Source organism: Odocoileus virginianus, chromosome 26, assembly GCF_023699985.2.
Source record: "Odocoileus virginianus isolate 20LAN1187 ecotype Illinois chromosome 26, Ovbor_1.2, whole genome shotgun sequence".
In the NCBI taxonomy this organism is placed as follows: domain Eukaryota; kingdom Metazoa; phylum Chordata; class Mammalia; order Artiodactyla; family Cervidae; genus Odocoileus; species Odocoileus virginianus.
In genome coordinates, this window is record NC_069699.1 from 26,549,937 (window position 1) to 27,126,652 (window position 576,716).

Consider the following 576,716-nt stretch of genomic DNA (forward strand, 5'->3'; position numbering starts at 1 on the left):
TGTGGTGAGGGGGTACAGTGAAATGGGTCATGGTCACCCCCAAATGATCCATTCCAGTTGCCTTTCATTCATCTCTTCATCTCTCTGCTTAAACCTGATTTCAATTTCAATCTGGTGACCAGGATTTGGTTTCTGTGGACTTTTCTGGACTCAGAGCAGGGATTTGACTGACTTAACCCCAGCTCCGATCCATTAGTGATAATGGCCCATGGCAATATCCTAGCTTTGTCTGGTGTCTTTGAACATTTAATCTGTGCAGTGTGATTTGGGGGGAGGCAGGAGGTTTCATCCAATGAAGCCTGTTTAGCACCAGCAAGTCTGTTCATGATCTGAGGTGCAGCTGAAAAAATAAATATAATTAAAAAGATAAGTCAGGCCAGCATTCCCGGAGACTGTTTTACATGGGTACATAATGAATGCTAAGCTTAGTGCAGCCGTGCCAAAAAGCAAAATAAATTCTTGGAGTTGGTCTGTTTCCTGCCTGCAATACATTTGCTTGTTCCAAACAAATATATTTGTCAATACAACACAATTAGGAAGGCTGAGCCAATCAGACCATCAAATATCCAGAGAAGCAGATCGTGGCTTCCATACGCTGTGCTGGATGGAGCCAAGGTCTGAAGGTATCATGACCAAATCAATTATGGCCCGGGCACGCCTTGCATTCTTTGCCAGGACAAGCTTTCTCATCTCTCCTGGTTATTGAAAGAATTCAACCTCTTTTTTCTTCCTTCTCAATGTTACTCATACTGCTGGAGTCACCCTCCCCCATTTCCCCTGCCTGCCCCAATCTTTTAGGTTAATTTGCTTCCTTTTTTTTTTTTTTTGCCAATAGCTAGAAACAACTGCTGACATACACCGTTTTTAGAAGGGCCTGCCAAAATGGGACTAATAATGAGTTTTGGTAATAATAGCTAACATTCATGGCATAGATGCCAAACTCTTGGCATTCATGGTTTCTCCTGATCCCCACAACAATCCTGGGATAGGTATTACTAGTTCCACTTTATAGATTAGGAAACTGAAGCTCAGGGGGGCCAAGTAGCTTGCCCGAGACCACACAGCTAGTGAGTGGCTAAGCTGAGAAATTCAGCCTCTAGTCTTGCTGATGCTAGGGCTTGTATCAGGACTTTTGATGTTAAGAGACATACAACCCAACTCAACCTGGCTTCAAACAGTAAGGGGATTGAATGACCTTGTGGATCGATAGCCCAGATGTGGGTTTCAGGCAAGGCTTAAACCAGCCGTTTTGCCCAAGGACTTGGGTTTTTCTCTGCCTGCCTTCATTCTTACCCTCAGTGCTACTGGGTTTACAGTTTGCTGCTCTGAACTCTTCCCTCCTGGTAGGAAGTAGCCGCAGCAGCTGCATCCTTTCAGTCCTCAGCTAGGGAAAGAAAGAACTTCCCCTCCGGGGAGCGCCCATGGAAGAGAATAGAAATTCCACTCTCAAGCTCTTGTTATCCTGTTTGCTTGGCTTGAGCTAGGTGCCCATCCCTGAACCGTCTTGCCTGGCTGAGGGATGAGACTGTCTGATTGCTGTAGGCTCAAGGGGGTGTGGTGTCAATCTCATGGAGGCCTTGCGACTGAACAGGGCACGGGGCAGCCTCCTGCTTGCTGTCATCAGAATAGGGGGAATAGTCTAAGTAAGTTAACCAACCCACTTGGCACAGGCACTGACCAGTCCAGAGTGACCACAAAGACCTATAAACCATTTGCTACTGAAAGCAAGCTACTGGTGTACCATCATTGGCATAATTTGGGAACCTGCTGGAAATACAGAATCTTGGGACCTTTCTCTGATGTATTGAATCAGTAGTACATCATTTGAACAACATTTTTGCGTTTTAACAACATCTTTAAACCTTTAACAAGATTTGGCAAGTTGGGGAGCCCTGATTTAGCAGAGTGGTATAGCAGATGGGCTAGGGTTTCTGAATCAAACATGTGGAGTCTCAATCCATGCTCCATCACTTAGCTGTCACTTAACTGGGTGAATTCAGGCATGGGGTAATGCTACCAGCCTCATAAAATTGTTGAGGGGAATAAATGGAATACCTTTTGTAGCTTTCCTGTCATGCAGTAGGTGCTAAATAAGCATTTCTCCCTTTTCCCCACCCATAATGTTTTTAAATGAGAAAATGGACTCAGGTACCCATTTGCCCAAGACACAGAACTGGACATCTGGTGCCCTGAGCACTAGAATGGGGCTTTGAAACCATCCTCAATACACCAGAAATTCTAAGCCCTGGCTGCCCATTGGAATCACCCAGGGTGTTTAAAACATCTCAGTGCCCAAGCATTACCTCAAATCAACTCAGTCAGAATCTCTTTGGGGGAGACCCAGGCATCAGTATTTTTAAATTTCCTGGCCTGTTCCTATGGGCAGCCAAGGTGGAGAGCCAGTGCTTCTCACTTTCTTGACTCCTAAATGAATTCTGCTGTAAGAAGGCTCTGCTTTGGAGTGGCTGGCTGCAAACCCACTGCTGGTGAGGGTCCTCCCGTCAAACACTGAGCAATGAGCTCTGGGAGGGCGTGCGGGGGGTGGGGGGGGGGTGGGGGTTGTGCTCCTGGTTCCAGCTCGCATGCCCCAGACATTCAGCAAAGGTTCAGCTTTTAAGTCAGGGAGCCAGCAGGTTCAGACCCTTGGCCTTGACTCCAAGAATGAAAAATGACAAGCATCGTAACAGCGAACCTCATAGTTAAAGAGTGTGCTGGCTCTGTGACCTTCGACAGGTCCCTAACCTCTCTGGGCCTCGGTCTCCACATCTGTAAAAGAGACTGCTACTAGTGCCTGCCTTACTAGGGGGATTCAGTACCCGGCACCACGGGAGTATGTTTTCACCTTGACCTTTGGGGCTGTTCGACCAGGGCAGTGTACAAACAGCCCGCCATACACGGCGGCTGTTGAGCCGAGGGCCCAGACGTGCTGTGGGATCCAGACGGAGCGGCTTCGGAGCCTACTTCTTTGGCCAGACTTCTTGGCCTGCTTCCTCGGCTGGATGGTGCAGGCTGCCAGTTGCAGGGTAGAGTCCTGGAGGATACTCGGTGACCTTTGCTCCTAAGGCTCACCAGCCTGTTCCTGCCTGGCCTGTGGGGCTGGATGGGGAAGAATTTGGTGGGAACCTTGGGAGAGGGATGGGGACCTACTGCAGGCAAGTTCTTCTTCCACTTCTTGCAGCCGGCCGAACCCTGCTGGACTGGCCGTCTCAAGGCCCTGTTCCCTCGGGCCCTAGCCTCTCCCTTTGGCATGGCCCTGGACTCAGCTGGGCTTTAGGGACACCTAGAGCGCTGACAGGCCAGACTTCTGCCGCAGGACCTGAGTTTCTTGGGAAAGACCTCAGCTGGGGGCATCGCCCTCCCTGCTCCTGTCTCTCGCAGTCTGGACTCTCTTATACTCACTGTTTCTTTGATGATCCTGTGCCCTGCTCTCAGTTCCCCACTCTTGGTCTTTACCTGTCCCTGTCTCTCTTTTTTTACTGTCTTTCTTCTCTCTTCTCTCTGATGTCTGACTGTGCCTTTCCGTCTCTTCCCATTCTTATCTTTGTTTCTCTCTGTCTGGCCCTCTGTCTCAGGTCTGCCTGTCTGTCTCTGTCCATTTCTCTTTCCATCTTGCCTCACACCCACCGCATGCATTTTCTGTCACCTCAGAAACCCCGAAGCCCTCTGGTGCATTAATGCTGAGCCCCCCGCCGCCCCTTTTGATACAAGACCTGGGTGACTGTGGAAGGCAAAAGTTTCCATCCACAGCCCCCCCTCCCCCCACACCACCCTGCCCTCTGGAGGCAGAGTTTTGAGAGGTGTGAATGAGCTAGAACCCATGGAGTGCCTGGGGCTCATGAGTGTGTGATAAACCTTAGCTCTGAGAGCTCCTTGAGCACAAGATTGTGTCTGGACTACCTTTGAATCACCAGCATTAGCCCAGAGTCTGCTGCACAGTTGATGTTTAGGAAACAGTTATTTGCACAAATAGAGCATGAAAGAAACACAAGTACTTTCTATCAGGTAAAATATACTCATGAATTTTTGTGGCTGCTGGTACCTCTTTATAGATTTAGATGCTGAAATCTGTAGTTAATTCTTTAAACCTCATTTGCTTCTTTAATTCTCACCCTTCCCCCCACCCTCCTGAAACTTCATGTTCCAGAATATCCCAGAATGTGCCAAGCTGTTTTTGTACTTTCGGTTCTCCCTGCTGACTCCTATTTATTCTTCACATTTCCTCTTGGATGTCCCACTCTTCAGGAAGATTCCCCGACTGCCCAGCTGGGTTAGGGCTGCTGCTTGTATTTTCCTACAGTAATCTGTGTGCAGAGCCTCTTGATCCTCTTCCCTTGAGGTTCCTCTTTTCCCGTGGGACTGGCAGCTGCCTGAAGGAAGGGAGCAGGCTTTCCTCATTCAGCCCCCACTTCGCCCTGGAAGGGGCAGCTACCGCCTGCATCCTGAGTGCCTGGCTGCATAGCTGTGGCCCTGCGCCCTCTCTCTGGATTTTAACTGTCACAAGACTGTCCTGTCCAGGATAAAAAAGTCCACTCAAAGCACAGGCAGTGAACACAGGCCACTCTGGAAAGTCACTCTCAAGAGCGCATAGCTGGCTGCTGCTGGCACAACAAGTTACCTAGTCTTTAGCTTCCACTTTTGACAAGTTGGTTCTCAGCCAGGCTGAGCCCCAGGCAGAAAAATAACTACCTGTTCAGACTGGTGCTTCACCCTCATTCTCCCCCTCCCCCATCCCTGCCACATTTTTTTCAATAGGAGGATGGGAAATGCATGAATTATGAGCCCGGTGTGTGCTCACATGCACGTATTGGGTCACCAGGTCCTGCCCTTGAAATGTGCAATTCTGGGTACAAATGAAACTCTCAGTTGTGCCCCTAGCTCTGTGCTCTGAGGGTGTTCATCACAGCGCATCTGCCTGGAGTGGCTGCACGTTCCTGGCGGGGGTGGCGGGGGAGGGGGGTGGGTGGGTGGAAGGCTTGGAGGAAATCCTCTGGCTGCAGCCCCACCTTGCAGTTGGTGGGAGGACATCTGCCCATTGCCCCTCCAGCCCCCAGTGGCCCTGGAGGAGGGGCTGAGATAAAGCCACCAGCGTGGGCAGGAGATTAAGGGCTGCTGTGTTTATCCTGGTCTCAGGGTCTCCTGTTGCAGGGGCATTAATTAGCAAGCTGGGTGCTCAGGGAGCGTGTGCAGGGGCCACCCGGCCCATCAGGTCCCTTCCTGGGAGCCCTGGGGGCAGCTGTGACAAGAAGCAGAAGACAAAAGGGATCCTGGATTGTGGCCTGGAAACTGAGCTTTTTACAGAGGCTTAGGCGTCAATGTTTTAACATTTAGGAGGATTAAATGCTTCCGTGATGACATAACAGTGGCCAGAAGTCACCGTGCACTTGCTGCGTTCCCGCCCCTCCACTTGTGACTTTTCACCGGCTGTCCTAATTACTCCTCCCTGTAGAAAGTGCTTCAGGTGCTATTCTGATTCCCAGGTTTCCACACAAGGGGGCAAGCCTCACAGGGGGTCAGAAATGTGCCAAGTTCTCACAGTAGGAAGCCTTGGAGGTGGCCTTTGAACTTGTGTAGTCTGATCTGAGTGCCTACACTTTTACCCGCTGTTCCTTCCAACTAGTGTCAGTGACGGGACACCACTGTTGAGAGACAACCTCCCAGCTCTGTGACTTCCCAGCTGGATATCCTTGGGTGGCTCCTGTCACCCTTTACAGCCTCACTTGTCCTCACGTGTGACATTGGGGTAGTGACACCTACCTTGCAGGTTACTGTTGGGATTAGAGGATATTACATGCAGAAGGTGCCTACCCTGAGCTGAGCTGGATGCCCCCCCAAAAGATGTTTTGAAGTGCTTATCCAGTGCCCCAGGATGTAACTGTATTTGGACACAGGGTCATTGCAGATGTAACTGGTTGAACTCCTATGGAGGAGGTGGATGCATAATGCAATGTAACTCATGCCCTTATCCTGGGGGAGGATTGGGTCTCAGAGACAGACACACACAGTTTGAAGACACAGAAATGACCATGTAGAGACAGGGGCAGAGTTAGCTGCCACAAGCCAAGGAATGCCAAGAACTGCAGAGAAACACGAAGCGGCAAGAAACAGGAAAACGCTCTCCTCTAGTTGGTAATGGACAGGGAAGCCTGGCGTGCCGCAGTCCGTGGGGTCCCAAAGCTTCGGACACGACTGAGGGACTGAACTGAACTGAGGGACTTCTGAGAGAGCCTGGCTCAGCTGACACCTTGATTTTGAACTTCTAGCTTCCAGAATTGGGACAAAATATATTGCCATTATTTGAAGTCACCTGGTTTTGGTGGTGGTGACAGAAGTTAACACAGCGGTTCTTCATAGCAGATACCAGCAGGGCCCGTCTGTCTTCCCCAGGCCACCTCGGCGGTCGCCCACAGCTTGATCACACAGCGAGGCTTTCACCTCTAGCACCAGTGGTTCTCTGCCTGCAGGCTTTTCTGATTGCAGAAGCCAGCCAAGCCAGGCACAGAGCCATCTGCAAGTGCCCAAGAATTAATGCTGCTGTGAGCAGCCTGCAATTAGCAGGGAGTCAGTGGATATAGATGCTCTGACGTCTCGGCCCTGGGGGAGACAATTCTGAGGCCTGTGCTCCACAGTCCCATGGAGGCGGCCAATGGGATGGTGGCCCCTCTGCCCACAGTGGTGACCTGTTAATGTGCCTTTTACTTAACCTCCCATCTTTCCTCCCTTCCTTCCTTTCCTACAGGTGTTTCCTGGGATCAGCCCCTAAACTGGCTCCTTGTGTCCAATGCCTCATCTCAGGTCTGCTTTGGGGAGCTGCAAAAGATAGTATGGAATGGCAGCTGCTTCCTCCTCCTGATCATGGATGGAAGGTCAGATGTTGGCACCTTTGAGCTAAATGGACCAGTAGCTCGTCTTCAACTACTTTAGGAAGCTTTGAAGACCTAGATGGCCCTCAAAGACAGGTCCGCTATCTCAGGAAGAATACACACACAGGTACCGCATCTTCTTTATCCATTTGTCTGTCAATGGACATTTAGGCTGTCTCCATGTCTTGGCTGTTGTGACTAGTGCTGCTACAAACATAGAGGTGCAAATATCTGTTTTTGAGTTACAGTTTTATGTGGCTATATACCCAGGAGTAGAATTGCTGGTCATATGGCCACTCTATTTTAGTGTTTTGAGGAATCTCCATACTGTTTTCCACTGTGGCTGCACCAGTTTGCATTCCCACCAACAGCAACACTTGTGGTTTTCACTTTCTCTTGGAACCATCAGACCTATGACATCCCTCGTGGGCCACGATGGGTGGTGATTGCCTATGTTATTTTGATACAAAAGCCCAGATGGAGATTACACTTCCTCTTTCTACCCCACTTTGTACTGTGCCACTGCTAAAAGAAAAGGATACCTTGGTCCTGGGTTTAGTGCATCGAATTCGGAAAAGAGGAGGGTTGGAAGTTGGGAGGGAGTCATTCTTAGAGAATCTTCACTTTTCCTACATTTGATTAAATAGAAATGATATCAAATAAGCTTTCACCTGCTGTCAAATATGTATTTCCCCTACTTGATACAGCAAAGATAAGCCACTATCGGTATGCTGGGTGTCACAATAGAGTGGGCTCAGAAGTCATTGTTTTTGAACTCTCTCTGAAGCTGACAGTACTGCAGACACATTGAAAATGCTGTCAGTTTCTGGATACACCCGCAATTTAATAACAACATGAAGAAGGAAAACAAAAAGAAATCATAGCTAACATGTTGAGAGTTTACTATCTGCCAGGCACTATACTCAAGCCCTTTTTCATTTATTATCAAGTTGGGACTGTTAGGATTAGATTCAGTTTTCAGATGCGGCAACAGAGTGGGTGCAATTTGCTTGGGGCCACACGGTTGGGAAATGGCAGAGCCCTGAGTGCGGCTCCAGAGCCTGGCTCTGAGCCGTCACGTTGGAACACCTCCCAAGAAATACCACCTTAAATCCCCCCATCGATTTTAAGTCACCTCTTGATTTCCAAAATGTTACAAAATGAAGAAGCATGTGTCTTAGAGGTGAGGAAATATGGGAGCTCTCAGCACGTGGAGGAGCCCTGGGAAGGTTTCTATAACTCACCACCAACTCTCCCTCCTCCCTCCTGGGAAGAAGGCAGGGCTGACACGTCTCAGGGGCTGATGGCTCCACAGAGGCAAATCCATCTCCATCTCCCTGTGAGGCTGACTCATGATGAATGCCAGTGTTAGGGGTTTGGACGGGACTGGACCCTGCTGTTCAATGCGGAACTTTTCCTTGGGAGATACAGTCCCAGGCTCTGTGCTGCATCTAAAACCCCAGAAAGCCTCATCGAGGGGCTGAATCACACTACCCTTCTCTTTTAATTATTCATGGCCTGACACGCTGACTGGGAATACATCACTCAGAGTACATGGCTGGTAAGATTAAATATTAGAGGAAACTCTTAATTAATTTTTAATGCGTTCTTTAGAACAATTCTTCATACCTAACCACACACTGAAACTGAGTACTTAAAAAGGAAATTAACGTTCAAGATCTCAAGGGCTTGTAGGTCCAGACAAGCCCCTATTTTACTTACCTCTGAGCTACACACTGGGATGTGCCAGAGATGACATCCATGGCACAGAAGTAGAGTGACAGTATGTCCTGGTTTTATTGGGACAGTCCCAGGTTATGCCTGTTGTCCCAGTGTACTAACCCCTTAGCTCCCCAAAGTTTGGGTGTTTGGATGTTAAATTACATGATCACCCTACTTCAAGGCCACTACTCTCCCTTCCCCTGCCAATGACAGGCATCACTAGTTGATCACGGCATCCAGTCCTTGATGATCCTCCAAGGCATTCTCAATACAGTCTTCCAGGCAGCCTCTCTAGTGATTAAAGTTGACATCAAGATGGATCCTATTTTTCCTTGCTGAGAAAGCAGTTTACATTAAGTGCTTATATTTTTATTTCATCTTTATCTTTAGGCCAGTTTTCTATACAGGTCTTTAATGTTGTGACTTACTGTTTTTCAGTCAGAGCACTATTATTATTTCATGTGGGGCAGTTAGCTATAGGTGACTATCTCAGACATTTTTTGATATTTAATATATTTAATATTCTTGGGCTCATGGGCATTAAATGCCAATAGCACACTCTCTTCCACCCCACAAACCTGGTCATTGTGGCAATAAAAATATGCCCCCTGCCAGTTTCCAGAACACCCCCATGGACACACTACTGTCCTGAATTGGAAATAAATATAAGTATTGAGAACTGTGCTAGTCCAAACATGTTGCTTTGGCTGCCTATTGCTGTGTAATAACACCCTTTTCTCACTCGTTCCAAGGATTGTTGTTGTTCAGTCGCTAGGTTGTGTCTGACTCTTTGCGACCCCATGGCCTGCATCATGCTAGGCTTTCCTGTCCTTCACTATCTCTCAGAGTTTGCTCAAATTCATGTCCATTGAGTCAGTGATGCCATCCAGCCATCTCATCCTCTGTTGCCTCCTTCTCCTCCTGCCCTCAATCTTTCCCTACATCTGGGTCTTTTCCAGTGAGTCCGCTTTTTGCATCAGGTGGCCAAAATATTGGAGCTTCAGCTGCAGCATCAGTCCTTCCACTGAATATTCAGGGTTGATTTCATTTAGGATTGACTTATTTGTTCTCCTTGCAGTCCAGGGGACTGTCAAGAGTCTTCTCCCGCATCACAATTCAGAAGCATCAGTTCTTTGGCACTCAGCCTTCTTTATAGTCCAGCTCTCACATCTGTACACAACTACTGGAAAGCCATAGCTTTGACTATATGGACCTTTGTTGGCTCTGATTTTTAATATGCTGTCTAGATCAGTCATAGCTTTTCTTCCAAGGAGCAAGCGTCTTTTAATTTCATGGCTGCAGTCACAATCTGCAGTGATTTTGGAGCCCAAGAAAGTAAAATCTGTCACTCTTTCCACTTTTTCCCCATCTATTTGCCATGAAGTGATGAGACACAATCTTTGGTTTTTTAATGTTGAGTTTTAAGCCAACTTTTTCACTCTCCTCTTCTACCTTCATCAAGAGGCTCTTTAGTTCCTTTTCCTTTCTGCCATTAGAGTGGTATCATCTGCATATCTGAGGTTGTTGATGCTTCCCCCGAGAATCTTGACTCCAGCTTGTGATTCATCCAGCCCAGCATTTCACATGATGTACTCTGCATATAAGTTAAATATGCAAGGTGACAATATACAGCCTTGACTTAATTAATACAGCCTTAATTCCAAGGATTAAGTGATTTAAAAACAACAGTAGTTTTTAAAAACTTAAGGAAATTTTAATACAATTTTAAAGGTTACTTTCCACTTACAGTTATTACAAAATATTTGCTATGTTTCTCATGTTGTATAGTCGATCCTTGAGCATATCTTATACCCAATCATTTGTACCTCCCACTCTCCCATCCCTATATCATCCTCCCCAGCTAATAACCACTAAATTGTTCTCTACGTCTATGAGTTTGATTCTTTTTGTTATATTCACCATTTTGCAATATTTTGTAGATTCCACATATAGGTGATATTTTACAGTATTTATCTTTCTCTGTCTGACTTATTTCACTTAGCGTAATGCGCTCTTAGTCCATCAGGTTGCTGCAAGTGGCAAAATATGGGTTTTTCTGGGTGGCTGGGTAGGATTTCATTGTATACTTGTGTACCACAGCTTCTTCATCCGTTCCATTCTTTATCCATCTATCTGTTGGTGAACACCAGTTGTTTCCACATCTTGTCTGTTGTGAATAATGCTGCTATGAGCGTTCGGTCCATGTACCTTTTCAAATTTGTGTTTTTGTTTTTTTCATATATATACCCAAGGGTTGTGTGGTAGTTCTACTTTTAGTTTTTTGAGAAACCTCCATAATGTTTTCTACAGTGACTGCACCAATTTATATTCCCACTAACAGTATGGGAAAGTTCCCTTCTTTCCACATCCTCACCAATGTTTATTATTTGTGTTCTTTTTCAGGATGGCCATTCTGAGTGTTATAAGGTGATATCTCATTGAGGTTTTGATTTGCATTTTCCTAATGATTAGTGACGTTGAGGATCTTATCACGTGTCTGTCGGCCATTGGCATTTCTTCTTTGAAAAATATCTATTTAGTTCTTCTGCCCATTTTTTAATCAGGTAGCTGTTGTTGTTGTTTTTTGATGTTGAGTTATGCGACCTGTTTATATATGTTGGATATTAACCCCTTATTGGTCATATCATCTGCAAATATTTTCTCCCATTCAGTAAGTGACTTTTCATTTTGTCCATGGTTTCCTTTGCTGTGCAAAAAAGCTTTTAAGTTTAATTAGGTTAATTTTTAAAAAAACTTTTGTTTCCTTTACATTATGAAGTGGATTAAAAAAATATTGCTTCAATTTATGTCAAATTATGCCTATGTTTTCCTCTAGGAGTTTTATAGTATCCAATCTTACATTTAGATCTTTATTCCATTGTGAATTTATTTTTGTATATCATGTTAGAGAATTTTCTAATTGCATTCTTTTACATATGGCTGTCCTGTTTTCCCAGCACCACTTAATGCAGACTATCTTTTCGCCATTACATATTCTTGCCTCCTTTGTCATAGATTGATTGTAAGTCCATGGACTGTAAGTCCATGGGTTTATTTCTGAAATTTCTATCCTGTTTCAATGATCTTTGTGTCTGTTTTTTTGTGCCAAAACTGTGCTGTTTTAATTGTAGCTTAGTAACAGTAGTTTTTTAAAAAAAATTTTGGTCATAGTTTTGCGATTTTGGTAAGGCTTGATGGGGTGGCTCGACTGAGCAACAGGCTGTTCCAAGAAAGTTCCCTCACAGAGCGGACAGACTGATTTTGGCTGTCAGCTGCAAGGCCAACTGGGGCTCCAGCTAATTTTAGTTCTCCTTCCTGTGGGCCTCTCCACGGCTGCTTGGGCTTCCTCAGAGCATGGAGCCTGAGCTTCAAAGGGGAGGAAATAGAAGCTGCTGGTTCCCTTAAAAGTTAGACCTGGAACTGGCCTATGGTCACTTCTTCCATATTATATTGGTTAAAGCAGGCACCAGCCCAGCCCAGACTCAGGGGATGAAGAAACTGACCCTACTTCTTGAGGGGGCAGTGACAAAGGATGTTAATTCATTCCATGTTCCTTCACGTTATCTTGATCAGATTATCATGATAGTCTTATAAATTAGGTTGGGCAGATCCCATGAATTTCTTCACTTTGCTTGTACTGAAACTAAGGTTCAGAGGCTTGGTGTGGCTTGCCTGTGGCAGGTAGGTAGTTCACAAGCTGTGGAACAAAGGGAGGGTCATGGCAAGTTCTGAAGCGTTCCTGTGATTTCCCTGGAACCAGTATTGTGAGAAGCAAACCAGATGGAGTCAGAGGGTGTCACTTGGGTGAGGACCATTTCTCGGAAGCTCCACCCTGACATGGCTTTTGCTGTGTTAGACACGTCACTGGTGCCTGGGTTTCGGCACAGCCCCAGAGCCTCTGTCACCTACTCACTTGTGATGTGTTTATTGAGCATCACCAGGGGCCAGATGCTGGGCTAGACCTGGGGGATGGTGAGGTGTGTCCACAGTCTGCAGGGGAAGCAACAAGATTTAATTGCACACTCTGAGGGACAGTTACAGCCATGAGGAATGCTCTGAGGGGAAGGTGCAGACGCTGTGGGCATACACAGGAAGGATGCTGACACATCAGGACATCAGAGGAGTGTCCCCGAGGAAGTGACACCTCAGCTAAGATCTGAAGGATGGGAAACAAAGAGACAGAGAGAGAGGGGGCTGGGGAAGAATGTTCAAGACAGTGCTACTCCATGTGTCATAGTTCAGGGCCTGCAAAAGAAGTAAAGAAAGGCCGGAGGCAAAACCACAGCAGGTGGAGTGAGAGAAGGCCGTGGAGGAAGGAAGTGACCAAGGAGGGCAGGACATTGTGGGCCAATGAAAGATGCTCTTCTCCTTGTTATTCTTGTGTGCTCTTCTGAGAACAATGGGACCACATCTTGTTTGGAGAGATTGTTCCCACTGTGATTCAGAGAAGGAATCGGGGGACGGAAGTGTGTGTGGAGAGAGCAGGGCCTCAGCCCCTGCTGAGAAGGTGGCCGGAGAGCGTGTCATACATGCCGATGGAGCTAGCCCTTCCCGCTCTTCTCCATGAGGACCACCCCCGCCTCCACCTCTGCCGCATGGGTAGGGGTGTGTTGATAAAGATGGTGGTGCTGCTCATAGTCAGGGCTCCTCATCCACAGGATCCTAGAGCCAGGACCAGATGCCCGGGGTGCAGAACTGAGGGAGCCATTCATTCCTGTCTGGCATTCACCCCTCAGAGTGAATGCCTCCCTTGCTCCCTCTCGTCCCAGCCCTGCCAAGAGGGTTTATCTCCAGCCTCACATTGTAGGGCAGGAAGCCGGGAAGGAGAAGGAGGGGGCAGCATACCCCTTCCTTGAAAGAGCGTGACTTGTGACTGGTCCTGTCACTCCCCACACATCCTGCAGGTCAGGATGGAGTCACCGCCACCGCCGCTGCCCAAGAAGCTATGCGTGTCCCCTTGATCCTGGGCAGCCCGGTGCCCGGCTGACATTCTGGAGTTCTGTGACCATAGCAGGGTAATCAGACAGCCCTGCAGCAAAGTCAGATTGGAGAGGCTTTATGGTGTGGGGGTTTAGGAAGTGAGATGAGCTTCCAGGCTGGATTCGCTGGCTATTTCTGCCGGCTCCTGGCTGAGTGGCCTTGGGCAAGTTATTTAAGTTCTAAGCCTCCTCTCTTCATGTGTGAGATGAGGATTGGGGTCGAATTTATTGCCCAGAGTGCTAGAGAACGTGGATTCTGATTCCAGAAGCCCAGGCTGAGAGAGAGAGCGAGAGAGAGCCAGCAGATCATTGCATATCAGCTCCCTGATTTTACAGATGAGGACCCTGGGTTGTGGGGGGCGGGGTGCAGCGGGCTGGCCAAGGTAACCTAAGTGAGCGGAGGTTGGGGGCTGGAACCCCAGATCCAGGGTAGCCCCGCTCTCCTGACCTCCCAGTGTCTTGGCCACTCCTTTGTGGAGTGGCTCCCATAATGAGGGACAGGGTGCTCTAGTGGCACTCCTGGGGGACGTGAGTGGGCTTCCGTCCTCTTTAGAGCTGGGAGGGGACAGGCTGGGCGGAGTCTCAGAAGGAGCCCCGCCTCCTCCGGCCCGCCCCCATCTCCTCTCCCCTTTCTTCCTCGTGTGTCCTTCTCTCTTCCTTCCTTGGCTGCATCTCCCCTTCTTCTCTTCTCTCTTGCTCCAGAGCACCTTCCTCTCCTGACTTCATTCTCTCCTTCCTGCTGCACTCCCCCCACCCCAAGTGTCCCTTTGTCCCTCCCTGACACGGGTGACATCTGAAGAAGGGCTCACGATGGAAAACCCCCGATTTGGTGCTTTGGGCACAAAGGGCGCCCTGACTCACCTGCCCGGACTTCCTCCCTGCGGTGTGTTGGAGGCTCGGCTGGTAGGTGAGGCCCGCTGCCTCCCTGGCCCCCACAGCTTGGAGGACAGGTCCCACCTGTCACAGCTCACCCCAGGGTCCTGATGGGCCCCTTCTCTGGGCAACACTCCCCTCTTTTTCCTCCTTTCCATTCCCTCCCATTCACTCTCGTCTCTTCATCCTGCATCTTACTCCCAGCACCTCTCTGCTGGGAATTCCATGCAGGGCAACTCAGGGTGTTGGAAAGGTGGGGAGGATCTCTGTTATGTTTGCTGAGTGAATAAATACTGCAGATTCTCCTTGGCTTTTGCTTTGCAGGCAGCCCCTGGAGACGGTCCATCACAGAGCAGAGCCACCATCTCTTTCTGAGATGTTAGCCCTCCTTCCTCATGGTTCCTCCCTCCTTCCCTCCCTGCCTCCCTCGCTCACTCCTTCCTTTCTTCTTTCTTTCCTTTCCCTCACTTCTGCTCCCACCCGCATTCTCCTCTTCAGGCCTGTGACCTCGGATGCACTATGTAACCTTTGTCATGTGCCAAGTTTCTGGACTCAGGGGCAGGGGCAGGGGTTAGATGGGTGACAGGCGCACAGTAGGTCCGGGGTGAAATGGACAGAGCTAGAGCTTGGGGATCAGCCATGTAGGCATGAATCTGAAGCCACAGATTCACCTCCTCACATTCGTATTTATGCACCATTTCAAAGCAGCCCTGTCTGTTCTTTTCCCCACTCTTTTCCCCTCAGACAATGAGTTATTTGCTTAAACGGCCTTGGCTGAGGGCTCACGTGACAGCATTCCATTAAAAATCTCTCTGCCTTGCTGGAGTGCAGTGAGAGACATTTGTGGTAGATCTGAGGCGCAGGGGCTGGGGGGAGCCCCGATTGTGAAAAGAAAAAGAAACAAAGTCCTTTTCTTCCCCGCTGAATGAGAAAATACTTGCAAGACTCGGTGTCAAATCGTTTCCTCACTTTCTCCCTCAGTGTTTTGCCAGAGACCCTGGCCGTGAACCGCTCTCTCTTTCCCGCTCTTTCTCGGGGTCACTATGGAGGCAGAGACGTTTCCTATTGGACTTGGGTTTAAAGGATGGATGAGTCCAGAGGAAGCCCAGAGATCTGCAGAGGATGTGTGCTTTTCTGTCATAGAGCGTCTGCTTTGGGTGAAGAGGGTCTTCATTCAGTCAAGGGTCGTCACTCTTGGAGACACAGAGGCAGGGAAGGAAATTCCCTCTGGGCCGGTCCCTGGGGGAAAGTGAGAGGAGTTGTTTCCTGGTGATTTGGCCGGTTCCATCCTGACCCAGCCTGCCCTCCAGGTAGGCAAGACAGGCTGTGTTTCTGCTTCCAAACAACCAGGAGATGGGAGACTTGTGACTGGAAGCCAGCTTGAGCTGGGCTGTGTGGCCTTGGCCAAGTTGCTTTCCCTCTCTGATTTCCATACCTGTAAGAAAAAGATAAGAAAAAGCTTCCCAAACTTGGCAATGAGGCTTTAGAAGGACGGTTAGGCCTGTGCATGCCACACCAGACCACCGGCTGACAGCCCCGTCCAGAGATTATCTAACTCTCTAGGGCTCCCGCCAAATCTGACTGCCGCCTGTTTTTGTAAATAAAGTTCCAGTGGAACACAGCCACACCCATCCATTTATGGATCATGGCTCCTGCTTTCACTTGAGAGCAAGGCAGCGTCCAGTAGTTGCGACAGAGACCAGATGGCCCACAAAGCTGAAAAGTATTTACTGTCTGCCCCTTTATTGAGAAGGTTTGCTGACCCCTGCTCTAGGGGGATGTGGTGTTGTTTGATTTACTGTTTACTACTGATTCAGGTCCAGGCTCTGGAAAGTGTGATGCTAATTTGTGGAAGATTGATAACTTGTAAATGATTTTGATCCAGGGGTCATGAAAATGATTTCTGTCCAGTATAAAAGATACCCCCACAGAAAACGATTTTATTGACCTGCAGGACATCCATCATCTCCGTGTCTAGCTTGGCATTTTTTCCCCAGCATTCTCTCTGTTCTTCCCTAACTTTGGTCCCTCCCGTAAGCCTTTGAACCGACTTTCCCATCTGGCTGGTTCTCCTGTTAATAGGTTAGAGAAATCCTTGTCCCATGCCCATTTTCTGCTTGTGTGAGACTCAGGACCTTAACTTTTGGAAATTATTCTCTGACACGTGTGGTGAGGGCGTTGGACCAGATCACTGGTTGCCAAACTGTGCTCTGGGGGACCACAGAGTGTCTTCAGCAGCCCCTGAGGGTAGATGCTTAACAAGATAAGTAAGGGTCAGGCACCAGCGTCCCCTGCCTCTTCCCCAACCAGAGAAGCTCCACTTGTCAGCCTGCCTTGTATTTTGAGGCTTCCAGCATAAAATTCCTGGAGGAGAAGGAAAAAGCATGTTGCCACACACACACACACAAAGTAAGTAAAGAAAAAGTGTTGCAGCACTGGACAAGGTGATGGGAAGCTTCGAGTTCCTGAGGACCGTCTGTGGAGCAGACTCAGTTCTGCCAGGCCCGGGGAACTGCTGGGGCCTGCGCATTCCTCTCGGCCTGTAACCGGCTCCTGGTCCATCTGTGGCCTGCGGCTGGAATGTGGGGTATTTATGCTCCTTCAGAGCAAGGCCTCCAGAGACCCGGCGTGAATACCAGCAATTTCCCCAGGTCTTAATGGGAGGGAGGGGGCCCAGGGGAAGTGTGCCTTTTCTTCCTAATTGTGTTTCTTAACCTTTAGCAGAATTGCACAAGGCGTGCTCTGTGGTGCCTGATTAGCGACAGTTTCTCGTGAGAACATTCTAGAAAGCAGGGGATATTTGTGCTGGCCAGAGACCTGCAGGGTTCACCAAGTGCCATATAGGTTGGTGGAAGGAGGTGTCTGGAACCCTGTGGGTCTTCTGGGGGTGCAGTGGGGATGGGAGGAGAGGAAACTGATCAGAGTTGTGTTCTGTGTTTCCTCTTTTATTTTGGAGCTTAGTTATTCATTGCATCTTGATGGGAGGGGAGTCTCTCAGGGCTCAGCCACCGCCTTTCTGGAAGCAATCCCACCTTCTCCCTGGCTGGCTGGGGCTTCCTGGGAGTGGGGCCTGTTGGGAAAGCTTTGAACAGCTGTCAGAGTCTGAGCTATACATATTGGGCTTAACTTGGGTTAGATGAGCTTGTTGTAAGAGCCTTTCTGTTCTTGCCAGGTTGATCTTTTTTCTCTTATGTAATCGAGGTGAAATGCACATAATAAAAATTGGGATGACATGGTGGCTCAGACCGTACAGAATCTGCCTGCAATGCAGGAGACGTGGATTTGATCTCTGTGTCAAGAAGAGCCCTTGGAGAAAAGAATGGCAACCCACTCCAGTATTCTTGCCTGGCAAATTCCATGGACGGAGGAGTCTGGCAGGCTATACAGTTGCAAAGAATTGGACACGACTGAGCAACTAACACTTTCATATAATAGAAAATTAACTGTTTTAAATTATACAATTCATTGGCATTGAGTGCATTTATGATATTGTAAAACCACCTTTATCTAGTTCCAGAACATTCTTATCACTCTAAAAGTAAACATCCATTAAGTAATCATGTTCTATTCTCCTACCTCTCCAACCTGACCACAGCCCCTGCTAACCACTAATCTGCTTCCTAACCCTATGGTTTTACCTGGATATTTCATACAAGTGGAATCATACCATATAAGACCTTTTGCTTCTGGCTTCTTCCAGTCAGCACAGTGTTTTGGAGGCTCTTCTATGTCGTAACTTCATGTGTCAGCGCTTCATTCCTTTTTGTGCCTGAATGGTGTTGTGGTTTATGACTAGACCTCAGTGTATCTGTTCATCCAAGGATGGGCATTTCGATTGATTCTGCCCTTTCCTACCCACTGGCTTCTCTGACCCACTGGCCCACCATGCTGCCACGCAACCTTCTCAGTCCTCGGCAGCCTCAGCGCTCACAGTGACAGCCCCCACCACAAAGTCTGCCTCAGGTATGTCTGGGTGTCCCTGGGGGGTTTCACGTGACTGAAGTTCTGTCCGGGTGCCTGGTTGCAGCCTCTGCACCAAGACCTCCTGTGGGCGGACAGCTCAGCCACACCCGGGTGGCGGCCCTGGAGCCCCTGTCCGCTGAGCTTGTCCTGTGATGTGCTGGTTGCACGATCTGTGTCAGGGCAGGACCTGGGGACCCCTGGTTTCGTGATGGAATGGGGACCTTGCCATCTTCCGAGAGCATTCTGTTACTCCTTCTCAGCCTGCGGGTGTTTATTTCTGGCCTGGTCACTTTTCCCAAAAAAGGAATCATCTGGTCTCAGAGGGATCTAAGAAGGGTGCCCCCTCACCCTGGGTAATCCGGGACTGACGGTCCATCATCCTGGGAAGCCCACTCAGTCCCAGGCAGACCGGGACCATGGGTCCTGTAGGTTTCAGCCTGACTGGGGAGCTGCTCATCGTTCAATGTGCTGCCTTTCAGCGTATCCTCCTGTTTTGAATCTGACCTTCCATAGCACTCCAAGTCCCTGTCCAGAGCCTATTTGTCCACAGCTGGCTAGAGAGTAAGCTTCTTTTCTTCCACTGGGTTGGTTAGTTATCTTGCTGTCTGAGGCTGGGAAGAAACCCGAAGATTTAAACTATCTTTTTAATGATTTTTTTTTTTAAACCAATTCTCTTGCTTTCAGCCTTACCGGCCTCCTGCCTTCAGAGCTAGCTGGTGCCTCTGGTTCTTGATGTTTTCTGGGGTGCTGCAGACACAGATCACCTGGCTTCCTATCCTTTACCCTTGGGCTTGGGTGGAGCTTTTTCGGCTCTGATACATCACTTAGCTCTCATCTACCTGCTTTTCAGCCTCCCTACATCCCTCGCCTTCCAATGTACTATTATTTTTTTAAACATCTTTTGCTTGTTCTTCTCACATTTCCTTATGACTTAAACAATTCCTTTACTCTCATGTTAGTGAGTCTCAGGGAAGAGCAGAGAGAAACACATGTTTTGTTGGACATTTTTAGCTAGGAGTCTCATTTTCTCCATGTGTGAGGCCAGGTTGAGTCCCCATCGTGGCTCAGCTTCTTAGCTAAGTGGTCTTGGACAAGTGCTAATACGTTGATCTCTCTGAGCCCTGTTTCCTTCAATGCCTGAGTTCCCTTTAAAGTAGGAAGAGTGGAGTGGGGCAATACCAAACCAAAGAACACGTGGGAAGCCCCAAGTGTGGGCCAGGCATGGGTGGCTTCACGTCTCCTCAACCCCTGTGTCCTCCCCACCCTCTTGTATTAATAGGAACTCAGAGACTATTCTTATCTAAAGAGGACACACCCCTCCAAACCTCCACCCTTCATATGCATTTTCTCTAGGATTCAGAGTAAAACCTTCCTCCCCCATCTACCAAGAGGGTTGCCAGCCCATCTTTTCCTTCTCCCTCCTGGTTTGGGCTCAGCTTGGACACCTGTCCTTAGTTTTCCAGCCACACCTTTGCTCTGCGTACATACTCGTGTTTGACCTCCACTGTTGTTGTTCAGTTGCTTAGTTATGTCTGTCTGTTTGCAGCCACATGGACTGCAGCTTGCCAGGCTTCCCTGTCCTTCACTGTCTCCCAGAGTTTGCTTACTTTGGCTCAGCATCTTCATTCCTTCTGGAGCTGCTTCTCGGCTCTCCTCCAGTAGCATATCGGACACCTACAGACCTGGGGAGTTCATCTTTCAGTGTCGTGTCTTTGACCTCTATGGTCAAGCTCAAAGTTATCTTCTCCCAAGAAACCTTCCCTAAACGTGATGGCCTGCACAGAAACCCCTCCGTGACACTTACATTTTGGGGCAGGCGGTGGAGCACAGAGGCTAAGTTGCAGGTTCTCAAGGAGTTGCCAACCTGGGTTCGAGTCTCAGCTCCATCACTAGCTAGCTGTGCTGCCTTGGGCAAGCGACCTCACTGCTCTGAGACTCAAGTTTCCTTATGAGTAAAATGGGGCTGAATAATAGCACCTAGCAGTCACAGGTGAGACCCATCATTCCAGAGATGAAAGGATATGATGGAAATAAAGAAAATATAGTGGCCAGTATACATGTGTAAAAGTTTATTATTCTTTTTACTTCTGCCCTATTTTGATGCTTGGTTTGATTTAGCTGCCAGGCTGTCTCTAGCAGTAGGGACTTGTCTTCTTCCTCTTTCTCTACTTTGCAGCCTGGCCTCAGCGGCCCAGGAGGCTATAAGAACACTGGAGCAGGAATCCCAAGTCCTGTTTGCCCAGCATCGTTGGAGGGGTAACCTTGGGCAGATCACATCACTTCTCTGAGTCATTACGTTTGGAGGCAGCTGGGAGACCAAGTCCTGCCGAGGCATGCAGAAAAGAAAGTGGGAAAGAGACTGGAGCTGGTGACATACGTTTCTTCCCTCCTCTGGCAAGTTCATCCCCCACTGGCTCAGCCAGAGTCTTGTTAACACAGAGCTGGATGGAACCCTCTGTGCCCCTGACTCTCTGACTCTCAGTCTCCTCTTCACACGAGAACAAACTGGGGAGATTCCAAAAGTATGAATGCCAAGGACTTGACCTTGGATGTGGGGAACTGGAATTTCGGAGGATGGGGTCTGATTAGAAAGGATTTTAAAAGCTCCTAGATGATGTGGATGCTTTTGGAGCAGGGCCACATCTGAGTGGTGAGTCTCTGCACAATCCTCTTGTTCTTCTGGGAAGCACAGATCAGGCCCCTCTGTGCCAGGCAGAGGGAACGATCTCTATTCACAAAGCTCCATTGAGCTTCAGTTCTAATGCCATAGAACCCCTCTTTTCTGAGCCCCATTCCATTGTTGGGCAGCAGCTCTGATGATCAGTGAGTTCTTTTCATCGAGCTGAAGACGGCATCTCTGCAAACCCCACCTCTCCATCCCTGCTGAGGACTGGCTCAGCCTGACCCAGGGAAGACACCGTGCATCTGAGCTGCCCCTCATCTAAGTGGCCCTGGCAGGGGGCCGCCGTGTGGATTTTACAGGGCCTTGGATCCAGAAGAGGGACTGTCCTCCTAACCCGGCCCTAGTCTAATGGTTTCCAAATGTACCTTTGCCAGAATTTTCTGGGCAACACATTCCAAATATAACCCACTGAGTCAGAGTCTCCAAGGGAGGGGCTCAGAATGCTATCTGTCTAATACTTGTCCCAGATGAGGGTCATGATCAAGTAGTATGGAAAACACCTAGTAGGTTGATTAGATTAGCTAGTTCTGGCTACAGATGGTTTCAGGGAAAAGACTCCCAGGTAGCAAAGAGACTGGGGCTTAGCAAGGGTAGTGAGGTGGGAGTGGGGTGAGGATGGGGGTGGGCTGGAGATGCCGAGCAGGTGAGGGGAGAGGGAGTCTAGGCCCTGGTGGGCCCCTCCCTGGGCCTGGGCCTGGCCAGCTGGTCAGCCTGACACCGTGTGGGTCTGTGGCTGTTGAATCAGGAATGCTTGCTGCTTCTTGGCCCAAAGGGGTTCTTTCCTTTCAGTCTCAGTTCTGGGGAAGGTGGAGGAGATAGTCAAGACCATTTATGTTTCAGTCACGCCTACAGAGTTCTGTTCTCTAGGAAAAGATTCACAATTTCAGGAGTCAGTTCTATGTTGTTGTTGTTGTTTTTTTTCCCCCTCCTGGAACAAGAGAATTAATCCTTAATTAAATAATGCAGTCCTCTATATTAGCTTGTGAGAGCTGCCGTAGCCAAATGCCACAGACTGGGTGACTTAAACATTGGCTGGAGGCTGGAAGTCCAAGATCTAGGTATTGGCAGTGGGATTTCTCCTGAAGCCTCTCTCTTTGCCTTGCGCACAGCCGTCTTCTCGTGGTGTCCTCACACAGCCTTACCTCTGGGTATGTGCATCCCTGGTGTCTCTCTGCGTGTTCCAATTTCCTCTTCTTATAAGGACGCCAGTCACATTAGACTAGGGCTCATCCTAAGGGTCTAATTTTAAGTTAATTACTGATTTAAAGGCCCTAACTCCGAGTAGAGTCATATTCTGAGGTTAGGGCTTCAACATTTGAATTTGAGGGAGACAGAATTCAGCCCATAACATTCTCCTAGGTCTGGGTAAGTGGGTGACTGCTGACAGTATTAAAGGGAGGCCTGGGTGGAGCATTTTTTAAACAGGAAGAGGAAATGTACAAAGAAACAAGGGCTAGAAATCATGACCACACTGGCTATGTCACTTTGATTACCTAACCCTTCTGCCATCCTGTTTTCAATTTCCACGTCCTCTTTCTCATTTTCTGTTCATTTCTGAGTGCATCCTATTCTTGTCTGAAGGATATATTATTTTTTCTTTCTTAGGGTGTTTTCAAGAATCATCTGTTCCTGGCATCTTCTGAGTCTGTATTTTTCCCTTGGTGTCTGTTTTGGTTTGTCTCTGTCAAGGTAGAAGTACTCTTGAAATGTCTAGGGTGTATAGTTGTCTGATTGGAAAACCTGTTGATGGGCATTTTTTTTAAGGACCCTAAATATAAAAATCTCTCAGTGTTGGTTTTTGGCTCAGTCTGGATCCCTGGATAAGAACCCTATGATGATGGGTGTGTATATGCATGGGTGTCTTGGAGGTGGTGGTGGGATGATGGTGAGATAGATGGTAGGTCTTCTGGGACTGAGTTGGAGGAAAGGTTGTGAGCCTCACTCTTCAGTGGATGGACATTCATTTACTCCCTGTTTTCAGCACAGCTCCTCATTCCTACCACTGGTGGGGTCCAGTGGCCCTAAGCTAGAGTTCCTGGCATAGCCTATCCTGAGAGTCAACTTCTCCACCTCCACTGCAGAGCCGGCACCTGCCTGGCACCAGGGCCTGGGGAGGGGAGCTCTAACCTTGAATCGACTTTCAGCCCATTCTCCTGTTTCAGTGTCTCCCCTGTGTCTATCTCTAGGTGCCTCTTGAACCTTGCTTCTTATTCCAGGCACTTAGCAAAGAGGCGGAAGCTGAGATCTCTTGTCACTTCTCTGTGCAAAGTCAAATGGGCCTTAGGAAGCATCTCTACAAACAAAGCTAGTGGAGATAATGAAATTCCAGGTGAGCTATTTCAAATCCTAAAGGATGATGCTGTGAAAGTGATGCACTCAATATGCTAGCAAATTTGGAAACCTCAGCAGTGGCCACAGGACTGGAAAAGGTCAGTTTTCATTCCAATCCCAAAGAAAGGCAATGCCAAAGAATGCTCAAACTACCGCACAATTGCACTCATCCCATATGCTAAAAAAGTAACTCTCAAAATTTTCCAAGCCAGGCTTCAACAGTACGTGAACTGTGAACTTCCAGATGTTCAAGCTGGAATTTTAGAAAAGGCAGAGGAACCAGAGATCAAATTGCCAACATCCACTGGAGCATGGAAAAAGCAAGAGAGTTCCAGAAAAATATCTACTTCTGCTTTATTGACTATGCCAAAGCCTTTGACTGTGTGGATCACCACAAACTGAAAAATTCTTCAAGAGATGGGAATACCAGGCCACCTGACCTGCCTCCTGAGAAATCTGTATGCAGGTCAAGAAGCAATAGTTAGATCTGGACATGGAATAACAGACTGGTTCCAAATTGGGAAAGGAGTACATCAAGGCTGTATATTGTCACCCTGCTTATTTAACTTATATGCAGAGTACATCATATGAAATGCCAGGCTGGATGAAGCACAAGCTGAAATCAAGATTGCCAGGAGAAATATCAATAACCTCAGATATGCAGATGACACCACCCTTATGGCAGAAAGTGAAGGAGAACTAAAGAGCCTCTTGATGAAAGTGAAAGAGGAGAGTGAAGAAGTTGGCTTAAAGCTCAACATTCAGAAAACTAAGATCATGGCATCCAGTCACATCACTTCATGGCAAATAGATGGGGAAACAGTGAGAGACTTTATTTTTGGGGGCTCCAAAATCACTGCAGATGGTGACTGCAGCCATGAAATTAAAAGATGCTTGCTCCTTGGAAGAAAAGTTATGACCAGCCTAGACAGCATATTAAAAAGCAGAGACATTACTTTGCCAACAAAGGTCCATCTAGTCAAAGCTATGGTTTCTCCAGTAGTCGTGTATGGATGTGAGAGTTGGACTATGAAGAAAGCTGAGCGGTGAAGAATTGATGCTTTTGAACTGTGGTGTTGGAGAAGACTCCTGAGAGTCCCTTGGACTGCAAGGAGATCCACCCAGTCCATCCTAAAGGAAATCAGTCCTGAGTGTTCATTGGAAGGACTGATGCTGAAACTCCCATACTTTGGTTACCTGATGCGAAGAGTTGACTCATTGGAAAAGATCCTGATGCTGGGAAAGATTGAAGGAGGGAGGAGAAGGGGGAGACAGAGGATGAGATGGTTGGACGGCATCACTGACTCAGTGGAGATGAGTTTGAGTAAACTCCGGAAGTTGGTGATGGACAGGGAGGCCTGGCATGCTGCAGTCCATCGCAAAGAGTCGGACATGACTGAGCAACTGAACTGAATCAATATACCAATGTATCTTACTCGAAGATATGTTTCTTCTTAACAAGAACCTTCTGACTAACCTTGTTATCTTAAAACTTGTATACTGTGGGAGTGGGTCTGGTAAGACCTGTCTACTGTTAGTTCTAACATTGTTACCTTAAGATGTATGTTGTGGGAGTGGGTCTGATATAAGTATACAAGGCCTTGCTAAAACTAGCGAGGGGGCACTCTCTGTCCCCCTTCTGATGTCTGTGTCATAAGCTTTCTCTGTCCCCTTTTCACTTTAATAAAACTCTGCTACACAAAAGCTCTTGAGTGATCAAGCCTGGTCCCTGGTCCCTGGTCCCGAAGCTAAATCTTCTTCAGAGATCATGAATCTGACATAGTTCACTGTAAGCTATTACTCTGTCCTAACTAACTCTGGTGAGTTTTGGGCAGAGATCATGTGCTTGATTAGCTGGAATTAGATCTTTCTGCTAAGCCTTCATCTCCTCATCTCAAAAATGGGCTAATAGTAGCTTGTGCCTCAAAGTTGGAGGCAATTAAGACAGATAGTGGTTGTGGAATGCTTAGTATTGGGTCCAGCAAAAAAAAAAAAAAAAGAATCCAATAAGTACTAGCAAAACAGCTAAGTAAACTTACTGATCTTATCCAAGGGGCCTTGGAAATCCTCAGAAACAATGAGGTAGTTAGAGTGACCCAGTGACCCGTCTGACTTAATATTGTGTTCTCTGGCCTCTGGTGCTTGCCTTTTTCCTCCCATTATTGGAAAAAGAAGCAAAACTTGGCAAGTACCCACAAAGAAACATAGACCAGAGTGATGCTCCTCAAACTTGACCAGGTGTACCAATTCCCTGGGCTCTTATTAGAACACCAGTTCTGACTCTTGCTCTGGGGTGGCCAGAGACTATGCCCTGCTGTGGTTCCTGCTGGTCCAAGGACCACACTTTGAGTAGCAAGACAATACATGGTAGAGATGTACCCCATCAGCCAGTGAGGTGCAGGGAAAGAGAAGATGTCCCCCTGCGGCATCTTTGGGTGGTGGCCTTTCAATGGGACTCTTCCTCAGGATCAAGACCCAGAGGGAATCATGTGGGTTCCTCTAAGTGGCCACAAGATGTCATAATGTCATTACAGGAATTCTCCTGGAAAGGTTCAAGTCTGGGTGTCATATTACATACTTTAAGGCAGCAAAGTGGCAGTTATCTCATCAGGGCTGCTTCAGGGACCCATCCCAGTGAAAACTGTCCCCTGGGGTTTGGGAGAGATGTCAAACTGACAGCAGAATCTTCTTCTTACCCACCTTATTCCACTCACCTTGTTCTTAGTCCCCCAGGACCTAGCGATGGACTCTGTCATGAGGGGAGACTGGCCTTCTTTAAAACAGAATGCAGCATCTCCACAGGGTAGTTCCCAGAGCATGGTTTGGAGACAGTTTTGCACGAGCAAAAATTGTCCTGCACAAATCAGTTAGGGAGAGGTTTCCTGCTCTATCCCCATCCGAGTTTTCGAGAGGCAAGTCAAACGCTTTGATCAGACCTTCAGGGAACCAGCCTGATAACAACAGTTTCTCCTCTGCTTCTCAAACCTCACCAGACAGGCCCATCTTCCCCCTTCCATGAATGCTAGTCAAACCTAGAAAGCCGCCAAGGGAATGCTGCTTGAAAACTAGGGTTGCACATTTCCTATTGGAAATGGAGAATGCCAAAGTGCATTTTGGTCATCAGGCAGGGTAAAGAGAGATGCATTTGGGGTTGCCCAGCTGGAATTGTCAACTCCCTCAGAGATGGTTTCAGAAAAACCCTCAAATTAAATCAGCTCTACCGTGGTGATGGCCTTTTATACTTTCTTCTTCACAATAGAGTCATCTGTGTTTATTTCATCTCCCCAAGCGTTAGGTGGAACCACGTGAAACTGCTGTTTCTGGAGGCCGGGATGTCAAATATCAACAGTTTCACGTGGTTTCACCTGGACTAGCGGCCAAACTGGTCCCACCCTGGCCTTTGTGAAACATTCTGTTGGGATATAGCCCCATGCTCTGCATTCATTCACGTGCTGTCTGTGATGGTTCTCAGGCTGCAGTGGTAGGGTTGTGGAATTGTCACACAGGCCATCTGGTCTGTAAAGGCAAAGTTTTTACTATTTAGCCTTTTGCAGAAAAATTGCTGACCTTAGGGCGTGTGTGCTCAGTCACTTCAGTCGTGTCTGACACTTTGTGACCCTGAGACTGTAGCCCGCTGGGCTTCTCTGTCCATAGGATTCTCCAGGCAAGCATACTGGAGTGGGTTGCCATGCCCTCCTCCAGGGGATCTTCCCAATCCAGAGATCAAACTCATGTCTCTTATGTCTCCTGCATTGGCAGGCGGGTTCTTTACTACTAGCACCACCTGGGAAGCCCTCAGTATATCAGTGGTAACTCTTATAAAAGAGAACTCTTGACTCATTTTTGTAGTCTCTTAGCTCCCCACCCCCAGCACCACAATCTGTAAACAGTGGGTGATTAATAAATATTGGATATGGAAAATCGCCATAAGCCTTCTTCCTGGAGAAGGCCTACACCTGGTCTTTCATCTGCTTTTCCAGACCTTTGGCTTCTGTGCTATGAGTCACCCTCAGACGTTTGGCAGGCAAGCTCTTGCTGCCGCCAGCAAAGGCAGCTTCCTCTTTTTGAGGGAAAAAAAAAAATCTTCCAAAAGCCTCTGAGGGCTTTTGGACATCAATCAACTAGCCCCGAGAGTCGGGGGGATGAGGATATACAAATGAAGCAAACATATGGATTATATTTCCATCAAAATACACATAGGCTCTGAAATTAAGTGGGAAAGGGCTTTGCGGGGTTATTCCATTGCTTGGCCGTCTCTGAAACTGTTTAAGGAAACTTTGATATGTTTGATAAACCTCGAACGCAGCGTGGAATTAACCTTTCTCTCCCCAGACTGTGTAGAGGGGGCTGGTTGAGGTCCACTGAATTGAACTACTCATTTGAAAGACCGCTTGAGTCCAGCACTGCAAATGATAGATAGCTGCATATGCCCGTTTGGGGTATTTTTTTCAGTCCCCCTTGGAGGGGGAGAATGCAGGCAAAAGTTTAATTTGCTAGGGTGGTATTTTCATTTCCCGTTTAATGTATGCCTGGTGTGGTAGGGGAAAAAAAACCAACCTAACTGAAAAAAATGATTACACACCAACCACGTTCACTGTCAAGAAAATAAGAAGGGACAGATAAGTACAAAGAAGAAAGCAAGAACTGGTATGGTGTCATTTTACTGTCAAGAGATGGCCACATGGTCCTATGCTCAGATATTTGAGCAGAAGTCAAAGTTGGAAGGGATGTTTTGGAAGAAGAATGATGTTTCTTAACAATGCAAGATATATTGGGAGGTTTAAAAGACAGGAGCTTTCTGGGGCAGGGAGTGGAGAGCTGGGAGGGTGGGATCCATATATGGATCCTGTTTTTAGTCTTTCGAATTGGCTTCTGCCCTTTAAGGGCTCTGGCCCTTCGCCCCAAACTTCTGTGCTGTGCAACTATGGGGTGATCCTGGAATTTGACTCTGAGCACCAGGAAAACATGAACTGCTTTAACTTTCTTGTAGGGCTATTAGACTTTCAAAATACTAGGTTTTTGGCAGCATACATGAAGGAGCAGGGTTGGTTCCTGAATAGGATCATTTGTTGTCTTGACCTGCGGAAGTCTCACTTGCTCCAGTAAACACAGGAAGTGGGAGGTGGCAGAGACTGACTTGACCCTGAGTTGTGTTCATTCCTCGCTGTGTCTGTGTTATTCTTTAGTGCACCTCGTAGCCCCTGCTGAATACTTACCCACACTTGGTTTGGAGCTTCCTTTCCTTTGCTGCTTTCCTATGTGGAGGCAAGCAACCTGGATAATTCTTTTCTCTGCTTCCCTTGCAGCTAGAGCAGTCAGCTACAGTTCTAGCCTCTGAGAATATGCTGGGCAGGACTGGCTGGTAAATCTTTCTCTTTCTTGTGCAGAAATGAGTACTGCTATCCATTTTTCCTGTGGACAGTTTACTTTTGACTTGAGCATGGATGAGATGACTGGAGCTGAAGCAGCCATCATTTGTCCATGAGAGAAAGGCCAAGAGAATAGGTGTGGTTGGCCCTGAACTCATTAAAACCTGGGTCAGCAACTACCAACCTCTAGGCCTTCTGGTACGTGAGAAAATCACCCCCTCTCTGTTTAAGTCAGTGTAGAGCTGGTTTTCTGTTATTTGTAGCCAATGGCATTTTAGCAGATGCACCATATAACTTGCTCAATTTGGCACTGAGACCTATTCACATCATAGTGACAGTATATAAGCACATGTAAGTGCTTATGTATATAAGTATACATATAAGTATATGTTGCTCAGCCACCCAGTCATGTCTGACTCTTTGTAACCCCATGGACTGCAGTATGCCAGGCCTCCCTGTCCCTCCTCATCTCCTGAAGTTTGCCCAAGTTCATGTCCATTGCATTGGTGATGCCATCCAGCCATCTCATCCTTCGACAATCTCTCCTGCCCTCGGTCTTTCCCAGCATCAGGGACTTTTCCAAAGAGTCGGCTGTTCACATCAGGTGGCCAAAATACTGGAGCTTCAGCTTCAACATCAGTCCTTCCAACGAGTATTCATGGTTGATTTCTCTTAAGATTGACTGATTTGATCTCCTTGCTGTCCAAGGGATGCTCAGGAGTCTTCTCCTGTACCACATATCAAATGTTTTAATGCTTTGGCACTCTGCCTTCTTTACGGTTCAGCTCTCACAACTGTACATGACCACTGGGAAGACCACAGCCTGGACTATATGGACCTTTGTTGGCAGAAGTAATGTCTCTACTTTTCAACACACTGTCTAGGTTTGTCATAGCTTCCTGCCAAGAAGCAATCGTCTTCTGATTTCAAGGCTGCAGTCACCATCCGCAGTCATTTTAGAGCCCAAGAAGAGAAAATCTGTCACTACCTCCACCTTTTCCCCTTCTGTTTGCCATGCAGTAATGGGGCCGGATGCCATGATCTTAATTCTTTTATTATTTAGTTTTAAGACCGGTTCTTTCACATTCCTCTTTTACCTTCATCAAGAGGCTCTTATGTTCCTCTTCACTTTCTGCCTTTAAGTGGTATCATCTGCATATCTGAGGTTGTTGATATTTCTCCTGCCTATCTTAATTCCAGCTTGTAACTCATCCAGGCCAGCATTTCTCATGATGTGCTCGGCGCATAGGTTAAATAAACAGGGTGACAGCAGACAGCCCTGTCATACTCCTTTCTCAATCCTGAACCAATCAGTTGCTCCATACAGGGTTCTAACTGTTGCTTCTTGACCTGCATACAGGTTTCTCAGGAGACAGGTGGGATGGTCTATATTCTCATCTCTTTAAGAGCTTTCCACAGTTTGTTATGATCCACAAGCATAGTTCTGGCAAATGCCAACTTTACAGGATGCTTTGAATTTGTTGGCTGTGTCTGAGTCTCAGCAGGAAATTGATATACTCAAGCAGGGTAATTGAGAGGAGTTTATTAAAAGGATGATTTACAAAGGTGTCCAGAGGGTTTGGGGCTTCTCCGGTGGCTCAGCAGTAAAGAATCCACCTGCAGTGCAGTAGTTGCAGGTTTGATCCCTGGGTCAGGAAGATCCCCTGGAGGAGGAAATGGCAACCCACTGCAGTATTCTTTCCTGGAGACTCCTATAGACAGAGGAGCCTGGCAGGCTACAGTCCATAGGCTTGCCAAGAGTTGGACATGGCTGAAGTGGCTGAGCATGCCAGAGGACTTAGGGAAGGCATAAGAGATTGGCCATGCCCCAGGACTACTAGCCTGGAGTTCTTACACCCTTAGGCTAAAAGGGGAAGGGGCTAAGTGATGACCTGAAGCTGGGAGAGGGGGGCCAGATGACAGGAGCTTCCTGACAGGGGTGTGACCTGGGGCAGAGCGATGCTGCTAACCTGGGGAGACCCAGAATGGGTCTGTCTCTCTCTCCACCCTTCAGAATCCTACCAGTGTTAACAGGAGGCTAGAGGGCAAAGGAGACTGTGGATACACTCTGTAGGGGGCCGCCTCTCAGGGCATGGAGCCAGGTGGACTAGAATGGCTGGTGGATCTGGAGGTCTCCAGCCCACTGGTCCAGAGTTAAGGGTCCTAGGCATTCCAGAGAGCTGTGTTTCCCCCATGGAGAGCTACAGCTCAGGGATCCAAAAGCTCCCATTAAAAGCTTGAGGGCTCTTTGATCTGTGCCTTTTCTCCAAGAAGTGGTCTCTGGGATTCTAGCCGGTGGCCCGCAGCTGTGATTCTGGCTGTGACTAGCCCCTCAGGCTTGGGGGGCCCTTTGTCGCAGCTGCGCATCTCTGGAGACCCCTGGGCTGGCTCAGGGCATTGGCAGTCGCACGAGGTGCTCTGGAATCAGACTGGTTTTTAAAATTTAAACTCTATTTAAATGTCCCCGGGCTCAGAGCAACCTAGTTAAAAGCAAACCCTTAGACAACCAGAAAGGAAGGCATCTGGGCCCCCATCAAGTGTCCCTCCCCCCCCTCCACAGGATCTGATTTCATCCACACGACACAATATACCCAGACCTGACCCAGGTGGGAGTGGAGGCACAAGAGGGCAAGAGACTTGTCCCAAGGCTCAGGCTGACAAGCAGCAGAGTGACTGGGGCCTCCCTGGCTGGCCCTGCCCCTCCCACCCTGCTGTTCTCTTTCTCACAGGAATGCAGGGTCCAGGGCACCCACCTACTGGGCAGCCACTGCTCTGAATTTTCACCTCACCAGGTACTTGTAGCCTCCCTTTCCCAAGGAGGTGTAGGGATGTTGAAGGACTTGCTCAAGGCCATGGAACTAAGTGGCATCTCCAGAAGGGAGATCCAGCTCTCCTGATGCAAATCCTGTCTTCTTAACCAGTTAGGCCTAGATCCAGTTGCTTCAGGGCACCGCAGATCCACAGCCTCCCAATGAGGGTGCAGCCTCTGGGCTTTCTCTGGCTTGAACTACAGTTTACTTGGCACCCAGAGAATTAGGCAAAGTCATAGAAATCACAGTAGAGAATAGTCATGAAGAGCACTCTGAGTCAGGCAGAAGAAGGTGAATTCTTAAATCCTTTGGACCTCAGTTTTCTCACCTGTAAAATGGTCCTATAACTTTCATAGGTTGGATCCCCCCCGCCCCCACCCCAGAAGCTGCCCTTAGGGCAAGGATTCTAGCACAATCTGTTTCTTGGGAAGGCGACCTAAGGAAACACTAGGAAGGATCTGGGGAGTGGGTGAGACAGGAAAGAAAGGCAGCCCACACCAGGTATGATATCAAGCAAATGACCATCCTGGGTGACCAGAGTTTCATCCTATCAGGATTAAGCCCAGTGGGAGCCAATGAAGACCACACAGAGCTCTCTCATTCAAAGAGTTGAGGAGCTGGGGTATTGATCTGCCAACTCCTTCCTTATTGGCCGAGGTTGCTCTGGGGGTGGGATTATTTATTCTCCGGCACGTCCAGCCTACTGATGAGTGGGCAGAGGCAGCTGGAGTAGGAGGAAGCCTTCAGCAAAGTGACGCAGGGGTTGCAGATGATACCAACCAGAGCATCCTGTACCTCAGGGTGGAGATGGGTGTGCTGGTCTCCGATGCTGATGGCCTCGAATGGTGAGGAGACCATTTAAAAAAAAAAAGCCTGTCACTTAGTAAGTACTCATTTAATGGTGGCCATCATTATTCCTATCATCTTTATTGCCATGACCATTTTTGTGACTGCTACCTACCGAGAGCAGATGGAGTAGCCCTGGAGAGCTTATTTGTCTCCCTCTGAGGATTTTTGTCATCAAAGTGTTCTGCTTCAGCCAAGCATTTTATTTCCCCCAGGGACCATCCGCTGGGAGAAAGCTCTGAGCTCCTGGCCCCGGGCTTGAGAATTCGAGCCAGGTGTGTTTCCCAAGCACAGGAAAGAATTTGCCTTGTGGGAGGAAATTGGACCTGGCTAGGTTCACGGAGTTGGGCTCTGTTTTCTCCAACTCTTCAGAGAAAAGAAAAAAGTACCAGCCCTCTGCCTTCTGGAGCCAGGAGAGCCCGTTTCCCCTCCAGCTGGCAGCCGGTGCCATGCGTGCAGCCAGGACTGTGTGCAGCTGTCTCCTCCATGGGCCCCCTTCCCTCTCGTTGTTCCCCTGAAGGCTCAGGGACAGAGAAGGGCCCTCTTTGAAGCTGTAAGAGGGTGGAGTTGCTTCCTCCAATTGCCCTCCTTCCTTCCTTTGTATTTTCTGTTGCTTCCTCTTCCGCCTCCACCCCCCTCCCACCACCCTGTCCCCAACCCCCATCCAACATCTTTGTCACCCTTTCTGCCCTGGGCTCCTCGGGGAGGATTATTCCCACATATGCCCCTTAGAAGCCCTGGCTGGATTTGGAGTGTGTTGAGAGAGGCTTTTCCCTCCTTCTCCCTTCTGGGTCTGTTCCCTCCTGTGTTGCTTTGATCTCCAACTGATGCCGACAAGTGGACCAGCCCACCCACTGATCCCATTCAGTATGGTTGAAAAGCAGTGTTTTCGTGTTCTTGCGGCCGGGCTGCCTCCTTGCTGCCTGCAGCAGGAAGGGATGCCGGCTGGCATGAGAGCCTCCTGAGTCCTGCAAATTGAATGAGCTGGCAGTGCCGGCTGACTTGCTGTTAGGGAGCTGATGGTTGATGTGTGGCTTTGCTGCCTACTGAGGGTTGGAGGCACGGCAGGGTGTCGGATGGGGCAGCCGCAGGTGATGTAGGACAGGTCCTCAAGAAAATGCAGCAGTCTCTCTCATGAGGGATCTCTAAGGGCCACTGTCTAGAAGCAAAGTACCTTCTACTCTGGAGGAAACACAAACGAGAAAACAGACCAGCCGGACACTTGGGGTCAAGTTTTAAACCTGTTACTACCTGGCAGTGGGGTCTGGGATGAAACACCCAGTCCTGGCCAGCATTTTCTGACAAAATTGAAACCCTTCTTTGTTTGGGATCTCATGGGATCAGCCCTTACTGCCTGAAAAGTACCCCCCAAACACAGTGGCTCATAACACTCAGTGGTTTGGTTCAGCTAGGCAATTTTTCAGTTTTGCCTGGACGCACTCATGTACCTGTTATTTATGAGCTGTTGGGCCATCTGGGGGCTGTCTTTTCTAGGCTGGCCCAGCTGAGACAGTTGGTTTTCTCTCCACTGGTCTGCCATCCTCTGATGGCTGGCTCTGGTGATGCCTGGAGTTGAAGAGAGAAAGGCAAAGTGCACATGGCCTCCTGATGCCTTGGCTTACTCCAGTAACATTGTCACTCTTGCTCTATTCATTTGGTCAGAGCCAGTCACAGGCTACCCAGATTCAAGGGGTGGAGAAACAAACTGCACCTCTCCGTGGGTAAGCTTGTGGAGTCATGTTGTAAAGAGGTGTGACTACAGGGAGGGAAATCGCCTGCCTCATTCCTGCCAACAATCTGCAGGACCCATGAAATGATAAATTCACAGTTGCTTTGGAGACCAGAAAGTCCATCACAATGCAAAGAAAGAGGCACAGGGATGAAAATCAGTTTAATCCTACCCCGCAGCGGGATGTGTTATTGATATTTGTCTGCAGCATCCAGTCATTTTCTAGGCTCATGTGATGATGTTCAGCTTTCCTCATAGCTCAGTTGGTAAAGAATCTGCCTGCAATGCAGAAGACCCTGGTTCAATTCCTGGGTTGGGAAGATCTGCTGGAGAAGGGATAAGCTACCCACTCCAGTATTCTTGGGTTTTCCTGGTGGCTCAGCTGGTTAAGAATCCGCCTGCAAAGCAGGAGACCTGGGTTCAATCTCTGGGTTGGGAAGACCCCTTGGAGAAAGGAAGGGCTACCCACTGCAGTAATCTGGCCTGGAGAATTCCTTGAGCTATAGTCCATGGGGTCACAGAGAGTCAGACACAACTGAGTAACTTTCACTTTCATGATGGTGTTCTGGTTGAGCAGGAACCAGAATTTGAATGACCGGGTGAACAGACTTAGATGAGAACTCTTTTCCTGGGTGTCTGCTCACAGTCTCTGAGAGATATAGGCTTCCTGTCTCATCCATCTTTGAGTTTGAATATCCGGTACAGATGGCACTGGAAGATTTAGATAGCTCGGATGATTGTACAGTTTCAAGGACCTTTATCATAGGGAATGGAGTCTAGTATGGGACCCCAAATGTCTCACAGAGCATAGCATCAAATGGAGGAGGTGATACAGTTCCTTTATAATGAATTCCAGCACCTACCCTAACTCGTGGTAGCATGTGTGTTTTCTGGAATAAAGTAGCCTTAGATATCACCAGAAGAGGAGCTATTGCCAAACTCTAAGGATTTGGAGACAGACCACCTTGCTCTGAGACCCTTCCATGTGACTGTAGCACCAAAGGCATTCCATTCATCTTGCTCACACTGTGGTGGGAATTGCTGGCCACCAGGAGCTGGTGTCAGTGGAGATTTGGGGCTGTGAGGATGGTGGATTTTCAGCCTCACCAGCACCAGCAGTGAGAAACCCAGTTTCACTGCAAAAGGCACAAAATTCCAAGGCTGCAAAATCCAGAATTGCCAGCACCATGGTCCCTGAGTCTCTCTCTGGGACACATACAAGCAGTCTGGGAGCCCGAACTGGCCTCCAGAATGTCAGCCACTTGTCATCCCCACCAGCAGTCTACTAGACTGCCTATTTCTCTTCTGCTTTTACAGCCCCGAACATGCTCAATTAAGACAAACAAAAAAATACCCTGCCTGGTTTTAAGTGGATCCTCTTAATGCATACATGCTTAGAGGCTGAAATGTCCAGAAGCCATTCAGACTGGGGAGCAGTTTGGAAAATGAATGATGGCAGCCCTGTTGTGGGACACTGCCAACCCACTGCCATCCTGCCCAGGAGGGTCCTCCAGTCTGACATGCATTCCTGCTCAGCGGGCAAGTCCTTCTGCCTTCCTGTCCAATTACCCGGCCCTGACTACGAGGTCCTGTTCCCTCAGCAAGGCCCGGCCAACCCCTGATCGGCTGATTATTCCGTGCAGAGCCTTCACCAGCAGGAGAGTGCCTTGGCAGCCCCATGTCTGCCTGTGGCCAGCCCAGATGGGTGGCACCTCCCCGCCCTCACCGGCTGCTGGGGTTTGCTTTGGTTTTGTTTCTGTTGGCACTGTTTCAGTGGAGCCTACAGATGTGGTCAGACCGGAGAGGAGTGGGGGCGTGGGGGCTGCCAGCAAAGGGGGAGAATAAAAGAGCCAATCATTTCTGATATAATCCGATCTGACTAGAAGGTTCAGAAGGGGGGCCAGTGAGACAAGCCAGACTCAGGCTGGGCCCCTTCTGGCCTGTCTTCAGGGTCTATGTCTCCATCCCACCCAGAGAGCGGGATGCCCCAGGGCTCTGGGAGCCCTGGAGGGTCTCCACTAAGGAGCCCCACGGAGCCCTGCATTGCTCATCACAGCGGCCGCAATTCCCAGGCCAGGGCAGGAGGGCCTGGCTCATTTGCCTGCCCTTCTCTGGGGCACTTGGGCCTGACTCAGCCCTAATGAGGGGAGACAGATAAGAGAGGGAGGGAGCCAGCTTGACGAGAGCTGACTTCCCTTTGCCCGCCCAGACTTTTCACCTGTCAGGTAAAAAGGATCCCAATTAAGCACCTCAGCAAAGCAGATCCTGCAGCCTCACATCCCGTCCTGTCTGTCTCCTGCCTGCCAGGGTGGTGGAGGCAGCAGCAGGAGCCCAGGGGAGTGGCAGGGGTGTGTATGGGGGGAGTCAGTCCCCAGGAGAGGCCGCCCCTCTCTGGGGTGTCCTGGCCTGTGGTCAGACCACTCAGAAAGCACAGAGCCTTGGGACCCTTCTAGAACACGCAGGCGGCTCCTGATCTCTGGCTCCAGCAGGCTTTGGAGGAGAGACTGTGAAGGAGTCCAGAGGTCCCCTCCCTCCCTCATCTGCCGGCCTCCCTGTTCCTGCTCCTGCTGGCGGGTGCCCACTCCTTCTGGGCTCCCCCTGGCTTTTTCCGCAGGGAGGCACGCAGGCCCTGCCCCCGGCTGCATCTGCCAAATGCAAATAGTTGCTAAAGTTATGTAGCGTGTCCTCATGTCTCCTTTCTGTCACTGGTGTTCCCTAGGCAACCACTGCTGGCATGCAGTCAGCTTCTAGGGGCTCTGCGCTCAGGAACATGAAATGGCTCGTGCTTGCTCATGCTCACTTCTCATTTGGGGGTGTCTCCGAGCAGGGTCCTCCTGCTCGGCATTAAGTGTCCCCATCTCTTATTTGAAAAGGGGGCACTGAGAGAAATCTGGTCTATCGGCCCCCAGAAGTCAACTTAGTGGAAACTCCAGGTCCTTGGCTGAATCGCCCTGGGTGGGCATGAGAAGGGCTACGGAGAGTGACCACTTCATCTCTCCAGTGTCCTCCCACCAAAAGCTCCCTGTAAGCGTGGCTGTGACAACAGAGAAAGAGAGGATGCCCTCTTTTCTTTCTAAAGACTCTTTTCTTTGTTTTAAAGCTTTATATGTAGATAAGCATAGAACTCCTGGCAAAACCTTAGGAAGCATAGATATGTATTAAATAAGAGGGAAAATTCTACCCCAATGATCCATCGTCTCATCCTGCAGAGATAGTGACTGTTAGCATTTTGGATAGACATAGAACTGTGCAAAAGTTTTAAAACAAAAGCAAGATACAACAATTGTATCTTAAAATTGTGTGAAAAAGCCACTGTGGTACCAACCTTTTTCCTTGTCAGTCACATGTGCCCACCTTGTATCAGAGACCTGCTGCTGTGTAACAACTTACCCCCAAGCTCAGTGGTTTAACACAGTGGTGCTCAAACTTTTTTGATCTCAGGGCATTTTTAAATATTTGAAATCACTAAAGACCTCACAGAGCTTTTGTTTATGTCATCTCTATCGATCAGTGTTTCTTATATTGGAAATTAAAACCAAGAACATTTTGAAATCAAGGGTACATACATAAGCATACATCGTGGGGCTCAGACGCTCAGTCATGTCCAATCCAACTTTTTGCAACCCCGTGAACTGTAGCCCACCAGGCTCCTCTGTCCATGGAATTTTCTAGGCAAGAATACTGGAGTGGGTTGCCATTTCCACCTCCAGGGGATCTTCCCAACCCAGGGATCCAACCCATGTCTCTTATGTCTCCTGGACTGGCAGGCAGATTCTTTACCACTAACACCACCTAGGAAGCCCTCAAGCATACATCCTACTTGCTATCAAAGTGATGATGTCATCACATGTCATGGATCCTCTGGAAAAGTCCTCTGTACACTCATGAGAGGATGACAGTGAAAGGGCAAAGAAGGTCTTCCTGGTATCACAGAAAGAGTTCTGACCTTGTAGACTCTCTCATAGGATCTCAGAGCCACCCTTGAGGTACCCCTGCCCTGGACCTCACTGTAAGGAATGCTGGATTTAAAGAATCAGTACTTACTGCTGCTTATAAGTCTGCAGGTCAACTGGATGGTACTTCAGGGCTTAACTGGGCTCGCCTGATGTGTCTGCCGTCAGCTGGGGCTGGTGGGGCTGGCGGGTGGCCCTCTTGGTCTTGGTCAGACTCTCTTGTGTTTGAGGGTCATCTGCTTTGAGGCTGGTCTAGGATGGCTTTAGCTGAGACAACTGGGCTGTCTGTCATGCAGTCACTCATGCTCCAACAGGCTAGCCTGGGCATATGCACATGGAGGGGGCAGGATCCTGAGAGCCAGAGATGCAGAGAGAGCGTCAAGTGGGAAGATGTGGCTACCAACCCCAGGGAAGGATTCCCCCTGTATGGAGAATAGCAAAAATCATAACAACATCAAGTGCCAGAAGTTAGAGCCCACAGATGTGATCCACTGTGTGCTTCAGAGGTTAGGAATTACTGAGGAGGACTTAGCACACAAGGTGCTGTTTGGAGGAGTGCTTTACTCACAGATGGGCAAAGAAACGCAGCAAGCTTAGCATCTCCCATGTCTCGTGGTCATGAGTCCCTCCTGCTAGCCACGGCAGGGAGATGGGCTGGGCTGCCCTTCGCTAGTGCTATAGGCAAAGACCCCTGATCCCCTCCCACCAGATATACTGGTTGGCTGGCCAGGTACCAAATGCAGCACATGGTTTGGTAGTTCCCATTATGGCTGCTTGCCCAACAGAAAGGGAGGGGTAGAGAGGGAGAGAGGGAAGGAGGGAGGGAGAGAGGAGAGCTCAAGTTCTCATAAGACCTAAGCTCAGATCAGAACAGATGCATTGTCACTTTGTATTCTGTCAACCAAAGTGAGTTGCATGGTGGCCAGGAGGGTGCAGAAGAGACCCCTTCCCTTGATGAGAGTTGATGCAAAGTCACGTTGCCAAGGGCACGCATAGAGGAGCACAACTGTGGCTATTTTTGCAATCTCTCTACACATACTTCCTTTCTGTTTAATGGCTGCATCATTTTCTATTGAGCAGACAATGCTTATAATTTACTCTAGCCCCAACTGCTGGACGTTGTGGTTCATTTTCATTTTCTCCTAATATAAATGAGGCCGGAACAAGCATCCCTCTGTATTTGTCTGACTCTTTCCTTAGGACAAATTCCTAGAAAGGAAATTGCTGCAATAAAAGTTCTGAGCATTGTTAAGTTTCTCATGCCTACCGCCAAATTTCTCTCTAGAGAGTTCCCACTGGTTTATACTCCCACCAGCAAGGAAGATGGCGTCTGCCCATTGAGAGACTATTTCTGCTGGGGTGTCTGTGTGGGGGAGATGACTTGTTAAGCATGGTTCTCTGTACTTCATGTAGACAAGGTCTGAGGTCGTCAGCAATTGTCTTGGCTGAGTAGAGAGCTCTCAGCCTTTCTCCACGGAAGTGACCACGTCTTGAAGATGATGCCGTGAGGGGCATGATACTCTGTTCAGTGACTGCCGATTCTGATTTTACCTAAGGGCGCTGCTTTCCTTTCTAGCTTCTCACTGGCCTTGATTACTTACTTATTAGAAAATCAAGATGCGCCTCTTCCCAAGAGAAAAAGAACGCATTCTTTTAGGCTGTCAAGAGCAGTGTCATGGGCTGTCTCTCAGGAATGGAGTCCTGAGCTCTTGGGCAAAACAAGCCAATCCTGGTTGCCAGCGGCTGAGGCTCAGAATACGGATCAGGTGACTTTGGGCAAAACCTGAAGTCTCTCCCGCGAGCCTCACCTTCTTTCTGCATTGTGCTCCCCCATGTCCTCCTTGTGTTCCCAGGTCAGTCATCAAGTTGCTGAGTCCACAGGCCCTGTATCAGTTTCTGTTTTGTTTCTTAGTAATTCCACGGGTGCCTCCTTGACCCTCTGTTTCTACCAAGCTGTGCTTCCTACAGTTTCCAGAAGAATCTGTGATGAATGACCCCACGTTCTGAGTTTCTGCTTCTATTGTTCCCTCTGTCAGAATTTCTGTTCCCATCTCTGTCCACCCCATTTTTCATCTGGCCAATTCATAAGTATTCTTCTAAATTCAGCCTAAGAGAATTTGAATGGTCCACCTTTGCACCTGGGTTGGTGTTCCAGGCCCTGAACTGATGCCTCTAGTGAAGTAGCTCAGGCTGAGCTGGGGGAGCCCTGACTCGCACTGTTTCCTAGCTGTGTGACATTTGGCAAGTTAACTGACCTCTCTGAGCTTCAGTTTTTCTCTTCTCTAAAAGGAGGTTGCTGTTTGGCTTGTATATCATTCTTGGTTGCTTTGAGGATCAAATGAATTCATAGAAGTCATCACCATTTAAATCGCTACAAATGCAATGTACTATTGTTATTTTTTAAAAAAAGAAGTCCTACTTTGGGTTTCTCTAAAAAAGCAGAGGGTTTCCCAGGTGGCACTAGTGGTAAAGAACCCACCTGCCAATGCAGGAGACCTAAGACACCTAGATTCAATCCCTGGGTTGGGAAGATGCCCTGGAGGAGAGCATGGCAACCCACTTCAGTATCCTTGCCTGGGAAACCTCGTGGACAGAGGAGCCTGGTGGTCTATATAGTCCGTAGGGTCACAAAGAGTTGGACAGGACTAAATTAACTGAGATAAGAGCTTGTGTGCAGATAGTGTATTTTGATGATGTGGTTCTTGGGAAAGGGTGTGGGTGGGGGGCTGGAGACTTCAGCAGGGAAGGTTGGTAGGCCAGAATGCCTGGAGGAGGCCCCTGCTGTGGGCACATGATCTACGGGGAGCAGCTGAGAGTGCCTCAGCGTGGTCCGCTCATGACACAGCAGAGGGGAGTATCTGTTCCCACGTTGGCTGAGTTTGCTCCTGGGGGCGGCACTTAAATGTGCCTGGGGCCCCATGGCAGAGCTGCCGTGGAGGCCTGCAGTAAACAGCAGTTCCCAGTGCATGAAGTGAGGCACCCTTGCTTCAGGTGTTCAAGGTCCATGTGTCTGGACAGGACAGAAAGGTGGATGGTAAGAATCTGAGACATCAAGTAAAAGATGTCTCACCCAGCCCCAAAGGCTGTCTCTGTCATCTGTGAATCCTCGCTTGTGAGCCTGGTGCCTGGCACACAGCAGACAGTAACCAATGAGAAATGAGGAAAATGTTCTCATTGAACTTGTTCACGGCCATCAGCTTCTGGTCACAGTGGCCGAAGGCTCTTATGCATGGTGCTTTTATACCTCTCTGAAGCCTGGAGGGAGAAGATTCTCTGCTCACTGAGTGAGGCTGGTGGAGCTAATGTCAATAAGGTGTTAGGTTAGATGAGCCTTTTCCAAATTCATCCTCCAGGGACCTTGTGGGGAAAATTGCAGGGACGGATGGGGTGGCTTGTGCATATCAGGAAATAGTCCTGCTACCTAATTCCTGAGAATCATTTGAAACAGCAGCCATCAGCATTTGCAAAGCACAGACATTCACCAAAGTGAATTCCCCCAAATTGGAGCTCCTCCTCTCCTTTTCATCCAGGGCAGTTCCACTTTCACCTCTTTGCTATTTTGAGTTTGTCTCAGTTGGGATTTGGGTGCAAGCAACAGAAACCAACTTCTCTTAACTAAAGAGCAAAGGAATTTATTGGAAGCATATGCAAACCCCAGATCTGTGGGCAAAGACATTTGGGAGATAGAATTGAGCAAAGTAGAATAGGGCTGTGTATTGCAGAACTTTTCAAAATCTTCAGGGTGCCAATGCAAGTCTCAGAGGGGATATACAGTTTGTAAAGCTTTCTGAACGTATTTCTTGGATTCCAAAATGTGCTGATTGTAAGATGGATCAGCAGTTTAATAACAGATTTCTAGGACTCAAAACCAAAAAGGCAAACTATCACATCGGGCATACTAATGGATTTGAAGAAGCAACCTGCTTTCAGAACCCTGTTTTTTTGTTTGAAGGCAACACAGAAGTTCTCACTGTACCAGGTACCACTTTAAGAGATTTTATGTAAGCTAATCCTACCTTTTGAGGTTGGTATAGGGCTCAGAAGGGCTTGAGAATGTGCTGCTCTTAGTGCCAGGGGTGGGATTGGCTGAGGGCCCCCGCCACTGGACACTGAATCCATTTCTGTATTGGGCAGAGACCTTACTTTGTATGAGCTGTTGCCTCCAGTGACCCAGCGCATCAGGGGTATAGAGGCAGGCCCTTTCCTGGGTGATGCATGATTTCTCACAGTTGATGGGGACTTAGGAACTCCTCAAAACTTTGCCAAAACTTTCTTAGAATGGCCCTTCAATCTGACGTCTTTTCTTTCTTTCCTCTCTCTCTCTCTTTTTTTTTTTTTTTGCAGGAATTCAGTCTGCCTGGAGGTTCACAGCATTTCTAGCCTCCTGCAGCCTCTTCCCACACTCTCTCACAGCTGTTTCCTTCATACACATCTCATCTTGGCATCTGCTTCTTGCAGAACCTCACTGAACACAGTTGGATCATTTGCTTCATTCTCAATATGTGGATGGCAAAGCTGAGGCTCAGAGTGGTTAAGTTACTTGACTGAGGTCACACAGCTAGAAGGAGGAAGAACTGGTAATCAAACCCAGTTTGTCAAATTTCAGAGTACATGCTCGTAACCACTTCATCACACAGCTTCTCATTTCATTCTTTTAAAAATCTTTATGCATTTATTTCGCTGTGCCGGGTCTTAGTTGTGGTATGTGGGATCTTTAGTTCTAGTGTGTGAACTCTTAGGTGAGGCATGTAGAATCTAGTTCCCTGACCAGGGATTGAACCTCGGTCCCCTGCACTGGGAGTGCAGAGTCAGCTACCGGACCACCAGGGAAGTCCCTCTCATTTCACTATAATATGCGAAAAATAAGAAAGCGCATCAGAAGTATCTAGAAAGTGAGATATTGGATCACAAGATTTTTTTTTTTTTTTTTATACAGCATCTTGTAGTATGAGGATTCAAGGAGCTGTGCCCTGGGAAAGGCTGGCACGCTGCTTTGCAATGCACATCTGTTGGTAGGGACCAGTTCTCATCAACAGACGGGAAGAGCGCAGTGAGGAGGAGCCTTCCACACCTGTCCTGTGTGCCCGTTGACTGTGACCTCGGAGAAGTGTATGAAAGACCCTTTCACGCACTTGATCTTCACACGGGCCCTTAGCTTACTTTTGCCGTCTACATGTCTTTTAGATTCTAGAGACCCTGCCACTGTGCTGTGGTAGGAAGGCTGCTGCCCCGGGGGCCAGACGGCCTGAGTTTCCAGCCATCACCAAGCAGTGCCAGGGCCCTGGCAAATCAATGAGTTTCTCACCCCTTGCTTCCTTCATTTCTACAAAAGTGATGGTATGAGATGCAGGCTTTTCAAACAGAATCCTTTCAGGCCCCAGAGGCCCTTTGGAGAAAATACAGAAGCCACCGTGAGCAAGTGCAGGAGGGAGGTGCCCTTGCCCAGACTCCTCCATTTCAACAGGGAGTCTCCACTTTTATCCACTTTAAATATTGGGATGCGGTGAGGATCTGTAGGCATTATTGGTTGTAAGTATCAGAAAGCTGAGTCTCCTAGCCAAAGAGAAAGAAAAATGTATTAAAAGGATCTTAGAGCCAGGGATAGTTATTCAAAGACTCAGTAAGAGGCTGGAGGACCAGGCTTGGGATTGGGGGATGATAACGGAGAGAGTTTGAGAAGGTTGGTTTGGTGGGCTCTCCACCACCATGAAGACTGCCTTCCCATCAATATGCCTGCCCTAGGTTTCTTGTTCAAGACTGACTCTGGAAAGAAGATGTCCAGTTGAGTAGGCCTGCTCTCAGACAGAAAGGAAAGACATTGCTTCTCAGAATTCCAACCTGGGCAGCGGTTACTTAAGAGTCTTTCCAGCCAAGATGTCACAGATAGGCACAAGATATTTCTCAAGAGGTAAAGCAAGTTCTTTAAGGAGCAGGACCGAATGCCAAATACCCACTGTGTGCGTGAGGTTTTGCTTGCAGAAGAGTTCCACCGTTAATCCAGGTGAAAGGCACTGGCTAAGAGCCCTTCCCGCGTGACACTCAGAGCCGTTCGTCCCATCCAGCCATCTGGGTTCCAGCTGGGAGAGGAGGGAGCAGAAACGCTCTTGTTTTTGGCCACAGAACTGCCTGCCACACGTGCCCCTGAAAGCCTTACCACTCCTGCCAGCTGGTGGGGAGAGGGCAGGAGAGCAACTGTCTGGGCTCGGGTTTCCCTGAGAACGAAGAGCTGGAGGCTGAAGGCTTGCATGCAGGTAGTTTAATTTGGGGATTGACCCCCCCAGACTCAGGGACAGGGGATGAGGGAATGTAGGGGCACATTACTGAGGCAGTCATCATTGCGGACCATTGACTGGCAAGGACCCTCTGAAGAGTCATGTAGAACACCACCCAGGATCGTTGAGCTGCAGTACAGAAGAGGGAAGTGCTCCCAGCCTGACTTTGGTGCCTTTCATTCAAGGGTCAAGTTTGCCCCTGGTGCGTGGGCAGGCTGTGCTTCCCAGTCTGGTGAACAGCCGAATGGCTGAGTGGGTCCCCACACAACGTGGCAGCTGGGAATCCCCAGGGGTGGAAGGTGGAGAAGAGGGGTTGCTGCTGAGGTCAGATGCGGTCAGGTCCACCTGGGCCCAGATGATTGCTGTAGCATCAGCTGGAGGCACAGGTGGCTGGGAAGGACGCGGGGCAAATGCGGGTCGGGGCACAGGAGGCGTCTCATACCAAACCCCTTGGCATTTGCCCAAACCACATCTCCCTGAGGCCAATGTGCACAGAAAGTACCTGATGTCAGGGTAGCCTGGGGCTCACCCAGCGGGGTCTGAATGCTGGCAGGTGGGGACTCTGGTCCAGGAGGAAGGTGCCACCTTTGACTGGCTGCATAGCAGAGTGCATCTTGCTGTTCAGTGGCAGATGTGTCCCTGGGGACCTCACACTGCTTTCCCAGTACCTTTACATTCTTCAAAAGGCAGCACGTTTGCAGAACGTACTCAGAGGGTGACATCTGCATCCTGCTCCCCGTACAAGCAAGCTCTGCCCCAAGGGGGGAAGGTCGGCAGGCTCTGCCCCAGAGGGGAAGGTCGGCAGGCTCTGCCCCAGGGGGGAATGTCAGTGCTCTCCAGCAGGGGCCTGCTGTCCTCAGGGACAGTGATGGGGGTAAGCGCCGGCCGGGCCAGGTCACCAAACGCTCGAGCAGGCAGGCTTCCTGGCTTTGGCTCCAGCTGCTGAGAGCAGGGGAGGAGGTTGGGCTTGGCACCTGGTTTGGACCCCCGCCATACTGTCCAAAGCTCGCGGGAGAGAAGGGTCCCTGGAGCTTTGTTGCTTGAACTCAATGGTGTTTAGAGACTCCAAATGGCTTCACTGGAGGCCTGAGTTATTTTTATAGGTTTTTATTTTTAAAGTCCACTGGCCTCTGGCTCTCCTCCGAGTGGAGACAAGAAAGAGGTCAGCCTCTCTTCTGGCACAACCGCTCCAGCTGAAGTCTGGCATTTTTACCCTGGATGGGAGAGATCGCTATCAGTACAATTCTGTTTTCAGTGATATTCATTAATAATCATTCCACTTACCAATATTTATCAGGTCCCAGGCACTGTGCTAAGAGCTTAATGTCCCTTCTGTCCATGTCACCCCATTTAACTCCCTGCATCCTTCAGATCTTCATTGTCCCTTCCACGGGGACATCTGCTTCGACTGCCTTGTGCTCCCCACCCCTCCATCATAGGCTCTCATCACACCACACACCTTCCCTTTGAGGGATTATCTCCATTGACATTTTGCTTTTACTTGTGTTGTGCGTGTATGCTTGCTAAGTCGTTTTAGCCATGTCTGACTCTGTGTAACCCCATGGACTGTAGCCTGCCAGGCTCCTCTGTCCATGGGATTCTCCAGGCAAGAATACTGGAGTGGGTTGCCATGCCCTTCTCCAGGGGATCTTCCTGACCCAGGGATCAAACCTACATCTCCTGCAGCTCCTACGTTGCAGGTAGCTTCCTTACCACTGAACCACCAGGGAAGACTTATTTGTGTCACTTTTCTGTAAATGTCTGTTTCCTATGCTGGAAAGAGACCTCGATGCAACCCGCTCACTTCCACCCCCCACTCTGAGCACAGTGCTCAGTCCATAGTGGACACTCAGTGAATGAAGAATGGTTGAATAGCCTTACCAGAGCCCTGCAACGTGGATTTTACACTCAGGCTCAGAGAGGTTCAATGCTGTCTCAGGGTCACACAGCTAGTGAAGGTAGAGGCAGGATTCAAATGCGGGGCCGTCTGACTTCAGACCAGACCTTCAGCATCATGCCCTGCTGCTTCCAGCGTCCAGGTGCAATTTCTCTCTTCCCCTGCCGTATCCCGCCTGTGAAGGGCAGAGGGGTCCTGTCCCTCTCTCCGGCCCTCTTGTTTTACCTTCTGGCCCCTCTCCCCTAGGGGCCTGGCAGTCAGCCCTGTGCCCGCTCCAGCTGTGAGTCCTGCCCTCTGCAAACGCCTTCCATAACGCTCGGCGGGCTCTTGGCTGCCAGCGTGGGTGCCCATCTGCTGAGATGGCGTGGTGCCCGCTCACAAGATGGCATGCTATTTTTACCCCACTTAGGTGCCAAGCCAGCCAGATGTTTTTCAGCAGTGCAGGGAAGCTGAGCATTGCTGGGGTATGGAAGGTGGCTTCCAGATGTCAGCTCCTTGGGGGGCTCTGGGGCCTGGCAGAGGAAAGGCTGTGCCTTGGGAGTGGGCACTCCCAGGAAGTTTCCCGTTCCTGGTACCTGTCTGCAGCCCTGGTAGCATGTGACACCCTGGCTGCTGGCTACGGGCACGTGCCGGGGCTCAGATAGGCCTGCCCCAGGGAGGAAGTGCCCTGGGTCAGCATTCCGGGGCCTTATCTCAGGCTGGGGTCCAGGTTAGTGATGGCTGGAGCGCTTCCCTTCCACAGCTGAACTGGCTGCCTGGAAAATTCCAGGTTTGGCTGGCTGCTTTGAGGGACTGGCCAGATCAGGCCAAGTCCAGGCAGTTGTGAGCATCAGCTTTCCCTCAGCACAGATGGATCCAGTGGTCTGACGATGTTAAGCCCTGCTCTCTCCTTCCTGTAAGGGCTTGGCCCTCAGTTGCGGTGTAGCCCCCACATAGCAGCCAATCAGAGACAGGGTGCATGGGGCTGACCCCACTAACTTGGCTCCCCGTTCTCTGAGCATCTCCACTTCTCATCTGTGACACCTTGAGCAGGTCCCAACCTCCTTGAGCCTCAGTGACCTCACCCAGGGAACCTCCCAGACCCCTCCCCAGCTCTGGGCACCAGTGGTGCCAACTGACTGTAGTAAATCATGGTTTTCATTAAGCTTTCCCACCTCTTCCCAGGACCAGCCATTCTCAGAGCTGCAGCCAAAGAACAAACTGTAATTCCTCAGCGAGGCACACAAATCTCCCACTCAGATGCGAAGCCCATTTTCTCGCCCTTGGGGAATATTTCCGAACCTTCAAACCACCTATGAGAAATTGCCCCCCAGTCCATGTTTCTGGACAAAAGACCTCATGCTCCACAAAGGGCTGGGGTTCACCTGCAAGGAGATGGGATGTTTGCAACTGTGGCAACCCAGCTGAGAAAACCAGACCTCAGGAGGGGTCCTCGTACCTGATTGACTCGCCCGGCAGCCCAGAGAGATGTCTGCCTGTTGGCCCCAGGTGGGGGCTGCTCACACTTGAATGTGCATTTCAGGCACTGCAGATCTTCTTAAAAGGCAGATTCTGATGGTGAGTCTGGAGTGGGCCCCCAGAGTCTGTGCAGTAGGCAGAGGAATGGCCCCCGAAGACGTCCACGTCCAAATCCCTGGAATCAGTGGATATGCAAGTGACATGGCAGAGGTGAATTAGGGTTGTGGATGGAATTAAGGCTGCTCATCAGCTGACCTAGAGATAGGAGAATACTCTAGATGGCAGTCCCCAACCTTTTTGGCCCCAGGGACTGGTTTCATGGAAGACAATTTTTCCATGGAGCAGAGCAGAGGAGGGGATGATTTCAGGATGATTCAAGGGCATTCAATTTATTTTGCACTTTATTTCTATTATTATTACATCAACTCCACCTCAGATCTTCAGGCTTTAGATTCTGGAGATCGGGGACCTCTGTTCTAGAATATGTGGGTGGGCCCAATGATATCACATTCATGTGTGCATGTTCAGTCGCTTCAGTCGTGTCCAACTCTTTAAGACCCCATGCACTATAGCCCTCCAGGCTCCTCTGTCCATGGAATTCTCCAGGCAAGAATACTGGAGTGAGTTGCCATTCCCTTCTCCAGAGGATCTTCCCAACCTCGGGATTGAATCCTTGTCTCCGGTATTGCAGGCGGATTCTTTATCAGCTGAGCCGCCAGAGAAGCAATGTTATCACAAGGGCCTTTAAATGTGAAGGGGCGGGGCAGAAGCAGAGGTGGAGTGGGGAAACATCAGAAGGAACCCATGTGCTGTTTCCGGCCTTGAGAACATTAGGCGGGGAGCCATGGCCCAAGGACTGTGGGCGGCCCTGGAAGGTGCAGAGTATAAGCCTGGTGGCTCCAGAAGCAATACCGCCTCACCAGCAGCCTGGTTTTCACCCACGAGATCTGCTTCAGACTCCTGACCTCCAGAACAGTAAGGCAATACCTTTGTCTTGCTTTGGGCTACTTAGTTCATGGTAATTTGTTACAGTAGCAAGAGGACTTGGATGTGGGAGAGAGCCATTCACTGGCTTCCATGGAAGCTTCTCATAACCTTGTTTGGTCTCCTTCCCCTGTTCCTCCCTAGGCAGAGATTATTTGAGGTCCCTTGGGTGTCTCTTGACCTCTTGATATGTTCCAAGTCAGGGGGTTTCCTGGTTTGTGGACTACAGATACCCCCAAGAGAGAGCTGGGGGCATTACTGTAAGGCCCCCATACCCTTGTGGGTGCTGTCTGGCACCCACATACGTGAGGCCACATGCAAATTACATTTCTCAGATGTTATGCAGCTGCCATGAATAGGACAGTATTGGAGGGAGGTGACTTGGAAAAGAGGCTTGGTCCTCTGGCTCAAATCTGAACTCTCTCGGAAGCCACGTGTCCCTGTGTGACCGGGCCCCTCCCTCCTCCTCCAATCCTGCCTTGCTCGTTTCTCCGCAAGTAAGTAAGCTCCAGTCTTTGCTGCCTCAGTATCTCCCTGCTCGTGTCAAAAGTTACCTTCTTGGGGGGCCCACTCCTCATGCCCTGAGCATGCCCACCTGTTACCCTTCCTTATGGCTCCAGTGTGTTTTTCTTTTAGTGTTGATAACAGTTCGTAGCTACATATGTATTGGAAGCATTGGTTTGTTTATCGCCTATCTTTCTGTCCGCATTGAGTTCAGCAAGGGCAGGGCCAGGGGAGTTTGGTTCACCTGTATCCCATGCTCTCACACATTGTGTGCTTAATACATGTTTGATTAATAGATGAATGGATGTACCTCTAGCACCCCATGAAAATTCCACAGTGTGTCCACTTTCCTCAATGCTCCGAGGCTCCAACTCAGGGTTACCCCCGTCTCTTGGAACACTGGTCCCTGAGCCCCACCTGTGAAATTGGAGCCCCGTGACCTACAACCCTGGTCCCCGTTTTCCTTCATGTCTTCTTTCCCCTTTTCCATTTCTCCTCCCCATCCCCACGTTCATCTCTGCCACAGGGAGAATGAGCTTTGCCACTCTCCTCTGTGTGATTGGTTGTCTCCTAACAGAAAATAATAAAAAAGCTGCAGGCTTGGTGCCTGGCATCCTTTCTTCCATTTTAATCTCAAGTCAGTAGGGCTTTTGTATGGCATGAAGCTGAATACTAGTATTTACTTTTGTTTTATCCCAGAGCTCGCCTGGCTTGTGTGAGTCCTGGCAGTTGCTGGAAATATTCTGCTTCTGGTCTTGCATCTCATCCTGGTGGGGGAGGCCTGGGCTGAGAACACAGGAGCTGACTTCCATTGTAACAGGCAGGAACCGCAAGGAACAGCCCCACGTGGACAGAGTGATATGAGTGGGAGACGTGCCTCAAGCTACCAGGGAGCAGAGGTCCCTGGAGAAGTTTGGGGCAGAGATGACCCTGTCCTTCGGGGCTGATGTGAGCACAGTGGGGTCTGGAGGTGGGAGATGGGCAAGAGCCAGCCACCGGGACCCGGGGTGACTGGGGACTTGGGGTTACTCTTTATAATCTGTCATCCACATTTCACACCATGAGTGGGAATAACTGAACATCTCAAATCCTTATAGATGAAGAAACTGAAACTCAGGGAAGTTAAGTAACTCATTCGAGGTCACACATTCAGACCCCGGACCCAAGTCTGACTGACTGTGGATCTTTCGTATTCTTATTGCCTGTGCTTCCGCCTGTGCACTTGAAGATGTCCTACTGTGCTCTCCAGGTGTTTGTTCATGTCAGTTCCTCAAGGGGGATGCTTCATTCTGGCCTGGGGATCCTGGAGGAGGCATACTACATGGATGTGTGTGCAGAGGGCCGAATAGTGCACATTTGAGCACTGCCTTCTCAGCGTCCATCCCTCCTGCTTCCAGTAATAATGCCTGGTTTGGGGAGGAATGAGGGGCAGGAATGGTCTTCCCTGGTGGCTCAGAAGGTGAAGAGCCTGCCTGCAATGCAGAAGACCTAGGTTCCATCCCCGGGTCAGGAAGATCCCCTGAAGAAGGGAATGACTATCCACTCCAGTATTCTTGCCTGAAGAATTTCATGGACAGAGGAACCTGGTGGGTAGTCCATTGGGTCACAAAGAGTCGGACACGACCGAGTGACTAACACACTTTCCGGGGGCAGGGATAAGCCACTTATTACTAATTCTCAGTCCTTACTTTTTATAGATCCTAAACATAGCTCCAGGCATGGAATATTGGGCCCAAGCCTAAGCTGGTCCATGCATCCCGTGCTTCTGATCACAGGTCAAGATGGTCACATGTCCTAAGCAGATTTCATCACAAAAGAACTGAAAATTTTTGAGAGGGTATCAGAAAAGTTTTGGGCTCTATCTTGCTGGATTTGGACCTTGTGGAGTTGAGGTTGGTTCCATGGTAACCATATTGTCACCACGAGGGGAGAGTCTGGAGTGTAAGGCTAAACTGGAAGATGGCTGGAAATTGAGTCTCCAAATCATGGTTTGATCATTGATCCAGCCGTCCCTGAAGCTAATCCTACCTATATGAACCAGTAAATTCCCTTTTTGTTTGTTTAAGCCTGAGTCATTTTTTCCTGTCACTTGTAATGGTGACAGCCCTAGCTGATATAAGTAAGGTGGGGGGGGGGTGTGTGTGGCCACACAGTGCCAGCTGGGAAAAGAAGTGCAAAGAGAAACATGTCGTGAGCCTGAAAGTGTGGGAATGAGAACGTCTCTGTATATCAGTAAGTTCATGATATGTATCCAACTGGAAAAAGACTATACTGTGTTAGAGCTCCCCTACCCTGCCGCACAGGAGGCTGAAGAAGTTGAAACTTCTTGCTCAGAACAGTAGCGTTCTGGAGTATTAATAGGTGTTTCCCTAGGGAAGGGATTGTGTGGTCCAACAAATTTGAGAAACATGGGAGCAAACAGAGAGATAAAGGATTCACTACCAGACCTCTTGAAGCCTTTAAAATGCTAACATGCATTGTCAGCTCCAAGGAGAAGAGAGAGAGAGTGTGTGTGTGTGTTTCCAGAACTTATTTCTCTTGAAGCATCTCATGGGACTAATGTTGCGAAGAATGTTTTGGAAAACATTGGCTTAGAGAACAATTACTGCGCAGGCTTCAGGGAGGTCACTTTCCAGAATGAAAAAGTTCTGCAAAGGCATGAGTGCTTTTCTGGATGTGTTTAGGGCTGGGGCTATACACGGGAAAGGGAGGTAGTTCTTGATTCAAGGGCCCCAGAAATATTTCGTAGTTTTACAACCAGCAACAGGAGTGAAATTCTTATGAGTAAGGGCAAAGTGTGAGCTTGGAGGAAATCTTCAAGAAATTCCTCTTGAACTGGAAATGCAGAATTGCTTGGAGGCCATCTCTAGTTTACATTCATTCATTTATTCATTCAGCACTTATTTATTGAATACCTACCATGTGCCAGGTACTGTTCAAGGTGCTCGGGATCCATCTGTCAGACAGAAATTCCTGCCTCTGTGGAGCTTAAATTCTAGCAGATGGAGGCAGATGATCAAGTAAATATATTCATGGGTTGTATGTTATGGGATTAAGGAGGAACAGCAAGGAGCTAGTGCAGCTGGATGGGGTGAGCCAGGGAGAGAGGGTTGATGCTGGGGGAAGCGACTGTGGGGCCAGGTCATGTAGAGCCCTGGAGGACTTTAGCTTTCACCTTGACTGGAATGAGCAACCACTGGCAGGTGTGAGCAGAGGTGGCACGTGATCTGCCTTTCATTTGTAAAGGATGGCTCTGGTTGCTTCGTTGCAACTTGAATGTGAGGGCCCAGGGTGAAAGCTGGGTGACCAGGGGTGAGGCTTTGCATTTTGCCCGGGAGAGATGCTGGGTGGAATAGTCTAGCGCTGTAAACAGGTGGAGGTGGGGTGCAGTCACTGGTTACTGGATGCGTTTTGAAGATGAAGCCAGCAGACCGTCCTGAAAGATAGGAGGTGGGGAAAGAGAAAGAGAGTTGAATCAAGGCTAACTTTTCGTCCATGGAAATGGAAGGATGAAGTTGTCATTAATGGAGATGGCTAGGTTTGCACTGTGTCTAGAAAAAAATGAAGCCAGTGTTTAAAAATTGGGAGATTAAAAAAAAAAATCCATATCTCCAATCTCTCTTGAAAAATGAAAAGAGTGAGGCCCACCTTCTACCTGGTTTCCCCTGGGTTGGCATTTGCTGGCTGATCCTCACTTAGGAGGATCTAGTTTTGTCATTTAGATCACCCATCTGGCCCCTTTGGGGTTTTAGTGGGAGAATCTAGGGATGGGTAATCAGTGACACAGTGGCTCTTAAACTTGGGTGCATGTAAGAACCACCCACAGGCCTTGTTAAGATAGTTCTCTGGACTCACCTACAGAACTTGATATAGGAGATCTGGCGTGGGGCCTGAGAACCTGCAATTCTTCTAACATCCCAGGTGATGCCGATGCCCCTGATCTGTGGACTACTCTTTGAGAGGCATTGAAGGAGCATGTTTTCCCCATAGCATCCCTTCTCATATGCTGTGAATGAGGTTCTCAGATGTTCTGGGAATGGCCTGTGAGATGTGTTTTGACGGGGTTGGGAGGGTGGTGGCAGCTCTGTTGGGGACAGTCTAATTAGCCAGGAGGTCTTTTGAGGTTTAGGGCCATTTCAGGGTTTGTCAGGGGTGCCGAAGGTACATTTGACTTGCTTCTTTGTGTTTTGCAAAAGCTGGCTCTTCTGGGTGAGGTCAACAGCAGTTGGGACAGAATGTCCAAGACCCAGAGGAAGACCAGTGGGGCCCCAGCAGAAGATGGTGTTTTCTGGAGAATCTAAGAGAAAGATGAGTTCCCTGAAGCCTGCCCAAACTGCTTGCACAAGCCTTCTCCTTATTTATTTCAATTAATCTCCAAGTTCACCATGCATCCCCAGTGCCCACTCTTCTGCAGGAACAAGAGACATCACATTTCCATCTGCTCCTCCAGCTTCGAGAGCTCAAGGGAGAGGCCAGGGGCCACTTCGGCAGTGGCCTCCCAGTTTCCCCCCAAGCATGTGAGGCTGGAGAAGATTCTGGAGTCCCTTGAAGCTGTTCCAGATAAAGGATGGGAATCTGGCCTGCATTTGAGGGGCAGGGGTGTGAGAGCAGGACAAGCAACTTTTTCTTTTTCTCCTGACAAAGAAAATCTCTCTGTACATCTGGTTTGCGTTTTTCTCTAGGCTTCTGCCAGAAGCAATTGTGCAAACAGAACACAGCCTGAGACCGAAAGAGTCTGTCCATTTCCCTGGAATTCTCCATCTGTCTGGTTGGGCCTCATATTAAGATTTGAGGAATTCCTTAATATGAAGTCATCAAGCTTTAAAAATACTGCAGGCAGTCATTGGTTTATCAGTGGTTTCTCACCTTCAAATGTTGACCTCAGACCCTCTGTTGCCCTAGAATGGCCTCTTCACCCATGCCTGTCATGATCCAATGTGGATCACAGTCTTTTTTTGTTGTTGTTGTTGGGCTATACTATGTCTTGGTCAGAGTGAGCAGAAGGAGTAGTTGCTACCATCTTGGTTTCTTTTTTAAAATACTTCAAAAAAAAGTTTTTTAATTTATTTCCACATCTAGTCTTAGTTTTGGGCTTCCCTGGTGGCTCAAGATGGTAAAGAACCCGCCTGCAATGCAGGAGACCGGGACTCAATCCCTGGGTTGGGAAGATCCCCTGGAGGAGGGCATGGCAACTTACTCCTGTGTTCTTGCCTGGAGAATCCCCATGGACAGAGGAGTCTGACGGGCTGTATTCCATGGGATCATAAAGACTGGACATGGCTGAGCAACTTAGCACACATACACAGTCTGAGTTGCAGCATGTTAGCTCAGTAGTTGCACTGTAGGCTTAGTTGCCCCCTTGTGTCTGGGATCTCAGTTCCCTGACTAGCGACCTAACCCATGTCCCCTGCATTGCAAGGTAGATTCTTAACCACTGGACCACCAGGCAAGTCCCCAGTTGCCACCATCTTGAAATTATGAAAGTAATGTGTGAAAGTATGGAAGTAGAGTAATGACTAGTGGTGAATATGAAGCTGTGCTTCTCTAATATCTGTAAAGGACCCATCATTTTCTGTTGATTGTCAATCACTGATCAATACATGGCCCTCCTCTGTGTACATGATTTGTGTGCACTTTCTACCATGTAAGTTGGGTCATACTTGAACCCATCCAAAGCCTGTTCAATGAGTTGAGTCTACTTATCACTTACTTGCTTTGTCGCAGCCATGACAATCTGCAGTAGCAGTTTCTAAACACTTACATTCTTTAGGTTGATATGGACATAAAACAATCTGTTCATGGCCCAGCACTGGTCTCTATTAAGGACAAGAGAGGGTATTAGGAGAGAGAATAACAGGGGCCTTATCCAGACTGCACTAGCAGTGGAAGTGAGACCTGAAAGATGAGTAGAGAAAGCTGACGGGGGAAGTGGAGGGACCAGTGTTTCTGGAAAGGAACAGCATGTGTCAAAGCCCAGAGGAGGGAAAAAGTTATAGTTTGTCATGGAAAGGAAAGATTCGTGTGTGTGTGTGTGTGTGTGTGTGTGTGTGTGTGTGGTGTTGAGAACCAGGTGTTGTTCAGAAATAGAATGCAGAGTGACAGAAGGAGCAACGCTGGGGGAATGCTCTTTTCCCATGTTCATTTTAAGAGGGTCCTTCTGGTTGTAACTAGAGCATTCTTCACAGGTCAGGGTTTCAGGGTGAAAGCTGGCATGAGTGGAAGAGGGAAGAGGCTTTAGGAGCTACTAAGATTTGGCTGTGCATTCCTTTGCTGGGGTACTGTATCACAGACTGGATGACATAAGACAATAGAAATTTACCTTATTGTTCTGGAGGCTAGAAATCCAAACTCAAGGTGTCCACAAGGTTGGTTCTTTCTGAGAGCTATGAGGGAGTCTTTCCCATGCCTCTCGCCTATCTCCTGGTGATCTGCCTGCTGGCGATCTTTATTTATTTATTTTTTTTGCTTGGTCTTCATTGCTGCTCATGGGCTTTCTCTAGTTCCGGTGAGCAGGAGCTACTCTTCATTGCTGTGTGTGGGCTTCTCATTCCAGGGACTTCTGACACAGAACACAGGCTCCAGGGCACGCGGGCTTCAGTAGTTGCGGCACATACACTCCAGTAGTTGCGGCTCCTAGGCTCTAGAGCACAGGCTCAGTATTTGTGGCCCATGGGCTTAGTTGCTCCATGGCATATGGGATCTTCCCAGACCACGGATCGAGCCCATGTCTCCTGCATTGGCAGGCAGATTCATAACCACGGAGCCACCAGAACAGCCCTGGCTGGTGATTGTTGATGGTCCTTGGCTTTTGCTGCATCACTCTGATCTCTGTCTTCATCTTCACACAGTGTTCTTCCTTTGAGTGTCTGTCTCTGTGTCCAGATACCCCCTTTTCAGGACACTTTATAAATGGTGTGGGTCTTACTGGATTTGGACCCCACCTAGTAACCACATCCTAACTTTATCATCTACAAAGACCCTGTTTGCAAAGGTCTAAGTCACGACAATGTGGTTTTAGACTTCAACATTTTTGCTGAGATAGTTTAACCAAGAACAGGATAAGAGAGTGGCTGTTTATACCAGGGAGTTAGTAGTATCGAGGGGGCAAGTACAGTGGATTTAGGAGATATTTAAACTCATCAGGTCTGAGCGATTGATGGGATGTATGTAGTGAGGGAGAGGAAAAGGCTTAGAGCTGTGCTTCTCGACTTCTCATGGGAGATCGCATGGAGCTCTTAGACGTAGATTCTGATTCAGGAAGTCCAGGCAGGGATGGAGATTCTGCTCATCTTATGAGTTCCAAGGTGATGCCAGTGCAGCTGGTCTATGCATATGCCCTGAGGGGTGAGTACTTACAGCTTCATTCTCTAGCACCACAGTTACTAGCCCCCCGTGACCATTGAGGGCTTCAGTGAGCACTGAGATGTGCTGAAAGTATAAAGACTTGGTATGAAAAAAAGGTGGCAAACATCAGTTAGTTTATTTTTATTATTGTTGAACTAATATTTTGAATTATGTAGGGGTCAAATAAGATATATGATTAAAATGATTGCAATTTGTTCCTTACCCGTTTCTGTGTGGCTGCTAAAAATTTTAAGTTTAAAAAAGTTAGAGATGTGGCTCACATCACTGACATCCCTTGGAGATACTGCAGGTTTGATCCCAGTCCACTGCAATACACCAAAGATTGCAACATGGAAAGTCTCATGAATGTTTTGGTTTTCTGGTGCATATAATAGTTATGTTTACACTATACTGTAGTCTATTAAGTGTACAAAAGCATTATGTCTAAAAAGGTAATGTACATGCCTTAGTGTAAAAATATTTCATTGCTAAAAAATGCTAAACACCCTCTGACAATGCAGGGTTGCTCAAACTTTCAGTTTGTTAAAAACAAAACAGCAAAACGCCCCAAACCTATCTGTGAAGCGCAATAGAGGAAGGCACAATAAAACAGGGTGTGCCTGTGTGTTCCATGGTATGTGTCTGTTGGCCAGCACTGGCTTAGAGGGCTGGTCCTTGAAGTCTTATTTCCTCCTTCCCAAAGCTTCCTGACCGTTCCAACTGAGGGAGGTGTTTTCCTACAGGCACTTTTCTCTAGAAGCTATTTACACGTCACTTAGCATCTATCGCTTAGCCCTGTAGTCATTTGGGTCTGTGTAAGTTCTTCACTTGGGTTCTCAAGCTCCTCAAGGGTTAGGGTCAGCTCTGAGTCTCCTACATGACTGGTCCCACTCTTACTAAGATGATGCCTGTTGACCGTGCACATCTGGTGAGGCAGGCATCTCTAGGGGCTACACGGGAGCTCTCCAGGGATCTGATTGAAGGCTGCAGGCAGAGGCCGGGGTGGAGCTGGGCTCCTGGACCCCAGTTTACAGGGTTTGGCAGAACCTCTAAGAGCCACTCACAGGCTGAGAGAACAGCATTCCCGGGACAGACAAAGACCAGGAATCGTGGCCTCCGAGGGAGGGATTTCCAGGTGCCTCCATCCTTTTGACTTACCCTTAAGGCAAGCGCTGAGCCACCTTCTCCGAGGGGGTGGGGGCGTTGCATGAAAAGGCCAGGGCCCCATGGACAGGGTCCTCTCTACCCTTCTTCTCCCATCTTTGAGGCCAGAGAGCGTTGGGAGCAGAGATCAGCCCTCGGGAAGAGGCCCAGCTATCTCTCTCTCTCTCTGTCCTCAATCCTAACTTTTCCCTGCCTCCCACCTGGCAGCTTGACAGGCTGTGTGGTCCAGGTCAGCCTTAGCCCGCACATGGGAAGCGGCCCTGGGTTTGTGCTAGCTCTCTCCCCGCCTCCCCCTTCTCCCCTCTCCCTCAGCCTGAGCTGAGATCTGAAACACAGATTTGCTTTTGGGGAGCCTCGTAGGTGGGGTTTCCCCCAAAGCAGACTCTGGGATGGAGCTCAGGGTGCCACAAGTTGATTAAGGAGCAGGTCCTGTGAGAGAAAGGGGGAGGAAGCAGGACCTGGCAGAGAGAGAAGCAAGAGGTGATGCCAGCCTGACAGGTCTCGGGTTCGGCCCAGCTCGCGGGGAGCTTTGGAGCAGCGGTACTTGTCAGCTACTTGTCAGCGTGGCTGAAATGGCCTGAGCTGGGAGGGCCAGCTGCGCTGCCCACGAGCCTGCAAGCCCCTTCACAGAGGGCTGGCCTCCGTGTCCACAGCCGACCTGACGCAGCATTTGGGTGCAAACAGTTACTTGGGAGGTGATCCCAGGGGGCTTGCTGAGGGAGTGGGGAAATGAGACAGAAGGGAGGGAATCGGATCAATACGGGGGAGTCCCTGAGCAGACTACCACTGGGGACACCTGGACTCCGTCCCCCTGGGACCCCTGGGGTCCTGCACGGGGCACACCCCGGAGGGGCAAGGAAGCTGAGGCTCACACCCACCAACGCCCACCCCCAACTGGATACTACGCCCTGCGCCAGAGAAGGCCTGAGGCAGAGGTGGGGGACCTCCGGGTGGGGCCCTGGAGGCAGGTAGCAGTTAGCAGCTGCCCACGTGGTGCAGCCCAGCATGCCAGCCTTCTCTGCTTTGAGGAGCCCTTGTCTGCCTCCGCCAGCACTGCCCTGTTGCCATGGGTCCTTGAGAATAACTGTCTTCCTCAGAGCCTCTGGGACGGGAGCCTGGGACAGCCTGGGGGGCAGGCGAGGAGCCTTGCTTGGCCTGGAACCCCGGCTCTTGGTACATGGCACGTATTCAATCAGTGTTTGTGGCTGTTTCTGAAGAAGGGGCAAAGAGTTAGGGTGAGAGGGTTATACGGTAGGGGGGCACCAGGACCAATCCCTCAGGCCCCGCTGGTTACCTGAACGTCCTCCAGCTCCTTTGGTTAAGCTCCCGGTGCACCCAAGCCCACAGTCAAGGCAACACGACTCTGTCTCACTCTGTCCAGTTTATCCATGCCTGCCTTGGATGTTGGCCATGCTTGCCTCTCGCTTAATCCAGTCACCCTATGACACTGGTATTGTTAGCATCAGCATCCCCTTTCTAAAGATGGGGAAAGTCAGGCCCTGCTGCAGGCTGGTCAGTTAGCAAGTGGAGCAAGGGGTAGGATCTGAAGCCAGGGATCCACCCCCACCCCCCAGGCTATATTTGGAGAAGAAGCAGTTCAGGCCTGGGGTGGGGGACATGGAGGGTAGAGGCCGAAGAGTGTGTGTGTGTAGACACAGCTTTGTTACGCCCTTCAAGAGGCTTATGTTGCCACAGTGTAATCCATCTTTCCCAGCCAACTTGTCTCATCACGGATCAGAAGCCGAGGCTGGTGAGGGCCATGCCTGTCACTGGTCAGGACTCGTCCATTGTGAGTCAAAGGACTTAGGGTTGGTGAGATGGACACTTGTCAGGAGCCTGGCAAAGTCACCAATGCCTCTGGCTTTTCAGTACCTTCCCTGAGAAGGTACTGTAGCTTCTTCAACCCTGGGGATGAGGTGAGGGTTCCCATGCTCTGTCCCAGGTCCTCCTTGGTTCCTGCCCCTCGGCCCGCCATTACCCCCATGGAAGATCAAACTCTTCCTAACCTTTCACAGCCACAGCCTGGAAGTTGAGGCTGTGCTGTGTCAGGGCCCCTCTTCCCCCAGCTTCCAGTGGTGGAGCCAGCCTTATTAAGAGAAGAGGAACTAAGGTAACATGAAGTAAAGCCCTCCCCGTAAACGTTTCCTGTTCATGGGACCGCTAACACACTTGCCTCCTATGGGCTCTGCCAGGCCCGCAGCCCGAGATTCTGAGCCAAATCCCAGGCAGGGACCCAGATGGAGCAATGAAGAGCCCTTCCCCTCTTGTGCCGTCTACCCTTAGTGAGCGGGTGTGATCTGGGGAACCGAGAGACCACTGGGAGAGTCAAGGAGACACAGTGACTGCCCCGGGCCGCGCTGCCCGACACAGGATGCGGGGAGAAGTCTCCGGGGATTGAAGGGCCACCAGGGGTCAGAGCTAGATGGGGAATGGGACACCCTCCCGAGTTTCTCTGGTCTTTGAGCACGCTGCCAGATCTGCCCAGGGCTCAAGACCCTGCTCTGGGCAGATGGACAGGGACCCAGGAGAATGGTAGAGGACAGCAAAGCAAATGTGTTTATTCTAAACACAATTAAGTGTTTCTGGTAATCCATTTTTTAGAAGATGTTAGGGGCAAATTTTGTTTGATTACCTGGCACTGACCACTGAGAAGGTCACTGAATTTGATGGGCACACCTATTCCAGGAACTCATGAGGACAGTGGATCTAAGTACTATAATTCGTCAACCATAAGATGCTGTCATCTATAAGATGTGCCAAAAGTTTTGTTGTACTAGGAAAGAAAAACACTGCAAATAAATGCTTTTCAAATAGAATTTTATATCATACTGATCGAAGAGGTCTTTTGAACTTAAAAAATGTGGTGTTTATTGAGCATTTACCATGGCCAGACCTTTCCCATCCATAGCTCTTTAAATCCTCTCAATAGCACAGTGAAGTAATAACAGTGGTGGGGTGGTGTAGTAGAAGAAGTATGGTAGTGTGTAAAATAGTAGCTGTCAAACTTTCAAACTTTTGTAGTAACGATGAAACTGTCTTAAGTACTTCCTGTGTGGCCAGCTCTGCTCTTGGCCTTCACCTGCATTATTTTGTTGAACCTTCACAAGGACCCCACGAGAGGATGCTTGACTTCCTGAATAAACCCAGAACAATGAACCAACATGAGTGCACTCTAGTTTCCTGTGACAGCTCTGAGGTCACAGCCCTTGACAGAAGTAGAACCTGAGGCACTAGGAGGCTAAGGCACGTGCTCAGCGCTCCATGGTGGAACCAGGATTCAAACCCCGGAAGCGTGAGTGCTTGCAGAGTCCTGCTCATAATCACTCTGCCGACTGCTCCTCATGTCACCGTGGACAGCAGCGGGACACCTGCTCGTGTGAAGAGCAACGACCCGTGCGGGCTGCGTGGCATGGTTCCTCGCAGCTACTCCACCCTACCTACCAACAGGCGAGGCTGTGTCCAGTAAGACTTCATTTACGAAAGCACGTGGCCAGCAGGTAGGGTTGCCAGATGAAGCATTTTATTTCCTAAACCTGGCAACCTTAGGTGAGCCAGATGTGACCGTGGGCCATAGTTCCCCAACTTCTCATCTGGTGAGTGCCTCAGAGCAGCTCTTGACAAGCATGCCCTCGATTCCTAGAAAACATCAGAAAGGAAGGTATTATGATTCACATTTGACAGGTAGGGAAATCGAGGCTCAGAAGATTGAGTAACTTGTCCAAATTAAGTACAGATTTGGGCTTGAAATCTTGGTCTATTTGACTCCTTAGCCGCCATGTACCCAAAAGACTTGAGGCTCTGGAACCAAAAGGCAACACTATTGGCGTCTTGATGAAATTTAGGCCAAAGGGAAAGATCTTCCTGCTTCCTTTCCCACTCTTCTATCTCCCATCTCTGAAGCTAGCTGCTCTTTGCTTTGTACCTGATTTCACCTGGATTACTGGGCAAGAGAAAAGACGATGAATGTGGCAGAGAGGTTTGTTGGGGCGCTGTCTTTCCTGGTGACAACTCTGAGTGCTTGTCCTAGTTGTGGCTACTTTTTTTAGAGCAGATGACAGTAACTGCTTTTCCTCATCTAAGCTGACTTCTCTTGGCCTCATCCAAGAAATGCGGCAGATGAATGGCTCTGGACTCCATGAAGTCTGCCACTGAGTCTCAGTCCAGTTTCCAAATTGTGGGCAGAGTAGATCATTTGCCAGTGGGAAACATCTGGAGACCTTTGGGCTTGTCACAACTCAGGAGGGAGTTTGTGACTGGCATCTGGTGGATGCGAGCAAGGGTGCTGCTCAACACTCTATAATGCATGGGATATCCTACACAACAAAGAATTAGCTAACCAAGACTATCAGTAGAGCTAACCTTGAGAAGTGTTGATCTGTGGTAAAGTGACCCATGATTTGGTCTGCTTTGAACCCACTTACTGCTTTCCTTTAGTTCCAGCCCCCTTGTCACCATATCCCTTCCCCACTTTCTTTTTTTGCAGGTGGGAAGTAGGAGGTTGACCAGTGAGGTTCTTCAGGTGAAGGTCTCTATTTGTCTCCCTCTTCTTCCTTGTGTTCTGCAAACTGTACCTTCCCCTCCCCACTGTAAATCTCACCAGATTTGTATTTGCCAGATCTGCTGTGTTACTCAAGATCTAAGCCGAAAGACAGAAGCCCCCTCAACTATTTGCAGTGAAGGGCATTGAATGCAGGGAACAGGAGGAACGGAGAAGACAAAGCGGGTGAGCCCCTGCCCCAGGAGGAGGTGGGGTTATAGGATCCCAGATGCAAAGGTCATCCAGAAAGTGGGCACCTGGGGGGTCTGTCCAGGGGGAACTAGAGCACCAGGAGATGTTGCTGCTGACTTGGACACAGTGGAGAGGGAGAGATACTCCCAGTACCTCCGGTTGGGCAAAATATCTCAGCAAGAAGTCAGATGACCCAGGGACTTAAGAAGTGCAGCTACAAACATTAGAACCTTTGATACATTCAGCAGAGCTGGGGAAGGGTGGGAAACAACTCTAAAAACAGTCCCTGGAATGATCTGTCTCTTCTTTTGCTGGAAGGACGATGTGGAGGTATTCTGGTTGTACACAGGGATTTGGGGCTGCTGTCAGATTTTCCTGAGAGAGGGGCTTGAATTAACAACTAAAGCTAATTAAGAGTTCCTACAGGCATCTCAAGGGGGGCCCAGTACATGCATCTTTTGTATATTTGGTTCAGAAAAATCCTGGAAGTTGTTATAAATGCTTGAGTCAGCTTCCAGTGGATGGGTTGATTCTCACTGTAGTAAGATCACTTACATTAGAATCCCTTAGGGACTGTTAGTAATGCCAGCTCCAGAGACTGACCCAGAGATCAAGAATCAGAATTTCCAAAGGAAGAAGGGGAGGACACCAGACGCGAGCATTTTCAATTAAGTTCTCCACAGTTGGAGAACTACTGCTGAAAGGACCTAGTCATGTTAGTGCTAGTTTAGGGGACGTTTCCCCTCCTAATTTCCCACTCTGTTGATAAGCTATGAATATAATAATATATAATATAATAATAACATTGTCATTATCTACTTTGTAAATGTCCCTGGAGTACTGGAGGGTTTCCTATGAGCATATTATATTGATAAACTGGATTCCTAAACAGAATAATTGGTCAGCTGTTATTTTTCTCTTTCTGCTTGAATGAACTGTACACTCTGTGTGTGTATGCATGAGAGACAGACAGACAGACAGAGACAGAGAGAGTGTAGGGGAGTGGGGGATCACATCATCAAGGGAGGGTTGATTTGTCATCAAAGAACATCAGGTATTCCTGACCCTGAGATCCTTCTCTTCTATGGGCCAATTTCTTCTCTGAGCTCACTCTCATAAGGATAAAAACCAGTTCATTTTCCTAAAATCCATTTTGTGTCCAACACTTTGGATAGGTCATTTCAGTTTCTAATAGCATCTCTGTCATGTAGGGATCAGCTTTTCTCATCACAACAGATGAGGAAACAAAGACACAAAAAGGTAAAATCATTTGCCTGAAATTTCTGAGCCAGTGGAAACAGGATATGCAATATACTTTCAAATAAGTCTCAGAATACATCCCCTTGTCATTCTTCCAGGAAGATTATGAGTCAAATTAATATTTAAATACTCAACTAGGTTTGACTTCTGGCATAACTGCATAGGAGCCTCTGCTGACCCATCCCCAGCGAAACTTGTCAAAACTATAAAAGAAAAAAAAAAATGCGCCTCTGGAAATGACCCTAAGGACACAGAGGAAATGAAGAAATATTTATTGAACAAAATCTAATATTTAGTAAGAGCTTGAGTTTGGTGAGAGTCTCTGATGTCTGAATCATGACCTGCTCCCTCTCAACTCAGTGAAACAGAAATCCCATTCTGGACTGATGAAGCCAAGAACACAGAGCTTCCCCTTGTCAGCATCTTGAAGCCTGCCTGCCACTACCTTTTGCTGGGAAAACTTTTGGGCAAGTGAGGCTGAGAGGTGGTGTAAGCTGAGAGAGCAGGGAGTCCCTAAAGAAAGAGAACTAGATATGACTTTCTTGACAGAAGAGAAGCCACTTCTAGCCTAAGCCATTTTGTGACCTAAGCGTGGCCACGGTGCTTGCCCTTGAACACATCTCAGTAATTAATGATCTTAAGGGAGCGAAAGAATGTGGAAACAGGCAAGAGAAGAAAAAATAGCAATATGTTATAGAAAATATGTTATATCAGTTGTAAAGACTCCCTGTTCTGTTTCAATGGTAAACATTAGCGTGAAGTGCTCAATGACCAGATCAACTGGAACCTAAGAGATGATGATGTTGACCTTTTCTGACCGTCATGTCTTTAGTCAACTACAGCTTGAACTCTGTGGCACCCCTCCCAGACCCTGTCATCAGTATGCATGTACCCCTCAGGTGGCCCTGTGCTAAAGAACCCATGTTCTAATGCAGGAGATATAAGAGGTGCGGGTTTGATTCCTGGGTCGGGAAGATCCCCTGGAGTAGGAAGTGGTAACCCACTCTAGTATTCTTGCCTGGAGAATCCCGTGGACAGAGGAGCCCGGTGGGTTACAGACTCTTTACAGGTCACAGAGTCAGACAGGACTGAAGCGACTGAGCACTTAGCTTAAAGGGCAGTTTTGGTGATCAGGGAGACACTGCTTTGGAAATGATCCCTGGTAATTCCCTACTTGCTGCAAGTAGTAATTAATCCTTTTCTTGATCTTTGGCTCGGTTGTGTCTTTTGACTTGATACTCACCAAGAGGCAAACCAAGTGTTTTAGGTAACAGTGGGAGCTCAGTTTTTTGGCCCAGACAGCGCTCATAGAATGGAGCTTCTACACTGGATGCAGCACCACTGAGGCTACTGGGGCCCTAGCCCTTCATCTGGCTTTTGAGATATGGGTTCCACACTGACAGAGACAAGATAGGGTGACTTGGAGTTGCTGGCCCTCCCTCCACAGAATTCTAGGTCCAAGAGATTGTCAATGCCTGAGCACCAGAGCCTTGGCTAAAGAGACTTTGCCTGGCAGGGGGCGAGCCGGGGCAGGGTGGAGGTGGTGGTGGTGGGGGCCTGAAAGCAAGACCTAGAATAGAGAGCTCCAAACATCTTTCCAAAGGAACTGACTTCATTTGCAGCATAGTGTGGAAAAGTTCAAGTCAAAGGGCCCTCTCAAAAATAGTGAGAGGTGTGGTGAAAGATAAATTGATAGATTGATAGATTCATTAGAGGTACAAGCTAAACTACATGAAACTACAATAATTTGCTGGCAAGAAATGCAAAGAGCTGGCAGTTTTTTTCTGAAAAAAAATCTCAAACAATGACCCTGGCAGTTATCCTTTCAAAGGAAATGGAATGTGATTGAATCAATCCATGAAGTAACTTATGCCCCAGAGGCATTGTTGAAAATAATAGAGTGATCAGTCAGCAATACTAATTGGTAAGTGCCACTCGGATGTGATGGTGACACAGCTGGCGGTGACCAGGGAAAGAGAAACTTAAAAAGAATCTGCTAAAACTCTTGGCATCCCAGGGTGAAGGTGGGCATATCCCAAGCTGTGATCCCTGAGATTCTCCCTGAGGAGAAACGTTAGAGATTTTACAGTACGGGGTGAAATAGACTTAACTAGGATAATCCAGCCAATCACTAAACAAGTAAACAAGCAAATGATAACAAACCCTAGAGAAGAGTGGACTCGTAGCCAGAGTTGTTGCAATAGATAATCTAAAATGTCCAGTTTCCAACTAAAAATTATAAGACATGCAGAGAAATAAGAAAGTGTGGTTCATATATCTGGGGAAGAAATGGTAAAAACACTGCCGGTCAGAGTGACTGGATATTAGATTTAAAAAACTTTAAAGTAGCTATTAAAATCTGTTCAAAGAGCTAAAGAAAATCATGATGAAAGAAGTAAGGAAAGATATGATGAAATGTCACATCAAATAGACTGTCAATAAAGAGATCGAAATTATAGAAGAACTTTTATGGAAATTTTGAATCTGAGACATGCAATAACTGAAATAAAAATTTTACTAGAAAAGCCCATCTGTATATTTGAACACAGAAGAATTAGTGAATTTGAAGATAGATTAATAGAGATTATGCAAACCAAAGAATAGAAGGGGGAGAAAAGGGGATGAGAAAAATGACCAGAATCTCCAGAAATGTGAGACACTATTAAATGCACAAACATGAGTAATGGGAGTATCAAAAGGAGGGAAGTGAAATGAATAAGAAAAAATTTCTTTTCAAAGAAATAATTACTGAGATTTCCCAAATGTGAAGAAAACTTTATACATTCAAGAAACTCAAACTCTTAAGAGGATAAATTCAAAAGAATCCATAGATATATCATAATCAAAATGCTTAAAGCCCAAAATAAGGAGAAAATCTTGAAAGCAGCAAGAGAAAAATGATGTCACTTATAAGGAAACCCCAACAAGATTAATAGCTTAAGTTTTCATCAGAAGCAATGGCAGCTAGAGGCAGTGGGATAACATTCAAAGTGTTCAAAGAAAAGACAGTCAGTCAAGAATTCTTTATCGGGCCTAGCTGTTTTTCAAAAATAAAGGCAAAATATAAAGACATTGCCAGATAAACAAAATTTGATAAATTAATTGCTAGTAGACTCACTTTACAAATATTAAAGGAAGTTCTTCAGATGAAAGCAGGCAACTCAGGATAGTAATTTGAATGCACACCAACAAAACAAAACAAACTACTAGTAAAGTTCACTATAAGAAATGATCAGTTAGTTTAGTTCAGTCGCTCAGTCTTGTCTGACTCTTAGGGACTCCACAGACTGCAGCTCGCCAGGCCTCCCTGTCCATCACCAGCTCCCGGAGTTTACCCAAACTCATGTGCGTTGAGTCCGTAATGCCATCCAACCATCTCATCCTCTGTCGTCCCCTTCTCCTCCCACCTTCAATCTTTCCCAGCATCAGGGTCTTTTCCAATGAGTCAGTTCTTTACATCAGGTGGCCAAAGTACTGGAGTTTCAGCTTCAGCATCAGTCCTTCCAATGAATATTCAGGACTGATCTCCTTTAGGATGGACTGGTTGAATCTCCTTGTAGTCCAAGGGACTCTCAAGAGTCTTCTCCAATACCACGGTTCAAAAGCATCAATTCTTTGGCACTCAGCTTTCTTTATGGTCCAACCCTCACATCCATACATGACTACTGGTAAAACCATAGCCTTGACTAGATGGATCTTTGTTGGCAAAGTAATGTTTCTGCTTTTTAATATGCTGGCTAGGTTGGTCACAACTTTAATATGCTGTCTAGGTTGGTCATTTATAAGAAATGATATATAAATGCAAATGTTTCTCCTTTCTTCTCTTAATTTAAGAAGACATTGTTTAAGATAATGTGTATATTATATATTGTTGGGCTTATAGGATGTAGAAATGTGATATATTTGCCAATAATAGCTCAAAAGAGACACGTTTAGAGCAAAGCTGTATTGGACTAAGGAAATGATTCCAGATGGTGACCCAAATCCAGAGGAACAAATGAAAGGAACCAGAAAGGATGAAAAAAAAAGAGGCCAATGTAACACAAACTATAGATATTTGTTTATTCTCCATTCTTTTCTTAGTTTCTTTAAAAGAGTTAAAAGATATAAAATTATAAAAGTTATAGAATTATAAATTTTATGACATTAATTAGAACAATGCATTATTACACATTTCTAACACATGTTGACTTAATATATACAAAATAACCCAAAAAAGAGAAAGGAGAATGGAGCCACATGGGAGTAACCTTTCTATATCTCACTGGAATTAAGGTAATAGCAATCTGAAGCTGATTTTGAGAAAGTAAGATGTATGTAGTAAGCTCGAGAACAAAAACAAAGAAAGTGATTCCAAAAATTGAAAAAACTCATTAAAGAAAATGAAAATTCTTTCTGTATGTATTAAGAGTTTGATTGGCAAGAATTGACTTATGTGATTGTGGTGGCACGGACTAAGACCGTGGTGGGTTCACATTCCATAAGGCAGGAGGGTTTTCCTGGGAACTGTTGGGCAGACGTTGGCACTGTAGTCACAGGTAGAATTTCTTCTTCCTTGGGGAAATCTCAATTCTGCTCTTTAGGCCTTTCAACTGATCAGGTAGAGCCCACCAGGTAATAGAGAACAATTTCTTTTATATAAGGTCAACTGATTGTAGATGTTAATCACTTCTACAAAATACCTTCACAGCAATTAGTGTTTAATGGAATAAGCAGGGACAATTGCCTAGCCACACTGACACATAAAACTGACCATCACACATCCCAGATAAACTCCGTGTGCCTAAACATTTGCTTAAGAGTCAGTTTTTGGAGGAACCCAAAGTAAGATACTCCTCTACACCACCTTTTCAGCTCAGCATGGCACAAAGATCCCCTTCCCAAGGAAGTGAAGTTCATTTTGAATACAAGCAAGTGACAGCCCATGGTCTCAAAGCCCTTTGGCTCCTTGAGTTTTTCTCATCCAGAATGTTATACATTGGGAGATTGTGTCAGCTTTCTCTTGGATGGTGTTCACTCATGCAAGGCCAAGTTTGACACATTATTTTGGCTGCCATGGCCCCCTGCATCCATAAGCCAGTGTTTTCTGTCATCACCTTTGCTAAGCGTCCCAGGATTCACATAAATACCACATCCCCTGAGTAGTATTTACAGCTGTCTGAAGAGGGTATTCATAGGAAGGTTTCTGATTTAAAAAATTTCCCCCATTTCCCCTGAGCCCAGCATTGAATATTTTCACTACAAAGCCTGACGCAGGACAGAGAAATAGCAGATAAATATTGCCATATGTTTTTAAAACCATGTAGGATTTTTTTTTTTTTTTGAGTGAACTGATACTAGTCTCAAAAGCTTTATAGGAGGGTCTCTTATCATTTGTAGTTATTAAAAACAGAAGGAAGCAGTTGGGTTGGAGGAGCTCCCATCTTTTTCTTTCAAGTCTTTTATAATTTGTACTCGAAAAATGCAGCTGGAGCCTAAAATCTTTGAGGAGTACGTACAGGGTGGGGGCTAAGAGCCAGCAAAATATTTGTTATCTCTATTTATAATAATAAGAGCTAGGAATTATTATCAGCTTCTCCATGCTAAGTGCTTTGCATGCTCAATCTCATTTGATTTTCAAAACAACCCTATAAGATAGGTGCCGTTTTAACCCCCAGTTTCAAGATGAGAAAACTGAGGCCCAGACAAGCCATATTAAGTTGTGAACAGTCTCAGAGGTGTAAGTGGCAAAGCTCGCTTTAAACCCTGTCCCTGTCTGATGACAGAGTATGTGTATGTAACCACTGTGCCTCTTGCTGCTTCTGATAAAATGCTAACACAATCTGTGAAATAGATGTGGACCGTTGTTCGTAACTCCCTACATTTCACAGAGATGTTCTCCTTGGGATGTTTGTGTCTAAGTGCTGGCATTAAAAGTCATCATTGCCAGTGGTAAGGCTCGCGTGGAAGACAGCAAGATTTAAAGGGAATGGTAAAAATGAGAATCTATATTCCCACGAGAAAAAAAGAGTCTATTTCCCTATCACTTGCAACATGTCATCAAAGGGAAATAACCTTTGAGACACGGAATCAATGCCGCTGAAGATGTGGACTCATCTTCCTCCATTCAGTAAAATGATTAATTTTCTTCGTATTAACTTAAAATGAGCCCATTTAAAAAAGTACTTTTTTTTTCCTTGAAAGCGTTGCTCATTATGCTATCATTTTAAGTAATTAAATCAGAATAAATGGCTCTGTGAAGCTATTTTAATGTAACATCTAATTATATCTGACCTAGACTGTGAACTATAATCATTAAGTACATGAACTGTGTAATGTTCTGCACGTTCTTTAATAATTTATATGGCAGAATTCAGCTGCATTGGAGCCTTAAGTAGGAACAACATCTTCCACAACACCTGTTATCTGCCCCGAGTGCCGAGGGAGTCTGTCTGTCAGCTGCTGCTCCAGCTCTTCATCCTTCTCTCTCTGAGGATGCTCAACTCCAGTGCCTGGAAGCTGTCCCTGTATTATGGGAGCACATTGATTATTTTGACAGGGAGCTCAGAACAAGTCAGTGAAATGGGTAGCATTTATATACTTTTGGCAATTGGTGACCCAGCTAAAGGTTGGGGACACTTTCCCGGATGAGCTAATTCTGTCATCCAGGAGGTGTCTGGACCACCATAGTCACGCTCTGGCTGTTACTGGAATGGCTGCTCCATGTTTGGATTTGCATTTGCAATTTTAAGTCTTTCACTTGGCCATGGGAATGTGTTCTTGGCAGCGGCTCAAGAGAAGACCTCTCCAAAACCAGGAGGGATGTTTCAACCAAATTTGGGAAGACACGTCAGTGTGATAGTTTTTGTTTTTGAATTTGTAAGCAAGGGCTTTTTTCCTTTTAATCCACTGCTGTTACTAAAATTAGTTTCCATTTTGGACCATTTTTTCTCTTCCTCCTTTTGCATTTATCATTCTTATTGGGATACTGTCATCATTTCCCCACCCCCATCCCCACCCCACCCCCTTTTAAAATAGTTAAGCCTTCCATGCTTTGGAAAATGAAGAGGTTTGTTTCCATTGCCCCTTTCAGGGAAGAGAGTGAGAAACTAAAGATTTCTGATCTCTGAGACAGAAGTACAAATTCATTATCCCTTCTCTGCAAGTCTGTAAATTCTGAAAACTGAAAGTGTTTTCATTGCTCATTTGGCATTGAAATCTGCCCTGACCTCTGGTCATTTGGCTAAACCTGACCTTTATCTACTAGTGCTGTTGGTTAATCCACATGATTGATCACCCTTCTGAGAATTTCCACAGATCCCACTGCAGAAGTATTGCTGTGTTCAATGGTCATCTACTTCTCTAGACCCACTATGGATATCACAAAGTACACTGTATATGCCCCCTTTTTGATTCCCTAAACTGTTCTGGGGCCTAGGGTTTTAGAGAAGGAGCCTTGAAACTTAGGATAAAGATGATATTCATAACTATCATTTGTTGAAACCCACAGTGTCCCCGGCATTTTTCATGTGTTGTCACTTTTAATCTTCATGGTCACTCATTGTATAGATTGTTCTCATTTAACAGATAAGAACATCAAAGTTCAGAGAAGTGATTTGCCCAAGGACACAGAGATAGCATATTTACTAATCTTTATAAATATTCTTTTGAACAGATATTATTATAGCATTTAGTTTTCCTGGCCAGATACCCAGAATGTAGTGACTATTCAGAATGTCTAGCAAAAAGGAGACTGACTCATCCAGATGATGTGTGTGATTTGTGCTTTATCTTGTGTCCTGTCTTGGGTGCGACAATTGTTGTCTCATTCAGTGTTCCTGGCTAATGGCCGAGGAGCACTTATTACACGTCAACATGTAGTTTTTGTTCATTTTACCATCACTACAATCCTGTAAGATGGTGCTGTTATCTCCCCTCCCCCACCCCATTTTACAGATGGGAACACTGAGGCTTAGGGAGGTGACTTACATCACTTTGAGGAAACACTGTTGTCAAACCCAAATTCCTGTGCCCATTGTACAGTGAGGCGACACAAACTGAAATGTCAGAGTTTGGAGCAGAGAAAGGCTTATTTCAAGGGCCAAGCAGATGGGCAGCTCATGCTCAAAAGACTCGAACTCACCCATGATTTTAGGGAACAGTTTTTAAAGGCAAATTTTGGAGTAAGGGCTATCAGATGTGTAAGTTTCCTCTGGCTGGTTGGTGGTGAGCTAAGAGGGCAGTAGTCCAGGAATCTCAGTCATCAACCTTCTGGTTCCAACCAGTCTGAGGTCTAATGCTCCGTGTTCAGTCTGAAGTTACCATCCTCCACCTTGGTGGGGGCCTTGGTTCCTGTAGAAGAACTCAGAGATGTGGATCAGATTGTCATTCACCCCTTAAAGAGGAAGTAGAACTCTGCTTTGTTACCGCACTGTTGTTTCTTGACAGCTTTTCCTTTGTTTCTGCTTTCCCTCTCTTTTCCAGTAAGTAACTGCTTGAATCTGCGTTTTGGAACTCGAAAGGCCTACAAATAAGAAACTGGGGCTATAGAAACACTTCTGCACCTGGGAGGGCCCCACAAGGCCCTGCATGACCAGGCTGATGGCAGAGCCTGCTCTGTCTCATAAGCTGAGCAGCCATCACCTCGTCAACTCACTCTAAAGCTTAGAAGTGTTAAAATTCACTGAGACACAAGAGAAGAATTCAATTGCAGCCAGTGTAACTCACAGCAAAAGAAAACTTTTCAACTGCAGGCCTCTAAATCTGAACGCCTCCAAACCCAGTTTATGGAGCTAGTGCCCTAAGAGAGGCCTCATGCGTTTCTGGGTTGGATACCAAAGTCCAGCCAAGGAGTATCTGTCTGTGTTATTAGCACAAGGTTCATGGTGGGTGGAATAAACCCATGACATACCATTTCTGGTCTTTTTTATTTTTAAACTCAGTATCTCAAGTCAGTTTCTGGTTCCTATATTAAATCAAATTAAATATTTACTTGAGTTACTGGCACATATTGGGTTGGCCGAAAAGCTCATTTGGGTTTTCCCATAAGATGTCATGGAAAAACCCAAATGAACTTTTTGGCTAACATGATACCATGTACCCTTTCTTAAGGGTTGAGGACAGACCAGTGAACAAATCAAAGTGTCTGCTTTCAAGAAGTTCATGTTCTAGTGGCGAGGATGATAGTCATTGGGAAAATAAAAATATGGTGTGTCCGTGACTGCTAATGAGTACAGACTTCTTTCTGGGGTGACAAAAATGACCTGGAATTAGATAGGGGTGATGGTTGTACAACCCTGTGAATGTATCAAAGCCTTCTGAACTGCATACTTTAAATGGGTAAAGTTTATCATATGTGATTTATATCTTAGTAAAAATATCTTATATCTTACTGAAAATAAGGAAATAAAAAAATGACGCAAGGTAGAGAGCCAGAAAGTGACAAGAAGTGCTGACTTAGACAAGATGGTCAGGGAAGGCACAGAAGGGGCTGTTGATGTTCTCCCACCTGCCCTATCCCTGTGATTTACCATTGGGTGGATTTTGGTTCTGCCAGCAGCTCTCCCACCTCCAGTACCCACATCACTCTGATTCTAAGCCCATGTTCTTTCTTGCCTATCATGAAATCTGCCCTGTGTGAATACGTACTATTAGGACAACCAAGCAATACAGCCAGGGCAGGGTGTTACGGGTTGAATTTTGTCTCCTCTCAAATTCATACATTGAAGCCCTAAATTCTAGTTCTTTAGAATGTGCTTGAATTTGGAGTTTGGGCCTTTTGAGAGGTGATTAAGTTAAAAGGAGTCAATCCAATTGGGGATGTTATGTTGTTTATAGTCGCTAAGTCATGTCTGACTTTGCGATCCCATGGACTGTAGTCTCCTCTGTCCATGGGATTTCCCAGACAAGAATACTGGAGTGGGTTGCCATTTCCTTCTCCAAGAGATCTTCCCGGCCCAGGGATCGAACCTGGGTCTCCTGCATTGCAGGCAGATTCTTTACCATCTGAGCCACCAGGGAAGAAGAGGCAATTTGGATATACAGAGAGACACTCAGGGTTGTGCACGTCCAGGAGGAAGGCTGTGTGAGGACACAGGGAGAAGGCGGCTGTCTGTAAGCCAAGGAGAGAGGCCTCAGGAGAAACCACACCTCTGACACCTTCATCTTCCAGTCTGCACAGTTGTGAGAAAATGAATTTCTGTTGTTTACGTCACTCGGTCTGTGTAGGCATTGAAAATTCCATATATTTTAACTGTGCAATATGTGTTGCACACTTCATAAAATAAACACACCTGTGTGTCCAACACTGCAAGGGAGAAACAGCACTCACCAGTGTCTGAGGAGGAGGAGTCCCTCTGCTCCCAGACTGACAGCGCCTGAGAGTTACCACTACCCCAGACCAAAGCAGCAGAGATTAGTTTTGCTTGTATTTGTACTTTACGTCAATGGAATCACACAATATCTACTCTTGTGTGTCTTGTTTCTTTCATACAACTTGTTTGTGAGACTAAGTGTTATTTTTATGTGTGCTCAGTATGGAGGGTCATTCTCTCCTCTGTAGTGCATTTCAACGTGAGAATACATCATAATTATCTTTTCTACTGTGGATGGGCGTTTGGGTTATTTGCCACAATGGGAGTCTTACATGTAGTGTTACTGGCCTTTGTTATCTTATCGCATATTTGAGTCCTGTTGAAGAATTCTCTGCCTTCTCCAAGATGTTCTTCTACCGTGTCTTCTAAAGCTTCATTGTTTTCCTTTTCATATTTAGGTCTGTCATCCATTAGGAATTAAGGGAGGGGGAAGACACATTTTTTATTCCTGGAAAAAGACAACTGACCTACCAGCATCCTTTGAAAAAACCATTCTTTCTGACTGCATTCCAGGGTTCTGGACTGCACTTTAAAAAGTTAGGAATTAAAGTGTTTTATATCTGAAAATGACCAAAAAAATCTAGACATCTGCATGGTAGATTGTCTAGGGGCAGAGAAACAAACCTCCTCTCTCTCTCTCACTAAAATGTGTGTATGAGAGGTATATTTTTGTTTAGGTATGTGTGCGTGTGTGTGTTAGGTGTGTATGTTTTAGGGGCGTGTGTTGGGTATGTGTTTATGCATAGACTGTATGATTGAGTGTGTGTATGTATGTTTGCTGGTTAAGTGTGTGTATGTATAGGTGTACTAGGTGTGTGTGGGGGGCCTAGTAGGTATTGTGTGTGTGAGCATGGGTTATATTTGTCTTAGGGTTGTGTATGTGTGTTAAGTGTCTATATATTAGGAGTGTGTATGCATTATAGGTGTGTATTAGGTATGTATATTTATGTATAGGTGTGTGTATATATTAGGCATGTGTTAGATTGTATACAGGTCTCTGTGTGTTAGGTACGTTTATGTATTCAGTGTGTGTATGGAGTCAAGGGCTCCCCTGTGGAGAGGGTTCCAGACCCAGGTGAAGGAAGGGGGTTATCCAACTATAGGATAATTGGGGCAAAGGGCAGGGTGATGCAGAACTTGGTGTCTAGAACAGGATTGTGAGTTCAGCACCTAGCCGGCTGCATGAAAAAACTAATGGATTGGGTTCTCTATGTCTTCTGCTCTAGGCAAGACTGTTTCTCAAAATGGGGTCTACTCTGGGAGGGATTTGAGGTGGCTGCATCCATCCTGAACCAAGCGCTGGTGTGCAGGGGGCACAGGCAGGACTGGTGAATCCTGTTTCTAGGTGCTCCCCACCCCCACCCCCAGAAGCAAAGACCCACACTGGACTCTCCCCATTCAGCGAGCCAGGAAGCAGGCAACCAACTCGGACTGGCTTCTCATCACTCAACTGGGAGCCTGGTTTTAGCCCCCCAAATAGATATTTGTTCATTTCAGTGGGTGAATTTTCTTCACATCTACTTCAGCAATACAAATTCTGCCACCAAATTTTCCTACACGTCTGTCTTCTGTGTAATTTGTATGTCACGCTAGAGAGACTGCTACTTGAGATACTTCAGTGGATAAATTATTCTCTCCTCCACTTCTGCAAAAAATTACACTCTTTGATGTGAAAATTATATGCACTTAGAGATATGCTAATCCGAAAATGATTTGAGAAGAGGAGAGGAAGGGAAGCAGCTGACTCGGAGGCTGCCGTGGTCGCGTGCACCTGCACTGGGCGATTCCTGAAGGCGAGTGATATCTTGGCAACTCTCCTCGACCCAAAGTGGTCTTTAGTTTACAAAAGCCATTGATTTCTCAAAATCTGATGGAGGCAATTCTCATGCAAAATATGATGATTTTAAATATATTAAGTGGTTGGGAGGTACGAGTGGAGATTAGCATGATATTAGGGAAACTTTCATTCATTCATCGATACTCGTATTCAATGACTATTAATGGAACACCCAGCGTTAGATACTCACAGAGAATAAACCAGATGGTGAGTCTGTGCTCTTGGAGTTGTCAGAACTCAAGATGGTAAAGGTCTGTTGGCAAAGAACACTAGGAATCTACTCTAGATGAGTCAATTGTTGCTCAAGGTATGTCCATACAGCATCCTCGGTGAGACTGTCAAAAATGTAGACATTTCAGCACCAGCTCCCCTAGACCTAGCGAAGCAGAATCTGCATTTTGGTGGCTCAGACAGTAAAGAATCTGCCTGCAATGCAGGAGATGCAGATTCATCCCTGGCTCAGGAAGATTCCTTGAATAAGGGAATGGCAAACTACTCCAGTATTCTTGCTTGGAGAACTCCATGGAAGAGGAACCTGGCAGGCTACAGTCTCTGGGGTTGCAAAGAGTTGGACAGGACTGAGTGAGTGACTAATGCTTTCAGTTTCACTTTTTTCTGAGGTAACTCATACTCACGTTCATCCTTGGCTACCCATTAGAGTCATCCGGGGAACTGAAATAGCACTGGCGTATACTCCAGGCCAATCAAATCAGAACCTCTGGGGGTGGGATTCAGGCACTGTAGAAGACTACTCCTCGGGATGTCCTGAGTCACAGTTTCTGGGGGCAGGACCCAGGAAGCTATTTGTAGCCAACCGTTCAGACAAAACAGATGTGGAAGGTCTTTGCATGGTGGAAGGGGAAGGGGATAAAGCAGAAAGGAGAACTCAATCTAGAGGGTGGGGTAGGTGAGGATAGTCCTGAACCTCACAGCTTTCCTTAACTTTTAATATTGACATAGTTTCAGACTTACAGGAAGATTGTAAGACTAGTACAAAGAATTCCCTTCTATACTCGATTCAGACTTCCTAGCTCAAACTTTAACATTTTGTCACAGTTGTGGTTCTTACTTCCAGCTCTCCTACTGTGTATGTGTGTGTGTATGTGTGTGTGTTCGGTTTGTTTGTCTGATGTCTTCTCATGAATGAACCCAGGTTATACACCTTTGGCAGGGATACCACTGAAATGATACCGTGTCCTCCTAGGATGTCAGATCCAGATGCACTTGCCGTTGCCTGTTCCTGGTCATGTTAGCCTTGATCACTTGGTTAAGAAGCTCTCTGCCAGGTTTCTCCACTGGAAAGGTCCGTTTTACCTTTTGTCATTCATTATGTTGTGATAAGAGACTTTGGGACTTTGTGAATACTGTTCCTCCTCCAACTTTTACCTGGAAAAGTTTTTATGCTGAAACTAATTTCAGCATCTGATGATGATTGTTGATGGAATCAATTATTATTACCATGTTTGCCAAATAGTCATTTTCTAATTTCATCATTCCTTTGGTGTCATTATTAGTTTTTTTAAATTTTTTATTGTAAGGGAGATCTTCCCCTTCTCACTTGTTTATTTACTTACAGAAGTTCATGGATTCTTGATGAACTTGTATTCATCATCTTAATTCTACCTGTTACACCTATTGACTATTTAGCATTCAAATGATCCCGGATTTGGCCAGTGTTCTGGCTCCTGTGTTCTCTAGGTGTGTCCCCATCAATCTTTGATCACTTCCTTACTTTCTGGGGTGATAAGACACTCCAGGCTCAGATCTCTCTTTAGGCATGTTGAAATATGTTGGGGCTGACACTTCCTGGGAGGAAGTTTCACAGTTTAACACTGACGTGACTGAATGAAGAAAATTTTAGTGAATGGCATTGGTAAGACAATCCCCACTGGGTTTTTACAACCTATAAAAATGCCAAATTTGACTTTCAACAGTCAGTGTTTTCCTGAAACAGTGCACAAATGTGGAGTTGGCAGGGGGATTAAATTCTGTTTAAAATAATGCAGCTATCTTGTCTGCACCTAACTCCATAACATTTTAAAAGCAAATTCAATTTATGGACTCTTTTCATAAATTTCCATTTTTTCCCAAATTATAAAAGCATGATAACACATTTACAGGAGGAAAATACAGAACAAAGTTACATATAGTTCCACTATATATTAAAATTTTTTTATGTAGATAAATTAAGTTTTTAGTTGGAATTTCAATAGCAAACTCTCAAAAATTAATAGAATTAATATATAGAAAAGTAGAAGGATATAGTAGACCTGAAAACCTCATGAACAAATTCAACATAATCAAGATTTATACAATTTTCACACAACAGTAGGATACAAATTTTATTCAAGTTACCATAGACTATAAACTAGGAGACACTGGACTATATCCAGGGGCATAATAAGGTGCAAAAATTTCATCACTGAAATCATACAGAGTTTATTCTCTTATCGCTGTACTTTCTATAACTTAGTTCTCATAGAAACAGCAACTTTTATTGCCATTTCAATTTTTGAAGTGAATCCTCACCAGTAATACTGTCCTTTTTAACAAATAATAGTGTTGTTAACATGGTCCACTGCGGAAGGGAATGGCAAACCACTTCAGTATTCTTGCCTTCAGAACTCCATGAACAGTATGAAAAGTGTTGTCAAAATGGGTGGCAAAAATGGGCTAAGTGTCCATATCCTAAGAGAGACTGGTCACTTGAATAGTCACTATATTTTCTCAATTCCAGAACTTGTCCAGATGAAATGTTCTGAAATCAAGTGCTTAAAGACTGATGGAGATACGTCCAAAGAACATAGCAGCCAGGTTTACAGGGTTCTCACTGGTCAAATCTGGGATCATTTAAATGTTGAATAGTATAAACAAGTGTAACAACATGGAATAGCTTAAGAATCCATGAGTTTGTGTAAGTAAATTAATAAATGGGAAAGTTTTTATGTGAGGATAGTTTTGCCCTTGGGGATATTTGCTGATGTCTTGGACATTTTTAATTGTCACAACAGGATAGGGAAGGACTTGTTACGGGATAGAGACTAGGGATGCTGCTAATCATCCTGAAATTCACAGAACAGTGCCACAATTAAGAATTATCCCTCCCAAAATGTCACTAGTGCCAATATGAAGAATTCTTTCCAATAGGAAAGTGTCCACAGTTTCCCAAAGTGTGATTTGAGGAACACTAATCCTCTAAACTAAGATTATGGCATCTGGTCCCATCACTTCATGACAAATAGATGGGGAAACAGAGCAAACTTTATTTTTCTGGGCTCCAAAATCACTGCAGATGGTAACTGCAGCCATGAAATTAAAAGACATTTACTCCTTGGAAGAAAAGTTATGACCAACCTAGACAGCATATTAAAAGTCCCTTGGACTGCAAGGAGATCCAACCAGTCCATCCTAAAGGAAATCAGTCCTGAATATTCATTGGAAGGACTGATGCTGAAGCTAGAACTCCAATACTTTGGCCACTGGATGTGAAGAACTGACACATTGGGAAAGACTCTGATGCTGGGAAAGATTGAAGGCGGGAGGAGAAGGGGACAACAGAGAATGAGATGGTTAGATGGCATCACCGATTCAATGCACATGAATTTGAATAAACTCCGGGAGTTGGTGATGGACAGAGAAGCCTGGTGTACTGCAGTCCATAGGGTCACAAAGTCGGACATGACTGAATGACAGAACTGAACTGAACTGAATCCTCTAAAGTGTAACAGAACCTCAATTTTAGTTGAGGTGGTAATGGACCCAACAAAAAGACAACATTCCAGTTTTACTTACCGTTAGGGAGTGTGAGTGACTATGGAAATGTTGTACAGGACTTTGGGGAAAAATCATGAAAAAAACTGATGCACTTGGGAGATGGACTCCTTTGTCTTTCCCTCCTTCATCCATTGCTGGCCTGGAATGCACATGTGGTAGCTGGGGCTCCAGCAGCCATCTTGGACCATATGGTAACTCTAAGGATAGAAATGACTCTCTTTGAGTTTAGGAAAGCAGGAAGTTAGGAGCATGCCTATCTAATGTTAATAACACCATGAGTTTCCATAGTAACTCTAAAGTATCTGGCTTTGGATATCTCTATTTAAGTGTGAGAAAAAAATTCTAAGTTATTGTTATTTTGAGTACCTAGGCCTTTTCAATCTTTAATAAATATGGTTAATGATTTTCCAACTTGGCATTTAATACATATATGTGTATGTATATAACAGACAGCCCTTGAATTAGGAAATCTATGGAGAACATCATTTTCCTTTAGAAAAGCATGTGCTTTCCCCCAAAGACAATTTCTTTTGAATGAATACCTTCCCACAAGAGGTATTTTGCCCCTAGCAGAGGGAATGAGTTCTTTTGAAAAGGGTACATGTTTTGTTCCATTTACTTCATACACATTCCAAAATAAATGAGTATTCTAATAATTTAGTGCATGCCACATGATTTCTACCATATGCCCATGTCAGGAATAAAGGGCTTCAGTGCATTTTCTTATCTGAGTGTTGAACTGAGCTCCTAAACTTCCTAGCCAGCTCGCACCATCAGGCAACCATCTGACTGGGATAGAGTGGTTCTAGGGCAAGGTGGGCACTCTGCTTCATCAGGGCAGGACCTCACAAGCATCTGAACTCAGAGAAGGTTTCTCCCTCTCAAGAGATTTCAGTTAAGGGTCTCTCAGGCACCAGAACTGATGGGTTATGGAGAGGGAAGGTGGCCTGTCTGCTAAGGAAGGTATCCCTCCTATACTAGCTTAGGACGCAGCTCTGTGATTTCAGGGTCACAGTGAGCATTAGCAAGATTTTATTAATTCCCCTCTTCCTTCCCTCCATCTCTTCTAAGTAGTAACAATAGGCAACACTCACTGTACATTTATTACATGATACTCATTGGAAAAGACCCTGATGCTGGGAAAGATGGAAGACAGAAGGAGAAGAGGGTGACAGAGGATGAGAGGCTTGGATGGCATCATGGATTCAGTGGACATGAACTAAACTCCAGGAGACGGTGGGGGACAGAGAGGCCTGGCATGCTGCAATCCATGGGGTCGCAGAGTCTGACATGACTTAGCGACTGAACAACAATAACAATAAAGATGTGTTCTACATCATGTACTCCTTTCACCTGTGCTCTGCTGTGCTTAGTCACTCAGTCGTGTCCGACTCTTTGTGACCCCACCAACTGTGGCCCGCCAGGCTTCTCTGGCCACGGAGATTCTCCAGGCAAGAATACTGGAATGGGTAGCCTATCCCTTCTCTGGGAGATCCTCCCGACCTAGAAATCGAACCGGAGACTCCTGCATTGCAGGTGGATTCTTTACCAACTGAGTTACCAGGGAAGCCCCATTTCATCTGGAGGTACAGCCTCAATTTGGCAAACACTTTAAAATGTGTAAAATGGAATCTGTAAAGACCCTAGTTTCAAATAGAGTCATATTTTGAAGTCCTGGTTGGATATAAATTGGGGGCAGTAGTGCTTTTCAACCCACTGGAGTACCCAACGTTTTAACTTCTGAGGAATACTCTTATGTAAAAGCCTTCCCCATGCAATGTTTATTTTGGATTGTGTGTATGCATGTGTACATTTCCCGGGGGAGAAATTTTAGATAGAATTCTTAATGCTTATCCAAGTGCAAGTTCTATCCTAAGAGACTGAGATGTATTCTCTTTCTCAGGCGTGAGTACAAGCCCAACCCATTTGGCTTTTACTGGGTGTCACCGCTCCATCCATCAGGCTTGCCTGTGTCCAGAAGGCTGTTTTCATGCATTTTTATGGCTTCTGGAGACTCCATTAAAGGCACGTTCAATCAGCGCCCTGACAGTGACAGAGCCCAGTTGCTCACCAATTCTCTCCCTTGAAATTTATAGAGATCATAAAAGACTCGTAGGAAATCCTTCGGCCTCCACATTTGGGTTGCAAAGTGTCTCCTTTAGAAGGCAAAATGCCACTGAAGACCATTTAAACATGTGGCTTTTGCATTTCCTGGGACTGGTTTCCTACACTTGCTTTTCCCACCCAGGCTCTGGGTCTCATGCTATAAAACCCAGGCTTGAGAATGAGGGAGCCTCATTAGAAGGGACAGAAATAACACTTTTCTTGATTTTTTTTTTTCTTTTCCTTTCCTAATTTCCCAGGGACTGGGAATATATCAGCAAGATCCTGACCTTGACCATAATTTGGCATCCTAGCAAACCTGCAGTTCTGTTGTGTGCAGCTAACCCAAGTTGGGCCATTTGCAAATTGTGCAGCCCCGGGTACCCACACCCATGGAGCAGCACATGGTGGATATCTGGGTTTGCCAACCCCACATCCGAGTAGGCTGAGAGTACCTTGCTTTTGCTTTCGGGGCTGTCCTGCTTCTATTGGTGTCTGTGGGGCTGACTACCACCCCCACCCTGCCTCTAGCACTAGAAGTGGGCCTGACACCCATACCTGAACAAATCAAGCACCTTTCTAAGGCTTCTGTTGGAGCTATTGGGTTGACCAGAAAGTTTGCTTGGTATTTTCTGTAAGATGGTACAGAAACACGGACAAACTTTTTGGCCAGCCCAATATAAGCAAGCTCAGTTTCCATAAGGATTATGCTGGGCCTTTTGCCCTCAGAGCTTGTCTCCGGCTTCCTTGCTTTTCCTCTACTCTTGTCTGTATTCCAGAGGGCCGCCCCTTGCAGGCTACGTTTCCCCAACCCCCTGCTAACTGACTTCTAGCTGGATTGGGCCAGTGCAAGGCACTGGGCTTCTCAGATGGCACTAGTGCTAAAGAAGCTGCCGGCCAATGCAGGAGATGTAAGAGATACGGGTTTGGTCCTTGGGTTGGGAAGATCCCCTGGAAAAGGGAATGGCAACCCACTCCAGTATTCTTGCCTGGAGAATCCTATGGACGGAAAAGACTGGTGAACCACAGTCCATGGGGTCACAAAGAGTTGGACGTGACTCAAGCAACTTAGCATGCATGCATGGGTAGACTGAGGCTGAAAGTAGGAAGAGACCAGGGTAGTTCTTCCTCTCCCTCCTTGTGTTAACCACTGCCTCCAGTGGCAACAGCAGCTCCTCTCTGGCTCCAGCCCCCAGCAGGCTGGTACCCAGCCTCTGGGCTCCAATTACAAAGAAATGCTGTTCTCTTTGTCTCTCTGATATGAAAGGCAGTGCCTTTCTAATGTGGCTCATCTCTGGATTAGTCAGTATCTCAGGTTGTCTTCTAAACAATCCCCTCACCTGTGCAATCAGTTCCCTGCATTAATTTTTTCCAATGCACATACCCAAGGTAGTTTGTTTTTATGAGTGATTCAAGAAAAAAGTAAACTGGAACTGCAGCAGGCCAACATGACAGATTTAGACTGAAGCTAACAGGGAGGAAAGCAGGACTGAGAAAGAAAAAGAAGATAGACTGACTCCAGGTGATGTCTGAACTGCTGGATACAGCTATGCCTGAAGTTCCTGGGCATTTCATTTATGTTAGCCAACAAAGCTAACAAATCTCTTTCTGTCCCCACTGTTTATTTTTTGATATGGTTTGATTTGGGTTTATGTAACTACAGCTGAGATTTCTGCCATAGCGATATTGAACGTAGTGAGATGACATTAAGTATTATTTTTGTTGGGTTTTTGTTTGTTGTGTTTTCAGCAAAAAGTCTGTTTTTAAAGGGTTATTCATCAGAGGCAGCAAATCGCCTTAGAACAAACTTTTTTGTAAGTCAGCAAAGATTCTCTAGTTAACCAAATGTGAGGCAAATATTGGGCTTCCCTGGTAGCTCAGTGGTAAAGAGTCTGTCTGCAATGCAGGAGACCTGGGTTCAATCCCTGGGTCAGGAGGACCCCCTGGAGGAGGGCATGGCAACGCACTGCAGTCCTCTTGTCTAGAGAATCCCATGGACAGAGAGCCTGGCAGACTGCAGTCCATAGGGTCACACAGACTCAGAAACAACTGAAGTACTAACCAGCAGGGGCAGCAGCAGCAGAAGAGGCAAATTTTCACCTGGGGTTCCCAGAGAAGACTCAAACAGAGGAATTATTTCACCATTCTGAGCTGCACTATGTTTTTAAAAATTCTTATTTGTAAAAAAATCTAGGTGTGTATCATAGATATATGCATATGTTACAACTGATCAAATGGTATACTTTCGCTACAGTTTAGTCCACGTCAATTATTCTTTAATAAAGTTGGAAAATGCCAAAAAAAAAAAAAAAGCATAGAAAAAAACAAGTAGGCAGGAATACTATTCAGCACTAAAAAGCGATGAACTACTGTCAAGCTGGATACATTCAATTTGACTCTGCAGAGGAAACTCAGACTTATTATGCTGAGTGAAAGAAACCAGACACAAAAGCAGACATATTATGTCATTCTAGATATATGAAACTCTACACAACACAACTCTAATCTATAATGACAGAAAGCAGATCAGTGGTTGCCCAGGGAAAGAAGTGTGGGAATTATTTGAGATGAGACACGAGGGAACTTTTGGGGATAATGGAAAGTTTCTGTATATTCATTGTGGTCATAGTTACACAGGGGTAAAATTTAGTCTAACTCATTGAATTGTACAATTAGAATGGGTGCATTTGAATGGGTGTGGTATGCAAACCATACCTCAGTATGTTTGATATAAAAAAATCAATGTGTACATTTCATATAATAGAATTTTTCCCAATTGAAGAGCTATTATTAAATCTACAGTATGGTCTCCCATGAAATGGAAATGGAGGAAATAAGGCAACACAAATGAAGCCACTACATATTGGGGGTGAGTGTTGTGTACAACGGAAAGAAGGCTTGGCTGGGCCCCTCGGATAAGGGGGCTCTGAGAGTTCTTTTGCGGGGGGGGGGGGGGGGGGGGGGAGGGCTCTTATCTGCCTCTTCCATTCCCAGCAAGTCTGTTGGAGGACTTCTCTGGTTGTGCAGTGATTAAGATTCTGCATTGCCAGTGTAGGGAGCAGGGGTCAGGGAACTAAGATCCCATATGTCATGGGGCAGGGCCAAAAGATGGAAAAAAAACCAAAAACCTCTTGGAAGCCAGGCAGGAGCCTCTGACGATAACTTTAGGGTTCCTGAGTTTAAAGTAGAGCCTTGTAAAGGCAAGGCATGGATGAAGGTAGGAGCATGTAAATCCACGTTTCTAGCAGGTAGATGGTGTGGGGTCCTGAGAGCTTGGGTGAGGACAACTGGCAGAGGCAACTGACCATGTCTGTGTGATTTTTATGGGCCAGATGTCCCTGTCAAGAGTCTTGGAAATTCCTTGGAAGTCAAGTGAACATTAACAAAATGGGCTTGTGCAATTCACTGGATAAGCTTGGAGTCATTACAAGAACATTAAAAGAACGCTAACCAATTTTGGCCTCTGTCCTGATGAAGTGAGGCGTTTGGTTACAATAAAATTCTGGAATGAATCAAAGAGCATGATGTGACCATGACAGGAAAGTTCAAATCGTTCCTATGGCAGGCACTGGTGCAGACAAAGTCATGCTACAGTTATTGGTGTTGAGAGGAGCAAGAAGGAGTCAAGAGTAAGGGGTCGTAGTGTCAAAGAGTGACCCTCAGATTATGGCCAAGCAGGAGATGGCAACAGAGAGTTCTGCCTCCTTGCACTTTCTCTCCCTCCCACCTTTTCTCCTCTTTCTCCTTTATCCTGATAGACAACGTATTGGTTTTTCATTCTTATGTATCAGACAAACTGCCCTTTTCCCACAAAAAAAACATTCTGCAGTTTAAAAATGATACACATTTATTAAGTCACAGTTTCTGGGGCTTGGCTTGGCAGTCTGGGCATGACTTACCTGGAGACTCCAACTTGGTATCTTTCACTGTAATAATGGTGTTGCCTCAGGGTCTGTGGTCTCATTTGAAGGCTCACTGGGGCAGGATCCACCTCCAAGTCACCTAGTGGTTTTTGGTAGTATCCCCTGTGGGCTCTTGGACTGAGAGCCTCCTTGCTGGCTGATGACCAGAGGCTTCCCTCCATTCCTTGCCAGGTGATCCTTTGCATCGGGGCAAGAGCCAGAGTGTGCCATACAATAGCCACAGCCTTTTATAACCTCTCTGAAGTGACATCCATCACCTTTGCCATGTTCTGTGTGTTAGAATCAGGTCCCTGGGTGGGCATGAATAGCACGGAGTGGGGTCCCTAGGAGATAGTGAAAGGCTGCTCCCACACCATAGGCAAAAAGCATTTAAGGCCCCTTCTGTGCCACATTCTAGATCAGATGCTAAGATTCATTATTCATAGATGAACAAAGAGGGTTTATGGCCTCAGGGGTGTTCCATTCAAGGTTAAAAGCTGATCAAGTGAGCAAGCAGTTAAGACAGAGTGGTACATTTATTGACAGAAGCACGCCGTGGAGCAGAGCAGAGAGAAGTCTGTCTTTGGAGCTAGAGCACATGCTTTATCACTCTGGGGTGCTGGCCCATAGATTTACTGATGAAGGAGCTACAGGCACTGCTGATAATGTTGCTGAATATTGCCTAGATTCAAAATGGAAGGCTATGCTAAACTTCAGGTAAATGGTAATGAAAAGGATGATGTAATTTTTATTCCCATTCAAGTTCATATACCTTCTGAAATCTGTCCACAGACCATATCCAGCAGCTGGATGGTATCTGTCGTCTCCATGGGTCTCCATTCTCCTTGGGTAGCTTTTTTCACTTGACCGCTTTCTGAACGATCCCCAGAGGCTTTTACAGAGAAAGGAAGAATAGGCCAGAGTCAGACAAGTGTGGATTGACTCTCGGTTCAACTACTTTATGGCTGTGTGGCCTTTGGCAAGTCACTGTCGAGGGCTCCCGGCCATGCCCGTGCACAACCCTTAGCACCCAGCCATGGCTGCCCACTGTTACCCTGCACCTGGTTACCAGGAAACCGTTACCAAAAGACCATTAATGGTCATTCAGTCATTGGTCGGCACCTGCAGTGGGCTCATCCCCCAAGAGAGTAACTGCCAATGAACGACCGTTAGAGGTCCCGCTCAGCCATTGGTCGGTGCTGCAGTGGGCCCCTCCCCCAAGTGAGTAACTGTCAAACAGCGACCGTTAGTGAGCCCGTCTATCAACGGTCAGTGGAGTTGTTGTCCTGAGGAGGAGATGAAGGTAAGAGATGGATCCCGGCCTTCTCCCTGGCTCTCTGGCTTATCTGGCCTTGGACCAGTGGGTGAGCTGGGCGGCCCAGGGAACAGGCTCAGGCCTGTGCCCTGCAGGGCTTCCAGAGCCCTCGCCAAGTTCACCTACTGGCTGGGTCCAGGCCTTGAGGCCTCAGCAAACTTCTCCCCCATCCCTGCCTCTGCAACCTGATGGCAGCGACCTGTCTGGGATGTGGTCTGCGGGTGCTGCCCCTGAAGTTTGGGCAGCCTGAAGACCCTGGGGAGCCTGAGGGCCAGGTGGGTTGGGCACCTGGCTCCCTCGGTGATGACAGGTTGGCGGGGCCTGGGGACTGGGCCCTGAGGGAGCGACCAGCTGAGATCTGTGTCCTCTCAGCCAGGACCTGGGGCTCAGAGGATGAAAGCTGTGCCTTGAGAGCCTTGCCCTTTCTCGTCAGAACAGAGAGTAACATTTTTCTGGTGGAGATTTACAGGATCATTTGTGACCTGACCGTGACTGACCTCAAGAGGAAAGGCTCTCACACTAGGAAGTTTGTAAAAACTCACCACGCCCCTCCCGCGCTTTTCCTAGAAGAGGGCTTTGCTGAAAGCTTTTGGGGTTTTTAAGGCAGGAGCCACCCATCTCCTTGCTGTTCAGCTCAATTCAGTGGCTCAGTCGTGTCCGACTCTTTGCGACCCCATGCACTGCAGCACACCAGGCTTCCCTGTCCACCACCAGCTCTCGGAGCTTGCTCAACCTCATATCCATTGAGTCGGTGATGCCATCCAACCTTCTCATCCTCTGTCATCGCCTTCTCCTCCTGCCTTCAATCTTTCGCAGCATCAGGGTCTTTTCCAGTGAGTCAGACGCTACCCAATTCTTGCACGGCCCTCAGTAAATCATTCTCTGTTCCCAGCTCTGAAGTTTTGGTATTGTTTGGCCTCACTGTGCATCAGGTATATGGTCTGGCATTTTCAGTAACAACTTCACCTCTTTGAACTTCGGTTTCTTCATATGTATTAAATGATAGGGTTGTAAGGATTACAGTGCCTCATGTCAAGATCTTTATACCTAGGAATTCGTGAGTTACAAGTTTACTATTATTAATCATTATCTGAATTTTATGTATCCAGCTTTTAAGAATCAAGGTAATCCATATTTCAATTATGAGAACATCCTGACCATTCCACTTAACACGTCAGTCTCCTCCTTTAGAATTCCTTTTTGTAAATCTATATTGGTACTTGAATATCAACATGGGAGTATAACTATATGTATATTTTAATATGCTAGCAAAAATTAAGTTGCTTCCACCATTTTCTAAGAGCTTAAAAAATCCAGAGAATGTACAGCTATTGTATATACCTTACCCCATTTAAACTTGCGTTAGTCATCTTTCTTTTTAATCCTCATAGTAACCTCCTAAAGTGGGCACTAACATTATCCCATTCCACAAATAGAGAAACTGAGGTCCAGAGAAGTCAACAGGTCTGTCCAAGTTTGCAAAGCTAGTTGGTAGCAAAGGCAGGAGTCTAACACAGGGCAGCCTGACTCTGGGGCTGCTGAGGACAGGAGCCACAACTTCTTTCAATTTGTTTTTGCTTTGTTGTTGTTTTCTCCTGTTAGCATATGGCATAGTTCCTGATGTAGCAGGCCTACAGCCTGTGTCCAGTTGCTATGGGAACAAATAGGGAGAGAGAATGGTGCAGAAATTTCTGGAATGAGAAAGCCCCAGTTCTTGACCAGCTCTGAGACCACCTACAGGTTTGTTCTGGCAGGATGTTACTTTGCCCCTTTGGAGAAAGGTCCTCAGCCTCTACAAGGAGCCTGGGCTATGGGATGGCAGCCTGCCTTCCAGTCCCCATCTTTACTTTTTATGTGACTTTGGACAGACTCAAGTGAAACCTCAGTTTCCTAGTGTGTAAAATGACTTCCAGAAATAGGGAAAATAGAATGAGAACAGTCACAGCTAATATATAGCCCTGTATTCTCTATTAAATAGTACTGTTTGCCTGACACATCTGATGTGTCATAGAGTGAGATGTTGTGAGGCTGCCGGTGTGGTTTGTGATGGTGGGGTGGTGTCAGGGATGCTGGCCCAGTGGTGTTTGGTAGAGAGCCAGATGTGAGGGACACAGGGGACATGAGCACCTAAACAGGAGGTGAGACTCTGCTGCCTGGCTCCACTGAGGTGGACAACACAGCCCCTGGCGCCCCCTCAAACCAGTGGGTCGCCGTCTGCACGGCTGAGATGACTTCCCCTGAAACCGCCAAGTAGGCTGGAAAATAAGAGTTGCAGTCAATTAGCTTTTTGTTATGTCTACATGGTATTTGGCAGTCAGTTTGATTCTTTTTTCTTCATGGATTTGGCCACATAAAATAACTTGAGGGAGGAGGGCATCTTGAAGGCAGGGGCCACAAGGACAGCAGAGCATAGCTGGAGCTTGGAACGGGACTGATCTGTTTGTGAGTCCTGCTTTTTTCTGTACCAGCTGGGGACCTTTGGAGATGTTTGTTACCAATGCTGAGTCTCAATTTCTTCTTTTGGAAGATATGGGATAATTGATTTTTACCTTCCCAACTTGAGGCGCTGTGCATATAGTTTGATCAAAATAAACTTTCAATAAATAGAAGCTGTTACTCTTGTAGTTAACAATTGTAGTAAACGATAGAGTTTCATCTTGGGTAGTTATTGCCCATACTGGAAACAAATTCAACCCTTGAATTGCCAATAACATTAGCACAGTCCAACAGTGGAAACATAAGATGCTTTCCTGATGTAGACTATTTCATTGTAAAAGATACATTTTGGCTCTTCATCTGACCAGCCTTGTTATGAAAATTATAAAGTTGGTGATGCAAACCACACGATTAATCTTGTCCTCTGAAAAGGTTCAAATAATATAATCCATGCATGAAGATGTTTGAAATTATATCATTTTATCATCCAAATTAGCTTTGCATGAGTTCCTTGGAGAAACCCAAAGAAAAAAGATTCCTGTATTCTTTCCAGAGAGACCGGCAGAAAACATTTAGAAATGTCTTTAAATGTCCAACAGAGCTCCACTGTGAATGGAAAAATGTATGGGCGATAAATAAGCGTTATCCAAATCTCATAAAAACCATAAAGGTAACTGGCAGAAATACTGAACTGGTCATTCACTCGTAAATAAATATATGGCCTTCTTAAACATCCTGGCATATCCTGTTTAGTTGATTCATGGCCGTTCACCAAAGACAAGGATTCCTGCCTTGGAAGATTTAGTGCCCTGAGCTATATGTCACTGTCTTGTTAACAGATCTGGAGGTGAGATGAGCTTTGGTTAACTGGTGTTGCTGACACCTGTGTTTAGTTAGCAGATTGGTTAACAATGCCTGGAAATGTGTGAAAATGACCCCCCTCTTTGCATGCTTTGCTCATTCTCTAGAGAAAATCTCCTTACTCTAGGGAAATCAATGCCCAATAAAGCAATACAGAGAAAGTGCAGACTATGCTTTGGAACAAGCCGTTCGAACCTGGATTCCGTGGCTGATTGCGTGGTTTCATCCAGTTTTTCTTAGCACCTTGCAAGGGTTCCTCTGAGCACTTGGCAGGTCAGTTTTGGTTTCCTCCTCACTGTGTCCCTCTGGCTCCCTGTTCACCTTTGTGGCTTAGCCACTCCAGAGGGTGAATGTTTATGGTTTGATGAATAGGTTCCTACTTGCATGATATTTCTGACTGATTGGTGGTATCTGCTGATTACTCTGTGGGGAAGGATTCTGATGCCTTGTCTTGGATCAGTGGGAAAGAGTGCTGTGGTTGATTTGTGATATCTGCCACAGGTAGAGGACTGGACAGTAGGGGGGTACATGCTATCTATTTGTATCCTGGCTGTGTGTTTTAGATATGACAGGAAGATATATGATTTGCTAGCCAGCCTCTGGTTTTCTCCTATTGCTATAGTGCAGTGTAGAGATTGGGGTGGTTTGAGGATTAGGTATTATACAAGGGCTCTATTAAGCATTAAATAGGGTGCTAACCCCTAAGGTGCTATGTGGCTCTAGTTACCAGGTCTGCAGTGGCTTTTACTCTGAAATCTCAAGCTTGTTTTCCTAGCTTCTTTCCACTGCAAATGTCATACAGTGGCCAGTGAGAAGCAGTAAGATGGTGAGGTAAATTCCAAGGATTCGAAGAGAGTAGGGACTTTGAAGATCCCAAAAGATGTGGTCCCAGTCCCAGATATTGAAGAGGGGTCAGAAGCAAGGGTGACTAAATGCCAGGCATTTTACTCACTGTTTCATTTGCCCTTCCTAAGGACGCTATGAGTTAGGTTTCATCAGTCCCTATTTTCTTGTTGTAAAAACAGGGACTCAGAGAGGTTGAGTTATATTGCTAAGTCTTGCAGCTGGTGAAAGTGAAAGTTACTCAGCTGTGTCCAACTCTTTGCAACCCATGGACTGTTTAGTCCATGGAATTCTTCAGGCCAGAATACTGGAGCGGTTAGCCATTTCCTTCTCCAGGGGATCTTCCCAACCCAGGGATCGAACCCAGGTCTCCCACATTGCAGGTGAATTCTTTACCAGCTGAGCCACAGGGAAGCCCAAGAATACTGGCGTGAGTAGCCTGTCCCTTCTCCAGTGGATCTTCACAACCCAGGAATCAAACTGGGGTCTCCTGCATTGCAGGCAGATTCTTTATCAGTTGAACTACCAGAGAACCCCCCCACACAGCTGGTAGTACATGCTAAAGCTGAGAGTCAAACCTTGGTCTATGTCATCTCTAGATTTGAGCTCTCTGTTTTCTAAGTCAACCATTACATTAACCTCTAGGATTCCAGTCTCCAGGGAATGGTGACCAAGGACATCCCAGTACCCAAAGGTGAAGAAGGCAGTAGCAGTTGCTAATTTCTTCCTCTACCAAAGCTCTTCATCTCACTTGGTCCCGCCCAGGTCTTGGTATATCCTGCCCCTCTCAACACCCTGCTGTGTGCAGGATGGAGTGATTTCCAGGGTGTAGTCCCAAGGCTGTGTTATGCCAAAGGCACTATTTTTGAATTCTAATAAATGACTACTCAATTCAGCCTATCAAATTGTGGAAGAATCACTCCAAGAATGTCTGTTCCCTGCTGAGCTGGTCTGAGTGCAAGTGACTCTCTTGCTTCGTGGAAAGCAGGCTAAGGAAAGGGAGGAGTTGCTGAGAAAGGAGAAGTTTCTCCTTCTGAAGAGGTCTCAGGGATTAAATTAGTCACCGGTGAGGTCTCCTGTCAGCTGAGTGATAGAATTTCATCTCCTTGTCAGTGGAGCCAGCAGAACATGATGTGTTAGATATCTGCCTGCTGTTCCCCTGCAGAAAGAAAGAGAATAGAAGATTCTTGCTTCATACCCTTAGGAGACCAGGGAGGGCAGGGCCAGCCCTCTGAGTCTTTCCTTTCTTCTGGGAGTTGTGACACAGTTTAACTTCTGTCAGTAAATTCTCTGACAAAGGTGCTCTGACTCTCCAGTTTGCTCTTCATGGAGACAGAAGAGCACAATACTCTCTCCACCCCATACCTTTGTGTTAGATAACACATTCCTGTAACAAATACACCTCAGCCTCATGGTGTGACATACTAAAGGCTTATCTCTCTCCCAGGTCGTAGACCAATACTGGTGGAGTTAAGAAGTGAACATCTGTTCCACTCAGTCATTCAGGGATCCAGGCTCCCTCCATCCTTGGGTTTTCATCCCTTAGGGTCTCAGAGTTCTCCCCTTAATGTCTGGGGAAAAAAGCATGAAAAGTCACATAGGAAATCTACCAGGGGCCGGGCTGGGAAGGTGTGTCCATCACTGTTGTCTATATTCCATGGACCAGATCTGTCACATGGTCCCCATCTCTCTGTTAGGGGAAGCACACTGACTGAAACTGCCCACACTGGCCAGGTGCCATAGTAACCATTTGCATGGGTTGTTTTACGACAGGAGGTCCTGGTAAGGAACTCAGAACTAATAAGCCACCACCAACTGGAAGAGTTTAGGAAAGGTCAAAAGGAGACACCACATTTCCGACCACCTCCCAGAATCCTCCTCTCTGGCCTCCATCTTGGTTGAGCAATGCATGCATCACCAGGAAGGACTCTGAGTCAGGATGCTTGGCCAAAGACAGCCCAGAAACTAATCCCATCACCATAAAACCCGAGACCACGAGCCACGTGGAGGAGCAGTTCTCCTGAGTTCCCTTACTCTGCTGCTCTCCACCCGGGTGCTGTTTTCCAAGAGTCTCTTGCTTTGCCAGCATGTGTTTCCTTGGACAATGCTTTTCCGAGTGTTAGACAAGAGCCCACTCTTGCGGCGCTGGAGGGGGCCCCCCCTTCCTACAACATCTCTGCAGGAGACGCTGGAAAATATTCCCAAGTGAAAAGGAGGTAGAATTTGGTGAACTCATGGCATTTCTGTCTCAGTCTCCATCTCAGATGGCCAGTTCCTCACATTAAGAGAACAGATTGACAGTAAAAGGAATGGTGCCAACCCAGACGTTATCTGCTTAGTTATTCTTGAATAGAGCAATTTTCCAACTCTACACTCTAGAGCAGTATTTCTCCAAATGAGGTACAGTCTCCTGAAGGTTCATGGTGGTTGCCAAAGGGCATGTGTCCCTGCCAGGTCAACACCGGTTGTCACGTCCATGTGGCAATTTTACCTGAAATTTTACGGGAATTAAAAATGTTGAATTTTTACTTCCTTCAAAGGTTTAGACATAAGCATACCTAAGGGAAGTCATGAGATTTCTGATATTCCTCAGGTTAGGAGTCTTACATGTTTAAAACTCCCTTAATGGACCTTAGGGATATTCCTCCTCTTTTCTTTACATTTACGGGAAGTTGAGGAAATGCCTTGTGAAACATTTGACTCAAAATGTGTCTTTACCTCCTTTCCTCAGTTCTAAGTCACAGGGTTCCAAACTCAATGGGAAAAAAATGAATTGAGAGTTTACCACAATCTAATGATACTAGAATATTTTCTGAATCAACTGTGAGTCAGATACAGTGCTGTAGGCTTGTATGTGTTCTGGTTATATATTGTTGGATTGCAAACTACCCTAATACTTACTGGCTCAAACAACCATTTTATTGTCTGATGATTTTGTGGGCCAGGAAATGGCAACCCACTCCAGTACTCTTGCCTGGAGAATCCCATGGAGGGAGGAGCCTGGTAGGCTACAGTCCATGGGGCCGCAAAGAGTCGGACACGACTGAGCGACTTCACTTTAGCTGGGTGAGTCTTATGCTCTACATGGCTTCAAGATGGCTTTACTCAAATATCTGACACTAGGGCCAGGGAAAACAGGGTTCAGCTGGACACCTTTCCTCCTTATGTGGCAGCTCAGGGCTCCAAGAACAAGTGTTCTAAGAGGGCTGGGTAAATCTGCAAGGCTTCTTATGATCTGGCTTCATAATGCCTGAAACTTCCTCCGTATTCTGTGGGTCATGAAAATCAGCTGATTGAAGGTAAAGGAAATTAGACTGCACTTTCAATGGGAAAATTCACCAAGAATTTGCAGCCATCTCTCATGGACCACTGTCTGGATTTTCTCATTTCATCTTCCTAGTATTCTTATGAGGTAGAGATGACTTCTAGTCCCATTTTACAGTTGAATCAACTTTATTTACTTGCTCCCATAGTCACTGTATCTCATAGTCCACATACTCTCCAAATGGAGTTAGAACTTCCAAAGGCTTAATCTAAGTGATTGCTGAATAGGAGAGCCCCTTTAAAAAACTTTCTTGTTTTAAGTAACTTAGAACTTAAAATGGTGACCCTAATATTTATGATAGCTAACTTTTCAAATACTTTGATGTGCCCCTAACCTTCAATCCCTATAAGAGTTGTGTATGTTTGTTTAGTAGATTGTATTATTATTCAAAACATTGGCCCCTCTTCCCCATGGGAGAATTTAAATTTCTACCCTATTGTTTCAGTCTTGGCTATGTGTCAGGTTTGCGGTTGTGTAGCATTTTTGGAGAAGGCAGTGGCAACCCACTTCAGTATTCTTGCCTGGAAAATCCCATGGACGGAGGAGCCTGGTAGGCTGCAGTCCATGGGGTCGCTAGGAGTCGGACATGACTGAGTGACTTCACTTTCAATTTTCACTTTCATGCATTGGGGAAGGAAATGGCAACCCACTCCAGTGTTCTTGCCTGGACAATCCCAGGGATGGGGGAGCCTGGTGGGCTGCCGTCTATGGGGTCATACAGAGTCGGACACGACTGAAGTGACTTAGCAGCAGCAGCAGCATGACTTCTAAGCAGAAGCTTTCACAGTCATTATGTGGTTCTGCCAGGGTCTCTTTTCCTCCACCACAAGATTGACAGTATCCCAAATGCAGGCTGTAGCCTGCATTACAGAATAAAGATCCCATGTAGCCAAGCCATGTCCAGCCAAAGATGGACATGTAAGTCTAGCAAGCCATAAACTTTTATTGTTACAAGCCAGTGTGATTTGGAAGTTGTTTGTTACTGCATCATAGTTTAGCCTAAGCTGACTGGTGCTATTAATTTCTCCATTTTATAGATGTTGAAATAAGTTGAGAAGAATTAAATAACTTACCCAGGTCTAGGACTTAACTCAAGGTTTTTGGTTCCAGATCCTTGACCTTAATTGTCTATATTTGTTGTTGTTGTTTAGTGGCTAAGCTGTATCCAGATGTGAAGATCTGACTCATTGAAAAAGACTTTGATGCTTGGAAAGACTGAGGGCAAGAGGAGAAGGGGGTGACAGAGGATGAGATGGTTGGATGGCATCATCAACTCAATGGACATGAGTTTCAGCAAGCTCAGGGAGGTAGTGAAGGACAAGGAAACCTGGTATGCTGCAGTCCAAGGGGCCACAAAGATAAAACAGAAAATCTATATAATTGGTGGATAAAACATAACTATATATGGTGATGGACTCAGACAGGAGAAACCACAGGCTTGAGTTGTGTGTTTGGCTGTTGTCTTTGTCAGTTTGGGCTGTTGCAGCAAAAATATCATAGACAGTCTGGCTCAAACAAAACATTTATTTCTCATGGTTTCAGAGGCTGAAAAGTCCAGGATTAATATGCTAGCAGTTCTGATGTCTGGTAAGGCCCCACTTTCTAGCTCATAGACAGTCACCTTCTTGCTCATCCTCACATGAATATGAGATAGAGATAGAAGAGAGGGAGATTAAAGCAAGTTCTGTCAAGTCTTTTCCTTTAAGGGCACCAATCTTATTACAGGGGCTCTACCCTCATGATCTGATTACCTCCCGGAGAGACACTGTTCAAAAACCATCACCTTGAGAATTTAAGCTTCACATATGGATTTGGGGGTGACACAAACATACATTTCATGACAGCTACTTAATGTGCAGGTTGTCTGATATTTAGCTCAGAGACAGCAACTCGTGTGCCAAAGGCACCTCTGACTTTCTAGAGGTAGTCACTAACATGTCTCATGGTTGGGGATGCAGCTGAGTAGTTTATTTTATCACAAGGGGGCAAAACTGTATAAATATTTTTTGAGCATCTCATAGTATTTCATAGTATTTATGAGGTAGACACACTTGGGGTGATTTAGCCTTTCCTGGCCTGACATGTTTCTCTGCTCCATTTTTCTAAATAACAAGAAAAAGAAGGAAAGCAAAATGGAGGCATAGTTGGTATATGAATTATAAGGTGTCAAAGGACTGTCTGGAACTCCCTTCTTTCTCGGGAACACGCACAGGAATTGTGTAAAAACACCCTCTACTGCTTAGTCTATGACTTTACTGGGCAACAGTGGCACAAAAAGAGAAGTCACAGTGAGTTTAGGATAGGGGACTTTACCTGAAGTGGAGGAGTGTCCTGGCTGGTCACCTGAGTGCTGGATTTTTGAGCCCACACTGTTTCTCAGCACCATTTCTTCTTTGTTTTGGAGTACTTCCCTTTGCATATTACTCCCAGGCTGTATATGATTTCAGATGATTTTGGCTGTGAGTTACAAGACCGAACTATAAGAGGCTTTGTCAACAAGGAATATTCTATTAAAATTGTTTTAAATTGAAACATAATTGACATATAACACTGTGTTCATTTTAGGTGTATAACATAATGATTTGCTATTTGTGTATATTGTGAAATGATTACCAGAGTAAGTTCAGTTACCATCCATCACTACACATAGTTATGTTTTTTCTCATGATAAAAATGTTTAAGATCTACTTTCTTAGCATCTTTCAAATATACAGCACAGTATTGTTAACTGGATTGACAAGGAATATTTACTAGCTGGCATATTCAGAAGCCAAGATGTAGGGCAGTTGTAGAGTTGCTTAATTTAGTGGCTCCAAGACATTATTAAAGATGCAGGTTCTTACCATCTTTTTGCTCCCTCATCCTCAGATTGTTGATTTGTCTTCTTACACAGGTTCTTTTTCAGGTCATCTCGGGGCTCCGTAGTTCTATGTGCAGAAAGCAACACCTTCTAGTGAAAATGGAACTTGCTTCTACTACGTTGACTACAGCAGTTCCTGAGATGGAAATTTGCATACATGGGCTTATGAGTGATTGCTCTCAGGAACAGGCCCTGATAGGCAGGAGTGATGGGCAGGACTGCCCAGCTGAGAAATTGAGCAGCAGAGGCCTCAGCTGACCCCACAGGGCACCCTGGAGTTGGTTGGACCCTCAGAGTTTCCCAAGTTGAGGCAAGACGCTGCACCTCTATGTGGACTTGTCGCTGGGGGTTAAGGTTGCTGAACCTTGGCCATAGACCTCTTGGAAGGTGCAGGAGTGAGGGCTTCTGTCCTGAAGGGGGGCTGGGTGGCACAGCCAGCGTGTACTACACATGTCTCATTTCCTAAGCAAAGATGTGTTTCCCACATGCCCTTTCCTGTTCCCCTGGATGATGCTGCAACTCATATCCATTCTAAACCATTTACTGGTAATGATAATGGAGATGCCACGGTTGCCTTCAACTGAAAATGAGCCACACTCTGGGGATGGCTTGGGTTTCTTCTGAAGGATGTAGCTGCTTTGAAGGTATGTTAGCAAGGAAGGGTGGAATGGCCGTTCAGTGACAATAGAATCTGGTCCATGTAATCTTGAATATTTCTCTGATTGCTGCTGAATGCAATGGAGGGAATCCCAGATAACAAGGTGTTTAGAAATTTCTGCATCTCTCAGTGCTATGGGCAGAGCATACAAAGATGGGATAAAGGGCTACTTCCTATGGGAAGCATCAAGTTGTGGTTGCATTGGTGATGTAGAAGGAAAGGTTTCTCTCCTCTCTACAGTGACCTTGAGCAACATGGTGGTGAGGGTTGCCAATCCTCTGCAAAGTGGAAAATCTACCTATAGTTTATCGTGAGCCCTCCCTATGGGTGGTTTCTCTCTATCTGTGGTTCTGTGTCTTAGAATTCAACCAGTCTTGGGTCTTGCAGTGCTGTAGTATTTGTAGTTGAAAAGAATCTGCATATAGGTAGACCCATGTAGTTCAAACCTGTGTTGTTCAAAGGTCAACTGTATAAGCTATATTCAAATGGTTTTTGTAGAGGATGGCTGAAGGCCCCATTGTCCTGGCTCCCAAGGAATCCAGAAGGACCTTAAAACACTAGTAAACTCTGCTGTGGACTGATGTGTTTTCTTTCTCATTATGGCAGCCTCCATCTCAGTTTGAGGTCCCCCAGCACAGACTCTGAGACCAAATACAAGTGCAATTGGTCCAAATGCATGTGTGTGGCAACGCAAATGGGGAAGGGGCCCTAAGACACTGGAAAGGGTGACAGGAGGATTGTTGGATAAAGCGCAGGATCCCAGTTAAATGGGAACTTCAGATAAGTAATTTTTAAAGTATAAGCATGCATACAATATTTTTTAGATGAGAATTTTTATTTTTTTAGGGTATGTCTCAAATATTACCTGCGACATACTGATACTAAAAAAATCAATTTTATCTGAAGTTGGGGTCCTATAATTTTATTGAGTCTGACCCCCTGAGGTGGCAGCCATTAAAAGATGCATGATCAAGTCAGCTGCTACTGGGGTGACTGGAGCTGTAGACACCGGGGGCTCTGGTAACTGGAGCCCCAGAGTTACTGCACCTAAGAGAAAAAGGAGCTGGGGTACACTCACTGCAGTCGTGTTTGGTTGACAGCTGGCTGGGGAGGGAAGCTGGTCCTGTGGTGGTTATTTCCTGGCTTTGGTGAGCTTCTATGAGCACAGACAGAGCAGCCTCCCTTGTGTGGCTTCTGAGAAAAGTGTTAGGCAAAGAGATGCAGGTCCTAATAGCTTGAAGTTAGCTGATGACCATAACATGATAAAGTCTAAGGAAATACGAGCAGGGCCCTAGGACCTCAGTTACAGAACCAGTGTCCTAGTAATATAAATTATTAGAAGTCAATTGATCTGGTTTAGAATTTTGGTTCCATTAGTGAATATGTGACCTTGGACTTATTATATAACTTCCTGCCCGCCTTCTCTTTATCAATAAAATGGGGGTTAATGATACTTCATAGGGTTATTGTGGGGATCAAAAACACAAAAGTATATACAATGCCTGGCATCCAGTAGGTTTTCAAAAAATATTTGGTTATGAATATATTAAAATGTGTGGGCTTTGAGATCAGACCTGAGTTTGAGTCGTAACCCTATCAGCTACCAGCTGGTCTTGGATAAGCCACATCCCCTCTCTGTCTCTCCATCTGGAAAAGTCAGGTGACACCCACCTCCTGAAACTCTTTTGAGGGTGGAAAGGTGTGAGGTATGTTAAGTGCTCAGTGCCTGGCACAGAACAGACACTCAAGTCCATGTTTGTGCTGTTTTTCCTTAGAAAAGTGTGAGGAGGGTATGAGGTCATCACTGAATGATCCAGGCTAAACTTAGGATGTAACTCTGCCAAAGTCTATTTAAATCCTTGATGGAATGATAGACAGGCACAGGGCTAGGATTTCCGAGAAGGAGGATCTGGGTAGTCATTAGGAATTGTTGTCTTTCTGGGCACAGATCCCCTCCCGCTTGAAACTATCATAGGCATGTGGTTTGTTTTGGCCAATAAAATGTGAGCAAAGTGGAAGGCACTTCTGTGGGACTGCTTCCATGCTACAAATGCCTAGCTGAGTAGTTACACTTGAATAGTTATAGCTGAGATTGTCTGTCTCTCAAACCTGCAATATTTACTATCTGCCTCTTTACCAAGTTTGCTGACCCTCACACTAGCCTATCCTCACATGAGATACATCCCAAGGGATGTCGATGCTGCTGGTCCGTGGACAGTCCTTTGTGTAGCAAGACTCTAGGGCAGGGTTTCTCAACCTCAGCACTACAGATATTTGCGGCCAGATTATTCTGGTTTTGGAGGAACTGTCCTGTGCATTATGGGATGTTTAGCATCATCCCTGGCCTACATTAACCAGATGCCAATCAGTTCAGTTCAGTAGTTCAGTCATGTCCGACTCTTTCCGACGCCATGAACTGCAGCATGCCAGGCCTCCCTGTCCATCAACTCCCGGAGTCCACCCAAACCCATGTCCATTGAGTCGGTGATGTCATCCAACCATATCATCTTCTGTCATCCCCTTCTCCTCCTGCCCTCAATCTTTCCCAGCATCAGGGTCTTTTCCAATGAGTCAGCTCTTCGCATCTGGTGGCCAAAGTATTGGAGTTTCAGCTTCAACATCAGTCCTTCCAATGAACACCCAGGACTGATCTTCTTTAGGATGGAATGGTTGGATCTCCTTGCAGTCCAAGGGACTCTCAAGAGTCTTCTCCAACACCACAGTTCAAAAGCATCAATTCTTCAGTGCTTAACTTTCTTTATAATCGAACTCTCACATCCATACATGACCACTGGAAAAACCATAGCCTTGACTAGACGGAGCTTTGTTGGCAAAGTAATGTCTCTCCTTTTTAATATGCTTTCTAGGTTGATTATAACTTTCCTTCCAAGGAGTAAGCGCCTTTTAATTTCATGGCTGCAATCACCATCTGCAGTGATTTGGGAGCCCAGAAAAATAAAGTCAGCCACTGTTTCCACTGTTTCCCCAAATATTTGCCATGAAGTGATGGGACCGGATGCCATGATCTTAGTTTTCTGAATGTTGAGCTGTAAGCCAATTTCTTCACTCACCTCTTTCACTTTCATCAAGAGGCTCTGTAGTTCTTCACTTTCTGCCATAAAGGTGGTGTCATCTGCATATCTGAGGTTGATTCCAGCTTGTGCTTCATCCAGCCCAGCATTTCTCATGATGTACTCTGCATATAAGTTAAATAAGCAGGGTGACAATATACAGCCTTGATGTACTCCTTTTCCAATTTGGAACCAGTCTGTTGTTCCATGTCCAGTTCTAACTGTTGCTTCCTGACCTGCATACAGGTTTCTCAAGAGGCAGGTCAGGTGGTCTGGTATTCTCATCTCTTTCATAATTTTCCACAGTTTATTGTGATCCACACAGTCAAAGGCTTTGGCAGATGCCAATATTCCCCCCTAACAATGTGACATCCGAAAATATCTCCAGACATCTCCTGGGTTACAAGTCACCCCAAAGTGAGAATCTCTGCCCTGGGGTGTCTGGGGTGTTGCCAGCGGGCTCAAAGTTCTCTGAGGTCTTGTTAACCAGATCTTAGGCAGTAGGGTTGGTCTGACTCCTGCCGTCTGGACCCAAGAATGATGGAAATGGTACAGAAGATGGAGCACTGGTCTAGGGCAGGTTATGTCAGGTACTAGGGAAATGCAGAGGATGCCAGGCAGGAAGAGAGTGAAGTTGTGTTTTTCTGCTCGGCTTAGAATTATCTTCTGTTCTGCTTGGATTTTAAAAAGTGTTTCTCAGAAAAAGCTGGATAAGATGGGTGGATATATTTGACTAATGAGAAAGTTTAGAGTCTGGAAAAAAAGGAGTCTAATTGGTGGACTTCTTCACTAACAGCTAAAAGCCTGGCCAGGTGTACCAACTGGCCAGACGTTGGAAGTTTGCTGATTTTGGCCCATTCTGCCTGTCCTCACTTTGACCTTCCATGCAGAGCAGGACTGAGTGTCATCTTTATCCAACCCTGTTTTAGGGGAGAGAAGGGGAAAACCAGCATCCAGCCCCTTGCTGTATGTCCCAGGGGAATGCTGACTTAAATGTGCTGGAAAAGCAAACCTTACACTGGATGAATCAGAGGTGGGTGGCCATGCTGTGTTCATTCTCAGAGAGAATCAGCCTGAGTGAGGGTGCTTTGAAATCAGGGGCAAAGAATCCTCCACACATGTCTCAATTTTCACTATTTGCATCTGACCACAAGAAGAAATCCATGACAATCTGTTTTCTTTTAATATTTTTTTTGCAGGCCCTTTGACACGTAATATGGTTTATTATTCTATTTATTTTCCTGGTTTGTCTAAAATTACTAAAGCCCTAAAACACTGCTATTTTGAAACTTCAAACTGTAGAAATGGGTTAAGTTAGGAGGGAAGGTCTTCTTACCTCCCTCTAATCCCACTCCTGGGAACTAACCTAATGACTGTCTTGTCACAACCAGTCCAGATCCCAACAAGCTATGTGTATATGTTTAATGTGCATGTCAAGGCTGTATATTGTCACCCTGCTTATTTAACTTATATGCAGAGTACATCATGAGAAATGCTGGGCTGAAGGAAGCACAAGCTGGAATCAAGATTGCCAGGAGAAATATCAGCAACCTCAGATATGCAGATGACACCACCTTTATGGCAGAAAGTGAGGAAGAACTACAGAGCCTCTTGATGAAAGTGAAAGAGGAGAGTGAAGAAATTGGCTTACAGCTCAACATTCAGAAAACTAAGATCATGGCATCCGGTCCCATCACTTCATGGCAAATATTTGGGGAAACAGTGGAAACAGTGGCTGACTTTATTTTTCTGGGCTCCTAAGTCACTGCAGATGGTGATTGCAGCCATGAAATTAAAAGGCGCTTACTCCTTGGAAGGAAAGTTATAACCAACCTAGAAAGCATATTAAAAAGCAGAGACATTACTTTGCCAACAAAGGTCTCTCTAGTCAGCGCTGTGGTTTTTCCAGTGGTCATGTATGGATGTGAGAGTTGGACTATAAAGAAAGCTAAGCACTGAAGAATTGATGCTTTTGAACTGTGGTGTTGGAGAAGACTCTTGAGAGTCCCTTGGACTGCAAGGAGATCCAACCATTCCATCCCAAAAGAGATCAGTCCTGGGTGTTCATTGGAAGGACTGATGCTGAAGCTGAAACTCCAATACTTGGGCCACCTGATGTAAATAGCTGACCCATTTGAAAAGACCCTGATGCTGGGAAAGGCAGACCCTAATGCTGAAAGCAGGAGGAGAAGGGGATGACAGAGGATGAGATGATTGGATGACACCACTAACTCAATGGACATGAGTTTGGGTAAACTCCAGAATTGGTGATGGACAGGGAGGCCTGGCGTGCTGTGGTCCATGGGGTCGCAAAGAGTCGGACATGACTGAGTCACTGAACTGAAAACTGATGGTGTAAAACCCAGCTACAAGGTCAATTGGACACAATTGGGTTACAGGTATCTACTTGGTAAAGCTGGTCTAGAAACACTGGAAGCCAGAAAAAAGTACTAATTTTTTGCCTACTTACTCTCCTTCCAACAGGGAGTAATGAACATACAGGGTCCTAGGCCACTTTGAGAAGTTTTGGGAAGCTATGAACCTACTGAGAATGCAGGTGAACAAATACATAGGCAGTTTTGCTGGCAGTATTCAGGGATCCTTGAACTCCAGATGCCCAACCTCAGACCCTCTATCAAGAATGCAGAGGAGGGTTCTGCCTAATGCTGTACCCCGAATAAACCACAACCTTTTTGGCACCAGGGACCATTTTCATGAAAGACAATCTTTCCATGGACTGGGGAGGGAGGGGGGATGGTTTGGGGATGACTCAAGTGCATTACATTTACTGTGCACTTTATTTCTAACCTAATGCTGTTGATTTGACAGGAGGTACTGGTCTATGGCCCGGAGGTTGGGGACCCCTGCTGTAGCCCCAGCCACCTGCAAATCAAATCATGTTGAAATTGTGCCAAATCAGTGAACCTCACTGTTTCCAAGAGGACCTGGTAGAGGCAGATATGAACTTGAAACCTGAGTATTTAGAATTGTGGTCTCTCCTGCTTTACAACAGGAGGGATATTTAGGAGTTTGGCAGAATTTTCTGACCCAGAAATCTTACAATGGAAGTCTGTCTCTGAAATCCCAGCAGAGACCATTAGTGGAGCGATTTGTAGGCCCTTGCTTTGCTAGGGGTGCCAAGAACTGTTCTGTTTTTAGGAGGCAGCCATCCAGGACTGGGAAGGGGAAGCAAGAATATTCTAAGCTCCACTGAGTGGTCCCTGGTGGAAGATGAAGAAAAATGAGAATGTGAATCCTTGGTGGCTTAGAGAAGCCTAAAAGACTGGACATTAGGACCAGCCTAGGAAAGAAGTAACAAAAGACTCTAAGTAGGGGAAACTCATTTTTTTTCCTCTTCCTCCTTCTCCTTCTTTAAAAGCTATTCTATCCTCACTAGACTTCCGGACATTTCTTTCCCCTTTCTCAAGCCAAGCAAGGGGGATTGCAAGAGAATTGTGGGTTTTCTTAGCTTGAGTTTGCCTTGACACAGCCCCCCTGCCCTCCCCCACCCCCACCCTCCGCCCTGAAAACAAGACTGTTATTGCAAGTAGTTTATTTGTAGGGAACTCTAGGAAACCCTGGATGGGGGGTGGAGTAGGGAGGGGGGAAGGGAAGGCAGCCCCTTAAAGGGTGTCTTTATAGTGAAATATCAGTGGAAAAACATGCCCTCAGAGATTCCAGATAAGAGGCTGGGGTATTTACTCCCCAGCTCTGGATAGCCATTAATTAAGGAGCTGATCCTGGAGTGTTAATCCCTTGTCAATTTCAGCCTGCTGCAGGCTTGGGCAAGTGGGCTCCAGTAGTCACAGAAAACCTGCAGGCAGAGGGATTCAGGTGCCAGCAATTGGCAACTGTGTGTACTAAAATAGTAACAGTGAAGGCTTCTCCTCTTCTCCCAGTTGTGATCATTAGCAAAGCCTCCAAGGAGCGGAGCTTGTTTGCGAACTGCCAAAGCTAATAGGCACCCCTAATGGAGCCACTAGACAGAAGAGTGCTGAGAAGTTTCAGGGTGAGCTTGAGCGAGGAGCCTTGTGCCTGCGTCTAGTCTAGAGATTGCCCATGACAGCAGAGTTTGAAGGGGCCATGGTGTACGTGGTTGGACAAACGTGGGGCAACTCCAGGACAAGCTCTGTTCCTCACTGAAGTTGGAAGGTGAGGACACCACCTCTTCTTGCAGCTCTGCATGGAAAAGCATGGAGGTCAGAGTCTGAGAAGGACCTGTAGGACTTGTCCAGGAGGCCAGTGGCTCACACAACAGGATGCCCAACATGGAAAAGTCATGGTCACCCTGCATTGCTGTTGGTGCCAGAAAGAGACATAGCTACCCCTTGGGAGAAATTCTTCTCATTGGAGAGGGACGGGGGAAAGCTCAACACAGTCACCTTTGTGGTGGTCACTGTGACAGCAGAGATGACCAGCGTCTCATGGCGCCACCGGGAAGCAGCAACGCCAGGGATGCTCTGCCAGCAATAACATGTAGACATGCAGGTAAGGAGACCACTGCCTCCTCCCTCCCTCTTTCAGGCTTCAACCCTGAAGAAGCCCACACCTAAGAGGGTGGGGATGAGGTCGTCTCTTGCTATTCTTTCCAGTTTTATTGAGATACAGTTGACATAAAACATAAGTCAAATATACAACATAAGGATTTGTCATGCTTGTACTGTGAAAATGGTCAACACAATAAGCTGTTAACATCCATCCTTTCACATCCTCACAACATTTTTTTTGGCTTGTGTTGGGAACTTTTAAGATGGACTCTTTTAGCAATTTTCAAATATATAAAATTTTGTATATTTTAGCTGTAGTACTGTTAGCTATAGACACGATGTATATTATATCCCCAGGACTTACTTATCTTATAACTAAGTTTGACCACTTTCACTCAGTTCTTCCAGCCCTATTCCCCACCTTCTGATGCTAGAAACCATAAATTTGATCTCTGTTTCTTATAAGTATTTTTTTACATTGAAGTTTTTGTTTTTGTTCTTATGTGTGTTTTGGTTTTTTACAGTATTGTGTTAGTGTCAGTTGTAAAGTGATTCAATTATATATATTTAGATTTCACATGTAAATGAGATCACACTGTATTCGTCTCTCTGACTTATTTCTCAATGCCCTCAAGGTTCATCTATATTTCCATTCTTAAATTGGATTACTTATATTTTTGCTGCTGAGTTGTTAGAGTTCTTTATATATCTTGTGTAATAACCATTTGTTAGGTCTGTGACTAGCAGTATTTTCTCCCATTGTATAGATTGCCATTTCATTTTGTCGGTGGTTTCTTTGGCTGTGCGGCAGTGTTTCAGTCAGATGTGCCCCCTCCTTGTTTATTTATTTATGTAATTAATTGTATTTATTTTTGCTGTTCGGAGTCTTCACTGCTGCACATGGGCCTTTCTCTAGCTGTTGCGGGCGGGGGCTACTCTCTAGCTGTGGTGCGCAGGGTTCTCGTTGTGGCTTCTCTTGTTGCAGAGTGCACGCTCTAGGGTGCTTGGGCTTCAGTAGTTGCTGCTCCCGGGCTCTAGGGCACAGGTTCAGTAGTTGTGGCACCTGGATTTAGTTGCTCTATGGCATGTGGGATCCTCCCACATCAGGAATCCCACCCATGTCTCCTGCATTAGCAGAAGGATTCTTCACCACTGAGCCACCAGGGAAGACGCTCACTTGTTTATTTTTTGTTGCTTGTGCTTTAGGTGTCATATCCAAAAACATCATTGACAAGACCCATGTCAGGAAGCTCTTTTTCCCTATGCTTTATTTTAGGAGTTTTACAGTTTGGAGTTTTACTTTTAAATCTTTTAATTCATTTTAAGATAATTTTTGTGAGTGCTTTAAAGGGATTTAGTGTCACTCTTTTGAATGTGAATATTTGATTTTCCCCGAATTTATGCTGGGAATGAAGACTGTTTTTTCTCCATTGTTTTTTCTTAGTTTCCTTGTCAAATATTAATTGTCCATAAATACATGAGATTATGTTTGGGCTCTTGATTCTGTTCTGTTGATCTATATGTCTGTTTTTATGCCAGTACCATACTCTTTTGATTGTAGTAGCTTTGTAATATAGTTAAAAACCAGGACATGTAATGGCTCTAGCTTTGTTCTTCTTAGGATTTCTTTGGCTATTCCTAGTCTGTTGTGGTTCCATACAAACTTCAGGATTGTTTTTATCTATTTTGTAAAAAAAAAAATCATTGGAATCTCATAAGGATTGTATTAAATCTACAGATGGCTTGGGGTAGTATGGACATTTTAGAAATACTAATTCTTCCAATTCTTGAACAGGGATATCATTCCATTTATTTGAGTCACCTTCAATTGCTTTCTTGAGTTTTTTATAACTTGTAGTGTAGAGATCTTTCACCTCCTTGGTGAAATTTATTCCTGAGTATCTTTTAATGCTATTGTAAATGGGATTGAGATAGTCTTAAAAGAAGACCCCATGCATTCCCAACTTTAAGCAGCTGGGGGCCACAGTACTGGCCTGCCTTTAATCTCTGAATTGTGCTTCAGGGTAAATTTTTAAATGAAGAATGAGAAGAGTAGAAAATTTAAATGTAGTAGAACCTTTACTGGAATACTATATGGCAATGAGAGTGAACAAACTATAACAACAGACAGCAGTATAAACAAAATATTGAGTGGGTAAAGCCAGATGCATGAATATAGACACACCATTGGATTCCATTCATGTGAAATTCCAAAAGCAGCAAAATCAAGCGATGGTTCTGGAAGTTAAGATAGTGGGTATCGGGTGTAGAGTAGTGAATTATAGCAAAGGGGCACAAAAAGGTTTCTAAGATTTTGGTGTTTTGTTTCTTGATCTGAATAGAGTTAACACAGATGTGTTCATTTTATGCAAATTCATTGAGCTGTACATCTGTGATCTGTGTACTTTTCTGTATGTCTTTTATACTTCAATACACTTAGTCAATTTTTAAAATGTTGAACAAAAATACTAAGTATTATACCTTGGAATGAACTGTTCTGGTAACCAGACGTAACTGAAAAGTTCCGGAATTGGACCATGATGTCATCAAGGGAGCTATAAACCTAAAGGAAAATGGGAACTCAGCCGAGCAGAGATGGGGGCAGTAAACTCCATGCTGTGGATCCAGGCATGACAAATAACCTTTTGCTTCAACAAAAACTTCAGGGATCAAAAGCAAAAAAAGGAAACAGAAAGAAATCTGTTTTGCAATGACACTTCCCAAAAAGCTGTGATTTTTTTGATGAATTAATGAACAATTGCAAGTGTTTGACAACAACATTTCCAAGACTGTTCTCAAGAGAAAAAATTGCAGATTAAAAGGATTTTTTTTTTCAGCAAACTCCAGTTATGGGAGGCCTGATAGGTACTGGCAGCCATGCTGCCCAACACATAGGAGGGACCCATTGACTTCTTCAAGCTTGCCATAAAATTTCGTGATGAACCACAGTGTGGCTGCAATTAGATCAAATAAAAGCAACGTGTTAAAAGCACAGCACTGGGAGGTCATGCCCATAGCATTAATGAACATGTTCCAAATCTCAGTCTTTCAGTGAGCCTAATAGAGGTGGCATAGAACTGAGATGTACCAGAGTCTGCTGGTTTGTGGGGTCATCCTGAGTTTCCCAAGGATTGAGGGAGGGATACTAGGATGTTTATAAAAGTGTGGTAATTTATCATGGTGTATAAAACACAGCTACTTCATCCATGCATGTAATGAACTGATGCCCAATCTAGTCTTTCAGTTGGCTAATTATAGACGTGGCTAGCTGAAACATTGGGGGTCACCGTTCCCATTTGCAGAATCAACACAGCTTATTTTTTTCAGGTCTTCCTCTATGTCAGACTCTGTGCTAACTGCTTGGCAGCAATATGAAAGAAGTGGATTGTATGAGTCCCATTTTAAGCTGAAGAAAATGAGGTCTTAAGAAGTTAAGAGAATTGATAAAGGTTAATAAACAATTAACTAGGGCCTGGGTCTACCAGAATCCATAGTTCACCTGCTTTGTCATTTTTAATTTTTCTAAGTATGATTTGCATACAGGAAGTTACATACATTTTAAGCGAACATGATGAGTTATGTCCCTGTACATCTATGCAGCTGCCGTCCAGGTCAAGACAGGGAACATCTCCATCATTCCAGAAAGTTCTCTAATGTCTCTTTTTAGTCATCATCCCCAAGGAAAGTACGGTTCTGATGTCTATTGCCATAGATTAGTTATTCCTATTCTTGAACTTCATAAATGGCATTGTATTACATGTACTGTTTTGTGCCTGGCTGCATTCACTCAACGTGGAGTTTCTGAGACTGACCCACGTGTATCCTACTTGAATTAGGAGTCCCTTCATTTTTCATCACTGAGTCGTATTCCATTGTATGAATATGCTGCTCTGTTTCATTTCATTCTGTTGATAGATATTTGGGTTGTTTCCTGTTTTAAAGGCTAAGCTCTTTAACCACAAATATTTCATTGCCAAATTGATGAAGGCAGCTGGGTTACTTGTCATAGCAGGAAGGGCACTTACATGAAAAAAGAATGGACTTTCAGAAACTGAGACTCAGAGAAGTTAAACTAAGGAAAAATGGAAGCTGACATAGACCCTTATACCCTTAGTTTTCTGCAGAAATCACTTGCTGGCTTTATTCACTCAGGTCTCTGGTCAATTGTCACATCCACAACGCACTGAAAAAGGCGCCTCCCAACAGGTTAAAGGCTAACACAGGGATACAATCAGCAAAATCCAGACCTTGTGAAATTCCATAGGACAAATGACCTGCTCATTTTAACAAAAATCTGCAAGAAACAAAAACAAAGACAGGAAACGGATGGGGAGTCTATAGACTAGAAGATTTGTTTGAATCAGACTCTAAATTAGGTTTCTATCATACAAGCAAACAAAATATGTAAAACAGTGGAGGGATATGAAAACTGGTAATATAGGGAATTAAGAAATTCTTGTTAAATGTTTTAAGTGTGATACTAGTGTCAATGTTACATTTTGTATGGGTTCTTTCTCTTTTAGAATTATGTAATTGACACCTCTCCACCCTCACACACTCCATCCTTCTTACCCTGCCTAATGTTATTTACTAGCACTTATTGCCCCCCTGACATGGACTCTCTTTGATTTTTTAATAGAAACTTCATACAGGGAGAGCCTTTGTCTTATTCATAGTGCTTAGTTCCAGAACCTGGCACATAGAAGATGCTTGGTAAATTTCCATCAAATGAATGCATAAAAGGTTTGAGCAAGGTTCCTTTGCAAACAAAATGCAGAAGAATTGAGAAACAGATGGAAATGGACATAGTTTCTGAAATCTGAATATCTTGTAGTGAGAGAGGCTGGCTTTGAAGGGCAGATTTATCAGAACTGCTTAGGGAGCTCTCTCTTGTGCTCAATCAGAGGGGAGACAAAAGTCATCCTCCCCAAAGGACCCCCAAGTTGGAGTTGGGCTGCCATGCAGTGCACTCACTGTATTTTTAGCTGGAATCCACAGGGTGAGTCTGTGACAAGGGTACAGGCTGCAGGATTGAAGAGAAGCTCTGTTACTATTTAAATACATCTTCTTGGTCTTGCCTTTTAACCTGAGCCTCAGTTTTATCTGTTGTGAAAGGGATTCATTCATATAGCTTACCCCATAAGGTTTTTGGGAGAAGCAAAGGTGGGGCTTCATGTGGGTGGGGCTTAAAGATAGGTATTTTGTTAGCTCCACCCACTCCCCCAGGAATTCTAAGCAAGTGCTCCTGATCAAATTGACTTGATACATAGAGGGGAGGGTTCTAAAGTTGTGCCTAAAAGAAAAATTGCTAATAGTCAAAATTGTGTTAGGAAATTCTTTGGGAAGGGACTTCAATGGAGAGGACAGCTTTGTCTCCATGAATGGGACAGCTTTCTATGTCCTCACCAAGACCGGGATGAAGGAGGTAGACATCGAGTCCCCTTCAGTACAGGGAGAGACTCACTGAGGGGAGTGCAGGGGAATTGGGACTGGCTGGGGGTACCCATCCGATGGCATAGGCAAGATCTGACTCCAGGCCATCTGGCCCTGGAGCCTGGGTCCTTAACTACATTGCTACATGGTTCCACGGGGAAGAGGACCTCCAGCATCCTCAACTGAGAAGACAGTGCCTGGGGTAAAGTAGTGTTAGAAGTGTCAGTCTGGATTTAGCCTACTCACTGGTTGAAGACAGCAGGAAGATGGAACGCAGTGGAGAGGACCATAGAAATAGAGGTGATGGGAGGTGGGAGGCCCCAACCCAGCTTCCAATCATCACTGGTCCCCTAGGGCAGGACCAGAGCAGGTCACTCACTGATAAATCAATTCAGTCACCAGCCTTCGTCTGAGCTGCTCATGAATCAGAGAGGCTGGCTTCTTTGAGTTTTCTTTGTTTCTTTTCTTTCTTGGTTGTAGGTGTTAAGAGGTGGTAGAACAGCCCCAAACAACACTTTAGGATGAATAAAAGGTCTGGATTATCCTCAACCTGGAATTCAGCAGGGGGCTACCTGGGGCAGAAGGGACTTGTCCAGACATGTCTGCATATCTTCAAGGGCTTGGGAAAAAGGATGCAGGATTCCTGGCTCCCCTCCAGACTTTACAACCACTTCCTCTTCTCCAGTTCTCCCAGTGTTAAATATGGATCTCTTTCCAGAATGCTCTAAGCCTTTTTAAAGGCAACAATGCTCTGTTTCTGCTTTGGCTATTACCTTTGAGAAACGAGTAGCATATTGCCAAACAACTATTAGTGGTCTTGAATGTGTACTCTAGACAGACCTCTGGCTAAATGATGGATATTAGGAAGGACCTTCCTTCCTAAGACTTGCAAGCTGCTTCAGACTTGGCCATGAAAGCACATATCGGCATTTCTTCTATCTTTTCCCCCTTCCCCTCACCATCCCTCTCCTGGCTTCTGTCAGCACCCCTACCTGGATTTCAGTTCATTCATTCAGTAAGTCTGTCACAGACCTTGATGGTGGCCTGGTTACATCTGCCTCAGGTGACCAAGTGGTTTCCTTCAGCCATCATCACCTGAGGGCTTTCTCTGGCTGCTCAGGCTAGCTTAGCCCCTGGGATAAGACATTCCAGAAGTTCCAGGGTATCATCACCACTCCCCTCCCCAAGTCCCCAAGAGCCAATGCCTGGTGGAAGGTGGTGGACGAATGTCCCCAGCTCCCTTGCCCAACTGCTGGGGTAACCCTAAAGTGTGTTAGACACCATGTGCCCGGGAGCATACATGTGAATGTAACAATGGACTGACTAAAATAATTGTCAGTTGTAAGTGTTCTGCTGCATGTAATGAGCTACTTTAAATTGGTGCTCAGTGAGGTTTAGACTGAGCAAGACAAGCCAGATGAATAAAGATAAGGCAGGGGGAGATCACAGACAGAGGGGAGAAAGTAAGACCAAAAGCATGGGGATGGGGAGCTATGTCAGAGTGTTAGTAATGAAGTGGTTTTGAGCAGGACAGTGACTAAGGGCGGTGCCTGATACAGAAGGCAGGCTTGACCAGGGATACCAACTTGGCCCGGGGATTAGTGCAGGTTTCTCTGAGAAACTAAGAAGGAAACCTAAATCTGTAGAATCATAAGGAGTAATAGAGGATTGGGAAGGAAAAAGAGCCTTCCAGGCAGAAGAACATCATGTGGAAAGGTCCTGAAGTTGGAGATATCATGATACATGCTGACTGAAGGAAATCAGGTGTAGAGAGCTCAAGATGAGGCTGGAGCGGTAGTGTGCTAGTTTGTGTTACGATTGAACAAATATTCGCTCAGCAGCTCTCTGCCCCGTTAGGTACAAGGATACTTCCTATTGGCTTGAGACCTGGCCTTGTGACTTGCTTTAGTCAATGGAATATGAGCAACCAGTACTTAAGTAGAGACCTTAAGTGTGTTTGAGCAGTTGGACTTAGCCTCTAGCATTTCCAGATGTAGGAGGCCATCAAAATGTTATATAGGAAGTCCTTCTACCATCTACTGACATGCTTAGGTTGGTCTGTTGCATGCCTACTACTTCTATATAGTTGTCCTACAAGGTGATGTAGTGAAGATATGTGGATGATTGATGGGAAGCTCAAAAGACGCCTTTTAGGTAATAGAGAGGAGCTAGGTTGCTGGGAATGAGCCTTCATGTGACATAAATCTTGTCCTTCTTCATCAGCCCCTGGGGATTCCAGGTGAAAGGGCTGTTTTTTGTGCATAGTCTATGATGGTGGTTTAGCGGGAGGCCAGGTTAGACTCTTCTTTCCAGGGTGGAGTCCTTGTGGGCAAAGATCTGTGGGTAGACAGATGTGACAGTAAACATCCTAACAAATGAAGAGAAAAGCAACCAAGGTGAGCATAAAAAAGGACAGTGGAAAGCTGACCACCGTCTTGGCCCCTCCGAAAGGACCTGCTGGCTCTTGGGATGCAAGCTCCCAGGAGGGCTGGAGATCCTGGAGCAGCAGAGCCTATTCTCCATGGCGTAACAGGAATTTTCAGTGTGGGGAAAAGCAAAGGGAAGAGAGAGTGAATGCTTTAGAGGTGATCAGATGGGTTATTATGTGGGCAGTTGCTCGAGGCCAATGTCAAAAATTTCAAACTCTGTTGGGATTATTGTCTGGGTAGGGATGGGGGAAAGGGATTATGTGTTCACAAGCCAGGAGTCACATTTTATGTCTCCAGAGCAGCCCCCAGTTCACCTTGCTAACCTTAGGATTGTACTGTTATCTGTCTTGACAATAGAGTTAGAGAATTTTGAGGCACAGATGCTCAGTGGCTCAGGAAAGGTTCATGGTCTCTTACACTCAGCTTAGCAGAGATTCAAAGCACTAATCAATTACTCTTTCTTTTATTCATGCAACAAATATTTATTGATAATCTACTAAGTGCCATTCACTGGAATTACAGAAGTTAATCCACAGTCTGGTAGGCAAGCACCGTGTATCTCAACATTTTTTATGCCACAGCCCATAGTGAAAGTAACTTTATATGATATCACTCTGAGATGCTATCGTGCTAACTGAGTCTCTGCATTCTCTACTTTACCAAAAGCCTACTTCTTTTATCCTTGTTTAGTTTTGATCATGGGCCCCCAAAAAGCATATTAATATGCTAGAACCTATAAAGGTGATGAATGTGTAAATAGTGAAATATTTGAAATAATCTGAATGCCCATTTTAGCAGAAGCAGATTCACAGACAAAGATTTATTTGAGCATAATTATTTTTGAGATCTGTACGTGTGTGTAGGGTGTGTATATCCCTGGAAGGGGATGGAGAAGTGATACAGACAAGAGCAGGCAGCCAATAGAGAAAATGTGTTGTTAAGCTGAGTACCAGTGGAGCTTATTTCTACAGGGAAAGCTCTGAAACCCAGGGTGGCTTGCACTCCTTAGGATTGCTCCATCTACTGGGTGAGGGAGCTGGGGGATTGATACATCCACTTCCCCAGTCACTGGCTGAGAGCTGCTCCAGGCAGATGTTAATTCTCTGACACTTGCACCTGCTGCATTCATAGGCCATGTAGCATTCTGCAGTTCTGGAACCAGGCTTCCAACCCAGCGATGTATGTGCCAGTAGTGGCATTTGGCTGGAGCCCATGGAAATGTGAGGGACATGGGTGGAGCCCTGGCAGAGGCTGCTAGACCTACAAGAAAAAGTGGTAAAAAATTTTATAACACATGATTTCATGCAAAGGATAAGGTAGAACTATGATCATTGACTTAGAAATGCTCAGCCACATATTGTCGAGTAAACAAAAACAACTTACAGAACATCAAGTATGTTTAGACTCAGTGGCTCGATTATTCTATGTATGTGAATATGTCACATGTAGGGGAGGGAAGGCAAGGCTGGAACTAGGCTAAGACAAAGACACTTGCTTTGCGCAGATTCTACAGGAGCAACAAAAACTGAGTAATCAAAATAAATGTTTACCTGCAATATTTTTAAAATATCAAAATTAATGCAAACAGTTCTTAATGAACAAGCTATCAAAATTTTCAATAAAATTAAGAGCTGACCTTGCATTTGCACAACTTGGCCTTGTTCCCCTCATCTTAATCTGGGCCCTGTTGGATTCTGGCCATTGGAGGTGGAAAGTTGGGGAGATGCCCTGGGGTCTCTCAGCCCTTCAACCTCTTGTTCATGCCTCCCTTGGCCCATCCCAGCCACTAACACTGATGCTGGAGCCCCAGAAACTCAACATGAAGGGGGAAGCCTCACCCCCTCTGTCTTTCCCTGTCTCCCCCGCTTACTCACCCCCAAGCAGAAAAGATAACAGGGGAGGAATGTACATGAAGACTCCAAGGCCTAGGACAAGTGCAGTTTCCTGAGGAGCCCTAATAATTTGGAGGCCAGAAGAACTGATTCCAAAGCAGACCCACCAAAAAAGCCCTAGCAACCAAGACTTTTGTCTTCCATGCCTGGTCCTCAGTGGGTAGTTAACTGCACGTGCTCTTTCACAGTCCTCTGGGGTGACAGCTTGGGGTTGGGCTGACCTGGCTGGGCTCTGCTTGGGTGGACTGAGAGCCCAGAGCTGAAAGCCAAGTCATCAAAGCCAGCTTGTTGAATTCAAGCCATCTCGATGCCTGTCTTCCTGACAGCTGGGCCAGTGCCAAGAGCTCTCGGATCCCAGCTCCTCCAGGAGTCTGTATGCTGAGAGCCTGTGCAACCAGCACCTTTGCAAGTGGACTTCTTAATTCATCAGGCATAAAGGACTCAGTTTATGTAGGTCAGTGTGCTAACCACTGACACCCATGGAAGACACAGCGGGGCAAGTTCTGACAGGTGTTCTAAGGGAAGTGGCAGGGAGACTGAAGTCATTTGGGAAAGTGTAGGAACTAGAGGACAGAATGAACTCTGCTTTCATTTGAAAACTCCATGGATCCTAAGCAGTATTTTCTTTGGGAGATGTTGGCCCACAGCGGTGAGAACAAAATAATGTTTCCGTCTTCACTGAAACATTTGGCCAAAGTATGAATTTCACAGCCAATGTTCAGACTGATTGTTGCACATGACCTTTAGTTTTCTTCCATGGAAAATAAAAGTGCGATGACTTGTTTCTTGGGTTCCTGGCAACTAGAAAAGGAGAGTTTTCATTGTCTTGTTTGTAGTGGGTTCCATTTCCTCCTGCCTATACCTGTAATGAATGTGTAAAAGTGAAAGTCACTCAGTCGTGCCCAACTCTGTGACCCCGTGGACTGATACTGTAATTACCCCATGGAATTCTCCAGGCCAGAATACTGGGGTGGGCAGCCCATCCTTTCTCCATGGCATTGTCTCAACCGAGGAATCGAACCAGAATCTCCTGCATTGCAGTTGGAGTCTTTATCAGCTGAGCTGCCAGGGAAGTGTGAATGAATGCATGGATGTGTCTCAAAAGCAGAAGCTTAGAGAAAGGAGGAGACAGAGTTTTAATATTCCACAACGAGTATCAGCACCTTCTTGAAAACAACAAATCAGAGAAATGTTCTTCCCCAGAATAATTGATGAAGACTCTATAGTCTATGGAGGGTAGGAGTGGGTGAATTTTATCTATAGATCTTCATCTTCCTTCACTGCCTGGCATGTTGTTAGCCATGGGTTAGGAATGGAGGCTCTGAGTTACAATCCTTGCCTACATCACTTTCTGGTGCTGTTTGTCTTTAGACAGATGACTTAACCCCTCTGAGCTTCAGTTTCCTCATCCATAAAATGAAATATAACAATACTTACCACATAGTGTTGTTGTGGCCACTGAATGTGACCCTGCCTTTTCTCACAGTATCTAATGAAGAGGAAGAGCTTAATCAATGATTGTCTTTTATTATTGCTCTGGCCCCAGCTGCAGGTGGCAGTGGTAGGCAGCCATCAGGTATGGGAAAGTTGGTTCCAAAGAGACACATGTAGGGCACTGACAGCTCCAGCTGCGCCATCCTGGAATTGCTGGAGTTTTATATAACCCTTTGCATTTGACTCAGGATATGTATTGCATGTTTAAATAACTGCTAGATCTGATGGGATGATTTGTGTTACTGTAATGCACCTGGTGCATGGGTCTTGGTCTCAGGGACAATGTGATTTCTGCTATCTGGGCACATACGCATGCATGCATGCTCAGTCAGGTCTAACTCTTTGGGATCCTATGGACTGTAGCCTGCCAGACTCCTTGGTCCGTGGAATTTTCCAGGCAAGAATACTGGAGTAGGTTGCCATTTCCTACTCCAGGAGATCTTCCTGACCCAGGGATTGAACCCATAACTCTGGCATCACCTGCATTGACAGGCAGATTCTTTACCAATGTGCTAGCTGGGAAGCTCTACCTGGGTACAGCTCCCCACTAACAAATCTGCCTTGAATGGTTGTCTTTTCTTGAAGAGAGCCACAGAGGCCAAGTGTCAGGGCTCATTCCCTCTTTTGGCTCTCTATAGAACAAGCCAACATCTGGCACCAGGTTTTTATGTGATACACATGAATCTGAGACCAGTGATTAATCTTGAGTTTACTAAGAGCCACAGCTTTGGGTCAAGGTGACCTGATAGAGCTCAGCTGGCACCCAAAGAGTAATCCACTGAATCCAGCAAGTTTGCTGGCATGGTGATACCATGATGGTAGGCTGCAAGACCACATTCTAACACTTCCTATATTTCTTGGTCCTTCTAACTTAATATTAGCTAATCTTCATTGAGTTATTTCTATATGTCAGAAACTGAGCTAAGTACTTATGTCAAGAGACAAATTGATAACACTATTTGTTTTAGAGATGTGGAAATACAGACATAGAAATTAACTTGGTTTACATCACAGACTCAATAAGTGACAGTACAGTTGAACCCAGATTGCTCTGACTTCAGAACCCTTATTCTTAACCACTTACTATATATATATATATATATATATATATATATATATATATTGCTGTACAGGTCTTTTTTTGGACCTTGAAATGTTTTTTCCCAGTAATTTGGTGGGAAACTGTTTCTATAGGATGGAGTTTAGGGAGTGGGATGAGGAGGGATGGAGGCAGAGAGACTAGCCTTGATTTGTAGCATGTGCCAATTTTTGTGTTGTAAATACTCTCACCATGGTCAACTTGAAGCTACCAAGAGTTTAACAATCAGTTTACAAAATTCTTGGATGTTTAACAATTGACTCATACAAGCTGGTTTGAACCAACTCCAGCACATCTTCAAAGGTCTCAGTTATCAAGACTTCTAGAGAATATTGTTGGAATAGCTTCTTTCCTAACCATTGCACTCTTTAAATCTTGGCCCTGAGCTCTAGGATTATAAATGAGGCACTGGTCTTCATTCATTCAACAAATCTGAAGTGTTGAAGAGGCAGGAGTGGTGTAGAGGTGATTGAGGCACAGTCCAGCCATTGAGTTTTCCGGAAACAGACCCAGAGGCGAGGAGTTGAGTGATTTATGAGGCAGTGTTGCAAGGGAAGCAGGGAGGATGGCAGGAAGTGTGACGGGAGGAGAGGGGCAGGGCTAGAGTGTGCTGTTTTGCAAAACCTCATTGAGGGTGTGTTTGGCTCAGTCCTGTTACAGGAGCTCTGGAAAGAGAGTAGAATATACTCAAAATGTCTTCATGGGGATGGGGAGGGCTAGAGTATTTAAACTTGCCACCTTCACCCTTTTGTTATGGGTTAAGGGCTGTCTCCAAGAAGACATACATGTTCAGACACTTCTGGCTTCCCACTGGTACAGGCAAAGCTGGCTCCAGCAGCCCCAACAAAGAGGCATAGGTATGGGTTGGCTGGGACCAGAGGACACCTGTATCTGCAAACAGTGAGGGGATCTGAGGACCTGGGTACCGAGCTCTCACTATCTCCTTAGTAGCTCCTATGTGCCAGGCACTGTCCCAGGTTCAGAGGAGAGAGGAGGTGTGCAAATAGACAGTGTCCCTATGCTCATGGAGCACATGGTCTGGGTATGGGATGGGGTGGCTGAGCAATCAGACTAGGTATAGATCATGACAGATTGGGATGAATGACATAAGGGCAAGTCCGGAGTCATGGGAGAGCCTATACCAAGACAGGTGCTAGTTTTGGGCATAGGGTTTGGGCTAGGAAAGGCCCTGCATGGCGTGTTACAGTCCATGGGGTCACAAAGAGTCAGACATGACTGAGCAACTGAACTGAACTGAACTGAGAAAAGGCATCACTCAGTTTGACAGGATAATCCCTGGCTTTCACCAACCGTCTTGAAATAGTTGTAAGGCCAGAGGCTAGTCCTATCTTGTCTTTGAGTTTCATCCAGTACCAGAAAGTCCCATGCAAAAACAAAACCAGCACATTAGCACCACAGGTTACCTATGGTGATTAATGATTCATGGTACATAAATCACCTACCCCAAATTATATTGTAATTACTCCTAACCAAATCCCTATAGATTACTCTGGTCATTTATAACTCCTCATTGTGCATTTATTCTCAGAAATCTTAGAACTTTCATACCGTTGACTTACTATGAGACTCGGAGTGAGAGTGTCTAGGTTCAAAATTTGCTGGATCTCCTAATGAGTATCCTTGGGCAAGTAGCTTAACCTTACTGTGTCGGTTTCTTCATGTGTAGAATAGGGGAACTAGTACCTCACATAAGTTCTTTTGTGAAAAGTAAAATAAGTTGATATATGCAAACTACTTAGCAGTATCTGTAAGCACACTCTAAGCACTTTATAAAAGCTATTTGACATGAAAGGATTTTCTTTAGTACTTTTTAAGTTAAAAAGTGGGTTTATACATTAAATAGTTTGAATAGTTTTTCTCAAACTTTGACATCAGAACTCTTTATACCCTTGAAACTATAGAACTCAAAGATATTTTTCCAAATGTGGTTTTAAAATGTATTTATTTGCCTATTAAATAGTAACAAACTCCTTACATGTTAATATATTGTCTTAGTTGGAGCTGCTATAGCAAATGACCATAGACGAGGTGGCCTATAAACCACAGAAATTCATTTCTCACAGTTTTGGAGGCTGGTATTCCATGAAAAATGTGGCTAGTTCAGCTGGCAACTCAAATATCACACATATGGTTCTCCTTCAGACGACCATCATACATCAATGTGCAGAAGAGGTGCTTTGTGCATACTTTCCATTCCATCACAAAGAATATTGGGAAGAAAGTGTCCTCAAGGGTAGAGATATTTAATAAGGTTGATCATCTGCAGTGCTTCATCAAAGACAATCTTTAGAAAATTCAGTTTCACTTGACTGCAACTGTGTGAAGGTGATACCAGTACCAATGACTACTGGTACAGATGGGTGCTCACTTTAGTTCCTATCACTTTTGCAGCATCAACACAAATAACACAGTGGAAAAGGCAAATCATGTACTAGTACTATTATGAAAATAGCTGTGATATGAGGACTCTCTAAACAGGTTTCAGGACCCTCAGGGTCTGCAAATCACAGCTGAAGACTGCACACCGGACTATTGAAGCATTTATTTTGAGGAAGAGGCTATGATAGATGCGAGGGCCTTTGGGGGGTGTGATAGGTTTTTACTTCTGTATTTGTTGAAGTTTTTACCTCCATCATCTACTGTCAGAAATAAAACAGAAGAGATTTCCATTTTACAGAAATTAGTAAAGACACTTCCATTCTGGTCTCAGGTCTTGTTTTTCCATCTGAAAAATTGCCATCTCTCCCCTCCTCCTCAGGGGGCTGTGAGACCCTAGGTTCCCCAGAGTTGGAAATGGTGTTAGACTTGATCATCTCTTCTATGAAAGAATTGTGGGAAAGGTTAATGGAGAGTTAAGACTGAGGGCTGATGAACATTTTCAGGTCCTTGGATTACCCTCTAGGGCAGGCTTCTTGAGTTCATAATCCCAGTTCCCGCCTTTCCTAGCCATGACCTTGGGAAAGTTACCTAACAGTTTCACCCATCAGTCCTTCCTTGGCAAATGAGAAATAACTTTAACCTGTATCTCAAAATGTTCTCCAAAGGATTAACTGAGTACCTGAGATGTGTCTGATACGTAGTTCATGCTAGGTAATATCAACTTTTATGAGAATGATTGCTTCACCAGCCAAGGTGGTTTTTCTTGCTGGAAGTTTCCAATATGATCAACAGGTCCATGCTTTCCTCTCTGCTGGTCATAAGCTAATGGAAAATGTCTTTCTAGGGATGAGTCATAGATCATGACCTCCCTAGTGGAAGCATCTCCCATGGGCTTATCAGGCCTGGAGGGGTTGAGCAGAAGTGTGGTCTCTGTTCCCCTTGCCTCCAGAAGCAGCCCCCACTTGGCTGCCTTTGACAGTTCAGGTCTGACAAGGGAAAGAGAAGGCCATGGAATTTCCATGCGGCCTTAATATCATACCAGCTTAAACCTTCCAGTGACTCCTCTCTGCCCCATGGTCCTTTCCTATAAGCCACAGGTCGGTGTTACCAAAAGGGTTCAGCAGAGCCCTTTTCCAAGTGAGGTGACACTGTGTTAACTTTACGGAGTCACTAATTTTTTAATTTTTACCTTTTTTTTAGATATGGCCTGTCTGCATCCAACCCCTTCTAGTTTCCAGTGCCTTCTCCTCTTCCCTGTGGAAGGATGGGTGTGTTCCCAGGAACAGTTAAAGGCAAGACAGAGAACAGTATGCAGCCACCTTCCAAATAACCCTCAAATCAGTGGCTTCTCTCCCCGTGATCTCCCACCGCTTAGACAGAAGTCACTTTCTTTTTGCTGGGACTTTTTGGCAACAGCTTCCATCTGGTCTGCAGGCACTATCCAGGCTCCTCACTGCAGCCAAGTCTGAAACATCCCTGCCCCTTATACTGCTGGGCACTGGGAGAGAGGATTCAGGGAGGCCCAGGCCTGCCCTGTTCCCATGGCTGGCTCCATCGAGCGTGGGCCCCCACGAGTGTTCTGCTGCAGGGCTGTGGACAAACGCCATAGCAGCCTCACTGGAGGAGGAAGAGAGACCAGAGACGAGGCTTGCACAGACCCTAAAGGTGGGCTTGGGGTCTTGGGAGCAGGAAATTTCAAGTCCCAGATAGCTAAAATCTAGAGGGGCACAGGTGCCAATATGTTATATTTTTTGGCCCCACAGATCTCTTGACCTTTCAGGAGGGGTCAGGGGAGGCCCAGCATGGGACACGGTGAGGGGCGCCCCGAGCGAGGACTCTGGGTGCCTTCGTCTAAGGGCAGAGCAGTCTGGAAATGTAACATACTTGCCATCAGCACATAACGCCCTGCAATGGCTCTCTTCCGGCTCTGGGATTGAGTCCCCACTGCTTGGTCTACCAGGCTCTTGGCAGTCTGGCTCCTGCCCACGTCTCTGTCTTGCCCTTGACTGTCTCTGGTGCTAGCCTTCCCCTTTTGTTGGCTGTCCCTGCATCCCATGCTCTTTCACCGTAGGGATACTGCTGGATGCCACCTTCTCTGGGCCTTCCCCTGCATGGTAATTCTTCCCCTATACCCCATTCCTCTAACCCCCCGAGTCCAGGCTGGGTCCTGTTCTTCAGCCTTCATAGCTGTCATCTCCTTGCCTTCTCTCTCCTGTCTCCAAGAATCAGAGCGTGACAATAGTCATTAGGGTGGGCCTGCTGCCTTTATGCCCATTTTCCCGATGAGAGAACTGAGGCCAAGAATGGAAATTAATTTATTCGCACAACCAGCTAAGGACAGAGCCAGACTCTGAGTTTAGTCACCTAGCGTTTAACCGCAGCCTCTACTGACGGTTGGTTTTTAAGCTCTGGGGTACATCAGTGTCACTGGTGGCAGTGGTGAGTGAGTGAGGAGGCTTGTTGGAAATGCAGACTCCTGGGCCCCACTGCCTTGGCCATTCTCGCTCTGTGGGTCAAGGGTAGGGCCCAGAAGTCTGCATCTTTATTAGCTCTCCAGGGGTGTCTAGTGCAGCTGGATGACACCTGCAGTTATAGCGAGTCACAAGATTTACTTCCAAACTGCAGGCCCTAAATGGCAACCTGCTGAATATAATTAGCTCAGTGGGGTCCAGAAGGGGAGGAAGAAGACAGAAGTTCCTCCTTGCATCCAGCCATCTCTGTGCTGTCTCTTATGGTGGTGGAAAGGAGTAGGGAATGCCCTCCTCTGGGTAGAAGATGCAAGCCCTGTTTGTACCATACAGACACCACACAGGACCCAGAACCTAGAGTGGCCAGAAGCCATCAGACCCTCCTTTCATGTTCTGTCTCCTCCAGAAGGAGGGGAAGAACCACATTTCAGTGACAGTGTTCAGCTCTGACTTCACCTTAACTACCTGGAATCTGATCTGTTTGGTTGACCTGCCTCCACTCCATCCCATCAGCTGCTGGAAGCCAGTGGCCGGAAGGAAGCAGAGGTTGAGAATACAACTCCAGAGACTTTGTCTCTGGCTATTGGAACCCAGTTGCACCCTGTCCTCACCTATATCTCTTCCCTGAGATTTGAAGACACTTAGATACTTGAGCGGCAGCCCTACTAATTGCCATCAAGTGTGGGGATGGAGAGGCAGAGCAGTGCAAGCAGAGGTGGTGGCCTCTGAGTGGGCCTCGCTCCGGCATGGCAGCTCTGTCAACAGGAAGAGGGGCAGGGCCATTCTTTGGAGAGGAAATGTGTCCCCAACCCAGGAGACCCTAAGGACAATCTGAGACACCAGGCCTTTCTTCTGTCTGATCATTCCTCCTCCACAAATGCCCCGCCCTTCGATTGCTTTGTCAGTTGTTTCTTTCCTCCTTCCAGCCCACTTCCTCCTGCTCTTGGTGCTCCTGCTGAGGGATTCATGGTCCTTGAATTCTGCCTCCTCATCCCTAGCCTCTTCGCCATGGTCACCTGGTATTAGGCTCTCACTTGACTCCAGCAGCTACATGGACTAAACCTTTTAAGTGCGTAGATTTGGATTGGACTTCGCCATGTTGGAGCAGCCAAGCTCCCCCAAATTCATATGCTGAAACCTTCTCCTCCACGTGATGAAAGTAGGAAGTGATCTTGGGGGAGATTACGTCATGTGTGTAGAACCATCATGAATGGGGTTTGTGCTCTTCTACAAGAGGCCCCAGAGAGCTTCCGTGCCCTGTCTACTGCGTGAGGACACAGTGAGGATCTGGCAGTCTGCATCCCATAAAGAGAGCCTTTCCCAGAACCCACGCCTCCTGGCACCTTGACCTCAGACTCCCAGCTTCCAGAGCTGTGAGAAATAAATGTCTTTCTGCCACCCAATCTGTCATATTTTGTTATAGCAGCCCAAGGGGACTGAATCAGCCTGGCTGGGTGGCCACTTTCAGGCCATGAGTTCTGGAAGTGCAAGCAGAAAGAGCTGGAGAGCTGGTCTGCCGCAAAACCCAGGAGAGCGAAGCAGAGAAAGAGACAAGTGTTCCCCCAGGACGCGAAGAGAGAGAGGATCAAGAGCAGATTTGATTCCTGCCAGCTTCCCAATTCCCAGTACCAATCTCTTGTGAAGAATTTCTAGTTTTAAATGAGCGAGTACCCGAATGATTTCTTGCCCTTGGGGCCTGCCAGATAACCTAACTCCTCATAATTGCTTTCCCTTTATTTAAGTTAGCTCAAGTGGGTTTGTTTTTGCCGAGTAAATGATCCCTGATTAAGACAGCCCTTCCGGGAGAGGTGAAGCCTGGCCTGACTCTTGCAAGTTAAGAAACACTGGCTGAGCCCAGGTACACGGCAGGAACTGGGATAGGATGGAGCCCCTGCTCTCCTGAAGCCTTTGGGCAGAGCTCAGCAGTGCAGAGAAGCGGGGAGGGCACTTCATCCCCAGGGAGGGGTAATGGAGGAAGCACAGTCCAGGGAGTGAGTGCTGACTAGCCGAGCAGGGTACATTCGAGAAGCAAGTCATTTGTATTCTGTGCTCTGCACAACACAAAGGCTTTGGGACAGGGGCAGAATGCCAGGACTCAAGTCAGAGATAAGCCAGGCACTTACTGAGTGCCTGGGCAGCTTTCTTAGACTCTTGAAATTTCAACTTTTCTAAGATGTGACCAGAAGGGAATGCACTGACAGGGCTTGACCTTACACAGTGCCTGACACATAGGAAGTGCCCAGGGTGCTTGGCTGCTGTGGTTGGGATGGGGGAGGGGACTGGCTAGAGTCAAATTTTCCACGGGGCCATAACACTGAAGATTTGATGGACCCAGCATAGGAATCTGGATTTCATTCAGAAAAAGTATGAGAAACTTGCGACATTTTAAAGCAAGCAAGTGGTCTGATCTGATGATTACAGGGGTTTTCAACCAGGACATATTTGCACCTTCACCCTCTCCCCCAAAGCATATACACACCAAGGAGACATGGAGCAAAGCCTGAAGATGCTGTTGGTTGTTAAAACTGGGGATGGAGGTATACCACTGGCATCTGGTGGGTAGAGCCCAGGGGTGCTGCTAAACATCCTACAATGCCCTGGACAGCCCCTGCCACAGCAGAGGATTATCTACCCAAAATGTCAGCAGTGCCAAAGTTGAAGAAGCATGGATTAAAGTACTATAAAGAAATTAATTACTTCCCATCTGGGGTCCTCAGTTTCCCCATCTGTCAAAGGATGGGCTGGGAAGACTTAGAAGAGGTGTGTAACTTTTTCCTTCAGCAGGAATCTGCATCTCCTGTCACCGCGGCTGACCCTGTGGTCTGGACACTTCCTAACCAGCCATGTGGCTCTGGGCTGGGCCCTCTGAGCCTCTTATTTCAGATAATCCCGATGGAGGCAGGGAGCTTATATAGAACATGAGACTTTGGATGCAGCCCACCCATGGGATCAGACCCTGGCACCACTCCTTGCCAGGTCTGAGACTTAGTGCCATTTTCCTTGCCTCTCTGACCCTCTGTCTGTCTATCTGTAAAATGAGACTGGTAAGGATGCCTCCCCTGTGGCACAGTGGTGAGGGTCTGCAGGATCTTTAGCCTAGCATGTGGCCCATCGCAGGTGCCCCATCAACATCAGCTACATGGAGGGCGCTGACTGCCCCCCACCAGAGGTGTGAGGCTGATAAACACAAAGGACCTCATGAGAAATGCACCCAGTAGACATTCAGACAGGCTGTCTCCAGATGCCTTTGACAGTGCCCATCAGTCAGAGGGAACTCCAGGAACACACTCTCCTTTGAATATTTGCTGAACTAATCAGGAAAGGATAGCAGGAAAGAAAGCAGAAATCCTTGTTATGGCATGGGTCTCACAAACGCAGTGTCTTAGGGACAGGGGCAGTAACCAGACTACAAGGTTAATCAGTAAATTAGTAACTGTCTTGACTAAACGGTGCTAGAGCCATGAATGCAAAAGATGCTTTTTTTCAGAGAAGCAGGAAGACAGACGCAGGACCCCCAGGTGCTGGGTTCAAATTCCTGTCTGGCCACAAACCAATTGTGGGAACTTTGGCAAATTGTTTGATCCCTCATTACCCCAATTTCCCCAGCTATAGAAATATAAATAATGCTTACTTCACTTGCTGGCCCTGAAAATATTGAGTTGGCCAAAGAGATCATTCATGTTTATCTATAAGTTTCTATGGGAATACCCAAATGAATGTTTCGGCCAATGCAATACATATATATAGATGAACCTAGCGGGCTATATATAGTCCATGGAGTCGCAAAGAGTTGGACATGACTGAGCAACTCAGCACACACACACACTCACACAAGCTTTAAATCAGTGCCTGGTACAGAATTGGGGCTCAGATGTCATCACTTCTAGTAATTCGCATTCCGCTTCTGTTTCCCTTCTTACAACATAAGCGAACCATCTCCATCATCCTTGGTGTCAAGTGGGTTTGGTGCCCACAGACCTACAGCATCAGCGTCACCCAGGAGTTTGTTAGGAATACCAGTTACTCAAACTTCACCCCAAGCCTCCCCAGTTAGGAACTCTATTTACTGGCTCTGTGACCTTATTTGGAAAGATTAGCTTTCTAAGCTCTGAATTCCTTATATGTAGGGGATTATACTACATCCTACCCCCTCCTCTGCTCTCTGCTCTCTAGGGTGACACTGGCCTTCTATCAGTTTCTAGACTGTACCAAGCTCTTTTCTGCCCCAGGGCCTTTGCACATACTGTTACTTCTGCTTGGATCGTCTATGGCTCTGCCCATGGCTGACCCTTGTTATCTTTCAGGCTTCAGCTTAGTGTCACCTCCTCAGAGCGGCCTTCCCTCACCACCTTCATTTTTAATCCCCCATTACTCCATGTTTCTGCACATTATATATTTCTTTCCTGGTGCTAATCTCAATGTATAGTTACCTTATTTCTAAGTCTGCTTATTTGCTTCTTATCTTCCTTATCACTATATAATCACCAAGAGGGCAGGAATTGGGTTTTTCTCTCTGCCCAATGCCTGGCTCAGGATTGGTATTCCATGAACATCTGTAAAAGAAATGAATGAGTATGTCATAATTAATATGGGGTACTTGTTGCAGAGCTGGGCACTTGATGAAGGCTGCATCATAAAAATAGCATTATGATATTATTATGGTAAAATAGGCCACCATGCAGCCCCAGGCTTCATGTGACTTTGGACCTTGGCCTTTGCAAATATCTACTCAAGCAATACTGAGGCTCACAGAGGCCTTTCCATCCACAGCTCCAGACCTCAGCTGCTGCCTGAGTGACCCTCCTGACCAATCATGTAGCCATCCTGAAGATGCTGCCTCATTAAAATATGGAAATAGCTGTCATGTTACTAGCACAGCCCAAGCCATCAAGTGCTCCAAATTGGTTTTTGCTGTTTTATACAGTACAACATACATTTGTTCACTTTTCAAACAGTAAACACCACCTGCAAAATGCCTTTAATATTTAATGTGACTGTAAATTGTTTTGAAAATAAATCCAGCCATGTGGAAAAGTGGCAGAAGGGACAGGAAACAAATCCAGGAACCTGTACCATAGAGGGTGCGGGGAGTGGGGGACAGGGTGTCCACGGTGGCTGGGACTCAGGTGGCAATGCTGATAGCCTGATTATCTAAGTACTTCAGTGCCCTAATGTTCCAGCTTTGTTGACAAGAGCTCTTGCCCTCCCAGTCTACTGATTTTGAACTCATGACCGAGCTTACTTGGTTCTACAGAGGAGGCGGCTGAAAGTTTATGATGTTCACCTTGACCAGGACTATCCCAGGGGAAAGGACATCCACCATCCACCACTCTGATGAGGAAAAGGATGATTAGCAATGAGCTTTTTTGGCCAAACTGTTGCAGGAAGGGGGACCTCTTCCAGGGCCCGAAACTGGTCTCTTGTCTAACACTGGGAAATGAACTGTCCTAGGAGACACATGTACTGACAAAGCAAGAGATTTTATTGGTAAAGGACACCCGGGTGGAGAGCAGTAAAGTAAGGGAACTCAGGAGAAAAGCTCTGCCACGTGACTCTGGGTTTTATGGTGATGGGATTAGTTTCTGGGTTGTCTTTAGCCAATCATTCTGACTCAGCCAAGATGGATGCCAGCGAGAAGGATTTAGGGAGGTGGTCGGACATGTGTTGTCTCCTTTTGACCTTTCGCAACCTCTTCCAGTTGGTGGTGGCTTATTAGTTCCGTGTTCCTTACCAGGACCTCCTGTCATAAGACAACTCATGCAAATGGTTACTATGGTGCCTGGCCAGGGTGGGCAGTTCCAGGCAGTGTGCTTCGCCTAACAAAACCAGCTTTTATTTCCTTTACTAGCCACCCTGCCCAGCATCATAGTGGGGATGGGGGTGAGGGTGGTAACATAGGGCCTCAGTTTATTGTCTTACTTCCCTCATAAGTAAAATTAAGATGTGGTTAATATTTACCTTGTTGGTTGCTATAGATTTGAACAAGTGAGTATACATGAAGCAGTGCCTGGCATGCAGGACAATACATGAGTGCAAGTTTGTTGCTGTGACATGGTCAGTCATGGTCCTTGTCCCTCGTCCTACTCCTCCAGTGCACCAACCTGTCTGTGCCTGGTGTTGTGCATGCTCCCTCCCTTCACCAGGCCTTTGCACTATCTGTGTCCTCCGCTTACCTTGCCTTTCCTTTCTCTTTTTTCCTGGTTAACGCCTGTTTTTCTCTCAGCTTGAGTGACTGAAACGTTGAACTTTTGGGCAAACTGCAAGCTCTCTCTCTCCTTTTGATGTCGTAGGTACTAACTAAGTCTCTTGGTCAGGGTGGGGGGAATTCTTCTGATTAGCTCACACCAGGTCATCTGTCCTCTTGTGACTGTAGTCCAAGGACCAAGAGCAGCCACATCGCAAGCTATGTATGGGGAGCAGAGCAGTGTTCCCAGAGAAAGGAGCTGTTGGTTTTGGTAGACTAAACTATTATTGTCTATTACAATGAGATGTGTGTCCAAAGACAGTCACCCAGAAGCCACATGAGAACCACCTGTAGTTGATGACCAGTAAGGCAGCCATTGCTTTAGTCAAGGCTAGAAGGATAAGGGCTGATGATTTGGGAGACATCAAAGAACTGAGACAGACAGAAAGGAAGCAAATTCTGGGGCTTCTAACTTGGGTAAGAGAACATATGGTGTTATCTGGAAGTTTGAATGACAGTGTTCTTAACCAGGGACCTCATGACATCACCCAAAGAAGTGGGTGATCATGTTAGGGTCTGAGATAACAGTATTCAGCTCAGAGAAGAAGACTGCCTTGGGGGTTTAAACAAAGAGCCTGAAGTCTCAACTTGCACCTTTGAAGTAGGTATATAAATTTAACGCTGGCACAAACCCTAATAATTATCAAAGGGGTAGTAACACCACCTAAATCATTGCTTGGCTTTTCTGAACAAATTAAAAGCTACCGTTCGTTCTGTTTCCCCGCCATCTTGATCATTCTGAGAATATCAGGGGCTCTGTGTAAGTACCACTGAATATCTGTCCTTCTGGTTCTTGACGCTCTCAGTGATCATGCTCCTCTATATGAGAAGCTTAGGTCCCTAATGGAGCATTTCCATAAGAGCCACTAAGTTCTCTGAATGGCACGAGAATCCAAATGAAATCACAGGAAGATATTCTCTGCTCTTCTCGTCAGGGTGCCATTAAGATCCTAAAATAGCATGCCCAGAAGACTTCTGGATTTTTTTCCTCCTAAATATGATCTTCTCATCTCAGTAAATGGCACTACTGTCCACCAAGATCCTCAAGCTAAACGTCTTGAACTTGAATCCCATCTTTCCCTCCACTGTACCAATCAATCCCATTGGCTCTAATTCTAAGATATACCAACTCTACTCATCCAAGATGTATCCCCATCTCCCATCTAGTCCAGGGTTTGGCAAGCTTTTCCTGTAATGGGCCAGAGAGTAAACATTTTCAGTTTTGTTTTCTATGCCATCTTGTTACAATGAAATCAACTTGCCTTGGGTCCAAAAGTAGCCGTAGACAATATGTAAACATGACAGTGTCTCTATTCCAATAAAACTTTATTTGCAAAATCAGCAGCCCACAAGCCATAGTTTGCTGACCCCTGTTGGGCTTCCCTGGTGGCCCAGATGGTAAAGAATCTGCCTGCAATGCAGGAGACCTAGATTTGATCCCTGGGTTGGGAAGATCCCTTGGAGAAGGGAATGGCTATGCACTCCAGTATTCTTGCCTGGAGAATTCCATGAACAGAGGAGCCTGGTGGGCTACAGTCCATGTGGTTGCAAACAGCCAGACATGCCTGAGAGACTTACACACACTTTTACCACATTCACCACTGTTTCTTATCTGGATCAGTGCAAAACCTTCAACCTGGCCTTCCTACTTCCACTCTGGCCACCTCAGCCATGCATGATCAACCTGGTGGCCAGTTACCTTTAAAAAAGTAATCAGACGATGTGTCTCCCTGGCTTAATGGTCTGGTAGTTTCCCACTGCCCTACTCTCTCTTCACCCAGCATGACCCAGCTCCTGCCTTTCTTTCTGGTCTCGCCTCCAGCCTCTCTCCTTGTCTGCAGTGCTCCACATTCATTGGTTCCCTTTATTCTCTGCTGCCTTCACTCTTTGGCTGGAACATTCTTCCTCTAACTTGTGTCTGCATCCTTTTCATCATTCAGCTCCTGATTCAACACCTCCTCCATGAAGAGACTCCTGATATCTGTCTAATGCTGCCTGCCCCTTTCTCATGATCCCATTTGAAACTGATTGTCTTATGTGTTGACTTGTTGACTCTTTGTCTTCCCAGTATGACATGGAAGCTCCGTGAGCAGGGACCTTGTTTGTCTGGTTAGTACTAATATCAGCTCCAATGTGAATGAATGAATAGAGGCTACTCATCTGTATTTCCAAGTAATGCCTGTTCTGATATCTATTCACCTCTGATTTCCTCAGCTTTTACCAAGCACTTCTTACGCTAGCCCAGGAAAGCCTTGACCAATAGCTCCCCTAGTGCATGTGAGAAAGCCAGAAAAAAAATAAACAAACAAAAACACTGCTTGTCTGAGTCCTTGGGCTTGTCCAGGGACGCCTGTACAAACTTATGTGTCATCCTAAGACCAAGCCCGGAGCAGGGCTGCTATTCAACAGCTGGCCTCCACACGGGGGCCTCTTTAGACAGCTGTGATGTTGTTGGATGGTGGGGATGCTTTCTGGAAGCTCTGATCCAGGAATCCTGCCTTCTGCTCCTGGTGCTCCCTGACACATGATAAAGATTTACTCAAGCTTCATTTCCTTGTTTCTCCTATTTTCTCTCTTAAGGCCTCTCCTTCCCTCCCTCTCATCCTCCCACCCCCTTCACTTACTCCCTTTTTCACTATAATGCTGGGGCAAGAGATTGCTTGTTGCCACCAAATATCCTTTCTTCCTTGGTCATGGGACCCCGATTTTATTTGAGGTGACAGTGAAGGCAACAGAAAGCCTACATTTGCCAGTCTCTCTTGCAGTTAGGGGTGGCCATGTGACTGTGTCCTGGCTAATGACAGATAAGCAGAGGCACTGAGGGAACTTCTGGGAAGGGTAATGAAAGGGTGCTGACTCAGCTCGTGTCTTAGTCTGCTCAGGCTGCTGTAGCAAAATAACATAGACCTGATGGCTTAAACCACAGACATTTATGTCCTTCAGTTCTAGAGACTAGAAGTCAAAGTGCAGGGAGCCAGTCGATTGCATATTCTGGTGACAACTCTTTTCGTGGCTTGCAGTCAGCTACCTTCTCACTGTGTTTTCATATGGTAGAGAAAGATGGCTATCATCCTCAGATTAGCACCTCCACCTTTATTCACTCATTTAAGCTTAATTACCTCCTAAAAACCCTATATCCAAATACAGTCACACTGGAGATGAACACACCAACATAAGATTTTTTTTAAATTTTTAATCGAAGGATAATTGCTTTACAGAATTTTGTTGTTTTCTGTCAAACAGCAGCATGAATCAGCCATAGGTATACATATGTCCCCTCCCTCCATAAAAATTTTTTTAATGTTGTTTAACATAAACAGTTTTTTTAACATATGAATTTTTGAGGGGACATAATTCAGTCCATAGAAGCTAGATTTTACATCATTTTGTCCTTCCCTTCCTTCTACTTTCCTCCCAACTGGAATGCAGATATGATGTCTGAAGCATCAGCAGCTATGTTGGATCGTGTGGTATACTTGAGAATAAGTGCCCAGTGGCTTAGGAATAGAAGTATAGAATGAGGGGAAGGGCCAGGGTTGACTTTGTAGAGCCTCTCTCTCATCACTGAAATAATGTTAGACTTTGCTTTATGTTGGGGCACTGGTTCCTAATTGCAGCCCATTGAAATAATCTGGGTAGCTTTGAAAAATACTGGTACTTGGATGGCATCCCCAGAGATGCTGATGTAATTGGTCTTTTAGGGTGTAGTCTACACATCATGAGGTTTTTTTAAAGCTCCTCTGGTGATTCTGATGTGTTAAAGGTTGAGAACACTGTGTTGAAGAATAAACACTTGCATAAGAGGATCAACTATATTTTAAACTATGGTATTTTAGTTTTGTTATATGAGACTAACACAACTCCCAACAATCAGAAATCTAATTTCAGATGATGAATCACTTCCATCTTCTAAGATTTTCAGAGCAAGAATTAACCAAAGCCAGCAGGAACCCTGCTCACATCCTACCTTGTTCAAGAGCATATGTAGGTACAGCTCAGTTCAAGCTGAATGGTCATGAGATGTGAAATATTAACCACAATTTTCTGTCCCTTTGCCCACATGAACAAAACAATGTGTACAACTAAAAATAAATTTCAGGATTAAACTAAGTATTCAAGTTAAAAAAATGGTCAAATGAGGTACTTTTGTCATTACATTTTTTTTTTTTTCCTGAGAGTGAAATGATCACCAGTGATCATGGAAGCCAATGAACTCTTGCTTACTGTGCTCCACAAGCTTTTCCTTGACCCCATCCCATGTGAGACAAGATCAAGGTAGGAGCTCTGCTAGCTGCTAAGAGAGTGGGTTGAAAATAAGCAAGTGCCTGAGTTCAAATCCCAGATCAACCACTTAGAAGTTGAGGGCTCTTAGGCATGCAGCTAATCGCTCTGTGCTTCACATGGCCCCTGTGCAAAATGGGGCACAGGATTGCACCCAGGGTTGTGGTAAGGATTAAACAGCAGCGTATGAAAAAGCACGTGGCATTCTGCCTGACATGTAGCAACTGCTCTGTAGGTGTCAGCTGTCACTCTTAGGCACAGCCAGCTGCTGCTCCTGAACGAGTGTCCTTCCTGTTGAGTGGGGAGACTCTGCCCCTCCCTTTCTGGAAAACGTTGCTGAAATCAGGCTGCTTTTATGAATAGAGAGCTAAATGAGCAAACACATGTCTGGAAATAAAGGTAATTTATCCCTGGGGAGATACCATCTCCCAGGTTCAGGGGTTAATGGGCTCAGAGGATTCATAGCAAACGGTGCTCCAGACAAATTGGCTGAGTAGCTATTGTTGCCCAGACAGCTCTTCAGCGGTGTCTCATTTATTAGCATGGCAGCCTGAGAAACAAATGAAAAGGCGAGCCCCCTCCAAGATAACAGAAATCTAGCGCAAGGGGCAAAACGCCCTGGAAGTTGGAGCCGGTGACAGGGGCTGTGCTTCTTCCTGGGCTGCCAGCATTGAACTCTGGAGGAGGCTGGGAGGGAGCCAGCGCTGACGGCGAGCACTCTCCTCGGTAAATAAGGGAGCTGCCAAGAGCCGAGCCGTGGAAAAACACTTACAGATGAGAGGGAAACACATGGCAAGCATGATCCTCTGCAATCGTAAAATGCGGGGTAGAGGAAGATGGGAGGAAACAAATCATTCTCCTTGGGACTGTCCATCTGGAAGTGTGTGGCCAGGAGCATTATTACAAATAAATATGTCCAGCCCAGCAACGTCTGGGAGTAATTGGATGTTTTCATCCTTCTGGAACCTGTGGAAAAGCTCCTCATACAAACACAGGTCCCGAAAGCCACAGCAGACGCTCCCCTGCTGCAGGCGCACCGAGTCTGCAATTCCCTGCCTGTGGATTGGTTCAGCCCATTTTCCAGGGGAGGCCTGGGAGTGGCGGGGGCTTAAGATTCTAGAAGCTTTTGAGGGGGAGCTTGAGCCTGGGAGAGAAGACAGGAGTCTTTGCAGACCTGTGGGAAATATGACCAGATGGAGTGCAGGCCTCTGTGGCTAACCAGCTCCTATAGGGTTTCTCAGAGTTGAATCCTGGAGCCATTTTTATCCTAGAGTCCTGGCAAATCATGTGGATTGCTGGGTCCTGAACTCAAGACTTCCAGGATTTAATTTTTGGAAAGAGAGTGTTGGACTCTTGCATTTTAATACAGATTCTTGAGAGAGTCCTATGCAAACCAAGCCAAAGCAGTGGTTCCCAACCTTGAACTTGCATCAGAATCACCCAGAGAGCTTGATAAACACAGACAGCAGGGCCCCATCTCAGCAACCACGCCAGATTCAGTAGGTCTGTGGCAGTGGCAACTGCAGACTTGGTTTCTAACAAGTTTCCCAGATGCTGCTGCTGCTGCTGGTGTAGGGACCATACTTTGAGTAGCAGGGCATTAAAGATTGCAAACCACTGAACTGTCAAGTTTGTGCTCAGGCTGAGAAAAGTCCCATCTATCAACAAACACACGTGGAGCCGCAGCTGAGTGCTGAACCTCCGTGTCTTTGGGCATCGTGGAGTCTAAGGGCCAAACCCTCACTCCTAGGCCCCCACAGGAACCTGAAGAGGTGGCTCGAGTTAATAATAGCTCCAGGAAGAGTTTGTTCTGGGACTTTGCTTGCAGAAATCCAGGGCCTAGTCAGTGTTCTCAGCCGAGTGACATTTATCAAACACCCCACAGTCTGACGCAAATGCTTAACCAATTACTTTAGGCTCTCTGGGGCAAAATTCGGGCACCATCAGTGTTTTCAAAGCTCCCCTGAAAAGTCCAGGGGATGCAGGTGTGGCAGAAAGCCACACACAAACTTTGTCAACCCTGAATACTATTATAATTACCCAGGCAGTGGGGAAAAGACACCACTGCTGGGCCCCACCCCTCCCTGGAGATTCTGACTTCCTGATTTAGAGTGATGTAAAAGCCTGCTGGTGATTCTCAGTGCCACCGGGGTGCAGACCTGCTGGCCAAGTGGAAAGGGACCTGGGAGGGCAGATCTTGGGAAAGATTAAGGGGTAAGAGGAGCCAGGATCAGGCCAGATCATTCAGGTCCCCAGAGTCAATGACAATGTAAAGCATGTCACGACAGTGGAAAGTGGTTTTGTGAAGTGTGGTCAAGACAAATTTCTCTTTCTTACGCCAGAAACAACTGTAAACTCAGACTGTCTTTTCCACTGACCTGAGCAGGCATTTGCTGGAGGAGGATCTGTTTGCAGTCTTCAGACCTGCCTCCCCCGGGGTGCCCAGAAAGGAGGGTGTCCCCACCAGATGCCAAGCCCTAGACACCTGGATTTCTACTGATTTGCAGGGACCAAAGAGAAGGTCTGCTAGAATTACTGGCTCTTCTGGGTAATTTTTATTCAAACGAGGATTCCTTGGGTGCTATTTCACCATTCTGAACCTGTAGGTAGGACGCTGGAACCTGCACTTTAAGCAGACATTCTGGATGATTCTAATCTGCATGATAATCAGGGAACCACCTGCTTGAAGTACTAGCTTCAAGGCAGGAGATTAGAGATGCGAGGAAGAGAAGAAAAGGCATAGTTCTTCTTCAGTTTTGGTTTGCTTGAGTCCCTGCTGGGTACATGATCTCTGAGAGAAACCTTCCCCATAAGATAAGAGCATGACCTTTGAACAAGATTTCCATCTAAGTTCAATACATGAAGCTGCCTTTACTCAGGAGAGCCTCGGTGTCATACTCAGCTGCCTTTGTTTTGATGTGTTTTTAAGGCCTCTCTAATAGGATGGGCTAGATTGCTGGCCAAGAAATGGATTTCTCTTCTCTCTGGAGAATTCTAAATCTCCTCACTGGAGATTTAGGCTGGCCGTCCCAGCAATGACGAATGTTTAATGGCCCAGCTTTGGCCACTGGTTCTGGCCTTCGGTGTCTGCCCATGACAAATGTTCCCTTGTAATCTGCTCACTCTGGGGTTTCCAAGGATTTCAAATTGGGTGGAGGGTGTGGAGAGGGAAGGTGACAGAAAGAGAGATTAAAAAAGAAAGAAAGGGAGGGAGGAAGGAAGGGAGACAGAGAGAACTGTTTACTACTATACCTTGGCATTCACATACTAACTCTGTAAGGATCCAAAGTTCTGTGACAACCCCCCCCCCACCCCCACCTGCCAACCTTCAGTCATTAGTCATTTTGATGAGGCACAAATTTGAACAGTGCATGTCTCAAGGCTGTTAAGGCGCAGGGGTCTCATAGCTGGGCAGGGGCAGAAATGACCACCAGCATCCTAGCTTCGTGGACACAGTGGAAGTTTCATTTCCTGGTGAAAGTGGCCATGTGGTTGGAGAGAGAATGTCAGAAAATGTGGAAGTGTCTATCAACTGGCGGGAAGAGAATGGGAAAGGGTGCTCAAGACTGGGAGACATGTGACTCAGGGTGCAGCCAGGAATCGGTGTCATCATTTCCAGTGCTCACAATCCAGGCTTCCTGGAGGTCTCGGAATCGGCCCTCCCAAATATCTGTGATCTGCGGCATGTTAAGTCGTAGAGGCAAGGACAATAACAAAAGTTCTGATTTGAGAGCTTATTAGGTGCCAGGCAAAGTGCCAAATGTTTAATACACATCATCTCATGGAACCCTGACAGCAACCCCAGAGGTGCATATTTGCACAATTACCATTTGCTAGACAAAGTACAGAGTGGTTTTCCAGTTTCAGCAAGGCCACGCAGCTGGACAGTGGTAGTGGTCGGGCTGGGATATGAACTAACAGCCTCTCCCCTTGACCAGACTTCTTGAGTCTGTCCAGCCCAGTCTTGGCAAAGAATCTGGCTAAGTCCATTTAGAGAGAACCGCTCTCTTCCACCTATTGACAACCCATCACCCTTAATATGTGATCAAGTTCCATGTTCATTAAGTGCTTGATCTGCCTTTAGGAGGAATCCTGTGATGTCTGTTGACGAAGAATCTCCCCTATCCTTAGTGTCTCATCGTAATAATTTTCTACCCACAAACTCACTCACTTTGTTCATTGGCAGCAAATCCAAGCTAGTGATCTCTTCCTGTTGCTGTCCCCTTTGCAATCATCTTGAATAAACCCTTCCTTACCAATTTTAACAAGTGTCAGAATAACGTTCTCTTCAGCAGAAAATAGGCAGTTGTCTCCTAGTTGCCTCCTGCTTTTTGCTTCTCCCCTGTGTCTTGCCAGACCAGCAGCATCCACTGTAATGCAAGTCACATAAATCACTTCAAATTTGCTGGTAGCCCCACTAAAAAGGAAAACGAAACGGGTGATGTGAATTTTTAAAAATATTTTTCTTACAGAGTATATCTGAAATAGCATCGCAACAGGCAGCTGACAGTAAAAAAGGATGAGTGGGATATTTCATGGTCTCTTGTCCACTAGGTCTTCGATACCCAGAGTGTATTTCACATGTCGAGCACATCAGGCACATCTCAGTTTGGATGAGCACATTCCAAAGGCTCAGTCACCACAGAGTGGCTCCAGTGGAGGGCCAGGACACTTGAGTTGGAAGATCTGCTTGTGGGAGAGCCTGGGATGGTGGGGACACTGAGTGGGGAGGAGAGAGGAGAAGAAAGGCAGGGCAGAATCCACAGGTGGGGACCACGTGTCAGGGATCTGCTGGCCATGGGGGTATGGGGTGTGGGCCCGTGGCTGGGGGCTGTGCCTAGAATGAAGGCTGAAGAAAACGGTTTAAATTAAAAGTGAGAGCTGGCTCTGAGGCTGGGACAGAGCAGGCTTTGGGTGGATGGGCAGGGCAGACTGGAGATTAATGAAGACAGTGGCTCTTTGGCTATAATTTGCACTGGTAGCAACTGGGATCCTGTTCAAATACAGGTTCTCACGTGGTGGTTTTGGGATGAAGCCTGAGAGTTAGCATCCCTTTTTTTTTTCTCTGATTAAAGTATAGTTGGTTTACAACATTGTATTGGTTTAAGGTGTACAGCAAAGTGATTCAGTTTTTCAGATTCTTTTTTCCTTACAGGTTGTTATAAAATATCGAGTATATTCCACTGTGCTATACAGTAGGTCCTTGTTGGTTATCTATTTTATATATAATAGTGTGTATCTTTAATCCAAGACTCCTAATTTATCTCTAATTTTTTGAACTTTGGTAGCCATAAGTTTGTTTTCTGTGTCCGTGAGTCTGTTTCTGTTTTGCAAATAATTTCTTTTTTTTTTTCATATTCCACATATAAGCGATATTATATGACATTTGTCTTCCTCTGTCTGGCTTACTTCACCTAGTATGATCACCTAGGAACATCCATCCATGTTCCCACAAATTACATTGTTCCAGTCCTTTTTATGGCTGAGTAATATTCCTTTGTGTTATGTACCACATCTTCTTTATCCCTTCTTCTGTTGATGGACATTTAAGTTGCTTCCATGTCTGACTATTATAAACAATACTTTTGTGAACATTGGCGTACACGTGTCTTTTCAAATTAGAGCTTTCTTCAGATATTTGTCCAGGAGTGAAATTCCTGGATCATATAGTAACTCCACTTTTAGTTTTTTCAAGAGCCTCCATACCGTTCTCCATAATTGAGAGTTTGCATTTCTAAAGAATGGCAAGGCATGATGATGTTGCTGGTGTGTGGACAACACTGAGAAGCAAGGATCCATGCTTCGAATGGCTGACAAGCAAAAAGGAAGGGGATGAAGTTGAAGTTTGCCTAAGCCATGGAGAGCTGTTGGCTTCAGTTCCCTGTAAACTGTGGTAATAATTGCAGCTCACTCCTATTGAGACTTACTACATGCCAGGCATTGAGTTCTGTACTTTTTATCAGGGATTGGCAAATTGTGGCAGCTGGGCCAAATTTGGCTACTTCCTGTTTTGGTAAATAAAGTATTATTGGAATCCAGCCACACCCACTTGTTTACATATTGTCACAGCTGCCTTCATGGTGCAATGACAGAGCTTAATAGTTGCAACAGAGACCAGAAGGTGTGCAGAGCTTAAAATATTTATCATCTGGCCCTTTATAGAAACATTTTTCCAGTTCTCCACACATTATCTTATTTAATTCTCATCAAATTGCCCTATGAGGTGTGAGTCCTGTTATTGTCCCCTTTTACAGATGAGCGAACAAAGGTTTAGAGGCCACAGCACTTGCTCAAGGCCTCACAGCTTATAAAAGAGGCAGAGCTGGTCCTCATGCTCAGATTGACTGAGGCCAGGGAGACCAATACCCAGATTCTCTGCTTTATGCTAGTCTCGTGGAAATAGAAAAGGTTCTAGAAGGTAAAAGTGTCTGCATGAGCAGAAGTCAGAGTGGGAACGGATCATTGTTCTGTGGGAAGGGCCAGACACGTACATTCCTTGAACATCTACTATGTGTCAGCACAGGCTGGCGGCTTTCTTTGGTAGCTCTTGATTTGTTCACAGTCCCCGCTTGCCCACCTCTGGGTGGGCAAGATCCAGAGGCAGTCACCTGTGCCTCCTACCTGAAACCAGCATCTCTGCCTCAGACATCTCCCTGTAGTGGATTGGCAGCTGTTAGGTAAATATTGCAACTTGCCCGTCCTTCCATGGGATGATTCAGAGGAAGAGTCTCCACGCTTCTCCCAGGTACCTTGGCAGTTACCTACTTGCTACTGGCTTCCCCATTCTGTGCCCCTGTCACTTTCTCAGTCCCCCACTTGTGCTTCCAGGATCACCTCCTAAATAAACTCCCTGCACCCAGATCCTCTGTCAGACTCTGTTCTCGGGGAAACAAAGCTGAAACACGTATTCAGTGGTTTAGATACTGCAACAACTATGAAAGCACTGTGGGCTCACATTTCACAGGTGAGAAAACAGTGACCCAGAGGAGATAGTCCAGTGATAAGGGTTCTAGATCTGTCTGACACGTTCCGTCATGAGTCTCACTGCCCATTCTGCAGTGGATGGTGATTAGGATGATGCTGGTGATGATGACGACCGAATGCTTGCTGTGAACAGCTGAGGAGTCCATGGCTCAGGGCAGTTAGTGACTTCTCTGAGTTTTGTCCATGTGAGATTTGATCGAAAGAAGCCTGGAGTAGAGAGGTGGAGACCCACACGTGCAAGACAGGCGTGGGCCCTGGAGTCATCTCCCTGGGGGGATGCCCTGGTGTGACCTGGCATCTCTCAGCCCTGCCCACTGGGTGGGATAAACATCTTCAATGACTGATCCCAGGCAGTTGCCATGGTTACCACTGGGTAACCATCTGAATAATGGAGGACTGCGATGGTAACTGCAGCTACTGTCACCCATCTGTTTGACATTCTCCCCACCCCTCAATTCATCCAGTTTCATTGGAGCTAGGGAGTGGGGTGGGGGTGGGGGTTGGTCTTGTTGCCATGAGAACGAAGGGAAACAGCTCTCATGACCTCATCTTTAGAAATCCAGTGAACTTTGCCCCAGCGCCTGGGAGTTCTTATTGCTCTGCTCTCTTACCTCCTCCTCAAATTTTTCCCAACCAGCATGTGAGCAAGAGCCTGCCTGCCAAGTGTGCCTGCCACTGCTTACACCCTTGCTGCTCTTTTATGTGATTTTTCCCCAGCCCCAGAGCCTTGCCTACATCTCTCCCTTCCTCTTCCTATTCCTTCTGGCCTCCTGGAAGTACAGTCTTACAAAGGCTGCAAACTCCACACTAGAAAGTCATTAGGGTTGGAGAGAGGCTTACAGAGTCTTGACTGCCTCTCCTGAGGCTCTGAGTGGTTAAGTGATGGTACTCTCCTCATCTGTAAAATGGGGATGACAGCTCTGGGGAGGATTAAACATCAGGGGCATGGCAGAAAAGTGGAAAGCCTGATCCTGAAATCAAACAGATACGCCTTTGCATCCTGGCTGTACCGCTGTGTGTGTGACCAGAGGCTGGTCAATTTTCTGAGCCTCTGGTTCCTCTTCTACATGAAGAGGGTGACAGCTTCATCCATCTTACCCAGATGTAGCATGCTAATAGTTCTAAATCATGGAGCGTCGTTACCTGTTTGCTTCTCATAGATCCTGTGCCTTTATGTGTCTGTGACGCTCTAAGGCTTCAAGTCTGCTGAGGGCGGTTACTTGATCTCTCTTGTTGCCCATGCAGTGACATGAGGCTGTGCCCTCCGCCCTCGGAGCCAGAATAGCTCGCCTTCCTGCCGGATGCAAGGACTGGAGATAAGACACCTCTGTTTCCTCTCTTGACTTGCTGTGGCTGTCACTTGTGTCTGATAAGATAGTACCAGCTGGGTGGGCCCCAACAGCTCCAGAGGGAGATTAAGAGCTTGAAGTTGACAGGGATACAGAGCTTCTCGAAGCCTGTCAAGGTGGCTCCCTTTGTCACTTTGAGACATGAGGCAAGGGTGACCGAAGCTGAAGATGGGAAGAGGGACTGTGAAATTCCTTTTCCCAAACAATATTGGTCCCACCCTGCCTCCTCCCACCAGCCCTCAAGATGCTCGGAGCACAGGAGGCATCAAGGATGGGGAACAAGGATCCCTTTAAAATCCATGCTAGGCTTTGGGATGTCTTTAAATTCTACAAGAATTTGGGGGGTGGGGTGGAATTTGCAAGTGTACACATTTTGTTAGGGAGAGTGGGACCAGAATGTTCTGCAGGTGAAATTCTTCAATTCTTGCAGGTGGGGCTCTTCAACTCTGGTCCATCTGTCGCTGTGCTGGGTTGGCTTATCCTCACTTGCAAGGATCAACTGGTAAATTTTCAGAGACTTTGTGAGCTGGTTGTTAAACATAGACATTCACTATTAAATGATGTAAACTTATGACCAAATGAGTTATGTTAAAAACCAAGGTGGTAAATCCTCAGTGCTCATTGCTCCCTAATTACTTTACTTGCTGTGGCTCTCCTTGCGCGTGGGGCTGTACTGCCCTCATATCTGCAGTATTATGTAGTGGTGTGTTCCTGAACATCCTCAACTCCGCGTTCAGCTGCATCCCATGGATGGCTGACACTGGCCACGGTGGGGGTGTTTGCGCGCACACCACAAGCCAGCCTTCCCCCAGGCCCCGAGCTCTTGTTACGCAGTCAACATGGCCGCTCCTGTACCACCCGCAACACATGGTACAGATACAGATCCCAGAGCCCATCTCTAGACCCAGTGAATTTCTAGGTTGGGGTCAAGGATCTGTGTTTTCAGAGCACTCCAAAGGATTTATAAACTTACAGTAAACAGGGGGAAATTGGGAAGGAATAAGAGAGGGAAGGAGATGAAGAGGGAAAGCAAACAGGGAAAATAAAGGGTTCCCGGGAGAATTTTCCCAGCACCCATTGCAGGACAATCGTAAAGTATATAAAGGCTGAATTCTGAATTCCAGTATCTGCTGACTTTTATTATTATTGTACAGAGGGAGACATCCGTGGAGCACTTACTATGGCTCAGGTGTAGAACTACATGCCTTAAGTGCATTTCACCTATAATTCACCTTAATGAAAAAAACTGTTTCTTGTACCCATTTTACAGGCCAGGGGTCTGAGGCTCAGGCTGAACTGCCTTGCCCCAGGTCCACACCCAGTAAGAGTTAAGAGGCAGAAATCAAACTGCAGCAGTGAGCTGACAACAAAGTGCTGGTCTCACTCCAGCCTTGTGGCCAGCACACAGGAGGGCCTCAGTGAATATAATGTAGGGACTTATCCAGAAGTTACTCCCTGCCAGAGCAGCATTTCCTCTGGGTGGGTTTAAGACTCAGGGTTATTTCTTTTCTTTTTTAAGAGAAATTCAACTTTTATTTATTATAGTCCATCTCTTTATAAAAAAGTGTGTACTGTTTTCTTCAAAATCCATGGGTGAGTAATTGGCAGTTGATAACAAGGAAAATGTAGATGATAAACCTGTTAAAAGATTGTATATTAGTAAAGTTACTGTTTTAGACTGTACATTTATTTATCTCTGAGCCTCCTGGCCTCAACGTTTTTAGAGTAAGGAAGAAATGAATTTAATACAACTCTAAGAAAGAAATCCAAGATTTTAAGTTAACCTAGACCTTCGTTTAGTCTTCTAGTGGTCACATTTGATAAAGGAGAATCTCTGAAGTACCCAGGGAAGTAGATATATAGTTCTGCTTCTGAGACAAATTTCTACTACTTCATTTCATTTCATAGGATCTTGGTGATCTGGCCCTTTGAAGTTATTTCCTTGATAAGAAGACTCAGGGTTATTTCCTGAATGCCATTTGCCATCTTGCATAAGCAAGGAGGAATGCAGCTCATCCCTAGATAAAAACAAGACAGAGTGCCTCCATCCAGTTCATAAAGCAAAGGGCTGTTCACATCTGGGTCCTCACTGATTCCTCTCCCCAGTTCCTTTGCTGGTCTGAATAACTTGTGGATTGGTTAGAATAAAGGTGGCAGAGGTCCTAGAATAAAAGTGGTAGAGCTCCCAGCCTGGTCTGGCAGTTTCAAATCCGATCACAAAAATTAGGAATACTGCAGAATCAAAACAAGAGCACCAGGTTCCTACTTGTTGTGACAGATTTAGTTCACAAATGTCATTACTTCAGAAGAGAGAATCTTGTGGGGCCTTTGGAGGCTCAGAATGCAGTAGTGACAGATGAAGGTGGAAAGTTGAATTGATGTTCACATGAAAGGTTGGTCAAGAATGTTGATTCTAGAAGTCAGGGAAGCGTGCTGTGGTCTCCAAGAATGGGGAGAAGTTTGAAAGGGCTGTCCTTGGAAGGTCCTCAAGAGGCCCTGGAGGAAACTGACTCTGTAGGCCTGACACTTCTGTGGACAGCTGACACTCAGCATCCAGGCTGGGACTGAGAGGTCGAGGTGGGTGGGGAATGCTCCCTTGGTTTTCCAAAGACTGTAATTCAGTGTTCAGTTGAAGCCAAGAGAAACCCTTTCCTGCCTTCCTTTCTGTACCGTGTAAGTCCCGAAGAGTAGTATTTCCTCCAGCTGAGACATACAGGAATCCCAGAAAGAAAGAAAGAAAAAAAAAACCAAAGAGTCTCATAGTCAGATGGGTTCAGGAATTGAATTGTTGTTTAGTTGCTAAGTCAGGTCTGACTCTTTTGTGACCCCGTGGACTATAGCCCACCAAGCTCATCTGTTCATGGGATTTCCCAGGCAAACATACTGGAGTGGGTTGTCATTTCTTTCTCCAGGGGATCTTACCAACCCAGGAATTGAACCCATGTCTTTTGCATTGCAGGCGGATTCTTTACCACTGAGCCACCAGGGAAGCCCATATGTGTGTGTGTGTGTGTGTGTGTGTGTGTGTGCATGTGTGTGTGTGTCTGTGTGTGTGTATTCTTTTCCACACAGATGATAGTGAGCACATTAAGGCATTGAAAAGCTCTGCAGACAAAAAAAATTTTTCACTCTGTAAACCATTTGACATTGCAAGTAGCAGATGATGGCAGACTTGACCTAGATCCCCTGAGAGCCCTAATTCTTGTTTCTGACCCAGCCCTGGTTTCTAATGGCACCTGTGGCTTTTCTACAGAGGACTCCTGTCCAGCTACAGGACCTAATGTGTCCACAAACAGAGGAGAAAGGGCCTTGCAATTTTATTTTTCCCAGGGCAGCCCTGGACCAGTGATCTGTAAGTGGCCCTAGTTAGGAGAGCTCAAGCCTATTTTAGAGCTTAGAACTTCCCTGCAGGACCTGCCCGAAGCTGCTGCCAGGAGACTGTACCACAACTTGCAGACTCATGCACTTCCCTAATTCTCCACCTGCCAAGCCCCCTTAAACATGGCATCCTGGGAGCAAGCACACCCCCGATCAGTCCCTCCACTCAGGTTCACCTCTGGGAAAATGTACCTAAGACAACTCATTTCTCTAACATTCAGGTTGTTTGTTCCTGAAACACTTATCAGCCTGGTTTAGATCTTGAATTGTCCTTTGGCCCTGACTTTGACAAACTCCTCCCTGGAGAATAGCCTCCAAACATTGCATTGATCTTCTGGAGAGGAAGAGCCCTGATTTGACTGGGGTAAAAAGCATCCTTTGAAGCTTGTCTCCAACTCAACACCTCTCTCCAAAGATTTTCCTTGCTGTCCAGCAGGGCTTCTGCAAGGGGTCTGAGAAGTGATTTCCTCTCTTGGTGTAACCTGGGGCATACAGCAGATTGAGCAATGGTGACTGGATTAATCTCTATCACAGTGTACATTTATTTTTGGAGACTGGGATCCCCATAAATAACTCCTTTCTTACCATTTTGAATCCACATCTCTTTGTGGCAAAAGACTTGCCTGGCTTAGATAACCACAAACTCAAATGTCTGCCTCAATTGGGCAGATAATATAAATGAGTTCATCTGACCTGGTGTGAGGCAATTGGGAGTAATGGTGAGTGGGACAAAATGGGGAGCAAGCGTCCTATCTAAGAGGACAGCTACCAGTGGCTCCAAGCTAGTTACCACTGTGCAGGAGTCAGATCCAGCCAGGATTTTATTTTCAGAAGCTAGAAACCCAGATTTTATTTGAAATCATTTGATTTTCCAGTCATCAAAATAGTTCCAACATTGGAAAACTGTCACGGAGTAGTACAGATATATAGACTAGTGAGATATGCTAGGTTACAGTATTGATATTTTTAAAAATATGTATTTATTTACTTGCCTGTGCCAGGTCTTAGTTGTGGCATTCGGGATCTTAGTTGTGGCATGTGAACTCTTCATTGCGGCACAAGGAATCTACTTCCCCAACCAAGCGGCCCTGCATTGGGAGCACAGAGTCTTAGCTGCTGAACCACCAGGGAAGTCCCACAATATTTGCCTTGATTGTCTTTAGAAGGTCAAAGACCAGAGAGAGACATCATCATCGTTCAGTTGCTCAGTCATGTCTGATTCTTTGTGACCCCATGGACGGCAGCATGCCAGGCTTACCTGTCCTTTACTTTCTCCTGGAGTTTGTGCAAACTCACGTCCATTGAGTCAGTGATGCCATCCAAGCATCTCATCTTCTGTTGTCCCCTTCTTCTCCTGTCTTCAATCTTTCCCAGCATCTGGGCCTTTTCCAATGAGTCGGCTCTTCAAATTAGGTGGCCAAAGTATTGGAACTTCAACTTCAGCATCAGTTCTTCCAATGAATATTCAGGGTTGATTTCCTTTAGGATTGACTGGTTTGATCTTCATGCTGTCCAAGGGACTCTCAAGAGTCTTTTCTAACTCCACATTTCAAAAGCATTGATTCTTCAATGCTCAGCCTTATTTATGGTTCAACTCTCACATTCATACATGACTACTGGGAAAGTCATAGAGAGAAACATAGCCATGGATTAAGGGTACTAGGGGCTCTCTCACCCTCACTCATGGAATGAAGGCTGGTCCCTCTGCCTGCAACATTTGTCCCCCAGCTCTGCCTGACTAATTCCTCATCCTTTGGACCCCAGTTTCCTGCTGATGCATCAGATGGCCTTACCTTTCCCCTGAGCAAGGTCTCATTGTTCTGAGCTTCCCTGTTTGTCAGACTTGTCCCACTTATAATGACTTGTTCAAAGTCTGTCTTCCCCACAGTTCTGCAAGTTCCTTAGAAAGCAGGGCTGTGTCTCCTGTTTTCTGTTACATTCTCAGCCCCCGGCACAATGCCTGACGCACAATGGGTGTACAAAAGGCTTCTTTTCAATGAAATAAAAAGGAAAGTGCCCAAGAAGTTTCCCTATGGAGAAGATTCCAGACTCATCACAGACAATTCTCCTGCCTCCTTGAATACCACTCCACCAGGATGGTTTTAAGTCCTTGTTGGAATTGTTCCTGTTATCCTAAAATTATGACAGAATGATCTCAGGTCATTTTTAAGGCAAACCATTCAACATCACAGTAATCCAAGTCTATGCCCCAACCACTGATGCTGAAGAAGCTAGAAGTGACCAAAACCAACACAAAGAAAAAGAAATTAAAGAAGGCAAAGTGATTGTCTGAGTAGACTTTACAAATAGCTGGGAAGATGTACCCAACTGAATTGCAGAGTTCCAGAGACTAGCAAGGAAACATAAGAAGGACTTCTTCAATTAACAAGGCAAAGAAGTAGAAGAAAACAATAGAATGGGAGAGACTGGCAATCTCTTCAAGAAAATTGGAGCTATCAAGGGAACATTTCATGCAAGGATGGGCACAATAAAAGACGGAAATGGTAAGAATGTAACATAAGCAGAAGGGATTAAGAAGAGGTGGCAAGAATACACAGAAGAACTATGCAAAAAAGGTCTTAATGACCCAGATAACTGCAATGACGTGGTCACTTACCTAGAGCCAGACATTACGGAGTGTGAAGTCAAATGGGCCTTAGGAAGCCTTACTATGGACAAAGCTAGCGGAGGTAATGGAATTCCAGCTGAGCTATTTCAGATCCTAAAAGATGATGCTGTTAAAGCGCTGCACTCAACATGCCAGAAAATTTGGGAAATTCAGCAGTGGTCATAGGACTGAAAAACGTCAGGTTTCATTCTAATCCCAAGGAAGGGCAATGCCAAAGAATGTTCAAACTACTGTAAAATTGCACTCATTTTATATGCTAGCAAGATTATGCTCAAAATCATTCAAGCTAGGATTCAGCAGTATGTGAACTGAGAATTTCCAGATGTATTAATACAAGCTGGGTTTTGAAGAGACAGAACTAGACATCAAATTGCCAGCATTTGTTGGATCATGGAGAAAGCAAAGGAGTTTCAGAGAAATATCTGCTTCATTGACTACGCTAAAGTCTTTGACTGTGTGGATCACAATAAACTGTGGAAAATTCTTAAAGAAATGGGAGCACCAGACCACCTTACCTGTCTCCTGAGAAACCTGTATGCAGGTCAAGAAGCAACAGTTAGAACTGGATATGGAACAACAGACTGGTTCCAACTTGGGAAAGGAGTACCTCAAGGTTGTACATTGTCACCTTGCTTATTTAACTTATATGCAGAGTACATCATGCAAAATGCCAGGCTGGATGATGCATAAGCTAGAATCAAAATTGCTGGGAGAAATATCAACAACCTTAGATATTCAGATGATACCACTCTACTGGCAGCAAGTGAAGAGAAATTAGCCTCCTGATGAGAGTGAAAGAGTAGGGTGGAAAAGCTGGCTTGGTTAGGACTATGTATGTTAAATTTTATGAATTGAATCTTCTAGAGGGTAGGAGGCGAACTGTGGCCTTGGGCCAAATCTGCTCGTTATCTCTTTAAATAAATAGAATTTTATTGAAACATAGTTATACCCATTCATTTATGTATTGTTTGTAGCTACTTTTGTACTACAACAGTAGTGTTGTGTATCTGAGACTGTCTGTGTGGGCTGCACAACCTAAAATATTTATTACTTAGTTCAAGTCAGAGAAATCTTATAGACTCTGCTCTAGAAGTTGTGCTCAACCTGCATAGTCATACATGACAGCCATAGTGTTAAGTGTACCTCCGTCCAAATTCTAAAACCATCAGCTGCTGGGACCAGCCATTCCCTGCAGAGCTTATAGATAGTGACATTTTGGCAGAATCTCCATCATCATCAGTACTCTCTCCCCATTCCTACCATGGATAGAAAGGAAGAGAAAAGAAGATAGAAAGCTATGGGAACCAAAGCAGAGTGGGCGACAGCAAACACGTTCGTTTTGCTCCCTCCACCTCTTACGACTTTAATAGGATGAAAATGCTGGGGACTGCTGATGGTCTCTTTGGCCAGGAATTGTCACTTTCCAGCCCAGGAGCTTCTGGACGTGAAGAAAGGGGCAGGAAGAAGATGGAAGAGGAGAGACAGTGACTGTTAGGAGAATGATGGAGTCCCTGCTGGCTCCACCTTGGGGCTTTAGCAAGGAAATGTCAGTCTCTTGTGCTATGGCCAGAATGTTTGTATCTCTAGTGAATTTATACATTGAAATTCTATCCATCAAGATGAGAATGGTATTAGCAGGTGGTGGCCTCTGGAGTAATTAGATCATGAGAGTGGAGCCTTCTTGAATGAGATTAATGTCCTTGTAGAAGAGACTCCAAGACCTTCCTCGTCCCTGCCGCTATGTGAGGGTACCATAAGATGTCTGTGACCTGGAGGAGGGTCATCACTGGACCATGCTGACATTCTGATCTTGGGACTTCCAGCCCCCAGAACTGTGAGAAATAAATTTCTGTTGTTTTAAGTTATCAAGTCTATAGGACTTTGTTAAAGCAGCCCACACCTTCTGAGACCCATGGACCAGTGATATCAGTGATAGTAGCTGGCCTGGTCTCACCAGGAGGGTCACCCTCTGGCACAGGGATCTCTCAGCAAGAAGCTCTGAAGCAAATACGCTAAAGGAGGAAATTGAGCCCGAACCAGATTGCCTGTGCCGGACGTCTGCAGGACAGAGAGGTCTCCACTGGGCATTCCAAAGATTATTGCTGTGGTTTTCTAGTGTTGTATAAACAGCACTGGGGGCCTTAACAAAACAACAGAATTTATTCTGCTCACGAATCTATGGTTTGTGCAGTTCTCAACAAGGATAGCTCATCTCTGATCCACTCATTCTCAACAAAGAGGGCTCCAAGGCTGGGGCAGGCATCCCCGGGGGGTCCTGGCTGACTTGTCTGACTGTGGGCACTGGCTGCCGGTGGGGGGCCTTCACAGGGGCTGTCATCCGGTCCACCTGCATGTGGCTTTTCCAGCAGCTGCGGGCCTTCCTTTAGTATAGTGATGAGTTCCTGGGCCAGTGCCCCGAGACAGGGCCAGAGGGAATTTAGAGCCCTTTTCTACCCTAGCCCAGAAGTTACTTGGCACTATTTCTGCAGCATTCTGTTCATGAGAAACAAGTCACTCACACTGGCCCATGTTTAAAAATCTAGACTAAAGAATAAGCTCACAAGGGTTTCCCTGGTGGCTTGGATGGTAAAGAATTTGCCTGCAATGCGGGAACTCATGTTTCATCCCCGGGTCAGGAAGATTCCCCTGGAAAAGGGAATGGCTACCCACTCCAGTATTCTTGCCTGGAGAAGTCCATGGACAGAGGAGCCTGGCAGGCTACAGTTCATAGGATGGCACACAAACAGTCAGACACAATGGAATGACTCACACACACACATAAGCTAACAAAAGTATCCCGACCATATAAGCTGTCAAACCTGTGGGCATGTTTTGAAACCTCCACCAAGACACTTCCCCAAGAATGAGCTTTCAGAATCGCCCTACAGAAAACCCAGAAACAGCAGTGAAGTAAAGGATCACAACCTCTGCCAGGCTGGGAAGGCAAAGGAAATCTGTTTCCTCCTCCCTCCCCATCACCCATGCGCTGTGTGAAAGGGTAGAACAACCTCCCTGGCCATGCACAGAGACTCCCTCCTCCTGCCAGACCACTCTTTGTGCCCTCTGGGGAAGAGCAGACAAGTCTCTAAGTCAAATGCCAGATCAAGCTTTACAGTGAGTAGGAAAAACCTGAAGATGCAAAGTGAGACTGATATCAGAAGTGATGGCAAAGTTACAGAATGAGATTAAAAGTTATTCAAGGAATCTTTAACAACTTGGGGCAGTAGGGTCAGCTGGGGGCAGGGGTGTTCATGGAGCACTGGCGGGAGCAGCAATTGCAAAAGTAAAAATGATCTGTGTTTATTCTCCAAGATGTGTAGGCTGAGATTCCTCTCGTAATGAATGATTTCCTTTGAAAGGCTTTCCTCAGTCATCTGATTGTCCTGAAGTTTGCTTTTTAGGCCCTATATTTGGGAGAAACTGGGGGAACTGAAGAAATTAATCTCTAAGGGTCCTTCCAGAACCAACACTCCCTGCCTCTCTTGCTAACAGGGGCTGGGTACTGACAGTTTACTTAGGAAATGGTCACTAAGAATGTGTTTAACTTATGAAAGCACCTCTCAGTAGAGAAACCATAACAGGAGCAGGAGAAATTAGCTCTGTTCTCTGATTTTGCTAAAGGGAAAATAGTTACATACAGTCTCTCTCCCTCTCTCTCTTTCTCTCTCTCCAACCCCTCCCTCTCATACACACCTTGCGTGGCAATTTGACAGCTTTAACAAGCTTCCAGCAGGGGAACCAAACTTCCACCAGCCTCAACATCTTGACTACAGGGAGTCAGTTATACAGTCTTTTGTCTTGAACGTGTTACTACTCAAAGTGCAGTCAGACAGCCATCTGTATCACCCTAGGAGCTGCTTTGGAGTGCAGACTCCCAGGTCCTGTCCCAGCCCCCTGGGATCAGAACCTGCATTCTTAAAGATTCCCTACGGTATTCAAAACTACACAAAAGTTTGAAAAGTACCGTTGTAAGGGTCCTAGGCCCTTGGCTTTCTACAGATTTCCCCTCCATCTGTTTCATGACATCTGGAAGTAGGAGGTTCTCAGAGGTGAAGCCCCTTGGTTTCTGACCCCTTGAGTCCCTGGCAGCCCCCTTTCAAACCGCTCTTCACCGATGGCTGGAGAGCCTAGGCAGATGTCACCATTCAATAGCTAAGAGAAATCAAGCCTCGGTTCAAGTGCTTGAACTTAAAACACTCTTGACTCTGCATCTGGAGACACATTGGATGGAAGTACTTATGGTAACTGGTTGATATTCAAATTGCCTTTTGTGGAAAACCATCCTTTGAATTCTGTCTGATTTCAGAGCTACAGTAGCAAGATTTTCGAACACCCTGTAGTCATTTCCAACTCGCGTGTTTCAGTCTTTAGTTAACGTCAAAAGGCTTGTCTCATTGCAAATTTCAGGAACGTTTTCTGTTTTAAGGTTGCTTGCCTATAGCTGTTTGTATAAAAAGCTCAACAAGCATTGGAAAGGTACAGTAAAAATCCTTCTGTCCACTGGACACTCTTGTGTCCAGATGTTATATAGACTTTATTTTTTTCTTTCTCTCAGCTTCACACTGAGGATATAAAAACCAATGGGGCAGGTTTGTAATTTTACATGCTTACAACTCTGTACAGTTGGAAGTGAAGACGTTACTCATCTGACCTGATAAAATACCTCAAGCTGTACCAGGCATTTCCAGTTTGAACACATTTTGTCTTACTGGAGTGACAACAGTCTACGGGAGCACTCAGTCTGTATTTAAGCCTGTCACTGGAAGAATACCTAACCTTGTGGAAAACAGCCAGGCCCCTGAGAGAGCCCACCTTCAAAGCAAGATTGCCCAGCACTCATCAGCTCTAGACCTCAGATGAATAATGATATCCATGAGTGTTTTAAAAGGCCTACTTGCATTTGCTAAGCCTTCTCTTGATTTTTCATCATTCTAAGTTTGGGGTCCCTTGAAAGCAGAACCTAAGGCAAGGATTTGGGTGCAGGGGATTTTTTTTTTTTTTTTTTTTTTTGAGAGGTAATCTCCAACAGCAAGTAAGGGTAGCGTGTGTGGAGAGTAACTTGGAGGAGACCAGGCCAGGACAAAGGGGTTTCTCAAGTGTGTTGCTCTAAGCCCCAGGGCCAAATTACAATGGGGACTCTGAGCAGCACAGAAATACTTCCAGAGCATAGCCTCTGAGAGGCATGGGACCTGGAGCACTCATTCACTGCTTTTGAACCTGGTTGGTGGAAAGTTGCACCCTGACTTTGAGGCCTCTGCCGTTCTGGCCTGTGCTTCAGTCCTGGCTCAGCAGGTTGCTGCAGCATGCAAAGCCTGGGGTCTAAAGCAGAACGATGCTTGGCTTTGGCTGAAAGGGGTGCAGGCCCTGAAGGTGGGCACAAGCTCAGACAGATCTGCTCACCATGGGCACAGCCAGAGGCTGCTGTCTTGCCTCTGACTACCTCTATTAGGCAACCACTACCATCTCCACCTTGCAGCTAAGGAAAACGGAGGCTCAGACCTGTTGGAGAGTTTGCCCTGCTGTGAAACAAGGGCTTGGGGTTCCAGCACAGGCCAGCTGACTCCAGAGCCTCTTCTGAGAGCTGCCACACTGTCCTGCAAAGAACTGGGAGGTGACTAACCCTCCGCTTTGCCTGAGACAGGCCCGGTTTTAGCACCGAAAGTGCCACTTCCAGGAAAACCCTTATCCTGAGCAAACTGGAGTGGTTGGTGGCCTTTGTGGGCTTTCTCTGCCTCTGCAAATCCTGGCCTCCTGCCTGGGCTCCCTCCTGGGCAGCTGCATGCAAATGGGTTCCAGACGATCTTTCTTTCTTTCGTGCTCTACTGCTTCATTCCGGTGAGGCTGTTTCCAAGTAAAACCCAGATAAAATTGGATTTCATATGGTGGTTTCCCCTGAGTGAGCCTTTTATGTAGATGCTAGGAGACTAGAAAGTTTTTGTTTTATTTTTCACTTCCTTTAGATGGGGCCCATTTATTCTAACGATGCGGGGGGAGAGTGTGATGACGATAAATGAAATTTGATTTATTTGTTAAGTGTCCATTATTGTTTCATTGTTTCACTAGGGGCTTTTTCTTTTAAATGAAAAAAGTGTGTGTGTGTGTTTAGGCACACATGTCATCAGCCTATGTATATAGTTTCCTAGGTCACTTTGCCATAACGAAGTACCACAGATTGGGTGCCTTAAATGATAGAAACTTATTGTCTGGAGGCTGGAAGTTCAAGATCAAGGTATCTACAGGGTTGGCTTTGAGGGATAATTTGCCCCAGGCCTCTCGTTGACTTACAGATTGCCATCTTCTCCCTATGTTTCTTTTTTTTCTTTCTGTCACACCTGTGGCATGTAGAACCTTAGTTCCTGACCAGAGATCCAACCGGCGCCTCCTGCGTGGGAAAGTGGAATCTTAACCAGTGGACCACTAAGGAAGTCCCTCCCTATGCCACTTTACATCTTCTTCCCTCTAAAGACATTTCTGCGTCCACATTTTCACTTTCTATAAGAACACCGGTCACGTGGATTAGTCCCACCCACATGACCTCAGTTTAACTGGACTGCCTCTGCAAATATGGCCACATTCTGAGGTACCTGGGGCTAGGATTTCAACCTATGAATGAGTGGAGTCTGCCCCAATCCTTACCATTATGTTCCTCCAAATAAGTGAGATAGTCTCAGCGAAATCGAGACATAGCCTTTACACCCTCTTTCCCTGTCGCTTGTCACTCTGTAAGTTGGTCTTGGGGGGTGGGGGTTTCACCAAGTTACCTCCAACTCCTTTCTGAACATCTCAGGAAAGAAGCATCCTGTCTCCCTGGGGAGTGACAGCCCCTTATTTTCTAACATTTACTGTACCCTGCTGGGTGCCTGGCCATGGGCTCAGTGCTGAAGGAGGTACAAAGTGCGTAACTCAGTCAACCCCGGCCTTCACCACGCTTACGCAGGGGAGCAGGGAGACTCTGGTCTTTGCTGTCAAATAGTCTTTGGTTCACATTCTGCCTTTAATTTACCCCAGCCTTGTGTCACATGGAGTCTCTGAGTCTCACTTCCTCCAGCTGTGGAGCTGGGGTGATAAGAGCTCTCAGCCTGCAGGGCAGTTGTGAGGAAAGGAGTCTGATAACACACCCAGCACAGTGTTGGGCACACGGTGGGCATTTGGTCAATATCTGTTCAGTGAGTGAAAGGTATGTGCTCAAGTAATAGAATCAAAGAGGTAATTAGTAATAGCTAAGAGTATCAACAGATAAAGGAAAAACAGCGAGAGGGAGCACCACCCCAGGCTGCGGAGGGCTGTGGCAAGTGTCAGGTTGGGCTGTTGAGCTTGGTTCTTTGGGGGTCTCCTCCCCCATGCTGTGGGTCCTCCTGAAGCTGACCTGAAGTGCCCTGCCTCCTCGGTGCTGGGTCAGGTGCCTGACCCAGGGTGTCTGGTGAAGGACAGAGAACTCCATCCTCCCCAGTGGTGGGCAGGGGAGCAGCAGGGACAGTGATGCCTTCCTGGGAGTGACATTTGTGTATTGAGAGACAAGGTCCTGTTTCCCACTGGGATTATGTATAGATGGCAGTCATTGTCCAAGGTACATAGAAGAGGCAGTGCAGAAAAAGACAGAACTAAGACATGGGAAGATGTAGAAAGAAGGATGGAGGAAACTAATGAAACTGACAGTGTTAGTCTAAGACCCTGGATCCAGCCATGCTTGAAGCTCATCCCACTCCTAAATGTCAGATACATGAGTCAGTAAGTTCCCCAAATCTCCCCAAATTAAGCTGAGCCTAGACATTCGCAGCTGAAGGATCTGTGCCTATAAAAGGTTATAAACACACTTTTAGGGAACCCAGAGGGCAGTCGCATTAATCCTGATGAGACAAATCGATTTAGGTTTCCTGAAGGATGTGATACATGGGCTATCTTCAAAGATAAGTCAGTTCTCATCCAGCCAAGAAGCCTGGGGCATTTAAGGGATGGGTGTGTGTGCAGTGGCAGTGAGGTGTGAAAGGGCAGGGCCGGTGAGGAGCTGGCAGGGTCATTTTATGAGGGATGAAGGAGGTGGTGGTTAAAAAATTAGAGTCATACCACAAAGGGCCTTGGATGCCATGACAAAATCAGGCTCCTCTGCTTTCTTCCTTCCCTTGCCCTCCTCAGGAAGAAGGAATGGAATAAGGGAGTTGTTTAAATATGAGACCAATCCAGTCTTCAGATTGTACAATGAAGGGGTGCCCATTCTCCCACATTTCTCCCGTGTTTCAGCGCCCATCCTGAGGAAGGGAAATGAATGGGAGGGACCAGTTCATGGAGAGGCAGAGGATCCCATTTTGCTCAGGGACCAGGTTTCCCATGTCTAAATAATAGCAGATCCAAGTAAGCAAAGTCCCAGAAAGGGAACCTGCCACTAGGCAAAGATCTCAAAATGCTTCATCACAATTTCCTCTAAAAATGGCAGGATGCAACCATGAAAGTATAGTTAGATGGTGGGATCAACAGAATAAGGCCCTCTAAACATGTCCATGTTGATCTCTGGAACCCATAGATGTGTTACCCCTACATGATGACTGCAGTATTCAAGAACCCACCTGCCAATGCAAGAGACACAGGGGACAAAGGTTCAGTCCCTGGGTTGGGAAGATCTCCTGGAAATTGCACCCACCCCAGTATTCTTGTCTGGGAAGTCCCATCGGCAGAGGAGTATTGTGGGCTACAGTCCAAGCAGTCACAAAGAGTCAGACATGACTGACCAAATGAGCACACACAGATGATGAAGGAATTTTGCAGGTGTGATTGAACTAAGGATCTTGAGATGGATTGGGAAGATTCCCTGGAGAAGGAAATGGCAACCCACTCCAGTATTCTTGTTTGGAAAATCCCCTGGATGGAGGAGCCTGGTCAGCTACAGTCCATGGTGTGGCAAGAGTCGGACACAACTGAGCGACTTCTCTTCTCTTTCTTCTTGAGATGGAGAGACACTTCTGGATTGTCCCAGTGGACACAGTGTAATCATAAGCGTCACTGTAAGAGTGAGGCAGGAGAGTCAGAGTCAGGGAAAGAGATGTGGTGATGGAAGCAGGGGCCAGAGTGATTAATGACTGGACAGGACCATGCGCCAAGGAATGCAGACAGATTCTAGAAGCAGGAGAGGCAGGAGATAGATTCTCTCCTGCAGCCTTCAGAGAGAATGCAGCCCTGTTGACACTTTACCTTTAGTCCATAAGACCCATTTTTTGACCTCTGAACCTATAAAGTGAAAGTCACTGAGTTGAGGCCGACTCTGCGACCCCATGCACTATACAGCCCATGGAATTCTCCAGGCCAGAATACTGGAGTGGGTAGCGTTTCCCTTCTCCAGGGGATCTTCCCAACCCAGGGATCAAACCCAGGTCTCCCACACTGCAGGCGGATTCTTTACCAGCTGAGCCACAGGGAAGCCCTCTGACCTTAAAACTGTAAGATAATAAATTAGTGTTAAGTCTCTAAGTTTGTGGTGATTTGTTACAGCAGCAATAGGAAATCAGCACAGTGTTGAAGCAACCTAGAGTATAATTATGAAATAGTAGAATGAAAGGTTAAGTGTGTGGGCTTCAGAGCCAACTTAATCCAGGTTTACAAACCAGCTCTCCCACTGTCCAACTCCACAAATTACCCAAGCTCTCTGGGCCTCAGCTTCTCCCACTGTGATGTGCATTCACTAAAGCCCACCTTGCGTTAGAGTTGAAAAAATCGAATGAGATGATGTGTGCAGTAGTCATCACAGTGCCTTATATATGATAAATGCTCAAGAAATGCTAGCCATTTTCCTTTTTATTTTTTTTTCATCATGATATGCAGGAAAATAATTTTTTTTAATGTTATAGTTTGGATTCAATGTAAAAAAAAAAATACATTGCTCTTCTTTAAGATGTTTATCTCCCAAATTCTTTTCCCTTGTAGTGTGTAGGGATGTCACTTGTTATGTAAAAGGAGAAGTATGAAGGAAGTTTTATGAACACTTTTAATAACAGTTTTTATGTTTATGTTATGTTTCATGGGCTATGCCTAAATGTGATATAAAAAACAAAGCTAGGACTAAACAGAGTTATGTTAAACACAACTGAACCAAAACTTAATTTTATAACTTAATTTATGACTGGATAAATGTAATTGATTGTTTCAAATTATTTACCTTTTGATGCAGAAGTAAGGACTGTCTTTTTCCATTTATAATGTGCTGCGTGGTGGCCCATGCACTTTTTCAGACATGTTCCCATTTTGCAGATGAGGGCACTGAGTTTTCCATGGAGCCATGTCCTTGTTTTTATGTCAGCAAATGTTGGAGCACCTGAAAGCTTTGTCTGCAGCCCGCTCACCCCCACCTCACCTTTCTTTTCTCTTTCTTCTTCTTTGATTTACACCTTTCATGGGTTAACTCATACAGTTCCATGGTTTTAAATGCTGTCATGTACTCAGGAATCCTAAGAATATATTTCTAGCCACACCGCCGCCCCCCCCCCCCCAACCCCCGCCCCAGACTCTTGCACACCAGACTCATGTATCAACTGCCTACCTGCTGGGCACTGCTGGGGGCCTGCTGGGTACTGCTGGCTCATCCAGAAAAGGCCTTTGGATTTTCCTCTCCCGGATCCAGTCTCTCAGTGGCATCTGCATTCTCAGTTCTGGGCCCTTGAGCACTCCTCATTTTATCACACCCATCTCAGGCAGTACTGTTGGCTCTAGCCCCACGTTGTGACTTGAGTTCAGTCACATCTCAGCATCTTTATTGCTCCCACCTTTGTCTCGATGCCATTAGGTCCCCTTCATGTATTGCAGTTTCCTCCCATATGGGCTCCCTGCGTTATGCTTGCCTTACTGTGCGCTGTTCTACAGAGTGACCAAGGTGACCTGCGAAAATCATATATTTCGTTATACTATTCTCATGCTTAAAATTCTGTGGTGGCTTCCTGTTGTATGATCAAACTAAACTCCTTACTGTGGCCAGCTGACCTTCATGAGCATGTCTTCACAGGGCAGGCATATAAAAAGCATGTGCTAGCTGAGGTGACATGAAAGGGGAAGAACAGAGACTGTCTTAAAGTCTGCTTTAGGGGAACATGAACTAAGACGTCTTAACCAGGCTGTCTGTATAAAGGGAAAATCAAGTTCCTGATTGGAAATTGCCAACATGCTCTATTCTCTTCTTAATTTTAGTAATAACAGCTCTTATTTGTATTGGGCACATGACTAGAATAAAGACTTAAGTTTCCCAGTCTCTTCTTGACACCAAGTATGGTTTACATGACAAAGTTATGGATAATGCAACATCAAGGTTTATATGTACGGTTCTGGGAAGTGTCCTTTAATGAAGTATCCATAATGAACATTTCTGTGAAAGAGTTTTGTTGTGCTATTCGTGGCTGGCATTCTGTTTTTTGAAGCAGTGTAGTTGTGTCACAAATTATGCAGTGAAATGACCCACTATTTCAAACAATGCACTATATTGCTACTGTATGAATTTATGTTTTTCCACATATCTCTGTAATTTCCATTTCTCATGAAGAGAAATGCTCTGGGTAGAATCTATTTTTAGGGGCTAATTCTTAGTTAACGATGTTATTTTTCCTTTGAGCTCTGGGTCATTATACTCTATGACAGCTGTCCCCAACCTTTTTGGCACCAGGGACTGGTTTTGTGGAACACAAATTTTCCATGGACTGGGGTGTGGAGGGATGGTTCAGGCAGTAATGTGAGTGATGGGGAGCAATGGGGGGAGGCAGATGAAGTTTCGCTCACTCACTGCCTACCTCCTGCTGTGGGGCCTGGTTCCTAACAGAGTGCAAACTGGTACTGGTCCTTGGCCTGGGGGTTGGAGACCCCTGCTCTATGATATACATACACTTTGAACCCTAGGCTCTGGGTGAATAAGAGGTTCATAGTTAAGATAGTCTCCCAAGCCCTTATCCACAGACCTTACTTACATGGGATTTATGATTTGGTGAAGGGAGGGGTAGTTCTGAAATGTGCTTGGCGCTTTAACTCATTTGGCCTTTCCTCTTATTTGGGTTGGCAGAGTCACTCATCTTCTTTATAAAAGCTTGGCATATTGAGGATGGTATTTTATATTTTTTATGTTAAGCTGGAATTTCCGGATTGGGTTCTGCAGCATATGGCTCTGTTTTTACTAGATTCTGGTGGGCTTACAAAGGAATTTTTTTCTCTTTTGTTTACTTCATGCTGGAGTTTAGGATCTGATCCTCATGGAGGAGGAGGGGAAGAATTGGCAGGGGAGAGATCATCTATCCAAACATAAGTCTATCCAGTACAAGTCCTGTTTTGGTTCCAACCTTGGAGATCTGGTTATCCTCAGACTCCAGGCCAGAATCATAATCAGAAGGGAAATGAACTGTACTGAGGTCCTTATTTTCACAAAGCAATTTGGCTTCACAGTAAACTGATGCCCTCAGGCATCCAGTTGTGGACCAGCTGGGTAAGGGATGGGAATCCCTTGACTCTGCTCCTCTGTAGAATTGTTTATCCATCAGGCAGTTTCAAAAAAAACTTTGAAAGTCATTGCTTTAGAAGAAAATGGTCCTGTGTAACCAGCCTTGAAAGTGACCCACAGTGTAAATCCATGGCTAATTCATTTCAATGTATGACAAAAACTACTGTAATGATGTAAAGTAATTAGCCTCCAACTAATAAAAAAAAAATGTTAAAAAAAAAAAAAAAGAAAGTGACCCACAGTCTTTTCCACCTCCTAATAATCACATCTTTATATAGACTTCTTTTACTTTCATAGAGCTAATTGTATAACCAGTGGGATTCTACAGATGTGAGTAATGTCACTTCTGAACCTGGGCCATAAAAGACACTGTGGATTCCACTTTGATCATTCATTTGGACATACAGCTATAGGAGCACTCAAGCAATCCTATGGGGAAGTCCATGGGGTGAGGAACTGAAGCCTCCCGCCAACAGACGTGTGAGTGAGTCATCTTGGAACCCCCAGTCAAGCCTTCAAATGACAGACGCCCCTGTTGACATCCTGATGGCAACCTCATGAGGGAACCCAAGCCAGAACCACTCAGCTAAGCTGCTGACTCCTAAAACCCAGGAGATAGTAAATGCTTATTGTTTGAAGCCACTAAGGTTTGGGTAATATTTTACACAGCAGTAGGTAACTATTACAGATATACTTCTAAAAGACATGATGATACAGCTTGAAAATCTTACTCAACACATCACTGCTGAAATAAAGCAGCAAAATAAAATCCTCTAACAAGGAACCTCTTCTGTAATTTTCCCCTTTTTATGCTAATAACCTTAAAAACTTTTTTTTTTTTTTTTTTGGCTATCATTGTTAGCGGTTGTGGTGAATTTGTCTTTTATGGTTGCCCATCATCAATTTCTTTTACCTCACTGCAATTCAAGTTTCTGTTAGCGATTTGTTTCTCCCCTTGTGTAGAAACCCTGGTTAAAATCTCTTAGTTAGGGTTCCCTTAAAGCTGAACTTGAGTGCACATGGTTTAATTGGGAGAAGATTCCAGGATGCACTGAGAGAATTCGGACATGAGGCATGGAAAAGAGTCAGCCATCCTTCATGGCATTAAAGCTGAGCTTATCACTGTGGGTACCTGAACTCAGTCACGCTAACTTTCTGAGAAAGAATACACTTCAGAATTTCTTTCTGATGGGTGAGGAAGCTGCGTTCTTGATATCCTGTCCTGTCTTGGTTGATGGTGGTCCAGTAGCCAGGGAGAAAAGTAGTTCTGTATGTAGGTGAACCTGTAGGTAACTTGTCCTTTAGGCCAAAAGCGTAGAGGTGGGCATTCGTAGCAGCTTCTGTAGAGGGCAGTTCCCAGTGAACACTTTCCACTGGGAGTCAGATTCTCCTTCACTCTACTCTAGTTGGTGGAAAGGGATAGGGAGAGGGGGGAGAAAGAGGATAAGGCTCAGCTGACTTCCCCAGGTGCTTTTCTGTACACTCCGAATCTCGAGCAGTGTCACAGCTTAGAACCTCTCCTGGACTCAGAGGCTTTGGGGCAGACTATTCCAGGATCCAGACTGTAGCTCTCCCCACTGCTTCCTTGGCATTGTGAATGTCCTTTGGTTCCTGTTCATCCCAAGCCTAGTCCCTATACATCATGCAAGGCTTCTGTCAAGCCCATGAGCCCTTGACATCCTTTCATTAAGTTTCTCTTTGCTTACGTTGGCAGAACTGAGTTCTGCTGCCCTTAACAAAGAAAGCTTAACTGAGACGATGGATCTCACTGAAATTAATAGTAAAGTTCACACTTTTCCAACCCAAATCCCAGCGGGATGGGATAGATTTAAGAACTTGCTAAATGGAGTCTAAAGGTCATCTTTATGTGCAAGATATTCAAGAAGGCTTTGAAAAAGAAATGTGAAGCTACAAAGATCTGTGACAGAATTAAGTGGGAACTACAGTTTATAGAACCACTGGTTTAAAGATAAACGGTCACTGGCTGGTCTAATTTGGCAGACAAAAATTTCATTTTCTGGAGCACAGAAGCCTCTCCCTCTGCTGGACGAGAGCTGAGATCCTGTCTATAAACGCTTGCTCTCGTTTCAAAGGTCAACACTCGAATTGTACATCTGCCGCCCTCTTATTAAAGACCAAAGACTTGCGAAGAATGACTTGATATTTAAGTATGACCTACCTGTCTAGATCCTTTTCATTCTCTCTCTTGCTTTCTTTTGCTCCCACTCCTACTCCAGCACCCATCAACATCACTGATTCACAGCTTTTACTAGCTGATTGGAAAGGGATGAAGAAAGGCTGCTTGAACCTGAGAATCATCAGCAATAATGCTAATCATTTTCATCAGCTGTAGACCAGCTACTGCGCTATTTGTGTCAGTGGGGAAGAACAGTCTCAAAATGCTTCATTTTCCTTCTGAGTGTCATGGACATGGATAAGCTTAACCATCATCACAGCAGCATAGCATAGTGGCTAAAATCAGAGTCTTTATCCAGACGGCCTGGGTTCAATTCCTGGCTTCCTATTTTCCAGTCGCATCATCGTCAGTTCCCTAGGTCTCAGATTCATCATCTGTAAAGTGGATTAACAACTCTCACTTCATGGAATTCTTGGGAGGATTACATAGCATAGTGCTTGCAGAGCTTTTAATTAGTGTTTAATATGGTTCTTATTATTTATATCAGTGGGGAATCATAGCGGAAAGCAAATTCTAGATAAAATTGGGTAACTTGGAGGGAGGTTAATAAAGGGACTGATTCCAAAGTATAAGGGGTGCATGGGGACACCAAAAGGGAGAATGTAGTTACCAAGGGCGGTTACCACCCCTAGGCAGGGAAGGGGTGAGGAGAGAGAAGCTCACTGGGGCCCTGATGTTGAGAGAGTGGTATAGAGAGTGGCATCCTCTATACCCTGATGTATAGAGAGGCCACCTGACAAAACTGTAGCAAGAAATGCTGCCTGCCCATGATGACCATCAGGGAGGAAGGTGAAGGAATAACCCTCTTGGCCTTCACCCCTTCCCTAACCTTAGGATCCTCTTGGTGGTGGTCCCCACTGATGGACCCACCATGGAATTAGAGCACAAGAGAAGTGGGGAGGAGATTGGGCCAGGGCAGGACTGTTGGGCACAGAGCAAGGTGGCAGTGGTACAGAGCGGCTCTGGACAAGACATTCCCAGGCTATAAGTAGTGCTGCAGGGTCTGGGGTACCAGTGAGTCTGTGGATTGCATGGCCATAGAATTGTCTTCTTCTGGAAAGTCTCTGTTACCTAAAGCTTTTCTGTGTTAAGCTGTCATTGATTTGACAAAGGGGTCCCCTTTTTCCATCTTCCCAGCTTGTTTTAGAAGAAGATTTGCTTGGTTGAAGCAACCTCTCCCTCTCTTTGCTCAGGTATTACCACAAGTTTCTAAATCCTGGCTCAGTTCCTACTGCCAGCTTCCCACTGAGACCCTGGGTGCCCGTTCCATTATAATGGCTAGAGTGTCGATACATTCTTTCCTAGCTTAAGCTACATGACGTGGAAGTGTGGAGGCTAGACCTTGGGCACACAATTACATCTCGGTTGGGCTGTTGGCTGCCGGTTTTGCTTTTGAAGGTTCAGTTCAGTTCAGTTCAGTCACTCAGTCACGTCTGACTCTTTGCAACCCCATGGACTGCAGCACACGAGGCCTCCCTGTCCGTCACCATCTCCTGGAGATTACTCAAACTCATGTCCATTGAATCGGTGATGCCATCCAACCATCTCATCCTCTGTTGTCCCCTTCTCCTCCTGCCCTCAATCTTTCCCAGCATCAGGGTCTTTTCAAATGAGTCAGCTCTTTGCATCAGGTGGCCAAAGTATTGGAGTTTCAGCTTCAGCATCAGTCCTTCCAATGAATATTCAGGACTGATTTCCTTGTGGATGGACTAGTTGGATCTCCTTGCAGTCCAAGGGACTCTCAAGAGTCTTCTCCAACACCACAGTTCAAAAGCATCAATTCTTTGGCACTCAGCTTTCTTTATAGTCCAACTCTCACATCCATACATGACCACTGGAAAAACTACAGCCTTGACTAGACAGATCTTTGTTGGCAAAGTAATGTCTCTGCTTTTTAATATGCTGTCTAGTTTGGTACTAACTTTTCTTCCAAGGAGTAAGCATCTTTTAATTTCATGGCTGCTGTCATCATCTGCAGTGATTTTGGAGCCCCCCAAAATAAAGTTTGCCAGTGTTTCCACTGTTTCACCATCTATTTGCCATAAAGTGATGGGATCGGATGTCATGATCTTAGTTTTCTGAATGTTGAGCTTTAAGTCAACATTTTCACTCTCCTCTTTCACTTTCATCAAGAGGCTCTTTAGTTCTTCACTTTCTGCCATAAGGTTGGTGTCATCTGCATATCTGAAATTACTGATATTTCTCCTGGCAATCTTGATTCCAGCTTGTACTTCATCCAGCCCAGCATTTCTCATGATGTACTCTGCATAATAAGTTAAATAAGCAGGGTAACAATACACAGCCTTGACATACTCTTTCCCTGATTTGGAACCAGTCTGTTGTTCCATGTTCAGTTCTAACTGTTGCTTCTTGACCTGCATACAGATTTCTCAGGAGGCAGGTCAGGTGGTCTGGTATTCCCATCTCTTTCAGAATTTTCCACAGTTTATTGTGATCCACACAGTCAAAGGCTTTGGCATAGTCAATAAAGCAGAAATAGATGTTTTTCTGGAACTCTCTTGCTTTTTTGATGATCCAGTGGATGTTGGCAATTTGACCTCTGGTTCCTCTGCCTTTTCTAAATCCAGCTTGAACATCTGGAAGTTCACAGTTCACGTACTGTTGAAGCCTGACTTGGAGAATTTTGAGCATTACTTTACTAGCATGTGAGATGAGTGAAGGTTAGCTGACAGTTTGTGGGTGTGGCTTACCTACTTGGGAAAATTTCCCCTCCTTTTGTGTATCCTGATGCTTTTAAGATTTAATTGGATTCACTTGTTTCTTAAAACTCCTCCATTTGAATAAATATTTTTATTTTATTTATAATAATCTAAAATAGTCCTATTTTGAATTTATATAATTAATTTATATAAATTAATTTTTAAAAACTTCATTTAAAAAATTTACTATAATCCTAAACTCCACCCATATATTGGAAGACGAGGTATGTCTTAAGCAAACTGTTTTGAAATATCCACATTGATTACCTAATCTCCAAGGTATAGAGTGAAACGTTTGCTGACAGTTGAAAAATCTGATTCTCAACTTTGTGGAAATGGCCAGGTCTTTAGCACCCTCACCTCACATAAACACAAATGTGCCCCTGTCCTCAAGGGCCTTTGTGCCTGAGACAGTCCCTTTGGGGCCAAGGGCTTTTCAGCCAACTGTTGACAGCACTTCTTATTGTTTGGGTATCAAGGCCTTCCTTGAAGGGGCCTCTAGGAGGGGATTCCCTGTGTCCTCCGTAATGACCTTGAGGGAAGATGCAATGTTATACCCATCCTGTGCACGGGAAGCCTGAGATTCCACCTGAGATTGTGTAGATCCTACTACTATATGTTCTCAAGCCACAGTCTGAAACTCTTAGGATAAGAGCTTTATGTCATACATTTTCTATGTTAGAAAAAAATTGAATATCCATACCATATATTACACTGTGTCTCTGTACTAAGCTTCTACTGTGACTGTAACGAATCACCACCAACAATGGCTTGAAACAACACACTTATTATGGTGCAGTTCTATAGGTCAAAGGCCTATAATCACAGTGCTACAGGGCTGTGTTCCTTCTGGAGGCCCTAGAGGAGAATCTGTTTCTTTGCCTTTTTCAGTGCTCAAGGCCACTGGAATGCTGTGGTTCATGTCCTTCCTCCATCTTCAAGCCAGTAGCGTAGCATCTCCGAGTTTCTCTTTCTTTGACCTCTGCTTACCATCATCATGTCTCTGGTATCTTGGTATCTCCAAGTCTTCTGCTTCCCTCCTGTTAGGACCCATGGGATTATACTGACTTCACCTCATTAATGCAGGGGTCACCTCCCCCAGCTCAAGCTCGCTAACTTAATCAGATCTGTAGGGTCCATTTATCCATGTCAGGTAACATTTGCAAGATTCAGAGATTAGGAGACACACACCTTTGGAGGCTAATATTCTGTCTACCATAATGCTACAGGTGTTCAGGAGACCACCCACGATCATTAATATTTCTGTGGCAAAATGTATGAAGATTCATGCTAAACTGTACACATCAGTGGTTAGTAAACTGCAGTTGATGGGTCACATCCACATGTTTTTGTAAATCAGGTTTTATTGGAACATAGTCATGCCCACTTGTTGTGGCTGCTTTCATGATACAAGGGCAGAGGAGTAAGTTGGGATTTGCAGAACCTAAAATGCTTACTATCTGGCCTTTCACAGAAAAAAAATTCTGACCCCTGCTATAAATAATATCTCTAAATAGTTTGGCTTAGTTTGCCACCAAACAAATTTTCCAGAAGCCTATAGAAAATCTTGTGGTTTTCAACGATGCCGAGTTTCAGAAGTGTAAGCAAGGGAGCATGGACAACTTGTTAGTGAACCAGAGACTCAGCTCTAGTTTACTGCAAAGCCTAAGTTCTTAATTCAAATACCCCAGATTCTGTTTCCTTTGTATTTGAGCCAAGCGTATGTTATGTGTATACACTGAGCCCATTTTACAATCTCAGATGCCCAGAGAATTAGAGTAGAATGTGGTCATCATCCGGTGCAAAGATAATAGTTGGAAGGTCACCCTGGGTCAGAGGTGTGTCAGCTAGAACAGTGTTCTAACAACAAGGCACTGGAAGCCTTTAGTCAGGAGTGTGTGCACTCTGATTAACCACAGTCACCGCCATTCCCTGTCTTCCTTATTGCCTCACCTAAGCTCCTCCTCACATCAACATTCCCAGCCTCGTCCCTGAAGGCTTTTGATACTTACATGCTGACCTAAGCTCTGCCTTCCTGTACTAGAGAGGAAGAAAGCAAGGTCCAGAGAAGCATCTGTGGAGGTCAGGTAGAAAATAGGTGGCAGAGCTGAACCCGGAACCCAGGTTTCCTGCTCTCTCTGCCCATTTTCTTTTTCTTCACTGTCAGGTACTTGGACCTGGCCCTGGGCCAGTTATGATTCACATGTTCAGCCTTCACTGGCTGCTCTCCCTGCCCTGTCAATCCACCCAACCGCTGCTCTGCTTTGTTTTCTCCACAGGTCAGCAGTAAATCACTTGCCTAAACAATCATCACCTTCAAATGTTCAGCTGCAGTCCCAGATGTTGTAATCTCTCTTGGCTTCCTTTGATGCTCTGGAGAGAAGTTTCCTTGGAGATCTTCCAAATTCAGGGCTGATAATTTGTTATCACATGAATTTCAGATCATGCTAGGCTTTGGCTTTCAAAATCATCAGAGCTCACCTTTCCTCTAGGTCAGGGTTGAGTTGTAGGCTGTGCCCCCAGTTTTTGGCTGATCTGTTCTAGATGGGCTGCTGGGGTCTGGTTGTTGGAAGGAAGGACTTTTGACCTGGGGATGATGATCCACTGACGTCATTCTCCCTGAAGGAAGTCCAGGAGGAGGGAAACAAATGCAACTACCTTAATGAGAAAGGGTATAAAATCTCTTCCAGCTGTTGAAGTTTTGTAAGGACGATAAAGTTTCTTTATTGAGTACCCCTCCTCTGGTTTGAGCTTAGCCAAACCTCATCCATAAAGAATCCACTATTGGGATACAAATCACTTTTTAATCAGAATCCCTAACCATGGGTTCAGGGATAGGGCCAAGAACACCCTTGTATGCTCCATTACATCTTCCTTTGAGAGACATTGCAGAGAGCTGGATGTTTCTAGGAGCTGGATGTCTGCTTTCCCTGTATTTGAATGTAGGTATTATTTTCATTACTATTTAGTGCTTTGGACAAGTATATGACCATTGATGTAGACTGAAAATTATACCTGGAAGGGTTTCACTGGAGGGAGGAAATTTTAATTCTTCCATATTTCCATCAACTAAACCCTCCTCCAGCTATTCCAAGTGAACACACAATCTGATTAGAAACAAGGAGCTTCTCTGCAGACACACTTCCATGCTAAAACTCCAAGCCATTGCCTTTCCTTCTGCACTGTTGTCCCCAAGAAACCCTGGATAGAAACCGTACAGAGACACTGGTTGGAATTCAGACAATTTTATTGATACATTATTTGCTACTTGGATTATTAGTGTATAATCTTCAACATTGAAACGAATGACTTTTTTTCTTTATACATGCCTAGATGTCTTTTCACAAGCCAAAACTGAAGGATCCCTTTAATTTCCAGTGGCTCCTCAAATATTTCATCCAAGCTACCCACGTTGATGAGAATTGTTATATCAGGCCTTCATCTGGGCTAGCCCAGAGTTTCAGCGAAACTGTGAATATTACTTGATTTCTTCATTCATTATCCAAGTATGCTTGTATATATACTAAGTTCTAGTCCTAAGTGCAAGGTTCTGTGAGGAATGTCTTATCCCCTCTATTGCAACTAATACTCATATACTTATATAAAGCTGATGCTGGATTGCTTCCTACATACCAAGCATTGTCTTAAGTATTCCACATTAACTCATTAAATCATCATAAGAATCCCATAAAGCAGGCACTACAGTATTATTACTCACATTTTACAGAAAGGAAACCGAATCCCAGGGATGTTCAGTAACTTGCCCAAAGTCACAAAGCTAGTGAGTATCAACATTAAGCAGGACTGTAAGTGGACTGGGTCCCAAGTCCATGCTTTTAACCATTACATTGTATGAAAATGAAAAGGGGTTCTTTCTGCTCTTAAAATTGTTACAGTTACAGCAGGACTGCAAACTCACATGCTGGCAGGGACCAGGCAGGAAATGAACAGGAGTGGAACAGGCCAGGCAGCCATTGTGAGGAAATGGAGAATTACCCTCCCCTTGCAGGGGCAGGATCCAGCCAATCATAGCTGCCACAGCAGGCAAGCCCCATATGACCAGGCCTGCCCATGCTCTAAGAGAAGCCAGAAAGACAGTTTTGAAGTCTGAAATCTCTCACTAAAACAGGCAGACGACTTTCAGGTTTAGCAAGTTTCCACAAGCTGAGTAGAGTCCTCAGGTTGTCAGTCTGCAAACTTAAGTTATTATTAGTGGGGGATATAACACACGTGTGCTAGTACCTGTAATGTGATGAGAATGTGCTGTGTCCCGTCAAAGGTACATTAGGAAAACGCTGTGGGAATTCAGAGAAAACTGACTGCTATATGACCCTGTGTGGGAAAAGTAGCAATTAAGATGGTCAATAGAGAAGGAACAGAGAGGAATGTAAAAGGCATGTCAGGAGAATAGGAAAAGCCGTTTGGCTATAGGGAGGTCAGATAATCATCAAGTGTTGAAAGACACCATACTGGTCTAGAGAGAACTGTTGCTCCCCTGGGGGTTCTCCCCCAGAACGTCCCTTGAACCAGAAATGAAAGGGTCAATGCCTGTCAGCGTCTCTGGCTGATGGTCAAATATTTAAATGCTGCTCTTGACCACAGTAAAGGTAATAAAGTCAAGACTGGTCAGGGAAGTTGGGTGACTCTGGGTGCCAAGTCCAGGTGTGTGACCTTTGATGCTGGAGTGTCACAGGAAGTGTTTTCTTGGCACTGACCTGGTCAAAGTTGGTTCTGACCGCTCTGGGTCAGCTGATTTGGAGAGAGGAGGACATTGGAGGCAGCAGACTAATTAGAAAATGGACTAGGAAAGTCCTGGTTATGGGGGCTGGGGCAGAGATCACAGGTGAAGCAGAGGCAGGCCTTGGGGAGTGAGTTGACGCGGTGCTCCAGTGAGGGGGCAAAGCTAAGGGCCACCTCCAGATTAAAGTCTGGGCCAGTGGTGGTATCACTAGGCAGCTGGAATGGGAGTGTTGAGAGGGAGGAGGATGAATAATCTTTGGCACATTTTGGAATCCAGAAGAACTGGTGGAACTTGAAGCCACATATATATTATTAAAAGTGTTCAGAAACAATAACTGCATTCATCTCCCTCCCCACACCCTCTGGAAATAATTTATTTAAAACAGATCCAAGCTTTGAGGGAATGGAGCATAAGACCAGTAAGTTTGACTTCAGAGGATAAAACATTAAATTGGGGAACTTTTCAATAAAAAGCAAGTTTATTAGGCAGGCATTGTCTGGGGAAGCTCGGAACTGAAGGAGGTAGTATTTATTGGATACGTACTGTGCCCCAGGCACTAAGCAAGGGTGTATGTTGATGATCTTGATCTTGTTTGATCTGCAGAACAGAACAATCCAATGGAATTTAATTATCCCCATTTTAAAGATGAAGCAACTGAGGCCCAGGAATGTGAAGTCATTTGTAGGAATTGTCCAAGGAAAAGGTGGGGACCTTTAAGGCAAACTTAACACTTGCTTCACAGTGCCTTTTTTTGTTTCTTTTTTTCCAAATGGCCCCGTTACAGGGAACCCAGACTTGGCTAGTTGTGGTTCCACCGTTTCCCACAAGACAAACGTGGTGTGGATATAATCATCGCAGCACTGATGGACTCGTCTGAGAGCCTTGTTTATACAGCAAGCGCACAGCTATTCTTGGGGCTCACGGTGCCTTCACTCACAGCACACATAGTCTTTAGAAAACTTCCATGTTAAAGAGTATTTTTCTTTGATTGGGTGGGAAATTAGGTTGAGATAGCCCCTTGATGACATGTGGCTTCTACAAGTGAGAAAATGTTGAAAAACTTGGCCTTTGGAGTCAGAAAGGCCTGAGTTCAAATCCCAGTTCTGTGATTTACTGACTCTGTGACCGTGAGCAAGTCATCAAGGTCTCTATACTTGTTTCTTTATATTTCATGCCAGCCTCATTGGATTGCAGTGGAGGCTATGTAGTCTTTCAAATATAAACTTTTCCCCCCTGCCAGCCTCTCCTATGGTCTCTTCTCCCACTCCAGTTGCCTTTTGGAAATAATCTAGACTTTTTAAAGAGCCAGATAGGAAACATTTGAGGCTTTGTGTTTATCGCACAGCCTCATTGCCAGTTGCCCTCCTCTGCTGTTGTTGAGTGAAAACAGCCACAGACAAGGATTAACAAGTGGGTGTGGTGGCATTCCAATAAAACTTTACTTATAAAATTGGCAGCATTTGGATTTGGTCAGGGGATGTCGTTTGCCAGCTCCTGGTCTAGACTCTAGCAGCTATGTCAATGCCTTGGCAGGTTTGAGGATGAGACATGCTTTTTTAGCAGGCAACCCCAACTTCCTAGTAGGGGGTCAATTCCAAAGCACTCTTTTCTCTTTTTTTAATTAAAAAAAATTTTAATAAAAGTATAGGTGATTGACAATGTTGTGTTAATTGCTATATGGCAAAGTGATTCTATTATATATATATTGTATAATCATATATATTACTATATATGATTATATAATATATTATATTATATTGATATTATATATATATTTGTGGGCTTCCCTTGTAGCTCAGTTGGTAAAGAATCTGCCTGCAATGCAGGAGAGCTGGGTTCGATTCTTGGTTTGGGAAGATCCCCTGAAGAAGAAAATGGCAGTTCACTCCAATATTCTTGCTTGGAGAATCCCAAGGACAGAGGAGCCTGGCAGGCTACAGTCCATGGGGTTGCAAGAGTCAGACACAACTTAGTGATTAAACCACCTTTATATGTATATATTATTTTTTAATATTATGTATTTTTTCCATTGTGGCCTATCATAGGATATTGAACATAATTCTCTGTGCCATACAGTAGGACCTTGCTGCTTAGCCATTGCATATGTAAAAGCCCACATTTGCTAAGCCCAACCTCCCACTCCATTCCACGCCCAACCCCCTCCTCACTGACAACGACCAGTCTGTCCTCTTTTTGTCCGTGTTTCTGTTTCATAGATGGGTTCATTCCTGTCCTTTCTTTAACACCCTCTACTTATCTTTAGCAAATGATGTCAACTGTCTTTCTAAGGAAATGCACAAAAAGGCTGCAGGGATTTCTGAAATGATTTCCAGAAGATGAGCCTTTAATCACTTTTAATCATGCTGGGATTAAACTGATCAGATTTACTTTCAAATGTACACTAGTCTAAGAAGTGCTAGTTAAAATACAACAAAAATATAGCGGGCTGGGATTCTTGCCACACCTAGAATGTGATATGCTTTGTCACTTGCAGGGAACGGGAAGCCATCGCATCCAAACAAAACATTTATCACTGCCCCTTTTCCCTCCCAGGGTAGAGTCCTCTGTTACAGGAACAGTAATGCCACAAATGCCCCTGGTACCTGAATCCCACTGGCTCTTGTTGTGCCTTTTTTTTTTTTGGAAACCTGGCTTTCATGGATGTGCTCTTATTTGAGCTCCAGACAGGTTTTCTGAGTCTGAGCCTCAGAAAAGTGTGGCAACGCATCTTAATTCTTTGACTATGTGGGAATTCTTTCTTAATATATGTGGTGGCCATGAGCATGTCCCTAGAATTAGGGATGGTAACTAGCCAGTGATTCCTAGTTCCTGAGTTCTGAACTCTATCCTTGCATTTGTACCAAAGCCACACGTCTCCTAGTCTGATCCCAGCCCGTGACCCAGTGGAGACATTGGGGCAGACCCATTCCTGAGAGATACAGACTCCTATGGTGACTGTGACGTGAAGTCCTGCTGAAATGTCCTTGGTCAGTACACATTTTGGGTTGCTTTTTTCTACCCTTCATCCCTCTGTTCTTCACCTGGGGTCAGTCTGACATTATGATCTGATGGCTCTCCCAGCCTTTCCCACCTCCTTGCCTATTTTTCCTAATAAGACCCAGCATATTTTAATGCCATCTTGGCATCTGTTCCTCAGAGAACCTAGACTAATACAATATATACTTTAAAAATATGTCTATGGATCTCTCACACTTGAGTAGGAAGTACCTCTCTGTGATGGTAAGACTGAATTTTGCTCCTGTCTCCTTTTATATGTGGAAGTTCTAATCCTCAATATAATGATATTTGGAGATGCAACCTTTGGGCAATAATTAGATTTAGAAGAGGTCATGAGAGTGGGTGCTAAGGCGCTTAGGTCGTGTTTGACTCTTTGTGACTATGTGGACTGTTACCTCCCAGGCTCTGTCCATGAGACTCTATAGGCAAGAATACTGGAGTGGATTGCCATGCTGTCCTTCAAGGGATCTTCCTGACCCAGGGATTGAACCCGCATCTCTCATGTCTTCTGAATTGGCAGGCAGGTTCTTTACCACTAGCGCAACCTGGGAATGAGAGTAGGAGTCTTGCAATTGGATTAGTGTCCTTATAAGAAGACATACAGCTTGCTTGCCCTCCCTCAGCATGTGCACGAAGAAGAGGTCATGTAAGCGCGCAGATAGATGACAGCCATCCATGAGAGGGCTTCCCTGATAGCTCAGTTGGTAAAGATTCTGCCTGCAATACAGGAGACCCCAGTTCAATCCCTGCGTTGGGAAGATCCCCTGGAGAAGGGATAGGCTGCCCACTCCAGTATTCTGGGGTTTCCCTTGTGGTGCGGCTGGTAAAGAATCTGCCTGCAATGCAGGAGACCTGGGTTCCATCCCTGGGTTGGGAAGATCCCCTGGAGAAGGGAAAGGCTACTCACTCCAGTATTTTGGCCTGGAGAATTCCAGGGACTGTATATGCATAGTTCATGGGGTCACAAAGAGTCAGACACGACTGAGCAACTTTCATATATATATATATATATATATACATGACATAGGAGGAGAGACTTCACCAGGAACCCAATCAGTCAGAACCTTGATCTTGGACTTTATAGTTTCTTGATGTATGACAAAAAAATTGCTTGTGCAAATCTCCCAGTCTGTAGTATTTTGTTATGACAGCTTGAGCAGAGGAAGACAGAGGGAAAGTTGATGTCACTCTTTCTTTTTGTCCCCACCTGTACAGCCAGAGCTTGGCTCTATCTGCTAAACACAGCCACATGGCCATGGATAGTGGCTGCAGAAGGTTTGAGACCTGGAAATGTCTGTGATGGTGTCTTAACAGGGTTGCTAACATTATTTGGAATGGGATAATTCTCTGGGCAAGACTGTCACATGTGTTCCAGAGTATTTAGCACCCCTAGTCCCTGCCCATTAAATATCAGTGGGGCCTCTCAGTCCCTGGGGCAACCAGAACCACCCCCACATATTTCCAAACACTCCTTGGGGCAAGATGGTACTGCTTCCAAGTACAATCGACTGGCATCTCTAGTGTCTAAGCTTTTAATCATCTTGCTTCACGACTAGGCTTATCATTGGCAGGTGAGAGCTTGTCCAGTGGTCAGAGCCCAGGGAGTTGGAGAAGAGAAGATTTCATTCTTTGGTGTTTGGTGAGACAGTTTCTTTGTGCTGCAGGGTTTCCAGGACTAATCCAAGGTTGGTTGGTAAGTATCGTCTGAGCTCCAGGCCCTGGGGAAGCAGGATGGCATGTGTCCAATGGGTGTTCAGTCAGTATTGCATATTGAGAAATTATTTAATTGACTTCTTGCCTCCAGAAAGAATATATTAAACTTATGGCAAATGTCACCATTTTCCCTGGCTGACCCTCAGCTATTTGTCTTAGTCCCTGCTCTCAAAAATCCCTTCTTTAATTAGCCTTGCTGCATTTTATACCAGCTTCTTCTTGTCTCGACACCTTGTACCCTAAGACCATATACCACATGGTGGTTTAGAGACTGAGTTCTGGAGTGAGATAAGTGGTTCAAATCCTACCACTGTCCTGATCAGTTGTATAACTGTCAGTTGTATAACTAAGAACAACATTCTTGTTTTCGGGGCAGCAGTAATTTTCCCTACTTCCTTGGGTTGTTGGGAGGATAAGTGAAATTCCTGACATTCAGGGGGCAAGACAGGAACAATTGCCTGTCTGAAGGTTTCCTGACAGACAACACTCAGTGGCTTTACCAAGGAAATTCTCAAATTTCTCTGCTGTTTTAGGGGGTTGGATTAGTTAAAGTGTCAGTTAAAATGTAAATATTGAGGAGCTCGTTGGAGTATAGAGTTGGGATGTTACTTACCCTTCATAGTCCTCTCAACTGACCCACAGAAAGTGAACATTGAATGATGAGGTTTTGTTCGTTTTTATTGAAGTATAGTTTGATTTACAGTATCATACGTGTTTCAGGTATGCAACAGTGATTCAGTGATATATATATACACACACACACATATATATATGTATGTGTGTGTGTGTGTTCTTTTTTCGATTCTTTTCCCTTAGAGGTTATTACAAATATTTAGGAGAGTTCCTTATGCTATGTGGTGGGACCTTATTGATTATTTTATATAAATTACTGTGTATATGTGAATCCTAAGCTAATTTATCCCTCGCCCTGGATGATCGTAGTTGAACATGTCCAAAGGCTATATAGCAGACCTCATTTTATTTCAGTTTGCTTTATGGACCTTCACAGATACTGTCCTTTTTATTTTTTATTTTAACAAATCATGGTTTGTGGCAACCCTTCATCAAGCAAGTGTATCGGCACCATTTTTTCCCTGGTGCATCTGTTCACTTTGTGTCTGTGTGTCAAGTATTGTTAATTCTTACAATAGTTCACACTTTTTCATGATTATTCTATTTGTTATGGTGATCTGTGGTCAGTGATCTTTGATGTGACTATTGCAAAAAGATTATGGCTCTATGAAGGGTCAAATGATGGTATTTTTTTTTTTAGCAATAAAGTCTTTTAAATTAATATATGTGCATTTTTAGACATAATTCTATTGCACATTGAGTAGACTACTGTATAGTATAAAATAACTTTTACCTGCATGAGGAAAGCAAAAAATTCATGTGCTTTGCTATATTACAACAGTTGCTTTGTTGGAGTGGTCTGGAACCAAGTCTGCAGTGTCTCCAAGGTCTGCCTATATTAGGTCACTGTGACAGTAATCATAATAATAGCTAACTGTGAACAAGTGCTTCCTAAGTGACAGGCTCTATTCTAAGTGTTTTACATATATATTAAGTTATTTAATCCTTATAAGGTAGATAGTTTTATCATTTCCATTTTACAGTGAGGAAACGAAGGCTTCAGAGAGATTAATTTGCCCAAGTTCACACGGTTTGTCAATGTGACCTTGGAAAAAGACAAAGTAACTTGAGAGTTTTGGAAACCAAGTTCTGCCTGCTCTCAGCTCCCCAGGGTCTGGTGAACTGGATCTGGAGTAAAAAAGAGTGATGGTGATGGTGGTGGTGGGTGGTGGCTTTTCTCCAACAAGCGATCACACAGGACGTCATCTGTTCTCAATTTCCATTCTGGTTGTCCTCCATGGCAGCCCTCCAGCCCAGCACACGTGCTCCGGCTGTTGGCCAGGAGCTAAATTTATTTGTAAGCTCAGAGTTCAAGCAGGTACATAAATTACACGTATACAGCCTCATTCCTCAGTTCAGCTTGACACAGCTGAGTACCCATCAGGGTTTTCCAGGCTGGCTGCTCCCGGTCCTAAGCCATCAGCCCTTGTTGTGATGCTTTCAGCTGCCATCTCCACCCCACACAGCAGGCACTTTATAAAGAGACGCTGGCACATCTCCTTCCCGCCCACAGTCTTTGATCTGAACTCTGTGCCCAACTTAGTGAACTCTGTCATGTTCTCACATCTCCTAACAGTGTGAATCACACACCTCACCATCCTGAACACTTGTGTGTTCCACGCAGTGTAAAGTGGAACCCCCTTCAAGTCCTTTGCACTCTGGCTCCCACCCACCTCTCCAGGATAGCTCCTAGGCTGCTCCCTTCCCACTGGCACCTCCAGTCCTTCCTTAGCTACTTACAAAGGAGCAGGATATTTTGTTGTCGTACGGACTGGAGAGTCCTTTTTTCCCTGAACTGTTAAGGAACCGTCTTCTAGTGATACAAACAGTTGTGTCCACCAGTAGAATTCTTACTTTGTGAGAAGTAGATGAATGCCAGCAAACTGCTTACAACTTCAATCGTGAACCTTTTCTGCTTTTATGTTTAGTCACATTGTATGTATGCCTTTCAGAGAAAGTGTCTAAGGAGGTCCATGTGATAGGCTCAGGCAGATTTGAGAGGACTCTTCTCCCCCAGTGACATTTTTTGGGAGGTGAAAAGTCCAGTAGATTGAAAATGCCTTGAGAATAGGGCCTTAGTTTGGGTTCTTCTGCAGGATTTGCCATCTGTTGAACTGAATGGGGAAAGGGTGGAGTCTGCCTAGGATATTTTCAAGGATGAGAAGAGGAGGATAAAATGCTATGATTTATTGCAGACTACCCTGCAGCAAATGCTTTACATTACATTATACCCTTTAATCTTCACAATAATTTTATGAAGAAATATTATTGTTCCCATTTTATGAGGGAGGAAACAGACCCAGAGAGGTTAAGCGCATTGCCTAGGGTCACACAGCTGGTAGTCAACAATGGCAGTGTCATAATTCAGGACTCATTCTCATTCTACAAAATGACAGTCCTTGTTAAATCTGGTTAAATCTCTCAGCTTTAGCTCAAATAGATCTTTGTGCTTTTCCCTGTTCCCACAGGACCCTATTTTTTCCAATCCCTAGTGAGGGCCTCTTGGTATCTCAAGAAACTATGACTCAGTCGCATTTCAAGTATCGTCAGAATTCAGAAGTTTGGGAAACCTGGCAGTTACGCAGATTTTAAAAGTGAAATTACAGTGTTTGTCAGTATTTGCAATCCACTGTCTGGACATTCAGGAGAGTGTCAGAAATCTAATTGGGTAATTTGCTAAAGTTTTATTCAAACATTCCTGTATTATGAAATTTTTCAATCACAAGAAATTATTTGCATTGTTGAATTGTTTCTATTTCTACCAGGGAACACTATTTTTTTTAAAGGAGCTTAATTTTTTATTAAATATTGCAATCTATCTGGGGGATTTAATTGCTGTAGATATGGAAATAGGGCCACTTGGGTGATACGTGATTCGTTCCCAGTTGCCAGTTTCTCATGCACTTAAACAATCTGTCTCCTTTCAAATGTGACAGTTGGCAGAAAATTTTGGGCATATGAAATTGTGATTGTTTTCAGACATTAAAAATCAGGCTTCAGATCATTCTTGCCGAGTGGTCTAGCTTCAGCCTCCGCTTGCCTTTTAAACATAGCTCTAGCTCCCCAGCATCATCTTGCATGAAGTAGACTCATTTGGGTGTGTGTGCCTGGGGAACTGGATTTGATGCTCCCCACCTTTGCACTGGGGTGGCTAACGGCTGCCATTCCCTCATGTAGAGAATCCATCAGCTGCCTGGAGAAGGCAGTGAAGCGTGTGAAACCCAGGAACAAACTCTATTTCCTAGCAACCAAGGAAAACCATTTCTCCTCTGTCAGCAGGAATGCTCAGATTTATGTAAGCTACAAATGCCCGTTATCACCATAATAAACCATATATTTGCAGGCGATATTTACAGCCGGCTCATTGTGGCATTCCACCCTGGCAGCCCCATGCTTGCGAGTTTTCCTTTCGGAGCCCCCCAAAATACGATTAGGTGGATGCTGAGTACTAATTTCATGAACAGCAGTGCCTGACAAAGCTACTAACCTCCTAATTATGAAGGAAGATTACTGATACCATTAATTGAATGGTTGTAAAATACTGGTAAAGTCAGATGGTAGTAAAGTCCGTTTTCAATTTACTAGGCTATTAAAAGTATTTCCGGCTATAAAATAAACAGACACAAAGCATACTAAACAGGCTAATATGGAAACATAAAAAAGAGAAGGGAGAAGCTTGTCGTAGCAATTAGTGGTTGTGATTAGCTGTGCCACAGACCCAGCGGTGGAAATTAAAGATTAATTTATGACAGCGCTCTGGTGAGGGAGGTTTGTTGGTAACTGTTCTGCCTACAGGTGGGCTGGGCACTTGTCATTTTAGTTGCTAAAGAATCATCCCCAGCTTAGGCTATGCGTCAACCTTCCTTGGGACTGTTCTGTCTGTTGCCTGGCGCTGAAAGATGCTCAATCAACACATTTCCTCATTCGGAGTCTTAGTCTCCCAACAGGAGTAACCTGGGATAGGGGCCTTTTAGCTCGAAGAGAACCTAAGATGATCTGGTCCAACACTACATCCTAGCAAGCTGCATCTTTGCTGACCCTTACATGCAGTATACCTGTTCATGTGCTCATACCCTTTACCTGGACACTGTCCTCTCCACCCACTCATGGGAAACGCTTCTCAGTCTCTACATCCTGGAGAGTTTTCTTAAGAACCCAGCCTCCATCCTGCCCACTCACAGTTCATTCTCACTGCCTCTTTCCTGGCTATATTTTCAGTTCCAACAGCTGATAAGTTCCTAAGGAGCTCAATAAAGATATGGGAATTGATTGAGGGTAAAGGACTTGCAGGACAGGAAGTGTGCCACATTGTGATCTGTTTCTCCTGGAAGATGTTGAAAAATTGAGCAGATACTCTATAAGAACCTGTTACTACAGAAATAACAGGAACACTAGTTGGTATGAAATTTTGCCCTCAAAAGGTCTTTGGTGTTCTGATGTCCAGAGTAGCCATAAAATAGATTAATAGGCATGTTGCCAACCTCACCACTGAAAGGATGAAGGCTTAGAGAGAGCTGGCCCAGGTTCTGATGGGTTAAACTGAAGAACTCCTCTAAGGATTTCTTAAGCCCCAACTGTGTGGTCCTCATCTGTAGACTAAGCAGACCATCCTTAGGGGCTTTCTGACCCCACTTTGAGAATGGTCTCTAACATATGATTTATCATATGCAATAAGGATTTTATGTACCAGCTGAAGCTGGGACGCATTGCCTTTTTTGCATCTTCTTATTGGCCTGGATGACTGGAGATTGCTTCACCAAATTTTAAGCCCCACCATCCCCTTCTTGTTTCTTTAGCTTAGACCTGGGATACTCCAAGTGTGGTATTTAGATCAGCAGCATTGGCATTCCCAGGGAGCAGGGGAGAAATGTAAATCCTTGGGCCCGTCCCAGGTCAACTAGTTTACCTGGAATTGTCTAGAATCTGCTGCCTAACAAGATCTCAAGTGTTTCCTATGCACAGGCTAAAAATCATCTCAAGTTCTTGTTGAACATAAACCTCTTTTGACTCCTCTCTGGAGATTCCACACAGCATTGGCTTTAGGGTGAGGCCTGGGTGATTGTGTGGGTAACTCCTGCCTACAAGGGTTTCTTTTCCTGAGGAAATTTGAGAGTTCTCTGCTTTGAGTGGTTTTTAGTACTGGAAACTAGGAATATACTCACAATAATTCCATTCAACTAGGTAAAAGGGAAGCCCAGGTACTTTGCTGACAATTCTAATGTACAATCAGGGCCTTGCAGCTACTGTCTCAGTCGTGGCTCTCAAAACGTGGTCCACAGACCAGTAGGAACAGCTCAACCTGGGACCTTGTCATAAATACAAATGAGGGGCCTGCCTTCCTTGAAGTGAGCCCAGTTATGTGTTTTAATAGGTTCTTCAGACAAGACTGGGCTATGTGATTCATGGGGCCCACTGTGAAATGAAAACCCAAGGCTCTTATTCAGAAATGATTAGGAATGTGGAGATGGGGACAGCATACCACTGAACCACAGCTAGAGCCTTCTAAGCCAGGAGTCCTGTGTGACGCAGTACATACACCAGGAACCTGGCTCTGCCTGCACGTGACTCTTGTGACCACTGAAGTTTGAGAATGACTAGTCTGGGTTATAGGTGGTGTTTTCACTCTTGGCATGGTCCAGGAATGACTCTTGGGACTTATAAGCCACTGGCCCTGAAGTGATGGTAATAATAATACCAATCACTGATCATTTGTGATGTTCCAGGCACTGATCTTGCACTTCTCACGCGTTTTTGTCACTAAAGTCTCATAGCAAGCCCAGGAAAGGATGTTTTTACCTTCATTACCATTGTGCAGATGAGGAAACTCAGCACCAAGGCCAAAAGCCATTGGTAGGTTGAGTATTTTGAATATCAGCCGCCTGTCTCCTTCTTCACCCTTCTTCCTGCGCCAGTAATTATCAGCCCTGAGAACATCCTCGCTCCTAACTCTGTGGGTGGGGACTTACTGGAATAGAAAGGCCGCTAGGATCTCTAAGGGCTTCCCTGGTGGCTCAGAGGTTAAAGCGTCTGCCTCCAATGCAGGAGACCCGGGTTCGATCCCTGGGTTGGGAAGGTCCCCTGGAGAAGGAAATGGTAACCCACTCCAGTATTCTTGCCTGGAGAATCCCATGGACAGAGGAGCCTGGTAGGCTACAGTCCACGGGGTCGCAAAGAGTCGGACACAATTGAGCGACTTCACTCACTCACTCACTCAGGATCTCTAAGAAGGGGCCAAGAATTTTGCCCCAGCAAGACAGAGGGTTTATAATCGTGGGTTTTCTACTTATCTTTTTGCCAGTGAGGAACTAGGGGCTCAGATGGGGGGCAGAGCTACCAAGTAACAGAGTCAAGATTTGAGTCCAGCAACCTCCAATCTCAAATGCTTCTCTTCTTTCCAGGCTGCCATGATTGTAAATACTCTTTTTAGGATGGGTAATTTTCTTCTTCTTATAGTTTGAAATGGAGAGGAGGAGTTAAAAAACGGAAAGAAATGAAAGTCTCCAGGGATCTGGAAAGAGACCGGGGACTATAAATTACACTGAGGAAGAGAGGGAGCGTTAAAGTGAAATCGACCCGGTGGATTCAACTGCCCTTTGGCTGGGTATCCTTGAGAAAATGACCTCGTCTCTCTGAGTCTGATTCTTCTCCTATACAGGAGATATTATGGTAATATCCACAGTTATTGGGTTGTTGTGAGAATTCAAAGAGATGATGGTTTCAATGAGTCACAGTGCTTCACAGGACTTCTGCCTCTTAGTAGGTACTCAATGAAAGATTGCATTATTACTCTGTTGGCACTTCTGTTCCAATAAGTCCTCACCCGTGGAGTTAGGAGTGAGGATAAAGGAGGCCTTTGGCTCAGGCCAGTAGGACTTGGAGTCTTGGCTCTATCCCTCTCCTTATTCCCTTCTCTTCTCTGTCCACCTGCCCTGCAATGGAGTTGGGTAAATTAGGGAATTTAGAATGGCTCTGGGAGAGGAGATCTGGTGTTCTGTCCTAAATCTACCACCAAGTCATTTAGACCTTGGACTTGTCTCTACCCTCTTCTAGGCCTTGGTTTCCTCATCTGACAGGAATAGGCTGGAACCAGTGATCTAGAAGGCTCTACAATGCCCTGCTTTCCTCCTAGCATCACAGAATCCATTTATGGTTCAGGCCTGATCATTTGTTCCTGTGCACTAGGTTTCTTGAAAGACATTTGAAGGGAAGTCTGGAACGGGAGAAGCTTTAGGAGCAAGTTAGCTTGAGGTTTGAGTCTAGCATCCTCCTACCTCTTAACTGGAAGAAGCTTGTAAATATGAAAGTCCCTCCCTCTGTGTGCTGATCCTTGGGTACCTGGCTTCAGGGTTTCCCTGGCATTCTCATGAGGACCATCAGCATCCCTGGCTCTCTGTGGGCCCCAGACCTGAAATCTGATTGGTACAGGTTGTGCTGCAGCTTGGTGTTTCCCTGTTTTCCTCCTGCATGGTGGGTTTTTCAAGAAGCAGACTGAGATGAATCTTGGTGAGCAGGAGACAACATCTGTAAAAGGGGAAGGAAATAAACTGGGCAGGGGGAAAAGTAGGGCTACAGTCCAGTCACACAGTTGAGGGTGTTCCTCAGCTGCCTGTCCATGAATTCTCTGTTGGGAGCAAGCTTTGGAGTCATCTGAGCTGGAATAGGGGTGGAAGGTCAGGACTTCTTACCCCCGTGTCAACCAGTCATTGGATGCCGCCCCCATGGAAGTGGGTGAGGCCTTGTTGAGGAGGTTCTCTCTTCAGTCCAGGCAGCCTCCTTAGGAGGCTGATGGCTGTAAACTCTCTGTGGGCAGCTGTCCCAGCTGCCAGAGGCCTAAGATGCTGGGAGAGGAATACACCCCAGCTCCTCCTCATTCCTAACCCTACTGCTTAGGAAATGCAAACCTCCTTGATCTTAGCCTTTGCAAGTGCCAACTGCGTGGAGATGATGCAGTCTCTTAGTTTTCCACGAATTTGACCTTTTCCTCTTGAAAACAGATCATGCTGGAGATGCTGACCAAGAAGTCAGGTAGAGGTGGAGATACAAGCTAAAAGGTATCAGTTGCTATCAGTTACTGAATGCTAACTATATTCCAGGTTTATGATGTCTCCAGTTTTCCTTAAAAGTCCTTTAGCTTATCTAATGCAATATTATGAGTTTGTTGAATTTATAGCTTAATATTGCTGACAGCAGCCCAATCGAGGATGCCTGGTCCAGGAGAGGCCAGAGAGGTCCATTCTAGGAGGCCTGTTGCCAGTTCTCTAGTTTCCCATGTCTTGAATAACAACCAGAGCTTTGCTAATTAGCTTCCATAATGTCAGAAGTGTATGTGTTGTGTGTGTGTGTAATACTGACCTTTGACCAGTCTTATAAATATCAGAAATGTTTTCTTCTTGATGAAATTAAAGAGATTCACTATATATGGATTGGCTTAAATCTTTTAGAGATGGGCCTCTTGTTTCATGAATAGGGCTTGTAGACTTTACCCTAAGAAAAATCACTAGGCAAAAATGACTAGATGCTCCCGTGAATGAACCCTCTTACCCCGAGGGGTGGTGGCAACAAAAATAGGTCATATGGATTGCTTGGCTGCTCACTTGTTAATGATTTAAAAGTTGATAAACCTTCTTTTATGTGTTCAAGAGCCCCTTTAAGACTTGGAAGCAAACTTGTGCGGGGCAGGACTGACCCTTAACATCTCAGACTTCTTCACTGGCAGCTCCGTGTACTCTATAGAGAATCTAGCAGCAATCCCTCAACCAGATTGTCTCCTGTCCATTTGCATCCAGGCGTTGTGCCAGCCAGTGCATGCACATGCTTCATTTAATGCCCAGAGTACCACTAGGGGGTAGGTACCATTGTTTATATCATATTAGTGAAATAAACCAACCCCGGAGTGACTTATTAATTCACTTTGAGATCCTCACAGCCAACTAAGCTGGGATTTGGACCCAGGCCTGTATGTTTCCCAAACCTGCATTCTTTGCTTGTGGCCCATGTGACTTGCCACATAGCTTCCTGGGAAGGAAGGAGAGGAGATAAAATGGGCCCAGTGCTTCTTGGTTGGTGGTTCCTTGTTCCCACAGGCACCACAGTCTAAAATACAGCCAGGAAAGTAATTATACTTTTACATTATGTGGTACATCTCTAGAAGATCTCAGCCAGGCCCTGAGTCCTGAATTTCACCCAAATTTCACTTCACTTCACCAATGAGAGTTCATTTCTACTATTCATCAGGCAATTCAACAGGCTAGTGTTTTCAACTCAGTAAACAAAAACAAAACTCTCTTCTGATTCTCTAGATGTGAAGACTTACCTCTGGCTGCTGCTTGGTCCTGCCAGATTCTCAAACCCCTTTCAGCTTTGCTTCATTTGTCCAAATGGAAATCTTTCCTTCTACAGATTTATGTTTGTGATGTGTGTATGTGTTTCAAGAAGAGTAAAATAAGACATCAAGGTGATGGAATTCATCCCCTAAAATGGGTTTAAAGGCCTCCAGAGGAGGGGTCTGCTGCCCAGACCCAGACAAGAGCATCAGGAAGAGTAGACAGAGCTGGCCTATAGCTCAGTGGTCCCCAACCTTTTGACACCAGGAACCGGTTTCATGGAAGACACTTTTCCATGGATGGGATGGGAGGAGGTGGGGAATGGTTTTAAGATGATTCAAGCACAGTACATGTATTGTGCACTTTATTTCAATTATTATTACATCAGCCCACCTCAGATCATGAGGCATTAGATCCTGGAGATTGAGGATCCCTGCGTAGTCTGGTGGAAAGATGAACAACTCTGGAATCTGCCCATTCCTGGTGGCAAGGGTTTCAGTCCCACGCATCTCTGTGGCACGCACCACTGCTGAGTGCACACACCTCTCTGGGGCTTTCTTTGCCCAAAAGGGTGCATTCAGCCCGTGCACAGGCCAGGATGCATGTGCAGGGGAGGTGGGCCCCACAGAGAGCAGCCCCCACCAAAACCTCAGGTACCTATAGAGATAACTACTCTTATTCTCTGTATTGGTTTCCCTTCCTTCTGATTCTCTTCCCTATTCCCTACCGTGCTCCCCGGGACCCCCTCCTGCGTGGACGGTTTGCACTCAAATATTTCTTTCAGGGTCTCCTTCCATGGGCAAAAGCTCCCTGACTCATATCACTGCTCTGCCTCAGAGCAGCCGTGGGTGCTCGGGCACGTCACTCTGATCACTGGAATCTCAGCATCCTCCCCAGGAAAAGTGAGATAATATAAGTAAAGCAAATCTCACAAGAGAATCAGGCAGGTTCCAGAATAGTTTGAGTAAATGATTAAGAACAGTACCTGGCATACAGCAGGCATTCAGTAAATGATAATTTAAAAAATACCAATTGATAGCTCCTAAAATTTCTTTGGGGCTTCCCTTCTTTGGTGGCTCAGAGGTTAAAGCATCTGCCTGCAATGCAGGAGACCTGGGTTCGATCCCTGGGTTGGGAAGATCTCCTGGAGAAGGAAATGGCAACCCACTCCAGTATTCTTGCCTGGAGAATCCCATGAATGGAGGAGCCTGGTGGGCTACAGTCCACGGGGTCGCAAAGAGTCTTGAGTCTAAATCTAATCTGAGAGCTCTTTGCTCTAAAACCTTAGACTTCCTCTAGCTGAATCTCCCTGGTTATTTCAGGAAATCTAATTCCTTTATTCATTTAATGTATCTTTGGCAAATATTGACTTAACACCTATTATATTGAAGACTTGGTGCTATGATAGATATAAAGAATAAGATGAGGTCACTATCTCCAAGGAGATAAGACATAATCACACATAGCTGTGGTCTAAGGCAAATTGTGATAAGTGTGCTACTCTATAGGCAGACCTTGTTTTGTTCTGCTTTGCTTTACTGCACTTCACAGATACTGCATTTTTGGGTTTTGTTTTACAAATTGAAGATTTGTAGCAATCCTGTATTGTAAGATGATGATTAGCTTTTTTTGCAATGAAACTTTAAAAAATTAAGGTATGAATGTTTTTAGACATTAATTGTGTACTTAATAAGCTATAGTATAGTGTAAACACAGCTTTTATATGCACTGGGAAACCAAAAAATTCATGTGACTTACTCTGTTGCCATATTTGCTTAATCTCAGTTCTCTGTAACCAAACCTGCAATATCGCTGAGGTCTGCCTCCACATGCCAGAAATGTAGGAAGTGAGTTGAACAGAGGGTGAAGATAATTGTATCTGGTGTGGAGGAGGAAGAGGTACCGGGGGTGGGTTTTGAACATTGGGTGGAATTTCAGCAGAGGAGATGGAAGAGAGAAGTGCATGTGGTCTTATTGAGAGACCCAATAGATAAGTAAAGGGGACAGCAGATTCTCCAAAAAATATTTATATAATAATAATAAATAATAGATTATTGTACCTTGCACATAGTACTTACTACATGCCAGGAGCTACTGGAGATCTACGACATAAGTTAACTTATTGAATCCTTACCTTCAAGTTCAGTTCAACTAGTGCCTCCATTTTATAGATAAGAAAACTGAGGCACAGAGGGGTTGAACATCCTGCCCAAGCTTACTCAGGTACTGTGTGGAAGGCTGATGTAGAAACACAGGCCGTTTGCCTTCAGGGTACCCACTGCAAACTTTCAAAAATGGTACTTTTGCTGAACTTAAGGGGACTAGGTAGCCATGATGTTGACAAGACTCAACAGGAGAAAGAACCTCCCCCACACCCCACCCAGCCCCATAAAAGTGGTCTCCAACCAGAGCAGTGGTTCTGGTAGTTGCAGGTCACCATGACAACACAGTCCCGAGCCCAGCCATCCTCCAGGCTCAGTCTCACTGGTTTCCAACCCCTGCACAGGGCCCCTTTCCCTGTGGGGCCTGCCGGGGAAGTCTCCCTGGCTTGTGGTGGCTGTGGTTTGGCACTCAGGACCCAGATGTAAGAGGAGCTCAGACTGAGACAGGGGCCAGTGTTGGCCTCCAGAACACACGCCCCAGAGTGCCTCAAATAGCTGGTAACATCCCCAGTTTGATCCAAATCAAAACAGGGTTGGATTTTCCTGTTTGGGTTTTTTTTTCCTTCCCTCCAGTGGGGAGAGGAAAGGAATGTGCAGCGGCTGCTAATTGGATAGTTGGAGTGACCGATTTCTTATTTTCTTATTCATGCTGAGCAGAGCTGTAGGGAATCTCTGGGGCCAGGAAGGACTCAGCAGGAGTCTCTGGGTCTCTCTGAGACAGAGTTCACAGTTGGGACTAAAGCTGCCAGCTGACATGTTTTATTTGGCCTGGCCGGTGTTTAAAAATGTTTTAAAATAGATGCTGACATTTTAAAAAGGGGGAGATGATACATAAAATTCTGCATTCCTGGCTTGTGTTGAGACATGGGAAGATCTGGGCCAGGATCCCTGCAAGTCAACAGTTCCAGGGTGGGGGTGGGGGATGGGGGGCTGAGCTGAGACTGTTCGTTTATACAGGTCCCCAGAACCCTCGCCGCCCCAGCTTCACTCACCTGGATTACCTTTTTGGTCCTCATCAGCATTTGCAGTTGTGACCCTAGAAGACAGGAAACCCTCCCTCCTAGGACCTCACCAGTCTCGGAATGGGCCTCGCCTTCTGATGCCCTGAGTCAGCAAACAGACCAATGGCCAAGGTGACCAGTGAGGGGCATTTCCAGAGTCAGTTTAATGGCAGATTAAGGTGCCCATTACGAAGCCATTAGAACACAGCATGATGCATCACTGGGTAAAGAGAGGGTCTGAAAGCTGGAGACAGATTCCTGGAGTGCTCCATCCAATTTAATTCTCCTTTTTTTCAAAACCCTAGGCAGATGAGAGCAGAGGCTGTAAATCACCCTGTATACCATGGCTCATCATAAAGGATATGGAGAGAAATTAGAGAAGGCAGAGAAGGAAAAGCAGTGATGAACAAGGCAGGGGTTGTTACAGAGTGATTGAAGACAGGCAGGTAGTACGTGAGAAGCTGCTGGAAATCCAGCTTGATTTGGGCATCCCAGATGAATGGAAAAACCACCAGCCCAGCCTACTGCTCTGCCTCAGGGCGTGTGACGGGGGGAATGTATGTACAGAGAACTTACTGGGAATGTGCCTTTCAGTGCCAAACATGTGGCATTTGCTTCAGTTGGTATGTCTCTTAATCTTGGCTCTGTCACCTTTTGGCTGTGTGACTTGGGGTATGTTACTTAAACTCTCTGAGTCACATTTTCCTCATCTGTTAAATGAAGTAATCATCGTAAATGCAAAGGATAATGCCAGAAGTCGTAGCAAGCTTTTCACTGGATGATGCTTTCTTTGCTGTAATGTTGTAAAAGCTTTAAATTTAACCATTTCCAAGTGAAAGTAGATTTCACCTAGGTGGCAATTAAAAGGTGATCTCTGAATGTTCTGTTTTGATCCTCCTGAGGAAGGGCCGGAAGACTGCACCTTGCAGGGTCCTCTGAGCATCCACACAGGTTTGCCTTGACACAGGAAGGCAGTGTTCGTGTGGGAGAACTCGGTCCAAGAGGAGGGCAGCCTTAATCTCGCTGAACTTGTCTGCGGTTCCCCAGACTGGCTGTGATCCATCCATGTGGGATGGACACACTAGTCTCTGCCTTTCTCTCCCCTCCTCCCTGCTACCCCTGGCTCAGTGCCCTTGGACCCGGATCCTGGTTGTGCCTCACCCACTGTCTTTGTTTGGGCTTCCCCAGGAGCAGAGCCTCGTGTCAGAACTTGAGCACTGTTGGTTTCTCAAAGGTTGTAGGGGACATGGAGATGCCCATTCAGATCCCCCTTCAAAGAAGGACTGATTGCCTCACTGCCAGAGCCTTCAGGGTCTGCTCCAGCTGCAAAGAGAGCACCACTGGGCTGTCCGAGGTCACGCCTGCCCTTCCCGGGGATGGTGGCATCCTCCTGTGCACCCGCCTCAGAGCCCGAGTGAGACTGGGGGACCATTCAGCTCCACAGGGGACACCCAGGACTTGCTCCGAGCTCCTCCCAGGCAGCCCAGGGCTTTGTTGATTTTGCATCGTATCTTAGCTTCTCCTTCAGTCCAAGCCTGCTTCTGTTGTATTCCTTTTATAGGTGCTGATTCCCTGATAAAACTGCATACCCCAAATTCTGTCTCAGAGACTGCTTTCAGAGAACTCAACCAGTAGCAGAGCTCTGGAGTAAGGGGCCAGAAAAGAGGGAGAGTCAAAGCCAAAGATCCTGCTGGGACCTCTGAGAAGGGTCCCAGATGCCCCTCCTAGGAATGGCCCAGTGGGAGCCTTTGGTCCCACTGCAGCTCCCAGGACTGCTTATGATGGCTCAAACTGCCCTCACTTCTGGGGTTAACTTACACAGTGGCTGAACGGGTTCCCCGCCTTTAGAGATGCTCAGAGAGGAAAGTAGTTGTGCTGAAGGAGGGATGCTGTCAGCGGGAGTCTGAGCTTATGAGGAGTTTTCACTGTGGTTGAACTCGGCACAGGGCTTCCCAGGTGGCCTAGTGGTAAAGAATCCGTCGGCCAGTGCAGGGGATGTAAAAGACGCAGGTTTGATCCCTGGGTTGGGAAGATCCCCTGGAGGAGGAAATGACAACCCACTCTAGTATTCTTGCCTGGAAAATTCCATGGACAGAGAAGCCTGGTGGTCTACAGGCCATGGTGTCGTAAAGAGTCAAATACCGCACAGAACTCAGCAGAGAGCCTGGAGGCATGGTGTAGGACACCCCAAAACACCTGTAGACAATAGGTACTCGGGCCACGCAGAGGCACCAGCAGGAGCTGGGAGGGTGGGAGGAGAGGAAAGTGGGGTTGTTTTAGCTCTGCTTCGTCCTGCCTCCGCACTGGGGCTCAGGCAGTGGCTCCAGCTTCAGGCAGCTCCTCCGGGGTACCAGCTCTACCTGGGATCAAACACTGCCTCCTACCCCTTCAGGCTGAGGCTTGTTAGGCCTCCCGTTGTTGCTTGTCTTAAGGGTGTCCCCACCTCCCTTAGCAGTTCTTTTCACCCTGTCACCCCTCTGATAATGGTCTCCTAGCTGAACAGTCTTCGGCTGAGCGCTCTGCGGGGATCCTGGTTGACACAATGGGCCAGACCAACTCTGATGCTGAAAGCTTTACCTTCCCCATTGGCCCCTCCTCCCTCCCAGCCACTCTGGGTCCCCTACAGCTTGCTTTTGAATGTATTTCTTATATATAAATTCATGTCCTCCTCCTTCACAGCTTTGCCTTTTGATTTGGAGGAAGAGAAAAAAAAAACAACTATTCTGTGAATTTATTAAATGTTTTCCTTTCACAAAACACCAGTTTTATACATCAGAAGCCTTGCCTTTCATGACTTTTGAATTCTCAGAAATGGGCTTCAAGTGCCTGTTTCAGGAGTTGAATTTGGAACATCAGTTCTTTTCCCCTCTCTGCATTCCTGCCACACAGTCCTAATCCTTTCCAGGGTGATGGATCCCTCTGACTGGGCAGAAGGAAGATCATTGAAAGGAAATGTGAAGAAGAAGGGAATAGTACTCCGTTCCAAGAGATTTTTCTCCCAAAAGTTACTTTCAACGGGTGAGAGGGAGTGAGGTTGGCAGCAGACTTTTCAGGGAACAGACAACTACTTCACTTCTCCACTCCCATCTCCTAACACACACATTATCCAGAAATTCTGGAAAACCCGGTAAGTGCATTCATTCAACATATTAAGTGAGCTCCCACTGCATGCCAAGTAGCTGGGTGCTGAAAACAAAAACGTGTGATTCCCACCCCAAGCCATTGAGTTTATAATCTATGTTGAGCATTAGAGATTAATTGGTGAGTCACAAAATGTGACATTGCAATTTTTCCTTGGCATCTGCCATTCATTCTGGCTGGAATGCTTTTCCCTCAACTGTCTACATGACTTGCTCCCTACCTCCTCCAGGTTTTCTGTTTTTGCAATCATCACTATTCATGGAGGACTTCAGTGGCCATCCATACCTCTTTTCTTTTTTTATTTTGTTTCATTTTTTATGGTCCATCTCTCCCAGAACGTGAGCTTTAGGAGAATAAGAATTGTCTTTTTTTGTCTTTTTTGTTCTCTGCAGTATTATCAGAGCTGAAACAGTACATAGTACATAATAGGTACTCAAATAATGTTTATTGAATGAATGAGCCAAACCAAGTACTCATAAGGGGGCTGAGAAAGATTAGACATATGGGGCTAAGAAAGATGAGCCATTTCTCAGGAGAAGTGAGAGTTGGACTGATCTAAGAAAGATCCGAAGGCATTAACTGGGTCTAAAGGGGAAGCAAATAATTCCATGCAGGAAACACTAGCATGTGCAAAGGCCCTGTGGTGAATTAGAGTATGGTGGGTTTAATGAGCTAGAGTTGTTCAGTGAGATTCAAACACAGGGGGTGAGACAAAGATGTGATGAAGTAATAATAAGAGCTGAATAGTTCACAAAGTTCTGAACAATTTACCAAGCTTCACACACTCTAGGAGGAAGGTACTGTACTTATTTCCATTTTATAGGTGAGAAAATCAAGGCCCAGGTACTTGTGGGTACTTGCTCAAATCACAGACCTAATAAACATCAGAATTAGAACTAAGCCTCAGTATTCTGATTGCAGAGTCCATGACCTGAACTTTTGTGGTCTTCAGTCTCTTGTAGGATAGATCAGCACCTGTGGGGATGTGGAGTGATATAGCCCCGCTGGGGACCTGGGAGAATAGACAGATATAGGCTGAGCATCTCCTGGGGTGATTCCCACAGGTCTCCCAGCTCTGTACTTCCCACCCCACTTGGCTCTCTACAGCCGCACCAGCTTGGGTTGGATTGACTGTGAAAAACACTTCCAACATTTCTAGTCTGGATGGGCAAAATCAGTCTAAACTCTCTAAGGTTTGGCCGTGTACCAAGAAGATCCCTTCAGAGATTATTCTGAAGCTAGCATTCTGTTCTCTGGGATGACGGTTATTTTAAAAAACCTTAAGTAGGTCATTGGCGGTGCCATGTGGTGCCTCCAACCTTGGCTGTCCACTAAAATCAACCCCAGGAGGTTTTTAAATGTCTCCATCTCCAGGCCACAAGTTGACCAATTGTGTCAGAATCTCTAGAGGTCAGACCCAGACGTTAGTAATTTTTAAAGCTCCCCAGAGGAGCCCAAGCAGCCATTGAATTTGAGAATCACAGTCCCTCGTTACACAAAGAGTAGACCAGGGACCCACAGCATCAGCCTCCCAGGAGGCTGTTAGAAATGCAGAACCTCAGGCCCCACCCCAAACCTGCTGATTCAGAATCTGCATTTTCATAAGGCTGATTTCCGTCTGCATTAAGATTTGAAAATCACAGCTCTAGAATCACACTAATATTGTGGCCACTAACCATGAGTGCTCATTTGCAGCTAGTGACCCCCATATTGAACAGCACAAATAAAAATCATTGAATCATTGCAGAAAGTTCTGTTGGACTGCACTACGCAAGAATATTCTGGAAAGAGGTGGTAATCAGTCAATCTTTTTCCTTTGGATGCTATAGGCATACCAATAAAGAAACAATGCTTGTCCTTTGAAAGGAACAAAATTGGGATACACTCAACTGGGCACAAGAGGGGACCCAGGTATCCTCCTTTCTTTTCAAAAGCTCATTTTACACTACTTTTTACAAAACACCTACATTGGTACTTGTTTTGGGTAACTGAATGAAATCCAGAGAGGATTTTTGCTTTAACCAGAAAAGACTGAAAGTCAGAATAGAGTTCAGGGTTGGTTTTGAAGTGAGTTGTCTTAGAGGCAGCATGACAGACACCACCCAGCTCTTTCAGGATCCACACTCAGCATCTCAGCATCAGGCCACCATAGCTTTGAACTACATTAATGAGCATCTGTGCTTTATCTTAACTTACCTTGTGCATCCATTATCAAGATGTGTCCTGAGGTAATTGCTTCTTTACTTTACAGTCAGTTCAGCTTAGGAAACCTTCATTCTACTTTCAGATAGTGGGGGAAACCTGTAAATCTAGATGATTTAGTTTCTGTTCATTTTAAATAAAGCAAGAACACAACTTCATCTTCCCAAGCCTTGGGTGAGAGCAGTTTGTGGGGGTGGGGAACATAGGAGTAAGGGAGAGAGGAGAAATGTGAGAAGCAAGATTGGTTTCAAACGTAGAGCAGAATGCGGGGCAGTAAGCCCTGGTCCCCACCCTCCCCTGCTGGTCACCGCCAGGGCAGCAGGAACACACTCGGAAACTAGATGTGACTGATTGTGCCAATATGAAAAGCAGGCATTCTGTCAGCTAACAGATAACCAAGTTACAATGTGACATGGCTGGGGGCTTAGCTTGTTTTTCTTTGAGGAGTTTTTGTTGCAGAAGGAAATTCAGTCTCTTTAGCAAAATCCTTCCTTTGGGGGGGAATGGCCACTGATGTTTCTCCTGGAAGACTGGTGGCTGAAAGCATGATGTATAGTGCAGCTAGTGCTGAGCAGAACCATAATAACAGAGCATCCAGCAGTGGAGAGTGATGAGAATTTTCCTGGGAGAAAGTTGCTCACTAAATGTCAGGTACCATTCTAAGCATATTATGTGTATTAAGTTATTTAATCTGCATAACAACTGCATAGGATGGATAGGTATTATGTACGTCCCCATTTTACCCAAAAGGAAACTGAACACAAGATCTTAGAGTTAGTAGATGGCACAGCCAGGATTTGAACTCTGAGAGCCTGTGCTTTTTGGTACCATACGGATAACCCGAGAGACCCCTAAGGTCTCACCTGATCACAAATACCACCCACAGCCCACCCCTCATTGACCATAGTACCTCTTTACATGTACTGTCTCATTGCATGTTCTTAACAGCTGTTATAGGTGGATACTCTTATTCTTGCCATTTAATAGATTAGGAAATTGGAACAAAAAAAGCAAATAATAATTTGTTCAGAGTGTTTCAGTTAAATAAGTGGTTAAGTCAAAATCCAAATCCAAGAGCCTGAGCTCTACACTAATGTGGGTCACATTTTTTGAGCAAAGACGTTGTGTCTCTCAAAGGTCCTCTATGAAAATGAACCTCATTTGTATAGGACAGGCATGACTCTTTTTATTCAGTCCCAGGCAAGAACACCTAAGTGGGTTGCCATTTCCTTCTCCAATGCATGAAAGTGAAAAGTGAAAGTGAAGTTGCTCAGTTGTGTCCGACTCTTTGCGACCCCATGGACTGAAGCCTACCAGGCTCCTCCATCCATGCAATTTTCCAGACAAGAGGACTGGAGTGGGGTGCCATTGCCTTCTCCGTATCTAGTGACTGGAGCTGCCCAATTAAGTAGATACATGCACACTGATCCCTTTAACTTAGATTTCTCTAAATTCTATCTTCTGGCTGTCTTTGAACAATTCCTGCTCTGTCTATCTGGTCTCACTCACTCCTGGGTGTTAATATCCCCATATTTGGATGAATCTCAAACCCACATCTTCAGCCCAGACTTGGCTTCAAGTCTCCATTGCTTTAGTTCCACCTGCTGCCAGGACCTCAGCACCTGGATTCTCCCTAGTATAGCAAAGGCTGGGGTATTCACCCAGATCCCACTGGGTCGTTTTCACCCCCATTTCTCAGCTGCTGCCTGCACTGTTGTAGCTGAAGGCTCTCACCTGCAACCTCCCCCAGAGACTTGCCCTTGGGCAGCAGGGGCTGCCTCACTGTGGGTTGCCTGCAAGTCCCATAAGCCCCACCTTCACTTGACCTAGACACGGTAAAGAGATTTGAGGGGTAATGGGCAGGGCATTGGTGGTGTCTGTTCCATGAATCTCATGCACATTCCTTAGATTAGCAATCACTACCTTCCTGTGTGCATGCTAAGTTGCTTTAGTTGTGTCCAACTCTTTGCAACTCTATGAACTGCCAGGCTCCTCTGTCCATGGGATTCTCCAGGCAAAAATACTGGTGTGGGTTGCCATGCCCTTTGCCAGGGGATCTTCCTGATCCAGGGGTTGGATCCACATCTCTTACGTCTCCTGCATTGGCAGTGGGTTCTTTGCCACTAGTGCCGCCTGGGAAGCCCCCACTACCTCCCTGTGCTGTTCTTAGTAGCTCAGTCTTGTCCGACTCTTTGTGACCCCATGAACTGCAGTCTGCCAGGCTTGTTTGTCCATGGGGATTCTCAGGCAAGAATACTGGAGTGGATGGCCATTCTCTTCTCCAGGGGATCTTCTGAACCCAGGGATCGGACGCAGGTCTCCTGCATTGCAGGTGGTTTCTTTGCCAACTGAGCCACCAGGGTGTAAAGGCTATAGCCACTGGCTACAAATCTTTGCTCCTGGTCAAGCACAGAGAAACTCCACATTCCTCAATATGGAGGAATATTGCTCTGCCTTTTGGACTTCTTACTTCTGCTCACTGTGGTTCATGTGCCTGGAATGCTACTCATCCTTTGAAGGCCAATGACATTGCCTCTTAGCCTGTGAGGTAGTCCCAAATGATGCTTGCCTTTGCCATGTGGGTGATGGTTATATATGAATGGATCTCTAGTCATCATGGTGGGAAATGAATCTGATTCATCTTAGTTGTCTCTAAGCGTTCTAGGTTGAATCTTGCCCCCACTAACAGCCGTCGAAGTCTTAATCCTCAGTACTGTGACTTTGACCTTATTTGGAAATGGGGTCTTCTCAGATGTAACAAGTTAAGGTGAGGTTTTTAGGGCAGACCCTAATCCAGTGTAACCGGTGTCCTTGTAAGAAGAGGAGTAGAGACACAGAGACAGACTCGCACAGAAGGAAGGTGACATGAAGTCAGAGGGAGAATGCTGCCTGACAACACAGGCAGAGACTGATGATGTGCATGCCACCCAAGTCAGGGTCAGGATCCCTGGCAGTGCCAGAATCTAGGAGGGAAGCATGCGGCAGATCCTCCCCTAGCATGGTCCTGCCAACACCTTGATTTCAGATGTCTAGTCTCTAGAGCTATGAGAGCATACATTTCTGTTATTTTAAGATACCCAGTTTGTGGTGCTTTGTCATGGCAACCCTGGGAAACTACTGCGTTAAGTATGTGACACAGTGCCGTCCTCAGAGAAGGACACCGACAAAGCCCTGAGAAATTAAAGTGGTGGCAGTTGATTTCTCTCACTGCTTGTTTTACAGACTCTAACATTGATGGCAACATACCTTGGCAAAGCTTCTAAACCTCTGGTTTGTCATTCCATACTTAAAAGCCACCCTTTCCTACCAAATACCCTTACCAGTAAATTCCATGTATACTGGATTTGTGAGGGAGAAGAAGGCTTACACTCTAATATATTAGTTATGTTTTGCTGCATACCACGTCACTCCAAAGTACAGGGGCTTCAAACAGTAAGAATAATCACTCCTTATTTGTGGCGTTTCTGTGGAGTGGCTTGGTTTGGAGATTCTGACTCAGCATCTCTCACAAGGTTTCCATCTCGTATCACCCAGGGCTGCAGTCACCCAAAGGCTCAACTGAGGCTGGAGGATCCACTTCTAAGGTGCCTGGAAGACTGGTTCATGGTAAGTGCTCTATAAATAAGTAAATGAGATTTGTAACAAGAAATATATGAATAGGCAGTAAGTTTGGGAAATGAGATTCCTCAGGTCCTTGGATGACTAAACTGGGTATATAGTTTATTATGTAGACAATGGGGAGTTTGAGGCAGAAATCAAAAAGAAGCATATGTTGGAGACTTATGAGATCAGTATGACAACAGAGTATTATATTACCTATATATTATAGGTTGTAGAATTCAGCAGCCTTGAACATCAGAATCACCTGGAGAGCATGGTAAAACACAGGTTACTGCAGCCCACACTCTTTCTCTTTCGGACTCAGTAGGTCTGGGATAGAGTCCAAGAATTTGAATTTCAAAATACATTCCTAGGTGACTCAGAGGCTGCTAGTCCAGGGGCCATACTTCCCGGGAGGGAGGAAGAGAGAGAAGAAAGACTAGCGTGACCTTTGGCTGATGACTAAGTGCCAGATAGACAGCAGACTGTCTGTGGGCACTGTGGTGAATGACGGATAATGCAGGTAGTGCGATAGAGCTGCCAAAAGAAATAGCTGCAAGAATGGCAAGAGATTATGGCATTGGGCGCCTGTGCTTCTTTTCAGGGTAAGCCTCTGTCATTAGAAAACGTGCAAAACCTTGGCTTACAAAGCCAGTAGATAATGGAATTGGAGAATAAGCTTTCCTGCTTTGTCCAAGTTGAGGATTTCTGTTCACTAATGACTACTTGAGGCCAGGGGCTAAAATGGCATAGATGAGTTGCAAGATTGTACCATACATAATGCTGGTAAAACCATTTGAACCCACAGGTTCATTAAATGTTGAGTTGAGTCTAGGATGGTAGGAGTAAGACAGTCTGTCTTCCATGTATTTTCCTTAGGACCCCAAGGTGAACATTTGTTGTTTCTTCCACACAGAAGTCTTTCCTCCTTTGTATTTGTGCCTGCACTCTCCTGTCATCTTCTTTGGGAATTGCTTGTCTTCATAGAGTTCCATATAATACTTGTCAGGCTGACAGTCTCCTTAGGTCCTCTCTTTTGGCCTCAGGGGCAGGCATGGGATTGAGGTCTGGCCAGTCAACAGTGTCCCCTCCCTGCATCCTAGTCATTGGGCTAAGAAGTCATGTGACCTGGCACAGCCTATCTGAGTCCTCCTCTTGGTCTCAGAAGAGAGAACTCTTTTTCCTCTGAAGATGCAAAGATATGAGGATATGAGTGAAGCATGCAGCTCGTCCAACCCCCAGACATGAATGAAGCCCTCTTGTCATGGAAGAGAATGAACCCTACTCATAAAGGAAAACAGAAGCTGAATTTTGGAGAGAGAGAGATCCTTCTTACTTGTACCACTAGAATCCCAAAGTCAGTACCGCATGCAGTGTTTCATTTGCATGTGTCAAAAAAAATTCCCTTTTTAACTTAAGCTTAGAGCTTGTTTCTGGCAATTTTAGCTATAAGAATCTGAACAATCAAGTCCATTTAGCCACCTGTAACCTTCTAACTTCTAGAAATTGGCTGCTGCCTGGGGAAACTGTTAATCCCATACTCAGATGCCTACATCAGTGCTGCAGGAGTTCTTTGGAGATGTCTAAAATTTCAGGGCATTGCCCCTATAGGAAACATTGAGTATACACATTTGGTTTGGAAAAGCTAAACAGAAAGAGGCAAAGAGAGAGAGAAAAGCTTGAATCAGTCTATTTAGGAGAGAAAAAAGGAAGGAAAAGTGGTAGAAGACACTGGTCCTGTTTATAGTGGATGAGAAAAGGCAGGGTCTCTGTTATCAAGCAGTGAAAAACTTAATGGTTCCTGGTGGTCAGGAACTTTTCCTCCACAAAGCGCACTAGTGCCTGGCATTTTCTGTGTGGCTCAATGGTGAAGAATCCGCCCGCCAATGCAGGAGACATGGGTTCCATCCCTGGGTCAGAAAGATCCCCTGGAGAAGGAAATGGCAACCCACTCCAATATTGTTGCCTGGAGAATCCCATGGACAGAGGAGCCTGGTTGACTCCAGTCCATGGGATCATGAAGAATTGGTCTCGATTTAGTGGCTAAACAACAACTACCACCTGGTGTGTGTAGGGTGTGCCAACTCTACCAGGGGAGCTGTTACATAACCTACACGTTTGACTAAAGTGAATTCACCTCCACACCCTCTTCACAAAGAACAGAGAAGGGAGGAACAATTTCCACTGTGCAGTGTTCCGTCCATCCACCCCACCCAGCGGGCTATGACAGTGTGACTTCCTACTCACATCTCGCTGCATTTGTGGGCATTAGGAGGGATGTTCCAAGAGCCATTTTAATTGTACAGCCTTTTCATCTTTGTGAAAATTTAGAACCCAGCTCCTTGAATAAGATGAGGCATCCACCACCAGAAGCCCTCAAATTCAAACTCTTACCCAAGAACGTTCAGAGGGCTTGAGTAGGGGGTGGCTCTCAAAATATATCTGGTGATCACATGAGTCTCAGTGTTCGTAAGCCACAGATAACTGGGTTCCATAGGATTTGAAATCACTTTTAGACTCCTTTACTGCTCTGGTCTGTTGTGAATGATAAGTCCAGCAAAATGTCTTGTGATATGTGGGTAAAATCCTCTCAGCAGAATTTGCCAGACAACTTTCACACCATTGAATCACTCTAGACTCCAAGGCAGTAACTCTGCCATCAACAACACATAGGGAAGGCTGAACTTGGTGGTTGGTCTGTTTTGTGTGTGGTGGGCACTTGCTGTTCTACTTGCCCAGCGGTGCTTTTTAATTGGAATGATTTTTATTTGGTCTGACTTCCTGAAATAGAATCCTTTGCCAGCTAACTCCAAAAAATCTGTCAGGACAGAGAGCAAACTGTCCAGGGTTCTTGGCTCAGCGGTTTGGGGATGAGACACAGCTGGAAGTGAGGCAAGGTGCAGGATATTCAAATCTGATATTGAAACAGTCTGTGTGTGTTTAGGGAGTCACCACAACATTTGACTTGACATCCCCACCCAAACCCCAAATCCCAAACCCCAAACAGGTTCCACTCCAATAGCCAGACTCCAGTCCATGGTTTCCAAGCGTCTTTTGAATGGTTTATTTCTTCCTATTTACAAAGTGAGCTGTTTTTGAAGGGGACATCAGTTTTTATTCATGTCCCGGACCCTGACTGGGTCTTTGCTTCTTCTTTGTCCTGCTTTTTTGTTTAGGCCACAGAACACTTAGAGCCGGTAACTAGGGACCTGCGACAGGCACCATCACCTGATATGATGTATGCACAGTGATAGAAGAAGTGATCATAATATAAATAAAGCTCATCTAGCAGTGTTTTTGTGCAAGTTCCAAAACCACACACAAGCCTCACCCTTGGCATGTACTGATTTCCACTGAGGAAAAAGCGAAAGAGAAAAGGCTTGTTGGGAGCCTGATGTTGGCGCATAGAACTTAGCAAATGCTGTGTGACTTGTGTGCACAGTAGAATTCTTTTCAGAGGGAGGATGACGAGGAAGCAACATGGTTTCTGCAAATTAAGGCATTTGATGCGCAGCTCTCAGTGTGATTTTTCTGTCTTCATTAGACCCACTTTGGATTTCTTGCCTTAGTTTCTTTTGGTGGACCATTTTCCTTCATTGTAATTTCACTACTTAATTACCCCAGCCTCAGTCTTCTGAGGCAGCATGCCAGGGAGATCAAGTTTTTTTTTTTTTTTTTTTTCCATTTATTTTTATTAGTTGGAGGCTAATTACTTTACAATCGAGTTTGTTTTTGAAGTCTATCACATTTCCTCCTTTCATTCCTCACCTCTTCTTCCTTTCCTCTTCACCCCTCCCACAAAACCTCTAAAACATTAACCACCCCCACATGGTATTCCTTTTGTAATCTACCCAAGCCTGTCATTTTTTTTTTTTTCAGTTTCTAATTATTTTCTGTTCTGTACCAGTGGTCAGCAAACTTTGTTCTGTAAAGGACCACAGTAGATAGTTTCAGCTTTGCGGGCCACGCTGTCTGTGTTGCAACTGCTCCAGTCTGTAATTGTGTCATCAAAGTAGTCATCAGCAGTGCATATCTCCACTCCAGAAGAATCATCATGTGTCTAAGAAACATCAGTCATCTTCTTTCACAAAATACACTGCTTCAGCTATGCCACGGAGTGAATTTGTGCTGTCCAAATTGATATGTTGAAGCCCTCACCCCTAATTTGATGGTACTTGGTGACAGCCTGTGGTAGATAATTTCATTTAGGTGAGGTCAGCAGGGTAGAGTGCCCAAGAGAGGGTTACTGTTCTTATAAAAAGAGACACTAGGAAGTTCTTTTTCCACGTCTCTCTTTCTGCTTCATAAGGACATAGTGAGAAGGCAACCGTCTGCAATCTGGGAGAAGGGCTGTCACCAGAACTGTATCACCTGGTGCCTTGATCTTAGAATTCCTAGCCTCCAGGACTGTGACAAATGTATGTCTCTTCTGCAAGCCACCAAGGGTCTGACATTCTGTTATAGCAGCCTGAGCAGACTAAGACAACCTTCAAAGCAAAAGAAAACAAAACTGCCACCCCCCAAAACAGCCCTTGGGCTCATAGCTGATGGCACTGGTGATCCTTGCCTTCTAGGGTTTGTGTACCTATGTAATCCCTACTCTTGGGGTATGAGTGCACCTAGCAGCTTCCTTCTAACCAATAGAATAGAACAAAGGTGATGATACAGTCTTCATGCTTATGTCATGTAAGGTCATAATGTCCATCTTGCTAACAGATCGTCTCCTTTGCTGGCTTTGACAAAGCATGTCTCATGTGGTGAACGATGCTACAGTAAGGCCCACGTGGCAGGTAACTGACGGTGGCCTCTAGCTGGCAGCAAGCAGGGAACTGAGGTCTCTGTCTGAAAGCCTTCCAGGAACTGGGTCCCATCATCAACCATGTGAGTTTGAAAGTGGATCTTTTCCCAGTCGAGCATTTAGTTGAGACACTTGTCACGGCCAAAACCTTAATTGCAATCTTACAGAGAACCCCACTAAAGCATTTCCACACTCCTTATGGCAGAAAGTGTGAGATGACAGATGTATGCCATTTTAAGTGGCTAAGTTGTGATCATTTGTTACACAGCTACAAATAACTGATATGGGTTGAAACATGGGTTTTTCATGTGTTCAAGTCTCTTGCCTCCACTGTGCACTCCTATTGCCCTGGGCAGGCTTGAATCTTCTCATGATTCTCACTCTGATGATGCAGAGTGAGACAATAGCAGAGCCCACAGTATAACAAGTATTCAATTATTCTTAGCTGTTATTATTTTTAAGTGCTAAGGAATTGCAGAAGAGGGTAATTTAATTTTCTCCAGAATCAGGGAAAAATAATTAGAACTAACACTTCTACTGGGCTCTCAAATTTATGGGCTTGCATAGAAATTATTGAATTTGGTCATTACTGCATGATTCTCAGCTCTAGATGATTTTCTCCTCTGGTGGCTGTATAGCGATATTTTTGGCTATCACAGCTTGTAGAGCAAGCTCCCGGCATTAGAAGGTAGGGGCCAGAGATGCCACTAAACATTCTGTGATGCATAGGACAGCTCCCCACAATGAAGAATTATAGGACCAGGACTTCAGTAATGCTGAGGTTGAGAAACCATACTCTAGCAATTCCATGTGTGTGTGTGTATGTGTTTGAGGGATCATGCATGACTCATAAATGAGAAAGCAAACCAAGAGAGGCTGAATTCCAGAAGGGGTAGGAGATTACACAGGCGATATATTGCAGAATTGGGGCAGAAATCTTTAATTTCAGGACCCAGATCCATTCCTTTTTCTTCTCCCAACTTCACCTATCTATCCTGTCTAGAGGGCCATTGATATCAGCCTGGAGTCAAGAGCCAGTATGCTTTGGCCCAAAGAAGGGACCATAATGGTGGAGATTTCAGGCCATGTAGCTGGTGAAGGGGAACTAGAATTCTTTCAGAAGAGATCATTTCAATCCCACTTGGTAGGGTTTAGAGTTAGGTTGATAGATATCTTCCACCAGAATCCAGAGACATTCTTGCCTAAATAGAAACTTAAGTTTTTGTATTTTATTGTATTCTCTTCCAACACCTGAGAACATTTCAGGCTAACATGGACAGTCAATCAAGCAACATCTCTGGTCACTGTTTTCTGCTGAGACCTGTATAATTAAGACCCCTTAATCTGTACTCATGTCCCCATTTGACAGATGAGGAGACTGCACCTTCAAAAGGAATGCAACGGCTTGTCAAAGGGCACACAGGTTGCAAAGGGTGGAGCTGGGATATGAACCCAGGCCCTTCAACTTAAAGTTTTCATTAATTTCCCCAATAGAACTGAACCCACTATGCATCCAGCTCTGATTGGGGTATTGGGGTGTGTGTGGTAGAGTATATAAAATGTTTCTTGCTTTCAAGCAGTTTATGACCTAGAGGAGGAGATGCAGTTATAAGCAGGTGACTAAACTATAAGTGTAAGTGCAAGTGTGTGCTTCTAACAGGTGCAAACCTCACACTCTTGGGATTGCAGGGAGAGAGAGAGAGAGAAATGTTCTTGAAGGTGGGACCGAGGGACATGTGGAAAGGCTTCAGGGAAGAGGTGGTACTTGAGCTGAAACTTAAATTTCAGGCAGAACAAAAGGCCAGTGCCCCAAACCAAACAGTAGATCCTCTTGTTAAAAGTGGTTTCTGGCTCCAGATGATTTTTTTAAAAGTTCCTCATTCAACTTTCAGCCAGTCCTCCATGACAGAGCTCTGGGATTTCACACATGTTCTGATTATTGCTCTTTTTTTTTTCCGTTTCATAATTGCACAACTGAGCAACCAAGTTCTCTAAGCTTCTGTTCAGGCCTGAAGATTTGCCGTATTTGGCATGCCTTGTGGTTTCCGTCATCATCCTGATTAAACTAAGTTTATGAGACAAGCTGCTTATCACTGCTATCAGCACTTTTGTTTCCCCATTTTCTGCTCATTTTCCCTAAATAATCAGAGCTAAGAGCTCTTAAATAGTCAAATAATCACCCTAACAGTCACTCACATAACACTCACTAACACACTAAGCGATGTGGAAAATAGAACCATGGATGAGAAGACCCTATACTCTCATCACTTGGACCATCCGTTCAACTGCTCATGAACATAAACCTGATTTCTGTGTGTGAAGGATGATTTGGGGGCTCTGAAAGCAGAAAGCATGAATATGCAGATGATGTACATCCATTTATTTATTCATTCACTCCATAAATATTTATTGGATATCCACTCTATGCCAGGCTCTGTTTCAGGGACTGGGGATGAAGCCTCAAACTACCTATCAGGTTTCTGCCTTTGTGGAGCTTCCAGACCAGATGAGGGAGATGGACCATAAGTAAGTGAGCAAATTTATAAATAAGGTAAATTCAAATCACAACAAGTAGGACTGCCAGGTCAAATATAATATGCCCAGTTAACATAAATTTTGGATAAAAACCACTTATTTTAGTGAATGTATTTTCCAAAATTGCATTCTGTACTTTTATTTCTTAAGTCAGGCAACAGTAGTCTTAAGAAATTAAATGAATTAACTGGGATAGTGTATCATTCAGGGTTCTGCCAGAGGAAGAGAACCAGTAGGCTACCTATTTTTAGAGATTTTTGCAAGGAACTGGCTTAAGAAATTATGAGTGATGGATAAGAAATTCCAAAATCCACAGGGCCTGCTATCAGGAAGGGCAGGCTTGAAATCTTGGGCACAAGATGAAGCTGCTGTTCATAGGCAGAATTTCTTCTTGCTCTTCAAAGAAAATTCACCTCTGCTCTGAAGGCCTTCAACTGATTGGATCAGCACCCCCACCCCCTGAAAATTATGGAAGATAACCTTTCTTACTTAAAGTAAACTGATCATAGACTCTAATCTACCAAATATCTTCCCATCAACACCTAGATTAGTGTTTATTAAATAACTGGAGAATATAGCCTACCCAAGTCAACACATAAAACTGACCATCACAGATAGGAAGGGGAGGGGTGTTCACAGCAGCAGGGAAAGCTTCTGTGTGGAGGGGACATTTGAGTTGCAACTTGAACACTGAGACATTGATTAGTAGACTGCATTTTAAGAACCAGGAGATTAAAACATACCACGTTAAAAAAAAAAGACCCTGGGGTAGGAAAGAACATATCTTGTTTTCAGAACCCCCCAGAAAGTCAACATGGCTGTAGGTGGAGTGCTCCTGAAAGGGAGAGTGCTATGTAGTTGGGTGGAAGAAGAGACAGTGACTGGGTCGTATCGAAGTACGAGAGTTAAGTGCGTGAAGCTCCAGGACTAATTCTTTGCAACCCCAAGAGCTGTAGCCCACCAGGGTCCACGGAATTTTCCAGGCAAGAATACTGGAGTGGGTTGCCATTTCCTCCTCCAGGGGATTATTCCAACCCAGGGATGGAACCCGAGTCTCCTGCGCCTCCTGCATTGATAGGCAGATTCTTTACCACTGTACTCCAATAAAAAATAAATAAATAAATAAAAATTTTTTAAACTCCAGAACTATTTGTAAAAGGATGTTAATAGGTAGAGAAAAGAGAGTGAGCTCTTTAAAAAGGCTTCTTCCTAAAGTATTTCTGGGTATCCGGTTGGTTCTTAAGCTGTTTGCAGACTCAAAGATAATTGCTGTGGGTCATTTAAGCACGGGGCTCTACCAAGTTGAAATGATTAGGACTCCACACAGTAAAATTCTCATTGTTTCTGAAAAGGAATCTTTTCAAGAGCTAAAGGGGATGCTCAGTAGATGGGCAGCCACTGTGAGGCATCTCCGGTTGAGAGTTTTTTCCTCAGTCTTTGCATTCGGTAACCTTCCTTTAAAGGCTGGTATTGTCAGATGGCAAGCCAATTGTTTGCAATAAATAGCTGAATATGAATCAACACCTACTCTCTGTCTGTGCTTACAGATTCCTGGTTTGTTGAAGACAAGATTCCAACAAATTTCGTTAAACAAAAAACAAATCAGTTTTACATGTTTATTCTATATTAGAATTCCATAGGCAGCTTTGTCTCCGAGAACTCGTAAATCTATTTGTGAATCCCCAATGCTGTTGTAGGAAAAATTACTCCCTGAACAAGGTGGAGATTCCTGGCATCTGTTACTTCCCACAATTTGCCTGTTGCCTCCAAGTCACACCAGGAACCCTCTAAAACAGATATAATAACTTTGGGAAAATCACCTCTTCTCTCTAGACCTGGGTTTCCTTATCTATTTTTTTTTTTTTTTTTTTTGCATGAGGAGTTCAGCTCTGAAGTGTTGTTCAGCCCAAACATTCTTGTTCCATGAGAATTCTCTGAAGTGTAAACTGTCTCACTGTGGTGTCTTGATTTGGGAGGCAGTATACGCAGGAGATATTGATCTCTGTTGGGTATCATGTACTAGAGCTGTTTCACTCCCTCAAGATCTTGATGTTGAATCTTTCCTCTTCTATCTCCGCATCCCAGCTAACCATCAAATAGTATGTAGTTGTATTCATTATTGTATAAACAACAATACTGTATAAAACAACAGACATTGACTGTCTTATAATTTTCATGGGTCGAGAACTGGGAGTGCCTTAGCTGGACTGTGGTTGCGGGTCTCATGGCCGCGATGTCCTCAGGGGCTGTCAGCGCCTAGCTGCTCAGCTAGGGCTGGGAGAGCACACGGCTGATGCTGGAGGCTCAGCCCCTCACCATGTGGGCCTCTCCACCGACTGCTTCATGCAACCTCACAACAGAGCCGCTGGCTCCCCCCAGAATGAGTGTCCCTAGAAAGAAACAAGGAAACCGTAATACCTTTCAAGACCTAGTCTTGGAAATCATACATCATCAAACCCACTGTAGCTAGTTGTTACAGCTGAGTCACTATATCTAGCCCCGTAATGAAGGGGAGGTGAATTAGGTTCTAGCTTTCAAGGAAAGAGTGTCAAAATTTGTAGACATGTTTTAACTAACCTAGTTGTATCTTATGTGTGTGCCTGTATGCTAGAGGAATTTTACTCCCTGAGATCATTTTTTTTCCCCCTGAGATCTTGATGATATTATTCTTCCAACTCTATCTCTCCAATCTTACCCCACTAGTAATTAAATAGTAAATAGCCTATAACTTACCTATCCTTCTGTCTTCTGTAACTTATGACAAGCACAGTGTGACCTGGCTTCAGAAAGCTTGCACATTACAAAGATGGCTGCTTTGCTGTTTTCAAGTATTGATTAACTATCAAGGCAATAATTAGCAAGTCTTCCCTCACCCAACCTTTGAGCAGTCCCTTGCTTGGGGACAGAGTGAAGGGAAGTGAAGTGAAGTGATATTTGCCCAGTCGTGTCCGACTCTTTGCAACCCCATGGACTGTAGCCCGCCAGGCTCCTCTGTCCACGGAATTCTCTAGGCAAGAATGTTGGAGTGGCTTGCCATTTCCTTCTTCAGGGAATCTCTCCAACTCAGGGATTGAACCTGAGTGTCCTGCATTGCGGGCAGACTCTTTTACCATCTGAGCTACCAGTGAAGGGTAAAACAAGAAGGTGTTTGTTTGTTTGTTTTTCCTTCAACCCCCTTAGAAGAATGAGCCATTCATGCACAATTGCATCCCATGAAAAGTTGTGCAGAAATATTCTAGAACCAAACTTCGTAGAGGATATTCTTCTTAAGAGGTTGCCAGCTTATCTAACCAGAGGGTGTGTGGCTGGGATGCCAGATATTCACTGCCCTGGGTCAATTCTCCCTCAGGCTGGATTCTCCTAGAAGTAGAGCTGGGGTAAGATCTGTGTGCAGGGTTATTTAGTAGATCCTGAAAACATGGATAGGAAGTGGAGAAGTGGGATGGGAAGGAATGAGTTATCAAGCTGTTTACTTTCTAGGTGACTAGAGCTTAATTCCACCGGTGAAACTCTGAGAAATGGTGTAAAACCCACATCTCCAAGTTTCACAAACTAAGAGCAACAAGAAGCCTGGGTTATTTGATCTACAGCCTCCCATCAGACTTTGACAGAGAGCTGCACCTGACTATTTCTGTAAGAAGTTGCTAGATCTGTGTAACAAAGTACCATGAATCGAGTGGCTGAAAGCAACAGGAAAGTGTTGTCTCACAGCTCTGAAGGCCGAGATGTCTGAAATTGAGTCTGAAGTCTGAAATTGAGGCGTTGACAGGGTCAGGCTCCCTCTAGAACGGTTAGGGAAGGGTCTGTTCCAGGCATCTCTTAACCTTTGGTCGCCTCAGACACATTGCACATGCTTGCAGATGTATCGCTCCAGTCCTATCCTCAAGTGGCCCCCTTCCCTTGCATCGTTGTGTTGTCTTCCCTCCGTGCACATCTGTCTCTGTCTAAATATCCCCTTTTAAAAAGAATATCAGCCATATGAGATTAGCGCCCACCCTAATAATCTCATTTTGTTACTTCTGCACAAAACCTGTTTCTAAATAAGGTCACATTCCACGGTACTGGGAGTTAGGACTTAAGTATATCTTTTTGTGGGGATACAGAGTCATCCGACCCTGTCTCTTCAGAGCTTGTGTCTGTTGTTGGGAGCAAGAAGGTGTTTCCAGTAGGGATCCTGGCTTTGGATCTTTGGGGTTCATTTCTGGTTTGGGGCTCTCTTGGGTTCCCTTTGGAAGAGCCAGGCTTTGAGTGTAGCCATATACAATGTTGGAGACAAGAGGCCCCAAGTGGATGAATCCTCACTGTCCAGATGGTCAGGCTGCAAATCTCAGAGGCATCTCTGCTTCCTCTTTTCCTCTCTTTACTACTTGCAGTCCATGGCAAATGCATCTATTCTAGCAAAGCTTTTCTTTTTTTAAAATCTGGAATCCATCCCTTGCTCTCCATCAGTGCTGAATTATATTCTCCCACCCAAAGTTGCAGGTTGAAGCCCCACCTCATTCCCTTTAGAGGGATGCACCACATTTGCTGTTCAGTCTTCAGGTCAATTTTATCTTCTCTTTCTCTTGTCTTTCCCTCCCACTCTTTTCCCCTCTTTCTCTTCCTTTTCTCCTCACCCCCTCCTCACTTCTTATGAATCCATAGCAGTCTGAAAAATTTAAAGTGTCGTAGGCATAGAGTATTTTCACAGAGTAATATTAATAGAAAGAATCTAGAAAGAAAGCTGACATAACTTAGATCCATCTTTGTTGACTTTGGCAAAATGAGGCTTATCCTTTCCAAACTGTTATACTTTGTCCTCCTGCTGGGCTTCTCTCTCACTCCCAAGGCACATGTTTCTCTTGTGCCTGACCTTGCACCCATGGTGTCCCTTCTAAAACCATATATATATATATATAGAGAGAGAGAGTATCTGTAAATACTTAGATATATAGAAAGGTGGGTAGATACATAGATAAATGATAGAAGCTCTTCCCTCCCTACTTCTCCTGGGGTGGATTTGTTGTTCAGTCACTAAGTTGAGTCTGACTCTTTGCAATCTGACCCCATGGACTACAGCACGCCAGGCTCCTCTGTCCTTCACTGTCTCCCAGAGTTTGGTCAAATTCATGTTCATTGAGTCAGTGATGTTATAACCTAACCATCCCATCCTCTGTGGCCCCCTTCTCCTTTTGCCTTCAATCTTTCTCAGCAACAGGGTCTTTTCCAATGAGTCAGCTCTTCATATCAAGTAGCCAAAGTATTGGAGCTTCAGTCCTTCCAATGAATAGTCAGGGTTGATCTCCTTTAGGATGGACTGCTTTGATCTCCTTGCAGTCCAAGGGACTCTCAGGAGTCTTCTCCAACACCCAGTTTGAAGGCACCAATTCTTTTGTGCTTGGCCTTCTTTATGGTCCAGTCCTCACATCCGTACATGACTACTGAAAACATCATAGCTTTGACTGTATGGACCTTTGTCAGCAAAGTGATGTCTCTGCTTTTTAATATGCTGTCTATATTCATCATAGCTTTCCTTCCAGGGAGCAAGCATCTTTTGATTTGATGGCTACAGTCACTGTCTGCAGTGATTTTAGAGTCCAAGAAAGTAAAATCTGTCACTGCTTCTGTTTTTTTCCCCTTGTATTTTCTCCTAAAGTAATATCTGCTCCAAAACAGAGATACCAAGAAACTGGTTGAAGCTGGGGTGTTTGAGCTGGTGTATGTGTCTGCCCAGCCAGGCCTGTCTACATGGAAAATACAGGATAGGAGATGGACAGGATCCCACAATTCTCACAGAGCTTGCCTTCATTGCTGTGCTTCCCAACCAGTCATCAAAAGCCAACAAAGAGGGATTGGGGGCCCTGCATTTCCTGGGAGCCATTGGAAAGCATCAGTGGGTTCAGTGTCTGATAGGAGGTATCTCATTCCCTCTTGGGTTGGTAATGCTGAGGAATCCATGGGTCTAGTCTATCACGGCAGACACTGCCAAGCCTCACCTAGACTAGACCCCCTCTCTCACCTGCTGACTTCCAACTGCCAGTACCTCTATTTCTTTGCCTTGGAACTTTCTCTTGCTGTTGGGACCTTCTGGGAGCACGCCTTAACTAATTCCTGATGGGACTTGGTGTGTAAAATCCCAACTCCCTCATCTACTAGCTCTTCGAGTTTCTTCAGTGGGACTCAGCTCTAGACTCCCACACGGGTAGCTGGCTGGAAAATACACCCTTTATTGACTGCTCTCCCTTCCCTCTCATGTTTCCATCCTTCTCAAATAAACTACCTGCATTTGAATAATCCTGTCTCATGGAGGAAGTACTTACTACCACCACACACACACTAAAACAAGTTGACTTTGAACAGAGCCATAAAGTATGGACTTTCCAATCACGTAGACCCAGGGTTTAATTCTCACTCCACCAGAAATGAGCTGTGTATGGACAGTCATCTGAGAATGTCATCAGTGAGATTAGGATAATAATGCATCCGACTCCTAAAGTGGAAGAGGATTCAGTGAAATTATGCAAGAGATGTGCTAAGCATAGAGCCTGGCTCTTAGTGAGTGCTCAATAAATGGTAATCAAATTTTGGTTCATTTGTTGTTAAATTTCCACTCTCTTGGCGTACTGCCACTTGGGGACGGTAGCAGAGAGTGCAGGTGTCATCTACGCTGGGAGGCAGCCGAAGGTTCAGGAGTTGGACAAGGGAATCCAGGCAGCAAGGAAGCCCAAGATTAAAGTAAAAGTCACGTGCCACTGAGGGGCAGGGCAAGGAGGGGAGCCAAGGGCAGCACTTCACAGGCTTCACTCTGCATGCAAATCACTTGGGAAAATTGTTGAAATGCAGATTCTGATCCAGTGGGTCAGGGCGTCAGCCTGAGCTTCTGCGTTTCTAACAAGCTCCGGGGTGATGTCAGTGCTGCTGCTCTTCAGCCCACATGTGAAGTTACAAGGAACTAAGGTTTGGAGAGCAAATGTCAAAGCCAGGAGAAAAGAAGGATTGGAAGTTAGAGTCCAAAACCCAAGTATGATCAAGGCCAGCCAATAGTATAGTTGCATTATATTTTCCATCACTTATCTGGAGCTGTGCCGTCCAGTATGCTGGCCACCAGCCCCATGTGGCTATTGGCACTTCATCCTGATCGGGATGAGCTGGGCATGTAGCACACCCACTGGAATTTAGGTACAAAGGAGAGAATGTAAAATAACTCAATACTTTAAAAAATACCAGTTCATGTTTTAATGATAATATTTGGGATATATTATGTTAAATATAATATTTACTTATTTAAATTTCACCTATTACTTTTTACATTTTTTTTTTTTAAGTATTGCTACTAGAAAATTTTGAGTTACATTTGTGGCTTGCGTTAAATTCCTGTTGGCCATCACTGGTCTAGAAAGAGCCTCTTTCTCCCCCTCTCTCTCCTCTGCTGCCCAAGAATCCATCCTTAACAATTCCCGAAGTGCCTTGGGGAAAACTCAAGAGGAGAGAGGCTCGTTGCTCTGAAGGGGAGACGGGCAAGCCCACAAAAGGGAGCTGTTTGGGAGGAACAAGGCAGAAACATGCCAAGTCATTCTCTGCAACAGCAGAGCTATTGCCGTGGGGCCAGCAGGGCGGCCTGGATCCCAGAGATGCCAGCCTGCCATGCTCCAGTGCCTTATGTCTGGGCCTCTTCAGTCCTTTTGCAAGTTTTCCTCCCCATCCTGGGCGACAGGTAATTAGCAGGGCCAGCTGGCAAGCTCCATCAGGCACTGTCGCCAGAGAGCCGGCAGCCGGCCTGCAATTACTGTAATCCTGGCTTGGTCTCCTAAAGAGAGCTCTATTCAGCACTCCCTCCGCAAGTTGGCTCTGGGTGATGGGGCTCGTAACCTCTACATTCTCAGGGTGTCTCTTGGCAATGAAAGGCCCACAGAAGAAAGTCCCCAGTGTGCAGACCTGCCACAGGCTTCCCTTGGTAAATAACTGGGCAGTTGGGCATAAGTCACTGCCTGTTGGCAGCATGGGGAGGCGGTATTTGAAATGTCTCGCCCAAGCCATCTATTCCTCAGACAGTTGCTTTTGCATGTTCCCAGTAACTCTTCTTTCAGTAAAGCATTTCTCAGAACCGACCACCAGTCTTTTCAGCTCCAGGAAGCTTGTCCAGGGCAGATCCTGGGCACCTCAGAAATACATTAAGAAGGATGCTTGAAAATTCATTAATCTTAGCTTCCATGAAGTGAGAAGGAAATGAGAAGAAAGGCTATTTTACCAAGTTGGGGACTACAGACAAAGCCAGTCTGCAAAGAGTCAGCAGAAAGATCTTCCTGGTCACTGCACTAATATTTTAGCAAGCCTCAGTCTTCTCATAAGAAAAATGGGTGTAGTTATAGGAGCATTATGGAGATGAATGCAACATTCTGTGTGATGGTTCAGCATGGCAAGCATGTGAACATGAGCAGTAAAACTAAGTGCAATAATAGGGAATAAACTCAAAGAAGCAAGGCAGATGGAATGCGTGTAGGTGTTCCAAACTGGAATGTTCCAAATTGGAGAAGTGAGGTTTAATCACAGGGGCTCCTTTTAACACCCAGTCACCTTGAAAGTCTGTCCATACTACATTATCTATGAGGTCTGGTGCAACATGAAAATGCAGGGTCCCTTGTTCAAAATTCAAGAAAAAGGTGCTATTGAAGGTACTAATATAGAAAACTTTTTCATTCTTCCACGGTCTATCTCTATCTTTGTATCTCTCTCTGACTATCTTCCCCTATGTTTCTATTTCCTATTTAATGTCCCACTCCTTTGGGCAGGGAGGTACTCACCTGACCAGTGCAGACCATCTCAGGTACCTGGGATGTACACTCAGCACATGCAAGCATTCACTCCCACACCCCCTCCCTCTATCTCAGGTTTCTTCTCGCAGCAGCCACTAGACCTATGCCCTATGCCCCAGCCAGGGACAAAGAGGTCAGTTCTCAGCCTCCAGAAGATAGGCAGTCACATGCTGGGACACATCCAGTGTGAATGTGGGTGGGTAAGAGACTGGGCCCTGCCGAGATGCCTGTGTCGGACATGCCATGGCCCTGCTGCGTGTGGCCCTGCCCTGACGCGCTCCCCAGTCTTGACTTTTCCTGTAACCAGGGAACTGAGCTCTCCTCTTGGTGTGTTGCGAGCCAAAGGACACAACGAAGCCAAAGACCTAGAGAAGAAAGGATTTATTACTTGCCGCAAGTAAGGTGAATACCGGGGAACTTTCTCAAAGTAGTTGTCTCCCCCCAAAAATTGGGGAAGTTTCAAGCTAAGGGTGCATGCATATTCATGAAGGGGCTTGGGCAGTAGACATAGTCCAAGTCTTAGATGACTGAAGTCCTTAGAGTCAGAAAAAGTCAATACATCATCCCTTGGGTTCTAGGTGATCTGGTCGTTGAGTACTTCAGGCTCATCTTTACCCTTGACTCAGAACTGGGAGCCTTCACAATCAATATATTATCTTTGCTATTGTTACTTCTCTTGCAGATGTTTCTGCACTGAATGTTCCCTTAAGATAATTAATTATGAGACAAGGATGAGCACTGCTCAAAGGGTTATTTCACAAAATGGCTTAGGTCAGAAATGGCTTCTCTTATGTCAAGAAAGCTGTGACTGGTTCTTTTTCTCTGGGGACCACCTATCCTATCTCCTTACGTTCCCATGCACCCCTCTAAGCCTCTGTCAAGAAAGAGGGCAGCATGGATTGCTTGGAGGAGTGGGGTTAGGGAGCCAGGTGGTGGGGAGACTGTAATCACTGGGCAGTGGTGGGGAGGGGGAGGCCAAGCAGGTCTGGGGTATCACAGAGCAAAGAGCCAGGCAGCAGAGTACTTGTCCTAGGGAGACAGAGAGGTGGAGACGCTGCAGGAGGCAGGACCACAGTGCCCCACAGTCCTATTAGAACTGATACATAAAACTCTAAGGGCTTCTCTGGTGGCTCAGCTGGTAAAGAATCTGCCTGCAATGCAGGAGACTCAGTTTTGACCCCTGTGTTGGGAAGATCCCCTGGAGAAGGGAATGGCTACTCACTTCAGTATTCTTGCCTGGAGAATTCCACAAACACAGGAGCATGTTGGGCTGCAATCCATGGGGTTGCAAAGAGTCAGACACGACTGAGCAACTCACACACACACACACACACGCCCAAATCACACATGTAATTATCAGCACTCTGAAGATGGTGACTATTAAGCATTATATGGCTCAGGGCAGGGCACCTCTCAGGGTGGCATTGTGTGACTGCAGTGCTTGAATGCCCTTGAAGCCAGTTCTGGATGAGTTAGATGTCACAGTAATTTGACATCATGTTTCCTATCACAGGTAGAGCCTGGCAATCAGATCCCACCTCTACCTGTCACTAGTTCTGTGACCTTGGGCAAGTCCTTTAACCTGTCCAAGCCTCAGTGTATGCATCCATAAAATGGGATAAATGATAGAACTCAACTCACAGAGTTGTTGCAAAGATTATAGATGTTGCAAGTAGGGTTTAGCTTGGTGCTTGGCATAAAACAAAGCCTTAAAAACCGTTAGATGTTGCTCACAAAGTGACTTTGAAAGGGAGGCATTCTTTTCCCCATTTATCTCTTGAAGAAAGAGTTCTTCACACTTTTCCAAGGCTCAGGGATCCTCCATTTCCTTTCTTCACAGGACCTGGTGAATGGCTGAATAAAACAAACCAGTGGGCAGGGTTCCACCAACATAAATAAGAAAGTGGACGACTTAGCCACACCCAGACTTTCATGCTGGCAAAGCATTACTCCTGTTACAGATTCAGCTTGGGCCCAGCCTTCTAAGAGAAGCTGGAAGGCAGTGACATGGCTTCTACCTAGGCTTACCTGTCCCTTCTCAGAAGCTGATTTCACTCCGTTTTCCTGAGAAGGTCTTCTCTAAACTCCCTCTGAAAACACACTCCATCACCATCTGCATGACCTTGAATGAACCACATCTAATAGTTTCTCTTAGGTGTTTAGTGACATTCCTTTTACTAGAGGTCAGCTCCCTGAGGACAAGGTCTGGGTCGGTTTTGCATAGTGTTTAATCTCCCAGTGCCTAGCATGATCCCTGACTTGTGGGAGACAATAAATGTTTGTCAAATCAATGGAAGGGTGGATGGATAAATGGACAGGTGGAAGGAAGAGATGGTTCTATTTTGTGAACTCTGAGTTCTTTCCCAGCTCTGACAGTCTGTTATGCTATAAGTCCACTTCATTGTTTCTACTTCTTCCTTTGAAGGATAAAGTTGGAAACTTCAGGGCCTCCTCTTCCATGATGGGCCTGCAGGAGGAAAACAGATCAGAAGTGTAGGGTGAGTTGGTGTACTGTCCCTGATTTAATGAGGGATTGCGAGCTGGATCTAGTAGTGCCATCTTGGTCTTAGTGGAGCTTTTCTTCCAGGTCACATTATCTCTTATGTATCTATGGCCCCCACTCCATTCCCAAGGTGCTAGGGATCACCAAGGGTCTCAGGGATTGAAGCAAACTCTCCGGTCAAAGAGGAGCTGTCTTCCTCCTGTATGATTGCCTGGCAACCTGTCCATGAGCGTTCCCCAGCAGATGGCCATGACTGACGGGGCTGCCATGTGGCTCCCTGGCATCGGAATGGATGGCAGAACTCCCAGAGACCCAGAGTTTCCTGATCTCACTTAGCTGCTGTCTCCGTGGCTCTTCTTCTCCCTCTTTCCTCCAGGGGTGGAATCTTTTAACTTTTATGGCATTGGGGACAAAAATGTGTTCTGTAAGTATACATGGAAATACTACTTTAAATATAAACCCAATAGTCAGGAACCTCCCTTCCCCCACTTTATTTTCTGATTCCATAGCATTGCTTCTTCCCAAAGCAGTGGGTGATTCAGTGTATCTGCCCAAACTAGGGAGAAAAATGGCTAGGCTAAGGATTGCTTTTCAAACTTGAATGTGCATGTCAGTCCCCTGGGGATCTTGTTCAACTACAGTTTCTGATTCAGTAGGTCTGTGTCAGGTCTGAGACAACCTTTCTAACAAATGTCAAGAGTGATACCAATAAGTAAGGCCCAAGATGGTCACTTCAAATAGCAAGACTCTATGGGAAAAAAAGTGAAATCCTAAGAGGGATGAGCAAGGAAGATTAGATACATCATACAATAATAGAATATTAGATGATTCTAATATTTCAAGACATTCTTGTACCTCACACAAACTTGAGTTCTAGGAACAAGTTTGGTAAAGAGAGAGAGAGAGTTGTGTGTAGCCAACTGGTCAAATCCTCTGTTTTTGCTTCAAAGGGGGACTGAATACCAGACAGTGGAGAATTGTTGTCAATAGTCCCTTTGCACAGCCTGGGGAGGTCATAGGGTCTAAAGAGGAAGACACACGTACTGTTACATTGAAGCATTTTCTCATGGCCCCAAGAGATTACCCTTCAGAGACAGGATGGGAGCTGCCGGAGTTCCCTACCCTGGGCTCTTTTTTAGATTAAAAACAAGAGTTGGCCCTCTTCCTGTCCATCTGCCCGCCAGCTGGACAGCACTTTGCTTGCCCTGCTGCTCTCACACACAGCTTCCCAAAAGCTCTGAGTTAATTGGAGCTGAGACAGGGAGATGACTTTGGGCTTGAAGTGGCATTGTGCTCCTGGTTCTTGGCAAGGATCCAGAGCCAAGGGATCATTTAGGACAACAGAAGAGAGAGGTGTGAGGGCTCTTGAGTGGCCAGCACTCACGATTCAAAGAGTCTAGTGGGCTTGGACTTTGGGGCCACCAGAAGGATGGATGGCATCTTTCACAGGCTTCATATTGTCCTTTATTTTATGAAGCCAGGAGGCAGTGACAGCCACAAATGGATTAGATACTCAAGAGCCCTTCTGAGCCACTTCTCCTCCGTCCGTTGGGATCTTCAGTTCAGAGACCCGAGAAGAGTCCTTGCACATTTCTCTTCAAGCCATGCTCCAGCCAGCCTCTAAATCCTTCCAGAGAAAAACTAAGGAGGGCTTCAGAGAAGGCTGTATCCGCTCAGCTAGTGAATGAAGATCTTGGCTTGTTTTCATAGGTGAAGGTCAGAATTGGGGTTTTGCTTGACTCTCCAGCTAATCAATCCTGGGTCAGAGATTGCAAACCCAAATGCCTGCAGGGGCCAGCAGGAAGCATAAAGGTGCCAAGAGGAATGCATACGAGAAAACCAGAAGAAGGGGGCAGGTTCAGCCAATGGTTGTCATGTGGGTCTGTGGCTCAGCTTTCCCAGGTCCTGGGCCTTGGGGGCAGATTCTAGAAACCTTTATTATTTTTTTTAATAGTACTAATCACAGGATTGATAAAATATGTACAATGTGCCACACATTGCTCTCAGAACTTTACATATTTTACATTATTTGGTTCTCCATGGCACCAGGACGAAGGTATTATTATCATCACCCCCATTCTACACATGAAGAAACTGAAGCCCAGGGAGATTAAACAACTTGCTCAGATCTTTCACCTGGGAAAACGGCAGAGCAAAGATTTGAAATAGGCAATGTGGCTCCAAGTCATAACCCACGTTCCTAACAACCATGCTCTATGGCTGGTCAGAAAAGAAACTATTGGATTCTGCAGGTTTGTACTTGTATTAGTTTTCTATTGATGTATAACAAGTTAACTGCAAATTTAGGGGCTTAAAATTGCAGCTTTTTATTATTTCACCATTGTATAGATCAGGAGTTGATGTCGGTTTAATTGAGCTCTTTGCTTAGGGTTAAAACTAAGGTGACAAGTTGGCTGGGCTCTTATTTCAAGGCTCCAGGGAAGAATCAACTTCTAAGCTCATTCACATTGTTGGCAGAATTTGGTTCCTTGTGGGTGTAGAGCTGGATGCCCCTTTCCCTGCTGGCTATAGGCCTGGGGGTATCTTAGCCTCTTGAAGCTGCTCTTGGGTGGTTAAACATAACCCAGTCCATCTTCAAAGTGAAAAACAGCCTGTCAAATCCTTCTTGTGCTTTGAATCTCTCTACTTCCCTTCTGCTACAGCCAGGGAAAGCTCTTAGCTTTTAAAGAAGTCACTTGTTTGGGTTGGGTCCACCCAGATACTTGCCTTAATTAGGCCACTGACTTGGGAATTAAAGTTAATTCGATGTACAAAATATTTTCAGATTCCTGTTTGATTGAATAACAGGGGATGGGCCTCTTGGGGGTAGGGCCACATTTAGGTTTCTGCTTACCATAACACTTTAAAAAGTGTTAAAAATCTTGTTTATGGCAAACAAAACATCTAAGGAAAGGGGTTGGGGGCTTCTAACCTTTGGTCCTTTCTTTCTTTATCCAACAACTGATTGCTCATTGAGTGCTAGCAATGCTCATTGAGTGCTAGCACTATGCAGCAAACAACACAGACGACCTCGCCCTTGAACTCCCAGATTCCATGTCACTAGGGCATCCATGAGAGTCCCCTTGGTGAAGTGGCAGTCACCATCCCTGGGCTCCAGTCCTGTTACTCTGCTGGAATATTTGTTTGTCTTCAATTTCATGCCCCACAAACCCTGTTTGTTTTTACTCTCTGTCCTGAATATTCATGACCACAAACGGCTCAGATTCCCTAATCAGTCTTCCATGTGAGCCACATTTAAACAGGGACCACATCTAACACCTCTGTTCTGATGTCTTGGCCAAAGCAAATAGAATTACGAATGAGCAGGAGCCTGCTGAATTCCCAGTCCCGTGAGACGGCTGCTCTAGACAGGAAAACTGAAATCCCAGGAGCAGGACACCAGATGCTGGTGGCACTGGGAGAGCAGGAAGAGATGGGGTAGTTTCCCGACCGCCAATTTCTGTGAGCCCTGTGGTTTGAGATATCGGTAAGGAATTCCTCCCTCCATTTTGGGCTTACTATTCCTGAGATCTTGAGCGGTTACCTGCTTCTAAGATATGATTGTGCACAGCCGAATGGTCTGATCCAATATGCACAGCCTTGTGATTTAATATTCTCATTAGTTTGATTTCATTAGTACTTACTGAACTCCTTGCATTAGATGTTTTAGGAATTTAACTCATTACCTCGCCTGACATCCTCCTACCTTTCTGTGTACACATTCTGCCTCCATGTCACATTTTATATGGCCCAGAAATACATCTGTATATTTAAAAAATATGTCACATGCCAACATCCCTCCAAGTATAACATCCAGGAGGAAACAGAATAGTGCAGATGTGGTCTAAGCAATCATCTGCTCTTTTGGAATCACCTGTCTTTCCTTTTTCTATGTTCCTCTCAACACTGAGTCCCCAGTGTTGGGATCATTGTGAGGATAAAGCCAGATCCCAAGGGACAGTTGTACTTGACTGAGAATCATCTCTTTTCTCTTGACTCCTGGGAAAATGTAGCCAGTCTCCCTTCAGGGTCCCCCTTTTGAGTCCAGCATGCTAGGGGTCATAGGCAGACCACCACAGTTTTATTTGCACAGAGATTTCACGGTCCTGTTAGGAGAGCTGATCACCAGCACTGAGTGAGGCTCAGAGGACTAAAACTGGAAGAAGGAAAAGAGTGGAAGGTGGAAATACATCCTGAGCCTCCAAGACGGGGCTGTTTGCATGCACGGTGCCCTGGGTAGGCCTGTATCATCTTACTGAATCCTCACAGCCACCCCAGAGGTGGGTCCTATGAATACCAGCACTTTAAAGACAAAGATACTAAGGTTCAAAGGAATTAGGCATCTGCCCAAGGAAATATAGGTAGCAAGCCTCTGCCCAGGTGGTAGAGAGTCCAGACTTCCTAAGACCCTCTGGGAACATGGCTTTCTATCAGCTGGGATCATCTGATATCATCAGAGATCATCCACACACTGAGGAGCAGAGTTCCTCTCCTTCCCAGCCCACCCTTCCAGTCTCAGGGGAACAGGAAGGGAATCTTTAATACTGAAACAAACAAACAAACAAATAAATAAGACTTTAAAAATGCTTTCAACATTAGCATTTTAGGGGGCTAGCTGGGAACAGAGAAATGAGCCCTGAACCTCTCCCGGGAGAGAGTGCTCATGGTTTTACTTTGTTATAATTTTCTCTCCTGATGAAAAATTTGCCATGGTTAGAGAGGCACTGAATAAACAGAACTGTGACTGATGTTTTCCAGTTTCCCTAGTGGATTTCATGTTTTTGTTTTGTTTTTTTTAAGAGTCCCATCCATATTTTGACAGCTTCAATGTGGTTGCCTCTCTGGGAGGCTGTGGTGAAGGTTGGGATCCCCGACCTCTCCCTTTCCCCACATGGCCAATGCTGTCAAGGGCCCAAAGGGTCAGGAATTGGTGGGGGGGGGGGAATTAGGAGACAGCATTGGGGTCCCACCAGATGCCATCAGCACTCATCTCTATCTGTGAAGGCAGCTACCAGCTGGGGCTACCAGCTGGGGCTCTGCTCATGTGCGTTCTCCTTTTAGGACAGAGATTCTGGGCAGGACAGACAGTGAAGTCTTTGGAAGACTGCTGTGGACTGAATGTGCCTCCCTAACATTCATATGTTGAAATCCTAACCCCCACAGTGATGGTATTAGGAGGTGGAAGCCTCTGGTAGGAAAGAGGCCTTAGAGAGCTCCCTCATCCCTTCCACCACAGGAGGACACAGTGAGAAACAGCCATCTGTGGCCCAGGAAGTAGGCTCTCACCAGATACTGAATCTTCTAGTACCTTGATCTTGGACCTCCCAGCCTCCAAAATCCTGAGGAATAATTTTCCATTGTTTATCAACCACCCATTCTATGGCACTTTTTATAATAGCAGCCTGGATGGACTAAGACACACCCTCCACCAATATGAATGGATAGACCACGCCCAGCTCTGCACACTCTGGTGAGAGAAATTGAGGCGTTATCTCCATCATCTCCCAGGGCTCACCCAAGGAATGAGCCCCAAAAGGAGGCTACTTGATAATGCCCCTACTTGCTCCCTTCCCTTTCCCCCCTCACTGTCTCCCCACAACCCTGGTGCTTCCTCCCAAAAACTCTGTACTCTAATCTTTGCCTCAGGGACTGCGTCTAGGAAAAGGGCTTCATGGCAGAGAGGAGTCTGGGGAAATCCAAATTGAAAAGCAAGAGTCAGAAACCTAGCAGAGAGTAACCACAATAACATTAGAGGGGAAGGTTCAGGAAAGACCCACCCAGAAGCACAAAGCCAGAGGAGGCCTTGATTCAGAGGCTCGGTGTCTGCCAGGAGGAATATCTCTGTTCTCATACTGTCAGAGGCTTGAAGGCCCTTCTCAGAAGTGCACCCGCCATCTGCCTTCATCCTGCTCGGCCTTTTCTGGTGGGTGGGCAACATGCCAGGAAGCCCAGCTGGGCTAAAGTTGAGATCCCCGTATGCATAGCTGGTATGTGTTGTGCGTGTGCACAGGCCTGCGGGCTGACTTAACACAAGAAAAAGTCCAAGAATTAGCCTCAGCCTCCCCTGGGAGGGGCACAAATGGGGTAACATGGGCAAGTCGCCCATCCTGGCAGCAGAGACAGATGCAGAGTTCAACAAGAGTTACTGGCAAGATTCTCCCACTTGTTCACGCTTGGCATAACATATTCAAAGCCCCAGTCTCACTATGCCTTTCCTTCTGAGTCAGAATATGTCAGAATCAATGCCATGACCTGGACTTTTTTCCCTTCCACTCACAGGTTGAGGCTTCCTAATCCCTCCAACTCCATTCCCTCTGTACCCCATCTTTTTGCTCTTCTCCGTAAAGATCCCTCCTCAGTACACAAGTTCTCTGCAGTCATGGTCTAGACTGACTAAGCAGCAGGCCTGAGTGCTCTAAATGAGGATCAAATTAAATTCTGTTTAAAAGCCCATTTAGCTTCGTTTTTTCAGATGAGAACACGAAACACCCAGACTGGTTGAATAAGAGGCCCAGTGTCACACAGCTAGCGTGGACCATTAAGGATTTGATGTCAGGGTTGCTTACCTCTGAAACTTGGGTTCTTACCTGCTCTTCTCTTTTGCTTCCTGGAAGTTTGTTCAGTTGCAGGTATAAATATCTGAAGTAGGTGGCAATTCTAATTGGACTTGGAATTTGTAAAGCGCTTTACAGTTGACAAAGCCCTTAAATCTCTTTGATGTACCTCTCACCATGACTCTGTGATCTGGACAAGAGTTATTAGGCTGCAGTGCTCAGGGCAGTAGGTAAACAGTAGCCACATGTGAGGAAACGAAGCCTCAGTTCAAGTGACTTGGCAGAGACATCCAGTGAGTGAGGAGCTGCGTGTCGGGACCTGCACGTAGCTTGCCATCTCTCGCTCTCTCTTTTCCTGTCCAGTGACCAGTCTGGTACCTTCCCCAGCAAGTCCCTGGGCCCCTGCTCTCTTCTTCAAAGCCTGTTGGCTGATTTTCAGTGGAAAGCACAGGGCTTTCAAGGAAGTATTTATTCCCTACTCTCAGCTCAGCACGGAAATCAGAAACAGAATGTCGAAAACACAAAGGGTTCAGGTTGCACTGCTGCTGGAATGCAAAATCAGGAAACTTTGCTTCCTTCTCTTGGGAGGTCGTAACAAGATGGCTGGAAAGTAACTTGGAATTTTCTGGGGCATGGGAAGGAGGAGACAGAAGTACAGAAATGGTTCATCAGGGCCTGCTCTGATTGGAAAGCTGGTTCCATGCTAACTGATGCTGTGTGGACATGTCTTTTGCACAACATTGGTTGGGGCGCCCACAGGGTTGAAGAGGGAGAACAGAAAAGGTTTGCTAATGTTATGGTCCACATTTCCTATCTTTCCCGTGTAAGAGCTTGACTACCCCGAGCAGTGGTTCTTCCCTGAAACTGACTTTGCCCCCCAGGGGACATTTTTGATTGTTACAAATAGGGCATGGGGATGGACAATTTAGTAGATAGAGGCTGGACATCCTTCATGCACAGGACAAATCATCTGATCAAATGTCAGTAGTGCCAAAGTATCTTGAATATTCTTCCCAAATTAATCCTACCATCAGAGAGCAGTGGAAACAGAAAATATATACTGTGTTTTCAGGGTGCCAAGGTGACATATCTTTGAAGTGTTTTATCTGAAAATTGCAGAGTATTACTCTGACATTGTGATTTATAATAAGAAATTTATATTTGGTCTTCATCCCTTTTCTTATCATAGAGCTCTAAAATTCTTGGAATTTCCTATGCTGAGATCTAGAAAGATGTCTTTTGTTATTTTAATTAGGTGACTTTGCGGAGGTGCCTCAGAATGGGTGCGTGGGGAGTTGGTTGCCAGAAGAGTCAGCCAGTGATTAGATGACTGGAACTTCAGGGAGGTGAGAGGGGCTGGAGACTGAGTTCAGTCGTCAATGGTCAGTGATTTAACCAAACTTGCCTGTGTAATGAAGGCACCATAAAAACCCAGAAAGGGCTAGGTTTGCAGAGCTTCTGGGTTGATGAATACATGGAGGTGCTGGGAGGGTGGTGTGCTTTGCCCATCTGGCTGTTTTTGAGTCATATCCTTTTATAATAAATGCATGACCTAGCAGATAAAATGTTTCTCTGAGCTACCTTAGCAAATTAATGGAACCCATGGAAGGGGTCATTGGAATCCCAGTCTCTAGAAGTAGAGGATGGTTGGACCTCTCACCTTTAGCTGGTTGGTCAAAAGCCCACAGATGACAACCTGGATTTGCAATTGGCCTCTGAAGTGGGGGCAGAGGGGGCAGTCCCATGGAACTGAACCCTTAACCTGTGGGATCTGATGCTCTTTCCAGATAGTGTCAAGAGTTGAGTTGTAGGACCCCAGAGAATTGTTTGGTGGTGTTGGGAAAACCCACAAATTGAACTTGTTGTAAGAATCTAATTACATTATATGCTAATCCACAATTCATTCATTTATCTTTTCATTCATTTAACTAAGCTTTACTGAGCATTTTTGCTCCATGCCTATGTGCCATGCCTGTGTTACACGAAAATTGAGTTCAACTCTTGATGAGTGTTGAGCCAGAAGATACAACCAAACCAAAGATCAGGAGAAGGAAGGATTTTTTACTTATAGCAAGTCAGACACTGGGGATTTTTCTTGATGCAGTGTCTCCCTGAACAGCAAAATTGGGGACCTTTAAGCTATGGGTACATGCATATTCATGAAGGGGCCTCAGCAAAAGAGAATTCAGCATAGAATTGGGGCAAAGGTTGACAGAGTCCAAGCTTTAGTTGATTGAAGCCATGAGATTTAGAGAAGGTCAATATTCCATCTTCCACCTGGGTATGGACCTTAGTTCCTGCAGAACTCAAAAATATGTGTCATATTGTTATGTATATCCTTTGAGGACTGTTTTATTGCTGAAATGTTGTTTCTTGACTGCTTTTCCTTTGTTCCTCCATTTCCTCACTTCCCTTATGACCATTAATTACTGTGACCTCTTCAAGGGCAAGCAGGCTTAGATCACAAAATGGTTAAGGCCAAAAATGGCTTCTTTTATGTTAAGAAAGACATGCTTGGTTCTCTTTCTCCAGGAACCCCCTACCCTATCCTCTTAGACTCATTCTGGGGCTCTTTTGTTTTGCTATAGTATGATCCTCTCATTTTTCTGGTCTTAGCTCACGTATCACCTTCTCAGAGAGTCTTCCATCCCATCTAAAGCAATTCACCCCTTCTTGTTATTCTCATTATCCCCATTTTACAGGTGAGAAAAATGGGGAACAGCTTATTCACTTATTTTCTAAATGAATAAAGAAAGTCACCCTCCTGCCCAAGCTGTGCTATGCTATAACTTGGCATATAGTTACTTACCACATGCTCCAGGGGATGATGACCCCAGCTGAGATGTTTAGAGAAATGTGCACATTACATAGGATCTGGTGCAGGCCTGTAAGTTTCTCACAAGCTCTTTGATCTTGAGTAAGTCAAGTTCTCATTCTGAGCTTCAAGTGTATGATTTTGTTTTTTGAAAAAAGAAAAGATTGCATTAGGTCTTTTTTTTCCCCTCAAGTTATACCCCTTAAAACATTGCCAAGAAATATTACTAGATTTTTGTCCCCCCAAGATGGAGGGTCTCTAGTCAAATATATGTGGGAAATGCTTTAAATTAAGATTTTTTTTAAATGCAGAACTTATCAGAGCCTTTCATAGGCTACTGTCAGGTGTGAATGCCCAGAAGGAATATGTCTTTTTCATTATTTCCCAAACATATCTATTCAAGGAAACTAGTTTCTGAGAAGCACATTGCAGGACTTGAGTCCCTCAACATATGCCTTGGGCAATGTTGGGCTGTATCATAACTAGCCACTGCCTCCCCCCTGAACCCCTTACATTCAGAATCTCTGTGGTGAATACAGGGTAGTGAGCATCACTTATTCTCAACTGTAGACTCAGCATTTGTATTTACGCGCTTGCTGCTCTCCCATACTTGAGGTCTCTCTCCTTCCTTGTCACTTTATTTCACCTCTCTTATTTCTAGTGTCAGGGCCTCTGTCTTGTTCTGGTCACCAGAGTGAGAGCAAGAGGCAGGATGTCTCTAAACCATCTCCAGGTCCTCCACCCTCTTTCCCCCTCAACTCCCAGCCAGATGCTAGGATCCAGTGAGGCACCTCAAAGTCCTAGGAAATGGTAGGGCCACCAGGTGGAAAGGATCCAGGCTTCTAAAAGCCGTGTGGCCTGGAGAGGAGTGATAAGTTAACCCACAATTGTCTGAAGTTGCTGAGACTTGGGGCTCATTTGTTACAGCACTGAGTCTAGACTGACAAACAGGGGTCATTCAGAGAGAACTCCCTGATCAGCTGATAGTCTGAATGTAGATGGAGAGCTGACCTCTCCTTTTTCACACCTCCTGTCCCTGACTACAGGCCACTGCTGAGGTTAACAGGTGCCTTGTGTTTCCTGGTGTCAGTAACCAGAGGCAAGGAAAGAATGTAATGCTGTCCCTCAGGCAGCAGAGCCTTTAATAATGAGGGCTGATGTTTACCAGGACCCTCTCCCTCCCCTTTCTTCCTTTAATTTGGAACCAAAAACAGGATGACCAAAAAAGAAAAAAAATCCCCGGAAATCTGTGAGCTGTTGTCAAGCAACCCAAGTTTCTTCTGTGTCTTGTCAGTTTCCTGAGGATAAAGCGAGTCCCTCTTGACACCTGTCAAGATACTGGCGCTTCCCACCTGCCTGTGGTTAAGATGCTGACAGCTCTTGTTGGCCAAGTGTGGGAGCAGAGAGTTGTAGAAGGATCAGGTCTCTGTTGTATGCCGGACACTGGGATGCTCAGGGCTGCTTTGGCTGCCAAGTCCCCTTACTGGGCACTCACAAGTTCCATGCCTGGTCACAGGAAGGGGCAGAGTCCATGTGGCAGGACTTTCCCATAAACCTGTGTGTCTGGGATTCAGCACTGGGCACCCTTGAGGAGAGGAGGCAAACCAGGATAGACTGGCTTCAGCTCCATCTGTCTCTGGCTCCTGTTTGGCATCTTGGCTGTGAGCTAGGAGCCCTCTGCAGTTCCCTGCCTTTCTCGGCAGCTGCTCAACAGGGGACAGGAGAATTGCTCTCCTTCCAGTGGACCAGTCAGGGAGGGAGCCTTCTCCAGGAGTCCATGGGCCAGAAGCCATCCAGGGTGGCCAAGATCGACAGACCAGACCAGGCAGGCATCTGAATCTTCACACTGAGCTTTGTCTTTATTCACCCAGCATGGCTGCTCCAGGCTGAGATATTAGCCCAGATAAACTCAACATGAAAATCATAATCCAGCAAGTCATGGCCATTCTTGTCAATTCTCTTAAAGGTTAATCTGCTTTTCTCCTTATTAATGAAGGGCCTCAGAAAGGCAGCTGGGCCTCTCCCATATTTTGGTAGATTTGGGCTAATAGGCTATTTTATTTCCATGGTAACAGCTTCCAGTGTTACAAGGAGATAATTTTGCAGACAAAAGATTTGTGAGTCTTATTATTCTGCAGGGATCTGACTGCGAGGCTGGAAGCGTGGGTTCAAGGGGTGCCCCAGGATTGCAAGTTCGATCCATTCCGGGCACCAGCCTGCCTCCAGCTTCTGGTGTCAAGGCTTGTTAGGGGGACACATTGTAGGAAATTTCCAGGGACTGAATAAAGATATTCTTTGAAAGACAATGCCCTAAATTCATTCTCTGATCAGCCAATGGGATTTGAGTGAGAAGTGCCTTGGTAACTTACAGTAATTGCTGACACAACAGGGGCTTCTGCCCTGTGGAGTGAGCTGGGAGCTGGCCTGCTTAGCGTGAAGGTCTCTGGGTGAGAAGCCTCTATTCCATGACATCCTCCTTCTCATCTCCTAGTCTTGGGGCAGACCAGCAGAACCTTCTCCTCCCCTTCATTCAGCACCTACTTCTTAACCACCAGCTGGGTACCAGGCAAGTCACAGGGAGACAAAAGATGAACAAAAGATGCATGACTCTAGCTTTGACAGAGCTTTGAGTTTCTTGGTGTATTAGGGAGTGGGTGGGTTGAATAGAGACAGAAAGCCAGGAAATGGCAGCACTATGTGTTATGTGTTATAACAGGATGCTATGGGGAAACACTCTATGTCAGGAAAGACACACAGGGAAAGAGCTCTTATAGATGGACTTAACTGTGTAGGAGTGAAAGCTGCTTTCAGCCATTAACTAAAAGTCTATTGTGAGTTAAGCGTAATCCTAGATCCTTGAGATTCAAACATAAAGAAAACAAGATAGATTCTTAATTTATACCCTGTTAAGGGTTCCGTCCCTGGGTTGGGAAGATCCCCTGGAGAAGGAAATGGCAACCCACTGTAGTATTCTTGCCTGGAGGATCTCTCCTCTTGGATGGAGTAGTCTGATGGGCTACAGTCCATGGGGACACAAAGAGTCAGACATGACTAAGCAATTAACACTTCATTTCAAAGAGATATTAATCAACTTTGTAAATTTTATTTGATACCAGTGCTAGCAGGGGGGCGTTCTTAATGCAATGAGAAGCAGTGGCATGGGAACTGGACCAAGACTGGCATTCATTGACTCTCATGTACGGTTGGGCAGGTTGCACACTGCACCGCTTTAGGAAGAGCGGGTGTACCACTGTCTCCCTGGCACTTGGCGCAGAGGAGGTCTCACTGAGCAAGTATTGAAGGCATGAATGGAGGCATCGGGGGCTAGCCATCCCAGGGTTCAGTGTGCAGCGCTATACAGTCCAGAAGACATGGTGCCACTTGGCAGAGAGCAGCATTCAGATAAGGAGATGAGACCAGCTTAGGAGGAGGAATAAAACCTGACCCCTAAAAAGAAAGCAAAGTGCAATGGGCCCACAAGGGGGAAGATGCCCTTCACTGAGTCTGTTGTAAAGATATAATGACATGACCAATGTCAGCTTGCTCTAAATGGTTGAAGATATTTTACGAATACCAGGGGCAGTAATTCAATGTTAGAAGGGCCAACAGAGAGGAGGTCATATCAATGAAGGTAATACGTGGATGAGCTACAGTGCAAATTAAACACAGGTTTCAGGGTCTCCATCTCACACAAAAACCTATACATACATATTTATAATAGCTTTACTCATAGTAGCAAAACCTGGAAACAGTCCTGGTGTTCTTCACCAGGTAAATAGTTAATAAACTGGTCCATCCGTACTGCTGAATACTATTCAGTAATCAGAAGAAACAAACTATTTATGCAGGTAACAACTGGATGAATCCCCAGAAATTTATGCTGAGGGAAAAGACTAGTCCAAAAGGAGCATGAGACTCCTGAAATGACAAAATTCTAGAACTCGAGAACAGGTTCGTGGCTGGCAGAGTTAGGGAAGAGGGAGAATGAGTTACTTGGAAGGGATATGGGTGTAGGCATTATAAAAAAGCAGCTGAATGGATCCTTGTGGATGTGATGGGATTCTTCTTGACCTCCGTTGTGATGGTGCACATGCTACTCTACACATGTGATAAAATTGTATAGAGCTGAATACACGTAAAACTGGGGCAATTGCAATAAAGACTGTGGACTGCATCAGTGTCAAGAGCCTGACTGTGGTAATCCACTAAGTTTTGCAAAATGTTACCACTGCAGAAAAGCGTATAGTGGATCTCTCTGTATTATGTCTTACAATTTCATATGAAACCAATTATCAGAAAAAAGTTAATTAGAAAAAACAACTTTCATGTCTTCCAGCTTGGTTAAAAGTTGGAAGATGACCTGAGGTGCATTCCTTGCCATTTTCCACCCCCACAACCCCTCCCTCACCCCATAACAGGACCATTTTTCTGGAGACTCCTGGCATGTCGCATAAACTACACAATCTGTTACAGACTGTATCTCTAGCAGAGCTTTTTGGAAGTGTGTGTTAGTTGCTTAGTCGTGTCCAACTCTTTGCAACCCCATGGACTGTAACCTGCCAGGCTCCTCTGTCCATGGGATTCTCCAGGCAAGAATACTGGAGTGGGTTGCCATTCCCTTTGCCAGCAGATTTTCCTGACCCAGGGATAGAACCTGGGCCTCCCACATTTCAGGCAGATTCTTTACCATCTGAGCCACCAGGCAAGCCTTCCTTTCCACCCAACCTCCCCACTTTCTGGAAGACCTCGCGGCAGCTCTTAGTGTCCCTTGTAGACACAAAACCAGTTTACTAGCTTCAGGACTGGCCAAATCTGAGGACAGTTGCATTTTCAAACAGCAGTCTATGAAATCACGTGTGAGGAAGACTGCTCCTTTAGCAGCCTCTACTGCCCCCTTGGGAAGATTCATGTCCTCGATTCTAACTGCCTACTTCCCCACGCAGCTTCCCTGCTAGAGTGTCAGCACCGTGAGGACAAGCAGATGGTGGCATGTTGCTCCTGTCTCCCTGGCCCACAGTTCCTGTCATACAGATGTCCTTGTAGTGGCCATTTGTGATTTCTGCCTGTCCAGCCTCCAACTGTCCTTCTGACAAGAGAATCTTGTTTTTCCTTTGGGTAGCCACGCACCCCTCATTACAGATAGTCTTGTGGGTTATTGTTGTCACTCAGTTGCTCAGTCATGTCCTACTCTTTGTGACCCTATGGACTGCAGCATGCCAGGCTTCCCTGTCCTTCACTATCTCCCGGAGTTTGCTCATTGTCCTAATTCCTACTGTGGCGAAAAGGGAGGCAGGAGACTCAAGCCAGGGCAATCAGAGTTGATAAGTGATGAGCCCTAGATTTTCATGGAAAATGTTTTAAAAGACAGGTTCTTTCTTTCCTCTGTGGTGATTGTTTTGATAGAATATCAGCCGAAAGCTATTGGGAGCCTTCTTGTTACCTTCCCTTGGAAGAGATTGTCTAAAATGAAGCCAACACAGTAGAAAGCAGAGATGAGACATGGCAAGACAGCAGCTCCTAATGCATCATTTGAGAATCTGGATCTAGACATGCCTGAACCCAGTACATCCTTGAACTCCTCAACCATGTGGATTACTCTGGTGACTTTTTCCCCTTATGCCACTTCATTTTGGCTTTCTATCACTTGCAATCAAGACTCCTAAATCATCCACGTACTTGTAGATATTCAACAAATGAATGCACAAACAAATGCCATGATGCAAATAAATACTTATCATCTACGATGTGGCAGGTGCTGTTTTAAGATCCAAAGGAAGAAGCAGAGGAGCAGCAAAAACAACTGCTTCCCTTGAAAGCCAAGCCTGTGGCCTGATGACCTAGACTCCGGGTCAATCCATCAATTATGGTGGCTGCTTGGAAATATCCCTTTTCCTCTCAGTCCCCCTCTTTCCTTCTCCTACTATGCAACTGTGGCTCATGCCAGTACTATGGCATGGCCCCATACCTGCTAACATCCACACTCGTATTCACTCCTGAGGCCAAGTGACTTGGTTGTGTCTGGTTATCAGATGCAAACTTTGTCACAGCATGGATTTAGGCTAGACATTAGGGGAATATTGTGGTACCAGATGGTGTTTCTGAAGAAGGTTGTCCTATTTTTGCAGTTTTAGGATTTGACAATAAATCAGCCTGGCAGGCCTCAGATGTGATTTGGCTTCAAAATCATCTCTGTTAATCCTTGATGCTGTGTGTATCTGTCAAGATCCAAGCAGGAAAACAGAGCCCACTCTCAGTATGTGAACAAAGGGAATCTAACACAAGGAACTAATTACACAGATGAAGGAAGGGGCTGAAAAGCAAGCAACAAGGAACTAGGAGGCAACCTAGGGATTTGCAAGGGCCTGAGGACACCTCTATGATGAGGCTAGAGAGACAAAAGGAGCAGGTGGTGGTACCTAGGCCCAGGGCTGGTGTCACCCAGTGGAGGCCAGAGCTGTGGTGAGCGGAAGCCAGTGCCAAGAAAGACATATGGTCTATGGACAGAAGCCACCAGAGACAAGAGGAGGAGAAAAACCCTACCTTTCCCTTGATGCCTTCCAAACTCACAGCAGCTGTCTCCTGTTGGCCATGGTCAACCCAGTCCCTCTTGCTGCTGTTGTTCAGTCACCCAGTCGTGTCCAACTCTTTGTGACCCCATGGACTGCAGCACACCAGGCCTCCCTGTCCCTCACCATCTCCCAGAGTTTGCCCAAGTTCATGTTCATTGCATCAGTGATGCCATCCAGCCATCTCATCCGCTGACGCCCTCTTCTCCTTCTGTCCTCGATCTTTCCCAGCATTAGGGACTTTTCCAGTAAGTCATCTATTCACATCAGATGACCAACATCCCGGTGCTTCAGCTTCAGCATCACTTCTTCCAGTGAACATTCAGGGTTAATCTCCCTTAAGACTGACTGGTTTGATCTCCTTCCTGTCCATGGGACTTTCAGGAGTCTTCTCCAACACCACAGTTCAAAGGCATCAATTCTTTGGTGTCCTGCCTTCTTTATGGTCCAGCTATCACAATTGTACATGACCAATGGGAAGACCAAAGCCTTGACCTTACAGACCTTTGTCAGCAAAGTAATGTCTCTGCTTTTCAATACACTGTCTAGGTTTGTTACCACTTTCTTGCCAAGAAGCAATCGTCTTCTGATTTCATGGCTGCAGTCACCATCTGCAGTGATTTTGGAGCCCAAGAAGACATCTGTCACTACTTCCACCTTTTCCCCTTCTATCTGCCATGCAGTAATGGGGCTGGATGCCATGAGCTTAGTTTTTTAAATATTTAGTCTTAAGCCAGCTCTTTCACACTCCTCCTTCACCCTCATCAAGAGGTTCTTTAGCTCCTCTTCACTTTCTGCCATTAGAATGGTATCACCCACATATCTGAGCTTGTTGATATTTCTCCCGCCTACCTTGATTCTGGCTTGTAACTCATCCAACCCAGAATTTCTCATGATGTGCTCAGTGTATAGGTTAAACAAACAGGATGACAGCAGACAGCCCTGTTGCACTCCTTTTTCAATCTTGAACCAATCAGTTATTCCATACAGGGTTCTAACTGTTGCTTCTTGACCTGCATACAGATTTCTCAGGAGATAGGTAAGATGGTCTGGTATTCCCATTTCTCTAAGAATTTTCCACAGTTTGTCATGATCTACACAGTCAAAGTCTTTAGCATAGTTGATGAAAGACAGATAGACGTTTTTCTGACATTCCGTTGCTTTTTCTATAATCCAGAGAATGTTGCCAATCCAGCCCCTCCATTGGCCACACCCAACTCAGCACTTCCCAGTGGTCACACCCAGTGGAAAGCCTTGAGCCATTGGCCCTGGAAGGCAGCCTGAAGTGGTCAGCCACCTGTGATAGATAGCAAAACCAGAGTTGGGGAGAATGGATCAGAGAGCCACCAGACCCAAGACTTGCATAGCTGAGTCACCCAGAAGCTACCGTTTCTGGGTTCCCACACTCAACACTCCCTTTCTCACCTGGGAAGAAATGGACCTTTGGGACCCAAAGATGTCATCACTGAGTGTGTCAGCAGTAGGGATCAGATTCTAAAACTCATATGCTGCTGTTAAGAGTATAGTGGTGGAACAGCCACATTTGAGGACTGTTTAGCAGTTTCTGATAAATTAGGCATATATTTACCCTATCACCCAACAATTCTGCTCTTAGAGACTTACTCAAGAGCTGTAAAAGTACTGCATGAAGAGAATTATACAAGAATGTTTATAACATTATTTTCCTAATAGTCAAAAATTGGGAGTGACATAAATGTACACTGCAGGAAAATAGATGAACACAATTATGATAGAATCAGGTAGTAGAACACTACTCAGTGATAAAATGAATACCTGACTGCCACACTCAGACATGTGAATGTATCTCAAAGCGTATAAGTGCAGAAGCCAAGCATATACTGACTCATTCCATTTATGTGAATCCAAGAAAAGACAAAAATCTAATCTGTGGTGATGGAAATCAGATAGTGGTTGTGGGGATGGAAATTGACTTGGAAGGGACAGGAGGGCACTTTCTAGTGTGATGAAAATGTCCTTTATCTTGTTATGGGTATCAAGCCTTGTTAAGCTGAAAACCTGAGACTGGTGGATCTCATTTGTTATTTATATGTCAAATTAGTTGTAAAAGTGAAAAAAACCACAAAGAACCTATTTTGAAGGTAAAGAACAAATTTCATGCTTTTGGGTCTATACCATCAAGAAGAACAGAATTATTATGTCCTGGCAGCTTCCTTATTCTTTATTTTCATTTTGTGGGATAAACCCAAGAGTAGGTCAAGGGCACTTGTTTTCTTGGACTAATTAAATGCAATAGGCAGCCCTAATGCCCCTGCCAACCACATGACTCATGGACATCAGGTTGATGGGTGTTTTACATTAAATTAAGTGATCATAAATATTTGATCATATGACCACTGTTTTTAAATACATCACCCAGGACTGCACATTCCTTTTGGAAATGGTGCTCATCTGGCTTCATCCAGATAGCCAATACAGGTCCCTGGGAAAAGATACTAAGGCAAGAAATGGAATAACTACTCTACAAATGTTGCTTCCCCAGCATTTATTTCCTATTTCCCCAATCCCCACTCCCAGTTTGCATTTAGGGGTCCACATAGTTCTAGGGAAGATACCCTGGAGGAGAAAATAGCAACTCACTCCAGCTTTCTTGCCTGGGGAATTCCATGGACCGAGGAGCCTGGTGGGCTACAGTCCATGGTGTTGCAAACAGCTGGACATGAATGAGCAACTTAGCATACACGTAGTTCTAGGCAAGCTAACCCTCCCCATCCTTCATGTTTGTTCCTGCCAGTTCTAGGTTGGCAGACCATGACCAAGACTAAGCCAATCATTGCATACTATCCCTGCCACCACAACAGAGATTGGATGAAGGTGGACAGGTGATCTAAACCAGTCCAATCATATTGAATCATAGAACCTTAGCTTAAAAAAGTTTTCTTCCTCAGGACAACAGTGGTTCTCTTCCATGAGGAGAGCCATGGCAGAGACACAGCAGAAAGGAGAGATGAGAGTCTGACAAAAAACAGGGCTTAGCTTACTGGCATGATAATGTCTGAGGTTAGCCCCCTCTCTCAGCTTCTGGTTACATGAACCAAGAAACCCTCCATATTGTTTAAGCCAATTTGTGTTGAGTTTTATGTTGTTTGCAACCAATGGCATCCTAACTATTAGGTGATAACCAGAATGCTAGGTTTGTTTGGGCAAAGGCCAAAGTTTGTGTAAAAGGGTAGAATTAGGAATCAGAAGCCCCAAATTCTGATTCTTGCTGGGTCGTGATGAAACTATATGACCCCAGAGAAATCATTTAACCTGATAGCATCTTAGTTTAATCTTCTGCATAGTAGGAAATTAGAAAGTAGAATCTCTTAAGTTCTTTTGCATTAATAGCACTGGAAACATTGATGATAGTGATGATGAAGATCATGATTTATTAAGTTCTTGCCATGTGCCCCTGCTGTGCTCATTGTTTCAGATCCACGATTTCATTTGATTCATATATCTCTTGGAATTTAATCAGGAAAGCAGAAACACTGTGATTATTATGCAATAAGGGATTTGTTTTAAGAAGACCCTAAACAACTGTGGGAGAAGTTAAGGGTCCAAAAGAGGTAGTTGGAGGGTCAGAGTAAAGTCAGCAACCAGCCCACCAACCTCTCCTCCAGAAACTCTGGTATAGTAGAGAGTAAGAGCTTACAAGGGAGTGTGGGTGGGCAAGAACTCTCCACTGCCATGGTGGTGGCTCAGCAAAAGGAGAGCCGGGGATGAAGTCTGCCAGCACCTGAGACGGGGTGCTGGGGTCTATGTTGGTGAGCTGGGCTGGCAGTCAGGAAGAAAAGCTGAAAGTGGGGTGAGAGAAAGTATAAACAAGCTGAAACAACTGGTACTTACTTCCCATATGTTCCTCACTGCATCAAGCATAATGACCTTCAGCACTTAAAGGCTACGGCTTCACTTCTGCCTCTCAAGCTTCATGAAAAATAATTTTTATACACAGGGAAGAGGAGTCTGGGAAATGTAGTTTCAGTACAGTGAGGTCTACAAATCCTCTTTAAAAAGCAGAATAAGCATTTCCCCCCAAATTTAAGGAAGCTTGTCCAAAGTCATCCATCCAGCTGGTACTAGAAACAAAACTAGGATGCAGGACTTCTACTTAGTTCTTTTTCCATAGTACTTGATCCCTTGTTCCTAAATCTAGCTTTGTTTCTAACATAAAACATAGTCAATTTTATTGATTACTCTTTTCTCTTGTCATTTCCCTCCATGGCGATCAATGTCATCCTTGACCCGATCTCTGGCTCCTTCCTTTTCACTATCCTTAGCTGCTTAGTTCCTTAGCCTCATGGCATTATGGGCACAAAATAGCTGCTGCAGTGCCAGGTAACACACAGGATAAGACTATATACAGCTGAGGGAGAGACGGGGTCTTGTCTTAAGATTCTTTTTATTTGTTGGAACCCCATTCCCCATCCCTAGGACTGGATCACACATGCATATGCTCTAGGTGCAAAGGAGGCTAGGGAAACAAGTTACCAGACTGCAACCTCCATTTTGGGAGGTAACTTTGCCAGCAAGAAAAAGAGCGTAGGTGACACTCTCAGGCAGGCATTCAACTGTGTCTGATGTGCCCTTTGCAGTTCCTTCTTTCTAACCTTGTACTTCAGTCAGCAAAACTGAATTGTTTTGCCTATGTTTGAATTACACAATGAGTTGAGAAATCTCTTTTCTACTTGGAAATCCCTAAAATTTGCCCACATTAGCATCACTATGTAAAGACCCTGAAAGCAAATGGTCCTTACAGCACAGTGCCCTCTAAGAAAGGAGTGTTAATACTGAACCAAATATACAGATTATGGTTTCTCACCATTTTTACCATCCCCTCCAAAAATCCTTTTTAGATTAGACATTTTTTCCTGGTCAACCTCTCATGAAATTTTAAAACCACAGATGTGTGTCTGTTTGTGTACCATATGTACATCTGTAATTTACACATAGAAAGAGGAAAGTTTGTTTTTTTTACACCCAAGACTCAATTTTCCCCTCCTTGACCCTGAGATAGTCTTCATTGAGAAAGCAAGATCTAGATCCCTTTCTGAGCTCTTTCACATATAAGAGAAAGATACTCATATTTTCCAAAGAGGTGGATATTAGTATTTGTCCAAGCATAATATTCAGGTCCCCTTCATGGATCACAGCCCTGCCATGGCAAAGGGGTTTGTGTAACAATGAAACTATGAGCCATGCCATACAGGGCCACACAAGACAGATGGGTCACAGTGGAGAGTTCTGACAAAATGTGGTCCACTGGAGGAGAGAATAGCAAGTCACTCCAGTATTCTTGCCCCAAGAGCCCCATGAACAGTGTGAAAAGGCAGAAAGATACGACCCTGGAAGACGGTCCCCCCAGGTTGGAAGGTGTCTGATACGCTACTGAGGATGAGTGGAGGGCAGTTACAAATAGATCCAGAAAAGTGGCTGGGCCAAAACGGAAACCTCTGTCCAGTTGTGGATGTGTCTGGTGGTGAAAGAAGAATGTTGTAAAGAACAATATTGCATAGGAACCTAGAATATTGGGTCCATGAATCAAGGTAAATTGGACATGGTCAAGCAGGAGATATTAAGAGTGAACATAAGTATCTTAGGAACCAGTGAACTAAAATGAAAGGGAAAGGGTGAATTTAATTCAGATGACCTTTATATCTACTACTGTGGGCAAGAGTCCCTTAGAAGAAATGGAGTATCCCTCATGGTCCACAAAAGAGTCTGAAATGTGGTACTTGAATGCAATCTCAAAAACAACAAAACAATCTTGGTTCATTTCCAAGGCAAACCATTCAACATCACAGTAATCCAAGTCTATACCAAAACCACTAATGCTGAAGAAGCTGAAGTTAACCATTTCTATGAAGACCTAGAAGGCCTTCTGGAACTAACACCAAAAAAGATGTCCTTTTCATCATAGGGGATTGGAATGCATAAGTAGGGAGTCAAGAGATACCTGAAGCAACAGGCAAGTTTGACCTTGAAGTACAAAATGAAGCAGGGCAAAAACTAACAGAGTTTTGTCAAGAGAACTCACTGGTCATTGCAAACACCATCTTCCAACAACACAAGAGACGACTCTAGGCCTGGACTTCACCAGATAGTCAATACTGAAATCAGATTGATTGTATTTGTTGAAGCCAAAGATGGAGAAGTACTATACAGTCAGCAAAAATAAAACTTGGAGCTGAGTCTGGCTCAGATTATGACCTCCTTATTGCAAAATTCAGGCTTAAACTAAAGGAAGTAGGGAAAACCACTAGGCCATTCAGGTATGACCTAAATCAAATCCCTAATGGTTATACAGTGGAGGTGGCACATAGGTTCAAGAGATTAGATCTGGTAGACAGAGTGAAAGAAGAACTATGGACAGAGGTTTCTAACATAGTATAGGAGGTGGTGACCAAAACCATCCCCCAAAAAAAGAAATGCAAGAAGGTAAAGTGATTGTCTGAGGAGCTTTACAAATAGCTGAGGGAAGAAGAGAAATGAAAGGCAAGGGAGAAAGGAAAAGATATACCCAACTGAATGCAGAGTTCCAGAGAATAGCAAGGAGAGATAAGAAGGCCTTCTTCAATGAACAGTGCAAAGAAGTAGAGGAAAACAATAGAATGGGGAAGACTAGAGATCTCTTCAAGAAAAGTGGAGATATCAAGGGAATATTTCATGAAAGGATGGGCACAGTAAAGGACAGAAATGGTAAGGACCTAACAGAAGCAGAGGAGATTAAGAAGAGGTGGCAAGAATACAAAGAAGAACTTAAAAAAAAAAGGTCTTAATGACTCAGATAACCACGATGGTGTGGTCACTCACCTAGAACCAGACCTCCTGGAGTGTGAAGTCAAGTGGCGTTGGGAAGAATTACCATGAACAAAGGTTGTGGAGGTGATGAAATTCCAGCTGAACCATTTCAAATCCTAAAAGATGATGCTATTAAAGTGCTGCACTCAATATGCCAGCAAATTTGGAAAACTCGGCAGTGGCCACAGGCTTGGAAAAGGTCAGTCTTCATTCCAATGCCAAAGAATATTCAAACTACCGACAGTTGTGCTCTGTTCACATGCTGGCAAGGTAATGCTCAAAATCCTTCAAGCTAAGCTTTAGCAGGACTTGAACCAAGAACTTGCAGATGTACAAGCTCCGTTTAGAAAAGGCACAGGAGCCAGAGATTAAATTGCCAATGTTCACTGGATCATAGAGAAAGCAAAGGAATTCCAGAAAAACATCTATTTCTGCTTTATTGGCTATGCTAAAGCCTTTGACTGTGTGGACCACAACAAACTGTGGAAAATTCTTCAAGAGATGGGACTACCAGACCACCTGACCTGCCTCCTGAGAAACCTGTATGCAGGTCAAGAAGCAACGATTAGAACTTTACATGGAACAATGGACTGGTTACAAATTGGGAAAGAAGTACGACAAGGCTGTATATTGTCACCCTGCTTATTTAGCTTTTATGCAGAGTACTTCATGTGAAATGATGGGCTGGATGAATCACAAGCTGGAATCACAGCTGCTGGGAGAAATATCAACAACCTCAGATATGCAGATGATACCACTCTGATGATATGTGAGAGGAAGTAAAGAGCCTCTTGGTGAGGGTGGAAGAGGAGAGTGAAAAAAGCTGACTTAAAACTCAGTATTCAAAAAACTAAGATCATGGCATCCAGTCCTATCACTTCATGTCAAGTAGAAGGGGAAAAAGTAGAGAAGTGACAGACTTTATTTTCTTAGGCTCCAAAATCACCATGGACAGTGATTGCAGCCAGGAAATTAGAAGACACTTGGCTCCTTGGAAGGAAAGCTATGACAAACCTAGACAGTGTAGTAAAAAGCAGGGATATCACTTCGCCGACAGTGGTTGGTATAGTCAAAGCTATGGTTTTTCCAGTAGTTGTGTACAGTTGTGAGAGTTGGACCATAAAGAAGGTTGAGTGCCAAAGAATTGATGCTTTTGAATTGTGATGCTGGAGAAGACTCTTGAGAGTCACTTGGACTGCAAAGAGATCAAACAAGTCAATCCTAAAGGAAATCAACCCTGAATATTCTTTGGAAGGACTGATGCTGAAACTGAAGCTCCACTACTTTGGCCATCTGATGCAAAAAGCTGATTCATTGGAAAAGACTGATGCTGGGAAAGGTTGAAGGCAAAAGGAGAAGCGAATGGCAAAAGATGAGATGGTTAGATAGCATCACCAACTCAATGGACATGAATCTGAGCAAACTCTGGAAGATAGTCAGTGACAGGGAAGCCTGGCATGCTGCAGGCCATAGGGTCATAAAGAGTCAGATACAAGTTAGCAATTGAACAACAAGAACAATATTCAGATGTGTCATCCTATTCCTAAAGAGGGCATGAATATTTGCCTCCATTTCTGACTTTCCATGTCTGTTTTCACCAAGACTGACTCATTTACCTTAGTTTACAAGCCTTCACATGTGGAGCTTTGCATAAAATACAATGACAAGTTCAAGACAGGGGCCTGGGTAAAATGAAGAAGAGTAGAGAGAGCATAGTTATTCATTGGGACTCTTTATTTTCAAGTAACAGAAAGAGTTTCTTTGAGGTGGTGGTCACTGATGAGATATTGTCTCAGTTTATTTTGGATGGTATAACAAAGTACCCCAGGCTGGGTGGCTTCATCAATAGAAATTTAGTCTCATAGTTCTGGAGGCTTTTAGGTCCATCCAAGATCAAGGTGTCACCAGGGTTGGTTTCCTCTGAGGCCTCTCTCCTTGGCAAGTAGACGGCCACCAGAAGGTGTGTCCTTGCTATGTCCTCACATGGCCTTTCCTCTGTGCAGGTGCCTTCCTGGTGTCTCATTCTTCCTTTAAGGATACAGTCATGTTGGATTAGGACACACTCTCATGGCCTTATTTAACCTTCAGGACCTCTTTAAAGACCCTATCTCTGAGTACAGTCACATTCTGAGGTATTAGGGGTTAGGACTTCAATGTGTGAATTTGAGGGGGCATAATTCAGCCCATAACAGTTAGAGGCTATCTCATAGACTCCATCAATATGATGCTGGCTGTAGCAGAGTGGATGCCAGGACTGCTCCAACTGGTGTTTGGGATTTTTCCTTCTAGAGCAGAAACCTCAAACTATAATGCTTCCGAGCCCTAGGAGGTAGCATAAATGAGGACAGTCATAATGCATGGCAGGGCAGGGAAGTGGCCAAGTGGAGAGCAGAAGCCCTGTCTAAAGAGGGCACTACTCAGCTCCAGCTGACGGCATGCCTTCTAGCAACAGAGGCCCAGAGTAGCCAGATCGTCCACTTTCTAAGAGAAGTAAAAGTCTGGTGGGGCAGGGGGTTTGGTAAATTAAAAAAAGAAAAGAAGTCATGCAGGCCGAAATAAACATCTGCCAGCTGATCTGTCCCATTTATGATTCCTGCTTTAGCACTTTCTTGTAATGTGACTCAGCTGCCTTCTGTATGTCTTGGTTCTAAAGGGACAGGATCCGATTGGCTGAGCTGGAGCCACATGTTCTTGAGAAGGCTAACTCAATGGCTCCTGGTAAGCAGAGAAACGGAGAGGGTAGTCCCTGAAGAGGAGGGTCTAAGCAGAAGCTGTGAACCCTTCTGCAGGGGAACGGGCACAGTAGAGCTGTTGATGGCTTTTCAGTGTCAGTGGGACTTGGATCATCAGGGGGAGCAACTTTCCACAGCTTCTGAAAAGAAAGATTGTGATGAAGTAAAGTCAAACTGAAACACAAGGAATTTAAATCAGGCGTTTGTAAAAACTTCCAAGGGGAGTTGTAAAGCTCTGAGAGTCTACTGTGTGGTATCTGGTCCTATGAGATTGTGTTAAAACAGATCAATCATTTCTGGGCTCCAGGAAGACCTTGTCAACTATTCATCTTTGTCTCTACCTCCTTTCCCCAGTGCCCAAATCCTATTCACTGTCATCCCCCCGGACAGCAAGGGCTGTTTCTTATCTCTTCAGCTTGTAGATCAAAGTTTGATCTGGGCACCGGGGCACCAGCCCACCTGCCTTCGCCTGGTCTTTGCCTGTTAAACCACCGAAACCCCTTTTGTACCCTTTGATGTTGCTGCTTCTGTGTTTAAATGATGTCTTTATTTGAAAAGACTAACAAACAACAACAACTCAGCAATGGGCTGACACCACTGGGAAAACTGGCGTTGTCAACTGTTATTAAGAAAGAGGATGTGTGAGGGTGATGATAAATTTTGTGCATAATTAGTTATTAAGAAACAGGTTGGCACCACTCTTCACCTGCTTTGACATGCCTCCCCCCATCTGTTAACTTGTGGCTGTTTGAAGGTTACCTGTGCAACAGAGCTAGAGTTATCAGTAGGGGGCACAGCTGTTTGGGGGAAACGAATTAAATCATACCCACGGAACTGTTTTGGTGTTTAAATCCATTCTAAAGATATCCTAAGACCAGTGAGGGTTCTTTCTGTCTTAGTCAGTCAAACCCAGCTCAGGCTCCAGAGTTCTGTCTGAAACTCACAGGGAAGCAGTGGCAGAAGGGAAAATTATAGTATCAGAAACTTCACAGCTGCTAAACTGTGTGTGGGTCTGCTTCTGATGACTTTCCTATCTTTTATGATTCTGATAATTAATTTGCGTAATGCTTTACAGTCAAAACAGTCGACAGGGTGTTTTCCAGCCTTTCATTTGTTAGAATAGGCTTATTTGATGCCTGTCATGTGCCACGTTCTGTGGGGTGGCAAGAGGGAGAGGCAGGAAAACAGGTACAGAAAGAAATGAGTTAAGAGGATGGATTATCAATTGTGGATATTAGAGGGGGGATCTAAATGGTTGGAAGGAGATCTGTTTAGGAAGATGGGGCATATGTTCCAGAATACTGGTTTTCAACCAAGGGTGATTCTCTTCCTGAGGGACATTGGGCAATGTCTGGAGACATTCTTGGCTGTCACAATTGGGGACCAGGAGGAGTAGCTACTGGCCTCTGGTGGGGAGAGGTCAGGGATAGTGCTCAACATCCTATAATGCACAGGCCAGCCCCCAGAGCAAATATCCAACTCCAAATGTCAGTACTGCCAAATTGAGAAACTCTGTTCCCAATGAAGAGAATAGCTTCACACAGAGGGAGCAATCAAGAAAATTGCAGGTAACAAAAAGAAAAGTGAGGGCCTGGGTATATTAATGAACTCTGGCTGCAGTAATGCTACAATGCAGGCATTAAACTTGGTGGCTTATAGCAGCAGGCACTAATTTTTGTTGTCTTTCAGAGCTGTGGTAACAAAACCACTGCTAACTCAGGCATGGTTCCAAACTATAGGCTGGACTCAGATGTGCTGCACATTTCCCTTTCTCTCCTTGGACAGGCAATTACCTGGGGCACATTCTTTTCCTGGCAGATCACAGAAGCATAAAAGGCTACATCGAAATATACACAGGATTTCAGGGCTCTGGGCTTCCCTGGTGGTTCACTGGCAAAGAATCAGCCTGCCAATGCAGGGGACATGGGTTTGATCCCTAGTTCTGGAAGATCCCACATGCCATGCAGCAACTAAGCCTGGGTGCCACGACTACTAAGCCTGTGCTCTAGGGCCCAGGAGCTGCAACTACTGAAGCTCATGTGCCTAGAGCCTATGCTCTGCAACTAGAGAAACTACTGCAATAATAAGAAGCCTGCCCAGTGAAACTAAAGAGTAGCCCCTGCTTGCCACAACTAGAGAAAAGCTTGTGCAACAATGAAGACCCAGCACAGCCAAGATAAATAAAATTATTTTAAAAATACATTTCAGGGCCCTGTCCACATTGTAACCACTCCCATGCCACTCAGTTCAATTCAGTCATTCCCTGTCCGTCACCAAAACCCAGGGCTTGCTCAAACTCATGTCCATCGAGTTGGTGACACCATCCAACCATCTCATCCTCTGTCATCCCTTCTCCTCCTGCCTTCAATCTTTCTCAGCATCAGGGTCTTTTCCAATGAGTCAGTTCTTCCCATCAGGTGGAGAAATATTGGAGCTTCAGGTTCACCATTAGTACTTCCAGTGATTACTCAGGACTGATTTCCTTTAGGATTGTTTGGTTGGATCTCCTTGCAGTCCAAGCGACTCTCAAGAGTCTTCTCCAACACCACAGTTTGAAAGCATCAATTGTTCGGCACTCAGCATTCTTCATGGTCCAACTCTCACACACATACATGACTACTGGAAAAACCATAGCTTTGACTAGATGGACCTTTGTAGGCAAAGTAATGTCCACTTTTTTAATATGCTATCTAGGTTGGTCATAGCTTTTCTTCCAAGGAGCAAGCATCTCTTAATTTCATGGCTGCAGTCACCAACCTGGGGTGATTTTGGAGCCCAAGAAAATAAAGTCTGTAACTGTTTCCATTGTTGCCCCATCTATTTGCCATGAGGTGATGGGACCAGATGCCGTGATCTTAGTTTTTTGAACGTTGAATTTTTAAGTCAGTTTTTTCATTCTCCTCTTTCACTTTCATCAAGAGGCTCTTTAGTTCCTCTTTGCTTTCTGCCATAAGTGTGGTGTCACCCACATATCTGAGGTTATTGATATTTCTCCCAGCAATCTTGATTCCAGCCTGTGTTTCATCCAGCCTGGCATTTTGCATAATGTACTCTGTATGTAAGTTAAATAAACAGGGTGACAATATACAGCCTTGATGTACTCCTTTGCCAATTTGGAACCAGTCCATTGTTCCATGTCCGGTTCTAACTGTTGCTTCCTGACCTGCTTACAGGTTTCTCAGGAGGCAGGTAGGGTGGTCTGGTATTCCCATCTCTTGAAGAATTTTCCACAGTTTGTTGTGATCCACACAGTCAAAGGCTTTGCCATAGTGAATAAAGCAGAAGTAGATGTTTTTCTGGAGCTCTCTTGTTTTCTCAATGATCCGATGGATGTTGGCAATTTGATCTCTGGTTCCTCTGCCTTTTCTAAATCCAGCTTAAACATCTGGAAGTTCTTGATTCACATATTGCTGAAGCCTTGCTTGTAGAATTTTGAGCATTACATTGCTAGCGTGTGAGATGAGTGCAATTGTGCAGTAGTTTGAGCATTCTTTGGCATTGCCTTTCTTTGGGACTGGAATGAAGACTGACCTTTTCCAGTCCTATAGCCACTGCTGAGTTTTCCAAATTTGCTGGCATATTGAGTGCAGCACTTTCACAGCATCATCTTTTAGGATTTGAAATAGCTTGGCTGGAATTCTATCACCTCTACTAGCTTTGTTCATAGTGATGCTTCCTAAGACCCACTTGACTTCACATTCCAGGATGTCTGGCTCTAGGTGAGTGATCACACCATCGTGATTATCTGGGTCATTAAGACCTTTTTTTTTTAGTTCTTCTGTGTATTATTGCCACCTCTTCTTAATCTCCTCTGCTTAAGAAGGTCCATATCATTTATCATATCATATCATATCATATCATATCCATATCCATGATCTGAGTTCATGATCTGAGCCAAAGTCAGATGCTGGTTTTGTTTATGCTGAATGTATGTGACCCATGCCACTGGCCAAAGCTAATACCCAAGCCCCTAGTCCAAGTATGGGCGAGTTCACATTACCATTTAAATCCATGGCTGGGCTATTACAGAAAGGCTGAGAATGGAGTACCTTGCTCCTCTCCATCTCCCTGAGCATGGTAGAGATGGGAGTGGGACTGCGAAATAGATTGGGGCAAGATCAGAGAGCCATGGACTGGGGGTGTTATTCTAAGTGTCCTGAGAAGCTACTGGATGAGTTTACTCTGAGGAGTTACACATAATCAAATTACGTTGAGCAATGATAAATGACTGTTTTGTGAAGAATGGATTGTAGGAAGAAAGAGGAAAGCGGGGAGTCTTGGGAGGGTGCCATTTCAGAAGACTGGGGAAGATAAGATGTTGTCTTGGTCTAAGGTACTGGCAATTGAAAGAAACCTAAGTGCACATGTTTAGGATGTATTTCAGAGATAGAATCATCTAGGCTTATTGATGGATCTGGCATCCAAGGAAAGGAGAAAAATCAGGGGTAACTCTAAGAGTTTTTGTCTTGAGCCATTAGCCTAAATGGGAGGTAGTACCATTTCCAGAGATGGAAAACTAGGAAATAAACAGATTTGGGCAAAAATCAATCTTTATCTCATTTACTGCAATGGTCTCCACAACCCTATCTAGAGGTACTTTATTATCTCCTTTTCTTAGAAGAGGAAACAGGGACCCAGAAAAGTAGAGTAACTTGTCCCTGACCACAACACTGATCAGTGGCAGACCCAGAATTTGAATATACAGGCATAGCTCAGTGATATTTTGGGTTTGTTTCCAGATCACCTCAATAAAGTGAATATCGCAATAAAGTAAATTACATGAGGTTTTTTTTTCTGAATGCATATAAAAGTTATGTTCCTACTATATATTAAGTGTGCAATAGCATTATGTCTAAAAAGAATGTCCATATCTTAATTTAAAATACTTTAGTGCTAAAAAGAAAAATACTAACCACCATCTGAGCCTTCGGTGAGTTGCCATCTTTTTGCCATAGTCACAAAGATCACCATAACAAGTACAATAATAATGAAAAGTTTGAAACACTGTGAGAATAATCAAAATGTTGCATAGAGACACAAAGTGATTAAACACTGTTGGAGAGATGGCTCTGATAGACTTGATTGATGCAAGGTTGCCACAGACCTTCAACTTTTAAAAAATGTGCTATCTGCAAATTGCAGTAGAATGAGGTCTGCATACAGTTAATCTCTACCCAGGCTGCATACTGTACAAGGTTGTTTCACTACTTCTCTCCCCTGTAGGAGATGCCCTATTTTGAAAAAGCTTGCCTGCTCCTAAATAGATTTGTTTTAGACCATATGTTCTAGGATTAGTCATTTATGTGTTGGGGCAGTAGGACACTAGATGGAAAGCAGAGAGGCCTGAACTCATGTCCCAGCTTGTCTACTATCAAGCTTGTATAAAAAGGATTTAACTTATTAGGAGAATGAGGAACAAATGCCATTCTATGTCCCTGAGGGATCTGACCCTGCCTTCCTCCAACCACATCAGCTCAGTCATCCCTCCCTGGGCTAGTTCCAGCCATTGGTCTCCTCTCAGCTCCTAGGACAGGCTGAGTTCTTTCTCACCCACAGCCTTTGTGCCTGCTGCTCCCTTTATCTGGTTCTTCATTCACCACTCCTTCGGCATTTGTTTTATCTCCTCCATAGTGCTAAGTACAGTCTTTTCCGAATTGGTTCCTTCCCCTTTCTGCTGCTGGAAGAATGAGGAGACTTTTCTCGTACTTTCACCCTGAGGATCTGGTGGGGCTCCTGGTGGTAAAGCTCACACCAGTGTGAGGAGCCCATTGGAATTTCTAATTCTCAAGCTAGTCCATGCTGAGCCCCAACAATTCATCAATTACAGAATAAGGTATCACTGCCTGTACTGGTTCCTGTCCTGGGATTTCTGCTGTCAGGAAGCTGTGGTGCTCTGTATCCACCTGTCTGTCTCTCCAGTTTTCCAGGCAGCAGTTTGCCCCCTGATCTCGGTTCTTCTATGGATGTTAGTCTTGCTTACTTTTGTTTTATTTAGACTTTGTCTTATTGTGTTGATGAAAATGACAGCTTCCAAGTTATTTCTGTGTTATACCAACAACCAATAAATTTTGGGGGAGGGATCTGCCTCCCCTACTTTGTTAGAAACCCTCTCCATTATTTCACTGTGTTTTCTCAAGATCCTGGAACACAGCCTTGCACATAAAGATGCATAATATTCTGGGCTTATAAATGAATGTGGGAACCTAGGTTCATCATTTAATGTCAAGTTTTTTAACTAGAAGTTGAATTACATAATCTCCCAGATTCCTTCTAATACAAAGTCTGTGATAATGAAGCATGGGGATTTTCTTGCAAAATGAAACCTGAAGTATAATTCACCAAGCTATGAAAACTATTTAATGTAAATGAAATGGTCCAATTTGTTATCCAGTCTCCTTTTGGAATATCATAAATACAGTAGACCTCAGACATCAAATGAAGGGATTCCCCAGCTCCTAAGGACTGAAAAGGACAGAAAGGAGTGGAAACTTTTTAAAATATTTCCAAGAAAAATTGCAAGTGCTATGTTTTCCTATAATTAAGAACATGAACTCAATAATGCCATTTATTACTTTTTAAAATGTAAGGATGAATTAATTACATGAATGCATGCTGTTTTGTTTGGATGACATGGTATTTCAAAACCCAAAACACAGGGTTATTATGAAGAAGACAGTTATCAAGGATGAAAATTATCAAGGAGACGGTGCCAGTTTGGGAAACTCAGAAGGTAATGTTTCAGGTTCCTTCAGCCTTAATGGGCGTCCCTGTGGCTCAGCTGGTAAAGAATCTGCCTGTAATGCGGGATACCTATGTTCAACCCCTGGGTTGAGAAAATCCCTGGAGAAGGGAAAGGCTACCTACTCCAGTACTCTGTCCTGGACAAGAGTCAGACACAACTGAGCAACTTTCACTTCAGCGTTAATCTCACGTGACCCTCCCCACCAAGTTAGAACTTGTGTCTGTCTTCTCTGAACTTTGTCCTTGTTTGGCACCCCACATGCTGTGGGTTCTTAGTGATCTGACCTGCTGATGATCCCTTCAGCATTGTCTCCATAGCAGCATCATGATTATTCATTCAGAATCCATCCCTCCTCCTCCTCCAGACCATGAGATTGAATGAAATTAGCTGTAGCTTCTCGGTTTTATGGTGTAGGTGTCCAGAACTGGTCAATGGGTATGTTTCAAACCAGGGATGGAAATGTGACCAATCCTGTACCATGAGAGTCAGGCTCAGGATTTTAAATGGAAATTTTTTAATATTTATTTTATTTACCTATTTATTTATTTAGCTGCACCAGATCTTGGTTGCAGCTTGTGGGATCTTTTCTTTAGTTGCGGCTTGAGGAATTTTTTTTTTTAGTTGTGGCACGTGGAATCTTTAATTGTGGTGTACAAACTCTTAGTTCTGGCATGTGGGATCTTGCTCCCTGACCAAGGGTGGAATCTGGGACCCCTGCATTGGGAGCATAGAGCCTTAGCCACTAGACTACCATGGAAGTCACCTAGATGAAAATGTTTGGAAGTTCTCTGTCCACTGAGTCAGACACTGGAGGATGCAAGCCTCCAGCTGTTGCCACCATATAGCTACCATATAGCCAGGGTATCTTAGGTGGGAACTCCAAGAGAAAAGCCCTGAAGCAAAGGTTTGTGTGCAAGAGGTTTATTTTAGAGCTGATCCTGGAAGGCACAGGTAGGAGTGTAAAGAAGTGAGACAGGAAGTGAAGGAAGCCAAAGTAGAGAGCATTTGTGAGCAGGTTATGAGCCAAAGTAGAGAGCACCTGAGGCTCAGCCCTGTTGGAAGCATCTGAAGAAAAGTGTATTCTGGAGTTGTCCCACCCAGAGAACTCATTGCTTTTCAATCTACTCTCTGACCTTCATTGGCTGATGCCTGTTCCCAGGCCTGTTGACCCCCTGGCACTGCCCGCCTGCTGCAGCCTGAACCTGTTCTTGTGGCTGGAGAAGGCCCCAGGGCTGAGCATCACAGGAGCTGCCTCTGTGTGCCACCGACACACACACAGGAACACCCAGTGCAGACAGCACTCATGGGGTCTGCAGCAGGAAACGTCCCTGAGCATGGAGCCAGCGCAGGTCAAGCAGGGCAGATGCGGAGAGGGACCCCGTTCTGACCCCACTGTGACCCTTGCATACAGCCATATCTTGCTAGCCCAGTTCCTGCACTTTCCTTTCAACGGATCAGTATCTCTCCTCCTTCTCAAAGATTATTTGGAATGAATTTCTGTGCCTTGTCCTGAACAGATCCTAACTGATGCATAGATTTTTGTCCCATCTTACAAGTATTTGAACACATATCTCCCTGTATCCCCCTTAGAGGGTAGACCCCATAATGAGTTTACTCTTGAGTCTTCTGTAGCACTTATTTGCAAGGTTTTCAAGAAATACTTGTTAAATGAATGAATGAATACTGATAAGGTCCATCAAAATCAAGTGTAAATCTGTATATATTAGAAGCCTATTGTCAGGCCCATGCGGTGGGCAAGCGACATGGAGAAAATGGCCGGAACTGACTCATCCTAACAGTAGCACCTGCTGGGGGAGGACGGAACACAGTAGTTCCCATTGGAATATCCACGTGAAAATGCCCACATGTTAGGACTTCCTTGGTTCTAGTTTTTCCCACAGCCCCATTTTTGGCTCTTCTTTCAATTCTGAGGACTATAATGTAGCTTCTGGTCCATTCTTTAATTGGCTTGATTTTTGACTCAGTCTCTGTCACTGACCACCCCTGAACTCTAACCAGCAGAAAAATACAGAGCGAGACCCTGCGCAAGCCAGAGTCCGCTCATCTCAGTTCCAGATTCTCTCTAGTGGTAGCAGCGCAGGAGACTGTGTCACCAAGCCTGCTTCCCTGCAAGATTCTGACTTTAACAGATTAGAAACGTTCCCGGCACACCCCACGCTTCCGCTAATAAATGGTTCCATATCTATCATGAATGAATTTTTCAAGTCTTCCATTACTGGGCTGTGTACCTACTCACGAAGTACATTTCCAGGCGATTTTGTCTGAATTACATGGTTAATTGCCTCATATTTCCAGCTCATGTTACAGGCTCTCTGAGTTAGAATGCAAGAGAGAGGTACCATGTATCACTTCCTACACAGGGGACAGATTCACAGATAGAGCATGGTATATATTGATGATGAATGCTAATTTGTTTCTGACTTCTGAGTAGAACTAAGCTCAAAAGAGCCAAAAGGTTGAGGGATAGAGAAATCAGACAGTTATCCAGAGAGATGTTTTAGCTTCCAAATTTTATACTCATTCATTCATCTGTTTGTCAAAACAAACAGATGTGCAAGTCTCTGTGTTAGGAACAGCAAAGGATAAATACACAGATACACTCTTGTGTTGCATCCTATTAATAACTCAGGCTGTGATGTGCACACCCATGAAGAAATAGGAAAAAGAGCAAGGGTCAAATAATAGTTATAATACAAAGCAAGATAAGTCTCTTCTAGAATTTTAGGCAGTAAATTCTACGGGAATTCATAGGAAGGTAAGGTCAGTGACTGAAGGTGGGATTCATGGTCAGAGTTGTTCCCAGAGTCAGGATCTGGATGGACCTTAAAGGAGGGGTGGGCATTCACTGGCTGACACAGAGCGTGACATCATTCCAGGACTAGGAAGTTTCCTGGCACAAAGAAAGCTGGGGAGTAGAACGTACCAGTGTACAGTTTTGTTGCCTCTGCTCCTAGGCTCTAAATCCCTAGCTGTCTCATTGTATTTGGAGTGGACTTGAGTCCAATCTCTCTCACCTATTGTACCAGCCTTGATATCTATCACAGTATTCCTGAATAAAGATGGCCCTTGTCCACATAGGTTGTATGACCTTTCCCACCCTCTGCTCAGGGACTCTGAGGGTCACATCAGAGGAGGAGGATGCAGCAGGAAGCAGAAAGCACCCACAAAGTGGCAGTTGGAGGAAAGTTTAATCAAGGGCCTCTTTGTAAAGATATGGGCGGGAGGGCACAGCAGGTGTGGTACAGGATGGAGGTGGGGGTGGTTGAGCTGGTAACCAAAGGGGTGTCATTGCCTCTAGGCAATGAAAGGGCCAGGCAGTGAGTGGGCATATTTCAGAACTGAAGGCAGAAGGGTCGCCTTACATGGGACCACTGTGATGTACACCTCCCAGGTCTCATTCAGTGAAGGACTAACTGCCCAGCTGCTGGCTGTGTTGTGTTGCCACGGTTGTGCTCCTTCCCGGTCCAGCCCATATTCAATGACTGGCAGACATGGGAGTCCAAGGGCCTGACCTTCTTGACCCAGTGCCGGATGATTCTGAAATGCCATTCCAGCTCCAGGTCCCCCAGTCAGGTTGGCCAAGGCTGTCCTTGTGTCTGCATCCCTGGGGTCACTGGGGCCTATGGCAACTCTGATGGGGTCCAACTCTCATGAAGTCTTTCTTGGGAAACTCAGGTTAGTTCTTTCTTCAGCCCTACTCTCTGAATCAGGGGTATTCAGAGATGGTCCAGGCACTTGGTTTGGGGCAATGACCATTTTACCTCCTTCTGTCCAGCTCCTTTTTCCTCCCAGTTCTACTTAATTTTGTAAATATTAACTGAATATGAAGTGTCCAATGTGGGCCAGAGACTCTGCCAGACAGTGAAATTCAAGGGTGAGCAGAAATAGACACTGTCTCTGCCCTTCTAGAACCTAAAATGTAATGGAAGAGACATATTATTCAAATATCCCCACAAATAATGCAAATTGCAGCTATGGTGACTAGGATGATGGAGAGCTTATATGATTCTCCAAAATGATGTGATTGTGAGATGTATACTAGGCAGATATGTCGGGGAAGCCCTCCTTCCCTTACCCCCAGTTCGCATATAAGGAGAGACCAAAGGATGATTAGAAGTGAAATGTCTGAGATGGAGTTCCAGGCAGAAAGAGGCCACACGCACAGGTCTCAGGTGGGGAAGGATCCAAGGGATGGAAAGGAGGCCAGGGGAACAGGTTATCCAGTGGCCTGGTATAGTGTGTGAGTGGCAATGTAGAAGAATAACAAGAGGGTAAAATGAAACTAGAGATACAAGCAGTGTAATAAAGGAGAAATGAATAAAGAGAAATGGTTTGGTAAAGGTAATTCCCACTATATTCTTTCACCGTTCTGGAGACTCCCCATTTACATGTGATCTGGTGTACCATTGACAAAAGCTTTGTCCTTGGCCAAGCTTGAGTTAGGCTCTTCTGAGCCCTCTTTTATTTTATTTTATTTTTTTCTCTGTGGTTTTTTTTTTTTCCATTTATTTTTATTAGTTGGAGGCTAATTACTTTATATCATTGCAGTGGTTTTTGTCATATATTGAAATGAATTAGCCATGGATTTACATGTATTCCCCATCCCGGTCCCCCCTCCCACCTCCCTCTCCACCTGATCCCTCTGGGTCTTCCCAGTGCACCAGGCCCGAGCACTTGTCTCATGCACCCAACCTGGGCTGGTGATCTGTTTCACCCTAGATAATATACATGTTTCGATGCTGTTCTCTTGAAACATCCCACCCTCGCCTTCTCCCAGAGTCCACAAGTCTGTTCTAAACATCTGAGTCTCTTTTTCTGTTTTGCATATAGGGTTATCGTTACCATCTTTCTAAATTCCATATATATGTGTTAGTATACTGTAATGGTCTTTATCTTTCTGGCTTACTTCGCTCTGTATAATGGACTCCAGTTTCATCCATCTCATTAGAACTGATTCAAATGAATTCTTTTTAATGGCTGAGTAATATTCCATGGTGTATATGTACCATGGCTTCCTCATCCATTCGTCTGCTGATGGGCATCTAAGTTGCTTCCACGTCCTGGCTATTATAAACAGTGCTGCGATGAACATTGGGGTGCACGTATCTCTTTCAGATCTGGTTTCCTCGGTGTGTATGCCCAGAAGTGGGATTGCTGGGTCATAATGGCAGTTCTATTTCCAGCTTTTTAAGAAATCTCCACACTGTTTTCCATAGTGGCTGTACTAATTTGCATTCCCACCAACAGTGTAAGAGGGTTCCCTTTTCTCCACACCCTCTCCAGCATTTATTGCTTGTAAACTTTTGGATAGCAGCCATCCTGACTGGCGTGTAATGGTACCTCATTGTGGTTTTGATTTGCATTTCTCTGATAATGAGTGATGTTGAGGATCTTTTCATGTGTTTGTTAGCCATCTGTATGTCTTCCTTGGAGAAATGTCTGTTTAGTTCTTTGGCCCATTTTTTGATTGGGTCATTTATTTTTCTGGAGTTGAGCTGGAGGAGTTGCTTGTATATTGTTGAGATTAATCCTTTGTCTGTTGCTTCGTTTGCTGTTATTTTCTCCCAATCTGAGGGCTGTCTTTTCACCTTGCTTATAGTTTCCTTTGTTGTGCAAAAGCTTTTAAGTTTCATTAGGTCCCATTTGTTTATTTTTGCTTTTGTTTCTAAAATTCTGGGATGTGGGTCATAGAGGATCCTGCTGTGATTTATGTCGGAGAGTGTTTTGCCTATGTTCTCCTCTAGGAGTTTTATAGTTTCTGGTCTTACATTTAGATCTTAATAATCCATTTTGAGTTTCTTTTTGTGTATGGTGTTAGAAAGTGTTCTAGTTTCATTCTTTTACAGGTGGTTGACCAGTTTTCCCAGCACCACTTGTTAAAGAGGTTGTCTTTTTTCCATTGTATATCCTTGCCTCCTTTGTCGAAGATAAGGTGACCATAGGTTCGTGGATTTATCTCTGGGCTTTCTATTCTGTTCCATTGATCTATATTTCTGTCTTTGTGCCAGTACCATACTGTCTTGATGACTGTGGCTTTGTAGTATAGTCTGAAGTCAGGCAGGTTGATTCCTCCAGTTCCATTCTTCTTTCTCAAGGTTACTTTGGCTATTCGAGGTTTTTTTGTATTTCCATACAAATTGTGAAATTATTTGTTCTAGTTCTGTGAAAAATACCGTTGGTAGTTTGATAGGGATTGCATTGAATCTATAGATTGCTTTGGGTAGTATAGCCATTTTAACAATATTGATTCTTCCAATCCATGAACACGGTATATTTCTCCATCTGTTTGTGTCCTCTTTGATTTCTTTCATCAGTGTTTTATAGTTTTCTATGTATAGGTCTTTTGTTTCTTTAGGTAGATATACTCCTAAGTATTTTATTCTTTTTGTTGCAATGGTGAATGGTATTGTTTCCTTAATTTCTCTTTCTGTTTTCTCATTGTTAGTGTATAGGAATGCAAGAGATTTCTGTGTGTTAACTTTATATCCTGCAACTTTACTGTATTCATTGATTAGCTCTAGTAATTTTCTGGTAGAGTCTTTAGGGTTTTCTATGTAGAGGATCATGTCATCTGCAAACAGAGAGAGTTTCACTTCTTTTCCTGTCTGGATTTCTTTTACTTCTTTTTCTGCCCTGATTGCTGTGGCCAACACTTCCAAAACTATGTTGAATAGTAGTGGTGAGAGTGGGCACCCTTGTCTTGTTCCTGATTTCAGGGGAAATGCTTTCAATTTTTCACCATTGAGGGTGATGCTTGCTATGGGTTTGTCATATATAGCTTTTATTATGTTGAGGTATGTTCCTTCTATTCCTGCTTTCTGGAGAGTTTTAATCATAAATGGATGTTGAATTTTGTCAAAGGCTTTTTCTGCATCTATTGAGATAATCATATGGTTTTTATCTTTCAATTTGTTAATGTGGTGTATCACATTGATTGATTTGTGGATATTAAAGAATCCTTGCATTCCTGGAATAAAGCCCACTTGGTCATGGTGTATGATTTTTTTAATATGTTGTTGGATTCTGTTTGCTAGAATTTTGTTAAGGATTTTTGCATCTATGTTCATCAGTGATATTGGCCTGTAGTTTTCTTTTTTTGTGGCATCTTTGTCTGGTTTTGGAATTAGGGTGATGGTGGCCTCATAGAATGAGTTTGGAAGTTTACCTTCTTTTGCAATTTTCTGGAAGAGTTTGAGTAAGATAGGTGTTAGCTCTTCCCTAAATTTTTGGTAGAATTCAGCTGTGAAGCCATCTGGTCCTGGGCTTTTGTTTGCTGGAAGATTTCTGATTACAGTTTTGATTTCCTTGCTTGTGATGGGTTTGTTAAGATCTTCTATTTCTTCCTGGTTCAGTTTTGGAAAGTTATACTTCTCTAAGAACTTGTCCATTTCTTCCAAGTTGTCCATTTTATTGGCATAGAGCTGCTGGTAGTAGTCTCTTATGTTCCTTTTTATTTCAGTGTTGTCTGTTGTGATCTCTCCATTTTCATTTCTAATTTTGTTAATTTGGTTCTTCTCCCTTTGTTTCTTAATGAGTCTTGCTAATGGTTTGTCAATTTTGTTTATGTTTTCAAAAAACCAGCTTTTAGCTTTGTTGATTTTTGCTATGGTCTCTTTAGTTTCTTTTGCATTTATTTCTGCTCTAATTTTTAAGATTTCTTTCCTTCTACTAACCCTGGGGTTCTTCATTTCTTCCTTCTCTAGTTGCTTTAAGTGTAGAGTTAGGTTATTTATTTGACCTTTTTCTTGTTTCTTGAGGTAGGCCTGTAATGCTATGAATCTTCCCCTTAGCACTGCTTTTACAGTGTCCCATAGGTTTTGGGTTGTTGTGTTTTCATTTTCATTCATTTCTATGCATATTTTGATTTCTTTTTTGATTTCTTCTATGATTTGTTGGTTATTCAGAAGCGTGTTGTTTAGCCTCCATATGTTTGAATTTTTAATAATTTTTTTCCTGTAACTGAGATCTAATCTTACTGCACTGTGGTCATAAAAGATGACTGGAATGATTTCAGTTTTTTTGAATTTACCAAGACTAGATTTATGGCCCAGGATGTGATCTATTCTGGAGAAGGTTCCGTGTGCACTTGAAAAAAAGGTGAAGTTGATTGTTTTGGGGTGAAACGTCCTATAGATGTCAATTAGGTCTAGCTGGTCCATTGTGTCCTTTAAAGTTTGTGTTTCCTTGTTCATTTTCTGTTTAGTGGTCTATCCATAGTTGTGAGTGGGGTATTAAAGTCTCCTACTATTATTGTGTTACTATTAATTTCCTCTTTCATACTCATTAGCGTTTGCCTTACATATTGCAGTGCTCCTATGTTGGGTGCATATATATGTATAATTGTTATATATTCTTCTTGGATTGATCCTTTGATCATTATGTAGTGTCCATCTTTGTCTCTTTTCACAGCCTTTATTTGAAAGTCTGTTTTATCTGATATGAGTATTGCGACTCCTGCTTTCTTTCTGAGCCCTCTTTTAGACTTGACCTTGTCTGTGAGCCCTGTGTTTGAGCTTCCAAGTCCAGTTTTAGCAAGAAACTTATTAACTCAGTTTACAGAGATAAACCCTTGATATCTGCTCATCTCAGCCTGCCTTCAGTAAGAATTATGTTGATTCAGTTCAGCAAAAGTCACCTTACTGTTGATGTCTCCTCTTAATAATTTCCCATCCACACCCACTCCTATTTCTCCCCTACTGCAATAGTCTTGATACCTATGGAAACAGTCCTGAATAAAGTTTTTCTTGTCCTTTTGACAAGTGTCAGGATAAATTTTTTAATACCATACAATGCTATGATGCATTTGTATTTCATCAGATCCATGTCAAATTATCTTGTCATAAGTTTCATTTGTTTGGAACATTGAGTTTCATACATCAAGACAGTCTTTGTTTTTGGCATTTATTTGTCCTATTCGGTGGGTATCTACTCACGATTTTAAAAAACTGTAGCTGGTATTATTTAATGCCTAGCAGTTTGGATGTAAAATCTGAAGTAATGAAAAGATATGGGTCATTTAGAAGGGATTGTAGAAAGATGAAATGAGAAAACCAAAGTCAAGCCTTGAATAATACCCATGGTTAAGTTCAGCACAGGATACTCAAGTTAAGAGAAAGAATTTGAGGAAGAGCAGACTGTGTCAAGATGTCAAATCTAGGAGGTTGTCAATGACTGAGATGACTATATTAATTCTTAGCTATTTTTGTTACAAGTAACAGAAACCCAAGTACACCAAAAATAGTTCATTCACTTACATAATGGAATATCCCAATAGCATCTCTTCAAGTATGGTGGACCCAGGGTCTCAACATATGCCTTGAGGGCTAGAGCTCCCTACACCTCTTGGCTCTACTTCCCTCTGTACAAAATCAGGGTTTTGCTAACATGGCAAGTGGCTGGGGGATGGCTGTTGTACTAGATGCCAACAGGCCACGAAGACTAGGAAGCCCCCTACTTTGATGTATCTTCTCTTCATATCAAGGGTGCCAGCAGCTCTAGATTTGCATCCTCTCAAACCCAAGTCAAGCAGAAAACAGAGCCTCTGTCTTTGCTGCTGTTCTGAGAAAACCCTGGTGATGAACTACATTGGATAATTTTGGTCATCCTACCAACTATGAACCAGTCATAGTAGACAAGGGATACTGTGCTCAGGATACCAGCCTGAGTGACACATATTCCCTAAAGACAAAGGTGGTGTTAGTATCAGCATAAACTGAATCCATAGGAGGATTGGTTTCCCAAGGGAAATATGGTTTCTGTAAACAAAACTTGAGAAATTGGACACTGAACTGAGGGAAAAAATCATAAATGCCTTCTCTAAAGATGGAACAGCCAGACAGAGCATCCTTCATGAAAAACCCATGATAAACCACACATAAATACTACATAGGTAAAGCATCAGGTTGACTGAGTCAGTGTCCCTCTCCTCCAGATGTCTGTCATCGTGGAATCTCAGTTTCTATTATCCCAGTGATTCAGTTCATTCCGAATTCTAGAAATAATATAAACAGATCCACAGTTGTCAAGCTTTGAGAGAGGTAAAGAATCCCCCTCCCACACACATGCAGTACTATTCTTGTAAGAATGATTGTGAGGATTAAGAATGAATCATTTTGGCAAAGGAGGGTGGATGAGTACAATACAAATGACTTTTAGGATAATATCACCTCCTCCCCCAAGGAGCTCTGATGGAGATGGAATGTTCCGTGCTCCAAGTCTTGCAAGTGATTCAGGCACTCACTGAACACAAAAGCCATGTGCCTGAGTCATGAGCAAGGCAAATGCCTACAGCATGGTTTGCAGATTTTATTCTAGAGGAGAAAGGAAAGGAAGAAGGTAGGAGGAAGCTGAGGTACCTTAAAAAGATCAAAAGGGATCCTTGCTCTCTTTTTAAAGCTGGGCTTGCTTGTTTCTGTTGATGGGTAACCTGCTAAGGAGTGATAGGCATTTCCTAGTCTCAGGAACCTGCTGTTTCCTAGCCAACCCCATTCTCCACCTTGCCCTGTTAGCAGCACCCTGATTTTGTACAGGTTTGAGGCAGCCATAGCTTCAAGGGGGCTGGGTCCTCCTTAGTCCTGTGTTGGAGTCATAGTGTGGCATAAATTGTTGGTGGCCAATATTCATCAAGGCTTCCCCACCCCATCCTTTTCTATAGTAGTAGAAATCTCTGCTAAATTTTTAGCTTGGCCCATAGCAGTGCAGAGCTAAGATGTTTCTCAGACTCTGTTACAGCTAAATAAGGCCATGTGGACTGAGTTTTGCCCAGTGGAATTAAGTTGATATGTTGTGTACAGTTTCTAGAAGTAAGCATCCTTTATAGAAAGGGATTTTGTTTTTCTGCTCCCTTTTTGCCTTCTTCTGTGCTGGAATGAGGACTAGAGGACCGGAGCTGGTGCAGCCATCTTAGGGTATGAAGCAACTGGAATTGAAACATGCACAGAGAAGCATAAGATGAGAAAAAGCCCGGGTTCCTGAGGCTAGGGGTGCCAGAGAGTTCTGGGCAGAGTAGCCAGACTCCAAATGTGAAAGTTAACTTCTATATAATGTAGTCACAGTTATATGAGATTTTCCATTACTTTCAATCAAGTGTAATTCTTACTTACATACATACTAATTTGATACTCCTCCGATAAGGTTGATTTTACATGTGAATAGAATTTATCTGTTTATCCTGAACAGAGATATGAGAGGATATCTCATGAGACTCTAGGAATTTCTCTCTCAAACTTAAAAAATGAGGCAAAAAGAGGCCCTTTCTTTTCCTGTCTTCTTGTTTACATATGATGCATTTTATTTACATATTATGTGAAAGGGATCCTGAGATACTGAGAAGACCCATCCCAAGGCTGAGCGGAGACTGGCAGAGTAGCTAGTGGGAAAAGATCTGTATCCTGATGACATCATCCAGTCATTTGATGAACCCCGGCTCCTGGGAGCTATCTCACAACCAGACTTCCTGTTACAGGAGATTGTATCTTTACTTTACTTAAAAAAACCTTTCTGTTATGTTTTCTTTCTCTGGAAGCTGGCAGCATTCTGACAGCTAGCCTAGGTCCATTTCCTTCTTTGTAAATCCAGGCCAGTGAGTCAAATAATAACAACAAAACCAGTAGTAACAGTTGACATTGATGGAGTGCTTAGCAAGCCAGTCCCATGCTAAGTCCTGTGCATACTATTTTTCTCCCCACGTGGTCTTCCTAGCCTTTCACTTGCCAGGTGAGAAAACTAGAGGCTTGAAAGGGTAAGGAGCCCAAGTTCTCTCAGCCATGAAGTGGCAAGGTTGGGATTCAATGCAGGGCTAAGACCTGGGCTGGGGATTCTACAAAGCTAAGTAGCTGCCCATCTGTGGCATCTCAGGGTTTTAGAGGAGAAAGAAAAGGGTCAGGCTTCATGTCCTTAAAACCCCTTTCAGGTTTGGCCTTTGACCTGTAGGGAACACTCAGGGCTCCTCCCTTGGTGGTCCGCTTGCTCCTCAGATCTTTTTTGGGTGGGGGCTGAGGTGTTAACTTTTTATTTTGAAATGAATTCAGATTTGTAGAAAACCTGTAGAAATAATGCATATATATATGTGTGTGTATATATATACACACACATATATACACAACACACACATATATATGCATATGTATGTATGTATGTGTATATATACATATATATATCCTTCGCCCAGATTTCCCGCTGATGAGCATTTCACTACATTTGCTTCCGAGGTTGGTGGGCTGTGGAGAAGGAAGGGAGAGAGGGAGGAGGAAGGGAGATGGGTGAGCGATGGAGAGAGGAGAAGGGGGGAAGGAGGAGAGAGGGAAAAGGGGAGGGGAATAGAGGGAAGAGAGAGGAGAAGGAGAAGGAGGAATAGGAGGAAGACAGAAAAGGAGTATTCCTTTATCACTAAATATTTTAGTGTTTATTTCCTAAGAACTGTCTCCTTATAAATAGATACAATTTCCAAAATCAGAAAATTAACATTGAGATGCCTGCCCCATGGCATCCAGACCCCCTCTATATTGTCCTTTATAAACCTCCATTCCTCGCTGGTCTCGGATCAAATCCAAGATCCCCCATTGCTTTTGAATGTCATGCCTTCAGTCCTCTTCTGTTGGGAGCAGTTCCTCAGTGTTCCCTTAACTCTCAAGATCTTGACGTTTCTCAGGGGGAAAGGCTCATGTTATGTTTGTAGAAAATCCCTCCATTTGGCATTGTCCGATGTTGCCTCACAATTAGGTTCAGGTTATATATTTTTGGCACAAATGTCACAAAAGTGATGTGGTTTTTCTCAGTGCATCCCATCAGAAGGCACAGTGTCCTTTTGTCCCATAATTGGTGACATTAAGTTTGCCAGCCTTGATTAAGGGGCAGTCTGCCAGATTTCTTTACCTTAAATGACTATTTTCCTCTTTATATGTACTGAAAATACACATTCTGTGGAAAGAGCCTTGGAGACCACATGAAAACCATAATATGAGATGAGGTGACTAGCTCTTCACCAGCGAACTTTTACCTAGTTGTTTCAGTAGGGGCTGATGGTTCCTGAAGTCATCAGACATCACTTACTTTGATGTTGCCCAAACGCTGGCTTCCTTGACTCCAGATATCAGGAGAAAGTTGTTCCGCTCCTCTCCTGAGTGAGCCAAGTTCCCAGATGGGACCCCTTGCCTGGTTAGAGGGTCTAGAACATCTGGCCATGACCCCCCTTTTCTGGGAGCCCAGATTCCCTTTGTTCTCTGGGCACCCTTGAAAGTGTGCTCCTTTCCGCAGTGCCTGAAGGAGAGCTGGGGATCAGCCTCCGTGCATGTAGAGTGACGAAGTCTCTGCTGTGGGTTTTGGCATCGAGGGAAGGCAGAGCAGACCCATGGGCCCCCCATCTGAAGCGAGTTACTAACAGTACCACCCTGGGTTCTTCACCACATCCTGCTGCCATTGGCCACACAGACCTGCTGCCAGAGAGACTCTCGGGCTGTTCCACTTTCCTCCTGGCCTCTCTTTCCCAATTTTCTCTAGGCAGTAAGGTATTTTGAGATATAAACTAATACTGCTGCTCTGTAGTCTTTCCTGAGACTTCCCACCCTTTTCCCGACTTTGGACAGCACAGCCACCTCTTGTCTTTTTTTTTTCCCCTTGTCCTGAGACAAGGAAAGAAGAAAGGCTATGTGGAGGACAAGGCAGGTAATTCTGAGGCGTTTGTGTTTCAAACGCCATACATATTTTAAAGTTTAGCATTATATAAAGTAAAAGAGAGAGATTGTCTTGTTTGTTTTGTCCCACTGCTGCTTCTAAAGTTCCTGTAGCCTGGACGTGTCAGAACCAGAGAGAAAGAGAAGGAGGCTCAGATGGTGGGCATTCCTGATCGCCCCACCAGAGAGGGGTGGGGAAGTGGCAGGATCCCTGTGTTGATTCAGAGAACCTGAAAAGAGGATTGTACCTCCCTCTGGGGAGAATCCAGGGCCATGGCAAGGATCCAAGGATGCCACGGGCCTGTGTAATTCCACGGCTGGAGAACAGGGGCCCGACAGTCTCTGAGGAAGAGATAGAGCGGCCGGCATCACCTCCGCCAGGTATGTCGGGTGACTCAGCAGATGGCAGGGTGGAGGTGGAGAGAGGACAGCATCTCATTCTGCACACAGACCTCATTCTGGGAAACTCAGAGGCAGTTCCGCACAAGAAGGGGCAGACTCTGAAGTGACAGAAATTAAGTTCTGTCCCATTGTGGGATAGGAGCTCCCCATAAAGCTTAAGGAGCTAATCCAGAACAAAGGGAAGTTTATTTCTTTGACCTGGTTTTGCAGTCTGAGCCTTACTCCATATGTCTTATCTTCCTCTTCTCTTTCTACTTTCCTATTTCTGTCACCTCCTTTTATCATCCCATCTCCTGAATTAGTTTGGTTTAGGTAAGTCACATGTAACCAACAAAACCCTCAAAATATCAGGGGCAAAAACAAGAAAGAAATCATTTTCTCTCTTCTGCTGAGAGATACTGAGGTAGCAATCCAGGGTCAGCGACGTTGTCATCAGGAAACTAGGTTCCTTCTATCTTTCTGCTCCATCGTCCTCAGCACGGGCTTCCATCCTATAGGTCAACTCACCATCCTAGAGGGCTGCTGGAGCTTCAGCTGTCACAACCAAATTCCAGGAAAAAACAGGGGAGGACAAAATAGCCTCAGATGAGTCAGCATCCTTTAAGGGACCCCCTCCTGAAAGTCACACTGAAAACTTCCACTCTTTAGTTCTTTCACCAGAATCAGGGCCACACCCAACTACAAGGGAAGTTTGTTGATGTGATCCATTGACTATACTAAAACTTGGGTCTGTTGCTAAGCAGGAAGGGGAAATGGCTTTTGGGTGGTACCTACACTCTCTTCCAAGCCACCCTTTTTCTGTACATACATTTTCCTCTCTGTCTGTCAGTCTGTCTCTCTCTCCTTTGTGCCTCTCTGGCTCTTGTCTTTTCCTCTCTCTGCTCGCAGTTGCAACTTGAGTGCACAGCACCTGAAGGAGCCACAGCGTCCCAGCCCTGGTGTGCATCCCAGACTCCACACAGAGGACATCGTTTCCATCGCGTTAGTCACAGTGGCCGAGCATGCTGGTGCCATCATGCTCGCCTGCACAAGTGTTTTCAGTTTCATGTGGTTGCAGTGGATATGCTTCCTTCTTGATGCCAACTAAAGTTTCAGGCCATCTCCTGTTACCCATTGTGTGTGGTTGTGTGTGTGTGTGGATGCAAGCCAAGGAGGTCATCCCAGAACCTCCAGATGGTACTGTGAGCTGGAGCTGCCACTGACAAGGAAGCTTGCAGTGCAGGTGTCCTGGGAAACACTGGCAGGGCTCCCCTTTGCTAAGGGAGGGGGAGGGGGAGGAAGAAACTGACCTTTATTGACTATTATGTACCAAGACTTGTGGTTCTCAAATATGATTGCAAATGTTTTTCTCTTATGCCAAAATGATGAAGTGGGTAGGTACTTCTCTTAGTTTGGGTTCTGTTTAAAGCTGACCTGCAATCAGAACTTGGAGGCAGGGATTTATTTGTGCAGAGGTCCCAGGAAGAACAAATGAGGAAGTGGTAGGTTAGTAAGTGTTCATCAACCAGCTCGCCAACAAAAACAACCACCACTTGATTTGTAGCACTGGGTGATCTCTGTGGTGTAAATATGCCGCCAGGGCCAGTTTCAGGTTGCCATGATGACATCACAAAACACAGAGCTGGGAGGAGATGCACCCGTGGCTCTCATAAATCAGTGCGATCTGGCTCCAGAGAGTCAAAAGTGAGATGAAGGTTAAAACCAATGAAGGATGCCTTAAGAAGCAGGTCCCTGCTGTGGACCATGGACACTCAGTCACATGGGGTTGTTCTAGGAATCCACTAATGTCAAATCCAAACACCTGTCAGACTCCCTTCTCTATTGACTGTGGTCACCCCTAGGCATTAATTCTCCTCCACCTCCAGTTAGACCTCCATACCCTTAATTAAACTCTCATGACGCCTTCAAAGGCCTTCAGGCAGAGAAGGGTGAGCTCAGGTACTTGAGGTGGGAAGATGGCAGCATGCTGGGAAAATCCTTTGCTTGCAGCTGTTGGTGAACTCAGATGGGCAAAGGTACAAGGGATGGGGCAGCACCAGGAACAGCATTTACAGCAGAAGGAGCCAGCCCACTTTTTTAAAAATAAAGGACCAGATAATAGATGTTTTACTGTCTTTGCATGCCATGTACATCTTTGTCACATGTTCTTTTTTGTTTATTTGATGAAACTTTAAAAATGTGAAAAACATCCTTAGCCTGTGAGTTGACCAACCTTGGGGTGAAGGCCATAGACGGCCAACCCCTGTGCTCTGGAGCAGCTGTAGCAGGACCTGGGAGCTTGTCAGAATTGCAGACACCCCCCTCAGCACTGAATCACCGTCTGTGTCCCCGGCACAGTAAAGTTAGAGAAACACTATGCTACTCTATTACTGTTTCCTTATCGTGATGAGGAAACCTGACCTTCAGAGGTGTCAAGCCACTTAGCAGAGATCACACAGAGCCAGGACTCAAACCTTGGTCTGACTGATCCCAAGGCTATATTCTTTACAGGTTTAAGTATAATTGTAAACAAACCATGAGTTCTCATTTTCATAATACCATATTTAAAGTGATCTGGCTAATTCAGAACAGTATCTAAGAGATTTAGCACTGATGTCATTGAGGGAAACTTGGAAGTGGAGAAAAGAGTCTTTTTTAGCAGTTTGCCGAAAGACAGGCAAGGAAGAGAGAAGCCAGAAATGTGTAATCCTGGGTCTGTGAGGACCATCTTCCTTATATAGCATCTTAGGTATCCTAGGAGTATACCAAGTCCCTCAGTATACTGGAACGTTTTTGAGAGCAGGAACAGAGTGTCCTGGGAGGTCCTCACACCTCCCAGAGAATCAAGTTGCTTCTACAATGGAACAGAGACAGAAGGTTCACAGACTCCCACTGCTAGATTGACCTCAGTTTCACTGCCAGGGGTCAGTTTAAGAGGTTCAGCCTTGGGACTCATCCTTTACAATGCACTAACCAGTGTCCACTCTGAGGCGGGTGAGTTGTAGTGTATAGATTAGAGCGTGACTCAGGTCCTCAGCTTGACTTCCAGACCATCTGACCTGTTTGTCCCTTCTTGGGGTTCTATTATATGCATATTGGATATTATGGATTTACTGCTTATACTTCTTTTCTCTATCACTGCACCTTTTAAACCTGGTCTGCAGAATGTTTAAAGAAGTTCTTAAGCATATTTATCTGATTTCAGTGTTCTGTAGTATCCCAAGAAAGACGCTGCTTCTAGTGTGTGTCTGTGTAACAGCTTTATTGAAGTATCTTTGACATACTGTTTTTTGAATGTGATACCCATAATTTTCATCTCTAGTCAATCTTTATAAGATACTGAATTATGCTTTTCCTTTATGACTATCTGCCTTTACTTTATAGATATAATGGATCCTGAGTTGTGTTCAAAGTACTAATAAAAATTTCCTAGTTTTTGAAATGTTCATCTTCCATAAGAAGACGGTTGCTTATTTTTTCAGATAGGTCCTCTTTCCACTGCCACAGATATTAATTTCTTTTTGTTCTTTTTTTTTTTTTAATAGAGAATAGTTCTCTCTTTGAATTATTAGGAGTCAGGGTGGGTTCTTTCAGAGGTTGTGTTTGTTCATGTCTAAGTCACTGATAGGAGATGGAGGGGAAAGAGAATGTGGGGCAGTAGTGTTAGCAGGCTGGACTCTGATACTAACTGCCTGCCTTCAGGTCCCAACTCTGCCACTCCCTACTTGTGTAATTTTGGGTGATTCACTAACAGCTCCAAACCTCAGTTTTTTCTTCTATTAGATGGGAATAATAATACTGGCCTCCGGGGTATGTCTTGAGCCTTGACACATGGTGCTCAGAAAAGTGCCTAGTACAGGGTAAGCTCTGATAAAGCATTAGCCATGATGATGGGAATAGTGGTGGTCATGGTGGTGATGATCAGGATAATAGTGATAGTCATGGTGATGATGATGATGATGATGGTGGTGATGACAATGTTGACAGTGGTGATCATGTTCAGACTTCATTCATACAGACTCTTTGCCTTTCTTTCCAACTCCATTATTTCTTTGCTTTTGGATCAAGTCAGTCTTTGAATCTGCTCTTGTATTATTGCATTTTTCAGAAGTTCTTCAAGTTCTCCATATAGATATGGGCCCCTTCCTTGGTATAATACGGTGGTAAATTTATTATTTTCTTCAGAGCAAAATCTTTCCTGGTACCCAAGAAAGACCTGTTTTTCTTAGGAGATATTTTAGTTCTCACTCCATAGAAAATAGAGCCTGAGACCATATGTATCTGACAGTACTTACCGGGGAATGCAATCCCCGGTCACAAGAGTGAGGGGAGAAAAATAAAACAGAGAAGGAAGGAAAGTAAATACAGGTCTGCAGGGCTGAGCCAGCCACAGGGTCACAAGGAGAGCTAGCATGGTGGTCACGTGGCGGCACTGCCGATAGGTGCTGTAGGATCCTTGGTCTTTGGAGCAGTCCACCAGGAGAACCATGTACAGGAGTTGGAGCTGGCCCCTTCACACCCATGTCTCTCCTTGGTCAGGGATAGCCCTGCAGGGCATTGACTTGCTGTGTTTCTGGGTTGTGTTGTCCCATCCAGGTAGCTGCTGAGGAAGTCAAATCCCACACCCTGACGTGTGCTACTTGTTGTGGGCTCAGACATGGAGCGAGGAGCCAGAGTCTCCATGGGTCAAGGCAGTCCTGGACCCCAGAGCAGGTGTGATGGAGACCATGTGAAAACTTCGCTTTCTGCCTAAGAGAGACCGGGACTGCTGTGGGGATGAAGATCAGGGGGCCTGGCACATGGAGGTGGGCCCTTCACTGACCGAATATTGAGAGGAAAGTTTTATTTTCTCTAGTGTAGCATATGCCTGATCATCCAAGAAATACCTGTTTTATTGGGAGATGTTTTGGCTCAGGTTGCCTGAAGAATGAAGCTTAGAGTGGTGGAGCTGAGTATATGTGAGAAGGCCAATAAACTGGCTCCCACACAGCTTGAATATCCAACTATGTTAGGAAAAAACACATGTTCATTGAACTGATTTTTAAAAGGCTAGATCCAGTGCACTAGTCTATTAAGTAGGGAATGTGAGCTGAGGGCCAGGTGGACCTGTGCAGAGTGGTAGGGGGGTCACAGAGACACAGGATAGCCATCTCCTTATGAGATTCCCAGGGGGGAAATAGAAAAGCTTTTCCAGGAGTTTTATGAAGTTTTGACTGCACCGAGCTATAAACGTTCTTCCCTCTTTCTTTGAGACCCTCAGCAACGTCTACATAATATGCTGTAAAATGGACTTATTTAGGGCAGAGGCATTTGCCAAAGTGCTGAGTCTAGGCTCCAAGTGGGCACAGGGCCAGCTGGCATTGCACAGATATGTCTGGTCTTCATGGGTTTCACCAGGTGCCCGCACTTCTCCTGAGCCGCTCAGATTCTTGATTTCAGGCAACAGAAATGAGCCCTGGCTCGCTTCAGTGAAAAGGAATCCAGAAGGATATGGGGGACTGGAGGATTGGACATTACAAAATGGGCAGACACCAAGGCAGTTCCAGTAGGTCAGTCAACAGGAAGACGCACAATGGATTTTAACAGGAAGCATCTGTCTGGGACACTACCACTCACTGCCATGAATGAACCAGCCACCTGTGACTCTGCCTCACACCCTGCTAAGCTGGAGTCCAACTAGCCCAGCCACATCAGGCACATAGTCGTCCTGGCAGGGGAGGAACCCTGCTCCAGCTAATGCTGTGTGGGGCAGGAGTGTTGCAGATTTTGCCTGTAATTCCACTTGGAACTGGAGAACACAGTCATTTAAACAGCGAGTCCTGGGATCAGATGACCTGGATTTGAATCCCAACCCTGCCATTTCCTTGCTAAGTGTACTTGGGAAAGTCACTTAAATTCTTGTTTCTCAGTTTCCTTATCTGTGAAATAGGGCATCATTAAGCTTTAGTTTAATAACGTACCATTATGAAAATGAACTATGGTTAGAGCCCTCATTTCTAGTGCCAGAAGTTATTTAGCAACTTGTATTCATTTCCAGTGGCTGCTGTGACTGATGACCGCAAAAGTGAAAGTGGCTTGAAACAACAGAAATCTATCAACTCACTGCCTGGCAGCCAGAAGTTTGAGATCTAGGTGTCAGCAGCGCTGCACTCCTGTGGGGGATTCTGTTTCCTGCCTCTCCCAGCTTCCCGTAGATCCTGCCATTCCTTGGGTGGTGGCCACATTACTTCAACCTTTTATTTTTCACATGATCTCTTCTATCTTCCTTTCTTCAGTTGTCATTCAGTTTAGGGCCCACCCAGAAAACTCAGGGTGATCTGATTTTGATCTTCAAACTGAATTATATTCACAGAGACCTGTTCTCCAAAGAAAGTCACGATTGCCGGGTTCTGGGTGGACATTTTTCTAGAGGGTCACCATTCAACCCACCATGTAACTCTTTATTTCCACACTCACACACACCCCCAAATTGAGAAAGGGGTAGAATGCTGGATAGCCAAGCCAGGAGACCCTTTATTTATTTCTGTTGGTAATCCCAGTGGACACGGGGATTTGGAGAGGGTGTGCCTTACATAATGAGTCATTCAGCTTGTGTGAGTCAGGCACATGAACCTATGCCGCCAATATTGTTTTGATCTGAGTCCTGAGGGGTGTTTTTGGAGCTCATGTGAGAAACACCTTAGAGGAATAAACATGGAGACATGACAGATCATTCCCAAAACATACTCTCTCCTGCCTTAAGACCTGAGCTGTCAGCTATATTAACACCTGGTGATTGAAGGTTTCTCCCCCACTGAACTAAGACGACTGAAGGATTTGAAGCTGAAACTTCTGAGATGATCTCAGTAGTAAAACGTCAGTGACCACAAGCCCTCCCATAGGGAAATAAACTCTGCTTTTGTGCAAAGCTAGCCCTGTGTGCTGTAAGATTATGATTTTTCTGGAGAAACCTCAGAGAGGGGAAAGGAATGGTGCAGAGGCCAGGAACTGGTTTTGTTTGTACCCTCCTAGGCGGTGGCAGAAAAGAAAGGATCCAAGATCATCCAAAAAGGTCAGGCAAAATAAGATGTGGCCACCTTTAACTTTGTACCATCAGGGCCCATCCTATCATTGGAGTCCACAGTACACCACTGTGACATAAAAATTATTTTGAGCAGAAGGCATTTGAGTTCCTGAATTTCCTTCTTCCTTAAAAGCAGAGTCTCCCCCAAATACATGAAAGTTGTTAAAAGTCCCCTCGCCAGGAGCTACCAGGGAAGCTTAATTCTTATTACTGGAGACAGAAGTTTCCACACCACATGGAAAAGAGATTGTCACAAAACAACAATCTATTCTAGTCCCAGCTATTCTCCTAATGGCCATTTTGCCCTTTTGCAAAGCCATTTGTTTTCCAGTCGGTGCCCTGCTCTGCCTCCTCCTTCCCTATTAAGATAGTGTGTAAGCCTCAAACTCTAACCACACCACTGAATCACATTTGTCTATGAATTTCTGTCTGTCTGTGATTAGCTCTGTCTTTTCTCTTGCTAATCTGTCGTTTGTCTATTTAATTTGTAAGCCCCCAAGGACAAAACCTAAGAGGGCAGAGAGATGTTTTTTCTCCCTGATACTTTCATACACAGTTCAGCACAGTTCTGTCTTCAGGAGATAGTCTTGGTTTTTTCTCTCTTTCTTCATGTGTGTTCTCTTTAAGAATATTATGATTTCTTCTGGAAGAAGGAACCACATTCCCGCAGGGGCTGTCTTACGCATCTTACACACACACACACCACCCCCCTGAAAGAGACTCTGAGAGAAGGATTTAAGTACAAGGTGTTTCTTTGGGAGAGGATCCCACTAGGGAAACGGGGAAATGAGACAGAAAACAAAGGAAGCTATCATATTTGTTACTGAACATCCTAGCACTGTGGCCAACTGGGTCTCAGCCTGCTGGGACTTGATAGGACTGTGTAGAACACACTTTAGCTACCCAAGGGGCGAGAAGCTGGGTGTACCTCTAAGTCACCATTAGCTGACGGCTGCTCTTAGGACTGTCTCCTCCCCTCGCGCTTACAGTCTAAGCCGTGTTCTGGGAGACAAGTCCTTTAGGCAGAATCACAGGTACTCACAGAAGATGCCACAGGCATGAATGGACTAAGAACCAACAGTATTTAGGTGGGCTCAGTGCCCGTGACTGTGGGCTTTGCAGTTACAAAGTCCTGGATCCAAAGCCTGATTCAGCTAACTGTGAGATTCTGGCAAGTTTATTCTCTCTTTCAACCTCATTTTCCTCCTTTGTAAATTGAGTGTAATAATTATTTAACAAGGTTTGATTCAAAATGAAACACTCTTGTGAAAGGTTAAATGCATGCCTTGTGTAGGGGAAGCACAGAACTGACACTATAGATACCATCTGAGTGAACTTTGAAGTCCCGGAGAATCTGCGGAAAGACACAAAGTGCTGCACTCATTTTGATACTTCGTGATTTAAGTGAGTCCTGGAATAGAGCTGCATATGTTAGCATACAATCGAAAAGAAAAGAAAAACTCCATTCTTCTGCCTGCTGAACACTTCTGACATCAAATGTGTGGACCACACCAACCAATTCTCCATCATCATCTGAGTGTCTTATGGTTCAATTCAGTTTGACACTGTCTCCTTGAAAATGGCATAACATCCCATGGATTGAGGGCTCCATCTCATAAGACTGTCTTCCACCTCAGATGCCAATTGCAAGTAATAGGCCCCCAGGGTATCCATGTTTCCATCTGACTTGGCTTCACATCATGGGTTCCATGATCTCTTCCTCATATTCAATAAGTTGTTGTAATGGCCCAGAGAATTCAGGGAAAGCCTTATATTTACCAGTTTATTATAAACAAAGGATATGATAAAGGATGAAGATGAACAGCTAGATGAAGAGGCACACAGGTCAAGGGCTGGGAGGGGTCCCAAGCATAAGAGCTTTTGTTCCCATTGAGTTGAGGTTATGCATCCTCTGGGCATGTGAAATGTTCACCAACTCAGCTCTTCAAACCCTGTCCTTTAGGGATTTTTCTGGAGGCTTTATCACATAGGCATGACTGATTATTAACTCCATCTTCAGCCCCACTTCCCTCCCCAGAGGATGGGGGATGGAGCTGAAAGTTCCAAGCCTCTAAGCATGACTTGGAGTTTCCAGTTAATCAGTCTCCATCCAGAAGCTATCTAAGGGCACGTCAAGAGTTGCCTTGTGAAAACAAAAGATGCGTCCGGGAAATTCCAAGGGATTTGGATACTGTGTATCAGGAACTAGAGACAAAGATCGAGTATTAGAACAAAAGATGTTCCTAGCATCTTTATCACTTAGGAAATTGCAAAGGTTTGAAGAGCTCTGATGAAAACCAAAATATTTGTTTCTTATTGCATCACAGAACCAAAAAGGATGCATGCGTAACTCCTTCCCTTTCAGGGTCCTGGTCCACAATAATCTAGGACAAAGTGGGGAGGTATTCAGCTAGTCAGAGGGGTTCAGAGACCAATGAGAATGAAAAAGAAGGAGACTACAGAGGAGACCATTCCTTGTGGCCATCAAAATAGTCCATCCATGGACCAGTGGTTACCATGGAGACAGCTTGCATCATCCTGTGGCCTTTCATGGTGTGGTTGGCCACAGCCAGGTGTGTTAACCTAGAAGCCAGATTGTTCAGGAAATGGACTCTACTTTCCCAACCTTCTAAATATTAAGAGCCCAAGAGAGGGACTACATGCACAAGGCTTCTTACATACAGCCAGCCTCAGGCATAGTCTGCCTATCAATCCTTACTTAATCCTGCTTCACCTAATGTTTTTACTGAGGAAGAAGGTCTTCAAACATAATATCCTTTGAACCCCAGTCTCCTGTGGGAATCATGATGCTAGCTGTCTTAGCCCAAATTCTCTAGAAAATGGAGCCTGAGGCAAATAATTACATGCTAATATTTTATTGGGAAGTGCAAGCCCAGGAATTCTGGTGGGAGAGGAAAGGGGACTGAGGCTGGGAATGAATGACAGCAAATAGGAAATGTGTAAACCAAGTTGGCACAAAGAACAACCAATTGCTTCACCTCTGGTCACCGTCCTCAGAGAGACCGTGTTAGCTTCTCAGGACAAAGTGCTGGTCAAGAGGATAGGAGAAGAATTTATCTTTGAGTGCCTGTCCCCCACTCATCAAAGGATTTTTCCATATGGTGTTAACCTTCTGCAATACACACTTCCAGGGGTGTTGCATATATTGGGGTACAGAAGCATCTCACGTCTCAGCAGCAAGAGGGATGCTCTAGGGTGGGAGGGGGCAGGAGAGCCATGCGGTCACGAGTGAGGACTGTCAGGTCATACTCTGGTGGGTGGTGACAAAGATGCTCTTTGACCAAAGTCTAGTCAGGCTGTTCTGAGTATTGTTTCAAGTAGACCCCATCCTTGGGCATGTCCTCAGAAGCTCAAATTTGGCCACAGTCCTGTTAAGTCAATTTTGGTAGCCTCTCTTACCCACTTCCACCCGCCAGGTGGGTGCCTGCCTTCAGGAAGAATCCTGTTGTGTCAGTTTAGCAAAGAGTGGCCCCATCCTCTTCGTCATTTTCCATCTGCTGACATCTTTCACCTTCCTCCTTGGTTAAAAATCCCTACTTTTTCTTGCTGTGTTCAGAGTGGAACCAACCTCCCTCCCTTACTGCAAAGCCCCAGTATGGTAGTTCCCCTAAATAGTGTCTTTCTTAGCACTTTTAACAAGTATCAGAATAATTTTTTTTCTTTAATAGTGGCCAGGTCACAAAGAGATGATCTGTTCCTGTGAGTTCAAAATTTGTACAAGGTACTTGATATGCAATTTCTGTAGGAAAGAAGGGACTCTGGATAAGAATTAAATTTTTTGAACATTTACTTGGCACTAGTCACTCTTGTAAGTTCTTTATAGTCTTGTGTTAATTTCTGCTGTACAACAGAGTGAATTAGCTTTACGTGTACACGTATCCCTTCTCTCTTGGACCTCCGTCCTACCCACTTCTATCCCACCCACCTAGGTCATCACAGAACATCAAACTGAGCTCCTAGCGCTATACCGCAGCGGCCCACTAGCTAGCTGTAATCTGGTACCATTTTTTAAATCTATTTTTCAGAAAATGAAATGTGAACACCATGAGTTCTAATCAACTAAGTTAAGATCACTCAGCTAGTAACTTTCAGAGCCCAACTCTGAACCCGGGTAGACTAGTTCCATAGGATGCTTCCTTAGCCATTTTTCTTTGACACAGAATACCATTACAATATACAGAAGTATATGCTAACTCCATCCCTTGCCAGCCATGGGACCTAGAATGAGGAAGGCCATCCCTGGGGCCCTGTTTGTTCATCTGTACGATGCATGTGAGCATTCATTGGCATTTTATGAGAACAAACATTGTGAAATATATCAGAGAGTTTTCACCTTAGTGTCCAGCTCCAAATAAACACACACTCCATTTTATGTGTTATTATTATCAAATAACTTTAAAGTGACTTCATTTTACCTAAAACAGTGCTCATTGAATAGAAAACATTTTGGTTTTTTTTGCCACAAAGAATCACACTTAGCTTCTTTCAAGTTTTAATTTTGATCACCTCTACCTGCCCAAAGTGTGCAGTGTCCATAGCTACAGAGTGTTGGAGCGATTAGTGACTGAACACGCAGTGACCCCCGTTTACTTTCTGTGAAATCCAAATTGAGTGAGCCGACACACCACAGGGACAGAGCAGAGCTGTTTGGATAATTGCTGATCATTCATGGGGATCAAATAAACCTTTGCAGGAAACCTCATCCTTGTACTGGATTATTATAATGCTTCAGCCAGATCTCTGACTTTCAAAATATCTTATAAATTTGGTTTGAACACTTGTATTAGGTTTAATATCATCTTATTTTTCTGTTTTATGAATCATGTCAGTTTCTCTCTGGAGCTTGAAAGAAACGCTATCCATTAGCAGAAGGGAAAGTCGTTAAATGACTCATCCTGTCGCAGCACAGCGAGATGCACTATCTCACGTTTGTTTTATGTGCTCTTTTGGGGGTGGGACATGAAGACACTAATCCCACAGCTGACCCTCTGCCCCGCCCCTTCTCAAAACCCTCCTGAGGCTATTTCCATGCTGTTCCTTATCAGCATACACATCACACACCCCTGACTGGTTTTTGCATACATAACCACACATCCATAGTTCAATGATCCACTCAGTAGAAAAAGGAAGGACTCCCCAAAAGTAAATTGTTCAACTAAATGAATCTTATCCTTGCAAGCAACACGTTTAAAATGTTTAGTCATATTTTAAAGAAATGTTTCTAAGGGGTATGTGTCCAAGTCAGAAATAATTTGGTAGTAAGTGACAGAAACCTGCACAGACTACCTTCAGCAAAATGGGGAATTTATGGAACCGTACAGTGGTATCTCCTGGAATCTAAGGGCAAATCTGACTGAGATTTCCTGAGGGACAGGCAAATCATAGTTCAGTCACTGGCCCAGCTCACAGTGTCAAGGACCACGCATCCACTGATCTCTAATTCTCAATAACAAACTATAATGGACGTGATTCAGGGTCCTCTTATTCAGGGGAGTAAGAAGCTAAGTTTGGGTACCAGCTCTGGCTGTAACTAATAACGTAAAGTCAAGCATTTGCTAGCGATTCTTAAGCAAGGAAGGGTATAGCTCCCCTCTACCTCACAAGAGTACTAGAAAATAAATTAGGGCAGTATTGATTGTCACAGAGAGATGGACGGGGGACACTGATGGCATTTAGTGAGCAGGCATTAGGGGCCTTCCAGTGCACACAGGAGTCCCACAAATGAGCAAATGGTCTCATATAATACCATTCTTGTCCTCAAGCCACCAAACTCCAGTGATGCTCTTACTGAAAAACATGAAATCCCTGTGAATCTTGATTTCACTTTCTCAAAACAAGCTCTTGGGTTTATTACAGTTTTTAAACTCTGTGGCCCAGCCCTGACTGTGAGATGTCTTAAAACAGACAGACCCTTTGGTAATGATTTATGCTGTTAGACAAACATTTTGATCATCGCATCCTCATTCTGGGCACATGGAAGAACACAGGAATGTGACCAGTATTGGCCGATGAGCTGTGAGCCAGATAGCATGTCACTTCTAGGATAAATAATCGGTGGTCAGTAAGACATCCAGGAAGGTGCTCATTTCCTTTTGCTGTGGCAACAGACATTGTAACAGATGGTGGCTCCTATGTGAGCCTGGATCCTAGAATGAAGGTAATTGTGATTCAGGGTAGAATCTTCTGCCTACCAATGATGGATATATGAGTGAAAAATAAACCTTCATTATTTTAAGTTGCTCAGATTTGGGAGGTTGTTTGTTACTGCAGCAAGTCAGCCAGTCTTGACTGTTACAGGGTCTCAGAATTGTCATGTACCAGAAACTCTTTAAAGCACTTTTCAAATAGCAACACATTTAATTCTTACAACTTTATGAAGTAGCTCTGCCTTATTATGTTCATTTTATAGATGAGGAAAGTGAGTCACAGAAAAGTTGAGCAGCTTGCCCACATGATAGGAAGTGATAGGACTGCAGTTCCAACCCAGGCAGTCTGGCTCCAGAATCCATTAACTACAGTGCTATACTGCCTCTCATCTCTTAGGCAGCAGTTACCCCTAACTAAATGGACTTAAACTAATGTGCTTTATCTACTTTCTGCTTTCAATGTTTTTAAAATTATGATTCTTTATTCCTGTTAGTTATCACTTTCTGCCGTTACCTGCCTCTAGCCATAACCCCTCCTTTTTTCTCTTCTAATATGCTGTCTCTAATTCATTATGGGCTAGGAAACCAGATAATTAAGCTTGTTATGCATGTTCTAATTGTGACTAATTGAGTCTGGCCACCTTGATAGTCAGCCTTGCTGTCTTCCACCCCCACTCGCCTTGCTCACTGTCTTGTAGCTGTGTGATAGGTGGCTCTTGTATCTGTCTCCCTTCAAGACAGCATGGTCTTTTGAGAGAAGGTAATGAGCTTAATTCACTTCTGTGTCTTTCTGTCCCCTTTCCCCAACATCTAGCACAATGTGTGCATATGTTAGGTGATTAATAAATATCTGCTAAGACTATTAAGTAATTAGGTTCTGAGTAATGGCCTAAAAGCTTGCCTATAAGTTAATTAGATGGGCTTTGCTACTAGCCTTTGGGACATCTGTTTTAACTGTCCAGAGGCCTTTGGGACTTTCTCAGTATGTCTTGGATGCTTAAGATTATGGGTCAAAGAGATCAATAAATTCCTTCATTTAGTCCCTCAGTTGATAGTTATTGAATTTCTACCATCATATTAAAATACTAGCAGCTTATATTTCCTGAATTACCTTACACATGGTATAAGGTAATGTTTGAAACCTTTTATAAGCATGCATTCATTTTAGAGTCACAATAGCCCAACAAGGTAGATACAGTTATCATCATCCCATTTGATAGCTGAAGAATTTGAGACCCTGAGAGCAATATTCCCAAAGTTTCATGGCTAGTAAGAAATGGAGTTAGACTAACTAGGTACTGGGGATATAGGTGGACAAGAAAGAGAAGGTGCCTGTCCCTATGAGGGTGACATTCTAGTGGGAAAGCCAGATGAGAAACAAGCAAGCATGTAAGTCCACAAAATAATTGCAGGTTGTGATCAATGCTTTAAAAGGAATAAATAGAATATTGAAATAAAAAATAAAGCAACATCACAGGGGTGTGATCCAGCAGGGCAGCTATGATGATATGACTAGTTCATCTATCAGTGCATAAAAATTACCTCTATATTAGTACTTAAAATAATAAACATTTATGTATTGTCCAACAGTTTCTTTGGGTCAGGAATTAGGAAGTGGCACACCTGGGTGATTCTGGCTTAGTTTCTCAAGAGGTATCAGTTGAGTTGTTGGCTGGGGCTGCAGTTGTCTAAAGGCTTGACTGGGGCTGGCAGAGCAGTTTCTGAGGCAGTGCAGTATATATGACAGTGCTCAACCAGACAAGCAGAACCATCATGAGAGATCTATCTGGAAGCTGTGGCACCTGGTTATTAGGCTCTCTCCACATCTGGTGCCAGAGTCTGTAATCCAGAGAGCAGCAGTCAGGGTGGAAAGATCACTAGCAGGCTAAAAAGCCACAGGCACAAACTAGAACCCTATAAGGACAGACTGAAACTTGTCTTCATCCTGATGATGAGGACATCCTGTAGAAATGTTTAGATGAGACACATCTAAACACACACACCTGACCTAGCCCCTTGCATCGACAGGGTGAATGAGCACACCAGCAACAAAGCATGTGTGGTTCAAAACTGCTGCTGCCTCCCTTCTACCCTCCAAGCCTCAGAGAATTTCCCTGTGGCCCACCCTACCTGGAAACATACAAAAAAGGAGATTCTGTGGTTCACCCTAGTCAAGTTGACACACGGCAAAACCATCACACCATCCCAATCACTCCTGAGACTGTTGGAAGACCACACTGGCCTTTGACAGGTGGCCTTAGTTCCTCACTGCATGGGCCTCTTGCTAGGGATGCTTATGCGTCTTCATGTCATGGCAGCTGGCTGCCCCCACAGTGAGTTATCCAGAGAGAGAATGAGGAGCAAGCCACAACCTCTTTTCTGGCATAGTCTTAGCACATACTGTCAGATCCGCCACATGCAGTTTATTACAGTAGGTCACTGCATTAGGAACACATTCAGAAGGAGGATCATTAGGCTCCACCTTTTAAAAAGAAAAGTATAGAAGACTTTGTGGATATATTTTAAAATGCAGCAACTCAAAGAGCCAGAGCCAAGTGTTGAAGGCAAGGGTGACAGCAAGAGGCCCTGAGGAATTTGATGTGGGCAGTTCCCCTCCTGAGGGTCAGTGTGGCCAGAGATTCTTGGGCACGCCCTGGGGAAGAGCAGCCTCACATGAGCCAGGCCTCCCCAATTACTACCATACTGCTATTCTTTAATCGAACTGGTGAAAACAAAACAAAACTCAATCTTCTACTACATAAATCATTTAGATTTATAGTTGAGTTTAAACATAGTTTCAAGAAGTTAAGGACCAAATCGATCTATAACCACCTTCCTGAGAAGGTCCGTGTACTGGGGCATGACCCCTGCATAAGCAATTCTTCCAGAAGCAAGGCAAACCCAGTGCTGTACAGAACAAGGTGGAGGTATCCTGGGAGAGCACATCTAACTGAGGCCCCACATTCCAGCTTTAGCAAACCCTTTAGTTGTAACTGATCTGTAGCAGGGAAGCCGTGTAGGGAAGTAGGTATTTTGCAAGCCGATGCTCTGTCCTGGTAGTCAGATGAGATAAATCAACTGATTTCCCCAGTGAGATATGTTTTCTGTTTGAGCTCGTGCTTTCAATTATCCAGATGAAAAAAAATTTCATTTGGGGGCTCTTTGCCAGATCTTGATTTTCTCGCTGATTCCCAGCTCCTGAACACTTCCTCTTCACTGGCTACTTGGAAATAGAGATTCTGATCTTTCTGCTTAGTGGAGTGTGTGTGTATATGTGTGTTTCATTGGGAGAGGGGGCAGGCAGGGGTGGGACAGCACTCTGAGCAGTCATGAACTACCAGATAAAATGCCCTTGATCTGATAGGTTTGCTTCAAACCATCAAACCGCATCGCTCGACAACCCGGCAGCCTCCAGCTGATGGATTTGCAGAAGTGCTCAAGGATAATTGGCATTTTAATGGGAAAATGCCATGTTCCCAAGTGTCAGAATAGCAATAAGATACCCCAAGGGCCATTAACACAGTCCTTGGGTAATTAAAGCTGCTCACCCATCAGTCTTGGTTTCAGAACCTTTTTCATGCTTGTAGCTGGGCTTCTGGGGTGCCCAGTTCTCAGAAACCACTAAATTGGAACTCTTGTGATCAAATATCTCTTTGCATTCTAACACATGCATGCAAAAGACACCAAGGAGCAGTTATACCTCTGTCATTGACTGATTTTCTTCTATCTTACCTTTGGTCTGGTTTGGGGTCAGGTAAGAACTTTGAGAGCCTTGGTTGATAGAAAGGAGAATCCTTTTATCTGTAAGCCTTCTGGTGTCAACTCACTAAGGGCATATTTATTGCAAAAGGACATTTTGAGCCAGTGCAGCCACTATTTACTGGTAGTTTCCAGGTACATGGGACAGGGTGCTTGGTACCCCTTGGCTTGGTGAATAGGGCTGGGGTGACATTTTAGCCTTACTCACCCTCTGGTGTCTGCTCAGTTGTATGAACTGGTTCTTGCTAGTGTTTGGTGAGTATTTGCTATGCACCCAAGCTTTGCTTCATTTCATCTTTATAACTATTGTTCCCCCTAAAGATGAGGGAGAGGAGGTTGAGAGAGGAAAAGTCCAAGGCCACACAGATTATTGGAAATCAAGGTCAAACTGTTTGACTCCGGAGCTCAAGGTTCTAACCACTATGTTACCTTTCTTTAATTCACTTTTCAAAATTTGGAGGCTACTCCTGTCAATACCTGTTATGAAGTATGTTCCCCTAAGAATGAATTCTTAATTATCATTTTGCCTGCTGCTGTCTTGGAAGTATAGAATAGAGTGCATATTAAACTGTATGGACCCACTGAAGGCTTCGAGATGAGGCTTCTGTCATAGTCCATTCAGACTGCTCTAACAAAATAGTACGCATTCGTTTCTCACAGTTCCGGGGGCTGGGAGTTCAAGATCAGGGTGCCAGCAGATTCACTATCTGGTGAGACCACACTTCCTGGTTACTAGACGGCCATCTTCTCCCTGTGTCCTAGCATGGCACAGGTTAAGAGGGGTCTCTTTTATAAAGGCACTTATCCCACTCGTTAGAGTTCTGCCCTCATGACCTCATCATCCCCGCAAGGGCCTCAACTCCCAATTCCATCACTTCAGGGGTCAGGACTTCTACATAAGAATTCCGAGAGGACACAACATTCTGACAGCTGGTGTGGTAGAATGGTGGTCTCTTTTTCCCTGACAAGGGCAGTCTTCAGGAAGAGATGTAGAGTCGTCGTTCTAACAGTAAACAGATGACTGACTCAAACAAGGTAATCTGGGGATCGTTTAATGAAGGGACTCTACAAAGCTGAGGGCATAGTTTGAGTAAGCCAGGAAGAGGTGGGAGAAAATATGAGTCAGGCACAAATCAGAGCTGTTCCCTCATGTAGCTGTGAAGGGAAAGATGACCTATGGTTTCAGGTCCCCAGAGAAGGTGACCCTTGAGATGGCTGCCTGATGGGAGTTGTGACCTTTCATAGACAGACAGGCTTCAGTGAACCAGCATGGGGAAGCCAGGGGATAAACCCCTAACCTCAGTCTCCTCCCATCTTTCATCCTCCTGCCACTGCCTGCCATTGGCCAAAGCCAACCAAAACCCAAAGGGCACAGGAGCCCTGTTCACAGGGTGCATTTCTGGGGCAACCTCCCCAGCACACAGCATGTGGGCCAGGATGGAGGCAGGTCTCAAGCAGGAAGCAAAGGTATCCAACAGCACAGAGCAATGAAATAGAGACATGTACAGCAGGACACCAAGTGGGAATGACTTGTTTCCTAAGAGCTAAATGTTGGAGAAAATACTTCATTGTTGTTTTTAATGAGGGGAATCTTGACTTCTTCTGCTCCTTCATTTAGAAGAGGAAGAATTTATTGAGTGACAAGCTTGGGACAGACCAGGCATGGTAGCCCCGCCTTTTCCCTGTCTGTCCCACTTGGGGACATGCCTACCTACACAAAGTGTATTCTGGTGCTCTCTTGGTTTTGAGGGTTTCTTAGCAATAAATCCCTGCCTCTGAGGAGAAGGACCTATGCGTTTCCAGGGCTGTCTGAGGTTGGCTAGGTAAATACATCAAATCCTGGGTTGCAGTATTAGCAAGACCTTTGGCGAGATCTCAATGTGTCATCTGCTCTAGTTTTATCAGAAATACAACTGGTATTTTGATCTCTGCCTGCCTTACACCTTTGTCATTGCTCAATTTCCAGCCTAAAGTGGAAAAGAAAGAAGCTATATTTATTTAACCTCAAAGTTAATCAACAGGGACCCAAAATTGAAGGCAAAGAAGTATCGAAGAGATACTAAACTAACTTGTCTTCGGAGATCATTAAGAAGCAGATGAACTGGTTTGCCACCAGGCAACACCCCCCATCCTCCACCCAGTCATCAGCCAGATGTATTTGGAGTTTTTTCTTACTGATGGGAACCGAGGGGTAACATGGCTGCCTCTCTCATCACTCCCCACGGAGGATGGAAAGGTTAGTACTTCATCCCCAAAGCCAATGAAATGAGTTCCAGAAGGGTCACCCCAAAATTGAGCAGAGAGAGAAGAATCAGAGAGAGAGATGGAAAGAGAAAGAAAACCACAGAGCAGCAGTGGGTCATGTAGACACCGAGAGATGTGGTTTGATTTGACCATCTTGCCACTGACCCACTCAAGGCTTTATTCCAGCAGCAAAGACAGGAGCTGAGGGAGGTGTTCTGGTTCCCTATTGCTGCAAAAACGCCACCCCAAATTGTAACAGCTAGAAACAGCAGCCATTCTATTATATGTCATGAGTCTAGGAGTCAGGAATTTGGACAGGGCTCTGCTGAGAATTCCTCCGTCCCATGTGGTGTCGCCCAAGGCCCTTGGTTGTGTGCAGCTGCTGGTGGATGGACTGGATTGTTGACTTGGGGGAATGACTGGAAGGCTGAGCTCAGTGGGGACTATTGATCAGCGCACCTGCACTCCGCCTTGACTGCACAGTGATCTCAGAATTGTCAGACCTGGTGGGCTGGGTCTCTCAGAGAATGTCCCAAGAGATCCTCGTGGCAGCTGCAGGGTTTCTTATGACCTCGCCTGAGAAGTCCCAGCATATCCCTTCTATTCGGGCTTCTCTGGTGGCTCAGCGGTAAAGCATCTGCCTGCCAATGCAGGAGACGTGGGTTTGATCCCTGGGTGGGGAAGATCCTCTGGAGGAGGGCACAGCAACCCACTCCAGTATTCTTTTCTGGAGAATCTCATGGAGAGAGGAGCCTAGCACGCTTCAATCTATAGGGTCACAAACTGAAGTGACTGAGCACATACCCCTGTCCCTCCCATTGCATCCCATCAGCCCAGGTTCAAGGGGAGAGCAAAGAGATTCCTCCTGTGCTGGAGGCTGTAGCAGAAACTCCATAGCCATCTTTATCTACCCTGGAAGCGTCTGGCAGGTGTCTAGCCAGGAGGTGTGGCTCAGGTCAGGGAAATGGGAGTGGGAGGCCTCTCTTTCTGGGCTTCCGGTACAACATAGTTATCTGCCCCAGAAGCAAGCCTGTGCTGGCTGCCAGCCCAGCAGAAGGCATTGCCAGAGAAGTCGAGAGAGCCTCACATAGGAAGAACAGCACCAGTTTAGAAACAGTTATCTCTTCTTCCCCAGCCTGCCTCTCAAGCCCCACTGCAGAAGGGAGGAAGGCTGAGATGGAGGGGGACAAGCTGAGGCGGGACCATACCCCTTTGCTACATGACCCTGAGGGTCAAAGCCAGGCATTTTCTGGGAGGTGAGATGTGAGAGTTTACCGGGATAGGCAATCGTAACTTGAAACGAACTTGGACTGGACTTTTAAATCCTTCAGACGAATGGAAAGTTAGGGAATTTGTTTCACTAAGAGAGATTAGGCAGCACACTTAAAGGTAGTAAGTGGAGAAAATATAATAGTCGCTTGTAGCCTTATAGAACCCAGACTTTTCAATAAACCAGTGACATCTGCCTCATAATATATGGATGTTAGGCAGCTCACAAGAGACAGGTGTATAAGAGTTGAAGAGGCTCTTTTCTGCAGGAAGTGTGGGATCCACCATAAGGGCCCACCATTCTTGCTCTGAGATGGAGCAGGGACGAGAGGGAGGTCGGAGTCAAGAGAAACAGGGATGGTGTGGGAATCAGAGGAGAGGGAGAAACTAATGGGATACTAGAGGAGAGACTCTTGGACACCTGAGGCAGAGCGCCTGGAGGAAGAGAAAAAGGCATTCTATTTTGCAGCGTTCTCTGGACCTTGCCCGTGTTTTGGTCAGCTGTGAATAGGAATGTTGCCTTCCGGGGTAGGACATTGGTGGCCTGCCCACAAAGCACTCACAGTTAAGATGAAACAGGTACAAAGGTTCTGACTCTGTTTCCACCAAGTTCAGAGGAGCATTGCTCACTTAGAGAAGAATACACAGGAGTATTAAAAATGGCATTCACTGTGTTGGGTTCGTGACAGATGCGCTATTGGCTTGGGTGACTGGAGGAGTGTTTAGTAAAGGGAATATTTTTAAAGGAGTGGGCAGGTGTAGGGACACATCTGGCTGTGGAGATGCAGTCATACAAGGCTAGGAACATGGACCTAGAACCACGCTGAAGGCCTGAGGGACAGGGGAAGGGCAGTTATGGGACCTGGGGGCCACAGTGGCTGCCTGGCAGGACCTGTGGCATTTGAGGGATGCTGCCCACCTAAGACCACTCCAGAAAGGGAAGGGAGGGTCCAGTGGTAGAAACTGATAAGAGGCAAAAGAAGAAGGTCAGCCTCCTGGGGCACACAACAGAGGGAGGAGTGGTGGAGAGTGAATAAGGGCAGAAAGTGGAAAATATCTAGCATACATAAGATATAGCCTCAACAATAGTGGCCAAACAGATACTCATTTAATTCCAGACCTCATGCTCAGCATTTTACCTGTCGTTGCAGATTTAATCCTCAGGACCTTTTCAGTACAGTTTCTGGGAATACTGCCCAGAGGGCAAACGATGAAACCAGGTCTAAGAGACATCGGGTAACGTAGGGAAATGGGGAGTCCTGGGCTCAGCAGGGAATCCTAGGACATGGCACTCTGAGAACCAGTACTCTGAGATCTAACGCCAGTTCACAGGAGGAGAAGAAACTGGGAGTCATTATCTTTCCCTCTATTCTCAGGAATCCCGAAGGGAGAGACTGTCAGTCGATTGCAGGGTGGGTAGGGTGGGGGTACATGCAGGGGGACCATGTTAAAGGGAAATATTTTTGAAAGGTAAAATAATGATTCTTATATACATAAACGGACCACAGATCCAGGATTTTCTTTAACCCATTAAGCAGTGAAAAACAAATCAGTTATTTCAACTACCTCAAAGAAGAATGAAAAAAAGCAGATCCATATATAGGTAGTCAGAAATGTCAAAATGGGCTTGCTAATGGATGAAATATTCCTCTTCTAGAGGTAGGTGGAGATCAGTTGCATCTACCCTAGGCAAAATTTATTTGCTTTATATGGTCAGTTTCCTGTGTTGACAAAAATTAATCAATCAATCTAAAAAAGAAATGGAAACATTTATTTGTGCCAAATAAACAACCTCTCAGAAAGCTCCAAGAACTGTTCCACCTATCAGAGGTCATTTAAGTTTTTGAGACTGAGGGCTGTACATTAAATAACATATTATTGACAGTTTATACAGTCTAGTAAGAAGTGGGTCTTGGGTCACTGTGGCCTTTACATGATCAAGAAGGAATGTTATCCTTTAAAGGGTTGTTTTGTTGATGCTGGGAGAATGTTGCTTTTTGTAACTGAGCTGGTGTTTCTGCTGATGGGGGTAGATTGGGTTGATGCATAATGCAGATTCACAGTGCACAGTAAAGGTAAGAGAGGAGGCCAAAGGGCAGAGAAAAAATTTTATGTTAAATTTTTCCTTTTCTTACCATAAATTTGATTTCACACCTACAATGTACAGAGTTTTAAAGTAGCTCATGAAAGACGATGAAAGGGCCAGACCCCCCTTCTGATTCATTGGCCTAAGTTCCAGGATTCACACCACCAGCTACCTAATCTACTAAATGCCTTTCGTCACTTATCTCACATCCTCCTTTGCCTTACTGAGCCTCTAATTTTGGAAGCTGTCTGAGATCATGGAGCAGGAAATGGAAGCAGAAAGTTCCAGAACTTCTGACATACAGATCAAAATGCATGGGGACCAGACTGTCCAATCTAGATCCTAGCCCTTTAAAATGCTGTTAGAAAAGGAAGATCCAAGTTTTATGAGAACTGAGGCTTATTAATTGGTGGCAGAGGTGGTGGAAGTAGGGTCCTTTAAGAAAAAAATGAGAAAACTAGGTTTGTGAAAGTTTATATAGAATGTGAAAAGGAGCCTTAGAGCTACAGACCCCTTCTTCTCAGATCTTATTGGGCAATTTCCTGGGAACGCTTACGTGGAGGTGTTTACATACATGTGTCTACTGGTTGCAACCTAACACTCCGAGTTCAGTGAACTAGCAGCAAGGGTATCACCTGGGAGCCTAATGGAAGTGCAGCATTGCCCACCTCCCCTTAGACCCACTGAATCGGAGTCTGCCTTTTCACAAGGCCCTAGGAGATTGATTTATATGGACATGAAGGGTGGACTGATACTGATTTAGAGCTCTATGGAGCATCATCAACTCCAGGGAGCTCACAGGGCCCAGGAACCCAGGAGCCCCGAGGCTGACAATTTCTTAGCTTTTGGGCGAGTCATTCTCTGCTCCCTGGCCTTTGTGGTCAGGTTTGCTGCTGGCTAACACTGCAGTGGCATCTGAGGGACCAAGAAACTGGAGTTCTGGCTGAGGCAGTGCTCATATCTGCTTGACACCCATTGAGGGACCATGGTGCCCCCCAGCATGGTCAGAAAGGGAACCGGGGTCCTCAAACATAGGACTTCTGACATCCTCGGGGCTGCAGGGTGAGGGGGTACAGGTGCCCTCTGGCTCTGTAGCCCGCTGGCCAGCACATGCCTACCTCTGAGGACTTTCTCTGCAACTGGAACCTCTCTGCTAGCAAGGCAGGCTGCATTGCCAGAGAGTGAAGGCCCAGCATCTCCCCAGTCAGCGTCTCTCCACCAGTGTCTGATGAGCCGGGGAGGTGCCAGACCCCCTCACCTTTTCCCTGAGGTCCGGACTCCCCAAAGGGATCACATTCTCTCTGCCCACTGTGGTAGTTTCTTTGACCGCACTGCTTACACTGGAGTCTCCCCCTTCCCTAACTGTCCCCCACCCCCCTAGCAGTTTCCTGGGGTTCCTCTGCAGATCAACTACTTGTGCTCCAGTCCTTGTCACAGAGTCTGCTCCTGGGGAATTCGAGCGTAACACAGGGGAATAAAGGGGTTGCGGTGAAGATGCAGGGCTGATATTTCTTCCTCTGGGAACCATGACAGCATCTGCAAAACCAGACCACTTCCGGAGGAACAGCTCCATTCCAGGCAGAATCGAAGCTGTGAACATAACTGTAGGCCGCCTGCCCACTGAATGGGTAGTGCTAAAAATTACTATTGCCTTTGCCTGGGTTGGTGTTAGGGTTAGGATTAGGGCTAGGGGAACATTCTGTGCATGATAGGATGATTATAATGAGCAGATTTCCTGGTCTCCACTCACCACCACCACCCCAGTGTGTGTGTGTCTTTAGATACCATTAAATGTCCTTGTGAGCAGAGACAAAAATCACCCCCAGTTGTAAACCACTGGGCTAACTAAACCCCTTTTCTTCTGAACACTGGCAAGCAAAAGCCAGGCTCCCTCTTTCCACCTGCAGGAGAACTTAAAGCCTTTTGGTTCCCTTCTGCCCTCTGCCCTGCCTTGCCCCGAACACTCAGGCTAAAACCTATTTGTCATCACTGTCTTCTCGAGGATGGATTTCCAGATGGTCTACTAACTGGGATCCTGTTTCTGGTTTAAAAAAAAAAAAAAAAAGGCCCAACAAATTGGATCCCTCTTGGTCTCGGGATTCCAGACTGCCCTCCAGTGGCAAGAAGCAGCCAGTCCCTCTGGCTCCCGTACAAATTACAAGCCTCTCTGGAAAGAACTGTGGGACAGTAGGGTGGGAAAGATGAGGACTTCCCCTTTGCTGATTTCTTCTCTAAGAAAATCCACTTTCTCACGATTTTGTTCTGAAAATTCAGCAGCGTCATCTCCAGGCCGTTGTAACTTGGAGCTTGTTTGGTGGTGCATCCTTGAAAGATGTATCCTGTGATTTGCGTTGTGTGTGTTCTCGGGTGTGAGTTTTTTCACACTCCGGTCAATAAAGAGGAAAGGCAGATGGAGTTAAAAAGCTTGGAGGGAAAGGGTGCCTAAATCAGCTGGGGTGCTGGTGGAGGTCACCAGGCCCCTGTCAGGCTGTCAGGACCAGCAGGGCTGCAGGGAAAGGCTGGGACCCAGGCAGGGGCTGCTCTGCTCATCACAGTCCCTGTTGATTTCTTGAGGTGCAGCCAGATCCCACGGACTCTGTGTTCTCTCTCCAGACACCAGCTTTAGCACTTGTCAGCTGCCAGAGAGAAAGCAGATCCAGTTCTAGAGTTTTCCAGGTCTCTCCAGGAAAGAAGCTTTAAGAGTTAAGGGATGGGGGTGTGCCCAGCTGGAAAGCCCATACAGTTCAGTTTGCAGAGAGCAGACAAGTACATACAGAGCTAAGATTCAACACCAGGGAGCTGATCGGGCTGGACAGGGAAGGACTCGGGCATAGTGTGGAATCCCGGCCCTCCCGTCACTCCCTGCAGGACGAGGTGGGGATCACTCTGCCCTTTGCAATGCATTCTAAAACCATGGCAGCATGGAGGGCTCAGCTGCCTAGATGAATTCCCCCTGATGCTACCTCTGTGGGCAACCAGCCTTTTTCTATCATCATGTTCCTGTAATTGCACAAGTTCTGCTGTAGGCTCCAGGTGTGTCATTCATTGCCAGGCCGTGCTGCACACATAGGTCTGGCCTGTAAAGGTGCACTGTCATCGTTTGTTGACTGAATGTGTAAGTCAGAGAGGAGTAGGATTTTACAATACAGGTGGGAAAAGGAAGGGAATTCAGGATAAATTCATCAGAGAAAACAGAAGAGTGCAGTCTATTCGAAGAACAGTGAGGAGACTCTTTTGACTAGATGGAGAACAACTGTTGATAAAGGCAAGTGAAGCAAAGTGCGACTGTCTCTTGAGTTACACATTAGTTGCATTCCTAGAAACCTTAATATATGTTAAAACTGTGCAAAAATTTTTTTGCTCGTCTCAAAAAGGTGGAGTTAAGTTATTGGCTAAGTTATTAGTTATCTCCTGCTACATGACATTATCACCAATACTTAGTGGTGGAAGACAATAATAATCATTTATTATCTTTCACAACTTCTGAGGGCCAGGAATTCAGACAGGGTATAGAAGGGCACCTTGTCTCTCCTCCAGGATATCTGGGGCCTCAGTTGGTAGACTTGAAGGCGGACGTCTGGAATCATCTGGAGGCTTGACTGGCACCGCAAGGTCCACTTCCTAGGTGGCTCACCCACAAGACTGGCAAGGTGGTGCTCTCTGAGGGCAGGAGGCATTAGCTCATCCCGGTGCAAATTTCTATACACAGGGCTGGTTGAGTGTCCTTACAGCATGGCACCTGGCTTCCCCCCCAAGTGAGTGACCCAAGGGACAGAAGGAAAGACCGAAGCTCTGTTTGTAATAACTCACCCTCAGAAGCCACATAGCATCCCTTCTGCCACATTATTTTCTATAGAGGACAGTCACTAAGTCTGGCCATGTTCAAAGGAAGGGGAATTAGGCTCCATGCTTTGAAGGGGGAGTGGCAGTACATTTGCAGATATGTGTTAAAACCACTGGTGCTTCCCCGGTGGCACAGTGGTAAAGAGTCTGCCTGCCAATGAAAGAGATGCAAGAGACGCAGGTTCAATCCCTGGGTCAGGAAAACCCCCTCTTGCCTGGAAAATTCTACAGACAGAAGAGCCTGGCGTGCTACAGTCCGTGGGGTCATAAAGATGTGGACATGACTGAATGACTGAGCACGCACGCATTAAAACTACTGCATCTCAGATAACTCAAAACTGATTTTTCACCTACATGAAGTACCCTAAAAAAGTGTGTGATATGTAGTCTAAAAATCCATTATGTAAAATAATTCTACACCTTAAAGTATGTCTGATAGCTTGTCACTCCACCCTTACTCCACCAAATGGCTGTCGCACTTCTCTATTGCTGTGTCAACCAAACATATCCCCTGCATTTCCATAATTCCCTTACCTTGAGAACCACTATCATGGGTAACAGAGAGCAACAGAAAGTATGGATCAAGGAAGCCACACGGTCAGATTCTGACATTAAAGGGTTCTGGCAATGGAGGGTTCTAACAGAATGTGCAGAAAAACCTCCCCATTGCTTTTAAGCTATGTGAGTCATGCTCTGCCACTCCACCAGCCCAGCTTCTCTGCTGCCCTCCTCTTAGCCTCTGCCCTCCACTCACATTAGCCTCCTTTCAGCTCATCAGACATGCTAAACTCCCTTGTGCCTCAGGGCCTTTGCGCCTACTGTTCTTCTTCTCTAGAATATTTTTCTCTTCTTTTACCCACCCCACTTCACCCCATTCTCAGCATTTCTTCAAATCCATTTCCCTTTTTCCCTCCAATGATACGTGATTCCCCTGGAGGCATTATCTGCTCAATTTGAGCATGTCCTACAGATTTTAGTTACAGATTTGTGCAATTATGTGTTCCATTTCTGTTTTCCCGGCACAAATGCACACTCAAGAATGAAAGAGGAAGGAGGGAGGGATGAGGGAAGCAAATGAAACTCTTGCAGTAGCCACAGAGCTGAGCTGCCTCCGATAACGTGGAAAAGTTTACGGTTCCTCTTGGACTCCCTGAATGAATAGCCCCACATATCATCTGTGAAAGGAAAGAGCAGGAAGGACCCAGTCCCTGTTGAAATATTGGTAAAGATATATATCTGAATGTGCCCATGAACACATTAAGAGGCATATTATCTCCCCAGTTTGCAATGAAAAACCGCAGATGCTAATGGTGGTGTTGCTAGGTTGTTCTTCGGAGCATGATTTTCTGTTTCAATTACTGCAGTGGTGGTGATTTAGCAGCCAGACTGTCTGAGATACTCCTAAGAGGTTAGGTAGTAATTGCCAGCAGGAAAGAGATGGTCTGGGTTTGTCTATTCCTGTCTCTTTTTCTGTCTGTCTGTCTGTCTCTCTGCCTCTCACGGTATAACAGGCAGGTTAGGGACTTCCCTGGCAGCCCAGGGGTTAGGACTTTGTGCTTCCACTGCATGGGGCTAGGGTTCCATCCCTGCTCAGGGAACTAAGATCCCATATGCTGGAACAACAGCAAAACAGACAAGTTGGCCTTTATCATCCACCCAAATAGACCTTCCAGGTTAGGCTGTGGCCAGACCACTGCTGTAGATGGTGGGCTGGGAAGCCATGCACTGGGATCTAGGTATTCTGGGCGCTCAGTGCTACTCTAAAGCAAGGCTAGGTGCTCTCCAAGAGATCTCATAATCACCAGCACTGTGTAGAGAGCATTATTGTGCAGCAGGTTCCCTGGCGCATGGGTATGCTTCTTGCCAGCTTGCACCTGATGTGATCTCTTGGCAGCCTCTCAGCAGCCCCAGTGGCCACCCACAGCTTAATGGTGAGTTCACTGAGGTTTTAAATAAGTTACTTAAGGTCAAGCTGTTATAAAACAGTGGAGCCGAGACTTGACCGAGATCCAATCTGATTGTCCTGCATGAGCTCTTCATTGTTGCTTGCTGCTGATTCCTGCCCTACCAACAACCAGGACTCTCACTTCATCCTCGACTTCCCATCGTTAGAGGCTCTGCCTCTAGTGTTCCTGCAGGTTTGGGGGTGCCTCCGAGGTGTGGGGACACTGGTCAAGCTGGGTGATGATGAGGTGATGTTCTTCCACTCCCTGGAGAGGCCCTGAGGTAAGAATGCAGGTGCAATCATGCAACCTCCATGTCTCCGCTTTACCACTGAGAAGCCTCCGAAAGATTGCTAGTGGCAGCTGGTGGGCTGAAGAATTCCCATGGCATTCCAAGGGAAGGCATTTCATACAGAAGGCACTGTTAGTCCCATTTTGTATATAAGGAAACTGAGGCTCAGAGAGGTTAAGTGAAGGGCTTCACGGGTCCTTATGATACCTTGTGTGTGTTAGTAAAGAGCCTCATCCGGGAGGACAGGTTTCAAAATGTCACTCACTCAGCAGATGAGTTATAAAAGGGCGTGCCTTCCTCTGGGCTGCTCGAGCCCAGAACCAGAGAGCTCAGCTTGGTGAGCAGGACCTGGGCTGAGTTCAACCCCCACACACCCTCCAGGTCAGGCATAAATGTTAGGACAAAACCTACACAAAGGTGCTCCACAGCCTTAGTGACCTAAGGTCACACAGTTCTACGTGGTAGGGCTAGGTTCCAGACCCAGTTCTGCCCCTCATTTTTTAATAGCTATACTATGTTGCTAGATGATCTCACTTGTCTCTTATCATTTGTGTGTTTCTGTGCTATTGCTTACTGTTTAATGTTTATGTGTATGTAACATATATACACACATATATAATGTATTTGTGTATATAGTTATGGTTATCTCTTCTTAGAGCCTACCTGGTATTATAATACCTACACTTAGTAGCTACTCAGTGCTTACAGAATAAATGAATGAATGTTCTGTTTCCTTGAATAGCTCGTAAACACATGACGGGAAGGGACTGTGGTTTGTATCACTTTGACACCCCAGTGCCTGGCACTGAGCATTATAGATAGATAGATAGATAGATAGATAGATAGATAGATAGATGGGTGTGTGTGTGTGTGTGTGTGTGTGTGTGTGTGTGTGTGTGGTGCATGGTCAGTTGTGTCTGACTTTCCAACCCAGGAATTGAACCTGCATCTCCGGCATCTTTTGCATTGGCAGGCAGATTCTCTACCACTGAGCCACCTGGGAACCCTTATTTTATATATAAGACTTAATAAAGATCTCTCATTAATGATGAGGATGATTGTGTATTTTAAGTACTAGCCACATTTGTGCTATAATATCATGAGGTTCACTTGTGAAAGTTCCATGGAGGATGTGGATTCTGACTGATCCTCAAAGAATAAGATTTCCAGAAAAAAATGGAAAGGGTATACCAAGTTGAAGGAATGACCTGGACAAAAGTGATGTATGGGCATGATGCGTTTAGAAGTAACAGTAAGATCAGCCCCAATAAGAGAGAGGATGCATGTCAGGGGAGTGCTTAGAAATAAGATGGGCTGAAATTAATCCCAATCCCACATCCAGCTCTACCATATGAAATTAACCCAGACCTCTGTTTACGTGAGGAATTTGAAGTAAAGGCCACAAAACCAATGCATCACTGTTCCCCAGGGACTCCAACCACAACCGATGACATGAACAACCATCAGCGTTCTTTAGCTCTAAGAACTTGGAGAGGCCAATAGCCATAAAAGACATCCTGTAATTAAAACCATCAACCACTATCCATCTAATGTTTCAGGCTCTGTGGGAGAGTGGGGAGGTGCGGAGGAGGGAAGTAAGGAGGGAATGTATGACGTATGTTTGTTTGTATGATTGGTTTTACAAACCCTAACCAGCCTCTGGCCATGTATTATACCACTGATACTAGCAGCCTTGTCCTTTGTCATATAAAATTGCTATGATATAAATATAGGTGATAAGATTAGATACATTGGTTAGGACCTTAACTGACAAAATAAAAAGCATTTGAAGATCAGTTCAGGTCTTAGAGAAAGCAAATTGCCAAGAAAACCAAGAAGTTGATCTTCCCAGTGAGTAAATTCTGTGGTTCAGTGCCCCAAATTGCATGCTTCAGTGTCACCCATTATTGTTCCTCAATTTGCCTGTGAAATGGAGAAACAAATCCTCACCCTAAATGAGGTAGCAGTGTATGGCACCTACGATTGTTGCCATCATACAAGTAATGATTCTATAGTGGCCATGAGTGGCGATCTTTTGCTTCCCTTCCCTTCATTTGTTAGTCTCTCAGTTGTGTCTGGCTCTATAGCAATTCTCCAGGCAAGAATACTGGAGTGGGTTGCCATTCCCTTCTCCAGGGATCATCCTGGACCAGGGATCAAACCCAGGTCTCCTGCACTGTGGGCTGTTTTTTACCTTCTGAGCCATCAGGGAAGCCCTTCATTGTTTATACTGCTTCTCTAATCCTCTCTGAGCTTTCCCATGGAGTTTAGTATTTCATTTTCCTATCTGCCTTAGTTGAGGAAGCTGGCACAAAAGGACATGACATTTCAACTGTGCTTTGAAGATATGAAGGGGCTTCCCTGGTGACTCAGATGGTAAATTGCAATGTGGAAGACCCAGGTTCAATCTTTGGGTTGGGAAGATCCCCTGGAGAAGGAAATGACAATCCATTCCAGTATTCTTGCCTGGAGAATTCCATGGACAGAGGAGCCTGGCAGACTACAGTCCATGGGATTGCAAAGAGTTGGACACGATTGAGCAGAGGAAAGGGAAAGGCCAGGAGATGCCAAGGAGGCTTGCTACTCTGTTCTGGTAACACCTTGTTGCATCTCACCCCACTCCCGTCTGTGGCTTCAGCTCCCACCAGCAGATCTGCCTGATTTCAACTTAAATTAGGTGATCCCAGTGCCTGGGCCCCATCAGTCCCTCTCCCCATGTTGTCCCTCCAGCCTCTGAGGGCTTCCTGTGCTGACTTGTCTCTGGGATTGCCTCACTGAGTCCTGATTTCTCTCTTGTCCTTTTCCTTTTCCTGCAAATCAAGTCCTCATAATAAACTGCCTCAGTTGGAAATACCTAAAGTGGAACTCTGATTGGTACAGTCTAGTGGGAAGGTTTTAGTGCAGTGTCTTTTTTTTTTAACTGAAATATACTTAGTTTACAATATTACGTTAGTTTCAAGTGTATAGCAAAGTGATTCAGTGATACACATGTGCACACACACGCACACACATACACAACACATATATATACACACAAATACATATACATTTGGGGTTTCCTGGGTAGCTCATCTGGTAAAGAATCCGCCTGCAATGTGGGAGACCCCTGTTCAATTGCTGGGTCAGGAAGAACCCCTGGAGGAGGGCATGGCAACCCACTCCAGCATTTTTGCCTGGAAAATCCCCAGGGACAGAGGAGCCTGGTGAGCTACAGTCCATAGGGTCACAAAGAGTCGGGCACCACTGAGCAACTAAGCACACACATACGTATACACATTTACACACATATATATATTCTTTTTCAGATTCTTTTCCATTACAGGTTATTACAAGATACTGAGTTATTTCCCCCTTCTCTACAGCAGGCCCTTGTTGGTTACCTATTTTATATATAATCGTATGTTTCTGTTAATCCCAAACTCCTAATTTATCTCCCCCTACCTCTCCTTTGGTAATCATAAATTTGTTTTCTATGTCTGTGGGTGTATTTCTGTTTTATAAATAACTTCATTTATTTGTATCATCATTTTTTAGATTCAACCTATGAGTGATGTCATATGATATCTGCCGTTCTCTGTCTGGCTTATTTCATTTAGTATGTTAATCTCTAGGTCAATCCATATTGTTGCAAATGGCATTACTTCATTCTTTTTATGACAGTAATATTCCATTATGTATGTATGTATGTGTATATGTGTGCATGTATGTATATATATATATATATATATATATATATATATATATACCACATCTTTGTCCATTCATCTGTTAGTAGACCTTAAGATTAAGATTGCTTCCATGCAATGAAGGAGACCCAAGTTTGATCCCTGGGTTGGGAAGATCCCCTAGAGAAGGGAATGGCAACCCACTGTAGTATTCTTGCCTGGAGAATCCCATGGACAGAGGATACAGCCTGTGATGTTGCAAAGAGTCAGACATCACTGAGCGACTAACACTTTCACTTTATTATGTGAAATATTTTTATTATGAAAGTAACAGAAAAACTAATTTATACTAGTTTAGGCAGAAAATGTGAATTTATGAGGATATAGGGATATCTCTGAGAACTGAGAAGTGAAAATGCCTATGGGTCTCAGGAAGGAACCATCACTGACTGGCCTTTAAAGTCTGGACTGCCTCTTTCTGCCTCTCATCTCTGCTTCTTTCTTTCTTTCTCTCTCCGGAAGATTCGCTCCTGCTTCTCTGTGAAAGATAGCCCACTCACAACTGCCGGGAGTGCATCTTACAGATCCAGGCACCCCAGGAGAGTGACTCACTTCCACTGGATTCCACTTCACAGTTCCCAAGGAAAGGACTTTGATGGGCCCAGTGAGTCAGGCACCCAAGGCAGACCAATCACCGAGAGCCATAGTCAAGACTGCACATTCCCACATGTTACCAAATGGCACTGAGCCAAGGAAGTGTATATCTGCTAAGGGAAGATGGTTGTCAACTGGGCAGACCCTCAGAAGGTGTCCCACCCTCCACCCCACTTCCCCTCACAGCCAGTGGTGCGGGGCGCTTGCTTTTGAAACTTCTGTGGTCTTGAGAATCTGGCATTGAAAGTGGCGTCAAGAGCGAGCCATGAAAGATTCATTAAGTGCCTGCCTCTCTGTGAGGGAAGCGATGCCAAACCTTGTTCATTCTCATCATTAATTCAGAACCAGGCTGGATTCTTTGGCTCAGAGCTTTCAGCTTAAAAGAAATGAGCTTGGATGTACACTCAGCCCCTGGTTGTCTGCAGGTGATCTATGACGACTCTGGCTTCTCTCTGGCACACCCTCCTTTCAAAGGTATTGCCAGTTAACAGATTAAACACAGCCCTAACAACCCCTTGGAGGACATTTGGGGCTCTGGATTTGTAGTTAGCACCTTTCTTTGCTTAATTATGGTGTTATGGATATCTATACCCTGTGTTTAACTCTACCTGCTGAGACGCTTGCTGAGAGCCAAGTATCACCTGCCTGGCTCCAAGGAAGGTTAGCGATGAGACCTTTCATCAAGCAGAGAATAAGCCTCTACCCCCAGGGTGAAGTGACTGGGAGGAGACAAGCCGGGTAAGCACCAGGTGGGAAAAGCGGCTGTTAGTTCCCTGCCTCTCCAGAGTTAGGTCTTTACAAGGAGCTTTCTTTTGTTCTTTTTCTCTCTCTCTCTCTTCTTTTTTTTTAAAACTTTTTATTTTATATTGGAGTATAGCTGATTAACAAGGTTGTGATAGTTTCAAGCGCACAGCAAAAAGCAACTCAGCCATACATGCATATGTATCCATTCTCCCCCAAGCTCTCCTCCCATCCAGGCTGCCGCATGATATTGAGCAGAGCTCCCTGTGCTGTACAGTAGGTCCTTGTTGATCATCTGTTTTATGTACAGCAGTGTGCACATGTCCATCTCAAATTCTCAATACATCCATCACTCCCATCCTTCCTCCCTGGAAACTGGAAGTTCCTCCTCTAAGTCTGTGAGTCTGTTTTCTAAGTAAGTTCATTTGTATCATTTCTTTTTAGATTCCTCATATAAAGAAATATAAGATATTTCTTTCTCTGTGTCTGATTTATTTCACTCAGTATGACAATCTCTAGGTCTGTCCATGTTGCTGCAAATGGCATTATTTCATTCTTTTTAATGGCTGAGTAATGTTCCATTGTATATATGTACCACAGCTTCTTTATCCATTACTCTGTTGGACATTTAGACTGCTTCCATGTTTTGGTTGTTGTAATTAGTGCTTCTCTGAACATAAGGGTTCATGTATCCTTTCAGACCATGTTTTACTCTGAACGTATGCCCGGAGTGGGATTTCTGGGTCATATGGTAGTTCTATTTTTGGTTTTTTAAGGAATGTCCATACTGTTCTCCATAGTGGCTACACCAATTTACATTCCCAGCAACAGTGTAGGAGGGTTCTCTTCTCCCCACACCCTCTCCAAAATTTATTGCTTGTGGATTTACTTTATTCTTAGAATAAAAATAGTAGGTCACCAGGAAGAGAAGGAAGATGATTGTTGTTATCATGTGCTGGTCACCCAACTATGCTCTTTACATACAGTAGCTGTTTTGTAAATTCTTATTGATGACAGTAATAATGATATCTAATAATTTTGAGTGTTGGACAAATATTGACTCATTTAACCCTTATAATAAATCTTATAAAATAGGAAAAAAAGTTGCTCACATTACTGAGCTCTTAGTTACGTGCCTGTCACATAGTATGAGTAGTGTCTATATGTCAATTCCAGTCTCCAAGTTCAAGCCCCTCCTTTCCCCCTTGGTATTCATGTATCTCTTCTCAATGTCTGTGTCTTTATTTCTGCTTTGCAAATAAGATCATCTTTACCATTTTTCTAGATTCCACATATATGCATTAACATATGATGTTTGTTTTTCTGACTTACTTCACTCTGCTTGACACTCTCTAGGTCCATCCACGTCTCTGTAAATGGCACAATTGTGTTCCTTTTTATGGCTGAGTAATAATAATTCTTTGTAGATATGTACCACGTCATCTTTATTCATTCCTCTGTTGATGGACATTTAGGTTGCTTCCATGTCCTGTCTATTGTAAATAATGCTGCAAAGAACTTTGGGATGCATGTATCTTTTTGAATTACAGTTTTCTGTAGGTGTGTGCCCAGGAGTAGCATTACTGGGTCATATGGCAGCTCCAGTTTTAGTTTTTCAAGGAATTTCCATACTGTTCTCCATGATGGCTATATCAATATACATTCTCAGCAACAGTGTAAGAGGGTTCCCTTTTCTCCAAACTCTCTCTTGCATTTATTGTTTGTAGATTTTTTGATGATGGCCATTCTGATTGCTCTTAGTCATGTTTTCCAAGGTTTCCCAGATTCCCTAATGGGATAGAGCCTCAGTTGCCCATAGTGGGAATTTGATTGATAACACACCTTTTATCTGTCACCTTCTCTTCCCTGTTTCACTCCCCAACAGTACTCTTGATCACCTCTCAAATTAACTACTTGCATTCAGATCCTTGTCTCAGGATCAGCTTCTGGAAGGACCCAGAAGACAGCTAGGAAGTAGCAGTGCTGGTTCCCAAGCTAGCTGTCTGAACTGTGACACCATTGAGACTCACACAAGTCAAACTTCTCAGTGTCAGAGATTCTGATTTTCAAATGCAAATAGACCCAACACCTAATAAGAGTAGAATTATCTGCTGTTTGGGAGTAGCCACATTTGTGATCTCTTCATTCATGTAAATTGAAAATTCACTCAGTAAATATGAGGCAGGGGATTATTATTCAGTGTTGGTTTGTGTTTTACTCTGTAATTTCAGATAGTCAGGTTTGTAGTTGAACTCTGGCTTCATGTTTTCAGGGCCAAAGGGATGGAGTTAGCTCAGAGGAGAGTTCATGCCTCTGAGTGTCAGCCAGAGATTCCTCCCATCTTAGAGGGTGGTGAGCTGGAGCAGCCCTAAGCCCTGGAGAGCAGCGATGAGCAGTTGCCACACCAGTCAGCTGGAACAGAACTGCCTGGACTCATTTTTCTCCTTCTCATTTGCTCTTTTGAAAGCATCAGTGCCTTTGGCAGCCTCAGTGGGGTTGACCAGAAAGCCAGAGGCTCTGAAAAAGATCCACCTGGTTCTGAACAAATCCCTAAGCTTTGCATCCTCCTCTCCCCAGAGCCCCCAGCCCTCAAGCCCTCTGTCCTCCTGCCCACCCACTTCCCCCAGCTGAGTTCAGGCCTCCCCTTTATTTTATGAGCAGTCTCCTTTCAGAGTTGCTACATCTCTGCTTGCTTCTCTCCCTGCCAGTGAGGCACAGTGGAACACAATCTTCCTGTCCATCCTCCTGATGCCACTTCCAGAGCTTCCCCAGGAATGAATGCCTTTCCCTTTTGCTTAAAAGTAGAAAGAAGTGAGTAGAAAGGGAAGTCACAGTAGAAGATGAGTCTGTCTAATGGGCCTGTCATCGATGTTAGCATCGCTAGTACCATCTTCCACAGGCCCCTAGTGCCTGGAGACATGGTAATGGTGTTTTATAGTCAAAGAAGAACCGCTACACATGAAATCTTAAAGATTAACAATGCACATTTGTATAGTAGAGGCTCTGATATGTCCTGTGGTCAAGAATTTTAACCCAGTGTTTTCCCAAAATGTGTAACTGCATGTTAGCCCCCACTTTTTAAAACAGAATACCTGTTAATAACTGGTTAAGCACTGATGTTCCATGAAATAGTTTAACAGTCATTATCCTAAATCCTACAATGACTGCCTACAAGAGGCTTTTCCTGATCCCCATTCATGCTGGGCATCTTAAGTTTGTGAGATAACAAAATAGACAAGGCCATTGTTTTCAAAGTATCTGCTGACTTTCCAGATTGCCAAGAAGATTAAGTGAACATAGGTAGAGTCTGAAGTATCATAGATGTCTGTTATCACTACTGCTTGTAAACTTTCAATTGTAGTTTTATTTATGAGGATTACTAATAATGGAGCCTCTAACAGGCAGTTTGAGTACCAGAAAGCAAGCATGGAGATCCAAGATATGCCTGATGTGTATTAGGGGGTGCTCTTGGGATCAACACCTGAGGAAAAGAGAAGGAAACAGGATTGAGCAGAGGGAGAAGTTGGGCTATGATGCATCTCAGTGATGGTTTAAGTCAACCCCAAAGGGCATGCTGGAGGTGGGCTGGCTATTCAGAGTTGACCTTAATTGGGGTAAGCAAAAGGAGAACTTTACATCCCCACACTGATCCGTCACTGGATACATGCTCCTCTGGAAGGTGACATGGCAATTCCTGCATTGGGCTACCAGCAGTTGGGAGAGCAAATTCTTCATTCCTAAAGGGGGCCTTGGGTGGCACATCACTGCATCCATTCAATAACATTCCACAAGGTTCAAGGAGATTACTGTTCCATGCCTGACCCCATTTAGAATATCAATTGGTAATCCCATCACTGACCCTTTATTGATTTGGGGAGGTGATTAATATCTTGCCTTTTGGAACTGACCTTTCAATGCTGAATAGGCAAATTCACAGAGAGACTCCAAATCAAAGCCTTACCTTGAGGTATGGTCATTGGGGAATGCTAGATCATCCCTATCGATGGAGCCACTTCCCGCTTTCAACTGGCCAAGGGCTTCTTAGGATTTTTCTTCCCTCTGAAAGAGAAGAATATCCTCTTCTTTGTAGGTAGTTGTGCTGGGTTTTCTCCAACTTTGCTATTTTGGACCTCCATGGACTGCTCCAATGGGCACTGTTGTCATCTATTAATAGCTTACATTTGGCTTAGTCCATGGGAGGCACCAGGAAGAGAATGGTAGAATGGGGGTGCAGAGAGAGGTTAGGGTGCTTCCTCTTCTCAGTTGCTATATCCAAGGGCAGTGCCTCTGTTCATTTATCTAAGGTCACAGCTCTTATCAACCTTCTGTCTTGGTCCTCATTAGTTCCAGTAACTCCTGCTTCCCTGTTCAGGCCTGGGAAAGTAGCTTCCCTCCGCTGTTAGTTGCAGTGTGTTTCATTGTTGCCCTCTGGCTTATCTTAAACCTTCCTTTGTAATTTCACGAAAGTTTCCCTAATCATTCCTCTTAATTTTTTTTCTGCCAGATCCCTCACTCAGTAAGTAATTCCACTGGTGTTACTTGTACATCCCTTTCTTTTTTCCAGAGATGAAATGACTTCAACCAGGTTCTCGCCAGACTCCTGAAAGACCAGGAACCAGAGAGTATCTGTATATTCTGGTTCTTAAAGATGGACACTGAGGTCCCTGAAACTCACCTGTCCAGACTTTTCTCTGCTTTTCTCTGTAAAAGCAACTTAGGAATGTGAGTCAGGCCTTTGTCTGTATCTTTCAGGGAATGCTGAGTTTGGTGATTCTGCTATGTGGCAGATTTATAGTTTAAATTGTTACCAGTTTCCCAGCCCAACAGCTATTCTTTGTTTCTACATCTTCACATTTCCTAATCACTAACTCTTGAGTCAGCCTGGGAGACCTGGGAGACTGAAGCAAAAGCGTTTAACTTCGCAGGACAGGGACACAGGGGCTTATTCATGGTTTCATTAGGACAGTGTTTCTCAACCATTTTAAAAGACATGATGTCCATTATAATTGTTAAAACTTTGCTTTACATGCATCTCCTCCTTGGCCCTCCCATTATGTCATTCTCAACAAATGTTTGTGGAAAGAAAGAATAAATGTTTTGGAGTTCACATCCCTTACTTCCAAACTAAAGGTAATAACTTTGCTAAAAAGCTTCTAAAGTAGGTTTCATAATTACCACAATTTCATAAGGGTGGAAATTAAGGATCAGAGAGGCTGAGAAAGTTGCTCAAGGTCACACAGCTAGAAAAAATCAAGATCAGAATAGTCTGGAGTTCTTGATAACTGTACCGCTGTCCCCTACTCGTCCAGTGTAATGCAAAGAAACCAAAGCACTCTTGAACAGTGGGAAATTTAGATTTCTAAGACTAAAAAGATATAGATATTTATTTTGTTTCTTTTTCACTATCCTCTGAAAACCCACAGCAAAGGGGAGCCCTTAAGTTCTTGTAAGGTCTGGGTGGAAACATTTCCTTTCTTGTAGGGTCTGGGTAGAAATATGCCCATCATGGCCCTGGAAGTCCATTATCATGTGGACCCTTGGCCTGTCCTTGCAGTGGTTCCAAGGCCAAATCTTACCTCCCTGTAACTTTTATTTAAATGGTGACTCACTGGGTACTGAGAGGTGACAGAACATGTGTGGCTTGCAATTTGAGCTACCCCACTTTAAAGGGGTGTGTTTCTAAACTTCTCAAAGCTTCAGTTTCCTCACTATAAAATGGGAAAAAGTATTTACTTCACAAGGTGATGGTGAGAGTCAACTGGAAAAAAAAACAAAAACAAAAACAAACCCTAATACAGTGCCTGGTGCCGAGGAGCTGCTCAGTTTGCATTGAATCCCACCCCCCCCCCACCTCCCAGGAGGTCCTCAGCTCTTCTCAGGGGTTAGCAGAGTATCACCATTCTGGGTGGGGTACCAGGAGGAAGTGTTGTTGGCTACTGATTTATAACCTGGCTCTGCATGTTGCGTTACACATGAGCTAAGGCGCAGCATCACCTTACCAACAAAGGTCTGTATAGTCACAGCTATGGCTTTTCCAGTAGTCACGTGAGGATTTGAGAGTTGGACCTTAAGGAAGGCTGAGCACTGAAGAATGGATGCTTTCAAACTGTGGTGTTGGAAACGACTCTCGAGAGTCCCTTGGACAGCAGGGAAGTCAAACCAATCAATCCTAAAGAAGATCAACCCTGAATATTCATTGGGAGGACTGATGCTGAAGCTCCAATACTGAAGCCACCTGATGCAAAGAGCCAACTGGTTGGAAACACTTTGGCCACCTGATGCTGGGAAAGATGAGGGCAGGGGGAGAGGGCGGGGCAACAGGTTGGAAGGTATCACTGATGCAATGGACAGGAGTTTGAGCAAACTGAGACAGGGAAGCCTAGCATGCTGTGGTCCCTGGGGTCGCAAAGAGTTGGACACGACTAAGTGACTGAACAACAACAAGATGTGGAAGGCAGTTGTTTCAGGCCCTGGGTTACATTCCAGCAGGTCAGGACACTGCCAGCAGGGCTTCAGGAAACCTGTGTGCAGTTCCACAGTACTCTGTCAAACCTGATAGCCACCATCTGATGTGAATTGCCTCCAGAGCCATGAGAGTGAAACCATTCCCAGAAAGTCATTCTGCAAGGAAGTCAGAAACATAAATGATCTGATCAGGAGGAGAAAAGCCCGGCCTTTGGGGGGATTTAGTACAGTGAATGCCAAGCATTTCCTAATTCACAAGACTCTGTCAGGCTCCATTGGTGGAAGTGGAGGGGTCTAGAAAATGTTTAGTTACAAATGATGAAAACCTGCTCACGTTGGCGGCTTGTAAGGCATTATGAAACCACCAGACTTATGAGGAGTTGGGAAGCAGGCACCTCTCAGAACAAAAGTTTACAGAGTCTTAAATGTTGCCACTAAACTTCCAACTTTCTCTTTTTCCTGGTTCAAAGAGAGAGAAATATTTGAATGGTACGAAGCCAGGCAATGGTCACTACCACTCTAATCAGGGGTGAGCTTGCATGGGTCCACTGTAACCACAAGATCTTCCTTCTCCTGAGACCGAAGGCCAGTTCTCAGAGAAGGATATAGTTGAAGTGGCCAGACTCTCAAGACTTATCTACAGTAATAAGCAAACTCTTTATCTTTTGCCATTTACATCTGGCTCCTTTGCTGTCTCAAGTTTGTGAAGTACTTTACCATTTGCAAGTTTTCTAGAACCTCTTTTAGTTTCCTAATTGTGCCAAGTTAAATCCTGCCTTAGGGCTTTGAGAAAATTTTACCCCCTCTGCCTGGAAAGCCTCTTTCAGCCCTTCCCTGTCCTTTTTGGCCAGGTTTCCCTCTTCGTCTTTAGATCTCAGTGTCACATCCTCAGGAAAGTCTTCACAGACTCTCGGCTAGCTCACCCACACTCATCAGTGTCACCCTCTGGTGACAGGCTATGCTTTTCCTTCATGGAGTTCACGGCAAATGGAACGGCTGATTCCTTTGTGAACTTATTCAGTGTCTGTCCTGTTGACTAAGCCTAGCTCTGCAAAGGCAAGGGTTGTGTCTTCTTATTCGCCACTTTGTCTCTGCTGTCCATCAGATTGCCCGGAATAAGTAGGAGCTTGCACTGTATTTTGGTTGTTGTTGTGTTGAGTTCATAAATCCTCCAAATAGCCTTCATTTTTAGTGTCTTCATCTTCCCCGTAAAGATGCAGGCTCAGAGTCTGCAAGTGACAAGCCAGAAGCCACACAGCTGGGAAGCTGCAGGGTCAGGCAGTATGTCTGTCAGACATGGAAGCCAGCACCCTTTCAGTCCCCTGGGCCACCTCTTGGAATAGACCTGCGATACCACATATCAAGATTCAAATCCCCACAAATGCTCAGGATGTCCACATACTCCTGTGGCATTTATGCTCAGGATTCTAAGGACCTTAGGAGCGAAAGTCCTCAGGGTCAGACTCCTAACCTACAGACTGGTTCCCGGCACCCCAAACTCAGGCACCTTTTTGTTGCTGCCGTTCAGTCACCAAGTCGTGTCCAATCCTTTGTGACCCCCATGGATCCCAGCTTCTCTGTCCAGACTTCCCTGTCCCTCACCATCTCCCAGTTGTTCTTGTTCAGTCACTCGGAGTGAAGGTCCTCAGGGTCAGTCTCCTGGCCTGGAGATTGGTTCCTGCCAGCCCACACTCAGGCACCTTTTGTTGTTGTTGTTGTTGAGTCACTCAGTCCTGTCTGACTCTTTGTGACCCCTTGGCCTGCAGCACACCAGGCTTCCCTGTCTTTCATTATTTCCCAGAGTTTGCTCAAACTCATGCCCAGTTTGTCCTCGATGCCATCCAACCATGTCATCCTCTGTCATCCCCTTCTCCTCCTGCCTTCAGTCTTTCCCAACATCAGGGTCTTTCCCAATGAGTCAGCTGTTGGCATCAGCTGGCTGAAGTATTGGAGCTTCAACTTCAGCGTCAGTCCTTCCAATAAATATACAGGGTGATTTTCTTTAGGATTGACTAGTTTGATCTCCTTGCAGTCCAAGGGATTCTCAAGAGTCTTCTCCAGCACCACAGTTGGAAGGCATCAAATCTTCAGTACTCAGTCTTTTTATTGTCCAGCTCTAACATTCATACATGACTACTGGAAAAACTGTAGCTTTGACTATATGGATTTTTGTTGGCAAAGTAATGTCTCTGCTTTTTAACACACTCTCTAGGTTTACAATAGCTTTTCTTCCAAGGAGCAAGCATCTTTTAATTTCATGATGAACCCCTTGTCTCTCAGAGTTTGCCCAAGTTTATGTCCATTGAGTCGGTGATGCCATCCAACCATCTCATCCTCTGTTGCCCTCTTCTCCTTCTGCCTTCAATCTTTCCCAGCATCAGGGTGTTTTCCAATGAGTCAGCTATTCAAATCAGGTGGCCAAACTATTGGAGCTTCAGCATCAATCCTTCCAGAGTATTCAGGCACCTAGGGAGCATGTTAGCAGCCCAAAGGGCTAGTCCCATTCCCAGGGATTTGGCTCAGTTGGGGTGGGTGAGGTTCCAATGCCTACCCTTTTGACAAGTGCCCCTAGGTGATTTTGATGCACAGCCCAGAGGTAGAACCAGTGTCCTAGGGAATGTGGTACCTGGCAGATTTTTCTGTTTTGATGGCAGTGACCCTAAGGGGGTTGGCAGAGGGAGATCTGAAGTTTGCTTCGAAGAAAAGCTAAGCTGACTTTTCTATTCCAAGGGAAATGCATCCTGTTCCAGGAAGACGGCAGGAGGGCGCCTGAATTGTTTGAGTTGCTGGGATGAGGACAGGTTCCTTGCTGCTTGCTTTGGCTGCCTGTTAGTGCGGTACCTCGGAACAGGTGGACCTCACAAGGAGGATTATGGGCTCCAACATCAGCTTGTAAATAAGTCATACAGCCCAGCTGGGTCTCTGCCCTCATAAATATTGACCAGCTGTGATTAAACTGTCCACTCCATGTCACATTATCTAGTGTGAAAGCCCCTTTATTAGGGTATTAAATAACCATGAGCCCATGCCTGCTCTGTACAACCATGTTCCTCATGAAGTACAAGGCTACAGCCACGTGACATCAAACCAGGCGGGTAAAAGAGGACCATCAATTGCATTAAACCCATTATTCACTGAGCGTTTGCTACATGCCAGGCATTAAGCTATGTGTTGGTTACGTTGAAAACGAGATGTTTTAATTAGTCAGAAAATATGTTTAAAAATAAATTCACCTATCTAAAAGTACCAGCAATGAAGTCAGAGAAAGGTGTGGAAGAGAAGGAGCCAGAGCTAGGGTAGCCTTTATTGGAAGGTGCTTGTTATTTTTGTTTCCTAGGCATAAAAATTAGAGAAGACTACTTAAATGGGAACAAGTAGAGTGTGCTCTAGCCAGAGAGTCAGCTCCTGTCACTTGCAGAGACTCAAAGATGGGCAGAGGAGAAGGAGAGCTCTCTAGTGGAAAAAAGAGGTTTCATGTATGTCCTGATTGAAGGACAGTGGCATAAGGCACCTATTGATGGATTAACTAGAAATGGAATATGCTATGTGATTGGCTAGGGCGCATATTTGACTTTGTCCAGCTTGCTTTTCTAAGTTGGAGGCAGGGGCACAAAATAGAGACCCTGCTGGTTACTAATCTGGTACTGCTCATTTGAAGCCAGTTGTTACAGGAGTTATTTTTGGCTTCTTGGAGTCAACTCCTACAGATAATGGTCAGACCTTCTGGGCTAGTTACTGCGGATGGTAGGTTGGTTTCCAGGACTGGTTGCTTCAGGCTGCAGGTCAGAGTTCTACTTGAATATAATAGTCTGGTAGTTGTCCTTTTGTATTCATTCTTTCATAGGACTACCACAACAAATTACTGTAAACTAGCTGGCTTAAAAAAAAAACAAAAACAATCCAGAAATGTGTTCTTTCACATTTCTGGAGACAGGGATCCAAAATCTGTTTATATACCATCCAATGGAACCCAGTCATGTGGCCACATCTAGCTACAAGAAAGGCAGGAATTATAGACTTGGAGTTGGAGTCACTGTCACCCTGAAATAAAGTCACACTTCTGGAGCCAAGGAAAAGAGCAGAATGGATGTTAGATGGGCAAGCCAGTTGCCGCTACCACATGGGCTATCAAGCAAAGAAACATCAATCCATGAGAAAGTGATGCTGATGTTGAGAGAGATGCACGATTGAGTGGGGTCAGCGGGGGGATTAACCTTGTGAAATGCAGAGGGAATCTGGGACTCCACAGATGGGAGGATCAAGTTCTTTCAGACAGAAGAGGAGAAACAGGCAGAGGCCTAATGATGGAGAGGCTTATTAAAGTTTTAGACCTCTATCCTAGAATCCTGGAGCTTCTAAAGGGTTTTCAGCAGGGGATGGGGTAGCCTGATCAAATACTTGTGTTTTGAGCACATTACGTTGTTCGTGGTTCCAGAAGCTGGTGACCCAGAGCTATGGCATCATTGTGTCGGCAGAGGATGGTTTTCCAGGAGGGCAGCCTCATCCCATATTAGAACATACAGATCCATGTACCCAGCTAAATGCAGGAAAGTATGGGTGTCAGGGAAGGGTTAATAGCAGAAATGACTCTTGAGGGTTGAGTATAGTTTCCACAGGATAAAAGAAAGGCCAAGAACATTCCAGGTAGAGTTGGGACAAAGACGGGAGTGTTCAGCATGGAGGATCTGCCAATAAGGATCATTCCTAGAGGCAAGACTGCAGATGACACTTGAGGTCAGGCAGGGGTCAGATCACTAATGGTCTTGTGTATCTGCCTAAGGAGCTGAATGTTGGGGGGTCATGGAAAGGTGTTCTGTCAGGGAATGACACTTCCTAGAACTGAGGTCTAGAGCTTCAGTTCTGGGCAGTAGCATGCAGGGGCACAGCACAGATTGCATAGTTTCTTAAGGCAGAAACTCCTTTTTAGGCACTTGAACTTCTGCCTATTGGGACCTTGACTAGTTTTATCATAGTAGGCAGGCATCTACTCTGCTCCTGCTCACCCCTGTGAAATAGTACCATCTATAGTCCTGTATCTGACTTACCAAATTCAGAAAACTCTGAAACCTGAACTTTTTTTCTTGGTAATTCATTTGGTAGCCAGACTTAAAAACTGACCTAAACTTCCTGAGTTGACCTCATCTGGTATGAGGTGATTAATGGTCTATTTATCCCACTTAGTGTGAATATTTATGTTTTGCCATGTAGAATTATTGACTTTGACAGGTGTTAAATAATAGATGGTATATATTTCTAGAATCAAAAAAAATTCTAAATTCTATCATATATCCAGCTCAAGAGTTTTAGATAAGGGATTGTAACCCCTGTGCATGATCAGGAAGATCTGAACACTGCAGGAAAATTTGCTCTAAGTAGAAGGTTGCACTTAGAGATTGTTTTAGTGGATAAAAGGAAAATCTACTGGATGCAGCAGACAGTAAATTTATGGAACCTGTATTTCATTGAGCCATAGAAACTATAAACTAAATAGGCTCAAAGAGAGTTTTCCTACCTTTATGGATGATAAATCAATAGGAGGTTAATGAAGAAGGCTTGGGGTTACCTAGGACAGATCCATTAATTATATGAAGTTAATGTCATAGTGAACATCTAGCATCTACTTCCACAAGACCAGTGGCATTATTCTTACTACTACTAATAATTTATATGTATAAATGCTTGAGAATATACCAAGTTTTTGGAAATGCTTTCTCCTTTCATTCTTGTAATAATTATGATGGATGGATGGATATATTGCATTTCCTGGTCTATAGCCAAGGACCCTAAGCTCGGAGGAGGTGGGTGACTCTTTCAAGGTCATTCAGGCAACATTTACACGCAGGACCCAGACTAGGTCCTTGTGATTCTGAGATCTGTGGTCTTAAATTCAATGAGCAATAACATTCTTAGCTGAAGGGTGATAACCTAAAAAAGAAAAAAGATCTGTCTTCTACTACAAGCCAGCCCAAAGGATGTCATCTCACAAGCCTACTCCAGCTCAGTGTTTGTAGCTGAAGACAGTCAATTGCAGATTTTGAGTCTGATTCTAGATTTCATAAGGAATATGGATTAGGTGAGGGGTGAAAAACCCAGGGATCTTTTTTAAAAACATTCCCTGTGGAACCCTGATTTGGTAGATCAGGAGCCACACTTGGGAATCTGTTGTTTAAACTTAGTAATGAAAATATCCAGTCACAAGTAAGTAGGACAGTGGCCCTCCCTCCTGCCCCCCACACCCTCAACATTTTCTTGTGTTTATTTTCCCTCTTTTCAAGCAGGATCTACTCCACTCACCCCTCCGGGCCTCAGAAAAGGTGAACTCAACAGCTATGTTCATGGGGTTCCCTTTCCCTTCAGCTCTGAGCATCTTCTAGCAGGGACAGGAAAATCAAAGGAGAGCAAGACTGGCTGTGTATTTTCCTGGTTCCCCCCTGGTAGATTGACACTGGCTCCTCCTTCCTAGTTATAGCTCATGGCAGCCCACCTTCTCTGACCCCACACCTCTGTCTACAGTTAGGGCCTTAAGCATTCCTGTTCCTTGCCATTTCAGATCAGGAAGTTACCCCCGTGTTGCTTGCTCCATCCACAGTGATTCCCCTAGATCTTGCCCACGTCCTTATAAACAGTGACCTTCTTTGCATGTGCTACTATTTCCTTTGCAGACCTGGCCTGATAAGTACTAACTCCTCTTTTTATTCATGCCTGAATATTCTCAAGCAAATCACTATGCATTTCAAACACCACTATCATAGTCAGTGAAATAATAACTCCCTGATAGCATCTACTAGCAAGCATATAGTAGACAACATCAAGTGCCCCATTGGTGTCTCTCATCAGTTAGGTTTGAAAATCACTGAAGTAGCTCACTTTGGAAGAGTCTTTCCAACTCAAATAATATGCCCCTTGAATATGCAAAGAATATTCCAGTTTATAGATTTGAGTCAGTCTCCACCTGGTGGCAGGAAAGCTTGCCTGAACTGTGAGCTGGTAAATTAGAACCTGGTCCTCAGCGAGGTGAAGTTGCCGTGGAAACTGCCTTAGAACATTTAGGATGTGGTTTGTGCACCTAGATGTGGCTCTACCAATAGTCTGGCAGAAAAATCAGGTGGATGCTGAACCAAAGAATCTACCCAAGTATGTATCTTCTTTCCTCCAGGGATGGGATGGCCACCCATAGGTCCAAAAAGACAAGTCATTATTCCAGACCCTGAGAGTATGCCCTCTTCTAGGTCTCTCAAAAGAAATCTCTCCCAATACTTCATCTTAGGTAGTCATTCCCCTTTCTTGCATCTTACCTTAGACCAAACTTGTAATTACACATTTTAGTCTTAGAACATTTGATTGACTTTTTCAGGTTGCAGATCAAAAACATCCAGAAAGCAGCCTCTCCCAGAAAGCAGCAGTTGTAGAACCTGGCAAGTTGGAAAGGCAATGGGTTGGCAAGGCGGGACATCTGAACCCAGCTGTATACGTACGTGGCTGATGTGTGAGCAGGTTTCTGCCTGTCTCTGGGACGGAGCTGCACCTCTGCCCTGATTCTTGGGACTTCAGTCTCAGTGAGTTTTAAGAAAGCATTTCATCTTCATCATACTAAATTCCAATCCTGAATGAAAGGCTTGGCCAGAAAAACTCCATTCAAATTCAGAGCCACAGAAGTTGGCTGGGGATCAAAGTTCTTCATTTTTTAAAAACAGTTGCCTGGGGCATCCAACAGGGTATTTGGTAGGTTGGTGCCAGGCAGTGATTTCCATGTTGGCTTCTACGTGAAAGAACTTTCCACTGAGGCAGGTGATTTATTCCAATTTTCAAAGCAAATCCTTCAGTGACCAGGCTGCTAAAATCTAACTGACCTTCAGAGGTGTCTCTGGTCACCAGTCTGCCCAGCATAAGCAACCTGAGATGTACATAGATACAGATTTCAGCATGTGAGCACTTGAGCAAGGAACTCAGGCAGAACTCAAACTATACAGAGCATTTTGGTGGAAGGAGAAAGGATCACCTGTCATCTAAAAGCCCATCTGACTGTTGCCTTCCCCTTCCTATTAGTTCTTTTTTTTCAGTTTTAATTTTTTTTATTGAAGTATAGTTGATTTACAATGTGTGTTCATTTCTGTTGTATGATAGAGTGATTCGGTTATACATATATATATACATTTTTGTTTCATATTCTTTTCCAATATGATTTATCATGGGATATTGAATATAGTTCTCTGTACTATATGGTAGGACCTTGTTGTTTATTTGTTCTCTTAGTTCTTGATCAGCAGTGTTGAGGCCTCCCATTGCTTCTACCTGGGGTGCCACAGGTTGTTTGAGTTGATGAACAATAGCAGACTTGGAAACAGGAAGGCTTTGTGCCAAGACCTGCAGTTCTGTGAGAGATCTTGTACTTCAAACCTGTGCACACGGGATCTTCTTCGTTTCAGATGATGTGCACAGGATGTGTAACAACAGTTGTTTCTGGAGTCCCTCTCCTATAGAGGGAGGGACTGAGCCAGCTGCCTCCTCCAGGCTGATGGTAGGGGGAGCTTTTACAGTGTGGATACCAGACATCACACCTAGATTTCCTGGAGGCCTGCAAGAGCCTAGAGAATCTGCATTTTTAATAAGCCCTTCTACCTTGTGACCGGCAGTGGCAGGAAACCAGGTTGAGGCCTTCCATCCTCTCCTGGTGATTTGCCTTGTGTTCAGAAGTGAGGCATGTGTCTGCAACTAGAAGAATTTGAATTTGCTGGGCAAGTCAAAATGATTTACAAGGCGGAAGTTGGTTTTATACTCTTAGATTGTGCCATCGAGGCATCAGACATCGGATCAATTAGGAAAAGTGTTTCACTTTAAGGTAACAGACGGTCCCCATTAAAATGCAAACATTAGCTGAGTCATTAGTGATGCCAGTAGCCCCCAGGATGCAGTCAGAAACGGGGAGGGGCCAACATGTGGTGGTTAGGGATGCTGGTTTTGCTGAGTTGGAGTCTTGGCTCTGCAGCGTAACTATCTGTGAGATGCTCAGGCATGTTATTTAACTTGGATTGTTCATCTGTAAAGTGGGGATAATAATAACAATCTCATCAGGATGGAATCAGGATTTTTTTTTTGGAAAAGGATGCATGTCAAGCCATCAGCTATGTCTGTATCCCAGGTGATGGCCTGGGAAAACGCTGTCTGTTCTCCTCATTATTGGGTGTTGGCAAAGAAGATCAAGTTGACAGAGGATTTGTTGATAAATACCTTAGTAGAGCCTCCATTGCCCGCCCTCTACCCACCCATCAATCCATCCTCCACACAGCCCCCTGAGATGGCTCCCCAAATCAAATCTCATCCTGTTCCACCCATCTTACAGTTTTATTGTCTGAATTTAAAATCCTACAACATCCTTCATGCTTTTGCCTCTTCCCACCTCCTATCTCATCAGTCAGAACTTCTGAAATTGAATATTCCAGTGTGGTTTCCAAACTCCTTAACTCTCTCCCACCTTTTCCCTTCTCTCTGCCTGCAATCCTCACTCCACCCCACCCCAGCCCTTTTCTCTTCTGGGTTATTTGACCCACTCCTACTTATCCATAAAAACCATCCAGAGGATGCCTTCTTTGACCTTGACCTCCCTGTTCACCTGGGCTGGGGGAGGGACCTCCTATGTGACGCTGAAATTCCTCTCTTGGCACTCTCACTTTACATAGTAACTGCTCTATAGCAGGGGCTGATACTTCCCTGCTCCTTAAAATCAACAGAAATCTCTAAAGACCCGGTGCCTGGCTTCAAGCTCTGACCAGTTAAATCACTCTCTGGGGGTGGAACTCGGGCAGCAGGACTTTTTCAAATTCTCCAGCCGATTCCAGGGTGCAGCTGGGCTTGGAAACCAGTGCTCCAGATATGAGCACCTTAAGGTCATCAAATGTGTGTGCAGAAATGCCAACGATCTACGATTCTTAGCATGGTGACTGCCATGCCGTGGCCTCTGAATGCACGCCAGAAGGGCGGTGATTGTCATCAGGAACTTCTAGAGCTGTGTTGCCATCTGGAGGACAGGCTGCTCAGAGGTGCTGGGAAGGGTGACTCAGAGATATAGGGGCCACAGGGGGTGTGGAGATCAGAGAGGGAGGCTGCAGTGAAGGCAGGGTGAGGTCGCTGCCAAAGGTGTGCCCAGGGCTGTCGTGGGGAGTGAAAGGCAGGGGAGCATGAACCACATCCAGCTCCTTCAGGTACACTTCCACCTCACCAGCCAGGAGTGCTTAGGAAGAGAGTGTGTCACGTGGGATTGGTGGCTCTATCAGACTTTTAGACTTTTCCTTCTGTTCTCCTGGAGAGGGCTGTGGAGTCTTCAAGTCCTGGCAGATGAAAAGCATTCTCCCGGCCATCTACACCCTCTAGGCTTTCTCTGGGACCCTGGGAGGTGGCAAGTAAGTTCTACGCCCGCAAGGATATCCAAGGCCTGCAGGAGCCCTGCCTGATCAATCCTCCTCAAACAGGTTTTCTTCTTGAGCCTTTAATCATTGAACCTTCTTTCTGGGCAAGAAAATCTGAAAATTAACTGAGAAATTCACCAGCTTATCTTCCTGGGCCGGTGCTTCTCACTCCTTTTCAAATTTAAAGCAACTGAGGCACAGAAAGATGAAATGTGCTCCAGGTAGCATAAGTAATAAAAGGCAAGTTGCTATTTGGCTGTGTAATCCTGGAGTGTTTCTTTGTGTGTACAATGATGGTGGTAGAGGCATGGGGGTAGGGAGGGAGACTATTTGGACTCATTGGTCTAGATAATATTCTTGGGAAAAAGGATAGGGATTGAGGGAAAGGGTTTAGACTCCCCATTTAGACATGAGAATATAGATTGGCAGAGACCAGCCATGGGAACTTTGGAGGGACGGTCAGTTCAGGAGGAGGGAATCCCAGGCAGCATGGTGTTGTATATGTGGAGGGAAGGATCTGTGTCCTGGAGGAGAGAGTGGTCAGCTGTGTCTGAAGCTTTTGGACGACTCAGTAAGATTAAGGCTGAATTAAGTGAGATTGGGTGGCGAAGGGGGCATTATGTCCTTGAGAGTAGCTTCAGAGGAGAGCAAGCGAAGTCCAATGAGGGGAGTAGGAAGTGAGGAAGTAGTGTCAGGGAGGTGACTCCCTTCCAACGAAAACCAGTGACTGGGCTGGGAGGCCCCACGTCAGCTGGCATTCTCTCCACACAGCACTTTTTTCCCTGTAGAGGCTGTAGAGATCTTCTTTGGCCCAGAAGGAGGGTTGTGTCCCGTTGGACCAGTAACTGTGGTACAACTCAAAACAAAGAGAGGAAGTGAAATTAAAAAATGATAGTAATAAAATGGCGAGAAGATTGACACAGCAAAGATCACAGAAACCAGAACTCTCTGTGAAAATGTATCTACTGGTGAATGTGAGTCTTGAAGGAATCTATCAGCAGCTCTTGAAAAATTGTATGTCCTGTAAGAGTGTCAGTGGAGCTTTTACAGTGTCACAATGCAGGTGCCAATGACTGGGCACAGAATGGATGGCCCATTAATACTCATTGATGAGTTTATTGATTGGTGTGTCCAGTATAATTAGCCCCAAAGATCCTCAATCAATACAGAACAGGGTGGTGATGAAGCCTATGTATCCTGGGAAAATGTAGGGCCAGGCTCAGTCCTGATGGCCACTGGCTCGCTGTGTGGCCTGGTAATACTCCTGGACTGCTCAGAGGGTCAGTTTCTTTGCCTGAAAAATGGGGAGATAATAGTTCAGTGTTTCCCAAAGTGATTTCTAGCAAACTTTAGTTCTTGGGGATGTTAGTTTTTGTCTTAAACAAAAGTGTTTAAGTGATCATATTTGGGCAATACTGGTTTTAAATAACTTAAGCAAGACTCTCAGAGCCATGGTATCCAGGCATTGTGAATCACCAAGAAGTGGTATATAGTATACATTTATTTATTCATTTGATCTACACTATTAAGCTTAGAGCCTATGCCAGGCACTGTTCCAGGTGCTGGGGTCATAGCAGAGAACAAAAGACCTAAGTCCCTTTGCCAAAGTGTTTGCATCCTAGTGAGAGAACACAAATTGATAATCAGTCAACAAAGATAAGTAATCTGTTAGATGGTGTTGAACAGTGTGACACACACACACACACAAAACCCATAAATACTAATGCAGTGCAGGGGGTAGAAGGCAGTGCTACCTTATACAGAGACAGACTAGGACTTTTCTCCTTAATGAGGGGTTGTTTTGAGCAGAGACCTGAAGGAAATAAAGGAGGGAACTATAGCTGAGGGAAGGGAAGTGATGGGGACTAGCCTAGGGTCAAGCCCAACTTCAACTGAGGAGGCTTCCCTCTTCATATCTACATAGCCTGTGAGTTTGGATAACCAGAGTTCAGATGACAAGGCCTAACTGTTATAGAGGTGTATCGTGTCTTCCAAACTCATGTCATCAGCAGGAAACCACCTCTTCTCCTCCCCTCTCTCTCCTCCTCCTCTGCCCTTTCTCCTTATGATTATTTGGTATGTTTCTTAAGACCAGCATTCCACTGGAGTAGATCATTTGGAAGTACAACACTAATGTTATGACCTGGGATGCCATGGTGTAATATTCTAAACTGGCCAAGGGTGGGTGGAGGGAATGAAAAGTGTAAATTATAAAATCCTTTTAGAGAAATGGCCAATCAGAGTGAAGCTCAAAACTCAGCTGGATGTTTGGGGAAAAGGAAACCATCTTGTTCTCCACACTGTAGAAGGGAAACCAGGCAGCCCTGGAACTGCAGGGTGTCATCCCAGTTCTCTGAAGGCAGCAGCCTGGGCAGGAGGCCAGCACACAGAGGAAGGCAGGGCCAGGAGAGAACCCCTGAGAAATGAAGCCCTGCGCTGTCTCTCCACCTACCTCTCCATCAGTTCACTCCTGAAATCCCCCTCCTGTGGACCTTTCAGGTCCAGGAGCCAATAAATTGCTTTATTTTAAAGCCATGGTAAATTGGATTTGTCTTTTACTTCATAGCACAAAGAGTCTTAATTGATCCCCATAAGTTATCTCATCAGATTACCATGACAACCCTGCTATAAGATGCTTTTATTCCCATTTTACAAATGGAAAAACACAGAGAAGACAGCTGAACTGCTATTGATCACTTAGGAACAAAACTTTGGTAGAGTAGATTTGGGGTTCAAAGATGTGGGTTTCTGTCTTAGAGCCATTGTATACAGGCTGTTTCCTCATCTGTGAAGTTAATACTTCTTTTTTAAAAAAGTCTTTTCTCCCAAGGTTGACATGGGGTGATAAATCAAAGATCCCTTAGGAGGAGGCTCTTTCCTACTGTAAAGTACTTTACAGATGGTAGCTATTCCTGTGATGGAGCCCACGGCTGCAACCTAGAAGCTCAGGCTAGCATGCTGCTAGCTTAATAGACCCAGGCTCCAGCTTGTTCTCTAATGCAGGAAAATATTCTGATTTCCTTTTTATATGATCTTTTGCTTGACAAGTCCTTCCTTCACAGCGAGTAAAGATCCAAAGCCAAACCTAGTCTCTGACCCCTCATATTATGAATGGAAACTCAGCTACATGCCAAGTATAAGCTTTACCCATCGATTATTCAGCTAACACTCACACATGAATGCATACTCCAAGAGCCCAGCAGTCTTGGGCTGAGAGGCCTGTATTATTTTCCATGGGTTCAGTGATAGATTTTCTATGTCATGTTAGCATCCCATATGTATATTCTGCCTTTAGGGATTAAAAAGATAAACACATTTCATTGTGCAATTTTCTCTTGTTAGGAATAACTTTGAGGCAAAAGTCTCTAGTTATTTAGAGTAAAGAAAGTGAGAAACTTTATAATTCAGTTCAGAGGGTAAAAATTTGTTCTTTCCATGAATATACTGAAATGATTTGCCTAAATGATTCAGAGTTGATTTCCCAAATATATTAGTTATGAATAAAAGAATTGTATTCATCTTTGGACTATTTATAATATTAGAATAAAGTACTTGTCAAATAAGGCTCTAGTTTGATAAGCACAATATACAAGGAGAAAAATGAGATATATTTATTCTTGTTATTTAGGGAATATGTGCTTTATTGTACACACTTTGCTTCTGGCTATGGAAAAAGTAATTTATCAGCAAGTCTTTTCCTTTCATTTCCCTTAAATATAAAGATTAACTGATGGCTTAACAATCTTGTTCAGGCTATATTTATGAAAGATAGCTGTTCTCACTCAAACCCTCCCAATATTGAAGTTGTAGCATTATTCATAAAGATAAGATAGGAAGACCTTCAGTCATAAAAGTTGAGATGTATCTCATATTAACAACTTGAAAGGAATGTGAGCTGGAATTTCTTTTGTATTAATTTACATGAGAGGGAAAAGTGACGATAGCCAAGAACTGAAAAAATGAATTTTAGCAATCAGGTTGACTTAATTTGAGCTCGTCAGCTGCCAGTGCAGTATAGGTATGTTTAGAGTGTCAGAGTGTGGCTTCCTGTGGTCAGCCTCCAGGAGAAAACCAAGCAGTGGGTGTGACATTGAGTAATTAGCTTGCTTTCTTTGCCTTCAATCAAAGGCCCTTAAAATATATTCAAGGTTGGTAGCAATGTCCTTGGACTTGAAGGCGACCTGTTTATATTGTCTTCATCAGCGTCAACTGTTGGGTTCCAAAGAGGAAGAAATATAATCCAGGTTCAAGGACAACAACCATTGAGAAATCCCTTCATCTCTGAAAGAAAACCAAAGCATCTCTCAGTTCTGTTTATGAAATGCTTAAGTAATTTTTCTCCGCTGCTGAAAAAAACACAACCCACAGCTGGAATCACTTACAACATAGATTTGATTGTTTTTTTGCAAATTGAACGATTAATTCAGGCAAGCAACCAAAGATTTAATTTAATTTTAAACTGGAAGGGATGGACAATCATACTGGCTGAATTCCTAGCTTGGCAGACTTTGGGGTCTCAGCAGTTAGTTTAGATAATATTGTGACTCCAGTAAGTCCGTACTGGAAGGTAGACCAAGCTTTTAAAAAATGTTTTGGTACCACTGGCCTGACTCTCTTTTTATGAATGTTTTCCTGCTTTAAAATGGAGTACTTGAAGGGATAATTTCAATCCTATTCCTCTACCCAAGGGCTCTGTGAATTTGTAATTGCATTTCACTCCTGCCGGGACAAGTAACATGATCAAAAACTGCCAGTAACCTCAGACAGGAATTTTTATGACTTGAGTGGTACCTCCTCTAGTTTGGCTGAGTATATTTATGCACAACCAGCTTACTCCACTCTATTTCTGCCTGCACACACTTTGGAGGCAAAGTTGGACCTTTTGTGAGCCATGGAAGGCCAAACTAACCAGAAAATTTACCCTGAACCACCCCAAAGATCAAGCTAAGGGTGGCCCAGATGATGAAGCCAAGCATGAGCTACCGTCTTTATTCAGCAGCTCTTTGTAGAGGATGACACGATGCCAGCCTGCAGAATGTTCTGAGAGATGCTTTTGCTGCTGCTGCTGCTAAGTCGCTTCAGTCATGTCCAACTCCAGTGCGACCCCATAGACGGCAGCCCACCAGGCTCCCCCGTCCCTGGGATTCTCCAGGCAAGAACACTGGAGTGGGTTGCCATTTCCTTCTCCAATGCTTGAAAGTGAAAAGTGAAAGTGAAGTCGCTCAGGCACGTCCGACTCTTAGCGACCCCATGGACTGCAGCCTACCAGGCTCTTCCGTCCATGGGATTTTCCAGGCAAGAGTACTGGAGTGGATTGCCATTTCCTTCTCCAGAGAGATGCTTTTCAGTCCAGTTCAGTTCAGTCACTCAGTCGTGTCTGACTCTTTGTGACCCCATGAATCACAGCACACCAGGCCTCCTTGTCCATCACCAACTCCCGGAGCTTACTCAAACTCATGTCCATCAAGTCGGTGATGCCATCCAGCCATCTCGTCCTCTGTCGTTCCCTTCTTCTCCTGCCCCCAATCCCTCCCAGCATCAGGGTCTTTTCCAGTGAGTCAACTCTTCGCATGAGGTGCCTAAAGTATTGGAGTTTCAGCTTCAGCATCAGTTCCTTCCAATGAACACCCAGGACTGATATCTTTAGGATGGACTGTTTGGATGTCCTTGCAGTCCAAGGGACTCTCAAGAGTCTTCTCCAACACTACAGTTCAAAAGCATCAATTCTTTGGCACTCAGCATGCTTTTACCTGATGATAAAGTGTAATTTAATGATGAGGCAAAGAGCAGAATTAGCACAGAAAAGACAACACAGTTGACCCTTGAACATTGGTTTGAATTGCATAGGTCCACTTACATGTGAATTTTTTTCAATAGTAAATACCACAGCAGTACCTGGCCCATGGTTGGCTGAATCTGCAGATGAGGAACTGTGGTTATGGAGGGTTGACTGTAAGTTATACTTGGATTTTCGACTGTGCGGGGATCAGTGTCCCTAAACCTCCCATTGTTCAAAGTTCAGCTATACTCTTAAGGTTGGTCTGAGACTTTCTTTCAGGGGAAAAAATTGAATTGCATAGTATCCCGGGGATTCTAGAACTTTCAACACTTTTCATTATTTCTTAACAGGTCTGGTCAGTTAAAATGGCAGTGGGGTTTCACCTTTTGGCTTTGTTTATTTTTATTACTCCTCCCTCCTTTCTGCCTTCCTTCTTTTCCCAACTTTCCTCCTTGCATCCTCTTTTCCTTCCTTCATTTTTTTGTGTGTGTGTGTGTGTGAAATAAATCTTCTCTGATATTTGTATCTGTCTATAATTTTCTCATAGGAATAGATCCAAAATAAATGCACGTTGCATAATGAACATACTTTTAAAAACTGAAACCAAGGCAATACTGCTGCTGCTGCTGCTGCTAAAGCAATGCTAGACTTGTCAAAATGCTGCCCCATTCTCTTGAATTTCCACATCACCTTGCCCAGGCATGTCACAGCCAACTTCCAGCTCCACATCAAAGAACTTTCTGCCCTTGTTTTGTCACACCATGATGATGATTCGCTCCTCTGGATATCCATGCCACCTTCAGACAATCCCTTGTGCACTCCCAGCTGGCAGTTTTTACTCTAAAACTTTGTTTTATTACACAAGTCATACAGGAAAACATCCTTGCTGGATAAAAATGAAACATTGCAGAAGGAAACAAACAAAAATGGCCATAGACCCCTTAAAGGGGTCACTCATAGGCCGTAGAGTGACCTCTGTTCACTCCCAGAACAAACAACTTAGAGCTCTGAAAGTATCTTCCCAAGATTTCTTCTAGGGATTTGCACCCAAATTCATGCATATCTATCTACGTACGTATAGATGGGTTGTTCATATGTATGTGAAATCATCCTTTTATATACTTTAACAGTCTCCTTACAATCATGTGCCATCCATTTTTAAAAACTCTTATGAGGATATTTCACATCCTTGTCAACACTTGTTATTATCTATCTTTTCGATTGTAGCCATCTAAAGGGGTGTGATGTGATACCTCATTGTGGTTTTGATTTGCATTTTCCTAATGGTCACAAGGAATCAGACCTGACTGGGCAACTGAACAGCAACGACAACAATGGCCATTCATATGAACATCCTTTCATGTGCTTTTTGGTCATTTATACATTTTCTTTGGATTCTTTCTCCATTTTTAAATTGGGTTATTTGTCTTTTTATTACTGGGTTATAGGAATTCCTTAAATGGTATGGATTCAAATGCCTTGTGTACGTGTGTGCTCAGTTGGGTCCGAGTCTTTGTGGCTCTATGGACTGTGGCCCATCAGGACCCTCTGTCTATGGGATTTTCCTGGCAAGAATACTGGAGTGGATCGCCACTTCCTCCTTCAAGGGATCTTCCCGACCCAGAGACTGAACTTTGTCTTCTGCACTGTCAAGCAGATTCTTTATCACTGAGTCACCTGGGAAGGCTTATCAAATGGCAAATATTTTCTTCAGTTTTGTGAATTACCTTTTTATTTATGTGGTGGTGTTCTTTGAAGAAAATTAAAGATTCTTAACTTTGGTGAAGTCCACTTAATCTTTTTCTTTTGTCACTTATGCTTTTAGTGTCAAATCTAAGGGGGTTTTGCCTAACGCAATGTCATGAAGATTTCCTCCAAAATTTTCTTCTTAGCTTGTAGCTTTGGCTCTTACATTTAGGTCTGTAATCCCTCCATGGTTAATTTTTGTGTATGGTGTAATGAAAAGGTCCAACTCCATTCTTTCTCAGGTAGTTACCTAGAGTTAGAAGGCTCTGTAATATATCTTTCTCATCCCTACTTTTCTATAAAAGTGAAGTAGCTCAGTCATGTCTGACTCTTTTCGATCCCATGGACTGCAGCCTACCAGGCTCCTCCGTCCATGGGATTTTCCAGGCAAGAATACTGGAGTGGGTTGCCATTTCCTTCTCCACAGGATTTTCCTGACCCAGGGATCAAACCCAGGTCTCTGTCATTGTAGGCAGACGCTTTACCATCTCAGCCACCAGGGAAGTCCACTTTTCTATAAAAGTAACCACTATTCTGAATCTTTTACCATTGTTCAGTTTAATTTGCCTTTTCTTAAACTTCTAATAAATGGAATCATTTAATATATACTGGTTAATGAGTGACTTTTTTCACTTAAAAATTCCTGGATGGTTTATCCACGTCCTTGTTTGTCTCTTTATTTTTTTGTTTTTGTTGTTTTCATTTTTATTGCTAAGTAGTATTCTATTGTATTTCATACATGTTTATTCATTCTCCAGTTGGAAGACGGTTGGTTTGCTTCCATCAGTGGACTTATAAATAAAGCTGCTATGAACATTCTTGAGCATATCACTGAGTGGACATATGCACTCAATTCTGTTAGGCATATATCTAGGAAAGAAATTTCTGAGTCATAGGCAGATGTGTGTTTTGCCTTGGAAGATAATGTAAACAGATTTTCAAAGTGACGGTGCCAGTTTACATTCCCACTGGCAATGTGAGAGAGTCCCAATCGCCTACAGCTTGACCAGCACTTGCTATTAATTCTTGACATTCTGGACCATGGGTGGTGTTTTCTCATTCTTGACATTCTGGACCATGGGTGGTGTTTTCTCACTGTGATTACACTTTGCATTTTGCTGGTAACTAAAGATATTCAGAATCTAATCTTTTAATAAGCTTTGGCCATTTGTGTAAACACCTTTGGGAAGTGCCTGTTAAAACTGGTTGCTAATTGTTTTATATCGGTTTGTCTTTTTCTTTTTGGTTTGTAGGAACTCTTTATATATCCTTATATTCTTGATAGCTTTGTCAGGTGTACATACTGTAGATATTTTCTCACAGTCTATGGTTTGCCTTTTCTCTCTCTTACTGTTTTTTAAATGTAATTTTTTAAATTGAGATATAATTCACATAGCAAAATTCATCTGTTGAAAGTATTTAATGCAGTGCTTTCCACCACATTCACAAAGTTTTGCAACCATCAACACTGTTTAATTCTAGAATATTTTCATCACCTCAAGATGAAATGCCATATCTATTACTCCTTCTTCTTCCTTCCCCTCAGGCCCTAACAACCACTGATCTACTTTTGTCTTAATAGATTTGCCTATTCCAGGCATTTCATTTAAATAGAACCATACATTATGTTGTCTTTTGTGACTGGCTTCTTTTACTTAGCATAATGTTTTCAAGGTATATCCAGGTTTTAGCATGTATCAGAATGACATTCATTTTTTAATTGCTGAATAATTTTCCACTCTATGCATATACCACTTTTATTGATCCACTCATCAGTTGTTGAACCTGTGGATTCTTTTAATAGATTTTTGATGAATAGAAGTTCTTAATTTTAATGAAGTTCATTTTTTAATGGACGGTACTTCATTATAATCTACTTAAGAAATCCTTGTCCTCTTCTGTGACTTACTATTTAAACCCCTTCATTGTCCTAGATATCTTGCCACATTGGGATATTGGTGGAGGCTTACTTCTTTCTTTCTACTGACTCCTTGTAGCCACTTCTCCATTGCTGGAAACTGGATGATTTTTCAGTGTGTTGCTATTAAAAACAATGTTGAAATAAAAATTTTCTCACCAGCTGAGTTTGTGCATGTATGCAAGGATGTCTTTAATTAACTTCCTAGAAATGAAATTGCTGGATCAAAAGTTTGTACATTTTAATTTTTGACAGAGCCTACCAAATTGTCTTCCAAAAAAGTCTTCGCCAAATTTATGTGCTCACCAAGAGGTAGAAAAGTGCCCATTGTGCCACATCTGTGCCATTACTTGATATTGCCTGCGTGCTTAACTGCTCAGTCATGTCCAACCCTTTGCGACCCTTTGGACCATAACCTGCCAGACTCTTCTGTCCATAGGATTTTTCAAGCAACAATACTGGAATGGGTTGCCATTTCTTCCTCCAGGGCATCTTCCTGACCCAGCGATTAAACCCACATCTCCTATGTCTCTAGCACTGCAGGTGGATTCTTTACCCACTGGGCTATCAGAGGTATTTACTTGATATTATTGGTCTTTAAAAATGTTTGTCATTCTTATAAGCATACTGATATTTTCTTTAGGACATTCTTGCTTTCACAATCCTTGGTGGGTAGGGATTCCTTTCCCCTTACCACTGTAAGCCTCCCTTAAGTTTTGAGGTTAGCACTGTGTCACTGTCAAGGAAAAAAAAGTTTTCTTCTGCTTTATTTTATTCAATGCCTGGGGGCCTGTGAATTAAACAGGAAACAGATTAACAGGAGAAAAAGCACATAATTTTTATGAATATTAACATGCACAGGAATTCACAGAAAAGAGAAACTGAAAAAAGTGATTGGAGTCTGGGGTCTCACATGCCATTTTAACAAAGGAAACAGATTCAGGTTTCAAAGGATGATATATTGTGGGCCAGTGACTGCAAAATATCTTCCATTAGTTCTCCCTATTGAGAGTTATTTTCGGAAGGTCTGTTTATGCCAACTCATCTCAGTGTCAACTCCTAGTCTCTGATGACAATTTGTCCTTTCCTTTTTGATACTGGGAAGGCACCTTCAAGGACCAAGCACCTCTGCCTTGCTTTTAGGCAGATAGGGGTAGTGCAGAGAAATTCTCTTCCTGCATCTGTTACCTCTCAACTGTCTTTGGCTCAAAGTAACCTCTGTGCCAAAATGACATATTTTGACATGGCATATTCTGAACCCCTTTAGCAAGGAAAGTGAAAGTTGTTCAGTCATGTCCAACTCTTTGCAACCCAGAATTCTCCAGGCCACAACCCTGGAGTGGGTAGACTTTCCTTTCTCCAAGGGATCTTCCTGACCCAGGAATCAAACCTAGGTCTCCCACATTGCAGGCAGATTCTTTACCAGCTGAGCCACCAGGAAAGCCCAAGAATACTGGAGTGGGTGGCCTGTCCCTTCTCCAGAGGACCTTCCTAACCCAGGAATCAAACCGGGGTATCCTGCAATTGCAGGCGGATTCTTTACCAACTGAGCTGTGAGGGAAGCCCCTTTAGCAGGAAAATGAATACCTATTGCTTAACTGTTGATTGAACATTAGAATAATCAGAGGCAGACTTGATTTAAATCTGTAAGTCTGAGATGAATGTGTACATCGCTTTTCTCTGCTGAGGGTGTAGTTTCCGGAGTTCTTTCTCACAGCCTGCTCAGCCTCCGTCAGGGCCTCGTCGGTATCCACCTGTTTGAGTGAAGCCTGTGCAGGCGCTTGACCCGGGTAGTCACACTAGGGAGAGGATTGTCTGCACTAGGGCCGAGCTCACACCTCTTCCAGCTGTTAAATTGTGGACATTGTCAGGCTCACAAACCAACCATTCACGTGGTTTTCATTTAGCGAGTTTAAAATGGACAAAGAAATGCCCTGGGCCACCTGACTGTCCCCTCTCCATACACAGCTTAGAGGAAAAGTCGCTAATTCCAGTGGGCTAATTCATTTGGAAACCCTAAGATCCCTCAGATTTCAGATAGGTATCTTGTCTTGGGTTTTAGTTTTAATCTGCTCTTTTGCCATTTATCTTTGACAAAGAGGCAGTGTAGGGAGATGATGTAACATATTTATCAATCTGATGGCTCTAGACAGAACATGAAACCAAGAAGACTAATTGGTGACTTCATGAATCAAAGTTCAGTTGACACTTAGCTTGTAAAGGAAGCCATTTAAGACTTAAGAGTTAATTACTGGCTTCGGTTCTTCAAACCATAGGCTGAATCTGAGTGGTTTTGCTATTAAGTTAGATCATGAGATCAACACACTTAACTCACATGTGGCTTTAATTCACTAAGCACTTCAGTTGATGTAAATGATGAGCCTTCACAACAGAAATGCAAACAAGATGCTCATTCCTTTGCTTGCTAGTTACTCTCTCCTCTCCTCTCCCTCTTGCTTCGAAACATATAATCAACACAGCAGGCACACTCAGCTCAGTCAGGTGCTCACAACTAGCGAAGTTCATTGGCCCACCCAGGGACAGTGGGCAATGTCATGGCTGCCCTACGCACTCAGGCCAGGGCATAGGCGCCTGTGTGCAAAGGCGATGTCTGCACCAGTGTTTACTTTCTCTCCTTGTGTTTGGCTGAGATTGTGCAGTTATATTTCTTTGAGTCAGTATTGCTCTCCCAGATCACTCCTAGAGTTCTGTTAGGACTCTTTAGCTTGTTAAGAACAGAAACTACTTGTAGTAAACATTACCCATCCTAATTTATGGAAACATTTCAAGAACAGCCAAATATAGCCATGTTGCAGGGAAATGGGAATATAGAACTGTGTAAAGTTTTCAAAATTAAGTTCGGTCATGCTCTCCCTCTCTCCTTCCCTGTCTTATGCTCTCTCGCTCTCCTTTCCTCTCCTTCTTTCTCCTTCTCTCCCTCCCACCTCTCTCTCTCTCTGCTTCACTCTGAGCCTCTCTTCTACACAGTTCCATTCTTCAGTTTTCACAACCCATTACAGGTTTCATTCCTACACTTACTAGTGTAAACTTACTAGTGAAATTCCTGAGATACTCTGATTGGCCCCCTTTCCGCTTCACCACACATCACGAGAGCAGCCATCCAGAGTCCACTGCCCACCCTGAACCCACCAGATTCAACAAGGCTTGGCATCTCTTCAGCGTCATCTCACAACTCACCCCACTCCCCTCCCTGCCAAGAAGTGTTGCCTCTGCACTCCCCTCTGGTCTTATAAAGTCATTGTTGTTCGTAGTACCCTGGATGCTAAGTGTTTGCTAACCTATCTCTCTCCTCTGCCAGTCCCAAACTCACTACTTTTCAAATATACTATTTCACCATTAGTCCCCAACATCGAGGGGAATCAAGAAACACTTGCACAGATAGATGAATCTGTATAGCTCCTCACCTGAGAAATACTGTCTTGGTTGATTCAGGATGCTGTAACAAAATGTCAGAGACTGAGTGTCTTTGACAACAAATAATTACTTCTCACAGTTCTGGAGGATTGGAGGTTCAAGATCAAGGTGCTGGTTGCTGCAGTTCGTGATAAAAGTGCTTTTCATGGTTTGCAGATGGCCACCTGCTTGCTGTGTCCTCACATGGCAGAGAGAGAGAGCCCTAGTCTCTTCCTCTTTTTATAAGACATTAATCCTGTCATGGGGCTCCCACCCTCATGACCTCATAACTCAGTTACCTCTCAAAAGTCCTACCTCCTAGCACCATCATGTTAGGGATCAGAGTTTCAGCCTATGAATTTGAAGGGGATGCATTTGGCCCATAACAATGTGGCTGGACTTCATTGTCTGTTCATTTTTTTTAAAAATGTAAGTGAAATTAATAGTGTAAGATAGAATTTCCCAGGCTCTGGCTCCATACCTCCAAAAGCTGAGTGAATAGGGCAGCACAGTACTGGGGTTCAAGTCTTACTCCTTCGACAGCTCATTTCCCACACGCACCTCCTGCATCCATGGAGGGGTTGGGGGGGTGGGGGCGGTGGCGCCAGCCCAGGAGGCAGGATCTCTGTGAAATCTAGGTGCCCAGATGTTTTCACCTGGATGCTCAGCGTGCTGTTTTGAGGATCGCCACCCAGGCTATCTGCCTGCTTCCTGCACAGAGACACTTCATTCCTGGCCTCTGGCCCTGCCATCGGTTTGCTGTCAGCTTCGCCATTGATTTTAAATTTTATTATCGGCTTTTAGAGCACTCGAGGACCCAAGGCTTTCCTTCACCATCGATTCACTTGTTCACAGCCGAGGGAATAAGCTTTACCATCTTCATTCCCTGGCGGGTGACCAGCCCCTCTATCTTGCTCTTGGAGTTATCCTTGGCTTGCTGTGGGTCAAGTCTTTAAGACTGTGCTCACTTCCCCAGACATCTGTGGTGTGGAGACACCTCGTTCCAAGCCAAATTGAAAGCTCTGTCTGTTCACCATGACCGAGTGACAAGAGCTCACTTGTACTGAGTGCACAGCTTTTGTCAGCTACCTTGCTAACCTCTTGACACACCACATCTCATTTCATCTTCCAAAAGTCCTGAGGACATACATGATTTATCACCAGTTTACAAACAGGGAAACTGAGACTCATAAAGTCACAGCAACTTAGGGACTATAGAGGCATACTAACAACCTCTTCAACAGTGCTTGTCAAACTCACTACCCAAGATGTTCTGTGACTGTGCATGAATAATATATAGCTCAGGCCATGGGAAACACACCCCACAGGCTCAAATTCAACACCCAAACTGGTCTATGTCATGATCAGTGAGACAAGTCAGTGATCATATGCTGAAATGTCTTGGTAGCATTAGATCGTGCTAAAAGTTTCTCATCATGGCTCCTCAGTTCTGTACTTACCTTTCACCAACTGGTACCCAAGAATTCTCAGACCTGCTCCAGCCAGTGGCCCACACTTGCGTGGCACTGCTCCCGTGGACCTGGAACATCTCCTCCTGAGACGTAGCCCTGTAGGAATTGTCTCTGTAGCCAAAGGTGGGAAGGAAAGGGTCATCCTTGTCGCATGGGGTTCTGGCTTGTTCCTGCCCTACCGGCTCCACTTCTTTCTGTCCTCATCACAGCTGCTGCAGGAGTAAGCTGTGTGTGCAAGCTAATTGCGCTCCTTTGACTGCAGAGAAGATAGCCACCTGAAACTCTGAGCTGTAACTCTAGGTCAGCACAGTGCTTCCTACTTCTAAAAGCTCAGGGATGGGACAGAACCTTTTTTTATTTTAACAGCCTTGGCCTTCTGATCTGCTCTTCCTCCTCATCCCTCTCTCTTCCTGTGCTCTCTCTCTCCTTCCCCATTGTGTAGTGGCCTAAATTTTTCTCCAGGAAACACGTGTCTGTCAGTATGAGATCCCAGGGCAGGCCTGAGAGCCACACAGCAAAGCACAATAAATCCTGTGTCTGGGTACCTGGGCAGGTGGCACGTGCCGGCAGCCTGGAGCTAAAAACGCAGCCAGATCTTCTGGGGGAGTGGGTTCTTTTCGTGGCCTTGCCAACATCCCCAGCAGGCTGGGAGCACTGCTAACTCACTGTGTGAGTGCTAACAGAATAGGAAGGGAGGAAACCTTTTGAAGGCTAACATTTTTCACAGTGCGGTAATCACAGGGAGCTTGTCATTCCCCCAGGCGGGAGGCACGTGTTTAATTTATACACACTGGCCGTCAGGTTTTGAAGTTCGCACTGGCTCTTCTGTGCCTTCGGGGGTTCAGAGGATCAGATGGGCGCCACCCTGATGGGCATGGCCATGTGGGCCCAGGGCTACTCAGGACCAGTACGTAGGGGTCCTCAGCAGTTCCTCACTACCACCACTCCCGTCTCCTAATAAGTCATTTAGCCTCTTAAACCTGAGTTCCTTATGTGTCAAATGGAATTGATAAAAGTTAACTAGTTTTCAGGGACTTGGTGAGGATTCAAGGAGGTAGTCCATGTGAAAGTCTGGGACCTAGCACCCAGTAAGGACATGATGACCGTTAGCTCTGTCTTGCTGTCATCATTGTCTATCATTTACAGGTGAGGTCTAGAAAAAGTCATCAAACTGCCCAAAGTCAATGACCAGTAGGAAGTAAAGCCAGGATTTTTTTTTTCCATTTATTTTTATTAGTTGGAGGCTAATTTAAAGCCAGGATTTAAACCCAGATATTCTGACTGCCAATCCTAGGTGCTTAGCCACTGTGCCTTATTACTGTGTATAGACTGTGTTATAGAATTGTTGATAATGAATCTACAAATCCCTCAAGGACCAAGATTGTGTCTTAATTTAAAAAAAAATGAAGTATAGCTTATTTGGGGCTTCCCTGGTGGCTCAGTGGTAAAGAATCCACCTGCAGTACAGGAGACCCGGGTTCGATCACTGGGTCGGGAAGATCCCCTGGAAAAGGTAATGGCAACCCACTTCAGTATTCTTGCCTGGAGAATCCCATGGACAGAGGAGCATGAGGGGCTATATAATCCACAGAGTCGCAAAGTCAGACGCAACTGAAGTGACTGAGCACACATACATGCATAGCTTATTTACAATATTGTGTTAGCTACATAGATGTACAGCATAGTGAGCCAGTATTTTTGCAGATTATATTCTATTATAGGTTATTATGAGATGATGGGTATTATTCCCTGTACTGTACAGTAAGTATGTCCTTATTGCTTATCTGTGCTATATACAGTAGCTTGTATCTCTTAATCTCATACCCTTAGTTTTTCCCTTTCTCCTTTTTCTCTTCCCTTTTGGTAATCACAAGTTTGTTTTCTATATCTATGAGTCTGTTTCTGTTTTGGATATACATTCATTTGTTGTTGTTGTTGTTTTTAAGATTTCACATATAAGTAATATGTTAAAGTATTTGACTTATTTCACTAAGCATAATATTCTCTTGGTCCATCCACATTACTGCAAATAGCAGTATTTCATACTTTTTTTTGGCTGAGTAGTATTCTGTAGTATATATCTGCCACATCCTCTTAATCCAATTGTCTGTTGATGGGTACTTTGGACAGTATTAGAACATACTTCCCGGGGTAATGTGGGAATTAAGTGGAGTCCCAACCTAAAGATGAAGAAACTGAAGCTCTGAGAAGTTAATGTGCCCAAGGTTATACAGACAGTAAATTGGAGAAAAGAGTTTTGACTTCCAACAGTATGTCTCCAGAATTCAAGTTCCCAACCATTGTATTTGTCAAGATTCTCCAGAGAAACAGAAGCAATAGGATGTGTATATACATATGGAGACAGACTGATTTAATGGAATTGGTCCACATGACTGTGGAGGTACAAACCTGAAACCTGAAAGGTAGACTAGCAGGCTAGAAACACAGGGAAGGGCTGTGGTCCAAGTCTAAAAGTAATCTGCCGGCAGAATTCCTTCTTGCTTGTGTATACACACACACACACACATGCACACACACCTGGAGAAGGAAATGGCAACCCACTCCAGTATTCTTGCCTGGAGAATTCCATGCACAGAGCATACAGTCCATGGGGTCGCAAAGAGTCGGACACAACTTAGTGACTAAACCACCACCACCATACATATAAAACACTGAGAATGATGCCTAGCCCATAGTAAGCATGGTGGTAAGCATTAAACTGCCTGGTCAGGGCTCTATATCCAGTGTCTGGAACTAGGAGCACACATAATAGGAGCTGAATACATATTTGTTGACTGACTTGACTCCCTCTAGTGCTTTTTTTCATGTTTCAGGCCAAAGATGTTTAGTGCTAAAAATCTTAGACACATCTAACTCCCTTGTCCTCGAACGTGATACCTCCCATAAGCAGCTGAGCCCAGAGTCCTGGAGTTATATCTCATTTAAGGCACACTGAATAGGGCTACTTGGGCAACCCAAAATCTGCTCAAATGCCACACCTGGATACGTGCCACATTCTCTTCTCTCCCCACTCCCCTTTCCCACAAATAGTTAACACAGTATCCAAAATGGCAGTCATACACAGCACAAGCCTTGACAGAATGGTTTTGGGGAGGTCTTTGCATCTAGAAATGAAAGCAGGGCAGGGTAGCCTCCTTCTCTTTAAATACAATTAACTGTGGTCTTTAAACTCTCTCAGAAAGCTCCTCACGACCAGGAACTTTGTGACTTAATTCCACTCCATTAATATTCAGTAGTGAAAACTAAACCAATTAACTGTTACCAAATCTGCTTAATGCCAACCTAAAGGTGAAAAGTTGGCCCTCCTAGCTGTGTTTCTACAGAACTTTACCTACAGGTGTTTCTGAGCTAATGAGAGTTTAAGAAAAAAAAAGGAATTAGGAAATAGTCAAACAATAGGAGCCCCAGTCTTATAAGTTTTCTCAATGGGTGGTTTGCTTAGGAAACCACATAGGAGTTTCCAATTAAAGGAGTATTAGAAGAGTACATCCATAAATTTCAGAGCCAGGCTTAATTTTCTTGTTTGAAAACTGCCAGGGAAGAGAGTGGATTGCAAATATATGAAATATGACCAAATGAGACTTAATGAATTCTAAGTTTATTCACTGAAGTATTTAACTATCCAAGCCATCAAGTGGGGATAATAAATTTGAGTGTGTCATAAGACTGGCCCACTTTAATTCACATTTATAAAATGAGCTATAAATAAAGGGCCTGATTCAGTGCTTAATTTTTAGAGATACATTAACTCTTAATTCCTGTGCCTCCATGATGCCAAGCAATGGAAGAAAATGAAAGAACACTGCGAGATCAGAAGAAAGGTGACAGTTCTAATACTTGGGCCAAAGGGCAGAGGGCTAGCCTTGATGATTCAGCATCTCTCATCAGGACACATACCTCTTGCCTTGTCCCCAAAGTCAAGTTAAAACCTAAATTAAGCACCTGGGAAGGAGGAGAAGGCTGATTTGCTGGGGTAATGATGGAGAGTTTAATAAAGAAGACGCTGTTTACAAAGATGAGGGCAGGGTTAAAGGCAATCAACGAAACATGGCAAATCACTATGGGGCCCTTTCCCCACCTCTAGATCTGAAGAAAGCTACTAGAACTATTCTACTATGGGGTCTCTCAACAACCTACCCCTAAGGGATCTTCATGCCTGGGGAGTCAGAGGTCAGTAAACTCAGAAACATGCAATATAGGTTCAGGTATTGATAGGTGAAATGATGAAAAATAAGGCAGGAAAGGAGTTCTAAACAAGTGATGGAAAGGTGGGGAGAGATTTCTTGAGCAAGGTGGATAGTGAAAGCGGCTCAGGAATGGTGATGTGTAATCTGAGACTGCAGTCAGAAGAAGCCAGCCAGAGGAGGGCAAAGCATTCCTGCTGCCAAGAACCTGAGGGGGACCAACTGGGCAGACTTGAGGGTCAGAGAGAAGCCCCGAGAAGCTGGAAAGTGATGAATGAGGTCAAGAGGCAGACAAAGCCTTCCAGACTCTCAGGTGCGTTGGGTTATGTTCTAGCTGTGACAAATCATAAATGAGAAGATTTAAGCAAGGGAGGGGAGTGATCTGATTGACATTTTCCCATCGAAGTAGTAACCAGGCCCGATCCTGCTTAGCTTCCAAGATCAGACGAGATCGGGCATGTTCAGGGTGGTATGGCCATAGACCTGATTGACATTCTGAGTGACACTCTGATTGCTGTGAAGAGGATACAAGAAAGCAGAGATAATAAGACTGGTTACAAAGTAACTGCCCACTAACAGATGAAGATGACTTGTACCAGCTTCATGGGAGGACCAGAAACAAAGAATGGTGTTGGGTCTGAGGTCCATTCCATCTACCTACTCATACTGCAGTTAGTGGGCAAGGGGCCTTCCCAGGGCTCGAGACAGTCACTACCCAAGAATAAAAGTAGTTAAAAAAAAAAAAAAAAAGAACTTTTTGGCATAGTGTCCTAAAGTTTCTGTATGCATTTACTACTTTTGAAGTAGTAAATTTTGAAATTGGAAGAACATTTTTAAAAATTTAAAACATTTACTGAAGGAAAGAACTTGGTTAAGAGCAGTTGACTTTAATACATATAGAAGAAGAAAAATACATAGGAACTTTGGTAGATCTTAGGATCAGTGTGGAATGGGAGATGGGTTTTGCAGAAAGTAATGAAAATTTTGATTGTGTAATTAGAAAAATGGTATCTAGGAGGAGCAGGGTGATTCTTTGTGCACCCTGAGGGGATGACTGTCTTATCCATGTGTTTGTCCCCTGTTCATAGGTACTACCTGGTCCTAAAAAGTTCATAGGTTCATAGGTACTACCTGGTACCTAACAAGCTTGGAAAATATGATTTTGTGATATAGTAAGAAATATATTTTCCCCTTGGGTCTTGACACAGAGCTCTTAAATCCCTTGACATTTTGAAGCATGGAGCCTCCCCACCTTTGAGTTTCTGTCTGGGGGTTCCTTTGGCTTCCCATAGTATGTCAGCTTACCTTCTACAAAGACTACACCTGCCCCTTGGTATCTTAATGGCAGACATTGACCATGTTTTGTACATAAGCCTTTTTGCCAGTTTTGAACAAATTTTTTACCCATGCAAAGTGAAAATGCTATGTATCAGTTATTCCCTATTATCCCAGGATTTTTAGTTTGCTCCTAACTGTTATACCAAAGTTAGGATCTTTGCTGGGATTCTGTTACAACTTTTGAACTAAATTACTATTGGAAGCTGGACTAGGTATTTATATTGGTCAGGCCACTTTCTTTACAAGAGACAGAATCACAGTTTAAGGCAGCTTAAGCTCAGTGGTTCACACAAGTGGAAATTCTAGGGATAGATGGTTACGGCTTCAGACCCAGCTGCATCCAGAGACTCAAAAGTCATCATCAGGGCTTTTCCCCTCTGCCCTTCTCTTGAATGCTTCTCATCACATAGCCAGTATAGTAAATTTGTTCTGTCTGCTTAGCTAAACTGAAACTATATTTTCCATAGTTCTTTTCTGTCCACAGTTCCAGGTTGGTATGAGCCACAGACTTTTTGTGTGAGATCTGGAATTGGAGCTAGAGTGTCATTCACATTTCTTTTTGTGCTTGGAAGGCCGGTGCAGGCCACGAGGTGCTGCTGTGGCTTGCTCATGCCGCCACTTGCCTGCTTGCTCACCTTGTGGGGCGGGGCTCGTACGTCTCCACCTTCTGCAGCAGCTTCACTTTCCTCACTCCCAGGCCAAGTGCTTTTTTAGCTCCGTGAGGAGCCAGCTTCTCCTCCAGCTTACTTCCATCATCGAGGTGGATGACTTGGAGGTCGGGTGAGACCAATGTGGGTCCTAGTCTCGCTGCATGAATTTCTGCCCATCCTCACAGAATTCAGTTTATCTTTGCTTCCCCTACTTTATGCCCATCTTACCTTCTCAGCAACCTGCCCCACAGACCTCAGCTTCCTGCCCTTGACCCAGAAAGAACACTTTCCTATAGACTATTGAACCACTCTTAGAATTACAAAAGGCCAAACCATTGTAGCAAATCACCCCAAATATGTATCTTCTATAGGTTCTGCTTTTCTGAGCAAACTCTGACACAGAAGGAAACGCAGCCATCATATGCACAAAGTCCTCACCCATACAGACTTAGCACTGAGCAAACTCTTTTGGTATCTTCAGCCAGAAAAAAAAATCCAGGGAGGACTCAGAATAGAGGCATTTTGACTCATGGATTCATTCCTGCATCTACCATCGTGGTTCAGGAAGGGGCAAGAGGTTCACCAAAGCCTGAGACTGATTCCCACCTTTGTGGCTGAAAAGAAAAGAAGGCAGTAGACTTCACCCAACACACACAGAAGATAATCATCAGGGAAAAAAGAATTGGATCCTTGGAAGGAGGAGGAAAGAGTGATGGGCAGGCAGAAGGACATGTCCACCATACCCTTCCTGCCTTCTTGTTTCGGGTGGTGTTGTGTTTACTTGGAGAAGAAGAAATAAGATACAGCTAACTGAAAAGCAGTGGTTACTTTGCCCAGCACTGAGCTTAGCGCTTCCTATATATTATCTCCTTTTCATCCCCACATTAACTCTATGAGGAAACCGAAGCTCAGGGAGGTACAAAAACCTGTCCAAATTCCCCAGCTGAGGAGTCCAGGGGCTCGAACTTGAACTCAGGTCTGTCTGCCTGTGCTCTTAGTTATTTCAGTGTCCTGCCCATATACCCAGAAATTGTACTGTGTTTAACAATGAACACATTCTCTCTGTTATATTTGCCTAACCTTGGTGATTTTGTAAAAAACGATCAGCCAGCTGAAAAAGGAAAACAAACAAACAAAGATAACTAAAAACAAAACAACTGCTTCTTTCTCCCAGGCCGCAGAAGTAAATGATACTGCCAGTGGGAAATAGTTGGTTTGCTGCTGTGTAATTCTCAGCAGTGTTTGGCAAGACAACTCAAGTGTTAGAAACTTGGGGGGTGGGTGTAGGATGAGGGAAGGGTCTTCATTTTAACAACCCAGAAAGGTTGGGAATTTTTTAGATGTTGGCAAAGAAAGTTGCCACTATCTGAATGCAGTTGCAACATCACTGTATTATTAAGTGTTTAGGATATGCAACTTTTTGTGACAATGGAGAAAGCTTTCAGACTGATATTTCATTAGCAGATTTTGAGATGAACTGGAGAGTAACAAAGGTTTAGGTTCTAACTGTGTGTATTCTGTGGAGTAGAATTGAGTAAGAGCTCAGGAGGAATGTGGGCAGTCTGTGAGTCTGAGGAAAGGTGGAGGGTAGTTTCTGCTTCTCTGTGCCACTGAAGGTTCCAGTCCTCTCTAGGAAACTTAAGATCCTGCCCCTTTGCATAACAAAAGCGGAAAGGTGCTTATAACCCAAAGTGCTTTTCTACCTAACTAGAAATATTAGTTGGGCACCTGAAAGATGTTCAGGATTATTTAATGCACCAAATAAATGTCTGACTATATGTCTTCTCAGCTGGAATTTGCAACTTTCACACCAAAGGAAGTTGAACTAGAAAGGTCCAGGCAGAAAGTGCTAGAAGGGTAGGAGACTTTTCCATTTCTATTCAGTTCTCCTCTGCACTTTTAGCTGGAGAAGCCAGACAGCCCTGAGCTGAGGCTGAGTGGCAGCTATCTGAGCAATAAAATGATGCCACACTTTTACAGATGTCCTGTTATCTAAAACAAATTCTGCATGACCATGGTGTTTTCCTGTCTTGGATCATAATCTTCTCTGGGAATATAAACTCTGAGTGATATAGCTCAAGCACTCTTTAGCTGGTTTACACTCTCACCATGGCTTCAGAGCCCCTCAAATCCTTTTTTTTTTCTTTTTTACTGGAGGGTGTTTACTGGAGGGGATTTGTCATTGAGAGCAGGCAGTTATTTGAGTTTAGGCTAATCTAAAAACCAAAAAGGATGAGGGGAGCTCAAGAAATCCCATATTACCAAACATCCTTTTACACATGAAAGCAGAACAGACAGTAGGTGAGAAGCTACTGCTCCCAGTTCCTGCGTCCCTCCCAGGTTTTGCTTCTCTGTGTGATCCTCTCAGATCCTGTTGCTCCAGGAGCAGACTTGGAATGAGGATCTGAACACAGGAGTTGACTTAGGAGATGGCTTCAGGAAGCACTAACTAGTGAGCAGAGGAGAAAGCCAGGGAAAGGAAGGAAGCCAAGAAGGAATGTGTTAGTGCGCAATCATGTGGACCAGGGAGCTGAATTCCCCTGGGACGTGGGTGCCAGGGGAGAGCACCCCGTTTCCCTCCATCACTCATTGGTTGAGGGCTGCTCCCAGTTTTTTTGGAACTTATAGCCTGTCACTGGCAGAATCAAGACCTTGGGTTCCAGGAAGCCTCTCAGGCAAGAAAATGCGAAGGGTGGCAGTGGATGGCCTGCAGGGCTTCCTGCATTGGTCAGTGTGAGGGACACGGCAGCAATAGCAACGACCGCTTCTGAGTCTACTGTTGCGGGGAGGAGTCAGCCTCCATCTTGCTCACCCACCTCTCTCGTGGCCATTGGCCCCTCGCTCCTTTCCTGGCTGTGGACAGAAGCTGACTCTCCCCAGTCTACAGAGATGCCCTGAGAAATTCTTTCTCCAAGCCTTGCTGAGGACAGACAGTTAATTATTCACCAACCACTTAGTTCTGCCAATAACAGTCTCCTTGGCAACCTACAGCCCAGTGTAACAGAAATGAAATACGTTGAAAAAATATATATGGGTTTGAAGACATAGGTAAACGCTCTTTCTTACCTTTTTCATAAAAATGCCTTTAATTTATATTTGACTTTTGAACACTAATTAAACATAACAGAGTTTCCAGTGCCGTTATCAAGAAGTCCTTACCACATCCGTCCCTTGCCGTTCTAGATCCGTTTGAGGGATGTGTGTTTCTAGGAGACAGGCAAGGATGCTCCCTTCCAGCTGAGGTGCCTGCTTCTTTTTATAGCAAATGATGACTGCCCTGTGATGACCCCCAAAGAGCCCTCCACTGCTGATGACAAGCCTTGACTGGCTTCAGCAACAATACTCACTTGTGGTGTGACCTTGGACATGTCACTTACCCTCTCTGGGCCTCAATGGTCTCATCTTTGAAAGCCATAAACTGATGCCACACTCTTAGAGATCTTTAGATCTCTCTGATCTAAAATAAATTCTGCGTGACTGTGATGTTTTTTTTTCTGCCTTGGGTCAGACCTTTCTCTGGGAATGTTTACAGGGGAGAAATTGTCATTCTCTCTCCTTCCCTTTAAGATCTCAGTGTGATAGTTAAGAACTAAAGCCCCTGCCCACACTTCCTTCTGCTGCAGTGCCGGGAAAAGAGCGAGGCTCCAGGCCCAGCTCTGCTGTTTTGTCAGCTGTGTGATTTGGAATGTCAGTTAACCTCACAGAACCTCTCTTTCCTCATCTGAAAGATGGGGTGCATAATTGTACCAACATCTTAAGAGTTATTGGAAACATTTAAAGGAGATAATCTTTGTAAAGCTGCTCAGAAAATATTGCTTTCAAAGGAAAAAAGAGGATTTCAGTTTCTCGGGATCCTCTCCTTTTTGCCTCTCTCCTCTGTCTCCCCACACCAGATCCCAGGAGTTGGTCTCCTAGAACTCTGGGAATTTTTTAATCTCCTCTAGTGATTCTCAAACCTCTAAAGTTCAACTTGATGATCTTATTACCTTTATCATTTGTTTCTAATTAGCAGAGAAAGACAGGCTCACTGTTGAGATAAGTAAAAAACAAAACCAAAATATACAGAAATAAGGAGATGGAGGACACACAATCCTACAGTCCGTCAACAAGCATGGTTAATAGACATATGTTTCTGTTTACTGTTTTTTGGAGGGATGGGGGTACATGATTAAGCCCATATAGTATACAGATTTTTGTGTCCTGCCTCTTGCCTTTAACATTATCATGCACTCATTTTACTCCATCATAAAAACTTCTTGATGATGATCTACTGTGAGTAGCTACTATTATTTACTTAACTATTTCTCCATTGTTGGATGTTTAAAATATCCAATATTTTATATTGTTAGATACTTAACATATCCAAAGTATTGATATTTTCCCCATTAAAAATAGAGCACAGCACTCAGTCACAGATCTCCCAGCTTGCCCTCTGTTTTTCAGTCCCCTCAAGCCCTCCATGGCAATCATGTCACTGGCATTTCTATGAAGAAACCTTCTGCAAACCCAGCACAGTTGTAGAAGCAAATTCACTTCATTGCTCTCCACTTTTCCCCTTCTGTGCCCTATAGCAAGTTCTTGTGGCTTTGGAGAAGCTTTCCTGCCCCTGTAAGTGGACAGTCATAACTTTTCCTTCTTTCCTGTCCTGCAAGTCTTGGCAATGCCTTTCTGGAACTCAGCACAACTGCCTGGGCCAGAGGTGGGCATGTGAGTCAGGCCTGGCCCATCCTGGTCCGGCAACCAACCAGCAATGGCGATTGGTCCAAGAACTAGTGACAGGAACTTGGAGGCCCAATCAGAATCCTCCCCTGAGAAGAATGACAGATTCTCTGACCCCACAAGGCAGCTGTGTCAGCCCAGAGCAGCTGTGTCATCTTGTCTCCCTTTTAATGAGGAGGGCTTGTCAGACGGCAGCCTGAGAGAATGCAGAAAACAGAGGTGGCCAGTGAGAGAGCAGGGCCTGGGGGCAGGACACAACAGCTCTAACCCTGAGTCCTGCCTGTGACTCACCTCACACTTAGCCTTGGGGATCTGCCTTAGGCTTGAGGGACCACCACTGGTTCCTTCCCTGCAGCCTGAGCTGGCGCCTTTCCTCTTTGCTTATAGCAGTTTGAGTGGTTCAGTTCCTTACACGGGGAGTCCTGACTGCTGCTTTCCTCAGCGTGGCCTTCCCAGAGGCTGTCCAGTAGTGACGTCTTTCAGGAGAGTTCAAACGCAGGCCTCCATGAGACTTGGCAACGGCTGCCCATTCCTCTTTCTGGACTTCTCAGAAACCTGTGTAAATGAGTCAGGAACCCCAGAATCCCCCTGCATCAAACCAAATGTCTCCCCGTCAACATAGGCTCATGGTGACACGAGACTTCAGCCATAGAAACTATTAATGCCCCAGACATAGACAAGAGGGGCCCTGAAAATGTAAGCCTGATTTCTGAGAACTCACTGAAATACCACAGACAGGAGAGAAGACAATCAGAAGCAGATAAAGCTTTTTTTTTTTCATATACGTATCCTTATTTTTAAAGTGTGAGTTTCTCCCCCATTTGCTCTTAGACTGCTGTTAACCTTTTTCGTCATTGGATAAGAAGGAAATAAAGGGCTATTTTTGGAGGCATGATGCATAGGAAAATTCTCTGAAAGTGATTTCTCATCCTCTCCATTCAAAATGAGGCACGTGGCTCTGAAAGGTTACTTGGGGTGTGAGAAACAGGCTCTTTTTTTGGCAAGAATTGGGCTGACATCAAGAAAAGCTTTATACATGTGAAAAACTTGGGGAATCGCTATTCTTTTTGTTTTGCCAAGTGGATTCATGAAGTAAAGAGAGGTTCAAACAGAAATCCCCCTCAGCAGGACCTCTCTTATGTCTGGGAAGCATAGGGGATGTTCTCAACATATTTGGCATCTAAATCCCTGCAGGAGTTGGGATGCAATTCAGCTTTCCTGCCTCCTCCACTGAGCTCTTTGGGTGATTCTGAAAAGGCTTGTTCACCGTCAGCACACCAGCCACGCAGTTGACATGAAGGCCTCCAGAGGGCGCCATTCTTTCCATATGATCCCATCTCCTCCAGTGTTGAAAGTTCCAAGTTAATCCTTACCTACTGCCTCCAAATGCCTAACCTATAAAGATCTTTGTGAACTCTTTTTAAAAATGCAAATATTTGAAGAGAGGAAAAGCATGTTTTGATTAGTAATGAAATCCTTAGAGCCAGGAAACGCAAACCACATTGAGTCCCGCCTATGAGGTTTTTCATACATCGTGCCCCTTATTACCAGCTTGTCCTTGTCCCCAGCTGACGGTGAAACTGACGCCCAGTGAGGTAAAAGGACGTGCCTAAAAGCCTCAGAGCTGAGGAGGTGGCCCAGCCGAGATTTGAGTGTAGGAACACCTGACTCCACGGCTCTTTTCTTTGCAGGTTGACAGCTAGACCCTGCAGAGAGAAGGACAGAAGAGGCCAGTGTTGCTGTTTCGGAGGTGAGTGGAAGCTGCTGCCTGGATTGGCCAGGCCTGGGGAAGGGAGGCGGCCAGGAGAACCAGGAGTGTGTTGAGCCCCGACGAGCAAGGCGTGGATGGAGATGGAGGCCACCTGCCTTTGCTCCTTGACGTGGGCCCTAACGCCACGGTGGGTTGACCAGGGCCACAAACCTGGCTGTTCTACACAGAGCCATCTCAGCAGTGGTAGCAGTGGGTGCCCAGCGATGGCCTGCTGCTTCTGGCAAGAGCATAGCTGTGTTTTACTCTTTCACTGCCCTTCTTCCACTGGCAAATGCTCGCCTCCCTTTTCCCCTTCTTCTAATCAAAGAGAGGTCCTATGCATGAAAGCATCTGTCTAAAGCACCCTTCTAGCCAGACTGTTGCTTTTTTTTTGCTTCCAGGTTAGAAGGGACCCAAAATGTCCTATTGTCGGTTGAGATGTGGGAAAGACCTGCCTCTCATTCAGCATGGGTGTGCTAGTCTCTGCCTCATAATGTTGCATTGTGGGAGTTGTGTACAGCACCCAGGCCCTGATGCATAGTATGAATGCTAGCTGGCATCATAACGTTGGTAATCAGAAACTGTTGGAAACCACAAACTTTTTTTTGTGGACTTCTGGCTCTTCCCCAATCAGCTGAGTACAGAACTAGCTAAAGTGGTTGCCCCTCCCTGGCTGGCACCTAGGGGTTCTAGGAAGTGTGGCTTGCTTTTTATTTGTCTGGGTTGTCAAAACTGAAATGAGAGAAGAAATCACACACACTCTTGAAGTCTCAGGGTCACTTCTGCTGCTGTATTCTCATTCCCTGAGAGTACTTTGTCTACCCATTCATTTGACCTCTCCTTTCGTTTTTCAACCCACTTTCCCAAATGGCTCAGAACTGTGCCACAGAGTTTGGTGACAAAACTGGCTATGAACCAGAGATACACCTCACTCATAAATGTTTCAGCAGGGAAAGAGGAACAAGTGGAAGGCTCTTGAGATCTTGCTGGAGGCACCACAAACACTCATTCTCAGCTCCAAAACCCAGCAGCTAAAAGCTGCTTTTCCAACCACAACTCACAACATCTTTTCTTACTAATTTTTAATTAGACCACCAATCCATGTGTGTATTCTCCCAGTAAATAAAAATGAAACTTTCCAGATAAGCGACTATCTCTGTGACCAATCCTTGTAAAAACAACAAATCAACCAGACCCACATCACCCCTGAGGTTACCACCATCATCTTTGTCTCCATCTTTTATATGCCTTTCTGTGTCTTTCTATACCTATATCTGGAGACACTGAAAATAGATTTTTCCTGTGTCTGTTATTTATCTATTGCTATGCAACAAATTACCCCAAGCTTAGCAGTCAAAGCAACAAATGTTATTACATCCAAGTTTCTGGGTCAGAAAGACAGGGAGGAGCATAGCTGGGTATTTCTGACCCAGAGTGTCTCATTAAGTGGCAATCAAGCTTGTTGGCTTCAAGCTGGGCTCCCTGGAAGGCCAGGCCCAGACAGAAGACCGACATGCAAGCCCGCTCACATGGTTGTTGGCAGGTGCCTTTCCACCAAGGCTTCCTCACAGCGCTGCCTTATGACATGGGAGCAGGGTTCCCTAGGGCGAGAAATCCAAAGAGCACCCAAGATGGAAGCCCAGTCTTTTGTAACCTAATTTCCAAGAGTACATACTGCCACCTTCTCTTCATTAAGCAAATCAGTAAATCCAACAGTAGGAGGTTCTCCCTGAGGGGAGGAGATTGTCAGAAGCCAGAAATCGCTAGGACCCATTTTCAAGGCCACCTTCCACTGTATGTTTAAATAAAATATACTGACCTTGACTTTCTGTACCTCTCCTCCTTCAGTCAATGATGTTTTGGAGACCTGCCTATGTTGGCACATGTGTCCTAACTCGATTTAAATATAGCGTAGTGTTCATGGAATAGATCACTGTTACTTAACCCTAATTTTGTTGTTGTTTTTTTTTTTTAACAATACTGATGCACATACTGCAGATTCCACATCTGGCCATAGGGATTCTATTCTGTAGTAGGCTAGGAGTAACCATAAATCTTCTTAATAGCTCCCCAAGTCTTTTAGGGTACAGTCAAGGTCAAGAGCTCCTGGTACTGATATACTACAGTTATTTATCCTTTTGTTTAAAACCTCTATTGACAGCCATTCATATTGTTTTCTGTGTCACATACCTCCATGCATACCTGTACCAAGTGGAATTATTTCAAGGAGCAGGATGTGTATTTTGTCTCCTGGAGAAGGCCAAACAGCCCTGGAAGTTCCATTCCCATCAAAGCATTCCTGTTTCTCCAAACCTCATCAGCACTTATTATCAAGCCTTTGAATTTTAGTCAATCTAGTAGTTGAAAAATGATACTCATCATTTATATTTTACTACAGCTTTAAAGCCATATGGTTGCATTCATAGTCATTGTGGAAATCATGTGTAAAAATTTAATTTTAGCTTTTTTTTACAAAGATAAGTAAAAGTCTGAAATGACTGTTAGCTTGATTCTTGCCTTACGTTCGTTGATATTTGTATGACAGAACTATGCTCTTTGCCTTTTTTTTGCTTCCAACTTTTTCTCCTTACTTTCTTCCTTTAATGGCAAGGCTTCATCTAGATGTAGACTCATTTGCATAAACTCAGTGTAATTTAAAGATTTGAGGTATGTGTACTGTTTTGTGCTGGTAGAATTCTCCCAAACAGAACTGTAGGCATCTCAGAAGGTCAGGCACAGCCTTGGTCTCCTGCTTAATTTCTCTCTCTCGCCATCACTCTTGAGGTGTAGTGACTACTTTGTCATTCCTACCAGACAGGAAGGGTCATTCTTCTTTCCCACGAAGATGACATGGACCTAATTGTTCATCCCACATATGTTTACTGAGCACCTTTTCTGAGTCAAGTTCTGTTCTAGACAGATCCCTGCCTTCAGGGAGCTCATATTCTCATAGGAAGAGATAGTCAATAAACAATACATTGAATGCACAAGTTAATTATAAACCATGTTAGAAGGTGATGATCACAATGGGAAAAAGATAAATCATGGTAAGAGAGTTTCGGAGTGTGAAAGTTAGAAAGAGAGCAAGATGTAATATTGAATAAAGTCCTCTGGGGAGTTCTCAGTGACAAGGCATTCTGGGTTGAATTGTGCCACCCCACTCCCACCCCCAAAAGAGAGATGTTGGAGTCCTTATCTTCAGTTCCTCAAACTGTGACCTTATTAGGAGACAGGGTCTTTACAGAGGTCATCAAGTTAAAATGAGATCATTAGGGTGAGCTTTAATCAGTAGGACTGGTGCCCTCATAAAAAGCAGAAGCTTGGACAGAGATCACACAGATGGGAGATTAAATGAAGAGAGACACAGGGAGAAGATGGCCATCTACAAGCCAGAGGATGCCTAAGGCCACCAGAATATAAGAGACAGAACTGAAACAGATAGCTGCCTAGCATCTTCCAAGGGAGACTGGCCCTGCCAATACCTTCATTTTGAACTTCTGGCCTCCAGAGCTGTGAGACAACACATTTGTATTGTTCTAAGGCTATGGTTTTTCCAGTGGTCATGTATGGATGTGAGAGTTGGACTATAAAGAAAGCTGAGCGCCGAAAAATTGATGCTTTTGAACTGTGGTGTTGGAGAAGACTCTTGAGAGTCCCTTGGACTGCAAGGAGATCCAACCAGTCCATCCTGAAGGAGATCAGTCCTGAATATTCATTGGATGGACTGATGCTGAAGCTGAAACTCCAATACTTTGGCCACCTCATGCGAAGAGTTGACTCACTGGAAAAGACCCTAATGCTGGAGGGATTGGGGGCAGGAGGAGAAGGGGACGACAGAGGATGAGGTGGCTGGATGGCATCACCAACTCGATGGGCATGAGTTTGAGTAGACTCTGGGAGTTTGTGATGGACAGGGAGGCCCGGCGTGCTGCGATTCATGGGGTCGCAAAGAGTTGGACACGACTGAGCGACTGAACTGAACTGAACTGAAGCCACCCAGCTTGTACTTTGTTATGGCCGCCGTAAGAAACTGAGTGAGCTGTGTAGACCCACCTGCTCCTAGAATTTATGGGATCTGAGGCAAGAGCTCAAATGGAGGTCCACATGCCTTATGTCTAAATACTTAAAAGTTTTAAATCAAGCCAACAATCTGTTCACTAAGCAAGGTTTTATCTTCCTCCTTTAAAATTTACTTTACTAAAAATAAAATAAAATAAAATTTACTTTCCTTATGACCAAAAGACATTCCCGACTACTCAGAATTCTGACCAGAACATGATCCTACAAGCAGACCAGGCCCAGGCCCACAGCTCTCTCTGCTTCTCTTCCTACCCAAGGCTCAGCGCAAACGACTGCCCTTTGTGGCCTAGAGGCTCACCTGGGGGCTGGGGTGGGGCTGGGGGAGAGCTTCACAAAGGCCCTGGACGTGAGCTTGGAGTCATCCAGTGGCGACCCCAGAGTCCAAGCTACCCAGCACATGATCTCCAGGGTTCTCCCTTCCAGGTGGGCGGGCACTCCTTTGCCCTGCAGCCGCCTCACTCCAAGGCGGGGAGCGCAGGGTGCTCTAAAGCAGAGCTCCCTGTGTAGTACGGGAAGCAGTGCCTCAGGATATGAAAGAAACTGAGGATAAACACTGAGAAATTTGCAGAGCAGTTTGACTTGCTATGACAGCCAAGGGTTTGGGGCTCTTAAATTTGAATTTCTTATTTTTGCATATCACAAATATTCCTTTTTTTTTTTAAAGCTTATTCCCCACTGATATAGAAAATGTAGAAACCATTCTTATTTGTGGATAAGCAGAAGTCAGCTGGATTTGGTCTAGATGCCACAGGTCACCCTCCTCTGGTGCAGGAGATGGGGGTGGGGAAGGCTGCTGGAGGAATGTTCTCAAATGGGGTAGAGGAGCTGTAACCCAGTGTGTTCTATGGAAGGATTGGTTTATACTGGAGCACAGACTGTTCATCTACAATAGCAGGAAAGGGAAGTAAAAAAATAGGGCTTTGGTGACTGAAATATTTTGCTTCAAATCCTCTTTTAAACCTTTAAAACTGTTTGCTTTCAGGAAAGCACATACACTCTCCAAGCTGGAATCATTACTGTGAACGAGGTGCATTATATTTACCCCATAGATTGGGAGACGGAAAACATATACACTCAATATTTTCATTTTCCTTCTCATTCTTAGCTTCAGTGATTGAATGATCCAATTCAACTATTAAATATTTTTTGTTGCTTCTTTATTATTAAAGGAGAAAACCTCTTTGATGACAATGGATTTTACTCTTTCTTTGGACTTTATTCTCCCCTCTCTCTGAGAACAAGCACACAATAATTCTAAGGACCCTCTTCTTGTTTTCCCAACCATTTCAGGCAACTCACCAATATCCTGAAAGCCAAGGTTGAACTCAAACTCCAAATTAGGGAATTCTGATTTAAATGCTAACCAAGGTTCTGAGAGTCATGTTTTTCTTTCAACATTGCACTTGGTTTTTGGTTTTTGTGTTTTTTTGGAAGAAAAGAGCTACATGCCCCAAAATTGATTATTGTAATTACACACACTGTATACTGATTCCAAACAGCCCAACACGAAGTCCTATTCAGAAGACTAAAGGGTGGAGAAACTCCAAGAAAGAAGGGAAAGGGAGAATGCCACTCAGCTCCAAACCTTTCAAAGCCATTCTACTAGGGATCCACCCCCATTTCTAGTCCTTTCTGTGACCCAGCTACTCTATCTTCCAATGAAAAAGAGGAGTAGATAATGATCTGTGGAACTCCACCAGTTCATTGATTTTATACCCTTTGGGGGTTACACCATGAATAGAAACTTCTCATAACAGACTTTATGTTTTCTATAGTCAAGAAAGCTTGATTTCCACTGGCCCAGCAGTCCATATCTAGTACCCAAAATGTAATTCTCCTAACCCTCCCGAACAGCACTTAGAAAACATGCAAAATAAATATCAAGACATAAGTCAAAAGAGAAAAATATGAGGTGTTCAAACTTTCAAACAGCTGCTGAAAGTAAAGGACAAGCCATAGTCTAAAAAATTTTAATTTCGTTTGAGTATTGACATTAACAAGCAAGATACTTTGTCAGTGCTAATCCTCTCATAAAATGTAAGTTGGAATATTTCTTAATGGAATGTCACCACAGGAGGCCAGCTCAGGTCTTGGCTGTAAGACTTTCCTGGAATATTTTATTTCCCTTGGAATTTACAGTACTGTCTGGTTGAATCTCATTTGACATTCTCACAATTGGAGCATTGTATTAGGCACAGTGAAGCAGAAAATTCACCCTGTTCTGGTCCCCATTCCTCCTTCCTCTGCCCTTGTGAAAAATTTCCTACTGTCTTATCCCACTGAAGCAAAATGTTTAGGAGAAGACCAATGTCACATCTAATTCAGTCCACAGTCCCATAAAAGATAGGTTTTTAATGCCTAGAATAAATTTTCCATTCATTCAACAAATAGTTTGGTTCAGTGGTAGCTCCAAGGTTTAAAATGTGCGTAGCTGACTTATCCCGGTTTACCATCAAATAACATTATACCATGTCTCATACAGTGCAAAAGCCTTAGAGCATTATACATCCGTTTCCCCTCCTACCCCTTGTACTGTTGTCGTGCATTTTACTTACACATCTTATACTGTCCATAATATTTTGTTATTTTTTCTTCAAGTGGTCGATTAGGTTTTAAAGAAGTTACAAATGAAGGCAAGAGCTTTATTTAATGATATCATTTAAAAGGTTCTTCATTTCTTTGTGTAGATTCAGATTCTCATTTCTTATCATTTTTCTTCTTTTAAAGGACTTATGTTAATATTTCTTATGAAGTTCTGCTGGTGATGAATTTTGTTTGGTTAGTCTGATAATGAGTTTGTTTCTCTGTTTTTGAAGAATATTTTCACTGGACATCGATTTCTAGGGGGATAGCTTTTTCTTTCTTTCAGTACTTTAAAGATGCTATTCTACAGATTATGGCTCACATCTGTGGTTTTTTGGTTTTGAAGGGTTTTTTTGAAAAGTCAGCCACAATTTATATGATCATTTTTCTGTATTTAACTTGTTTTGTTTATTTGACTATTTCTAAAATTTTATTTTCAGCATTATTTTACATCAGATTTCTCCTAATGTGCATTCGTGTATGTTTCTTTTTGTTTATCTCATCTGAGATTTGTTGGGCTTCTTGAATCTATGAGTTTCTATCTCTCATCTAATTTGTAAAGATTTTGGCTTATATTTCTTAAAATATTTTTCCTGCTTGTCTATCACTATCTTCTCCTTCAGGAACCAAGAAATAAATTTTAGGCTTAGTATTATCCTACAGGTCATTAAAACTCTGTTCAGTTACTTTTTTCAGCTTCTTTCTTTGTATGCTTCAGTTTTATTAGTTTCTTCAAATTCCCTGATGTTTTCTTCCATAGTGTCTCATCTTCTGTTTCATGTTGAATGCTGCATTTTTCAGTTTTAGATATCAGTTTAGTTCATTCTTATTATTTCCATTTCTGTATTGAAACTATCTATTCTATCATAATGTTTTTATTTTCTTTTAATGTCCATGATTTATAATCATGTATTTTTTTAAAGCCTTGTCTCCTGATTCTATCACCTCTGTCTTTTCTAGTCTGTTTCATTTATTGACTGATTTTTCTTACTTCACATTTTCTTGTTTCTTCATGTGTCATAGGCATTGTGAATGATACACTGTTGAGTATCTGTGTTTTATTGTTTTCCTTTAAATGATGTTACATTTTGTCTGGAGGGCAGTTAACTCCCTTATGGACTAGCTTGACCCTTTCACTCTTGTTTTTACTGTTTCTTAAGGGAGGTTTAGTACAGTCTCAGGTCTGAATGGGAGCAGCTCTTCCCCTGTGCATGGTCTCCTTTGTGTTAACTGAGTCCCCAGGATTTTCAGTGGTCTCTGCAATTACTCTTAAAAACTTTCTCTCAGTTCTGTTCACATTCCAGAATCTCAGTTCAACTCATAGTTACACAGAATTTATTCTTTGCCTATTCTTAAGGATGCTTATCCTGCATACATGCCACTTGGTATTCACCCAAAGATTCTAGGAGATCCTCGTGCAGATTTCTGAAGCTCCTTGTATTACTTCCATCTCTCCACAACTCTGCCCTGTAAGTTCTGGTTATGTTATCAACCCTAATTCCAATCTGCTTGGTGAAACTGACATTCTCTCCTTCGGTTTTCCCTCCCTCTACCATGATCTGAAGAGAGCTTCAGAGCAAAAATCTCATGCATTTGAAGGACAAGGTATAATTTAACCAAGATTCCAACCAAGTAGTGCTACACACATTAGACATATTACTTAAACCTTTGATACAAAGGAGATGTGAAAGGGTTTATACAAAATTTTTTTGCAAGTTGGATGTCATTAATCTCCACCCTTTAAACCTCACCTTTCATATAAGATTCACATGAAGCAGGTGTGATGCTAATCTAGAGGCAGCAACAGGAGACCAAGCCCCTGGTACAACCTAAGTGTACACACTACAAGCCTCACTAGACTTTATTCACATAAGGGCAGACTGTCTCTCCAGGATCTGGCCTAGCCATATATCTTGAATACCACTGATTTACTTAATGAGAACCCACTTTTTGTATCTAATATGTTAATTTAATACCCCTAATTTTACCAACGAAAATACTTTTCTTATGTTATTTTTATTATTTATCAAAGACTCTTCCACTAAGGATTGTCAATGCTTCTGGAATCAGGCCTTTATAATTTAAAGGAAGCTGAGTGCCCCTGGTTATAGATTCTTCATTTTGGCAAAAATTTTCCTTAGCATGTAGCTTAAGGCAACACATAGTATATCTCACTGTTTGTGCTAAAGTCTTGAAACATCCCCTTACCCTGTCCATAACAAAGAGCTGGCATTAGAAAAAAACTCAAATCTGTACCCTCTAGGATCAGATGCTTTTGGACAGAATCTGGGAAATCTCTCACAAGGATAATCTGACTTCCAAGGCTGTTTATCCCTTCATAATCTGATTTTTCATATTGGAGACCAGCATTCCTGCAGTCTTTCTCTGTCTGTGCTAAGCTGACTAGCATCGAGGCCTCAGGGCTGCATTTCAGGGGACTAAGGCCTTCAGGTTCTGTGGGTCAGAGCATGTTACAAGGCCAGCCCAAATTCAAAAGGTAAGGAAGTTGATTTGATAGAAAGAGCTTCAGAGACTTTTTGGACCTGTTTCAGCTACCACACAATACGTATTCTGAAGACAAGGAGCAGAGTTCTATGAAAGTGTCAAAGAGATCAGCAGAATCTCACAAGGCTAAAGGCTCAGCACTATCCACCAAAACCAGTGTCTAAAGTGAGATCTCAAGAATGAAGAGACATTAACTAGGAGGAGGGTAGCGTTTAAACAGCAGGATCATCATGTGTCCTGTGGCAGGTGATACATTCCATCAACGTGAAGAGTGCAAGAAAGCCTTCAGTTACAAAAGGACAAGTCTGGAAATCTCATGGAATTGTGAAAGGATACTTCTTGATCAATAAGTTTGGTAAAGAGAGCACTGAACTCAAACTTCAGACAACCAGGAGTCCCTCCCAACTTGGGAACTCAGTGGCTGTATCTTCTAATGGGAAAACGGTAGAATAAAAGGGCCATAGAATCATCCAGTGCTGTTTCTGAAATGTTTTCTGAACACTGTCAGTGAGGTGATCCTGGGTCTAAAATGTCTGGGAAGTGCCCAATTAAATGAGTTGATTGCTGAACTGTTTGGAGACTTTAATAAGTTTATATGTATTAGGACCAATATGTGCTGATAACTTTAATAACTAGCTCTCTGAGAAAAAATATAGCTCTGATTTTGAACATTTGCCCATTTCTAGAGCATAAATGTTCCTGCTCTGGCTGGTGAGAAGTTATCAACATCATGTCACTAAATGCATAGTTGATTCACAGAATTCCTGAGTATTTAACCATCAGCTGCCAAGCCAGCTTCAGTACACCTCTGTTAGGACTCTCAGAGGCAAAGAGAATGAAGCTTTGCCCAAAACTTCATGGCTACAGCACCCTTTCCATCGGTCATCTAAAAGGATGAATACTTAGTGGACACGCTTTAGGAAATTCTGATTTAGTTATTTTATAAGAGGGAGACCAAGAAGCTAAGTGTCTTGACCATAAACACAGACCTAAATGATTGCAGCCATGAAATTAAAAGACACTTACTTCTTGGAAGGAAAGTGATGACCAACTTAGACAGCATATTAAAAAGCAGAGACATTACTTTGCCAACAAAGGTCCGTCTAGTCAAGGCTATGGATTTTCCAGTGGTCATGTATGGATGTGAGAGTTGGACTATAAAGAAAGCTGAGTGCCGAAGAAGAATTGATGCTTTTGAACTGTGGTGTTGGAGAAGACTCTTGAGAGTCCCTTGTACTGCAAGGAGATCCAAGCAGTCCATCCTAAAGGAGATCAGTCCTGGCCTGGGTGTTCCTTGAAAGGACTGATGTTGAAGCTGAAACTCCAATACTTTGGCCACCTGATGCAGAAAGCTGACTCATTTGAAAAGACCCTGATGCTGGGAGGGATTGGGGGCAGGAGGAGAAGGGGACAACAGAGGATGAGATGGTTGGATGGCATCACCAACTCGATGGACACGGGTTTGGGTGGACTCTGGGAGTTGGTGATGGACAGGGAGGCCTGGCGTGCTGCAGTTCATGGGGTCGCAAAGAGTCGGACACGACTGAGTGACTGAACTGAACTGAAATGCAAATTAAACTTCTGAACCTCAGTTCTATAGCAAAAAGTCTAATGTTCCTCCTCCTTTCAAAAATGTTCTAGATTCAAAAGTGCCATTTTCTCACCATGGGCCATGGTGAGTAATCTGTTAAACAAGTATAAGCATCATCCCACCTGATGCTTCCAATGCCCTGTGAGATGTCTAATTTTATTTTCCACATTTAAAGATGAAAAAATTAGGGTGCAGAGATGTTAGGTAATTCTACCAAATGCAGCAGAGACATGGTTTGCTACAAGATACCTTGCTCCCATGTAGAGAATTTGGTGCCATACTGCTCTATACCATGGTCAGGTACAAGAAAACAAGGCTTAAGAAACAAACAAACAAAAGAAACAAAAAGAAGAAGAAAAGTGAAAAAAAAAAGAAAACAAGACTGGTGGTCTTCTTTTTCAACAGTAGTGACAGCCCTTCCCTGCTCTGATCCTTGAGCCAAAACATCCCCATGAGCCAGGTTTAGGTAGCATTCAAGCCGTCAGCCCAGTCACCCCACCAGCACTTGCTGATGCGTGGTGTCATGGATTCAATGTTTGTGTTCCCACAAAATCAGTACCTTGAAATCCTAACCCTCAATGTGATGGTATTTGAGGGTGAGATTAATAGGTGATGTCATGAGGGTGGGACTGTCATGACGGGTTTAGTGCCTTTCTGAGAAAAGACTTCAGAAAGCTCACTTGCTCTGTGTATGCATAAAGAGGAGGTCACGCGAGCACATGGCAAGATGGTGGCTGTGTACGAGTTAAGAGAAGAAGCCTCAGAATTCAACATCTCTTGCTACAACCTTGATCTGGGACTTCACAGCCTCAAGAAGTATGAGAAACAAATTTCCATCGCTTAAGCCATACGGTCTCTAGTGTTCTGTTAGAGAGCCTGAGCAGACAGATGTGGGTGAGATGTTGAGTCTGGGGGCTGCAGCAGGAAGGAGGGAGAAAATTAGTTCAATGGCCACAGAATTCGTGGCCCCACTTCCCAGGACTCCACTTGGTAGGTTAGTAATAATAGCTTTCACTTAAAATCTCTCACATCCGTGATGCCATTTGTTCCTTAAGGCGTTCTGGTAAGTGTTTCCCGCCTCAGAAGAGTCTGACTTTGTCCAAGCAGTGAATCATCTTCTGTCCCTGTGTCCTTCTTAATATGTCAAGCAGCTTTATATTAACTGCAGGGTATAGATTAGGGATGGTTCTCCCTGAAATCAAATGGCAGTGACCTTCAAGATTTTAGGAAATGTGGTGTGCCTACCTTCAGATGCAAGTTTGAGTAGAAGGAATACCATTCGGTGGTATGGCACAGTTGCAGGAGCTGAGAATTACAGCCAACCTTTAATTAATACAGTGTAGCACTTCCTAGATGTTGGGCACATTTGAAGGGTTTTATGTGTATTAATTCACTTAATCTTCACAATAATAACCCTAAGGCATAGCACTTATTATTGCTCTGCCATTTTACACCTTAGGGAGATAAAAGTATAGAGGAAGAAACCACAGCTCTGACTTCAGGTGTCTCTAGATATTTGGTGTGTGTATAAAAGACACAGGAGAGGAGTGAGGGATTCCAAATCACAATGTGTCATATTCTCTTTCTCAGTTTCCTTAGAATCAGAACCACAATTTCCCTTTGCTGTATATTTGCACCAGCAGCCTGATTTCAGCTTGAAGCCCCCTTCATTCATCACTCCTTCAACTGAAGGTGTTCAAACATTTTGTTAAAATGCAAATCTTACCCCAGAGAGGGAAACACATTGAACCAATATTTTCCATTTCAGCTTTTTTTTGTGAATTCATTTTCTTGATTGATTTTTGAGTCATTGAAAAAGCCCACTCAGGGTACAGAACTAAGGGTTTTCTGTGGTTGGTGGTGGTGGTTTTGGAGGAATGGGAAGTGCTAGGCATGATGCTCTGTCCTAAGGAAGCCTGACCGTAACTAGTTCCATTCATTGAGCGCAAACCCCAGGCCAGGCATTGTGCTGTGATTGCTAAAGTTCACAAAGCCATACTCTTCAAGGTAAATATCATTGTCTCCCATTTTACAGGTGGGAAAACTGAGGTTCAGGCGAGGTTAAGTGCCACAAAGGGAAAGCCCAGACACAGCATGACAGCTCTGAGCACTCTGGCAAGCTGGAAAACACCAGAAAAACACTGCACATTTAGTGTGTGTTTGTGAGCATGAGGGAGAAGAGATGCAAGTGAGTTACTGTGAGGGGAGGATGTGCAAAGAAATATAATCAGGGCTGGGCAGGAAGGACAAGTGCTCTGGCCACCCTTTCCTTCCAACTCTGAGCCCACACTCTGTTCCTTGGGGGCCTGGAACAGCCAGCAGGTGTCCACTCCTGTTCTAACTGGCTGTGCAGCTGCCCTAGAGACCCCACCACACACACACACCTCAACAGAGCCCCCCTGGCTCTCTGGGGCCGATGCCTCCCGGAAGGCCAGGGCCAGTCTCTGACCCTGGTCCCCACAGCTCTGTTGGTCGAGGCCTATGTGTCTTTCAGTGTCATTGTGTCGCCTTCCTTCTGTCGTCACCTGAGCATGCAGGCAGATGGAAGGTTGGCACCAGGCCAGGTGGGGAGGGGAACCGTCTCTAAACCCTAGCAGGCATGATCTTGGCTCCTTGCCGTCTCAGGGGAGCCATCTGTCCAGCCTTCCCCACCAAGGGGTGGCCCTTGGACAAGACGAGCTCCCCCTTGATCACCTTCCTTCTCAAAGCAAAAGAATGGTTGAAATTCTGCCCCTGACAGCTCAGTGACACAGAGGAACTTGCTCAGAGCCCTCAGTTTCTCCACGTGTGAAATGGGGTGATAAGGTAATTGTCTGGGTAGGTGGCTGTGAAGATTGAGTTAATCCACAGAGAGTGCTGAGCCCAGGGCCTGGCATGTAATAAATACCCATCGATGTTCTCTACTCTTGGTGGGGGTGTTATTTATCCATAAAGGAGAAGTAATACCAGTCACAGTAGTCTTGGGCTGCACTCTGCATTTTGGCCATTTTGCTCTTCCACATGCACACACACACACACACACACACACACACACACACACATCATGTCTGTGGGTAGGAGCTCTGTTCAGCTCTGGGCTGTGCCCAGCTCCCTGGGGCAGCCCTGGGCCAGTCCCTCGTCCTCCTCACCCGGTTCTGGGGTGGACTTGAAATTTAAGTGGAAATTGCTGATGTGAACTGTCAGGGGTCAAGACCTGGAGGCACAATCCAGGTGGCAGATGAGTTCTTGGGGCAGTGTTTTGCCAGAAGTTTTCACTTTCATCTCAGGTTCAAAGGATTTGTTAACAAAATAAGCCACTCGTTATATACAAATAAATAATACAAATATTTATCAGAGAATTATCTAGCTTACTTTCAATATACTAACACTAAAAGAAAAGAGAGATAGAAAGAGCAGAGAACACAACAACAAGTTTGGTTTTAACCAACATCCAGACTTAAACAGAGATGAAAAGTCCCATGTCACAGCACATCTGGAGTCCCAATTGGGAAAGGGTCCCAGGCAGCGTGTCAGTACCATGGGTGAGACTTTAAAGATTACAGTTCATGGATTCCCTCTTGTAATCCCTGGTAAAGCAAACTGATATCATCATCAATCTGTGACCAATTCGCAAGCCTGATGTCATGTTAATGATGTGTGTTTTGTCTTGTAAAACTTGGAATGTTGCTAAACCTGGGACTTGGTTGGCCAGGCCCCCTCCAGGGGTTCAACAATATCAAGATTCCTCCTCCATTGTATCTCAGTTCAGTTCAGTCACTCAGTCGTGTCCAACTCCTTGTGACCCCATGGACTGCAGCACACCAGGCTTCCTGGTCCATCACCAACACCCAGAGCTTACTCAAACTCACGTCCATCGAGTCAGTGATGCCATCCAACCATCTTATCCTCTATCGTCCCCTTCTCCTCCTGCCTTTAATCTTTCCCAGCATCAAGGTCTTTTCAAATGAGTCAGTTCTTCACATCAGGTGACCAAAGTGTTGGCGTTTCAGCATCAGTCCTTCCAATGAATATTCAGGACTGATTTCCTTTAGGATTGATGGGTTTGATCTCCTTGTAGTCCAAGGGACTCTCAAGAGTCTTTCCAACACCACAGTTCAAAAGCATCAATTCTTCAGCACTCAGCTTTCTTTATAGTCCAACTCTCACATCCATACATGACTACTGGAAAAACCATAGCTTTGACTAGATGGACCTTTGTTGGCAAAGTAATGTCTCTGCTTTTTAATATGCTAGGTTGGTCATAGCTTTTCTTTCAAGGAGCAAGCATCTTTTAATCTCATGGCTGCAGTCACCATCTGCAGTGACATTGGAGCCCCCCAAAATAAAGTGTGCCACTGTTTCCATCTCTTCTATTTGCCATGAAGTGATGGGACTGGATGCCATGATCTTAGTTCTCTGAATGTTGAGTTTTAAGCCAAATTCTTTACTCTCCTCTTTCACTTTCATCAAGAGGCTCTTTAATTCTTCTTCGCTTTCTGCCATGTCATCTGCAAATCTGAGGTTTTTGATATTTCTCCCGGCAATCTTGATTCCAGCCTGTGCTGCAGCCTGGCATTTTGCATGATGTACTCTGTGTATAAGTTAAATAAGCAGGTGACAATATACAGCCTTGACATACTCCTTTCTGATTTAGAACTAGTATATTTTTTCATGTCCAGGTCTAACTGTTGCTTCTTGACCTGCACACAATTTCTCAGGAGGCAGATCAGGTGATCTGCTATTCCCATCTCTTTAAGAATTTCCCACAGTTTGTTGTGATTCACACAGTCAAAGGCTTTGGTGTAGTCAAAAGAGCAGAAGTAGATGTTTTTCTGGAATTCTCTTGCTTTTTCGATGATCCAACATATGTTGGCATTTTGATCTCTGGATCCTCTGCATTTTCTAAATCCAGCTTGAACATTTGGGATTTCCTGGTTCACGTACTGTTGAAGCCTTGCTTGGAAAATTTTGAGCATTACTTTGCGAGTGTGTGAGATGAATGCAATTGTGCAGTAGTTTGAGCATTCTTTGGCATTGCCTTTCTTTGGGACTGGAATGAAGACTGACCTTTTCCAGTCCAGTGGCCACTGCTGAGTTTTCCAAATTTGCTGGCATATTGAGTGCAGCACTTTCACAGCATCATCTTTTAGGATTTGAAATAGCTCAACTGGAATTCCATTGCCTCTACTAGCTTTGTTCATAGCATTACTTACTAAGGCCCGCTTGACTTCACATTCCAGGATGTCTGGCTCTAGGTGAGCCATCATGGTTATCTGGGTCATGAAGATCTTTTTTTTATAGTTCTTCTGTGTATTCTTGCCACTTCTTAATATCTTCTGTTTCTGTTAGGTTCATACCATTTCTGTCCTTTATTGTGCCTATCTTTGCATGACGTGTTCCCTTGGTATCTCTAATTTCCTTGAAGAGATCTCTAATCTTTCCCATTCTATTGTTTTCCTCTATTTCTTTGCATTGATCACTGAGGAAGGCTTTCTTATCTCTCCTTGGTCTTCTTTGGAAGTCTGCATTCAGATGGATTTATCTTTCCTTTTCTCCTTTGCCTGTCACTTCTCTTCTTTTTCTCTGCTATTTGTAAGGCCTCTTCAGACAACCATTTTGCTTTTTGCATTTCTTTTCCTTGGGGGTGGTTTTGATCACTGCCTCCTGTTATCATATTAGGTACCTCTGTCCGTAGCTCTTCAGGCACTCTATCAGATCTACTCCCTTGAATCTATTTGTCACTTCCACTGTATAATCATAAGGGATTTGATTTAGGTCATACCTGAATAGTCTAGTGGTTTTTCCCTACTTTCTGCAATTTAAGTCTGAATTTGGCAATAAGGAGTTCATGATCTGAGCCACAGTCAGCTCCCGGTCTTGTTTTTGCTGACTGTATAGAGCTTCTCCATCTTTGGCTGCAAAGAATATAATCAGTCTGATTTCGGTATTGACCATCTGGTGATGTCCTTGTGTAGAGTCTTCTCTTGTGTTGTTGGAAGAGAGTGTTTGCTATGACCAGTGCTCTCTAAGCACCGTCTTATCTAAGGTGCTTCAAGTCTTGCACTCACAGCAGGCAGTCATTCACAGTCACTCCCAGTCAGGGCAGTGTCCAGGCAGGTTAGAAGCAAGGTCAGTGGCCTGCTCTGCTTTGTCTCTGAATCCTAAACAAGGAAATTTATTTAATTTCCCTAACAGGGAGCACTGAGCTTTGAAAAGCAGGTGGTGTCACCTCAGGGTCAGGATAGCTGGCTTGTCCCAGGGTTGGGGTGAGTGTGCCACTGACCTCTGGGAGTCAGGAAGAGCTGCGAAAGGCGTCCTCCCACTCGGCCTGGGCTGCCTTGGACTGTGCAAACTTGAGAGCCAGGAATTCTCTTGTGTCTTCCAGCACTGCAGTTCAGCAGCTGAAACCTCAGGTTTGTCTTGCGGGCCAGAAGGTTTGTCTCCCTGCCTCAGGGGGTTAAGTGCCTGCTTTTGAAAAGACAAAGCAAGAGATGCCGCGATAAGATAAGGAGCTCTGTTTTCGGAGACACTTCTCAGAAAGAACAGGCTTTCCTTTGTGATCCAGAGGATAAGAATCTGAGCCTCTGCATCCTTCAGCCCATCCCTGCTCCCCTCAGCCAGGCACCTGGGCCACTGTGGGATGTGTCTGCCGCTGCTGCCATCTGCTGGAGCGCCGCAGCCCTGCAGCCTACCCGCCTGTGAGTGGCATTGAAGGCGTTTGCAAACTCCAAGCCTGAATTTCAGCTCTTGTCCTGATGGATAGAGTGTTTCCAACTGCTGCAATTACTAGTATTTATTGAGCACCTACTATGGGCCAACACCATGCTTAGTACTTCGATGAATTGTCTCCCTAAATCCATTCAGGAGAGGAAGCCTATGTGAGCCGGGGTTTTTATCTCTATTCTTCATGACAGCATCTCCAGTGCCTAGGACAGTGCCAGGCACAGAGTAGGGACTTGGTGAATAGGGGTTGCTTGAGAACAACTATAAAGATGGATTCTGTCATCACCCTGGTGTTATGGATGAGAAAGTTGTTGCCCAGAGACATTGTGGCTCTGGCATTGTGGATAAACCTGTGAGGGAAGCTGGAAAGATTCTGGCCATAGGCAGTTTGTATATTACTTTGGGTGGTTTTGATGCTGACAAAGTCAGGTAACATGTAGGAATGAACACCTCCAGCAGTCAGTGTCCTCTGGAGCTCAGAACACTCAAACCATTAGGGAAATAAACCAAATCAACAAAATATTGCAGTGGGGTCCTGAGAATTCAAGGAGTATGCAGGGTTCTGGCCAGGGTTAGAAGCCATTGATATATAATTGGTGCTTTAAAAATTATTATTATTATTACTAAAATGATTTTTTGAGCAATTTTTGAGCAATTTCAACTGTTTTTGCAGAACAGTTGAATGGAAATCACAGAGAGTTCCCTTTTGCTCCCATACTCCCTCCTCCCTCCCTGTTATTAATATTGTGTGTGTGATATTGATGAATTGCTGATATTAACAGATCAGTAATTTATTGATAAATGTATCAAAACCTATCCAAAAAAAAGTCCATAGATTCCATTACAGTTTTCTCTTGGTGTGATATGTTTTAAGCGTTTGGAGGAATGTGGAATGACTTGTATCCAGCATTATAGAAGCATTCAGAATAGTTTCACTGCCCTAAAAACCCTTGGTATTCCACCAGCTATCCCCTCCCTCACCTCTCCCTGACTCCCTGAACCCCTGGCAATCACTCATCTTTTTACTGTCTTCATAGTTTTGCCTTTAGGCTTCTCTTGTGGCTCAGCTGGTAAAGAATCTGCCTGTAATGGGGGAGACCTGAGGTTCGATCCCTGGGTTGGAAAGATCCACTGGAGAAGGGAAAGGCTACCCACTCCAGTATTCTGGCCTGGAGAATTCCATGGACTGTGCAGTCCATAGGGTCACAAAGAGTCAGGCACGACTGAGCGACTTTCACTTTCACTTCACTAGTTTTGCTTTTACCAGAATGTCATATAGTTGGAATCATAGACTATGTAGCCTTTTCAGATTGACTTCTTTCCTTAGCAGTAAGCATTTAAGGTTCCTCTGTGTCTTCTCAATGCTTGATAGCTCATTCCCTTTTATCACTGAATAATGTTATATTGAATGGATGTACCATAGTTCATTTACCCATTCACCGATCGAAGGGCACTTTGGCAATTGTCAATAAAGCTACTATAAACATTCATGTGCATGTTTTTTATGGACATGTTTTCAACTTGCTGGGTAAATTCCAAGGAATCCAATTGTCATGTCACAAAGTAAGTTTTATAAAAACTGACCAAACTTTGCCTTCCAAAGTGTCTGTTTCTTTTTTGTTCTTCTGAGCATCACTTTTTTTTTTTTTTTTTTTGAGCATCACTTTTAATAACACTCCTGCTGGCCTGGACCTACCTGTTCTCTAGGTTGACAAGGCCAGGAGAGGACAGGCCTACGACTCCTTCCTTCTTGTCTGCATCTGACTCCCTTGCTGAGCCAAACCCACTGGCCCTGCTGAAAGGATGAAAACAGAGGATCTTTTCTTCCCACACAAAAAGGGACCCATCTTAAACAAAGCATGGGGCTGAGGCAATTCTGGTCATTTGAAATCCCCAAGTCACCGCCTTGGATGGGAGAAATGGGCCCACCACCATGAAAGGTTAACCTGTGCCTTGTGGTTCAGAATTCCTGGCTTGGGCTTGGGTACATAGGCTGGAAAAAAACTGCTGCTGTTCTGGTGTGTGGAGCCGTCGGGTCCCGCATCTGCGAATCCCTCTTGAAACTGACGCCACTGGGATCAGAACACCCAGCTCCTGTTCACATTCTGTCCTTGTAACGTGTTGAAGATATAGATAGCACCTTAATTTGCATCATCCCCAGGCACATGTTCTAGAGATAGTGGTACTATGGATAAGCAAGCGAGGAGGGTTTTTTGGGGGTTTTTTTCCACATTTTTTCCCTCTCTTTTCAAAAATCTTATGAAAAGTTAGATAGGACCATTTAAAGTTACTTCCAAAAACAAACTTTTTAAAGCTAACATCAAACTGTAGCTGAAGGAAAGATAGAAGGACCTTTTTAATTGTGTCTTTGATATTATTTCCCAGAATCTAAAATGCCCAGTTTGGTTGCTTTAATGCATTTACGTCTCCTCTTCTTGCCAAAGACAAGCAAACAAAAATCTTCACCAAAAACTTGCAGCAAGTTGTTTCATGGCAGGTTTGTTTTTTAAGGCTCATACTCTCTGGTGACTGTGTAGGAAAACTCAGAGAATCTCATGTGAACCGCTTCAATCCAGGAAGAGAAAAAAGCTTTAGTTATGCTGGTAGGAGGAGGGTTTATTTATGTGTCTCAATTTACAAGCCTAAGCATTGCAAATGTAAACTCTCGGAAGGAAAATTTTGTCCTAATTACTTAACTGAATCCAGAAACATCTGCTTTGATTTCCTGGAACAAGTCCAGTCTGCTGTTCATCTGACGTTTTAAAGCAGGCGGAGGTAAGTTCACAACTCAGACCTCTTCTGGTCCTGCAAAGTATTTCTCAGAGAGTGGGGACAGGGTGAGGTCCAGAATAAATAATGTTGATCAGTTCTCCAAATGTTTCTCATAGAGACTTAAGTTGGAGAATCACTGCTCAAGGCACAACTTACTTTTCCTTTTTAGGTATTTTTTCCCCCTCCTTTTCATCTTCACCTACAAAATAGTGTACCTGAATAAATCGTTTCTTCATATTGTGTTTGGTTGGCTCATTGAAAACATTTTAACTCTTTTTTTAGAATTTCTTAAACTTTTACTTTTTGAATGAATACACAGTAAAACTAACCTTTTGCATATATATACATTTTGATGAATTTTAACACTTGTGTGGATTCGTGTTACCACAACCACCCATCAGAATGTACCCTCCCACCTGCAACTCTCCCCCACCAACCCCAATCTCTGGCAACCACAGATCTATTGTTCTTGTTGTTTAGTTGCTAAGTCATGTCCTACTCTTTGTGACCCCATGTAGCCCACCAGGTTCCTCTGTCCATGGGATTTCCCAGGTAAGAATACCAGAGTGGGTTGCCATTTCCTTCTCCAGGGGATCTTTGTGACCCAGGGATCAAACCCGTGTCTCCTACATTGGCAGATAGATTCTTTACCACTGAGCCACCAGGGAGCTCACAGATCTATTATCTATCCCCAAAGTTTCCTCTTTCCTGGAGAATTTCATAAATGAATTCATAGCGTTTCACATTTTGTGACTGGCTTCTTTTACTCAGCATAGTATCTTTGAGATTCATACAAGTTGTCACCTATATCCACATTTCGTTTCTTTTTATTGCTGAGCATAATTCCATGGTATAGATGGAACCTGGTTTTGTTTATTCACCCATCGAAGAATATTTGGCCATTTCCGGTGTTGGGTAGTAATGAGTAGAACTGCTGTAAACATTTATGTATACGTTTTGGGGTCAAGATAAATTTTCTTTATCTTAGATACATTACCCTAGGTAATTTATCTAGGGTAATACCTGAGTTGGGTTGCTGAGTCAACTGGTAGGTATATCTTAAGGTTATCAGAAGCAACCACTCTGTTTGCAGATAGGCTAGACCATATTGTGTCCCCCCGCTGCCAGCAGTGAGAGAGAGTTCCAGTTGCTTTGTATCCTCACCAATACTTGGGAGAGTCAGCATTTTAAAATTTCAGTCATCTGGTAATGTTGTAGTATCTGCCCATGGTTTTAATATGCGTTTCCCTGATGGCTGATGACATTGATCATCTTGGTATGTGCTTATTTGCCATCCACATATTTTCTTTGATGAAGTATTCAAGTTTTTGCTCATTTAAGTTTTGCTGTATTTAAAAAAAAGTTGTATTGTTCATTCTCTTGCTGTTGAGTTTTGAGGATTTTTTTTTAATTGAAGTGTAGTTATGTAGTTACAATATTATGTTAGCTTCAGGTGTGTTAGTTTCAGCAAAATGATTCAAATATTTATGTATGTTTAATTCTTTTCCATTATAGTTTATAACAGTGAGCATTCTTAATGTATTTTGGATATAAGACTTTTGTTGGATTGATGGTCTATAAATATTTTCTCCCAGAGATAGCTTGTCTTTTCATTAGCAGTGTTTTTCTTAAAGTGAGTTACTGATTCTGTTGAAATCCAACTTATCGATTTTCTTCTGTTATGGAGCATGAAGATTTTTGCTTATGTTTTCTTCTAAAAGTTTTATAATTTTATATTTTAAAATTAAATCTATGATTTAATTAGCGTTAATTGTAGTATAAGATATAAGATTTAGGCCAGAGTTCATTTTCTTTCATACGGAAGTATGAATGTTTTAACACCATTTATTGAGAAATCTCTTTTTCTTTATTGATTTACCTCTGTATTTTTATCAAAAATTCAATTGGTAAAAGATTTTTGTATGAGACTTAGTGTTTATTGGAAGGAGGAACTGGGGAACTTTCTGAAATAATGGAAATAGTGTGTGAGTTACATGTGGACATAGATTTGTCATACCACTCATTTTGCACACTTCTGGTCTGTGCATTTTGCTGTATGTGAATTACACTTAACTTAAAATAACATCAGTTGGCCATGTCTGTGTAGATCTGTTTCTTTTGTGTGTGTGTGTGTGTGTGTGTGTGTGTGTTCTGGTCTTGTTCTTAAAGTTTTTTTTTTTTAATTTATATTAGTTGGAGGCTAACTACTTTACAATATTGTAGTGGTTTTTGCCATACATTGATATGAATCAGCCATGGATTTACATGTGTTCCCCATCCTGGACTCCCCTCCCACCTCCCTCTCCATCCCATCCCTCTGCACTAGTGCACCAGCCTGCACTGGGAGCCTGCCTGCAGTTTGGTAGAGGGTGCCATCTCTGGGGCCGAGATTGCCCCTTGCCAGCCCTGGCTGTCGCCCGCCTGCCTCCCTGCCTCCAGTTGGGGAGGGGCCAGCCCGCAGCCAGCTAGCTGTCCTGTGGTATTCGCTCAGTCCTTTGTTCTGTGAGCAGGCCCGGCAGTGCCTTAGGTTAGAGCTTTTCACAGGAAAGTTCTCTCTCTCTCTCTTTTTTTGTTCCTCTCTCTGGCTATCCCATAGTTTGGGTGCTGTCTCACGTTAGCTCCCTCAGATTGTCCTCAGGGCACTCAGGCCTGGTCCTTGCCCTAGGCATGCAGCCTGTGCCCCTCTGTTCAGTCCCCGCTCGCTGCTGGCGGACCGAGTGTCTGGGCCACTTCTCTGCTGGGAATTGCAGTTAGGCGCGTAATCTGTGGGGTTTTGTTTTGTTTTTTCTCCCAGTTATGTTGCCCTCTGAGATTCCAAAACTCCCCACAGACCGGCCGGTGAGAGGTTTTCCTGATGTTTAGAAACTTCTCCTTCACAACTCCCTCCCCAGGACAGGTTTCCGTCCCTAACTCTTTCATCTCTCTTTTTGTCTTTTATATTTTGTCCTACGTCCTTTCAAAGAGAATGGGATGCCTTAATGGGTTCCTGGTGTCCTCTGCCAGTATTCAGAAGTTGTTTTGTGGAATTTTCTCAGCGTTCAATTGATCTTTTGATGAATTTGTGGGGAAGAAAGTGATCTCCCCTTCCTATTCCTCCACCATCTTAGGACCGCCCTCTGTTTTTACTTTTAGTTCTCTCAGTTTCTGCTTTGTATGTTTTAAAACTATTGTTAGGTGTATACACATTTATCATTGTTATTTCTTCTTGCCATATTAATCTTTTTATCATTATGCAATCCTTTTTATCCTTAATAATTTCCTTTGCTTCAGTGTCTACTTTATCTGACATTAATGAAGCAATTCAAGTTTAATTTTCCTTAGTTTTTACATGGTATATCTTTTTCATCTTTTTTAACTTAATTAGATCACTACATTTAAGATGAGTTTCATAGAAGTAGCATATAGTTGGTCATGTTTTTAAATCCAATTTGATAATTTCTGTCTTTGAAAATTGATGTGTTTGACTCATGTACATTTTAATGCAATTTTTGATATGTTTGAATTTAGTCAACCCTTTTATCTGCTTTCTGTTTCCTCTGTTTTTATTCTGGTTTCCCCTTTCCTGCCTTTTGTGGGGATTATTTGAACATATTTTTTAGTAGTCCCATTTTGATTTACCTGTTCTGTTCTGTGATTTTTCAGCCATCTCTCTATTATTGATTTCCAGTTTGATTCCATTGTGACCCGAGAGCATATTTTGTATGTATGTATTCTGTTTGTGTGACTAGATCTCCTTGTATAGTATTTTTAGCAATTGCTATAGGGATTACAATTTACATAATTTTTCACTTTTCACTTTTAAATATTTTAGCATTTCAGATTGAATATTGAAACCTTACCAGTAAATGTACCAAGTTTTTTGTACATTCAACAGACAATGAAAACTCCAGATAATGTTACAATTTTTGCTTTCAACCATCTATCGTATTTTAAGAAACTCAGTAGGAGAAAGTGGCTTCCCAGGTGGCTCAGTGGTAAAGAATCTGCCTGCCAATGCCCCAAATGTAGGAGATGTGAGTTCAGTCCCTGGGTTGGGAAGATTCCCTGGAGGAGGAAATTCTACCGACTCTAGTATTCTTGCCTGGAGAATCCCATGGACAGAGATGACTGGCAGGAGGATCGCATGGACAGAGGAGCCTGGCAGCTTATAATACATGGGATTGCAAAGAGCTGGACATGACTGAGCATGCGCGCACACACAGAAGAGTAGTCTATTGTATTTACTTAGAAATTTGCCATTTTTGTGTCATCCTACTTGACATTATAAGTTTCTTTCTGGTATCATTTTCCTCTACCTGGAGAACATCTTTGGAGATTCTTTTAGAGCAAGTCTTCTGGTAATTCTCTTGATTTTCGTTCACCTAAAAATATTCTTATTTCAACTCATTCCTAAAGGATATTTTCCCCAGACTAGAATTCTGACTTGACATAGTTATCTTCCTGCACTCTAAGTATGTAGTTGTACTCCATACCAGACTCCATGGTTTTTCGTGAGAAATCTCTAGTCACTTCAGTTGTTCTCCTCCAGTAAGTACGTGTTGGTTGTTCCTAGGTGCTTTCAAGAGTTTTTTTCCCTTTTACTTTAATTTTCATCAGTTTTATTATTATGTGTGTAGATTTCTTTAGGCTTTTATTATTGGGACTTGCTAAGGTTCCTAACTCTGCACTTTGACAACTTTTGCCAAATTTGGGAGGTTCTTAAATTGTTATTTCTTCTAGTGTATTTTCTCTGCTTTTCTCTACCTCTTCCCAAACTCCAAGATTAGGAATGTGTTTTTGTTTTTGTTTTTTAACTTTGCTACACTGGGTCTTAGTTTTGGCACATGGGATCTTTAGTTTCAGCATGTGGGCTCCACAGCATGTGGGCTCTTAGTTGCAGATGCGGGATCTAGTTTCCTGACCAGGATTCAAATCTGAACCCCCTGCCTTGGGAGTACAGAGTCTTAACCACTGGACCAACAGGGAGGTCCCCCAGATAGGAATGTTAAACCTTCTGGTATTCTCTCCCAGGTCCTTCAGGATCTGTTTACTTTTTAATCTTTCTTTTCTGCATTGCTCAGGTTGTTTTCTTCCTATTATTCTAAATTCAAGTTCACTGACTCTTCTCTACCATCTCTATTCTGCTGATGAGTCCATCCAGTGAGTTTTTCATTTCAGTGATTGTATTTTTCAGCTCTAAAATGTTATTTGAAAAAGAAAATACAATGTTTATTTGGTTCTTTTTATCTTCTTTTTGAGACTTTTTGTTTTTCCCTCTATGCCTAGGGTCTTCCAGATTCCTTGTTAGAGCATTTCTTTAACAGCTGCTTTAAAGCTTTGTCAGATAATTCTGATATCTGTATTATCTTAGCATTGGTGTCCTTTTCCAGGTGAGCTGAGATTCCCATTTCTTTATATGCTGAGAAATTTTGGTTTCTATCCTGGACATTTAAAATGTTACATTGTAAGATTCTGAGTCTTTCTGAAACCCTATGGAGAGTGTTGATATTTTTGTTTTAGCAGTTAATTAGCCCAATGGGGCTCAGTCCTCAGTTTCTAATCAGCTTTCTATGGGTTGTGGTGTCAAGGTCAGTTCAGCTTTTAAGTCTTGTGTGGTACTATTTAGATTTGTGCCATATCTTCACCACCCAGGGTCCAGCCAGGAACTTGGGCATAGTCTATTCTGTAACTCAGTCCTAAGGGTTATGTGTGTTGTTTGGAGACAATTCCAGATGTGAGTGAGTGAGCCCAGGAGCTTCCTCCTCTCTCTTGAATGTCCCTGACACTTTTCAGCTCCCTGAACTCCACTTTTCGCTCATCTGGGCAGAAAACTGGAGCTTTATCAATCTCACTCTGCCACATACAGCCCACAGGTGTGCTTAGATCCAGAGCCATGTTTTAGGACTTAGAGGGTTAAAAAGCAATGACAGTTTGCCTTACCTTCTGGAGAGACCACAACTCTTCTTTTTGGAGGCAAAGGTCCCTTCCACCAAGTGCTAAGCTCCTGTGGGTCTGCACTGCTGTCTCCCCTCTGACACCACCACCATTTGCATCTCAAGACTACTTGTGGGCTGAGATGTGGAAGAATGGAAAAAAGACAAGAAAGAACAACAACAAAGACAAGCAGGGTGTTTTCTCATCCTTTCTTAGTGCTAGGAAACCTCATCTCCTCTCCTCAAGCAGAGAGAGAGAGAGTGTTCCTCCTGAGCTCCCCTGTCCTCACGGATGCCACTCCCCAGTTTCAAGCTGCATTGAGTTCAGGCCACTGGGTCCCAGAGGGAAGAAAGGACACTTGTTGTTTATTTACTTATAAACAATACACTTAGCAGCCCTGGCTTTTTCATTACAAACCAAGAGAAACTGGCTTTCCCAGAAGATAGGAGTTTTACATCTTGAGTAACTGAAGGCTTTGTTTTTGCTTGTGTGTGCTTTCTCACGTTTAAGGTAAAGTTTCTGTTGTAATGTAGTGGGCATCTGTTGGGCTTCTTTGGGTGATAGCCCTTGCCCTTCTAACCCTGAAATTCCTTCAGGGAGCCACTGCTGACCCTCTGCCAGGCTGTACAACGTGCATATTCTGCGTGCCCCGAGTTCAGTTTCACTTCAGGAATGAAAACCAAGAGCAAGATTTTACATGGAACTCTTGGGAAACAGTATGTCTTGTTCTGCTGGGGTTACTAATTGAGGGAGATGTGAATCTGAAGCTGCGTCTTCCCATTGCTTTCAAAGAGCTTACTGAATAGTAAAAAGTCAAGAAAAAAGCACAGTTGATCAGTGGAGGTAACAGATTTTTGGTAATGCCAATAATATGCCTGCAGACCTTCCTCTTCTTGCAGCACTTCAGTTGCACAAGCTAGGCAATTTCTACTTTGCTCAAGCTACTGTGTGTTAGTTTTCTGTCCCTTGCAGCCAAAAGTGTCCTCACTAATGCGTAAATGAGCCTTTTGTCTGTTTTCCTTTATTATGGCCTGAATCTTGAGCTGATTATCTTTAATCAATAGCACATGGAGATTTGTATTGGAGTCATTTGTTGAAACCCATTGGAAGGAATTGTAACTTGCTGGGCAAATTTTATCTGCCTGTACTTTCTTCTTGTTATTGTTTTGTCAGTAAATACCCATTCTGTGTTTTTAGGGTACTGCTCATTTTGTGTTTTCCCCAGAAGTAGACCCTGGGTAGAGAATTTGAGTTGTTCAGTTGCTCAGTAGTGTCCGACTTTTTGTGACCCCATGGACTGCAGCATGCCAGTCTTCCCTATCCTTCACAATCTCTCAGAGCTTACTCAAATTCATGTCCATTGAGTCAGTGATGCCTTTCAACCATCTCATCCCCTTCTCATCCTGCCTTCAGTCTTTCCCAGCATCAGAGTCTTTTTTGATGAGTTGGCTCTTCGCATCAGGTGGCCAAAGTATTGGAGCTTTAGCTTCAGCATCAGTCCTTCTAATGAATTTTCAGGGTTGATTTCCTTTAGGATTGAATGGTTTGATCTCCTTACAGTCCAAAGAAGTCTTCTCTAGCACCACAATTCAAAAGCATCAATTCTTCAGCACTCAGCCTTCTTTATAGTCCAACTTTCACATCCATATATGACTACTGGAAAAACCATAACTTTGAGAATTTGAGTACCAGTGGTTTATTTCAAAGGTGATCCTAAGAGTATTAGCAAGAGATTGTGGGAATAAAAGTGGGAAAAGAAGGATGAGTTATTGAGAAGTTTCCCACATAGTGTCACTGGGTCCCAATTCTGCTGTGGGGTTTTGGAGGACAGTGTAGAATGAGCCCCAGAATTAACTCAATCAGCAAGTGAGAAATTGTGATGAGTGAGATTCATTCATCATCCAACTCACATCCATGATTCCTGAGTGCTGTTTATAGAATTTTAATTCCCTGGCACTTCTCACCTGTGCTTCTCAGGAGCTGAGAGCAAGACTTTAAAGGAAGTTGTAGAACCTATAACTGGACATGGTAGGCATGTGCTTGGGAGAACCCCCCCGCCCCAACCAAGAGTTCAGAGGGACATGGGAGGGGCATAGCCAGCATTTGCCCCCAGACCTGTGGATATTCTTGTGTTTTGTCCCTAGACTTTCAGCTTAGCCTCTTTACACGGAATAAGAAAGTGTATTGATTGCATGTGTATCGATTGATAAGTGATGGCTGTTCACAAACACAATAGCTTTAAAACTTATCAAGCTTCTTCATGTTCGGAAAGATGAGATTGAGGTCAAAAGTATGATGGTTTCTAGGCAATTTATATCATTCATTCATTTATTCATGCATACAACACATGCTTTAGGGGAATGGAAATCAATAAGCCAAAGTCCCTGTCCTTACGAAGCCCAAAAGCTTGTGTCGGGCAGACAGAAGTGTAATTACTGATGGAATAAAATGATGCTTGCTTTAATAGCAGTGGATATAAACTGTTATTAGAAGGCAGAGGTAGAGTTATAAGAAGATAGTATTTATGTCTTAAAAGATGAGAAGGAAAGAAGGGAAGAAAGATGGAAGGAAGAAGGGCATTTATTCTTCTTATTATTGCATAGCAAATTTTCACAAAATTATGGCATAAAACAGCAACCATTTTATTATGCTTATAATTGCTTGGGTCAGGAATTTGAAAGGGAGCACAGAGGAATCAGCTCATCTCTAGGCCATGATATCAGGAACCTACCTAGGAAGACAAAGCCTAGAGGTGACTCTGTGACTCGGGTGTGGCATTGTCTGAAGGTTCACTCGCTTGCTTGCCTGGCAGTCAGTGCTGACGTTTACAGAGGCTTTGGGATGATTGAGGACCAGTACATCCATGCTTGGCCTCATCACGTGACTGCTTGGGCATCCTCACAGCATGCTTGGCTTCCAAGACCGAGTGCTCCACAGCAACCAGGCAGAAGCTATGTTACCCTTTGTGGCCAAGCCCTGAAAGTCGCCTTCACGATGATCACAAGCCTGCCCAAACTCAAGGGGCAGAAACTTGAGCCCACCTATCAGAGGGGAGAATGTCAGAGTCATATTACGAGTGGTAAGACAGATATTGTTGCAACCAGTTTTAGAAAATACCATTGAGCACAGCATTGAAATGATAAAGTCATCTTGTCCATCTTGTATTTAGTAATATCTTTCCTGGGCTGTATTATTTTATGATAGATACCATTTTAAATTACTTAAATTGACTGTCAGATTGAGTCATAAAGATATGATGAGAGAGATATATTATTGATGCATTTGTCACAGTCCTTCTCCCTGACCCACACTTTGAGAAGCAATGCCATAGGGCCTGGGCAGAGTTGGGGAGGAGGGTGTTAGAACTAGCAGGGCAGATTCTCTTTAGAGGTCAAACAAAGGCAAAGACTGTGAAATTCTTATCTTAATATTAAAGTTGATTATAAACAAGTATATATATTCCAGTATATTTTCTCAGTGGATCTAATTTTTAGGTGTATTTAAAAGCATTGGATTCACTTAGTGTGTGGTTTTATTGCCTCCAAAGAACATTCTAATTTATGCTACTTTTGAAATAATTATAAAAAGACACAGGGCCAGTCGAGAAAGTCTCTTTTGTCCATTGCTTGGATTTTGTCTTTAAAACTGAAACTTAATATAGATGGTCCCTGATTTGATGGTTTGACTTAGGACTTTTCAGCTTGATGGTGGCATGCATGCAGTAGAAACTGTACTTTGAATTTTTAATTTTGTTCTCTCCTTGGGCTAGAGGCATGTGGTACAGTACTCTCTGGTGCCACAGAATCCTCTCAGCCATGCGACCAGCAAGACAAACTATCAATGCACCTACAACCATTCTGTGCCCAGACAACCGTTCTGTTTTTCACTTTCAGTACACTATTCAAATATTACATGAGATATTCAGCACTTTAGTATAAAATAAACTTTGTGGTAGGTGATTTTGTCCAACTGTAGGCTATTGTAAGCTTTCTGAGCACATTTCAGGTTGGCTAGGCTAAGCTGTGATATCTGGTAAATTAAGTGTATTAAATGCATTTTGACTTGAGGTATTTTCAACTTGTGATGGGTTTATGGAGATGTAACCACATCGTAAGTGAAGGAAGATCTATCGTTTGCATTTTTAAAGCCATATTTTAAAAAAGTGTTTATAACAGATAGCTCATAATCAGACTGGGCAGGACATGGAGACGCTCTGGCACTTTACTGCAGGCAAGAGCTAGGAGGCAGTGTTGCACTGTAGTCTGGCAGTTTAGACACTGAATCCCAAACGTGTCACCTGCTCTTCTGTGATATGGGGGCAACTGACTCAAATTGTCAGAGTCTTGGTTTCTTAACCTCTGAATTAGGGATAATGTTGCCTACTTTTTTGTGTTGCAACATAGATAAAATAAGACAAAATATCTGATACCTAGGAGATAATAAATTGAATATTGAGGGGGGATCTAAGAGAAATTGAATCGCATGCTCACTCAGTTCTGTCTGAAATTAGATGGCAGGTCAGTAGCCACATCATTAGTCTTTACATAATTTCCCTAAAGGCAGGAAAAAGGCATAAAACAGCTAGAGCCTTCTTACTACATATGTGTGTGCATGTACACGTATGTGTGTCAGAATCTTGGCTGTAAAGAATATTTTTTTATCAACCATTTCCTCCCTCCCTCACCTTTATCTTCTCCCTGTTTCCATTTTGTGGGAGTGGAAGCTTCAGAGACATTTCCTGATTATTTCTCAGTGATATGTATCAAGTGAGGAGAAGGCAAAGGCTCACGGGGGAAAAGCAGCTCAAGTCCAAAGCACTCACTTGGCTCGGACCCCCGTTTCCTGAGCAGCCTCTTTCCCCTTTCCCTGCAATCTGCTTTAGAGCCAGGTCTGCGGTGTCACTGCAGGCCCAGCGATGGAGCTGTCAGGAAGAGCAGAGCCCACATCTGCCCTGCCTTGTAATTAAAGTCCTGGTCCTCCACCGACACCCCTACCATGTCGCCCCGAGACACCAGGTTCACTCAGGCCCCTGGAAATGGCAAGAGAGTCACCTTATCACCTGTATTCATTCTTTCTTTCAAGTTAGAAAGCCACAAAGTCACAGTCAAATCACTGAAAATGTCAACCTCAAGCTGCCCTTGTGTGTGTGTGAGTGGGTGAAGTGTTTTTTAACTTAGTTATTATATTGATGACACTCCACCTTTCAAATTCAGTCCCTTTGCTCATTCTGCTGGTTTATCATGATTATTGTCTAAGTTGAAATGGATTTCACGACAACTCTGAAAACCAGAGTTGGCTAAATTTAGCTTTAATTAGGCAGCATCTTAGCCCTGTGATTATTTCCTCATTTCATTTGGATTCTACTCACTGGAATGCTGAGTGCGGTTTGGCACGTTCGTGCTGTTTTCACAGAATTCTGCACCACATTTCTTGTGATCAGGGTGATTCTTTCGTGCCACAAATGGTTTTTGCAGATATATCTTTAATCCTCTTGTGTAATCCAGGGTTTACTGGAGTTAGTCGAGTTATCCTCCACAGCTGGCAACTGCTAGGAGGAAAACCCCAAACACAAGGTCAGGGCATCTCTACCTTGTACTGACTCCCCTCACCCAGAGGACCCCTGGTGGACACTGGACATCAGCTACTTCAGACCAGGTGCTCCTGTCACCTCTCAATAGAGATTTCCACTTTAGTCAGATGGTGTACAAAATGGATCTTTGCAAACCTTAGCCGATTCCTCCCTTTCCTGGAGAATGTCAAGTGTCCTGTTTGTGAGGTGGGCTCTGAAGCCAGAGAAGTTCAAATCTCAGTCTGACCTCTTACCAGTCCTTTGATTTCAGGAATTCTCTTCTATTTGCCTTGGTTTCCTCATCTGTAAAACAGCGATATGGTAGCACCACTTCATAGCATCACCATGGGTACCAAGTGAGGTACATATGTAAAGCACTTAGAACAGTGCCTGGCCTGGTAGATGGCATGTTTGTACTTGTCATTGCTGCTGCTTCTTTTATTACAGGCCTCTTGAAGGGTGGTATCTGAAGAGTTATGTTAGCAAGTAGTAGTAAGGTAGGTACAGTCTGAGATTAAGGGACAAAATTTTAGTTGCTGGTAGAGAAACTTCACAAACAAGCCAGGATTTAGTCTACAGAGGACATCTATAGGTATTGTGCACCAGACATCCATGCCCTATCTTGGGATTTCCTTGGAAACTGTATAGTCAGAATCTAGTTGGCACAATAGTAACCACTCCAGGTATTTCAGAGAGAGTGAACTGTATACCATGAAACAGTTATGCAGTTAATGAAAGGGTTGAGAAGTCAAATGAGATGGTGAGGCTGCCCAGAGGTTAACAAGAGCAGGAAATCTCTACTTTAGTTATAGCTAGGAGACCACGGGGAAAGCAGTGTTGCCAGAGTCCAGGGTCATCTAGGGAAGCTAGAAATATGGTGGATCTGAGCAGCAGATCTGTGAAGGGAGGAGCTCCAGAAAGACACATACATAGCTGGAGAAGGAAATGGCTACCCACTCCAGTATTCTTGCTTGAGAAATCCCATGGACAGAGGAGCCTGGTGGGCTACAGTCCATGGGTCACAAAAGAGTCAGATACTACCTGATGGTTGAAGAACAACACACACACACACATCCTACTTAATCTTTCCTTGTGAGGACAGTTGCTTATGAGATATGAATTATTATTCCTATTCCCATTTTTAGATGTGAAAACTGAGGCTGATATGGATTAATCAACTTGCCTAGCCAGCATTTGAACCCAGGCCATCAGATCTTAGATCCCACCCTTCCGACCATATGACACAGAGGCTCCCTCTTCCCTGAGAATCCTTATTCATCTTTTAGGTCTCAGCTCAGGTCATCCCCCAAATTAGGTTCAGTCACCCCTGTTGTGCACTTCCCAAGCTGCCTGTTCTTCCCTCTTCATAGTCATCAACACACTACACTATAGTTGCTGGTCTCACTGTGTAGGCCAAGGTGGGGTGGTGGCTTCCCTTTAAGTTAATGACTGTTATCACTGTTGGTCATCCTTGGGAACTTACAGGTACCCTGGGAACCATACCCGACTAGGGAAGACTTTTCTCCCCCTCTAGGAGACCTTGATTCCTCAGTGGGGGACTTCAGTTGATCCCTAACTTATGGAGGGTCTCCTGGGAAGCATTTAACATGAGTTCTCAACCACTTAACTCATCCTCAGGATGATTTCAGGACTGCAGACTCTGGAAGAAACTACCCTTGGAGCAGATGTGTCTTATCCTCTGTGGACTATTTCTGTAATTCCCAAATTTTCAGTGAATTCTTATTAGAAGAGAAGAAGTAGAAGTTCCAAGTGTAAATTTTGGCATCATCTTGGTCTATATTCTTTCACTTCCTAGTTGTGTGCTTTTCAGCTTAACTTCTCTAAGCCTGTGATTCCTTATTTGTAAAATGGGTAAAAATGGTTGCTAACCCATGGTATTATTGTATATTGGCTGAAAATGTATAGAAGCAAATTAGAATCTTACTGACATATTAGTGTCTCTATGACTCGTTTCCCGGAGGCAGGCTGGCTATAAACTAAAGAGAATTATCATTATATATTCAAAGTAGCATAGTTATATTTTGTTTCAAAATGCCTTTCCCCAGAGAAGTTCTAATTAGATGTTGATGGGATAGAATATTTTCATTTTTTTTTCTTTTTCTTTCTTTAGTGAGGCTGTAGAAAAGCATATTAGTGCCTGTTAATGAGATGATCATGACAAAGGTGCTGTGAAGAAATAGGGTGAAAATGAATCCATAACGATAACATTACTTTGGTTAAGCTTATTTATTATTAAGCATATTTAAAAAGAAAAATGGGTAGTAATTGAATTCAATTTATAACACTTTAATTTTAATTAAATGGTAAAGAGTGCATATTTTAAAACATGCTGTTCATATTTGGCTAGGAGGGGAAATTTCATTGCTTGGAGAATGAGAAGAAAACTGAACAGAATTCCCCGTCAACCAACAAGGCATTGTCCTGGAAATCTGGTCTGCCTTTTCCCATAGGTTTGATTGTTCAGCTACTCTGCTAATTGTTTCAACTGGCAGTTTTCAAAGAAATTAACATGAAGAATTCTGCAAAGTGAAATTGAGCATTCGGTTATAAAATCTGGTGTGAAGTCATTTCGGTGCACTATTGTGAGAATATCAGTGGAGCCTCTAACTTCATGAGCTGTTAACAAAGTGTAGATTTTAAACACAGAGACATATTTCTTGACTAAGCACACGTTACAGGTGATTTTCTGGCTGCTTTCAATTAAGTGCCTGTCCTTTAATTATTTTTAAATCGCCAACAATTTGTAAGCCATTTGAAGCTTGGATTCTGGACTCAATCTACTAAGGTTGAAATCCCAACTCTTCCATTCACCAGCTCTGTGACCAGCTTACTTAAACTTCTTGAAGCCTCAGCTCCATTTTAAGTCTTTAAAATGGGAGTAAAAATACTTACTTCATGGCTTGAAGTAAGGATTTAATGATGTAATGTGTAAAGTGCCTAACACAATTCTCAAAAATCTTTGGTATTATTTTTTTGTTGTTAATATTGTACTTACGAATAGAAACCTAACTCAAATTAGTTTTCAAAAATAATAACGATAGCATATATTGGGGACTTCCTGTGTGCCATTCACTGGTATGACCACTTCATTTTCATTATTTGATTTAGTTCAAAGGGTTTTAAAAAATTACGTAAGTGAAAAAACATGGGTTTTGTGTGGCAGGTAAGGGTGGACCCAGGAGCTCAAATGAGGCCCTTAGAAATCTGTCTTTTTTTACTTCTCAATGCTCTGCTCCATGTTGGCATCAGTCTTAGTGAGATTGTCTCCATGAGAGGTCAGAGAGCTTCTAGCAGTCCCAGGCTTTCATTCATTCTGCTCCTCTCACCCAGTCATTTCAGTATAAGTCCCAGATGCTTTTGATTAGATAGAGGTAGGTCAGTGCCCTTTCTTGGCATAAAACCATGATCAGGAAGATGAACCTTCTGATTAACCTTACCTGGGTCACTTGCCCAACTCTCGTTTGGATTGAGGATTGAGTATAGTGTCGTGGTCCAGCCCCGGCAGGACCAGGAATACCCAAGGGATGAGTGGCATCGGCGAGGAAGAAGACAGACAGACAGACACACACAGAAGGCTGCGTAGAAGAGGTAGCTTTTTTTTATTTTTAGGATAGCTCAGTTTTTATAGAATGAACATTACCTCCCCCTTAAGTCACCACATATTACATCAGATATTGGTTTGTGCTTCCGTCAATGTTTTTTTCCCCATGTTTTTCCCCTATGCATTCATCTAGAACGTTCCCAATTACAGTTTTTTCTTAAATGTCCCATACATAGTCTTCTTGCCTCAATGACCTAACATTTTCACTCTATCAAAAACAATGTTCCGTAGATTGCAGATATAGTATAAATTCCTTGGGTAATAAAATATGGGAAGGGTCACAGTAACATGTTTGACATTTCTAAGAATGGTACTATGAGAAAACTCTGATATTTTTCTTTACCTGAAACCACAAAATCTCAATTTACAATGATTAACTATTAAACAGCAAAAACACCTCTAAAGCAGCAAAACACCTCTCTATTAATAGATAATGGCAGTAAAGCTGGTTAATATAAATCTTCCATTGAAATCCTATGTACCCCGTTTCCTAACTCTACAAAAATACCCATAATCTTCCATGTTGTTTAAAGAAAGGGAAACAGTGAACAAGTAGCAGCAAGGAAATAGCAATAATGAAAACCCTCTCAACCAAGGAGCAAGTAAACTGAAGCAGTGCATCTACTTCTAAATCTAAATGCCTCTACTCTTTTCTATTCTAGAACGTTATATTCTTTTAAGCAAGCAGCCAAACTATACCTGTGGCCTTTTCTTTTTTGACTTGATGTTTATGGTCGTGTCCTGAGCCAGAGCAATCATGAGCATCTCCAAAAAGGCTTAGACTTTTCCAGTGAGGCCTTATTACTATATTTTATATTTCCAAAAATTAATAGAAAGCCCAACAACAGTAAGACAGAAGGAGGAGAGGGACATACCGGGCCCCTGGGACAACCTCGAGGGGAAGAACTGCCTCGCAGATTCCTTTCTCGTCTCGTGACCTTGTCATGGCCCCGGGCACGTCCTGGCGGCTCCCGACAGTATAGAGATTGATGGAGAAGGAAATGGCAACCCACTCCAGTATTCTTGCCTGGAGAACCCCGTGGACCCTGGAACCTGGCAGGCTACAGCCCATGGGGGTCTCAAAAAGTCAGATACAACTTAGCAACTGAACAGCAGCAGGAGCATAGGGATTGAGGGCAACCCAACCTGTAATCTTTCTACTTCAGTTTCTGAAAGCAATGAGAGCATCAGGAATAGCAAAAATCAAAACTCATTTACAACATCTTTAGCAATATTCGGAGACAGAGAAAACCCCAAACCCAGAGAGGCAGCAGAACTGGTATGAAATCAACACTGACACAACAGGAAGGAAGGGAGAGTCTGAAACTTTATAAGCTGCAAACCCACCAAATGGCCAAACACAGAGGAGGGTTGCATCTTGAGTGAGAACTGCTGTGAGAAGATTTGAGAACAAAGAGTGTTAAGTAGGAGCCCAAGAAAGGAAGAAGAACTGACATGCTCAAGTCACATTTCCTCATCTCTGGCACAATTGAGTCGTCCAATTATGTACTACAACACCACCCCCAACACTCCTAAGATAAATGGCTGGTTCTAGGACTCGGGCAGGGAAGATACAAGATGAATTTGAGGTAACTTCTTCTGACCAGAAGGGAAGGAAGTTTTCTAAGATTAATAGACTTGTATCAAAATGACATAGAAGGTGGTCAGAAGGGGCTTCCAGTGGCCAAAGTTGGGAAAATTTGGGCATCAAAAAGAATAATGATTACAGATATTGATAAAATGTATTTAATGTATAAAATTCATGACTTCATTAAGTCACTCAAGACAAAGCCAGAAAAGTGTAGTATGAGATGACCATTAAAGAACTTCTGACTTTTTAATTGGTAAATAAAGGAAAAACACTAAAGATTTATCCTACCTTTCCAGGAGGTATTGTATGATAAGATAACCAACTAGCCCACTTGATGAAGAGGAACTATACTTTACAAAAAAATACCAGTTAGTACATGTAGAAGGAATGTTAGTATATTACATGTAAAGTTAGTACATTACATGAATGACGAAAGTTAAAAAATATGATTTTATAAAATCTATGAAATTATGGATTTAGGCAAGATTTACATATTAGGTGAGTGCTTAATGGAGAACAACACATTGCATAGGGCCAAAGTAACACTATAGCAATTCCTTTCTGATCATGTGTTATCTATTGCTGAGTAATAACCCATTCAAAAAAAATCTGTCAGTAAAAAGAATAATCATTTATTATCCTTCATCACTCTGTGAGTCAGTTGGTTGGTTCTTCTGTCTAGACCAGCTTTACTTGTCTCTGTTTTCACCTGATGGCTCACTCACCGGGGCTGCTGGGTCTCAGATGGCCTTACTCATCTGTCAGGAAGTTGACAGAGATGGCTGAATAACTGAGGTCTCCTTCTCTGTGGTCTGTCAAGATGGCCTCAGCAGGAGTAACTGGGGGCACTCTCCACGGGGTGTCTCATCCTCCAGTAGGCTCGTCCTGGCTTCTTTACATGGCAGTCCCAGGGGTTCAGCAGCCAAAGAGGGCAACTGCTGGAGCACTAACATTCGTCAAGCCTGTGTTGCATCACATTTACACTAGTATCTGATTGACCCAAGCCTAGACTTAAGCAATGAAGAAATAAACTCAATCTCTAGGTAGCAAGTCTGGTCGAACTTCCTGTGATGAAGGAAGTGTTCCATATATGCCTTGTCCAAATGACAGCTACCAGCCACATGGGGCTTTAGAGCCCTTGAAATGGGACTGGTGCAAGTGAGGAACTTTATTTTCGGTTTTAGTTAACTTACGCTGAAACATAAATGACTACATATGGCTGGCAGCTCCCTCACTGGACAGTGCAGTTCTAGACACAGGATCACCTCTGGTGATTTCTAGTCAAAAATATGAATACACCAGTACTTTAGATCTACCTTTCAGTCTGTACAAGATAAGAGGGGTATAGGAACCAGCTTCATGGTACAATAAGGAACAAATAGACAAATCTAGTAGGTGAGATTTTGCACAGGAAAACTGACCCCATGTCTTCAGTAAGCCAATGTCATGAAAAGGGGATCCTGACAGGCTGCAGAGAAATAAGAGCTGCTATAACAGCCGGAGAGCTTTATTCACAGGATTCCTGGATAGGACTAAAATACTTATAAGCTCTTCAGTGACAAAGAAAACGTACTGAAGCAGAAAGGTTAAGATCATTGACCCACGAAGGCTAAGTGTTACAATAGTATGTAGAGTATAATCTCAAATTGGAAAAGAAAAATATGCATAAATATGTGTATATATAGATACACATGGACACCACCAGATGGTCAATAACAAAATCAGATTATGTTTTTGCAGCTGAAGATGGAGAAACTCTATATGGCCAGCAAAAACAAGACCTGGAGCGGACTGTGCCTCAGATCATTAGCTCCTTATGGCAAAATTCAAGCTTAAATTGAAGAAGGTTGGGAAAACCACTAGGCCATTCAGGTATGACCTAAATCAAATCCCTTATGATTATACAGTGAAGGTGACAGATAGATTCAAGGGATTAGATCTGTTAGAGAGAGTACCTAAAGAACTATGGCTGGAGATTTGTAACATTGTACAGAAGACAGTGACTAAAGCCATCCCAAAGAAAAAGAAATGCCAAAAGACAGAATGTTTGTCTAAGGAGGTCTTACAAATAGCTGATGAAAGAAGAGAAGAGAGAGGCAAGGGAGAAAGAAAAATATATACTCAGCTGAATGCAGAGTTCCAGAGAACAGAAAGGAGAGATAAGAAGGCCTTCTTATATGAACAATGAAAAGAAATAGAGGAAAACAATAAGATGGGAAAGACTAGAGATCGCTTCAAAGAAATTGAAAATATCAAGGGAAATTTCATGCAAGGATGTTCTCAATAAAGGACAGAAACAGTAAGGAACTAATAGAAACAGAGGAAATTCAGAAGAGGTGGCAAGAATACACAGAGGAGCAATAACAAAAAAGGTCTTAAGGACCCGAATAACCTTGATGGTATGGTCACTCACCTAGAGCCAGACATCCTGGAGTGTGAAGTCATGTGGGCCTTAGAAACCATTACTGTAAACAAAGCTACTGAAGGTGATGGAATTCCAGCTGAGCTATTTAAAATCCCAAAGGATGATGCTATTAAAGTACTGCACTCCATATGTCAACAAATTTAGAAAGCTCAGCGGTGGCCACAGGAGTGGAAAAAGTCAGTTTTCATTCCAATCCCAAAGAAAGGCAATGCCATAGAATGTTCAGACTACTATACAATTGTGCTCATGTCACATGCTAGCAAGGCTATGCTCAGAATCCTTTAAGTTAGACTTCAGCAGTACGTGAACTGAAAAATTCCAGATGTACAAGCTGGACTTAGAAAAGTCAGAGAAACAAGAGATGAAATTGTCAACATTCATTGGGTCATGGAGAAAGCAAGGAAATTCTAGAAAAACATCTCCTTCTGCTTAATGGACTATGCTAAAGACTTTGACTGTCTGAATCACAACAAACTGGAGAATTCTTAAGGAAATGGTAATACCAGACCACTTTTCCTGTCTCCTGAGAAATCTGTATGCAGATGAAGAAGCAAAAATTAGAACCAGACATGGAACAATTGACTGGATCAAAATTGGGAAAGGAGTAGGTCAAGGCTGTATATTGTAACTCTGCTTATTTAACTTCTCTGCAGAGTATATCATATGAAATGCTGGGCTGGATAAATCAAGGTTGCCAGGAGAAATATCAATGATCACATATATGCAGATGATGCCACTCTAATACAGAAAGTGAAGAGGAACTAAAGAGCCTCTTGATGAGGGTGAAAGAGGAGAGTGAAAAAGTTTGCTTGAAACTCAACATTCAAAAAACTAAGATCATGGAATCCAGTCTCATCACTTTATGGCAAATAGAAGGAGAAAGAGTGGAAGCAGTGACAGATTTTATTTTCTTGGGCTCCAAAATTACTGTAGATGGTGACTCCAGCCATGAAATTAAAAGGTGTTTGCTCCTTGGGAGAAAAGCTATGACAAACCTAGGCAGTGTGTTTAAAAGCAGAGGCATCACTTTGCTGACAAAGGTGCATCTAGTCAAAGCTATGGTCTTTCTAGTAGTCATGTACAGATGTGAGAGTTAGACCATAAAGAAGGCTAAGCACCAAAGAATTGATGCTTTTGAATTGCGGTGCTGGAGAAGACTCTTTGAGAGTCCCTTGGATGGTGAGGAGATCAAACCAGTTAATCCTAAAGGAAATCAACCCTAAATATTCATTGGAAGGACTGATGCTGAAGTTGAAGTTCCAATACTTTGCCACCTGGTTCAAAGAGCCGACTCATTGGGAAGGACTCTGATGCTGGGAAATATTGAAGGCAAAAGATGGGGATGGCAAAGGATAAGATGGTTAGATAGCATCACTGTCTCAGTGGACATGAATTTGAGCAATCTCTGGGAGATAGTAGAGGATGGAGGAGTCTGCTGTGCTGCAGTTCATGGGGTCACAAAGCTGGACATGGCTTAGTGACTGAGCAACAATAGCAATATATAGATACAATAGACATGCAAACATATGAAGATCCAGAAACATATGCACTAAGATGTAAGACATGGTGATTCTGGGTGATAGGAAGGTGAAGTTTTGTTTGCTTGACTGTGTTTTGTAATTTTTTTAATAAATGTTAAGGTGCTACCTCTAAAATAATAAGAGGGTTATTAAAAATATAAGTTCACTACTAAACTGGAGGTGCCAAAGATAAGCAGCCATTATATTCTGCATGTGTGTGTGTGTGTGTATGTGTGTGTACGTATTTTCAGGAAGTGCTTTGTCAAGATAACATTGCAAATACTTCCTGCAGACAAGGGAATCCTATTGGGCTCTGCAGCTGCTGAAAGGGCTTAGCTTATCCAGAGGATCTGGTAAATGGATCACTTCCTCATGATGCCACAGCAGCTTCAACTGTCAAGTTGGATTAGACAGCATATACCATTGAGTGACATGTTCTAGAGTGTTCTACTATGAATCATTCATGTAGGCTTCTAGTTATGTTGCTTGGTTTTCCTTGAAAATAATGGCCCCAGGGACTGAATGTCGTGTAACAGAGCAAGTGAATAAATTGGTCCCAGCCCTGCCAGGTGTCAAACAAATAGGAATATATTGCAGGAAAAGTGCTCCATCTATAATTAATGACAGCATTTTAAAGTTTTACCAGAAATTGATAATACAGTGCTTGCTTTTATTTTGGCTTCCCCTTTAGTGATGTATACTTATTTTTAAAGTAGGTCTACTATAAAATATACATTAAGCTCTTCTTAGAAACATAATTCAGTACAAAAATATTATATTTATAAATGTCTCATTGTCACCCTTTTTGCAATGATTCATTCTCTGTGTTTAGTGTAGACATTTTAAGAACGTATTGTCTCAGAAGGCATAATCAAGACTACCAAGTAAAAAGAGAGTTTATGACAGCCAATTTTTTACAGCTTTTTACATAATTGCCAAATTGCCACTGTCATAATAAAATTTTAGATTGACACTAGTTTGTTTTGAAATTATATGGCTATCTTTTAAAATAAACATATAGTCCCATTTCTGAGTTATAAGCCCATTTGTATAGCTAAATCTTTCTACCTGTCAACTGAATAATTGTCTAACTGAATAATTAGATAGCAAGGCCAGAGCTTTTATTATCCCTCAAATCTACAGCTGAACATTTGTGATGGAACAAATGGATAGACTTCTCTTAGAGACCCATGAGAGAGAAAAGGGAATTTTTAAACTCCTATAATTCAGCCAGCAGCACAATTTCAGCCACTTGTTCAATGTTAAGTTCTAGCAAATAAGATTAAGTAAAATCAAATTCTCACCCCATTTTTATGCTTTATGACTTCACTGAAACTATTTATTCTGGGACACAGTAGGCTCTCACACCTGTCCCCTAAATTTCCAGAGCATTAAGTCACCACCATACCATCTAACTTCTATTAGCGCTGCTTGCATTTCTTCTTAAATTTGGGAGAAAACACAAGCTTTAACAAGTTCACAGAATCATCTTGTTTTCTATAGTCTCCCTACTGCCAGCATTGTTATCAAGTCCCTGAAAATATTACTGTTTCGTTAGATCTAATTTGCAAATAATGCACAATGTGATGTTTTGATGATGGATAAAGAATGATAATCATTTTGTAGCATTTTACCTTTTACCTTTATGTTTACATAGAGCCCTCTCATATTGTTTGTCGGGAGATCCATCTGCAATATTTGTTGAGCACAGTTGTTTACAAAATATTTTATCTAATTGAAGAGGATGGAAGCCATCAGGGGATGAGAAATCAAAACCTTCAGAGCTAGAAAGTATAATTTGCATAATATTCATTCTTTCATATGTATTGAGCACTGGTGGTATGCTAAGCATCATGCTCGGTGTTAAGGATGCATGGGTGAGCAGTGCAGGCACTCACAAAACTTACAGCCTGCTGGGAGAAGCAGACATTTAAAATGCAATTAATCAGTTAATGCTATTAATCAATAATTTAACTGCAATCATAAGAAGTGGTGGGAAGGAGAAAAACAGGCTATAAAAGTATGTAACAAGGCCTTTGACCTGTCAGAGCACAGGGAATGGAGGCTGGGTGAGGGAGAATCAGTTAGAAAGGCTTAATTAAACACCACTCCAACTCAGGGAGGCCTAAGTGAAGAAGAGAGAGAAATGTTGCAGACAAAGGTTGGGGAAATAGCGTGTGCAAAACCCCCGAGTTGGAAGGAACTTGACAAATTCAAGAACTCACAGAGGGCAAATATGGTTGACTTGTAGAAAATACATGGCGAATGGCATGGTATGACCGGAAAGGGCCAGGGCCCAGCCAGATGGTGCAGATCCCACAAAAGGCATCAGGTAGATTTGACTATCTGGGGTTGAAGTTGGGCAAAAAGGAAAGATTAGGTCAAATCTTTTGGCTTTACTATAATATGCAGTGTTGTACCACTCGAGCAAGAGAGAAAAGTAACATTCTGTCGCTGGTGTTTGAGTGGTAGTGCGTAGCCAAGATAGCACCAGGTTGGGACTGGAGACAGGGCTCTCAGCTCTGAGGATTCACAGAGCTCTGCCCAAGGGGCTTATGAGTTTGGATGTGGGAGGATAAAAGGAAATGTGAAGCTGAGTCAGTATAAACAGCTAAGAACCCATCGGCTTTGATAAGAAAATGGATGAGAAGAGTGGAGGAGACAGAGGAGCTGAAAAAAGGCTCATGCTGATGGCATTGATTAACCAATATATGAGGGGAGATTGTGGATAAATATCCAGCTTTGGGGCTGTGCTCTAGACTGCTCCCCAGAGGTCCCCATTGGGATGAGTTCCAGTCGCCTGCCTTTGCATACCTTTTATCAGCTCCCTTCCCTTCTCCATCCCACCTACTGTTTTCCCCACTTCCTGAAACCATCTCCTGAATGAACTTCTGGACCCCATATTCTTGACTCAGGGAGTGAAAACTGAGTGTGAGTGCAGGGGAGAGGTGAAACACACATACTGAGCTTTAAAGCCTCAACAATGCCAAAATTTGGCATATAACTTTGGGTACAATTTGCAGGCACATGATAATTGAATTCCACAGGAAGCTGAGTTTCTTAAAAAGAAAAAGGAGGCTTAGATGCTCTTAGAGGTTGTGGAAAGATAAACCCAATGTGATGGAAAGGGTGTTGTTATGAGTAAGAGTGACAAAGTTTGGGTTGGTAGTCTTTTTTTTTTTTTTTTTTGGTAGTCTTTAACATAGAAAATTTTCGGAGTAGCTGTTCTGAAATTTGGAAGGGGATTTCCACCTTTGAGAAAATTGTGGACAAGCAGCACAAGTGATTTATGAAAAACTTCTGGGTTTGTGTTATTTTTTGGTCATTAATTTGTAGAGTAATATGTTATTTCAGTAAGAGGTCATACAATTTACTTCATGTAATAGGTTAAAAAATAAGTCTCTAATATATATTTTATAAGATTCTTTTGGGGATATGTCTAGATGGATTTAATTTATTTTCAAAGCTTTTTTTTTTTTTAGAAATTAGCTAAACCTATAAGAAAAATGTTACATGTAATATTGCTTTATCCTTGTCTAGCCCATCCAAATATTTCACAACTATTTTCATCACTTTAATAACTTACTAAATATTAGTTTAGGAAATACGTTATTAGTCTTATTGTCTGGATTTGGAATTGACATAGAGAAGAAATGTGACTCACCTTGTTACTAGTTACTGTTTACTTCTACAATTAATGATGAATCTGAGATTATGACCCAGAGCACTTGACTTCCTGTGTTTCTCTGAATTTGATTAGAAATTGATGCAATTTAATGGATTTGTTTTGTGGTTGGATATTTGATGACAGTTTATGAAGGAAATGCTCCTGAAGCAATCATTTGGTAATAAGAGGGAGTGTTTTGCTCTTTTCCCCATAAGTTATTTCGGTAAAATAGTTCAGTGTGCTTATGATACAGATTTGTCTTTTCCTATTGTTCGTGTGGCCCAGCAATAGGGAAAGATCTCATAAGACAGAGGACTTACCCCTCAAAACCAGCAGGACCAGGGAGCTCAGCTGGGGACACTGTTCTTAAGAAACTTTGGTGTAATAGAGTTCATTCCTCTTATTTTTAAAGATCTTATAAGGCCTAGATTATTAAATCTAAAAGCAGAATATATTCCAATTTTTTTCTTCTTAAGCAGTTATTTCTCTCTCCTACTTAAAGATGCTTATTAAAATTGACATTCAGAGAGTGTGTTTCTTTGCTTGGGCTGCTGTTATAGGACCCGAGTTTGTGTGCTGAGTGCATAGTAAGACCAGACAAAGTGAAGCATCAGAGTTCAGAGCAGAGGAAGGTTTATTGCAAGGGCTGAGCAAGGAGAACGGGCATGTCATGCCCAAAATATCAGAACTCCCCAACAACTTTCAGGGAAGAGTTTTTAAAGGCATTATTTGGTTAAGGGCTGCAGGATGCATGGCTCCCTTCTAATTGGTTGGTGGGGAAGTAACGGGGTGATATTTCAGGATCTCAATCATCAGCCTTCTGCTTCCAGCCAGTCTGGGGTCTGTGTCATTGTTCTCAGCCTCAAGTCACCATCCTCCACCTAGGTGGGGACCTTAGTTCCTATGGGACAAATCAAAGATATTCTTCATTTGTTGTTCAGTTGCTCAGTCATGTCTGACTCTTTGCGACCCCAAGGACTGCAGCACGTCAGGCTTCGCTGTCCTTCACCATCTCCCAGAGCTTGCTCAAACTCATGTCCATTGAGTTGGTGATGCCATCCAATCATCTTGTCCTCTTTTGTCCCCTTCTCTTCAGGCCTTCAATCTTTCCCAGCATCAGGGTCTTTTCCAATGAGTCAGCTCTTCACATCAGGTGGCCAAAGTATTGGAGCTTCAGCTTCTGCATCAGTCCTTCCAATGAATGTCCAGGATTGATTTCCTTTAGGATTGATTGGTTTGATCTCCTTGCAGTCCAAGGGACTCTTAAGAGTCTTCTCCAACACTACAGTTTAAAAGCATCAATTCTTTGGCGCTCAGCCTTCTTTATGGTCCAACTCTCACACATATACATGACTACTGGAAAAACCATAGCTTTGACGATATGGACCTTCTTTGGCAAAGTAATGTCTCTGCTTTTTAATACACTGTCTGGGTTTGTTATAATATTGTTATGTATATCCCTTGAGGAATTAGGAGAGTGAAAAAGTTGGCTTAAAGCTCAACATTCAGAAAACTAAGATCATGGCATCGGGTCCCATCACTTCATGGCAAATAGATGGGGAAACAGTGGAAACAGTGGCTGACTTTATTTTTCTGGGCTCCAAAATCACTGCAAATGGTGATTGCAGCCATGAAATTAAAAGACGCTTGCTCCTTGGAAGGAAAGTCATGACCAACCTAGACAGCATATTACAAAGCAGAGACATCACTTTGTCAACTAAGGTTCATCTAGTCAAGGCTATGGTTTTTCCATTGGTCATGTATGGATGTGAGAGTTGGACTATAAAGAAAGTTGAGTGCTGAAGAATTGATGCTTTTGAACTGTGGTGTTGGAGAAGACTCTTGAGAGTCCCTTGGACTGCAAGGAGATCCAAACAGTCCATCCTAAAGGAGATCAGTCCTAGGTGTTCATTGGAAAGACTGGTGCTGAAGCTGAAACTCCAATACTTTGGCCACCTGATGCGAAGAGCTTACTCATTGGAAAAGACCCTGATGCTGGGAGGGATTGAGGGCAGGAGGAGAAGGGGACGACAGAAGATGAGATGGTTGGATGGCATCACCGACTCAATGGACATGGGTTTGGGTGGACCCCGGGAGTTGGTGATGGACAGGGAGGCCTGGTGTGCTGAGGTTCATGGAGTCGCAAAGAGTCGGACATGACTGAGCGACTGAACTGAACTGGACTGAGGAATTAGGGCTCTACCTTATCACTACATTATTGCTTCTTTGCTGCTTTTCCTTCCTTTCTGCATTCCCTTGCTCCCTTAATTGTTGTTGTTGTTTAGTCACTAAGTCATGTCAGACTGTTTTGCAACCCCATGGACTGAGGCCTGCCAGGCTTCTCTGTCAATGGAATTTCCCAGGCAAGAATACTGGAGTGAGTTACCATGCCTTTCTCCAGGGGATCTTCCTGACCCAGGGATCTAACCCACATGTTCCATGTTGGAAGGTGAATTCTTTACCACTGGGAAAGCCACCAGGGAAGCCCCTTCCTTAACTAGTAACTGTCTTGGTCCCTGCGAAGGTTTGAAAAGAATTTCCAGACATGAGGCAGAGTGAGAGAAGAATGAAGTTTATTAGAGTGGGAGCCACTATTAGAACATTGAGCTGGCTGAAGGAAGAGCCAAACACTTTCTTAAGCTAGTAGCCAATTTTTATAGCCTCAAGACAGAGAAAGTTCCTACTGAAATGGTACCATTATTAGGTGATTGGTGCAGATGCTATAGGGTGAGTAATAGCAGGGTATTTTTACCTAATATGAGGTCAGGAAACTGACTGATTTAGCTCTGGAAGCTTGTGGCAACAGTTGCTATGGGGCTTGGTCAACTCCAGAGATTTTTGTCCTGTGACCTTGGTATGAGGCTTCACACCTGTGACCTTGGTATAGAATGCCACAGTAGCTGCTTAATCTGCCCTTTGGAACTCAAGGCAGGGATAAGACATATAAGCCTTTTTCTGCAAACAAGAAATGAGAGACACAGACAGGCTTTTGTACCAGAGGGTCCTGCTTGTTTTTACTGTATAACAAAGTATCACAGACTCGGTGGCTTCAAGAACAGAAATTTATTTTTCACAGTTCAGGATGCAGGAAGTTCAGAATCAAAGTGAGAGTGTTAACACAAGTTAACACTGTGCCTGATGCACAGTGAGGCCAAACAAAATGAAATTTTGGAGTTTGAAGCAGAGAAAGGTTTACTCCAAGGCCATGCAAGGAGATGAGTTCCCCAAAGGGTTTCTGGAAAGCATTTTTAAAGAGCAGGTGAGGAGAAGGGTTGCAGGGTCTGTGATCAGCTTGTGCATGATTCTCTGATTAGCTGATTGTGAAGCAGCAGGGCGGAGTCACACGGGTTAATTTTATCAGTCCCTAGGCTCCAGGAGGCCTGGGGCTGTGTGTTCACAGTTATCAAGTAGTTTTTCCATTTGATTTTCACATCTGCAAACAATTCAGGAAATTTGCCTCAAATACTGTTATCTAGGTACTTCAGAGAGGAGCTAAAGCAGAACTTATGGGGGAAGGCCTCTCCTGGGAAGACTCTTGTTGACTAAAATAGATGCACATCTTGAGGGTTGACAAGTTTTCTTTGGGACAAAATGACTGTAGGCCAGGAGGCAGCACCTCAGACAGCTCTAAAGAGAAAGTTGGGGAAGATCAATATATAAGATTTCATTGAAGGGGGGTGAGTGTTCAGCACAACTGAGCATTTACTTTACAAGAGGTTTTCTGCTCGTCACAAGGGGCTGATGTCGCCAAGAAGGGATTTAGTGATTTTCTAGATATGAAGAGATGCAAGGTTTGGGATCATGAATCAGCTCCTGAAAACACCTGTCTAAAGGCCTGTCCCGCCGGGATCCCTGAAGCACAGAGTCTCGGCGCACCCTGACCCCCCTCAGAGGACGTTGAAGGCCGGCAGCTGCAGCAGCTCAGGGCTCAGTCTCCGCAGAGGCACATGGCAAACGCCCTTGGTGTTCGGTCTCTGGCGGTGCTCTTGGCAAGTGCCGGCTTGTAGGTGACAGCCCTGTAGGCTCTGAGCGACACTGTTCAGTCGCTCAGTCGTGTCCTGCTCTTTGGACCCCATGGACTGCAGCACGCCAGGCTTCTCTGTCCTTCTTTGTCTCCCAGAGTTGGCTCAAATTCTTGTCCATTGAGTCGATGAGGCCATCCAACCGTCTCATCCTCTGTTGCCCCCTTCTGTCTTGCTCAGTGACAAAAGCAGGGTTGATTTTATTCTGAAGCCTCTCTCTTTGACTTGGAGATGGCCACCTGCTCTTGCCTTGTCCTCCCATGATCTTTTCCTTGTGCACATGTGTCCCTGGTGTCTCTTTGCATGTCCACATTTCCTCTCCTTATAAGAAAATCAGTCAGATTGGATTGGGGTCCACCCCAAGGGCCTCATTTTAATCTCATATTCTGAGGTATTGGGCATTGACAAAGACTCTTTAACCAAACTCTGGTCAGGCTGCACTAAGTTCTCAAAACCCTGACCTTGGGTTTTGTCCTTGGCCTACTTAGTATAATTTTAGCAAGAATCCTGTGGCATCAGTTTAGCAAAAATCTCTCACCCTTGATAGATGATCCATTTCCTCCACCCAACCCTGGCTATCTTATTGCTGGTCCTGTCTTTGGCAAAGATCCTACTGAGTGGGCCTAGCAAAAATCCCTATGGACTTTTAGTAGTTTTCCATCTGCTAATAACCCTCTTCATCACCCACTCCCCCCCACCCTCTGCCCCCCAACCAAAGTCTTTGTCTGTAAATCTCCACACATCCTTGTGTTTGTCGCTGGGCTGATCTTTTTCCCTCACTGTAAACCCCTCACCGCATGAAATTGGCCTCACCACCTTAAATAAATATTGTGACTCTTTTTTTTCTGTAACAGAATTAGGGCTTCAGCATATGAATTGAAGTTGTTGTTGTTGTTCAGTTGCTAAGTCCTGTCTGACTCTTTGCAATCCCATGGACTGCAGCACTGCAGGCTCCTCTGTCCTTCACTATCTCCCCAAGTTTGCGCAAACTCATGTCCAATGAGTTGGTGATGCCATCCAACCATTTCATCCTCTGTCATCCCCTTCTCCTCCTGCCTTCAATCTTTCCCAGCACCAGAGTCTTTTCCAGTGAGTTGACTCTTTGAATCAGGTGGCCAGAGTTTTGGAGCTCCAACTTCAGCATCAGTCCGTCCAATGAATATTTAGAGTTGATTTCCTTTAGAATTGACTGACTTGATCTCCTTGCAGTCCAAGGGACTCTCAAGAGTCTTCTCAAGCACCATAGTTCAAAGGCATCAATTCTTCAGTGCTGAGCCTTTTTGATTGTCCAGCTCTCATATCCATACATGACTACTGGAAAAACCATAGTTTTGACTATTTAGACCTTCAGTAGGCAAAGCAATATCTCTGCTTTTTAGTACACTGTCTAGGTTTTTCATTGCTTTTCTTCCAAGGAGTAAGCGTCTTTTAACTTCATGGCAGCAGTTACTGTCCCCAGTGATTTTAGAGCCAAGAAAAAAAGTCCGTCACTGTTTCCATTGTTTCCCCATTTGTCATAAAGTGATGGGGCTGGATTCCATGATCTTCATTTTTTGAATGTTGAATTTTAAGCCAGCTTTTTCACTCTCCTCTTCCACTTTCATCAAGAGGCTCTTTAATTCCTCTTCACTTTCTGCCATAAGGGTGGTATCACTTGCATATCTGAGGTAATTGATATTTCTCCTGGCAATCTTGATTCCAGCTTGTGCTTCATCCAGCTCAGCATTTTACATGGTGTACTCTGCATACAAGTTAAATAAGCACGGTGACAATATACAGCCTTCACATATTCCTTTCCCAATTTTGAACCAGTCAATTGTTCCATGTCCTGTTCTAATTGTTTCTTCTTGATCAGCATACAGGTTTCTCAGGAAGCAGGTACAGTGGTCTGGTTTTCCCATCTCTTTAAGAATTTTCCACAGTTTGTTGTGATCCATACAGTCAGAATAGGAGAAACTATATAGAAAAGGCAGAGGAACTAGAGATCAAATTGCCAATATCTGCTGGATCATCGAGAAAGCAAGAGAGTTCCAGAAAAACATCTATTTCTGCTTTATTGACTATGCCAAAGCCTTCGATTGTGTGGATCACAATAAACTATGGAAAATTCTGAAAAGGATGGGAATACCAGACCACCTGACCTGCCTCTTGAGAAACCTGTATGCAGGTCAGGAAGCAACAGTTAGAACTGGACATGGAACAACAGACTGGTTCCAAATAGGAAAAGGAGTACGTCAAGGCTGTATATTGTCACCCTGCTTATTTAACTTACATGCAGAGTACATCATGAGAAACGCTGGGCTGGATGAAGCACAAGTTGGAATCAAGATTGCTGGGAGAAATATCAATAACCTCAGATATGCAGACAATACCACCCTTATGGCAGAAAGTGAAGAGGAACTAAAAAGCCTCTTGATGAAAGTGAAAGAGGAGAGTGAAAAAGTTGGCTTAAAGCTCAACATTCAGAAAACTAAGATCATAGCATCTGGTCCCATCACCTCATGGGAAATAGATGAGGAGACAGTGGAAACAGTGTCAGACTTTATTTTTTGGGGCTCCAAAATCACTGCAGATGGTGACTGCAGCCATGAAATTAAAAGACGCTTACTCCTTGGAAGGAAAGTTATGACCAACCTAGATAGCATATTCAAAAGCAGAGACATTACTTTGCCAACAAAGGTCCGTCTGGGCAAGGCTATGGTTTTTCCAGTGGTCATGTATGAATGTGAGAGTTGGACTGTGAAGAAAGCTGAGCGCCAAAAAATTGATGCTTTTAAACTGTGGTGTTGGAGAAGACTCTTGAGAGTCCCTTGGACTGCAAGGAGATCCAACTAGTCCATCCTAAAGGAGATGAGTCCTGGGTATTCATTGGAAGGACTGATGCTGAAGCTGAAACTCCAGGACTTTGGCCACCTCATGCGAAGAGTTGACTTATTGGAAAAGACCCTGATGCTGGGAGGGATTGGGGGGCAGGAGGAGAAGGGGACGACAGAGGATGAGATGGCTGGATGGCATCACCGACTCAATGGGCATGAGTTTGAGTAAACTCTGGGAGCTGGTGATGGACAGGGAGGCCTGGCGTGCTGTGATTCATGGGGTCTCAAAGAGTTGGACACGACTGAGTGACTGAACTGAACTGAACTGATACAGTCAGGCAGGGGGATGTGATAAGGATCAAAGCAGTAACAGTCTTGCATTCTTCTTTCTTTTGCAAAGTTTCAAAAGAGTGGCATTTCTGACAAGGTGAGGGTGTGTGCAGGGTCTTAGGTGGTCAATCAGCTAATCTTGATGAGCCTGTCTGGTTTCTTTACTCTTATCTTAGATGGTTTCCTGGTTGCTCCTTTCTTGATTAGCAACTGTTCTGACCTTTGGAGGACTTCCCTAGTGACTCAGAAGGTAAAATGTCAGCCTACAATGCTGGAGACCTGGCTTTGATCCCTGGGTCGGGAAGATCCACTGGAGAAGGAAATGGCAACCCACTCCAGAACTCTTGCTTGGAAAATCCCATGGACGGAGGAGCCTGGTAGACTACAGTCCACAGGGTCTCAAAGAATCAGACATGACTGAGCAACTTCACTTCACTTCACTTCACTTTGACCTTTGGAACTCAGAGAAGGTCATGGAGGCTGGAGTCTTGCCTACATGAAATGGGGGACAAAAAAATCCTCCATGCCCAGGAGCCCCGCAGGGCTCTGCTTGGCATCAGTAAGAGATGTATGCATCTGTAGATCTTCCAGAACTGCAAAGAAAATTTCCCTCTTCTCAAAGATAAAATTGACCTCTTTGATTCTGGTCAGACCCCTTCTGAGGCACAGAGAGTTGAGAACTGACCCTCATTCAGCCATACGGTACTCAGGGGGACATCCCTGAGCCCAGCTGATGGCTGTGTCACATCCCTCCAGTCCTAATGATTTTGGCACATGCAGTTGGATAGAAGCAGTGTTTGGACAAGGACTCTTGAACCATTAGACAGACATGGATTTGAATTCTACCTGTATCAGCTGTAAGATCTTTGGCAAGGAACTTTCACTCTTTCAACCTCAGTTTACCCATCTGTAAAATAAAAGTAATAATTGTCCCTATATTCTTAACTCTAACACAAAACTTGGGATAAGAATTTAAGAAGACAATGCACATAAAGTACTTGGCATGTAGTTGGCACTCAGTAAATGTTAGCTGTTATCATCAATAAAGATCATCTGAGCCACTGCCTGAAAATGTTAGGTAAGAAATCCAAAGATGGATGTTTGCCTCTTTTTGGCTGACATTCTTTCTAAAACCCTCCCTTATTTCAGGTGCTTTTCGTTGTCTGAAATCTAAGGGTGAACAGCGATCTACAGATTCACCTTGAGCCCTTGCCCTGTATTTGAGGGGCTCTAAGTGCACTGTCCATTTGACTTCATCTAAAAGAAAGCAGATAGCAGGAAAACTAAAAGGAAAAGTATTCCTGTTTCTCCTTACTCTACCAAAGATGGTGATTACAGTTGATGAGTAGCACTCAAGGAGACACATTGCATGGGTTACAGCTCATTTAAAAACGAATAAGAACTCAAATTCAAATGTTAATGGGGTGATTTTTTTACTTGGTATTCTTTGAAACATGTAAGCACTTTTCTCCTTTTAAATTCAAGACCAGTTGCTGTATTCCCTTAGGTCTTCATTTAGAAATGAGTGGCTCATTAATTATCTTCTTGACTGCAGAAGAGAAGGTATTTCATTTTATTTTCACATTGGATGAGTCAACTAAAAGGAGTCTCATTGCTAAAAACCATGGATCACAGTTTATTGTTTCTCCTCTCTTGGTAGTGGCTTGCGCCCACCCCCTCCATGGAAGTATATCAGTTCTCCAATTGCACCAAACTTGTTTGTCAATTCTCATAAATTTGGTACAGTGAGATGTTTGGATACAATTTCATCAGAAATATCATCTCCAGCCTTTGCCATAACATATACGTAAGGCCAGCGTAATTATGGACACCCATCAAATGACCCCATTCTTCTTCCACACAGATGTTTACAAGCAGAAACAACTTTGAAGTGAAAACAACAGTGAAATCTGTCCTCAGTCTCAGGTATCAGAAGAAAGCAATCTGTAAATATTTTCTGGAATAAAATTTCAAGCACAGTTGCTTGATGTGCAAATTACACAGACCTGAACTATTTCTCTTTTTCGTTAGTTTCCAGAGTTTTAAAACCTGATTCATGGGGTTATTTTTAAAAGTATAGCCAATTAACAGGATGGCCTCTACATAAGCTGCAAAATACAGAAGCAAAAAAAAAAGCCCGACCTCTGTTCTTTTTAAGACTGACACCAGTTTTCTTGACTTCCAACACCTTCTTTTAAATGAGGAAATGACGCATTCTCTATGTTGGAGGTACGATTGTTTATCATTTATTTCATCTCTTTAGGAAGAGATGAAAAACTGCTTTTGCTCCCTTTTGTATAATCACTATGGGTTTTTAAAGGCCTTCTCTAAACAGAATAGGTGTACTTTTTCCCCTCGCTTTAACAAAAGCTGTGTCTTCAGCTTTCTTTTGCGTTTTTCCCCCTGGTTTCAATAGAACCGGTTCATGTTAGCAGCAAAAGGAGAGTAATTTATTTATAGGGTACAGACCTTTGAATGAATTGCCCCCAAGTCCCACACAATTATAAAACAGAAGCTTTTACATAAGTTCAGTATAATAAAACAGAGTGAACCAATCAAACAAGAATAACCAAACAATGCAGCTAGATTAACTGTTTAAGGTATGAATGAGAAAACCCATTTCTAAATGGCTTTTGAATATGGGATTAGACAGGATCAAATGATGGCACCGTGGAATTGTTTCATAATTGCAGTGGGCAGTTTTTCAATGGATGGTGTATTTGAGAACATTTTTTCATTTGTAGGGAAGCACACCTCAAATAAAATCCTAAAGAGGAAGAACAAAGAACTGTGGAAAAAATAAAATTTGATTGGATGTGACATGAAAATACTCATTAAATGAGGACTAATGGAAAGAACAGAGAAAGAAAGGGAGTGGGAAAAGCGGGATGCACCTGAGTCCTAGTAATCCTTCCCCTAAATTTTCACTCTCCTCTTGGAGGTCTCACTTTCACCTCACCTGTGGCCATCTGCAAATGTTGGGCAGAATTTAGGCACATGCAGATCACTCTACAGGGCCTCAGACAAGAAAGAGGCAGCACAAAGGACCATAGAACTAGAATTCTTCTCTAGGATTTAAAGACTAGCACAACCCTCTGAGGCCAAGCCCATACCTTCTCTGGGTCTTTGTTTTCTCATTTGTGAGATGTAAATATCAGTACCCACTCTATAGAGTTGTTTGTTTTAATTGAAGTATAGTTGATTTAGTTTTTCTGGTATATATATAGTACAGTGATTCAGCGACTATATACATATATATATCCTTTTTCAGATTCTTTTCGATTATAGTTTTTTATAAGATATTGAATATAGTTCCCTATGCTATACAGTAGATTCTTATTGTTTATTAGTTTTACATATAGTATTATATACCTGTTAATCTCACATTTCTAATTTATCCCTCCCCTTTTTCCACTTTGGTAACCCTAAGTTTGTTTTCTATGTCTGAGTCTCTTTCTGTTTTGTAAATGAGTTCATTTGTATCATTTTTTAAAATCCACATATGAATGATAATATTTGATATTTCTCTTTGTCTGACTACTTCACTTAGTATGATAATCTCTAGATCCATCCATGTTGCTGCATGGCATTATTTCACTCTTGTTTGTGGCTGAGTAATATTCCATTGCATATACTGTTGTTGTAGTTCATTTGCTAAGTTGTGTCCGACTCTTTGGAAGCCCATGGACTATAGCGTACCAGGCTTCCCTGTTCTTCACCATCTCTCAGAGTTTGCTAAAACTCACGTCCACTGAATTGATGCTATCTAACAGCCTCATCCTCTGCCACCTCTTTCTCCTTTTGCCTTCAACTTTTCTCAGCTTCAGGGTCTTTTCCAATGAGTGAGCTCTTCCCATCAGGAGGCTAAATTTATGGAGCTTCAGTTTGAGTATCAGTCCTTCCAGTGAATATTCAGGGTTTACTTCCTTTAGGATTCACTGGTTTGATCTCCTTGCAGGCCAAGGGACTCTCAAGAGTCATCTCCAGCACCACAGTTTGAAAGCACCAGTTCTTTGGTGCTAAGCCTTCTTTATTGTCCACTCTCACATCCATACTTGACTCTGGAAAAACCATAGTTTTGTCTATATGGACCTTTGTCAGCAAAGTGATGTCTGTGCTTTTTAATATGCTGTCTAGGTTTGTCATGGCTTTTCTTCCAAGGAGCAAGCATCTTTTAATTTAGTGGCTGTAGTCACCATCCACAGTGATTTTAGAACCCAAGAAAATAAAATCTATCACTGCTTCCACTTTTTCCACATCTATTTGCCATGAAGTGTTGTGGTTGTATACCATGATCTTAACTTTTTGAAGTTGATTTCAAGCCAGCTTTTTCACTCTATTCTTTACCCTCATCAGGAGGCTGTTTTGTTTCTCTTCATTTTCCATTAGAGTGGCATCATCTGCATATCTGAGGTTGTTGATATTTCTTCCGGCAATCTTGATTCCAGCTTGTGCATCACCCAGCCTGGCATTTTGCATGCTGTACTCTGCATATAAGTTAGATAAGCAAGGTGAGAGTATGCAGCCTTGATGTACTCCTTTCCCAATTTACAACCAGCCCATTGTTCCATGTCTGATTCTAACTGTTGCTTCTTGACCTGCATGCAGATTTCTCAGGAGGCAGGTAAAGTGGTCTGGCATTCCCATTTCTTTAAGAATATTCCACAGTTTATTGTGATCCACACAGTCAAATGCTTTAGTATAGTCAATGAAACAGAATTCCCTTGGTTTCTCTATAATCCAATGAATGCTGGCAATTTGATCTCTGATTCCTCTGCCTTTTCTAAACCCAGATTATACATCTGAAAGTTCTCGGTTCATGTACTACTGAAACCTAGCTTGAAGGATTTTGAGCATAACCTTACATGTGAAATGAGCACAATTGTGTGGTAGTTTGAACATTCTTTGGCATCTCCCTCCTTGGAATTGGAATGAAAACTGACCTTTTCCAGTCCTATGGTCACTGCAGAGTTTTTCAAATTTGCTGACATGTTGAGTGCAACACTTTAATAGCATCATCCTTTAGGATTTTATTTGTTTTTTTAGTCAGAGCATTTGTTTCATTTGTTACTTTTACAAAGAACTTAGTTTTCATTTAAAATTTCATATTTAAAACTTAATTAATTTATTTTAATTGGAGAATAATTACTTTACAATATTGTGATGGTTTTCGCCATACATCAACATGAATCGGCCACAGGCATGCATACATGTGTTCCCTGCTGCTCATCCTGAACGCCCCTCCCACCTCCCTCTCCACCCTACCCCTCTGGGTTGTCCCAGAGCACTGGCTTGGGTGCCCTGCTTCATGCATCGAATTTGCACTGGTTATCTATTTTACATATAGTAATATACATGTTCTCTCAAATCATCCCACCCTCACCTCCCACTAAGTCTAAAAGTCTCTTCTTTGCATCTGTGTCTCCTTTGCTGCCCTGCATGTAGAATTGTTGGTACTGTCTTTCTAAATTCGATATGTATGAGTTAATATACAGTATTTGTCTTTCTCTTTCTGACTTACTTCACTCTTTTAATAGGCTTCAGGTTCATCAACCTCATTAGAACTGATTCAAATGTGTTTCTTTTCATAGCTGAGTAATATTCCATTGTGTATATGTACCACAACTTTCTTATCCATCCTTCACCTAATGGACATCTAAGTTGCTTCCATGTCCTAGCTATTGTAAATAGTGCTTCAGTGAACATTGGGATACATGTGTCTCTTTCAATTCTGGCTTCCTCAGGGTGTATACCCAGCAGTGGGATTGCTGGGCCTTTAGGATTTAATATGATTCATTTGGAATTCTATCACTTCCACTAGCTTTGTTCATAGTAATGCTTCCTAGGGCCTACTTGACCTCACATTCTAGGATGTCTGTCTGATTATCTGGGTCCTTAAGACCTTTTTTGTATAGTTCTTCTGTGTATTCTTTCCACCTCTTGTTAATCTCTTTTGCTTCTATTAGGTCCTTCTGTCCTTTATTGTGCTCATCCTTGCATGAAATGTTCCCTTGATATCTCCAGTTTTCTTGAAGGTATCTCTAGTCTTTCCCATGCAATTGTTTTCCTCTGTTACTTTGCACTATTCATTTAAGAAGGCCTCTTATCTTTCCTTACTATTTTCTAGAACAGCATTCAGTTGGATATATCTTTCCCTTTCTCCCTTGCCCCTCAATTTTCTTATTTCCTTAACTATCTGTAAAGCTTCCTCAGATAGCCACTTTGCCTTCTTGTATTTCTTTTTCTTGGGGATGATTTTGGTCAGTGCCTCCTGTGCAGTGTTACAAACCTCCATCCCTACTTCTTCAGGCACTCTGTCTGCCAGATCTAATCCCTTGACTCTATGTATCACCTCCACTGTGTAACTATAAGGGATTTTATTTAGGTCATATCTGAATGGCCTAGTGGTTTTCCGTACTTTTTTCAGTTTAAGTCTGAATTTCGCCATAAGGACCTTATTAGCTGAGCCACAGTCAGCTCTACGTCTTGTCTTTGCTGACTAGATAGAGCTTCTCCATTTTCAGCTGCAAAGAAAATAATCAGTCTGATTTTGGTATTGACCATTGATGTTCATATGTAGTCTTCTCCTGGGTTGTTGGAGAAGGGTGTTTGCAAAGACCACTGTGTTCTCTTGACAAAACTCTGTTTGTTTTTCCCTGCTTCATTTTGTATTCCAAGGCCAAACTTGCTCATTACTTGTCGAGGTCCAACTCCGGCAGGACCAGGAATACCCAAGGGATGAGTGGCGTCGGTGAGGAAAAAGACAGACAGACAGACACACAGAAGGCTGCGTAGAAGAGGTAGCTTTTTTTTTTTTTTTTTTTAGGATAGCTCAGTTTTTGTAGAATGAACATTACCTCCCCCTTAAGTCACCACATATTACATCAGATATTGGTTTTGTGCTTCCGCCAATATTTTTTCCCCTATGCATTCATCTGGAACTTTTCCGATTACAGAGTTTTTTTTAAATGTCCCGTACATAGTCTTCTTGCCTCAATGGCCTAACATTTTCACTCTAACAAAAACAATATTCCATAGATTGCAGATATAGCATGAATTCTTTGGGTAATAAAACAGTACATGGGAAGGGTCACAGTAACATGTTTGACATTTCTGAAAATGGTACCATGAGAAAACCCTGATATTTTTCTCTACCTGAAACCACAAAATCTCAATTTACAGTGATTAACTATTAAACAGCAAAAACACCTCTAAAGCAGCAAAACGCCTCTATTAATAGTGAGATAATGGCAGTGAAGCTGGTTAATATAAACCTTCCATTGAAATCCTATGTACCCCATTTCCTAACTCTACAAAAATACCCGTAATCTTCCATGTTGTTTAAAGAAAGAGAAACAATGAACAAATAGCAGCAAGGAAATAGCAATAATGAAAACCCTCTCAACCAAGGAGCAAGTAAACTGAAGCAGTGCATCTACTTCTAAATCTAAATGCCTCTAGTCTTTTCTATTCTAGAACATTATAATCTTTTAAGCAAGCAGCCAAACTATACCTGTGGCCTTTTCTTTTTTGACTTGATATTTATGGTCGTGTCCTGAGCCAGAGCAATCATAAGCATCTCCAAAAAGGCTTAGGCTTTTCCAGGGAGGCCTTATTACTATATATTATATTTCCAAAAATTAATAGAAAGCCCAACAACAGTAAGACAGAAGGAGGAGAGGGACATACCGGGCCCCTGGGACAACTTTGAGGGGAAGAGCTGCCTTGCAGGTTCCTTTCTCGTCCTGTGACCTTGTCACGGCCCGGGTACGTCCTGGCGGCTCCCGACAGTTACTCCAGGTATCTCTTGACTTCCTACTTTTGCATTCCAATCTCCTATGATGATAAGGACATCTTTTTTTGGTGTTAGTTCTAGAAGATGTTGTAGGGATGCATAGAACCAGTCAACTTCACCTTTTCTGGCATCAGTGGTTTTGGTATAGACTTGGATTACTGTGATGTTGAATGGTTTGCTTGGAAACCAACTGAGGCCATTCTGTCATTTTTGAGATTGTACCCAAGGACTGCATTTTGGATTTTTGTTGACTATGAGGGAAACTTCATTTCTTCTAAGGAATTCTTGCCCACAGAAATAGATAAAATGGCCATCTGAATTAAATTCGCCAACAATTCTCATCCATTTTAGTTTACTGATTCCTGAGATGTTGACGTTCACTCTTGCCATCTCCTGCTTGACCACATCCAGTTTACCACAACATGGACCTAACAGTTCAGGTTCCTATGCATATTTTTCTTTACAGCATCAGACTTTACTTTCACCACCAGACACACCCATAGTTGAGCATCATTTCTGCTTTGGCCAAACCACTTCGTTCTTTCTGAAGCTATTAGTAATTGCCCTCTGCTCTTCCCCAGTGGCATATTGCACATCTTCTGACCTGGGGAATCCTCATCTTTCAGTATCATATCTTTTTGCCTTTTCATACTGTTCATGGGGTTCTCATGGCAAGAATACTGGAGTGGTTTGCCATTCCCTCCTCCAGTGGACCACATTTTGTCAGAACTCTTCACTATGACCTGTCCATCTTGGGTAGCCCGGCATGGCTTAGCTCATAGCTTCATTGAGCTATGCAAGTTCCTTAGCCACAGCAAGACTGTAATCCATGAAGGGACCATTGTGCGTATGTACACACACACACACACACATATCTGTATATGTGTGTGTGTGTGTGTGTGTGTGTGTGTGCATACAGCACATCTTCTTTATTCATTCATCTGTCAATAGGCATTTAGATTGGCTTCCCTATCTTGGCTGTTGTAAATAGTGGTGCTATGAATATTGAGGTGCATGTACCTTTTCAAATTAATTTTTGTCTTTGCCAGATATATGCCCAGGAGCGGGATTGCTAGATGATCATAGAGTAACTCTACTTTTAGTTTTTTAGAAGAACCTCCGTAGTATTTGCCATAGTGTCTTCACCAGTTTGCATTCCCACCAACAATGTAGGAGGGTTCCCATAGAGTATTGTATGTAAAGCATTTTACAAATGCAGAGCTCAAAATAATACTTGTGATCAAGTCATTACTTAGCCACTCAACCAAGAGAAAGCCTGTGGGTGATTTGTTTCACAGGATAAGGCAAAAGGAAGTTTGCTAATACACAAATATGAGAAATACTCTTTAGCAATCATCTGAAGATGGTAGGAATATGACATACAGGATAAACTGAATGAGATAAACTAGAGTTAATTAGCTTTGCTATATTGTGATAGTTACATAAAAGTTTTACAGTTTCAAAAGCTGAAAAAAAAATAGATCAATATGAATTTTTCTTATCCCTCTTCCCTCCTGCATGCAACCAACCAGAGCAAGTTTTTGTCATTTTTAAAATAAAAGACATCAGGCCAAACTTTGTTGAATGTTTGTTGAATGTTAACACTGGATGAAATTTCTTATGACTCTGGAAGTTCTATTGCACATTGATTTCAGTCTTTGGGTTTTTCTCTAGGACTAGTGGTTGATTGCCCCACAGCTGCCAGAACAATAAGTTGTCACCTAGAATTTTCCCTTTTGCAAGGGGTTCTAGGTTTTGCACATACAGACACAAAATGTCTAATTAAATTAGAATTTTAGATCAGCAATGAATAATTATTTTTAGCATAAGTACATCTCAAATTCTTATACTAAAGCATTGTTGTTCAGTTGCCAAGTTGTGTCCAACTCTTTGCAACCCCATGAACTGCAGCAAGTCAGACTTCCCTGTCTTTCACTGTCTCCCTGAGTTTGCTCAAACTCATGTCCATTTAGTCAGTGATACCATCCAACTATCTCATCCTCTGTTGCGCCCTTCTCTTGCTCTCAATCTTTGCCATCATCAGGGTCTTTTCCAGTGAGTCAGCTCTTTGCATCAGATGGCCAAAGTACTGGAGCTTCAGGTTCAGCATCAGTCCTTCCAAAGAATATTCAGGGTTGATTTCATTTAAGATTGACTGGTTTGATCTTCTTGCTGTCCAAGGAACTCTCAAGAATCTTCTCCAGCACCACAGTTTGAAAGCATCAATCCTTTGGTGCTCACCCTTCTTTATGGTCCAACTCTCACCTCCATACATGACTATTGGAAAAAGCATAGCTTTTACTTCATGGACGTTTGTCAGCAAAGTGATGTCTCTGGTTTTTAATACTGCCTAGGTTTGTCATAGCTTTTCTTCCAAGGAGCAAGCATCTTTTCATTTTGTGGCTGCAGTCACCATCTGCAGTGATTGCCCAGGAAAATAAAATCTATCACTGTTTCCACTTTTTCTCCATCTATTTGCCTTGAAGTGATGAGACTGGATGCCATAATCTTCGTTTTTTGAATGTTGGGTCTTAAGCCAGCTTTTTCACTCTCCTCTTTCACCTTTATTAAGAGATTCTTTAGTTTCTCTTTGCTTTCTGCCAATAGAGTGGTATCATCTACATATCCGAGGTTGTTGATATTTCTCCTGGCAATCTTGATTCTGGCTTGTGCTTCATCCAGCCCAGCATTTTGCATGGGTTAAGTATAAGTTACATATAAGTTATAAGTTAAATAAGCAGGGTTACAATATACACCCTTGATGTACTCCTTTCCCAATATTGAACCAATCCATTGTTCCATGTCTGGTTCTAACTATTGCTTCTTGACCTGCATGAAGGTTTCTCAGGAGACAGGCAAATTGGTCTGGTAATCCTATCTCTTTAAGAATTTTCCACAGTTTGCTGTGATCCACATTGTCAAGGCTTTAGTATAGTCAATGAAACAGAAATAGGTGTTTTTTGGAATTTTCTTGCTTTTTCTATGATCCAGCAAATGTTGGCTGTTTGATCTCAGGTTCCTCTGCCTTTTCTAAATCCAGCTTGTACCTCTGGAAATTCTTGGTTCATGTACTGCTGAAGTCTGACTTGAAGGATTTTGAGCATATTCTTGCTAGCATGTGAGTGCAATTGTACGGTAGTTTGAACATTCTTTGGCATTACCTTTCTTTGAGATTGGAATGAAAACTGACCTTTTCCAGTGCTGTGGCCACTGCTGAGTTTTCCAAATTTGCTGGCATATTGAATGAAACAGTCTAAGAGCATTATCTTTTAAAATTTAAAACTCAGTTGGAATTCCATCACCTCCACTAAAGCATGCTTATACTAAAAAATTTGTTGTTGCTCTAAAATTCAAATGTAACTGGATGACCTGGGTTTAATGTGGCAGTCCCATCTCAGGAGCTGGGCCAGGCAGTCTAGAGGGTACTTCAGCACCCTCACAAAGAAGCTTTGAGTTTTATTCTAACCTGAGGAATTTAGGTGGAAAGGAGAGACCCTAGATATTCTAAGAGTAGAGACAGAACTTGACTGTCTCCAGGCCAGGGTAGGGAGGTTGGTCATATAGGACTCTGCATCTTGTCCCCTTTGCAAGGCCCATTCAAGCAGGACTGTTTTCTCATTGGAGAACTTACTCTGATGTAGTCCAAATCAAATATCTGGCTAGAAGAAGCCAACTGTCTATATGTTAATGTTTCATATATTTATACATTTAAAGTATAAATGTAAACAAGTATATTTATTCCGTGATGAGCAGTGAATGGTAGTCAAACACAACCCTTCTTTCCATGGAGTCTGTTTGTGACCATCTGAAAAGAAAAATTCGCCTTTTAAGTATGTAACTTTAGATTGGTTGTTTTATTCCAAAGCTCTTTGCAATCAAATAAAGCTGATGCTTGGACTAGATAAATGTGCTCTGTTTTTCTTTCATAATTTTCCTATTTTTTTTCTGTCTGTACTAATCTCTGATTTTCATTCTGTGCTGTTTTTAGGGTCAGAAGTAATAAGCTCCATATAGTTCATGGGTATGCTGTCCTGTTCATTTTTCAGGTAAGTCCTATCTAAATCTTTGTTGTCAAAATAATAGTTGTTATTTTTATCATGATTTGTATCTGATACATTTTGATTTGGCCTCCACATAATCTGAACATTCTGCTATAAATTGAGGCTGTAATGTTATAAACAATGGCATTTCAAAGATGAGTTATTAAATGTTATGTGGAAAAATGTTTTGAGCAAACTATCAGTTTATTCCATTTGCAAAATATTGATTTAGGATCATAAACATGATTATGCCGAGGAAAGAATTTCAAGAACTCCTCTCAGTGATTTTGATTATCAGATAGATAAGAAAGCTACCTCTAGAGCACATTTGCAAAGAAAATTATAAGTATTATTTATTGTTAAACAGGAATAGTATTTTTTAATAAAATTTGGGTGTAACAAAATGATGTTATTTTATTGTCAAAGATGCTATGCAAAGGTTCTTATATAACATATGATAGAGTCATTGAATATGATCCATGGCAAAGCTATCTCAAGTTATATTTAGATGTTTTAAATTAAAAATTATGTTTAATATCAAGAATATTAGGTGGAGTTTAAAAATTTAGCCTAGTAAATTTGAAGATCTAATTGGTTATATTATTGATTCATGAATCAGGTACATCCCATCTAATAAATATAAGGATGCTCTGAGGGATTGTACAGTATGAAAGTGAAAATCACTCAGTCGTGTCAGACTCTTTGTGACCGCATTGACTATACAGTCTGTGGAATTCTCCAGGCCAGAATACTGGAGTGGGTAGCCTTTCCCTTCTCCAGGGGATCTTTCCAACCAGGGATCAAACCCAGGTCTCTGGCAACGCGGGCAGATTATTTACCAGCTGAGCCACAAAGGAAGCCCAAGAATACTGGAGTGGGTAGCCTGTCCCTTCTCCAGCAGATCTTCCCGACCCAGGAATCGAACTGGCGTCTCCTGCATTGCAAGCAGATTCTTTACCAACTGAGCTATCAGGGAGGCAGTTGTACAGTATAGACAGTTTTTATAGGCAGGAGGGTGGGATGAGGAAGCTATGAGCAAAAGAGAAGAAAGGATTGATTCAGACCAGGTCACCTTCTTTTGGTGGGAGAGTGATGATCCATCATACTCATTATCTCATTGGTAAAATTACATTGCTGCGTTCTACTTTTTTTAATGGCTGAATAATATTTCATTATACCCTCATCTAAATACCTTATCTTCTGTCCTATTTATCTACTGTTGGAGTCTCTCAGGTTGCTTTCATACCTTGGCTATTGTAAATAATGCTGCAGTGAGCATTAGAATGCATACATCTTTTCAAATTAGTGTTTTCATTTTCTTCAGGTAAATACCCAGAAGTTAAAATGCTAGATTGTATGGCACTTCTACTTTTATATATTTTTAGTAGTCTTCATACCTGACCTGCCTCTTGAGAAACCTGTATGCAGGTCAGGAAGCAACAGTTAGAACTGGACATGGAACAATAGACTGGTTCCAAATAGGAAAAGGAGTACATCAACGCTGTATATTGTCACCCTGCTTATTAAACTTATATGCAGAGTACATCATGAGAAACGCTGAGCTGGATGAAGCACAGGCTGGAATCAAGAATGCTGGGAGAAATATCAATAACCTCAGATATACAGACGACACCACCCTTATGGCAGAAAGTGAAGAGGAACTAAAAAGCCTCTTGATGAAAGTGAAAGAGGAGAGTGAAAAAGTTGGCTTAAAGCTCAACATTCAGAAAACTAAGATCATGGCATCTGGTCCCATCACTTCATAGCAAATATATGGGGAAACAGTGGAAGCAGTGTCAGATTTTATTTTTTTGGGCTCCAAAATCACTGCAGATGGTGACTGCAGTCATGAAATTAAAAGACGCTTACTCCTTGGAAGGAAAGTTATAACCAACCTAGATAGCATATTAAAAAGCAGAGACATTACTTTGCCAGCAAAGGTCCATCTAGTCAAGGCTATGGTTTTTCCAGTGGTCATGTATGGATGTGAGAGTTGGACGGTGAAGAAAACTGAACGCCGAAAAATTGATGCTTTTGAACTGTGATGTTGGAGAAGACTCTTGAGAGTCCCTTGGACTGCAAGGAGATCCAAGACAGTCCATCCTAAAGGAGATCAGTCCTGGGTGTTCATTGGAAGGATTGATGTTGAGGCTGAAACTCCAATACTTTGGCCACCTGGTGCAAAGAGTTGACTCATTTGAAAAGACCCTGATGCTGGGAGGGATTGGGGGGCAGGAGGAGAAGGGGATGACAGAGGATGAGATGGTTGGATGGCATCACTGACTCAATGGACATGGGTTTGGGTGGACTCCAGGAGTTGGTGATGGACAGGGAGGTCTGGCGTGCTGTGATTCATGGGGTCTCAAAGAGTTGGACATGACTGAGTGACTGAACTGAACTGAACTGAGCTGATACTGTTTTCAATAGTGGCTGTGTCATTTTACATTCCTACCAACCAGTACAAGAGGGTTCCCTTTTCTCCACATCTTCACTGACTGGTTATTTGTTGTCTTTTGATGATGGCCATTGTGACCATTGTTAAGGTGGTATCTCATTATGGCTTTGATTTGCATTTCCCTGATGTTTAGTTATGTTGAGCATCTTTTCATATATCTGTTGGCCATCTGTATGTCCTCTTTGGTTGAATATCTAAGTCCTCTACCCATTTTTTAATGAGGTTGTTTTTGTTGTTGTTTTAATATTGAGTTGTATGGGTTCTTTATATGTTTTGAATATTATTCCCTTATCAGATATATCATTTGCAAATATCGTCTCCCATTCAGTAGGTGTCCTTTTTATTTTGCTCTGCAAAAACTCTTTCATCTGATGCTTGTGACAATGTGGATATTTTAAATGGTGTTATGCTAAGTGAAATAGAGAAGGACAAATACCATATGATCTCACATGTGGAATCTAAAAGTCAAGCAAACAAGTAAATGAAATGAAATAGACTCATAGATAACAGGGAGCAGATGGATAATTGCCAAATTTCAAGACAGTGAGAAGATGGGTAAAATAGGTGAGGGGATTAAGAGGTACAAATACTCTAGTTATATAAGTCACAGGGATGTGATAATATAGCATAAGAAACATGGTCAATAATATTGTAATACTTTTATATGGAGACAGATGGTTGGTAGACTTATCCTGGTAGTCATTTCAATTTTGTTTTACATAATAATAAAATAAAAAATTAAATTGAAAAATTATACTCTTGGGGAAAGTCAGAACTACAGCTAGGCCAGGTATTAAATCTAGGGTTTGGTATCCTGGGCTTTAGTACCAGTGATGCCATTTTGTGGTCTGTGATTTAATCTCTTAACAGTAAAAACATATGGTATAATCAGATTTCATTTGTACTTTACATATATTCATTTTAAATCTCCTGGCAACTTGGCAAGGTAAGTGTTATTGTTTCATTTTATCCATGAAGAAACTGAGGCTCAGAGTTGTTAAATAAGTTGTTCAAGGGCACGCTGCTAGTAAGGGCTAGAGCTAAGGTTTGAAACCTGGTCTGGTTGGCATGGAGCTGAAAGGTTGTTGCTGAACGATAAGATGCCGGGATTCTTGGCCTCTGGAGGAGACGAATTCAATCTGGGCCCAGAGACGAGGCTGTATCGCTCAGAGCTTTTGTGTAATAAAGTTTTATTAAAGTATAAAGGAGATAGAGAAAGCTTCTGACATAGGCATCAGAAGGGAGCAGAAAGAGTACCCCCCTGCTAGTCTTTACCTGGATGTTATATAGTCACTAGCAGTCTGTTAATGAAGAGAAAGGAATGTCTTATTTTTTATTTTTTTTAGTTTTATCAGTTTATTGCTACCAACCCATCTCCCTCCACCCTCGTGCACACATGCTCAGTCATGTAACCCCGTGGACTGCAGCCCGCCACGCTCCTCTGTGCATGGACTTTTCCAGGCAAGAATACTGGAGTGGGTTACCATTTCCTTCTCCAAGAATGCCTTAAAACTCAGAATGGCACCAGATAATTCATCTCAGGCCATAAAACGATTGACTTGAATCTTGTAGAAGGGCAGATTACCATTCAAATAGCTTCATTTACATAGATTAGGGGAAAAACATCTGAGTATAACATACCGGTTCGTCAAGTAGGTTGAGCCATTTGGCAGAACCAACTTGAAGACAGAGTCTGGGGTGCGTTAACATAGCTTAAGACAAGCATTTCCATAAGAAAAAATGTAGTGGTTAACTCAAGGTTGGAGAATAGTTAGCTTCAGGTGAAATCAGGTGTCATGGCAACAGAGCATTTTAAGAGAAGCCTCCTTTTAAATTTGTATAGAGAAGGAAAAAAAATATCTCTAGTTTGTTTCCTCCTGCCACTTAAGAGGGGTAAAAATGAAAAAAAAAAAAAAAAAAAAAGAGGGGTAAAAATGTCTGAGACTTGCAGCCTGTTTCCTCCGTTTGGAGACCCCTGACCTTCCTGGCTGCTGCCCTCTCAGAGCCTGCACACTTTCCCTCCACCATACTATTGGTGAAAGGAACACTGGGCCAAGATGTTCAATAAAAGATAATTTATAGAACTTGCTCCTTTCAAAACAGGAATAAAGGTAATACCACATAATATAAAAATAAGACAATAAGGCAAACAGAACAAAAGATAGTTTAGGATGTGCTACATTGGAGTTGAGAAGATACTTTAGGTTCAGTTCAATTTAGTCATTCATTCATGTCCGAATCTTTGCAACCCCATGGACTGCAGCACACCAGGCCTCCCTGTCCGTCAACAACTCTCAGAGTTTATTCAAACTCATGTCCATTGAGTCGGTGATGTCATCCAACTATCTCATCCTCTGTCATCCCCTTCTCCTCCCACCTTCAATCTTTCCCAGCATTAGAGTCTTTTCAAATGAGTCAGTTCTTCACATCAGGTGGCCAAAGTATTGGAGCTTCAGCTTCAGCATCAGTCCTTCCAATGAATATTTAGGACTGATTTCCTTTATGATGAATTGGTTGGATCTCCTTGCGGTCAAAGGGACTCTCAAGAATCTTCTGAAACACCACAGTTCAAAAGCATCAATTCTTCGGTGCTCAGCTTTCTTCACCGTCCAACTCTCACATCCATACATGACTACTGGAAAAACCACAGCTTTGACTAGATGGACCTTTGTTGGCAAAGTAATGTCTCTGCTTTTTAATGTGCTGTCTAGGTTGGTCATAACTTTTCTTCCAAGGAGCAAGCGTCTTTTAATTTCATGGCTGCAGTCACCATCTGCAGTGATTTTGGAGCTCCAACGGAGAGAGTCTGTCACTCTTTCCATTGTTTCCCCATTTATTTGCCACCAAGTGATGGGACCAAATGCCATGATCTGACTTTTTTGAATGTTGAGTTTTAAGCCAACTTTTTTGCTCTCTTCTTTTCACTTTCATTAAAAGGCTCTTTAGTTCTTCTTCACTTTCTACCATAAGGGTGCAGTCATCTGCGATTCTGAGGTTAATGATATTTCTCCCGGCATTCTTGATTCCAGCTTGTGCTTCATCCAGCCCAGCATTTCTCATGATGCACTCTGCATATAAGCTAAATAAGCAGGATGTACTCCTTTCCCGATTTGGAACCAGTCTGTTGTTCCATGTCCAGTTCTAACTGTTGCTTCCTGATCTGCATACAGGTTTCTCAAGAGGCCGGTCAGGTGGTCTGGTAGCCCTAGCAGTCAAGTAAAAGAAGTTAAATTGCATACTCCTTTCTGTGTTGCAAAGGCACTGAATGAGCTCATCTGCAAAGATAATGTTTTCTCTTCCATGATTTTTAAAAATTTGTTTTATTGAAGTATAGTTGATTTACAATGTTGTGTTAATTTCCACTGTATAGCAAAGTCATTCAGTTATATGTATGTATACATTGTTTTTCATATTCTTTTCCATTACGGTTTATCATAAGGTATTAAATATCATTTTGTTGCAGGAAGGGGGACCCCTTCCAGGGCCCAAAACCGGGCTCTTGTCTAACACTCGGAAGTGAATTGTCCGAGGAGACACATGTGCTGACAAAGCAAGAGATTTTATTGGGAAGGGCACCCAGGTGGAGAGCAGGAGGGTAAGGGAACCCAGGAGAACTGCTCTGCCGCATGGCTCCAGTCTTGGGTTTTATGGTGATGGGATTAGTTTCCGGCTGGTCTTTGGCCAATCATTCTAATTCAGAGTCTTTCCTGGCGGCTCACGCATTGCTCAGCTAAGATGGATGCTAGCAAGAGGGATTCTGGGAAGTGGACGGACATGCAGTGTCTCCTTTTGACCTTCCCAGAACTCTTCTGGTTGGTGGTGGCTTATTAGTTCCCTATTCCTTATCAGGATCTCCTGTCATAAAACAACTCATGCAAATGGTTACTATGGTTCCTGGCCAGGGTGGGTGGTTTCAATCAGTGTGCTTCCCCTAACAATTTCATGTACCATGGGACCTTGGGACCTTGTTGTTTATCCTTTCTCTATATAATAGTTTGCATCTGCTAATTGCAAACACCCAATCCACCCCTTTCCCACCCCTAGCCACTTGGCAACCACAAATCTGTTCTCTATGTCTGTGAGTCTGTTTCTGTTTTTCTTTCCATGATTTTACAGAGGAATTTGTGACCTGAGTTCTTTATTAAGAGATACTCAATAGCCCAATGGATACTGCCTTCCTTAAACTTTGGTTTTGCAGAAATCCAATTAGTTTCATGGAAACCTTGAGGCTGAACTTCATTTGAGGTTAGAAATTATCAACATTTTAAAAGATGTTTATATACAGAAATTTGATGGACATGACTGTTTATTATATAGTTCATCTTATATACAGTAGTATTAGCATTAAATTACAATTCATTAATGACATTTAGGAGAAGGCTGAGTTGGAATGACAGAGGTAGTGCTATTTGGTCATCTAATAAAGGAGTTGGCAAATTTTTCCTCTCAAGGGCCAGATAATAAATATTTGAAGATTTGTGAGCTGTGATTATCACAACTACTCTGCTCTTGTGGATTGAAAGTATCCATAGACAGTACATACATGCACAAGCGTGGGTGCATTCCAGTAAAACTTTATAAAACCTGGTGGCTTTGGCTTTTGGGCTGTTGTTTCCTGATTGCTGCTCTAACATAATAAAAGATAGAACTTTAAGATTATATCCCTTTATCCCTCTGTCTCAAAGATTCAATGTCCAAATAAGCCTTGTGTCACAAATAATTCAAGGAGGAATGATACTGCATGAATGCATATTGCCTATTATTGCTTCAATAAAGTTTCATTGTGTAACCAGACAAGAAGCTGAGTTTACTTTGTGAAGATGTGGTACAGTAGCACACAGCTAACCAGGCTGTACCCTCCAAAGATTTTGAGCCATGGGAGCTAAGGGTGGTGGAAATCCAGCTAATGCTTTGCTGAATCCACCCAGAGAAAGGGTTGTCTCTTTCTAACTCTTCCACTCAGAGGAGGAACCTTTTTCTAATTTGTTTTTTTCCAATTTGTTATCCCCTCAGAGGAGGGGTGTCTTTTTCTAAGGGCATGGTATGTGCTAACACAAGCCTTGTGAAAACCTAGGAACCTGACTCACATCCTTCCCATTTCTGTGGGCTGCCGCTTAAAAAGTAATCATTGCACAGCTCTATAATAAGAATTAATTTGAAGCTATAGGGTTTGGAGCCATATTCCAGGAAGAAGGCGCTTTAGGCCTGAAAAAGATTAAGGGAAGCTGTTAACAATTGACTATTGCAACCAGAACACCATAAGATTGTGTTTACCCTCTCTGATTTTTGTTTTAGTAAACTGTCATGAACTTTTTTAAAGTTCCTCACTCTCTGGAACGTCCAGGGAAATTACATAATTTATATAATGGGCTGTTACTCTCAAGGGGATCCAGTGCTGATTTTGCATGATGAGTGGTGTAAAGAGTCTTGGATTGTCTAGACTTGTTTACCGATGAGATTTACCGTTAAACCGTGATCGGTTGTGTAATAATTGTTTAAAACTTGCTGGTTCTTCATATGACATCAATGAATCCTGTGTTGCAATTTGTGAAGAATGCTGACAGAGACTTATTTTTTTTTAGTGGGGTTAGTCTAATTATTTTTATTATAAAAATAACATCAGAGAAATTAAAACAATACTGAAGTATGTAAAAGAAAACACTGAAGTCCCTTGGGCTTTCTGGTCTTTATGCAATGCTGAGAAAGAAGTATCCTAGTTCAGGGTTGTAGAAAATTGCGTCCTTGTATATTTCCTCCTAGTACTGTTAGGTTTTTGTATTTACAGCTTTAGTCCTAGCTGAGTATACCTTTTTGAGTGTGTTGTGAGATAGGGATTTGACTTTGCCAACTAAAGCAGTAACCAGTTTTCAATCAAACAGTGACTAGGCAGAGGCCCTTTAGGGGCATATCTTAGGGTGTCATACAGATGGTTAAGAAGATTAACCCAATAAAAATAGATTCAAAGGAAAAAAAGATTAACCCCAAGGGTGGAAATTGAATCAAATCTCTAATTCTTATTACTTCATCAGGGGCTATCATAAGTGTAACTGACATGTTATAACTGAAAGTGAGTGAGGCTGGTGAATACGATGACTCCTCCTGCAGTTCGGCATCCCCACCTTGATTTGTATCAGGAAATTATAAGTTACACTCACTGTTGTCCATATCATTGATGCAAATGTCAGTACATTAAAATAGGAGAAAAGGCAAATCATGTTTTAGTATTATTATGAGGATAATGTTGGCTTTGCAGACCTTCCCAAAAGGATCACAAGGACCAATGCAATAACAGATATCCTATGAAAATAACAATTCTGTCCGTCTTGCTTGTTATTGTGGCCCCTGGACCTAGCATGTGGTCAACTGATAAATATTTACTGTATTGAATAAAAACTTGTTGACCACTTCTATCAGTTAGCTTTTGTTACAGTAATTCTGTACAATAGATAAACACAAAATCTTAGTGGTGTTATAACATTAAGCGTTTTCTACTCATACGTGTGTGCTTTGGCCAGGGTTCTGCTGATCTCGCCTGGGCTCATCTGGGTATTGCTGCTTCTCTCTCTCTGCAGGTCTCTGTGTCAGCCGGGATGCTCTGCACCGCTTGCCTCTCACCCCCCTTGGGCTAGTGTGCTGACAGGTCTAGTGCAGAGCATTTGTGTGGCAGAGATGTGAGAGAGAAAACAGAAACACACAAGACCTCTCAAGCCTCCTGTTATTTAGACCCATATTTTTTTTGCCAAAACAAGCCACTTGGCCAAGCCTGAAGTCAAGGAATAAAAGGATTATGTTGTCCACAGTGAAGTCATGACAAAAGTATGGATGCAGAGGGGTAGGCATAAAGAACTGAGGCCAGACTCCTCATGGGGCTGGGGAGCCAGTTCATCCCAGGTGGCTGGGATTTCAGCACTGAACTCCCACCTTCCAGGAACCCTCTCGTCCCTGGCAAACTGGGACACAGTTGTCACCCTGACTTCTCCCCAGTACTCTCAGAGCTGTAATCAGGTTGAGAATTGTATGGTATGGGAATTGTTCCCATTAAAAGGTTTTTCTCCTTTCTCAAGCACTATAACTTTAAGTGTAAATACTCAATAAAAAAACTTTTGGTTATAATGGGCAAGGTGGCAAAAGTAAATCTTGCATAATTATTTTAACCCTTTTGTAAATAAGATGTACTCCATGTAGAGATAATCATCAGGTCACATATTAATATAATGATTTTTTATCAACACATTTTTAATCTATATACTAGGAAAATTCAATTTTAAATATATACACACTCTATCATTTATATGTGAAAACTGTGACAGCAATCCTTGTATTTTGCAAATATAATATTTTATTCAATTCAGTTCATTTTTATATCCTTAATCATAAAACTATAAAAACAAGATGACATTGTTACTGGCCCCATGTAATTATGTAACAACTCATTGGGCAAGAAAGAGCACATTTAAAGGAGTGATGTAAGCAAAGGATATTTGGGGGGCATTAACAACCTTAAGTATGGAAGCTGAGAGACTGAAACAAATTTATGGGGTTACATTGCATCTTTAGCAGTTAAAAGACAAGAGGGAAATAATAAATCAGCTGAATCGTGGTAAGAAAATTGAATATTGTGTAGAGAGATTAACAGAACTACACAGAAATTGAGAGATGTATATGCCTGTTGCTAGGAATGCTAATGAGAGTATCAGAAATGAATAGTTCTATATTGTCCTTGAAATATCATTACCTGTTGTTTAAAATGTCCTTTCCCATTTATATTTCTCCTTAATGTAAAACATTTGTTTACCTCCTTGTTTGGGGAAATGATTTGGAATATGTCAGAAACATTCTCTAATTCCAGTTCAAAATAACAAGGTTCCAGGATCTCAGAGAAAGACCTTAAAAAATTACTAATGCTTAAAAAATGTGTCCTTTAAAAATATAGTATTAGAAACCAATGAATCCACTCTTGCTCTCAACTGAAGATGAGTATTTATTAAAAAAAGATTGACTGTCACTACCAAAGGTATCAGTGGGAATGTATCAAGAATGAAATAACAGTTAAATATACATTGTATTTTGAGAGTATTTTCAGTCAATATCATTCTCAACATAAACAATTAAATGTTAATGCAGAAGGATAAAGATTTACAACTCTAGCACCACCAAGATCTCTGTAGAATTGTCCAATGTTTCATTATGGAAGGTGACTTGAGGACATCCACTGAAAATAAATGGATAGTTATACTGTTTATCATCACCATAACGGTAGAAAGTTGACAGAATCATCCTCATTTTACAGATAAAGAAACAGGATCAGATCAGAGTGGTTAATGATTAGTTAAGGTCCGTCTAGTCAAAGCTATGGTTTTTCCAGTGGTCATGTATGGATGTGAGAATTGGACTATAAAGAAAGCTGAGTGCTGGAGAATTGATGCTTTTGAACTGTGGTGTTGGAGAAGACTCTTGAGAGTCCCTTGGACTGCAAGGAGATCCAACCCATCCATCCTAAAGGAAATCAGTCCTGAATATTCATTGGAAGGGCTGATGCTGAAGCTGAAACTCCAATACTTTGGCCACCTGTTGCGAGAAACTGACTCATTGGAAAAGACCCTGATTCTGGGAAAGATTGAAGGTGGGAGGAGAAGGGGATGGCAGAGGATGTGGTGGTTGGATGGCTTCACCGACTCAATGGACATGAGCTTGAGTAAACTCTGAGCGTTGGTGATGGACAGGGAGGTCTGGCGTGCTGCAGTCCATGGGGTTGCAAAGACTTAGAAATGACTGAGCAACTGAACTGAACTGAACTGAATCCCACAGCTTATAAAAGTCAATGTGGGTATTGTTATCATTATCTTCTGTATCCAAACCCAGTGTTTCTGCATCAGCATCTCAGTGGACTCTAAATGGGGCCAAAAATGCACCTCTCTTAGAGACTTTTTCCAGTATCCTTCTATGTTTCTCTCTTGTTTCCATCCGTTCAGTGTTCTGACGAAAAGTTCCTCCCCTTTCCATTGTAATTACGGTCAAGCTAACTGTAGTGCTGCAATATACACACACTCCCATAATCCTGTTCTACCTCTTGCAGGATTATGCCATCACTACACTGGGCTACTCATAATACCAATTGTTCCACTTGGCCTCATTTCCATGAATTTTCCACACCAGGGTAACACAAGTTAATCTCTCTCTCTCTCTCCAAACTGTGAACAATTAGTCCTTGGAATTCAGCTGTCAGCTTCCTACCACGGCCTCCGCACCACCACTCCCAACTTCCCAGCACTGTGGCTTAGAGAGAGCCTCTTCGTGTACAAAGAATCAGCCCAACACACAAAGAGAAGCAAAGATGAGAGGTGAATGAGAAACGAGGAAATCTAGAAAGTTCTGTACAAGCCCTGGATCAGCCATGCCATATCTTCAATTGACCTGAGTCAATAAATCTCCTTTATAACATTTGGGGAGGGTTTCTACTATTTTCAACTGAAAGGGTCTTGAATACTGCACCTCCCCCTTCTGTGGTCCCATGTCCCTCAGACTTTGTCTTTATTGTATGACATGTGTTCATACATGCACTGTTCTTCCCCATGAAACTGAGAAGTACTCCAGGATGCAGAGTGTGCCTCATTTGTTTTGTATTCCCAGTCCCTGGCCTCATTTCTGAACTAAGTGCTTACTCATGAGCAGAATCCAGTCAAACAGGCTTCCCTGGCAGTCCAGTGGTTAAGAATCTACCTTGCTGTGCGAGGGACCCCAATTGAATCTCTGGTCCAGGAAGGTCCCACATGCCACAGGGCAACTGAGCTCATGCACCACAACTACTGAACCCAAACTCTAGAGCCCGTGAGCTGCAACTTCTGAGCCCATACACAGCAATGCTGAAGCCTGGGCACCCAAAGAGCCTGCGCTACACAACAGGAGAAGCCACGCAATGCGGAGCCCTCACACTGCAACTAGAGAATAGCCTCTGCTCACTGCAGCTCGGGAAAGACACAGTGCAGCCAAAAATAAAGAAAGAAAGAAGCGGTGACTACTATATATAAAAAGAAAAAGTCCTGTCAAACGAATCCACAGGAAACAGATATGCATCCCAATCTGATAGTAGTCAATGAAATGCTTAGGTACATCGTAGAAGAGGAATCCTGAAAAACTGTTCAACCCCACTAATATCCAAGAAGTACAACTTTACCTAATATTCCACCATCAGAGGGATGATAAGTAAGTTTTAGCCATTCCTAGAGTGGAATTTTCCAGAGTCATTAAAATGCATGAAACAGATCTCCGTCTGTCCACCTGAATGCACACCTCAGTAAGGTGGTGGTGAGGCATGGAAAACCAAATTGCAAGAGGACTTGGGGAAAAGATACCATTTACTCAGATGTTTAAAAACCCCAAACAGAGTTCCTATACCATTCCCTCTAATTTTCTTTATCTTTAAAGGGTTCCATAATGACATTTCAAATTCTGCTTTATACTCCTTACACTGAACGTAGTAAAAGATTTAAAAAGAAAAAAAGGGAAAAATTAGAACATTTGCTTCACTGCACCTCTGAGAAAGGAAGAAGAAGAGGGTAAAAGAAACTTCTACTGGATCTATAATTTTTGTTTCTTTGGGAAAATTTTCATCTGAAGCAAATTTAGCAAAATATCAAGAATTATTATATCTAGGGGCAGGTAGATACTTTCCTGTATGTTAGAAAAAGAGTTTTCTTAAAAAATGAAGATTAGAAAAGTCAAACAATTAATTTAAAAAATTATTTTAATTAGTAATCAGTATTCAATTATTTGGGGCTTCCCTGGTGGTTCAGGTTTCAGCCTAAAATGCAGAGACCTTGGTTCAATCCCTGGTTTGGGAAGACCTCCTGGAGAAAGAAATGGCAACCCACTCCAGTATTCTTGTCTGGAGAATCCCATAGACAAAGGAACCTGGTGAGCTAGTCCATGGAATCGCAGAGTCAGACATGGCTTAGAGGCTAACCAAGCCAATTCATTTAATTGGTGTTGAGGGACTCCTCACCCCAGCACCCTTTTATTGCTACTGGGAAGGAAATGTCTTTCTGTCAGAAGGCACAGTGTTCATGGGGGAGAGAGAGGAAAATATAAAAATCCTCTGACCATTTACCATGCACAGTGATTTTTGTTGTGTTGTAGTGATTGAATATCACAGAGAAGGGCATCTGAATTTCTGCTCTGCGGATTGTGTGAAAGCCACAAGGGTTCAGTTTTTATTTATTTATTTTAGCCTTCCCCATGACATCTAGCTTCCAGGTGCCACTAGTCGCAAAGAACCTGCCTGCCAATGCAGGAGGCATAAGAGACACAGGTTCCATCCCTAGGTTGGGAAAAACCCCTGGAGAAGGAAAGCGCAACCCACTCCAGTATTCTTGCCTGGAGAATCCCCATGGATGGAGGAGCCTGGCGGGCTACAGTCCATAGAGTCGCAAACAGTCAGATATGACTGAAGCAACTGAGCAAGTAAGCAATTACACCTACAGAATCCTATTCACTAGAGCCAGGATTCTATGTATACCAGCTGCCTCCCGGAAACTGATCATCTGCTGACCAGATAGATCTGAGTGTCTGAAAGCAGCAGGTTTTACAAAGTGGGATTTTACAAAGAAAGGCCTTTCTGAGGGCAAGATACTACTTACATTTTCCATGTTAGGGAAGCTAATTCGGTATTTATAAGTACCAAACTTTATGGTCAAAATACTTCTCATTTTGTGAGCAATTGATTGAATGACAATAAATTCCATAACCCAGTGGTCTGGACCTGGGCCAACCACAGTCACGGTTCCTGACAGTGTGCCTATGCTGCAGGAGATTGGGACCAGGCCCCCAACTGGAGAGAACAGTCTCCCATCTGTGGACGGTCAGGATGTCAGAACGGGAGCGTCAGCACACAGCCCAGAGTCGGAGGAAGGCAGTCTGAGTGTATGCTCTTGGAATAATCTGGGGCTGATTGTACCCCTCCCCCATCAGGCAGGGGAGTGAGGGGTACCGCATTTGGGGTGCTTGTCTGACTCTCTCCTCATCCCTATAGCAGGCAAGGTCAGGAGAAGCTCATGGTAGCTCAGTAGAAAGACTATAACCCTTCCAGGCTACAAATTTTGCTCAGAAACATGTTGGTAGGTGTTTTGGGGGTAGTTTTCATTCCCTTTCTGCGAAGGGAGGAACCAAGAAAGGGAATCCAATGTCCACAGAGGGAAAGGCCATGGCAGGTCGGATGAATTGGCAGCAGAAAATCACAGTGTTGACTTGTGGGTTGATGGTGACAATAGTCTAGCAGTGTGGACTGTTGGAGTGACATGATCTGAGACCTGGCTTCAGAAAATGAGCAAGAGAAGCAAAGAACCCAGTGCAGAGAGCGTGAGTGTGAGGGCTTGAGGCATGGCTGTGCCAACCAGAGCTCACAGGAGATACTCCGAATTCAGCCAGAATGTGAATGCAGGAGCTGACTTGACCCTCCGTCTACACTAATTAACTGGCCACTTTTAGTTGAGGCTACTATGGTTGGTCACCACGAATCCCAACTTCTTGTGTCTGGTTCATTATTAAATTAGCAGAAGAAAGGGGACAGTGGACCTTGATTTGTAATTACCTGGCCATCTTCTTTGCTACTTGCATTTCTGTTTGACATACATCTGTATTGTTCCGTATTACCCCTTTTATACCTGTGTTGTTGGAGGGAGCATGTAGGTACTGCCACTGCACAGTAGCCAGTGTAATCTTTCTTAACATGTGAATGCAATTGAATGCGATGAATCAGTCACTGTTTGTAACATCTCATCTCTTTTGGAGCACAATCCAAAGTCCCCACAATGGCCTCTAAGTCTCACAATGGCCTGTAATGTCCAGATAATTATAAATCAAGGCCTTTAAGTGGACCCTGCCCTCCCCCACCTCCCCCCCACCCCCATCCCCACCACATACACCTCTGGCCTCAGCCTTCTGTACTCTCCCCTGCCACCCTCTGCTCAGTCACCCAGGCCTCCTTGAGTTTCTTAAGCACATCAGGCATATAACTGCCTGGAATGGTCTTCCCTTGAGATCTGGATGACTTGCTTCAACATTTTCTTTAAATCTTAAATCTACTGTCACTTTCTCTTTCCCGACTGCTCTCTAAAACTGCACCTCTTATCTCCAGCCCCCACACCACACACACCTATCCCCTTCCCTGCTTCCTTTTCCCCTGTGGTCTCCACCACCATCTGACACTCTGTATACTTTAGTCACTTGTTGAATCACTATAGTCACTATCTCTCCACTCCCATCCTCTTAGACTGTTGGTTTCACAAGTGTAGGGGCTTTGTCTGTCTTGATTGCTGCTGTTTTCCCCCGGAGAAGAACCTGGCACATAGAAAGTACTCAGTAAATATTTATTGAATCCTCAAAGAACCATAAAGAAAGGTTTTCAATGAACCGAGAAGATGGAGCAAAGTATCATTTCATCCATTAAGTCATGTCCTAATGGACTCTGGGAGTTCCTCCTCTCTTTGAGGTCCTTCTTTCTTCTTATTAGTACCATCTGGTATCCAACTGTCTTTTCCTATGCCCTGACTCCCTTCCCAGGATTCCTGTTCCATCCTGGATAACCAGAATGAGGTCTATCAGGTCCAGTTCTTTACAGCAAAGCCTCCTCCAAGCAAACAAACTTTTATCTCACTAACATTGACTGCCTCCTGAATTCTAGTATCGACTTCTTGTGCCTTTACTCAATCAAACCCCATTTTCTAAGAACAGATGTTGGAGAGAATAAAAGGAGAAGGAGCGAGAAAGCTAATCCAGTCATATCTTTAGGGCACATAGACAGAGGCAGTGATACCAGACAACACAGTGGTGACTGCCCGTGGCTCTCATGAGCAAAGTGTCCCTAGAACAGGGGTTTGTAAATGTCTTTGATAGCGATCTGTAGTAAGAACAACATTCAACACCGAGCTATGTGCGCATACACACACATATTTATATAACAATTTTTATCATTATTATAACTGACATTTTCTAATCCAGTCTATTTCATTTTAAAATGCTGATTTTAATCTCCAACTTCACTTCTTAACTCAGTGGATCACATACTACAGTTTAAAAACCTCTGGTCTAGACCCAAGTTCTTGAACTAGAATGTCTGGTGCACTTTTGCAGCCTGTAAGTCTGAAATAGTCACTGTCCTTTGACACTTTCCTGCTTCACAAATACAAGTGTGGTTTGAGCAAAGAATAAGATATAAATATGAATGTATTTTTAAGACCTTCTATTTCCAGGAGAGATGTTGCACTGCACAGTTTGAGATATTTTAAAAGAATAAATATGATTATGCTACCAGGTAAAGTGTTAAATGTATGCAATATTCTTTTACCATATGAGCAGTTTCCAAATCCTGCATTCTAGTAAATATGTTACTGGGTGACTTTCACTTCATACTAAGTGAATTTACTGTGTGCATGATTTCTCTGTTCCTCTCTCATGCTCACACCTATCTATCCCAGCTCTTAGGCACTACATTGCAGTGGTACTTGCTATGGCACTTCGTAAACTAATACCAATCCCTGTAACAGTGAATTAGCTACTAAAAAAGTGGTGATACCTACTGAAAAACTTGCTCAAGAGGTGGGGAGCCTATTTCAAGTATACAAATTTCATATCAGATCATGCAGATAAAGTAAGTGCCTTTGAAAGGCTGCAACTTGACTTGAGGTGAATATGCTGGTTCAGCCCATCCTTTTAGGAATGTGTGAAGGAAGATAGACATTGTGATTCTCAATTTTCAGTTGTGCCAACTGTATCACAAAAAAGTTAGTCAATCTGGGTGAGACATCTACTTTCCCATTTCCAATTGCAGGAAAGCATCTATAGCCTCAGGATGTATGCCACTGATTGCATCAGAGTTTGGACTGGAAACAAGGTGGGGTCAATCTGGAGGGAAATGGTTGAATAGATATTCATATCTATACTATAAAATATTATGCAACTATATTTTTCATTTTTTATTAAAGTGTAGTTGAATTACAATGTTGTATTAATTACTGATGTACAACAGAATGACTCAGTTATACATATATATACAATTCTTTTTTCATATTCTTTTCCATTATGATTAACCACAGGTTATTGAATATAGTTTCCTGCGCTATACAGTAGGAACATTTTGTTTATCCATTCTAATGTATATCATTTTTTATGTAACTATTTTAAATCTAAACAACATTAAGTGTCTTAAAATTGTTCATAAAAGCAAGTTGAAGAAAAATTTGTATAATATAACCCTATTTTTTAACTTAAAAAGAAAGAAATATACTATATTTGGGTAAAATTGCTTTTAGGTGTTAAGAGGAGGTTGGTGAAAAATAAAGACAGATATATAAGAAATTATTAATATTAGTTATTTGAAGAGAGATGGTCTATCAGTTCAGTTCAGTTCAGTCGCTCAGTCATATCTGATTCTTTGTGACCCCATGAATCACAGCACTCCAGGCCTCCCTGTCCATCACCAGCTCCTGGAGTTTACTCAAACTCATGCCCATCGAGTTGGTGATGCCATCCAGCCATCTCATCCTCTGTCGACCCCTTCTCCTCCTGCCCCCAATCCCTCCCAGCATCAGGGTCTTTTCCAACGAGTCAACTCTTCACATGAGGTGGCCAAAGTTTTGGAGTTTCAGTTTCAACATCAGTCCATCCAGTGAACATCCAGGACTGATCTCCTTCAGGATGGACTGGTTGGATCTTCTTGCAGCCCAAGGGACTCTCAAGAGTCTTCTCCAACACCACAGTTCAAAGCATCAATTCTTCGGTGCTCAGCTTTCTTCACAGTCCAACTCTCACATCCATACATGACTACTGGAAAAACCGCAGCTTTGACTAGATAGACCGTTGTTGGCAAAGTAATATCTCTGTTTTTTAATATGCTATCTAGGTTGGTCATAGCTTTCCTTCCAAGGAAAGTCTTTTAATTTCATGGCTGTAATCACCATCTGCAGTGATTTTGGAGCCCCCTAAAATAAAGTCTGACACTGTTTCCACTGTTTCCCATCTATTTCCCATGAAGTGATGGGATCAGATGCCATGATCTTAGTTTTCTGAATGTTGAGCTTTAAGCCAACTTTTTCACTCTCCTCTTTTCACTTTCATCAAGAAGCCTTTTAGTTCTTCTTCATTTTCTGCCATAAGGGTGGTGTCATCTGCATATCTGAGGTTATTAATATTTCTCCTGGCATTCTTGATTCCAGCTTGTGCTTCTTCCAGCCCAGTGTTTCTCATGATGTACTCTGCATATAAGTTAAATAAGCAGGGTGACAATATACAGCCTTGACGTACTCCTTTTCCTATTTGGAACCAATCTGTTGTTCCATGTCCAGTTCTAACTGTTGCTTCCTGACCTGCATACAGGTTTCTCAAGAGGCAGGTCAGGTGGTCTGGTATTCCCATCTCTTTCAGAGTTTTCCACAGTTTATTGTGATCCACACAGTCAAAGGCTTTGGCATAGTCAATAAAGCAGAAATAGATGTTTTTCTGGAACTCTCTTGCTTTTTCTATGATCCAGTGGATGTTGGCAATTTGATCTCTGGTTCTTCTGCCTTTTCTAAAACCAGCTTGAACATCTGGAGGTTCACCGTTCACGTGTTGCTGAAGCCTGGCTTGGAGAATTTTGAGCATTACTTTACTAGCGTGTGAGATGAGTGCAATTGTGTGGTAGTTCAAGCATTCTTTGGCATTGCCTTTCTTTGGGATTGGAATGAAAACTGACCTTTTCCAGTCCTGTGGCCATTGCTGAGTTTTCCAAATTTGGTGGCATATTGCCAACAGGGGTGGTCAAAGAGATGGAGGGATGAATAATTGTTTTGTTATATAATTTCATTTCTTCAAAAAGTAGTACTTTCAGAATTTGAAAAATATAACAAAGAATATTTAAAACAATGAAAGAAAATTGTCTTTTTTTTAGTTCTAGTTTAGGGGAAGTGACCTTCCCAAGGTCACCTGTATTGAAAGGGGCAGCCTTAGGACTAGTGCGCATGTTTTTGAGCCCATTGCTGTGCCCGTTCCTCAGTGCTGCAGCTGTTTCTAGTATATTAAGCACATGTGAAACTTTATCCCCTTATAACTAGTGTTGGGTGAATACACAGAGTGAAGAATAGAATAATGCTATGTGAGAAAACACAGCCCAAATTACTGTTGTTACCATACAGTGTTTAATGCAAATTTAAGCATGCGAGTCAGGTGCCACAGTAGCTGTTGAAGAAATGTAATGCTGACAGTATTTGGCAATAAAATAATAATCACTGTGTGTATCTCTGATGAAATGAGATTTAATCCATTTGAGCTCCTAATTGTCTTCCACACTACATTAAAGATGGATACAACCATTGTCTCCACCGCTCAGAAATATGAAATTCAAAGCAATATGCGGAATATCTTGAAATAAGCTAGCTTAATGAAGCAGCAAATTAGACCTTTCTATCTCTTTATTTAACATCCAGTTCCATGAATTTATCAGAGTTCATTACAAAGGTGCAAAAATTTAAAGAAATGCTGCTAAATTCATTTATGATTAGAACTAATGACTTTGAAAAAGACTGCTCATAGTTTTTAGAGAACCATTATTTATTATTGAATTTATATGGCTTTGAGTAATAAATGTTCAATCTTCTCAATTACTTCTGTTATTTATAGTTTAGATCTTATAATACAGACACACACACACACACACACACACACACACACACACACACACACACACCTCATGTAAAGAAATCAACTTCTCCCCTCAAACAGAGCATTGACATTCAAAAGAGCAATAGCAAAGCCTTCTTGTTGACCTGTTAGCAGTTTTCACTTTGTAGGGGAAGGACTGCCCCAGCAAAGCAGCCCCCAGCCTTTTTGACACCGGGGATGAGTTCCATAGAAGACGGTGTTTCCATGGAACAGGGGTAGGGATGGTTTGAGGAGGATTCAAGCATGTTACATTTACTCTGTACTTTATTTCTATTATTTTGACATCAGCTCCGCCTCAGATAATCAAGTAGTAGATCCCAGAGATGGGGGACCCCTGCCCTAGGGTGTGTTGGCCGTGTCTGGAGACATTTTTGGTCATCACAGCTAGTGGATAGAGGCCATGGATTCCGTTAAACATCCCATTATTCACACAGTCCTCACCACAAAGACTTACCCAGCCCCAAATAGCAATAGTGCCAAGACTAAGAAGTCCTGACCTATGTCAGTGTGTTTCATTAGAGAATGCCCCATTTAGTTCCACATTTTCTTAAAAGAGATCACGTTCCATCTTGTCATGTAGATTGGGAGCAAGAGCAAGTAAAAGCATGAATCTGGCTCAAATGATTTGTTTTCTAGTAGTTCTGGTAATAATGGCAGAGTTGAGGACTCAAATGGGACCCTTAAATGTAGATGAAGGAAATGACTTTTAATTTGCTCAGCATTTATGTTATTTTCAAGCAACAGATATATTTCCCATTTTGAACTAAGGCATCTAATTATCTTATAGTTTTCAACATGTTAGCAGTTGGGTTCCAAGTGTTTCAAAGAAATCTGCTTGTCATTCTGATTTAGAAAAGAGTCTATTTCCGGAGTAAAAAATGATGGCGAACTGCAGGAAGATCAAAGGGTCTGATTCACTGTAACATGCATTTGCCTAGGACATTATTTATGGTCAGCTTCAAGGTAGAATCTCCACACCTTTGATAGTGAGAGGTTTGATTTCACTATTGCTGAATTTTTTTTAATAGGCCTGGCTTTTGTTTTAATCTGTCTCTCGTGTGAATGCATGGGGAAGTCTGGTTAATTTAACTTCGTACTTTTATAATGCCTATGATAACAGTGATCAAAGTTTTTATGGGTCTTATTTATTTAAAAGAAAATCTAATCATTATGAAGTGATCCAAAGAAGAAGAATGAAAGAAACTGAAATTCTTCTCATCCAAAAGAAAATGATAATCAAGTACCAAAAAAATAAAAAGATTAGAATCTCAATTTGTTAAACTTCTGAAGAGCTAGGATGTTTTGAAGGAAACCTGATTTAATATCTACCATATGTTCTTTTATTCTTCGATCTCATTAAGTAGAGTTAATATAACTGAAGCAGTCATAACTTAAAAATTGTGTAACAGTATTTCTTATGGTAAGGAGAATGATTTTAATGATTGTGTGTGTATTGCCATGTATTTTTAGGAAAATAAATGTGACTATAACAAAATGTGATTTTACTGCTCTCAAAAATAATGAAGTAGTCCTAGGTTTTAGGTCCAACTATATTTAAAGACAAATATTAAGTAAATAATATTACAGGTGTTACTCAGATGTGGTAAAAAAAAAAAAAATTGTGATGGGTACACAGATTGAATGTAATCCTGGGGCGGTATTTCAAAGTCATCATCCTAAACATTTATTATATGGCATTTTGGGTGAACATAGTAATAGGGGTGGAGGCCTAATGACCTCAGCATATGTCATTATATTGGTTTTTACAGTTAACACTTAATGCTTATTGGGCCTTTGTGATAAAGCCCAGTAACATTTATATAGTGCTTACTACAAGCCATGATGTTACTTTTTATTAAATTACTTTACTCCACAAAACAATTCCATAAATTCTGTCACAGCTAGGTTGAACTGAGATTTGCACTCAAATGCCTGCTTCTAGAGTCTGTACTCTTAACATCTATGCAATACTGCATCTCTTGTGACAAAAACAAATGCCACACAGTGTTGAAGGTGTTCACATAGTACCTACCTAATCCTCTCTGTTCTCTTCTGCTGAACCCTGTTATCTCATTGGATACATGAAGTTGGTGGGGAAAGCCAACTCATTACTTACTGAGTTGTATAAATGGATAAATTTCTAATTACCTGAGATTCTTAAGTCAGTTGAAACCAAAATAGTGAGCCAATGAGTTGTGAGAAGAGAAAGAAGAGAGAATTTCATTAACATTTGTTTCTTACATCATTCTTTTAAAGTTCATTCTTTGTGGTGATGATAATGTCTTTATCCATCAATGCAATAGCATGTGATGTAATTTATAAATAAATATACATATATTAGGAGTGCTTGAGCAAAAATTTTATACTGATGGGTAAATACTTTTCAGTAATTCCAGATTTTCTCCCTACCTGGGCCCTTCTCTTGGCATATGCAAGTCAACCTGAAAACTTACATGGTCTCCTTAAAAGTCTATATGTACGTATGAGTCTACCTACTATGCATATTTAAATTCATTTAATCAGCACATTGTCACTAATTGCTGGAATTTATCTCAGACATGAAAGAATATATCATTTTGAGGTTTCATCCACAAGACAAAATCAATGGCAAAATAGTTAATCAATTCAGGGGCTTCCCTCATAGCTCAGTTGGTAAAGAATCTGCCTGCCATGTAGGAAACCTGTGTTCGATCCCCGGGTTGGGAAGATCCCCTGGAGAAGGGAAAGGCTACCCACTCCAGTATTCTGGCCTAGAGAATTCTGTGGACTGTATAGTCCATGGGGTCGCAAAGAGTCGGACACAACTGAGCGACTTTCATTTTCACTTTCAATCAATTCAGAGAAAATATCTGATTGCCTGAAGCAATCCATGCGGTTAGATGAGTGAGCCATTTGGATATCCATTGAACAAATATTCACATAGCCTTGTGCTAGGTATGGCAGGTGCCACACTCGTGTGGCTCTGTTCCCAAGTGACTGATAGTCTAGCACAGTCATTAAGTGCTCGGATTCCTGGTTTTTTTACCTTGGGCAGGTTATACAGCCTCTCTGTGTTCAAGTATTCTCATGCGTACAATGGACATAATAACAGTACCTACCTCCAAGGATTGTGTTGAAGGAAAAACTAAATTAATACATTTAAAGTACTTGCCAAAGTGGCATTCCCAAGGCACCATATTCTCATTGTTGTGTGTGGTGGCTTATTCTATATGTCAACTTGTCTAAGCCTGGTGCCCAAATTATTTTGGTCAAACATTATTCTATATGTGAAGGTATTTTTGATGCAATTAAGATTTAAATCAATAGACCTTGAGTAAAGCAGATTATTCACAAAGTGGAGGAGTCTCATCTAAACATTTAAAGGCCTCAATAGAGAAAAACTGACCTCCTCCAGGGAGGAGGAATTCTGCCAGCAGACTGCCTTTGGACTGTACCTGTAACATTTATCTGGATCTCTAGCCTGCTATTCTATCCTACTCCTGGAGAAAGAACTGGCAACCCACTCCAGTATTCTTGCTGTAAAATCCCATGGACAGAGGAGCCTGGCAGGCTACAGTTCATGGGGTCACAAAGAGTTGGATATGACTGAGCACATACTACTCTATAGACTTTTGGATTTGCCAGCTTCTGCAGACATGTAAGCCAATTCCTTAAAATCAATCTCATGATCAACATATACATGCAATATGTACCTACATAGACATACAATATATACATACATTCTATTGGCTCTATTTCCCTCGAGACCCTGATTAATAATAGGATATTAAGCCCTTCCTACATATTCTTCAGCACTTCAAATAAGATCTCATTTATTCTTCATAAAAGCCACATGACCTTCATTTTACAAACAAGAAAACTGAGCCTAAGAAAGAGAAGTGTCTTGCCCAAGGTCATGCCAGTGAATCTATGACAGAGTCAGAATTCAATGCCCTCCCCAACTCCTTCTCCTCAAGTAAATGCCATCATAGTGTAATTTAAGATTAAAAGGTTAAAAGACTGGTCTGAGTGGAGTGATTTGTGTTCAGCATACCCACAAGGCTGGGTGACATAGAAATAATTACATGGCTATTTCACAGTCCTTCCCAAACTTTTGAGAGATACTAAATGCTAAGGCTTCCCTGGTAGCTCAGACGGTAAAGCGTCTGCCTACAATGGGGGAGACCTGGGTTCAATCCCTGGGTCGGGAAGATCCCCTGGAGAAGGAAATGGCAACCCACTCCAGTGTTCTTACCTGGAAAATCCCATGGACTGAGGATCCTGGTAGGCTACAGTCCATGGGGTCGCAAAGAGTTGGACACGACTGAGCAACTTCACTTTCTTTCACTTTCAAATGCTAACTTAATCATGAGAAATGCTGGGCTGGAAGAAGCACAGGCTGGAATCAAGATTGCTGGGAGAAATATCAATAACCTCAGATGTGCAGATGACACTACCCTTATGGCATAAAGTGAAGAGGAACTAAAAAGCCTCTTGATGAAAGTGAAAGAGGAGAGTGAAAAAGTTGGCTTAAAGCTCAACATTCAGAAAACTAAGATCATGGCATCTGGTCCCATCACTTCATAGCAAATAGATGGGGAAACAGTGGAAGCAGTGTCAGACTTTATTTTTGGGGGCTCCAGAATCACTGCAGATGGTGACTGCAGCCATGAAATTAAAAGACGCTTACTCCTTGGAAGGAAAGTTATGACCAACCTAGATAGCATATTCAAAAGCAGAGACATTACTTTGCCAACAAAGGTCTGTCTGGTCAAGGCTATGGTTTTTCCAGTGGTCATGTGTGGATGTAAGAGTTGGACTGTGAAGAAAGCTGAGCACTGAAAAATTGATGCTTTTGAACTGTGGTGTTGGAGAAGATTCTTGAGAGTCCCTTGGACTACAAGGAGATCCAACCAGTCCATCCTGAAGGAGATAAGTCCTGGGTGTTCATTGGAAGGACTGATGCTGAAGCTGAAACTCCAGTACTTTGGCCACCTCATGTGAAGAGTTGACTCATTTGAAAAGACCCTGATGCTGGGAGGGATGGGGAGCAGGAGGAGAAGGGGACGACAGAGGATGAGATGGCTGGATAGCATCACTGACTCAATGGACATGAGTTTGAATAAACTCCGGGAGTTGGTGATGGACAGGGAGGCCTGGCGTGCTGCGGTTCATGGGGTCACAAATAGTCAGACACGACTGATCGACTGAACTGAACCGAACTGAACTGAAATGCTAAATAATAAATGCAAAATGAATTTTGCCCATCACTAGCTGTAGTTCTCCCCATCTATTTCCCATGAGGACACGACTGAGCGACTGAACTGAACTGAATTGTAGTTCTTGCCTGAGTTGAACTGTGGAACTCGTTTCGTGAAGACATTCACAACACTGTAGACAGAAGCCAACTAGGTCTCAAAGAACATGGAGCCCATCAAACCCTCTTAAAGATATGAGGCTTACCTGGCAAGCTTTCCTGATAGCTCAGTTGGTAAACAATCCACCTGCATTGGCAAGATCTGCTGGTGAAGGGATAAGCTACCCACTGTAGTATTCTTGGGCTTCTCTTGTGGCTCAGCTGGTAAAAATTCTGCCTGCGATGCGGGAGACCTGGGTTTGATCCCTGGATTGGGAAGATCCTCTGGAGAAGGGAAAGGCTACTCACTCCAGTATTCTGGCCTGGAGAATTCCATGGACTGTAACAGTCCATGGGGTCGCAAAGAGTCCTACACAAGTGAGTGACTTTCACTTTTCTACCTAGCAAAGGGGAAAAAGGTTAGCATCTTAAGTGAAATTAGACAAGGTTTTAAAAAGACCAACTGTGGTTTTTTAGAGGAAGAAATACTTTTTGAAAGAGACTAGGGGATTGGGTGTTTGATAATGGACTTTCAGCACCTCTCCCCCCCCCCCCCCCCCCCATCAATGGGGCACATTATGGATTAAGCAAATCCAGTCAGGTCTCTCCAATACATAGGACTCTGATTATTGAATGAAGCTTGTCAGGGGGTACACCAAAGGCATTCAAACCAGTTGTAGAACCATCAGGGAAAACCAAATTAGCTAGCATTCACAAACAAATTCCTTTTATGTGCAAAGCTGTTTCCAAAAAGAAGCTTCAGAGTTCAAAAGAGCTATGAGGGAATATTTTTGCAGTGTGTTCCACTGGGTAACATATTGAATTTAGCCTTAGCTGGTGATTCTGGTCTCTTTAATTATTGGCAATAGCAACACTTTACATTGATATGGTGCTTTTATCTTTAAAAGTTGGTCAAGCTCATTTACCGACTGATCCACTTTGTTGCCCTGTGCTATAATTTTCAACTGATAGTCCAAGATAGCAGGCTAACACATCATGAAAAAGGACCTGCTAAGAAGTGTTGTCAGTGTCTTTTATTTCTAAGCAGAATGCAGGTGATGATGACATGATCTAAAGAAAATGTTCATATCTGAAACAGTTTATCTAGTCCTCACTGGCATAAGATATGAAAGTAAAGGAATAGAGAATACTTGATAATGTAAAAAAAAATTTTAATATTACAACACGTTCTAAGTATTAAAATGAAAACCAAAGCCAACTAGAATGATTGGGGTACTGTGTTTGCTGTACATGTCTCTCTGTGAATCTAAGTAATTGAGAATTTACTGTACTCTAATGCTTCCCCAAAATACTAGAACAGAATTAAAAGCAAGGGGCTTTTGAAAATTTCATGCTGTGCCTGGCTATAGAAGCATCTTTGGCTTATAAAACATATTCATATACTCACCATAATAAGTAATAGTTAGGTCTACAAACCCTTCAACTATAAAACTTGCTAAATGGTGTTTAAAACAGCAGGAGAGCCTTTGTCTGTACATATTATACTACTGTTTTGAATTGTATAAGATAAGATTATATGGCACAGTTCTAAATTATGTGACAGAAGAAGGCAAAAATCCCCAAAATATATGAGACTTCAAACTTATATTTAGACATTTCACTGTATAAAAAGACAAGTCTGCAAAATGAAATTAATAGCGATATGGTTATGCCTGTTTTGAAGGTAAGTCAAGGAACTAAGACTATGTGATATATAATTTCCTACCAGGAATAAGACATGAAGACAAATTAGTCAATGAAAGGTACCTGTGTACATAAAGCATGTACTGGATTATACTCTTTCCTGATTGAAAAGGGCTTCCTTGATAACTCAGTTGGTAAAGAGTCCGCGTGCAATGCAGGAGACCCTGATTTAATTCCTGGGTCAGGAAGATCTGCTGGAGTGGGGATAGGCTACCACTCCAGTATGTTGGGGCTTCCCTGTGGCTCAGCTGGTAAAGAATCCACCTGCAGTGTGGGAGACCTACGATGTTTGAAAAGAAAAACGCATTATCAAATAACTATAAATGACATATGGCTATATCAGAATCAACTCTTATAAATTTTATACCAAAATTACAAAAACTTTCTGTCTATAGTTAGTCAAAGTTCACACTTTAGTCTTCATCCATAGTATTTCTGTAATTCTAGCTATTAAACCGGAGTCTCCTGCCTTGCAGACAGACTGTCTAGCTACCAAGGAAGCCCACTAACTAACCTCTTCCAAATATGGTGCTATACAGTTCAAACACAAATTGGAGGCTTCTTTTGTTTCAGTATGCTCAGCAAAATTACTGTTGTTGCCACAATGATGTCTCTGACTCTCCCTGTCTATATCTTCCATGAGAAGAAAAGACTCTTGCTGTTGGAATGAAAACTAGATCCACAGCATTATACAGCTTCAGGGATAACATTCACATTTTAGTCTAAATGAATCTCTAACATCGTTTTCATAGACTATCAGGTAAATGGTGTCCTTGGAGTGATGCAAATTCCCTCAAACTAACTTAAGCTATGTGTGTATGCTCAGTTGCTAGGTCATATCTGACTCTTTGCCACCCCGTGGACTGCACCCTGCCAGGCTCCTTTGTCCATGGCATGTCCCAGGCAAGGATATTGAAGTGGGTTGCCATTTCTTTCTCCGGGAGACCTTCCTGACCCAGGGATTGACCCCATATCTCCTGCTTGGCAGATGGATTCTTTACCACTGAGCCACCTACTTGAATTGAAAAGGAACTTGGGCTATAGAAATGAGCAAATGTGAGGAAGCTTACATCAAGAATGCAGAGCTTCTCTCTGCTGTTGGACTTTCTCTCTCCACCTTTACAAAGGCCCTGGCTTTGTTCTCACAGTTCAGGCCCCTAACAAGACAGACCAGATTTGAAAGTCTGAATGCCCCATCACTGGCCAGGTATCACATGCTCTCAAATTAGCTGTGGACATAGAAGTGGTTTGTGTGGTCCACTTAGCAAAAGAAAGAATCTCTGAGAAAGGGGTATAGATCAGGTAGGTAAGTTGGCCACTGAGGTATCTGTGGTCACATAGGTAATGCTAGATTTATCAAGAGATTTTATATTCTCTAAGAACATTCTCATTAGGGAGGAGTCACTGACCCTAAGATACTCCTCTATAACAGTAAACATGTTCTTCATGAGTAGATTTTATTATTTATTTTAAAATATTAGCTTCCCCTCCCTGTGAGTGAGTTACAATTTCCTGCCCCACTGAAGCCAAATTTGGTGCTGTGGCTTGCCTTAGCCATTAAAATGTTAGTGAAAATGATGTCTGTTACGTCTGAGCAGAATCTCTGAGTCATCATGTACTTTTCTCATTGCTCCTTTCCATCTACCATCATAGAAGCTGTTTTAGAAAGTTCTTCCTCTAGCTTAGGTCATAGAAGGATGAGCCAGAACCAGATGTGATCATCTCTGCCATTTGAAGGGCTTGTTTATCCATTAATATTTAACATAGTTATCTACATGATTTCATTTAGTTGTAGCATTTTAGTATGTTTTTCTGTTTCCCCTCTGCCTTTTGATCATCTGTTTCCCTTTCCTGTCTTCATCTGGTTATGTTGTGGAAGTTCTTGATTCTCTAATATTCTTACTAAGACTGTTGACGGTTTTGCTTTGGCAGGCAGTAAACTTGAACAGACTAAGACTCTGAACTCTCTTGCCTATGAAAGACAGTAGCTCAGATTTCAACTTTCTTCTTAACCTTTCTCCATGCTATTTCGAGTCTGCTCCCTGCATGCACTGTTCAGACCTCAGGGACTTGGGCAAAGTGTATCCCCAGAATTTGAGGCTCCTATACACTGGCTCTCTTTCTTCTGGGATTCCCTCCTCACTTTCCAGCACCAGAACCTTTGGTTTTTCAGGCCAGAAAGCAGATTTTCTAGTGGAGTCTTAGGCCACCCGTGCTGTGACTGCAGCCTGATGGCAGGTGAAGCCTAAAAAAGGGAAACTTGTGCTGATAATTGTTATTCCTCATTTTGACTCCCTACTGAAATCTGCCTGCTTTTGCTTACTCTCCAGGTAGTTGCTTTTTTATGTATCTTGTTCAGACATCAACCTTATTATCTGTAAGAAAAGTGGTCAATTAAGGACCTACTTTGCCTTCCTGGAGGTAGAATTCTCTAAAGTCTACTCTGAGATCGATGTTTAATGAGAATTAGAAATAGGCTTTTCTGATTAAAAGCCATTGAGATTTGAGGGTATATTTGTTTCTGCAGTTTAAGTTACCCTAAACAGACTAATTAGCCAGCTAGGGCAATCTGGAATATTACCAAACATTTCACACTTATGCTTGTAAAATCTGTTCAAGGACAAATGAATTTCCCCAAATCATTCTGGCTTTATGAGTTTTGCTTTCTACTTATACCATTAAGATATTTTAAGTGGAACTCTTTCCTTCTTAATTTCCTCTGCAATTATGAAGAATGATGTCCATAACATTTGAAAAACCTTCTTTATTCCCCGTCTCTGCATTCCATCCCTACCACTGTAATCACAGGGTTTGGAGACCAGAAATCAATACCTAAATTGAATGCATATCTACCATACTGTGCCACTGGCAGAATTAGGCCTGGTAAAAATTATGAAATATTTCATTTAAAATTATTGTATATTTAATTGAGTTCTGCTAAAACAACTAACAAAGAAAGTTAAAGTAGAGATAAAAGCAAATTAGGCAAAGGAATGTGTTTTTTGGGGGGTTGCCATTTCAGTGTTTGTTTCCCCTAAAAATGATTCAGTAGAAAGTAGGTCTTTCTTCCTACAATATAGCCAAACAGTTCTTTAGTGTAGATGTTGTGTATTATATATGATATTGCCTTCAATAAAAATGCAAGATTCTGATAGGCAAGCTTCAAAATTAGATAACTTTTCCTCTCTTACTTGATTAAAATCATGAAAAAAGAAATATATGTACCCATACTTACAAACAAACACACTTCTTTTTTTTTCCCCCTCTAAGGCTGATTACTTTGTAGTCTAGGATCTAATTGGTGATAAAACTTCCTCATTAAAGTCTATAGGAGGGACTTCCCTGGTGGCTCAATGGTGAAGAATCTGCCTGCCTATGCAGGAAACGTGGGTTTGATCTCCTGCATCACAACTAGTGAGCCTGCATGAAGCAATATTGAAATCCACATGCCCTAGAGCCCGTGCTCCACAACAAGAGAAGCCACCGCAATGAGAAGCCCGTGCACAGCAGCTAGAGGGGAGCCCCCGCTCGCCACAGCTAGAGAAAAGCCCACTCAGCAATGAAGACCCAGTACAGTTAAATTAAAATAAAGAAATTCATAGGAGACTTATAGATGAGAAGACTCTCTTTGAAATACATCACAGTCTCTGGGCATTGTTGATTTCCATTTAAATTACAAGTCTGAGTGACTGACCATAGGAGATGTCTTACAGTCATCCTCACAACTTCCTTTTTATTTGAACACTCATCTGTAATTATTTTTGTAAACAGTCTGGACTCATGTCTCTATAGCTCAACTTACTATACCTATTTAATTTTTTTTTTCCTTTACATAGTTTCAGCAGATTCTTTCAAAACCTTATTCAACCAGTATTTTTTGAACAGCATTTTTGTGCCAATCTCTGAAGATGCAGGAATGAATAAGACAAAGTTTCAGCCTTCATGGTGCATTCATTCTGGAGGAGAGACAGATGACGAATAAGCACACAAATGATATCATTTCAAGTTGCAGAACATCCTGTTAAGAATGAGTAAAGCAGAGGAATGCAGAAGGCAGTGGCAACCTACTCCAGTGTTGTTGCCTGGGAAATTCCCATGGACAGAGGAGCCTGGCGGGCTACAGTCCATGAGGTTGCAAAGAGTTGGACATGACTGAAGCGACTTAGGGAGAAGGCAGTGGCACCCCACTCCAGTACTCTTGCCTGGAAAACCCCAAGGATGGAGGAACCTGGTAGGTTGCAGTCCATGGGGTCGCTAAGAGTCGGACACGACTGGGTGACTTCACTTTCACTTCTCACAATGCACTGGGGAAGGAAATGGCAACCCACTCCAGTGTTCTTGCCTGGAGAATCCCAGGGGCGAGGGAGACTGGTGGGCTGCCGTCTATGGGGCCACACAGAGTCGGACACGACTGAAGCGACTTGGCAGCAGCCGAAGCGACTTAGCATGCATGCATGCAAAGCAGACTAAAGGGCTCAAAACCCACTTGAACTTTCTTTGGCCCAGTGATTTCTAATCTTTGCATCATCACTAATAACAGTGACTTTCTGAATGTAAGTAATCCCCACACAAGAGTTTGGTGGCTTACCCACAGGTTGCTTCTACACACCCCAACCTGCTCCACTGACGCTGCTCTGATGAAGACATCAGAAATCTAGTTTTTAAACCCACTGAACACCGCGTGCTTATTTTCTGAGTTGACTGCTCTGCAGTCTCTGACACCATTCCTCATTTCCTCATAAAGCTCTCCTCCCCGGGAACATCCCTCATCACACTTTCTCAGCGTCCTTTGGAGTTTCTTCTTCCTCTGGCCATCTATTCATTATACATCGGCACCACGTTTAGATGCTCCTATGAGGCGGACAGTGTGTTTTCCCTTATGAAAGTGCTTGTCACTCAACATGGTGATTGCTGTTTACTTATCTATTTTCCTACTAGAAAGGACGATATTCACTACTGTATCTCCAGCACCTGGCACAATGGCTGACACATAAGGGTCTTATAAATATTTGATGAGTGATTGAACAAATCATTTTCAAAAGGGATGATTTTTTTTCTTCTTTTCATTGTGAAACTTCATAGCAGTAAATACTGTATAGTTTAATGGTTAGGTTTTATGGCTAGGTATAATTTTGGCTCCGGAGCCAGACTACCTGTGTTTAAATCTCAGTTCTCCCACTGGCCCGGTTTGGAGTGTTGTGTGTGTGTCACTTTGACAGATACCTGGACATAGGTTTCCTCGTCAGAAAAATGAGGTTAATAATAGTCTCCATCTCCTAAGGTTGTTAAGAAAAGTAAAGAAGTAGAATAGTTAAAGATATTGGTACATGGTTGGGCACACAGGGATGAGCAATCATTGGCTATCAACTTTATGATTATTTGAAGAAGACACTTTTAGTGTTACCTCCTAAATAATTTTGTAGTCCATTAAATAGGATGTTTCTGGCTAAAAGGTGCAAAGAAGCCCATCCTAAATGACTTAGACAGTGAGGAAATTTGTGATGTGACATAACAGGAAGGAGTGAAAGCATCAGTAGCTGGAAGACGCTATCACTATCGCACACCTGACTCTCCACATCTCGCTGCTCTGTCTTTCTCATGCTGTGTTGCCCTTGGTCACTCAGTCGGGTGCGATTCTTTTTGACCCTTTGGACTGTTGCCCACCAGGCTTTCCTGTCCCTGGGATTTTTTTCAGGCAAGAACACGAGAGTGGGTTGCCATTTCCCCCTCCAGGGGATCTTCCCAACCCAGGGATGGAACCCGCATTTCCTGTCGCCTGCACTGCAGGCAGATTCTTCACACACGGAGCCATCAGGGAAAGATTTAACCCTGATTCTGGAGTATGCTGTGATTGCCACAAGGCTGTCAGTGGTGAATGGAGCTGCCTGCTGCTTTATTCTCAACCATTTGATGAGAGGGAAAAGCCACACCTCCAAGCATGAAATGTAAATCCTTCCTTCATTCAGATGGGATCAATCTTACTTGTGAGACCCACCAGAATCCCAGAGTATGAGGGCATGGGGCAGGGGAAAGATGACTTGTGATTGACTCTGGACTCACCCCCAGAGCCTAGTCTTGGATCGCATTCCCCTAAGTCAGGAGACATGTACAGTGGTGAATACTTGACCAGAATGTGGCTTCTCCTAGGAATAAAAATAAGAGGAATAGAGACTGACTGGACAACTAACAATGTTTACCACATGTACTATTGCTGTCAGAAAATGCGGAGATGCCCTATTAATCAAGAGGATGATTTCTAACATGTTGCATTGTTCCTGGAAACTGTGTTTCCAGATGTAAAAAGTAATTGATTGAGAGATTATTTTGTGCCAGACACTATGTTAAATTCTTTACATTCGTAATTTACTTCAAACTTCACAACCACCCTCACTCATCTATTTAATCAAGCAAATACTATTGAACACCAACCATATTTCAGGCACTCTCTAGTCACTAGGAATATGATAGTCCAAAAAAGACCAACCCCCAGCCCTCAAATACCCCACATTCTATAAATGGGAGGCTGCAGCCAAAGAGGAGGGAATTTCCCTGGATCACAAAGCATTAATGTGACAGAGCTGGGCATTGAATATGGGGATTTTGGCTCCAAAGCCAAGAGGGGATTGTGGCAGGAAAATGTCTACATGGCCCTAAGAGGAATAATATAAATTTGTGATAAGAGATTAATGGAAATTCAGACATAGTACTGAGCCAATCCTGGGCATCTGAATTTAGTCCTAAGTTGACTTTCAAGACTTGGTGGAGAGTTGACCTTAGAAAGGAGAAGTTCATTTTCAGAGGAAGGAAGAAACAGGATAAATACAAGGCTTCTCAGATACAGGGTTCCTGTGACACTTGGACACAGTGCCAGCAAAATAAGCCAAAGAACAGGGTTTGTTACCTTTGCAGGAGTCATCACCTGCAGCACTGGGTTCATTTAAACCAGGGTTTCTCAAACTTGGTTACTGACATTAGGAGCTGGGTCATTCTTTGCTGTGGGGGCTGTCCTGTGTGTTGTAGGGTGTTCACCAGCATCCCTAGCCTCTACCAACTGGAGGCCAATTATACGTCCCCCATGTTATGAGATACAATAAAAGTATCTCCAGACATTGCCAAATATCTCCTGGAGGACAAAATTCCCCTCAGTTGCAAAGCTTTTAGCTGTTACCTTTTTCATTCAAAAAGCCCTGGGTCGGGAAGATTCCCTGAAGGAGGAAATGGCAACCCACTCCGGTTCTCTTGCCTACAAAATTCCATGGACCGGGGAGCCTGGAGGGCTATAATCCATAGGGTTGCAAAGAGTTGGACATGACTGAAGCAACTTAGCACTCACGCATACATACACATATACATACTCACGTATATGTGTACACGTATATGTACAAATAACAGAAGAAACTCACTCTAAGTGTACATTAGATAAGTTCTTTTTCACTATATATCTGAGTTTCCACATCTACAAATGGAGAAAGTTAAGAAATAAAACATGTAAGGTATCTTACATAAGATAACTCAGAAGTAGTTTTTTTCTTTTAAAATTAGAAATTATCCATGATTCACTGAAACTTTTGAGTTACCCTCCCCCTTAACCAATGATTCAGTTTACAAAAGTGGGATTTGTAATGAAATTTTGGAAAAATAGGCCTATAGAATGAAGTATACTCTTTTTCTTTCAAAAAATCTCATTGAATAATATAATTATTTTAAGGTAGAAAATTGTCATTGATCTGTGTATTTTAAAATTCTACAAGGTGATTGTGCCATCATTGATTCAAGGTCAGGTTTGTGACATTGTTATCTTCTGAAAGCATTCATGATCAAGTTTTCTGTGTTCATTTTACAGGTGACATGGCCACAGTCAAAGAGTATATGCCAAAAAAAGGTCAGTAAATGCTGAGGTGAATCCATTTGCATAGAAGAAAAAAAGGAGGAGGCTGTTTCCATGGCTTCTAAGAGAAGCAAAGAGAGAAACGTGAAAAATGAAAACTAGTTTCCAGTGGCAAACAAAATGAACTGGTCTATAAATATTTCATAATTTTAGCCCCATGAAGCCTCATTGTTTGGTGGTTAGCTTTGTGATGAGTAATCATGGGTTGCTTTATGTTTGTTTCTAGCTTTTTCTGCTGATCTCTGTACCATCCATATCTGAAATAGCACCCACTAATTTCTTTTTCATTTACCTCATTCTGATATAGAGAGAATATATGTAGTCATCAAGTAGGGAGTTAGAGACGTACGATCCAATTTAAACATATAAAGTACATTTTTAGAGTCAAAGTCTATAAAAATGAAAAGTGAAAGATAAACACTTTGGTGATGCTTTTCATTAGAAATAGAATAGTTTTGAAGATAGCTTCTGGTTTCCCAAGAAGGTTCTCCTAGGAGCAATTATGTTGCAGTTATCTTCTGTCGTGGGAAGATTGTATCACTCACTGGTAGCTGAGATGCCTCCATAGTAATCCTCTTGGCTCAGAAATGAAGTAACCCCTGGGCTCAGAAGTGGGACACCCATCTCTTGCTTTTGCCTGTGCACATCCATCCTCTCTTCCTTTGTTACCATCACCTTTATCTTCCTTCAGAGAATCACCTGTTTCTCACCTTAAGTTCAAGTGGCCTGGTAGGACTACCCTCACATGTGTATCATCATCATTATCACGCCTCCCTATCACAAGCCTGTCCAACAACACAGCCCATTGCTGTGGCTACAGTGATGGGTTCAGAGATGAACATATAACCTCAAAGGGCCCACTGAAACCCAATCTTGGGATCTCTGATGAAATTATTGGAGAGAAGGACCTGCCGTTGGTCCTTCAAATTTCTAGGGTACATAAATTCTTTCCCTTTGCTTGAGCTAGCTTGAATTCACTTTCATTAGTGCTGTGCTATTGCTGTTCAGTTGTTCAGTCATGTCCAACCCTTTGCGACCCCATGGACTGCAGCATGCAGGCCCTGGCCTTCACTGTCTCCCAGAGCTTGTTCAAACTCATGTCCATTGAGTTGATGATGCCATCCAGCCATCTCATCCTCTGTAATTCTTTTCTCCTCCTGCCTTCAATCTTTCCCAGCATCAGGGTTTTTGTAATGAGCTAGCTCTTCGTATCAGGTGGCCAAAGTATTGGATTTTCACCTTCAGCATCAGTCCTTCCAGTGAATATTCAGGACTGATTTCCTTTAGGATTGACTGGTTTGATCTCTTTGCTGTCCAAGGGATTCTCAAGAGTCTTCTCAAGCACTGCAGTTCAAAGGCATCAATTCACCTGATGGCATGCAAAAAAAAAAAAAAAAAAACACAAAGGCATCAATTCTTCGGCGCTCAGCCTTCTTTATGGTCCAACTCTCACATTCATACATGACTCCTGGGAAAACTGTAGCTTTGACTAGACAGACCTTTGTTGGCAAAGTAATGTCTTTGCTTTTTAATATGCTGTCTAGATTGGTTGTAGCTTTACTTTCAGAGAGGAAATATCTTTTAATTTCATGGCTGCAGTCACTGTATGCAGTGATTTTTGGAGCCCGAAAAAATAAAGTCTGTCAGTGTTTCCATTGATTCCCCATCTATTTGCTGAGAAGTGATGGGACCAGATGCCATGATCTTTGTTTGCTGAATGTTGAGTTTTAAGCCAACTTTTTCACTCTCCCCTTTCACTTTCATCAAGAGGCTCTGTAGTTCCTCTCACTTTCTGCCATAAGGGTGGTGTTATCTGCATATCTGAGGTTATTGATATTTCTCCTGGCAATCTTGATTCCAGCTTGTGCTTCATCCAGCCCAGCATTTTGCATGATGTACTCTGTACACAAGTTAAATAATCAGGGTGACAATATACAGCCTTGACATACTCCTTTCCCTGTTTGGAACCAGTCTGTTGTTCCATGTCAAGTTTTAATTGTTGCTTCTTGACCTGCATACAGACTTCTCAGGAGGCAAGTAAGGTGATCTGGTATTCCCATCTCTTTAAGAATTTTCCACAGCTTGTTTCATTAGTACTTGCTGCTTAAAGGTTCCTGAGGAATTCAGAAGTCAAGTTCTATAGAACCTGGAACAGACTATGGGATCATAGGTGCTTGTGAAATGAAGTGGAAGAGCAACTCATGTTTGTTTAAGGATCTGTACATTGCTGCCATAACTTCAAAACACAAGCTAGGAAGTGGTTAACAAAAAAAATCACTGTATTTGGAGGGGGACACACAAGGGCTTCAGAAGCACAATGCAGTGTTCAAATGATGTAGCTGGGTGATGGCCACAGGGACTTGTGTTTATAGAATTTTTAAATGTACATATGTATTTTTTGCTTTCATCTTTAGATTATATGTGTCCATTTTTCTGAGATTAAGAAACTTGCGCAAAACCACAGGGCTTGTAAATGGAGTGATATTAGTCCTTAGTTCACTGGGTTGGGAGGATTAAATGAGACAAAACAAGTAAGGCTTTATGACCATGCCAGACATGTAGAAAATACTTGAGGGATGTTAGATGTTGGTCTAATAATAACTGGGAATGTTGGAGAATTATAGAAGATAATGCATATTAAACACATAGCACAATTTGTGGCATCTAGTAAGTGCTCATTTTAATATTTGTTAGTATCATTTTCATCAGAACTAGTTCCTATGTTTTCCTGGCTGGCATGTCTTCTGTAGAAGTGCGTCAGCCGTGGCATTTGCGGGCTCGGGGTTTTTGTGCTACCACTCAAGCTCTCGTAGCCTAATATGTTTTGCTCAAAAAGGATAAGGGTAGGGATGCTGGTCCATGCATGCATGCTCAGTCACTCAGTCATGTCAACTCTTTGCAACCCCAATGGACTATAGCCTGCCAGGCTCCTTTGACCATGGGATTTCCCAGGCAAGAATACTGGAGTGGACTGCCATTTCCTCAACTTTTGAATTCTTTTCTAGCCTTATGTTTCAAAGATCTTTACAGCAGTGTAGAAGATTTTAAATTTGTGTCAGTACTGTACCATAGAGTAATTGCTAGCCATGTGTGGTTATGTAAATTTAAGTTAAATTGAAAATTTCATTCCTCAGTTGCACCAGTCACATTTCAAGTATTCTGTAAGCATATGTGACTAGTCATACTGTCCTGGACCACATGGCTATGGAATACTTCCATCATTGTGGAAAGTTCTATTGAATTGCACTATGCTATATGGGGAGTGATTAAAACCAAAACTGGAAAAGTCTAAAACCCTCCATTTATAGAACTGAGAGGGAATGCACTTTGGGAGGAAGGCTTCCTGGCTGTGTCCCAAAAGAGGTCACAAGTGGACGCGTCACCTTGATTCAGTGATGATCATACAAAGTCTCCCTGAACCTTGCAGACTCAGAGCCTGACCTGTCTGCATCTGAAAAGAAAGAGCAGGGCACTTATGAAAACCAAGCCTCCTTGGTGTGAGTCCTGAAATTAGAGCACCAATCTGTTGATACTGGATATAAACCCTCACTGCCCAAGGACTTAGCGCTCAGGCCCTCTGGCTCCCACATCTTCTCCTCCCCTGTTTAAAGAGAGGGCTCCAGCGATCCAGAGTGAGAGCAAGGGCTGTGGCTTGTGTGACTGAATGTGCTATTCACCACGTTCAAGGGAGACCTGCCTGTCACTGGAGACAGACTGGTACATTCTCAGGCTGGGTACCCTGGGGCCTCCTGATGATGGTCAGCATTGCTGAATTGTACTTTGAGGCTGTTCCTTTTCTTTCTTTCTTTCTTTCCTTCTTTATTTCTTTCTTCTTTTAACACCATATTTTGAAATAATTTCAGAGTCACAAGACATTGCAAAAATAATACAGAGAGTTCCTGAGTTCCCTTCACCCACTTCCCCCAACAATAGCATCTTACATATTCAGAGTGCATTGTCAAGACCAGGACATTGATGCTGGCACATTATCCTTTTCCTTGAATAATAGCAAATGTTTTATTGGGTCCTTACAGTGTATCAGGCATATTGTCATTCATTTCTTGTAACAACCCTCTACTGTAAGTATTATTATTATTAGCTCCATTTTATTGATAAGAGAACTGAAGCTCTGAGAAATTCAGTATGTTTCCCAAGGCTAGTCAGGTAATAAATGGCAGAGCTGGGACTAGACTCCATCAAGTTTGACTCCAGAGTAACACTCTTTAAATATAAATTAATGTTAAAAAACTTCAACAAGCAGGCCTCAAAGGTCAGACCAGAAGGCTTTTCAGCCTTTCACAGCCTACATCTCTGAACTGATTCAGTGTCTGTTCAGTCTGCACTGCCCCAGTAGGGGGAGAGGGAGCTGTTGACTAGAGCCCCCAGTTTTTTTTTTTTTTTTCAGATAATTCTTTTTTTTTTCCCATTTATTTTTATTAGTTGGAGGCTAATTACTTTACAACATTGCAGTAGTTTTTGTCATACATTTAAATGAATTAGCCATGGATTTACATGTATTTCCCATCCCGGTCCCCCCTCCCACCTCTCTCTCCACCCCATCCCTCTGGGTCTTCCCAGTGCACTAGGCCCGAGCACTTGTCTCATGCATCCAACCTGGGCTGGTGATCTGTTTCCCCCTAGATATACATGTTTCGATGCTGTTCTCTTGAAACAGCCCACCCTCCCCCAGCTTTTTTATTTTATTTTTTTTCAGTTTTTTAGAGTGTCTTTTTATTGTGGTAAAAGTCATGTAATATAGAGCATCCTATTTTAACCATATTTAACTGTACATTTCAGTTAGAGCCCCAAAATTTTGACAACAAATTACTAAACTCAAAATTTGCTCAAACTTTTAGTAAATGTATGATAATATTTAATAAAAGTAAATAGTAGCATTCAAAATATGATGTGTACTGCAGGGTACTTATCTTTTTCAGACTCTTTAACTTCAAGAGCTTGTCAGTTGATATATCATGACTGATTTTAATTGGGGCAAACATTCAAAGTTTAAAAAAAAACCTCACTAGAGGTCTGATTTTGGAAAAAAACGGAAAAATTACAAACACACATTTAGGAAGTAGATAGATAATACAAAAGAATATGCAATGGTAATAGCTGACATTTCCAAAGATTCTTATATATGCCCTGTCCTGTGCTAGGCACATAGATACTTAGATATATTACTTTCCTTTTTTTCTTACTTTATGATAGCAGCATCATTATCATCTTTGTAATATAATAGCTAACAAGGAGGAGGAAATGGCAACCCACTCCGGTGTTCTTGCCTGGAAAATCCCAGGGATGGAGGAGCCTGGTGGGCTGCTGTCCATGGGGTCGCACAGAGTCAGACAAGACTGAAGCGACTTAGCAGCAGCAGCAGCTAACAAACCAAGATTGGGTGTGTACTGTATGCCTTGTAATCTGCTAAACACTTTACATAGTCTCACTTAATACTTTCAATTCTTGTTATTACCTACCAGTCATTTTCTGCCTTTTAGGTAGGTATAAGGATGCCCATAGCTTACATTTATTGAGCTCTTGCAATGATGCAGTCAGTGGATCACATGTGTTTCTTGTTCCATTTAGTTCTCATTGCAGCCCTGATTCAAATGCAGATGTGTCTCTCAGGTGACTGGGGTCTACACTCCACGTGCCTTCAGATTTTAGAAGAGAAAATTCAATGTGGACTGCAGCCCTTTGGAGGGGAGACCATACACAGCTTTGACTTTGAAGAGTGAATAAGCAGTGAGCCAGGTGAGGGACACCCTGCTGAAGCAAATGCAGAAGCAGGGATCCTAGTGGGTGCTGCTATTGTGTAACCTCAGAACAGAAACCTGCCTGGTTAGAATTCCAAGGTGAGACTGCTGACCAGGAAGGCTGGGTGCAAGTCACACGGAATCTTCCACACTTTCCAGAGGAGCATGGACTTAATGAGATGAGCTCTTCATTTCGGAAATCAATTTAGGGCTTTGAACATGGTAATGGTAAAACTGTGGTTCTCCACAGAACCATCTGGAAGCAACATGCAGTGTTGGCTGATGCGCATTGCACTCTTCTCCCTACAGGCATACAGCAGGGTCTCTGGCAAAGACAGCTGCCTCCTCTTTCCCGTCACAGCTGCCACTGCCCTCTCTGCATGTAAAAGTAAGAAAATCAGGAAGAATTTTATATGGCAGGGTTCTGATCAGAACTTGGCTGTTCCGCTAGAAAAATAAGTTTGAAATCTACTGTTTTACAGCAACAGTGTATCTGAGTTCAGTTCAGTTCAGCCACTCAGTCCTCTCTGATTCTTTGCGACCCCGTGGGCTACAGCACGCCAGGCTACTCTGTCCATCACCAACTCCCAGAGCTTGCTCAAACTCATGTCCATAAAGTCGGTGATGCCATCCAACCATCTCGTCCTCTCTCGTACTCCTCTCCTCCTGCCTTCAATCGTTCCCAGCATCAGGGTCTTTTCCAATGAGTCACTTTTTCGCATCAGGTGGCCAAAGTATTGGAGTTTCAGCTTTAGTATCAGTCCTTCCAAAGAATATTCAGGACTAATTTCTTTTAGGATTGACTGGTTTGATCTCCCTGTGGCCCAAGGGACTCTCAAGAGTCTTCTCCGACACCACAGTTCAAAAGTATCAATTCTTTGGTGCTCAGCCTTCTTTATGGTCCAACTCTCACATCCATACATGACTACTGGAAAAACCATAGCCTTGACTAGACAGACCTTTGTTGGCAAAGTAATGTCTCTGCTTTTTAATATGCTGTCTAGGTTTGTTATAGCTTTTCTTCCAAGGAATAAGAGTCTTTTTAAATTTCATGGCTGCAGTCACCATCTGCAGTGATTTTGGAGCCCCTAAAATAAAGTCTCTCACTGTTTCTATTGTTTCCCCATCTATTTGTCATGAAGTGATGGGACCAGATGCCATGATCTCAGTTTTTTGAATGTTGAGATTTAAGCCATATTTTTCATTCTCCTCTTTCACTTTCATCAAAAGACTCTTCAGTTCCTCTTTACTTTCTGCCATAAGGGTGGTCATCTGCATAGCAGAGGTTAATGATATTTCTCCTGGCAATCTTGATTCCAGCTGTGCTTCATTCAGCCCAGCATTTCACATGATGTACTCTGGATTTAAGTTAAATAATCAATATGACAATATACAGCCTTGACATCCTCCTTTCTCAATTTGGAACCAGTCTGTTGTTCCATGTCCAGTTTTAACTGTTTCTTCTTAACCTGCATGCAGATTTCTCAGGAGACAGGTAAGGTGATCTAGTATTCCCATCTCTTTAAGAATTTCCCACAGTTTATTGTGATCTACACAGTCAAAGGCTTCGGCATAATCAATAAAGCAGAAGTAGATGTTTTTCTTGAACTCTCTTGTTTTTTCGATAATCCAGTGGATGTTGGCAATTTGATCTCTGGTTCCTCTTCCTTTTCTAAATCCAGCTTGAACATTTGGAAGTTCATGGTTCACATATTGTTAAAGACTGGCTTGGAGAATTTTGAGCATTACTTTGTTAGTGTGTGAGATGAATGCAATTGTGCGATAGTTTGAACATTCTTTGGCATTGCCTTTCTTTGGGACTGGAATGAAAACTGACCTTTTCCAGTCCTGTGGCCACTGTTGAGTTTTCCAAATTTGCTGGCATATTGAGTGCAGCACTTTCACAGCATCATCTTTTAGGCTTTGAAATAGCTCAACTGGAATTCCGTCGCCTCCACTAGCTTTGTAGTGATGCTTCCTAAGGCCCACTTGAATTCACATTCCAGGATGTCTGGCTTTAGGTGAGTGATCACACCATTGTGATTATCTGGGTCATGAAGATCTTTTTTATATAATTCTTCTGTGTATTCTTGCCACCTCTTCTTGATGTCTTCTGCTTCTGTTAGATTCATACCCTTTCTGTCGTTTATTGTGCCCATCTTTGAATGAAGTGTTCCCATGGTATCTGTAATTTTCTTGAAGAGACATCTAGTCTTTTCCCTTCTATTGTTTTCCTCTATTTCCTGTGTCTGAGATCAGTATTCAAATCAGACTGGCGACTGATTAACTTAAAAATAATATAACACCAAATCAGTGTACAAATCTCTGTATTCGAGATCAGTGTAAAAATCAGACTGGCGATTGATGAATTTAAAAATAATGTAACAGCTGGAATCCCTGGGTGCCGGGATTAGATTTGGAAATTTTCATCAGCTTTGAGGACTGTTAGCCCTTCAGGCGAGGTGGGGTTCTAAAGCCCTATCCCCTCTGCAATGCTTGGATGAAGCATCCCAAACTCATCTGATCACACTCCCTTTCTGCTCCTGTATCTCCACCTATTAGGATGAGGGTCTGTTAAACAGCAGCCCAAGAGAAAATGGGAGAAAGATTGCTGTAATAAGATCATAAAAGTGTCATTACTGTGTATCATTGGCTAGGGCTCAGAAATACTTTCATTATGGTGAATTTCATCTATCAGCTCAAAACATTTTACAAGTAAATAAATGAGTTACCAGTTAACCTCCTAGGACTCTTCAAGTGAGAGTTTATCCCACCAAAAGTAGTTTTTCAACAACCACCCCTCTCCACCAGCCTATGCTATCCTTTTTGCTAATTCATAAGCCAAATGTTGATGATACTTTTATAAACACTTAGCAAACCCCAGCTCTGCCAAACTGTGTGAACGGCAGTTGACCCCGGTAGATAGAGACCCAGGGTACTTTAACATGATGCACAATTTCCTGATCATCTCTCTTACTGTAAGAATGTTAGAACCAGCAGCTGCCATGATGCAACATACATGGCAGGAATATACATAACATAGTAACATAGTCTTCTGTTTTTTTGGAAATGTGTTTATAACTGTTTTGTGGATGGGTTCCCATACCTCAAACAGGTGTATGTTTACTAAAACAAAGGAAAAAAATCACTAAAAAAAACCTGAACTAGGAAGCAGGAGAAGCGTGACCTACTCCCAGCTTAGTCTCTCTCTTCCTGTGAGATGACATCTTTTTATTTCATCCATTTCCTCATCCATAAAGCAAGTTAGATGAATTAGAGTATCTGAGCATTCCTTTTATTTGATTAATGAGCTCATCTAAGACTGGCTACATGTTCAAAACACTTACTCTAAAATTAGTGGATTTTTGGTTAGGAGTGTCCTGTACTCAAGATAGGAGTTTAAATTTACCTAAACTTTTACATCTGATACGTGCAAAAGCTTGTTGTTCAGTCACTAAGTCATATCTACTTCTCTGCAACACCATGAACTGTACCACACCAGGCTCCCCCATCCTCTACAATCTCCCAGAGTTTTCTCAAATTCATGTCCATTGAGTCTGTGATGCTATCTAACCATCTCCTCTTCTGCCGTCCCCTTCTCCTATTGCCTTCAGTCTTTCCCAGCATCAGGTCTTTTCCAATAAGTCGGCTGTTTGCATCAGGGGCCAAAATATTGGAGCTTCAGGTTTAGCATCAGTCCTTCCAATGAATACTCACAATTGTACTCTGCCCTAAATATTCTCTAAATGCTCTGTTGAGCCAAGGGGCTGGTGTCCTCTTGCAGGACTTCTCAGGGCTTTTAATGAGTCCTTACAATGTCTTCAAAATCATTTGATTATAAAACTCAGTATTTTCCTAAGAAAGAACATTCACGGGTTAATGCTGTGCTAGAGCCCTCAGCCTCCAACCTTAAGCTCACTCTGCTGAACTTTCTGCTTAAAATTGCAAGCAGGATGCCTTTGACACACTACTTGTGAGATCAGAGGTACCAGTCTTACCTTAGAATTCTCACAGATAAACCTATAAAGCAGAAATGTTGACTGCTCTTTCCTTTTTTAAAAAAATATTTATTTGTATTTATTCATTTATTTGGCTGCACCCAGTCTGAGTTGCAGAAAGTGAAGTCTTTGATCTTCGTTGCGTCATGCAAGGTCTTTTGGCTGCAGTATGAAAACTCTTAGTTGTGGCATGATGGATCTAGTTCCCTGACCAGGGATTGAACCCAGGGCCCTGCATTGGAAGTGTGGAGTCTTAACCACTGGACCACTAGGGAAGTCCCTGATTGCCTCTTTCCTTTATAAAAAAAAAAAAAAATCTGAATCTGTTCTTTAGGGAACCCTCGAACAGAAAGTCCAGAATTGTTCCTGTTTTCTGCAACTTTATTTTTTAAGTCTTGATCTCCCAATTCAGAGAGGAGGTTTTAAGATGAGTTTGAGAAAAATTCACAGCATAGTGACCAATTCTTCTGGTTGTTGGTACCTTAATTACTTATGCCAATATTTAATTAAAGCATATAATTGGGAAGAATAACATTGAAGTTTTGGGCATAAAACCAACTTGGGTTGAAACTCAGCCTTACTACTTAGAGGTGATTGTAATTCTATGTAACATGGTTAATCTCTCTGAATCTCACTTTCCTTATCTGTAAAACAGGGATTGTAAAAGCTGCCCCATAGGGTAGCTGGGGCTATGATAGAAGATATGTTGAGATTTATTGAGCTCCAACCATATGCAAAGCATAAGCTAGCTTTACATTTAGGAATGTAGATTGTTAACTGGTTTGTGCCTAAAATTCCTCTACCTGGATGCCTTATTATTTCACATCATTTCCCTCAATAGAAAAATAAATATTCAAATTTAGAGGAAAAAAAGGAAATTTCTAAATAAAATTTAGCATAAGATAGCGGATAAACGTTGATCTAGAATAATAAGGAAGTAATTACCTAGCCCTGTTTTCTATCTTAAAAAAAACTCTTTACTATATGAGACTTGCTGTTTCTCTCTGGAAAGTACCAGATATGCCACAGATTTGCATAACAATCCCTCCCTTTCAATGAAATACATGATATATAAGCTTTAGCCTTAAGGCCCTTCTTCAATGCTAAAAATGAATATTAAAGACTTTCAACATTATAATGAATAAAACTTAAATCTTTGAGAACCCAGTGTTCATCCTGACCCCTCAAATTATTTCAAATGTATTTTGTATTAATTGTTTTGGAAAAACTCTTTCTCTTAGATTAATATTTCAACTGTTTTAAAATAGGTAAACTTTATTGTACATTATCACTTGAATAGAACAAATAATTTTAGTGCCTCCATAGACAATTTGCTTTCAAGTTGAGGCATGGTGATTTATTTTTAAAAATAAAGAGAAATCATCAGCATTGAAATAGATTAAAATAGATGTCTTACTTAGAATTATAAAAGCAATTCCATTTTCATATGTCACATTTAAAGCACAGTTATTGTTTAAAAAAGATATTTCAGACTGATATTATGGGTTTATTAACAAGAAAAGCCACTGTGTAATAGTGCAGTGATAAAGGATAAAGGATGAAAAAACAAGCAGAATATCATCTATTTTACTTTTTTGAATCTGTCTCAATGAAAATAATTTACACAAAGACAAAGGGGACCTGGTTATTAAGTTACCAGGCTCACCAATTATTCTGTAATACTTAGAAGTCTTAAGAATATGATACACACAAAAAAGTAAGTCATCAAGCAAGCTAGAATCACTTTTAAAACTAGAACTTCATATACAAGGGTCAGGAAAGTGCTCTTCATGTGTGTGTGTGTGTATATATATATATATGAGAAAAGGTTTTAAACTCCCAGTTCAAGACGGCAGATTAAGCATACATTTATTGCCCTGTGCCTCAAATTCAACTGACAAATATTTATTGAGCACCTACTATATAATGGGCAATTGAAATGAAAATACATCTAACAAGGTGAACACGGTAGTGGTCCATCAGGAAGCTAGCACCTGGGGCAAATTCCCAAACTCAGGAAGCAGAGAATTAAATTGAGAAACCAGAGAGAGCATCAAAAGTACAGCACATAACAAGCTCAAGAAAATTTGGTGGTAATGAATTTGCCCTAAAATGAAAGAAAAAAGAAAAATAAATTTGCCCTGAGGAGAAATAGAGAAACTCCACACTCCTCCTTATCCCCTAAAGCAGGAATCAGCAAAATCTATAAAGGGCCAGATAACAAATGTTTTTAGCTTTGTGGGCCATACAATCTCTCTCTAAAAAGCTCTCCACTCTTCTCTTGAAGTGTAAAAGCAATCATAGGCAACATATAAGTGTGTTGTGTAGCTATGTTCTAGTAAAACTTTATTTATAAAAACAAGTAGTAGATCACAGTTTGCCAAGCCCTGATCTAAATTTTTACCATAGTGTCTATATTATATAGAAATGGACAAATAAAAAATGATTTAAAGGGAATATATATGGCCAGAAGTTTATCTCTAGTCCAGCCTCTTCTCTGCATCCCAGGTCAGTCTGGCTGCCCTTTCCCAAATCCAGGTAATTCCTGCACCCCAGCATACCCAGTGTTAATCAGTTATACATAATGAATCCTTGTGATGAATCTTGGCCTTTCCTTTTCTGCTCTTTATTTCAATTAATAGTAGGCTCTGCCTGTTCACTGCTTGAATGGATCAGTTCATTTCTCTCCCTCTTTCCTGTCAACAGCAGTAGCAGAAGTCCCCTAGACCACTACAGTACCCTCCCATCAGGTCCATGCTCATCCACCCATTTGTTTATCCTTCCATCCATCTCCCCATCCATCCATCCATTCATTCATCTATCCAATCTCTTCTCCATATTTTCAGTAATTTGTTCACCAAAAGTTTATCGAGTGCTTTCTACCTACCAGCCACACTTCCAGATACTGGACTTAAACTGGTGAACAAAAGACATTTTTTTAAAAAATCCCATTTTGTGGAGCTTCTATTCTGGTCTATGTGTGAAGAGGGTGGAGCAAGACAATAAATACAAGATACAAGCAATTATATAGTTCTGGAAGGTGTTAAGTCTAGAGGAGAAAGCAAAATATGAGAAGGAGTAGAATGAGGGACATCTGGAGTGCTGGGGCAGTTCAGTTCCGTTTAGTCACTCAGTCGTGTCCGACTCTTTGCGACCCCGTGGACTACAACACACCAGGCTTCCCTGTCCATCACCAACTCCCAGAGCTTGCTCAAACACAAGTCCATCCAGTCAGTGATGCCATCCAACCTTCTCATCCTCTGTCGTCCCCTTCTCCTGCTGTCTTCTATCTTTCCCAGCATCAGAGTCTTTTCCAGTAAGTCAGTTCTTCACATCAGGTGGCCAAAGTATTGGAGCTTCAGCATCAGTCTTTCCAATGAATATTCAGGACTGATTTCCTTTAGGATTGACTAGTTGGATCTCCTTGTTGTCCAAGGGACTCTCAAGAGCCTTCTTCAAAAGCATCAATTCTTCAGTGCTCAACTTTCTTTATGGTCCAACTCTCACATCCATACATGACTCCTGGAAAAACCGTAGCTCTGACTAGACAGACCTTTGTTGGCAAAGCGAGGTCTCTGCTTTACTGTGCCGGGGCAGTTGTGCACTTATCAGGGTGGTTGGAAGAAGCCTCCTTGAGGTAAGGATTGAGCAAACACTTGAAGGACTCAAGTCAGTTGTGTTCCTGCCTACTGCAAGGAAGTGCAGCCCTGACAAAGAGAAGTTTCAGACAAAGTTCCCAGTGTGGGACCCTGCCTATTGTTCTTGGAACCTCGAGGAGGCCCGTGCGGCTGGAGCAGAGCTGGCAGGAAGACACTCAGTCATCGTATCATTGTAGTAGATGAAGCAAAGACCTAAACTCTCTGTGAAGGGACCAGAAACCACTGCAGGGTTTTGAGCAAAAGGTCTGACTTAAAAGAAGAGTTGAGGCAGCTGGGGGGATGATGGGATGTAGAGGGCAAGAGTGAGACCAGGAGGCTAGTCAGAAGGCAATGCCAGTCATCCAGGCTGGAGATGATGATGGCTGCAAACAAGAAGGGTGGCCACGACAGAGGGCAAAGTGGTCAGATTCCAGACGGATTGGACATGGTGTGTGGGAGAAAGAGAAGCTCAAGTATGCACCAAGGTCATCCTCGGAAAGACAGAGTTGCCGTCAATAAAAGAGGTTCAGGGTGGGGACCACAAGGAGATCGGTTGGTACTGGACAAGCGCCTTCTTTTCAAAAGCTACTTGTCATGCCTGGTCACACTTATGTTTTCCTCTTCCCTGGCCTTATTCCCTTCCCTTCCTTACATGGAGAGTAAGATCCTCAGTGTTCCCTACATAAGGCTCTGCATTGGGTCCCTGCTCCCTCTCTGACTTCACGTTTATACTAGATTTCCCATTAGGCTTGTTCTTTGGGCCACACTGGCTTCTCTTTAGCTCCCTGCATGTGGATACTCTTTCCGGTCTCCAGTATAAGCAATTCTTCTGCCTGGAATGCCCAGCCGTTCTCCCGCCCTGAACCTCCTGCCGCCTTCATTTATCTCAGTTAAATCCTGTTCAAGCTTCGGGTCTCAGCTTTGACACCATTACTTTAAGAAAACCTCCAGGTCTCCCCATGTGCTCTCTCCCAATGCACTCCCATCTACTTCCTGTTATTATATAATTGTATAATTATTTGATTCATGTCTTCTTCCCACTAGACTGTACATTTCCAGGCAGCTGGATTCACATGTTTTGCTCACCACTGTACCTCCAGTGCCTTGTACAATATTTACATTTAGTAAGTACTTAGTAGAGGTCTGTTGAATGAATGAATTACAGCTTTCCATCCACCTAAAAGAATATATCAGCTTATACGTTAATTTTTTCCAGAGTGTTTTCAGGATATTATAGCATAGGGTGGAGAAGGCAATGGCAACCCACTCCAGTACTCTTACCTGGAAAATCCCATGGACGGAGGAGCCTGGTGGGCTGCAGTCCATGGGGTCGCGAAGAGTCGGACACGACTGAGCAACTTCACTTTCACTTTTCACTTTCATGCATTGGAGAAGGAAAGTGCAACCCACTCCAGTGTTCTTGCCTGGAGAATCCCAGGGACGTCAGAACCTGGTGGGCTGCCGTCTATGGGGTCGCACAGAGTCAGACACGACTGAAGCGACTTAGCAGCAGCAGCAGCATAGCATAGGGATATTGAACTTGAAAAAACACAAAAGAAATAATACATTATCACTTATAATAATTATTAATATAATTTAAAGTTCATTATGTTTATTACCAAGCCCAAGCTCATACTGTTTGGTGCACGACAGGCCAGTAGATTGAGAGACCAGTTGTTGGGGTAAAGAATAGTGACTTTATTTGGAAAGTCAGCAAACAGAAAAGATGGTGGACTTTGTCACAAAGAACCCTCTTGCCTGAGTTAGAATTTAGGCTTCTTTTATACTAAAAGGGGAGGAAGTAATTTCAAACATTTCCTGATTCCGGTCAGCCTCCAGAGGAGATAAGTTAATTTCTCCCTGCAGTCATCCATGGGTGGGCCTGGTCAGGATGTTTCCTGTGAGCTAAAGAAAGGTATTTCAGCTGATACTCATTACCTGCGAAGCAGGGTTCCCAGAGATGAACCATCATGTATGTATGTGTGTGTATCAGTCCCTCAATCATATTTGATTCTTTGCGACCCCATGAACTGTAGCCCATCAGGCTCCTCAGTCCATGGGATTCTCCAGGTAAGAATACTGGAGTGGGCTGCTATTTCCTTCTCCAGGGGATCTACCCAACCCAGGGATCGAACCCAGGTTTCCTGCATTGCGGGCAGACTCTTTACCATCTGAGCCACCAAGGAAGCCCTTTATGTTTAGTTTAAACTTACAGATGACATCCCTTTAGTGGTTAGCTTGTAATAGAATACAAAGGTTTTCCCCTATTACATGCTCATTAAAGAGAACAAACCACAAATGGTCCCTTTCCTGTAAAATATGGAACTGCTCACCAGTTTCTGGTCCTCAGAAAACAGAGGGTATTACAGACTCACATTCATTGTCTGTCCCTTGAAGACAGACTAAGTCTTTTTTTTTTTTGGCAGTAAAACATGAGCAGAAATGATTTATGCCAATTTCAGACAGAGGCTTTTTTTTTTTTTTTTTTCCCCCAGATGGAGGCATTTGAGAGCTGGTGTGCATCCCTCAGGTGGCTCAGTGGTAAAGAATCTGCCTGCCAGTGCAGGAAGAGCAGGTTCAGATCCCTGGGTTGGGAAGATCTCCTACAGTAGGAAATGGCACTCTACTCCAGGATTCTTGCCTGGGAAATTCTACGGATAGAGGAGCCTGGCGGGCTACAGTCCATGGGGTCACAAACAGCTGGACACGACTGAGTACACATGCATTGTGCACCCTTCCAGCCTCCCTCGCCCGGAATAGAAACTTATTCTGTCACAGTTTTGGAGGCTGAAAGTCCAAAATCAAGAAGTCAATGAGACTATGCTTCTTCTGAAGGCTCTAGGGGACCATCTTTTGTTGCCTCTTCCTGGCAGCTGTTGGTGACCCCTGGTATTTCTTGACTTGTACATGCATTACTCCAGTCTCTGCCTCCAGCTTGACTTGGCCTTCTCCTTGTGTAGCTTTGTGTCCAGGTATCCCTCTTCTTTCTCTTATAAGGACACCAGTTGTTGGATTTAGGATTTAATCTAATCTGGTGGGCAAGACAGAAAAAACTGTTGGCTGAAGTTGTCAGAGAATACCAAAGGCTAACACTTACTAGGAGGCTATGCTTAACAGGGCTCATGGTATGTTCTAAAGACTGTGCTAAGCATGTTATAGGTATTATACTCTTTAAACCCCATGGAGGTTGTTTACCATGAGACTGGTATTTTTATCCATTTTACAAGTGAGAAAACAGCTTGCCCACGGGTCACTGAGAATTCCAATCCAGCTCAGTCTAATTTACAATCCTGAGGTCTATGGACTTTTCTGTGTTGCTCCTTCAATTCACCTGTTCCTTTGATGGTCTGCTAGACAATAGGAATCTAGATTCTGAACTACACAAAGTTTGCTTTTCTTTCTATATCCCAAGGTTGCATTGATCATGTGGCAAAATTAACAATTAGAAGGAGGATAGAATAGTCAAACTACTCTTCAATTTCTATTTCAACAATGGCTTCCCTAACTGATTTTTATGAATTAGTTAAACTCAGCTTTCCATCTTTCCTTTTATAAGATGCAACCAACTTTCAGACTTCAATTTTTTAACTTGGCCATGGATGCAAAGATCTGTCATATCAGAGGCCTTCATTTCTCCTCTAAGCATTAAAGCAATTAGAAGAAACAGCAGGATCAAAAGAATCAACATGAAACCAAACCAACCCTAATTTTAAGTGTTTCCAACTTTGTTTCAAAACATCTTTATGAGGATTGTTTTCCAAAAAGCAGTGTATGAAGCCTTCTATTTTTGAAAACTGACTTTACTATAGAGACATAGCCTGTTTTTTATGCCTGGAGAAGCAGGGAATACCCAAGCTGGCATTCAGCAGTAACAAATATAAATTAGACCATTAAAAAAAGTTGTAGGAATGTTAAAATCCATGTTGACTGGTTTTTACATTTACCTGGCAGCATTCCCATGCTACCATTGGCATGGAGATTGGAAAATGAAACTTTCCATCAATCTGTCACTTGCTACTGTTTCCACTTACTTTACCGTGAATCCAATTTTTAAAATTTTTTAATGTTAAAAAAAAGTTTGATGCTTTTTTGTTTTCTCTTTAAAGACATTTCTCAAACATAAAAACACTCATGAAAAGAGTTTTTAAAAATCAGTCAAAGATTTAGTTATCCAAATACTCAGCTGTTTAACATTCGGATAATTGCCTTTTTAAATTTTTTTTTCCACATTTAGTCTGAATGCTTTGGCATGGGGGGAGCCCCACAGTCTGAAAGTAACTTTGTCCTGGCTCTCCCCACTGCATTTATTATAGAAACTGGAAGACACATCTGCTTTTCAACAGGGCCAGGGAAAGCTGAGGTTTCAAGGAATAAAGTCGAGCTTCCCAGAACTTTGGTGGAAACAAGTTTGGCATGGTCACACCTCGGTATTCTCGAAAGAATTTCCTTGAGGATAAACCCGCTGAGATTCTTGAAGCTAGACTCGAGGTCACAATGGAAGGGGAAGCTCTCACTGGTCCTCTCATTGGGGTCCTAGAAACCAGTAGGTACTCAAGTCATGTTTACACAAATGAACGAATCCCAGTAACGTCGTATTGCATCTTATAAAGACTGAAAGATGATTATCTTGGACTGGAAAGTAAGAGAGCTGCCTACCTGGAGCGTAAGGTGCCTCAGGCTGGCATCCGGAGCTTGGCGATCTCATTTCGCTTTGGCATCATCCTGAAGTGCTCTGCCTGAAGCTGGCGCGACGTTAAAGGGAAGAAATGAATGCGAGGAACATCAGAGAGCAGAGGGTAGGGAACAGATGTGAGGAGAAAGGGAGGCCAGTCCTTGAAATGAAAGAAAGAAATTAGACTCCCACAGCTGGAAGGACAAGTCCCTCAGTGTCGTCAGGGATGTGGGATGAGGGGTTAAGTTTGCCCTCCGTAACCCTCATGTTTCCCACGGTTCCAGGTTGTTTGCTGCCTGTCTTTTTAGTTCCTGGACCCTAAGGACAAACCGAGTGGCAGTAGGTGGCGTACAGAAATTAATACATCGAGCGGCTTTTGGCACCTCCCGTCCTGCTCCCCCGGTGTGTCCACAGCGCCCAGCAGTTTTGTGCTGCTGCTGCTGCTAGGTCACTTCAGTCGTGTCCGACCCTGTGTGACCCCATAGACGGCAAGCCCACCAGGCTCCCCCGTCCCTGGGATTCTCCAGGCAAGGACACTGGAGTGGGTTGCCATTTCCTGCTCCAATGCAGCACCTTTGCAGGCACTCCCTAAACATCTGGAGAGCAAATGAGCTGCAAGTTTGCAGCGCTGAGTACGTGGAGCTGGGGAAACCAGGACAGCAGAGGGGGTGTCTCCGACCACAGAAGACGTGCGGGCGCGTGCGGAAGGCAGTGAGGGCGCGAGGCAAGGGGCTGGCCGCGGGCCGGGCGCCGCGCGGGAGGCGCTGCCTGCGTAGCGCCCGGAGTGGGGGCGCCCGGCACCATGGCGACACGTGGAGCCGGGACAGGCGGGTGGGGGCGGGGGTGTGCCCGCGCCGTGTCCCCCGCGCGTGCGGCAGGCCGGGCGGCTGCGTGAGTCACGTCGGGGCTCCCCTTTATAACCGCCGGCAGGATCGCGAGAGTGGCCAGTCCGGCACTCCGCGTTCGGTGCTCCAGCCCGCGCGTCCCCAACGGTCCCCCAACAGCCGCCCAGGCCCGAGGGTGCCATGAGAAGCCCGCGCTGCGCCCGCCTGCTGCTCCTGCTGCTGCTGCTGCCGCTGCTGCTCACGCCTCCCGCCGGCGACGCCGCGATCATCACCGGGGTAAGCGGCCGGGGCGCACCTGTCCACCCGCGGTGCGCGCCCTCCTCGTGCCGCGGGGTCGTGGGGGCGGGAACCGAGCGGGAGACGGGGTGAGGACCGCGACCCGGAGGTGGGGGCGCGGGAGGGTTATCCCGGACCGGGTCACCTGCCCCACTCGCCCCTTGGAGCGCCTGGAAAAGTGCCCTGATCGCTAAGCAGCGGACAGCCAGGACATCAGGCGCGCCCTGGAAGACGTGACTACAGCCGCTCCCCACCACCTTCTCCTGCTTGCTTGCCCCTCTGGCCTCGTGTTTGGTCTTTTTTCTCTTAAGTTAGAAGAAGTTTCCTTTGGCAGTTTTCTCGAGCACTTTTTCCCGGCTTTTCCAGCCTCTGTCCTTAAAATTTAAGTGCCTTAAAATGCAAAGGGGCAAGACCCCCAGATTCTGGGAGTCTTAATTCTGCGGTTGAGGAGTTTGCTCCCCAAAGCATCCTCTGCCAAAACCCTTTGATATAACTTGGTCCAAGGTCATGAGTGCACTTTTAAAAAGCAACATGGGTCCTTTCTTCTAAGTTCCAGCGTTTTTCATTCCCCCCCCCCCCCAACATCTTGAGATTCTCCTTGTAAAAGTTTTCTGTTTCCTGCTCCTGACAAAGCACCTTCAGTGCTTTGGCTTAATTATGGAGTAGGTGACCCGGTAAATGTTTCAGTTTAGAGAGATGTCATCATTTGTGGAAGTAGGAACTAGTTCATTTCTCTCCTAGGTCCACCAACAGGTTTCTTTGTGTGCATCGGAAGGATAACTTTACAGCACAAAATGAAAATGTCTACTTTATGCCAACAATGCAGAATCGCTACCATTTCCTGATTGTTCAACTCTTAAGTCTGAAAGTATTTTACACCTCCATTAGATTATTTCAAATATCTAAGTGCACATAATAGGGTTTAAAGAAAAAACTTATATGTTTGAGATGATAGTACACAGATAATGAAATATCATTTAAATTTAAGGGAAATGTCATTGTCTTGAGAAAATTAAGCACTATTGTCTCCATGTGCTTATAGCACATTAAAAGTCCTTGTATTATAACAGTATTTGGTTACAACCAATAGATATTTGGGTTGTGGCCAAGAGATACTTAATTAATAAGTATTGTGATATTTATTAGTATAGTTTGTAGAGATTTTTACAGATATAGATGTATTTGAATAGCTTTCTCAGTCCTTGTGGTTGAAAAAAAGTTTTTACAGGTCTTTCTAATACAGGAGAATTGAAATCTGATTGGTTTTTTCCGTCTTCCCCTGCTGGCTCTTTAAATTTCTCCTAATCCTCTGAGCCCCAAATTCCTTTGTGATATAAGTATCTTTTTGTTCCATTCACAAGACAACACCATTTGAATAGATTTGCAGTGGGTTAAAGATGAAGGGCATTAAGAAACAGCTGTCTAATTAAAAATATATAAACCTATGCAAGTTATTTCCAAGGACTGAACCTGTTTTTTTTAAAAGTGAATTTTATCACATTGAATGTTTATCTGTTAAAGTTTAAACTGGGCTTATACGATTATATGTGTTCTTTTTCTTGTTGCAAATCAGTGCTAGAAAATAAAAGGATCTTTAAAAATTTCTCTAAAACAGCATGGCAACAAAGAAATACAGTTATGTTTCCATGACAGGAACCATCTGGAGTCAAATGAAAAACCTAGTAACTTATCTAGATATGTCATCTCTAGGATGTTTAAAATCCAAGTCATTGAAATTTAAGAGATTTTGACTGGATTTTGATTGTCTTATTAAAAGAGCTAGTGGGGCTTTAGAATTCCTGGTCTTGAGCATCTGCTGAAATAAAATATTGCCTAAAACCTCCACCTTGAATATTTACTTTTGGGGGGGTAGTAACGTGATTGTTTTTGAATTGCTTTATATGTCCACATAGATTTGTTAAAACTGTAATGAAAAAGATCATATAGTGAACATCTCATTTATGGAATGTAATGGCTATGTATGTGTGATTTCTGATGTTCAGATAAAAACTGGAAAAATGGAACTGTTTGTATATTTTCCTATAAATGTCCAAACACCCCAAGATGAAAATTGTAGTTTTTATCCAATATTTGTTTTAAATAGCCCAAGAAAAAATTCTAATGGGGGAAATAAATAACTCTAAAACAATATAGCTGATCACTTTAATGAAAAAATAATAAGAGTATCCCCATATATTTGTGTTTTGAGAAGTTATAGCTGTCCCCAAAACTAAGAACTGTGAAGTGTCTTAGTTGTTTCCATTAAATCTGCACTTAAATTTGTCTAAATTATAGATTTTTTAGCTTCTTACATATATAGTATAGGATGTTCTCACCTTAACACTATCAAAAGAGATTACCGAAAACCATTCAAACAAAGCATCCTATTTATGGATGGTTCTAGGAAAGAATAATAGTTCTTTGGATCTATTTTCATGCAAATAAGCTTACACTTCATTATTTACTTCTGTTTAGTCAAGTGAGGAAATTCCTCCATAGTTGATTCTTTGATTATATGTATTTACAATTTTTATATTAGGAACAAGTGTCTTGAGTAATCACTGTTGATAATTGCATCTGTCACTTGTATTTCTGAATCTGATGGATCTCATAGAATAGTTTCATTAATCTTATATTGTACACATATGTATACCCTAAGGCAATAATTTCTTTTTTGCAGGTTACTCACCCGAAAAAAAAAGAGTAACATAAGGCAAAAGTATTGGTCTGCCCATTCTCAGCCTATGAAATTTCTTTCTTTCAAAAGGAATGGTGAAAATCAAGTCAGAGGTGTGAGAAACGTCAAATCTCATGAACCAAAATGCAAATATTTGAAAGAGAAAATGAGTTATACTTTTAAATTTACATCGGAATCTTTGTGGATCTGGAGAATTTCATGATAGTTTTAGAGACTATTTAAATCTCTTTTTACAATTGGGCCCACTTTATTCTACAATTAATAGTTATAGAATCTGTGGTTCGATTTATGTAGTTCCTAATGGCTATGTATGGTAAAAGACCAATATAAACTCCTTCAAGTTCAAAGCTGTTTCATCCATAAAGCACTAGAAAAAGAGAGCTAATTTTGTTTTTTGAAAAGTGTTGGGGTTTAAAATTTTCATAATGTATGGGCCATTATTTAGGATTTTTTTTTTCCACCAAGTGCGAAAATCTCCTCTGATCAGATTTTATTGTAAATATGTTCAAATAAATGATTACAGTTTTTTTTTAATATGTCAGATTATTAAAATCATAGCTGTGGGATATTAAAAGGGCTTTTTTTTTAAACTGCTAATTTTAGCCTGAGTTGTTCTGATTATCTTTATTTATCTGTTTGTTTATTACATTTCAGGCCTGCAAAAATGACCCCCAGTGTGGTGAAGGCATGTGCTGTGCTGTTAGTATCTGGGTTAAGAGCATACGGATTTGCACGCCGATGGGCAAAGTGGGAGACAGTTGCCATCCCATGAGTCATAAAGTTAGTATATATGTGTTCTTGTTGGTTCTCTTACACTTCAGTTACTCAGCTCCAAGCAAGGCCTCTATGACATGAAGCGTGCTAGAAATTGGAAATCAGAGAAGATGAAGTGGAACACCTCTTCCATTCTCCTCTCCATTTCCATCTGAGAGAACTGAATTCTTACCATCCTTATTTAATTGATCATTTACTCATCTTTGTTCTCATGGCATTAGAAACATTTCATAAAAATAATTTGAAACACTGAATTTTGCTTAACAGTTTTAGGATATAAATATATATTACCTTTGGATATATGAATATATTTTATATCCTAAAAGACTATTTATGTATATATATTACCATTTATATTATATACATATATATGTGTATATATAAAATACTGTGTATGCTTCTTTGGTGAAATAAGAATATGAAAGCTCTTTAAAAAAGTTTTAATGTCAGACCTACTGAAAAGGCAGAAGCACATAAGTTTGTGCTTTGGGTTTTGTAGAAAATGATCCATGATGTAATCACTCTTGTATTTTAGTTTGAAAGTCCTACATTTTGACTCTCTCCACAGGATGCAGTGTTCACAACCCTGGAGATTCATGATGTTAACCTTCCCAATTTATTCTACTGTCTAACAGCTCAATATCACAATGACCTAAACAGCATTTTTGGAAAGTTATTGACAGGACGTGGCAAGAGTGACGGCAGGGTGGGCTGGGACTGCAGAGGTTGTGTCCTAAGGCATTGCAGACCCTCCTGTCTGCAGGGGCCAGGGTGCTGTGAGGGACTTCTGCAAGTGGGTGGGTGGCAGGTAGGAGGGAGCAGAGAAGTCTGTGGAGCCTGGAGAATCCGTGTCCTTCAGATACAGAACATTTGAAACCCGGTATGGTTCCAGCCAGATCCCCCAGGCGTGCCAGGCTGCAGGTGCCTTGCTCTTCTTGGGCCGTCAGTACATCCTCACTTCCCAGCAGTTGCGTGGGGTCCAGGGTGCAGGGGTGGGCGGGACGTGGCACGTGTGTGCTGGAGGACACATCCCAGGCCTGGTGGCTTGTTGGAGGTAAGTTCAGTCCTCTGCAGTGTTCTCTCTACCCGTCATATCCTCTAAAAACAGGTGAAATGTTCTCAAAGCAAACTGAATTCTGCATTCTGCCGCCTTCTTTTCGCCACGTGTGGCTTAGGGTTTAAAAATTAAATGGAGCCAAATATCTTTCCTATACTCCACAGTCACAGACAGCAGCTAAGGTTTTGACTCTGTCTGAGTGAAATACGGAAATAAATTGGCTGGAGTTGCGCTCAATGCGCTGCGGTGGGGACTCTGGTTGTTTAGAGCCATCTGACGATGACCTTGGGCTCTCCCGTGGTTTCCTTGAGAAACGCTTCCTGTTGCATTGGTACCATTCCTCACTGTGGTTTGACCGCTTGAGTCGGGACTGTCATTTGTAAGCATGATATGCACCTTTTATTCCTGGCCATTTTGAGACAGGAAAGGTTTCAAAACCGTTAGTTGTCTGGCTCTGTGCCAAGCCACTAACCCCATTCCCCTTGGTGGGGGAGGGGGTGGGGAGGTGAAGCCTGCCCAGCCGCCTTTGGCATTGGTCTCAGTTTTTTTCATCAGCCTTATCCAACGCGAGTCATCTTTTGTCCATGGGAGTCGCTGTCGCTTAAGAGTTGATTCTTAATTCACTGTTCTTTCAGAATTAGTTGTCTTTGTACATTGTTAGTATAACCTCGGATGCCCCAGCTGGTTTGCTAAAACAAGTCAAGAATGGCACATTCTGGGCAACTATTTTTGTACAAATAGCGATACTAGTTGCCACTTGCTGTATGCCATGATGCACCAGATCCTTGATATGATACTAAATGTTGTGATTCTCATTGAATACAACAAGTCTGTGAAGTAAGGTTTGGTTTCCTCCCATCCTTTGCACAACATTCAGCTTCACAGGGGCTCAGTATGTGGCTGAGGTCCCAAGGCGATAGGTCAGAGAATAGGCTCTGGATTTCGCTCTGCCCATCACTCCATGGGCATCTACTTCGGTGAAAGCTGTGGTCATGTTTAATTTGAACTTTTTTTCAGGGCAGTTAACCCAGATGGGTTTATGTAGGGAAGATGCTCCCTGAGTTGACACGTAATAGTCCAGGGTTGAAATTTGTCTCATCCTGTAGTTCCGATGAGGTTTCCAAATATTGAGATATTTTGACAAGAGAACCAGATTCTGTTTTCCTGGTTCCTATAGTTTCTAGTTCAGATTTAATGCAAAGTCAGTTTTGAAAGAAAACAAAATCGTTCTCCTGCCATAAACCCAGGAGCATGTCTGTGCTGTGTTTTTAATCACACTTTTGATAAAAAAAAGTCTATGATAACAGATTATGGTTTTCATAGTAAAATTAAGTGATAAAAGAACTGAAAGTACTGAAAAAGTAAGATTTTAATGTCAGATCTAAACTTACCCCCATTCAGATGTCCACTTAAACCATGTTTTTAGACCTCAGTATTACAGCTGTTCATATTGGTTATTTTACTGCCTTGAAAATACATTTTCATAGGTGATTTCAATAACATAGTTCTTGTCCCAGAGTTGTTACTTGTTCTGAGTGAAATTAACTTATCCTGGTGAAAACCTAGTTCTTCCAGAGTGTCTTTCAGCTATATTCTATTCAAAACAACTAAAAAAAATTTTTTTTAAATAAATATGTCCTGGTGAGACTCCACTCTAAAGTTTTACAGTTCATTAGTAGATGGTAAAAATATAGATGGACGCTGTATAAAAGTTCTTTTAAATGTGATGTGCTCATTACGTTCCCCCCTCCATTTTCTTTTTGTCTTCTAAAAAAAAAATAGATTAGCTCTGATTGTGGTCACAGGGGTTGGTGTATTAAAAATACAAGACTGTGAATAGGTGAGGACTATACCTGCTCTAATTTTAAACTTTCTATTCTGGTTTCACTTAGACATTAGCCACTGATATTATTTTGATAAAGTGAACAGTATTTGATGAATGAAATTAAGACCTATAGGTAGATACTATTGAATTCATTTTACTATTTTGTTTCTGATGTATCAATTAATTAGACAGTTTAGATACTCCTAGGCTAAATTTTGTAATTGTAAAATTTTTAACTTCACATTTCATCATTCAAAAATAGAATAAAATATGTCTACTTGAAAGGAATAGGATGCATGCTTTCTAAACACATTTTTAGGCAGATAGTAGTTATAACATGTATTGATTTTTTTAACAACTCATTTTTAATAATTAAGAGTGCATTATTAAATCACATATCTATTGGGAACACTTTGCTGTTTAAGAAACACTAGTTTCTATTTGTACCCACACTTTTATTAACAGAGCTTACAAAGGTTAGTCATGTCCATCTGATACTGTTTACTCAGGGGCTTTAGAAGTTTAAAATTATGTGATGAGTACTTTTGGTTTTTTATTTTTGTTTTTGAGTTGCACTTTAAAACTTGACTAATACATTTTCCTTTTCTGAAGAAAATAATTTCCAATTAGCAACAGGACTTCTGAGCCTGGACTCTTGACATTTTAGACTGGATGACTCTTTGTTGTGGGGTGGCCCTGGGCATTGTTGGATGTTTACTAGGATCCCTAGTCTCTACCGGCTAGATCCCATAGAACCCCATGCCAGCTATGACCTCCAGAATGGTCTCTAGATGTCCCCCTGGGCATTGCAGGGGGCTGGAGTCACCCCAGGTGAGCACCACTGTCTAATACTTCATTTACTTAGCCTTACAAGACAGAGCATAGGAGATCCAGCATCTTCACCTTCTAGGGAACTTATCAGCACACAGCTTCTCTTGCCGTCATCCACACGGTGCTGGTGGCTGCCACTCATGATTGCCAGGATGCGTTTGTGTGTCAGGGGGGCCCTTTGACCCACAGAAACTACTTATTTCTTACATATCTTTTATGCCCCTCTAGTCCCAGAGACTCAAGGTTCCCCAACTCAAGTCCAGTTCCATACAACCGAGGAGGCTGGCCCACCACTCCCTGTTTTTCTTTATTTTTTCTGGGGACACAGTGCAGTGGGAGGCCCAGGTCTGTGTCAGGCCCACTTCCTTCAGCACAGGCCCTAGTTTAACGTGATGCTCACGGGAAGGCGAGAGATTGATAATTGTATATTTAGGGTTCTGAGAATATATGTGCTGTGCCAAGTTGCTTCAGTTGTGTCCGACTCTTTGCGACCTTATGACTGTAGTCTGCCAGCTTCCTTGTTCATGGGATTCCCCAGGCAAGAATACTGGAGTGAGTTGCCATTTCCTTCTCCAGGGGATCTTCCCCACCCAGGGATTGAACCCACATCTCTTACATCTCCTGCATTGGCAGGCAGATTCTTTACCAGTAGTGCCACCTGAGAAGCCATGAGAATGTATGCCTATTCCCAAAAGGAAAAAAAACTATATTAGAAGAAAGCATACAGTGGTACTCCTCATAGCTATTAAAACCAGAAACTGTGGGAATATGGGATTTGTCAGTTTTATTTTATGTACTTTTATACCATTTGAATTTTTTTTGAACTATATACTTCTATTGATAAGGTGGTAACAAAACCAGTTTTATTAAGGAAAAATATTATTGGGCCAGTGTTTTTTATGTCACGTGACAGCTTTTCTTAAAGTATCCCATTGTGTTTCCTTCTTTAACACAATCAACTCTGTTTTGAGAGATAGCAAATAATATTTTGGTTTCATATCAGTGCTGTTTTCTCTTTAAAAATGCTGCAAATGTATTGGGCATCATGCCTTCTCAAGAGTGCTGAAGGTTCTGCCTTGGTAACTCCTAGAATTTGCTGATGGGAAATCGATAGTATTAGAAACATTGGCTTGAGTGGGTAGTTGATTCTAAAGTAAACCCTCACATTGGTACTGAATGATTAGCTCCTTGGCTGTATTTGTTTATCTAAAGATGCATATTCTGTGAACACTTTCTTGTGCATGTGTGACTGTCAAACAGCTACTAGGCTTGCCATACATGAATGTAGAAATAGCAGTGAATGGGCCAGTCAAGAAATTGGCAGATATCTACGGGGTGTTCACCGTGTCAGCAGTTGTTGTCTGTGTGATGGAGAGCACGTAGATGGAGGAGAAAACTGCTACAGGCTGGTCCAGTGTAGAAAACCTCGGGTGAGGGAGGGAAAAACACAGACTGGATCTTGAAAAAGGATAAATATAAGGAAAGGGCACCCAGGGATAAAGGAACCTGCCAGTCTAACCATTGTGTTAAATTGAGTTGCAGCAAATCTAGGTTGATGTTTACACAGTCATGATGCCCTGGGTAAGAAAAAGAATAATAGACATTTTTGAAGGTTTCACAAAAACACATGACCTTGAGAACACATTGCCAGGGCCCCTCCTAGACCCTGGAGGGACCCTACATAAGCACGAGCCTTTGGTTTCTGAGTTTGGTGCCAGGCAGGGGGATTCAGGATGAAGGTGGAGCCCCAGGACCTGAGAAGGTCACCTCTTTACCCCCCAGGGAGGTCACAGCCTATGGTGGGATTAGGGTAGAGACAAGCATTTGAACATATATTTTTGAGTGTGTCCTTTGTACCAGGCTGAGTGTTATGCACTCAGAACTAAAAGATTCCCTCTTCTTCCCAGGGCCTGGAGTCTGGGCCTGGTGGTATTTGGAAGAAGATGGAGATGGGTTTGACTGTGACATGTTCCTTTTGTGGCTTGATGACCTCGGTCAGGTGTGTCGCTTCCCCTCATGAGGAAGTCACTTAGCTTGTGTCACAGGGAGATAGAAATCTGGCATCCAGCTTTAACATGACATTCAGACATCATGCCTTTCTGTGGCCTGGCCTGTGGCAGGCTGCCGGTGAGAGTTATTTTCTCTTTCCTGCTGCTTTTGCTGCTGAGAACCCACGTGGCAGGCCCAAGAGTGACCGCAGTGTCGAGGTGCACAGAGCATCAGTCTGAAGCCTTGAGTTCTTAGTAGCTGAAACTGTCTTACTACGCATCTGTCATTGATGTGACACTCCGTGTTGGGCAGAGACCTTTCTTGTTTGACTCATCGCTGCATCCTCAGTACCTAAAACAGGGCCTGATGTGCTGGTGACACGCAGGCAGTGTCTGTTGAATGAATGAATAGAAGACGCCTGGTGGGTCTTCTCCATGTGGAGCAGTTTGACATGCTTGTTACAGGTAGCACTCACTTTTTCCAGGCTCCCGTTCCTTGCTGCCTGTGTTTGTTTCTCTCAACCTTGGCACTGTTGACATTTGAGAACAGGTGATTCTTTGCCATGGGGAAGGTCCCTTGAGTTGTAGGATGTTTGGCAACATCCTTGGCCTCTATCCACCAGATGTCCCCTCCCTTCACTGTGACACAGAAAAATGGCTCTGGACATTGCCAGCCATCTCCTGGGGCAGCCTCACCCCAAATGGAGAACCACTGGCTCATGCAGTAGTTTGGGGCTCAGTGAAAGGAATCTCTCAAAATCTCTAGGTCAAAGTCATGAGTTGTTATGTCTCATGCCATCCACTTGGAATTGTCCAAGCCATTCCTGCTGCCCCCACCTCCTCTGATATATATATTCTCAGTGGCAATGAATGAGCCAGCCTTCCATGGACCCTCTGACACACACAGTGACAGAACCATTCTAGCCCGTGTCTGCGTGGGACCCACGGCCACGTGCCCCCATGTGGACACCGCCCTTAGAGCCTTGAAAGTAAGGCTCTCACAAAAGGACAAAGAACTGGGGTGTCCTGCCTGTTCACCACGTGCCATCCCCACCCGCCTACCCTTCCCTTTGATTTATTGACCTCAACCATCTCCCTGGCCCTTCCAGAACCATTTTGGAAATTGGAAGGCAGGAAAGAAGAAAGAGGAAGAGAAGAAAGGAAAAGGTAAGGAGAACATGAGCATGGTAGCATCCAAAGATGATGCCCAGAACAATTAGCCTTGACCATTGTTGAACACCCATAGAATTGGGTCCATCCAATCAATTCAACCTGGAAATAAGGTTAGAATGGTTCTGCCACTGTCTGCATCTGCCACTGTCTGCAGATAGCCTTTTTTTTTTCCCATTTATTTTTATTAGTTGGAGGCTAATTACTTTACATCATTACAGTAGTTTTTGTCATACATTGAAATGAACCAGCCATGGATCTACACGTATTCCCCATCCCAGTCCCCCCTCCCACCTCCCTCTCCACCCGATCCCCCTGGGTCTTCCCAGTGCACCAGGCCCATGTTCAGCCTTTTGTTTGATGCAGAAAGAAATGATTTAGAAGGCATCTGGAAGATGCATCTCAAGATTTTCTTTGTAAGGATAGATCACTGAGGTGGGGTAGCCTCTTTTGGAGGAATAGAATAGAAAATGCGCTAGAATGACACCAAAGGAAGCATTTGAGCTGGGAAGCAGGAAGGATGCATTTCTGTGCCATGTGTGAACTGTGGAAGGATCCCCTGAAGGCATGAGATTGCAATAGTTCTCCTCTCTAACATTACCCTCAATCGGGTAATTTGCCATCTCATTTCATTAATATCAACCACTTGCAGGCCTAGAGTTAAACTTTCTCCCTATCACTTGTAAAGCAGGCAGATTCTTGAGAGGGCACCTTTCCTATGGGAAGAAAAGGGGTTTTTGCTGTTTGCCTCTAGAAAGCATACATGTTTTTTGAGTTCTTCACTTGCCCCTGGCACAGAGAACAGCCACACCAGTTGCTAGCTGACCCTCCTCCACCTAGCTTCACCCAAGGCACAAGCAGGTTCTTAGAAACAGCAACTGAACTGTGCTTGGGGTGAGAGCGACCTTTCACTGCTGGCTCTCCCTGCCTGAGGTTTGCTCTGTTGCATTTCTGCAAATCAGGCTACCTCCTTCCCTGATTTTGTTGGCTTGCAGGAACTCAGTTCCCTGACCAGGGACTGAACCCAGGCCATGGCAGTGAAAACACCAAATCCTAACCACTAGACTGCCAGGGAACTCCCTCACATCTTTGCACAAATGGATGAATTTATACATTTCTCGTCATCAGTGAATTTTTATTTGCTCATTGTATTCATGTGGTTGTGCCCATAAAGTTATGTTCTCTTCAAGGAGCTTCAGGAGCAGGACACTCTTAAAAAAAAACTAAATGAGAAAATGTAAAAGACAGTGTAGCTTGCTGATTAAAAGATTGGTCCTTCAGGTCCATTTGCCAGCCAAACTTCAAGTTCTGGATATGTGACCTCAGGCAAGTTCCTAACCTCTCTGTGCCTCCGTCTCTCATCTATAAGATGGGTGTGATTAAAGTATTAGCCATTTTCACAGAGTGGTTGTAAGGATACAAAAGGATAATACATGAACATAGATGCTGTTGTTTGAGGAACAGTTAATATTTAATAAACACTAATTTATTAATCAAAGAAATTCCTTAAGAATAGTTTTTTTTTTTTTTAACATTTCCTGCTCTAACTCAGTTTTCTTTTTTATTTTAGGTTCCATATATGGGGGAAAGAAAGCATCACACATGTCCATGCCTGCCCGACTTAGCCTGTTCACGGAATTCGTCTAAACGATATACTTGTTCAGCCCGGAAGTAATCACTTTAGAGGAGAAGCTTTGAATGTCAACAGCCACACGATATCTGTAAAGCCTGTTCACCTGTGATTGTGTCAAATAAATAATATGCCAGAAAGAAATGGTATTGTTTCCTCAGTTCTCTAAGTCACATTTCCCTCTTTGATTTTTAAATGATGTTGTACTTTTTTTTTTTTTTGATTGAAAGGGAATTTACATTTTGAATAGAAACATAAAGTGCAGGACATTATGGAACAGTTTTCATTTCCTTGTTTGTGTTTTCATTTGGCTTTTTTTTTTTAATGCCAATAACTCACCCATTTTCACAGAAGTGCAGAGAATACAAATTTGTTATTTTGTTACAGAAATTTTTTTCCCTTAAACATACCCTGCCTCCAGCCCTGTCCCACCACACACAAGCACAACGCACACTTGGGTCGCTTTCCTTCATTCCGCAATGAATTTTAAGACTCTCATTTTATTGTTTGGCATTTCCCTCCCTGACCGTCTAGCATTTTAAAGTGAGGATCCATATTCTTGAGCTTGCTGGCAGAATCACTGATGAGAATCAAGCTTTTTTGCCTGATACCTAAACAGTGGAAACCCTAAACTTCTAAACCCTAAACTTCTCTTATAGGGAGTAGAGACAGGGCTGCTTCTGAACTTTGGCTGAACCTGCTTATGTAAGTGGGTTTCAGGTATGCGGTTGACCAGTGTAAGGACAGAGAGAATGGGAAGTCGAATTAATTTAGTCCAGATTTATAGATTTGGAATTTTTTTAAAAAAACATTTCCAGTATGATACTACATTTATTTTTTTCCTTTTATAAAGATTTTTTAAAAACAAAAGTCTCCTAGTTAGAGATGTTCCAGAAAATGTCACTTGAAGAAGAGGTATTGATTTTAATCTGGCATAACACTAGTTACCATTTTAAAATCAGTATTAATTTGTCATTTAAACTTTATCTGTAACCCAAAGGTCTGTTGTAATGGATTGCCTGACACCCTGTCATTTGTACATACCGCTATTGCTGTGTAAAAATTCTGTATCAGAATAATGACAGTACTGTATATCATTTGATTTATTTTTAGTATTATATCCTTATTTTTGTCACAGTTGTCAGTTTTTATTACAAGTGGATTTCTATATAGCCCATATTAAAAAAAAAATAGGTAAAGACTCCAGAGTTCATAATATAGCCCTAACAGTGTGTACATTTTCCTTTTACATACAGGAAAGTTCTGTTTGCATGAGTTTTATGGTAGTACAAAAATAATGTGTAAATCGGTGAGGATTGGGGGAATGAAGGAAAATTACGACATGCATAACTGTAATCAAAATGGACTCATGGCATTTCACTGTCTTGATTCAGCAAATAGTAATAGGTATTGATCATAAGTGGTTAGACAGGGTGCTAGGTCCTGGCCTATGGCGATGCCAGTGTAGCCTGGCCTTGAAAAAACCCCAGCAAGTATTGTGAATGGATTCAAATTTGCAAATAAACAACTTCTGAAATGTGTTTAACTGACTGAAGTGGCCATGCCAACCCACTAACCCACAAGAAGTAATTGTTCATTTTATAGTCAATTTATTCAGCCAGGACTTACAGTTGCATATTATGTATAACTTTTCCCCTGGGGTAATGTGTGCTCTAAGTGTATTGAATTTTGCTGTTCTTAGTACCACACTTGGCCATAGAAGGATTATTTTTGGTTCAGTTTAGTTTGTGTTCAAGAAACATTCCTCGGTGAGTTTGTTGGAGAAAAAAAAATAGTCTTCAAGTGGAATTATGGGTGATTTTTGCTCAATTTTGCTCAGTGCTGTTTTCACATAGTGTTCAACACATCCTTTTTCATTAAGTGGTGAAAACTTGATTGGGTCAATCATCTGTTTTCCCCCAGGTTAAAAGACATGTAGCTTTTATATATACCAAGTTAATATTTTAAATCAATACCTAAAAACTTAGACTGCGTATACAGAGCCAAGAGAATGTTATGTGAATCGGGTGTAGAAAACTTAGAACTGTACCTACTGACGCACTACCATTCAAAGAAAAACAGAGCTTTGTCATTTGTTACCTCTCTCATTGGTTATTATTTTTATTGAGGAGTGTGCTGTTCTATTTGGTTATTACTTTTTAACTTGTTACCAGCACTTATCAAACAGTTGTTGCAAAAAGCTTGTGGTCATGTTTCATGGAGAGTTTTTAAAATATTTCTGTGCAAAGCACACTAAGCCTTGCGATATAAAGATGGTTTGGTGGTGCTGCTTCTTCCAGTCCCTAGGACAAGCTCTCATGGAAGTTGAAGCTTCATAGGCCAGAATTTCTAAAAGTAAGGCAAAGTGAGAATTTATGCAAGAAAACCTAAGTCAGCAACCTAGTCTGATATAAATGTTGTGAATGGATTCCATTCTTTCTAAGGTAGAAATAGATCTTATGGCAAAAGCTACTAACCAAACTCAAATGGATCTTTGGATTTCTTGGCAAAGAAACCCACTGACTTTCATGAAAACTGTTCAGCCTTTTTCTTAAGAGCAGCACTTTTAAAAAAAATTTATTTGGAGGCTAAATACTTTACAATATTGGGTTTTGCCATACACTGACATGAATCAGCCATGGGTGCACATGTGTTCCCCATCCTGAACCCCCCCTCCCACCTCCCTCCCCATCCCATCCCCCAGGGTCATCCCAGTGCACCAGCCCCAAGCGCCCTGTCTCATGCATCCAACCTGGGCTGGTGATCTGTTTCACTTATGATAATATACATGTTTCAATGCTATTCTCTCAAATCATCCCACCCTCGCCTTCTCCCACAGACTCCAAGAGACTGTTCTATACATCTGTGTCTCTTTTGCTGTCTCGCATATAGGGTCATCATTACCATCTAAATTCCATGTATATGTATTATTATACTGTATTGGTGTTTTATGTTCTGACTTACTTCACTCTGTATAATAGGCTCCAGTTTCATCCACCTCATTAGAACTGATTCAAATATATTCTTTTTAACGGCTGAGTAATATTCCATGGTGTATATGTACCACAGCTTCCTTATCCATTCGTCTGCTGATGGACATCTAGGTTGCTTCCATGTCCTGGCTATTATAAACAGTGCTGCAATGAACATTGGGGTGCACGTGTCTAACTGTAGAACCGTTTGTGCCAGAAGTGTTCCCCTACAAATCCTCTCATCTAACTGAAGATCTCTTCCTTTCCAGCATTCAGTGTAGCCTTTTGTTGGAACTTTAGCAAACCAGACCAGTGATAGATGAAACACATAAACAAACTTTATTCTTCTTTAGTTCTAACATCAGAAATCTCACCGTGGCTCTCTTTTTACTTCATTTTTTAGAAGATTATAAAGTCGGGGGCCATTTTCATGTTAAAAGCAGGATGTTTTTGCTATGCAATGAAGGTTACTGTCTAAAATTCACTAGCAACCTTTTATGAGCGTTCTGTTTCAACCTATTGCATGTATTTCAGGTAATATCCTCAGAATTAATCTTTCTTTCATTCTTTGATCCCTTCTGATTTGTTAATCCTCAGTACTCCCTTCTGCATTAAAAGGAATTGCTTTTGTTCTAGTATTTTTTTAACGTGTCCCCAAGACGATAATCTTTAACAGCATAGTCCTTAAAGTGTGTTTTCCCCTATGTCCCCCCTGCCCAACTTTCAGAGTATACATTTCCCCAGATTAGAGGCGCTAATTAGTGTGCTGTTCTTGAGGCATCATTCTCATTTTCCATCATCCACCACCTCTGGAGATTCCGATTTGACGTGTCTTGGATGAGGTCTGGATGTTAGGATTATGTTTTTAAAGGTACTCATTTCCTTCTAAGGTGCACCCGTGGCTGAGGGCCACTGACAAAGCATGAAGGAATATGTTTCTGTAGAAAAGCTACTGCTTCACTAATGCTGCTTTATGAGATGCCTGTCTAATTAGAAGTCACATGTGTAGCGAAGTGTCTTCGTCTTTTCTTGCAACCCTCAAAAGTAGTTATGATCTCCAGACCTAAACGAATGCATTTTCTTTTTCCTGTCCACCCCACCCATATACTACTTCTAGAGGGAAGTTTGCAGAAGGGTCCCCCTGGAGCACTTTAGTGTCAGTTACATAGCTCATTGGAGGAGTCAATTCAAAGTTCCTTAGAATAAGGGAAGCAGGCCTGGCTTCCAGCCTAGCTGGTCCCTTGGCTTTCCTGCGGACCCTGTGGTGGGGCATGGGGCCCCGGCTTCTCTCTCTTACTCCTTAAATGCACCCTCCCAGGTTACTCAGCTTTCGAACTCCCAAGCAGACACTCCCCTCTACCTGTCCCACTTTCCCATACATCCCAGGATTCTATTTTACTGGGCCCCTAAATCATCACAATGCTTTAGAAAGTCCAATATTGCCACAAACTGTAACTAATAGCTCAGCTAGTAAGCCTATCAATCAAGCATAGGTATGTCACAAAAGATTGAAAGCAAGAAAGTGAAAAATCATGGTACGACCATGACTTCTGATAATAGAATGCACTGGTTTACCTGTATTGTATACATAAAGAGCATGCATCTTTGTGTCCACAGGGGATTTTTATCCTTAACGAAACGTGAATTGTGCCAGCCAGGCAAAACCACGGCCTGATCTTTGGAGTGGCAAGTGAGAAGAATATTTGCAGGCATTTTCTAACTGTAACCCAGACTTTCTCAACCTTGACACTTCCGACTTTCTGGATCAGTTGAGTTTTTGTTGTGGAGCTGCCCAGTGCATTATAGAATGTTTAGAAGCGCCCCTGGTTCCTATCCTACTAGATGACAGTAGTTCCCCTGAGTTGTGACACCCACAAGTATCTCTGGATATCAGCAAATGTCCCCAGGGGTTAGGGACTAGGGTGAATTGTCTACCTGTGAGAACCATTGGTTTATCCTGAAGATATTTTGTATCTGCTTATATAACGTTTCAGTATTGTACAAAATTTGAAATGACAGTATTAAAAAAAAAAAAAAGTTAAGCCTCCCAGTGGGGTTTTAAGAAAAAGCCTATCATTTTGTATTCAAAGTCATGGAGAGGTAAACATTTCATACACTTAAATAGTGTGTATACTGTTTAAAGAAATACCAGTTTTAGGTCAGCTCTTTAGTTTACTGGGTTTCAAGGAAGACATTTTTATATTAAGTCACTCTTTAAAGCTTGAGGGGAAGGGCTCAGGTAAGATAATTTGAGATGTGACATTTCACATCTTCAGAGTGCACAAACTTCCACATTGTTGGAATCCAACTTTTTCTCCTCTTTTTGAGAGAAGTAATTTATGAGAAATATTTTTGCAGCAGAAACTCAGGGCTTCCCAGGTAACACTATTGGTAAAGAACCCACCTGGATCAGGAAGAACCCTTGGCACGGGACATGGCAACCCACTCCAGTATTCTTGCCTGGAGAATCCCATGGACAGAGGAGCCTGGTAGGCTATAGTCCATAGGGTTGCAAAGAGTCGGACACAACTGAAGTGACTTAGCAAGCAGAAACTCTCAAAAACTTTATAGGGAGTATTGGAGAAATTTGTGTTTTATTAAGGGTAAGTCTGAATAACTTTGAGAAGTTCCACAAGTGGAGTTTTCTCAGTGTGACTTGGACCAGGTCTGTCCCTATGGCTGAAGTTGACATGAGTGTACATGGTTCATTCTTCAGAGCAAACAAGCAAAACAATCACTTTTTATTATGGAATTTCTTAAACATCAACAAAATTAAACAAAATTGTTTAAGGAAGTCCCACATCTCCATCATCTAGTGTGTTATCAACAGCAGCAACTCAATGCCAGGGTCATGCAGCTCTACCCACAGCCCACCACACCCTCAAACTGTCACCTCTTCTATCTTGTCTTAAAGCAAATCAGTTTGGTCCCTTCTCTGCAGGGTCCATGGTGGGATGAGATGGCCACAGCCTGTGTGTCAGCAGGAACATCAATCCTTTTTCTTTAAGGTGGCTCTCTGCTTAGATATTGCCACGGTCCTTTCACTGGTCAACATTTCCTCCTAAACATTTCCACTTAAGATATATTTTTGAAATCCCAAGTTGGAGTTTGAAATGGAAGAATAAAACATTTTCAGACCCAGGACATGGATATATGAATAAATATTTATTCTTGTATAAATTTTAAAAGAAAATATTTGCTGCTCAAAGTAAAAAAATTTCAGAAAAATAGTTGCTAACTATGTGTCATGATTGGGTCCTGGGAAGTTAAATGTTGTCTACAATCATCAGTCTTTGAGACAACTGATGTTAATACTCTCATTAATTTTCTTGGATTCAGCTAGAGAGGGGGAAAATCCCTGAATGGAAGTCGTGGCTGGTAGACTTCGACTGTCTCCCACAGTTCATTCATTCTCAAATTCTCTCTCTTTTTCTTTTCTCTCTTCCCTCTCTCTCCCCTCTTCCCTCCTTTTTCTCTCTACCCTTGCCTTTCCCCCAAGAGGTTTTAGCTGGGCACGTGGCCACTCAATATGACATCTAGAGACTGCTTTTACCAGCATCCCTTGCCAGATGTGACCATGTGACTGAGTTCTTAGCAATGGAATGTGGGCAGAAATTATCTGCCTCACTGGCTTAAAAGTAAGTCGCGCTCCATCAGGGAGATGCAGCATTGAATCTGGCTACTTTGGAAGCAGAGGGTGAAGGCAGGGCTAACCCACCAGCGGGTCGCAGGGTAACCTCCTGGGGAAGTCACCCAACAGCCCAGAGAAGCAGTTCGGCCATTCCGACTCAGGGACTCAGCTAAAACACTTGCACCTCCCCCCTAATCAACACAATGGAGTCACCCTTTGCAAAAGAGCATCGTTTGGTTACAGCTGAAACTTGGTTCTGTGATCTTAAGCCTTGGTTTCTGCGTTCTTGTGCAGTGGTTGCCCTGCCCCGCAGATTGGTTTGGGTCTTGGAGCTGATGCTGCCACTCACACACCGGGAAGACGTGACAGGACTGAGAACCCACATCGCAGGATTGCCCGGTGAGGACAGAGCAGGTGTGAGTCAGGCCAGGGGGCAACAGCAAGGCAGTTGGGTTGGTGTTAGTTCTCACTGTGACCAAGACGCAGGGCTGGGTGAGAATCCCTCCCCACTGGGGCTGGCTAGACGGGGTGTGGGGAAAAACAGGATGGAGAGTGTGAGGCTGGAGACTGGTCAGAGTTCAAACATCCAAAGTGAAGTTTTTCTCTTTATCTCAGTCCTGAAAAAAACATCATAATGAGAAACTGAAAACCAAATGGAACAAGAATCTTCAAATCAGAAATGGATAAGCTCACATTCTTTGGTCACAAGAGCATTCACATTCCATACTCTCTAAGAGAATGTATAGAAGTATTTCTTGCTGCCTCTATTTCAAACTCAGTGTGTCCTCTGCCCATGAATTACGAAATTTGGGAGACAGGGAGAGTCACTGAGGCTCATTACGACAGTACATTCTCTTATGACATTTAAATGAATTTAAATCTCACCAAGAGGTGCTAGGGGAAAAAAAAAAAACAACTTAAAATGACAAACTTTCAGTGAACAAAGCTGTTCCTCCTACTAGTAAAAAGTAAAATCATATGCCACTAGCAGAAGACTAATCATGCCTTTGTATAATTGTGTTCCTTTCAGTAGAGGCAGGTATTAAATGTATATCTAAAGGTGTTAAATATCTTTATAAAGCTTATAAAGTAACATACAAATTAAAAAAAAATCTTTTGTTAGACCACATGTCACCCTGCTCATAAAGGATTAGAACAATTATGCAAATCAGGTTCTAGAAATAGCTCTGGTATCCCATAATTCCTCAAGCTAGATATGCAAATGAAATGGATTGTGACTGTGGGTTAAAAGAATTACACATTGTACAGTTAAACTCTTTAGTATACCACTCTTTGGAATGAATACCTGTGACAAGAGTTCTTTCCTATGTGTTATTCCTTTTTTTCCTTCTACTAAGAACATGGCAAATTGACCAGGATTCAGGAAGTATAGGGGTAAAATATATGGGAGGATAAAAGGAAAAAATAAACTTGTTAAATGAAAAAGGCAAGGAAAATTTCATCTCCTCATGTGTTTTAAATTTTATGATCTCTAGAAAATATCTTAATAAGGCATGTATTAAGTCAGTGTTGCCACCTTAGCAGTTTTTCAAAGCCTTTCAAAATTACAGCACATCTGTGTATCTTCAAGAAAATGAAACCGTTTATTGCACCCTCCAGGCTCAACACAGGTTCTAACTGGAAAACAATGTGTGCGTCTCAGATAGCACATCCTGGCAGAAAGTTAAGATTTCCATCCTAGAGAGCTACACAGACTGGCATAACTCAGGTAATGTACTGGGTGATGTTTTTAAATATATTCTCTCCTCTCAGTTTACATGTTTTCCACCTAGAGTAGGTTAGCCACTTAAAACTTAATTTATGAATGACTAAATTATTCCTCCTAGAAGCCAAGTGGTAATAGCTTTAATTTACCTGTCTCCTTAATGTTATGGAGAAATAAGAGAATTGCATTTATGCCTTGACATTGCAACTTCAAACATTTGTGTATATTTTCTTTGTATAATTTGAAGTGACTTGAAGTCTTCAGGCTTTCAGATTTAAATTGAAAGCTGTTTATTTATCTTAAATGCCTGCAACCAGTATAACAGGGTGAACTGAATATACTAAGACTTTTCTTCTCCTTTTCCCTTGAGCAAAAGCACAAAAATACCCTTTTGTGTAGTGGGAGCTGCTACGCCCCCTTCCTTTGGGAGGGGAGAGGAGTGGTCTTCTTGAGAGCTACCTGTTTGGTTTCTATTCAGTTCTGAAATTTTTAATCTAATCTATAGACTCTCCCTGCAAAAAATTTTTATGTAACAAACTTTCTCCATTAAAACAACCAGATCCCTTACTGACCCTTGAGCATTCACATAGAATTGGAACGGAAAACTATCAAGAGACAACTATGTGGTTTTATTTCCCTTAGAGAAATGTATTTTGAAAATGGACCCCAGAGTGAGGAGAATGTGGGAATCAGAAAGTTGGAGAAGATGCAAACTGGACAAATTTTTTTCCATCTTCTGATTTTTTCCCCCACTTCCCTCATCGCGCAACCAGAGGTAGAGTGCCTGGGGCCCTTTCTGGGCAATTGGCTATGAGGTCTCGTTATCCCAAGCTTTTTAACTAGATCTCTCTTCTGGTATAAATTATGTTCTGCCTTGATTTATGGCTTGAGGCACATTTGCCAGGTTTCTCCAGTTAGCTTGCTACCTCATCAGCAAGAAAATTGGACCTTTCTTATCTCCATGTTTCCCTGCATTGCCCAAAACAGAAACCAGCTTCTTAGCGACTTGTAGTACCTATGGATTAGATGAATTCATTCAGGTGGTTTTCCAGATTGCTATAACTAAATTTATCATATCAAAAGTTTAAAAATATACTGATCATGGTAACAGTTTTTGTAAAATGTAATTAAATAGAACCCAGTCTTGTAATAGGTATTTAAAAAAATCTTCCAGATTTATTTCAACCCAAGAGATAGTCTAATCTAGTTTATTATTTTTTCCAGAGCCAGGTTAACCTAACAGTTAACAGCAGGCTGAATGATCTGATAATTGGAAATGTGAATAAATGAGTCTAATATTTTAAAATTTGTGAATACAATTCCAGGATATCAAGCATATCTGTCAAGGAAGTGGAGAGGATAGAGTTGTTTTAAGTATTGTTGCAGTTAATTGTTGCTTCAGATGACAGGCTTTCAGAATATTAGGGACTGAAGCAATAGCAGAGTTTTTTTGAAGACCAGAAATCTAAAATCTAGAGATATGAGGTTGCTTCTTTGGGTAAGTAGCTCAACAATGTTAAATTAAATATCTGTTCTTTTTATCTCTCTGGGCTGCTGTTTTCGCCATGTTGACAGTATCTCTTCTCATGGTTGCAAGAATGCTGCTGTGGCTCCAAGCATCACATCCCCAGCAAAAATATCCCAAAAGGAAGGAAAAGGAAGGGCCAGAGGGCTCTGTTCTTGAGATGAATTAGACCCCAAAAGTCTTGTCCAAGTTGAAGAAAAAGTGTGAAGAATCCCTTGGACTTAGATCAAATTTGCTTTTAATTCTATTTACTCCAGAAACAGCTATTGATAATAAACTATGCAAAAAATATTGTTATCGGTCTAGAATATGAGTGGGTAGAGACAGTTTCCCATACCTCCTTTCCCCCTCCCAGAGAAAGTCTTGAAGTTCCGTGGTCTCAGAAGGTCACACGGTGTGACACATCTACCAGGGGCATGAAAAACAGTATATTAGGTCTGCCACATTTTATAGTTTCACCCACCTGAAGTCAGAGACATCTTGAAATGCCAGGAAGCCAGGAAGCCTGCTATACTCGGTCCACTGTGGCACTCAGATCTAATGACTGTGTTTGGAGACTTAAAAACTTTAGGACCTGCATGGGGACAACATCTCTCTCTCTGTAGAGATTGTTGTTGTTCAGTCATGAAGTCATGTCCAATTCTGTGACCCCATGAACTGCAGCATGTCAGGTCCTCTGTCCTTTACTATCTCATGGATCTTGCTCACACTCAAGTTGGTGATGCCATCCAGCCATCTTTTTCTCTGTCGTCCCTTTCTCCTCCTGCCTTCCATTTTTCCCACTATCAGGGTCTTTCCTAATGAGTTGGCTCTTTGCATCAGGTGGCCAAAGTATTGGAGTTTCAGCTTCAGCATCAATCCTTCCAATGAATATTCAAGATTGATTTCCTTTAGGATTGACTGGTTTGATCTCCTTGCAGTCCAAGGGACTCTCAAGAGTCTTCTCCAACACCACAGTTTGAAGGCATCAATTCTTCATCCCTCAGCCTTTTTTATTGTTCAGCTCTCACATCCATACATAACTACTGGAAAAACCATAGCTTTGGCTATATAGAGGTTAGTTCACCCTTTCTGTCTAAAAGCTCACCCTATATGTTTGAAAACTTAACAGCAGTTGAGTTGGGAAAAGAGGGAGTAAGGACTTTGGACACAAGAAACAATGCAGGTCAAACAAGTTGGTGTGACCCAGTGTGATCTGTTCAGGGCACTGCCCGTGACTTGGAGTGGCCAGATCTCAGGCCTGAGCAGGGAGTGGGAGGAGGTGAGGCCAGCAGGGGAGTCAGGAGCCTAGGGATGCACCAGGATGCATGGCGGTATACACCATGCACCACGAGAGCCCAGCAGAGTGGTGAATGGGCTAAGAAGGCCTTCCAGAAATCTTGGATCTGGGTCCAGCATAAACCTGATGTTTGCCCAAGACCAAGGGTACAGCTGTACAGGTTAGTTATGCTCACACCATCCGAGTTACCAAATATTGTGAATATTGCCTCTGCCCTGGAGGAGCTGGTGAGGGATTCCCCACACAGAGAAGGGGGGTGGGCTTCCTAGGGAGGGTTTATACAAAGGCAGCCAGAGAAGGGAGAAGTGGAAATACAGGGGAGGATGAGGCCAGGGTGTGGAGGGGCCAGACCACAGTAGGCCGCCTGTGGCAGACCAGAAATTTGCACTTGAGCCTATGGGTCGTGGAAATACAGTGAAGAGTAGAAGCAATCCTACCAGCCCAATGATCCCTTCCTGAACCCGGGACCTTGAACCTCTTACAGGCAGGGGACTTGAGGATGGAGATGACTGCTGATGAAACCAAAGACTTGGCAGAAGTGCTTGTGTCATTTTTTATTTCTTTCAAAAGGAGGAAGAAAGAAAGGAAGAAAGAGGGAAGGAAAGGAAGAAAATAAAGAGGTGGGAGGAAGAGGAGGAATAAGAGAGGGAGGAAGGAAAGCAAGAAGAGGAAAAAGGGAAGAGAGGAAAGGGAAAGATAAAAAGGTAGAAACCAGCGAGCAAGACTGACAAGATGTGGCAAAACTTGGCTGAATAGTGGAAATGGAGATTACTATTTATTATTATGATTATTAATTTGTTATTTGCTTCTGCATTTTACTTGAAATAACTTCATTTTTCAAAAAATGAATGGTCAGGTGGAAATCTAAGTAGATAGAAGACTTTCTGCAAAGTGATCTGACCACATGGTATCAAAAAACCTAAAAATGCTCACTTTTGACCCAAGAATTCCATGCCAGGATACGCCGAGAAAGATTTATAGACAAGTCATCCATTTTCTTTTGCTTCAAGTATAGATATAACTCATTTATTTCACCCAGGGAGGAGTGAGAGTGTTTATGCTAAATAAATTTTTCAATTAAAGAAATGAACTATTTTAATGGAAAGTGAAAGTGAAATCGCTCAGTTGTGTCCAACTCTTTGCAGACCCCATGGATGGAGGAGCCTAGCAGGCTCCTCTGACCATGGGATTCTCCAGGCAAGAGTACTGGAGTGGGTTGCCATTTCCTTCTCCAGGGGATCTTCCCGACACAGGGATCGAACCCAAGTCTCCTGCACTGCAGACAGACTCTTTACCATCTGCACCACCAGGGTCTCCTATTTTAATGGAACTCTTCCCCAAATACATTGTACCTGTCCTGGTACAATGAGTATTCTGAAACACAACTGACCTTTTCCTGATGATTTTGTATTAATGTGAATTAATAAAGTACAGGCTTAATAAATTCAGTGTTGAAAACAGCTTTTGAGGTGCGAGGGGATTTTTGCTCCTGCACAGTACTCCCCTGGACAGCTGGTTTCTCTGCCTCTCTTGGTTCTTTCTTCTTCCTTGACAGTTCGCTGTCATTTCTCACTACCTGTCACCTGTGTCCTCATGAGAAATCTGTCACCCAGTCAGAACAAAGCAAAACGAAACCAGATCAAGTTGGTACACATGGTAAATCCACGTTTGAGCAGAGGCCTGCAAGTCTGCCTCCAACTTCTGGAACCTTGTTAAAAATGCTTTTTTCTGGCCCCCCCCTCAACTCCTAATAAGCATGTCTGGACCCTGCAAGTACTTAAGGTAGTAATTATTATGAATGTTAACATTTGAGAATCCCTGACTTGTAGATTCTCCTATGAAAAAATACCCATGAACTCAAGGCCATATAAAGCCCGCAGGATGCTGAGCCACTGGCCTGTGGGTTGCACAGCAGTTAGCGCTGATGGACCGGTCCCTGTGCCGTGGCAGGTGTCAGAAGTTCTGAATGGCACACGGGCTTTGTGACTTCTAGTTTTTGAACTTGGATCACTTAGGTGGGTAGAGGCTTGGATGAGGAGATGCTTACTTCCTGGACCTGACTTCAGGTAAGCCGAGATATCTGATGAGTAGCCCCTGGGTAATTAATGTCTACCTGGTCTATGATCTGGGGAGAAATAGGCTAATAATTACTCATGTCTTCCAAATATGAGACTGTCTGCATAGACTGATTGGTATTTACAGAAAAAATAAAATTATGCTGACCATTCACCTGAGATAAGCTGGTCACACCTGCTTCTTATGACTTCATCCATCTTGGACTGAATATTTAATAGTTTATATTTTGCCCAACTGAAATTTCAATATATTTATTGCACCTGTTAATTATTATTTTATCAAAGTGATTACTCTGCTCATACTCATGTTTCATAGATTCATTAAAAAGTTCTAAAACTATATATATACTGTTTCTTCCCTTTAAGAGAAGAACTGCAGATTTTTTTATGTTGCATTTTAAGTAAACAAGCCTCTAAATGTCTTCGAAATTACGGCGAACTAAACAGCATGCACTAAAAGGATCACAGAACATGAGTACCTTACTTAGAGGTATATTACCACCTGTCAAAGCCTCAAACAGCAACAGCAACAAAAACCCACTCCAGAATGAAAATACTGGTATATTTATATAATGCAAAGAGAAATACAGATATAAACCCTCAAAACGGAAGATACATTGATAAAAATGTAGCATTGTAAGCGAAAAAATATTATACAGTACTTGCAGAATTTAGTCTTTCAATTTAAGGTTACAATGTGCCTAACAAATAAATAGTATTTAAAATTATAGTTCTCATTATTAATTTAAAATAACCATCAGGAGAACAGCACAGCTTAACCTAGCAAACATTTTAAGGAAATGCTTTGTCTCACAGAAGCGAGTATCATTATAGTCCATCCATTTATACCATGAACAAAAGAAGAACAATTTTCAAAGTGGAAATCAGTTTCATAAGACAGAATAAAACTGGGCTCCTCAAAGCAAAAACTGTTTCCATAAAGTTTTTAAATTTTTATTGGCCAAAAATACCTGAACAGTTTTGATGTAGCACTCTGCTTGTCTCCGAGAGCCCTCCCAATCCATCAACCACAATCAGTACATACAAAAACATGCAATACTGTATTTTCTCCACACCATTACTAGCCAAAACACTTTTTACTCTTTTGAAAGGTACAATTTTACAGAAATGTTTCCACTTGAGATTGGTATAATACAGAGAGCAGTTTGTTGCTGATGGGCATTTCCTAGTATATAAAGCAAGGTAGGAAACAAATCTTACTTGTGTTGTTACCTATTAAAAATGACTTCCTTGCTACTCTCTCCCACCTCTGCTCTTTAAATTCACTATCAATACTGAACAAAGTTCTCAACGCCTTCCAAGAACCAGAGCAGTCCAGCTGACCCCAGGCCGGCAATTCAGAGGGAACTCGAGACAACTTTCCCTCTGTCTCCTGCTTCCAACAGAAGACCCTCAAGAAATCGAACTGGTGAAGCCCCTCTGGGTTCCTCTACTTCACTGCAAAATGTAATGCCACTTGAGGTTGTCAAAAATAGCTTCTGTAGAAAACTGGCCATGGTCTTTAGGAAAGGTTGCATGAAGAAAATTAGCCTTTATTTAAAAAAAAAAAAAAAGTAACACATGGAATAAAAGACATCAGTACAAGTACAAAGACTCCAGGACCTACATCCATGTCAGGATGAAAATATATTTAGAAGGACAATCGCAGGAGCTGGGGTGGGGCTGGGACTTCGAAACCCTACCCCTGTACAATTGGAGTCTGTACAATCCAAGTGATGATGCACTTCGAGAGTCGTTTTGAAGGCAGCGTAGAAAATTAAAAAGGGGGCCGAAGGGGCAGAAGAGACGTCGCCATCCAAGCCAAAGAGAGAGGCCAGGCTGGGGTGCAGGTGGCGGGAGGGCCACTTATAAACCGATGCCTTTCAAGTCGCAGGGGAGGGTGGCCTGGGTGGCCTGCGGGCTCTGGCAGCAGGGGAATTGGGCGCGGAAGCAGTCCCTGAGCTCCCTGTTGAAGAGGAAGCACACGACGGGGTTGATGCCGGCCTGCGCGAAGGTCAGCCACACGGAGGCCGTCAGGTAGGCCTGGGGGACGGCGCCGGGCCGCACCAGGACCCGCAGGTAACTGGCCACGACGTAGGGCCCCCAGAGGAGCAGGAAGAGCAGCGTGACGGCGTAGAACATCTTGCACAGCCTCTTCTCCGTCTTGAATTCCTCGAGCACGAGGAGGCGGCGCGCGCCACGACCCGGCCCAGCCGGCCGGATGCCCACGAGGGCCGGCGGCGTGGGCCCGCGGCCGAAGCCGGCCGTCCAGTTGGCGGCCGCCTGGCCGGTGGCGCCGGGGCCGTGGAAGGTCCAGTCGTGGCTGACGGCGGGCACGAGGCGCGCGGGCCGCATCTTGCGGCGGTCGTGGATGAAGAAGAGCAGGCGGAGGTAGACGAGGTGCGTGGCGCCCACCACCACGGCCAGCAGCAGCAGGAAGCCCAGCGCGCCCGGGGCGCCGTCGGGCCGCTGCTCCAGGGCGCACGGCGCGTCCTCGTCGTCGCCGCCGCCGCCGTCCAGCACGGGCGGGAAGGCCGCGGCCAGCGCCAGCGCCCAGGCGGCGCACACCAGCATGGCGGCGCACGGCCAGCCGGCCAGGCGTTCGGCGTAGAAGCGGTGGTGCGCGATGGCCAGGTAGCGGGTGACGCCCACGCCGAGCAGCAGGAAGGCGGCGTGGAAGCAGAAGAGCGCGGCCAGGAAGGCGAGCAGCTTGCAGCCCAGCGCGCCCGGCGGCGCCCCCGCGGCGGCCGCGGCCCGCCGCGCCGCCAGCATGACGGCCGGGAGGCAGGCGAGCGCGCGCAGCCCGTCGGCCAGGCACAGGTCGAGCAGCAGGTAGTACGGGGCGCGGTGCAGGCTGCGCTCCCGAACGATGAGCAGCGCGAACAGCACGTTGCCCGCCAGGCTCACGCACAGCAGCAGGCTGAGCGTGGCCAGCTTGAGGCCCAGGGCGGCCGCCTCCCCACCACCGCCGCCGCCGCTGCCCGGTTCGCTTGCGTTCGCCATCGCGGCCTCCCCGGGCCGGGCGCCGCGCTCCGCTCCGGGGCCGCCCCCGGCCTCTCCGCTCTGCAGGCCTGCCTGCCGACCGGGGCTCGGCCACCTGCGAGGGTCCCCGGCGAGCTCCCGGGCCGGCGGGGCTCAGCCCCCGCCCGGCTGACCCCTCCTCGGCTCCCCGAGCTGCCGCCGCGCCGCCGCCATCTCAGGAATGGTGCGCGCAGGAGGCGACGGCCACTCCCTGCGCCTCGGGCGCCGCGGGCTTCACTGCGGACCGGGCCGCGCCGCCGCCCGCAGCCCCCTGCATCCTTCTCCTCCTCCTCCTCCTCTTCCTCCGCTGCCGCCGCCGCCGCGCCTCTGGGTTCTGCCCCCCGCCGCCGCCGCCGCCGCTGCTGCTCCCGCCGCCGCCGCCGCCGCGGAGCCCCCTCCCCTCCGCCGGAGCGCGCCGCGTGGCCGCCGCCGCCAGCCCCGCCGAGGCATCCTGCGCCGCCCGGGCCGGGCTGGGCTGGGGGCGCCGCCGCCGCAGCTGCGGGGCCGGGAGGCGGCCGGGAGGGAGGCAGGGACCAGGACGCGAGGTGGCGACAGGTCGCGTTTGGCCCCAGGTAACGGGGTCCGGCGGCGGCGCCCGGCGCCCGCCCTGGGGTCACGGTGGCCGTGCGCGGGGTGGTGGGGGGAGCTTGCCTGGGATGCTAAGGTCGGGAGGCTTCGTGGATTGGGGCGGGGGCGGTTGACAGGAGGATCTGGGATGAACTCTCTACCCGCAAGCTAATGGTGATTAATAGTCGTCACCATCATCATCACCGCAGCACTGTAACCTCTAGTATTCAGGTCAGCACTAGTGTGGGTGCCCGTGTTCTGGGGAGCTTTACCAGCATTAGCTCCCTCCGTGTTCACAGTAACGACAAAGTTGGTTCTATTCTTAAACCCACTTTCTATCTATCTGAGGAAGCAGGGGCTTGGAGGTCAAGGGAGTTGAAAGCTGGTAAGTGGTAGAGCTGAGATTCAGATTTTACTCAACCTGATGTCCAGGGCTGCACTGAGCGAGTCTGAAGGCTACACTGCTCTCAGTCTCATTCACGGTCCCAGTGAAGACTTCTGCTAGAGATAAGAAATTCAGCATTTTCCCTTAAGTGATTTGGAAGGTTAATCTCACGCCGCCTTCCTCCCAGGATGTGAGTTTTCTGGGTTAGCCTGAAAGGCAGCCTGTTCCTGTCCTCAGCTGCACCGATTCACTCCCATCCTTGCAGGGGCTCTTCCCTCTGCCTGGGCCAGCCCCTCAACAGGTTCCCCATCCTCTGGGCCATTTTTCTGTCCAGGCTAGCTTACCGTGTACCACTGCCCGTTCATTTCCTTCTTAGCACTTAATATTGATCTTTAATGTTTCAATTCATTCCTAAGCTTCCAGAAGACAAGGGACTGTGTCTGATTTTTTGTAACTCAGTATCCCCAATGCCTGGGATGGAGGAGCCAGAATTAAGACACAGGTTCTTTCTTAGGTATACTCATGGATTTTTTGTTTGTTTGTTTTGTTTTGTTTTTTGCTTTTATGCAGAATATGATTTATTGGCATGGCTGGCACCTTGGCATTTCCAGGATGATACAAGATCAAAGAAAGCCTTGTCAGGCTAAAGAGTCTAAACTTTAGTCTGTAGGCAGTCAGGAACCCTTGGAGGTTTTTGAGGAAAGTGGCATGATAAGAAAACTACCGATGTGCACCAGGAGGATGATTTTGGCAGTAGTTTTTAGGAGGAATGACTGAGCAGAGTCAGTAGGTCTAGTCCAGATCCTTAGATTTCAGTGAGCACAGAAATCACCGGGGATACTGTATGATTCAGGAGGTCTGGATGGGGCGAAGATGCTGCCTTTCTAATAATTTCCTAGGCAGCACTAATGCTTCTGATCTACAGACCACACTTGGAATAGCAAGCACCTTGAGGGCCTTTGACCTTTTGTAAAAATCTAAGTGATGGCCAATGAGGGCATGACTTAGGGTCCCTAAGTGCCCAGGGACACGTGGCTGACCAGGCAAGTCTACAAATATTTGATTTGTTTATAGACAATAGAAGTAGATTTTGATGGTATTTGGCTAGGAATTGCATTTTGATAATAGTAGCTTAAAAATGTACAGGAGTTAATTTTCCTTATGAAACAAGAAGTGTGGAGGTCAGTGGCTGCTGACATTGAATTACTGGCTGAAGGACTAAGTCTCTGAAAACCTTTTAGCCCTTGCCTCATGATCGATAGGCTGTTGACACCCCAGCCATTCCCTCAGCATTCCGGGCAGAAGGATGGAAAAGCAGAGAAGACCAAAAGTGTTCCCGCCATCTAAATGGGCCCCCTCTGAAGAGTTTTCTAGAAGTCTTATATGATGACAAGCAAGTCGGTGGTTATCACTATCAGCATAAGATACTGGGGAATGATTTTGTTCTTTAATTTTTTTGAACCAGACACATAGCTGCAGAGAATGAGCTCCAGCCTTGATGTGGACCTTTGCACTTGGGCTGCATCTGCCCAGAGGAAGGGATGCCTTCTTTTAAGGCACACAAAGTCGCCAGCTCCGGTTCCTTTATGACAGTGTTAAGGGCAGCCTGTGTTTCCTGAACACATGCTGTGTGCTATGCAGTATGCTGAATATTTGATGTGTGTTATCTCATATAGTTATGATAAGGGCCATTTGTGGTAGATACTGCTATGGTTACCATATTGTAGATGAGACGGAGTGGGTAAATAACTTGTTCAGGCTTTCACCAAAAGTAAGAGAGATTGGAAGAGATTGGGATTTGAAGAGAGAATGTTTGACTCTAGAGCCCGTGCTCATAACCACCATATGTACTGCCCCTTTATCATAATGGCAGAGAAAGTTATTAACTTTCTAAAAACAAGCAACCTACTGATACTCATGTGCAGGTGTGAGTACTTGCTTAGTCGCTTTAGTATTGTCTGACTCTTTGCGACTCTATGGACTTTAACCCACCAGACTCTTCTGTTCATGGAATTCTCCAGACAAGAATACTGGAGTGGATTGCCATTTTCTTCTCCAGAGGATCTTCCCAACCCCAGGATTCAAACCTGGGTCTCCTGCATTGCAGGCAGATGCTTTTCTGTTGAGCAACCAGGGAAGCCCAGTGTTCATAGACACAGAACTAAAGCCCCTTCAAAGAGGGGAGAGATTTCAAAACCATCTAATACAGCATTTGGATTGTGTAAACTCATACGTGACTTAGTGGGCAGTACAATCCAGGTATTCTTGCTCCTCAGTTAGTACCCTTCCCACTTTGATGAAATCTTCACATGTAATGAACATATGACATTTCACTAAACCTCTTGGAATCTCAAATGTTCCCATTTATAAAAAGAGAAATTGGACCAAATGATTTCTGAGGGTCCTCACCTTTGAGGTGTAGTGTGTATATGAGAAAATGAAATTAAGTGTTTGTATAATCCTGAGTGCTGAGAGATTTGTTCTTCAGAAATGGACCCGAAAGAAAAGACATTAGTTCTCTATAATTTAGATTTCTCTGGTGTTTCATACTTCTCTCTGTGACTTAACATACTTCTCTTTGGGATTTGGTTTAGTCATCTACCCAGCTTCAAATAGCAGAAGCAGCAGTAGAAAATATAAAAATCGTGACTCTCAAAGCATTCATATGCCTGCTTTTTTCATTGTCACCATTTGTTCGGGAGATTAATACTTAAGGAAGAACTATTAACATTTTATTGCTGGAATCAACTACTTTCCTTTTATTGTTTCTAGGAAGCTTCATACAAGAATTTAAAATAGTTTCTCAGGTACTAAGTTGAATTGAATGCCAGCATCTCAAAGCATAATAGCTATGTGGGATTTTTCACTATAAGGAAAATTTTGCTTATAACATTGTTTTTCCTTTGTCCATAGATGGAAAAGTTGAGATTTCCATCCCAAATTAGCTCTGTTACTTCTTTGCTGCACAGGTAGATGTTGTGTGTGGTAATGGAAATCTGCTGTTTGGAAAACTGGTTGACAGGCCTTGACAGATTCAGTCAAGGGCACAGTTCCCATAATCATGGGAGACTGTTTGGCTGACATCTCCTGTCCAGCCTCAGGCTTCTGGCTTCTAGTCATCTGACAGGGCGCACTGAACATCAAGTTAGAGAAGGTTGGTTTGACTTAATTGCATCCCAACTCTTAGAAAACATGAACTGAAGTCTGTGCCCAATTGGTATTGAGTTATCAGAGGATAGCCATCAGTTTGGGCTCTTCACGGGAGTCAGTTCTGACTTCAAGACTGAAAACGAACTTGGAGTTAAGTATACCTTAGTTCATATCCAAGTCCCGCTGATTATTAGCATGCATCCCTAGGGGCTTCCCTGCTGGCTTAGATGGTAAAGAATCTGCCTGCAGTGGCTTCTCTGGTGGTTCAGTGGTGAAGAATCCACTTGCCATGCAGGAGATGCAGGTTCTTTCCCTGGGTTGGAAAGATCCCCTGGAGGAGGAAATGGCAATCCATTCCAGTATTCTCACTTGGGAAACCCCATGGACAGAGAAGCTTGGTGGGCTGTAATCCATGGGGTCACAAAAGAGCTGGACACAACTTATAGACTAAACAACAACAACGTCCTTAGCCAAGTCCATTACCTCCTTTGAACCTCAAAGGCCTTTTTCAGGGACAGTTCCATTACATTCAGTCCATTTATAAAAAGAGTGTAACACGAGGTGTTCACCCAGGGTGGTGTGTAATAAGTGGTAAATACATTTTTTGCTCTTGTGTGCGTGCGTACTCTGTCATACCTGACTCTCTGCAACCCAATGGACTGTAGCCCGCCAGGCTCCTCTGTCCATGGAATGTTCCAGGCAAGAATACTGGAGTGGGTTGCCATTTCCTTCTCTAGAGGATATTCCCAACTAGGATAGAACCCATGTCTCCTCTGTCTCCTGAAGGAGCAGGTGAATTCTTTACCACTGCATCACCTGGGAGACCTTATTTACTCTTAATGCCTTGGCTAACCATGGCTTGACTGACTTTTCTATTCTCCACCTCAACCTAGCTTATGAGGATGCTGTATATATATCTTGATATTTGTGTGACAGCTGTGAATATCAGTCCCTAAAATCAAGGGTGCCAGAAATACATCTGCTTCATAGAAACTTAATTTCTGACTGAGTTACCATTTTGCCTTGATGGTGAAGAAAAAGAAGGGAACCTTGCTGCTTCTGGGGTTTCGTCAAGGACCTATACTTCTTCAGGATGTGCTGTAATTCCAGGCTGGCACCCAGATTGCCCAGCACACAGTCGTTCAGGGTAGTGTGTGCATATGTGTGGGAGGAAAGTGATGTTTCATCTCTTTGTCTCTGTCCTTATAAGCCATTTTGGTTTGGTGGTTCTTAGCTGCCTCATGTCAGATTTGGGGTATGAGAATCTGGAATAGTAATGTGTTAGTTGCCTCTCAACACTGCATGTGGGAAACCTCATACAAATGTGCCCTCTGCCAATGCTCTGTCTCCTCCCTTCTGCCTTCATCTCTGGGGACTGCCTGTCTGCTCCAGCACTGGAGAGTACTGTTCCTTCTTGTTTTTCTGGGCAGTATACTTGATCGGTTCTCCTGGGAATTGGTGGCCCCAGAATGTGGGTGTTTGGGAAAGCAAAAGTCAGGAAGTTGCCTTCTGTAAATCTCTCCTTGGCAGGGAAGCCCTGGATCCTGGTATGTGCTTCAGTGAGAGGAAGGATAGGAAAAAAGAGAGGAAGAAAAATTATCAGATCATCTCTCAAAATACTGTCCTTGCCTGCATATGTTTGTTAAATGAATGACTGAAGATGTCATTTACGTGTATATGCGTGGCATATTGTCACACTTCTGATAAGCAAAATATATTTTAATGAAAGCTCTTTTGACGTTTTTCGTCACATACAAAGAAATGTTAGACCCTTGTGTGTGTATGTGTTAGTTGCTCAGTCATGTCCAACTCTTTTTGACCCCTTGGACTTGTAGCTCGCCAGGCCCCTCTGTCCATGAAATCCTCCAGGCAAGGATACTGGAGTGGGTTGCCGTTCCCTTCTCCAGGAGATCTTCCCCACCCAGGGACCGGACGCTGGGTTCCCGCATCGTGGGTGGATTCTTTACCGTCTGAGCCATCTGGGAAGCCCTCGGATGAGGTTGGACCCTTACCTCTCACTATATACGAAAGTGAACTCAAAACAGACCGTAGAAATAAATGTAAGAGCTATAAACTTAGAAGAAAACCTAAGAGTAAATGCTCACAACTTCAGGTAATAGGATAAGCAAAAAGAAAGAACAGATAATCTGGATTTTATTACATTTTGAAAGTTTGTATTTCAAATGACTCCTTCAAGGAAGTGAAAAGACAGAATGGGGGAGGATATTGTCAAGTTATATGTCTGATGAGGGAATTGTATCTAGAATATGGAAAGAAGCCCATAAACCAATGATAAAAAGCCAAACAGTTCAGTTTAAAATTGGGCAGAGGATTTGAATAGGCAGTTCTTTGTCTAAAAAGACATGCAAATGACCGATAAATACATGGAAAGGTGCTCACCATCTTTAATCATTAGAAAAATGCTAATCAGAACCATAGTAAAATACCATTTCACACCTAGTGGGATGGCTGTCATCAAAAAAGACAGGAAATAACAAGTGTTGATGATGATGTGGAGAAATTGTAACCCTCATGCAGTGCTGGTGCAGAAATATAAAATGATGTAGCTGTTTTGGAAAATAGTTTGGAAGTTTCTCATAAGTTAAACATAGAGTTACTTATGACCAAGTAATTCCACTCCTGGGTATATACCCAAAAGAAATAGAAATGTGTCTGCTGAAAAATTGTACACAGATGTTTATAGCCGCGTTTTTCATGCTAACCAAGGTGGGGAAGCAATCCAGTTGTCCGTCAGTGAATGGATGGATAAACAAAATGTGAATTCTCCATGTATTGGAGTGTTCGTCACTCTAAAAAAGGCATCAAGTGCTGACATATACTGCAACATGAATGAACCTTGAAAACATTACGCTAAGTGGAAGAAGTCACACACAAGAGATCACATATTGTACAATTCCACTTACATAAAGTGACCAGAGTAGGCAAATCTACGGAGACAGAAAGCAGATGTGTAGTTGTCATGGACTTGAGGTAGAGGGCTTTCAAGAGTAACTGCTAATGAGTATTGGAGCATTTGTTTTGGGGGTGAGGAAATTGTTCTAAACTTAGGTAGTAGTGATGGTTGTATAACTGAATATCCTAAGAAAATACATAAATCTGAAAAACATTTCATATTAAAGTCAGGTCACTTTCGTATCCTTGTTAAAAGGGTGCTGCAGGTCAGGACTTGCATTCTAAGTGAATGCAAGGCTTTAAGGTGTGAATTCTTGGGCCCTTCCCTGGGTTTGGCCTCAGAAATCCGAGTGTCTTGCCATGTGGTTATGTGTACAAGGGTTGTGTCTTTGGTTTGCTTCAGTGTTACACATTTTGCTGTTGAAATGAGAAGAGGGATTAAATTCTTATTTAGTCAGTAGCGTTACAGTGTAGTATCTCCCCATTGGGAAAGCTGTTGTTGTCTTTTAGATTCAGTAGTGCACCAAAGTGAAAGTGGAAGTCACTCAGTCATGTCCGACTGTTTGCGACCCCATGGACTGTACTGTCCATGGATTTCTGCTGGCCAGAATACTGGAGTGGGTAGAGGCATTTTGCATATACTGTCCCATTTACTTCTATGAAACTCTGTACCCCCATTTTACAGATGAGGAACCTTGAGTCTGATGTTAATTAGCGAAGTTAATTATATAGTCTATAGTGGTAAAGTATGGTTAAAATCTGATCTATCTGACCTGAAAGCCTGAATTGTTAGTAAGGGCTTCCCTGGTGGCTCAGAGGTTAAAGTGTCTGCCTCCAATGCAGGAGACCCGGGTTCGATCCCTGGGTCGGGAAGATCCCCTGGAGAAGGAAATGGCACCCCACTCCAGTACTCTTGCCTGGAAAATCCCATGGACAGAGGAGCCTGGTGGGCTACCATCCACGGGGTCACAAAGAGTCGGGCACGACTGAGCGACTTCACTTCACCCATACAGAGCTGCATTGACTAATGTATGAGGGGAAAACCTATCAATACCTTGTAAATAAATACTAAACTGAAGGTTGGTACGGAATTGAGAAACCATTCTGCTATGAATTTGAACAAACTCTGGGCGACAGTGAAGGACAGGGAAGTCTGGCATGCTGCTGTCCATGGGGTCTCAAAGAGTCAGACAGGACTGAGCCGCTGGACAACAGTTATGCTATAGGCAATATTTTAATTGCTTGAAAATGAACACTTCTAACATTAAGAAGAAGCAAAAATCTATATTTGTCACGACTTAAAATTTAATTTTTGATATTTCTTTAATATCAGAAAATTTTTTTCAAAGAGTTACAATCATGGCTCCGAGTGAGAGAAAAGCTTTTTTATGTGGCTCTTCTCTTTTCCATTATTTAATAGCCACTTCAACTCCCTCTAGTGGTTAAATCGTGTTGTGATCCTAAAGTTTGCTTTTCAAAAGGTGGACTGCATCATCAGGACAAAGATGATAGAATCAAACCCATTCCTTAAATGTCCTCTTCCTGTGTATGGGCTCATGGTATGAATAGTAAATATCAGAGCTACTACTTCTACAATCCTCTCCCCCCTCATTTACTCAAAAATCAAATTATTGTTGTTCAGTAGCTAAGTCATGTCCCAATTCTTTGTGACCCCGTGGACTGCAGCATGTCAGGCTTCCCTGTCCTTCACCATTTCCTGGAGTTTGCTCAAACTCATGTCCATTGAATCGGTGATGCCATCCAACCATCTCATTCTCTGTTGCCTTTTTCTCCTGCTTTCATTTTTTCCTAGCATCAGGGTCTTTTTCAATGAGGCAGCTCTTCCATCAGGTGGTCAAAGAATTGGAGTTTCAGCTTCAGCATCAGTCCTTCCAATGAATATTCAAGATTGACTGATTTGATCTCCTTGCAGTCCAAGGGACTCTCAAGAGCCCTCTTCTCCAGCACCGGAGATCAAAGGCATCAATTCTTCGGTGCTCAGCCTTTTTCATGGTCCAGCTCTCACTTCTGTACATGACTACTGGAAGAACCATAGCTTTGACTATACAGACCTTTGTCAGCAAAGTGGTGTCTCTGCCTTTTAATATGCTGTCTAGGTTTTTCATAGCTTTTCTTCCAAAGAGCAAATGTCTTTTAATTTCATGGCTGCAGTCACCATCTGCAGTGATTTTAGAGCCCAAAATCTGCCACTGTTTCCATTGTTTCCCCATCTATTTGCTGTGAAGTAATGGGACTGGATACCATAATCTTTAGTTTTTTGAATGTTGTGTTTTAAGCCAGCTTTTTCAATCTCCTCTTTCATGTTCATCAAGAGGCTCTTTAGTTCCTCTTCTGCCATTAGGACGGTGTCATCTGCATATCTAAAGTTGTTGATATTTCTTTCAGCAGTCTTGGTTCCATCTTGTGAGTCATCCACCCTGGCATTTCACATGGTATACTCTGCATATAAGTTAAATAAGCAGAGTGACAATATACAGCCTTGACATACTCCTTTCCCAATTTGGAACCAGTCTATTGTTCCATGTCCAGTTCTAACTGTTATTCTTGACCTGCATACAGGTTTCTAAGGAGGCAGGTAAAGTGATCTGGTATTCTCATCTCTTTAAGAATTTTCCAGTTTGTTGTGATCCACACAGTCGGAGGCTTTATCATAGTCAGTGAAGCAGAAGTAGATGTTTTTCTGGAATTCCCTTGCTTTCTCTGTGATCCATCGGATGTTGGCAATTTGATCTCTGGTTCATCTGCCTTTTCTAAACCCAGCTTGTACATCTGAAAATTCTTGATTCATGTACTGTTGAAGCCTAGCTTGAAGGATTTTGAGCATTACCTTGCTAGCATGTGAAATGAGTGCAATTGTACGGTAGTTTGAACATCCTTTGGCATTGCCCGTCTTGGGGACTATCTTCCCTGGTGGCTCAGATGGTAAAGAATCTGCCTGCCATGCAGGAGACCTGGATTCAGTCCCTGGATCCGGAAGATCCCCTAGAGCAGGAAATGGCAACCCACTCCAGTATTCTTGCCTGGAGAATTCCATGTATGGCCTACAGTTCAAGGGCTCACAGAGAGTCAGACACGATGGCGTGACTGACAGTTTCTTTGGAATTGGAATGAAAACCGATAGTGTATTCATTATTGTTATTTTTATTTTAGAGAATTATAGAGACTGTAATTTTTAAGGTACAGATTTTTGGAGTACATTCTTATAAAATTCTCTAAGCAGTGGGACAGAAGCCCATAAAACACACCTTTAGGGATGTACCTACTCTTTCTTGATTTTCTATTTTACTAGTTGTCAATAACTTTCTTATAATGAAAAATGAAAGTTTAACTCACCCTCTCTACATGTACACATTTACACATGTATAAATTCTTCCTCCCCCAGCCCCAGGCTTTGCACTGTGTTTTGATTTAGATGAAGTATAGAATCTTTTACTGGCCAGAATTATTACCACTGTTAAGGAGAATATCTACCAAAATAAAAGGTGGGCTTACCTTAGAGACAAGGCAGACAGATTTTGATGGTGAAACAAGCCACATAAAAAGTATTGACTTTGGCACATTTCTCCTTAGACTTCGATATGATTTTAAGAAGATCTGATTTCAGTGTCACAGACATTGTGATTTAACAGCTACATTTCTGACCCTGTTGCTGCCACCTTTCTGCCACTCCTCTAACAGGTATAGACCTCTAATGAATGCAAGTGAGTTAGAGTCAGCTTGGCATCAGTGAGGTGTGGAGTTGTTCCACCCCATGTAGTGTATTTCACAGCTGAATCATACATCGTTAACTACTTTATGTGAATTGTACAACTTTTTTTTCCCCCTTAGAGCTAACGATTGTAGGTTTTTTCCCCCCTTAAAGTAATATGTGCATGTAACCCATCTGACCTCAAACTTTTTGACAGAACCATCCAGTTTCATTCACTACAGCCAAACCCATCCAGGTGGTTGTATTTTTGTCTTTGGAGACATTCTCTTCGATCTGATCTGAGCAGCTGTTGCCCTGGCATTTCCCTGCAGCATCATGTTTGTCTCTTCCCTACCTTCCTGCCTTCCCTGCTTACCTATGTCAGAGCACCTGTTACCCATAGCCCAGATCTTTTTCTTGTTCTTTCTTTTTTCATTTCTTTTTAAGTGATTTATATATCTCAGTGAGATTTTACCTATCTGAAAGTGCACTTCTTTAACCTTCATACTTGATTGATAATTTGGCTGGCAATAGAATCCTCTTCAGTTGAAAATAATGACTCATGATGTTGAGCATCTTCACATATGCTCATCATTTTGAATTATTTTATGAGTTTGATTTTGATGTCATGTGTGAGAAATCCTTGCCTAAACCATGATCACAAAGATTTTCTTCTGTTTTAAAGTTATGTTTAGTTTTATGTTTCATATTAAGCTAATTCTTAGAAATGGTATGAGGTATAGGAATTATTGATTGAAGTTCTTTTTGTGTGTGTATGTGTATGTGTGATAGCCAATTGTTCGATTACTCTCTGTTGAAAACCTACTGTTATTCACTCAGTTGCCTTTGCATTTTTGTCAAAAATCAATTGTTCATATATATATGTGTGTATGTCTCTTTCTAGTCTTGCTATTCTGTTCAGTTTATCTGTACCTATCTTGATACCGGTACCTCATTGTATTGATTATTGTAGCTTTTTAATAAACTTTTAAAGTCAGGGAGTGTTATTTCTCCAAATTCGTTCTTCTTTTTCAGAATGTTTTGGCTGTTCTCAGTCATTATTAGCATGTACATGTAGGTTTTAGAATCAGTTTGTCAGATTTTATAAAAAAGGCTGCAGTTGAGATTGTGTAGAGATAAATTTGGGGAGAATTAAAATCTTAACAATACACCCTCTTTTTGACATACATGATCAAGGTATGTTTACCCATTTATTTGGGTCTTAAATTTTTTTCAGCAGTCTTCTGTTGTTATCAGTGTACAGTTCTTGTACATCTTCATCAGATTTATCCATAAGCATTTTATATTTTTGATACTATTATGGATGGCATTTTAAAAAGCTTCCAATTTCTCATTGTTCAATCCTAGTATGTAATATCATTGATATTTGTATTGATCTTGTATCCTGAAAATTTGCTCAGCTCACTAATTAATTCTAGCAGTTTTCTAGAGTAAATTCCGTCAGGTTTTTTATGTAGGTGATTGTGTTATCTGTGAATAAGGACAGTTTTACTTTTTACAATAAGTCCAGTCTAGACTCTTTTTATTTTTCTTACCTTATTGTACTGGGTAGAATCTCAGTACAATGTTAAAAGAGAAGTGATAGGAATAGACCTCATTAGTCTCTTCCCTTATATTAAAGAAAAAGCTTCGTGTTTTTTACTGTTAACTGTGATATTACCTGTAGGTTTTTGTAGATGCCGCTAAATGAGGAAGTTCCCTTCTGTTCTTACTCCACTGAGAAGTTTAGAAAAAATCAGGAATGAATGTTGGATTAGCAAAATGCTTTTCTGCATCTATTGACATGGCTTACTATTTTAATTTATTAAATGATAAATTATATTAATTGACTTGCAAATGTTAAGCCAACCTACATTCCTGAAAGAAATACTAGTTGGTCATCATGTGTTATCCTTATAGTCTACTTACTAAAATTTTGTTTGAAATTTATATATCAGTATTCACGATGGTTATTAATCTCTAGTCGTCTTCTAGTACCAGTTTTGTCTTGTTTTTTTGCTTCAGAGTGAGGCTGGCCTAATAGAACAAATTGGAAAGTATTCTCTCCTTTTCAAGTTTTTTGTGTAATTTGTGTAGAAAAGGAATTTGTGTAGTTGATATTGTTTCTTCCTTAAATGTTTGGTAGAATTCACCAGCAAAACCATTTGATCCTTGAATTTTCTTTGTGGAAAGGTATTTAATCACATATTCCATTTCTTTTACAGATACATGGCTTTTTAGGTTAATATCTGTTTCTTGATTAAGCTTTGGTAGTTTGTGCCTTTCAAGGAATTTTTCCATCTCATAAATGTTATTAACTCATTTTCAGAGAGTGATAAATCAGTCCTTTGCTTTCTTTAGAAATCCATTGCTGTCTATAGAGTCTGTCTTTATATTGTCTATCTCATTCCTGATTTTGATAACTTGTTTCTTCTTAGTTTTTTCCTGAATAGTCTGGCTACAGGTTAAGAAGTATATTTTTGTTTCATTAATTTTTTCTGTAGTTTTTCTGTTTTCTACTTCATTGGTTTTTGCTCTGATCTTTATTATTTCCTTTCTTTTACTTAATCAGAGTCCAATTTTCTCTTCCCAGTTTCTTAAAATGAAGCTGAATTCACTGATTTGAGACCACTACTCAAGCATCCTTATTACAAAATTCCCCCAGTACTACTTCAGCAGCCTCCCACAAATTTGATGTGTGTGTTTTCATGTTTATTCATTTCAAAATACTTTCTAACTTCCCTTTTGATTGCTCTTTTGAAGCATGGTTTATATAGAAGTGTGTTATTTAGCTTATCTGTTTATTTGGAGATTCCCAGGTATATTACTGTTATTAATTTTTAATGCAATTCCATTGTATCAGTGAACATACGAGTTCTATTAAATTTATTGCAAATTGTTTTATGACCCAGAATATGGTCTGTCTTGCTTAAATGCTCCATGTGTGCTTGAAATAAGGTGTATTATGTGGTTGTTAAATAGAATGTTCTATAAATGTCAATCAGGTCAAGTCAGTCAATAATGTTGTTGAAATATTTTATACTCTTACTGATTTTCTGTCTGCTTGTTCTATCAATTATTGAGAGCGAGGTGTTGAAATCTCAGACTATAATTATGGATTTGTATATTTCTTTTTACACGTCTAACAGTTTTTTCTTCAGGTATCTTGGAGTTCTGTTATTATCAGGAGCAACATGTTTAGAATTATTGTGTCCTCTTGATGAAGTAACTCCTTTATATTATTATTTGACCTTTGTCATCCCTTGTAATACTCTGCTTTGAAATTTAGTGTGGTAATGATATAGCCACTACAGTTTTCTTTTCGTTAGAAGTAGTACAATATATCTTTTATCTACTGTTATTTTTTAATTTAAAAAATGATTTTTTGATAGGATATGCTCATAAAATCAAGCTAAGGAGCAGTGTAGTGTCTAATTTTGCTTATAGTTTATGCCTGGAATTTCAAGGTTTCTGCTTGTGCGTGTATTTGCCTATGTACAGACGTGTGTGGTTTTGAATGAATTCTTAAAATTGTTTTGTTCTCTTAACAGATTTTTTAAATATTCCTGGTTTGTAGGAGATGTTCAGTAAATATTTGTTATACTGAAAGATTTTGTGTATTACCTGCAGAAAGAAAAATAGAGTTTCCATCCTTTTACTTTTAACCTGCTTCTGTCTCTATATTTAAAGCACATTTCTTTTTGGCTGCATTTTTGTTGGGTCTTTTTTTTTTCCTCCAATCTGACAGTCCCTGTTTTCAATGAGGGTATTTATACTGTCCACATTTAATGTGAATATTAATTATAAGATTTAAGTCTATCATCTTGCTATTTGTTTTGTTTTTTACTTGTCCTACCTACTCTTTTTCCTCCTTTCCCTATCTTTATGCTTATTTTGGATTAATTGAATGTTCCTTATGATTTCCTATCTCCTTGGTTACATTATTTGCTGTAAATTTTTGCTTTATTTCAGTGGTTTATTTAAGTGGAGGGGGGTTGTGTGTGTGCAAACGCGCACTCACGTGCATCCAACTCTTTGCAACCCCATGGACTGTAGCCCGCCAGACTCCTCTGTCCATGAGGTTTCCCAGGCAAGAATACTGGCATGGGTGCCATTTCCTTCTCCAGGGGATCTTCCCGACCCAGGGATCGAACCCGCGTCTCCTGTGTCTCCTGCATTGGCAGTAGGATTCTTTGCCACTAGTGCCACTTGGGAAACCCATTTAAGGTATATAGCAAGCATAATCTCTAACTTACAAGTGATATTATGCCTCTTCATATACAGTATAAAAATTTGAAGTGGTATGCTTTCATTTCTTTTTCTATTGTGCTATTCTTGTCACATTTTTCTTTTATTTATGTTATTGATCCCACACTACATTGTGCTGTTCTTGTCACATTTTAATTTTATTTATGTTATTAATCCCACACATTGTTTTTATTTAAACATGTCATTTAAATATATTTATATATTTATTCATGTGATTGCCATTTCTTCTCTTCACCCCTTTCTGTATATCTATATTTCCTTATGATATAATTAATAATTTTCCTTCTTCTTGAAGGACTTCATGTGACATTTCTTGTAGCATGAGTCTGATGGAGATGAATACTTTCAGCTTTTTCATGTGGAAAGTGTCTCTTTCTCCTATTTTTTACTTTTATTAATTTTCTTTTTTTTTTTCTATTTTCAATTTTATTGGTTTCTGCTTTTATCTTCTCTTGTTCCACTTCCTTCTTATTGCTTTGGGTACTTTGCTCTTTCTAGTTTATTAATGTTGAAGTTTATATTATTTATTTGAGATCTTCCTCCTTTTCTAATGTAAGCATTTAGTACTGTAAATTTCCTTCTCAGCAGTGCATTAGCTGCATCTGATGTATTTGTGTGTTTTTTGTTTTATTTAGTTTTATGTATCTTTAAATTTTTCTATGAGACCCCTCTTCAGTTCAGTTAAGTTGCTCAGTCGTGTCTTATGTGTTGCGACCCCATGGACTGCAGCATGCCAGGCTTCCCTGTCCATCACCAATACCTGGAATTTACTCAGACTCATGTCCATTGAGCTGGTGATGCCATCCAATCATCTTATCCTCTGTCATCCCCTTCTCCTCCCACCTTTAATCTTTCCCAACATCAGGGTCTTTTCAAATGAGTCAATTCTTTGCATCTGGTGGCCAAAGTATTAGAGTTTCAGCTTCAGCATCAGTCCTTCCAATGAATATTCAGGACTGATCTCCTTTAGGATGGACTGGTTGGATCTCCTTGCAGTCCAAGGGACTCTCGAGAGTCTTCTCCAACACCACAGTTCAAAAGCATTAATTCTTTGGTGCTCAGCTTTTTTTATAGTCTAACTCTCACATCCATACATGACTACTGGAAAAACCGTATCTTTGACTGGACAGACCTTTGTCGGCAAAGTAATGTCTCTGCTTTTTAATATGCTGTCTAGGTTGGTCATAATTTTCTTCCAAGCAGCAAGCGTCTTTTAATTTCATGGCTGCAGTCATCAGCAGCCACCATCTGCAGTGATTTTGGAGCCCCCAAAAATGAAGTCTGCCACTGTTTCTGTTGTTTCCCCATCTATTTGCCATGAACTGATGGGACCAGATGCCATAATCTTAATTTTCTGACTGTTAAGTTTTAAGCCATCTTTTTCACGTTCTTCTTTCACTTTCATCAAGAGCTTCTTTAATTCTTCTTTGCTTTCTGCCGTAAATGTGGTGTCATCCGCATATCTGAGGTTATTGATATTTCCCCCAGCAATCTTCATTCCAGCTTGTGCTTCTTCATCCAGTTCACCTTTTCTCATGATGTACTCTGCATATAAGTTAAATAAGCAGGGTGACAATATACAGCCTTGACATATTCCTTTTCCTATTTGGAACCACTCTGTTGTTCCATGTCCAGTTCTAACTGTTGCTTCCTGACCTGCATATAGATTTCTCAGGAGGCAGATCAGGTGATCTGGTATTCCCATCTCTTTCAGAATTTTCCACAGTTTGTTGTGATCCATATAGTCACAGGCTTTGGCATAGTCAAGAAAGGAGAAGTAAATGGTTTTCTGGAATTCTCTCAGTTTTTCGATCCAGCTAATGTTGGAAATTTGATCTGTGGTTCCTTTGCCTTTTCTAAAACCAGCTTCAACCTCTGGAAATTCACGGTTCATGTATTATTGAAGCCTGGCTTGGAGAATTTTGAGCATTACTTTGCTAGCGTGTGAGATGAGTGCATTGTGCGGTAGTTTGAGCATTCTTTGGCATTGCCTTTCTTTGGGACTGGAATGAAAACTGACCTTTTATTATCTAGGGTGAAACATAACCAGCCCAGGTTGGGTACATGAGACAAGTGCTTGGGCCTGGTGCACTGGGAAGACCCAGAGGGATCGGGTGGAGAGGGAGGTGGGAGGGGGGACTGGGATGGGGAGTACATGTAAATCCATGGCTAATTCATTTCAATGTATAACAAAAACTACTGTAATGATGTAAAGTAATTAGCCTCCAACTAATAAAAAGAAATGGAAAAAAAAAAAAAAGAAAACTGACCTTTTCCAATCCTGTGGCCACTGCTGAATTTTCCAAATTTGCTGGTATATTGAATGCAGCACTTTCACAGCATCATCTTTTAGGATTTGAAATAGCTCAACTGGAATTCCGTCTTCTCCACTAGCTTTGTTCGTAGTGATGCTTCCTAAGGCCCACTTGACTTCACATTCCAGGATGTCTGGCTCTAGGTGAATGATCACACCATTGTGATTATCTGGATCGTGAAGATCTTTTCTGTATAGTTCTTCTGTGTATTCTTGCCACTTCTTCTTAATATCTTCTACTTCTTTTCGATCCATATCATTTCTGTCCTTTATCGAGCCCATCTTTGCATGAAATGTTCCCTTGGTATCTTTAATTTTCTTCAAGATATCTCTAGTCTTTCCCATTCTGTTGTTTTCCTGTATTTCTTTGCATTGATCACTGAGGAAGGCTTTCTTGTCTCTCCTTGCTATTCTTTGGAACTCTGCATTCAAATAGGTTTATCTTTCCTTTCCGCCTTTGCCTTTTGCTTCTCTTCTTTTCACAGCTATTTGTAAGACCTCCTCTGACAACCATTTTGCCTTTTTGCATTTTTTTCTTGGGGATGGTCTTGATCCCTGTCTCCTGTACAGTGTCATGAACCTCCATCCACAGTTCTTCAGGCAATTTGTCTATCAGATCTAGTCCCTTGGATCTGTTTGTTATTTCCACTATATAATTGTAAGGGATTTGATTTAGGTCATACCTGAATGATCTAGTGGTTTTCCCAACTTTCTTCAATTTAAACCTGAATTTTGCAATAAGGAGTTCATGATCTGAGCCACAGTTAGCTCACGGTCTTGTTTTTGCTGACTGTATAGAGCTTCTCCATCTTTGGCTGCCAAGAATACAATCAGTCTGATTTCTGTATTGACCATCTGGTGATGTCCATGTGTAGAGTCTTCTTGTGTTATTGGAAGAGTGTGTTTGCTATGACCAGTGCTTTCTCTTGGGAAAACTCTATTAGCCTTTGCCCTGCTTCATTCTGTACTCCAAGGCCAAATTTGCCCGTTACTCCAGATATTTCTTGACTTCTATGTTTGCATTCCAGTTCCCTATTTTAAAAAAAGGACATCTTTTTTGGGTGTTAGTTCTAGAAGGTCTTGTAGGTCTTTAGAGAACTGTTCAACTTCAGCTTCTTCAGCATTACTGTTTGGGGCATAGACTTGGATTACTGTGATATTGAATGGTTTGCTTTGGAAACAAACAGATCATTCTGTCATTTTTGAGACTGCATCCAAGTACTGCATTTCAGACTCTTTTGTTGACTATGATGGCTACTCCATTTCTTTTAAGGGATTTTTGCCCACAATAGTTGATATAATGGTCATCTGAGTTAAATTCACCCAATCCTTTTTAGTTCGCTGATTCCTAAAATGTCAACATTTACTCTTGCCATCTCCTGTTTGACCACTTCCAATTTGCTTTGATTCATGGACCTAACATTCCAGGTTCCTATGCAATATTGCTGTTTACAGCATCAGACTTTACTTTCATCACCAATCACGTCCACAACTAGGTGTTGTTGAGACCCCTCTTAGCCTGTGGATCATTGTATGTGTACTGTTAACTTTTCAAGTGTTTGGAAATTTTCCTGTTGCTTTTTTTTTAAAAATTTGTTAAGGTTTGGTTTTTGTTCAGAATGTAATCTGTACTGGTGAACATTCTAGAGCATTTGAAAAATATGTATATTCTGCTAAAGTGCAGTATATTTTAGTTAGATGTTGTTGATTGATTTTGTTGTTCATTTCTTCTTTACCTTTGATAATTTTCTGTCTCATAGTTTTTGTCAGTTGCTGAGCGTCGAGTGTTGATTCACTTCAGTTGAAATTGTGGATCAACTTTCTCCTTTCTGCTATTTCAGGATTTGCTTTGTATATTTTGAGACTGTTTTGTTTGGTGCACACATATTTGGAGTCATGTCTTCCTGGTGGGTTGATCCTTTCTTCATTATGTACTGTCTTCTGTCTCTAGTAAACTTTGCTCTGAAGTCTATTTTTCTGATATTAATAGAGCTGCTCTTATGTTTTTAGGTTAATATTTACATGGCATGTCTTTTCCCATCCTTTTCCTTTTAATTTAACCACGCTGTATTTGAAGTCAGTGTTTTAGGATATTTTGTAGGATCATGGGTTGTTTTGCTTGTGTCATCATTTACTTGTTTACTCTGCATGGTGAAGGTAGAAGCTTAAGCTCCCCTCTTAGCCTTTCTAGCTTGAGTAGAGGTGGGGTGACAGTCTTTCCCATGATTGTTGGTTGGTGTAGAGTGTGCGTGCTCAGTCGTGTCCGGCTCTGTGACCCCGTAGACTGTAGCCCTCCAAGCTCCTCTGTCCATGGGATTATCCCAGCAGGAGTACTGGAGTGGGTTGCCATTTCCTCCTCCAGGACATCTTCCCAACCCAGGGATTGAACCTGTGTCTCTTGCATTGGCAGGCAGATTCTTTACCACTGAGCCATCTGGGAACCAATGTAAAGTAGTAATTGTATAAAAGTTTTTATCTTGCTACGCTGCTCCTTTTCATATCCTTCAGCTAGGGAGAAGGGCTTTTGTTGGGGCTTTTCTTTTCTGTACCCATTGTCATTTCCAGATTGCCACCTTTTCCAACTCTAAATCTGGGAAATATATATGGCAAAAAAAAAAAAAAAAAAATCCCAGGGACCTCACCATTGTGTTATTCCTTGGGTCCCTATCTTTACACCTTCTGTTTATTTCATATATAATGTTCAGGATTTTTCACTGCACTTAGGGAGAAAAATTGAGAAAAGCATTTCTACTCCATCTTTCTAAAAGCACATTTCTTCTCCATTGTCTCTGAAAAGATGTGTTGCTAGATATAGAATTCTAGGTTGACATTTTTTTTTAATTTTCTGCACTTTATAGAGATTACTTCACTATCTTCTTTTTTGTATTATTTCCCATGAAATAGCTTCTCTAATCCTCACTTTTGTTTCTCTGTTCATAATGTTTCTTTTTTCTTGTATTGAGCAGTTTGCTTATTTTCTGCTTTGGTGTGATTTTCTTCATGTTTTGGGTGTGTGGAGTTCTTGTATCTATTAGTTTATGTCTCTTAAACAGTCCCTCTCTACAGGGAGATGATTCAGCCAGTCTTATGGCAAATGCTAAATGGCTGTTAATTTGTAGTTGAAACTCTTGCTGTTTTACTAGTTCCATGTTGTTTATTTAATGTGTATATATTCTTTGTACACTTTTTCCACGGTGTTCTGTTTTTAGCATTTTGGAGCATAATTCTAATCTTTTCCTAAGTCAAATGCCAAGCTCATTTTTCATATGACATAGAGGTGTCTTCAGGGAGGTGAAACATATCCTTAAGAGGAGAGTTTGCAGATGTTAGCAGCACAAGCTTGGAACCAAGCTGACCTGGGTGTCAACTTTGTACTTCTTGCTGTATAACTGTGGAAATGTTATTTAACCATTTTGAGTCTCCGGTATATAAAATGGGGATGATAGTCCCATCTACCTCATAGAGTTGATATGTGGAAGAACTGAGATAAGTAAATGTGGAACATATTAACTATGTATTAAGCAGTCATGAAATGGTAGCTATTATTGCTGTTGGTATTTTTTTTAAACTAGTCTGTATTTTTTTCTATTGCAGTTTTTGGTTCACAATAAAACTGAGCAGGACGCACAGCCTTCCCTTTCTATTACCTCTATGTATGCACTGTCTCCCCCACTATCAAAATCCCCCACCACAGTGGTACATTTGTTACAATCAATGAACCTACACTGACACATCATGATCAACCGAAGCCCAAGGTGTACATTAGGGCTCAGTCTTGTACATTCCATGAGCTTTGACAAATATATGATGACATATGCATCATTATAGTATTATACAGAATAGCTTCACTGCCCTAAAAATCCTCATTTCTTTGTCTGTTCATCAGACTTCCTGCTCAGTCAGTTGAGTTCAGTTGCTCAGTCGTGTCCGACTCTTTGAGACCCCATGAATCGCAGCACGCCAGGCCTCCCTGTCCACCACCGACTCCCGGAGTTTACTCATACTCATGCCCATCGAGTCGGTGATGCCATCCAGCCATCTCATCCTCTGTTGTCCCCTTCTTCTCCTTCCCCCCAATCCCTCCCAGCATCAGGGTCTTTTCCAATGAGTCACCTCTTTGCATGAGGTGGCCAAAGTATTGGAGTTTCAGCTGCAGCATCAGTCCTTCCAATGAACACCCAGGACTCATCTCCTTCAGGATGGACTGGTTGGATCTCCTTGCAGTCCAAGGGACTCTCAAGAGTCTTCTCCAACACCACAGTTCAAAAGCATCAATTCTTCGGCACTCAGCTTTCTTCACAGTCCAACTCTTACAGCCATACATGACCACTGGAAAAACACTTCCTGCTAGCTACTGACAAATACTAATCCTTTTACTGTCTCCATGAAGTGAAGTGAATTCGCTCAGTTGTGTCCGACTCGTAGCGACCCCATGGACTGCAGCCTACCAGGCTCCTCCATCCATGGGGTTTTCCAGGCAAGAGTACTGGAGTGGGTTGCCATTTCCTTCTCTATACTGTCTCCATAGTTTTGCCTTTTCCAAAGTGCTATATAGTTGAAATTATATGGTATGTAGCCTTTTCAGATTGACTTCTTTCAATTAGTCATATACACTTAAACTTCTTCATATCCTTTCATGGCTTGATATTTCATTTATTTTTGTCCCTGAATAATATTCCAGTTAATATTATATACTACAGTTGATTTTGGAGAAGGAAATGGCAACTCACTTCTTGTGTGGAGAATCCCTGGACAGAGGAGCCTGGCAGGCTACAGTCCATGGGGTTGCAAGAGTTGGACACAACTTAGCAACTAAACCAACCAACCATTTATTTATCCATTCACCAGGTGAAGGACATCTTGGGTGCTTCCAAGTTTTGGCAATTGTGAGTAAATTGCTCTTAACATTTATGTGCAGATTTTTGTGTGAACATGTTTTCAACTACTTTGGCTAGATATCAAGTAGTAGATTTGCTGAATTGAATGGTAAGGTATGTTTAGTTTTGTGAGAGATCGCCACTGTCTTCCCAAATGGCTGTACCACTTGCATTCCATCAGCAGTGGATGAGAGTTCCTGTTGCTCCACATCTTCATCAGCGTTTGGTATTGTCCATGGTTTCGGATATTGGCCCTTCTAACCAGTGTGCACTGGTATCTTGTTTTAATTTGCAATTCCTTAATGGCACGTAATGTTGAGAATCTTTTCATATGCTTATTTGCCAACTCTATATTTTCCTTGGTGAGATGTCTGTTCAGGTCTTTGCCCACTTTTAAATTGAGTCATCCTTTTCTTATTGTTGAGTTTTAAGAGTTCTTTATATATTTTGGAACCATTGGCATTTTAATTTGAATGATCATTGTCTTAAGTGCCTGAACAAAGGCTTTATTGAGAACTCATTCTGCTAGGCTGCTGCTGCTGCTGCTAAGTCACTTCAGTCGTGTCCGACTCTGTGTGACCCCATAGACGGCAGCCCACCAGGCTCCCCCTTCCCTGGGATTCTCCAGGCAAGAACACTGGAGTGGGTTGCCATTTCCTTCTCCAATGCATGAAAGTGAAAAGTGAAAGTGAAGTCTCTCACTCATGTCCGACTCTTCGCGACCCCATGGACTGCAGCCGACCAGGCTTCTCCATCCATGGGATTTTCCAGGCAAGAGTACTGGAGTGGAGTGCCTTTTAGGCTGCAAGACAGGAAAAACCTTTTTTCTCACTTCTTGGAAGGAAATAGAGGAAAATTACTATATTCACCTGAAAAAAATGTGAAAGATATTCTGTAGAATTACCTTGATTCAAAAAGAATTTCTGGCTGCCTCTTAGATATACTGTGACTTCATAGGCTTTCCATGCTGTAAATCTTTCCCTAGAAAATTAGCTTATACCTTGTATTTCTTGATGATTGCCTTATAAGTAGTGGGAAATGCCTGCTCATCACAGCCTTGCATTTCTTCTGTGTCTTTCTTAGATGTGTGTGAATTAACAAGGGCCTGTGCTGTCATCAGCTGTCATGACAGTACACCTGTTAACAAATCACCCCAACTTCCAGACCTGGCCTACATCATTTGGTAAAAAATAGTCACTAATGCCATAGGAGAAAAATATATCCCATTGTAAGTGAAGGTGGTTTTATATTGTCTGATTTCCATTCTTTACCCCTTCACTGTGCGTCAATAGATTTATATCATAGCATTCATTTTCATTTTATGCCTTTTATTTACGCACCAGTTCTTTTGCAAGTAATTTTAATTCTCCCTTTTATGAGAGTGAGGCTCTGTGTCTGTGTACTTCTATATAAAATAAAGGAAATGATTGTTTTTAATGCAGAATTGAAAGAAATATAATGGATTTCAGCTACAACAATTTCTCCCCATTTAGAAAGATGAACACCTAGTTAGATGAAGAACGTCATTCCTAGTATAATTTGAATACATCCTGTTTCCATGACAACTTGTACTTACCAGCTTGCCTGGCAAAAGAAGTGTTTGGATCCTTTCTTTGATAAAAGATTTGACCAAACACTGGAGTTCCATTTTCTTTTTTAATTCCAATAATTTCATTCCAGTTTAGGGCTGTTTTTCTTTTGAACACGGGCTGCTTTTGCGTGAAAGAAACCTAAAAGGCATTTTGGAGTAGCATCACCTTCAAAATAAAAGGAGGGGAGTCACAGGCCAAATGCTAATAAGCATGGGAAATGAAGATATTTTTACAAATCGTAATTATTTTCTCATATCTTTCAGTTAAATTAAATAAACAGAGATGATGCAACAAGTTATTAAGATGCTATTTGATTTGATAGAGAATGATTCGGTTATTCATTTCCATCTGGACATTATAATCATTAGGCTTGTTTCCTCACTGCTAATGTATGTCTTGCCCTTATGGGTGATTTGTGCCCTCTTACAACTAAATTTTGATTCTTGCAAGGAGTATGGTCTTATTAATGGTTTTCCTTCAGAAGAAAGATAGAAAATTATTTGCATCATTAACTCTGTTTTTGCAAAATATGAAAAAAAATGCTACAGTATTTTGTTGACAAGATTATGTTTCATGCAGTATAAAAGATGACTCTTGGGCATTTTATGATGATAGAGAATGATAGAGAATCAACTCAAAGTTAGAATAATCCGGAGTTTAGTTCTGAGGGTTCTGGAAGGTTTTGAAAGGAGAAACCTTATTCTTAATGATCTCCAAGATCATTGTCAGTGATAGTGAACATTTATGACACAAGACATACATGCAAGGTAATCTATGGGGTACCATGTTGATTGTAACTCCACTAGGGACCAAATTTTGTAACAGACTTTGTGTAAATAATATGTGCATATCCTTCACTTCCCAGGAAAAGACACTATCTTATCATAAAAACTAAAGAAAATTTTAAAGAAATACCACAATATACACATTAGTATTAGGTACATAATATGTACCAAATGAAAGTCAATAAGAAAGAAGTATAAAAAATTGACAGTATCTTTCTGTTTTGGGAGCGTGGAATTCCTGCTCATGATAAGAGATTAAGTAACTGCAAGATGTCATTAGCCTAAAATGTTGTTCAAAAGCATCTTCATGATTCCTAATGTAGCACTTTGCATGGTAGTTATTGTTCTGAAAAATTGATGCAATTACAGGTTTTTTTAAAGGAAAACAAATAATGTAGTTTCATTTCAGAAATTGCTTTATTTTCCTTTTCTAATCACCCGTTAGTTGATAATAGCTTTTCAAATTTTAGACTACTCAGTGCTTAAGTAGTAAATGACATAAAATGTTTCATGAATGTTTTAATCAAACAGGGATTCATCATCCCACTATTTATTAAGGACCTGCTACGTTAGCCACCTGTTTTGTGAAGACCACAGAGGGGGACTTTCCACCCTCAAGGAACTTAGGTTAATAAGGAAAGTGAGGTTATCAGTGATTGTTGGTTGGGGGAGGGTTGTTTTTTAAAAATATATATATTTATTTATTTTATGTATTTGGCTGCACTAGGTCTTAGTTGTGCTACACGGGATCTTTTTAGTTCCAGCATGCCAGATCTTTGCTTGTGGCATTCAAACTCTTAGTTGAGGCATGTGGTATCTACTTTCCTGACCAGGGCTTGAGCCTGGGCTTCCTGCAATTAGGGTGTGGCATCTTAGCCACTGGACTACCAAGGAGGTTACCAGGTGGTCATTTGATAACATGGCTTATCATCGTCTAATAGTTTGCTGAGGAAGTTGATGTTTTCTGTATCAGAATTTCTTAAGCCATGAAACAATGCAGTTATTTAAGTTTAAACATAAAGCTTTGGAAAGCACAGTGCCCTTCCTCAGAATACTGGCTTGCGAAATGTTCCACTAGTGATACCTGAGCCATAACTGAAAGCTCAAAACCAAATCTTACCCGTGAAGCAGTTAGCTTCTTAGCTGTGAAGATACGAGCAGCAATAAACTCCCACTCTACCCACAGTTGTCAGCTGGCCATGGGGAGTGAAAGCCTCCAGGATGGACATGGAAAGCCATGTGCCACTGTGCATGCTCCGTGGGTGTGCTCTTGGCACGATCAACCTCACAGGTTTGCCCGGGACTGAGGAGGGATTTTTCAGGACTTTCAGCATTACAGTCCTGAGAGTCTCAGGCAGACCAAGACAGTTACTTGCTCTCTACACTCTTCTCTAAGTCTCTAAAGTGCAAAGGAGAATACCCATGTTCACACAGCACAGAGGACGGGGGGCTCTCCCCGCCAGGAATAAGGAAATAACACCCAGCACTCGTGGAGCATTTTATGGCTATGCAGGGCCTCACCTCCAGACAGCACTGTGAAGCAGGTCCTGGTGGGGAGTCATTTTTTACATGAACAAAAAGAAGCAAAGATCTTGCATGTCCCAAATCACATAGCAATGAAGGGTGGGCTCAGACACACACTTCAGTATCTTCCTCAGCTCACATCACCTCTCTACTGTCCACCTTTTTCTCTCCTTTAAAAATGTCCAAAAATACAGCAGAAACCAGCACTGCACTGGAAAGCAATTCTCCTCCAATTAAAAATAAATTTAAAATACTTTTCAAAGACCAAGTGGAGGCCTACTGGACTTCCTCTTCAGGTCCAGTTTCTGATCTGAGCCATCCTCACCTCTAAGGAGCCAGTGATTTGCAGAGTATATTTATTGTAGGGAGGGGGGGGCACATAAAGAAGGCAAACCTTGCTAACAGTTGAAATGCCCAACAGTAGGAGTTGCTGGTTTGAATCATGGTTCTTCCGATCTGTGAACTACTGTGGGGCCCCCACAAAAGTCCTTAGTCTGAATTCTCAGAGTGGTCCCAGAACTGGTATTTCTGAAGTGAGTGAGACTTTCTTCCTAACCAAGGGAAAACATGGTTACTTCCCAGTTTTCCCGCTGTCAGGGAAAGAGGGTTCCAGAGGAAAGGAGTTTGGGCACCTGCTCAGATGCGCCTCTGCAACTCTGGATCTCCTGCCCCTTTCTGGAGTGTGTGTGGTGGTTGATCCCCGCAGTGAAACGTGCTCTGGCCCTTGAAAGAGGGTTAGACAGTTTGGAAGGACCGGGAAGAGGAAAGATCTCAGGCCAAAGTGCAGAGATGTGAGTGTACACAGTGTGTTCGCTGGGTGGGGAGTAGACAGATTGCTGATGTCGCAGCTTGAATCTTCCACGTACCGTACTACAAGGGGTCATAGGCCTGCCCATGGGAGCGCGTGTCATGGCAGAAGGGAGGACACTCCAAGGGGAAGAGCATGTGTCCAACTATGTATATTTCCAAACACACTTCATATATAGTCCTCTGTTTCCACATATATGTAAATATAGGCATATATACCACATAACCATATATATTTGGAAATATAGTTGCAGATGCATTTGGAAAGGTGGGTTGGGTGGAAAGGATTTCAAATGCTACCCTGGAGATCTCTGACCTCAGCTTGTTAGAGACAGCCATTTAGCCATTAGCCCAGGCTTTTGAGGAAAGTAAAAGGAAAAAGGCGCTATTTTGGAAGACTAACCTGCCATCCACACAAAGGATGCACCGAGGACAGAGAGCATCTAGAAACTGGGAGATGAATTCATAGACTGTTGTTTTCAGGCAGTAGCTGCTGTGTACAGTTCATGTACTTACCGGATGTTGATGACGTGTTGTCCACGTGGCCGACGCCGGGCTGGGCAGTAGGGCACAGCGGTGAAGACGAGGGGCCTGGCCATCTGGGGCCGGATATTACGGTGTGGGAAGCAGTAGATCAGTGCGGCTGGGACACGTGCTGGCAGGAAATGATCAGGGAGGAGGACTTGCTCTAGCGTGGGAGGCTGGGGAAGAAGGGGCGGAGGGGCTGAAGTGGAGGTGCAGGAGAGAAGCCAGCAGGGGCCGATGCCTCCCAGCTGCAGAGAAGCTCTGGGGAAGGGGAGAGCACAGGCGTGGACAGACGGGAAGGATCCTGAAGCTCCCGAGCCCTGGTGGCCACCAGGGTCTGAGCTTTCCCTGGAGAGCCAGCAGTGGAGCATTTAGGCCCGGTCAGATGGGTGTTTCAGGAAAGTTGCTCAGGGTGCTTCCCGCTGCGGGTTGGAGGACCCTGGAAGCAGGGAGGGCAGTGTGCTCAGCTTGCCCAGGGCAGGTGCTACCCCTGGGAATAAAGAGAGAAGACCCATACAAGGGTGGGAAGAACAAAACAAGAACTCCGGGGCTGATGAGTGGATAGGGAGGTGGATGGTGAGACAACCCAACCCCAGTGCCACAATTCCCAGGCTCAGTGACTGGGAGGACTTCTGTCTCCTCACTGCAGAGGCTTTAATAAGTGCTCTTCCCCTTGCCCCTCTCTCTTCCACTTGCAACCCTGAACCAGACCTTCAGGCATCTTTCCGATTCTAGATGAGTAACAATGCTTTTTCCATGTGCAGCTTGCAAGGTGCTTTAGACGTGTTTTCTCATCTATGCCTCAAAGCAGCAACCAGAGGGAGCGCTGTTGTTACCTCTTTGTGAATGTGGAGCTCAGCAAGGTGAATAAAAGTTCCCGGGTCACACATCTTCCACAGGGCAGGATCCTGGTTAACACAGGATTCGTTCTCATTAAAGCAGCCACACGACAGCCTCCCCCGAGAACCCCAGTGTCACACCCGGAGGCGTTTCTGGTCTTTTCCCCCTCTCCAGACTTGCCCTGGGATGGACCAGCTGCAGTCCTTGCCTTCACTGGAAGCGTCCTTTGGGGTCTGAGCCTCTACCGGTCATTTATCTGCAGAGTTGAGGTCTGCCATCTAGTGGCCACTGCCCTGCTTTTTTTCTTCCGTGCTTCTATAAGAAGGGAAGACGGGAGTTTCCACATACAAGACAGGCCTGCATATTTATAGCATCACACCCTGTAAACAGGAAACTTCTCAGTCTTAAGAGAAGGAGCCTAGTAACATAAACATAGCACATTGCCAGTGAGTTTCTGCATCCATTCAGCACTTAAACAGATATATGTGTATATATAGATATAATAATATATCCATTCCATTGGAAAGTGTGCTTCCTGAGACAGGGATTTCTTTTGTCTGCATTGCTCACTAACACAGTGGTGTTTGTATGGCAGACATGCAACAAATATTTACTGATAAAGTGGAATAAATGAATACTTAACATGTACTGCATCTTTACTCTATACCGGGCACTTGACGTGTACATTTTCTCGTTTAATCCTAGTGACAACTCGAGAGGTAGGGACCATCAGTATGCCCACTCCTCAGATGTAGAGCCCGAGGTGCTGAGGGATGAGAAGCTTTCCAGGTTTGGGGAAAGCTGGCGTTTGATTCAGGTGTTCTTACTTTAGAGGCCCATGCAGAGTGCCCTTCGTGTGCCAGGCCTCGTGTGCAGCATTGCCGCCATCCAGACATGTGGTAGAAGTACCACCCAGGGACCACTTGCTGTCCTCCTGCCATGTTTTGTCTTTACTGAGTGAAGCTCCCCTTTCCACGGTGCTGTGACAAGGATAAATGGCATTCAGGAAAGGCTGACTGACCAACAGTGAGTCCCTGTCCCTAGCTAGCTCGGTGGCTGAGTCACCTTGCCCCAAACCTCAGTTCCCATGTTGGTAAAAAGGAGGAGACTGGGTTTGGAACCCTGCCTTCCCTTCTAGCTCTAACATTCTACTGTTCCTGTGACTCCCAGGGAGCTGGATTGAGTGGAAGAGAGAGGACCACTTGTTACTAGGCAACCAGTACCCACCTCACCCATGTTGCCATGGTGATGATGAAAGTTGGGCTGATGGGATTACCAGCTCCTGTTAATTGCATATGAGAGCTCAAGGTCTCTGTCTCTTTCCTGCTTGCTCTCTCCATCTTACTTATTCTTCTGGGAACTGGGGAGAGATCTCCTTTCCTTCATCTTCAGTGTCCCTGAGGCAGCCATAGTGCAATGGAAGGCAAGTAGAAATGGAGCCTGGCTGGGCCTCTGAGTAGCTGTGTGACCTTGGGTAGGTTCCTCAGCATCTCTGGGCCACCACTGCCCTATTTGGGAAATGAAGGTGTTGGAATAGTGGTCCCTGTCTAGGGCTCTTCCTGGCTCTCAAATCCTTTGATGCCTAGGGAACATGTCAGGGGAGCAGACCACGCTGTTACTAGGCAACCAGCAGGCACCCTGCCCAAGTTGCCTTGGTGACTGGATGCTGGAAGGGAGGGGAATAGCTGCTGCAGCTAATTGCTTAATTATTTATGAGTGCCTCAAGTCTTTTTGTTGTTTTCGTTGCTAGGGGCTGTGGGGTCACCTCTTCCTTCCTCCTGCCACCCCAAGCTATCTGAGTGGCGTGCTACGCAGTGGGAGAGCACGTTGGCCTGGACCTCAAGCTACTCACGTTCTAGTCCTGCCTCTGTCCCTTCCTAGGGCTGTGGCCTCGGGTAAGTTCCCTCACCTCTCTGGGCCTCAGTTTCCTCATTTGTAAAATGATGGGCGTGCGTAGATAGGCTCCAAGTTCCCTTTCTACCCTGAAACTGGAATTCTGTGGTCCAGTTGCAAAGTGGGAAGGATCGGGGGAATTTTCCTCACTGATTATCTCCTGAGTATTATTCTGAAGGGAAATGGTTAAGAAATGGTTAACCATTCTCTGAATAGAAATGGTTAGCAGTGGCTAAGTATCTTACACGTTTCTAACAGGGAGTGAAAGCAATGCCCATTGTCCTCTGCTTGCTTCTCCCCTTGGTCACATCACCAGACTTCTTTAGTAATCTTAAGGTGATTTAAATTTTATATTTTTTGTAGATCGCCTGCTTCCAAGATGCACATGTGCAACTGGATCATTAAAAATAGGAGTACCTCAATATAAAAATAGTGATGCTTTTTCATTGGTTACTATTGAAGTTTTGATTGAACATCAGATGTAATTTTGAGCATCCTGGAAGCCAAAGCAAAAAGAGGAAGGTGCATAATTGATAATAAAATTGCCAGACTGTTCCTAGTTCTAAATTCTGAAAGTAATTTATCATGTGGTGTATATTCTTTTTTAGAAACTGCAGATGAAACTTTTAAAATATCTCTTTCTTGCTGAGAGTACTGTTACAGGATATAAGGAAGAAACCAAACTTGACAGTTTGAATAGTTCTAATCATCAGCAAGCAAAAACTGTCTTTCAACCAATACCTTAGAATTTTATATAAAATTTGAAGATGTCACTAAGGAAACATAAAAGTTTGGAATCTGCCAGTATTTACAAATCATTTATATGTAAATGTATGTAACCATTTTGCACATTAATTTAGTAATGTGTATCAAAATTTTAGATGCAGGCAAAAATTCTACTTCTCCAAACTTATTCTGAAATAAACTGGTGGAGATAAGGAAAGACATTAAGTATAAAAATGCTTATGGTAGCATTATTTATCAAAGAAAATGATTGCAAACCAAATAAATCTTGAGTGTTAGTGAATTAAATTGTATTACTTCTTTAGAATGGATTACTTTGCAGTGCTTAAAATGAAGTAGATTTATATGTTTTGATATGAAAGTCTTCAAACATGTTAAGTAAGATCAGGAGATGCAGCAGTGGTATAAAGTGCATCTATTTCTTTATAAAAGATATAGGTAGGTGTACCATATATATATCTAGATATATGCTTTTATGTGCATACTTGCATTTTTCCAGAAGGAAACTATAAACAGGGGCTTCCTCTGGGTAACAGTATTGATAGCCTTGGGAGGGAGGGAGGCTTACTATTCACTCTTATTTTTATTATGTGGACCTGTTAGTTTTCCAGTTAGAGAGGCAGTAGATACTGGCAGTCAGGAGCTAGATTCTGGAGTCAGAATACCTATGTTCAAATCCTGGCTCTCTCACTTTTTAGCTGGATGACCTTGGGGTTAATTTAATTTCTAATTTCTCATCCGTTGAATGTGCTAATAATAGTACCTTCCTCATTGGATTTTGTGAGGATTAAATGAGTTAGTAACTGTAAAGTGCACAGAATAGCTTAAACAATGCCATATGTGCATTTTCTTGGGGAAAAAAATAAAAGAAGGTATGAAACAGCAACAAAAAAAGTGCATCTAACCCAAAAGGCAGGCCTGGCATGCTGCGATTCATGGGGTTGCAAAGAGTCGGACACGACTGAGCAACTGAACTGAACTGAACTGAACCTATAAGGCCCTTGTATGTTAGAGTTGGAAGGACTTTTAAATATGTTGCTGCTTCTAGCATCATACTTTGTATAAACATTGTGTTCAAAGTGAGGCTAGCAAAGCAACATTCTTTCATTGTTGTCATTTTACCTGAGCTTAAATACCTTTTAGGAAACGCACCTACCCTGGGATTCATACCAGGTGTTTGCAATGCCTGTGAAGCCCATGAACTCATCTGCTTTTGCACCTCCTGTTCTGGTGCATCCAGAGACACTCAAGCTAAGAGCAGGATGTAGGCTAGGCCATGTCGAGTATCTTTGAGGAGATGGAGCTCTACATCCGCAGCTGGTCAAGGCCAGAGAGGGACCGTCCAGAAATTCAAACTCCAGGAGGGCATCCATGGCCCTGCCAGTTAGGACGTGTGTTCACATGGCCGCCTGCCTTTCCGTTTCTTTTGAGAGAGAGACTGATGGACACCTGGTAAGGGGTTGTACTTGCAGGACCCCTCCTTGGGTTCAGGAATTTTCCTCTGTATTCATTGGTGCAGAAAGCCGAGGGCTATGTTCCGAACTGCCCCGTTTCTTCCTCCGTTCCTCCTGGGTGCTTTGGGGCAAGTGTGGAGAACCTGGACTGATTCTGGGCACCCTCGTTTACAGTTGGTCACGCTTGGGCACACGGTGACCCCTTCAAATCCACTGTGTTAGGAAATGGGCGACACTGACCTGTGACCACTTTATACCCGGATTAGTGGTCCAGGTTCTGACTGGCTGAATTTCTTTCTCAACTCTTGCGCCCTCCAGCCTCTGTTCATTTGGCCAGCGGTTCCGCAGGCATCTGTCTGTCACATCCAACCGTGCTTCCATCTGCCCTTCCATCCCTCCACCCCTCCTCCAAGCATCTGCCAGCCTTCCCACCGTCCTTCAGACTGCTGGTTTGTTTGTCCTCACCTCCTCCCCTCCCGCAATATGGGTCCGTCTCCATCCACTGGACCATCCATCCATCCACTCCTTCATCTTTCTGTAGCCCACTCTTTCGTCTCGCCCGTCTCCCGTCAGGCTGCGGAATTCACTGACTGACCCTCTGTTCCCCCGCCCCGTATCCTGGAATCGGCGCCCGCCGCCGCCCCGCCCTCCCTCCGGCCCGCGCGTCCGTCGGTCCCCGCACGCGGAGTCGGTGCCTGCAGGAATCCGCCTCCGCCTCGCGTGGGCCGTGCTGTTGTCCGGCGGCCCGCGGCGGTCCCGTGGCGCGGCTCCGGGCCGGGCGGGCGAAGGGCCGGGCCGGGGCGGGGCGCTCGCGGGGCGGGGCGGAGCGGCCGCGGCGGGGCGGGCGGGGGCCGGGGTGACTCAGCCGCCGCTCGGCCCGCGGTCCGCGCGTCCGCCGGCCTCACAGGCGGGGCGGAGAAAATGGCGATGCCCCCGGCCGCCGCGCCCCCCGCCGGCGCCCGGGAGCCGCCGGGGCCCCGCGCCGCCGACCCTGCCGCCGCGCCGCCGATCGGCCTGCAGCAGCTGTCGGCGCTGCGGCCCGAGCCGGGCGGGGTCCCGCTGCACTCGCCCTGGACCTTCTGGCTCGACAGGTGAGGGGGCGCGGGGCCCTCCGCCGCCGCCGCCGCCGCCGCGCGCCCGCCCGGCCGGCGCCGCCGCTTTGTCTCGGCGCCCGTCCGCGCCGGGTGCGCCGGGGCCGTCGACCCGCGCCTACTCCCGCGCCCGGCGCCCGGCCCCGCCGCGCGAGCTCGCTTAGATCCAGCTCTGGAGCCCAGGTTTGGGCCGGCGCGAGCGGCCGTCGGGCGTCCTAGGCCAGGAGAAGAAACACGCAGTCCCGAAAGTTTCGGTAGCACTTTCCCCTTTTATTTCCTTCCGAAGAAGCAGTGCCGGCGGGCGGGCATCCCGGCTGGGCGGTGGGAGATGCCGGGCCTGGCGGGGGTGCTCTGTAAAGTGGGGAGACTGGTGCTGTGCTGGCGACGCCCACGGGGCTCCTGGGGAGCTCCGGACGCGACCCTCGGCCACAGCACTCGGGAGAGTTGGCCAGCCCCTGGGAAGTGTGCGGCGGTGGTGTTCCTGTGGCACAGCGGGCGCCTGCCCCCCTGCCCACCGATGCTGCCTGGCACACTTCTTTGAATTCTTTCTCATTCACTGGGCAGCTGTTTCTTGAGCACTTACTGAGGACCGATCCACACGCCTCCGAGGGGCTGGGGATTCAGCGGTGAGCCCTGCCTCACTTTCTTAGTAGAGTGCAGACGATTGCAGCGTCCTCAGGGTAACAGCTCAAAAACCTTCTCAGAAATGCCTACCTGACTGTCACATCGAAATTAACACTCCTCCTCATTCCAATCACTCCTGCCCTCCTTGGTCTTCATAATGTTTGTAATGCTGTCGAGTTGTGTTGTGTAGGAGACTGTTTATTTTCAAACTGTCTCAGCCTCACAACACTTTCCCCCTCTGTTCCGGGCCAGTGAGCAGGAACTCGGTGCTTGACGCCTAGTAGGAGCACAAGAAATTTCTGACAAATGAAATAAATGGATGAATTGCAAAGACCCGTCTTAGTATCTGTCACGCATGTGGTGCCCAAGGCTGACACTTAAAGATTGTCCAAGAGCTTAGGGAAGTTTTGATGATACTGTGTCTCCTGTGGTTAAGTATTAGGAAGGCCCCGATGTGACAGTTTTCTGTGCAAGTTACTCAGTAGACACAAATCTGGTTTCTAAAAGCCTTGCGTAGAAGATGTGCAAGACTTTTTAAAAATGATGTTCATGTTTTCTTAGGAAGACAGGCTCATTCCTTTATTCCTTTTGGAATTAGCACCCCTCTGTAAGAATTAACAGTTTGAAGTCATTGTCTCTTTCTGGAACACAGAAAACTTAGGGGGTGGGGAAGATACAGTGAGTCTTTTTTTTTTTTAATGTTTTCACTTTCATTATGAGATGCTGAAAGAACGTCTTACTGTCATAACAAGAATGGTTTTGGCAAACTGTAGCAGAGTGAAATCATATGAGTCTTTGTTTTCAAAAGTGTGTTATGTTGCTGTTACCTGGTATCTGTTTTCAAGATGTTAAACCTGGATTTCTGGTCTGCAACGAAGACTGTGGACTGCTGGAAAGAGTATTATTAAGAGAGTTTGTTTATAAACATGCACAACATTTTTCAGACCATTAATCCTACGTAGCAACACAACTTTTAAAGAATATCTGTTACCCTTTTTTTAATGAAGTATAGTCAATGTACAATACTATTACAGTGTACAATATAGTGATCATAATTTTTAAAAGTTATACTCCATTTGTAGTTATTATAAGACAGTGGCTTTATTTCCTATGTTCTACAATGTAGCTTTATAGCTTAATCCAACTTCTAAAGAATATCTGTTACCTTTTAAGATGAGAATATGGTGATTTCAGTGAAGACAGACTACAGCTTTTCTGATGTGTATTTGCACATTTGTGTTCTCTGAAAGTCAGTAATCAAGTGAAATATGTTGTTGCCCCCATAACCAAATCTGTAACAGTAGTGGCTATATTCATTTAGACATTATATTTAGTTCCAGCACTGCCCATCTGAATTCCTTTTGCCTGATCAGTCATCCCATAGGTTTTATTGAACTTTCTCTACTTCTCTGGAGATGTAGAGTGCCTCTCTTCCCCTTGAGGTTGTGAACACATTATGTTCTAGAGATTCCCACATACCTTTTCCCCCCAGAGAAACAAGATTATAGAGAGGGTGGTAAGGCTCTCCAGAGAGCCCTCCGCGGTACCCTTCTCCCCAGATAGCTGATGTATGCGCTGATGAGATCAGTCTCGAGATCCACACCATCCAAAGGTCTCCTGCTACTTACAAGTCTACTTACTTGGCACCTACCTCCTGGCCTGTCCTACCTTTTAGCCTGCTGTGTAGTGATGAACGAATGACCTAGCCTCCCTAGGGCCTCACCTGCATTGTGTGTGAAATGAGGATGAATAATCATAGGATACATTAGAGAGGGCTGTTCGGTGGGTTACATGAGTGCTATGAGTGTAAAACACCAGCATTATTATCCAGTGCTCCCTAATTAACCACCCATCCCCCATCAGTGATCCTCAGGGCTGCTTGTCTGATTTCAGTGTTAGGAAGCCAGCATCCTAATTTATTCCCCTCATGGATGGATTTGAGAGTTCCCCACCCCCACCCCTACCCCCATGGTGTTATTTGCAGTTCCAGTAGTAAACTCCAGTAGGTTCTTCTTTAATTAGACTGTATGGCTAAAGATTCAAACATTTGGGGGATAATTTTGGCTAGGGATATAGGATGAAGAATTTTCCTCCCCTTTTCTGGGAATGTGAAACTCTGTCTTGTCTCGATTCTTGGAGGCCACACTCAGCTGTGCGCCTCTGACTGCTTTGTTTTCACCTCATGTGGACCCCTCCCCCACCTCCTCTGAGCTTTATCTGCGGTCCTCAGTGCTCAGGCCTCTTCTTGTTCCCATGTAAACCAGTGATCTCATCCAGTCACAAGGCTTTGGGCTCCATCTGGACCACTGGTGATTCCCAAGACCCTACACTGGTGCATTCAACTCCTCCTCTCCGTCCCCATGTGGATGTCTGATACACATCCCAGCTAGACACGTGCCAAACTGCTTCTTCAGGCTGCCCTCCGCATCTTGCCTCCTTGGACTGAGTCAGCTCAAATCAGAGCAGTTAACAGCAACCCATCCTTTCAGTTGTTCACCCCGCCCTTACAATCTTAGAGTCACCCATGACTCTTTTCTCTTCCTCCTTATCTCCCCACTTTCTTTGTCGCCTTCCACATCCTCCTCCTCCCCACTGCATCCATTATCAACAAGTGCTATTGATTCTGCCCTCAAAATATATCTAGAATCCACTGTATTCTCACCACCTGCATCCCAGACCCTGTATCACACCACGTCTGTCCCTTGGGTGAAGCAGAGAGCATCCACACTGCTCTTCCTGCTTCTGCTCTGGCCTCACACAGTTCCTTCCCATCATAGCAGCCAAAGCAGTTCCTTCAAATACTGCTCCCCAGTTGTCTCAGTTGTCTCAAGCAAAAGCCAGAGTGCTTATCACAGCCCTTGAGACTGCAGCATCTCCCGCCCCGCTTAGGACACCTCTCACCTATCTCTCTGCTGCTCTCTCTCCTACACGTGCCCTTCTAGCTCGCTGGCTTCCTGGCTCTTTCTCCATCATCGCAAGCCTGGGCCTTTGCCACTGAGGGGTCTTCCTGCTGGGCTGCTGTACCCTCAGTCACATCTGCTAGGTCTGCCCTTTGCTTCCCTCTAGTCTCTGCTTCAGTGTCATCTCAGCAAGGCCTGCCTTGACCACTGATAGAAGATGATGCACACCTCCTGACTCCCGCCCCAAGCCCCTGCCTCGCCTTTATTGTCTCTGTAGGATTAGCATTGCTTGTCTGTCTTCTCTCACCAGAGTGTATGCTTCCCAGGGTTCCTTTCCCCACTGCGCTATCCTTGACTCCTAGTTCAGAGCCTGGGACAGCCTGGGTTAGCCCACACTAAGCATTTAGGCATTGCACTCAATATGCCTGCAAATTTGTAAAACTCAGCAGTGGCCACAGGACTGGAAAAGGTCAGTTTTCATTCCAGTCCCAAAGAAAGGCAATGCCAAAGAATGTTCAGATTACCGCACAATTGCACTCATCTTACAAGCTAGCAAAGTAATACTTAAAATTCTCCAAGCCAGGCTTCAACAGTACTTGAGCCTTGAACTTCCAGATGTTCAATCTGGGTTTAGAAAAGGCAGAGGAACCAGAGATCAAATTGCCAACATCCACTGGATCATAGAAAAAGCGAGAGAATTCCAGAAAAAACATATACTTCTGCTTCATTGACTATGCTAAAACCTTTGACTGTGTGAATCACAACAAACTGTGGAAAATTCTTCAAGAGATGGGAATACCAGGCCACCTTATCTGCCTACTGAGAAATCTGTATGCAGGTCAAGAACAACAGTTAGAACCGGACATGGAACAATGGACTGGTTCCAGATTGAGAAGGGAGTAAGTCAACGTTGTATGTTGTCACCCTGCTTATTTAACTTATATGCAGAGTACATCTTGCGAAATGCTGGACTGGATGAAGCAGAAGCTGGAGTCAGGATTGCCGGAAGAAATATCAACAACCTCAGATACGCAGATGATACCACCCTTATGGCAGAAAGCGAAGAGGAACTAAAGAACCTCTTGATGAAAGTGAAAGAGGAGAGTGAAAAAGTTGGCTTAAAATTCAGCATTCAAAAAACGAAGATCATGGCATCTGGTCCCATCACTTAATGGCAAATAGATGGGGAAACAGTGGAAACATTGAGAGACTTTATTTTGTTTTGCGGGGCTCCAAAATCACTGCAGATGGTGACTGCAGCCATGAAATTAAAAGATGCTTGCTCCTTGAAAGAAAAGCTATGACCAACCTAGACAGCATATTAAAAAGCAGAGAGATTACTTTGCCAGCAAAGGTTCATCTAGTCAAAGCTATGATTTTTCCAGTAGACATGTATGGATGTGAGAGTTGGACTATAAAGCAAGCTGAGTGCTGAAGAATTGATGCTTTTGAACTGTGATGTTTGAGAAGACTCCTGAGAGTCCCTTGGACTGCAAGGAGATCACACCAGTCCATCCTAAAAGAAATAAGTCCTGAATATTCATTGGAAGGACTGATGCTGAAGCAGAAGCTCCAATATTTTGGCCACCTGATGAGAGGAACTGACTCATTGGAAAAGACCCTGATGCTGGGAATGATTGAAGGCAGGAGGAGAAGGGGATGACAGAAGATGAGATGGTTGGATGGCATCACCAACTCGATGAACATGAGTTTGAGCAAGCTCTGGGAATTGGTGATGGACAGGGAACCCTGGCATGCTGCAATCCATGGGGTTACAAAGAGTCGGACACGACTGAGTAACTGAACTGAATGAAACATTTAGGATGCTGTTGCAATCTACTCTCGGTGACTTTCCCTTCAGGAGAAGGGGATTTTACTCTAATTATCATTTGCAAATCTGCATCCTAACCCTGACCTCTCTCCTGAGTTCTTACACCCAGAACCAACCCTGTGATGGTCAGCACCACTGCGTCCTACCTGGAATCCCCTTCTTCCTCCGATGCCCTTCGCCCTCCAGTTTTGTACTTCGCGTTGTCCATTTACTCTGGGAAGACTTGCTCCAAGCCTAGGCCATCCCCTCCTCTCCACGTCCCTCCCTCTGCACTCCCTGCTCCTCTCTAGCCTCAGTCATACAGTAGCTTCTTGCTCCCAAGCCTGTCCCTTCTCCAGGCATCTCCCACGCCTTCAGGGTTAGCCTTCTAGATGATGCCTGACCTCATCCTTCCTGCCCTTCTGTTCTGCCACAGGAGTCAATTTTGACTGTGTCTCTCATCACCTAAGGATGCCTCTGTCATGGGATGGTGTGTTCCAAACAGGTAGAATTGTGGATCTCCACCCCTGCTTCTTCCAGAGCAGGTCTGATTGGTCTCACCTCCTTTTTAGCCTCATCACCTATGTCTCCCCAGTTCCATTATATCGCTCAGTCTGTCTGTTCTTTCTGGTAACAGCAGATGCCTGCCCCTTCTCCTGGATAAACCATGGACTTGCCAGCCTCTGAGATATATCTCATGATATTCCTTCTGCTTGGGTGCCCTTCTCCCCTTTTTCTACCTAAAACCTGCCACACATCGTTTGAGGCCTTTCTCAGATGCCAGCTCTGTAATTGTCCTTAATTACGTAATAGCCCTTGGCCCCGGCAGGGTTAAGTGCACCTCCTTTGTGTCCCTGCAGCATTTTTATAGCCTCTATTTGTATTAAGGATCGTTGATCCCTCCTCTGTCCCTCCCTCCTGATCATGAGACACGTAACTGCCTCGTGTGTGGCTCCCAGGAGGAAGTGCACCGTATAGTGTTGTGCATTGTAGGTACTTCATGTGTATTTGTGTTCTTGTGTCTTTTATCACAACTGTGGGCCCTCTCTACATCACCCACTAACTCCATCCCGTCATGGTTTAACTTCACCCAGTCAGTTGAAATGCAGGCTCTCACCCTGCCCTAGACCTGCTCCATCAGACCTCTGGCGTAGCATGTGCATTTAGAACACATGGAGCACACGGGCCCTCATGTGCATTTGTAACGGATGCGTTAGGTGCCTAACTTGACAGTTACTGTTGTATTTATTGATCAGATTACTTAAGCATGTCAGTTGCCAGTTACTGTTTGAGCTGCTGAGAATGCAAAGATGACAGCATGGGCCTGGGCCTCCTAGGAGTTCCAGGAGGAACTCTGTCTGCTTCGATAGCATCGATGAAGAGTTCGGTGAGGGACCCGCCCTCCAGGGTGAAATGTGTCCAAGGGCGTTCCGGTGGTGGCTCCATTGTAACAGGCATGATGCGGGCAGGGTGGGCCCAGGCTTGGCACAGAGGACCCCCAGAATGTTCTTCCTCATCCCAGAGTGGCCTGCTGGGTCTAGGCGCGGGCAGGTGACCCGGAGAGAGGAACCGGCATCTCGACTTCTATTCCTTCTCTCCATTCTTGCCTTTCTGAACCCACAAACTCTCTTACTTCCCAGGATTTTATTTTCTGTAAGAGGCAAAGTGTTTCTGGGCACTTCAGGCAGGGGAAGGCCCAGACCTAGGGGCTCACAGCCTGTCACCTGTAGGTCAGTAGCTGCTTCCTGCAGACAGGCCTGAGGGCCTTAGACATCCTCACTCAGAAAACTTACCAGTCCTTACCTGGTATGTGGTAGCTTCTTGAAAATATATTTTCCTGCTTTCAGTGTAACAGATGCCATTTCCTTATTTCCAAACCTAAGGCAGCTGGTGAGGCCTCAATGACCTGTCATGATGACAGTTCAGAACCTGGCCTTTCTCACTTCCGTTGTCAGATCTAACACTGTTACACTTCTTTTTTCCCCCATCCTCTGTGTACTAAAGGATTCATCAGATATCTAGATCAGAAGAGTCGCAGTTGCTACCATCAGGGAGCTCATGGGCCAGGAGTGACAGTAGATGGAAGCAGGGAAAAATCAAACTCAAGTAAACATTGCAAAGATAAAACATTTAGATTATGTGGATAGTTTCAGTAGATGCACTATTAAATGTTATTAATAGGCTCTGGCCCATTTTTGCAAGTGACTCTTTCTCAAACAGGAAGCTCATGTAGCCACAAGCCACAGATCTATCTAAAAGTGATTAAAATGAAATCACCTTTAATGGAGTGAATGATAGACAAGGGACGTCCTTCCTCATGTATCTGGGCTTGTGCGGGTTTTCTCTGTGGCAGCAGAGTCTGACGTTAGTAAATTCAGCAGGAGGACTGGCTTTTAGGAGTCATATCCCTGGCTTTAAAATTTTCCCCACTTAAGTTATTCTCCTGGCTGAAATGAAATGATCTCTCATAAAAATAAGGTGAAGTCACCATTCATCTTTTCACCAAATGTTTATTGTGTACATGTGTGCACTGTGCATGTGTTTCCATAACTTGGCTGTCCTGTACCATATGTAAAGCTTTAAATACCTTGTTTTTCACTTTAGCCAGTTAATATTCACTCCGTTTATTCAGTGCAATGGGCAAATGAGTGGAGCTATATGTAGTTACTCACAGAATCCTTACGATACTGGAGTGGGCCGTACAGCAACATTTTGCATATGAGATGCTTTAGGCCCAGGGAAGTAACTTACCTGAGGTCTCCAAGCTAACACAGAACAGAAACAGGATTTGAAGTAAGGCCTGTGTGACCCCACGCTCCAGCATCCCTCACTCCACTGAACACTGCTTCCCTGTGACTATGAACGATGAATGGCAAACAGTTCTTCCGTGGTCCGTAGCTTTAGATATGGGAGCTGGGCTGGATTTCTCAAATAAGGAAACTGGGGGCCAGTATTACAGGAGATACATAAGCCAAGGGCTCCCTGTTTCAAAATTGCCAGAAAAAAAGAGTCCCACCTAAAACTCATATTTAAGTGCTTTTATAGGACTGTCCTTCACATTTTAATGATAAACATGTCTTAGTCATCTCTGTGGATGATTGAAAAGGTATCCTTAAAAAAAAAAAAGAAAAGGTATCCTTATTTTCATAGATGCATTTTTTTCCCAGTGATTTTTTTTTCATTTTTCTGATGATGCTGTCTATAGTTGATTTAGTTAAAAACAATTTTTTTTGGATATAGCTGCTTTATAATGTTACTGTACAGCAAAGTGAATGAACCACGCATATACAGAGTTCATTAGATTTTGTTTCCCATTTCTTGTGGTGATTTGCTTTAGATGATGTAAGTCAAGAAACCTCAAACTTGAATGTACAGACAAATCCCCTGGGATTCAGTAGGTGTCAAGTGGGGCCTGGAGACTCTGAAGCTCTAACAAGCTCCTGGGTGATGCTGCTGGTTGAGAGACTACAGTTAAGTGGCATGGATGTGGGCAGGGTTTGGGGAAACCTTTCCAGCTTCTCTGCTTTGTTGGAAGCGTCTCCAGGAATCCAGGTCCCTGGTATGGGGCGCCGTGCCCCACTGAGAGCTACCTGGGTGACGGTTCACATCATTTCCTTAAGTACTTACGAAGGGAGTAAGTTCATCTGTCTGCATCAGTTTTATTTCTGAGCTGAGCCTGCAGCAGCCAGGTGGTGTTTAATGGAGAAAGCACATTTGGACCGTTGGCAAGTGGGGGTTAAGGGTTGCAACATGCAGGAGAATTAAGAATGTATTCGGTCCAGAGTTGTGTTCACAGCACCAAGCAGAGTAGGGGTCGTGCCAGAAATGATCAGTTTAGGTTAGTGACAAAGAGCCAGGTTGCCAGGGACCGTTGGTTCTGGTATCAACTCTGCCACTAGTCAGCCATGAGTCTCTGGGCAAGTCACTGCTCTCAGATTTAGTTTGCTTATCTGCAAAGTCGGGTTGCAACCATTATTTAATTAAGAACTTAATTAATAATTAAATATGGCTTAATTAATGATGCATACACATGGCACATGATGTGTGGTCTTTTTACCTACTGGGAGTGCAGTAAGTATCTCTGGAATACGAAAGGATAAAAATGCTTTGAAGTGTCTCAAGACTTCAGTTGAGCTAAATGAGTTCTGTCTTGTGGAGATTCTCAGGGACCTGCTTTAATGAGGACATAAAGATGACTTGTAAATAGCACATTACATTTTTGCATATAAATGATGGTGATGTGCCTGGAAACCACTTAAGTAGAATAGTTGGTCCACCTTACCAAACTTCCTGCCTTGTCCTAACTCCCCAAATGAGAATGGATTTTAACTGATTGCACATAGAAAAACTTAAAGATTCATATGTTGCTGTTCTGTCATTAAGTTGAAGAGACACAGGAGTAATATAAAGCTGTATTTGGGCATTTTGTAATTTTAAGGGTTCCCCTGACATCTTTTACTCATCATCTATTTGGCAGACCTAGAAGCATCCCTTCCCACTTCTGCCTTGACCATCAGCTTCCGGATTCACCAGGTCCAAGTGGAAGCAGCTCATGGAAGCTATGGCCTTAAGCCCAGAGAGACTGGTACCCTATGGGCTTTCTTTTCTAAGGATGGGTCCGGGAGGTTCTAGGTTCTTTGTAACTCTCGCAGAGTTGTTGGGATTTTTGCTCTCTGTCCCACAGTGAGAAAGTGCGCTTGGTGTCTCAGCTCTGATTGCTTCCTCCTGTTCCCCTCCTGCTGCTGGTGGTAATGACAGCACCCATTGCTTCTCAGATGCCAGGCACTGTGGAAACACTTCATGTGCATTCACTCGTGTAGTCTAGGTAGAAAAGCAGTGAGGGGTGGAGCCCACGTTCCTCAGAAAGGGGAAGCGAGGATCAGAAGAGTCAGGCTCATCACACAGCTGATGGGCGGCCGAGCTGGGAGCTCAGATCTGCCGACTTCAAACCCCTCTGCTTTCTGACTCTTGTTTGGCAAAGTATCTTAAAATGATGACCTGCAGATGTGTTCCTCCTGAGTTATGTTCCTTGTATCCCATTTTGGGATATCATTGTTGCCAGGGATCCTGGTGACATCGATCCGTGTTGTGTGTGTCTGATCCCCTCCCAGCAGTGTGGCTCCATAGGTGGTGACGGAGGGGAGAATCAGGGGCTATAGCAGTGGGTGGGCCCAAGGAGGGAGCAGGTCATCTAAGAAGGGCTGAGAGGGGATTGCCCTAAGATGTGTTATCTGTGACTACCAGTGTGGACAATGACTGCTTGTTTTTTACTGAGAAGCAGACTCATCCAAGAGGAAGATCCTGGGCATCAGAGCCAGAGAGACCAGGAGAGGAACCCAGATCTGCTACTTAACAACATATTCAGTTTTGAACTCTGTACATGGAAACAGTGGTACCAGTACCCTGGCAGGATTGCTATAAGGAATAGAGATCTATATATGCAAAGCCCTGTCATATAGTACAGGCTCCATAACAGGAAGAAATTATTACATTACTGTCATTAAATCACAAGGGAAACTTCTAGTGAAACAATTCAGACTCCTTGACCTGATCCATCCAGGAGACGTTTATTGTTCCATTGCTGCATTCTCAGCTCAGGCTGTGTACTGTGGGGGGGCAGATGTAGTATTTAAAGAATGTGAAAATAAGTCCTGACTCCTTGGTTCTGTGATTTTCCACAGCTTTATTTGTATGGCCTTCTAGAAATGGACATAGTCAACGTGTATATTTCTTTCTCAACCTTTTCTGCCACTTCCTGCCTCCCAGGCCCACCCCCAACCCTGCAAAGGATCTAAATGTTATTTCGTTGCCTTCGGATATCTGGGGAATTGAGAGAGGCAAGGGTGCCTTATTCTAGAACACACACTCCATGAGGACAAGGACTTTGTCTAGACTGATCACTGCTGTACCCCCATCAGCTAAAAGAGGTGTGCGATAAACCTTTGTTGATTGAACAAATCGTGTCTTCTCAGGCTGTTTGTTATACGTCTGTGGCAGGGTTTCTGGGCATGGACTCTTGACAGTTTGGACCTGATCGTCTTCGTTGTGGGCGCGGTCCTGCCCACCATGGGAGGGTCCAGAGCAGCCCTGGCTCTCACCCCCTCAGTGCCAGGAGCCCGCTCCCCGTTGTAAGAGCCAGAAATGTCTGTGGATGTTGCCAAAAACCTTCTCTCCAGAGGCCACATCACCCTTAGAGGAGCACCCTTGGTCTCCACAGAGGGGTTTGGGTTGGGGTTCTGTTGAGAGGTTCGGGTTTTTGTAACGTGAATAAAGCAAAAAGATTTGTTTCAAGATGTGAAAATGTACTATGTGTGTGATAGCAGTAAAAAAAAAAAGTTTCATTGAAATCCACTACAGATACTTCCCTTCCAGCTGCTGCAACTGTCTGTCAGAGGAAGTGGGAAGAGAAGGTGCGGGCTGGGCTGAGGCGGTGCCAGGAACCGCCCGTAACTGCTGCTTAAAGAAACAGTAACTCTGGATGGTACGGCTTCCAGTTCAATTTGGAATCAGCAAGTCCAGTACAGACTAACCTGTTTACAAGGCAGATCACTTACACATCTTGGCCAGTTGGCCTTTTTAAGATCGATTCTGTGGATATTTCGCCCAGTATTGTTTGTTAAAGATAGCTGAGGTTCAGGCATGAAGTGTCGGCTTTCTGGTGACTGTCCAGATCAAATTTGGCTTACAGAAGAGTGACTTTTCTTATCTGGCTAAGCCAATTCGTTACTATCAGAAGCGTTGTTTTCTTACTTTGACACCTGGGTGTTCATAAAGCTGTCCAGCAGCTGGAAAGAATGTTGAAAATCAGAGAATCTGAGCTCCTTCGTTAGGAAATTAGAAAACTCAGCTTCCATAGAAGCTGACACTTTTCCTTTCAAGCACCAATACATCAGCACCCTGAGGTATTAATCAGAATAGAGCTTTTGTTGCACATGATCCTATTGCTTTTAGCGAGGACCTTCTCTACCCTGCTCTATTGCAAAGACTGTTCGAAGAAAGTAATATGGACACAGTCTTGTATTAAAAGTATTACAGCATTCAGCAAAAACAGCCTTGATGGGAACACACCAAGAGTCATTTGTGAAACTCCATTAAGAATACAAGTGTGTAGATGGTATAACTGGACAGTTTAGGAGTGAGGGTGTAGAGAGCAGGAAATCTCAGGTTACCTGTATTCAGATGAGGTTTTTGTGGCTTGGGGCACATTTCCAAACCTCTGCAGGCATTGGGCAGCTCACCTGTAAGATGGTGACAAGTAATAATGACCTCTGAGTACATTGGCTGGCAGGGATTCGGCAATGTAGTGAAGGTGACTTGCTTATTATCACATGAGCAGGAGTTCAGCCCACACACCCCAGCCCCTGACATCATCGTCACGCCCTGAGAAGCGCTGCCTCGTCCTCTCATGATGCAGCCCTTCTCAGACTCTAGAAATTAGATTTCTTCGAAAAACTTGAGCAGTGGAGCTTTGTGTAATTGTCTTCTGTACTAGAATATGAGTAAAAGACCAGAACGTGGAGACAGAGGCATTTTAAAAGAGACAGATAAAGCAAAGGTTTATCACTGATTTTTGTTTTTCTAGGTTAAATAGTGATATCCTCACGTTGCATTTGCTTAAATTGACATCAGGCTGTACGAGGTGAATTCTAACTCAAATTATAACTCGTTCTAAACCATCGTAAATTGAATGATAACTTTAGAAGTTAGCAAAAATTCAAAACGCACAGTTTTAAAAATGAAAAAATTGTTTAGTACATTTTCCTACCTTTGGACCTTCACTTTTTGCCCACACCCCATTAAGGAAAGAACCTGTACATGATCTGCTCTGTGCCTTGGGCAGTCAGGGATATATTTGCTGGGAATAGTTAGTGGAGACGTCAGCTAAACTCTTCAAAGGAAGAAAAGTCATTGTTAGAATAAATGCCAGTAAATTTTCCTATAAAAGCGGTAGATTGTTCATGGGAAAATCTGTTCAAAAAAGGTTAAAGTTTGGATTTTGTTTTTAAGTGTTTTCACGCAGTTCTTTTGAAATTTCAGCCTCAAACAGCATGTGTGTGTGCGCTAAGTCACTTCAGTGGTGTCTGACTCTTTATGACCCCATGGATTGTAGCCCGCCAGGTTCTTCTGTCCATGGGATTTTCCAGGCAAGAATACTGGAGTGGGTTGCCATTTCCTTCTCCAGGGGATTTTCCTGACACAGGAAATCGAACCTGCATCTCCTGCATCGCTAAGCACATAGAGGAAGCCTCAAACTTGTATTAAATAGCAATTCAGTGTTTATCTGAGTCAGTCCTTCAGTTCCTTGGGCAGCGCAGATAAATGGAGGCATCGTGGGCCAGGCACCGTTGCTGCAGGTGCTGATCGAGTCCTTTCTCTTCACTACACTCTGTAGGGCAGTGTAGTGTGGTAACAACAGGGTTATTTTAGGCTTCCAGTCTGGCAGAAAATGCGATCATGGTGGTTATTGTAGATTTGCTTTTGTCAAACAGTGTCCAACGCACTCATGATAACTAGAAAAGAGTCGCACACCTGGCGCTTTGGGGAAGATTTACTTAATGGGCTCTACCTGTTCACCAGAGTCCCTTGTTCACCCCCACACAAGTCCGTAACTATGCTTCCTTCTGACCTCCAGGCTGGGGAGCTGTGTGCAGAAGTGCGTTTTTTAATATCAGGTTTGACACCCAGGTCCGCATGATTGGCCCATAGTTCCTGGACTGTCGTCTGCAGAGCTCGGCCCCCTGGTGCCTGATGCTCACTCATAGCTGGGCGGGACCCTCTGCTCTGCCATCCCCTGCACCTCTGAGCTGGGTCAGTTCGGGGCACATTTCTAGCTGGGAAGTTCAGCATCTTGAAGTCCCCTCTCAGAGGGTCAGCACTGGTAAAGAGCATTCTTTTTATAGGTTCCAGACTCTCATGGGTCAGCTGGGAACCAGTGCATGCTCCTCACCACAAGCCTTAGTTCTTACCATCAATCAGACACGGGGCTGTGGTGCATGACTTGAATTTTTAAATCTTAGGCATGATGTAGCTGGACCTGAACTTTTCTGAGCAAGACCCGCTAATTCAGTGTAGGGAGAAAGGAAAGATGGCCGGGTTGAAGAGGCTTCACTTCTGCAAATAGATGGACACGTGCGCTGTTACCCCTGACCCATGACACAGTGCTGGGTAAAGCCAGGAGTGGATGGCTCTTTCTGGTGAGTAAGCCTGTAGTGTGTTGCCATCTAGTGGAACATATGGCAAACTAAAGATTAATGTATTCCGACTGCAGAGTTCACCAGAGCTAATTTCATCAGCCGGAGAAAAGAACTGAAAAGTATTTTGGAAACATGCAAATTCAGGTGAAACAGAAAGTCGGAGTGACTTTGAGTAATCGTGTTTTCTTAACGTTGGCAAAAGGTCAGCCCGTTTCTCAAGAGTTCATGACTATTTACCACCAGGGAACTAACAAGTTTTTCAAACGCATAACCAGATGAGGACCACGCACTGTCACTGTCGTGTGTACAACAGGCCTGGTTTCCTGTTCGAAGTCCTTGACAAAAAAGGCTCGGTTATCACATGGTTATTTTAGTATTTTCTTAGACTGTGATTTTAAGGTTTCGAATACCTTTCTCACTTACATTTCCACTTTTCCTGTTAAATTTCCACAGGGTAAATATGCTGGTTTTTAGGAGAAGCAAGCACCTGACTTGACAAAGTGGGAGTTCCACATTTTAAATTCTAACTGGCATCCCAGACGTGTCTGCTTCTGCGGTTTCAGACCCGGCTGGTGGGCAGACCTGCAGACTTAACATTGTGGACTGTTTCATGAACACTGACTCCTTGTTTTCCTTGTTTCTTTGCTCTTTGGCTTCTGTTTGCCTAGATCCCTCCCTGGTGCCACAGCGGCCGAGTGCGCATCAAATCTGAAGAAAATCTACACAGTACCAACAGTACAGGTAAGACCAAGAGACCTGCTGTTGGGGGAAGCTTGCTCGCCCGACCTGAGACCTGCCTCTATGCTAGCAGCGCCCACCCTGACTCTGCCCCAGCCCCGGCCCTCAGGTTCATTCCGGCAGAGCTTCCCTCAGCTGTGTCTGCCCCAGAGGCAGCTGATCACACTGCGCTTCTCTTGGTGACCTAGAGGATGTTATCCCTACTTCAGTGTTTCCCAGACCCTCACCAACAGCAGTCTGGGGCGTTGTCTTGAAGGTATCAGGCTGTGTCCCATTCAAACACCAGCTCAGCCGTTCCCTCCCTGGGCTCCGTTTGCCATCAGTGAGAGGTCCTGGCACCACCCGCAGGGTTATCACAAGAAGGTCACGGGTCACGTTGGGAGGACAGGACAGTGTTGAGCAAGAAGGTGGAAGGTGTCAGACCTGTTTGCTACTTCTGTGTTCGAATTCCATCGTCCTAAGTTGGGCGAGTGTCAGCCCTTTAATTTCTGTGAAACTGGTGTAGCACCTGCCTCCATAGCTGATTGTGAGGATTGAATAAGATGATGTCTTTACCAGGTTTCATGGGAAACCCAACAACAATGTAGGCTGTTAGAGCTCTTAGTTCGTTCTCTATCCAACTCTTAGGATGAACATTAAAAAAAAAAAAAAACTGGTCTATTTAGTTGATTACATTACTGTTTTGTTCCAAGGAAAATTCTATCAAGTTTCTCGCCCTTTTCTAGTTTTAATACATTGTTGAACACAAAATAAGGCTTTTAGGCCTGCTTCATACTTGCATTGACTATATGTCCTGAGTATTCTGGAAGGCCCAGTTTAAATCATTTGTGTGTTCTGCCCCCTAAATCTTTTAATGTCCTAGAAATTTCAATACACTGGTGTTTAGACTGTGTCTCCCTGGCAGCCTCTCACAGTAGCACAGCCTATATTCAGATGCTTTCCCGCCTATCTGGTTCAGAAAATGTAGGGCTTAGGGATCCGATTGTAAGTGACTCGCCAGCCACAGAAGACCCTAAGTTGGGTGTAAAAACAGTCCCAACCATAGGCCGTTTCTGATCTAGTTGAGAAAACGACATAAGCGTGTGGAAAGCAGAATAACAGAGCTGCTGTGAATAACCAGTGCCAAGTACAAACAGTGTCACAGCGGCACATGGGCCCCTGTCCAGAGGGACAGATGCTCTGAGTCTGGGAAAGGCTACTGCTTCCTCCCCCTGTGGTGACATTACGGGCCTTGTCACTTCTCCGCGGGGCCGCTGTGTAAAGCTCCGAGCACTTGATGCTAAACTTGTCCTCCTGTAGAAGTTCTTAGAGCCCGCTGGTTTTATTTATTTATTTTTTTGAGGTCCTCTTGAGACTTTTTCCACACTCTTATGACATTGGATCATCAGAACTGTGCCTGGGATTCCAGGAAGACATTGGTACAGTCACACTGAGGGATCAGTTTGTTTCCCTGACCCTGTGCGAAGTTAACAGAGCATTGGTTGAGCCTTGATATCTGGTAGCAAGTGACATAGGGCCTTCAGGGACCAATTTAAATTTCCCAGGCCGGCACATACTAGGAAATACTTTCAAATAAACTTTATTGGGATATAATTTAGCAGGTTTCTGAAGTGTATAGTGTGATAAATTTTGGCAGAGATACACAAGCATGTAATTATCACCAGGATCAAGATAAAAAATTTTCATCCTGCCTTAGAGTTCCTTCATGCCCTTGCCTTCTGGTCCTTCTTTTCCAGAAGCAATCACTACTCACATTTCTGTCATCATGCCTTGGTTTTGTCTTTTATTGAACCTCATATAAATGGAATCACACAGTATTGTGTATTGTGTCTGATTCCTTTCTCTTCATAAATACTGAAGGATCAAATCAGTAAATGAGGAATTAATAAATGAACCACTTACCTGAGTCACAGCAGACTGCTTGCTTAAGGATCCATTAAGCTGTTTGTCACACATTCTCAATGCGGGCAAAAACTGATTCTTGGTAGGGCAAAAAATGATTGTACTGTTTTCCTATATAAAGCACAGATATGCATACAGTACATATACAGATGCACAGTCTTTTGGTGGTATCAGAGTTTCACAGTAAAGTGATTAGGAACAGAGCTCCTTCAGATAGTGGGGTGGTAATGAAACCCTGCCCTAAGAGGTCAGGAAATTCTGTCCTATGCCTGATGTGTCTGTCCTCCTCCATTTCCTCGTCTGTAAAACTGACATAGATAATAGCAGTTCTACTCCCTAAGGTTGAATAAGGGATTAAGTGAGATTGCATAGCTCTTAGTAGTGCTTGGCACTTCATAAGCCCTCACCTGTCAACAGCTTTTACAAAAGCCAACACTTTTGTAATAAGAGTAGAACCCGACAGTTCTACCCTTTAATTTTATCAGTTGACCAGAGAAGATGTGGGCTGGGGTGTAGGGTAGTCACACTGCCTGGGTTTGTATCTCATACCTTCCACTTAGTAGCTTGGGCTAGTTCTTTGGCTTCTCTGTATCTGTTTACTTATCTCCAAGATGGGAATAATCTGATACAAGTTGTATCATGAGTTTGTGAGAATGAAATAGCATAGGACTTAAAAGCACATAGTAAGTGCCTGATAATAGTAACAAATTCATCTGCCATTATTTCTCAACTTCTGTTGGAACATCATCTTGTACTTTCCATGATCGTTTTTTTTAAATTGTATTGGCTTTTTTAAATTGTAAGTTGCTTTACAGTGTCGTGTTGGTTTCTGCTGTATAGCAAAGTGAGTGGGCTCTATGTGTACATATATCCTGCTTTGGATTCCCTTCCCATTTAGGTGACCACAGAGCATTACAGTAGGTTCTCATTAGTTATCTATCTTATATGTAGTAGTGTATTTGTGTGAGTCCCAATCTCCCAGTTCATCCCACCCTGCCCCCTTTCCCCGTTTGGTGGCCATGCGTTTGTTCTTTACATCTGTGTCTCTATTTCTGCTTTGCAGATAGGTTCATCTGTATCATTTTCCTAGAATCCACGTAGATACATTAATATACAATATCTGTTGTTCTCTTTCTGACTCACTTCACTCTATGACAGTCTCTGGGTCCATTCGTGTCTCTTCAAATGGCACAGTCTTATTTTTTTTTCTTTCAATTTTTTGTGGTTGAGTAATACTCCATTGTATATGTATACATCTTCCTTATCCATTCCTCCATCGATGGACACGTCCTGGCTGTTGTGCCTAGTGCCGCAGTGAACCCTGGGGTGCGTGTATCTTTTTGAATCTCAGTCATGTTTTGAATTTCTGTGTACCACTGCTTCTAGATGATTTCAGGCAATTATTCCCCAGATGATACCACTGCAAATACCTCTACTTAATGAAAACATGTTTAACAGGTGTGGGGATTTCAGCCTGTATCCTTAATATCTGTGAGTAGTTTTTAGTATTTGAGAACTAGCCTGGGTGCTGATTTTAAAATCATTTGGGAATATGCTTTTGCCCTACTCTCTTTTTGTTCCATGATTGTAGGTTTATTCTTGAGTAGTCACTCTGTCAGTACTAAAAAAATTTACATCCCTAATTATGTCTGTTTTTCCTTCATCTGTGTTGAGATGCAATGAAGTGTCATGTGTTATTATTGATTGCTTTCTGTAAGGACGTAGTATGTCTTTTTGTACTTTGAGGCCTTCAGCAAATCAGAGATGCAGATGGAGGTAGAAGAGAATTTGTTATCCCTGTTGACTAGCTGGAGGGACTGAGTCTGGGAGGTTAGTGGCCCGAAACATGTGGTGGAAACAGTCAATCATGCTATGTCTCTGGGACTGGAAGTCCCTCCTCCTCTGGGTCCATCCTTTTGCTTTTGCTCCTCCCTGACCGAGGAGTAGATGGATGAGGCCTGTGCCTCCAGCCGGCCCGGTGACCCTTGCTAAGGACACTGTCATCACAGCCAACAATAATGCCCTCTGCTTGAAGTTAAATTTATTTCCTACTTTACTGCCTTTCTTGGAAAATTCCATGTTTCATTTAGATGTGTTTTCCAGACAGCCTATTGATTCCTTTTACTCTTGTGTAAACATTTCCAAATTTTCCACATTTCTCTTGTGTTTTTATGTCCTAAACGGATGCAGCACAGAATAGAAGACAGCTTCTGAACAAGCTTGATGGGAGAGAGCTACCAGCCAGATGCAGTTTGCAGGGGCGGGCTCTGTTGCTGCCACAGGACCAAAATTTCAGCCCTGAAAACCCATGCCAGAACAGCATTCTAACCCACTTTTTGTTGCTGTTCAGTTGCTCAGTCGTGTCTGACTCTTTCCAACCCTGTGGACTGCAGCACGCCAGGCTTCCTTGTCGTCCACCATCTCCCGGAGTTTGCTTAAATTCATGTCCGTTGAGTCGGTGATGCTGTCCAGCCATCTCATCTCTGCTGCCCCTTTCTCCTTTTGTCTTCAGTCCTTCCCAGCATCAGGGTCCTTTCCAGTGAGTCAGCTCTTTGCATCAGGTGGCCAGGGTACTGGGGCTTCAGCTTCAGCAGCAGTCCTTCCAATGAGCATTCATGGTTGGTTTTCTTTAGGATTGACTGGTTTGATCTCCTTGCAGTCCAAGGGCGTGGTAACGCCTTAGAGGTATCACCTTTAAGGTGTTGCCACGCTGTGTCTCCTTGTTCTGTGTCCTACCCAGTGGTCCTGTAAATTGAGGGACATTTTGCTTAAATTTAAAGAAAACAGAAACTTCACATTTCTTCTGTAAATGAATGCCCAGCACTGTTTATTGTAAATGAAGGTCTTCATAAGCATATATGTGCATGCTAAGTCACTTCAGTCATGTCTGACTTAGCACGACTTTTCTGTTTCTCTCAATGTTTGAACCCCATTAACTCCCTAATTCAGACTTTGTTTTTCATTAATTGACTTCCTGCATGGTGGGAAATTGCCCTGATCTTAGCCTTCATCTTCCCTACTCCCCTTCAGTCCTCCAAACTTTGGTTCTCACTTTAAGTCAAGCCCTTTGGAATTCAAAGCAAAACCCATTGCTGTCTCAAGTACCTAGCTTTCCCAAGTCAGAAGCACTTTGCTTTCAGCCTGTTGTGTCTGCTGTGATTTTAAAACGTCCATTAGGCTCTGTATAGTTGCCTTCTTTCTTCTGGGCTCTGTCTGCCCTTTCCATAAACACCATTGATTCAGTTGGTGGGATGCAAGCCCCAGCCAATTAGAATTACCTAAGGAATAAAAATGTTTGTTTAAAATTTTAAAGATACTTTCAAAGACCTATATGCTGTAACCCTCAGAAGAAATTGTGGATTTGGTGGTTTTTTTTTTTTTTCCTTTGGAGGTGTATTTGCTAGAATTTTTTTTTTTGTAAACCATGTTGTCTGTCACCATGTGGCATTTTTTCTTCTGAAGCATTTTCAAGTTTATTCTCTCTCTTTTTTTTTCTTCAGAACATTCAGTAAAACACTGAGGAGGAAATTTGTCAATTTTCTTGGCAATGATTGATGATCTATTTGGCAAAAAACTGTCAGGAGGAGTGTAATTGCTTCAATCAGAACTAGTAGGTTGGGGATGTATCAAGTGGACACCATTGTCTAGTGAATCTAACAACTCTTGGGACTCATCACAGCACCCTGCCCCTCACTGATGTCTGCACATGTTGACTGAATAAATGATGTTGGACTTCCCTACCTCTCCTCCAGTTATCAAGTTTTTGGGGAAAAAAAAAGAACACTTCATCATTTTTAATCAATACTGTGCTTAGTTCCACTGTAATATACTGTTTGCAGGCCAGTTAGAATTAATTCTAAGTCTACAGGCTTTTGAAATCTATTTGCAAGGTTCTGTCAGTGATAAAACATAGATGTTTCAACAAAAATAAAAGTGTGTTATGGAGAGCATGGCCAGGAATTATTTATCCAGCTTCCAGTGAAATGGTGCTTTTACTTCCGCAGGAAAGGAGGAGGTGTAAGGAACTGTGTGATGCTGGATTCCTTCCTCCAGCTCTTTCTCCATCACACATCCTTGACGAGTAGTCCACACACTGGGTGAGGCTTGCAGTAAGGAAACAGACTGACTTTGTGCTGTGGACTTTAATGGGGCTGTTTTTAATGAAGTCACCACATATTTCACTCTCATTTTGTGTTCATGCACAAACATGCAAATATGGACTTGAATAAGTACATTAGGTCAGAGTGAAGTCTTTCACTGTATCTTCTTGGGCTGTAATCGTCTCCTCTCAGATTTGCCAAAACTAACAAAATCAGTTGCCCATTTGTGTTTTCAAGGAAACTTCTAAAGACACATGCCGTGGCACAATCCTTAGGGTGTCGTGCTTACGTTTGGAATGGGAGAAGCATTTTTTTGTGTCTTCCATGGTGCCTCAAACATGGGTGAAAAGTTAAGATTTGAGAACTTTGGCAGGGTACAAGGGCAGGTGTTCTAGCTTGGGATCCCTTTTAGGAGACTGGAAGTTTGCCAGGTCTGAAGTCATCTTGGTGAAAGCAGGCATTTACGCTCTAGCATAAATGTGTCCATAAATTCTGCACGGGTCCTTGCCATATCATTGTGGAAGTCCCAGGCTAGAGCTAAGGCAGCCGCATAGCCAGTAATGAAGGGAACCTGCTGGTGGGAAATGGTCTTCAGTGGTGCCCCTCACTCTGTTATCTCGTGACCTGTTCCATGGCTTCTAGGATTGGAGAAAGATGCACCTAAGATGGGTCGTAGTGTCTGCAGAGGGGGAAGTTGCTGAGTGGTTAAGATGACAGGTTTTAGATCCACATGCCTGGCCTCAAATTCTAGCGCTGCCTGTTCACACCCATATCACAGACCAGAAATGAAATGTTGGCATAATCTTACTGTCTGCACTGATAGCACACCATTGATATGATAGGTGTCTCCACAAAGACAGACATCTGTTTGATGACCTACAGAGTTATTTTCAGCTACTTGCTACATTCCCACCATTTAGTATAAGGGACACTAGGTATTCTTATTAAATCTGTTGTCAAGTAGGGTGTGTTTCTTTTGCCTTCACTTTTATTTTACCATTCATTATAGCTGGCCTTGCAATGAATCCAGCTTTAATTTTTACACAACACGGGCTGAAACAATCCTCTAAGGTTGTTTTATCTGTGTTCGATGAGGATTATCGTTCAGCATAGGTAAAATGTCATTTCACCTATGCTACCCTTGGATTCATTTTTCTAACTGTTCTCTTGCTTGTTCTGTTCTCCTCAGATCCACTAGGAGTCCCAGCCTTCCTTGACTTAACTTCAGCACACAAAATATTGTTTCTCATTTGTATAGTGATTCTCTGCATAAATATGTTCACAGTGCAGTGATTCTTGGGCCTGTTCCAAACACCTTGGGATGAGTTCTCTCCTGTGTACACCCAATCTTTGTCCTAAGCCTGGCAGTTGTACCAGGGGGATTAGTCTGTGTGCCTCAGTTTCCTTATCCATGGAGCAAGGCTGATAATTACACCTTCTATTGAGATTGTCATTAGGATAAATTTTGTAAACATTTAGAAGTTCAGAGACCAAATTCTGGCCCTATTAATATTCCTGCTGTTACTCTCATTGTTACTATTACGCTACTATTTTTACGTAATCTGTTTCTGACTCCCAGCTACCATGTGCCTTAGTTCCAGCTGCTCTAACAGAATACTGTAGACTGGATGAATTCGAAAACAAATGCTGATTTCAGATGATTTCTCATGCTAAAGTCCAAAATCAGGGAGCCAGCATGATCACGTCCTGGTGAAGGCACTCTTATTGGGTTTATAGACAGACAGTCGTCTGTTCATTGCATCTGCGCATGGTAGAGAGAACACTCTTCCTTTCCTTATCGGGACATCATGGTGCATGGGGTGTTCCATCCTTATGGCCTAATTTTGTCCCAAAGACTCCACCTCCTAATACCATCCCAGTGGGGGCTTGGGTATCACTCTGTGAGTTTGGGGAGCACACAGACTTGGAATTCATAACACCTTGTATCTTGGGGAACTTGCTGCTTTGGCAGCTGAGCAGTTCCTTTTTCCTGCTGGGAGAGGAAAGGAAGTGGGGAGTTTCCTGTTTGCCTCCTGCATACCCCCTCCCCCAATCCGAAGTGTAACAGACTCTTCCTGGGCTTAGAAGACAGAGTCTGTGTTACAAGGAAATACGGTTCAGTACATATATTCAGCACTGCTGACTTTATTGTATGCCATCTACGTGTCAGAAAAATCATTAGCAAGATCCTTACCCAGTTTTATGTGGAGACACATTGCATAAGAATGGTTGCTTAATAACCATAGTTTCCTGAAGCATACAACTTGGCCCGACTTCAGAAAAGAACATTCTTTAATGTTATGTTACATTTCCTAGCAGAAAATTACAAAGAATACTGAGAAAAATCTAGTTCGAATGGATAGGACTTAATGAGAACCTGATTTTTTTCTTTAATGCAGTAGTTTTGTAATCTAGCAGTATAGTAAGTCAATACTGGATATATTGAACGAAGTGTTTTTCTTTTAAAGATATTCTGGAGTGTGTACAATAATATTCCTCCTGTGACTAGCCTGCCTTTGAGATGCAGTTATCATTTAATGAGAGGAGAGAGGCGACCACTCTGGTAAGTGTCTTCTGTATAATTCGCAGTTATGGTGGGAGGGAAATGATTGTGAACTTAATAAAATGTTTAACTTCACGCCAAATTGGAATGCCACAGTAATTTTCTCCTAGTGATGCTGCCATGATTTAGTTTTGAAATAAGCCCTGCCCGCTATCCCTTTCTCCTTGTACCCCGGGATGATGAGCAGGTGTCTCAGCATCTGCCCATGGAGGACCCCACCACAGTCTCTCCATAAATAGGTCCTCAGTAGCTCACTGAAGGGACCATGCAGGTCTTTGTTTGGGGGCATAGCATCATTTGGGTTTCTTCTTTCATTTGTTCAGTAATGACCCGACAGTGCAATGAAAAAGCTTATAGGCTGTAGGGAAGGTGGAACCGTGCATGAACAAAGATCACATCCCCTCAGACATACCTCACATGGACCACATAGAAAATGTATGATAGTGGCCATGGCCCACAGTCAAGGGGAAGCTGTCTTTCTTCGTTAATGGCTGGGGTAGTGTTGACGGTGGGGAAGAGTAAGCCACTTTCCCTGGGCTGGAATCCCAGTTAATAGTGAATCCTTGTATCATGTTCCTTGACTCTTCTAAGTCATTTACTCAGTAATGGAAGGGAAATGTATCTTAACTCTTTGACAGTTAATGACAGAAACCTAAACTGAGCCAAAAATGGAATCTTTTGGCCTCTGTAACTAGATAGTCTAGTGATGGGGCTAATTTCGGGCAGATCTGGGTGCTTAGTTGTTATTGGGACTCTGACACTCTGTAGCAGATTTGCTTTGCCTTCCTCTTCCTTGGTTTAATTTTCAGGCAGGTTCTGCCGTTTAGGTGACAAAATGGCTTTCCTAGGCTCCAGTCTTTCACGCTGCAAGTTCGTCAATGTCAGCATTCACCAGCCCCAATAAAATGCCAGGGCAGGCTCTCTCTGGCCCCGTGTGGGTCATCTTTCCAACATCCCTGGCCAACCACAAAGACTAGGAGGAGATAACATTCTCACGGGCAGACCTGGGTCATGAGCCCTTCTTTAAAGCTAGGGTGTGAAATCAGCCATATCAGAAAGTGTCTGACGTCTGACGGAGGGTAGAGGACAGGAAGCTACTTAAAGGGAGATTGGGGTGCTCTTGCCAGAAGGGGGAGCAGTTACTACAGTGGGAAGCAGCAGATACCTTCTACAGGAGCTGAGTCTCCCATTAGACTTGTGACACAGGGCTGAAAGGCCAGTCAGAGGAGGTGATGTCAAGAACATGATGTGGAGATGTAAAAGCCCTCACCCCTGTTAGGCTCTTGCAGTCCCTCCCAGATACTCTGGGGAGCCTCTCTGCACCCTTCCTTGAGGATGATCACCTTCCCTGCCCTTTTGGCCACTGAATCCCACTCCCCTCTCCATCTCCATTGCCTTCCTTTTTCTTTCATCTGCTTCAGTTTCCAGTAAAACAGACGGGTGGGGAAGTTCATTGCGGGATCCTTTCTTTTCTTTTGTTTTTAATGTCATAACCCTAACCCTAACCCTAGGTGTATGCAGGACCACTTCATCCAGTAGTGTAACTTTGAATGTTGGTTTTTGATCCAGGGAAGAGGAGAGTAATGCTAAGGGTGGTGTGTGGAAGATGAAAGTCCCCAAGGACAGCACGGTAGGTTTGTTCTGATCCTTTTCCATAAGCTGAATGTGTGGTTGTTGTTGATTGCATGTGATGAACCTATTGTGCGTTTCAGACAGAGCACCTGGTAGACTCAGAACAGGACTGGGAGTGAGAAAGTCAATTCTGAACTTGGTGGTTTTCTTTTTTTTTTTTTTAACTTTATTTTGCATTTGGGTATAGCTGATTAACGGGCTTCCCAGGTAGTGCTAAGTGATAAAGAAACCGCCTGCCAATGCAGGAGACAGAAGAGACTGAAGTTCAATCCCTGGGTCGGGAAGATCGCCTGGAGGAGGGCATGGCAACCCACTCCAGTATTCTTGCCTGGAGAATTCCATGGACAGAGGAGCCTGGCAGGCTACAGTCCGCGGGGTCACAAAGAGTCAGACACGACTTGAAGCAATTTAGCAGCAGCAGCATAGCTGATTAACAGTGTGTGATAGTTTCAGGTGAGCACTGAAGAGACTCAGCCACACATATACACGTATCCATTCTTCCCCAGACTCCCCTCCCTTCCAGGCTGCCGTGTAACATTGAGCAGAGTGCTATACAGTAGGTCCTTGTTGGTTATCCATTTGAAATATAGCAGTGTGTACACGTCCATCCCAAACTCCGATCTTGGTGGTTTTCTATCTTAAACACTGTCACCTTAAAAATACACTGTGAGTCTCTGTAGAAATGGAGCAATAGTATAACTATATGTATCATAGAGTCTGAACAGCTCCATACCTGTAAACTTTACCAAAAAGCTAATTATGGTTGTGTTGTCCTCCCCAGCTATAGCCAACATGTGGAAGTAGGTTTACATAGTGAAAAGCCTGACCCTTCCCAGCAAAGGCTCGTCCCTTCCCCACTGTAACGACCAACACTCCTGAGAGTGATCCCGGCTTGGAGGGTCTGGACGCATGGGGGGATTGCATCTCACCATTCTTTAAGGTTTGATGCAGGAGTGTGCTCAATCTGTCTCTGGGACTGATGAGAACCTGGTTGGTGGCATGGCCTGCTGGGCTCTGATTGGCGGTGGTCATGCCTCAGAAACCTGGGTTTCCTAAGAGTGGGCTCTACTTCATTATACTCACTGAAAAGAATATTCAGATCTGCTCTGAAATCTTGGGAAACCAAAAGCTTCTTTGAAAATGGATGTGAGGACTGATGCTACCCAGTCTCCCCTTTTCATGGTTTCTTTCACATGGATAAGTGCAAAGAATTGAAACACCTCTAGGGACCCATAGGCTTGACCAGGCATTGCTGATGCTGAAACTTCAGTACTTTGGCCACCTGGTGTGAAGAACTGACTCATTGGAAAAGACCCTGATGCTGGGAAAGATTGAAGGCAGAAGGAGAAGGGGACTACAGAGGATGAGATGGTTGGATGGCATCACCGACTCTATGAGTTTGAGCCAGCTCCAGGAGTTGGTGATGGACAGGGAACCCTGGTGTGCTGCAGTCCACCCCTCTTTGTGGGGTCACGAAGAGTCAGACACAACTGAATGACTGAACTGAACTGAAAGCTATGACTCAGTTTGTTTCTTAAAAATGCAAACTATCATTAAGGTGCCTAGCTACAAGATTTGCCTATTATTTGATATATAGGATTTAAAAAATGTCAGTGGAGGGACTTCCCTGGTGGTCCAGTGGCTAAGACACTTTGCTCCCAATGCAGGGGGGCTTGGGTTCGAACCTTGATCAGGGAGCTAAATCCCGCATGCCATCGTTTTGAATTTCATGGAAACACGTTTTCCTTGTCACGTTCTCTTTTTACTCACAGTAGATGTTGAACTCCAGTAGAAACCATCATGATGGGTGAAAAATAGCTGAAAGATGTTTGTTCTCCCTCCTGGTCAGCTCACTCGAGCACATTCAGTCAGAAATAACAACACCTTCACGACTGGAGAAATGTCCTCATCCCAAGCCACTCAGCCCTCTCTTCTTTGCTGACCAGCGGGAGTCTGGTGGGCCGGCCTTGTCTGCATTCACTGTGGGACAGGGAACGTTCCCTTCCCGTAACTTCCTCTCAACACACTCACCTTCGCCCCTGCTAGTGTAAGAGACTGCAGACAGGACAGAGGAAACAGAAAGGCGGGGTTTCTAGGTGGGAGACAGGTAAACCAGGGTCTAGGAAGGAGAAAGGAAAACCCTCTCTGAGAGGGGAAAAGTCATTACCGTTCACTGCTGTGGTGTTGGTTAAAAATTCAGCTGGGCTGCTCTCAGCTCATTAGAACATGATGATAACACACACTTATTATAGTTAATATATACTGGGCAGCTGGTCCAGAGCACACGCGCAGCTATTTATGGAACAGATCTTAAATCTCCGGTCCTGTTGTTGCAGTCACAGTACTGAGCCCGTCAAATGCATATGTTGACTAATTGCATGGTCACAGCAACCCTGGGAGGTCGGTCCTATTATTACTCCCTGTTCACCCTTATTACTCCCTGTTCACCAAAGGGAAACTGATGCTCAGAGAGGCTGGTAGCTGGCCTGGGGCATAGGTACTAAACCAGCTGTCATGTTTCAAACCCAGTTCTGACAGTGTTCAGAGCATGTGCACCATGACAAGGAAGAGATACGGGATGAAGAGCTTTTTGAGGAGAACCTGGAAAAACTTGGAGGCCTCCAGTTACTTGTGTGTGGACACTGGCTGTTGATGGATGGTGTTAGTAGATCTTGAGTAGAAGAGGCTTAGTTTTTCTCATTGGGAAAGAATGGACCAGAAAGTGAAACTGAAAAGTGAAAGTGTTAGTTGCTCAGTCGTGTCTGACTCTTTGCGACCCCACAGACTGTAGCCCGCCATGGCTCCTGTCTCCATGGAGTTCTCCAGGCAAGAATACTAGAGTGAGTTGATATTCCCTTCTCCAGGGGATTGTCAAACCCGGGTCTTCCACATTGCAGGCAGATTCTTTACCACCTGCGCTAATTCTTTGAGGGAAATACACGTACACACACACACACAATACACACAGTTAAGTTATTTAGGAGAAACAGAATGCCTTCAAGTGAACAGAAATCTGCAAGTCTCTGGCCCTCAATAAACCAGAAATTTCCTTAAGTGTTCTTCACTTGTGTAACCTTAAAAGTGCCTTATAAACTTCAAGAAAAACAGAAAAGGTTTTTTTGAGGAGGATTTTACTAATAGCATTCACTTACAACCAGCTGATACATTTTGAATCCGTGAGAGATAAAGAGATCAGAAAATCGTAGGTCATTTGAATGCATTTTTCCCACATTCTTCTCAAATTCATCCCAGGTGGCACTCAAGATCAGCTTTGCCACGTTAAACCTACAGTTCCGTGGACACAGAGTTTGTGATGTGGGATCCCTTGCGTCTTTCTGTGCAAAGTGATGTGTAAAACAGTATGATCTGTGCCACCACGCGAGTGTTCACAACCGTGACTCAGCCACATCTGTGGACCCGCGATACAGGCGTGGGTAGGGCGTAAGAACTGAAAGAAAAAGTGACCTGTGTAGCTCCTGAAGATAATGGTTTAAAAACGTGTATGTGTTTCTTTTCTTTGGTTCTGTCGTGTTTTTTATTCTCTTCCCACACCAGTCCACAGTTTGGAAAGAGTTGTTGTTAGCGACTATCGGGGAACAGTTCACAGATTGTGCCGCCGCAGGTAATGATGTGCTCAGCTCTGGTCATCCCCGCTTGCGTGCGCTTGGCTTGTTCCCTGCTGACGTTTGTTTCCGTGTGTTTGGCTTTTCATATCTCAGGGTCGTTTATTTTGTCACTGTGACGTTTACTTAGCTTTTTCCCATGTGACCATGGCATTCCAGTGTTATATGTGTAGGTACATATGTATATTTACATATTTGTATATTATGTGCATATACATATGTGTGTATGCTTATATATTTATATATTTTTTGCATATATAGCTCATCTTCATAGTATCCATGACCATCTGTCTAAGATAAACAGGCAGGAAAAAAGGAAAAAAAAATTATTTTTTAAATCAAAGTATAATTGGCATACAATATTGTATTTGTCCCAGAAGAAAATGAAATTTGACATTGACTCCTAACGCAATTGGTGGTAGGTTTCCTTTATCCATTCCAACCCTTCCAGCAGAGGCAGGTACGTTTGTTGTCTACCGAAGTTTGTAGTTAAGTTGGCACAATGCTTTCTGTCTGTCTCAATCCCTCGCCCTTGCTGTCTGTCCTTCTCTTCATCCCTCTCCTCAGAATGAGCCACGCAGGGGAGGTGGGGCTGAATCACCATTAGTGCCTGTGATCCCACAACTGAGGTTAAAATGTAAAGTCTTCAGGACTTTACACACCATTTTCAAATACTGAATGAGTTTCTGAGAGCCCTGTGAATACATTTCTATTTTACATTTTTAAATCAAAGTATAGCTGATGTACAAAATGCATAAGTTAACATGTGCCCAACATAGTCCTAGAGTCACAGTTTGTAAAAGTTATATACTCCCTCTATAGTCATTACAGAATACTGACTCTATTCCCCAGCTGCACAACAGCCCCGCAGCTCGTTTTTTACCTAATAGTTTGTACCTCTCAATTCCTTTCCCTATTTTTATTTTGCTGTGATTTTTGTCATGAAACCACTCAAAGAGGTAAATTGAATTGCTAGTTTACAAATTTGCTTTCTTCTTGGGTAGTTCTTTTTGAATGCTTCTGAGGTAACATTTAAAATAACATTTTACCTGTTCAGCTTTCAGTTACAATTTTTTTTAAAGCTAATTGATATTGATTGATTTGCCCTCAGACTTCTTAAATGGTGCTGCCTTTGGGAACCCTCCTAGGCTTAGCCAGTTCCACTCGGGTTTCAGGTTTACCTCACTGACTGTTTCATCATCCTACTTTTGTTTTCCTTAATTGTTACACTTTTTTTTTCGCTGAAGACAGAACCTGGGTTAACAGGATCTCGTCTTAAAAGTCCAGATCCCTTCTGTTTTAATAGGGGGTAATTAGCATCTTTACAATATGTAGCCAAGAAACTGTGTCTTGTTGTTAATTATAAACACATACATCCCTGGGAGAGGAAGTTTTCTGTATGAATTATTCCCATTTCCAGAACCACGGAAAATAGTCTAAGTAATAATAAATAGCCAGGATTGAGCAAAGGGAGATGTATTGTTCTGTGGTGACATCGGAACGAGAGCACCGTTAGCTATTAACCGCTGGCTCCTCATTAACCCAGCTCCGCCACTGCGGCAGGGCAGCTCGCGTCTCTGGTCCTGCCTTCCCTCATCTGCATACAGCGGCTCCTCCTAGCTCTGACGTCTTGCGCTGCCAGTATCCTAGAATCGTCAGGGCCTCGCTGCTTGATGCTACTTGTGAATATTCCATACTGGCCGATGGATCTTCTTTTGCATACAGGCTGCAGCCTTCTTGTCATGCCCTTCTGAAAGTGCTGTGCTAGGAGGCTACACCAAGGTACCAAAAACCAGGCCACGCTGAAACACCGACAGTTTAGCGTTTTCAGCACCAATCTGTTCCAGCATCCTTTGGCCAATGGTGTAGAGATGGGCAAAACCACAAGATGAGAAAATGCTAATCTTCTCCTGGCTGAGATTCATGACGATTCTTGACAGTGGTCAATATGGAATCTTTCCTCTTTGCTTGCTGATTTTATGTTCACATAAAATTTAACATTGAGCTCTAGCAAATATACTTTGAAGATTAAAGGAAAAATAAGAGACCTGTACATAAGACACATTTCTTGATGGGCTAATGAGTTTCCGTGGATGGCCATGATCAGGTACTGTTTACTTTGGGGGGGAATTTTTGTTGAGTTGTGACATGTATACAGAGAAGGACACAAACTATACTGTGTGTAGTTTGATAAACATTCCCAAAGTAAACAAATCCCCATAACTGGCATCTACATCAAGGAAGAGAATGTCCATGGCCCTCCAGAATCTCTCCACACCCTGCCTCCCCCACAAGGTGGCTACTAGCCTAAATTCTGACACCTCCCACTGATTTTGCCTGCTTTCACATATTTCTATACAGGGAATTATTTAGTATCACATCACACATATTTAGCCCAGAGTGAAATTTATTTTAAAAGGAAAGGGAAAGAGAGAATGAAGACAAGAAGGGAAGGACGGAGAAAAGAAAACAATTATTTTGTTGAAGATGAACCCCTGTGGTAATTGGACAGGCCCTCATTTATAGTGTATCTAAGTGCTGGAACCTTTTAATCCCCAGAAGACACACAGAAAATCTGGCAATGTAAATATTAAGATGTACAGATTTACCATAAATGAGGAGAATTAGGCAAAACGTATTAACTGCAGCACAGTTTCTTAACTTCAGTGATGCTCATCATTCACATCTAACTCGTTGATGCTTGTGCAGGGGCAGAGGGGTGAGCCTATTTCAGTAATGTGCAGCCAACACGTGAATCTGGAGTCAACAGTCTTTACTCCTGTCATTTTGCTGTGAATTACTATGTATAGAGTGGCTCCATAGGACAGTACATAGCCTTATTTATCCAGGCACCAGTTCTCAAATACCTACCAAACAGCCCCAAATCTGGAATTCAGTCTTTAAAAAAAAAAAAAGACCTACATTAATCAAAGTAGATACATACTTCCCTGCCCATTCACTGAAGTGCTGTAATAACAGAGCCACACTTAGGAGATATTTGCTTTTACTTTATACACAGTGCTAACAGATGGTCATTGATTCTCCAGCCCACAGTTAAAATGCCCAGACCAGAAGGGGTATGGCTAGGGAGAAGCAGGAGAGAGCTGGGAGGATTAACAGGACAGGAGCAGACAAGCAAACCACAGAAAGCAGAATGAGCAACTCGGAACACACAGTCTGGGTCTAGTTAGTGTTGGGGCCCAGAGCACTAGCCACCCCAAGATCTCTGAATGGTTGGCAGGAAGTCAGGAGAAATACTTGCCGTTCTTAACAAGGACAGCCAAGCATCGAGGAACAGTTCATGTGAGTTCACTTGGCTTTCAGAGAGCCGAACATTATGCAACTTGTTTTAGAAAAAGTCTCATCAAAACAGAGTTCCAAATAGTCCAAGGCTTCGGTAACATGTTAAAAAGGGCAAATTACTTATCTGGAAAGTTTGTTTGGCCGGGACACTCTGTTTATCTAAGTCCCTGGATAAATGTGATGGGAGCACTACAGCTTTAGCCCACTAACTTGCTTTTGCCCAATGATGGTCCCTTAGTATTTATCATGAGTTCTCTAGTGCCACCTTCTTTTGATCATCTTCATAACCTACCAGTAAAATGATAAGTGTTAAAAAGCCAACTCTGGAGGACTTGAAATGATCACTCATTTCTTTTTTTCCCCTGCCTTCCCTTCAGATGATGAAGTAATAGGAGTTAGTGTCAGCGTCCGGGACCGAGAAGATGTCGTCCAAGTCTGGAATGTAAATGCCGCATTAGTCGGTGAAGCCACCGTTTTAGAAAAGATCTATGAACTCCTGCCCCACATATCTTTTAAAGCCGTATTTTATAAACGTAAGTGCTTCATTTCCAGTTACTACTTTCTAGCTTATTCTTTCATACTTTTAAAGACAGAAACTGTGTTGCCAAAGAGGTGAAGGGAGAGTCACTTGAAATTCTATGATCCACTAAATAATGCAATAAAATACATTTATGGGTCTAAAACAACAGTTTAGCCTTAGAAGTTAAAATGAGATTTTATTGTCGTCTAAACACATGTATCATAAAAAAAGAGATACATTATTGTTTTTGTTATTTCAAAAATTTAAACCTAATCTCAGACTTGTCATTCTTAGAAAAAATTGCCTTCTATTTGAAGCAACAATAACAAAAAAGTTATTATACGAGTTGGCAGGTAGATTTTCAATCATCCCTTCATAAACAGGGATTTATAATGTGTAACATCTGTATTTGTGGAGGAACTTATTCTGAGCACAGGCATGATTGAACGTTCTACTGAAATGCTAATATGTCCTCATTACAGATGAGTGTGACACAGAGGAGAATGCACGCATAGTGGTGAAATGTTAACAGTATGAATAGGTGTGTGGACCCATTGTTTCCATCATGATTCATGTTCATTGCTTTTGTGTGCTCTTTTGAAAAAGTCATCTTTTTCATAGTGAAAACAGCTTAGTGCTCTTAAACCAATGTTTAGTAGATCAAACTTTGGGTTATAGTTTTAACAATTAGAGGAAAGAATTGACAGTCCTGCATATATATGATGAATTTCCTGTTTTCCCAAACTATTCCAAGAGTCAGTAACCCAATTTTTTTCAACCATGGTGTTTCATTGAATCTAAGATGCCTTTGATGATAAGTATTATTTTAGTATTACTAAGAAAGAAAAATAAAAGGCTCCTAATTTAACTGTGACACAGTCTTAGTTCCAGTGGTCTTCAAATGTGCAGTGGGGAGGTGGGGAGGAAGTGCATCTTAGAATTAATGAAGTATACTCCATGGCCGTTTCACTTTTCCCAACCCCTTATCAAAAAGAGGAAGAAAAAAATCAAAATTTGTTTTGTCAGTGTCTTACTATGGGATGAATCTAAGGCCTCCCTCTTAGGAATCATATAATCACAAGCCCAGTGATTTAGGTTGTAAGCTGTGGGACAGATCTGCTGCAGATATCCAGAAGGTGTTTAGCTTCTGAATTTTAAATGGAAGTTTATATAGAAGAGATAGAAGATGGCACTACACAAGTTGCTTAACTGATTGTGCAGCATGGAAATCACATATTTGTAGATGCAATTTGGATTCCTTCAGTTCAGTTTAGTCGCTCAGTCATGTCCAACTCTTTGCGACCCCACGGACTATAGCACACCAGGATTCCTTAGGGGACATTGGATTCCTCAGGGGACATTCACTGTATTTTCAACCCAAACATTAACTGAAAGGCCACCAAGGGTCTTTTTTTTTTTTTTCTACTCCCTGAGACTAACTCCAGCAGAAACTCTCCGAAAGGAAGTGTGTTTCACTGCCATTTATGAATGGAGCAAATGCGGTCTTAGATGCAGCTCCCCATATCACTTCAAAGAGGAAAAAAGTGATTTGGAATTGTGAAGTCAGGCACTATGGATTTTCGTCCCATTTCAACACCATGACCTCAAGCAAGTCACATTCGCTCATCCTTTCACTTTCCCTTCTTAATATTGAGGAGGTTGGTCTTAAATGATCTCCAAGGTCCCTTCTGCTTCAAAATTCTATGATTAAATTTCTAGCTAAAAAAAAAAATAATAATTCTAGCTAACCTGCTGTCAGTTAGCAGCAGACTCAATGTGATAGAAGTGTGTAGGCCACAGAGGTAATTGGGCCATCAGTGGTTAGGCAAGTTTTCAGGGCAGTGACAATAATCCAGGTAAGATAGTGCAAGGGTGAGTCATCACTTCGATGTTGCAATGACTGGGGAGCAGGGGGAGAAAAAGGCCAAACAGAGAGGAACATGCAGCTCCCAGAACAGACTCTCTTAAGTGTAGACACCATTGTGAAATTTGTGACTTAGGCTATGGGTCTTAGTAGAAATGCATATTTTAATAGTATAAATTATCATTCAAAAATTCAAAGATTATTCAAATTGGAATTGGAAAAAACAAGCAGTTCTCTTTTTTTATATGAAGCAGGCAGTCCTTTACTCAGTAGAGTTATACACCATCCACTGCAGAATTGATTTGGAAAAAGGAAGTTTGGGCAGAAATGTTCTTCATAGCTGGGTGAAGAACAGTGATCGGGTGAGCCAGATCACAAACAGCCAACTCCACGCCTTTCCTCTGTTTTGTTAAAGTAGGATCCTGGTGTTAGTATTTAGGAGCCACTTGAAGTGGTAGATTTTTTGTGAACAAAGAAACCTAATGAATTTGGGCCAGGCCTCCAGCCGGGTGGCTGAAAGTCAGGCTTTTGATAAAAGTTCTCTGTGCATTGGATACAGATTGGTCATTTGACTAAGAAACTGAAATGAAGAGAGACCTCCTCCCCCGCCACCCCCCAAATTCTGTTAGGTTCTTCAGCGCAGCTGAATGACAAATGTCTTCTGATGTGAGAATTGTTTAGAGCCAAGGTTGGCAAACTGCACTGTCAAACCAAATCTGCCACCTTCCCACCTGTTTTTGTATGGGCTGCAGCTGAGAATGGCTTTCACATTTCTCACTGGTTGGAAAAAAGAATCAAAAGAAGAACTACATTCTGTAACATATGAACGTTCTATGAAATCCACATTTCATATACATATGTATATGTATATACAAAGCGTATTGGCACCTAGCAATGCCCATTTGCGTACATATCATCTGTGGCTGCTTTCATGTTACAAGGGCAGAGTTAATAGTTGAGACAGAGACCCTGTGACCCACAGAGCCTAAGATGTGTATTCTCTGCCCTCTTCCAGAAAGAAGTTTGCTGATTCCTGGCTTTGAGCTTTTCTATATTCCCTTTCAGCCAAAGCTCACCGAAGGCCCGCAGAACTTTCTCTGTTTCTCAGAATGCACCCCCCCGCCATTCTGATTGTTCTGTTCTGTCTTCATAACCCATCAGGATGTCACTGTCTCAATGGTGACTGCCCCAAGCTGTCCCTCACACTTAGGAGTAATAAAAATCTGCAGACAGTCCCTTTCTCCTGACTTAATCGTTTGGTGCCCAGCGTCGCTAAGAGACCTGTGGCTCCCCACCTTGATACAGCAGTAACGATATATTTTATTGCAGAGCAGGCCATATTTTCTTTAATGTCTATCCTAAAAGTCTTTCTTAAAAAGAATTAAAAACATAAAAAGTGAAATATTTCTAAAGTTCTGCATATGAGAAATGTTCAGTTACATCAGCTCAGATTCCTGGATGCTCACAGAAATTGGGTCAACCTGAGGTAGCCCTCAGAGCTATAAAGGGTGCCTCTCCCAGTGTTCCACCCAAGTGAAGACCGGGTTTAGGTGAACAACCAGGATAACCCTGAAGGGAAAATGATCCTATTCCCTGCCTCACACCACACTAGTCTGAAGAATCTAGGTCTGAAAAATACAGTCTTAGGAGAGGCTTAGGAGGTAAAATGGGCCAGCCCGTGTCTGCCTTCCCAGGACTCCCTTCCTAGCAGGGAAGAGTTGCTGGAACAGAGCCTGGGGAATCCTGAGAGGCCCTTGGCCGTGTCCGACCTGTCACAGTAACGTTTCCTCTTGAGAGAAGACGATCCGCGCTCGCTTCATGATAATGGTTGAACCAGGTCTAGAAAACAGAATTTCAAACTTGGCCTTTACATATTCTATCTTTCACAGGCCTCCTAGTTCCCACTTCCAGTTTATAAATATGTAAGTCTTTGGAAAATATTTTTGGTCGCATCATTTTTTATTCTAGGGTTCCTATTTGTAATTATTGTCATTTTGCAAGCCAGACCCTTAGGGCTGGGGGAAAAAAAGGGAAAAAACAACAACTATAACTGGGAAAAATAAAAGGCCCATCCCTTTAATCACACCTCATTCCCCCACAGAGAGTGTTTAGAGGTGGGGGAGGACCTATGAGAATTGCTCCCCCCTTGTGTTGTTCTCTGTTTTGTTTCACTTTTTATTTGGTTTGGTTTTTTGAGATAGGTTTGTGAATGGCCCTGTCTGGGTTCTGTGAGGCAGCCCCCACCCCCAGCCCAGCATCCTGCGGGGGCCCCGTTTTCCCTGCAGCATTTGCTCACAGCCCGGCATATCCTCCTCATCAGCTTGTCAGGATTACTCATCCTCCCCGGCCCAGCAAGAAGAAACAGGCAGCATGCCCGTTGCTTGTTTATTCCCTGTTTTAATTTTCATTATTACGTTTCTCAGGAAATGCACGCCTTAGCTAACAGTTACTGGCACACAAAGGTGTTTGAGTTCTTGCCAACATTTGGGGAAACTGAATGAGATGCCTTAGAGGAGGGTTGCCCCATCCTTTGCTTAAAGTTTTCTTTCCTTTTTTTCTTTTTTGTTTTTTTTCTGTCCTTTAGCCCATGAAGAGCATCATGCTTTTGAAGGTGGACGTGGAAAACACTAATTGCACTCTGTAAAGAATTCTTTGTCCTTTGCTGATTGGTTTTGGAAACGGTCTTAACAGGAGGGAGAGTGAAGAGAAGACCTGCTGGAGCCCGCTGCTGGTTCATTTAGAGTGGGTTTCTGCCCCTGCAGATTGAGCGATTAGGACTCAAAGTGGCAGGTGGGGTGGGGGGAGGTTGTGTGGGTTTTTACTGTCACATTACTTGCTTTTCTTTCTTTTTATTTTTGGTTTTATGAATTCTCTGTTCTTTTCTCTCCAGTTTTTTTTTTTTTTCTCTTTTAAATTCCTCATTCAGTCTAATTATTGTTTTCTCTACTCCCCTTTCATTGAGGCATAAGAAATCGGTTTCCCTTTAAGTAGCTGTGCTGTACCTAGTTAATGAGAATATGCATAATCGTGACAATACTGCTTTTGAAAACCACACTGTCCTCCCAGGAACACTAGCTTGGTGAAACCTGTCTTTTGATTATTTGTTGTGACACATTCCTACATACTCTGCACTGGGCATTTTTTTTTTTTTTTCTATCCCAGGGAAAAGAAAAACCTTACTTAATCTGATTTTGCACTGACAGCACCCACACCTTTTATTTTTCCTTTTTAATAATTTTTTTTATTGTTAGAAATGAAAGGAAAATAATAGTTGGGTTGCCAAACATGAAAACTATAATCACAGTTGAATATCAGGATATATATCACACTGTAAATCTTCGGACCTTCTGTGGAAGTATTTTCCAACCAGAATTTCAATTTGGCCTTTTCAAAAGAAGGCTCAGAGTGGTAGCAAAGGATTTGTCTCAATAGGAAACCTTGTAATTTCTGATTTAAAGAGAAGGTGATATTTTAATTGCTTGAACTAACCTTCTTCTGAATTTTGGGTGTTTGTACCCATTTAGGGCTTTCCAGATCAATTCAGACACATTTTATTAAATGATCCCATTTTCCTGCTCATGTTGTGTGTCGTTTCCAATAATCAATCATCCTCTAGCCTGGGCAACTTTCCCCTGCCTTTTTCATTTAGGAGCAGAAGTTAAATCTCATTTCCAAGATGAATGTGAACATTGACAAAGTTGAACTCTGAATGCATTTTGTTCACATTAATTTTTGGAATTGTTGAGATACATCGTGTTATGTTACCAAATAAATACCAGTTTTAATAGAAGGAAATGACCACCCTCTGGAACACGCAGAATGTTCCAGTTTCCCTCCCCGCACTCTTTCAGGCCTCCTGAAAAAGGCAGGGCCGTTTAGAAAGGCTGCCTCCTGCCAGCTTTTTTCTGGAGTCAGGGGAGCTAGGGCATGCTTATACATCTCACAGAAGGGCGGTGCACTCCGAATTTCCTTTCACCCAGGATTTGTAATTCCTCTTGCATTATTGACCAGCAGAGAGAGGCGAGGCTTCTTCCAACCCCCAGCCTGAGTTTGTAAATAAAATTCTCCATTCAAACACTTTAAAGGACTTCAAACAACATCTCTTTACAGTCACTGTACCCTTCACTTGCATTACTAACCACATCAACCATAATAAAAAAATGATCATGGCTTTTTTTTTAATGCTTTGTTTCTAAACTTGAGTTTCTCCACTGATTTCAAAATGAGGTATAAGGATATGAGACCCATTTTCAAAAGCCTGGAACTTGTTCTTTTTAAACATTGTACCAACATCCAACTTGTTTTTAAATTATTGATCAAGAATTGAAAAAAATACTCTGGGCATGAGTTTAAATTCTCTTTTATAATATAAGTATTTTTCCTGATAGATTAGAAGAAAGGTTATAATTGACTTACCTTCTTTATAATTGTCATATATATTTCCTTAATTAAATGGATTATGAAGTATTTTTATTTTTGAACTTTATTTAAGACATTGTGATGACATGTTCAAGTTTTGCATGTATGTAGCTTTTGAAGAAAAAAAATAAAAGGAACAGGAATGTCAGGCTCCCATTAATGTTTTCTAGTTTCTATTGTTTATGATCATGAAACATGGCTTAACACACAAAGTAGATTTTTCTGTCCCAGAGAACTTGTGCAACTCTTTCTGACTCTGGAAAATACCAACCGTGAGAAGGATTTAATTTGCCTAAGTTAAGAACCTATCATCTAAATTACTCTGAGAGAGGATTTTGTCAGATTTTGCTTTGGAAATTGTTTTAATTGAATATTTAGCTCATAAGGGACAGTGTATGAACTAAGCTGATTTAATCAGTTTAAAAACCTCTCATTACCTTTTTGGATTAAAGAAGCTAATACTCTTTTGAGGTCCAAGGAACTGTCTTGGGGGGCATGTGACCTTTGTGTTAGGGTCGTGTCCCCGCCTTGGCCGCGGCTGGGGAGAATGGGCAGTCCCGGCAGAAGCCGCGTGTCTTTCAGCCAGGTGTCTGCAGGTGTAGCCTGGACTCTGTGTAGAATCCTCCACAGTCCCTGCTGTTCAACGGAGGACGGATAATACCTGTTGAAAGTGACTTGTCTGTGTTTCGGTTTTCTTTTGTAAGTGCTTTCTGAATGCTGACTTACTCCATTTTGATATTTCCCCCTCCCTCCTCCACCTTTTCTGCATTTCTAAAGTGAGGGTGTAGTTTACAGAGAACATGTCCATTTAATATCATGTACCTATTAAATTCAGGATGTAGTTGACGGAGAAAAATATGGAAAGGAAAACATAGTTCTGGTAAACTTTTGAGTTTAACTTGACTTTGATCTTCTCCACTCTCTTGAATTTAGCTGATGTCTACATCCTACATACGGTCACAAAAGACTTTATACTTGAAAGAAACTTTATTATTGGATCCACTTGACATAACGTATACTCTAGCAACAAAGATTGTCTTTTGTGAAAGGACAGGGGACTAGCCATTGTGATGCAGCTGAGCATTGAAGTCTGAGGGCTAAATCCCAGTCGAAGTTTCCTTAAACAGAGAACACCCTCTAACCCCAAAGCAAGTCACCCTAATTGTGCACTAAATGTCTGATCCAGTCTGGCCAATGATACACACATACATAGTCAGCTGCCCTTGTTATAAACAGCTCTTGTCCTCTCCTGAAGCAGTGTCACGGTGTGGTGTTCTAAGATAACTTTATTATTCCAGGAGGTGGGACTTTGCTATAAGATGCCCAACTCCAAGAGGATCCCAACTTTTGTACTTAGATGAAACGGACAACATTTAGATCGATCACATGGTGGCGCTGCCTTCCAGCCAACGGTCCTGGCTCAGCAGCATAGTGTATTCAGCTCTGTGTAATTACGTTAAGATTCTACTGCCTATTGCTCTTGTGGTTTTATAAAACTTCGATGAGACGCTACCAGTACAGGTTTAGTTCCCCTACACCTAATGAAACTGTGTCAAAGATATAATACTCCAGATGTGGTTTAAAAAAAATCTCAAATTTTAGGCTCTCATTGAGCCTTTAAGCAGTTAGGAAGAGAAGGAATGAAATAAACCAACATATAAGAAATACCAGAAATATTTCATCACATTGGGCAAATATTGTGTCCAAGGGGAGAAGTGAAATTAGAGTTGGATTCTTTTGTTTGTGTTCGCTTTCTAGATTTGAAACTCCACTTTAAAAGTGTAAGTCTGCTGTTCACCTTCCCTGTATTGATGTTTCTAGCACATTCCACTCACTACAAATGAAAGTAGAGGACTGCCTGTAGATGCTTTATTTCCTAATAGAGGATATTCAGACCGATTACAAGAGAGTTCGGTGACTCAGGATTGTAAATGCCTGGAGAGCTGCCTCAACAGCAGAGAGGAGTCCGAAGGTGAGGAGGAAAAGGTTAGGGATGGGAGTGCAGTGAAAAGCTCCTTGAAACTCATCTCCTGTGTAGCAATTAAGAGTGGGCTGTTCCTCTGCATTTCCCATGAGGAAAAAAATGCCCAAACAGATGATACACATTTCACACATCTGATGATACTACTCTGGTTTTGTTTTCTGCTTTTATGTATGCATCAAAATCTAACTACTTCTTATTTAGGTTAACCCACTGAGGCTCAAAGTCACTGTCTTGTAGATCTTGCTGATGCAACTTGACTCTTAGAAAACTCACAGACTCTTAGAATTTTAGGGTGGAAGGGACCTTTGAGATCATCTCCCAGGGCTTCTTGTCCCTTAGCTTCTAGAAGAACTACTGGGGTGCTTCCTTTCTCGACCTCAGACCTAAGAGTTTCAGATTCAGATACCAGCCTTTTTAGCAAGTGCCCCAGTAGTTCTGGTATGGGTAGTCCTTAGACCCCCACTTTTGTGAATCCCTGATTATATCCAATCCCTAGAGATGACAAACGAGGAGAGCATCCCACCCCCTACCCCCAAGCTCTCAAGTGACCTGATTCCATTGTATAATACCAACAACCTTCTGAAGCCTGGAGAAAGCCATTATTACTTAGACTTGAAAAGATGATGCTCGTAAATAACAACTTTATGGCTAGCACCACAAGTAGTAATAAGTAGCCCATCTCCGGAAGTCCATAATATAAAACCTTTAGTACAGAGTGGTAGGCCTTTCTCTTTTCTAAATACCATTTCAGCCTGTTAAGAGAAAAGAAATTAATGTTCAGAAAAAGTAGTTACCCCATATGTGCAGTAACTACTTTTCTATAATGTCTTATGGCATCTGGGGTTCAGCATCATTGAACAAGATTAAATGAACGTTATAGAGCTATAAAATTGCATGTAAAATAACACAAAACTGTTCGAATGACTATCAAAGAAGCCCGTGAATGAATTTCCACTAAAATTAATTGTCATTCCTAGACACAGCTTAGCAAAGCTGTTACTAAACTGGAAGGATTCTTTGAAACATAAGAGTATCAAATAAAAAATCACGTAAGTGTACCTTAAACCATGTTAATGATAAGTGACAGTCATCAAGAAGTCAGTATTATTTTGTTCATCATTGCTACTACAATTGAGAATCCCATTGTATATGTGTGTGTGTTTTGAATGTACCTTACTAGAATATCCAATAAAATAGCGTTTTGGATATTCTATTGTGTCCTTCAGAAGTCATGAGGTTGAAGAAATCTGTCTTAAATGTTTTTGTTTTGGTTGTTTCCTGAAAAAAGTGATCAACTCATTTAACAAAGTGCATGATTTCTTCATGACAGTTTCAACTTCTCATGTTAAAGTCAGAGAATTTTTCTGAAACTTTTATTTTGGAAGTGTTTGAGATTTACTAACCTGGCAACTTTACATGAGAGAAACAAGAATGAGGTAAATATGAGCATTTCTGAGTTTTATGTAGAACTTTTTTTTTTTTTTTACAAAGAATTGACTTTTAATAAAGGTTTATTAGCAGGTGAAAATTTTATTTTTAGCAATTTATATTAGTGAAGAGTGGGGAATATTAAAGGATGTTGAACATTTTAATTAGGTTATAGGGTTTTTAAATTTTCAAATAAAGCTATTAGCTTTGGTGCATTTCTTAGCCCTTAATCAGGTAATATGGCAGGCCGCCATTGTATGGTTTTTCCAAAAGATTTTAACTGTCTTCTCAGTAATTAGTTATTAACACGTCACCGTTCCTTTGCATGTCTTCCTCATTTGAGATTTCAGCTTCATTGAAATTGTTACATAAAAGGACCTCAGAGCTTAAACTAGTGGGCACACTTTAGCTTGGGACCTCCAGCACCATTTGTCCCAAATCTAAAATCTTATCAGTCTGCGTTCAAAATTATTCATTCTTTTGAACTGTGTTACCTGTATAAGTTGAAGCAGGTTTATTTGCCTGATTTCTTGGGTCTGCCCGTGCCCCCTCCTCCCCATGGTAAACCATCTGTGCCCTGGGCTTTTGGGGCCCCTTCACATATGGCTCCAAGCTGGTGTAATGCCCTTCCTTTTGATCTGGCTTCATCTAGTGATTTGCTCAGTATTTTTAAGGTCAGACTGAAGAGTTTTCTGTTCTAGTTATTTTTGATTTTATATTGTGTGTTGTGTTTGATGTTTCGGATACATGTGAAAGTTGCATCTCTTAAGTCAGTAGTTTTTATTCCAGCCTTTGGCAGCCATCAGGTAAGACTAGACTAACTTTCTTACTTGAAAACATGTAGTGATTTATGTGTTCGGTGCACATGTTTGGCTTTTTCATGAGAAAGTGCTTACCGTTTTCTAGTTTGGGACTATACTGCTGTGAATTGGCACTCCTGTCTTTTAAGTGAACCTCGTGGGGTTTGTTTAAGCGTCTGCTAATTTGGAGAACTTCATGTTGAGATTTTTGTTAATCTGTTGCCATGAATTCTTATGCCGTAATTGGGTTCTATAGTATAGAAATGCAGCCCCTCAGGTTTAGAATTTCATGCCATGTTATTTAACCACATTGCTTCATCTTACGAAGGTTCCAGGTATGTATGTGTTGACTGTCAAACCCTGTTTATTCCAACACCTACTGCAACTTTCCTGTTTGAGTGCGCGCGAGCATGGTATCCGACACTAGTGCGTTGCTGTGGTCCTCTGACAGGAAGCAGTATCTCTGTTTCTTCTACTCCCTTCTTGAATATATTTGGTGATAGGGCGCATCTTGATGTCTTAGAAAACACATTTCATTTATTTGCATTCTTTTTTTTTTACCCTCTGCTAAGAATGGTTTCATTTTAGAATAAGCCAATCACGCTTTAGTTTCTTTTTTGTCCCCCAATTTGCCTGTAAGATTCAGATTCAGTTGTTCCTTTTTGTTTGTTTGTTTTAGTTGTTCCTTATTTAGCCAAGTAGATTTACGCCTGCTTTAGAGTTACTGTGTCCCTTTGAAAACAAACAGAAGAAAGCAGCAAACTCTTTTTAACTTTTTATTTCATGTTGGAGTTCAGTTGATTAACAATGTCCTTTTTAATTTTGGGTATGCAATAAAGTAATATATACATGTATCTATTCTTTTTCATATTCCTTTCTCAATTAGGCTGTTAGAGAATATCAAGGAGTTAGGGTGTTTGGTATTGTCATGAAAACCAGCAAACTCTTATTTTCTCCCATTCATCTGCAGACTTTCCTACCTCTCCCTGTAAAAGCAAACAACTTTCAGGATTATGTATATGATGCCCAATTAATTGTAACCCAGTGAATTTCATGCAGGTGTTGAGGGCAGGGCATAGTACTCTGAAGGCTTTGAGATTTCCTAATATCTCCTCTTCCATTGGAGTCTGATAATTGCAGTCATGTATTCATTGTGCATGTTATCACCGAGCAGTTATCCATGCACTTGCAGAATGTGGTCTTAGTGGTTCTATAAGCATAGGCTCAGTCTTCCCACCTAAAATACAGTGTTTTCAAGACCAGTGACTCTTTTAGTGTAATAACTGCTGTTAAGGAATTTTTAACTGCTTTCACTAATGAATGTAGTTTTTAAAAATCTCTGGAATCCTACAGGAAGGTAGGTCTTTTGTTATAAAAAGAAAACAGTAGCATTTACAAGGCTCAGCAAGTTAAAATGTGTATCATTGAAATATGTATCTATTTCCCATCATCTGGCTTGGCCATGGTGCTGACTAGCGTATTTCTTGCCAGAGAAAATAAGCTTAAATCATAAGCATATTTAACTAGCAAGCATAAATCATAAACCCTTCCAGTCATGAGCATACTGAACTCTGGTACCGTTTGTACAGATGGTATGGTTAAATGTGTGTGCTCCTCCCAGCCTCAAAGATGTGGACAAGCTTTTACCCCCCGATTTCCTCTCATTCAGGAAACTTAAATCTTTTTTTTTTTTTTGCACACATAGAATTCTAGAAAGCACAGACCTAGAGGAAGGTTTCAGGTCCTAGGAAAGTTTGGGGTTTTGTGACTTACTGGAGAATAATGGAAGTGAAGGTTCAGCACTAAAGCAATATGCCCCCTTTTAAGGCAAACATGGTTGGTGTTTTGTGAAGATAGTCAAGTTCTGAAGGACAAGACTTTGATTTTCAGAGTGTATCTTTAAAAAAAGAATCACAGAGCCATAAATAAAATTTTAACAGAAGTCCCTTCTCTTTCAAAGAGTGTTCCCCAGGTGGCTGGTTCTACAGAAATACTTTTAGATACTGCAAACAAAGCTCCTATTGTAAAATTTATTTTTAAAAGTCTAGTAAAACAATAACACATCCCTACTGACGTGCGTTGTGTGGCACAACGTTAACATTTTGGAAACTAGTAAGCGTATTTATGTGCTCACTGATTGTGTTTTATGAAACATCACTTTAAAGACCTTTTTATTGTAAAGTAAAACAAGAATATAGAAAACCACCCAACACAAATGTATAGCTTAGTGAACTGTTACCAAGGGAATATCCTTCTAACAGCACCCATCTTGAGCAATAGAACTGTGCCATCTACCTCAGGAGCCCCAGTCACAAGTCTCCTCCTGGTCACAGCCCCCACCTTCCCCATTAAAATAACCATTACCCTGACTTACAGGAATACTTCCTTGCATTTCTTTCTGGTTTTATCACCCAAGTGATGAACCTTACTTTATATTTTCGTATACAAAAGCTCCGTTATACTTGTGAAGGTTGAGTTCAGAAAAATTATTTACAAGCCCTTTAAAAGGTAAGTGGAGAGTGACACTCCATAAATAGTTGCTACCTACAAGTCCGCCATTGGGCAGAGTTTGGCAGGCTTCTGCTGAGGTATGCTGCTCTGGTCATAGCTATAATATCACTGAAAATAATAGCTAATGTGTATGGAGTTCCATGCTCTCTAATCACATGGGTTAATGAATGTCCTTCACTCTGAAACTCTAGGAGGTAGATCTCATTGCTGTCCCAACTTTCTGTATGTGGAAACTGAGGTTCAGAGAGGCGAGATAATGTGTCTGATGTCTGAGATCCGTATGAGTTTGTCTCTAAAGGAAAGGATCTACAGCCTTAAGAAAAAGATGGAAAAGTCACTGGCCTTAGTTCACTGTTTTCCTTTCACAAATGAATAAATGATCCAGAGAGTATAAAGAATTTGAGAAAGGTCACAAAAACAGTCAGTGGCAAAGTTGCAGGCAGATCCCTAAATCTTGTGGCTGTTAAAGTCAATGATCTTTCCTTCATTCCCTACCTCCTGTGGAAAAAAGGACACGTTTTCTAATCTGCTTCTCTGCATCATTTCCACATGAGCAGATTTGACTTTCAACCAGTTTATAACTAGGACGCACCACCCACTTGCTTATTTTCTCAAGATTTTAACTGGGAATTTAAAAAGTTTATATTCGAGGCTTGCTTTCCTGCCTCACTTGAGTGCCCAATCTGTGGATGCACATGCCTCACACTCTTCTCCAAAGAATGTACAAGAATAACACATTTGACTGGTGTGGATGGCAGGTGAAAAAGAATTACTGGTGCAGTGTAGGCCCTTCCACATATTCATGGCCAATTCTGGATTATCCCAGCACAGATGGATCATGCAGAATCCCTCTTCTGCTTCTGACGTGACCTTTAACTATTTGTGTTTGCAAATGCTTCTACCAGAGGCTGCAAAGGAGAAGAGCAGAGACGATGGAACTTGATTCCTTGACCAGAAGATTAAGCGTCCTGGTAAAAAGGTTTGCTGGGAGACTCTGGGATTCTCTCTGGGTTGAACCCCTCTGGGATGCCTGACTCAGGCTTGGGTGTGAGCCTCCAGCAAGAAAGCAGGCCGGGCAGCATGCACGGAGCTTAGTTTGGAATTTGTTACTGGATTGAGATCCCGTGAACTTGTGTCTTGAGCAAGTCACCCATCTTCTCTAAGCCCCAGTTTCCTCATCTCTGTGAGGGAAGGAGGTGGCGCTTCTTCAAAGCAAACAGCATAGTTAGGCACCTAGCTCAGTACTTTGCTCTGCAAAGCAGTAGTAAATACTCCCATCGGTTGGCTGAATCCATGAAGTTCAACCAGTAAAGAGAATGGAGCTGATCTAGTGAAACTTTCACGGTTTCCTCTCGAGGGGTTGGCCCAGCTTCAGCTGTCTGAGGTCCTGCAAGTTGTTGGTGGCAATACTGGCCAAACTCACTAGTCTCCCAACTGCTTGTGTACTGATCTTTCCGCCTCATGACACCCTGCTGGGGAAAACAGATCTGCCTTCTTCACTTGCACCCTGTGAACCTGGCTTCTGAGTCCATTTGCCATCAATCTGTTTAAAACCTGAATGAACCTTGCTATTCATTATTTTCTAAGGATGTGATTGTCTTCGTTATTCAGGAATACAAAAAGCAAGTTTGGTTGATTAAAATGTTTCCAGGCTGAGGAAACTTTGGGTTGAAACTGAGGAAAATTGTGTTGTGTTAGTCTCCTGTTGTCCAATGTGGATTGCAGGCCTGCAGACGTGACATGGGATGAAGCCTGTAGCAGGCTCCCAAAAAGTCCCTAAATAACAGGTATATTCTTTTAATCCTGGATACCTTAAAGACACATTGATGGACATTGATAGAGCTGAGATAAGGATTATATGGGATATTGACTCATTCACTCAGCTAGTATGTATTGAACTAAGATATGCCAAGCACTGGGGATAAGAAAATAAGACATCATCCATTCTTTGTGGAGCTTACAGTTCAGGGGATGGGTAAATATCATTGAAACTTCTGAACCCTAGATGGTAAGAAAGACAGGAAATGGTTCTTAAATGTCTTTGACTTCCAAATGCCTACACATTCTGCAAACTTGATGCATGTTTGAATGAAAGAATGTTTGAATGTTACCCTAAGCAGAGGTTTGTTTTTTTTTTTTAATTAAAGTATCCTTAGATTTCTAAAGCTGAGTGTTCTCTCTAATCTCAGCGTTGTTTTAAAATTCTCTAATAATAGTTTTGACAATGAATTCAGTAACCACAGAGGCTGTTTATAATTTGTTGGTGCTTTTCAAACATCTTTCAAAGCCAAGCGAGACCTCGACTTCTGCTCAGTAATTCACTGTGTCTTTATGTCTCTACCTGAGGGGTAACCATCATAAAACGGCCTGTGCACCAACATGTTAAATATGGGGATTCTTACACTGTGGAATGTCTAAAGATTGCTTACTCTGTCATTTTTAAAAGCCTGTAATTCCTTATAAAGCATATATAGCATCTGAACAAGAAATATGACACTAAGTCTCGGATTAAATAATATCTCGGGGCCGCTACCTTATGCATTTTCAGCAGTTTGGGAACTCCACTAAGTGCAGGTTAACAAGACCAGAGCATCGTAAATGAGCATCTGTCCCGTGACCCAGCTGGAGACCCCTCCGATTATTCATTCCAGAAGCACGTGCTGTCACCAAGTTCAGCCCTCTGGGCTCTCCCACTCTCCGTGGTCTTTTGAGATTGGCAGGAGGTCAGATCCTTCCACCCCTGCGCTTCGTGGCATGGCTCGGTGTTCCCCGGGTCTTGCTTTGTAGCCCTGATAGCGCTATTTTCAAAATTAAAGTAAACCAAAGGAGACCCTGGCCAGGGAGTAATCCAACCCTGAATGTTTATGTGGAAAAGGGTTTGTGTTTTGTTTTGTTTTCAAGTGTTTTAAATGAGAACAGGCAGCTCTGGGAAGAACTTGTTCGATTAGGCACCGCTGCTGTTTTGCCTGCTGACCCGGACTTTTGCAAGCCCAAGTTCATCCTTCCTCTTCAAAGGCCTGGCTCTGAGCGGATCACACATTTTCCTTGATGACAAATTAATCAAACTTGATTTCTTGGATGAGATGGATACAAAAGAACTACAACTCCCCGAGGCCCGAAAGTCAATACAGCCCTTCTGGCTCTGATTAGAGTAACAAAAGGATATCTGAGAGGCATCTTCCTCCCGCTTGCGGCTGTGGGACGAGCTGAAAGCCAGCCGAGCTTGTAAAGGAGAAAGGCCTTATTAAAACACATTTCAGCTGCGACCCAGTGAACGGCGAGCCCCCCTGACAGAGAAAATGACTTCTTACTAGATGCTCACCTTTACTCAAGAGCAAAGTTTCCGCTTAAAAAGACCGAGAGGAAGTAGTATATTATGAATCTGAAATGTTTATAGATCTCCCCTTTTATGTTTCTGCTGTGAAGATGAGGTTAAAAAAGAAAGAAAGAAATCTGTCTGTGATATCTGGCAAATGTTAGATATAGCCCTGAGTTTGGATAAGGAAATTGACTTCTACCTGGTTAGAAAGGAAATTCCCCAAGTCAGGGGGATTTATGTACCTGTGGAGCTAGGCCCAAGCCAAGGTGAAGGAATGGGCTTCAAGATGCAGTTGTTGTGGGTCTGCTCTGACAACCCACTCAAGGGAGAGAGCGAGAGAAGCATTCTGCTAAATCAGGGAGCGCAACGCAAACCCCTCTTAGCAGCTTTGTCATCTGCCTGTTCTGTGGGGCATCCAAGGACACTGCTCACATCCTTCTTGTGATTGCTCTGCCTTCTAAATTTAGAAGAATTGCTGTTTCACAAAATATGGTCCCCTGACTGTCCTGGGCCAGATTTACACTTTCCCCCAAATGCCTGCACAAAATAAAGGGTTCATACCTTGCGATCACAATTTTGAAAAGAGGTCTGGGAAGGTTTTTTCCTCCCCACTTTAGTAATGGAGGCAAGACACACACATCTACACACTGTTGGTTCCCCTTCTATAAGTTTGTAGGGTCTGCTAGCCCACAGCCCCAATGTGGTTGGAGTGAAGTGGGGTCATGTAGGACCATCTCTCATTTATGACACTGGGTTTGAAGATCCCTCCTCCAAGTATTTTTTCTGATCCTGACAGGTAGTTTTCAAAATGTCTGTAGCATTCCTGGACCCTTAATCACTCAAAGCTGTCGTTGAGATTCCAGCAGTGAGCAAACTCTACAGCAGTTCTGCCTGCCCCTGTGAGCCAGCTCCAGTGCCCCCTCACCCCCGCCCTCTGACATGTGGGTTCCCAGCTGCGGCATTCCAGACCCTCGCGTCTCTAGCCCTTCACCCCAGTCACCCCCTGCTCACCTCTTTCTGGTGCTCTGAGGGGGTGCCCAGGTACCCTTGCCTGTCAAGCCTGTTCTGATCTCTCCAGCTCGAGTGGAGCCCTCCTCTCTTTGAATCTAGGAGATAACCTGCATCTCTTTGACTCCCCACCCCCCTATGGCCCATGGCTCATTCTGGGGCGTGTGTGTGTGTGTGTGTCCCTTGGCAGGCTGGCACTAACTTGAGTGTCCCTAGGCATTTTCACATCACAGCTCACCCCCGGTCCTAAACACTGAGGCTATGCTCTTGGTTGAATGGAGGAGCCACTTTGTCAAAAGCCCATCAGACATCCCTTCTTGAGAAACCCATGCACCGTTCCTAGGGGATCGCTTTTGTGGCTGGAGAGATGTGTTTGGAATGAGAAGACCATTTCCCACCTCCCTACAGCCCAGCCTGCCGGTTTTGTGACTCTGAATGAGCTGCCTGACTTCTGAGCCTCCGTTTGCACATCTGGGTAAGAGGAAGGATGATCGCCCCCATCACTGGGTGGGAAGAGTCAATGAAAAAATTATGCATGAAGGCTCGTGAGAAACTGTTAAGCGCCTTTCTTGTGTAGGTTTTGATGTTAATGTCTCATGATGTGTTTTGGTCAAGTTAGTCTGGGGTTTTTTGTTTGGGTTTGGTTTTTTGTTTTTTAAAGTATTTGGCCAGTTTGGTGTTTTTTTTTTTTTAAATCACACTCTTTAGTAGAGTCCAGAAAGCTTTTATCTTTTATGAAAATTCTTTTTTCCCCCCCTTTAGGATAAAACTAATGCATGCTCACTTTTAACAAATATGAACAATAATAATGGTAGCTGGCCACATCCCCCATCACCTTTTTTATTCCTAAATGATTAGTAGGAAATAACAGTGTCTATGAATATCTGAAGATAGGCAAGAAAACTGGGCCAAAGTTGGGGCGAGGGGAGAAGGCAAAGAGCTGTAGAGAAAGTAAGGGACACTGTGTTGGAACAAGGAGGCACCCGAGCAAAGCGATATGCCTGGCGGAGAGGCACCGCCTGCCCCCAGGTGGGAGGAGTATCAGTGATGAATGAGTACCACGTGTCTCGTCCACGTGTTTGATTCCGTCGACCACCGCGCTCCGTCAGCGTGGCTCCGCCTCCTTGACTCTGCTCGGGAGGTCGGGGTTTGAAGGTGGAGAGAACCCTGGGGGAGCCCCCTTGGACTTTCAAGAGTTTAGACCGCTCCCCGCACCCTCCGCCACCCCAGTAAGAAACTTAAGTCGTCCCTCACCCAAATCGACAACCTTGCAGCATCTTCCCGCCAAGAGGCAGAGGTGGTTGCCCCTGAAGAAACTTGAGTGGAGGTTCGTGGTTTTACGGCTCATTCTTCGGCTCCTCAGAGTTGCGTGCTGCCTGCCCGAACGGCTGATGCCTCCTGGGGTCCTGTCGCGGAATTCTAGTCCGGGCGAGCGTTGTTGCTGTTCACGGCTTCTGCTGGACGGGGGGCTGGAGCTGGCGAACGTGGCGGCTTCTGAGAGTGGGAGAGTGGGCGTTGCTGCGGTCTTCTCGGGATTCGGGCTTCCTCAGTGGCTGTTGCGAGTGTCGGCCCACGCGGGGCCCTCGGACGGGGCAGCCCTAGAGTGTCTTTCGGATGAGTCGGTCAAGGGGAAAGTGGTGTGAGGGCTTGCGGGGACCGCGGGGACCGCGGGGCCCGGGGAGCGGAGGCGGCGCGCTCTGCTCGTGGAAAGGCATCCTTGACGCCTGGTTGTAACAGGGGCTGAGTTGCCTCGGTCGTGTCTGACTCTTTGCAACCCTATGGACCATAACCCCCCAGGCTCCTCTGTCCATGGGATTCTCCAGGCAAGAATACTGGAGTGGGGAGCCATGCCCTCCTCCAGGGCTAGTTATAGCATATGTTTGTTCTAATGAAGTGCTGTTGCCATTTCTCGTGTCCATTTCATTTTGTGTATTTCAGGTTTTATAAAATTTTAAATCTCACGTTGCAGACGAAAAATACCTAATGAGTTTCTAGATTGAGCTTGTTGGGGGACATAATGTATTCACCTGGGACCAAACGCGGGTTTTAAAAGCAATTCGCGGGGGCTTCTCTGGCAGTCCAGTGGTTAAGACTCCACATTTCTAATGCGAGGGTTGCTAGGTTCGATCTCTGGTAAGGAAAGGAAGATCCCATATGTGGCACGGTGTGACCAAAAAAAAAAAAAAAAGCTGCTTGTGTTCAAAGTCTATTACAGTGACGGTCTTCTTATCTCCAGTTCTTAGAGATACTTTCTTCATTGCATGGAGTTCAAAAGTATCTATTTTTAAAAGCTGTAGCACTTCTGAGGTTCATTTGTGGCAGAATAGGTAAACAGAGCACTCAGCTCATCAGTTTATTTCCAAGTCACTCCCTATGTGTAACACCTCAGCATCAACCCTGATGAAATAACCAGTGTGGTTTCCCGAGACCCTCGCGGGCCTTCCCCAGATACCTAGATGGAGTGTTAAGAGACAATTAAGACCAGCTGAGCTTCGGGGACTCCAGTAAGGGACTGATGTAGAGAGATTCCACGGTGGGGATAGTGAGCCCAGGGAAGAGTCCTCTCTCTCAGGCAGCTAGGTGGTGATGCATTGCTTCCTGAGCACAGTAGGACTCAAGGCAGTCTGGAGACCCTCTCCAGGGGCTGCCATTAGAGATTTCCAAGATTGGTACAAGTTAGGTCCTCTAGAGACTGGCAGTTACATAATCCCACCTCTGTGAGCACAAGTGCAATGTCACTTTTTTTTTAAACTTTTTCAGCTGTGTGCCAGATACAACAGGTGTGGGCTTCCTTGGAAGATACAGCTCCATTTACTTTTGTAGATGAATGGGCTTTCTAAATGTGTGCTGGTCAACCTTTGATGATTTAAGAACAGCCTGTGAAGCAGTCACTGACCTGAATCAGGATCGTATCTGGTGACACTTATTTAATAGTGGGATCCTGAAGCTTAGAGGGGAAAGGTACCTTGGCCAGGGTTACAGAGCTGCTGAGCCTCAGAGCAGGATCTCTACCTCCCTGTAATCCACATCCAGTTTCCTTTTCCCTAGGCAATTTTAATTTTGCAGTTGTTTAAGTAACGCATTCCTCTTCTCTACTCTGCCTTTATTTTCTGAAATCTGTTTATTCCAAGCCTGAAATTTTCACTGAGAAAAAGCTTCATGAATTAAGCAAAACACCAAATTAACTTCAGTGGTTTAAAATATTAGGAGTACAAAAAAATATATTAGGAGTACAATGAGAGAGGGTCACCATAAGCATCATTGCATGAGGACTACTCCATTTCAAATGACAAGAAGATGAACTCAGACGGTCTTAAAGAAAAAAAAAGAATAATGTAACTGGAAATTTGTGGAGAAATGGCTTCAGGCAGAGTTTGATCCAGGAGACTATTATGCTGGTTCTTATTTTTCTTTTGTCTTCATTCTTCAGGATTAAACTTGCATCCTCCAGTTTTAAGTCCAGAAATACAGACTTTGCCCTCACTTTCCCTCTGGCATCCCACTAAATCCAAAGGTTGTGTACCATTGACTCTAACCGGTTCTCATTCTTATTCCTGAGTCAGTTATTTTGGACAATAACAGGCTTAAGTAACACACCCATCCCTAATGCAGAAGTGAAGTCATGGTGGTGGCTCCCCAGACAAGGGGGTATTGATACTGGGTAACAAAACTCCAAAATATCCAGCCTCAGGTCCCAGTAGCTGGATGACATAAGGCAAGTTACCTAAATGCAAAGCCTCCCTTTTTTCAGCTGTAGAGTGTAGATGATAAGGGCATTGCTCTGATTTTGTGAAGTGTTCTTGACTGTATCAGGATCAGTAACTTTTACTAATCAGCATAAACTTAGAAGCCAAGGGGCTGGGATTGGGTGATGCAGTGACTCCCAGTTGCAATAAGAATAAAGTCTTGATTCCTTGCTTAACCCACGGGGAGCGAAGTCTCCAGCTCTTTGTGGATACCCTCCTGTTTCCTTTTCCCGCTCCCATTGCCCCTCCATGGAGGTGAGTGACCACCTAGGGGCCCTGGCAGCCCTCCGCCTCCCTCCCCTGGAGAGTCCTCCCCTGGAGTCTCCCATGGAGACTATGATTGTCACTTGAAAATAGTCACTGGCTTGTCACCAGTATTCAAATGCTCTTTGGAGTGTAAAACTATCGGGGCTGAACACTAGGCCAGTCCACGGAGCATCTCCTAGGTGAAGGCCTGGTTGGTTCCATGGATCTGGTTCCCCAGTGGAGGAGGGGGCTTGGCTCTGGCCTATAGTTGCAGTCCTCATCTCTGGTCAAGTCTAGGCCACTTGCCTTGCACAGCTTCCTACAGATGCCCAGGGAGAGTATGCCAGGCATGAAATGGATCATACCCACCATTGGAAACAAGTCCCCGGGGCCCAGCTCATAGTCTGGGAGCAGTTGGCTTTGCCACTTGCACAGACTCTTAACAGTCCACGTCTAGGTTTTAAGGTAAGGTTGTTCTGAAGTAAATTCTTGTTTTGAAATGATGAGCTGCTGCTTGATTCAAAAAGCAGATTTTAATCCACAAAAGAACTTTTCTGAAAGTCAAGATTTACTTTCTGTGTTAAGGCTTAAGAGCTGCTCAAAGTAAAAATGTCCCTGACTTTATGTTAAGGGAAATTGGGAGGAGAATAAAAAATGTCAAAGAAATACAAATTTGGAAATCACCGGATGGGTGCTGAGACCCATCCTCTGCTGGCTGCCCCCTCCCCATTCTCAAGGGTACTATTCTCAAGCCTCCTGTCCCTAACTTTCCATGCAGGTAGCAGGTTGCAGGGAGGGTCTTGCCAATGGTGAAGTATGGAATATAATTCTTTCTAGTCAGGTTGGGGTTTGACTACTCACAGGCTAGAAATACTTCTTGCTTGAAGTGCTGGAGGTGAACTGAAGGATTAGACCCCAGCTGCAAATGTGCGCCTTATGTCTGAGAAATGAATCTGGGCAACTGTGCTCATCAGCTCCACTTGCAAGCCCACTTCCCTCTCTTTCTGCTGCCAAATTTCCTCTTGTGGAGCTGGTCTCTCTCTTATTGGAGTATTTCCCATGTGTTTGCTAAAGAGACATCACCACCAAGACATCTGCAAAGTCTCCAGGCTTTGAAGTACCCGCAGGAAACTCGGCAAAGAGAAATCCAGAGTTACTTTGAGTCTCCTGGGTGGATGGACATAGTGTTTGTTTGGTTTGGTTTGAGAGCAGCTGGGGGCAAAGCCCAAATCCAGGGTGCTGGCACCACCGGAAATTAAAGTGTCTTCACTCTTCTTCTACCTGAGACAGGAGCTTTAAAATATTTTTATGAATATTCAAAGGAATGAAAAAAAAAAGCACACATTAAAAGGTGTTTAGTTTCCTCTTGTTCAAATGTGTGTGTTTCTGGATTCATAACCTTTCAAATGTAGGTAGCATGTAAGAGTTGACAAAGGGCGTTTGTGTACATTAGTTCAAGTCACCTTTGTAACAAATCAGTGTCGTTAGCATATTACCATTATTTTGCTAATGAGAGAGAGATGGAGAGACTTGCCCAGCATTGCTTAGCCAGTGTGAGTGGTATCCTGCAGCCCTTTTGATGCCAGAGGGAGTGCTGTCGAACTGAGAGTCTCTTCCAATTCCTGGGGGAAAGTGGTCTGATATTGAGCTGTTTTCCCCTCCACATCACCCTCAAATTGTGGGGTAATCTCTTTCCTTGGGAGTGGAGGTCGGTCTTCATGGCTCCCCCAGATAAAATTAAAGAAGTTATATAATTATCATAGTATGATTAATAATGTTTATGGAATTCTGTGCCACAGTCTGTTGTAGATTACATCTGTGAATGTCACTAAACCTCACAGGAACCTTCCTCATCCAGTGAGGTGAGGTGACCAGCCTGCCTGGGGTCAGTAGAGCCAGAATTCAAATGATCCAACAGCAGACTCCTCTCAGCCCCTCTCTTTGTATAGCCTGTACCGAGTGCCTACTAATGCCAGGCCCTTTGTTTGCACTATCTCACTGACTCATCATCACCACCCCCATTTTATAGATAATGAAACAGAGGTTCAGAGCTTTAGTCCTAAGACTTAGGAAGAATTAGAGTCAAGAGCCATCTGTAGGACCGGGTCTCAGAGTCTCTGCTTCAATCCATGCCCCCAAAGTGCCGTGGATGCTTTCATTGCCCAAAACAGCTGAACAGCACCGTGGAGGGCAGACTCCAGAGGCTGGGCCACCCAGCACAAGAGGGTGTCCGCTTGGAGCCTGCCCCGAGCAGTGTCATTGAGGCGTTAGACAGGGACGCTGATCCCCAGGGAGGCTAAGTCATTTGCACAAAGACACATCCACAAGTGAGGGCCGGCATCAGGATCTGAATAAAAGGTTTGTGCTGAAGGCCCTGGTCTAGGCAGTGGTGGCGACTTGAGCAACTTTCAACTTGAGAGAGTTCAGGATCCCGGTTTCCATTTCTGCCCCGTCTCTGTTACCCCTGAACCTTCCATCTCCCTCCATTCCTCCCTTCTCCTCCAGAAATGCAGAGAAACTACCACCTACTTCTCAGGAATTTTGCAAAGATTAATAGGATCATTTCAGAATAGTTCTTGGAGCGGCATATATGAAAGGTGCCATACAGAAGAAGAAAGTAAAATAACAATAATAATTATTCTGTTTCAGTGTATTTAGGTAAATCTCCATAGGGGCAATTAAGAGAATACCGGCTTGTACTTGTGGAAAATTCACAAGTTAGTAAAATACCCTTGTCCCTGTGAGGCTGCTTGGGTGGATGGTGGAATGGACAGGGCCATGGTACCAGATCTAAACCACCCAGGCTTCTGTACAAAAATAACTTGCCTGCCCATCTCAGGTCCACAGAGACATTGCTTTGCCTGACCGCAGCCTGGTTAACTCAGAGTGCTCACCCAGCTTTTTCCAAAAAGCTACATTCCCTGGTCATCCACAAAAGATAACTTGCTTTTGGAGGCTTCAGCGTCTGTCCTCTAATTAATTCCTACCCATTTACCACAGGGACAGCTCGGGGCCTCCACGCACTTCTCCCAATCTGCTGGTAGAAACTGTGTTTGTATTTAGTGGTGGGCCTGGCAGATAATGAGGTTTTGATGCCACAGAGCTCTTGAGGTGAGTTTATTCTGGGCTCTAAGGAGCCTGGCTGGTAACATCTGGTCTGTTCAGATGTCGCCCTCTCTCCATTCCGAGGGCCTGGGTTTGGTGGGTAAGATGTTCTCATTTATGATCGACTTGCCTTTGATCTTTGAGACTGGCTTTCTCACTTAAACACCTGGCCGCGCTTCGGCTCTGCACCAGCCCGCACTCCTGCGTGGTGTTCCTTTTCTCCTGATACACAGATGGCCAGCACACTGCGTGCGGCCGCAGCCACGGCCTGCTCAGCATCCCACCCCGGAGATTTTTTCCCTCTAACTGATCGGACAGGATAACCTCTTAGGCAAACACTCGGGTTCTTTCCCATCTCTTACAACTTCATTTTCTACTCCATAGCACCCCCGCCCCCACCAACTCCTCTCCACCTAAAGTGAGCAGAGGCTGGACCCTTAGAGTAGGGCTTCTCTTATCGTCTAGGCATCTGATCATAATAGTGATTCTGATCCATGAACCAGGGGTGGGCCTCAGATTCTGATTTTTGACGGACTCTCAGATGATGTTGATGTGTTTGGTCCATGAACCACATGTTGAACAGCAAAGTCTTGCAACACTTCTGGGATATTCCCCACTCTGGCCTCCCCCAGTCATGTTCCTATCTCTTCTGTTTTCTCATTACAAACTTAACTGCCTTATATTCTGTTCCCATAGAAGCACCTTCCTGCTCCCTTATAAATACTTCATACTCAAGTGATAATAGCTGGTAGATAAACAGAGTGTAGAATCAGAAGTCTGTATCTTAGAAACCAGGGTGCAGATCTATGCTGTAATGACTCTATGAGAATCACATTTCCAATTGGTGAGTCATTATTGTCTTAAATATATCCTGACA

General features: G+C 43.8%; 3 protein-coding genes, 2 long non-coding RNA genes and 2 other non-coding genes across 10 annotated transcripts; 5 read left to right on the plus strand and 2 right to left on the minus strand.

Annotated features, from left to right (window-relative positions):
• Positions 1-60,739: 60,739 nt before the first annotated feature.
• Positions 60,740-86,865, minus strand: LOC139031234 (uncharacterized). Of its 3 annotated transcripts, XR_011483690.1 has the most exons (4): positions 86,760-86,865; positions 85,696-86,590; positions 79,712-79,890; positions 67,950-70,234 (listed from the first exon to the last, which is right to left on the minus strand). It is a non-coding gene; the product is annotated as an uncharacterized lncRNA (long non-coding RNA). The 3 variants fall into 3 exon arrangements; XR_011483689.1 differs by lacking the exons at positions 67,950-70,234; positions 86,760-86,865 and adding an exon at positions 60,740-61,377 and having other exon boundaries at positions 85,696-86,751; XR_011483688.1 differs by lacking the exon at positions 86,760-86,865 and having other exon boundaries at positions 85,696-86,751.
• Positions 86,866-104,959: 18,094 nt separating this feature from the next.
• PROK2 (prokineticin 2) lies at positions 104,960-468,976 on the plus strand. Its single transcript, XM_070455666.1, is given in 12 exon segments — positions 104,960-105,555; positions 142,058-142,129; positions 196,477-196,548; positions 339,000-339,058; positions 402,550-402,607; positions 437,630-437,668; positions 443,261-443,428; positions 456,669-456,859; positions 460,212-460,337; positions 467,142-467,156; positions 467,158-467,199; positions 468,773-468,976. Coding segments are annotated over 5 exon segments (384 nt in total). The 5' UTR covers positions 104,960-105,555; positions 142,058-142,129; positions 196,477-196,548; positions 339,000-339,058; positions 402,550-402,607; positions 437,630-437,668; positions 443,261-443,428; positions 456,669-456,763; the 3' UTR covers positions 468,878-468,976.
• Positions 181,114-181,185, plus strand: TRNAW-CCA (transfer RNA tryptophan (anticodon CCA)). The gene has a single exon. It is a non-coding gene; the product is annotated as a tRNA-Trp (tRNA).
• A 5,337-nt stretch (positions 468,977-474,313) lies between the features above and the next one.
• LOC110138606 (uncharacterized) lies at positions 474,314-479,114 on the plus strand. The gene is made up of 3 exons (XR_011483697.1): positions 474,314-475,834; positions 477,056-477,164; positions 478,737-479,114. It is a non-coding gene; the product is annotated as an uncharacterized lncRNA (long non-coding RNA).
• Positions 479,115-482,581: 3,467 nt separating this feature from the next.
• On the minus strand, positions 482,582-485,140 carry GPR27 (G protein-coupled receptor 27). Its single transcript, XM_070455683.1, has one exon. The coding sequence runs from the start codon at positions 485,041-485,043 to the stop codon at positions 483,907-483,909; it is 1,137 nt and encodes a 378-aa protein (XP_070311784.1). The 5' UTR covers positions 485,044-485,140; the 3' UTR covers positions 482,582-483,906.
• Positions 485,141-492,877: 7,737 nt separating this feature from the next.
• Positions 492,878-492,949, plus strand: TRNAW-CCA (transfer RNA tryptophan (anticodon CCA)). Its single transcript has one exon. It is a non-coding gene; the product is annotated as a tRNA-Trp (tRNA).
• Positions 492,950-518,255: 25,306 nt separating this feature from the next.
• Positions 518,256-557,848, plus strand: EIF4E3 (eukaryotic translation initiation factor 4E family member 3). Of its 2 annotated transcripts, none has more exons than XM_070455685.1 (7): positions 518,256-518,500; positions 533,697-533,769; positions 542,237-542,331; positions 543,901-543,961; positions 547,519-547,585; positions 551,267-551,422; positions 555,163-555,206. In XM_070455685.1, exons 1-7 carry the CDS (start codon positions 518,331-518,333, stop codon positions 555,189-555,191), a joined length of 651 nt encoding a protein of 216 aa, XP_070311786.1. In that variant the 5' UTR covers positions 518,256-518,330; the 3' UTR covers positions 555,192-555,206. The 2 variants fall into 2 exon arrangements, with proteins under 2 accessions (XP_070311786.1, XP_070311785.1); XM_070455684.1 differs by lacking the exon at positions 555,163-555,206 and adding an exon at positions 555,858-557,848 and having other exon boundaries at positions 518,261-518,500.
• The last annotated feature ends 18,868 nt before the right edge of the window (positions 557,849-576,716 follow it).

What these genes read in the sequence shown, in the direction of transcription:
- GPR27 (XM_070455683.1), bottom strand. Translation starts at nt 485,043, where the DNA reads ATGGCGAACGCAAGCGAACCGGGCAGCGGCGGCGGCGGTGGTGGGGAG.
- EIF4E3 (XM_070455684.1), top strand. Translation starts at nt 518,331, where the DNA reads ATGGCGATGCCCCCGGCCGCCGCGCCCCCCGCCGGCGCCCGGGAGCCG. An exon ending in TGGACCTTCTGGCTCGACAG is followed by an intron (nt 518,501 to 533,696) that starts GTGAGGGGGCGC and finishes CTGTTTGCCTAG; the next exon opens with ATCCCTCCCTGGTGCCACAG. An exon ending in TAAAGCCGTATTTTATAAAC is followed by an intron (nt 551,423 to 555,857) that starts GTAAGTGCTTCA and finishes TCTGTCCTTTAG; the next exon opens with CCCATGAAGAGCATCATGCT.